At 33.4% G+C, this 409,032-nt stretch overlaps 33 protein-coding genes and 2 long non-coding RNA genes across 74 annotated transcripts; 17 read left to right on the forward strand and 18 right to left on the reverse strand.

Annotated features, from left to right (window-relative positions):
* Positions 1-54: 54 nt before the first annotated feature.
* LOC112637374 lies at positions 55-1,175 on the reverse strand (the record flags this gene model as incomplete). Its single annotated transcript, XM_025406969.1, has 1 exon — positions 55-1,175. A coding segment is annotated over exon 1 (1,121 nt), but the record flags the coding sequence as incomplete, so codon positions are not given.
* A 21,263-nt stretch (positions 1,176-22,438) lies between these two features.
* On the forward strand, positions 22,439-37,689 carry LOC112637375. Its single transcript, XM_025406970.1, has 10 exons — positions 22,439-22,606; positions 27,899-28,047; positions 30,146-30,346; positions 30,496-30,870; positions 31,528-31,815; positions 32,715-32,748; positions 32,858-32,988; positions 34,169-34,405; positions 37,006-37,148; positions 37,471-37,689. The coding sequence occupies exons 2-10, from the start codon at positions 27,970-27,972 to the stop codon at positions 37,556-37,558; spliced, it is 1,575 nt and encodes a 524-aa protein (XP_025262755.1). The 5' UTR covers positions 22,439-22,606; positions 27,899-27,969; the 3' UTR covers positions 37,559-37,689.
* A 5,408-nt stretch (positions 37,690-43,097) lies between these two features.
* Positions 43,098-54,618, forward strand: LOC105251301 (chromatin modification-related protein eaf-1-like). The gene is made up of 3 exons (XM_020027532.2): positions 43,098-43,153; positions 50,435-50,637; positions 52,471-54,618. Exons 1-3 carry the CDS (start codon positions 43,132-43,134, stop codon positions 54,448-54,450), a joined length of 2,205 nt encoding a protein of 734 aa, XP_019883091.2. The 5' UTR covers positions 43,098-43,131; the 3' UTR covers positions 54,451-54,618.
* Positions 50,452-52,115, reverse strand: LOC109609988. Its single transcript, XR_002192548.2, has 3 exons — positions 51,752-52,115; positions 51,591-51,663; positions 50,452-50,629 (listed from the first exon to the last, which is right to left on the reverse strand). It is a non-coding gene; the product is annotated as an uncharacterized LOC109609988 (long non-coding RNA).
* Positions 54,619-62,230: 7,612 nt separating the features above from the next.
* On the reverse strand, positions 62,231-65,610 carry LOC105251183 (chromosome partition protein Smc). The gene is made up of 5 exons (XM_011257769.2): positions 65,538-65,610; positions 65,381-65,433; positions 64,461-64,631; positions 63,836-64,039; positions 62,231-62,915 (listed from the first exon to the last, which is right to left on the reverse strand). Exons 1-5 carry the CDS (start codon positions 65,563-65,565, stop codon positions 62,607-62,609), a joined length of 765 nt encoding a protein of 254 aa, XP_011256071.1. The 5' UTR covers positions 65,566-65,610; the 3' UTR covers positions 62,231-62,606.
* Positions 65,611-67,388: 1,778 nt separating this feature from the next.
* LOC105251184 (antifreeze protein Maxi) lies at positions 67,389-72,670 on the forward strand. The gene is made up of 3 exons (XM_011257770.3): positions 67,389-67,502; positions 71,268-71,560; positions 71,790-72,670. The coding sequence occupies exons 2-3, from the start codon at positions 71,305-71,307 to the stop codon at positions 72,446-72,448; spliced, it is 915 nt and encodes a 304-aa protein (XP_011256072.1). The 5' UTR covers positions 67,389-67,502; positions 71,268-71,304; the 3' UTR covers positions 72,449-72,670.
* A 1,151-nt stretch (positions 72,671-73,821) lies between these two features.
* On the reverse strand, positions 73,822-79,657 carry LOC105251185 (probable cytochrome P450 6a14). Its single transcript, XM_011257771.3, has 7 exons — positions 79,636-79,657; positions 78,228-78,415; positions 77,268-77,637; positions 75,886-76,223; positions 75,178-75,411; positions 74,822-75,073; positions 73,822-74,249 (listed from the first exon to the last, which is right to left on the reverse strand). The coding sequence occupies exons 2-7, from the start codon at positions 78,394-78,396 to the stop codon at positions 74,086-74,088; spliced, it is 1,527 nt and encodes a 508-aa protein (XP_011256073.3). The 5' UTR covers positions 78,397-78,415; positions 79,636-79,657; the 3' UTR covers positions 73,822-74,085.
* A 4,418-nt stretch (positions 79,658-84,075) lies between these two features.
* Positions 84,076-86,842, forward strand: LOC105251186 (THO complex subunit 4). Its single transcript, XM_011257772.3, has 5 exons — positions 84,076-84,419; positions 85,114-85,251; positions 85,510-85,657; positions 85,922-86,062; positions 86,262-86,842. The coding sequence occupies exons 1-5, from the start codon at positions 84,213-84,215 to the stop codon at positions 86,375-86,377; spliced, it is 750 nt and encodes a 249-aa protein (XP_011256074.1). The 5' UTR covers positions 84,076-84,212; the 3' UTR covers positions 86,378-86,842.
* Positions 86,843-87,517: 675 nt separating this feature from the next.
* LOC105251188 (ubiquitin-conjugating enzyme E2 S) lies at positions 87,518-89,455 on the reverse strand. 2 transcript variants are annotated; one of them, XM_011257773.3, is made up of 5 exons: positions 89,136-89,455; positions 88,816-88,957; positions 88,348-88,538; positions 88,125-88,253; positions 87,518-88,042 (listed from the first exon to the last, which is right to left on the reverse strand). In XM_011257773.3, exons 1-5 carry the CDS (start codon positions 89,154-89,156, stop codon positions 87,890-87,892), a joined length of 636 nt encoding a protein of 211 aa, XP_011256075.1. In that variant the 5' UTR covers positions 89,157-89,455; the 3' UTR covers positions 87,518-87,889. The 2 variants fall into 2 exon arrangements, with proteins under 2 accessions (XP_011256075.1, XP_025262737.1); XM_025406952.1 differs by having other exon boundaries at positions 88,816-89,050.
* Positions 89,456-89,508: 53 nt separating this feature from the next.
* Positions 89,509-91,766, forward strand: LOC105251189 (ADP-ribosylation factor-like protein 6-interacting protein 1). Its single transcript, XM_011257775.3, has 5 exons — positions 89,509-89,969; positions 90,141-90,274; positions 90,692-90,929; positions 91,301-91,385; positions 91,472-91,766. Exons 1-5 carry the CDS (start codon positions 89,943-89,945, stop codon positions 91,570-91,572), a joined length of 585 nt encoding a protein of 194 aa, XP_011256077.1. The 5' UTR covers positions 89,509-89,942; the 3' UTR covers positions 91,573-91,766.
* A 904-nt stretch (positions 91,767-92,670) lies between these two features.
* LOC105251190 (peroxisomal membrane protein 11B) lies at positions 92,671-94,215 on the forward strand. The gene is made up of 3 exons (XM_011257776.3): positions 92,671-93,106; positions 93,456-93,571; positions 93,652-94,215. The coding sequence occupies exons 1-3, from the start codon at positions 93,051-93,053 to the stop codon at positions 94,140-94,142; spliced, it is 663 nt and encodes a 220-aa protein (XP_011256078.1). The 5' UTR covers positions 92,671-93,050; the 3' UTR covers positions 94,143-94,215.
* Positions 94,216-94,900: 685 nt separating this feature from the next.
* LOC112637367 lies at positions 94,901-96,426 on the reverse strand. Its single transcript, XM_025406887.1, has 3 exons — positions 96,098-96,426; positions 95,263-95,436; positions 94,901-95,074 (listed from the first exon to the last, which is right to left on the reverse strand). Exons 1-3 carry the CDS (start codon positions 96,222-96,224, stop codon positions 94,926-94,928), a joined length of 450 nt encoding a protein of 149 aa, XP_025262672.1. The 5' UTR covers positions 96,225-96,426; the 3' UTR covers positions 94,901-94,925.
* A 1,981-nt stretch (positions 96,427-98,407) lies between these two features.
* On the reverse strand, positions 98,408-100,334 carry LOC105251191 (retinol dehydrogenase 11). Its single transcript, XM_011257779.3, has 4 exons — positions 99,628-100,334; positions 99,210-99,445; positions 98,847-99,144; positions 98,408-98,698 (listed from the first exon to the last, which is right to left on the reverse strand). Exons 1-4 carry the CDS (start codon positions 99,898-99,900, stop codon positions 98,525-98,527), a joined length of 981 nt encoding a protein of 326 aa, XP_011256081.1. The 5' UTR covers positions 99,901-100,334; the 3' UTR covers positions 98,408-98,524.
* Positions 100,335-101,982: 1,648 nt separating this feature from the next.
* On the reverse strand, positions 101,983-121,133 carry LOC105251302 (calpain-A). 13 transcript variants are annotated; one of them, XM_025406876.1, is made up of 16 exons: positions 121,039-121,133; positions 120,650-120,776; positions 109,598-109,774; positions 109,256-109,443; positions 108,631-108,934; positions 107,719-107,900; positions 107,402-107,652; positions 107,136-107,293; positions 106,536-106,753; positions 106,410-106,452; positions 105,613-105,657; positions 104,985-105,114; positions 103,975-104,109; positions 103,315-103,442; positions 103,036-103,231; positions 101,983-102,812 (listed from the first exon to the last, which is right to left on the reverse strand). In XM_025406876.1, exons 1-16 carry the CDS (start codon positions 121,116-121,118, stop codon positions 102,727-102,729), a joined length of 2,448 nt encoding a protein of 815 aa, XP_025262661.1. In that variant the 5' UTR covers positions 121,119-121,133; the 3' UTR covers positions 101,983-102,726. The 13 variants fall into 13 exon arrangements, with proteins under 13 accessions (XP_025262661.1, XP_025262669.1, XP_025262666.1 ...); XM_025406884.1 differs by lacking the exons at positions 120,650-120,776; positions 121,039-121,133 and adding exons at positions 113,394-113,512; positions 117,992-118,148; XM_025406881.1 differs by lacking the exons at positions 120,650-120,776; positions 121,039-121,133 and adding exons at positions 113,394-113,742; positions 118,011-118,126.
* Positions 121,134-122,039: 906 nt separating this feature from the next.
* LOC105251192 (leukocyte tyrosine kinase receptor) lies at positions 122,040-140,429 on the reverse strand. Of its 2 annotated transcripts, XM_011257780.3 has the most exons (25): positions 139,507-140,429; positions 134,766-135,417; positions 134,414-134,606; positions 134,193-134,320; positions 133,535-133,666; positions 133,229-133,384; positions 132,987-133,135; positions 132,154-132,320; positions 131,976-132,070; positions 131,643-131,744; positions 131,102-131,285; positions 130,685-130,832; positions 130,351-130,503; positions 129,913-130,078; positions 129,615-129,803; positions 129,130-129,378; positions 128,945-129,043; positions 127,863-128,058; positions 127,357-127,636; positions 126,006-126,298; positions 125,512-125,737; positions 125,290-125,406; positions 124,923-125,204; positions 123,945-124,400; positions 122,040-123,244 (listed from the first exon to the last, which is right to left on the reverse strand). In XM_011257780.3, exons 2-25 carry the CDS (start codon positions 135,151-135,153, stop codon positions 123,197-123,199), a joined length of 4,596 nt encoding a protein of 1,531 aa, XP_011256082.1. In that variant the 5' UTR covers positions 135,154-135,417; positions 139,507-140,429; the 3' UTR covers positions 122,040-123,196. The 2 variants fall into 2 exon arrangements, with proteins under 2 accessions (XP_011256082.1, XP_011256083.1); XM_011257781.3 differs by lacking the exons at positions 134,766-135,417; positions 139,507-140,429 and having other exon boundaries at positions 134,388-134,556.
* A 4,111-nt stretch (positions 140,430-144,540) lies between these two features.
* LOC105251193 (integumentary mucin C.1) lies at positions 144,541-147,522 on the reverse strand. Its single transcript, XM_011257782.3, has 3 exons — positions 147,285-147,522; positions 145,763-146,155; positions 144,541-145,486 (listed from the first exon to the last, which is right to left on the reverse strand). The coding sequence occupies exons 1-3, from the start codon at positions 147,349-147,351 to the stop codon at positions 145,392-145,394; spliced, it is 555 nt and encodes a 184-aa protein (XP_011256084.1). The 5' UTR covers positions 147,352-147,522; the 3' UTR covers positions 144,541-145,391.
* Positions 147,523-149,145: 1,623 nt separating this feature from the next.
* LOC105251194 (toll-like receptor 7) lies at positions 149,146-154,991 on the forward strand. The gene has a single exon (XM_011257783.3). It carries the CDS (start codon positions 149,344-149,346, stop codon positions 153,634-153,636), a length of 4,293 nt encoding a protein of 1,430 aa, XP_011256085.2. The 5' UTR covers positions 149,146-149,343; the 3' UTR covers positions 153,637-154,991.
* A 23,745-nt stretch (positions 154,992-178,736) lies between these two features.
* On the forward strand, positions 178,737-193,329 carry LOC105251303 (histone-lysine N-methyltransferase trithorax). Its single transcript, XM_025406971.1, has 11 exons — positions 178,737-179,027; positions 179,733-181,179; positions 181,302-181,868; positions 181,978-182,405; positions 182,748-182,909; positions 183,092-183,487; positions 183,583-188,445; positions 188,497-190,328; positions 190,728-190,890; positions 190,979-191,125; positions 191,330-193,329. The coding sequence occupies exons 1-11, from the start codon at positions 178,863-178,865 to the stop codon at positions 191,501-191,503; spliced, it is 10,344 nt and encodes a 3,447-aa protein (XP_025262756.1). The 5' UTR covers positions 178,737-178,862; the 3' UTR covers positions 191,504-193,329.
* A 5,453-nt stretch (positions 193,330-198,782) lies between these two features.
* Positions 198,783-240,059, forward strand: LOC105251195 (putative transcription factor capicua). 10 transcript variants are annotated; one of them, XM_025406888.1, is made up of 23 exons: positions 214,445-215,788; positions 217,356-217,685; positions 228,501-228,790; positions 228,966-229,364; positions 229,861-230,416; positions 230,513-230,761; positions 230,999-231,110; positions 231,220-231,426; positions 231,524-231,639; positions 231,872-232,767; positions 232,870-233,083; positions 233,325-233,411; positions 234,749-235,023; positions 235,349-235,768; positions 235,907-236,222; positions 236,345-236,658; positions 237,176-237,407; positions 237,490-237,714; positions 237,825-238,097; positions 238,593-238,779; positions 238,875-239,083; positions 239,173-239,646; positions 239,747-240,059. In XM_025406888.1, the coding sequence occupies exons 3-23, from the start codon at positions 228,716-228,718 to the stop codon at positions 239,815-239,817; spliced, it is 5,907 nt and encodes a 1,968-aa protein (XP_025262673.1). In that variant the 5' UTR covers positions 214,445-215,788; positions 217,356-217,685; positions 228,501-228,715; the 3' UTR covers positions 239,818-240,059. The 10 variants fall into 10 exon arrangements, with proteins under 10 accessions (XP_011256088.1, XP_025262673.1, XP_025262674.1 ...); XM_025406889.1 differs by having other exon boundaries at positions 214,445-214,960; XM_025406892.1 differs by having other exon boundaries at positions 214,445-214,676.
* A 5,128-nt stretch (positions 240,060-245,187) lies between these two features.
* On the reverse strand, positions 245,188-247,595 carry LOC105251197 (serine--tRNA ligase, cytoplasmic). The gene is made up of 5 exons (XM_011257793.3): positions 247,134-247,595; positions 246,747-247,031; positions 246,463-246,684; positions 246,113-246,369; positions 245,188-246,034 (listed from the first exon to the last, which is right to left on the reverse strand). Exons 1-5 carry the CDS (start codon positions 247,593-247,595, stop codon positions 245,779-245,781), a joined length of 1,482 nt encoding a protein of 493 aa, XP_011256095.1. The 3' UTR covers positions 245,188-245,778.
* A 202-nt stretch (positions 247,596-247,797) lies between these two features.
* Positions 247,798-261,178, forward strand: LOC105251198 (osmotic avoidance abnormal protein 3). 3 transcript variants are annotated; one of them, XM_020027515.2, is made up of 10 exons: positions 247,798-248,038; positions 251,309-251,380; positions 254,980-255,269; positions 255,792-256,268; positions 256,741-257,062; positions 257,462-257,844; positions 257,983-258,494; positions 258,850-259,162; positions 259,486-259,686; positions 261,000-261,178. In XM_020027515.2, the coding sequence occupies exons 1-9, from the start codon at positions 247,898-247,900 to the stop codon at positions 259,586-259,588; spliced, it is 2,613 nt and encodes an 870-aa protein (XP_019883074.1). In that variant the 5' UTR covers positions 247,798-247,897; the 3' UTR covers positions 259,589-259,686; positions 261,000-261,178. The 3 variants fall into 3 exon arrangements, with proteins under 3 accessions (XP_019883074.1, XP_019883075.1, XP_011256096.1); XM_020027516.2 differs by having other exon boundaries at positions 259,486-259,681; XM_011257794.3 differs by lacking the exon at positions 247,798-248,038 and adding an exon at positions 248,655-248,784.
* A 10,217-nt stretch (positions 261,179-271,395) lies between these two features.
* On the forward strand, positions 271,396-279,942 carry LOC105251199 (ATP-binding cassette sub-family D member 1). The gene is made up of 9 exons (XM_011257796.3): positions 271,396-272,354; positions 275,241-275,479; positions 275,769-276,146; positions 276,642-276,736; positions 276,875-277,064; positions 278,085-278,182; positions 278,288-278,511; positions 278,959-279,415; positions 279,734-279,942. The coding sequence occupies exons 1-9, from the start codon at positions 271,780-271,782 to the stop codon at positions 279,779-279,781; spliced, it is 2,304 nt and encodes a 767-aa protein (XP_011256098.1). The 5' UTR covers positions 271,396-271,779; the 3' UTR covers positions 279,782-279,942.
* Positions 279,943-288,904: 8,962 nt separating this feature from the next.
* On the forward strand, positions 288,905-306,204 carry LOC105251201 (protein glass). The gene is made up of 7 exons (XM_011257799.3): positions 288,905-289,320; positions 289,940-290,276; positions 290,526-290,813; positions 291,275-291,640; positions 292,071-292,238; positions 293,186-293,507; positions 305,985-306,204. Exons 1-6 carry the CDS (start codon positions 289,257-289,259, stop codon positions 293,349-293,351), a joined length of 1,389 nt encoding a protein of 462 aa, XP_011256101.1. The 5' UTR covers positions 288,905-289,256; the 3' UTR covers positions 293,352-293,507; positions 305,985-306,204.
* LOC105251200 (C-terminal-binding protein) lies at positions 301,239-329,650 on the reverse strand. 3 transcript variants are annotated; one of them, XM_025407079.1, is made up of 8 exons: positions 328,966-329,650; positions 309,661-310,173; positions 307,749-308,036; positions 307,433-307,621; positions 306,710-306,799; positions 306,060-306,216; positions 305,280-305,457; positions 301,239-302,550 (listed from the first exon to the last, which is right to left on the reverse strand). In XM_025407079.1, exons 2-8 carry the CDS (start codon positions 309,856-309,858, stop codon positions 302,037-302,039), a joined length of 1,614 nt encoding a protein of 537 aa, XP_025262864.1. In that variant the 5' UTR covers positions 309,859-310,173; positions 328,966-329,650; the 3' UTR covers positions 301,239-302,036. The 3 variants fall into 3 exon arrangements, with proteins under 3 accessions (XP_025262864.1, XP_025262865.1, XP_025262866.1); XM_025407080.1 differs by lacking the exon at positions 328,966-329,650 and adding an exon at positions 310,861-311,159; XM_025407081.1 differs by having other exon boundaries at positions 301,240-302,550; positions 306,075-306,216; positions 328,966-329,649.
* A 3,478-nt stretch (positions 329,651-333,128) lies between these two features.
* Positions 333,129-335,904, reverse strand: LOC105251202 (ATP synthase subunit b, mitochondrial). The gene is made up of 4 exons (XM_011257801.3): positions 335,759-335,904; positions 335,071-335,229; positions 333,937-334,289; positions 333,129-333,462 (listed from the first exon to the last, which is right to left on the reverse strand). The coding sequence occupies exons 1-4, from the start codon at positions 335,784-335,786 to the stop codon at positions 333,286-333,288; spliced, it is 717 nt and encodes a 238-aa protein (XP_011256103.1). The 5' UTR covers positions 335,787-335,904; the 3' UTR covers positions 333,129-333,285.
* A 2,068-nt stretch (positions 335,905-337,972) lies between these two features.
* Positions 337,973-340,987, forward strand: LOC105251203 (malate dehydrogenase, mitochondrial). The gene is made up of 5 exons (XM_011257802.3): positions 337,973-338,203; positions 339,024-339,239; positions 339,422-339,694; positions 340,021-340,350; positions 340,591-340,987. The coding sequence occupies exons 1-5, from the start codon at positions 338,129-338,131 to the stop codon at positions 340,717-340,719; spliced, it is 1,023 nt and encodes a 340-aa protein (XP_011256104.1). The 5' UTR covers positions 337,973-338,128; the 3' UTR covers positions 340,720-340,987.
* A 308-nt stretch (positions 340,988-341,295) lies between these two features.
* Positions 341,296-345,645, forward strand: LOC105251204 (myb-like protein U). The gene is made up of 5 exons (XM_011257803.3): positions 341,296-343,149; positions 343,396-343,560; positions 343,726-343,887; positions 344,064-344,585; positions 345,015-345,645. The coding sequence occupies exons 1-5, from the start codon at positions 341,590-341,592 to the stop codon at positions 345,348-345,350; spliced, it is 2,745 nt and encodes a 914-aa protein (XP_011256105.1). The 5' UTR covers positions 341,296-341,589; the 3' UTR covers positions 345,351-345,645.
* A 392-nt stretch (positions 345,646-346,037) lies between these two features.
* On the reverse strand, positions 346,038-355,722 carry LOC105251205 (14-3-3 protein epsilon). 2 transcript variants are annotated; one of them, XM_011257806.3, is made up of 5 exons: positions 355,428-355,722; positions 350,928-351,234; positions 350,204-350,547; positions 349,377-349,475; positions 346,038-349,175 (listed from the first exon to the last, which is right to left on the reverse strand). In XM_011257806.3, the coding sequence occupies exons 1-4, from the start codon at positions 355,489-355,491 to the stop codon at positions 349,423-349,425; spliced, it is 768 nt and encodes a 255-aa protein (XP_011256108.1). In that variant the 5' UTR covers positions 355,492-355,722; the 3' UTR covers positions 346,038-349,175; positions 349,377-349,422. The 2 variants fall into 2 exon arrangements, with proteins under 2 accessions (XP_011256108.1, XP_011256107.1); XM_011257805.3 differs by lacking the exon at positions 349,377-349,475 and having other exon boundaries at positions 355,428-355,718.
* A 994-nt stretch (positions 355,723-356,716) lies between these two features.
* LOC105251206 (oxysterol-binding protein 1) lies at positions 356,717-370,144 on the reverse strand. Of its 3 annotated transcripts, none has more exons than XM_011257808.3 (11): positions 369,815-370,144; positions 367,817-367,882; positions 365,422-365,627; positions 364,942-365,192; positions 363,861-364,053; positions 361,765-362,060; positions 361,444-361,676; positions 361,079-361,355; positions 360,137-360,516; positions 358,707-358,927; positions 356,717-358,618 (listed from the first exon to the last, which is right to left on the reverse strand). In XM_011257808.3, the coding sequence occupies exons 1-11, from the start codon at positions 369,940-369,942 to the stop codon at positions 358,476-358,478; spliced, it is 2,394 nt and encodes a 797-aa protein (XP_011256110.1). In that variant the 5' UTR covers positions 369,943-370,144; the 3' UTR covers positions 356,717-358,475. The 3 variants fall into 3 exon arrangements, with proteins under 3 accessions (XP_011256110.1, XP_011256109.1, XP_019883061.1); XM_011257807.3 differs by having other exon boundaries at positions 364,942-365,195; XM_020027502.2 differs by lacking the exon at positions 367,817-367,882 and having other exon boundaries at positions 364,942-365,195.
* On the forward strand, positions 370,118-371,158 carry LOC109609986. The gene is made up of 3 exons (XR_002192546.2): positions 370,118-370,309; positions 370,588-370,902; positions 371,053-371,158. It is a non-coding gene; the product is annotated as an uncharacterized LOC109609986 (long non-coding RNA).
* A 909-nt stretch (positions 371,159-372,067) lies between these two features.
* On the forward strand, positions 372,068-384,441 carry LOC105251209 (signal peptide peptidase-like 3). Of its 4 annotated transcripts, none has more exons than XM_020027528.2 (9): positions 372,068-372,471; positions 373,273-373,342; positions 373,458-373,604; positions 373,684-374,000; positions 374,113-374,456; positions 374,707-375,132; positions 375,656-375,831; positions 381,508-381,619; positions 384,228-384,441. In XM_020027528.2, exons 3-7 carry the CDS (start codon positions 373,576-373,578, stop codon positions 375,722-375,724), a joined length of 1,185 nt encoding a protein of 394 aa, XP_019883087.1. In that variant the 5' UTR covers positions 372,068-372,471; positions 373,273-373,342; positions 373,458-373,575; the 3' UTR covers positions 375,725-375,831; positions 381,508-381,619; positions 384,228-384,441. The 4 variants fall into 4 exon arrangements, with proteins under 4 accessions (XP_019883087.1, XP_019883088.1, XP_025262725.1 ...); XM_020027529.2 differs by having other exon boundaries at positions 373,461-373,604; XM_025406940.1 differs by lacking the exon at positions 372,068-372,471 and adding an exon at positions 382,265-382,306 and having other exon boundaries at positions 372,554-373,342; positions 373,461-373,604.
* LOC105251208 (calcium release-activated calcium channel protein 1) lies at positions 378,742-381,514 on the reverse strand. Its single transcript, XM_011257809.3, has 2 exons — positions 380,596-381,514; positions 378,742-379,657 (listed from the first exon to the last, which is right to left on the reverse strand). The coding sequence occupies exons 1-2, from the start codon at positions 381,166-381,168 to the stop codon at positions 379,166-379,168; spliced, it is 1,065 nt and encodes a 354-aa protein (XP_011256111.1). The 5' UTR covers positions 381,169-381,514; the 3' UTR covers positions 378,742-379,165.
* A 799-nt stretch (positions 384,442-385,240) lies between the features above and the next one.
* On the forward strand, positions 385,241-387,247 carry LOC105251210 (serine/threonine-protein kinase pakE). 7 transcript variants are annotated; one of them, XM_025407042.1, is made up of 5 exons: positions 385,242-385,678; positions 385,806-385,890; positions 386,073-386,266; positions 386,339-386,629; positions 386,816-387,247. In XM_025407042.1, the coding sequence occupies exons 2-5, from the start codon at positions 385,885-385,887 to the stop codon at positions 387,027-387,029; spliced, it is 705 nt and encodes a 234-aa protein (XP_025262827.1). In that variant the 5' UTR covers positions 385,242-385,678; positions 385,806-385,884; the 3' UTR covers positions 387,030-387,247. The 7 variants fall into 7 exon arrangements, with proteins under 7 accessions (XP_025262825.1, XP_025262827.1, XP_025262826.1 ...); XM_025407041.1 differs by having other exon boundaries at positions 385,242-385,591; XM_025407039.1 differs by having other exon boundaries at positions 385,244-385,678; positions 386,022-386,266; positions 386,816-387,104.
* A 1,051-nt stretch (positions 387,248-388,298) lies between these two features.
* On the reverse strand, positions 388,299-400,080 carry LOC105251211 (fatty acid synthase). Its single transcript, XM_011257820.3, has 19 exons — positions 399,694-400,080; positions 399,197-399,447; positions 398,661-398,892; positions 397,799-398,217; positions 397,168-397,461; positions 396,714-396,921; positions 396,451-396,611; positions 395,968-396,285; positions 395,116-395,621; positions 394,497-394,801; positions 393,873-394,274; positions 392,743-393,761; positions 392,318-392,559; positions 391,304-392,003; positions 390,284-391,115; positions 389,593-390,062; positions 389,201-389,455; positions 388,874-389,125; positions 388,299-388,747 (listed from the first exon to the last, which is right to left on the reverse strand). Exons 1-19 carry the CDS (start codon positions 399,875-399,877, stop codon positions 388,568-388,570), a joined length of 7,230 nt encoding a protein of 2,409 aa, XP_011256122.2. The 5' UTR covers positions 399,878-400,080; the 3' UTR covers positions 388,299-388,567.
* Positions 400,081-401,525: 1,445 nt separating this feature from the next.
* Positions 401,526-408,761, reverse strand: LOC105251212 (citron Rho-interacting kinase-like). Its single transcript, XM_011257821.3, has 13 exons — positions 408,417-408,761; positions 408,046-408,348; positions 407,679-407,923; positions 407,091-407,537; positions 406,884-407,016; positions 406,267-406,793; positions 404,119-405,591; positions 403,586-404,032; positions 403,070-403,422; positions 402,820-402,980; positions 402,419-402,631; positions 402,080-402,335; positions 401,526-401,944 (listed from the first exon to the last, which is right to left on the reverse strand). The coding sequence occupies exons 2-13, from the start codon at positions 408,329-408,331 to the stop codon at positions 401,836-401,838; spliced, it is 4,650 nt and encodes a 1,549-aa protein (XP_011256123.1). The 5' UTR covers positions 408,332-408,348; positions 408,417-408,761; the 3' UTR covers positions 401,526-401,835.
* Positions 408,762-409,032: the final 271 nt, after the last annotated feature.

Here is a 409,032-nt window from a genome sequence, read left to right on the forward strand (position 1 = left end):
GGGAATAATGACGTTAGTAATCTGCTCAAGGTGTTTCTTTCTAGAGTTTCAGACATTGTGGGACTAGATCTACGTAGTTTCCCCAAGACTATCTTGTAAGGAAGACCCCAGGGGTCTTTATCTATTGTGTGAATGAGCTCACCCCATGATTTATTCTTAGCCTGTTTAATGGCTTTACGTAAAGCTCTCTTAGCTATCCTATATGCGGATTCCGCTTCATCTATTAAGATTCTATTTCGTCTACTACGAACCAAATGCCTGCGCGCTTTGACGGAGTTAGCTCTTAAGTTGGCGATTTCATCTGACCACCAAAATGAGAGCCTACGGTTTTTCCTAATCGACACTATGGGGGTTGAGATATTACATGAATCTTTCATTATTTTAGTTATCCATTTTGAATAAAGCTCAGGAGAGCGCAAAGTTTCTTCAGATACTTGAGTTGTAGCTAGGAATTCTAAGGAGTTAACAAATGATTCTACGTCCATCTTTTTAAAGTTCCATCTTTTGTTAGTTGGAAGTTCATAACTTTTGTTTTTGTCCAAAACCTCAAAATTGACATACAAGTGATCCGATAAGGATTCAAGGTCCTCACGAACTCTCCAATTACTTATACGTTCAAAAATTCCAGATGAGGCCCAGGTTAAGTCAACAACAGAACTACCTTGAGGCCTAATGCATGTAAAAGCACCATCCTTATTTATAAGACGCAAATCTCCGGAAGCAGCCCAACGCTCCAGCAGGGCTCCCCTTCTATTGGTATGGGAGGAACCCCAGAGAACCGAATGGGCATTAAAATCGCCACCGATGATAAAAGGACCCGGAAGAGCATTCATACAGCAATTTATGCTTTCCAATATATCCTCAAATACCATAGTTGTAACATTGGGCGAAATGTAACAAGAAAGCACATAAAATTTATTGCATTTAATGGCGACAAAACCAACTCCGCTTCTGACCAGTCTACACATGTCTCCCGTAAGTTTAGGGCTATCCAGATTCCAGTAAATTGCTGCCAACTTATCCAAACTGGGAAACCAACAATTGGAAGACATAACGTTAATGGGAGGTTCCGATATAATGGATAGTTTGATCTCTGATTCTAAAACATTCTGTTTGAGCAAATCAAAAGCTGTCCAACTATGATTTAGGTTGACTTGAACAAATTTAAAGCTCATTATCTATAAGATTGGGAACTCTGCATTTGCACGGTTCCTCCAGTCGTGCGATTTACTATTCTACTTACATTTTGGATTTCACAAGGAAAACCTTGATTTTTCATACACCTCATCGAGCCAATTCTATGTCTATGCTCATTATTAGATTCAGCGCAAATTACACATTTAGGCATAGCCGTGCACATGCGTGCCAAATGACCCGCCTCGCCGCAACGGAAACACGTTCCTGTTCGATCGATCTCGGATTTACAATTCGTTCGAGCGTGACCAAATCTCCAACAACGGAAACATTGTATCGGGCGCTTTTTCATTAACTCTATACGAACCATCGTCCATCCAAGGGTTATATTACCCTTTTCCGCAATTTTAATGGCATATTCCAGTGGGCAATGAGCCCATGCAATACCCATGCCATCTCTCATTACACTAATGGGACTCACCTTAAGGTCGCGGGGGGGACATCCACTGAGCTTCTCAAGTTCATAGGAGATTTCCTCTTGTGAAGTTGCCGGATCAATCCCGCGTAGCCTAATTTCACCAGATGTCACAGGATTTTTAACTAAGGCATCATCCTTAAGCACTCCCTCTAGAGTATCTCGCAAAGAACCGGCAAGTCTTTTCCCCTCCGGACCGGGGAGTTCCATGACTAAGGCGCCATTCATTGCCCTGCGCATGCGTAGATTTTGGATGCCTAAACTTGAAAGTGAGATATTTTGTTTAGCTTTACTAAGTATCTCGGCATATGTTGCCCCACCAGGCTTTCCGGTAATTGTAACAACAGCCGTTTTAATCGCTCTAGGTTTAAATTTAGATGCATTAACATTTTTAGTTTTTATAGCTTTAATTTTATTCCTGTTGGATGCTGTAGCGCTGGTCTCTGAGTCCGGAGTTTCATTAGGTTGATTCATTTTTAAAAGCGTTTTATTCTCCTGAACGCGCTTCTTTTTAACCTTATTGGGTGCTAATTTCCATTCTTTATTTTTATCTTTCTGATGCGAGTTTTCACTGCTAGAGGGAGCCGAGTAGAACAATGGAGGAGCAAGTTGCTTGTTCTCAACCAGCTTAATATCTTTCCTATGTGGAACAAAGGGACTAGTTACCTCTAAACCACTCTTAATGTTATTCGCGCAAGGTTTATCAGTCTCAGCATGAGATTCCTGCGCAGATGTCAGTGCAGTAGTCCATTCCATAGATCCAGGTCCAAGAGGCCAGTCTTCGTCTTCACGTTGGGTGTCGGCGGTGTCCCTTGAGCATCCGGGAGTAGGACTTTTTCCTACGTTGATTTGCCTCTTAGGGCTTTCTTCCAGCTGAGATATACGGCTATGACGTATATGTTCTACCTTTTTAGAAGAAGAGCTAGCATAGGTTTTTGTGCCAGAAGGCATATTAACCCGTTGGGGAGAAGGACCCCATCCCTCTTTAAGTGCATTAACCTCTTTTTCTAGATTGATTATGCTTCTTCTTAGATCTACGATTTCCTGTTCTTGTCTAGTAGTTTTCCTCCTTGCCTCAGCAAGATCTTCTCTCAGTTTCAAATTTTGTGTTCTCAGGTATGTTACATCTCCAGTCGCTTCCAATTTCTCAACTAATGCTTCAATAATATTAGAAGCAGATATGTTACAATCTTTCATCATACCGTCAACTCTGCCGGATAGATTGCCACACATATACCTTTGTCTCTCTATTTCCGCCAGATGTGCAAGGCCGGCTTCACCGAGCTCGACACTGCTCAGCTTGAGCCATTCTTCACGGGAGTATTCTCTTTCAATTTTTGCTTTATCTTTGTTAATGATTTCGGGAATTTTCTTTTTACCTCTAGGAGTGGCAATTGGATTTTTGAGGGTTTTATCCATTTCTCGCATGCTTTTAATTTTAGTTTTCTTTTTAGCTTCAGATATTTGTGAGATCCTACTGCCATTTTCTTCTTCCGAAGTATTTTCAGTATTTCTAGGAGCGATATTCGTCTTACTCTTTTTATGTCTTGATTTGGATTTGTCCGTTACTTCAATTGACTTCATTCCTTCAGATGAAAGGGTTATATTTTCCGTAGAATCTTCTTGTAGTGAAGGGTCTTCTGCCTTTCTGTATTCTATTCTCTTTTTCCTATATTTCTTTGCATCTTCATATGTATCGCAAGAGCGATTCATTAAATCAGTTAAATTTTCCTCATCTGTATCTTTAGACGAACTACTATCAATTATTGATGATTTAAACGGCATGTTTGCCTTCTCTTTATTTATATTTTTACTTAGTTTGTTTTCTCTAGAAGCTATTAATTTCCTAAATTTATCAGATTTAGGAGAAGTCTCTTCTTTACTTTTTTTCATGGCACTTCGAGTAAGCATTAATTCTTTTTCCCTACTAGCAGAAATTGTGAAAGAGCGTTCTCCAGAATTTGTCTCGTCGGAGCATAGACTGATATGATCAATTATATTAGTCCCCTCCTGTTTCATTTCAACCATAGGGGATTCGCTGTGAACAGCTCTAGCTTTGTGTGGTCTACGTGTCAATGCCTCTGTTTCCCCATCTCTCGATTCCGGAGAAGCTGAGGCCTTTCTCTTCCCCCCCACCGGAGTCAATAAGACGGTTTCCTCCTGTATTTCGGGATGAGCTTTTCCAGCTTCAAGAGGTGTGATGACAGAAGGTTCCTCTTCCCGTTCGTCTAGTGAGGGATTGTTCTCTATATTCTCTATAATTTCGGCAGCAGTTGCATTTTCCTCACACACGCCCGCTGCACCCATGTGTGAGTACCCCTCGCAGGATGACGACCTGACGACGCCGGGTACCACGTCGCCGAGCCGGCCCGAGGTTCCGAACTCCTCGGAAGTTTTATCTACGTTATCTGACATATCCATAGAATTATATTGGGTTTTTATTCGGGGGGCCCCTCCCCTAGGGCGGAATTCGTTTGAACTCAAGGTCCGTCCAACCTCATAAGGATCCTTGATTTCGCCGGGATCCAGAAAAACCGAAGACGACGAGTCCCTCCTAATGCCCTGCGGAGCTTGGTAAGGCAAGATTGTAGAGGCGTCTTCAATTTGTGTTGAGATTTCAAGCAGGAGCTTTTCTTTTTGTGCAATCTCCTCGCTAAGTTTGCTCAATTTGCGCTCCGAATCATTAATACCACGAAGGATGGAGTCGTGGTCTAAATAGCCTAACAAATCACTACCATTATTTACTAGGGAATTCACTCCTAAATCGCTACAAATACCCGATAAATTACGAGTTTCCTTCTCAGTGGAAGCATTTCTTAAGACGCTAATTTCAAGGTTAAGTTCTTTTTCTTTTATCATTAAAGTTTCGACCTTGCGTAGTAAATATTCGCGCGCCGATGACATCATCTTACAGTGATCATATAGCATACGAGAGTGCGCCATGTTAATTTGAATTACACGGCGTACATGAGCATAATTACGATTCAAGAATAAATCCTCCAATCTATAAAGAGTGCGTGTTATACGGCTAAATAATTCGTCAGGAGTTGTTCCCTGTCGCATCAGGTTTTGTATATAACCTTCAATATCAAAATAATTATCCATAATTATACTAAGAGTACGCAAACATTGAACATAGCTATCAGTACAGTAATATGTCTTATACTTTATACCTCATACATAACTATAACTAATTATAAACAGCAAACAATTGTCGCAACTAAACTAAATAATTTCATAATCTTAATTAATACACATAGTGTCTATGTATACACAATGTTTAGTATAAATATTGTACCATAATTCAGCTTATATTTAATTATGATCAAACAAAAAACCAAAACTGTGGCAGGGTGGGGGAAGTCAAAAGGATGCCAACCCGCCTGGTGCGCATCCTCCCAGAAGTTCCCCCTTCTACTGCGCAGCCACTAAACTTTGGACCAATGGTACCCAGAATATAACTTTACTCTTATTGGCGATTACGCCTGTGAGCTCCAAATGTTCTTACGAAGCTGGATTTGTTCTCTACGCTGTAGAAGACCCTCTCACAGAGTCAGCCATTTTAATAAATTTTTATCCGTAATTAGTATTAATAATCACAATTACTCTCAAAAACCAATATTTATTATCAAAAACTTTATGGTGGAGTAACAACTAAGTAATATGTATTATTTGTCCAAAAGAAGGATAAGAAAAGAAAAGAAAAGAAAAATTAACTTAAACTACTTATATAAAGGCTGTTTATAACATCCATAAACAATATTCGCAATAATTATAATATTCTTAAAAATTTAACTAATAAACAGTTAACTACTATCTTAACACATATCGTTCTATGTTATTACTGATAAGAATTCATTATACATCACCCTAGTGTATTTCAGATGTACCTTAGTCTTACGAACACATCATGCGAACGCGGCTTAATGGTCAATCTAGTGACTTTCCGCTCTAGGCTTATATAGTTATAGGCCACCTGTCAAAACAACGTGGTCACGTAGCAATAGCGAGCGCGTTGCATATTAACAAAATTAACATCTAAATGTCAGTGTTTCTGTGATAATTACATCTTTTTCTGTTTGCAGAGGCTGAGCACAGAAGTATAAGAGAGAATCGGGGTGATTAAACTATCTATTAAGACAACGTGCCGGTAGATCGATTTATCGAAAGTGCAGTCAACTGCAGGGACAATTAGCGATCTGTACAGAATACGGTTTATAATACATCGTAAATAGACGATATCTCATGAAAAAGACGCAGGGGGAAGTTACCACGCATCCATTATCATCTAAGTATTATCATAATATCTTATAAAATATATAAGCTCACGGTAAGCAAATAACTAAGATTTATCAATAATATTAAGGATAATATTCAACTGACTAATCAATTATTTTCCTATTATGTATTAGGCACCGTAAAAGGCGAACCGAGAGACCTCAATAGCCCCCTATATAGGTTAACCTCACTTCAATCAAAAAGCCAGTCAACAATGTCTATTCCGTTTGCTGTTTATAATACATTGCTAATAACCAATGTCTCACACAAAAAGCCATAAGGAGACGTCGCTGCACATCCAGTACTGTATAAGTATTCTTATGTCACACAAATACAGGCTCACGGTAAAAGGAATGACTAAAATCCATTATTAATTTTAAGAATTATGTTCAATTTACTAATTAGTTATTCTCTATTATAATAGGCACCAGAAAGCGGGCCGCAAAACCGTTTAGTCCCTTGTGTAGGTTAACCACACATTATATAACTGCATGAGGTTACTTCACTTCTCCACACGCAAGACCTGCATTTGGATAACAACTCTATCGCATCGTAGTAAATACAATCAAATGTACAAAGAAGACATGAGAGCATGTCAAGTTGCTCGCAGGGAGTGTTGCACAGCAGTTTTAATACCGAATTCACATACAACGTTTAATACAAGTAGATATAGACGCGCATATAATTCATCCAAAATCTACCAATATTATTACCACTCATTCACTTACTACAAATTTATAATGTGAATTTCGTGTTTTAAAAATTCAGAGTGAGATCTTATAAATTTCTTTCTTATACTCTTCGTAAGGTTTTATATGTTAATTAATCAACGTATGTTGATGTATCAAACAAACACAAATAAGAGTTATGTCTAATAATGACAATGTAATATCACTGTATGTAGCAGCATTCGCGCAATGCAGTACAATAATATTATTACCACACAATATTTATACATTAATAATGTAAGTTTGTTATAGTTCAAAGTTCAGAGTAGAATCTTATAGTATTTTCTTTTTAGGATCTCCATGGAATTTTATTTATTAATTAGTCAACATGAGTTGATATACCCAGCAGCTTCAAGTCGAGAGTCAAGGATGAAGAATTATATCAAACAACAGCAATGTAGTGTCGCTATATATGGCGACAAAATACGCAATTCAGGTTAGAATGTCCAAAACAATTTATGCCTTGCGTTGTGAGTAATTAAATAGCTGAATTATATTTCAATATACACACGTTGCAAACTCTATTCTAAGAGATAAAACTTACGTTTGAGTAATTAGTTATATCGCTACGTGTTAAATGTATTCAATTGTTCAAGATAACATGAGAGCAATTTTATTACTTATAAGATAGTCTCACATAGCACTAGTTGAGTTATAAATTTTATAAATGTCATTTAATATATAAGCAGATATAGCTCAAGCATAACTGTTCTAAAAACTGTCAAAATTATTTCACTCGTGTATTTATTATTTATAAAGATAAAATCTTATAGATTTTAATTTTAAAAACTTCGTAGAGTTTTATTAGTAAGTTAGTAACATGAATTTTATATATTAAGATTCAAATTTCAAAGTTCAAAATAAGATCTTATAGGTTTGATTTTAATAGCTTCGTGGAATTTTATTGGCTAGTTAATCAGCCTGAGTTGATATATCCAACAAGGAAATTAAATACTTATAATTAGCAACAGAATGTTATCAGTATGTATAGAAGCAAATCACACAACGTGAAGCATCCATTGCAATTTATAACCTGCGTTGCGAGTGATTAGATAGTTCGATTATACTTCGCAAAATACTCCTGTTACAAAATGACTCTGTTTAAGATATAGGACTTATACGTGGATGATAAGGTTATCACAGCGTATAAGAAAAGTCAATGTCAGTGTGTCGTAAAAACACGTCATATTACTTATAATGATACCGCATTATACTAGTATAACACCAGATTTTATATGCGATATATAGTTTGTAATAAAAATAAGCACAGGTATAAGATTATAGCAACAATATTATCACTATATACAGCACTAATAACACTACGTAATGTCAGTATCAGTTTAGAGTCTGAGTTGTGAATAATTAGACAGTAAAATTACACTTCACAGAATCCTCACTTACAAAACAACACTATAGAACAATGCCGTATAACGCTAATAAGTAAATTTATCTGCGACATTTAATATATAAGTAAATATAAGCACAAGTATAAGTTTATCTGGATTTCTACTCTTTTATTTATATTTATTTTTATGATGTAGGTTCTTGTGATTCAAGATTCAAAATACAAAGTTTAGAGTGAAGATCAAAATTATTTCTATATTTTTACTATAAGCTTCATTAACTTTTATCATTTGATTGATCAGCCAGAGTTGATATATTCAGCAGGGAGAAAGTCAATAATTAGATTGAACAACCAAAATGTTGTTATGTATAACATCAACACACAACACTACACGTCCATGGCAATTTTATAACCAGTGTTATGAGTAGTAGTTAGTTCAATTGTATTTCGCAAGATACTCACGTTAAAAAACGGCTCTGTTCCAAAGGTAGAACTTACGCTTGAATGATAATTTTGTCACAGCGTGCGGAGCATAACCAGATGTTCAGGATGACATGATCACATGCTAGTTCACTTATAGGATAATACCGCAACACTGGTATAGTATCAGCTTCTATGTGTGATACTAATATATAAGTAGATATAAGTGCAAGCCCAAGTTTATAACAGCAACGTTATATCAGGTTGCAAAACAACTTTACATAAATAATATCGCAAACACCAGTATTAAATTCCTGTATACTACACTTATAAAAGTAGATATAGTCACAAGGAAAGTTTATCTGGCTTTCCACTCATTTATTTGTATTTAAAATCTAGACTTTTAAAATTCAGAATTCAGAATTCGAGGTTCAGAGATCAAAGAGAGATCTGATAGATTTTAATTTTGAGACTTCCTTAGATTTTATTCGTTAATTGATCATTCAAAGTTGATATATCCAACAAGCGAAAATCAGTAAATTATATTTAACACCCAGGAATGTTATCACTATGTATATCGGAAATCACACGACATAAAACTTCTATAGTAATTTATAGTCCGAGTTATGAGTAAGTTAGAAAGTTAAAGAATGAATAGTGCTTCATAGAATATTCACAGTTGCGAAACAACTTTGTAAGATACTATCACGTAAAATCAATAGTAAGTATTTATACGGCACTCATACTAGTAAATCCGGATACAGGCGTAAATTTATCTGTATCCCCACTCATTTATTTATATTTAAAATATAAACTATGCATTTCAAAGTTCAAAATTCATTATTCAAAAATCAAAATAAAATCTTATAAGTTTTAATTATAATTAATTATAATTATTAATTATAATTATTAGGACTACGTTAAGTTTTATTAGTTGATAGATCAACCAAAATTGATATATTCGCAGGTAAGAATCAGTGGGTGTCAAAGGGTTTCGGGTCCAACAAAATATTATTTAACTGTGTATAGCGAAAGTCGTACAACACAGGTCATCCACAGCAATATATAGCCTGCGCTGAAAGTAATTAGTTCAATGTACTTCACAAAATAAACAGCATTAATTAGGTAATGCCACATACCACTAATAACAAATTATAAACAACATTAATGTATAAACATTATAACGCGAGCATAAAATACTCTGGGAACTGTCAACATAATTTCCGCATGTATACTTATTGTATATTAATAATATAAGTTCCGTGGTACAGAATTCAGAGCTCAAATTCACACAGGATAAAATCATAAGATTTTATTTTCTCTATAATGATACTATGATACTATTATGATATTGTAACGCGAGCAGGTCGTCACTGTGTCTCCAATGTTATAACGTATGAAACATACGCCACACATCACACAGCAGCACACCCACATCGACCACTAAAACTAATTAACAAATAGAATCTAAACTTAGTTAATTTAAATTTAATTCAATTAATAATCTTCAATAATAAAGGGGGTATGGAGTAAGTCCTCACTCATAGGCATTTAGAATCCAAATGCATGGGAAGTCAACGTCTCAACACACCCCATTGAAGTTTAAATCCTTTTAACACTAATAATATTATTAAGTGCATCACAATGTAATTACGTAAATATAATTACAACCAGTATATAAGTAAATTTTGAGAAATTGCATAAGTCTCATCACGCAGTCAAACGAATAAGGTCTTCAGCCAAACACAAAGCTTCGAACGTTTATGTAGCAAAGTCCAAGAGCTGTATCCACAAACGAAATTTGAAATCACATAATATTCCATTAGGAGAGATGTTAATTAGTCATTATAACAATAATTCTTCTCCTGTACTGGGACAATGCCAAGCATCATTTAATATAAGTGTGTAGTGCAAGACAACATGCACCAAGTACAGATCACAATACTCAATGCTACCAAAACAGTTTTCAGCACGCGCGCATTGCGCCACAGGGTCCAATTCAGTTTCTGCGCAGTGACGTATAGTATACGTCACAGATCACAGGATTACCAACCTAAAATTGAGCACGCGCGCATTGCGCAGTATTCATTAAAAGAACACTTCGCGCATCTGTCATAGTTAACTGCACCTACGCGCACTCATATATAAAATGTTTAATTATCGGTTAAAGAGAAACCGGCATTAATTAATCTTTTGCCGGTTGATCAATTATGTCAGAAGGCACTGCACAACATATACTATACACTGTACAACTTAGTTTGTATGCGCTATGCGCGTCTGATCTCCTACCATTGGAGAGAGCGAGATAGCGATACTTATACTTTATGAGTCTGATTATAAAACGTCTAAGATTTTCAGACAAAAATATAAGCGTCAGTTAACAGTTTTACGCGTAACAGGTCTAAGCTGTCACATTCAGCACAATATTTTTAGCGCTTAAAAGCACTGCACGCACTTTCATATTGCCACGTGGATGTCACTAGGGACGGGAGAGTTCAGTCACAGAAAATTGTTAATATTTAATATTAACAACGTCTCCCAGTGCCACCCACATAATATATGATGCACCAAAAAACACTTTTTTCAAAAGTGGGTTTATATGACTCCCCACGTCTCAAAACACAAGAAAAACTCGGTTTCAAAAATTCCCTCACTAAATCGACATTTAGTGGGAGATAGTCTCATTTCACTCTCAACCTAACCTAACCTAACCTAACCTAACCTAACCTAACCTAACCTAACCTAACCTAACCTAACCTAACCTAACCTAACCTAACCTAACCTAACCAATCCTGACCTAACCTAACCTACCACCTACCTCCTGACCAATCCTGACCAATCCTGACCAATCCTGACCAATCCTGACCAATCCTGACCAATCCTGACCCCACCTCCCCTCCGACCAATCCTGACCAATCCTGACCAATCCTGACCAATCCTGACCAATCCTGACCAATCCTGACCAATCCTGACCAATCCTGACCAATCCTGACCAATCCTGACCAATCCTGACCAATCCTGACCAATCCTGACCAATCCTGACCAATCCTGACCAATCCTGACCAATCCTGACCAATCCTGACCAATCCTGACCAATCCTGACCAATCCTGACCAATCCTGACCAATCCTGACCAATCCTGACCAATCCTGACCAATCCTGACCAATCCTGACCAATCCTGACCAATCCTGACCTAATCCTGACCAATCCTGACCAATCCTGACCAAATCCACCAATCCTGACCAATCCTGACCAATCCTGACCAAAAATCCTGACCAATCCTGACCAATCCTGACCAATCCTGACCAATCCTGACCAATCCTGACCAATCCTGACCAATCCTGACCAATCCTGACCAATCCTGACCAATCCTGACCAATCCTGACCAATCCTGACCCCCCCCCCCCCCCCCATCCTGACCAATCCTGACCAATCCTGACCAATCCTGACCAATCCTGACCAATCCTGACCAATCCTGACCAATCCTGACCCCCCAATCCTGACCAATCCTGACCCCACCATCCTGACCAATCCTGACCAATCCTGACCAATCCTGACCAATCCTGACCAATCCTGACCAATCCCTGACCAATCCTGACCAATCCTGACCAATCCTGACCAATCCTGACCCCACCATCCTGACCAACCTGACCAATCCTGACCAATCCTGACCAATCCTGACCAATCCTGACCAATCCTGACCAATCCTGACCAATCCTGACCAATCCTGACCAATCCTGACCAATCCTGACCAATCCTGACCAATCCTGACCAATCCTGACCAATCCTGACCAATCCTGACCAATCCTGACCAATCCTGACCAATCCTGACCAATCCTGACCAATCCTGACCAATCCTGACCAATCCTGACCAATCCTGACCAATCCTGACCAATCCTGACCAATCCTGACCAATCCTGACCAATCCTGACCAATCCTGACCCAATCCTGACCAATCCTGACCAATCCTGACCAATCCTGACCAATCCTGACCAATCCTGACCAATCCTGACCAATCCTGACCAATCCTGACCAATCCTGACCTCCTACCAATCCTGCCATCCTGACCAATCCTGACCAATCCTGACCAATCCTGACCAATCCTGACCAATCCTGACCAATCCTGACCAATCCTGACCAATCCTGACCAATCCTGACCAATCCTGACCAATCCTGACCAATCCTGACCAATCCTGACCAATCCTGACCAATCCTGACCAATCCTGACCAATCCTGACCAATCCTGACCAATCCTGACCAATCCTGACCAATCCTGACCAATCCTGACCAATCCTGACCAATCCTGACCAATCCTGACCAATCCTGACCAATCCTGACCAATCCTGACCAATCCTGACCAATCCTGACCAATCCTGACCAATCCTGACCAATCCTGACCAATCCTGACCAATCCTGACCAATCCTGACCAATCCTGACCCCGACCAATCCTGACCATCCTGACCCCACCAATCCTGACCAATCCTGACCAATCCTGACCAATCCTGACCAATCCTGACCAATCCTGACCAATCCTGACCTCCTGACCAATCCTGACCAATCCTGACCATCCTGACCAATCCTGACCAATCCTGACCAATCCTGACCAATCCTGACCAATCCTGACCAATCCTGACCAATCCTGACCAATCCTGACCAATCCTGACCAATCCTGACCAATCCTGACCAATCCTGACCAATCCTGACCAATCCTGACCAATCCTGACCAATCCTGACCAATCCTGACCAATCCTGACCAATCCTGACCAATCCTGACCAATCCTGACCAATCCTGACCAATCCACGTGAGAAGGCTGGCGCGCACGAGCAAAGACTCCCAATCACTTGCGACGACTGCCGCGCATGTGAGAAGTCTTCCTATGACGCGCGAAGAGTATCACGCATGCGCGAAGACTCCCAATCACGTGCGAAGACAGCCGCGCATAAGCGTAGAATTCCAATCAGGTGCGAAGACTGCGGCGCATGCGGAAGGCACCTAATGACGCGCGAAAGCTATCACGCATGCGCGAAGACTCCCAATCGCGTGCGTAGGCTGCCAAACACGCGCGAAGGCACACAATCATGTGCGAAAATTGTCGTGCGTGCGAGTAGTCTTCCAATGACGCGGGAAGGCTATCACGCATGCGCGGAGACTCCCAATCATGTGCGAAGACTGCCGTGCTTGCGACAAGCCTCCCTATCACGTGCGAAGACTGCCGCGCATGCGAGAAGACTCCCAATAACGCGCGAAGGCTATCACGTATGCGCGAAGACTCCCAATCACGTGCGAAGACTGCCGCGCATGCGAGAAAACTCCCAATGACGCGCGATGGCTATCACGTATGCGCGAAGACTCCCAATCACGTGCGAAGACTGCCGCGCATGGGAGAAGACTCCCAATAACGCGCGAAGGCTATCACGTATGCGCGAAGACTCCCAATCACGTGCGAAGACTGCCGCGCATGCGAGAAGACTCCCAATGACGCGTGACAGCTGCCACGCAAGCGCGAAGACTCCCAATCTCGTACTAAGGCTGCCGCGCATGCGACAAACCTCCCAATCACGTGCGAAGACTGCCGCGCATGCGAGAAGACTCCCAATTACATGCGATGACTGCCGCGCATGCGAGAAGACTCCCAATCACGTGCGAAGACTGCCGCGCATGCGAGAAGACTCGCAGTGACGCGCGAAGGATATCACGTATGCGCGAAGGCTAGCAATGACGCACGGAAGCTGCCGCGCATGCGAGAAGACTCCCAATGACGCGCGAAGACTGCCGCGCATGCGAGAATACTCCCAATCACGTTCGAAGCCTGCCGGGCATGCGAGAAGACTCCCAGTGAGGCGCGAAGGCTATCACGCATGCGCGAAGACTCCCAATCACGGGCGAAGACTGCCACGCATGCGAGAATACTCCCAATCACGTGCGAAGCCTGCTGCGCATACGAGAAGACTCCCATTCGCGTGCAAAGATTGCCGCGCACGCGCGTAGACTCTCAATCAGGTGAGTAGGTTACCGCGAACGCGGGAAGACTCTCAATCACGCGGGATGGCTGCCGCGCACGCGCGAAGGTTCCCAATCACGTGCGAAGACTGTCGCGCATGCGTGATAACTCCCGTTGAAGTGTGAAGGATATCACGCATGCTCGAAGACACGAAGGGTCCTCAAAGACCTTCACGAAGAATCCTTCGCGACTCCGCCGCGAAGGTCTTTAAGGACCCGAAGTTCGCGTTATTAACGATCACGGGAGAACCTTAATAACGTTTTCGCGGTATTAGCGATCACGGGAGAACGTTAATAACGTATTCGCGTTATCAGCGATCACGGGAGAACGTTAATAACGTTTTCGCGTTATTGGCGATCACGGGAGAACCTTAATAATGTTTTCGCGTATTAACGATCACGGAAGAACATTAATAAAGTTTTCGCGCTATTAGCCATCAAGGGAGAACGTTAATAACATTTTCGCGTTATTGGCGATCACAGGAGTACCTTAATAACGATTTCGCAATATTAGCGATCACGGGAGTACTTTAATAACGTTTTCGCGTTATTAGCAATCACGGGAGAACGTTAATAACGTTTCCGCGTTATTAACGATCACGGGAGAACCTTTATAATGTTTCCGCGTTATTAGCGATCACTGGAGAACGTTAATAACGTTTTCGCGTTATTAGCGATCACGGGAGTACGTTAATAACTTTTTTCGCGTTATTAGCGATTACGGGAAAACGTTAATAACGTTTTCTCATTATTAATGATCACGGGAGAACGATAATATCTTTTTCGCATTATTAGCGATCACGGGAAATCCTTAATAACGTTTCCGCGTTATTAGCGATCACGGGAGAACGTTAATAATGTTTTCGCGTTATTGGCGATCACGGGAGAACCTTAATAAAGTTTTCGCGTTATTAGCGGTCACGGGAGAACCTTAATAACGTTTTCGCGTTATTAGCGATCACGGGAGAAAGTTAATAACGTTTTCGCGTTATTAGCGATCACGGGAGAACATTAATAACGTTTTCTCGTTATTAACGACCACGGGAGAACGATAATAACTTTTTCGCATTATTAGCGATCACGGGAAATCCTTAATAACGTTTCCGCGTTATTAGCAATCACGGGAGAACGTTAATAATGTTTTCGCGTTATTGGCGATCACGGGAGAACCTTAATAAAGTTTTCGCGTTATTAGCGGTCACGGGAGAACCTTAATAACGTTTTCGCGTTAATAGCGATCACGGGAGAAAGTTAATAACGTTTTCGAGTTATTAGCGATCACGAGAGAACGTTTATAACGTTTTCGCGTTATTAGCGATCACGGCAGGACGTTAATAACGTTTTCGCCTTATTAGCGATCACGGGAGATCCTTAATAACATTTTCGCGTTATTAGCGATCACGGGAGAACGTTAATAATTTTTTCGCGTTATTGGCGATCACGGGAGAATCTTAATAACGTTTTCGCGTTATTAGCGATCATGGGAGAACGTTAATAATGTTTTCGCATTACTAACGATCACGGGAGAAACTTAATAATGTTTTCGCGTTATTAGCGATCACGGGAGAACGTTAATAACGTTTTCGCTTTATTACCGATCACCGGAGAACGATAATAACGTTTTCGCCTATTTAGCGATCAATGGAGAACCTTAATAACGTTTTCGCATTATTGGCGATCACGGAAGAACGTTAATAACGTTTTTGCGTTATTAGCGATCATGGGAGAACGTTAATAACGTTTTCGCGTTATTAGCGATCACGGGAAAACGTTAATAACGTTTTTGCTTTATTGGTGAACATGTTTGAACGTTAATAACGTTTTCGCGTTATTAGGGATCACGGGAGAATCTTGATAAAGTTTTCGCGTTATAAGCGATCGCGGGAGAACTTTAATAACGTTTTCGCCTTATTAGCAATTACGGGAGAACCTTAATAACGTTTTCGCCTTATTAGCGATCACGGGAGAACCTTAATAACGTTTTCGCCTTATTATCCATCACGGGAGAACCTTAATAACGTTTTCGCGTTATTTGCGATCACGTGAGAACCTTCATATCGCTTTCACCTTATTATCCATCACGGGAGAACCTTAATAACTTTTTCGCTTTATTAGCGGTCACGGGAGAACCTTAATAACGTTTTCGCGTTATTAGCGATCAAGGGAGAACGTTAATAACGTTTTCGCGTTATTAGGGATCATGGGTGAACCTTAATAAAGTTTTCGCGTTGTTAGCGATCACGGGAGAACCTTAATAACGTTTTCGCGTTCCTAGCGATCACCGGAGAACGTTAATAACGGTTTCGCGTTATTAGCGTTCACGGCAGGACATTAATAACGTTTTCGCGTTATTAGGGATCATGGGTGAACCTTAATAAAGTTTTCGCGTTGTTAGCAATCACGGGAGAACGTAAATAACGTTTTCGAGTTATTAGCGATCACGGGAGAACGTTAATAACATTTTCGCGTTATTAGCGATCAGTGGAGAACGTTAATAACGTTTTCGCGTTATTAGCGATCACGTGAGAACGTTAATAACGTTTTCGCCTTATTAACGACCACGGGAGAACCTTAATAACGTTTTCGCCTTATTAGCGATTACGCTAGAACCATAATTACGTTTTCGCCTTGTTAGCGATCACGGGAGAACCATAATAACGTTTTCGCCTTATTAGCGATCACGGGTGAACCTTAATAACGTTCTCGCCTTATTAACGATTACGGGAGAACCTTAATTAACGTTTTTGCGTTCCTAGTGATCACGGGAGAACGTTAATAACGTTTTCGCGTTATTAGCGATCACGGGAGAACGTTAATAACGTTTTCGCGTTATGTGCGATCACGGGAGAACCTTAATAACGTTTTCGCGTTATAAGCGATCACGGTAGAACCTTAATAACGTTTTCGCGTTATCAGCGATGACGGGAGAACCTTAATAAGGTTGTCGACTTATTACGGGTCCCGGGAGAACCTTAATAAGGTTGTCGCCTTATTACGGGTCCCGGGAGAATCTTAATAAGGTTTTCGCTTTGTTACGGGTCCCGGGAGAACCTTAATAAAGTTTTCGCCTTATTACGGGTCCCGGGAGAACCTTAATAAGGTTTTCGCCTTCTTACGGGTCCCGGGAGAACCTTAATAATGTTTTCGCCTTGTTACGTATCCCGGGAGAACCTTAATAAGGTTTTCGCTTTGTTACGGTCCCGGGAGACCCTTAATAAAGTTTTCGCCTTATTACGGGTCCCGGGAGAACCTTAATAAGGTTTTCGCCTTATTACGGGTCCCGGGAGAACCTTAATAAGGTTTTCGCCTTCATACGGAACCCGGGAGAACCTTAATAAGGTTTTCGCTTTGTTACGGATCCCGGGAGAACCTTAATAAGGTTTTCGCTTTGTTACGGTCTTGGGAGAACCTTAATAAAGTTTTCGCCTTATTACGGGTCCCGGGAGAACCTTAATAAGGTTTTCGCCTTATTACGGGTCCCGGGAGAACCTTAATAAAGTTTTCGCCTTATTACGGGTCCCGGGAGAATCTTAGTAAGATTTCCGCCTTATTACGGGTCCCGGGAGAACTTTAATAAGGCGAAAACCTTATTAAGGTTGTCCCGAGACCATTAATAAGGCGAAAACCTTATAAAGGTTCTCCCGAGACCGTTATTAAGGCGAAAACCTTATTAAGGTTCTCCCGAGATCCTTAATAAGGCGAAAACCTCATTAAGGTTCTCTCTAGACTCTTAATAAGGCGAAAACCTTATTAAGGTTTTCCCGGACCCATAATAAGGCGAAAAGCTTATTAAGTTTTTCCCGGGACCCGTAATAAGGCGAACAGCTTATTAAATTTCTCCCGGAACTCGTAATACGGCGAAAATCTTATTAAGGTTCTCCCGGGATCCGTAGTTAGGCGAAAACCTTATTAACGTTTTCCCGGGAACCGTAATAAGGCGAAAACCTTATTAAGGTTCTCCCGGTAACCGTAATAAGGCGAAAACCATATTAAGGTTCTCCCGGGAACCGTAATAAGGCGAAAACCTTATTAAGGTTCTCCCTGGAACCGTAATAAGGCGGAAACCTTATTAAGGTTCTCCCGGGAACCGTAATAAGGCGAAAACCTTATTAAGGTTCTCCCGGGAACCGTAATAAGGCGAAAACCTTATTAAGGTTCTCCCGTGAACCGTAATAAGGCGAAAACATTATTAAGGTTCTCCCGGGAACCGTAATAAGGCGAAAACCTTATCGAGGTACTCCCGGGAGCCGTAATAAAGCGAAAACCTTATTAAGATTCTCCCGGGACCCGTAATAAAGCGAAAACCTTATTAAGGTTCTCCAGAAACACTTAGTAAGATTTTTGCATTATTAAGGATCTCCCGAGACCCTTATTAAGGATTTCGCCTTATTACGAGTCCCGGGAGAACCTTAATAAGGTTTTCGACTTATTGCGGGTTCCGGAAGAACCTTAATAAGGTTTTCGCATTATTACGGGTCCGGGAGAACCTTAATAAGGTTTTCGCCTTATTACAGGTCCCGGGAGAACCTTAATAAGGTTTTCGCCTTATTACAGGTCCCGGGAGAACCTTAATAAGGTTTTCGCTTTGTTACGGTCCCGGGAGAACCTTAATATAGTTTTCGCCTTATTGCGGGTTCCGGGAGAACCTTAATAAGGTTCTCGCATTATTACGGGTCCGGGAGAATCTTAATAAGGTTTTCGCCTTATTACGGGTCCCGGGAGAACCTTAATAAGGTTTTCGCCTTATTGCGGGTTCCGGGAGAACCTTAATAATGTTTTCGCATTATCACGAGTCTCGGGAGAACTTTAATAAGGTTTTCGACTCATTACGGGTCTCGGGAGACCCTTAATAAGGTTTCCGCCTTATTACGGGTCTCGGGAGAACCTTAATAATGTTTTCGCTTTATTGCGGACCTCGGGAGAACCTTAATAAGGTTTTCGCCTTATTATGGGTCTCGGGAGAACCTTAATAAGGTTTTCGCCTTGTTGAGGGTCTCGAGAGAACCTTATTGAGGTTTCCGCCTTCTTACGGGTCTCGGGAGAACCTTAATAAGGTTTTCGCCTTATTACGAGTCTCGGGAGAACCTTAATAAGGCGAAAACCTTATTAAGGTTCTCCCGAGACCATTAATAAAGCGAAAACCTTATTGAGGTTCTCCCGAGATCCGTAATAAGGCGAAAACCTTATTAAGGTTCTCCCGAGACCCTTAATAAAGCGAAAATCTTATTAAGGTTCTCCCGAGACCCTTAATAAAGCGAAAACCTTATTAAGGTTCTCCCGAGACCCTTAATAAAGCGAAAACCTTATTAAGGTTCTCCCGAGACCATTAATAATGCGAAAACCTTATTAAGGTTCTCCCGAGACCCTTTTTAAAGCGAAAACCTTATTAAGGTTCTCCCGAGACCCTTAATAAAGCGAAAACCTTATTAAGATTCTCCTGAGACACGTAATAAGGCGAAAACCTTATTAAGGTTCTCCCGAGACCCTTAATAAAGCGAAAATTTTATTAAGGTTCTCCCGAGACCCTTAATAAAGCGAAAACCTTATTAAGGTTCTCCCGAGACCCTTAATAAAGCGAAAACCTTATTAAGGTTCTCCCGAGACCATTAATAAAGCGAAAACCTTATTAAGGTTCTCCCGAGACCCTTAATAAAGCGAAAACCTTCTTAAGGTTCTCCTGAGACACGAAATAAGGCGAAAACCTTATTAAGGTTCTCTCGTGACCCTTAATAAATCGAAAACCTTATTAAGGTTCTCCTGAGACACGTAATAAGGCGAAAACCTTATTAAGGTTCTCCCGAGACCCTTAATAAAGCGAAAACCTTATTAAGGTTCTCTCGAAACCCTTAATAAAGCGAGATCTTTGTTAAGGTTCTCCCGAGATCCTTAATGAAGCGAAAACATTATTAAGGTTCTCCCGAGACCCTTAATAAGGTTTTCGCCTTATTAAAAGTCTCGGGAGAACCTTAATAAGGTTTTTGCCTTATTACGGGTCTCCGGAGAACCTTAATAAGATTATCGCCTTATCACGGGTCTCGGGAGAACTTTAATAAGGTTTTCGACTTATTACGGGTCTCGGGAGAACCTTAATAAGGTTTCCGCCTTATTACAGGTCTCGGGAGAACCTTAATAATGTTTTCGCCTTATTGCGGACCTCGGGAGAACCTTAATAAGGTTTTCGCCTTATTATGGGTCTCGGGAGAACCTTAATAGGGTTTTCGCATTTTTAAGGGTCTCGGGAAAACCTTAATAAGGTTTTCGCTTTATTAAGGGTCTCGGGAGAATCTTAATAATGTTTTCGCCTTATTAAGGGTCTCGGGAGAACCTTGATAAGGTTTTCGCCTTATTAAGGGTCTCGAGAGAACTTTAATAAGGTTTTCGCCCTGGCCCTAAGGAATTGACCAATCACAGTCAAACATTTAGAGATTACTCGATTGTGATTGGTCAATTTTTTGACATACTGCTTTAATCCATTAATCCTACTGCGATTGTAGACGACGATTTAACTCATCGTGACGTTTTGGCGCGCATGCCCGTGCGCTGCGCTTATTTTTTCGACGGTTGACTTAATTTTGATGAATGTTTATAATAAACATTTCTTTTACGCCAGAAAAGACGAAAGATAGCTTAATGTAAGCGGTTTAGTTTTTTTAACGAATTGAAAAGTCGAGAAGATTCTACGCAAGTAACAATTACACGTCATTTGGCATTCCAAGCTGGTCCCGTTTGGTCATATGTCGTCAAAATGACTGATTTATTACATGACTGATTTACTGACATTTTGATATAACATTATTTTGATGTCATATTTTAGTCATGAACTGTCGATTATTTTATTATTTAATTATTTAATTGTTTTATTATTTAATGTGATTAATTAGTACATCGATCCCATTAAAAAATATTTAATTTTTTATATAACATGACTTTCGCTATCAGACTTTAAAAACTTTTCTTTTGACGCATGCGTTTATCTGTGCACGATTCATGTTGTTTAACCACTCAAGTGTATTAAATTAACGCACAGTGAAAACATTAGCTATATTAATTCAATGTAATTAAAGTGCCAAGAAAATGCACATTTTTTTATAATAGTTGATTGGAAAATATATTTTCTATAAAACGCAGGCAACGGAAAACATTATTTTTTGAAATTTTATATGATATTAGAAGTAAATTTATTTATGTTTAAATAAAATATATAATAATAAATATAATATACTTATGATCTATTTTCTTACCATATTTATATTTTCCAGCGTTTTCGATTAAAGCAGTTTAGTCGATCCGAGATTTTTTTGAAAAATAGAATGGCTGTAGTAATTGTACAATGGTACTCTCGAATCGGTCAATTTGTTTTATTCGACAATACCAAATTAGATACATTATGCTAAGAAAAAGACGTCAAAATATAATACATCTTATGATGTCAAAATGCGATACATGTCATCACCTCAAGAATCTGTGACGTCGGACTATCATTTTTACGTCATAAAAACGTCAACTCATGATGTCAAAAATAATCAGTGAATGACCAATTTGAAACATCAAAATAACGTATGATTGCTATCTAGGATATAATCAGATTAATTAGAAATAAATAATCATCGCTTAAATTATTTTATTTAATATTCTGTATTATAAATCTAAGATATACAATAACTCGGAAATGGATATATAAGATTATATATATAATATAGAATGGCCTTCCCCCTTCTCTTTCTCTTTCTCTCTCTCTCTCTCTCTTTCTCTTTCTCCTCCTCTCTCTCTTTTTCATATATTTTTGGTATAAAGCACTCAATTGTTTCCAGAAGGTATTATGAAAAAAATATATTACATATATTTATGTGCCTCCACTGCAAAATTATATATAATATATCAGATAGTTTTCTGACCGATAGATTATCTCGATCGTCTAGTGAAAGTGTTTCAAACTCGACTTACGTACTCAACCTCCCCGAGTATATCACGAGGCACACTCTTACCGACGTGCTCAGTATCATCTTCACCATTCTTCAACTTCCTGACTTGGTTTCTTTTTGGTTAAATAAAATTGTTTGCTGTACAGTGTGCGTTTTAGAAATAATTTTTTCAGGATAATTATTATACCAAAAATTATTTCTAGTAATTTATTTCTTGCAACGAAATGCGGTAAATAACACAATTTTTCGCAGTCAGCGTAATTTTTTCAAATCTGCTAGGAAGTTTATTGTGTGCTTTCAAGGTATGCGTTTTGATATTCTATCTACTATTTATTTTTGATATTTACTTTTAATATTTTATCTATTATTTCTTCATTTCCTTTATATTGTTATATTACAATGTTTTCTATATAATATCATGCTTATAATTTCTGTGTTTATCTTTTACCTTTTCTTAAAAAGCACTCAATTGTTTCGAGGAAAAAATATTATAAAGAAAATATATTACATATATATTTATGTGCCTCTACTGCAAAATTAAAATATGTATATCGGATAGTTTTCTGGCTGATTAGTTTTCCACGAAGAAAAAAAAAAGAACCGGACGGTAAAATTACATTTCTTTTTGAAGGAATAAAATTACCGATCAGTTTTCTGTTATCTTTTCTTTAAATTATTTTTACACATATATTTATATATTGTATAATTATATTGCGGTGAAATATGAGAGAAACTTTTTTGTACTAAGCGAATAATATCCTTCATTTAATTTCTGTATACTTATACCTCGTGAATTAATTTTATGACGATAAATTGTCTTTCATTCTAATAAAAAATATGTACTGTATATAGAATAAAATAAACAATGTAGAAATTATTTGTATCAAGTTTTTAATAATGTCAAAATTAAAAATTTTTACATGGTTATTACAGATACATTTAACAAAAGTATGTTTATTCTTATGACTACCAATCCATTATAGTAATCATGGGAATAAACATTATAACATGATGAAAAACTTATGCAAATGCGATTCTGTCAATATTATAATATAATGTCTTCGACTGCTGTTGCTATAATTACGATAATTAATGATGCATTATATCACTGGGTTTTATTAGATTTGAAGAATATAGACGTAATAGAAATTATATTAATATGAAATTCTTGCACAGATTTTGAATTTAAAGTTACATTTTTCAATATCTCATAAGTTAATATGATGAAATATTACATAAGTAGTTATGCTGGAAGATGAAATACTTGATTATATGTATATTGCAGAGCCATTCACCAAGGCTCGATGTAATTCTTCGACTTTCTTCAATTACGCGTATATGTAGATATATTCTTCTAGTAGTATCTCATGTTCCCGTAAAATCTCAATCGCGGGAAAGCGAAAGTGCTCGCGAAGAATCTAGGTGGTACGAACATCCGGATGGATGATTTAATACAAACGCATTGATGCTTGTGTGATGGAACGAAAAATCTAACAGCTCATCCTTTCGCTCGAAAGGCAATTTAAATTCGCTTTTACTTTAACTTATAATGGAGAAATCAAGTCTATATCAATATATTGAGAACTTATTAAATTATATAAATATATGTTTTTTGCATGTTTTTTCTATCGCTTTATTTTCAAAAAAAGTATACTGTTTTAAAGTAAATTTTTAATATTTATCAGTTTTATGCAATTATTTTGATATGATTCGTTGATGAATTTATTTTAATATTTTATATTCTTACTCCCATCTATCTTTAATATATTTCTCTTTGATTTTATTTAATTCACACTGTAACAATTTTTATATTGGTATTGTTTCAATAATATTTAAATAATATTTCAATAATGTTTATATTTAGCTATCAAACATTTTTCCTAAATGACTCAGTGAATTGTTTTATATATTAATTCGTATTCATCTTTATTATTGCGATATATCGTACATTTATTTTTATGTTTTATTTAAACAGCTTCCTTTAGCATGATTATAAAGTAAAATAAATTTTTATATATATATGTCCTTTTTGAAAATAATATTATCACGCAAAGTTAATTTGAGTCCAATTATTAAATGTTTGTGAGATTAAAATCTAAATATTGAAGAACCATAAATTTTGTAAAATTTAAGCTTACATATTTGTATAAATAAAAATTATGAAAAACAATTTCTATTCTATCCGACAGATTTATCTATCTACTTTAAAATATATTTCGAATATAGAATGTGTTTATTCTAAGAACTTTATTTATGCAATGATTGTAAAATCCCATAACTTTATTTTTTTGTGAAATGGAAACACTTGTCCTTAAATTAATTCGAATAAAACAGAATATAAACATATATTTTTAATAATCTTTGCTTTATTTCTTTTAATCTTACTTGATAGGTTTTTCAACAATTTTTTTATAAAAACGTTACCTAATAAAATGATTGTAGAGCACAAATAATAGAATGAAAATAAAAACTTTTTTTTTATAATGTAAACCAAATTTAAAATAATTAATTTAAATTTAAAATAATTTAAAATAATTAATTTAAATTTATTAAGAACTCTATTTAGCTAGCCAATTATTGAGATCCGTCAACTCTCAACTCGTCGACACGTAAAATCATTGTAAATTTTCTTCTTATGATGCTAACATGTCGCCTTCATGCTTTTTTCTATTGCTAAATGAGATATAATATAATAAAGTTTACAATTATTAAGCATGTACTAGAATGGCGTCTTTGTTGTGCTGTGATACATATTTTTAATATGATATATAATATATAGCAATTGTCTGCTTCGCTTTTCTTTTCAAAAAGTATTGAATCTAATCTAACAACGAAAATAAATGTATTTTTGTTGATTTTATATATTAATAATAATAAATTGATTTTGTTGATTTTATATATTAATAATAATAAATTTTTATCAAGTATATTAATAATAATAAATTTTTATCAAGTATAATATGTCTACGGAGAGAGAAGCATTTTTTCTCCAGCAGATACAATTTTTTTATATGAAGTATGGAATTCATGAAATGTTTATTATTTATAAAATGTTAATATTAATTCAAACGAAAAAAATTACATTATATCGTAAAGTCTATTCAGTTAAATCTTATGACTAGAATATTATAATGCAAAAAAGATTTATCAACATACAAAATCTATGACAGTTTAATAACGCATCTAGTTTAATGACGTATTAAAATTCGCACGATGCGTAAAATCATCTGGAATTATATATAAAATGAAACAATATTTGACACTGTCAATGTTTTTGGGGAGAAAAATAATTAAATATAAATGTACCAAATACAGATAAAAGTATCACGTAGGACTTTCATTGGAAAGAAAGGTGAATGCGATCTCATGAACAAATTCACTCGACTGTGACAGATGTTGAAATTAAGTCTATCCATATAATAACATAGCATCATTGATAATGAATCGTTTGTTTGCCACTTGAAAATTAATGTTAAGAGAATGGATCCTTTCAACTACTTTCATTAGTGATGACTGCCATTGTATATTTATTTTAAAATTAAATATATTTTTGCAACTGTAAAATGCGTAGCGCTAAAAAACGTACCCAGGTAGCAAAATGATGTCTCCAGATATCTTAATGACATACAATGACATCATTAAAACGTTATTAAGATGTCTTTTGACGTCACTCTGCTACCTGGAGTATTATGTATTAATCATCAAATTTTTTAATTTTAAATTGTTTTTCTTGTTTGTATAGAATTCAATTTAAATGCGAAAAGAATTCAATTTGAAGTAATATGTACTTATACATATATTCTTTATACCTAATAGTTTTTTTATCAGACGGATATTTTATCTTACTATTGTATGATAATTGTCACAGAAATTATTAAACAATATAATTGCGATATCAGGCGGAAGTGATATTGTGTTAATTTTATGTTATTATACAATCCTAAATTCTAAAAACTTAGTGGAAATTGTAATGTTAATTTTATTTCTTTACTTTAATTCGTTATTTCTTATATATTTATTTCTTATCAGTAATGAAGCGATACTGATATGTAATATATATGCTAAATATATAATAACTACAAAAGAACATAAAATTAATATCATATAACTCACACACACAGACACAAACACATACACATTAATGTACGTTATCTTATATATGTACATATAATAAAATAATACGTGCTACCACGGTACCGGAAATAATTCGAAAGAAAAGTCTGGCGTTGTCTAAAAAAGACAGCGAAATATATTATATTAATAAATTCTATTTAATTATCAAAATTAAGTAAAAGTGAAGAATAGTTTAATTAAGCTTTCACTCTTTAATTTGACAAAAAGTTTATTTTTAATACAATTTTGAAAACGAAATTTAATTTATTTTTAATACAATTTTGAAAACAAATTTAAATCTTTCTATGAAAAAATATTTTAGCTTTATAATTTAGCTATAGTATAAATTTTTATTATATATATAATGTAATAAGACTTCTTTTATACTTTTAGAAAAAAAAATAAATGCGAGCTGAAAACAAAAATATAATAATAAAAATTCCGTCTTTGTTTGAATTTTGCATTCAAATATGTTGAATATTTAATAAAGAATTAAATTGTTTAGAAACTATTTGAAAATTTAATATATGCGCAATAATGCAAAATTGGTAGAGAATCATGATATTTTTAGTAATCTCTCATTTTTGCATATTTATCCACCGTTATATCTCCGCCGTTATGTGAGAGTCGAAATAGAGAAGATTGCAATAATTTATCTCGAGAACATAATTAGATCAAGGCTAAAAGAAAATGGTCAGTGATTGTAACGGTCGCGCGTATAGATGCCGGTTACTTGAATTAAACGTCTCGAATCATACCATATTGCGAGATTTGGAATTCAAATATATAATGACAGCTGGATAAATTATATATTTTTATTGTGTATGAAGTAATTTATTATTGAAGACAAATTGAACATCGCAGGATACCTCTTACCACAATTCTTTTATAAAATTGAATACTAACTTTCTAAAAAAAAGTTTTGTTATCAATTTATTATAGTACGATTAAGTTGAAAAGTTTTCTTTAAAAAACTGTTAAGAATAGAGAATTGAATATTCTATTATAACAATTCATATTCTTATAAATATTATTATTTTTATATAATTTTTAAAAAAATTACAATTATAAATCAAGACATGAATGTCTTAAATAAAAATACAAATATATATATATATATATATACAATTTTATATATATATATATATTTATGTATATATATGTATATATATTTGTATTTTATTATTATATTACACACACACACACACATAAAAATTTATTTACGAACATAAATTATCTTATGTGTAATCTATGCATATTTCATAAAATTTAAGGAATGAATGCCTCGGCCATTTTGCATATATGTATAAACTCCATGTTTGAACAGCAAAAGAAGTAATGATAATATTGCTTAGAAGATTTTCAGTTTTAATTTTAAACAATAAAAAGATAATTTTGGAATATTGTTCTATAGCGAATTATATAAAAAATATAATTAAAAAATATCAAACAAATTTTATAAAACATGTTTTACATTACAGATCAAAATAATCACATTAGAAGGATGCGGGCGACAACATAATTGCAAACATCAAATAAAATTTTCATCATTATGAAGATTAAACAAAGATACTGGTATCGATTGCTGCTAGCAATCACGATTTTGTCGGGGCATATTAAAGCAGAAAAGGTTAGATACCAAATAAGCACTTTTTAGAAACCATTTTTTTTATGCTTTCTCTCAATAACAAGTAAAATTAGAGCGACAAGTTGAATTAAAAAACGTGACAACATGCACTATTTATATGCAGTTTAAACATTTACAATTTTCGAGCCTAATTAATCTCTACAATTTAATCACGCTACATTAATGTATTGCATAATAATATATACACATGTATACGAAGTATCAATAAAAATCAGAATTAAATTTATATAATATGTATTAATAGAGTTGAAAAAAGTTTATGTGAAAATTTAAATAAAAAAAGTTTATATAAACTTATGTTCAAATATGTTTTATTAAAAAATTATAAATTATAAGAGTTTAAAAGTAGGTGAATAAAATTTTATTCTTATAACTTGTAACTTATAATTTTATTCTTATAACTTATAACTTGTTTTTGTAACTTGTTAGGTTGAATATCTAATATATGCATGTTGCATAATTAAAAGAAAACGTTATTGTTTATTATAATTGCAAAAATAAAATCATAGCGACCCAAATATCAGAATCTGATATTGAAAAAATTAAATAATAGAATCAGACATATGATAGAAGTCTAGAGATTATATAGATCAAGATAATAATAATAATTGCAAATTATTTGTTTCTGAATCAGCAATTCCACTTAATATAGTTAATTTAAGAATCTAATAATATTATCAAAACAATTTTGCCCGTTTATCTCTTTGAAAACTTATATAACTCTTTAATAAAGCATTTTTGTACTTTAGGTTTATATAAAAACCTTTTTTTTATTTATTCGACTCTGTTAACGCATTATATAAATTTGATTTTGACATTTATATACATCCAGTATTATACATTTGCCTCAGATAATTCCAAATTATCTAAGATCCAAATTATTTATATAATAAATTGTACGTGTTTTTGTATATTGTGGATTTTATATGTAATTTTTTAAATTACATTCCCTGCGCATAATATTAGATTATTCTCAAAACTGTCACATGTACTTATAATATTACTTAAAACACGATTACATAATTATCGTGTAAAACATTTTAAAATAATTTAAAGAAAGAATGTGTTAATCATTTTTTCATTTACTTAGGATATGTTCCAAAACGTACTTTACGAGGAAAATTTTACTCGATGGCCGTTTCGAAACCGCTGAGCATTTCCGATTGATAACTTGAAAGCGTTCCAAAACTGAGAGGAAACGTTCGTGTTTCCTTCATTCGAGTAAAATTTTCATCTACATTTTATGCGAGTAAACTAGAAGAAATAAAAATGGAGGCAAAAGTGGAAAGTGCGAATTCAAAAATTGATAACATTTCCATTATATTTAAATTTGAAATAGAGATTTTTGTATCCGTAATAAATGCAACAAATCGTCATCCTATAAAACTTAATAAAGAACATTTACTTTTGTTCAATAAAATACGAAACCCAGTTGAAATTTCAGTATTCGCTGGTTGAGCGCAAGTTAACAGTAATGGCCTTCATAAAGAAACCTTTAGAGAGGAAAGGAGAGCTATAATAGTTTCTTTTTTTCCCCAGTGCGTTCCAAAACTGGATTACTCTCGTTTTCCTCATGCGGCTTTGGCTGTTTCCCTTCATTTACCTTCCGTTTCCACTAAAAACAGTTTTGGAACGTAACTCTATTATGCGTATATATATGCGTATGTACATATACGTACGCGCGCGCACATAGTTGTCATGGAAAATCAAATCGAAAGATGATATAATCGTGTATAATTAGTGAAAATAGCGGAAAGATTATTAATATCACATGTTTATCTCAAAAAGTGCGCATATCAGCGCATAAAACTCATGTTTATCGTTTATTTATTAACTCATGTATATAGAACGTTAAATAATTATTGATGTATGATATTTTGAAGTTATAAAGTAATTAATATTTTTCAATGTATAATTTTTCAATGTATAATGTATAATATTGCATAATCTATTGTCGAATTAATATAAATAATAATTGTAAATATCGCATTTTGCATTATATTATCATCAAAATTATGAATAGACATTATTATCAGTCTTATTAAATTTTATGTTTAATTGAGGAAAATGGTCGTTGCAGCAAAAGCGGCAGATTTTTCGAGAGCAAGTGCTACCAGCATTGGGTGGTAAGATTCCAGATGAAGCTTTCAAAACAGATCGCTTGGCGTTAAATCGATTAAACAAAGAAGGTATTACTATACCGGATGGTATCGTCTTAGATGCTCGGCACGTTCATAAACATCCTCATTCCGATCAAAGAATGCCAACAGAAATAATTAAGGCATGTTTGTATATATTATTAATTACAAAATAATACGTTAATTACAAAATATAAGTTTTTATCAAATATTTCGAACTATTACCTTTAATTATTTTATTAGATTTTAATATAAATTTCACATAGTTAATGATTCATTGATTCTAATCAAGGTTTATCTAACATCAGACGGTCGATATGTATCGCCGGAAGGCCAGTCTTATAATCATCCGAAAACCATCGATACAACTTACATTATACGAAGACCGTTTATGCACACAAATTACCAAATGTCGAACAATTTCGAAAACGTTAAACTCCGAAGTTATCCAAAGCCACAGATCTATTCGAATTATAGACAATTTGTACCAATTGTACCACCTGTCAAATCGGATATTTACAAGTCTATTATAACACCTTTAATTCTACCGATTAATAAAGATTTGTTTAATTTACCAAGCTGGAGCTTGAGTTATGATTGGGATACCGTATACGAACCATTTAATGATTATTTTGTTAATAACATCGCACTCTTCAATTCGCATCAGGTAATGTCTTATATTAATAATTACTTTTATCGTATTACAATTCTATCTTCTATAAAATGTTAATCCTATATATATGTATGAATATATGTGTCTGAATATGAATATATTTATGTGTGTGTGTGAATTTAACATTAAATTTTTAACTTAAATGTAAAAATTTTATATATGTATCATAATAAAATTTTTATATTTAAATACAAACCATGATGCATTTTTTATGAATAAGTATTTAAATAATTAATCATGTTGTATATAAAGCATAAAATTATTATTTGTAAAGTATCTTAAATCTGTAAAAAATATTGGATTATGTGCATTCTCGATTAAATATTTTAAAATTTCTATTGCTTTACTTTAATCAATTTTTTTGTAAGCATCATATTTATTATAATAGATACACACATATATTGTTCATTTATATAATATAGCATATAGTTTTAAATAATATAATAATGGAAGAATGTACTACATAATATATTAATATAGTATTATATAATATAGTATATATTATAGTATACTATAGTATACTATATTATAATATATTATAGTATTTTATATTTCTTTATACAATTTCTTTATATTTATTGCGCACGCGCGCACGCATATTGCCAATTGTTGCGTATTATTTTAAACTAATAATGACACATTCTTTAATAGATTATCGAGGATTATCAAGGATTCCTTAATAAATTTCATAAACGATCTTTGAGACATGTAAGCTCAAAAAGTGGCAACATGAATCATCAAGAGCATCACCAAGTTCGAAGGTATCAGGATTTGAAACTTTCGCCAATACTTTATCAAAAAGTCATCTCGAATATCGCTAATTTTCACAATTCTGCTTATGCAAGTATACCAGAAACCAGTTTTTCTTGCCTTGAGAAGAAGGAAAAATTCATCAACATCGAAACCAACTGTCAAGTAAAACTAACTCGCCTTAGCGAAGCCTAACTTAGCTTTCCTTTTATATTTTTCATGCATTTTATCTTCCAAATAAAAAAAATGAGATCTCTAAATTACAAACTTAAATTAAATGAAGGATATAAATAGACAAAAATTTTAAATTTTAACTAAAGTAAAACTCTTCGAATTAAATGTTATATATATATATATATATATATATATATATATATATATATATATATACAAGATATTCTAAATCGTCCAAAAGATTTAAAGAGATTTTTATTCAATTATGTTATATTACTTTATTCTCCTATTATGTAAGTATTTCAAACTGCATATTTCAATGCACAAGAAACATTTTACTCACATTTACATGATAAATTTAAAAATATAAAATTTCTTTTTGGAAAGTGTATTTTATGTATATATATATATATATATATATATATATATGTATGTATGTATATATATATACATATATGTAAATTATAATTGTAAAATATAATAATAATTATATAAAAAGTTATATAAAAAATATATCTCTTATGAGAAAGAAAATGCTGTTTTTACTTTTGCTATAAAATTTATACAACATGTATTTTGCTATAAAGTCTATATAATAGGTATATATTAAATATTGCAATATTCCATCGCATTAAATTTTACTGATAGTATTTATGATTAAATATTACGATCTGCTTTTTACAAAAAAACGCTGGAACTGTCTGCAGTTTTTGACTTACGTAAAAATTAGCAAAAAATATATATGTAATTAAAACATCAGATTTTTAGTTTTCTAGCGAAATAAAAGATTTATTTTCTCTTATAATAATATTAGCATCAGTATCTTGTATTAAAGAATAAATTAGACAAAATTTCGTTTTATACATTTATTTATAATTCATTAAATTACGTCGAATATCATTAATAATCGTCAGCAACATAGTTTCGACAGTCATCTAAATTTTTGTTGTACGATTAACTGATGTGCATCTTATTAATGGAAGGGGCTCGATGTCTTGTGTTACGTGTAGTTTAGACTTTCTCTTTCTCTATGTGACATAATTTCTCATATATCTAGCAACGCAACTGAAACTGGGTCCAGTTTCGTTCATATTCAAACTCAGTGCAGACATGCTAAGAAATTGGCAAGATATCCTTTCCGTTTTGTTCGCCACCATACTGGTAACGTTCTGTTCGGCTATCGTACAGGTATGTATACATCTCAATTCTACTAAACAAAAATAATACTTTGTTGTATAAATTTCTTAGAAAATATACAATATCTAAAATTTAAGCTATATCTATTGAACAATTCTAACATATAGTTTTTTATTTAAAGCAATCTTTTTACTTATATTGTGCATTCCTTTCTAAAATTTTAATGTAATATGTGTGTTATAACAATATGATAAGGTACAATGTGTACAATGTACAATGTGTTATAACAATATGATAAGGAATATCTCTGAGACAAATTTATTTCACAGAAATTACCTTATAAAATATTATTTAGTTTTGATTTAAAAAGATATTAATTTTGGAAATTCTTATGCCTTGCAAATGTTTAAAAAAAATTGAAAATGTTTTAATAAATAAGTGTTTCTTCTTTTGTAGATTATTGATTATTGCTAAATAATTGTATTGATGTGTAATTGTGTAATATGTGTAAAATAACTTATCAAATTGTGAAGTATGAAATATTACTAATCGTAAGTGTGATTATATATTTTTGCAATATATATTACGATTCATACGTAGATAGAATTAAAAATAACTAACAATAAGTAATATTTGTTATTAACAATGACATATATATATATATATATATATATATATATATATAAAATACACACACATATTACATTACACTATATGTATATGCGTTTCGAAATTCATCAATACCTCATGTAATCTTGTACATAATAATTTTTTATCTTTAGAAAAAAGTTTAAATTAAGTTGATTGAATTAAATTAATTTCTTTCATAATATGAAAAGTAAAAATAGTATGAAGAACATTCTTGGCTTTGGATAAATCAAGGCAATATTTCGTGAAGGTTCGTTACACTCTACTGAATTTAACAAACTTTTTCTAAACTATGAAAAAAAGCGAATTATATGTGATCTAATCTCTCTCTCTCTCTCTCTCTCTCTCCCCTCTCTCTCCCCTCTCTCTCCCCTCCCTCTCCCCCCCTCTCTCGGAAAAAACTTATTTTTTACTATATATATATATATATATATACACACACAATTTTATCAATCTAACTTTATATTTCAATTTTCAATTTTAAATGTCCCTGTGAATATTTTTTATACTTTATACCTCATGTTATTGTGCTTTGTCAATAATGTTAATGACAGATTTCTATCAATTTTTATAAATGGATTAGAAACAAGTACCGGTGGATGATTATTACGATGAGTATCAAAATTTTCAACCAGTAGTAGGATTTCGCCGACCCATTGTTGTAAAAGAAGAGTTGAAGAAAGAGCAGGACTTGAGCAAAATTCCTGGAATTCCTGGAGTGGATTATCCCATTTACCATGTAGTGCCGCCTACAAGTTTTTCTTGCGCATATGTTCCGATTATACCAGGAATGTACGCAAATGTAGAAACTGGTTGTCAGGTACATATTTATATATACATACATACATACATATATATATATATATATATATATATATATATATATACACATATACAGAGTGTCAGGGCAATCTATTCCCAAAAAAACTCTTGTAACTTACCTCGAGAGCTTTTCAAAACATAATAAAGTATTTTTTTATCGAGTACTTTTTGGGTTATAAAGTTTGAAATAATTTTTTAATTTTTATATAAATCATAAAATGTCTAGTAAAATATTCATTTTGCTAATTGTTAATTGCAAATTATATATTTTTTCTTCGAAACAATTATGTGTTTTCTTTACACCAATTGATTCCTCTTACTATTTTGTACATAAAAGTATTAAAGTAAGATAATCGAAAAATAAATATTTTATTAGATATTTTATGATTTATGTAAAATTAAGAGATTATTTCTTCATATCTCAAAAAGTACTCCGTGAAAAAAATACTTTATTATGGTGTTTTGAAAAACTCTCGAGATAAGTTACAAGAGCTTTTTTTGGGAAGAGATTGCCCTGACATCCTGTATAGATACTTTTTTTCTTTATTTATTTATATTTTATATTTAACAAGTTTTAAAACTAAAATTAAAAGATCAGTAGTAAAATTAATGCTTTATACACAGTTAATTCTACTATTGATTTTCTCAAATTTTGCTATATGTATCTTCATTACAAAAATTTTAATAATTCTTTCATCTTGAAAATATCTACAAAAGAAAAATTTGGTGTTACTTATCTTTTATAAAAATATAGAGAGCAATAAATATTAAATCAAATACATTTATTTCGATAAATAAAATATTAAAGAACGCGTACGGTATGCGCATACCATTTAATTCTTCTTTCTGTATATAAATATATGAATAATATAATTATATACATAAATATATTTAAATATATAATTATGTATGGAATGAAACTTATTGTAGATACATTATGTACAATAATGCAATTCTTTATCAGTTCCTTTCATGTTATTAATTAGATTATACAATATTTTATATATGTATAATTATATATAATTAATTTTATAATTACATACCAACAACTGTTTCTTCTTTCTTCAAACAAACGAAAACCAATACAGGAAGTATTCTTTATTTTTATATTGCTTTATTCTTAAATATTTGTACATCATGATTGTTAATTAATAACTCTCATCATCATCATCATATCATAATATTATATATAATTACATATAACCTATTTTTTTTCCTTTTTTCAATTTTAATTTTAAAAAATCAATGCAAAAAGTATTTTTTATCTCCGTATTTCTTTATTACTGAATATTTGTGCATCTTAATTTAATCACTACATTATATTATCATCATCAGCATTTTGCTTCTTTACATCTCTCTCTCTCTCTCTCTCTCTCTATATATATATATATATATATATATATATATGTATCCTGTATATATATATATATATATAGAGTATGTATATGTATCCTGTATATATATATATATATATATATATATATATATATATATACAGGATATCTCAAAATCATCGAATGTTTTTTTTAATAAACTATCCATAAAATTATAATGAAAATATTTTCTTTTCTTAACTAGAATGTCATGTACATGTTGAAAATAACTTATTAACATATTGCTCTCTCTTCCTTACTTCCATTTTTGTATATACTTTTAACAATATATTTATAAAATGCTTTTGCGTGTTACGCACTTTGCTAAATTTCTATACAAAACTGATGACGCTGTTTTCAAAGTAAGAAAAAATCACTGATTTTAATGTAACATGAACGGACGAAGTAGAACGGATTTATTATGTAAGAGAACAGGCTGGCATTATTAAAACTTCAAGGCAATGCGGGAATAAGGACCAATCTTGCATTGGTGAAAGACAAACTCTATAAGAGAACAGTCTCGGCAAATTGTTGTCATAATTGAGCTTGATTCAACCTCTCTCAATGTATCAAATGTATGCGCAATGTAATTTTGCCTTTATTTAACAATTTTTAACATTTTGAAGAAGATATTGTACACTTTGAATAAATTATATTACCTTTGATGTTTGCATTTATATAATATAAAGCGTGAAAACGATAATTATCATGAAAATATAACAAAATAAGTTATTGCTAATTTCTATATAAATAATAAAATGCAATAAATGTATATAAATGTCATAACGTATATGTAAATGTGTATGTCATAAATGTATATAAATGTCATTACGTGACTAAAATGTTTCGTCATGCATCGTAACTTGATTTCCAGAGCTAAACTTTCCTCCTCAAGAATATCATTCTCTTCCTCTATATTTTCTTAAGATTTATTTCTTTTTACTATATCGTGTTAAATATTTTTACCAAACTTTCACAACATGTTTCGTATTAATTTCTTAATTATCATATTTATATAACAATAAATTATTATCTTTTGATTCTATTAATTTATACCGAATAATTTTGTATATAAACATCAAAATTATAAATGCTAAAAAAAGAAAACACTTATTAAATGTATCAAACACATTATTAAATCTATCAAAATCCTGTTTTCAAATATTTATGTAATTTTTAATTTTATGTATTTAATTTTATGTATATCAAACTAATATTATTGTAGGCATATCACATTTGTCACGATGGACGTGAAGGACATCAGGGTGCTTCCTTCTTATGTACCAATGGAACACTTTTTAATCAACATGAATTTGCATGCGATTGGTGGTACAATGTTAATTGTGCTAATGCACCATCGTTTTATAGGTAAATCTTTTGGAAATGTTTAATTTGGAATAATTGCAACAGATATATATATTAATAAAATTATTAAGAAATATATATATATTATTGTAACAATTTTATAATCGAAAATTTGTTGAAATTAAATATAAAATTAATCCATTAAATATAAAATCTAATAGTAAAAAGTGGCATTATTTTACGTATTTGATATTAATCTAATATTAATCTAATCTAATAGTAATCTTATATATATATATATATATATATATATATATATGAGTGTGCGTATGTATGTAGTGATGCAATATTAATCTGTTTTTTTCTTTCTTTTTTATGTTTGTAGACTAAATGCAGATCCATTAAAAAATCCATATGTACCAAAGGAGACAAAGGACGAGATTCGAAAAAGATTGAAGATTGTTGTATTTTAAATATAATTAGTTGAATAGCTATTTAATTATAGATCTATACAATTTACCATTTTTACATATAAGTATTAATTATAATTGTTTCATTACATTCAGCGGTATCACGAAACAAGCTATATGTAACATTTATGAAAAAATGTGAAAAAATATTAATATTAATTAAAATAAGCAATAAAAAATTGTTTAATTCTTTAGATATTTTGATTTGAATTGTCAAGATATATGTATACGAATATCAAAGTTGATATCATAATAATTATCTGTTCGCGTATTCTCTTAACACGTTCCATGCCGAATCAATTTTAGATGACTTTCTGTGCCGGATCGATTTTAGATGATTTCCTGTTCCCCACATTGTCAGGACTAATAGTTTTGTTAATGTATATTCATTCCAATATTTATAATACTACAAAAATCATAATTATGATAAAAAGATATATAGAAGTTAAGATACACTATATAAAAAAAGCGTAAACGGAAAGTTTAGAATGGGACATATACGACCCATGCCGCATGAAATATGTTAAATATAATGTCAATAATTCATAATATGCATCTAATTATTGAATTGTGCTACCGGCACGAGAAACTTTCGACGAAATCTCACCAAAACTTCTTCGCTTTCACAAGGATAACATTCATCGACAATGGTTATGTCTCGATGATCACATATCCGATTGCCATTAATTATTTTACGGAAAGGATGAAAGCCGTAGATAACGATTTAAAGCGAGGATTGTTTGCAAATGGTTTTATTAAATAAATGATAAAAATATCGTAGATATTTATTCTTTTCCATAAAATAAATTAAATGATTATCAAAAGACGCAATTATGGATTATGATAAAAAAATTCTAATAACATATCCATTGATTGAATTTAAATAATTTTATCATAATTTAGAATCTAGTAATTAAGAATTGTTTACGAAATATCTGTATAATAAATTTATTAAATAAAACGTGATTGTAGATTTTTGCTAAGTATTATTAAATTTAAGTATAAAATTGCTAAGTATTATTAAATTTAATTAAAGATATATACATATATATATATATATATATATATATATATATGAATTAAATATTGAAAATATATTCAGGAAGAGAGGGAAACTTGATCCCAAACTCTTGCGAAAATCAGAAAGAGTGTTGGTACCTAATGGGAAGTAAAGTCAAGGACGTTACCTGGCTCGCTTTCGTTATCGAAAGGCTGTGAACGCACAGCAGAACGGTTGCATGAAGGCGGATAAGAATTGCCCTTTCCTCTAGGACGTTTGAAGATAATAATGAAGTAGATAATGATAGATAGGTCAATCACGCAACACACCGTCTCGAACCGAACTATAACGTTCTCTATGATTTTATTCGATTTCTTCAACAAACGAACAAACAGACTTATAAAGAGATAATACAGTACAATACATTTTGAGCTTTAATATCATATGACTTGAATAATACAACAAATATTAAAAAATCAAGCGTTTTAAAAATATTAAAAGAAATTTTAAACTAGATATATATAAGTAAAATGTATCAAAGTATATTATAAAAAAGAAACAATTCTATAATTTGTTCTCTTAATATATTTAGAGTTAATGCACGGTATTTACTATATATATATATATATATATATGTGTGTGTGTGTGTGTGTGTGTGTGTGTGTGTGTGTGTGTGTGTGTGTGTGTGCGTGCGCGTGCGCGTGTGCGTGTGTGTGTGTGTGTGTATGTGTGTGCGTGTGTATGTGTGTATGTGTGTATGTATATATATATATATATATATATATATATATATATTGGCATTTTTCTAATTAAAAATTGAATTATATGTGTGCAAAGGTGCAATCACATCAAATTACATAATCATGAGTACTATAATATATTATGAACGCGAGCATGGGACAATCGTGTTTAATCATTATGCATGTTTATCATTACGTTGACTTGACGTAACATTCGCTTTTATTCATCCATCTTGTGACGGTTACATTGTAGAAAGAATTGTCGTCTTCAATAATAATAGTCCGTTATAATATTGTATTCAATTGTGTAGCATGAAATATAAAGTAATGAAATATAGAGTTTACAAAAAATTCAAGTAAATATTATTGCTTACATATTTTATGTTATATATAAGATATACAAATATTTGTAAAAATTATGGTGGTTGCTCCTCATAGAAACTGTAGAACTGAGCAGAGAATGTATTTTAAAGACATATTTTAAAAACTAATATATTTAAATTCAAGATAATAAATTACATAAATACAACTATACAACTAAATAAATAATTATGAAAATGTCTTGTAGTTTAGATCATGTATCATTTTTAATGTTTTGTTAATATATGTGTTGATAAAAAAACATATCAAGAAACTGTTTAAATAAAATTTTCGTGCATTAAATCAACAAACATGCGAGTATATATTTTCATTAATTATGATGTATAATGAGACAAGATTACTATAATAATAAATAAATTATTATTATACCAGTGTTTTTATGTATAGTTTCATATATAAACATTTAACATTAAACAAATTAATATACGCAATGTTGCGCCATTGAAAAATGTCGAAGAAAAGATTTTAGTGAAATTTCTTACATTTATTCGATATCACAATTTCGCTGCAAAAATTATTGTGATATCAAATAAATATAACGTACGGCACAAAGAAAGAGAGAGAGAGAGAGATAAACATGTACACAATCAAATAAAAAAAAACAGCTAACAATATAAAAACTTTTATATAAAATGTAATTAATGTAATAATAAGTACTATGTAAAATTTTATTAAGAATCAATATAATGTAGCAAAAATCTTTTTAAAAAATATTAACGCATTAAAACAAAAATTATAATTTTCACATAGGTTTCTTAAATGAATAAAATTTCATTTATAAATGTATACAAGATAAAAAATAAATTTTTTTTATATTTTTAAATAATTTCAATGTAGCTAGAAATTCGAGTTCTAAGACTTATTCTGTACAGATAAATAAATAAATAAATAAATAAATTTTACACACACACACATATATGTAGCATAATTTTATAACAAGTTGAGATAAATTCATAATGAGATATGTTAATAATAAAGTCCAATTATACAAATACAGGAATAATTTATGACAAATATATATTAAGCACATCTCAAATATGTGCGATTAACTTTCGTTTCTATCATTTATCAAACAAATCATAGTTAAAAACTTAAAGTAGGTACAATTATCAATTAATACGTTAAAAATAACTTTTTCTAAGTTTTTCTCCGTTGTAGAATAAAACACCTTTCAAAATGTAATTAGAAAGGAGCGCGTAAAATCTGTTTGACTAATTTATGTAGAAATAGTGTATGCCTCCATCGATTATTGTCATTTATGTTTCGGTTACAATGTTTATTTATCCTGAATGATTGATAAGTCATTGATCAAGTTTTGAAAATGTATATATGTTTTGTAAAATATGTGTCACTACGCGAACAATATGATAAATATAATCAGGTCATTTCCGGTTATATGTTACAGTATTGCGCGAATGCAGTTGCCTGATATGCATGAAATGATATTTGCTAAATGTCATGTGCTTGAATAACGAGATGTCGTATATTAGATAAGCGTGCAAATATCAAAATAATCTTTAATTTAATAATGATTAGTCTCTCCCTCTCCCTCTCCCTCTCTCTCTCTCTCTCTCTCTCTCTCTCTCTCTCTCTCTCTCTCTCTCTCTCTCTCTCTCTCTCTCTTCTCTCTCTCTCTCTCTCTCTCTCTCTCTCTCTCTCTCTCTCTCTCTCTCTCTCTCTCTCTCTCTCTCTCTCTCTCTCTCTCTCTCTCTCTCTCTCTCTCTCCCTCTCCCTCTCTCCCCCTCTCTCCCTCCCTCTCTCTCCCTCCCTCCCTCTCTCTCTCTCTCTCTCACTCTCTCCCCTCTCTCTCCCCCTCCCCCTCTCTCTCCCCCTCTTTCTCTCTCAAATTTGCGCTCACGACATTACAATATATGAATTAAGTAGTGAATGATTAATAAGATTAAGATATATTTTATGAAACAGACAAATTAAGAGCATTAAAAAACTAACATTAAACATTTATCAAAGCGCATCAATAATAATTAAATAACATCAGAATGAAAGAAAATTAGTTTATGATTATATATTCAAATTATGTAATCTGTCGTTGAAATATATATATATATATATATATATATATATATATATATATATATATCTGACCCGCTGAGAATAACACCTCGATAGAGTCTTGCTTTCTCAATTTACAATTTACTCTAATTAACATCAACTCAAGACAAAAATCAAATTATTAAACAAAAATATTATTATATGTACATATTAGACAATAACAAACAGACATATAAGATAATAACGAACATTTAGTATAATTGTGATTTTTTTCCAGATTTGCACATAGTAAAGAAAAATATATTATAATAATATGTATTTAATACACTTAAAATGTTAAAGTATCTTTACATATTATATGCTTACGGCTAATAAACAGAGTAGAGACTGCAATGCAAAAACATGTTGACATCACCAACAAAGGCACGCAGTGTGCCACAATATTGTAAAAAAATCAGACACTGATATCTAGATTGGATGCCGATGTGTTAAATAATTTTTATTCTTAAAAGTTTCTCATTTTTTATAATTGATTTTTACAATTTAAAATATATCTGAAGTTTGCACGAATAAGCATTGACATTAAGAAATATAAAGATGTGTTTTAAATTCTTTTTGTTAGCTTAGAGTTATATCTTTTACTGTGTATGTGTGTGGGGGGGGGGGGTGTAAAAATATATATATAATATAAATTTATTCACGACGAATTATTTAATGATAAATCGAAAAGATTTAGGAAAAAAGACATATGTTCATATTTAATATTATATCTAGTTTATTTTTCCTACAGTCGATTCCGTTTCCTGTGACAGTTCGTAACCAGCAAAGCAATCGCATTTGTATTGTATAATATTCTTTCGTATGCACTTAGTCACACTAGCTCGCGTGCATATATTGTATATGCGTTATAAATTTAATATACAACGTGAATTTATACAACATATGATGCGCGTTATAAGAAACGTCTGCAGATGGATGCAATCATATAATGCTTAATATAATTGTAAAATAATTCTAGACATTAAGCAATTTTAAAAATCAAACAAGAAGAATCGTGAAATTACACATCTACGTTAAATATTATTTAAGTATATCTACATTAAGTATTATTTTATTATTTACTGCATTGGTCTTTAATACTAGCGATCACTCGTTAACACTCATCGTTACATTTCGCATTTCATAACAAAAGTAATTTCGGTTAAAATTTTTCAAGTGTGCGTCTGATAATTGAAGCTGATGAAAATGAAGAAGGCTCTATTGCCGGGCCTGCATATATAATAATGTGCACTTGAGTGCACAACATGCCATGGAAAAGTGACGGATAGGAGAACCCCACCTAATCCGGATTGTAGGCACGGCCTTTCTCCTCGGTCTATAAAGCCACTAGAAATTCACATTTACTCAACATTCCCTCAACGCTCTGTCACTTATTTGCTCTCACCATGTGGCTGCTTATTTTTACAGGTGAGTGCAATATATTAACGAAAGGAGAATAAAATTTTTTTGTAGGCTATTTTTCTATAAAAGTGCTTATGATTCATTGTTTTTACTGTTTTTTTCATCTTTCCTGTGAACAATACTTTGCAAAGTGTATGATAAGTGTGCGACGATATTTTACGCGTGTGTTTCTTATTATGAAGCGTATATGTGAGCTTTGTGCGAAAAAAATGGATCTGCTATTAAATGAAAGCTTTTGCGAAAAGTTTGAAAAATATATTCGGATTCTTTTTTATAGTGTTTTTTATACATGAAAAGTACAAGAAATTCGCAAACTTTGCTTTTACATTTTTTTATAAAAATTATATATGTACGTTTCAAATGTATTTTTAGTTAAAATTGGTTACGTAGATAAACCTTTTGCAGAGATTTTATGTACCACTTATATTATAAAAATTTTGTATGTTTTGTACTTGTAAATATATTAAACACGTTTTATTAAGACATATAAATAAATATATATATATATATATATATATAAATATATATATAAATATATATATATAAACTGTTAGAATTTAAAATTAATAGTTAGGAATTTAGCTCAAATAAATAAATCAAAATTGACCCATAAGAGCTACAGCGCCGTAGTTGGAGCGCAGCGAAAAAATAACACTTCCTTTTTATCATATATATATATATATATATATGTATATATATATATATATAAAATTGTTGATTTATTTCAAACTAAAAACTACAAAAATAACGGGCGATCGTTTCAGATCGTCTTTTAATGTTAAAATTTATTAACTGTGGCATAGCTAACGCAATGATTGTCAATTTTAAATTAAAAATTATATGTTTGCGTGTATATGTATGTTTAAATTTTGATACATTGATAATATAATCTTGAATTAAAATAAACACGCGCGCGCACGCGTACGGGCGTGTGTGTGTATAAACATAATTTTAATATTTTAAAAATTATGTTAATAATTAATACTTTATACATTTTACTTGATACAGAAGTTCTGTAAATGAAAAATAATGCATGATGAAAGAAAACTTTACAAAAATGGATATCGGCATTTTTTATTCGATAATAGTCAATCCGTTTTTAAAATTTGTAAGTGATAGCTGATTCAATTCAATTATAATGAAAGTCAAAGATGTATAAATGTATGATAAATGATTAGTGAATTATATTAACTTTCCAGGTTATTGGCCAATTGTACTTCCGGTGTATGCATTATACTTATGTAAAATTAGCATTACACTTTACATAGTAAAGTTTTCATTTATAGATTCCAAAAATCATCTACGTCTTCTCATATTTTAAGATTTGTAAAATTTATAATTTATAAAATCAGTGGAATTATTTTACAGTTAATAAAATTTTTTACAACATTATTTATATACATATATATAATAAGTTTGCATTAATACATCACTATTCTTCTCTATTAATATATCCACCGAACTAACACAGAAGTAACTGAAATATTATCGAATTTTAATTAATCTTAATACAATATAATTACTATGCTCAACTGTAGCAATATATCTCGACAATGTTAAATTAATAGAAAGTTATTCTTTTGATATACGTTCACAGAGATTGCATACAGCAACCTTTCAATTTCTACTCGATACGTTTTGTTCCATAGTTTTATTCTTTTTTATGAGTTTTTTCATAATTCTTTCATGACATCGATACAAATCATCTTTCTCATAATGTAAGATTATCGGATTTTCTCACCTTTGAAAAGATGTATGTAATGATGATTGCACATAAAGCCGGAAGTTATCTTCCTCTCTCTCTCTCTCTCTCTCTCTCTCTCTCTCTCTCTCTCTCTCTCTCTCTCTCTCTCTCTGTGCGCGCGCGCTCACAATTTCTTTATATAGAATAAAAATTTCAATTCATATTTCATGATTTTTCACGACAAGAAAACTTAAGAAACATTTACTTTCTATATATTTTTCATGTCGACGCGGTATTATGAGAATAGCAAGATACACATATGCGTATGTGTATCTCAAATTGATATCATTCAATATTCTTGAATTTGTAAATATAGCTTATATTTAAAATTAAAATGTATATATTTATTTAAAAAATTTTTTAATACTTACTAGCAAAATATTATTTATAATATATATATCATCAATATATATCATAAATATGGCATGACAAGGACAAAAAATCTTATGCTTGTATCGCCATCGATTGAGAAATCCGCATCAAATGTATTGCAAACGAATGGTATCACCTTTCTAACCAATTCACAATTCGGTTACTATGGTTACAGCAACCAGCTTGCAAATTGAAAGTAGTAGAAAGGAAGGTACTTTCATACACAAGTATAATTATAAGTATGATTAGAAATGGAAATTTTATTAAGTATGAAAATATATTTAAAATTTTTTTTCATATTGTTGTTTTATGTCAAGGTAATGTACGTAAAAAAATTAAATATTGAAGCTATGGACGTAACTCTCATATACCACTTATATATTTACACACACAAACACACACACATATTATTCGAGCGAGCCAGATATGTGTGAGTAATGTACGGTAACCCGTAATTGAGACGGAAGTCTGCGCGTAGCTAGAACGAAAGCTAGAACGAAAAGTGAAAACTGTTAGTAATAATATACGACAATATATGTTGATGCAACGCTCTACGTATACCATTTTTAGAATATTTCAGTCAAGGCTATTTCACAATTTTTGTTTTTTAAACATACTTTTCTTTTTGTTCATCCAATCTTATAAAATATTTAGATAAGCAACATAGTTTATTTACCTATTAAAATATGAAACTTTTATGAAGTATAAAGATTTCTTTTATATTTTATTTTGAATCATTAAAGACTATTATTAGTATGTTTCAACATTTCGCATTATACAAAATATTGAACATAAATAAAGAATATAAAAAATGGAGAGAGAGAGATTTGATAAGTATATAATATATCTCTTATCTTGTACGTTGAATTTTATTAGATATTCTTCTATATAATAAAAATTTTTCTAAAATCAATTTTTAATTAACTTTTTTCCCTAGTCATCTATTTGCAAGATTCAATTTAAAAAGAATGCTATTTTAAAATATAAAATTTAATAGAATATTTATCTAGACATTTCTTTGCCATAATAAAATCAAAATATTATACTGTCTTGAGAAATATCTTTATGTCAATTCAATTGTACATACAAGAAAAAGTATCCGAAAATGAAATGTCGAATTTCGCATTGTTCCAATTGCACCTAACTAATTTCATTTCTTATCCGACATAGTTCGAACAGATTGACTCTAATGCCATGGTTTTGAGAGACGACACGTGTTCATACAATGTTGATCAAACATTTATTTAATGATAATTATATTGTATCAATTAAACAAAAAGGAGAAAAAAATTAGCGATTCCAAATTTCTTTAAAAAAGTATTAAATTTGCATGTATATTGATGTAATCTAAAGCGTCAATATTTCTATAGATATATTTGTATTGCTTTCTTGCTTTCTTACAAGACTACATATCATTATTTTTAATTATATATATATAAAATTATATTATTGGCTAATATATATATATATATATATAATTATATTTATTGGCTTATATATATATATATATATAAGCCAATAAATATAAGCCAATAAGTTATCTCCGTACATCTGTTTTTAAAATCGATGAATAATTAATGTAATACGTTATGGCAAATACATAATTTAATTTAACACTAAGATACATGTTTTTATGCAAACTTTAAGATACATAAACACGTAATCGTAAAAGATTTACAACTTTTACATTATATACATTGTCAATGAAATCATTATTCTTAGATATAATTATTATTTAAATATAATGCGGTATCATATGAATTATAAGTAAAGAAAGATGGAAAAGAAAAGCGGGAGGAAGCAAGCAGGAAATGGAGAAAGAAAGAAAGAGAGAAAGAAAGAGAGAGAGAAGTAAAGAAAAAAGGCATAGAAAGTTCTGACTTTGTACATGGCTGTACTCTTCTCATGTGCACAATGAGAACATTAGACCGCATTTCCGATGTTACGCAAATATAATGGTTTGAAGCGCAAAGGAGGTCAGATAATTAATATTTTTATGTGGGAGCTCTACCGAGAGAGAAAGAGTTCGTTAATTAGAAAATATATTTTTTCTCTCGATACGTTATCATATATCAATCTTACAATTGTCCAATATGACAAGATCCAATTAGAGCAATGTCCAAGCCATAGTTTATTAATTATAAGGCTAAAAAAATATTTTTGTAATAAATTCTATATAGTCTTGTTTAAGATGTAAAGACAATGCTGATATAAAGATCTGTTTAAGATATGCATATAAACTATTAGTATAAAATATTTATAATTCGTTGATTGTTGGTATTGAACATTTTTATATTTCAATTCTCGCTAAAAAAATCATTTTTGCTCATTTAAAGCGTTTTGCTCTTTATTTTTTAAAAATTATGTAATTTGATAATTATTATCACAAGTTTTTAAAAATTGTGTACTTTTTGATAATTATTAAAAACAAAAACATATTAACCCAACGCATTAATTTTGTATATAATAAATAGATATCTAACAAAATTTTGATAGTACAATAATATATAAAAATGCTGAAGTAATTAGAGTAATATAATAATATCATTATCGAATAATATTAGATGAAAGATTAAAATATACTTTATACAAATATACATACTGTACATATACAAAATAGATTTTCCAATTTTTGAATTCTGGTTACAGAATATAACAGAAAAAGATAGTACAGCAGAAAATAGAATATTTTCGTATTAAATAAATTGCTATCTGCAATGGTTATAATTAACATTTTCACAGCAGAGATGCAAAATCCGCGAAGCGTTAATTAGGTAAGATTTGTTAATCGTGCCGGCGCGCGCTCGCGGAATGACGGATATTACTTAACCGCACCTTCCACCTAAGGACGCGTACGTAGTATTACTCAACGCAGGAAAAATTACTCACATCCGCGGAATCTCACAGACTAACAAAGGAAGGAAAGCTGACCAGACTGCGTATGCGCTTTCCTCTGTTAAGTAATTTCAAAAGGATCTGCACGATCGCGTCCAAACGTAGTAGTTACGGAAATAAGAACAATACTACGAGATGTGTGCTTTTTCTCTCTAATTATATTATATTTTTATAATAAAATCTTTGAAAAATTTGGTGTAATACATATTCGTTTTTATAATAAAAATTTTGAACACACACACACACACACACACACACACACACACATATATATATATATTGATTAATTAAAACTGTTTATTTTTTTATCTTTTTACGTCACAGAAACGTCTTTTTAATTATACATATATCAAATTTTGTGGAAAATTAATTAAAATTTGATTTAATGGATTTAGCCTTTAATAGATACTTTCCATTTAGCGAGCTTTTCATTTATCTTTGTTCACTGATTTTGAAAAAGAACAGAATGACGCTTGTGTTGACTTGTATCGCTAAATGGAAAACATTTAATCAGCATTAAAAATATTAAAATAATTTTTTAAAAACTTTTTTAAAAAAGATTAAAACACATCATGAGAAAGTGTCACATATTGATAATTTTATAATTATGCAATTTATTAAATTAATTAGAAAAGAGTTTATTTAAACTAGCCAGAAAACATTTATTAATGATTAATCATTCTTTGTAAATTTTAAGTACTTGTAAGTGAACACTTATTTTTTATTTTTACATTAATGATTTACAATTTCAATTAAAAATCGTCTTTATAAAGAAAAATTAAAAAAGAAATTCTTTATATTGCTTAATTATTTTTGCTATTATACGAAGTAATAATATGCATTCAATATATATAATATATATATACATACAGCAGATAGACAAAGTAATGAGAATATCTGAAAAATAAATATTAAAATAATATTTGTTTATTAATAAGATATTAGACATTCGTCTTTAATACAGCTTCAATTCTTCTTAGAATAGAATCATTCAATTTTTTAATATATATTCTATTCTTTCATATTTTTTAATGAAATATTGTCCCATTCTTCTATTAAATATAATGTCATTTTTCAATATGATGACGCACACAGCACCTACACACAGCTAGAGAACTTTAGTCTTGGCTTAAAGCAGCGTCAAAATGAACTTCAACATGTTTTCTGACATAATTATCCGATTTAAACATCATCGAACCACTGTAGATAGTTTTGGAAAAGAGAGTGAGAAACGGATATCCTTCTCGTCCTCTCTGAAACAATTGATAGATATTTTGATAAAAGAATGGGATAATATTCCACTGGAGACTATTCAAAAATTGTAGAATTCTATTCCAAGGAGAATTGAGCTGTATTAAAGGCAAATGCCCCTTATTAATAAATAAATATATATAGTATATTTTTCAGGTTTTCAGGTTATTATTTTATCTACTCCCTGTACATATATATATATATATATATATATGTACACACACACACACACACACACACACACACAAAATAGCGATGTATGTGTATCAAGCTTAAAATCTGACAAATCTTAATTAATGTAATTTAAATGTAAATAATTTCTCATAATATGTTTTGTCACAGACAATATAGAAATGTGCACAATATAAAAATATTTACTGTTATATTAATGAAGAAAACGCTTAAAAATTAAATGTTATATATAATGTGCTAAATATAATGTATTTCACAATTTATGAACAAACTATTTATAAATTTAACATATTGATCTTTATTTCTTTCAACGATGACGAGACGCTTGAAAACATTGAAAGCAAAATCCGTGGGAAGAGTTTGTCGAGTGCACGTTTAACTGTAACTTTCTCTGCATTGCTTTCCCAGCTCTATTCTGAACACTCGCGGTCAAGCAGAACGATATAAAAGCCACTTCCACGTTCAATTATTCGACGATCACATTCGAATTTCAAGACAATATTGAATAGAATTTGAATAGAATTTGACATTTTATGCAATACACACTAAGAGAATCCTCAAATGAACGCATTCTATGCCATGCAAACGAGATGTCAATAAAAAATATATTTTTATATATTTTTTTTATTATATATATATATATATATATATATATACATATATATATTTTTTTTTACGAGAGATACATTTGTTAATGAGGAAGGAAAATTTATTTGGATAAAGCAACTCTTTCAATTAAATGAATAATATTTTAATGCAAAAAAGAGGCGCTATTTCTCTGCTTGCCTCTCTTATCTCATTTTTCACTCTTTTTATCTATTATAATGTTTAAGGTCTCTTGACAGTCTCTGTTGGAGAAGAAACCATTGCTAATGTCGCCAAAAAGACAGTATCATCATCGGCCAACATCGATGACATTGTCCTGTTGGAAATCGACATCAAAGATCCTGTTAAGAGATCACCAGTTTCCGATAGCTCCATTTATGAACCTTCATCCAGCCAATTTATTATTCGGCACGGTGATGATTCTAGAGAGGTACGAAATAATGATACTATATTAAATTTTAACGGTTGCGGTTAATCTCATCGTTAAATGTTCAACATTAAATATTTCATAGAACATTCAGTATCATTGTTGTCGGTCAACCATGACTATTGATTGCCTATTATCCATTAACGTGTTGACTAACTAGCCATGAACAAACCATTTTTCTATGGTACTTGTTAGGAATGGCAATACACAGAGTAGAACGCCTAGGTCCGCCTCCAAGATCTAGGCGTTCTGACGCAATGTGATAGTAGTCATGACTCGACTTACTTTCGTTACTTGTACGAGGATTTTCATTTCACCAGTACTTTAAGAATAGCCAGAGATTGTATGTTCCATGCTACAAGATTCATAAAACGTTGACTGCCTCTATATTCCCTAAACTCTTTGTGATCTTTCTTCAAAAAAAGATTAAGCTCATGTAAATTTGAAATATTAGACTACTCTATCCGATTAATGTTACAAACATTTTGTGCTGCATTTTAAGAATAAAAATAAATAAACAATTGAGATATTTAAAAAATCTAATATATAAAATTGAAGTTTACCAAAAGCAGTCGAAATCAATTCAATCAGCAGTTGAAATATTGAATAATATTTTAAATTATAATTGAAATAATATTAAAAATTTGTATAACAAAAGAAAAAAATATTTCCTACTTTTATATTTTTCCTAGTTGTGTTACGTAACGTATTACATTTTCGAAAATTGTTTTGTATACTGCAACGAAATTAAAGAAATTAAAGAAAAACATTATAGCACGCAATATTATTCTTCTATAAAGATACTACTGTAAAATAATTTATACATATGCGTGTGTGTATATATATATATATATATATATATATATATATATATGCATGAATATATACATACATAATTGAGCTAATCAAAAAACGAGTAAAAATTTTATAAAAAACTGAAGACATTTCATTGATACCTGTAAATGTTCTTATATTACATGTATTCAACGTTGCCCCGATATAACGATGTTTTCTCCGAGTGGTCTCTCTCTAAAACAAATATATTTGCAGATTTTTATAGATTATGTTGTATCGTATTACGATTTAAAAAGAGAGAGAAGAAAGAAGAGACATATACCTTTAAATACTTCCTACGCGCGATCACGCTCATGATCGCTTGGCAATGCCGTATACTCGAATGCAATCACTCGCTTGCATAACTCAGCAAGTTTACACGCCTTCTAATCGCTCTGACCTGACAGTACTAGTACAACCACACCCACTTATAACCGAGTGCAGATTTCCAATTTTATCAAGCAGCAAACGCGATTAATATCTTATCCGTGGCCTTGCGTTATAGTGCAATGAGTCAAGAAGTTACGATTTACTTTCATGACCATAACTTTTTTATCGATTATTGGCTCATCTGTTGCGCCGACGTGCACACAAATATACTTTCATGGAGCGATAATTTTCGATGATTCGCTTGCCGTCTGCTTGTAAAATCAAGTTCAATACTTAGATTCAACCAAACGACAATAACTATCTCTGTTGTTTCTTATAAGTTTACGTCGCTTTTGATTTACTTTTAACTCTTATGTTTAGTTAAAATACAATATTTAAGAAAGTCCATTTGAGATAATGACTATATTACAGAATAGCTATTTTATCCATCTGTTATATATCCTGCTTAATTTTTGAATTTCTTCAGCTATATATAACTTATAACTTATCTATTTAAAATTTGCTAATATTACTTTGCTATATTACTTCATTTTGTGTCTGCTTTTATATCGTTAATTAGTACATTATCTTACGTAAATGTTTCACCAAAATAATAAACTTTTTAAATTTCAGCTGTCACCCGAATATTTAGCTGTTTTGCGACAATTTACCGGAAGTGAACCGCAGCCGTACACAAGCTCGAATAATGTGGCTCAACGCAGGCCGCTTCCAGCTTATGCCAAACAGCAACAGGCATTGCAGCAGGCATATTATAATTACCGCAAACCTGCTGTAGTTCCTCCCAGACCAAGAGCTCAGTTGCATCCTCAAGCATTAACTCAAGGCGAAGGCGTATCGCAACCTCAGACACACATCGACGCGCAACATCGTGCTGTAGCATTGCAGCAGGCGCGCGGCCCGTCCGGAGCATCTACGTACCAAGTACAGTCTTACACTCCACCAAAATTAGGCACTTTCGAGCAGGAATTGCTGCAATTGGTATCTGCTAATCAGGCTCAAGAGTTTAACCTAATTTCTGCACAACCTAAAGGAGACTATTCACAACAAGGATATACTAAATCGACGGCAACACCGGCATCTCAGTTACCCGAACAATATCATATTGAGACTAGTCCACCCCCACGTTATCCACCGCAGCAACGAGTTGCAACAACATATCAGTCGATCGAACAACCAATCCAGCTTCAGTATCAAACATCGCAGACGGCAGATTACGCGACAAAGAATATTCAAGATCAGCCTTTCAGACCGTCTCCGCAATACGATTATGTAGATGACGGTGCTCAGCTGAAACCCCATCAAGCGCATGTTCAGACTGAAGCCGAGGCGGAAGCTAGAGCTCAGGCCCACGCCGAGGCGCAAGCTTTAGCTTTTCAAAAGATCGCCCAGGCGTCATATCGAAAACATCACGAAGCCGCTCTGGAGCAGATTAGAATTGATCACGAGAGATACAAACAGCAAAGCGCCTTAGAACAGATTCAACAAGGAGATCACGTCAGCGAGGCCGGACAAGCTCATATCGAGGGTCGGCTGGAACCAAAGGATCCAGAAGCCGCTTATAAAGCTAAGTTGAAGGCACAAGCGGCTGCTGAAGCCGCCGAAGCCAGAAGACTCCAAACAGATGCTGAATACAAGGCTCATGCTGATGCCATACGCCAAGTCGAAGCTCAGCAACAGGCTCATGTGAGAGCTCAGGAGAAAGCCCATCATGATGCTTTAAATTTTGAGAGAAATCAATTGCGTGCCCAAGCTCAGGCGCAGGCGCTAGCACAGGCTCAAGCCGAAGCTTTGTATAAAGTTTATCAACAGTCGCGTGCTAAAGCTAACAATGAGATTCTAGCGGTTGCCAGAGCCCAGGCCGAGGCTAAGAAAGTAGATCCCGAAGGCACGCCAGTCGTTCAATATCTTCTACCTACTACTCCTAAACTTCCATCCCCCAATAATTATTTTACCAATGACGACGTAAACAAGTATCAGGTTTCTGGCTCCACTTATGCTCCTAGGTCGGTGACTAAACCAGAGTCTACTACTACGTCCACCAATGGCGACTCTAGCATTGAAGAACAAGTTTATGTCCAACCTGTTATCAATCAACCTCGACAGGTACACAAACTGAAAGTTGCACCAACTCAATCTTCTGTCTACATTTCTCAATCGGGTCTCTTGAAAAAATCACCCGTTAAATCTCTTACCATCGAGGAGATTATCGATCAAGAGCAACTAAACAATCCTCAAGTTGTACGTATACCTTCGTCTAAAGATCAACAGCCTCTAAATCAAGAAGAGTTGTCTGCCCTTATTAATGCCGGTTATAGCGTTACTCCGATACCTCAGACAGTTAAGTCGACGCAACAAAGCTACGTGCCGGAAAATACTTCTTCTGCCGTATATTATTTGAAGAAACAACGGCCAATAGCTAGGTCCGAATATATTGCGTATGAGGAGGTCGTACAACGACCTCGAAGACCAACTAGGAAGAATACATCTGATCTCAAACAGGAAAATATCAATACTAGCGAAAAGGTTACTTACTTGGTGCCTTTGGAATCCAGTTTTGGTACAAGGCAACCATTACTCACGAGTAACGAGTAATAGTCGCGTAAACTTTCTTTCATTGTTAGACAGTAATGGCAAACCATTACAAATTATTTTCGCTGCTTTTTTCGAAATTTATTTGTTTGTGTCATGTACTATAATCTTTGTCTTTTTGTCCAAAATTAAAAAAAAAATAACGAGTACATACATGAAAGTCAAAAAAATAATTTTTATAAGAAAAATTGTCTAAAATTTTTTCTCTTTAATTTTTATTATTTGCGTGTTTGAACTGTTGTAAGTCTATTTTTATATCAATTGCTGATTTTAATATTTTCTTCATTACTTTGCGACTAATAATTTATCTTCTAATATATTTTTTAATGTTTTACGGTTCAGTTCATAAAAAAAAAGAAAACGTTCCATGTATTTTGTACATAAAATTTTCTTCTTGAACGCTAACGATGATTCCTGGATAGATTTATAAATTATGTTATGAATAAATTATATATAAATTGATTATTAATATTTTGTGTTAATTAATATTTTGTAAAAATTGAAAAGCGGAAAGCAGATTTACGCTAATTTTGAAAAATAAAATAAAGTATTTCTAAAATTGCATTACAACAGATTCTAAAATAATCGGTGTGATACACATACGCACATGCACGCACGCGCATGCATACATACGCATACACACATAACGCAAAATGCGAATAAATTACAAATTTATTTTGTTGCGAATATATATATAACAAAAAATAGCATATAATCGAAGGATTTTATAATAAATGTTACGCAACATTATTACAGATTTATTTGTGCGCCGAGGTTGAATCGAATAATTTTATTAATTTATATTTTTTTGTAAATAGAATTTTAGCTAATAAAAATTGTTTAAAAATTTTACTTTGTAGAATGCGCGATATTCACCATATATTTGATTTTTATGCGTTTCTTCAAATATTTATTAATACGAAAGTAATTAAACTACTATGCTACTTGCTACAAGAAATATTTTTTTATTAAAATTATTACAATATATCTTTTGATTAAAAATTTTTATCTATGAAAATTATGAGATTAAAGTCTAATTTAATAAGTTTTTATTATATTTTTATGATATAATTTAGATAATATTGCACGATAAGATTTACAATCTTATTTGTCATTCATATTATCACAAATATATGTATTATATCAATTTATTCATCATTTTCATTATCATTACTACAATTAATCATTAAAATCTAATTGCAAAATGAAAAATGATGCCAATAATTTCAAAAAGATATTTTATTTATTTCAAAAAGATATTTTAAAATACTATTTTATTAATGCATCATATTATATATACATTCATACGTATAAATAAATAAATAAATATACACTAGGCAAAAAAAATAGGAAACAATTTTTTTCAACTTTAACGCGCAGTTGGTGGTTTTAAAAAATTTGTTTACCTTTCTTATTCTGCACTTGACTATAATCTAAAAACAAAATCATGTAGCTCGGTCAAAAAAACTCGTAGGAAAATTTAAAAAAAAGTGTTTTGTAGACAAAATGTTGTAGTTTATAGAATTCGGGTTTAATTTTTCGAGAAAAATTTTTTTATCAAACTGCAGAGTGTTAAATATATTATACGTAATTTTAAGGAACAAAACAATGTTCTTTTTTAAAGCACAGAACAAGGAAGATAAAAAATTTTTTTTAAAATAACGATAACGCGTTAAAGTTAAAATTTCAAGACTCAAAATGCTTTTCTTATTTTTTGTCTACAATGATTTTTCGCTGAGTATCGACATCATATCTAAAAAGTACAGGTTTATTTTCAAAATCATATTACTGGGTCAAAAAAATTTGTAAGAAAATTTTCAAGAAAGCGTTTTGTAGGCAAAATATTGTAGTTTATGAAATTTGAGTTGAATTTCTCGAAAAAATTTTTTTATCAAGTTGCAGCGTGTAAAATATACATAATTTTAAAGAACTAAACAATGTATTCTATTTTCAAGTGCAGAATATTTTTCAACGAGTTTCAGCAATTTGAAAATAGCCCAATTTTTTTAAAGTTCAAAAAGTGTTCCCTATTTTCTTTTTACTAGTATATATATGTATATATATATATATATATATATATATATATTTAAATTATAGATATTGCAAATTTTGTATTTTTTTCAAAGTAATTAAATGTTCATGTAATGCTCTTGTTTCTTTTCTTTTATATAAAAAAAATAAAAGAAAGTTTCAGGCTTTTCAAGAACAAATAGTACTCACGAAAAAAATGGAGGTGAGGTAAATATAAATTTAGGAAGGAAGAGAAATTATCTTGATAAAAATAAATTTACATTTTATTTTAACTAAATTATTAGGTATTCTCTCAGCGTAAACTATATATATTTCATTATATTTTTTAATAAAAAAGTAATATTTATATTTTTGTCGCAAGTAATATATGTAATTTAGAATGTTATGCTTTTTATGTCGTAATAAATAAAAAATATTTTTTCTCTAATAAGCAATAAAACATGCGAAAAATAAATTTTTTAATATATGTATTGATTGTACATATATGTATTGATTTAATATATGTATTGATTGTACATATTTTCAAATCTATAGTTTTCCTTTATTTTTTTCTTTTCTTTTTTGCATTTATCTTATTATAATCCTGCTTTGGTTAATATACTCTACATGAACATAAAATGTAACAATAAAGACATAATGAATATATTGCAAATACACAATGTTTCAAAAGATTTAATTAAAATACTATATTTTCTCAAAAATTCTATAGACTTATTATACATCTATAATAACAAGTAAATATTAAAAAATGTTCTGAAACCTTTTGCGTTAAACAACAAGGGTAACCGCTCTGTCACTAGTTACTTGTAAGGTCACAACATTGACCTCAATAATACAAGGTAATTCCATTCTCTTATTCTCTATTTCAATTATTCAAGAATTCATTTCCAGTAAGAAAATTATTTTTGTTACTAATACACATAATAAAATTACAATTAATACAAATAATACATTCAATAAAATTACAATCAAATATTGATGAAAAATAAGAAAAGCAATTTAAAATGAGATAAATTATCTTAAAATTCTTATTGTTTAGATTACTTGTAATCTAATCGCTTTAATATTTAAAGTTCATTTAGATAATTAAATGAAAATGTGTGTTAACATTTAATGCATCAATTACATTACATTATATATTTTAATGTGTGTAAATTCGTTTCATGTAAATTTATAAATAAAAATTAATATACGCGTTATATGTATAAATGTGTGTGTGTGTGTGTGTGTATGAGTATTGTGAAATGCGCGCGCTTAAAATTTTTTTACTGTAAGTATGTATGTACGTAATTCTTTTTAATTATAACAATTAAAAACAAGTAAAAAATGTAATATATTTATTACACACAAAAAACTTTTAAAAAGTTGTAATTATAATTCTGCCAAAAATTTTACATTTATATATTTACAAAATATCTGTCTCTTTATTATAAAATAGTTATTAAACAGTTTGTAAATGTAGTAATGAATATATAACAGTTCTAAAACAGTTTGTAAATGTAGTAATGATTATTCCACATGCAATATACAAAAAGAACAAATGAGCCAGATAATCCGTTTCTGATTGCATAATACAATAAAGCACTAAATATAATATATAACAAACTATAATATATATGCCAGAAAACAATTTTGCTGAAATTCATACATGTAGTTCTCGATTGCGAGAAAGATATAATAGATGAATCCGATTCAAATCACACTTAATTCCGATCACGTGCGAAATAGTTAACATTGAAATTGTGTATGATTATATGTGTATGATATGATTTTATATCTTATGCTTTCGACATTTAATTACGCCATAACAATCATGTCTAATTTATATATATATGTATTTATAATATTTTGATGAATGTTACATTTACTCGATATTTGATTAAAGCAACGATTGAAAAGGATAGTCACCCTTGACTCAGTTTAACGAAAGATTAATGACCTTGTTTGAAGGTAAACACGAAAAAAGTAGTCTCTGTACTAGTGAATGACTAAGGGACGTCGGATTTAATTTTAAATCACGTTCCAAGAAGACTGGTCGAGTAACGGTAACGATGTATATAAGCTTTGCTGTCACGGATCTTGAACTCAGTTAGACACGCATGAAGCACACAAATACAACATTATTGCAAAATATTATAAATTTCTGTAACGTCTGAAAGGTGAATTATATACTTTGTATAAAATCTAACGATTTTTGCATAATTATTTTTTATAAAGTCAATTTCATTTGTACGTATAATATTTGCACTATCGTATTTTAAAACATTAATATACTGGCTCTGCCTTAAAACTGGATGAAAATCAGTTTATTATATATATATATATATATATATATATATATTATATTATATATATATATATATATATATATATATACACATATATATATATAATTACATATATATAATTATATATATATATATTATATTTTTCAATATATTATATATATATATATATATATATATATATATATATATTGACAATGTTTGATAAAGAGATCGAATGATATTTTAGGTATCATATATATTTATCTCAATAATAATTATTATTACTTACAATTAGATTGTATATTGTTTGCTTTGAGTAAAAACATTTTAATTTTACAGGAAAGTAGCTGAAAAAAATGATGACTATCCACATAAATGTTATTATCTTGTTTAGTGTAATGTCAACTTACATAGCTATGCCAATCTATTTTGTATCACCCGAAAATGTGATACAAGACACAGTGCTAACTCATCCAGCTGTTTTAATAAATTCTGCAATGGAAGATAATTTGCCTAATCAATTACGAAATGATTTCTATAAAAATCCTAACGTTGCTGCTAATCTCGCTAAGGAATCTTGGTTTATTGATAAAGAAATGCAGGTACAACATTTCCATAATTTATCTTGTTATATGAAATTTAACATGCATTTATCATTAATCCTTTAGCTATTTGTTTATTTTATTAGATTAAAAGCTTTCGAGAAATAGAATTACTTTAAATGTTCAACTTTTAATGTTAAATAATTCTTTTGTCAGTTTTGTAGTAATATTACTTTTATTCACATTATCAATTATGTAATAATAAAAAATTATATGGATTATATACACAGACACATATTGCATGCGTGCATGTATGAAAACTTTTATATATTAACGTTTTTTATAATATTATCATAAGTATAAGTAAACAAAAAATAAAATAATTTAATACACTTTGCATATATTACACAATTCTCCAGAACTACAAATTAGTTACATTATTAAATTCTTTGCTTTTTATATAATATTAAAGAAACAAAATTAAAACTTTATAAAATTAAATTCTAAATAAAATTATATTTTTTTTAATTGTTCCTAATACTTAGACATTTTAAAAATGTATTTACCCACTACATTTTCTATAGTTTATTTTTTGCATGCTGCTTTTTGTCTGATTTTTAAATGGATCGAAATTAAATCAAATCAAATTTGCCTAGCTTTTTACTTTTTATTACTTATCATGCTATTACAGGTAATCAATCGAGAAACAGATAAAATTTCGAGAGAGAAAATCTATGGCATACTACATAATGCTGGACTAGCTCGCAAATAATATTGCGACAATGTATGTATATGTGTGTGTGCGCGTGCGTGCGTGCAAGTGTGTGTGTGTGTGTGTGTGTGTGTGTGTGTGTGTGTGTGTGTGTGTGTGTGTGTGTGTGTGTGTGTGTGTGTGTGTGTGTGTGTGTGTGTGTGTGTGTGTGTGTGTGTGTGTGTGTGTGTGCACATATACATAAAAAAATACATGTAATTTTACCTCTAGCGAATAAACTTTAAAAATTAAATTATAAATAAAACTATAATTTTTTGAATTATTCAATACTTAGAAATTTCGAAAATGTATTTACTCATTGCATTTTCAGCAGTTTATATTTTACGTACGATTAGATAAACAATAAAAACGATTAAATATATGCATATTAAATTTTACATATGGTTATTTCTTTCAATTTTTCACATTCATCGTAATACAAAATAAATTATGTCCAATGTTAATAATAATATGTAAATATTCTACTTTCAATTTTAAGCGTTTTCGTTTATATTGTATTATATATTAATTATAATTATAAATCATTAATGTAATTAGAAAACTTGAAATAAAATCGTATCTCTTAATTTAGCTCAACACCTAGCGTGTATATATAATTGTGTATATTTAAAAACATAATTATTTCTTTAACCCATTCAGACCCTATGTACTCAATTATGCACAAAAACTTTAAAATCATGTGAAATAGTTATTTTTTAGAATTAGTTTCCTTGCGATCTCTCGGTGGAAAAAAATATATATATCTCGAAAAAAAAAAATATATATATATATATATATATCGTCGTTTTAAACCCTTAGCATCAATAAAAATTAATTTAATAATTTTTTACATTACAGAAAAAATTCAGATCTGAATGGGTTAATTGCTCGTTTAGCAATCGTTTCATTTTATTATATAATTAATTTTATTATATAATTAGAATACAAATATTCCAAAAGATACTTTAAAATTATAAAACAAAATTATTCCTTTTAAATAAAAATAATTAATCTTGTTATTCGATAATTACAATTTTCTAATTTATTTATTTTTCTAAAATAGCATGCTCTTTATCATAAGAATTATTTACAATTAAGCATTAGTTTACATAATTTAAAATTGTAAACACAAACATAATTGGTTAAAAATTATCTTTCAAATCTCACGGACAAATAATTGCATGAACATATAATTATCCAACATAAATAAGGTTCAACTCTATTTTATTTTCTTTTAAATGACTTTTTCATATAACAGTAAATTATTACTGTATATATTTTTTTAATTTGATGATTTGATATATACTAATGTAAAATAAAAGGGTTCTCGAGTCTTTTAAATATTGAATTTATTAATGCTTATAAATTGATTTTTATTATTTATGCTCATCCGTGTAAACAAATTCAAAATATCTCGTTCTGTTGCAAAAATATTAAGAATTGAAGTATCACCGAATGATGTTTGAAAGGCTGTTTTTCGTTGTGTCGTAAAGAGAAAGCGCACCTGTGCTTAATTGATTAATATACATGTAATATGAAAGCTATAAAATTTGAACAAATGAGTATATACAATTTTACACAATTTTGCATATTTTCGTTGGTAATATTATATGGAGTACGAGGAGAACGAGGTATTTGCAATGTTTTAGAAAGGTGATAACTGAAGCGTGACACATATTTTATAAAGTAAGTCACGATTTCAATGTAAATCTCAATCAACGTGTACACACACAATGTTATATACAATAATTATACAATTGAATCGTTATAGTGTGTTAACATTCTTTATGATATGATTTCTTATTGTGATATGAACATTCTTTATGATATAATTTCTTATTGTGATATGATTGTATAATATTTTAATTTTGTTCTATTCGATATTACCATTATTGTCATGCGGTATTTATTTATAATTTTTAATTTAAATTCAGGAAACAATAAAGCAAGTTTTTAAATATTATAATATTGTATATATTGTTAATATATATTTTGAATTTTAAAACAAAATGTTTTATATATCAAGGTTTCTTACCTTGTTCAATTTACGACCAATTTTATAAATTTTATTCAATAAAATTAATGCTAGTATGTGATTTTTTTAAATAATTTCCTTGACTTTTTTAAAATTAAGTTTTTTTAAATTTCAGTAATTATTTAATAAATATGTGTATATTATGTGTATATGTGTGTATTGTGTGTTATTACTTTGTAATAAACACACAATACAATATCCTTTCACTATCTGCATTATCCTTTCACTATCCTGTTACTATCCTGTTACTAATCTGCATATCTAAATATCAGTAATTAATCCGCTTTATCATCATGATATCCTTTTTATTTATGCTCATATAATAAGTCATCAAATATGATTTGTTAAGTAGTGTTCATGTGTAATTTCCTAAAATTATTCAATCTGCATTTTTTCCAATTATTTATTACAAAGGACATATACAAACTCGAAATCTGTATATTTGTAAAAAAAAATCGCTCAAAACTACTAAAGTGCATAGTCTTGTTAATAATTAAATATGCACTTGGAAAAGTCTTCCTGCATGTCTCATTTCAAGAAATAGTTCGCGTTGCAGTTGAGTGTATCGCCCGCAATCTTCTAAGATTCGCCAATCTCCTTTTATTTCTAGCGTTCACTTTCGCCTCATGCGCAGCAGCATTAGCTTTGGCCGCTGCACGATTCGTATTCACAAGATCCTGCCGGGCACTTCGCAATTGATTCGATAGTTCGTCCACTCGCCTCTTGGCCGCCTCCAATAGCTCCTCTTTCTCTCGTAATGATTTCTGCGCTCCACTCGCAGCCGCCTGGGCGTTTGCCGCGTTCGATTTAGCTGTACGCACTGCATTCGTCAATGTCTTCAACTGTAATTTCAAAATACATAATGCATTTTTAAATTGCATAATTAATGTTTTATAAACTATAAATTCAAAATTTTAGATAGTAAAATTGATGGTTACGATGAGACACCGAGCGACTCACTCTCTAACTTAATTCTTGACAGCACTCCTTTTGATTTAATATATTGACAACAGAATTTGCAAAATTATCGTCATATTATACATTGTTATATTTGCGCTGAAGATGACCAGAAGAATGAGCAGAAACGTACGCTATAGGAGTCTTTAATAATTGTTTATTTATTATTTTTAACTTTATTTTTATATTAACATCTCATATAATAAATATTTGTATATCAACAACAACACTAGACTCGTATTGCCGTTGAAACTAATTTATTATAACCAATATATTTGATTCAAAATTTTAATAAAACAGATTATTAAGAAAGAGGAAAAGGAAGAGAGAAAAAGTGAGAGAGAGAAAGAAACAACAATTTTTATCTTTTCACATTTAACAAATTCAAGATACAATTTTTTTAAAATTATCAATCAAGCGACTCTCTATCCTCTATATAGAATATACACAAACTTCAATATAAATAATATATAACATTTTGTTTCATATTTTAATAAAGTAAAAAAAGTTTTCAGTTTCCTTTCAAGTCTTTCAGTGTCATAAAGATAAAAGAGAGAGGAAAAAATACAGGGAAAATAAAAAAAAGTATAAGCGGTATATAAAGAGAAAGCTAATATCAAAATATAAAAATATTCAAATAGAAATTGTTAATCATAAATAGAATCTTGTTAAATTGTGATTTATAAATAATTTAAAATAAAATATTTTCTTTTAAACTGAAATTTATATATTCAAACACTATTCGTCTTATTATCATTCACTTTTAACTTGCAACTATTTCGGTTTTTAAATTCGGTTTTACAACCTGATCTTGTGACTGCCGTGCTGCCTGTATTGCTGCATTGACATTAACTTGCGCTTGTTGCAAGGAAGACGTTTCTTCCTGAACAACCGATCGTGCTTCCTTCACTTCTTCTAGCAGCTGTTCGACTATCGCTTCCTTACTCGATAAAGCCGCTTCAGCGGCTTTGGCAGCTTGAACGGCCTTCTCTGCCAGTTGAGCCTTTACCTGTTATATGCCTTTACTATTACGATGGGATATTTGCTGAACAAAATACCAATCTTAACAAATAAATGTAAATATATGCAAATGTAATTAATGATGCAAATTACTCTCCCTAATTAATAATTTTGCGCGATTTTGTGCGATTTCATCAGCAATAATATGCGCGTAGACACAAATCTGAGATAAATAATTAAATGAAAATTGAGAAGAGGAAACCTTTTTTATTTCCTTGCGCATATGTGTGTGTGTGTGTATGCGTGTATGTGTGTGCGCATATAAATTCTGCTATTAATAAACTCTTTTCAAATAATATACACTAAAGAAATAAAAGGCAACAAGACATTTTTAAATCACGAGAGTGCAATACTCTTGCACAATGTTTCTTTCAAAGAAGTGACATGTATAATATAATGTAATGAAATACTTGACGCGCTGCTTGTTGACCAGCAACATTTTGTGCTTCAGACGCGGCTTTTGCTTCTTGCGCTGCTTTCTGTGCGATATTGCTTGCTTTTTCAATGATTTTTTTCTGGGCATTAGATAAAACAGTGCCACGACAGTTTCCACTTTCGGCATGACGCATGTCTGCTTGATTCTATAATTGTTTTTCATATAATATAACATAAACAACTAACTTTTTCATATAATATAACATAAACAACTAACAATTATATATATATATATATATATATATATATATATACATATAATGTAGATTTTCTTTAATTTAGCATCCATCTTAATTATTATATTAAAATCTATATAATTGTCATATTAAAGAAGCATTGTTAGACGAATATCTTTTATATCTTACGTTATATAATTAAGACAACAATTATAAGATATTAATATATATATATATATATATATATATATATATATATATATATATTAATATTCGTCTAACAATGCTTCTTTAATATGACAATTATATAGATTTTAATATAATAATTAAGATGGATGCTAATTTAAAGAAAATCTACATTATATGTATATGCTAGTAAATGTAAATCGCACATAAATGTAAACTCATAGTCAAAAGTTACTAGAAATAACTGTAAATATATATATTGATTATATTCACGTTTAAAAAGCCGAAAATAGAGTTTTTACATAAATATTTCACAAATTTAATTTGCACATCTTGCGCTGATAAAAATATTGTCGAAATTTTTAATCCGAAAATAAAAATAATAATAATTGTAAATTCATAATCGGTCGATACTGGAAATATATAACAATAGGTTATTAATAGTATTTCAGTTTTTTTTATAAAAGAGTCAAATTCAAACCGGATATTATTTAAAGTTTCTAATAAATAAAATATTGTAGATTAAAACTTACCTCATTGATCGGAACTTTGTGAATTCGTCCGCAATTAGATTCTACAAGTATGACTAAAAACAGCATATTGGTTATAATATTGGTTATATATATAAAAATATAAATTATTAAACACAAAATTTTGATGTAAATAATTAATCATATGAGCTACACTCACTGATATAAAAAATGTAGAAAATGTTCATTCTGAGGAGTAAATTTAAATGGGGCACGTTGTTCCTCTCTCTGTGCAAAAAAATTATAACAAAACATAACAAATTTGCACCGACTGAACATTTCTATATTTGACAATAAAACCGATTAATTAAGTGCTTTTTTCGACTTCGAGATATTTAATAATACTATTAACTGAAGTTATACAATATTATATAGCCCGTTTTTCTCATTTGTATAAAAAAGTGAAAATTTGATAAAATATAATAGAAATACTTTTTTTTAATTATACATCTTCTGTCACATAAACACAACTTTTCTGATAGTTCCGAATATGCGAAAATGTAAATAAAATTTACTTAATAATCTTATATAAACAGATAGTAGATAAAAAACTCCACAACTCTTTTTATAGTTTTACATAAATGACATTTCCTTAATTCCATGAGAAATTGCGCAGATAGAACTCAATGTCCAATCGAATGGACGCGATCCTTCATCTAAGAATTTTTATTTTAGATATACTACAATTTCCCGCAATTATAAGTAACTCAAAGTAGTTCAAATATAGATAATTTTTTTTAAAATAGAATTTACGGTAGAAAGTAATAGCGATTTTTATCACATCTGGCTTTTTGTAAATGTAAAAATAAAGAAAATATTTTATTTTTAAGGATTTAAGATAAGTGATTTATATAAGTGAAAAAAAAGAGATGTTATAGAAAATTATATATTTCAGCTAATTATAATGGACATTTTTTTCGCGACTGTTTCTTATTTTTTAAACAATTTTATTATTTTTACTAAACTTAAAGAATTAGCAGTATCATCTCAATGCATGCAGCGTTCCGCTCTACTTCAGCTAACTTTATACAAAATAATTCCAAGTTGCCCCTATTATCCAACTATATTATGCAGATGCAATCTCAATAACATATGCGATATAATATTGATATGCGATATATATAACAAACAAAGATTCAAATGCACGTAAATAAAAGCTATATATATATGTATATGCGTATATGTGTGCGCGTGCGTGCGTGCGTGCGTGCGTGCGTGCGTGCGTGCGTGCGTGCGTGCGTGCGTGCGTGTGTGTGTGTGTGTGTGTGTGTGTGTGTGTGTGTGTGTGTGTGTGTGTGTGATTTGTACATCATAATTGTTTCTTCTTAAAAATTTAACTTCATTTTAATGTTAATTTCATTTGAAATGTTAGTACATCATGTAGAAGAGATCAAGCATCAAGTGCGAAAGTTTTTCTTGACGATCACGATTGATCGTTAAGAAGTTACATATTCGAACACATGAAACCTTTTCGTTTTACGAAATTAATGTGCATGTATATGTATCTTTTTTTTCTACACTATATTTCTCATTTATTTGTCATATATTGTGTATTTATATTATTTTGTGTTTATTTACATGATTATTACTGAAGATATCTCAAAAAAGTAGGACTAAAACTGAGTATAAATAAATTTATTTAACTTACATTAGAAAGTTTACCTTTGCATTATTATCTTGGTTTGGTTTTTATTATTCCGTTAGCTTTTGCAACTTACATTTATTATTTAAAATTTAATTGATTTTATTATTAATAATAATATTTGTCGTAATATATAATTGGTATAATATGAAAAAAGTAGTTAAATGACTAAAGATTTGTTCCTTCTGAAACAATAGAATGCACTGAGAGAGAGAGAGAGAGAGAGAGAGAGAGAGAGAGAGAAAGAAAGAAAGAGAGAGAGAAAAAGAATAAAATATAATAGGCAGAAAATACTATTAGCACAGCGTTATTTTAAAAGTCTTACAATCCCTTCCGTAGATTACTGAACTGACAAGACTATAAGAGGTCTGATGCACTAGTAACTGGTATCAGTTCTCAGCTTTCTTCGCGCAAGGACAGCTCTTATTCTCTAAGCGATTAACTCTGTCTTTGTGTGTGTGTGTGTGTGTGTGCATGTGTCAAGTAAGTATAAAAATTTTTCGTAATAAGTTTCAAAAATACTCGCCTTCGTGATTCATCCAGAAATAAAAACAAAATAACACCAAACATTATTCCAAAATCGCGGAAGTCTTGCTGTTTGAAATAGAAACATTTAGTATAAACAATTTAAAAAATTTAAATAAAATCAATGACGAGAAATAATTGTGATTAGTTGGAAAAAAAAATAGGTGATGCGCGATACCGTTCTTAATGCAAATATTTTTGTAAATAAAAAAATAATTTTATATGAAAATATTTTAATATGTAAAATTTGATGTTTTTTTTAAACTTTGAGAGCTATACATATACAAGGTGTCTCAAAACTCATAATGAATCTTTCAAAGACAGATTCCTGGGATCATCTAAAGACGATTTTTCCTCAATGAAAATGTCGAGGCACTAATAATTTTCGAATTATAAGTGATTGGAAATAAGGGGTTTTTCTAAGGTAAGCTTTGTAGAAATATTAACAAAACCACATTCTTCGATTAATTTTAAATAGAGTTTACTTTAGTTGAGTTGTAATTTAAGGCTTAATTGCAAAGATATATGATGACAAAAATCGGGAACATACAAAAAATGATGGCCTTCATCGACATTTTCGCTGAGAAAAAATCGTCTCCAAATGATCCCAGGAATCTGTCATTGAAAGATTCATTATGAGTTTTGAGACACCCTGTATAATACTATATTATAGAACTATATAATACAATTTATTTCAGATATTTGGTAAAACTGGAAAAGGTATATAAGTATTTAAAACGATTTTAAGTCTTTTAATTTTATTTTAAAATATATATAGTTTTTTTAACATATTTCATTTTTTTTATCTTTTTTTAGAGGTAATTTCTTATTTTTTACACTTTTAAAATTAAAACTTATTTGATAAATTGCAATGCTACACAATAAAGAATAATATTTTATTTTAGAATATTTACGTAAGATTGGTTTGCATATATATATATATATATATATATATATATATATATATATATATATGTCACTCATTTCCACATTAGTAGAATCAGAATCAGAATTGCATCGTTATATAATTCATATCAGAAATTAATGCTTTTATATAATAATTTATTCTTCTTAAGAATTTCAACAAAATTTTTCTTCTCTTCCTTCTCCTCCTCCTCCTCCTCTCTCTCTCTCTCTCTCTCTCTCTCTCTCTCTCTCTCTCTCTCTCTCTCTCTCTCTCTCTCTCTCTCTCTCTCTCTCTTTCTCTATTTCTTTTTTCTATTTTAAAACAATTTCTTTTGAGTATTGGAACTCAACTTTTCAACCATTTACATGCAATATCATTTTATCTCGCAGTTTATAATTTTGATGTAAATATATATATATATATATATATATATATATATATATATATAATTTATCTTAATGTAACGAAAATAGTAGTATGTAGAATTAGTAATAATAAATTTTTATTATTCATTTCACTGCATTATTAATAAATATATTCATATAATTATGTAGATATTTATAGATATATTATTATAAACCTATTAATTAATTATTTTTTATTTTATTATAAACTAATTACTCTTCTCATTATCATATTTTATTATAAAGCTATTAACCATATACACAAATATAAATACACGCCCATACATACGCACATACACACGCTCACATGCACGCACACATGCACACATGCACGCACGCACACACACACACACACGTTTTCTGTATATAATTATTTCAAATTAATATTAAGAAAATAAAGAAAATAGAGAATTTATGTAGTTCATTCAGAGTGATATATATGTGTATATATATATATATATATATATATATATATATATGTATATATATATGCAGAATTTCATATAAAGGATGAGTCATATGAAGGATATATATACATATATATATATTTATATATATATTTATATATATATATAGATAGATAGATAGATAGATAGATATATAGATATATATATATATATATATATGTGTGTGTATATGCAGGATTTCATATAAAGCATGAGTCGTATGTTTATTTTAAAATTGGATGAACCTTTTTCATTTCTGAATAAAAAGTAAAAACTATTGTTATTAAGCGAGAAATGCTTCATTTCTGAAATAATGAACAAAAAGTATTTTAAATATCGGCTTTATTTTAAAGTTGTACAAAGTGCAGCAAGTACATTACATTGCATTTCACTATATGTTAAATGAATATACTTATTGTCAATTCTTCAAAAGAAAACATTCTACATTGCATTGATGGAATTGCCTTAACTAATTTTATTCCATTATTTCACGTAGTGTTGTAGCGCTTAGCTCGAATCTTGATAATAGACCTCGATAAATATTATAATATTGACGTACAATAAGCGTTTTTCAGAGCGAAACACAACCGGATTTTAAGCGATTATAATTGAGACAGTGAGAAAGGCGGTACGTGCGTCATGATCACGTGTGTACAACTTATTGTTAGTCTAGTCTTTTATGCATATGGTATAATGAAAGATCTAGTCTTTTATGATATATGGTATAATGAAAGATTAATAGCACGCGTGTGTGTAAATAATATTATAATATAATTCTAATGCAAAATTTCAAGATACAGTTCTGAAAATAGTCATTTCATATCAGTTTTATATCAGTTATCCACCATGTATCGATCGATATCGATTACTTTTGATTTTCTCGCAGTTTTTATGCGTCACTTTCTCCGGCCACTCAATCGATTCAGCAACACTGCAACGTGATCAATTATTATGCAACATAATATCCTATCATCGTCGCGACAATAGTTTTCCTTTTTCACGCCTGAATTGATTTATAGCCAACCAATCAGGCTCATCGTGCAATCATGCACATCACAGGATCAAAGAAAATTTTTGTGATAGAGACAAGCTAGCAGAGAAAAAGCAATTACGAAACTAGATCAATATAAATAATAAAACTAGTGAAACGCGTCACTGCACTTTAGAGATTTCCAGCATTTTTCAATACGCGATGTAGTAATTTCATTTTCTCTTCCCGAAGAAAGCAAAAAGAATGAATTCTAATTTAAAAAATAATTAATATATTTATTAAATAAAAATGTATGTAGTGAGAGGGCATAATTCAATATTTATACAAATCTCGCCAAAAATTTATTCATATTTGCATCGATATAATCATCGAAAAAGCTCGACTCTTTATACCAGCTGCTTATAAACGACTTCCTGTGCTTTTTTTCTTCTTTCTGTATAATCGAAAAACTGTGACTGAATCTTGATTATCATATTCAATTGACAAATTTACTCCTACATTGACAATGAGAGAACACAGTATTAAAATAATAGATAATTGCGAGTTACGCGAAAGAAAATTCTGAATATCTGTATACCGTTGTTTTAAACCTAATTAAAATAAATAATAAATTCGAGTACTATTCTTATTTTTTTCATATAGTTATAATATAAAGATTTATACTGAAACAATATAAGAATCGTTTGTCAAACGAATTTTTTTACATATTTTACATATTTTATGTTTTATAAAATTTATTTACTTTCTATAGAACTTTAAGTCAATGCAAAGTTAAATAATTAATTGGATAATTAAATTAATTACCTAATTAATTAGATGATTAAATAAAATTAGATAATTAATGATTAATAAAATTAGATAATTATGTATAAAAATTAAATAATTAAATAATTAGATCGCTTGACATTTTTCTTAAAGATTAATTAATTAATTTTAATTTTATTTCAATTTTTTATTAATTTTTGTCTTTTTCAGATAATCATTAATTGTAGCAAAAATTCAACGTTTCAACATGAAGATCCTGTTGGTATTTTTGGTTTACGTCACCCTCACATATTGCGGTAAAGCTAAAAAGCAGATTCACGATCAACAAGTAGTCGACAGTTATGAGTTTGAATATGTGGATCACGGTGGACCCGCATTAAGCTTAATCGATTCAAATGGTCACTATGTCGAAGCAGCGCCCGTCGTTGCTGCGAGTGGTCATCGCTCAAGCCTTATTCGACCTGGTTATAGCGTGGGTGGTCCTTTAGCCAGTATAGCTAAAGGTTAGATAATTTATATTTAAATTGACCAATTATTCTTTTTTTATCTCGCGGTAATACTGCTGCAAGCAGTAAGCAATTGTAAAAGATGATATAGTATCGCAATATATAAGTATACATATATGTATATGTATAAAGTGAAAACTAGCATACGCATTTCATTTTACGTGTCTCATTGACCTATACATATACGCGGTTGGCTATATATATATATATATTGTTTTGATTACAGGAGCCGCTGATCAGGCAAACACGCAATTGAATCAGCAACCAGTAGCCGCTGGACAGGCGGCATATGTAGCTAAAAATACACTGGCACAAGCGGCAGCACAATCCGCGGCGACGGCCGCTGCAGCTTTGGCCGGCAAACAGATTATCGTAATGGGCCTAGAACAGCAATCGAGAGACGCGCAAGTCGCGGTGGACGGTGAGAAGCAACAACTTCAACAGGCTCAACGTGCGGCCACAGCCGCAAGGAATGCGGCGCAACAAGCGATGCATCAAGTACAAGTGATAACCACAGCGTTAAACGCGGCGCAAGCGACCGCCGAACATGCCGCGCAAGCGGCGGCCGAAGCTGCGGCCGAGCTGGCCGCGCAAACGACGATGGTGGGTCAAGCTAAGGCGCGCGCTGAAACGATAGCCGAGCAACTCGCGGCGGCGCGCTTAGATTTTGAGACGACACAAGCGGCAGCGCAAAAAGCCGCCAATGCCGCTCAAACGGCGCAGAGCAATGCAGCGGCCGCGGCCGCGCACGCGGCTAATACCGCGGCTGCGGCTGCGACTGCGAGTCATTCGGCCTCCTTACACGCCGCCACCGCCGATGAGCCTATCAGCCTAGCAAACACCTTGCCCGTAGATACATTTCATTACAAGAGTTATCACCTTTAAGATCTTTCTCGGCGCAGTTCTCTCGTGCGGTTCTTCCTTTTGCAGGTATACGGTGCACTTGCCCGTAGCGCTACTGAGATAACGGCGCTATACACAAAGATCAGGTAGACCCAGGTGGTCTCCTTTGCTGCTTTCTAATCAGTAACACTCCAGCGATTGTGTGCATTACCATCGTGTGTTTACATGCCAGACTGCACAATAAAATATTGTTGCCATCCTAAACTGTACGTTATTCTCTCCTATTCCCGAAGTCTTTTTTTTCTTCACCTAGATCTATTTTTCAGTCATTACATGAGAATAAACTTTCTGGTATATACATGTTACATTAATCTTTTCTCTATAAAAATTTAATATAAATAAGCCTCATTATATAGATCATTATTTAATATTGATAATTTATACGCTTTGGTAAAGTAAGTTACGTTGAAATGATAAATATGTAGAATGTAGATAATAAGATGTCAGCTGTATCAATAGTTTAAAATATCTGTTAATTAAACGCTATTTTATTCCAACGCGAATAAATTCTCAAGTGCAATCTTATCAGATATGTATAAACGAACATATATGTATACGTATATGTATATAAATCTCAATGCACACACACCATGCTCCATTAATTAGCGAGCATTATTTTAATTCTTACTTGAAAAATTATCGATCAAATAGATTCGATGGAAGTGGAAAATATATAATTTTAAGTGGAAAAACAATAATATTATCAATCATTTGATTTGATCAAAAATAATTTTGTTTGACCGCTTTAACTAAATAAAACTAATTACATGAATGTTTTAACTTATCCAATCATTGTTTTATAATCGAAAATGTATAAATTTTTTATATATTTTTCAACAATAAAACAACATTTTGCCATATCATTATTTTTATCGACAGTGAAAAGATTTGCGTATCCACAATTGCGGGTTTTTATCAATTCACATTACACTTGTAAGATCTATCATTATTTTATAATAATATATTAGTATCATGTAAATTATTATTACTGGAAATTAGTAATATTATTATTTAATATCTTATCGGAGCTTTAACTAAATTTCAATTTGAAATTTAATTATCAAGATAGAAAATCTTAATCAAATATTAAAAGTTGCAGAAAAAAAGAACAAAATTGATAAAAAATTTAATTCTTATCATAAAGAAATTCTTAACATAAATGTGTAACTTTTAATATACGTATAATACACCTGCATGCATGCACGTTCCCTTCTCCTCCCCACCCTCTCTCTCTCTCTCTCTCTCTCTCTCTCTCTCTCTTTCTCTCTCTCTCTCTCTCTCTCTATATATATATATATATATATAGTATATATATATTTTTTTTTAAATTGTCTGACTAAATAAGATAATTAAAGTATAATCAATTTATCGCAGCTTATTTATTGAGACGTTTAATAATTAAATGCATTAACATACACAGTACCCGGATACAAAGAATCAAATTTGTCTCTAATATTCAAATCTCTTCGATATATTTAATCGATTTTTTAATTAATTATAATTAATTGTATGTTTTGAATGAGAGTACAAAAAACAACATTTTACATTTTGATTCAGCTTTTTCGATGGATTAAGCAAAAATTTCATTTCAGCTCACGATCAGTATGAATACTATTATTTTATCGTGATTCGATAATAAGGTGAACGCCACCTTTGACTGTAAGTACAATTGGTGCTTCATCGAAAATAAGTGGAACCGGAGTTCGAGGATGAAGTTTAAACTTGTACTTCAACAAAAGACTTACGAGCCCAATTTTTGTTTGCATGTAGCCAAATCTGGTACCTAAAAATTAATGATACTGAGAGATAGTGATAATGATGAAATAAATTACAATCTGGGTCTTTTAAATAATATCAGAGATACTTTGGTACAATTACTGACTCACGCGAATATAAGTGCATATAAAACTATGCAATATTTTATTTTAATTAAATCTTTCATAAATCAGTTTGCGAAAGAATATATCAACGTGAACTTGAAAATAATATACATATGTTTATGGTATTTCGAATAAAATGCGTCAAAATAAATATGACTTAATTTCTCTAAAATATTTTAATAGAACATTTGACACACGTGATTGATAAAAATTATTAAAATAAATTAAATACTGAAAAGAACACTTTTAATCGAAAGGAATATATCTATTATATGAATTAAACATTGTAAGAGAATTTTGTTCGTAAATATAAATACTAAAACACAAATCCAATACTAATTAATCTCAAATTATCATGAAAAAAATCATAATAAAATTGCGTGTTTAAAAAATTCATAACGATTCTTGAAGCACATAAGATTTTAAATAAAATGATTTTATATAATATATAAATTAAATAAGATTATCCTTATACCAATACAAACTCGAGGCCCTTCTCCAAACGGCAAATAAGCATAAGGATGCCTAGCTGCTATCTTGTCCGCGTTGAATCGTTCAGGATCAAATTTATCCGGATGCGGATATAGCGATGGGTCCCGATGCAATCCAAATACCGGTATAGTAATTAATGTCCCTTCTGATACGTGAATATTTGTTGTGGGAAGGTCTAATTCCTTGGTGCAAATGCGATTCAAGACAGGTACAGGTGGATATTTCCTCATAGTTTCTGTAATATATAAAAAAATATTGTTCCTAAAATATAACCAATTATTATACATATATGTATAAACATTTTATATGTATAATAAAATTTATATATATTCTACTTGCCATTTACTACTTTATGAAGATATGTCATTTCATTTACAACATTGTAAGTTAATTCACCATGCTGTTTTAACATTTCGTCAATTTCCTGATGAATTTTATCCTGTATGCCTTGATGTTGAGCTAATTCATATAGACAATATGTCGCTGTTGTCGAGGAAGTTTCAAAACCAGCCAAAAAGAAAACATAAGCTTCCCCAGCCGCTTCCAACATGGTAAGTTTAGTTACATTATTTGCTAAATTAAAAATAAGATATTATTATTTCATATAATCTTGCGTAGAAACTGTGTACAAAAAGTAAGGTGTTCTTATATAATATACGTATATAACAAATATCTTTATAAATAAATCTATGCACATATATATTTAAATAAAAAAGTATATATATATATATATATATATATATATATATGTATATATTTTTTTTTTTCAAAATTGTTTGAAATAAGATAATTAAAGTATAATCAATTTATCTCAGCTTATTTATTGAGACGTTTAATAATTAAATGCATAATTAAAATGGTAATACGTATACAGATATATATATATATATATATATATATATATATATATATCTGTATGCATATTACCATTTTTATAAATATGTAATTGTGTTTTTTAAAGTCGTAAAAGAACAGTTAAAAGATAAGTAGAAATAGTTAATTTTAAATTAATGTAAAATATTCATTTAATATAAAATATTCATTTACAGGATATATTATTAAAATCTTTTTCATTATCAGCTTCAATATAGCCCTTGTCCATGAGTTGTATGAGTAGATTCATAAAATCATGTCTGATGACATTATGAGTTTGCCTGTATTCTACGTTATCTCGAAACATTTTTGTAAAAAATTTAGTGACTCCCCGATCCGTGGTGGGAATGGAAAAGAAATCCATAACTTGGGGTGCAAACATTAATAGAGCGTTCCAAAAAGGTCTCTCTTCAAAGACTTTCTTTCCCCAACGCCGAAATTCATTATTCGGCTCTTCCATGCAATTAGACTTGATTCCAAAAGCCGTTGACATAATAATATCCGTCGAATACCTATTTTTAATATAATTTTAATTAATCTTTTTTAATTAAACCTGTACCAAAGTCGAGTTTACTGGAAATTAACTAAAAAATTATGTACACCGTTTATATATATATATATATATATATATATATATATATATATATATATATACAGGGTGAGGCATCTAAAACAGGCCACCCGAATAACTCCGTTGGTAAGCCGAATACAAAAAAATTGTTCAGACAAAAGTTGTATGGTTTCAAGGGGGACATATGATGGTGTCATTAGTTTAATCTTGAAGAGCCACCCGAAGGTCACGTGAAGGTTAGCTCCAACTTTTTAAATGGGACACCTTATATGCTTTTGCATATTCTTGTAGCTCATCTCAAGAACTTTCCAAAACACTACAATTATGTTAGTTTTCATTAAATACTTTCCAAGTTATGAGGCTTGAAATCATTTTTTAATTTTACATAAACCGTAAAATATCTTGTAAAATATTCATTTTTCGATTATTTTACCTTAATACTTTTATGTACAAAATAATGAGAAGAATCAATTGGTGTAAAGAAAACACATAATTGCTTCGAACAAAAAAATGTAATTTGCAATTAACAATTACATTTTTTTGTTCGAAGCAATTATGTGTTTTCTTTACACCAATTGATTCTTCTCATTATTTTGTACATAAAAGTATTAAGGTAAAATAATCGAAAAATGAATATTTTACAAAATATTTTACGGTTTATGTAAAATTAAAAAATGATTTCAAGCCTCATAACTTGGAAAGTATTTAATGAAAACTAACATAATTGTAGTGTTTTGGAAAGCTCTTGAGATGAGCTACAAGAATATGCAAAAGCATATAAGGTGTCCCATTTAAAAAGTTGGAGCTGACCTTCACGTGACCTTCGGGTGACTATTCAAGATTAAACTAATGACACCATCATATGTCCCCCTTGAAACCATACAACTTTTGTCTGAACAATTTTTTTGTATTCGGCTTACCAACGGAGTTATTCAGGTGGCCTGTTTTAGATGCCTCACCCTGTATATATAAAATAAGGGCTTACCTTGCAAATATATCTTTTATCTCAATGCAATCTTTCATTTGAGCTTTGCTCTCTAAACTTTTTGCAAATTCTTCCCCGCATTCCTTCAGAATCATAAACATTTGCTTTATCTTTCCTGAAGTGAAAGTGGGTGTCAACTTTACACGTAAATTTCGCCACTTTTTTCCAGGCAATAAAAACAAATGGCCAGACAATGGATCAATCTTCTCGTTGCAAAAAAAACCACGATCATGAAAACTTCCGAATTCCTTGGCCAATACTGTTCGAATAAGATCGAGATCGGCAATCACCAGATTTGGCTTGAAAAATGTATACATTCCAAAGACACGATGATCCTTGTATTTCATATAGGCGTCACGGAAGAGTTCGCCTATTGACAAATCTCACATTTAACTTTTTAAGTAGGGATACAATAATATAGCAAAATAAAATATTAATTGTATACATAAAAACAGAAATAAAATATACATTTATTAACTATAAAAGAATGAGGTTTAAAAATTTCATATCTCATAATTAATATTTTTGATGATTTATTATTTAAGATAAAGATTTTACAAAAATGTTTATTTTTATCATTGTTCAAATAATTTAAAGAAAATTGCCAAATAATCTCGAGTTATTAATTATAATAAAATATATCCGTCCCCAAACATGTTGTATGTATATGTATGTGTATGAACATAAAAATTATTTAGTAACGCGCAATAATTTTATATGTATAAAAATTATATTTGAAATAAGAAATTAATTAAAACAAACACAATATGTGTGTGTGTGTGTGTGTGTGTGTGTGTGTGTGTGTGTGTGTGTGTGTGTGTGTGTGTGTGTGTGTACATATAAATCAGAAAAAAATTGAAAAAGAGAAAAAAGAATTATATATATATGCACACACGCGCGCATCCTTACGTGCAGATATAAAAGATACATTATTAATTAATTTTATATAAAAATACTTGCCTACTGACACTTTTCCAATCACATAAGCTGTCAAATTACCAGCTGGCACAGTGGGTTCGATATAAAAAACACCCTTTTTGCGCCAATAATTGAACAATACATATTTATAATATATGTATATAACACTCAGAGCAATAATAGAAATCCCAATTAATTCCTCGAGCAACATCGCGAATCTATACTCTTGTCTAAAATATAATAACAAATAACTTTATCGTAAAAGAAACTTAGAGAAATATTGCATATCCAATTTTAAATTTATTTTTATGTTTCTAACATTTGTGCTGTTCGAAACACTATCGAATAATATAACATCGAATATAAAGAATCAATTTACCAAATATATACATAAAAATAAAATATGAAGAGAAAGAGAGAGAGAGAGAGAGAGAGAAAATTCACATTTAAAAATTTATCAAAATAGCGCAAAAGATCAAAATTGAAGACAGCATATACATTGAGGGAAAAATTTTTTTAAATTAAATAAACTTGTTTTCTTGAAACTTTTACTTTAAATAAAAGGAATTGTTTATTTCATTTAAGCAAAAGCATTTAATTTTAATTAAATATGCATGTTATATTAAGTACATTATTTTCATTTATATATTTTTTATATTTAAATACTATTTTCGTAAAATATATACTATAATTTATTAAATTAAATATATTATTTTTTTAAATTAAAAAATTAAAATTTTTGGGAATAAAAAATGCATTTTAATAAATATTTTATAAAATTAAAATAAAATTATTTAATTAAAAATTATATTTTTTTAAACATATGTAAATAAATACTTAACTTAAGCAAACAGACGTTTTGAATGCAAGTAAATACGTAATTAGTACCCACCGAATAAATAGCTTTCTTGAGTTAACTAAAATTTTTTTATTTTAAGATAATTTTTTCCTCAGTGTATGCAATTCTTCTTTTGTGAACATAATATATAGTACAAAATCATAGTTTATCTCAAACAATATATCTCTCTCTCTCTCTCTCTCTCTCTCTCTTTCTCTCTTCATCTTTCATTTTTACGGATTGATATATATTTTGTAGATTGCTTCTTTACATTCAATATAATATTATTCGATGGTATGTATGTATACGTATGTATGTATACATATGCGAAAAATATTCTATATTTAATTTGAAACCAGTTTATTCATTATAATAAATTTTAAAATACTATTTAAGTTTGTTCAAGATAATTAAAAACTTGAAAATTTGCAATAAGTAATACTGCTTTATATTTTTTCTAGTAAAAAAATAAAGTTACATAATCTATTATAGAAATCTATTAATTTGTCTGACAATGAGATTCTATTCTAATGATTCTCAATAATATTTCTTATACAATGGTATACATGTTAGATGATGTGACGATAATTAAGTTACGATAGTCAATATTACCTTTGCTGAAAAAAAGCGTTGATCACAAATAATCTTTTATTATCTATATTACAATCAGTATTATAGAATATATATTAAATACACATATCAATATTTTCAAGTATACTGAAAGATATTGCATGAATCACGATCTTATATATAAGATAAATGCTTGAAAAATGGTTATTTAATTATAAGATATACTCCAAATTACATATTCAGGTTGTCGTTGCATGTGACGGGAATAATAAGAGATAAATACAAAAATGTTCCTCTATTTTGTTACATAAGTTAATAAAAGAGTTAATGATGACTTGCTCGTTTTATCATGTTTTGCTTATTATGACTAATTTTGTTTGAGAATCTTAGAAATAAATTAATCACACGCATGTAAGAATGTGTGGGCTCGCAAATATATGTAATATATGTAAGATGTGGCAATAATATTGTCCATCTGGAATATTTCTGTTATTTTTAAAAACAAGGAAAACTTATAATTATAAAAATTACACGATATTAAAAAGGCCTAACACATATGTATAAAAAATAATAGTATTTTTTCTGTAAATGAAGGTGTTCCAGACATTTCAAAATTTATTTTTATATTTTTTTTAAATAAAACATTCTAATTTTTTTATATAAATCGATTCCTCGCAATATTTCATGTAAAAATTAAAAATTAAGATTGGATAGCCACAAATTGAATAGTTTATAAGATAATTTATACTTTAAGTTAACATAATTTTACATAAACTATGAAATATCTCGTAAAATATATTTATTTTTCGATAATCTTATTGCAATACTTTTATACACAAAAAAATAATAATCAATTAGTATAATAAAGGAAACATCCCGGTAAAAAATTTTTCATGTATATTCATGCAGAATTGAATATAATTGTACAAAACTATATATAATTGTGCAAAAATATGTATAATTATAAATAATAGAGTACAGGAAATAGAGTACAGGACATTATATATATTTATATATAAGTGTAATAACTCTTACATATAATTATATATAAGTGGGCATTTTGCATACTTATATGTAATGTTCACAATGTTTTATGTATAATTATACATGGATTTCTGTTAGTTTAATATATAATTATATGTAAGTCTTGCGTCATATATAAATATGTATAAGTAACAAATATAGTTCAGATACAATCATACATAATTGTATACGATTCTATATAAACGAGAAATTTTGATCAAAATGTATATGCATCTTTCCCTCAATGCACTCATGAACAACGGATAGGTGAAACATTTTGTTTTATACTTAATGACCCGGGAAAAAAAAGTCCATGTCTATTTATATAAAAAAAGTAAAATTATATACAGTCTTATATGATTATATATATATATATATATATATATATATATATATATATAATATCACATATGATTTTATCAGAGCATACGTTTTTGTATATGCTTAGATATGATATCCATCTCTGACCATTTCTGATCATAAAAAATGATATTAGATATCTCACGTCATTTTGTACAATCAGACATAGTCAGATACTGATATCATATCTAAGCATGTATAGAACCAAAACAAAGGTTAATGGTTTCATGTACGCTTTGATATAAATCATATGTTATATATCATATGTTATATCCATATATATGATATAAATCATATGTTATATATCATATGTTATATCCATATATATGATATAAATCATATATATGTTATTATATATAATCATTTAAGATTATATATGATTTTACCTTTTTTTATATAGACCAATATAATTTTTCCTAAAAATTATATCTTGCATTATATATTTAATTAATTATTATGCAGTATTTAAAAACAACACTTAAATGTATATTATTATAGAAGCAGCTAAGTGGTACACCGAAAAAATTGTAAATTCTTAATGAATAAGAATATATTCTTAATTGGCGACTTCTACGTCGCAACTCGATTTTCGTGTGCGCGACATGTTTCTTCATTTACCGTTACGCGGCGACACCACTCTTAATTTTTCTCGTATTCAATATTTATCATGAAATGTATATAAAGGACTTGTATTAATGTAAGATTTAAAGTATATTTTTTTCCCTTAGCAGTGCGGTGCGAAAGAGAGGACGTTGCTCACACATAGGTTCTCTCTATGTGCATGAGCCGCATCCTCTTTGACATCACTGTTTATTAGTTTAATTCCAAGCTGGATTCCTTGTTAGGATTCAGAATATTTATTTATAAATGATTTAATATTTATTCATATATGATATCATATATGACTATATTTGGCAAAATATAATTAGATGATATTGACAAAATCCATATATGGCCAATTTTATATGGACTTTTTCTTCCCGGGATTATAAAAATATATCTTTATATAATAATATACAAATATATATATATATATATATATATATATATTCATATCCATTTATACATAAGCATATATATTTTTATATGGACAAAATTGATATATAAGTTTATATAACTACATATAATCCGTTTTGTCTAATTATATATGAAAAAATTTTTACCGGGATATAGTTGTTCTAAAAAAAAATATGTAATTACTTGTTGCAAATTCATATTTTGTTCTTAAAAGTGGACAATGTTATTGCTACACTCTTTATAATTAAGTTATCTTACTCTTTATCAATTTTCTACTTGTTTTATTCGTTGTTAATGAATTTATAAATTTATGAATTTATAAATTTATAAATTTTTAAATAGATTGAAAGTTAGAGTTATGCAATTAAACATTATGGAAAAAGTATTGTATATTTTTTATGCATTATGTATTCAAAATATGCAAAAATTTATATATACATGTAATTTATATATACATGTAATATATATATATATATATATATGTATGTATATATATATATATATATATATATATATATGCGTATACATACATATATACATATATACATATATCCACACACACACACACACACACACACACACACACACACACACAACAAATACAATTATTTTGTATGTAAAAGTGTTTCAATTTGATGACCTAAACTTTGAATATATATTTTATATTCATCAAAATAAGCAAGAAATAAATAAACATAAGTCTAGAAATCAACATTTTCTAGAAATTATTCATAAGAATATTTAAAAAATATGATGTATTTAAATTAAATTAATATCTTAAATATATTGAAACAATGAATTTAAATCTTTTTTGTCAAAGAACACAAAAAAAATTTGGCATTTTGAAACATGAAGCGCGAGTCCCAATAAGAACCCTAACAGCACATGATATCATTCGAATATTCTATACTTATACTGTAAATATACATTACAGATATAATATATTGAGAATAATCCCATAACATCTCTTGTTGTATATTATTTTTCATATATTCTCAGAATATACTTTGAATATCTCGCGTATTAGTATATTCTTTCTCATATATTTTCCGGATATTCTATAATATTGCATGTGTTTCCTCATTTTGCCGCTACGCGCGCTACCAAACTCGTAGTTTAATTTTGGTGAAATGGACATAAAGGACTGGTACTTAACATGAGTTCTAAAGTTTCTTCTTTTTTCTTTTTAGTCATTTTAATTTATAATAAGCTGACTTAATTTAAAATTTGTTTAGTAATTTAGTTGTTCTGGATTCTTGGTTTGGATTCAGAATATTAAAAAGATTATTTGAAATTAAAATGAGAAATAGTGTGTGCGTGTTTACGGCATTTATCAAAAGTATTTATATTACATATATGAATTATACTGCAAGATATTCTCAGTATTTACTATTAACCAAAATAGGCGGACATTAGAGCATTCTTAGTATATACTTAATATATCATAGTATGTATCTCAAATGTTCTGAGAATATAAGCATTGTACTTTTGCGATATTCTTCGAACATTCTCAGTATCTACATGTGCTGTTAGGGAAGACATGTGTCGCGATAGACGGAGAGATGCTTTGAACATCTATTACAATTATGAAATAAAATTTTTCCTTATGATATGAAATTGTTTCTAGATTAAATTGTTTCTAAAACTAATTTCTAGATTAGTCTTTATCAATAAACGTTTGCTTATTTTAAAAGTATATTGTAAGTATACCTAAACTCTTATTTTGTTACCGTCAATACAAAGATTTATACATATATTATACGTATATTTATTTATTAGCGTGACATATTTATGCATATATATTTATTTTCTAGTATCTTTTAGTTACATTAATTTTTATGAAGCCTGTCATTTTTAGTAATATTAATGTTAATAATAATATAGTTTCGTCGAGATAATAATACTTTATCGATCCTATGTAAATGTACTATACTTTGGCGCCGGGAATTTGAATCATTTAATGTCTCATCGTGTCGTTAGAGGGTACCACTATGGCCGTGTGGCAAATTTGTCTACGCAGTTTCCTCTCGTATATTATAATCCATGATCGTCAGTACCTAAAATACCCAGATTGCTCTGCGGCGCTATTTCGTAGTTTCGTTTTCGTTTCACCGCCTGCTCCGCCGCCATCATCGCGAAAAACGACAGTGAGAGAGAGAGGTTGGTTTACCTCGGTGTTTCTCTTGCGTGATAGTTACGTTGCATCGCGAATCGCACAAATGAAGATGGTGGATAAGATAGAAATGAGTCTGGACGACATCATCAAACAGACCAAGGGATCTAGAGCGCGAGGCGGCGGTAGACGCGGCAGAGGCGCCGGCAATTCGCCCCGTCGAGGAGCACGTAGGGCGCAAAGAGTCGGCGGCGGCGTCATGCGAGGACGCAATCGCGGCGGTATTGCACGTAGCTCTTTGCCGTACACGAGGGTAAGAAAATGATGGTAATAAGCATATTTCACATTGCAAGCTTTCCTCTATCGAATTTGCCCAGAATTGTTTAATGCGCGTACGTATACGTACGCGTGCGCGCGCGCGCACGCGCGCATGTGTACGTACACATATTATATTTATATATACGTGTATGTATGATGGTATACGCGCAACAGTATTGGGTATATGGAATACGTATGATACATATGTATGCCATATATTCGTATGCGTCACGTACATACATGTACCTTATGAAATGGAGCAGTTCTTCAAAATGTTCATTTCTATAATGAGTCGCTTAAAATTATAACTCGCATCGCGGCTTCTAGAATAAAAATGATCCATTATGTTTTTCTCCTTTTTTTCAATATCTTTATATATTTTTATATATATCGTGTTTATACACACTATATAAATGTTCGCAGCACACGCACAAGTGTATGTCAAATAAATATGAAATCAATTTTTTATAGTAAAAACTTTTTTTTTCATTTTAAGTTGTTTTAAGCAACACCTCTCTCGTTCTCTCTCTTTTGGAATTTTTGGAATTCATTTCTTTTATAATTCAGTAATGGACAAAAAAGGAAAACATTTTTTATTAAGAAATATATAAAAATTTCTTTACTTTAAAAGAAATATAATTTATAACACAGCGACTTTTCTCTAATAAACTTTATGGTTTATTGTATAGGGTGATGTAAACAGCGCTTGGAAACATGACATGTTTGATGGCGTAAAAAAAGTTGGTCGTGGTGTAATAGGCAATGCAGGAACAACTAAACTTTTGGTGTCAAATCTTGATTTTGGTGTATCAGATTCAGATATACAGGTACTAAGATATATATAGAATAGCTTTTTTTTAGCATTTAAAATAAAATGAAATCACAAATTAAATATTTGAATAGTGTACATAAAATATAATTTGTGTTTACCCATGCAAATTCTACAAAAGATATGTAATAATAATTTTGTCAAAATGAACATCTAATGTTCGATGTATTAATTTTCATATAGCTATAGATTAATTAGGACATTTGTATACAGAAAAATTGTATGTAAGAAATTTTAACTATTAATAATGTTTTAGGAATTATTTAGTGAATTTGGACCTTTAAAATCAGCAGCAGTACATTATGATAGATCAGGTCGTTCTCTAGGCTCTGCAGATGTCATTTTTGAAAGACGAGCTGATGCTATCAAAGCAATGAAACAATATCATGGAGTACCGCTAGATGGTATGCATCTAAATATGCAGACAGTTATATTCAGTAATGAATGTATCTTTTTTAATTAAGAAATTGTATTTAGATATTAATATCTTTTAATTGTAGCCTTTTTTCAGTTTGCATCTTGCAACAGAAACATTGAACACTTTTTATTTTCAAAAGTTACAATACATGAGGCAATATTAGAGAAATTATTGCAGAGATTATTGTGAACTATGTGTGTGATTTGCACAAATATGTTTTTGCATTCATTACTCCAATGTATTTCGGTAGGTCGAGAAATGAACATACAAGTCGCAACTTCTGAATTACCAGTCACTTCTGTCCGTGGTGGCCCGAGACTAAGCGGTACTAATTATACACAGAGACCTCAGACTCGTTTTAGGGGGAATCGCGGCACAGGATCTGTCAGAGGTAATTTGTTAATGAGACTTAATTATGCAATTAATTTACATAATAATAAAATTGACAGTGCGTTAATCATGTGAAAATTATTTTTTATTATAAATGTGTATGTGAGTTATAGTTATTAAAATATATTTAATAGAATATTTCGTAACGCACATTTCGCTTAATCATTAATGTTATTATATGTTATTTTATGAAATTTAAGGTCGTGGTGGAAGCGGTCGACGTGGAGGTAGAGGAGGCATTCGACAAGTAACAAAAACACCCACAGCTGAGGAATTAGATGCGGAACTAGAAGCATATGTGAAGGAAGTCAAGTAACAATCACAAAATTCTCTCTACTCTATTCAGATTTTGTTCATATTGACTTAACGTAATACACGTTTGTTGCCCTTATTTTCATGAAGCATACAATACAAATACAATTCTATCAAGATATATATAGTGTGTGTGTATGTATATATATATGTATGTATATATATATATATATATATATATATATATATATATATATGTATGTGTATATATATATAGTAAAATGTAAAGAAATTCTCATTAATTTTTAGTTTTTATTTTTGACGATTCTTTCGAAAATTGGTATAATCAGTTTTACAAAACCTCCGCGAATATCATTTGTTAGACGTTCATAGATTTTTTTTATGTGATACAATAAGAAAGTTAAAAAAAGAACAAACTTATATAATTGTAAAGACTGTATGGATTTGTATGTACTATCGTGCGTGTGTGCTCATCAGATGAAAAATACAATGAGATGCATCTCGAAAAGTTGTTGTTTATCAAAGTACAGAATGTGCTTCTAGCCCTCACAATCTGATTCTATTCTTAGTACCATGTCGAGTATCAAAAATTTGTTTGCTATACCCATTTAGGGTAGTTTAGTGGCTGATCTTAGGAATATGAACGACGAGGAAAGATATTTTTGTAACCTACATTTGGTGGATTGTTTTTTTAATATATAAATAAGCATTGTATATAACTGTGCTTAGTGCATAGCTTATAGCATATTAAGGCTGTGACACATACTGTTAACTAGTCAGATATCGATGATATATTTAACTACACAGTGATGGACATGTAAGAAAATGTAAACATTTTTTAATCACGCAGCGTATAAAATGCAATCAAGAACAAGACTGCAAGACTGAAGAAAAACTACTGACAGAGTCTCTTAATAAAAAAGATTATTCTTGAAGTAAAAAGTTTTTATTACCCACCTAAAGAAAAGGATTCTTAACATACGATTCTTAAAGATAAGTTATTTCATCTACCGTTGTATATAATATTTCGTCATTTAAAATATATAAAAACATCTCCCGATTTAACTTAAAAATATGCACATATTCAATGTGTGAAAAAAAGTATTTAAATATTAAACACTATAAAGAGAACGCGACCATTAATGCAATTCTTATTAAATAATATCGACACTTGAAATATATACTTTGCGAAGACACATTTTATTTTACTTAATCACATTGTATATCGTTTTGTACATATGTAAAAATATTTGCTAATAAATAGCATAGAGAGCAGGCTATTACTATAATATTCAGCCTGCAATTATAGAGATTGCTACAGAATTGTACTTTATCTTCCACAAAATGTAGATCAATTTTTCTCTTTCCCTTTCTTCTCGTATTTTTTTTACATACTATCAGAAATATCAAATTCTCTAAATATTTAATAATAAGATCAGTCACGTTTAGATAATAAAATTTTACTATGCAATAATAATTGTATACAATACGAGGCAACATTTTACCCCGCATCAATATTTTAAATTACAAAAGACAGATAAATAATGATTTATTTTTATAATCTTTTCAGTGTCCTCTTCCTGTCCTTTAACATTTTTTTCTTTTCCGCCGTTAGTTTCTTATCACCCGCATGTTTTTTTGGAAGAGGTCCCCCGCTTTCCAAAGAGGCGCAACTTTCCAGACCCGCTTTACTACCTTTACCGCCTCCCTAAAGAAATCCAACCATTGTCACATCGGTGTAATTAAGAAGGAAAGCCTTATAATTGTTCTCAAGATAAAGATAGCATTACCTGTGCATGTATCTCAGTCATCATTTTTGCTCGTTCTGAATATTCGTCGTGACTTTCTAAGAGTAATTTGCCAGCTTCCTCATTCAAAGCAGATTCAGGATTTGGCACTATTAGTAAACATTTTACGGTCTAGAAGCAAAATATGCAAATAATAAGCGAGTACTTGCAACGCGATACGTATAATTGTACACTTGTATCGTATAATTCGTGTATAATCATATACCAGTAATATATGTTGTATTCCAAGATCTGGTTTCCAATCCTTTTTTAAAGTATTAACGCATATTTCGCCATTTTTTGCTACATTGGGATGAAAAATCTTTGTGAGGAAATAAGCCTTTGGTGGTCCTTGCGGGAAGTCTTTTCCAAGAGCTAGTTTAACTCTAAAGAAACCGCCAGCGTACGGAGTCCCGGCTATCATAGAAGGAGAGAAATATATATTAGTCTTATTGCTGTATTATATTGCTTATTAATTAGAATTGAAACTCGCACAATTCAACACAATTTAGCATGAACGAGTAAGTTAGGTCGGATCGGTTTATATTTGATTCGATTCGATTAGGTTAGGTTGGATTAGGTTAGGTTATGGTCGATAAAAGGATGCTTCGTTCCGGGAATTTATCAACCGTAGCTGGACGATAATCGAGGAGCGAAAAGACGCAAAATGCCAAGAAAGATCGATCAATCTTACACGGGCCTTCGATGACAGCTTGGATATCGGTGATGTCCGCCTCGTTCAAAATGACACGAATACCCTCGGGTGGTTGCGCGGCCAATTCTGCCATCTCCTTGGCCACTCGGCGGATAATTTGCGGCGATAAATTTTCCACATTCTGCAAGAATGTACGATTGGCGATATCGGTCTCGTCAGGACACGCGGCGCAAACATTTCAGCGCAAGGCGCGCATCGGTAATAGACGGATAGGCTGATGGATAGGTAAACAGAAGAATACGTCGCGATGAATAATAGAGTGTGTTTTCGCTTCGCGATAACTAAAAACGGATACTCACGGAGCTCACGGCGGCAGCCATAATCGCCGAAAGCTTGCAACGTATTCTCGGCCAGGCCTCGCGTGCAACTGCAACGCCGCGACTACACGTTACACGTTCCGTCTTCCTCCAACTCTCTTTCAAGCGCGCAGCGCGCGGTGCAACGTGCGACGTGCGACGTGCGACTCTAGGAAAACGCTTAACGTCACAACATTAGCACGGCATCGCCCGCAATAACCAACATTTTAAACTGACAGCCAATCGCGTGCCAGACTCGAGCGTACTCTCGAAGCTAGAAGTCGATTGTTCCTCCTCTTCCACCTTTTCCTCCTCCTCCTCCTCCTCCTCCTCCTCCTCCTCCTCCTCCTCCTCCTCCTCCTCCTCCTCCTCCTCCTCCTCCTCCTCCTCCTCCTCCTCTCGTCCTTCTATCGACTCCCTATTCAATTCACTATTTCGACCATTCGACATTCGACTCGTCCTCCGACTCTGACGCGTTTTGCGCTTGTTTTTTTTCCCAACTCAAACACGCAACAAGGCTCGTCGGCGTCGCTGAAGAGCAAATCGAACTACCTTCGATGAGATAACGCGCGCGTTTGAGAGGACAGTACGTGGATGAGGATACGGATTTATACGGATACGGATTCCCATTGAGACAGGATTCTCCTTCTTGCGATTACCCTCTCCTTTAACGATTTAAACTCTACGCGTCGTAGCTTCGCGGCACCATACTGCACGTCTCACCTTTTCCCCCGCTGCCCCTCTGCTCTCCCACATATCGCCGTTGAAGTAAACTTAAACGTTGCCGCTGTATTGTCACGAATTTACACAATGACGGATGATGGAACGATCGAAAAGGTAAACTCGCTTTAATTAATTACGCCTACTTCATTATGCGGGTGAGATTCAACTGACAGATGCAGAGATATCTCCAATAAATGACATACACTTTTGTACTTGGTAATAGTAATAGAAAATCAATGACGATAAGACTCGATTTCACCTGCTGATAATGCGATGTCATCTTAGGAAAAGCACATGAAACAACTGAAGCGTAAGATGGAATGCTGGCGGGAGATAATACTGCCTTTGAACTCCATTCTTCTGTGGGAACGTAGCTGGCACCCTGGTCTGATCGTCGGACTCGTTACAATAATATTCTGGTAAATTGAATAATTTTTATGTAAATTTTATGTTTTTTTTTTTAGACTGTATCAAAGTCATTGATTGTTCCTTTCGCTATAAGTTTCTCATCCATCTCAAATTTAAATTGATTTTTTCCTCGTCAAAAATCTCTCGATGCACCTCGAGACAGATTTCTAATAATGAAGAAAAAGGAACAGATGACAATGTGTCCGTTTGTTAATTTTATAATAACATAGTTGTTTAATTTTTAATTATTAATCTAGTTGTACATGACATGATATTAGAAATCGTCATTATATCAAATTGTGATAATTCTTATTACGAGGAAAAATTATCTCTAAATTAACCAAGAAAATACTAGATAGAAAGAAGTTTTGAGATATTCTATATAAGGTTGTAAAAAATATAAAGTAATAATATCTTTTCCATTGCAGTGTAATATGGATTCTAGAACCAACTTTACTGACCATGATATCTATATGTCTATTGATATTTGCTCTTGTTGATTATCTTGTGCCGATTTTGACCTCAATCTTATGCAACGCACAGAGTTGGACAGGACAAAAGGAAAAAAAACTGATCGAAGTTTGTCAAAATCTCTCGATCGCTATACTACAAATACAAGGCACATGGACGTGCATCTCGAAAATTCGACATGATCGTCCCAACATTGTAAGTATGCCATTCTCCTACTATACTTTGTATGTCTACTAAATCTTAAAATTATGTATAAAAACTTGTTATTTGTGAGAGAAGAGAAATGTGTGCATTAGAGAATCAATATATATAATTAAATAGATGTAAACTATATAATATATATGTGTGTGTGTGTGTGTGGATGTGTGTGTATGTATACATTTTTTTTCACATATTTAAAATTATCTTTCTTGAGAATTAGATGGTAAAAAGAAAAGCGTTTTTTATTTTCTAATTAATTTTTCGCGAAAATGATATTTGATGATACCATGAGATTAACTAAATATATAGTATATAAATTGTATATAAAAATTAATAAATTTACTTTAATTGTTCTTTTATCATAGTACTATGGTGCAACAATACTCTGTCTTATTCTCTTTGCATGGATCGGCAACACAGTCAACAATTTGCTTCTACTTTACATCATAGGTAATAAATAAATTTATACAAATGTGTAAATTAATTTTCCTTCTCTCCATTATATCACATATTGTACTGTGTAAAATCTGTTTTAGTGAATGCAACCCTTCTCACTCCAGGATTCAGACACAAAGGACGAGCGCGTTGGGCTGTGAGATATGCATACAATCATTTAATTCATCGTCATCTATCATAATTGTCGTTTTACGTGTTCATTAAAACTATCCATTCTGTCCTTAAACCACCTTTGATATTAAATTCATTCATATTATTCTACAAAACATTTTACGAATTTACATGTGTATCTCGTGTACTAATTTCAAGAATAATCGAAGTTCTTCACTCTATCCAAATATAAAAGATCGACATAATCCAATACGCTAAAAAAAAGAAAATACAAAATTACACCTTATCGTTTTAAATATAAGGATTGATCTCTCATTTGCCATGTGATTTTGTATCTCGCATAATAGAATTATACTTGTGAATCTCCATCATATTGTTTCGTGTCACTTGTGAGAATTAATAAAAGACTTATTTTTCATTAAACTTTTAATTTAAGTTTTAGTTAAAATTGTATATATTGTAATTGTTATTGTTTTCTATAGTATGTAAAGCATATCTTTGGTATTAAGATATATTATTTTATATAAAGAAAAAAATATTTTCATGTGTTATGTATATTAATTATAGCAATAAAATGGATGTGTTTGTGATTGACAGATTAGCTTTAAAAAATGCGTTAACTGAAAGTGAAATTACAAAAATATATATTGGTAAATATAGACGCTTCTTTCCACCATAGATTGAGAGCAAGTCCTTTATTCTCACTACCTTGATGGATCGCAAATAATTTGAAAATCAATACACTAATTCTAATTGATTTTATAATTCTGCCATAGTTTGACCAATTTTTTATAAATGTTTCTTTCGCGATAAAAATATCAGAGCAATGCCGTCTTCGAGTACAGGTAGCAAAGCAAGAAATGTTCACTAATTATCAACATAAATTTCTCTTATAATAGAATTTCGTTTTGAATTACAAGGAATAGTTGCAAAGACACGTACGCGCGCAATGCAAATGTTGAAAATTGAAAAGTTGCGACAAAAACCATTGTTCATTCGTTTATTAATAATGGACGAATCAACTTTAAATTAATCAAATAAATTATATATTATATAAACAATTTAAATATGATGATTTAACCAATGTATGTAAATGTTATTTATACACAATTTTATCTCTAAATTATGCGAGATATACAACAAGTAAACATATATGTATGTATGTGCATAAGAATTTTTTCATAACCTCCCAAAGATACATTACACACACTGCCAGGATTTTTTTCTGTAAGTTCTTCCAAAGTACACACAAAGAGAGAGAAAGACAGAGAGAGAGAGAGAGAGAGTGCGATGACTTTGGCCGACTGGCAATAATGAAACAGGTGTGATCATCGCGATACTTATTATGATGATGTGAGGAAAACGCAAAGAAACACCAACAACAAAATTTCTGTATTAAATTTTGCGTGTAAGATTGCATTGAGTTATCTGTATTGTCTGATGAGAAAGTACAAAAGATAATTTTTATTCAAATTATTTGTGTCCTTTTATTTCTATTTAATGTTATTTATGCAATTGTGAATTCAAACAACTTTTCTGGAAGAAATCATGGACATCATTGTGAAACTGAATGAGCAAACGGCAGGCAGAGATAAAATAATAAGGTATGTATATTGTATATATGAAATATTCAAACGACTCATTATATATATATGTGTGTGTGTGTGTGTGTGGTGTGTGTATCATATAATAATTACTTCTTTTGAATATTTAACAATGCAATTTGTCTCATGTTCCTCTTTCTTTTCAAATTCAATTTATGAAAAGGTTTTTCAGTCACTTGTAGCTGTTATTATATATATTTCGACATTTCCAAAGAAAAATTATTTTTAATTTATTAAAGAAAATTTAGAATTTAGAAATAAAAGAATTAAAAGTGATTGCAAATTATAAATCATTTTCTAATATTTTTAATATTATCAGAAGGAATAATAAAAATTGTGTTAATTACAGATTATTGCAATACGGGAGTCGTACTTATTGGTACTATGCACAGAATGCACAAAGCACAAGATTCTCTGCAGAAATTTTAAGGAGTTTGGAATTCACTTTTAGTTCATTCCGAAAATGTATGTAACTTCTTAATTTGTAATGAAATATTTCGTTATTAACAAAATTTATATCATATGGATCTCTTATTACTTTCTAGTACTCCGCCTTGGAAGATGCTTAGACAGTTTATATTTGGCTTTAAAAATAATGAAGTATCCCGATCCAACAGTGAAGATAACATTAATTATGGCAAAAATAGCAAATGCTTTATATTTACTGGCAGATCATTTTATTTGGGTGGGTAGAGTAGGAATTTTAAGAGTCAATCTGGAAAAGTGGAATAAGATTGCAAATAAATATTGGCTAATAACTATTATTTTGAGTTTAATAAGAGATATTTATGAGATTGCCAAGATTTTTAAACACGAGAAGAGTATATTTAAACAATATCAAATAGTCTCTTGTCTAAAAAGTCACAAGAAAGTAGTAATGGATACTGTTAAAAACGGATGCGATTTATTTATTCCATTGACAGCATTAGGTATCACAAAATGTACTCCTGGTACAGTAGGTTTACTTGGAGTAATTTCTTCATTTATTGGTCTCTACACCATTATCAATCCACTTTATAAATTAACTCCATCTTAGAGTAAAATATTTTTATGATATTTCTGTGCACACACACGCACTTGTATATGTATGCATATATGCATATGTGACGCGTGCGCATATATATATATATGTGTGTGTGTGTGTGTGTGTGTCTTATCTTTTGATAGAAATATATATATATATATATATATATATATATATATATATAATATATATATAAAATATATATAAATGTACATATAAGGAGATAAACTATGTATAATATTGTTATATTAAAATGTCATTTGATTTTTATTCTTATAAAAGGTGATTACTTTAAATAATTACTTATATAAAAGGTGTATATTGATTGTATGTGGTTGTCCTGGTAAAAAATTCAGTGGATAAAATCAGCAGTGTTTTTCCTTTTTTGAAATATATATATTTAATAATCTATAAAAATAATCTATATTGAATCTTCCCAAGTTTATCAATGTTCTTTTCTGTAATCTCTCTCCTTTTCTCTTTATTCAACATGCACAAGAAACCAATTGATATTACTACACTTCCTAGAAATGACATAATCATCAACAAATATATATATTTGCACAATGACATGTGAAAAAAGTTCCAACATCCATCTTGTATTTCTTTCTCTATTTTATTCAACAAGATGATGGAAAAAGCTTATGCAAAAAACTTGATCAGATCTAATACATATATATATATATATATATATATATATATATATGTATGTATATATATTTATTTTATTAAAAAACAAGTGTAAATTTATATAAAGAATAATTTTATATAAAAATATAAATATAATATCATGTTTTAGGCATTGTCTGTAAGTATGGGTGCTGCTCCCTCTTGAATTAATAATTCGTATTTATTTGAATAATACATCAATGTAACGCCCCATTTTGCACAGATCACAGACCATACTGCTCTTATGACTGTACTCTCAGAAATTGGTTGAATGGCTGTATAATATAATAGAAAGTTTTCATGTATTAATACCAATTATAATTATACAAATTATAGATTTTAGCATTTATACACAGAAAACTAGGAATAAATAAGAATTAAATAAATATATATATATATATATATCTTCTTAAATAAATAAAATAATATGTAAACCAATTTTCTAAAATAACAATATACTTACGAATCTTGTAGTAAAATGTAAGAAACAAATACCAAATCAGTGCAGTAACACCAATTACAGCACATATAAAGCCCACAATATTTAAATTTTGCAATGTAATTCTAGTGTGCCATCTCTCCAAAGTTTCCTTGCCTTTTACCCAATGTAAGTGAAAACAGACTCCAGCTAAGACACCTACATATTCCAAAACAAATTAAATTTTGACATGTTAAAATTTCTGCTCTTTTCCCTGCAATATACTGTCATTGCATACATTGAACAATAATATCAAAAGTAAAAAAGACTATGTTTAATATTTTTATATATTGCACATCAAAGATTGATTTCTTTGTTTATACATTGTTCATTACATATAGTGGATAAGAAAAAAATTTTGTCTTTTTCTTCTTGATGTTATTAAAATTTTGAATATCTAATATAGTTGCAATAAGAAGTAGAATCGTATTTTATAAATATTAAAAATATTTAATTTTTTATTTATATAAATTAATCCCGACATAACAGTTAGAAAAATAACGATATATTTATTTTTATTATCATTATTATTAACAACAAACCTCTCTATTTCTCTCTTTGAAAATTTATAGTTGAAAAAAAAGTGATAGATTTTTGTTCAACACTTTTGTTTTATATATCAACAGAATCTAATTTTACTAGTCGAAATAAACTCTAAAAAAACAAATAAAACAAAGTGAAATAAATATCTTCTATTCAGGATGCACACAGTTAATCAAATAGAAAGAGAATTTAAGGTATTTATTAAAATCTAATAATCGCAGTGATCTGTATGTGATCTGTAACGTTTTATCTCCAAATAGAATATCAGTTTTCTAACCTGCTAGTATCGACCAAAATCCAACGTCATGATTCCCGTAAACAACAAACAGAACAAAAAACGCAGATACTCCAATAAATATACCTAGAGCACTAATCAATAATTGTACCAAGACGTTGCGTATCATTTTTTTCGGATGTCTATCAATTACGTTGCAACAATAAAGTAATTAAATGTATCATAATGAAAGTTGAACAAAGTACAACAAAGTGTGTATATGTGTGTGTTTTTCTTTACAATCTTCCATCTGTTCGTAACATCATGTGTTTCTTTGCTGCGTTCGTTTTGACGGTTTCAGTGCTGAAAGCATCGTTCTATCTTTGTTTGATATTCGATGTGTAATAAAGACAAAGGCCGGTATTTATAGTCCGATCTTATATTTGAGATCGTCTTAAGTTCGAGCTTGAAATACTACGCAGTCATTTGATTGGTTGAATGAGGTCTTAAGTCAACCTCGGACCAGACTTAAGACAATCTTAAATATAAGATCGGACTGTGAATACCGGCCAAAATAATACTCACAGCGCGTGAGCGTGCAAAACGAACACAGTCTTTAAAGAAAAATATAGGTTGTGTGCTTGCTAAAAAATGAAATAATCATATATATATATATATATATATATATATATATATATATGTTCAAAAATTAGAAAGAGAAAAAACACAAAAAGAGCAACAAGTTTAGTTAAATAAAGAATAAATTTAGGTTACGTTCCAAAACATAAGTAACCAAAGAAATTTTATTCTGATGGCCGTTTCGAAACTCTTTTAAGCCTTTTCGATTGGTTCAAATCGGCCATCGAGTAAAATTTTCCTCGATTACTTACGTTTTAGAACGTAACCTTAATATGATTAATCATAATAGATATCGGCCGCATTCAGCGACTGGGAGCGTCCCGTTTGACCACGTTGCGATTGACCACAGCCAATTATATCGACCTGTGCCTAGGGTAACCAGCAGCGATTAACCAATCAGAGAGTCCTATTTTGAATTGGCCAATTGGCGACGTGGTCAATCGGGTGCCACCCAGCGAACTCAACCGCTAAGTAGCAATTGAACGTGATTGGTTTCTACTTTCAGATCCGACCAATCAGTGTTCAGAACCATCGGATTACATCGGAAAAACTAGTAATGTTGCCCAACTATTGAGTTCGCTGAATGCGACCATCACGATCCAATTGTCAAGCTAGTTCGACGCTGATTGGATCGCAGTGGTTTAGCAACTGGCAACGGAACATTTGCAATGTATTCTGAAATGGTCCTCAAGGCCCTTGCACAATGCTAGGCAATAGATAATAAAAACAGAAATAGTATCTATTCTCTGTTCCTATTGGCGAATATTTTCTATTCCGCGTATTTATTGATGAATAGTTTCTATTTCCTATTCCTATTGTTTATTGACTAGCATTGTACAAGGACCTTAAGTTTTAAAATGCACGCAACTCGGATAGTTCTGTTTATATCCACACCCACACACACACACACACACACACACACACACACAAAATCGGAACATGAGAAAAACTATTATATAGATTAAAAAAAAAAGACTACCGTTTTCTTTTTATATATTTTAAATTTTATTACTAATCAAATAAATGTTTCTTTAATTAATTATTTATATATATATATATATATATATTAATTTTATATATATATATATATATATATATATATATATAAAATTAATATATATTTTCTTTCTATATAATAGCACTTTGGTAATCAAAAAAAGTAAACTTTATTACTAATCAAATAAATGTTTCTTTAATTATATACATACATACACACACACATATATATATATATATATATATATATATATATATATATATATAATTAATATATATTGTTTTTCTCTACATAATAGCACCTTGATAATCAAAAAAAGTAAACGTTTATTAAATTTATAAATACTTTACATAAATTATTTTTAATTTTACATATGTATATATAATTTTAAAATGAAAATCCAAATAATTTATCTATGTTTAAATAATAATCCTTTTAAATGCACAATTAAAAAGAAAATTAATCAAGAATATTAGTTGGCATCCTATTATAGCAGTAACTAATAATTATATGATAAAATTTAAAGTTTTAAAGACTATGGAATTTTATTTTAAATGTACATTCTCTAGCTACGCGCATTTTCAACACTATGTAAGAAAAAGAGAGAGAGGAGAGAGAAATAAAAAAAATATGGTTTATGTATGTATGTGTGTAGGTGTGTGTGTAAAATTTTCATTAGCGCTCTAACTTGAAATATATAAGAATTCAGATAAAGGTGCACTACATTTCATTATTTCTATTCCACTTTTGTTTGCTTTATGTATAAAAATAAATATGATTCTAAAATATATATACAACAAAAGTAAAATTACGTTAATACATGTGTGTAATACATGCATGTATCTTAAAATTATTTATTTCATTATATCCTTTATGCCGATCAACTTAGCACTTATATCCCATAAACGGAGTGCTACTTCAGAATCTAAATCTTTTTTAGAGACATAAAGTTTACAATCGCGATACAAATGTCCACTTTCTTTACATAATGATGATTCTGTTGCACAATGTAACACTGTTTGCGCACCCTGCAATTATTGATTCATAAGAAAAGTTTTATATAAATATTTCAATATATTAAATATGTTATAAACTGTATACAATGGAAATATCATGAAAAAATCATTTTCTAATAGACATTTTTTAAAAATTGTTAAAAGTATCAAATATATTTACCTGATTAGCAGTACGAAGAAACATGAGAGCAACAGGTGAAAAAATAATATAGTGAAACCAGCTTCTCTTCACATTCCTAAATAGACCAGTATAAGTAAATCCAGGACATACCATATAGACATTAACACCGGTATTTTCTGTTCGTTTTGCAAGTTCAGTGGCAAAGTATGCATTAGCAAGTTTCGAATTACAATAGCCAGGATTCATCCTACTTTTCACTGGCAATCCTTTCTCACCATTTAAGTTTTCAAAATCTATTACTCCAGATTCCAGAAGCTTGGATGTTACTACCACTATTCTATATGGGAAGAAAAAAATATGTTAATATTGATTTATTATTCCAAAATATTGCTTTACAATCACCTGCTAGGAGCGCTTTGCTTCAAGCGATCCAAAAGTAAATTAGTAAGTAAAAAATGGCCCAAATGATTTACTCCAAAATGAATTTCAAATCCATCCTTAGTTAATGCATGATCTTTGAGTGGCGCATATACGCCGGCATTATTGATCAATACATGAATATGAGGAAAATTTTTTAGAACTTTATTGGCAAATTCTCTGATGGACGAGAAAGATGCAAGATCTAACTCCATTGGAATCTATATAATTAAAGAGATACATATTAAAAGTGTGTTGTGTTACATATGTATGTGTATTAAAATAATAAAAAAAACATAAAAGTTTAAAAATATTTAAAAATCAAATTTTAATATTCAGCATTTATTTGTGTAGAGACAATAAATTGAAACTTTTTATTAACAAAAATTTCAATTATAATTACCAATTCGCCGGTAGATATTTTACTTCGGATTTCAGCAATGACATTCTTTGCGTTCTGTACATCCCTACAAGCCATGATGATTGTAGCTCTCCGTTTGGCCAATTCTTTTACCGTCTCTTTACCAATGCCAGAATTCGCACCAGTCACGAGAAATACCTGGCCTTGTAGATTGCTGGTACTCTTACATCTTCCCCAAGTGCGTTCGCGACATTTGCGAAGCAAGCCGATGAGCAAGACCATCGGCAAAATAAAATAACACCACGAAGATACCATATCGATGGTGGCTTTAACTTTGAAACATGAAAAAAATTTCTCCGAAAGAACGCAACGTACAGATTATGTTAAATAATACTAAACATACAGCTGTGTGCTAATGCATATTAAGCGCGATTTATGTATTATATTTCTTGCGATCGCTCTCGTTTAAATCGAATGGAGCGACTTTATTCGAGCTGCTCTTTCGTTTCAGTCTAATTTATCGTGTGTAATAACATAACAGCATGATCTGTCGTACAACGCAAGCGTTAGTCCAAAGTCAAGTTTTATCTCAAGTATTTTGAGTATATTCTTGCATCTTGAGCAAAATAATTATTGCAATTACTGCAACATCACTACTTGACACTTGACACCTAACACACACGAACACCTAGGCCGCCGTATAATATACTTGATCACTCTAGTCAACTCAAGATAAAGTTCGAGATAAAGTCACTAAACAAGTAGAAGAATGACCGCATTCAGCGGACTCAACGGATACTTTCCGAGTCACGCATGATGCGCATGAAGTGACAGAAAATATATAGTTCATGTCACGCATATTATACATTTACGTAAATCGGAAAGTACCCAACAGTTGGGCAACGTTACTAGATTTTCCAATGTAATTTGACGCTGATTGGTCGGAACTGAAAGTAGAAACCAATTACGTTCAATTGCTACTTAGCGGTTGAGTCCGCTGAATGTAACCATATATTCTTCAGAAAAATAGCTGTGATTGGTCAATAACGTCTAAACTACTTCGACAGTGATGTATGAAGTAGGATCTACATTGGTCGTATCGTAACGTCGCAAGTCGTAAGTCGTAGGCAAATTGACCAATCATGGTTGATTAGTTTTGAAATAATCGACTATGGTTGGTCAATTTGCCTACGACTTAAGGTGCAATTTCATTGACGCTAAAAAGTAGTGTCAATTATTGGTTAAATAATGAAGCAACTACTTACTTCTTTGTTCAACCAATGGTTGACGCTACTTTTTAGCGTCAATGAAATTGCACCTTTAAGATGCGGCCTCATTGACGCTAAAAAGTAGCGTCAACCATTGGTTGAACAATGAAGCAACTATACTTACCTCCTTGTTCAACCAATGGTTGACGCTACTTTTTAGCGTCAATGAGGCCGCACCTTTAAGGTGCAATTTCATTGACGCTAAAAAGTAGCGTCAACCATTGGTTGAACAAAGAAGCAACTACTTACTTCTTTGTTCAACCAATGGTTGACGCTACTTTTTAGCGTCAATGAAATTCCACCTTTACACACTGAAAAAGTTGAAACTGTTTGAACTTTATTTTATTGACGCCATATCTAGAGAAAGTCTAGTGATTTTAATTTGCCGCTGGTTTCTAGCGTCAATGAAATTGCACCTTTATAGGTGCGGCCTCATTGACGCTAAAAAGTAGCGTCAACCATTGGTTGAACAAAGAGGTAAGTATAGTTGCTTCATTGTTCAACCAATGGTTGACGCTACTTTTTAGCGTCAATGAGGCCGCATCTTATGACTTGCGTTCCTCTGCGACGTTTCGATACGACCAATGTAGATCCGGCTTTACATATGTCGTACGACAAATTTTTTAAGCCCATTGATTGGCTGCGGGATAGAAAATTTCTAAAGATTCAGAAAATTATTATCCCGCAGCCAATCAATGTGCTTAAAAAATGTGTTGTACGACAAATGTAATTAGATGAAGAAAGCCGCTCGTAATTCATAATCTTTTTTTCTTCTATCATCTATGCTTTTAAATTTCTTACAATATCAGTTTCGCATAAAATATAGATGAAATTATATAAATAAAAAATTGCAAATTAGAAATTGCCATTTTTTACTCATACTCTTATATATATTTGCCAAATTAATGGAGATGACATAATACAATCATCATTTAGCTTATTTATGAACGTTCATATAAAGGCGCTTTTTTCTTCTTATAAATTATTTAATCATTTAAAAATTGAATGCCTTCATAGTTTCACTTAAAAAATATATCTCAAGATTCTCAAAAAAAAAGTAGATCAAAGAATCTATAATGACAAAGATGTCATATTTAACAATTTCCTGTAGAAAATATAATAGGAAGACAATGTGTATACAAAGTTTATTTAGTATATTGGATGCAAAATATTAATAAAAAATATAATATTTACTATAATTGTACTTTTGCAACATTTGACCATATGCATTTATGTTTACTTATTTCTCTGTTTGCTGCATATATATGATTATCGTCGTACTATTTTTATATTAAAATAGAAGATTAAATTATTAAAACATTTTCTTTGTAATTGCTACTTTATGCGTACTTACATTGAAAATTTGCAAAAATATATAGATTAGCTTACACACACGCATATTTCAATAAATTATATGTATATTAGCTATATATATTTAAATTTTAGTAATGCTGAAATTGTATGGAACATGTTAAGGCACACAATAACTACACATAATTATATAAATTGATAAATTGCAAATAATATATATGTGTGTGTATGTAATTGTTTTTTTTTAACTATATACTATAGATCTTTAAATGGACGTTCTCTTGTTCAATAATATCAATTCGAAAAAGCGAGAATTAATAGACCTCGTATGCACATGAGACTCAAATATAATATGTACAAAGGAAAATTGTATATACAAATACATACATAAACGTATATACAATTTCCTCAGATATTGTAATCTAAAAGTGCTTATTCTTGTTGCTTTTCGTGTAAACAAATACTTTTCATTTGCTATTGTTTATGATCGTATAGTTCATTATCAAAAAAATTCTCGAGTTTAAGGTAAAAGTAAATATGATAAATACAAATTAATATTCAATTATGAATAGAGAGTTTTTTCTATCCATTCTTCCATTGTAAACGTAGCTGTGTTGGTTTGATCTGGATCTCTCTCTCTGAAAATATCTGTAACAATAACCAAAAATATAATCCACATTTTATTTTATTAAGATGAGAATAGTTATATATATATTATACATATAAAATATGAATAGACGAATAATAATTATTATTAACAAACAAACTTATGTATTATAATAATTTATAATACCTTAATGTAATATAAAAAAAGGGATATGATATATATCAAAATATAAAAATATTTATTAAATGTAATTGTCTCACTCACCAATCATTGTTTTAAGCCTGACTGCACACATTATAAAATCGTCGAAAGTAATTCTGCCATCTTTAGTGCCATAACGATGAACCAAAATGTTAAGAATATGATTGTTCAAACGATATCCTGCACTATTTAACGCTTGTCTTAATTCAAATGCACTTAAATATCCTGATTCATCTCTATCGTATAGTTTAAAAACAGCCTAAAATGTATTTTTATTATATTATTAATATTCAAATTAAGGAATTACAAATAATTGAATAGAAATATTTCACGCTTATTTACCCTCCACTTTCTAATGTCATTCCACAATGTTTTAAATTCTTCAAACCCGAGTTTCCCAGAGTGATCTGCATCCAACATAGCAACCATACTGCGACATATATCTTTGCTGAATCCTCTATCATGAGTGTCTGCAAATTAAAAGAAAAATTCTTTGGTTCATTTATCGTGATTTTTATTTTGAAATATTTATAATAAATTTAAATTTCACTTGAAAAATTTACACAAAAGAGTGTGAGAAACAAATAAATATTATCTATACAACTCTTTTTAAATGTGTAAAACAGACAATGTGTGTATGTTAAAAATGTCTTTGTTGCGAAAGAAAATTTTAAAACAATCCAATGGATTAATACAGATCATATCACAAAAAACCTCACACAAATGTCGATGAATTTTAAACATTGTACGTTTCATGCTTCTCTATTAATTGAGGAAGCATACAGTTGATCGTCAACTCTGCCTATGAAATTTTAAATTATAGTGTCAATCTATCAATGCTAATGCTATCTTGATAAATGCCAATGTTATCAATGTCTATCATTAATAAAAGTATATTTCAATTGTATCAACATTAAAGCTTATAATTAAATGAATATAACAAATCATCAGGATGAAACAACACAATCTGATAAAACAATCCTGCAATAGAAGTTGCCTTACCTATAGGCTTATTGTATTGTTCATTATTACAAATAATGCCGCATAACAGTGAGATGAGAGTGTTGACAAATGAATCATTTCCTTCAATAGTTTCGGGAACATTTGCCTCGCTATGATGCGCCAACTGTAGTAATTCTACCCGTAACATACACAGCTATGTTAGTGTAGAGTTTTACATACATACACTTGGCGATAAGAATTATACATATATAATGAGAATAACATATATAATGAGAATTCATTATATCAAAACTTAAGTTTCAATTTGTATTTTTCTAACTTTTACATGCCTTACAAATTCTGTTTCCATTTAAGAGAATTTAATATTTAAAAATTTTTTTATATTATTTCTATGTAAATGTATGTGAACTGGTTTTTATAATTAAATGGTATTAATTAAATTAAAAAAAACATTTTGCGCAATATTAATGGTAATTTTGAGAATCAAGATGTGTGTATCGCGCGCATTTATTTGTTTATTTACTTAAGAAACCCAAGTGTATTTATGTACTATGGATATGAATTACAAGGTAAAAGAAGTAAGCATGCGTAATTATTAATATAATTATTAAAATATTGTACAGCGTGCTGAGTGACTCAAGTAACTTTTAATAGAAAATTTTTAAAATATTTCATAATAAATTAGCTATAAAACTAAAAATAAATCAAAATAAATAAATCAAGCACAAATATTAATCAAATAATATTTGATTAATACAACATAGAATTAAAAATGAGGATTATTAAATATACAATTCTATATTGATGATTGCAAAGACTGTAGTAAATAACTAAGCAGAAAAAATATGAAAAGCTACAAAGCAAAGCTCACAATAAGAATAAAATTCATACGTTTGCAGGGAAATATCGTATTCATAATTGTGCATATTTATGTATATTTATATATATATTTATATTTTATAATATATATATATATATATATATATATATATATATATTATAAGTTATACCTAACACATAAAGAATATATCTTACATGATTTTATCTACCTTTTTTCATAGCGAAATCTAAGATGTCTTTGAGTTCCATCCAATCCACTTCCAAGTCATCACCAGCAAGTTTTTTGAAGAATTCTCTAACTTTTTCAGTATTGCGATCTTGTTCCGGTTCATCACGAACCTAAAAATATAACATAAAAATAAATTTTAAATATAATATATATAAACATATTCTTTGACAAAATAAAGCTCTCCCAAAATTTCTCTCATAAAATTTATAGGTATCCAGATAATTTTAATTTCAACAAGATATATAAAATCTATGTTGTGCATATGCAAAGATATATATACATATGTAAAACACATACAAAAATGTATAGCCAACACTATAATTGCAGACTTTTGACAACATATCTTATATATATATATATATATATATATATATATATATATATATATATACTACAAACATCAGAAACTATAATATAAAGTTATTTTATTTATTATAGTTTCTAACTTCTGTAATGTATATTTCAGAATTGTTATCATAAGGTTAAGCACATAAAATAATCCAACACCAGCATATTTTCTCCTACTTCTTGCAAATGTATAAACATACAACATATATTAGTCTTTTATGTGCCATTATGTAACATGTACAGACGTGCATTTTACTTACATTATCTTCATCATGCTCCTCTTTACCGCTCACAGAATTAATTACCTAAAGGCAAGCGACATAAACATGCAAATTGTTAGGTTTAGTAACAAGTACAAGGCAAGTACAAGTACTATTACTATTATAAGTGATGTCCTACATAATTTCACATCAAGTATCACACAGCAAAAAAAATGTTAAATGAAGACAAAAGTTAGACTTTTTAGGTGTGAGCTAGATACAAGGCTCAATTATATAGTGCTTCAATTTTATGATTTGTGCAGCATTATTTAGCATAGTCAACACTATAATTACAGACTCTTGACAACGTATTTTATACATATATATATATATATATATATATATATATATATATATATAAAATATATTGTCTGCAATATATGTGGTGTGTGTGTATATATACACACGCACCACACACACACATTCGCACACTTATAAAGCTGTGTCAATGCTTATTAATGAGAATTATCAGTAGTTATTTTATAGATTAAAGAAAATATGTTTATCACTTTTGAGATATAATCTTAAAGTTTAAAAAAATAATTAATCCTAAATAATATTTACATAATCTGAAAATCTTCCTATATTTCATAATGCAATTCCAAACTTTATTTCATCCCTTATTTCAGTTGAATAATCTTGTGAAAACATTTTTTAATATGATGATTTTAAAAATATTATTACCATTACGTCAATTTTTTATTAAAAAAATAAAATTTGTATTACTTAGAATTAAGGTACTATTGTATGTACATGTATCGATTCTTTTGATTCACTAGAATATTTATAATCCTTACCCTATCGTCGACTTCTCCGATACCAACTTCTTCGTCGTTTTCTCTGTAAATAAATAAGAATACTTTGAAGAAAATTCTTCAACTAGCATGAAACAACAACTATCGCTATATGATAGTTGAACTTACTCCATATTATTCTTGTTTTCAGAGAAGATTCTCAGCAAGAATTCACCCTCCTCATTTGGGTCAAAAGTACTTGGAACTATGCAGTACACGCCCGGTGGTAATTTGAAACGACACGTGACTTCCCGTAAGTTTATAAATGCCGGTGAACGTCCAACAGACGCATTGTATTTGAAAAAGTTTATGTCTAGCGGTTTTGGCAGTCTTTCTGGATATTCCAACTAGATCGATTAAAAATTAATTTATTAATGAAAAAATTTCCATTTCTTTCGTTAAATTTCATTTTTAATCATTTTTTTCATCAATTTCAATCAAAATATTTGATGTTTTTCCCTTCTTTATTCTTTTATAGACACTTTATAAACACATTTTATACACTTATAGACACATTTACAAACAATTGTCAAAACTATGTGTAAACTTAAAAACGAGCAATTTATGTGATAGTGAAATTATCACATTTTGAGATACTAAAAAAGCAAAACGAAACCTCGACATTTTAGACTTTGTATTTGAATCTAATCCAAATACTATACGATTTCACATTTTGATATATTACACGAAGTTTATGAAGAATATGAAGTAAATCAATTAATTTCATACATGATATATAGCGAATCCGATAGTGAGGCAATCTGCACCCATTCTTTTTTGCGCTCTCCTGTTTTTTTGCATCAAGGCAACAATTACGGTACACTTGTCATCGTCGTCATCTGGATATTCTAATGTGATACGATACTGCGGATTGTGACAGAAAGTCTCTGCAAAACACGCATATGTACAAATATATATAATTGAATTAAATATATATATATAATTCAATTTCGACTTTTATGAAATTGTAGCCGCTTCTCTCGATAATATCTCACCTAAATAATTTCTACAACCACCCGCTGTTACACCACGCACCCATTCTCCCTCAAATACACTCATTTCCCAGCGTTTCTTCCCAGCATCGATGTCGTCTGCAGTTAAGGAATCGGGATTTAAGTTGCATATCTCGAGTTGAGTGAAATGGCGTGTAAAATCATGAAATGACATCCAAAATTCGCCATCCATATCAAAAGTCAGACCAAGCTCTTCCTTCTCATGATCGGGGATAAATCTCCATTCCGGTGATCTATCAATGGGCGATGAAAGCGTAAACTCTAGGTAAAATCGCCTGCACATGAATAGAATTACTTACTGGTCACTCCAAGGTCCATTCCATTCCGCTTCGTTTCCCCAAGGATTTCGAAGTCTCAAGAGAGGTATAGTACCGTGTTGATTCGGTGTTTGAATCTCTACATGCTTTACATGGGTAATGCTGTATGCGTGACCGCGTATCAACCCCTGAGGTGTTTCAGCCTCTAATATGTTTGGATCAGGCTGAAAATATCGTACATTTATATACATGGTTGATAAAATAAAATAAAATTTATTAATAATGTGTATAAATGGTAAAAAATTGTGCATTTACTCATGTGGATAAAACAAGTAAATAATTATATATATTACACATTTAAAATAAACAGATTACTACTCCATATACGTGGGTCGTTTGATAAGTTTGGTAAATTTTCGTGAAATTGCGTCACAATCCATTTGGTGACGCCTCATCAGCCTACTTTTCCGAAGGTATTAAAAAATTGGAAATTTGATGGACTAAGTGTATAGACCTCAATGGAGACTATATTAAGAAATTACATAAATTTTTTCAAAAATAACGTGTTTTATTTTTTACCAAACTTATCAAACGACCCTCGTATAAGTGTGTGTGTGTGTGTGTGTGTGTGTGTGTGTGTGTGTGTGTGTGTGTGTGTGTGTGTGTGTGTGTGTAAATATAAAAGTTGATGCTGCGCATGTATTAGTTTATACATACACCCTTACATACATGTACAGTATATATAAACTGATTTTGAATATATCTCTTCATAAATAATGTTCTAACTTTATAAATATAATTCTAACTCGGCCACAAATTATAATCTAAATCTTTATCTAATGCTTTAGTTATCAAGTATTGCAAAAGATTTAGAGAATCAATCGACATAATGATTGTTACAAGAACCTGCGAAATAAATAAAAAAATAAATATTATAAAAAATTGCTAAATTACCTCGATGGAGCAACCCAATAATGAATTTCTCTCAAAGGCTTTTAACAGTATGTTAAATAAGTTTGGCGGTGTTTGATCCATTTGATACATTTCCGTTACCCCACCAGTAAAGTCCTCCATAGCTTCGCAGGTTGTGCCACCCTTTAATGCTTCGTAAGAGCCATGAAGTTTCGCATATGCTTTCTCGAGAAGAGCGCTCCAAAATTCGTTACTTTCAGCCGAATGGAGATATACCAATTCTCCGCGACAGGTAGGCAATCGATCATCAATTACCACATCAACCCATCTTCCATATTGCCAAAACCTATCATACATACATACATTTCTATAAATAATCCTTCCCAGACTGATGATTTGTAAATGAATTAATAGCTATATTTTTCTATGAATCTTGCAGATTTTTAGACACATCATCAAATATCCAGACGAAAAATTTAATCGCGATGTTTACTATTTCGGCGATAAACGAAAACAATCTCAAGTTATTATTCTTATTAAGCAATTATACTGATTTAAAGAGAAGAGGTAAATAAACTATAAATTACATTATTTTTTATTAGGTCGCGCGGAAATTGCGTTGCGTCTTCTTATGAATGAATAAATATCTTTTTCAAACAAAATTTACCTAAAATGGAAGATTCCAGCGTAATTTTCCTCGAAGCTCTGATCTTCTGGTACTACTTGAAAGAATAAATTCGAATGCATTGTCAAATTTGCTACGGCGGCTAGCAACCAGCAATCTCCTAACTCTCCTTGTTGAACGTCGAATCTTGAAAAACCTTCTACAAAAAGTTGAGGATTGTCTACAATTTCCTGTAAAAGGCAACGTGTTTATTACATTGATTATTTTGTATATACACAATATACATATTATACTTATAGCTATAGCACAAATTCACATAATAATGTAAGCCGAGTACTATAATTTCGATATATGTATATGTTAGTAGTTGAGACAATTTCTGACCATTGGTCGTTTCCATTCTATATATCTATCCGGTCTGCGGGAAAAATATAGCGATGAATCATCGGCTAAGAATTCAGGATCCTCGAATAATCGTCCTGTCGCTAGGCATTCTCGTCTCAGCGTATTAAAATCTTGAATCGCTCCTCGTGGTCTGAAGCCGGAACCTTTTTCTCCTAGCTGCGGACATTGGTTCGCATTAATTTGTGATACGATTTATTCTCGAAAATTCACAATCTAGAAATTTAAAGGGTAGCGTACGTTGTAACAAGATTTCCCGATGAAATTTTTTACAGTTCGTATAGCTTTATCATCATATAATTGTTTATCTTGACAAGAATTTAAACGCTCCTTGATCGTAGGACCGTTCAACTTGTTTGGCAAGTTCGCAAGTTCCGAATTGAGACTGAATTTGAGTTTGGTAGAGTATGGAATATTGTTTTTGGTAATTATTTTGTCACTCGTAAACTTTGCGGATTTAAAACTGGATCCGACTTTCAAAACTGCAAGACCTTCTTGCATATAATTGAAGTAACGATAATTAGTATATTTATTACGTTGTAAATCCATCTCCCGAATTGAATCAAAGAACACAAACCGATCGTTTGTATATATGACAAAAGTTAATAGATACGGGTGCGGAAAATAATTACGTATTTAAAGTAGATGTCGAAAAAAAACGTGCACCCGATACCGAACGAAGGACGAAACTATTTGTTACTGCGAAGAAAGCTAAAGTTTTGATATAATTATCATTTCTAGTAGTACGATAATTATATACACCGGATGACCAAATTAACCGCAATTTAGAGAATGTGATACGGTATTTAATAATAAGTACATGCAAACGGTTGCACACTTATTTAAGAAATGATAAATGGCAATGCAAGTATGCATGCATTAAGTACAGTATATCAATTTATGAGATGAATACGAAAACCTATCTAAAAAAGTGCCTATAAGTATATCCACATTTTTCTCTCACACACATATAACGGTCTTATTAATATTTATTAACTATGTGTGTGTGTATATATATATATATATATATATATATATATATATATATATAACCGCTCTTTTAAATATTTTTTTAAATTATAGAGCTATTTAAAGAAACCTTAAACTGATAAAGTAAAGCTTAACGCAATCTTTCATAATAGAATAAAAGCATGCTTTTTTCCCATGATTTAGTATATTTTTATCTTTAGAAATTATTATCAATCCTCTAGATTATTTCCAATCTGAATGATATACTGTCAATGATTTTATAAACATTTACGTTTCGAATTAGGTAAAAAGATTACATAATTTTTTAATAAGATGATATCATAGACACAATAATAAAATTCATTTCTTTCCCTCTAATCTAAAATTTTCCATTACAAATTATAGAGAAATATAAATGGAATAAATTTCACAAAATTACTTTAAAAGACAACTGTTGTTTATCTAATTATTCGGTTTATTTATACAAGTACGCACAAGTGTTTGCTTATTTTTATTACTAATTATTGTTCAACTAATTATTATTTTCTTATTATTTATCTTTATTTTTTTACAATACCAGCTCGCGAATAAAATGTTGAAAAAATGTTTCTTATTAAGTGAAAATTTAGATACCTTTTTCTTTAAATGAATAACGTAAATATAATATGTATACCGTTGTATGCAAATATTTGCAAATGTGTTATAACGCATATTGACATTATATTAACGAATATGTAAATGCATGATATTGGAATAATCACTTATTTTTTCTATCGTTATCATTGTGATGATTATCATTATTAGCCTTTTATTATTTTGTAGCTTGAGATAATTTTATTACTATAATATTAACGAGATTAATTAGAAAAATTTAATATTTATACTATAAAAAGGTTTTTAAAATTAATGTTAATGTTTGCAAAATATTGTATATAAGTATCTTTGGGACAGGGAAAAAGTGGAAGAAGGCTTTAAACACAGATTTTACATACACGTATGTATGCACGCGCTATTTTATATTTTTATGTCATTATTTAATCATGGGAAAAATTAATCCTTCGTGCAATTTCAATATGATAGTTTATTCCACGCTGTAGTTTATACTACGCTGCTAACTTTCTCTATTGCCTACATTATCTCGAAGCTTTTTTACACACATACACACACACACACACACACACACACAAGAATGATGTAAACCATGCATTACTTACTATATATAAATGTGTGCGTGTGTGTAGGCATAGATATAAAAATTAATAGATAAATCTATACTTTTTAAAGATACTGTGCGTGAGTCATGTACCATTAAAAATAAATTTCCACGTGTATATTCTTAAATTTCAAAGTTTTAATATAATCGATAAACGAGAGGAAACGCAAAAGGAAAACAATAAAAATCAATTTCTGACTTGTATGACATAGTTGATGACAAAAAAGCTTTTTTAAAATGCATGCTTAAACAATTTTCGTGAGCAGGGTAATTCTAATTTCAATCGAGATGGGCTCTAGATAAATCTTTTAAAAACTTTTAATAACATTTATATTGTTAATGTTACAAAGTTTGCGAGCACTGTTATACTCAGAGACCGGCTTCTTAGCTTCGAGCTTCGAGCTTCGAGTCGTATAGCGTACCACTTTGATATTGAAGAGCGACGGTAGAAATCGTTTGACCTCGACTACCGCCTTGACAAACACATCCTCCGCGCCATCTCCGTCATTGTAACCTCCATAGTAACTCATCCTCTCTTGGTTACTCAAAGAAATTAGATTAAATATCGAATTATTTAGAAATCACCGATTAACCGATTAAAAGACGATGCGACGCAAATACTTTGGATATCCGTCGCGTTCGTTTTATTGACGAGAGTGAAAAAATGCGAAAAGAGATTCCCGGTTTTGGCTTACGCATGTATAAAACCGTTAATCTGACAGATACACGGCACACGGGCACGGCTTACCCTCACCCATGACTTTTCCTGGTCGCGTTCGTCACGCACGTGATTCAACGCGGCGGCTAAATGTCAATGAGGTGCACGTGGTTTTCAAAGCGCGATCTTTCAAATATGTACGTTCATCGCTGGCTACCTACACATTCAAATTCGAAAATTTAAATTTTTAATTCTCTTTTTTTAATTATAATTCACGCATGTTCAGCAGAGCGTACATTTTTAAGCAGCGCTCGAATTGATTAGTTATTTATTGCTTTTGAATACAGGAAAGTAGTTTTGCACGCGGCAATTTAAAAAAGTTTGTTACTTTTTCATCTATATCCTATGTACATTATATTTATCGTCTCTATCCTATATATATATATATATATATATATATATATATATATATATATATTACCAATATATTTATGTTTTAAGATTATTGACAAACAAAATTTAAAAAATTGCTCCTAAAATATATAATATAAAATAACGTTTAAAATAAAACTTGGAAAAGGAGAGAGAATAAAAGGAGAAAGTAATAATAAAAATTATCTTTTCTCTCCCTCATTCTTTCTCTTTCTTTGAATTCGGCTTTTATGTATACGTATACACATTCCTTGTTTTATTTCAAATGTACTTTAAATGCGCTACATATCATATATAATTAAAAAAAAGAATATACATACATATATGTACAATTTGTGTGTTGTGTTTAATCTCCATTAATTGCGTGCACACGCGTCTTAATTTTGTCGTGCAAAATTCTAAATAGCAGAGACGCTTTGTAATTTTCAATAAACAAAAAAGTACTGTAAAAGCGCTTATCTAATTGTTTTAGAGATTGAAATAATAAAAAACCGTAATATACTCACCTCTATCTTTTTTGTTTCTTGTCGCACAAATTCCGGCTCGGATATTTCTTTGTTCCATCCATACGAATTCATTTTTACTCAGTCGATATTTTTATCTCGATGACGATAAATTAACGGGCCTTGTAGATTATATTAGATTAGATTAAGCTAATTACATAGCAAAATACATGAATCACTTGTGTCACAAATTACCCAACTAATGACATCCGGCTTAATCTTTGTCACTGAGTAGCCTCACTCTTTCAGCGTCAGTCACATGACCGTAATCACGTTTTTAACGGGAGATTAATTACGTTACGATATACGAACGTGATTATTTTTTAAAATAATTGTACGATATTCTTGCAAACTTGAACACATAGTGATCAAATAATTTATGAATAATTAAGAATTATGAAGAAATAATTTATCAATAATTTATAGAACGAGAGGAGAAATAGAGAAATAATTTATGAAATATTATGTAATTATCGCAAATAAAATATACAAACAATTTACAAGAAATGCCGCGATTACTGTTGTCGCACAAATGAATAATCATCCTCAAACTGTTTCGCCGCCAGCACTATTTATCATTGCTCTTGAAACTGTGTATTCACTCGAACAAATATGATCATTCGAACGCGGAAAAAGAATGCGACTAAATAATACGACGATTTATAATTTCATTGTATGACATTTGCGATAAACGTGCTAACCTACCAGCGGCGCAATTCACGTGTCACTTTCGATCAACGTCACGCCAATGCCAACATTGGGTCTGTTCTTTTTAGCTGCACCGCTGTACTAGTGCAATAAGTTCGAAAGAGATAAACATACTTTTTTTCACTCTAACTAACTGCACTAGTGCAGTAGTGCAGCTAAAAAGAACAGTGGCTGGATTCAGCAGAAATAGCTGCTTTGCAACTGTGAATCATTTCGTCCTTATTCGATACCAACAAGCGCGACCCTGTGCCCTACATATCGAGTACAAAATTCGCGCGCAATTCAATCAGCCAATTACGGCCGAGCGCTGCTTCGCGATTGCGCGCAATGGTCAGCCAATCATGATCGAGCGTTGTTTTACGATTATCGTGAGAATCGACCAATTACAAACGAGCGCTATTTTACGATTACAATCGACCAATCGCAGCACACGTTTTATGATCTTGAGAAATTCAAAGTTTGAGAAACTCCAAGTTTAGCGAAGTTACGCGCCTTCCTTGGACTCTCCGCGATCGTGATCGATAGTTCGATCGAGTTATATCAAGTGAATTTGACAAGCGATCGTCGTCCTTCTCGCGTTACGTAGTGTTATTTGCGATATACACCGAGAAAAAGGAATCGGACTTGAGTAACGGTGATGCGAGCGACGGTGATCGCTCGTCTTAAATGTATCCGGTGCGCGATGCGAATGCCGGGAGTGTCTAGTGGCGTATTAAATGATTAGTATTGTACGAGCGTTTTTTTCTTTGCTATAGTGGAGTCGTAGCGTCGGCGAGAAAAACATTTACTTGCACGTACAAAAGTTAACGTCGTTAGCTGACGCTTTACCAACTCTTGTAATAAATCGAAAGTGCGAAAAGTGTCGCCCTAGTCCTTGTACAAATAACGGACGTATTGTCTTAATTACTGCGTAAATTTTCTTTGTGGCTCGACTCGCAATCAATTCGCTCTACAAATATCCGAAACAATAGAGTAACTGGCGAGGAAGTAACAAGCAACGAGTACCTATCCCCCCCTCGCTCTCCGTCCATCGCCTGGTGAGTGCATTTGTTTATTATTACATTCGCGTTATCGACCATTCGTTCGTTTCATTCGCTTGCAATAATTTAATCGAGCGATTCGATCTCGATCTCGATATTTCGTCACGAAAGATCAATCTTTGTACATCGTTGAAAATACATTCGTACATACATGCGACATGCTGAGTAAAAATGTGAGAAATGACCGAGTACGCGGCAGTCGGTAATTGTTGAATTATCTTTCGGTAGCCTATCGTTTGTTGTTTCGCATACATGGACCGTGTACCAGATGTCGCCAACATGCAAGTCTACTTGCTCGAAAACGCGACTTGTGCACGAGTACGATTCCCGCAACATTCCGACGATACCTCCGACGCGCCTTTCAATTTTGGCAAATTGTGTGTGTCGCGATCTATTCGCGATGAAATTATGCGATATCGCAAAATTATGCATAAAATTATATACAAGAGACTCATATATGATATTAGTGACGCGCATCGCGATTGTATTCGCAAGCGTCTCAAATAAAAGCCTGTCCAGATAAATTGGCAAAGATGCATAATACATGCATACACATATGCATAAAAAAATTTATCAATCGTCTAAGGATATATGAGAGATGTTACATTGCCATCTCTCTTTATACTAGAATGATCGATTGATTTTTCTGTGCATATCTATATGCATTATACATGTATCTTTATCGCCATATCGATTTTTACTATGCGCCAGAAATTTAATCTGTCACGTTTTGCGAAACACCTTCAATAATTTCTATTATATCACGGCCAACATAATTACATAGTCGATAAAAGACAGAATCATATTATTATGCGATAGCGATTCTTGTCGCAGTTCGTTGCATTTTGGAAATTAAAATTTATATATTTCTAGATCGGTTCGCGAATGCTTTTAGATTACCGTTTTACAACTACGTATGTGTAATTTTCATAGAGAGATATATATAATTGCGAAAAAGAAGAAAAAGAATAATAAAATGTCAAAACTTTCGAATAGTCCGTTCACCGATATCTCGTATCTTTTCCCTCACATAAAAATATATTTATATTAAATTTATCAATTTTCCTTCTGAATATCATTTTCATAGAATTACAGTCTATATTGTAGCAAAAAATCTTTAAGTTTTCTAGTAAAATGTTTATTTATTTTGCCAGATAATACATTTTATGACGTATACCATAATGTTCGATGCGTATGTAGACATATGTAAACATTATTTATTTACATTTGTTTCAAATTAAATAAATATATTTACTAGAAAAACATACAAAGAAAAATTTTTATGCCAAAACATACATTGTAATTTTATAACTATTATATGTATGTATATATACATGTGTGTGTGTGTGTGTGTGTGTGTGTAAAACATTATATACTCACACACACACAGAGAAAAATATCATTCTACTGCCAAGAAAAACGATTACTCAGTTTATTTTTCTTTTTTTAAGTAATAATTTTCTTCAATAAAAAATATATTCTTGATAATAGTCTTAAAATATACTCGTCACGAGTGTTAGAAAATCTCATTATCATGTACTCAAAAGAAGAAATCATTTTCTCTTCAAGAATATTGTAAAGTTATATCAAAGAAAAATCAAACTTACTTTATGTGGTAAGCAAACCAAATTTTTCTTTTAATTTAATATTCTTGACTAAAATACTGCAGTTACTAAAATTCAGAATGTATTTAATTAAATTTAATGCTTGTGATGAACTTATGATATACTTAAAATAAATAATATTTACTTGAATACAGTATACATTTTTCTCTGTGCATTATAGTCATAAGGCCGCAGCACACACTTTTGCATAAGCAAATTGATTGGTTCATTTTTTATGCATATACTTGGGGAATCAATTTCCTTATGCTTATGATTATGCGCTTATGCAAAAGTGTGCGCTGCGGCCTATAGAATTACAATGTATGTTTTAGCATAAAAATTTTGCTCTGCATGTCTTCTAGTAAATATATTTAACTCGAAACAAATGTAAAATAATGCTTGTACATGTCTACGTACACATCGAACATTATGGTATACGTCATAAAATGTATTATCTGGCAAAATAAATAAATATTTTACTAGAAAAAAAAAATATATATATATATATCTTTTTACTTTCTAGTTTCACGTTTTTATTTTGCAATAATCCCAAAGCCGTATTCTTTTAATGCTTAAAATTAATTGAAATTATGGCGTGTTCAATTTATCGATTTGAAGACACACCTTCATACAAAATGAATCACTTGCGTGTCACGGTCGTTATGTTTTGTCGTTATGGTTGATACTTCGCACTTGTCTGCCTAATTTAGATACAATTTACTCGGCAATTTAAAAATTACTGCAATTAAATGAATGCAGTCGTAGCGCGAAAGACTCGTAACAAAATATAACGATTAACGTTATGACAAAAACGAGTGAAAATAGCTTTGTTATAAAAATCAACAATGTAATTAATTGCTATCGTTAAGTCATTTTTATGAATGTTTGATATAATAATTATCATTTATACAGAGTCATTATTTTTAACCGATTAATGCTCCGACTTTAGTCTCTATTCAGAGATAAATGAACACACGCTATTGAATCATTTTCCAATAATGTAACAGCGGATAATAGTGAAATTACAACAAAATAAGATGTATTATGTAATGGCTAGAAATAAAATATTAAGATAAATATTATACATGTATACGAATATTTTTCGTCGTGCAAATTTGATCACGTGCGAAAAATCCCATAATGTCAGAAGTGTTATCGTACTTGAGTTTCTATCTGCCTATCTGTATCAAAATCAATGATAATCTCCTATACAGCGCGTTTTGCGAAACGTTATACCGCATATACAAACTTTTTTTCTTGCACCGCACCTACAATAACATGGTGGATTGTAAACGTGTTTGTAAAACGATACACCAAATGAAACACGCAATCGAGCCGAAACTCGAAACGAACGCGTATGGCCAAGTAGTACGTATCACACTGACTGACATATCCGATAAAAGATTTGTTCCGTTCCGGAACTATCCCTTCCCTCGTACATCGACGTAGCGGCCGCGGCCGCGGCCGCGACACGTCGGCGCCGACGCCGGCGCGGTGCACACTGCCGATCACGAACGCCCTTATTGCCCGCCGTATGCTGAACCGCTTTCCCTTACAAGGAATTCTCGTCGATATCTCGCCGAAAAAGAAAGTCCAGACCGGTTATCTCGTCCGCCACTCTGCACGTCATATGCGATATAATATTTTTTTTATATATAAATGGAGGACATTTTGTTCCATCGGTCAATGGCTGTTGTATCGTATTACGATGAGCATGGCATCGTTTTTACAAATTGTAATTTCATTTATACATTCTCTATTGGTATTCTCCTATTCGAAAAATATTCATAAAATAATATTAAAAATCAGAATATGCACACAATACACTTCATTTATATTTTTTCACAATATGAATAATTATATTTTGTATTATTAATATATATTAAGTTAATTTTTAATGAAGACTTTTATGTACGTGTGTGTGTGTGTGTAATGAAAAAAATTTTATATTAATATCTCTTCAATTTTTTTTCAAGCTACAAAAGTTAATTTATAAGTTTCAACAAAAATTTTACAACATGAGATAATATTTAAAGTTCAAAGTAGAATATTCCAAATGGGAATATTCTACTCTCTCATTATACGCATGTTTTCATTCGCCTAATCTCATAAAAGTTATTTTAGGGACTTTGAAGAAGCTAAGAATTATTGCATCTTACCACAAACGACAGCTCGAATATTTTTGTTCGCCGTTGGTGAATACCGTTATTCTTCGTATATTTCATAATCGTCTCGCAAACTAATTATCCTTAAAAATAAACATTGTACGTAACATACCAAGCCAGGTATTAATTAATTAATTCAATTAATCAAGTCAAGAATATTGCAAATGCAATATTTGCTTCATTCTAGCATCGCTAGTTTATCATATGTATGACGAACCATTATTTTGTGTATTAAATAGAAATTGTTAAAAATGTTAATGGCAATGAATGTGTAGTGTACGAAACAAACAAAAGTATGTATCTAGCTAAAATCGAATCTTTAATATTAAGATGTATATATTTTTTAAATTTATAAACAATATATAATATATGTATAAATTTTTTCAGAAAATGTTTTTGATGTTACTTATAATTTTTTAGATGATGCGCTACTTTTAATAAAAAGTGTGTTTAAAGAAAAGGTAATTAAATTAATAAAACGCGTTTTAATTATATAGATTTAATTATATAGATTATATAGATTTAATTATATAGATTATATAGATTTAAAACCTCAATTGTGTACAAAAATATAGCAAAAAGTAAAATTATTACAACTTCAAAATTTAATTGAATTAATTATTTATTTAATTTGTTAATTTTGAAATATTTCTCTCTCTCTCTCTCTCTCTCTCATAAAAAAAGTAGAATATCAACTTTACAAAGATTTCACAAAGCCCTACTTTTAATCAAGGGAATCGAGAGATACAAAGTTATGCAAAACGCGTCGCAGAGACACGAGTGCGCGAGAACAAACCAGGCCTAAAAATATATCGCGACGATATATATCGTACATGCCCGCATATACAAAGGGGTTTGTCTTAAAAGTAAATTTGGCGGTAAGCCAGGAATATGCCGAAAAAGTTTTCCCCACAGGAAGGAGAACGCGCAATTGTGAATGCAGCGAGTTTTAGTCGCCGTACATGCCGCGTTGCATGTTGCGTGTTGCGTCGTTGTGTCGACTGCGTTCGAATAACGTGAAACATCCACCGCGTTCAATGAGCTAGAAAATATCAAAGAGCCAAAAGGGAAAAGATATTTTGAGCCGGTATACCTAGAATTCTGAATACATTTCATTTCGGATTCTACGCTATGCTCGATCTCGATCTCGGTCTTGGTCTCGGTCTCGGTCTCGGTCTCGGTCTCGGTCTCGATCTCGATTTCGATTTCGGTCTCGATTGGAGAGCGCGCTCCGAGTTCGAGAGATCGGACTGGAATATTATTTCTAAATTAGTTGCGTAAGATTACAGCGACTACTAACGCGTCCTTGTAAACTGCGTGTGAGAAATCTTGTGCACATGCGTAATGTTTTTTTTTCAAGAATAAATTTAGTAAACTAGTTGTTTATTAAACAAAATTATACGAAAAATCATGCCCGGTAAATCAAGATTATACATCAAGCTTTTAATCTGGGGCAAATATAATACGTGATCGCGAAGCAGCGAGTGAACTTGACATTAATATTAATATTAATGCTGCACGAGTTGAATTAATCTATATACACACTTTGCAAAAAAAGCTCCAAATACATTTATTTATCTCATAGAGATATCGTTTATGGCGTATGAGAAATTTATCAGAGCTACAAATTATGTATAAAAATTAAGTTTTATCACTTGAATGATGAACATGTGTCGCAAAAATTCCAACAATTAATTAACAACAATATATAACAAAGATGATAATGCGTGATATTAACGAACCTTGAAAGTAGTATTGGCGGGATGATACACATCGCCGGAGCCGGAAAGTCCTCCTCGTAATAAACGCGACGAAAGATTATAGCGACCTAACGTAGCCCACGCGTCCTTTGTTGCTTGCACGGGATATCTAACGATATAAGCAAAAAATTATTCTCCTTTTCCTTTTTTTTTCTTTCTCTTTTTACCTCACGGCTTTGTTACGTTAATTTAATTATATTCCTAAAGGTGAGAGGAAAAGAGGAGGAACGAAATGTTTTCCACGAGAAAGCAAATTTGAGAAACGAAATAAATCTCATGTAGGATAAATAGTTCACATTTCGTCATTATTAGGTGTAAACATACACATTATGTAGAGATCGAAACGTCTATATTGTCACTTACACGCTTACCCTTTCGCGAATTTATATGTTTTCGATGGTTGGCCGTCCTCGACAATGGTTTTGACATAATAATACGAATAACTCGACATTGTCTTGGATCGTCAACAGTTGATTCGACCGAGAATAATCGGAGATGCGACGTTTTATAACGACGGATATGTAGAAATACGAGAAAAAGATGCAGTTTGTCAAACGATCACTGTAAATTAAATGTTGTCTGACTGTGCAACTTCTTTCCTTTGCTGTGTATTCGCGAATGCATACTTGTCGACACTGCGCTTATCTATGCTTCGTATATGAGTGTGCACGAAGGTATATATATAGCCACCGCCGGCACATTATTAGGAAAACTCCGACACTTTCCAAGATGTGAAAATGTCATTGCACGCGATGCTAGAGATATGCATGATAAAGCTTACTTGAAAATGCGCCAGTAACCGAAAAATATAAACGATAGAGAACGGAGAAGTAACAGCGAGTGTGATATATATGTAGAGAGAGAGAGAGAGAGAGAGAGAGAGAGAGAGAGAGAGAGAGAGAGAGAGAGAGAGAGAGATAATACTAATGATAATACTAATATTACTAATCATAATGTCAGTAAAATTTATACCTTTCGTTTGTATAAATTACAACATTATTAACCACGTACAAGTTTATTTTCTTTACACAATACAAACATAAATGCTAAATAAATGACAAAAATAAAAAGTTCATTATTGTTTTCAAGCTATTGAATAGATTTTCTAAGAGTATTTAAAGTTCAAAAATTTCTTTTTTATTCTTGTGACATTTTTTTCTTATTATTTTTTATCCTACATTGTATTTACCTAGATGGAATTAATCAAATTTATCCACCATTAATATCTATTATCAATAATATCTAGAGATTGTGTGTGTGTAAATGATTGGATAAATACATTTGCAAATGTAATTTTGCAACAAGTTTTGTTTTCACTCGCAATGATTTTTAATTTGTTTTAGAGAGAGAGAGAGAAAAGCATGATAAAATATACAGTTCATAAACGCCTTTATTACGTTTCACGTATAGATACATAGTAACTGACTTTCATACGCTACGCGTACGTAAAGTACGTCGTCATTGTAAGAAAAATAAAAAAGGGCTCGTGCTCTTTTTATTCCCCTCTTTCCAAGATGCACTCAAAATGTTGTCCGTTTTACAATAGGGATAGTGTACCGACGAAAATCGAGTTATGTCGTTGCTTATTTGGTTAAAGATGAATCATGAAGTAGACTATCAGCCTACGGAGACTTTTACATCGACTTTTACATATTACGATATATATTACACTTTACTCAACAGTCACGTGACGGATCCGAATTCGAATCGATCCCATTGCTATTCTTACCGATTAAACATATAGATGACAACCGCCTGTTTCCAATCAGAGATACTTTACTCTCAAAACTATTCGCGTTTATTTATTATAATACATCTTTAAATGTCGAGTATATATACATCGTAAGAAAAAGATCTTTTTTTCTTCGCGTAAAATTAAAAACCGGTTACATAAACTTTACAGATTATTTCGATTAATGTTAGATACTCGAATAAATGCTATTTATCCGAAGGCTGTTTATTTTTATCTGCGGTTTCAAAGTACACACATACATAAACATTCGCATTTTTCACAAAGTTGAGTTCTTCCTCCGATTAATTCGCGCTCAAATATCTTAATTTAACGAGTAATTATATCCGATAAATTTATATAAATTTCTTCCCGTCTCATCTCGTTATTAAAATTTCTCTCAATAAGCTAGCTCGTCGTTTTATGTGGTTTGAATATGTTACGTGTATTTGGTATTTTTTTTTCGTCGTTTCTCTTGCATACATACGTCTGGTCTACATTCGTTTAACAATCTCTCCTGCCGACTTACAATTAGTCTTTTTTTCTATGCAAACTAGCTTCGGTTTGCGTCAAAGAAGCATCCGTCCATTTTCGAGCGTGATTTCTATTCACAGGAGGGTCTCCTCGGAATAGAAACGACGCGAGTATTCATTGTCATGGGTCCATGTAGGCGAGGAGAGTTCTACGAGCTGCGGGTCCATCGTAACCGCAGTCGTCGTGGCCGATCTTTGCAGTTGCAGCCGGCAAGCGGCCGCGATCGCGGCCTTTGAGCAGCCTCGTCAACCCCCCTCGGATAAATCTCAGCAGGAGCACTCCTCCTCTCTCGGTAGTTCGTGACCCAGGGAATCCTTAATCGCAAAAGCGAGTATCGTGTAAAATACACAAGGCGGAAGATTAATAGAAATTGAATCAAAAAATGGAATTTATATCAAAAATGTAATGCGAAAGTCTGTAATAAAATTGCGATAAATACCTCTTTTAGAAAATTGGGATTAAATTTATAAAATGTTTTAATAAAAGATAAAAAGTCTCCTACGTATTCAAAATAAAAAAAAGATATTTTCTTTAAAAAAAAATATTTATAATCTTTGAAAAATGTTAAAAATTTATTAAATTGCAAAAGCAGGAAGTTTACATTTCGTTAAAATTCAGGTGAATTGGGAAAAAGTATGTACCGCGGCACGTGTAACATTATATATTAATTCCCAATCACATCTCTCACTTTTTATCATTAGGTATTTTTAAAGAAATATTTCCCTTTGAATTACATACTCGCGTGTATATATATATATATATATATATATATATATATATATATATATATGTTTTATTGCTTTAAGACTTTAGACTTACAAACCTGTATGTATTTCTTGAAATATTATTACTACAACGCACATTCCTTTTCGAGTGAACTCTTCGATTGTAGATTGATTCGAAACGATCAGTGTGCGCGCTAAACGCGCATAATGCGTTTTCGAAATCGAGAACAATCGTAGTCGGATAAAAACTTTGCGGGACACCAAATGTGTAGGATAAAAATCAAATTACCTTCCTTAGCTCCATACTGCCCGGTGTGCTCGAACGTTGCGTTCGCGTTGTAATCTTCTCGTAAGGCATGGTGCCTCTGCAAAGAGCGCTCGGATCCAAACTTAATGTCGCTTTCAGGGTATTCTTTTTCACCATACCGTTGACATTGTTGACGTTGAAAGTGGTAATACGACTCGGTGAACAAGCGCGCGTATTGGGCGACGAATTGGTGGTTGTCGTGTCGAGCGGGGTGTCCGAGGATTGCGCTATCAAAGAGTCGGAATTCGTATCGGTAGTCGTTGTACTCTCATTGCCATTTCTGCGATCCGTTATCGCGCTATCGATATTGGCAGCCAAATGACATTCTTTCTCTGGACGGTTATTACCGTTGTCTGCGTTATCGCGGTCTTCGATGTTGCTGATTCGATGTATTATCTTGTTATCCCGCTGATCCGATCGGGCGATCCTGTACTTGTCCTGCGGATCGTTCGTTTGTTTATAAAAATTAAAAATTAATACAACGACAGCAAATAACCGGTAATTTTGTTTATAATGAAAAAAGTGACACACTTTAAACAAATTGAGAGAGAAAGAGATTTTCGCCATACAATCTTTAAAAAAAAGAAGAAGAAAAATAAAGCAGATGCAATGATAAATTTTAATTGTTTTTAAACGTAAAATAAAACATCTATTGTTATTATATCAAAAAAACTTTTATTAAAACACTAACAAAGACTAGTATATTTTTTTTTATTTATCAGACAAATGCGCGCGCTCTCTCTCTCTCTCTCTCTCTCTCTCTCTCTCTCTCTCTCTCTCTCTCTCTCTCTCTCTCTCTCTCTCTCTGACATTTGAAGCTCTAATAAATTCTACCATTATTTATTTAAATGCAAGAAGTGACTATAATAAATGAAACTTGTATTAAATGATAATTTATCCAATGAAAATAATTAACAATGAAAATAATTTATCCGGCGGATAAATTTTCCAAACACGTACCTTGCAATCTCCCATCATCTCGTCGTCACGATCATCGTCATGATTGTTGTCACCGCTATAAGTTTGCTCAAAAGTATCCGTGCTAGAGTCATACGTATTGCAACTGAATGTTCCTTGTCGATATTCTGCCGGTCGTGGAAAAATTCCGCCGTGCGGTTTGCAATTTCTATTTAATTTTTCGTTTTCCGAATTATAGCCGGTGCCACGTACAGCTTGACCTACGCGACGTGCCACGGAACGAGGATCGATGATTCTCGGTTGCATGTAACCGCATCCATCCAACTTTTAGACGAAGTTTAACGTTTTTTTACACATGCGTATGTGTATATGTGTATCAAATAAAAATATTTAACACAACTATACTCACATCAGATTGTACATTAATGCATTCCGCTTCCGGATCCGGTCTCATAATCGTTATTTCACGATCGCAGATCGGCAATATATCAAAATTAGGCGTGGGATGGTTTATTACGTCTGGATCCTTTGCAAAATAAAACATTGCGTTTCATACAGTTTATTAATTAAATAATAGGTTTATTTAAACAAAAAAAATAAATAGATAAAAATTTTTGGCTTGCATCCTCACCTGCAAACAATAACCAATCCTTTCAGCGATGGTGGAAAAACTTGGCCTGTCATCGGGCTGTGGATGCCAGCATCGCGTCATAATCCCGTAAATAGGATCTGGGCATCCTGCAGGTTTTTCTAGGCGGCCACCAGATGTTACCATCGACATGACTTCGCGATTTGCGCAACCGGTATAGGGCATGTATCCAAATGACATAATCTCCCATAAAAGCACACCAAAGGCCCTAAAAATCAATTGTATATTATGCTTTATCCTCTATTAAATACATTATATATATATATATATATATATATATATATATATATATATTCCTTCTATATTTCAAATATAAAAAATTACATATCGATTAAAACTTTTTTTGCACTATAAAACTTTATAATTTTTGCGAGAAATGAACAATATAAACAACAAAAAATAAGCCACAGTTTTTTAGAGTGCAAACGGGGTTTGAGATTGAATAAAAAAAAAAGGAAATTGTAACGAAATCTTACCAGACGTCGGTTTTCGTAGTGAATATACCATCCAAAAAGCTCTCAGGTGGCATCCACTTTATGGGCAGCATCGCTTTACCACCTTTCCTATAATAATCACTTCGATAAATATCTCTGGCCATACCGAAGTCGGCGATCTTAACGGTACGCCCTGGTGCTTTAGTAGTCAATAAGCAATTCCTAGCGGCAATATCTCGGTGTATAAAACGCGCTTCTTCCATATATTTACAACCGTTTGCGACATCATAGCCGCACATGATGAGATCCAGCATTGTTAATGATGTAGGTCGATCCTGGAAATAAAGAATATATAAACACACACATGCGCGCGCGGGCATATCTCCATTCCAAAAATTAAATAAATACTCAATCCAGGTACTGTTGAGTATTTAATATATATTTTGGCATAAATAGAAATTATACTAATGTAATAAATATAATATACATAATATGTTTTAGTAATTAATTTTATATATAATAACAATAATAATAATATAAGTGAAGAATTCATAATATCAAGACTAGTACTTAATAAAGACTAGTACTAATGTTAATTTAAGTATAATTAAAAATAATTTCTATGATCGGAAATTTAAATAAAAAAATAGAGAAACAAAATATCGATTAGTATTCTTTTCAATTATATAGATTGTGGTCGGAAAGACGTTGTTAGACATGTTGCAAAGCATTGCATTAACTAATTAGAATAGAAGAAAAATTTTTTCTCTTTTTGTTTTAATTGATTAATCAAATGCTTCAAAGAATTTCTAGTGTCTCGCCAACTGCAGCTATGATTTTTATTATTCGTATATTCGGAAAAATCTATTCATTATTCATTTGTTATTTTCGGTTTTGTAATAGCTGTGTTTTCATAATATATAAATTACTTTTTAAAATGTCATCTAATTTCGGAACAATTTAAGGCGTAATAGCATGACATTAATTTTCACAAATGTTTGGTGCGAAATGTTTGGACGTTATCATATTTCTTCATTAATGTGAGAATAAATCGTAAAATAGAAATTGACAAAAAGGAAATTATATAAAAAAATTTAATTCCGGCATTGTATAGTTTCAATGTTGCACAATTTATAAAATTTCGGTTTGACTACAAATCTAATTTGATTGGAAAAAATAGAGTTTTGAAATAAAATTAGTAAATTAGTAAAAGAAAGCCACGAAATCGCCAAAAAATTCTTGATCTTTAATATTAATAATTCTCGTATTAATCTGAGGAATTATACTTTCTACAATTACATTTTTCTTTATCTTAATTCATATATTCATTATTTAACGTCATTTCTCTCCCTCTCTCTCGCTCTCTCAAATTGATAATGTTATTAATACTTACTGGTCGAGGCCTTTCTTCGCGTAGAAAATTCTTGAGATCTCCTCCGGCTAATAATTCGAGAACGATGTATCTCGGATGTTTATCAAAAGAGACACCGATAAAGTGTACTATATTGGGATGATTAAATTTGCTCATTATTAATGCCTCCATCATGAAATCAGCTTCTGCTTGTGTGGTGGATAAAGATGGCAGCGTTTTTACAGCAACAGGGTGTTCTTCGCCACGTCTATATTTGTATACCCCTTGGAAAACTTCGCCAAAAGCGCCTTGACCAAGAGGTCTGCATTTAAAGAAATAATCTTTTTTATTTCATTCCATAATTAAAATAGATAGCTTTATCTTATTTCATGTTTAATTTTAGATAAAAAAAATTATGAAAAGTTAAAATTTTGAGAGCAAACATTGCGAGAGGCAAATTTAATTATTTGCAAAGCTATTCAAATTGATATGTTTGATTGACGTTGATTAATCTTGAGAGAGAGAGGCTAAAATATATTTATACTAACTTTACTAAAGTTATATTATCCCGGGGTATTTGCGGTAAGTCTTTAAAGCTATACAGATTGCCAGCGAATTCATAGTTGGGATTGAATTCAGTCATCATTGTATCCGATACTGCACGTAGTGCGGTTAATTCTGTGCCGTTACCAAACATCACTTGACGGCGATGCAAAAGCTCTTGTTGGCTTTTGTACCGTTTATCTATCGAAAAATGCAACAATATAAATAAGCATATCATCATATGACACAAATTTTATACAAATTGCATGAATACATACTTATATATACTTTTATGCAAATTACATACATATAATTTACATACAAAAAATTAATAAAAAATGGCAAAAACATATAATCAATAATAATCAATAAAGATAAAGAGAAACTCACATTTTATATATTTCAAGATAAGATTTTATTTATGAAATTATTTTATTCTATATTCATTTTTCCAATATCGATACACTAAGTGATAATTAATGATAGAGTGTAATAATTTCTAGTCTGAAGATTTTGTCTTGACTTTTAGAAAATGTTTATTATGGAACTGTTTTAATAAATCTTTTAAAAATCGTTAATATCTATTTCTTTCTCTTTCAACAGAAATTTGTTATCCTTGAACAACAAGTATACGCATTTGCCTTATTTTGATTTGATTTCGAAATTTTTACAAAAAATCTAAACCAAGTTGTTCTACCGTTGGAAAGAAGATTCTTCACAAAGCCACGAAAAGAATTATACAAGCTAGTCATTAGTCTATCGAAAATCGAAATTGAATATTTTTACATAAATCTTGTCAATCATTTTGAACTATGTTATTCGCTGTACCGATGAAGGGAAGGAAGGGGGAATATTTAAATAAAAATATATTTAGAAAAAAATCGCGCTTAATGATTATATATGTGATTCAAAATTCTTAACATATAAAATTAATTAATTAAAAAAATATATTTAATTTATCGAGTTATATATGTTTATAAGTTTGTATACTCTAAAATGTATGTATATTTATATATTTATATATATATATATATATATATATATATATATATATATATTCATAAGGTTGTATTTTATGCATACTTACAAGAGATTAGGCAAATTCCGATAATGACGAGTAGACCAATAATTACGGCTATAAGTGGGATTAGGTACGGTTGGTGTGCATCCTTAAAATCATCGGTCACTAAAATTCAAAACAATTTTTTACTTTATTCATATTTGCATAGAATAATGAACATGATGATCTTTTACGATTATCGTTGTACTTACTAATACACGATTTAGAATCGTTGCTGAGCAACCAACCCTGAGGACAGAGACACTTGGTTTTATTCAAATACTGATCTAGTGCGACGCAACGATAATCACAACCACAGCCGCTGATCGCAGGTATGATGAGAATTTCGCCCGAGCCATAATGAACTGCAGCTTTAAAGTAAACGTCAGTCAGCTTATTCGGATTGGCATACGAATAACCACCCTCGCCATTCCCAGAATCTTTATATCCGGCATTACCGCCTGAAAAATATAAAGTTATATTTTTAGATTAATTCTGAGAATTATTATAATTATAACATAAATCAGCAAAATTTATTTTAATCGCTTAATTAATTAGGTAACTTAACTTTTCAATTCTATCGCGGTCTATATTCTAATTTTAATAAAAATGGAATAAAAAAATTCAGGATAAATTAAATAATAATAATAAATTTAATTTTTTTTTTAAATTGAATATCTTTAAGATTCTTATTTACCAATATAACCACCACCGCCGCCTCCTGTTTGACAACCGCCCCCACCTCCACCGAAACCTCCATTACCGTAACCTTGGTCTCCAGATTCGCAACCAAATCCTCCCAAACCTCCATGAATCAATGGCATTCCCGCAGGGTTTTGTTGATTGGAATCATTCCACAAACTGTTCCAACTGCCACCAGGTCCGCCTAGAAACCATAATATTCTCTTCAAGTTTATATTTTCAAGTTACACTCAAAGTATCAGAATCTTTAATGTTCTGAAATGTACGTATGCGTTTTCCAAATGACTAATTACCTATACCCTTTGAAGCAACGGATGGAGAAGATGGAAGTTTATTTGCGGGAAAGGGACCACGTCCGTGTTGTAATCCGTCCGTGTTGTTATCCGTAGAAAGACCCAGTCCCAAACCACCGCCACCACTCGCGATTAAGATAGGTTTCGGTTCACCATTGGCTTCTAGCTACAATTATTCAAGGAATTAACTCACACGATGAAAGAAAATTAGTAACATTTTTATTGTACAAGTATTATTATTAATAATGGAAAAAAAACACACACATACACACACACACACACACACACACTCCCTCTCTCTCTCTCTCTCTCTCTCTCTGTGTCTTTCACTACATTGACTTGTCTCTTTAGACATTTCTATTCTCTCTTACTTACAAATATTGTGTGTGATGTATATAAATGTAATATGAATAAAATACAACAAGAAATATTATTTACCAAAAAGATGACTGTCGCACCACCGCCACCACCACCACCATTCTTAAATTCGATTTTTTTCACTTCTCGCACTTTTGACGAGATGCCATGTGACGCTGATGACTCGTGCGATTGACCCGGCGATTGACAATTGACTGTCTTCATGCCGAGATTCTGGATAATAATATAAACAACAATATAAATACTAGTTCTGTCTCTAATTGATCGTATAACCGAGAGGAAAAGGTAATTTTATACATGAAGATTATACGTAAAAATATATTTTTCTCGGTTATATTATCAATTTATTCAGGCACACATTTTTATTTACTTATATATATTTATATATACTCACTTTGGGACACGCGTCTGTTCCCTCTTGACCTACTATGAAATATAATTGGTCACCTTTTTGGAGTTCTATCACACCGCGAACAAGAGCACCTAAAGCGTAACCCTTACCGTCGGAGCCCTTTCCTCCTCGTGCTCCACGGCTGATTAAACTATTTTGAAGATAATTTATTAATTGAATAGATTGAAATACTTTTTTTCGTAATATGCTATTTATCATATTCGCTTACTTTACACCAGCCATCTGACTAGTATAATTCTTTGATTAATTAAATACAATAGCATATATATTTGCAATTATATATGTACACAATAACAAACGTACTAATGTAACTTCTTTAAACAATTCTTATGTATTTTTAATACGAGAAACACTGACTGTTCTTGTTATAATTCTATATTTTTATATACATTTACTAACGTGTAGTATTCACCGCGTGGTGCAGTCCACCATTGAGTTCCATTGGAATTAAAGATCGGTGCTGTATTCTCCTGATCTGACGATCGCACGATCAATTCTACATTAGTGTCATTATGTTCCTCGGCGCATTCCTCGATAGTAGGGCCTTTTCTGCCAGTAGCTCCGCAAGTGGTAATCCGGATGACTGAAAGCAATGCATCAAGCAATTTGATGTAAGGAAATTTGTATAGAAAATTAAAGAATACAATTACAAGGAAATATTTTTTAGAAAACATGTAAGAAGAGCAGACAAAATATTTTATTAATTATAAAGGAATAAGGAAAATTTTAAGAAGCTAAACAAATGTAAATGACAAATGCTCTATCAAAACATGTTTATGTGTATGTGTGTGTGTGCGCGCGCGCGCATATATATACTATCAAAATATCTTATTTTATTTTATAACAAATATTTGAGCGATATATTTACAATAAATAAATGGTATTTCACCAATAAATATGTACCAAGTTTAATAAGATTAAATGCTTCAGTTTTGCATACCTTTAGTCTTATTTATGAAATCCGGATGCTGCAGTGGTACTTTTTCGGATTCAATATCGGGTTTGTAATAATCAAAGTTGCCTACAACTTCCGGTGGAACTCCTGAATAAGAAAATGTGTTGTTTGAAGAAAAAAATTTTCTTTTCCCACGAAATTTTCTTGAAATGCTAAGTTTTCATCAACTTTTTTTTTAATCAAGAGAAAAGTTGTATTTTTAGCTATTGAACTGTTAGCAAAATATGTTAGTATTATAATTTTTATCCTTGCAGGATCATGCGTTTTAAACTACTCCAATTACGTATATTTACGATATAATATATTTGTTGAAGTTACCAATGGCAAAACACTCCGGACTTAAGGAAATATCGTCTACTGCTATATCACCTTTCGCAGAAATCCCTCTGGACGCCTCAAATTGCAAAACATACCTACAAATAGTAGTAGATGTTGTAACAATTAATCAAATTTTGCATTATGTACACGCAACTGTCACTATATTTTTCACAATTACCTATATCTTATGTCAGGTAGGGCAACTACTTCATAGTTCCAAATATCGCTATTAATTTTGTAAGACCACCACAATTGGGTGGTGCTATTTCCATATGGTTTTATTTCAACCAAAAACAGTCCAAGAGCTCCGCTATGTGTACCGTATTTGTGATAGAAAAAGCGTATCTAAAAACGTTTGTGCCATTCATAAGAAATTCGTTGAAGATATAAGAATATAAGAAATTAGAAATAACCATCAATACATTTGCTGCATCTATTATAATGTATACCATATCGTATCTCTCTGCGAAAGATATGATATGGTGCACATTATACTAGATGTAGCAAAATGTCTTGATGGTTATTTCTAATGCATTTTTTAGAAAAGAATGAGAAAGACTCGTATTTGATATCATATTCATATTTATATATCGTGAGTACAATATTCGTGGTACAACATTCGTAGTACAACATTCGTAGTACAAGGATAAGCAGTACCGGACAATATACATATATAGCAATTGACATTGCGACATATGTGTTGTATTTCAAAATTAAACGATAAGTAAATGTTACGTCGCAACAAATTAATTAATAAAGAGATATATCGATATTGTAGTATCAATTTATATATATTTATATATTTCATATATACATATATATGTATAATTCCTAATTCGTTTTAAATTTAAAAAATAGTATTTGAATCAGTTTAGTGTTCAATGATTCATTGACGATAAATGACATTGGCAAAGATTAATAAAACTGATGCTACATTGATATATTATATATATTATATTTATAAGCAAAATGGAGAATATATAATGATAGAATAAAATTGCAAACACATACTTGACACGATTGATAATAAAGGCTTTTTGGATCGTTGCTATAAGGTGGTGTCGGATTATATAAAGGACTTTCGATAGTGCCTCGACTACCATATTCAATATTCATGCCAAATGCATTTTTAGTCGCCATATTCACGTACACATAAGTTCCTGCCAAATAAGGAAAAGGATAACAACATAAATTATTATTATTATTTTTGCATATGCGTTTCTCTCTTCGCTTGATCTAAATTAATTGCGCACCTGTTGCATTGCGATAAGTATGATCGTAATTAGGTCCAGTTCTTACAGACGGCGTGGCACCTTTATGAAGAGTCCAATTTAAAGGTCTTCCAGGAACATTTGTCCATCCACACCAACCGTTTTCAAAGTTACATCTTGCGTTCTTGGGTATTTTGTCTGTATATATAGAAATTTTCAAAATTTTCGTTTACTATATGAAATTTAGCGCAACTACTCTCAAAGACGTACATATATGAAGCATAAGGAAGTTTTACAAGGATTACAAAAGTTAAAAAGGGGGAAATGTGAATTTTTGATCTAACACACCGCACTCGAGCGTTTCATCTTCACCATCGGCGCAATCCTTTGTGAAGTCACAGATACGAGTCCTATTCAAGCAGAAATCGTCGTTACATCGAAACATATCCTTCGTACAAGGGGCACCGATCGGCACAGATTCTAAATAGATGCGAAAAATTATTATTTCGCTTCTCAATCATTAAATTAAATTTTGTCGATTAATAGTTTTCAATTAATCTTTTCAATTAATTCAGTTATGATTGCATATACAAATTGCGTTTTTTATATACAAATCTCCTTCAAAATCATATGCCTATTTTTTCAAATAATTATGCTTTAACTTAATTGCTTTTCTTTTTCAATTAACAGGATGTAACTGTTACTGCAATTGTATACAAATCTAATCTTTGTATTCCGTTTAATATTACGCTATTATATTAGCTATTGTATTAAATAAACTTGATAATACTATTCGAATATGGTTAAAAATCTACTATTTCACATCGCTTAATTTTAAAAACAACGAATACCTATGCGTAAACGAAGAATAGGCTCACTATTTTATATGCAAATGCCATAAATTTCAAAAAGGTACAAACGTATCGTATGATATGACGATCAAAATGTTCAATCGACTAATTCACACATTATACATACAATATTAAAATATGTTTATTATAGTTACCTGGAAAACAATTGACTAGACGAATATTGTCAACACCGACGCTCGAGTTGGAGTAGGGCGCGTATACTTCTATTATTAATTGATAAGGTTGATCGACTGCGCGTAACTCGTAACTCATTTTTTGCCATCTACAGAACAATATTTAAAAGTATTAATCTTTCTTTTTCTACAAATTTGTATTATCATAATACATACACGAATACAACTTGTTTTCTACATACTCAACATAATTATTCCCATGTTTTGAGTATGCGATTGAGCTCACATTGTTAGTTTGTATGATAATATTTATGAATCCGGATTCCATTTCCACCTGATAAAGCCAGAATTGGACGTGGCAACGCGGGCCCGTGCGAAAAATTATCTTCGACCATATTTGAGCATCTCCCGGACCGTTGAACCACAAAAAATAACCTTGAAAGACAAATCAATTTTATATACATATACATATATATATATATATATATATATATATATATATATAAAACGATCCTTTTTTTATTTAATTTAATAATAATTTCATCCCGAAACGTTTTTTTGCAAAAACGTACGACTGACCCAAAATTTCTGTACCGTTTGTGGAGTTATTGGCATTCGAGGTCGGAAAATATTTTGACAGATTGCCGGATGCTGATGTAACTTTCTTAAAGATAGGATTCGTAGATTGCTCATTCGTAGATGGTGGTTGCCAAAACCAGTCGCAGGACCAGTCTGTCTCCAAGTCACAGTGGCCCATCAAACGGGGCGAACCATTCAAGGCTATCTGCAAATCCTTGATTCCACGTGATGTTTTATCCTTGTGACTGCAGGTTATCGTGACGCAACAGAAAATCAAAAAGAATCGAAGCAGAAATCCGCCACCACCGCCATGTATAGACACGTGCCGACGACCACACGTGCAAATTGCCTGATTGTAATCCGCGGTGGGGTTCGCCAGCCTCAGTCGTATATCTCTAATCATTACTCTACGATTTTGTTAAATCGACCGTTCAATAGTTCCTGATAAGGTCACGCACAATATTGCATACTCTGTCTTTGCGTAATATTAGACATGATTTTACGAGTATCGTTATTTTTCGTGGATTTATTTTTGAGAGAACGTTGAAAGCGGGCGGCGTCATCCAAAAACGTGATCGATGATGAGAAATTTGCGACGATATATATAACGATGAATTTGAACATCATGGATCTTTCCGGTGATGATCAGCTTCCATTGTCTATAAGACTGAAATCAAATATATATTTTGACGTTATGCGTATAATCTTATTTCACCTATTTAATATGTATACATATATATATATATATATATATATATTTAAATTATATAATAATTATATAATACGAAACTTTTTTGAAAAATTTTGTAGTTTTATTATTATTATTATTATTATTATTATATATCTAAAATATTAATTTTTATATACTAGTACAATGTGTTTTCATGCAATATTGATGTAATGTTGAATACATGTTCACACTTTGTAAATTTTTTTAAGCTCGCATGTAAAATGTAACATTAAACATACAAATGTAACATTAAATTTTACATTCGTATATTTCACGTACAATGAAATAACAATACACACACACACACACACACACACACACACACACACACACACACACACACACACACATATATATATATATATATATACACATACACACATACGGAGGAGATTGCAAAATTATGAAAAAAGACAATGAAATGAATTATACAATAAAATGTAGCCGCGAAGGTGGATTAATTGATTCCTCTTTCCCTTTCTTTCTCTCTCTACACGCACACATATCCTAATTTCCGATATGTGCGCAGAGACAAAGTTATGCTCATTCTCTATCGTCGATATGATATTCTAAAAGCGATTAATGCTAGAATATTTATAAAACTAATAAAATACATTTTTATTTATTTGGTTCTATATATATTAATTATAATATTTTATTTTTTAACTTTTTAAGGTACAGAAGAATGTTTTCGGAAATTTAAAATCAAAAATATGCACAAGTATTTCATCTATAACAGATATAGATTTATTTAGATTTACAAATAAATAATGGTATAAAAATGTATTTAAGATAATTGTTTGAGTATATTGCCAACTAGAAATGTTTTACAGCTATCTCTTTTGTAATTTAAAAAAAAGTTTTGTAGTTTTTCTAAATCTGACGTTTGTTAGTATTTATTCAGTTCACCTTTTTATACGATTTTTTTTATATTTTACGATTAAAATTTATTTATTAGTGCGAGATTTGTGCAAAAAGTAACAATTGATCCTATAATCAATTACATCTATATGCTTTCTTTCTCGTCCTTTCCATTTGGCAAGCGATGCAGTTATCATTGTTAGAGCGTATTATAGTTTTGTCGCGGAACATGCAATGATCTTATGTTTCAACTTGCCTCTATTTTGAGATTGCGATGAGGATCGAAATAAAAGTGTTTCACAAAATTTTTAATAGCAAATCGCGATTTAACTCTCTTTATATCTTTTAGAAGCTTTTTGTCTTTTCAAGCATCATAATATGTCTGACAACAAATAGCTATTGTCAGCATGGTAGTATCGATCGGATCCTATACGTATACTGAATGCTCGCATTTGACAATCATTCGCGGCGTTTCTCTGCGACAAGAGTAATTATTCGAATTCTTTGTATATTCTTTGCATTAATTATGCAAATCATCATAAATTCTCTCTTAACAAAGCTATCGAAATCGGTACTACAATCGATATCACAATTTATTAAAATCACTTTTATCATAAAAATAAAAAAGGAGAATCAAATGACAAATTTTCGGTTTTTAATTGACAAATACGTACGATTTGTTTCTATAACAATGTACAAAAATGTAAAGTGCGGGAGCATATTAGGAAAAAAGTTGAAAAAAATATCATCTTTTCATATTTTCATTTGAATTAACCGTGTGTATATATAATTTATATACAGTATAAATTAAACTTGACTTTTATTAACATTTAAAATGGGTAAAATATTTTTCCAAATAAATAAGTAAGAAAAATATTATTGGAGAATAATATATAATATAAACGTAAATACGATTCTGAGCAATTAGAAACTCAATATAACTTTTTCCGTCTTCGAGATTTATCGTCCCTCCATATATTATATATATTATATTACATATATTATATTATTATATATATTACATATATTATATGACATTATAATATAGAGATAAAATCACGCAGCAATTGATTACTATGACATGTTGTTAACCATTTATTCATAACACTCTACAATTCTATTCTGGCGTCGGGAATCATCAATCATTTGAAGCTTTTGATTATGAGTTCTTTTAATATATTTCGTTTGTAAAAGTATTGTAGACGCATCACTACGAAAACATACTACGTGCAGACTGCCATATCAAGCTCCGAGCCATAATTTGTCTGTGTCTTGTTAACAGCAATTGAGAAAAGCATTTTGCTCTCCATTTTTTTCGCAGCCTTTCCTCCCCCCCCTCTTCCTTCTCTCATTTTCTCTCTCTCTCTCTCTCTCTCTCTCTCTCTCTCTTTCTCCTTTCCGGAGGAGGATTTGAGTGGTCGCTTAGCTACAATCATTCCCCGTAGGTTATATCGCACCCTCGTTCAAGTAATCACCCTAGTAACGTAATCCGGAAGTACCCATTCACATCAAATTCTAAGAGTCTAGAGCCATCGACCGATGTTTATTTCTAGATCGTTATTTGCAAAATTCATATATTTATGCAACTATAAGCAACGGTACTAAATTTCGCTTAATTTTTTATAACATATAAATACAGTACAAGTTTTTTGTTACGAAAACAATACTTTGAATAACCATGATGGACTCAAAATAGAAAAAAAACATATTGCATTATGAAAATAAATGATATTAATATTGCTAACAATAAGTATTAGCATAGATAAATTTATGTTGTGCTCTCATGTGATTTTTCGAATGTACAATGTTGGTGATTGTTCGAGACATATATCGATTGCTCTTATTAGTTCAATACAAAATACAACGTATCAACAATTTTAATATATACATACATGATTGCAAATATGTTTTCCATTACTATATCATATCAGGTATAATTAGATATTGTAACGAATCAAATGATAAGTATATTCTTTCTTATTATATATCCTATGTACATGTTATACATAAAGAAATTTTTTATCATCCAATTGTTACAATATCTAGTTGTGCTTGAAATGATGTAAAGTAAAGATAATATTTGTAATTATGTAATATTTATTATATATTTCTCGATATTATCATTTAAAAAAATCATCTAACGTCTAATATACATCTTTTCTTTTTCTTTTTATATTAGCTGAAGCATTTAAAAGATTGTATATTTATTGCCAAGACACGAAATGCCTTTAAAGATATGATCCAAATATGATCCAAAATATGAAATTGTATATTTTAACTTTTTTTTATCACACACATATATACACTTATCTCTTTAAAAATCTTATTTGTATCTTTCATGATATTTCCGAGAACAAAAACTTATTTTTTTTTACGTATATCTTTCTCATGTTATATTTCTTCTTTATATTTCTTAACTGTTTTATGATATATATATATATATATATATATATATATATATATATATATAATCACAATGTGTGTACATATATATATATATATATATATATATATATATATATGCGTGTGTGTGTGTACATGTATGTATATTCAAATATCTACTCAACAATGTTGAAAAACACAATTAAAGAATTTCTCAAGAAATATATGTTTCTTTAATTTTTTTCAACATTTGGGAATCATTTTAATAAATGTCCATTTGCTTATAAACAACATATTTAAGGCTACGTGGAATGATTACGAACCAACCATTAACCTTGTCGTTTCCGATTATTAATGGAGAAAATGGAGAAAATTTTTCTTCCGAAAGTACGATAAAGATTAACGCAATTTTAACAACACAGATATCAATGTTGCTCACCTAACAATATGAAGTTGCACTCAAATAACGATCAATTTTCTCTTTATGAATGATGCGTGATTTATATATACTTTAAATTCGTTTACATTTTTGTCATTAAAAGAGCAAAGTATATATGTTGTATTATTGTTTCGATGTATAATTATACTAACGGATGAAAAATATATTACTTTACATCGTGATTGCAAATATTTGTGAAAAAAAAATTATGTCTAGTATCGCGAAATAAAATACGTAATTATCGAAATGTACATGATGAATGGATTTGAAATTTTGATTAGTATGCGCTGTAAAGTAATTAATAGTAATATATTACATCAAGAGTGCCATATTATACCACGTACTTTTGATGGAGGCCCTTTCGTTCCGCTTCCGGTTCACCATCCAAAATTCCGATGGTGATCAAACGACTTTTTCGCCAGCATACATGTCACATTGACGAGAGAGCCACGGACAATGATCGGTGCATGAATTTTCCTCGTCAAATACCTGACACGCGATAAATGCTACCACAGTCTATTGAGAAAGGTTTATCCGTACGTCTGTCTAACGGAGTATCGAACGAGTTTATTGCGTCTAAGAATTTCTCAGGCACACTAACTATGCGCTCGCACGACAAACGTTGATTGGTATAAAGTGCCAGCGGAGAAGACGGTATCTTCAAAAGAGAAACAACTCGATCGAACTGCGTCGATCGAACTTTAACTTTAGCACGGAGCCCCTCGATAGTATCGCCCCGTCTCCATTCTCGAGAGAATCCGTCGAAAGTCCAGACACCTTTTGGAATTTTGCACGCAAATTGTTAGGTCGCGTCATGCCATCCCGCCTGTGCGTAGACACACACGCGTGCGCGCGTACATCGCGTGCATCGCGATCACATATGTGTAATCAACGTACGGAGACGAGAGGGAGAGATATCGTACCGAGTGTATCCCTGAACGATTCTCGCATTCTCTGGACCGCGTTTCGGCAAGGATCGAGTCGCGCTCTTTCCACCCGCTTTTCGGCGCTATCGATCGGCTGTCGCGCGCGCGAGACTCTCGCACACTCCTGACAAAACTCTCGTCGTCCCTGGACCAGATTTAATTCACCAATGTCGATCTCGCGCGCTAGCTAGACCGTTTACGAAGCCGATAGCCGAACGTTTAACGCGTTTAACGCGTTTCACCCACGAGATGAGAGATTCGTCGACGAGATATCCGAGATATTGCGGCTCCTCCGGCGGCTACCGCAGGGTGTCGTTCCGTCCGGAATCTGGGCTTCGCGACGGAGCGGCGCGCACGCTCTCTCTCTCTCTCTTCGCACGCGCGTGGACCATACGGGGAGAGATTACGACCCGCGAGAACGCGGGTCTGGCGGGGGATGAGAGGAAAAGATCGAAGAGAGAGAAAGAGGTAGACGGAGGGATGAAGAGGTGGCGAATGATTATCTCGCGATCGAAGGAGTCGCGTTTTGAAAAATTTGCAATCCAAAACTCTGCTAACCATCTTCTCTGATACGTTGCGCGTAATTATTCGCGAATGTATAACGGATACTAATTGTAAGTCGAACCAAAATCGATTAGAGTTTAACCTAGTGTCGATTAATCGGATACATTCCTCGTATTCGCTCTTGTATGTACGTGATCTCTAATAGCAGTCGGATCAATGATGCTTTGTTTTTCACGTTGTTTTTTAGGTGATAAGACACACCAAAATGAATATTGGCATATTAATAAATGAATAAAGCACGTATCTCGGATACACATAATGTACATATAAAATTGTATATAAATATTTTACATGGGTGACCCTTGGATGGTGAATATATATATATATATATATATATATATATATATATATATATATAATACTATGCGAGATATAAATTTTTATATTTTTTTATCTGTACTACTGAATAATTTCCCACGGCACAAAATATGATCGAAATTATAAATATCGCACATTTTTCATTACATGTTACAAAAACATAATGCAATGAGAAAAAAAAAGTACAAATATCGTGTATTAAAGCGAAATAATTGGTTTCGATTTTCACAATACTACGCTGTAAAACTGTGAAGGAAAAGATAGATTAAGCAAGAGAAGAGATGTAAAAGAGAAAGACGATGAGGAAAAACAAACGTAAAAAGAATGAAAGACAGCGGAGGAAGAAGAGGAGATGACAAAAAGAGATATGGAAAAGAGAAGGCGTAAAAATACACGAAGGAATATGTGTACACTCTTTTATTATGTTTGCCGGTCTTCATCCTTGACGAGAATTATCCCATCGAATAAGCGCAGTCGCTTTTATTATACATGTAGTATGTGTATGTCTCTCTCTCTTAAATGTAATTATCTAAAACTAAATAAAATTTTATATAATAGTGTCAATATTGCAGAATTAAATTGTTTTATTGAGAGAATTAGTAATTACATGTAAGTATATTTAAAGATTTTATTTTATATATATGAATATTTCTAAAAACAGACGTGTGAGTGCGTATATATATATATATATATGTATATATATATATATATATATATATATATATGTATATATGATGAAACAAAATTTAAAATTAATATTACATAATTTTTTTCTTTTCATTAAAAATCGAATATACGCAATTTATTTACGGAATAAAGACTTGTGTGTAATGCACCATTAAATTTTCAAATCATTTCATAACTCTCACAATTTTACACATGTTCATCATTCACGGTCCGTAATGACCAGCCGTTACGTGCGGTATGTATAATAATAATTCCGTGTCGATATCCTAAGAATTTTCATTAAACTATACAAATAATAAATTATAGAGTAGATCGAGAGAAGGAAAGGGAGATAAAAACAAAGAAATAAGAATAAGCTTATCGTGCTCAAACTTAATATTTCATTTCGCGTTCCTTTCTAATTATTATTAAGTATTAATGAATTTTACAAAAAATGATATACATATTGCAAAATGTTCAAGTGCCTAGAATCGTCATCATATTTTCCTCGTATAAATAAATAATGCGTTTTTTGTTATAGAACTGTACGTGATATTGACAATTAGTAAATCGAAATGATGAGAATTGAAAGAAAGAAATTTTTTTAAATTACCCAATTAGCCAATCTTGAACGCGAATTAATAAATGAAATAATATAGATATATGCGGTAGAAAGAAATATGCATTTAGGATTATAGACGCTATATATAAGAAATAGATGTAATATTTTTTTCGTCATGCTTGCCTCATCGCGCATCATTCTTTTCTTGCGCGCCTCATCTGGTTTACCGTACTCCGTATATCTCCTCTCTAGGAACGCCATGCCGTCACTCGCACACTCGATATGCCCAAAATGAAACAAGAATAAAAGCAAAAGCGTGGCTTCTACAAGTTTGCGTTGCCCGTAAACTTGAGGAATATTTCGCAAAAATTTTTACGTCGTACAGATTATACATGTTTCGTTATATTTCCACACCTTGCTCTTTTCCTTCATACATCTCTACTGTAATGACCTCGCTACATTTTTGCGAGAAACAAAACCATTTTCTTTTTCATAAAATATATATAGATGATACAAGTCACCTAAAAAATATCAAATTAGACTATTTCCAATAATTGATACAACTTTGAAAATGCAAATTTTCTCCGTTATGATCATCTGTCTATGTATTATATATAAGTTATGCATATAATATATTTTCCTAAATTATTGCCAAGCAATTTTTTATATTTGTTCTCGGAAAGCAGCCAACTCTCAAACAATTATTGCAACTTGTTAAACAGAAAAAAGTTTATCGATTACAATATTCCGCTATGTATTTATCGCCAAATACCTCATTGTGTCCGATGAAATTGTTGATCTCGCCCAACACGAATCTTTATACCTGAATATTTTTCTCGTATCGAATATCTTTTGGATTTCTCTTGTACATTTTTGTATGACATTTATAAAACACGAAAAATTTCTTCTTTCGAAGAAGGAAGAAAATGGCGAATCTGCTTTTTTTAGTTTTAAACGGTCGACGGATACATGTGTATCAAGAGTATGTGTAACGCCGCGAATACGATCAATACTCTTTCTGAACGCAGAATAAGAGTTCATATTTAGTATATTTTAGTAAAATTACCAACCTCCGAGATAGTAAAACACTTTACTGACGGTGACTGATTCTTTTCGCTACAAGTGAAGCGAAGGAAGGGTATCTTACACTTCATAGACGCGCTTCGAGATAATTTTGACGTCGCTATGTGAGAAAAGTATGTGTTTTCGTGCTGCTGTCATGTAATACATGTACAGAGATATTATTCCACTTTTAAATATCTTTTAATTCGTAATACAATTAAAAATTAATAATCGAAAAATTTTACAGCTAATCAATCAATTTATACTTTATTATTCTTAAGGATTCTCTTCCTTTCTTATATGTATATAAATTCTATACATGTATACCTATGATATATATTTTTTAAATAATTGAAATACACATATATCGAATATTTGATTAAATTTGATTATAATTGATTAAAATATATTATTTTAATTAAAATAGAATAGTAAAATAAAAATAACAATAATACGGTTGCCGATAAAATGACCGCGAGACAGATGTAATGGTTTTCTTAAATCTTTTTCGTGATAAAGAGTATTTACCGACAAAGCGAAACATGATATTGCGCAGTTAAAGATAATATCTATAGTTGTGTATAGTGTCAAGAAGAGAAAACATTAAAATTAAGATAAAATATTAAATAATATTTTATAGTGTTATGTCTTTAGATTTTTAATATATTCTATCAATACAATGTAAATTAAGACGAAATAAAGTATTAAAATTTAACATAGATATTGTACGAAATATATAAATATAGCATATACTATATAATGTCTCTCTTTGTGCCTTAAGTAAAAATATGTTTCGTAGGATTACTTGTAATATATTCCAATTGAAATATATATATATATATATATATATATATATATATATATGTAAAAAACAGTTAATTTTATAATCTTTAGACTTATAAATGAATGTATTAAGAAGAAACGGTAATATTTTTATTTTTGAATAAGAGCACATTTTAAAAAATTTTAAAGAGTTTTAGGATATTAGAGCAGGATTATACATATATGAAGAATTGTAACGCATAAATAATCAATAATTATTTTAAAGCAAAATATTCTCTCTCTCTCTCTCTCTCTCTCTCTCTATATATATATATATATATATATATATATATATATATATATATATGATTAAAGAAATAAAATAATTACATACACTATTATATATAGGTCTATGTATAACATAAGCTTGCATAAATAACACCTGAAAGAAAGAGAGAGAGAGAGAGAAAGACAGAGAGAGAAAATGTAATCTGATAGGAAAAAGAAACCTAGTTTACTACTTTGATTAGAGCACATTACTCAAGTATTTATTCATCGTTATCTATGTGTTGAACTGCCTAGGTTTCAGTGAAAAAATATTATATGATAAAATCAAAATATATATCCGCTGTATACAAAGAAGAGAATTATCAGCTTGCATTCATCATATAACCATTATTCTTGATAATAGTTCAAGTTTATATACACATTGTATTTTCAATGCATATTACGATCAAGATATTATTTATACAGCATGATACATCTCTCTGAAATGCTTTCGAAATTTATTTCAATTTAACTTAATAATATTTCTATGTCAAAATTGTTGTACATCAAACTCTTATTTCTCAAGCTGATTTTCTCCCTCGTTTTTCAGAAAAGTTAAAGCTTAAATAACTTTATTATGGGACTTTATACGCATGTTGCGTGTGCCATATATTAAAGATACAAATTGCATTTTATCGACAGTTGCACAAAGCTCAAGTGAAAACTAATAAGTGAAAAATAATATTTAGAGAACTATAATCTCTTTCTCTTCTATATATTTTTGATTGGTTGTTAGCTCTAATGCTCCTATCGCTTTCTTTTCTCTCTTTTCATTTGTGCAACTTATGGTTCGCAGTTTTTCTACTCATAAAACGCGCATACAAATACAAACTATCATTTTCAATGAATATGATGCTTGATTCTCTGCAATTATAACAGAATTCGTGGTTGCACATCACATTACTAAGAGCACTTAAACCACGCAACACTTAACGTGCGTTATAAAAATACGCAATATTATTACAATAAAATAATTATTCGTAGTTCTTAATTCGATCAATTGCATTTAGTTATCGAAAGTTTATTACAGCCTTGCACCTTATCACAGTGTACGGTAGTTCCTTTCATTGCATTGCCTATAGAATTTCCATGAAAATGTGGCAATCGCCATCAAACATGTAGCAAGAATAATGCCACCTGCAATAAGGACATTTAGCACAAGTGCTTTATTATCAAAGATCATCTCTATTATCTTGGATCATTACTAATTAAATTAATAAATCAAGCATATGATAAAAGTTATTGCAAGAAAAATTTTATAAAAAGAGCTTTTGTAAAATTACTTGTATAAACACAATATATATATATGCTATTTTAATTCTTTTAATGAAATTTTAATACAAGTCTGCTTTACTATGCAAATTATATGTTTTATTAATCTCTCAAAATAATTAAAGTGAAATTATCTCTTACCAAAAAAGCTTAGACCATCAAAATGACGATGCTCGGTAGGTGATGAAGTAGTTGGTGGTTCAGCTGTTGTTTTTACCGCAGATGTACTAGTGGATATAGTAGTAGTAGAAGTTATTGTAGCATTGGTACTTGTCATCGGCGTTACAGTTGTAGATTTAGGAGTTGTAGATGTAGGAATTGTAGGTGTTAATGTAGTAGGTTTTGAAGTGGGTGTAGGAGTAGTAGTATTTGGAATTGTAACTGGAGTTGAAACAGTGGATGTCGTTGTAGTTGATGTAGGTGTTGTAGGCTCAGAAGTTGTTGTTTTATTATCCTTCTGTTCTGTCTGCTTCACTGTAGAGTTTGACAAAGCAAATGTAGATGTTTGTGTTGCATTTGTCATTTCTGCTATACCTGCATATGAACATGAAAACCCATACATTATTTTTTTATCTACAAATTAAATTAATTAATCTTATATCAATTATAACAAACAAGATATACATGAAATTTTACTTTTTCTATACTATAAATCTATTTATACGATAAATCATTGTTTATCTATGCACGATCAACTAATATGTAAGTGTGTAGACATCTCTTTGGATACATATGTAATATAAATGCATGTATTAATCATATACAAATGATAATTAAAGTTAATAATTTGTCTTAAAATTTGTAAAATATTTAAGAAATATATATCATATATTTCTGATTATAAATATTTTACAAATTTAAAGACAAATTATTATGTGTATATATATATATATATATATATATATATATATAAAATAATAACTTAATTGTGTATATATATATATATATATATATATATATATATAATTTAATTGTCTTTAGACATGCATACTTGACTACGTTAACTGACGATTGACGTCTGCGTGATGACGTCGCCAGAATAAATACTAATATTTATTGCGCGATCAGTAATTGACGTGATATTGCACATGTTTTCTACATATGTTGCATCTGTTTTAATCTTTTGCTGTATTTAGATGCTTCCGAGAGAAATGTATAAATCGTTAAGAGATTTATCGAAAGAGAAATTGGCACATTTAGTAATATCTTTAAAATTATCAAAGGTTGAAATTTAATGCTCTCATTTTGCTTTTTATACATATAAAGTTAACTCATGTTTTTAAATTTTATATTTCTAAGTTTTTTCCGTCGTGCGAAAAACATATATGTGTGTGTGTGTGTGTGTGTGTGTGTGTGTATCTTAGCATTTCTGGAGAAAAGAAAATAGCGAACAAGTAAAAAAAGGATAAATTTTATAACATGTTTTTAGAGAAAACATATGCTGCTTTCAGTAATTCAATGCGGGTCATATTGCACGCGACAAAATCGAAGCTGCATTTAATCGTTATCGCACAAAATCCATTATTACGCGCTGTGTCGCACATGTGTGCGCCATACAAGTGTATGTGTGTGTGTATGTGTATATATATATATATATATATATATATATATATATATATATGTATGCTCAATCGCGCTAATGTCAAAGCGTCAAAGAACTCACCCTCAGCTAATACCAGCGAACTAATCGTTATGCCCAGCAACACGCAAATCACACAAGTCGATTTCATTTTGGTACGAATCGTATCAAAAAGTGCGAAAGCGAAATTCTCTCGTATCGTTTGGAGACGCGTATGATGTACACGTATTCTAAACCACTATTAATTGTTTGCTGCTCAGCTATGCCTTACGCCTACTCGCAGGGATCAGTAGCGACTGCTGCTGCGTGTGATATCAAGATGGCGATGACATTGTGCCAAAGGCACGGATGAATAATCCCTAGATAAAGATCCGTTCATAATTCATTTTTTACATTCAAGATTATCTCAAGTATAATTTTGGACAATACAAGAGCCTAAATTAAGGGCCTACATCTAGACAAGAGGGCATAGAAATATAATAAATACGAAGCAATCACATGTCTAGTGTATAGAATGCCATGTCGCTACTTTTTCGTCCTAGACAAGTGATTGGTTGATTTTTCCATGCATTGCGCATCTATACAAATTTGTGTAAATAGGCCTTAAAAATCTATATAACAATGAAATTATGTCTTATATATAAAAACGGATTATGAATATGGAGCAAAGAATCGAAAAACAAGTATTATAGACATCAACATGGTAGCAACTAGTAACAATAAATATATTTCTCTCGGTACGATTTTACTTTAACTTTTTGTTTCGGAAAATTGGAAATTTTTTAGCAATTAACAATTGATAATTTCCGTGCCAGCACATTAATTATTGATTACGATTTTAATGCAGTTCTCTCCATCTCTCTCTATGTATATACGTTAGAATTTGTCGTTGGCCATTATACCGACAGCTATTCCTCTAGTCTCTCCTTTTTGTAGACTCTTAAAATTTGAATACAACGAAGAAAGATTTTTTTGTAAATTTCTTGGAAAAATAATTTCCGGAATAAAGTCCCCGTTTCTCTGTTAATTATGTCTCTCCGGTCTGCTCCATCAGTTTTCATCGGCGACTCTAGTAAAGTGGCGCCCTCAAGCACCATCGGAGGGGTTGGGGGCCGCAACAGAGAGAATGCCGATGATGCGCGCTCAGGCGTCTACGACTGGATTCAGTGCTGGTGCTCGATGCGAGGTGAGTGCGCGCGCGACAGTGCAGCACGAGTACTTTGAATGCGAGCGCTCGTTTGTAGCCTGTTTTCGTTGATCGTTTGTCGGAAAAACATTCTCGCGACTGTGCATAGTCGTCGAAACGAGATCGGGAGGATCGATCCACGCGTCGCGAATAAACGCGACAAAAAGGGAAACGCGCGCGCACTGCTATCCCGCAGGATTGAATATCGATAACGATATCCTTCGCGAAAGAAGAGAGAAGAGCTCGGACGGGCGAGCACGATTGATAATAAACGATACGAGGGGTGGAGAGGATTTGCGAGTGAAACGCAGATGACGAGAGTGACGGTGTAACATTCTCCGGGACGGCAACGAGGTGGCTCACGGTGGTGACCAGCCTACGCATAAAGGGCGAGGGAAATGGGCCGCTCCGCATTTGATACGTGATACGAGGTGCGTGAGCGCGCGCGCGCGCGCGCGCGCTCCCTCCCTTCCGTAAGCTGCGCGTGTGTATGTGGCGTGCGTGTAAAGTCATCGTCGTGGTCGTCGCCGTCGTCGCCGTCGTCGCCGTCGCCGTCGTCGTCACCGTCGCCGTCGCCGTCGCCGCCGTCGTCGTCGTCGTCGCCGCCGCCGCCGCCGTTGCTGTTGTCGTCGTCGTCGTCGCCGCCGCCGCCGCGCCGTCTTCATTTTCATCGTCGTCATCTTTACCGTCGTCGTCTTTACCAGTCTTCTCCGTTACCATTGTGTCATTGTATGTCGCTGTTGTGTATCGCTCGTTAACACATGTGTGTGTGCCATTTGCATAAATGAAACAAGTGGAGGAAGAAAACTGCTGATTACTCCGAGATTGTCGAAGCGAGCGTCGTCGTCGTCGTCGTTGTCGTCGTCGTCGTCGTCGTCGCCCCCCTCCCCCCTCGACTCGACGTTAACGAGTCAAGAATTAAGGGATAGCTCGTTTTTCGTGAAAACGCGACGCGACATGACGGCGAGGGGTGGTGTCGTCGCGGCGGCGACGGCGACGACGACGACGACAGCGACGACTACGATAATAACGATTACAGCAGCGTCGTCATTATCGTCGTCGTCGTCGTCGTCGTCGTCGACGTCGACAAGCGTGGCCACACCGTCGCGCCGTCTACTCGCGACGACCCTGCCGCTGCTGTTGTTGCTGCTAATGTCGACGCATCCTGGCCCGGCCGCGGCTTCCTGTCGGTGGACCAACGAGGCTGGAAACGACACCCGCTCGGCGGACTGCGCCCTTCGCGTCCTGGATCCCACGGCAATCGTCGCTTTAGCGCCGTCCCTGGACGGTGCGCTCAGATTGCGGATTCGCTGCAGCGACGTACATCATTTCGAGAGTAGCTTGAACGCGCAGAGCTGGCAACGGCTCGCCGGCCTACACGAGCTTCACGTTCACGGCTGCAAAGTGTTGCAGATACCGGACGGTGCGTTTCAACCGTTGCTCGAGCTCAAGCGACTCGTCGTGCAAACCTTCAACGCTGCCTGGGGCGCCGCCAAGTATTTAGAGTTCGCGCCACGCTCTCTCCTAGGCCTTCGCGAGCTCCACACTCTTGAAATCGTCGAGAGCAACGTGCTGGCGTTGCCGCCTGATTTGCTTTGCGAACTGGACAACCTGCAGACCCTCAATCTCACCGGGAATCGTATTCGCGACGTCAGCGATATCGGTCTGAAGGCGCGCGGGGACATCGACGCCGAGGAGGCCTGTCGCGCCGACGTCCGGATTTTGGATCTGTCGCGCAACGAGCTCCAACGATTGTCGGAAAACGGACCGCTGGTGAGCCTACGACAATTGCAGGAGCTGCACTTGCAACGCAACGCCATCGCCGAGATCGGCAAGAACGCCCTGGACGGGCTAACCGTCCTGCGCACCTTCAACGCCAGCCACAACGTCCTAGACTCCTTGCCCGAGGGCCTGTTCGCCAGCACGCGCGACCTGCGGGAAATACACCTCGCGCACAATGGACTACGGACGTTGCCACGGGGCGTGTTTACTCATCTCGAGCAGCTCCTAGTTTTGAATCTCGCCAACAATCGCCTTGGCAGCGATCGCGTCGACGAGACCACCTTTCTCGGCCTAATTCGCCTCATCGTCCTCGATCTGTCGTACAATCAACTCACGCACATCGACGCCCGGATGTTTAAGGATCTGTTTTTCTTGCAGATTCTCGATTTACGCAACAATTCGATCGATCGTATCGAGGGTAACGCCTTTCTGCCGCTCTACAATCTGCACACGCTCGAACTGTCGGACAACAAGCTCCATACCGTCGGAGCGCAGCTTTTCAACGGTCTTTTCGTCCTGAATCGCCTGACCATGTCCGGGAATTCGATCGCGAGCATCGACACGGTGGCGTTTCGCAATTGTTCCGATCTTAAGGAATTGGATCTGAGCGGCAACGAGCTCACCGCCGTGCCGGACGCGTTGCGCGATCTTGCCTTTCTCAAGACTTTGGACCTGGGCGAGAACCGGATCAACGAGTTCCACAACGGCTCATTCCGCAATCTCCACCAGCTCACCGGTCTTCGTCTGATCGGCAACGACATTGGCAATCTGACGCGCGGCATGCTTTGGGACCTGCCGAATCTGCAGATTCTCAATCTGGCCCGTAACAAAGTGCAACACGTGGAGCGGCACGCGTTCGAGCGCAACGTCAGACTCGAGGCTATTCGATTGGACGGCAACTTTTTGTCGGACATTAACGGCGTCTTCACCAGTATCGCTAGTCTGCTGCTGCTAAATCTATCGGAGAATCACATAGAGTGGTTCGATTACGCCTTTATCCCGGGCAATCTCAAGTGGCTCGACATTCACGGCAACTTTATCGAGAGTCTTGGCAATTATTACAAGATTCGCGACTCCAAGGTCCGAACGCTGGACGCCAGTCATAATCGCATCACCGAACTCTCGCCGCTCTCCGTGCCGGCGAGCGTCGAGTTGCTGTTCATCAACAATAATTACATCAGCATCGTACGGCCTAATACGTTTGCCGACAAGGTGAATCTTACTCGGGTGGACATGTACGCCAACATGATCGAGACGATGGAATTGACGTCCCTGCTCCTGACCAAGGTGCCGGAGAGCAAACCCCTGCCCGAGTTCTACATCGGGGGTAACCCGTTCAATTGCAATTGCTCGATGGACTGGCTCCCGGCTATCAACAATCAGACCTCGACGAGGGAGTACCCGCGGGTCATGGACCTCGACAACGCCATGTGCCGTACCTCCGGGCCGCGGGGAGTCGCCATCGTCCCGGCCTCGAGCGCCCGCTCGGAGCAATTCCTCTGCCGCTACGAGGCGCACTGCTTCGCCTTGTGCCACTGCTGCGATTTCGACGCCTGCGACTGCGAGATGACCTGTCCCGCCGGCTGCAAATGTTACAACGACCGCACGTGGAACACGAACGCGGTCGATTGCTCGGGTCTCGGGGTCGAGGAGATTCCACGGAGGATACCGATGGACGCCACCGAAGTATACCTGGACGGCAACGTGTTGCGAGAGTTGCAGAATCATGCTTTTATCGGTCGCAAAAATATGCGCGTGCTCTACGTAAATGCCAGCGGCATCGAATCCATCCAGAACCGTACGTTCAACGGTCTCAACAATTTGCAGATTCTCCATCTCGAGGACAATCGGATACGCGAGCTCAAGGGCTTCGAATTCGAACGTTTATCGCACTTGCGCGAGCTCTATTTGCAAAACAATGCGATCGGCTTTATCGGAAATCTTACCTTTCTGCCGCTGCGCTCGCTCGAGATTCTGAGGCTGCACGGCAATCGACTGGTGACGTTCCCCGTGTGGCAGGTCACCCTCAACGCCCGATTGGTCGAGCTGTCGCTGGGCGGGAATCCGTGGTCCTGCCGCTGCAAGTTTCTGCAAGAGCTATCCTCGTGGGTGTCGGACAACGCGCACAAAGTCATCGACGCGAGCGACGTATGGTGTTACTACGGCGGCGACGCCCGGCAGACGGCCTATCGACGTCGTCTCAACGTCAACGAGACCGCTTGCTCGGACTACTTCTCCCAAGGCGGCGTGATCGAAAGTATCATGGTGTCGGACTATTTGCCCCTGGTGGCCGCCACTCTCTCGGCCGTCCTCGTTCTCCTGGTGATCATAGTCCTCGCCTTTGTGTTTCGCGAGCCCGTCGGCGCCTGGGCGTACTCCAAGTACGGACTGCGCTTCCTGCGCGCCAAACCCGGCAAGGCCGTCGTGACGACGGCGAGCGGCATGGGCTCCGCGGCCGCCGTGGCCGTGGGTTGCCGCGACGCCGATCGCGATCGCGCCTACGACTGCTACGTTTGCTACAGCCCGAACGACGAGGACTTTGTCGCGCGATCGTTGGCGGTCGAGCTGGAGCACGGCGGCGCCGATCTAAGACTCTGCCTCCATCACCGGGACTTGCCTTGCGTTCTGCGCGCTTCCGCGCCCGCGCCCGCGGTCCTCGAGGCGGTCGACGCGTCCCGACGCGTGTTGATCGTGCTGACTCGCAATTTCCTCCAGACCGAGTGGTCGCGCTTCGAGTTTCGCGCGGCGCTGCACGAGGCTCTGCGCGGCCGTGCCTCCCAGCTGATCATCGTCCAGGCCGGCCACGTCGGCGTCGAGATCGAACGCGATCCCGAGTTGCGACCTTACCTGCGAACCGCGGCGCACATACTTACGTGGGGAGAGAAGAGGTTTTGGGAACGATTGCGTTACGCCATCCCGCCGTCCGCGACCGCCGCCGTTGTCGCTCCCAGTGCCCCTCCCGGCGCCGCCGTTGCCGCCGGGGACGTCGCCGTCGAGACCAAATCCTCGCCGCTCGTTTATAAACGTAACATCAACACTTATACGCTGGACGGTGGGATCGGCAGCCTCGAGAAGAGCAGCGTTTCGACTTTGCGCGGTGGTCAACGCGCCGCGCTCTTCAAGGACGCCTCTTCGGCGCTCATGCTGCAACACGCCCCGCCCGCTTATTCGTGCGGTGCCCCGCTTTCTCCCATATTACCGCAACAACAACAGCAGCAGCCGCCGCCCCCGCAATCGCTTCTGTCGTCGCCGGCGCAACCCAGGTTGACGGTCAATCACGCTTACCGAGACGCGATGCCGGCCGCCACGACCAACAGCATCGGCGAAGACCATAGGAGACCGTTGTCCGAGCACATCTACTCGTCCATCGATTCGGACTACTCCACCCTCGAGAGGACCGCCTGGAGACAACAGCAGCCGCCACCTTCCCCGCCCCCGCCCTCCTCCGGACAGGCCTATCTAGTTTAGCTTCGTCGCGTCGTTCATTTTTGACTCTCGTAACAATGAGCGGGCTCGTTCTCGAATGGTTGTGCTGAATCTTGCGTTCGTCATTCGACCGCGACACCGATCTCGACGTCGATTTCGACAGACTATGAATTCTCGAAGACGCTGGACGCGTCTGTCGTCGAGACACGTGTGTACATAACTCGGAGACGTTGTCGCGAAGCGAGAGAGAGACAGAGTGTCTACGTATCGTAATTATCCGTAAAGACTTTGGAGATGTGATAATGGATCTTTGTTTGTCGCATTTTTCCCTTTTCCGTTTTTTTTTTCTCCATCTCTCTTCGCTCTTCGTTCGACGTAATAAGATTTCCTTCCCTGCGTATGCGAAATAATTGTGAATAACTTTTCGCGAAATACGCTTTGTTTAGATGTATCGTTTGGTTGTTCCTTTATGAACGCAAATTAATTTTTTCACAACAAAAAAAAATATATATATATATATATATATATATATATATATATATGTTGATATAATTCGTAAATTTTTCAACTGTGTTCCATTGCGAATTGAAAATTTCTACAAATTAAAAGCGTAAGATGAAAAAAGATTTGTATTTACTTTTATATGATTGATGATTGATGATTCCATGATTTCTCTTTGTTACAATCTTTATTTATTTTGAACGATTTATCAAGAAACTATCATATAAGGATAAAGTAAGAGTTTTGAGACACTTTGTTTATTTCATCCGATTACTTTCCAGCGAGCGCGAATACGCGCAAGAATCTCATCTCGCGTGATCGTATACAAGTCATCGAGCTGTCCCTTTCGCGGCAGATTTTACTCTTGTGTAAATACTTACTTCTACTTACTGCGAACTCGTGTAAATATGCTACTATGCGGTACATCTGTACATACAATGTACGTACACTGTGCGAGCGTGCGTGCGGGCGTATGTGTGTGTGTGTGTGTGTGTGTGTCTGACCGTCTGTGTGTAAATACATACACGTAATTGACATGCGTCACATTTCGCCGCGTAATAGGATCATGATGCTAGCTTGGATTCTGAATTTCCGATTAAATGAATGACTTTTTGTAATTTTATATATCCGCGAAAAAAAGGAGAGAAAAATGTGATTGTACGATATGTAAATATGTATATTGAATACATACCCTTTATTGCTGCGCCTCGTGTAAGATACTGTTTGTCGCGTGAAAGAGAGGGTAAGAAATGAAGAGTGAGAAACAAAAACGAGAGGCATGCGCCCGCGATCCGTCGAGTATAAAACATGCAAACGTTTGCGCATGTGTCGTGAAACTCTCTTAACTGTATACTTGACTTATTTAAAACATGTGAATAAATTTATAAAATACGTTATTACTTATATGTTCGCAATATATGCCTTATATCTCGATTCTGACAACGACGCGTCAAAACTTGAGTTTCTTTTAAACAATTTGGGTCAAAATTCTATATATAATTTAATATATCGTAATGTTAGAAAAAAAATTTGCAAAATTATATTTATAAAGTTTGTGAACGTGTGCTGTATTTTTATAGACAGAAAGTGTGCACAAAAGAGATATGTGCACATGGTAAATGGATAAATTTAACCATCTCCATCCATCTTTAATGTTATCTATTGTAGCATTGTGTCGAGAATTTTGTTATTCGCAATGTGTTTGTATTAAATTATTTCGTACAAAGATAAAATAATAAACACAATATGACGCATTTGGAACGAAGGGCAGTTGATGAATCGAAACGATCTAATTTTACGAATGCATCGATACATTCTAATCCGAATATACGAGATTAATGTGACAAACGATATATTTTTATCTTACATTTATCGTTTGATACACGCGTAAAATTATAAATAGACTTTTCTTAAACTATAAAAAATTGAAAAAAAACTTTAAGCTTTCTACAACAATTATATAAATATATAGCAACGCAGAGCTTACGCGAAAGCACGAGGAACATGTGCAACTTTATAAAGAGTGTCTTTCGTTTGAAGGAACAAGTTAAAGTTGCTTTTTTTCGCGAATCGAGTTGTGATCAAATTTAAATTGATCGAAAGAGAGCGGGAAGGAGAAAGAGGGAACGGAGAAAGAAAATTCATTTTTCCACATTTCGCGCTACGATTCGTTAAAATATTCGCATAAATGCATTATACGAGCACAGGAAAGAGAGAGCAATGCGAGCAACTGTATTGTTTCGCATACAGCATATTTCTCTCTCTCTCTCTCTCTCCCTCTCTCTCTCTCTCTCTCTCTCTCTCTCTCTCTCTATCGTTACCTATATATCGCGGCGCGTGGCTATATAGATCGCGAACGGAACATTGATCCTAGTCAGCGGCGCCGCGCACTCACTGCACACCATCTGCACACTTACATTATTAATGCACCTACGACCGCCATAGCGGCCCGTACCCGCGGAGGTGTATATTTCTGTTGTTTGCGAAATCTTTCCGCGATTGAATATAAACATCAGGGATATCGTACGTCAAAGATTCGCAACCTGTAATTTCATTCCGACTATTAAATTTTACAGTTTATATTCGCTTTTTAGAGCCTTTAAGAAAGAGAGAGAGAGAGAGTGAGAGAGAAGTCTAGTTGCAACTTTATATTGGAAATTGGAGAGGTTGGAATGATTAAAAATAATAAATAAAGTTTGATAAGCGCATCTTATTCTTCAGGTGATTACATAATTACATAATTTGAAGTGGATTTTACTCCAAATTTATATGATAAATTTATACATGTTGATTAACTTTGACGTTTATTTAATTTATTTGTTGGACTTTGTGCATCAATTTTAATGATGAAATATTTCAATTTAACAATGATAATGAACAAATATAAGCTAACGAGATCTAAAAAAATTCGAAATATTTAGTTGATAAAATGTAAAAGATATTACGTTTCATCGAATTGGCACGGGAAATATAATACTAGTTTCATCGAAAGGAAATATATTAATGGCGAAATAACCCGAACCACTAAACAATATTCTTTATTCGTGCGCGCAATTATCACTGCTGTCGTAGATGCTGTGCCATGCAAGGCGGTACGCGAAAAACACATACGTGATACTTAAAGAAATATGGTTTCCTCTCTACGGATCTCTCCGTATCCTAGCGCAAGTGACCGCACTCGGAACCAGTTTGCCCGCCTTGCTATGGAATGTAAGAGGACGGCTGTAATTATTTGCAGCGCGTAGCTGCTGGCCGCGCCGCGCCGCGCCGCGATCGAATCTAGGCTGGGTAAGATCGCCTCCCTGTGTATGATCTCGATCCTTGCGGTACATGTATCCCGACGGTTGTCCCGATTTCCACGTCTCGCGATAGACTTTCATTGTATTCGACAACGCCTTCTTTCCGTTGCTATCCGATCCACATTAAGGAACATGATTTGTCCATAATTTGCCGACCTATTTTGCGACTTTTTTACCTCAAGTTATATACATTTCCAATCTAAAATATAATTATATTTCAGTTTCTAATGTGCTCTTTCCCATCTTTTAATTACCGGAGCACTGGTATCTTTAATAAATCAAGGTAAAAATAAAGGGTAATATTCATGAAATTATTATGCCGATTTGCTTTTTTTCTTTTTTTAGATAAACACATTGGGTACATATCTTGCACGCGATTAATCCGAGAAAATATACAAGATCTCGAAACATATTTATTGTCATAATTTATTAATAATATTTCTTTAACTGCTCTCGTGTACCGAGATGTAAAGGGGGACATGATTGACGTATATATTAATCAAATTATTATGATGACGAGATCTCGTCACATATAAATGAGTTTATAATAATTAACTATTGCATTTATAAATACAGATTTAAGAAAATTTCCATATTTCTAAAATGTTGCTCCGACGCCTTTATAATTATATCGTTAACTCGAACAACAAGGATAGTATTCTTATAGCTGTTTACTCGTATACATGAAAATTAATCTTTTAATGTTATGAAGAAAATAAATTTCGTTTCTTTTTTTTTTTTAATCGTAAAATTCTTTTTCAAGTTCTCAACACCTCTTTCTCTCTTTCTTTCTTGCCAATGATTGGCGTGGATACGACTGCTACGCGAGAGAGAAGGAGAATCCACAGCAATATGCTTGAGCGTCCTCGAGATATTCGCGAGAACACCTTTCACTGGCACATCGAGAATGGATGGGCGCCAAGCATCGGCATCAGCGTCGGCGTCAAGTTCGTTATTTGGGTCGTTGTTGCGAAACACCATTCAGGGCTCTCTTCGTCGGCCTTGACAAGTTTTAACGATAATAATAATCGACGATTCAAAAAGATGCTCCAATGTTCGACGAGGAGATTGAACCTATCGAGCAAATTGTGTTTCGAATAATTTTGAATTTTACAAATGAAAATGTTTACGCGGGCGATACATCCAATTAAATCATAATCGCGCGCGAAATGCCTTTATTTACGACTACGCTTAACACGCGTAATGCGCGACTAGTTGAACGAGCTTTAAACGCTAACGTAACAAAAGATCATGCAATAATGTATCTCACACTTGTGAGCTTTGGTCGATGGCTGATAAACTTGTGCGTTCGCGAGTTATATCATGTGCCTACAGGATGTTGTGGGTATAAAGATTGAAAGTTGACGCGAAAATGTATCGACTTGAGTAGTAGACTAGATGAGAACCGTGCAATAACTTATACTCGTTCGTTCACCTTTTTTATCCCGTAGAGAAAAAAGTAACGAGAGCCACTTGGTTTACTTTTCTTAAACGGTTGATCGAAACATGACTATAAGCGAGCGTTTCGCTACTCGACATAAATCTCTTCTCCGAGTAAAACTAGACATTAAGCCACGCGTTCGATAATCGAGCTCGAGATAGCCAGATTCATTTTTCGATCTATTCTGCACGCGCTATGAATCTCCTCGCTAATTAAATCTCTACCGCTTTAATCGTTGCACCGATGGAAAAGAAGAGCTTGATTTCGATTCTCCCGAGTCGTGGCGAGCTGATTAAATCGTTTTTACGAGAACGCGTCGCTCACGTTTAGAGTCGCTTAAAAAGGGCGAAAAAAGGGACACGAAAAGTGTAAAAAAACGTTACCTACCTACCTACCTACCTACCTACCTGATGAGAACGCATGCGCGCACTTTAAATCCGTTCGTGCGCTCTCTCTCTCTCTCTCTCTCTCTCTCTCTCTCTCTCTCTCTCCCTCTCTCTCTCTCTCTCTCTCTCTCTCTCTCTCTCTCAACACGCACGAATAAACGACGATGACCGATGATACCGAGCCGCGCTCGTTCGCGGACTCGCTTGCGTGTGACACGTCGCAGTCTCTTGCACGGATATACATATATACATATATATATATATATATATATATATATATATATATATACATATATACTCGGACGTCGTTTTCCTGTAAAGTCGAGCGAGATATCGTGCGCGGGTTTTGTGACTTGCGTGACGACTGCCATGTTTGCAGAGAGAGAACTTTAACGCGCGACTCTCGTTTCTCGTTGCCCCGCGTGCCCCGCTCTCGCGAGACTCCCTTCCTCCCTTTATCACCCTCCTCTTACCATCTCGCTTCCCGCCAGTTGCGCCATCGCGCTAGCTCGCTTCGCACGCATGCAACATAGTCGCCCCCCTGTGTCCTTCCGCTCTCTTCCCCCGCCCCCCGTTCGCTCTTTCCCATTCTTTCCGCCTCCGTTCACGTCAAGTTGTATCCCTCTTTCACCCTCCCTTTCCCGCTTCGCGCACCCGCGCCTACTTAAACGTGTACCGGCGAACCCGGTAATTTCGCGCAAAACTACCATCACCATCGCACCAGCCTCGTTTCTCTCTCTCTCCTTCCTCCCTCTTTTTTCCCCATAATAAATTTGCCCCTCTTTGAGGACGATGCGACTTCCATCTTTTTCTCTCTTTTGCTCTTTCCCTCGTGTTTGTTCCTTTTACGATATACCGCTACGAGCTACGCATTGTACTACGGAGCTACCCCAAAAGGGACGAAACGCATACACCACGTGTCTACACGCGATACACTGCCATCTGCCCGCTTCGTCGTCTCTCGGTGTCGGTGTCGATTTTAGCGTCAACGTCGCCTAGCAGTTTAGGTTTAGGTATTCGTCCTCGTTGGAAATCGTGGAGCGAGGTCGGAGAGCGCACCCTCGTCCTCTTTCGTTTCTTCAATTCTATTAAAAGATTATTGTTTACCCTTATCCCCGACGTCGATCGCGCGCGGCGACTCTTCGCCCTTATCGCGGGAGGGCTCGCTCTCAACCCTTCCGGCCCGGCAAACACTCGACCGCCCACGCAACACGAAAAGCGTACCGCTCGTACGTCTTCGTTTGCCCGCTCGCTCGTACGTGGCCATCGTCGATGGCTCTTTACGATTAATCAGTCGGGCAAACCGGGTTCGGATAAGAACTACATGCATAGGGGAGAGGCGTAGGGAGAGTAGGGGGCGAACCAATATGTAACTCGTTTTTCCAGGAAATGAAAAAAATTGGAGAAAAAATCCTAATTATTACCGTAATATGTACTTTTGCGATATCGATATGTTTCGCGCGCGTATCGTTAATTATATGCCATTTTTACACGTTCTTTATTACTGATCACAACTGAGAGCTTTTATTCTAACTCGGTCAATTTAACGTGTCCAAGTAAAAACTTGTTTATTTCGATGTCGCATAACGCTTGAAAGCCGTGCTTTTCTACTTTGAAATTAAAAATAAATGAGACAAGATGGAAGTTTTACCTCTTTCTTTCTACAAATTTCGTGTTTCTCGGATGCTTATTAATATTGTGACACACATATATTATTTGCAATACATTTGTATCTTATAATTATATTTATATTTATTTGATCATACGCATACTTACAATTTATCGATATCCGATGTACAATCCGAGCAATTTTTTTAAATTGGAAAAATTATATGTAATATATAATTTATTTCTATAAAACGTACACATATATGTGTGTATGGTATGTCGTGTGTTTTATTTACCTGGCTACAAAATTTTTTTATATTCACTTTTTATATCTTACAAAGAACGTGATGTAACAAAGTATTTTTAATTGTAGCAACCTGAAAAAGAAAGAAAAAGATTACACACAAGTTTCTTTTTTACCGATTTATTAATATTCTACATATATATATATATATATATATATATATATATATATATACACGTACGTTATACGTAATTTTTTTATGTAAGTATTATAAATTTGATACATCTGACCTACTTATTTACAACGCGTCGATACAAGGTAAGAAAATTCCCTCAAATTCCAATAAAGATGGACAGATAGATGAGAGAGAGAGAGAGAGAGAGAGAGAGAGAGACTTTAAAAAATTTCCGCAATGCACATACATCCTCTTGCTTCTCTCCCCGGTTAGAATAACCTAGCAGTTCTTGTCGCAGCGCCTGGTGGGCGACCGGGCAGCGATCTAAACTAGAAGGTTTCGCGCTGCGTGACCTGTCACCGTGAGCGTTGCTAGATTTATACGCGGACGCTAAGTTGTCGCATATTTACCCCCTCATCGAGTTGTTGCCCCGCGCTTGTTCCGTCACCACCCGTACCTGCCTGCTCTGCCTTCGCGAACCTGTCTGTCTGACGGAACCCGGTGCACTACAAGTGGCCTACGTCTTCCTCTGCGGTGTGTGTGAAATTTATTTAATTATACATTTGCGGGAAAGAGACAAATATTTTACTTGTAGACAAAAACACACACATTTATTATTTTGCTGTATTATTTTAGAGAGAAAGAAGGAGAGAAAGTGAATTATGTAATAATTACACAATTACAAATTTAATATATTAATATATAATTAAATAACATGTCGAGATGTAATTAAACGATAGCAAGCAATCAGCAAGATAAAAAGTATCAAATTAATCTGAAAAATTCCGTCTTTCATTATAATTTTGTTACTCGTCCTTTTTTTACATCAGAGAGGATATAATGTATAGGAACGAAATTAATAAATTTTCACACATCTTTTCTTTATTTCCATCTCTTTAATATAAATGGGACAAATATTCCCATCTCTCTCTAAAGGGACTCCTAAATTGTCACAATGACCCAGGCCGACAAAGCGATAGACTATTCGACGCCGACTCCAGACACCGTCACACGACGATGACTTTTTTTTTCTTTCGCATTCAACTGGACGTGGAGTCACGCCGAGAAGGCGCGCGCTTATAACGCGGTCAGGTGAGCTGGTTTGCCGACCCAACATGCATCGACCACCTGTATAAGGTAGTTTCATAAGGTTTGCATCAAGAGCATATTGCTCAGCAAACCGAGGTTGACTCATATCATTGAAAATATAACGAATAATCTCTATAAATTTATATTAAATTTATCTTTTTTCTCTTACAAAATTTCGTAATCTATTTTTATGTAAATGCTAGTAATGCTATTAAAGTCACAAAAGTTCATTTTAATAAGTAAAATTTTTTAAATTAAAAAATGTTTTAGTTGCATGTACAAGTACAACAACGTATCCTACTAATTTTCAGGTATGTTTCATTATAATCTTAAAGCGATAAGAGTGAAACGTTTTTGCTGGTTGCGAAAAAATGTTGAAAGCATTTTTATGGTATATGTAAATTTTTTATATATATATATACAAATTAAAAATAATAGAATCTAAAGAATATTAATTGGCATTTATATTGCTATGTAAAATTTGGAAAAAAGTGACATTTAATTTTTGTTAGCCGTTTCTAAATTTATACGAAAATACATTTCTAAAACTCAAGATGCAAACCTTGTACGAAACACCGCATTATATTTTCCAAGCTCCAGCGACTATTGAACGGAGAGATCACGCAGTGAATCTATCGTCCTTTTGTAGCGGCGGGTGCTGTCCAACTCGGGACAATAAATATTCCCCATTGATGGTGAGAGATGGGAAATGGAAGACATCGTGTCGGATAACGAGATATTGTTACTTGTTAGGCCGTATTTGAAAATGGATAGGAAAGAGAGAGACAGAGGGGCAACGCTAACACATTTTGGGGAATTATGTAAATGGAACCTTGTAAAATCTAACTCCCCACAGGCTTCTCTTGTCCCTCTCTTTCTCTTGCGGAGGATAAAGTTTGGTGTTAACGTTTCGGAAGCGCGTAAAGTGGAACGCGCGAATTCGTCCGCGTCGACTTTCATTCAAACTTAGTTTGCGAGGAATTTGCGAAATTGTAATTCTACGGAATGTGTATACCGTGGAATTTTTCTTTTCTCTCTCTCTCTCTCTCTCTCTCTCTCTCTCTCTCGCGAACGACAAATTTGCTTTGCTTCGAGATATCTTTATTTTCGCTCCGACAATTTTTGTTTAAAATTAATTTTTACCATGATATCTTTTGATCAATTTTCACGCGTGTGTGCTATATACAATCAAAGACAACTAACTCAACTTATTGTACGCGTACTTTTCGAAATACGCTCTAAAGTCTTGCCTTATCTGTAATACGATCTATGTATACATATGAAATAATAACACGATAAGAGACACAACGCACGTGTGTTTACCATTCGTTTATTTCGTTATTCTTGTATTAAATAAGATCGCTTCTGCATGCGAGCATTTTTTTTATTGCTTTTCCGAGATTCAAAAGATACTCGTTTCGTATACAAATGTATCGAAATTTTTTCATCTTGAAATCGTTTTCAACAATTCATCGATATAGAATTAACAATTTAGAACAAACAATTTTATTCGTTAAAATTCCTCTCGCGGAATTATACATATCGTACTGCCAACGACATGGAAATAGGTATTGAAAAAATGATTAAAAAATATCGTGCTTACTTAACTGCTAATAAGTTTCGTTAATGTCCAGTAATTTGTTAAAGAACTCTATAATATTTCGATTTTTAATTTTAGCTTTTAATTTCTTTGAACATCATCAAGAGAGCGCAATGGTGGTATTTTACATATTTGTGAATATCATTAAACGAGAAAAAAAAATTTATATCATCATATTACTCTCGTCAACTGTTTGCTCGATAAAACACACGCCGAGTACTGTTTTCGAGATTCGCAAATCTGCAATATGATACCGCATCGTTTCAGTTGACGTGTTCCAATGATCAATATTCCGCGAGTCATAATAAAATGTACCGTCGTGAAAGTGACACTCGGCTATCGATGAAAATTTTCTGAGTCACTTCTGAGTCAGAGACACAAGGATGGCGGCGAGGGATGGCGAAGGGAAGGGTCTAGGACACTAGGGACAAGCAAAGGAGTGCTCGAAGGGACGACGAAACAAGGCGGTTCGAGCCTCAACCAAGTGATACTCTTCGGGGAAGGGGGAAGGAGGGAAGAGAGATACTTTCGACTGGGCTGATGTCGCGACGAGAAAAAAAGAGGTGAGAAGAAGACGAGAAGGAGGAGAAGAGAAGAAGAGAGAAACGTTGAATCCTGCTCCGGTTTCCCGGCTACCGTCATCGTTCGATGCGTATCTCCTCGCGCGTATGTGTACGCGCGTGTGCGTATGTGTGCGCGCGCATTTATACACGTATACATTTGCGCGAGTGCCATACCATACAGCGCGAGTACTGACGTGTTAACGTCGTAACTGGAAGAAAAATTGATCAAGTTTTATATTAAATATGACACTTGTTAACTCTTACAAGGCCAAATGATTTTTCACGCCAAAATATTTCACTCTTTGCGACAGAAGAAACGCGTGTATTCATCGACTCGGTAGAATCCCAATCTTATCGCAATGTTCTTTATTCGCTTTATATATATAATTTAAAATTAGAATAGAATTATACCTTATGCATACTTGCAAAATTCAACTGAATAATAAGATTTTGGTGGATATAGATTCGTGACAATGGAAACGAGAGTCTCGTCTCGTTACGTTAGATTAGATTTATTTTCCTTGCGTCTTTACGCAAAAATGAAAAGTGAAATGTATAAAAATGATATACGGCGCGCGCGCACGCACGTTGAGCAACATATGTTTCAGGATGTAGAGACACATGTCGAAGGCGCGCGCTCATCGAGTTACGGTACTGCGTACATACGTTTCGGGTCGACTTTGTTCGAAAACAAGCCCCGGATCGCGTACGCCGTTGGCGTCGAAATAGTCTACGAAACGCGTCAAGAGCCAGGCCTGGCCGGAGGTTCTCGGAGGTTTAGATGCGCGTGATAGCGCGATCCACGGCACGTCGTATCCTCGCGGAAGGTTGGAGCGCGCGAGGCGAGAAGAAGGATGAGGTCGCGCGGCATAGGAAGGGGTAACTCGTGGGTATACACCCTACGATGGAGTAGGTATGCGAGAGTCCGCTTTCTCGATCGGCACGGATAGAATGGCGGGTGTGGTACGTGACTATGCGCGCGCGATAGAAGGAGAAGGTCGAAAAGATGGGCCCGGACGGGTAAGCGGGCAAAGGAGAGAAGAGACTCGCGGGGAGACGGGGTAGCGTAAAGCAAGAGAGCTACCGGAGAGCCGCGAGAGGATGCGTTGGTTCCGTTATCGACCTGCAACAGGGCGTGCCTCTCGCGCGCGCTCTCTCGCTCTCGTTCCTCGTCTCTCTCGCGGGTGCACGTGGTTGGACCTTCCGCCTTTCTCTCGCTCTCTTCCCCTCTCTCTCTCTCTCTCCCTTTCCGCCCATTGATCTTCTGCCCCTTTATTCGCAGTTTCTCTCGCTCGCTCCCGATCCCTTCATTCTTTCCCTCTCCCCTCCTCTCTCTCTCTCCCTCTCTCTTTGTCTAGCTTCTGCGATCGGCCTCAGTGGCGGGGTCGCGCGCGCCCTACTCTCCCCCTCCCCCCCGCGTCTCTCCTCTCGTTAATTCGCTCGCGGCGATTTCGCCTGCCGTCCTTGTTGCACAGGAGCGAGCCGAACCGATTATGAGTCCCCGAGCGCCGAGGCTCGAACTCTTCGACCCAATCCCGGCCCGCCCGGCGTGCCGTGCCGTGTTGCACCGCACCGCATTACACCGTACCGTCTCTTGACTTTTCGACCGCGGCACGCTCCCGGCCCTTGCGCGCGATCATTAGCATTATTATTATTATTTGCACCTTATCGCGCGCGTATATCCAATGTGCATGTTTTGATGATCGACCGATCGACCGACCAACCGACCGATCGGCCAACCGACCGATCAACCAACCAACCAATTTACAACAAACCAACGTTGTCACACAATGACGACACGAAAAGGAAAACTCGTTGGCTCATTCACTTTGTGCGTAATGAGTTAACGAGTTTAAAAAAGTGACTCATCGTTTGAATTACATCATCGCATGTCCCATGTTGACGAAAAAGTCTTTTTCGACATATCCCGCGGATAGAGACGTAATCGCGAAGGGCTAAATAAAATGATCGAATCGAATACCGCGATTACGATCAATGCGACAATCGCAGGAAGAAACGTACGCATCCTTTTCCGAGTTATTGTCGTTTCGTAAAAGACGAGAAAGTGAAACCAGAAGAGATTGTTGTATTGTTGCGCGACGAAGACGCGAACGAGAAAAGCTGAAATCTTTCTCAAGCGAGGGTAATTGGTTGTGCCGTAAATGCACTTGGGAATAATTCATACGGCGCGTGCACCAACTTGTACAATACCGCTCGAGTCTATCAAACATTAATCAAATATAATAAGTTCAGAGACACCTTGAGAGATCCTTAATATTATCGTTATGCAATTGCGCGATGGTTGGTTAAATTGAATAAAATGTGTAAATTTTTATTATGCCGAGTTTTTTTTATTATTGTACGCTAGATTGATAACAACTTGTCTATTTTATATTATTTTTCATCTAATACAAAAATTGCACATTAAAATAAAAAATTGTGAGAATTTTTATTCTTACAGTTCTTCTTTTTTTCTTTTATCCTTCTCTCTCTCTCTCTCTCTCTCTCTCTCTTTCCATATATATATTATATATGCTTCTAATAATTTAGAAATGTAGAATGAAAAAATCTTTTCAACTCTCACCAATTTCAACCTATTTTTGTTTTATTTGCTTTCCGCGCAGCTAAGGTGGATCAAGTGTGACAATATTGAAAGCGCTAAATTTGATTTCAAGAGTGAGAAGGTGTAATGAAACCATTGATCGCATTGTATTTGCTCTATCGTTTCAGTCTCGTGCGATGAAGCCAGAGACAAAACTGTAGGTGCGCGCGAATGGTTATGTTACTTCTTGTAGATAAGACGATCCGTCTTCTCTTTCCTGGTACATTATCGATCAATGGAAACATATATTGTTCCTCGAAGGGACGGGAAACCGGCTCGATGGTGGCAAAGTTACTGTTCCATTAGTCTGCAGCATCTTGCACGATATCCGAGCCTTATTGCGTTTCCGCGAGTTCTTCGACCATTAGCGTGTATCGCTGCTTCGATATTGCGAAGCCGCATTTCGCGATCTTGTTTACCCCTTCCTATCCGAGTAATGACTTCTCTGCATCTCGCGATCGATTCGCATGTCGCCACGGGAAAATGAACGATTAATTTTCAACTTTTATCGGCTTATTATCAATTATTGGCTCAGGCGCGCTTCATCATTTCACAGTTGGATCATCGAATAATGTGAAAAAAATATGAGACAAAATATAACGCATGTATAAAGCATGGACGAAAATTTTGGTACAGTAATGTAAAACGTGCGAGCGTTATATATCGGATAATAATTTTATTTCCAAATATAATATCTTTAAGTGAAATAAACTTGAAAGTTGTAAAGAGGAATATTTAGCAAATTTATTTATTTAAACTGGAGGGGAGAAATTCTTCTAGTATACGAGTATGTAGATTCGTACAAGATAGCCAGTCCAATAAAGTAGTTAAGATTATAGCGATATTTAATGAAAAAAAAGTAATGAAAAGTATATACAATATTCAACAAACGCATTATCGAAGATGATGAATACTGAATAAATAAAATCGTGTATGAAAAAAGTTAATCCGATTTTAAATTAAAAATTTATTCACTAACAGGTATAATCGATATCAACGATTTAAATTGTTTATACAATGCAATTCTCCATCAAATAAATAAAGAATAGTAAGTCTAAGAGAAAGAGAGAGAACAATTAACTAATAACTGGAAAGAAATAATGTGCCCATTTAACTTAATGAGACAAAATAACAAAGTCAAGAAAGTTATATTATTTAGTGTTAATAAATAAAATTTTTTTAAACAAAGGATCATAGTTATAATCAAATAATTAATAAAATACAAATATTTTTAAAAAGAGCTACTATATTAAATACGCCCGATTAAGAATTTTACATTTATATTTATAAACGCGCGCATACATGCACATTTGTTGCATTTTACTTATTAACATACCTTTCGACGCTAACGGTGGATATTAGTCAAGTTTGAAATAAATGCCATAATATGTAACGACATTAACAGTTTTCCACACTTGGTTATTCTCTTGTTAGGCGGAAGAGTATACATTGTACATAGCGCTTGATTTTCCACAGCATATTTTATGATGGCTTTGCCTCGAGTATATAGCGGTGAACAATAGAAAAAGAAAAAGAGAGAGAAAGAGAGATGAAAGTTTGAATGGTGTGAACATTTCCCACATTTACCACGTTATGAACCGCCAACGCAGCCGACTGTACGCGGCGAGCGGCCAACTTGTCGCTAATATTTCATTCAACGTGCGACGTTCAACTGCGTGACATAAATAAATAAACGTATAAACTGTCGCGTAAACTTTAATCAGCGACGAGCCATTTTCTTGTTCTATTATACATTGTTGCGCATCGCTAAATCAAATAAACGACAAAATAACGATATATTGAACTGTATCGATGTAACGATATATATATATATATATATTTATAGAACGACTGCTAAAAATGATATACATTAAAGATAGATTTAGGACGGAAGAGCGTGGGAGAGGTGGTATGCGAAGGAAGGCTAACAATAAGAGTCTTTTTCTCTCGTCGTCGTAAACATGTCAAATAAATAAAAGATATACTATACAAATATATCTGTTATACGTGGTACAATTTTTCTTTCGACGAGATGTTTTATCTTTTGCCAATTTTTAGAATTATTCTTTTATTATTTATATATTGGAAAAAATTTTTTATCATGACTATACGTATAATCTCGCAAGTCTCTCTCTATATAAATAAATACTAACACGTACTACATCATTTTTCCTATAAATTATTATCACGCTAAACTCTTCTAGTATAATTTATCAAAAATATATATTAGCTTATCGTAATCTATTCTTGCTTAAATGATGCTCTACTAATGTGATTTCTAACGTAATACGACCGATCCAGGAAAAACAATTTATTCATCGCGACCTATCACGGAAACACTAGTCTTATTAAAGCGATTTATTTTCAATCATTCCTAGAATAGGCATCAGAGTGCTTCGATCTACGATAAGGTGGGAGTTATTGGCGGAAAGAAATACGATTCGCCGAGTCATGAAATATTTTGAGGATTGCTCAGTTTGTGCGAAAAATCGGTGTTGTGCGGGCGACTTAAGCCGCCTTTTGGCGTATCCCTTCAGATTCCCTTTCGAATTTGTTCTCTTAAAGTACTGCGTCGAATGAAGCGGATCTTTTCTAGGGCCGCGTAATTTTCACGTAATTATTGCCACCGGCGCGGGACATTTCTAGGCCGCGCATCACCAATGCGACATCGAGGCTACAAGAGCGCGGAACAATCGTGGAAAGAGAGACGCGGCAGGGCTAATCGATAAGTACACGTCTCCGAAACGAAACTTGTAAGAAGAATATACGGACGATTGTATACCAGACTGTATGTGTGCTCCGCGACTACCGCAAATATTCGCCACCATTCGATCGAAGCGATTGAATGAATTTTTTGTCAATTCTTTCTTGGAGATTTATCGTCATTGGATGACCTCAATCAGTGATTTTGCGAAAATCTTAAATATATTCCTTCAAATATATGTATATTTTTGAGAATCATTCCAGATAGTTGAAAGTTTAACATGTTATACAAAATTGTATTTCATTATCTTTTTTTTTAACATTATAAATTGTGACAAATATTATAAAGCAAATATATTCTTGGGTTCCTTCTTGATCTTTTCAAATTCTTTCCTCTTCCTATTTTAAGCATAAACTCAACAAATAATTTATTATAATTTATCAACATTTTATAGGTATTTGTTCAATATTCCACATATTTTTCATTATAATTAAACTAGAAATATCGAAAGCTTTTTTATAAATATATATAATCGCCTTAAAAATAAAATGTCTTTTGTTACAGATGTAAAGATGAAACAAATTGATGTCAAGTTGATTCTCGACTCGCGTTAGCTCGCTTCTCGCGACCGCTTAAGAAATGTTAATTAAGGGCGGATCTAGTGTTAGTGACCGCTTACTTGCCTTGTTGAATACTGACGCGTACGATGGTTATCCGCCAGTAAGATTAATCACCCTCTTTGAATATTAATGTTTTTCGAGCAACTTTTCTCAAGTGTCGGATTAACCGATCTAATGGGATTCTAGTATACACGAAGTCACATAAATGTACATTACAGCGGACCAATTTAATCAAATTCTCATATATAACCTTATGAAAAATGAAGCAGTCCTGAATTGTTACATTATCAATTATTATAAAATGTAACGTACACGTTAAAACCAATACTGTATAATAGAAATCGACCGAGTTCCCCACAAATCGGATAAATATAATCCCATGTCATAAACAGAATCGTAGAGAAACATTGTTTCTCATTATACAGATCTGTATATTTGTGCGTGAAACACGACGCGTATATATTGTTAAATGGCGCATCGTTATTCTGATGATGGATAACCACATTAAATTGTACGCATAATCTATATACGTAACAAATCTATATACGTAACAAATATATAAACACCGTGCAGCTAGTCGATAGATATGAGAGATTCTAAATAATATCGTTGTTGATAAACGATATGTGCGTATACTTTTTTCCAATTGTAAAAAAAGCGAGAAATGAAGAATGAATGAACGAATGTTTTTTTTAGCTACCGATAAAGTGCCGTGGAAATTATTCTACTAAAATTATTCGATACATATTTTCATTCTGTAAAAAAGGTGCAACAATACCAGTTTCTTAAAACAAACTCGTTCTAAAAATAATTTTGAAAAAAATAACCCATTTAAATACTCGTATACTTGTACACGCACCGGCAGGAAAGGTGTCCCGCTATTCCGTCCTTCGCGCACGGCACAAGAGCGAGAGAGAAAGCGCTATAAGACGTGATACCGAGTTAGAGGTGTCCGATAGCCGTCTCTCTCGCTCGATGCTCGAACGAGAGGGTGCGAGCGAGACGCAACATCGGAATGCTCCCCACTTTTTCTCCCGCTGGCCGGCTCGCGTACATGCGCGCTTCGCTTGTGTGAATGTGACGTCAGTGAGCGTCAACACAAGCATAGCGGGACACCTTTCCTGCCGGTGCGTATACTTAGTTGTTTACATCGTTATATAATTTTATTATGTACTATAATTATATACTGTCATTTATTATTGCGCGCGCAATTGTGTATATGTGTACCTGTGGAATTTTCAAATATATAGAAAAATGCAGGCATCTATACCAATTGTCTCATCACTTCTTTTAATCATCTAAAGCATTATATGAATTTAGAAAATCGTCTAATTTTATCTTACTTTACTTTTACAAATGAAAAGTTAGATAAACTGATGCCAAATAAGCTCAAGTATAGACGCTAAATAAATTAATAAACAAGAAAAACATCAATTATTTTTCTACAAGTTATTGTAGAAATAAGGCCTAAAGAAAATATCTGAAAATTCATATAAAATTGTTCGTACAACAAGCACACAATTATTCTATGTATATTACAGTTGTAAATCACTTTTTATCAAGACACTTTTGTCTTTTCATTTACTCGGATTTCCTAAATATCAACTTGTAGTTTGTTATTAGATTAAACTTATAAGCAGTGCAAGATTGAATAATGACGACCACGTGAATCGGCCGCAGTGATTCACTTCTCAATTGTATAGATTGTATCTATTGAGTCTCGTGAATAGTTTGGCTGCCGTTGTTATAAAGCGTGAACTGATCTCTGATTTCTCATCACAGTACACACCATGTATCTACTCTCATTGCTATGTGTGTATGTGTGTGTGTACTTTTCCTCTCTCTCTCTCTCTCTCTCTCTCTCTCTCTCTCTCTCTTTTTCCTCTTCGATGTGCTATAGAAACGTGCTAACGAATTCCGACAAACCGCAATTAAAAGTAATTTGTCGAAATCTGTTGCCGACAATGAAAATGTACGTCGACTATATTCGTTAGTTGGAAATAAAACGTGCTGTCTCACGATACGAAATATAGTTGGATTTTGTAGAATCTACAATCCGAAATCTATTGAGATATGAAAAGTATCCTCTTTTATACAGGATATATATGGTATAGTTATGTACATTCGATTAGATTCAAATTGTAAAGTATCAAAGAAACGCGAGTATAATACTAGTATTTTCTACGAGTATCTACAGTTGATAATTTATAGATACTGAAAATGTCGGCTTTTATAACAAACATTCCATCAAAATGTATGTACATGACATCGATCTGTATTTCTTTCACTCACATTTGACGTGTTCATATAATATTTTTACTCACATTTATGTCACATTCGTCATGATTGTATCACATATATCGGCAATACTCCGTAAGATTATGATAACACATAACAAATGTTAAAATGAAAATTTATATCTCTTATAAAAATATTTGATTGAAAAATAATTTCTTAAATTGACTGAAAAGTAAATTTCACTAAAGAAAGGTAATTTTCCGTCTGTGGTCGTTTGCGTTAAAAATCGGACAAATCCTCGAAATAGAAGAATAGGATAATGAGTTAACGATGAAAAATTGGCAAAAGGTGACTCGACGTGATTTGCGCGTGGCAAACGTACAGATTGATTCTATTCAAGTCCATTAATAGCTTGACATTGTTATAAAGCGCGAAACGATCCTTGTCTCTTAATGGTTACCTCTGCATGTATATGTATGTACGCGGAGCTATTGACGTGTTATATCTGTTTGCTCTTCCGATGCTCGTTTCTCAAAGCTGTGGTGTCATCGACGAATCAATTGATTTATATACAATATACGCAAAGAAATGACGTAGAGAACGACCATACGATTTCATATATTGATTAATTAGGAATAATAAGAAAATTCAAAAGTATATAATTTTTAATTTTCCTCAATACATATTGATTTCTCTCATAATTGCGTGCTTACTTATCAATATCAAAAACCTATATTTTTATCGATTAATATTTAAAATCGCCATTATACAATTTTAATCGGGTTTTTGATCAAATTCATGCGATATTTAATATATGATTAAACATTTAAGATAAGATACTAAACACGGCGAGATGTAGTAAACTTTTCCGACAGTCTATGTATTATGGATATTAAACTAGAGCAAGGTAAAAACAATTTGTCAAATTTACGAGAGAGAGAGAGAGAGAGAGAGAGAGAGAGCAATATAAGTATGTCAAAAATCAAATCGGTCAATTACGCTAAGTGAGAATCATTGATAATAATATAAAAATGTATCATAAAGAAACATGAGAAAAACATGTTGAAGAACCATTATGATAAAGGCAAACACAACCAGCACATTTGCATGTTACAAACTTACACATGTCGCACACGCGCGCCTACACACATACACACACACACACACACACACACACACACACACACACGCACGCAACTGCAGTTTAAATTATGAAATAAATATAATCGAAATCATCCCACAACGTGCAACCTAGTGCAACTTGTTGAATTTATATTAGAATATTAATTATTTGCACCCTTGTCATTGCGACCGATTCGTATCTACTTTTATTTTTGTAATTTAACTTTTGAACATATATATATCTTTCCTTTGTAATAAATGATTCGGTTGATACATGCAGGCATACAAACTGGATCGCTTCTCAAGTGCACATTTCATGGCGGACGTTGCCAGTACTCGTAAAATGCGAACCGGTCTCCATCGTGGCTACAGTCGGTGTCGCATCGCAGCCACGCGATACTGCCGCAAGTAGAGTATAATCGTTTGATATATATGTCGCTAAAATTATAATTACTCAATTATAACTCGTTAAAATATGCGGCACAGACGGATCTGACTCATCGATCGACGAAAAGCACAAGTCTGAATTCCGTTAAATATATTATACCGATCACGATTGTCATAAATTTCTTTCTAAGTACATGACCAATTTCAGTCTCGCGTTTATCGAACTAAATAAATTGTTTTGAATGTACTAGAAAAATTCATAATTATTAATGAGTTGCGCTTTTCCTCGAATGAAGCAAAGTCACGCGATTAATATATCGATATCGTGTATTTAAAATTATGAAAGAAGGTATATGCATGCTCCATTTGAATAACACAAAATAGAAAAATATATATATTTACATATGTAGGCGATAAAATAATAGTCTAAAATATTTTTCTAACCGTGAACGTAACAATCATCATGATTTGTTGAAATAGTGATAATTGTTTCTTTAATAAATATTAACAAATTATTCACAAGTAATAATTGTATGATTGGTAAACGCATTAAATGTGTTACGATATATATATATATATATATATATATATATATATATATATATTGATCTCAATGTTACAATTATTTTGATGATTTTTTTACAATTTAATTTGCATTGAATAAAAAGGTACAAATAATCTTTGTTCAAATGGAACATACACTAGCTCTGGTGAAAAATTGCGTAGCATAATGAACAAATTAATAATACATCTTGCCAAGCCGATGTTTTTAGGTGCAATAAATTCAAAATCGGCCAGAAAGGGAAAGAAGGAAAGAAAAAGGCGATAAAAGAGAAAAAGGAGGAGTAAAATACAATAAAGCGATATAATAAAAAGTGCGAATACAACGGATCGCGATGCTGAGCGAGTAAAATGCACGGCCACGTGGGCGTTTGAAACGGATCGCTCCGCGAATGTATAAATCGCGTTATTACCGGTTCTCGCGGAACATTCGACACCGTCATAAAACTGAAACCGGTCCCGGTTTCAATACCTGCGATCGCGCCCGCATATAAATATATTAATATGTATATTATCTCTCTTTCTCTCTCTCTCTCTCTCTCTCTCATACTCTCTTTTTCATACTCGCTCGTTTGTCCATACATTTTGCGAATGGATCGGCAATTCTGAATGCATGACGTATTACTCTTGTAGGCTGGCGCACTTGTTCCATGAGGAAATATGGTACGAAAATTTATTCTCCTAGAAATTTGAAAAAATGAGGGATTCAATTTAAATTGTTTTGAAAAAAGTTAATTTGGAATTTCTTATTTGCAATTTTCAATATATTCAACAATGTACATATCACACATAAACCCAAGTCTTGAAGTTCACTTTAAATAAAATATACTCTACAGACTATAATACGCATGTGTGTGTGAAAACTAAAATTCCGGAGATGTATTTCTAATAATTTTCATTTTCCATTGTTGGATGTATATATAATTCCTCGTAATTATATCTCTACTCAAATAACCACAATAAGAATTGATTCCAAAATTTTTTTCTCGTAGCTTTTTAATCTCCAACACACATATATCGTGATAAATCTAAATGTCTAATCTTAAGAGTGTATCTATGCAATTATTAATATAAAATTTTTGTTCATCTATATTCTCCTTTTACATTTTACTCGCCGTAAACATCGACGCGAGCGACTTCTCGATTGTATACCTGTTTTTAAATTTGAAGAAAATTCGCTAGGAAATGCACGTCAATGACGAAAAGTAAGGTTGTTAAAGGTTGATATTTCATAAGCCACACCGTGCAAAGCGTTCGGAAAAGGTACGCGATGCGAGGCAACGAAACGGAACGGAACGGAACGGCAGATCTTATAGCTCCGTTACAACCGGCTAGCTGACCGATCCCAACGGGTACGACCGGTGGTACCACACCCGCTCGAGTATTTCGAGCGGAATGATGGAGAGATAAGCGAGTTTGCTAGCTCGCTCGCTCTGGTAACGAGCCTTGGAGAGTCGCGCTCGTAGACAACGCGCCTTTGGGCCAGATGCTGGTTCTCGCACCGCGATTCGGCGCGGCGCGACGACACGCGCCTGTCGGACACGCGATCTTAACAGCTGAGCGCGGCAGCTGGTGATTTTCGGCCGACCAACCAAAGTGTGCCACCTGAAAAGCGAATCGCTCAAAGTTAAAATAAAAGCGAGAATCGATGAAAATCAAACGTAAAGGCTAACGGATTCGAAAACGGAATTTTCTCCACTCGAGTTTTCGGCTCGAAATTTTAGAAAATAAGACAGATTGCTTTATTCGAAAATAATTGACTTTTCCTCGAGAATATTGAAATATTGCAATGTACAATACTTTACGAATCTCTTGGCAACAACAATTTCAATTTTCAGCAAGGAAAATTGTAACAAGTTTTTCTCTTGTTTCAACATTGAGCGATTCAAATGCAACTCTTATAGACATTATTTATTATATCATACGGAATGTATGCGGGGAATATTAATAAATATTACGTAATTGTACACATTATGAGAAAAATTAAAGAATACACACGCAGTCGAATAGTTAAATATATTTTTTGTCAGTATTTATTTTTCTTTCGTTTCTCGGGGAAATTTTAATAAGCAATCATCGACAAAAATAATCATTATGAATTCTAATAAATATTATTATGAAAAAAAATAGCTTTTACGTATATATATAACACGAGAATCTAGGCGAATCGATAAATATTTCATTATCCTAGAGTATAAATTGAAATTTAAATAGATTGCGATTTGTGCAATGTGCATGCTATTGTCACAATTCTTTTAAGAGATATACAGCTTATTTGCGCACCGTGTAATATATAAAATTGTAAGTTTTAATTTTAAGGAAATTTTGTTTGTAAAATATATGTAAAAAAAAAATTCCGCTCAAAGAAACAATTGACGATTTTGGATTATGAACGATTTGCTTATTTACCAAGTGTGGTGTGCGTAAACCAAAAAATTATCTTGTTATAATCTTTTTTAATACCAAAAAAAAGATATTTCAAAGATATGAAATGTATACATATATCCTCGATACTTGAAAATATTTTTTATTTTTATTTAAATATTATTCTCTCTCTCTCTCTCCCCTCCCTCTCTCTCTCTCTCTCTCTCTCTCTCTCTCTCTCTCACTCTAGACTGTCACGAATTTTTTTTTTAATTTTGTTTTTTTCGTATTTTTACGTTTAAAGCATCAACGCCACTTTAAATATTGCATATCGCTAGATGGACGCAAAAGTTGTACTCTGTATTCGATTGAACAAATCCTATATGCGTACATACGGAAATACACTGCATATATACAAGAAATCGATCTATCGGTAACTCGCGGTTCTTCAACTGTCACGCTGCAGAGAGGCAACCGATACAGCGTCGACAAAAGTCATTTGTTGGGATAATCTCAATTGCTATTTGATTAACATACAAGTACAATGCTTAATAGAATATCGGAAACGATTAAAGCGCCGCTAAAATGATTATAGTTTCGTGTGATACAACTTTGGCAGGAATATCTTTTAAAAGATTGAGATGATTTATAAGAGGATTCCTTGATTTTGTCTCAAGATGCAGAAAGGAGCAATGAAATATAGATAAAAATGAGAAATATATAGTAGATGCTCTATCATTATATATGTATATAAAATTAATACGCATAGTAATAAGCAGCGAAATTTATTTCCATCACTTTATTATTTTAACATTTTCTCTCAACGTCTCTCTTTGGATGAAGCACATTTTATTCAAATATAAAACTTTACAAGTTTTATGCACATATAAGACATGTAATTGTTCTTTAAATATTGCACAAGTAGTACATTATTATGACAAGTATACATGAGAGAAAACTGAGATAAACAAAACACATATTTTGATAAACGAATTAAAAAATTTACCTATCTCTAGCGCAAAATTATTTTATTTAACTCATTTGCGCAATATCGCGCAATTTATTTTTTATTAAAATTTCAGTCATATTTTTTCAATTTATTAAAAAGAGAAACTTACACGCCGCCAACATCTGTTAAAGCGTAAGTTGAAAAATAAATATGATGACAAATAATAATAATAATAATAATTCATGGACAAGTATAACATATCGCTTGTACGAAATAAACGTCAGCGTATAAAGCCAACGTTAAGCATGTATGTATATTCAAACTAGTCGCGCGCGGTTCTCAACGTCCGACACTCCTCGACGGGAAGTTTACGCGATCTTTATCGTTCGAGCCCCGCGTCGTTCCTTGCGTACTACCCTTGCTGCTTTCCTCCTCGATGTTGACATGCGAGATGTTTATCAATCGTTTATTGAGCCCGCAAAACAAACGTAAAGTGTAAGTTAAAAAAAAATAATATCCATTTAAACTTAAAACATTGAAAGACATTGAATCCAAATTTATAATAATTATGTACCATCAAATTTCGCACAATTGAAATTTGGATTGCGCAACTTTATATAATCACGCATATATGTATAAATAATTTCAAAGTGCGAAAGTTTAATTCGAGTACTTGCGAAAGAAATACATCCTTCATGCCGCTACATCCTTTATTGCCGCGTTTCCATCGTCACGAACAACGTGGAAAAGTAATTTTGGCGTCGTTGGGAATTTTGAAAATGTTGAAAAATGCGAGTCTCTCTCGTTACTTACTCTCGATTCCGCCATTTCTATCTTGCGATTACGTCGAAATGCAGATTATCGCAGATTCGTGAACGAGCGAAGGCGGCGAGGGTCGTCGCGATAGCCGGAACGACGACGGGTACGAGCACGGATCGTGTAACGGCGTAGCCCGCCTTGGTAGCTCAGGCTCCCTGTTTGACAAGTACGCGCGTATTTTGCGGCCGGGACCGAGCGCGGCCGACGTTGGCCGAACGCGAGAGAGAGGGAAGGAAGGAAGGAGGGAGCGAGCAAGAGGGAGAGAGAACGGCGTGGCGCGGCGCGGCGCGGCGCGGCGGTCTCCGTCCTCCATGTGCGTGTGTCTGCGCGCGCGCCGTGTATGCGCCGTGTATACGCGCGTATGTCGGAGAGCGTACGTCGGTATTATAGTGTACGCGAGAGAGTCGGTGCACCTCTCGGCCGTGGGCACGAATCGCGAGTAAAATGGAAGCGGAATTTCGCTCCGAGGTTGAGGTCTGCCGTTGAAAACTGTGAACATGGGAAGGTCCAAGTTTCCCGGGAAGCCGCCAAAGACGGCCACCAGGAAACGGATCAAGGTGCTCGGCCAGCTTAAGGCAGCGCAAAACGATCCGGTAACTGTCGCCGAGAACATCTACTACGGACTTTCCCTGTTCAACGAAACATTCGGTGACAACGACAAGGTGAGAGGGCAAGAAATTGACGCGTCGAGGCATCCGCCGCTACCGTCGTCGTCGTTGCCTCGCCGTTGCCGAGGTCGTGCGAGCTCGACAGCGTCGCGTCGCGAACCGTAACCTGTCCTCGCGGGTACATCCGATTTGCTCGCCGTCCGATAAGCCGCGCCGAAAACACATACGGTGGATCTTTGATGCGCGGGCGACGAGCCTTGGGCTCGCGTAAACGCGCGAGTTAACCTCTACTATCCTACCTTATCCTATCCTGTCGGAGCGGAGGTCGACCGCGATCGCGGAATGGCAGGTGCACGACGTGTGTAACTTTGTTTACGATCAACGATTTACTTCTCACTTTGGCATTGTCTCCCTTGTCCACGAGTCAGATTTAGCAATAGCAATTTGTGCATTTTTATCCGTTGCAATTTGTGCTATTCTTCGATGCAAGAATATGTATTTATATATATTTTGTAAATTGTCTTGCGTTTCATAATCTTTTCGCAACGAGAGACTGATAAGATTGTCAATTTAGAATTTAGATTTGACAGCGAGCAAGCTGTCAAAATTGTCATGCGTAAAGAAAGTAAATGTAATTCAAAAGTCATCTATTTACTCTGCGATGCAAATTTATTAAATCCCCCCGATACACGTACACACATATATAATTGTTAATTATAATTTGTCATTTTTATATATAAATAATTTTTCTCTTTATAGGAACATCCACCGTTCCATGGATTTAGCATTAAAGAGGCTAATCTTTCTGCATCTTACATAAAAACGCAGCAACACAATGCAGAAAACACTACGGATAAATTACCCTCTACTACAGTCAAAAATCATGCGCCACAGTCAAACACGAAAAAGGACATTACAGATGTTAAAAATTCTCCCACAGATACCGAAAACACTAATGTGGAAAAACCTGCCGATACAAATGCAGAACCGCCTCGAGACATTGCGAAAGCAGTTACAAACTTGAATACTAAAGATACTTCAAAAATTCGCCGAGCTAAAAATCGCAAAAATTGCAAGACTATCAAGTTTGCTAATTATCTGGCAAATCCAGTTTTAAAATCAGTGAACAACATCTTGGATCAGCATCAAAGAACTAGACAGTTACGCAACAGTACGGCGAAAAGATTGCTTCAAAGGGCAAAATCCAATGGAAGTAACTCGCGCAACTTGGTGTTGCACTCTGGAGAGAAGTCCAACACTGTAAGAAAATTTGTTTTACCCGTTCGCAGCGTGCATTCGTCCAGGGTTATAAAACCAAATAAGAGGTTTATCGAAGAATTGGAAGAGATTTCTGGTACGGAACACAGCGAGAATGAAATTGGTATGCATGTAAAAAAGGCTAAATTAAATTTGGATAAGTTTAGCAATCGGGAATCAAAACTGAAAGCAGATGTAGTTAATAAATCATGTACAAAATTTAAAGATAAAGAAGCAAGAAATAAATCGAAAAAAGTGATTGAGAGCGTAGATGCCTTTGATGCCGAGATTGTACCTCGACAAGTGAAAAATATAGAGAAATCGGCGAGTTCTGTTCAAAACGCACAAATATCAAAAACCACTTGTAGAGAAGTAAAGAAATCCCATACTGTATCGTGTAAGAATAAAGTATCAAACAATACATCCGACAACTTTAATAATAATCAGGAATGCTTGCAAAACTCGAGCAGAGCGGCACAAACTACGAAATCGGCAGTTCTCAGAAATCAGAAACAGATTTCTATTCCTACAAAAGTTCTTCCTGATTCTAATGTTCCAAACTTTGAGTCTTCCAGGGTTCAAACGAGATCGGGAACTCAAAATGAGGTAGCGAGCGATTTAAATAATACAGCCAGCTTCGAAAATGGTGCCGGATTATTGGAAGGTGATTGCGCAAAAATCGAGCATCAGCCCGAAAATGGTAACAAGATTGTGGTTAACGCGTTGAATAATAATTTTGAAACGGAAAGCAATTTGTCCGAAAGCGAAAACGAGCAAAGTAATCATTCGGATAGCGAGCAATCTGAATTCAGTGGAATGAAACTCAATGGCGGAAAAGTGATATTGAGAAAAGCGAGATTGAAATTGGATAATAAATGTTTGACTGGAACAGAAGGACCATTTTCAACGTCAAGCACCAGCAATACCGTGGGTGGAAACACTAATTTAGGTATATATTGTATTTTTCGTTCTGTAACAAAAATTTGAAGCTCTTTATTTATCATATTAATATCGCGTACGATGAAACTTTTCCGTCTTCTAATTGTAATTATCTCGTTTTCAACATTTTAGGTTTAACAGGAACTATAAAGTGCGGTGTTTGTGGCGCTGTACGATTTTACCGATTCGTGAAACAGGCGCGCAAGTTTGGTATTCATAGTTGCGAGTCTTGCCGCAAGTTTATAAGCAAAATGATCAAGCGTCAAGCTTGCGCTAAATCCTCAAACAATGTTCTTCCTATTCTTCAGTGTCATAAAGGCGATGGTCTCTGCTTAGTCCCGCCCGTTGTGAGGAGCCAGCAATGGAACATAAGATGCGTTTATAAAGCGAGATGCCCGGCGTGTTGGTTGAAAATGTGTTTGAAATGTTACAACATTCCACCTGTTTTGAGAACAGGTTTAAACGCATTGTTACCACCATTAATGAGAGACCCTCTAAGTATTTCCTTGCCCTTTGGTCAAGACGAAGATGGTCAGGGACAAAAGCTAGGTCCTCAGTGTAAACTCAGTTGGCCCTCGGAAGACAGTTTGGAAAGAAATTTGTTCAAGTCTGCGATGGGTTGGAGAAATTTCGAAATGGGACAGAATGAAACGAATTATCAAAGTGCCGGAAGTTTTCTCTATACAAAGATAGACAAATGTAAGACAGTTATGTTTACATCATATATCCTTTTTTTGTTGTATATTTCAAAAGTGTTTTGTATGTTTATTTGAATTTATGTCAAATAACAGTTTTGTGTATTTTACAGTTGATTCTTCGATGAGTATATCGCCGAATAAAAAACGGAGAAAAAATAATAGGATTAAAGTGAGAAGGAAAATTAAAAGTCCAGTGCTCGCTTCCTCCACTAATAATCAGTATCCGCAATCTCTTAGGCAAAGAGTCGAATTGAAAGGACCGAGAGTAAAACATGTTTGTCGAAGTGCCAGTGTCGCTCTTGGACAACCTATTGCAACTTTCCCAACTGCAGACGCGAAAGAAGACGACGAACACGGTAAAAACATTCCAAAATCGGCAAAAGAACTAGAGAGAATAGAGAAGAAAGACGAAGTAACGAAAGAGAAGGAAATGCATAAGCATAACGAAGATAATAATTTTAATCTTAATGTGGCACAACAATCACATTCAAGAAGGGGAAAACCGCAACAGATTGTATCAACATCGCATTTTCCAGTGGTAAAAAATTTTAATATTCTTTCAGACATGGAATATATGTATATATAGATATTTTCCAATGAAAATAAATTTTTAGACAATACAGTTTTAGTTTGCTAATAACAAAAAAAGCTACAAATTTTTTAAGGTAACAAGAAACAAATTATAAGTTATTGTAAATTTTATTTCGTGACAAATTAATTACAAATTTAATATTGTGTATAACTTATCTATATTTAATTTTATTTATTTGCAATTTTAAATGTAAAGCTCATTACTATATGCAGGGAATGAGATTCAAATTTAAATTCTATGAAATAATAATTTTAATTTGTAATATAAATGATACAAAAATTATTGCAGATGTCTAAGGCAGATACAGATACCTTATATACAGTTTCCATAGATTTCTGGGAACAGTACGATCCTTCGGAAGTTGGGGCGAAAGGGTTTGCTCTTATCGGTTCTGAGCTGTTTCACATACCTGCTATTTGTTATCTATGCGGGAGCGCCGGCAAAGAGCCGGTAAATAAACAGTATCGAATAGTATCGATTTTATCATATTGATAGATGAATAACAAAGATATGTAGTAATTATAAGTAACAGTAAAATACGATATATATATATATATATATATATATATATATATATATATATATATATATCATTGAGAACATCTATCGACATAACAACCATTTTTTTGCAGTTAATTCACTGTCAATGCTGTTGCGAGCCATATCACGCTTTCTGTTTGGAACCCAGCGAGTGGAATGCTTGCGCACAGCCAAACTGGTGTTGCCCCCGGTGTACAATATGTCAATCCTGCCATCTCAGATCCGGTCCGAAATTGTCTTGCATACGTTGTCGTCAGTCGTTTCACCATTCATGTTTGTCCAAGTCCGGTGTTAGCTCGAGATTGTACAATCCTGATCGACCCTACGTTTGTCAGAGTTGTATCAAGTGCAAGAGTTGTGGTAGCGAGGGCGTCAACGTTCACGTAGGCAATTTACCTCTGTGCTCCATGTGCTTTAAGTTAAGACAGCAAGGCAATTATTGTCCTTTATGTCAAAGATGTTACAACGAAAACGATTTCGATACAAAGGTAAAATATAAACATGTTTTTTTTATTTCTGATGGCATTTTTAAGATTGCACATCTTCAATTTACATTGCGATTGTACTGCATTTTTTTTTTTAGATGATGGAATGTAGCGAGTGTTCTTGTTGGGTACATGCCCGTTGCGAAGGCCTTTCCGATGAGCGTTACCAGATACTTAGTTATTTACCCGATTCGATCGAATTTACGTGCAGCCAATGCTCCTCTAACATAAACTCTGTCTGGAGGAATGCCATAGAGGCTGAATTAAAGGCAGGTTTTATCAACGTCATAAAATCCCTAAGTAAAAACCGCAAGATTTGCATGGCTCTCAAGTGGAGTCCCAGGAAGGAATGTCTATGCAGGCCAGTTTCAACTGTAAGGGGACTCGAGTTTCCCGGAGAAGACAAGAGCGAGACAAAAGAAAACGAGGAGTTGGAAGAATGTAACGGTGATAAATCTACGGATATCGACTCAAACTCGAATATCAATTATCGAGACGCTATCAAATCCGATGTAAAGGAACATTCGATAGATGGCTCCGGTAGAAAAGGTCTGCGACGGCTGCGACAAAAATTTCATCTGAGAGAATGCTCGGTTAGGGTGAAGAATTGTGTTCCGAAAGATTTGCAAGACGTTGAGAGAAAGGATTGGACGAATCAGGAATCGTTAATCTCCTCCAACATTATGGAATGTCGCTGCTCCGAGCAGCAAATCATCGCGAGACCTTCGCCCACTTTAATGTCGATAAAACAAAGGGTAAATGGCAATGAGTACAAATCGCTGTCGCAATTTCATTGTGATATGGAGCACGTGATCAATTGCGCCGGTTCAAAGGATCTGACGGAAACTTATCATGAAATTTTACAAGAGGTATTTCCCTGGTTTACTCCAAAAAATTTCAAAAATGACGACAATGATGACGATACGTCAAATACATCTGCCAGAGATATTAGCAAAGATTATACTATCCCTCTGACTAGGTTCGAGGATCCTATTCTAGAAATGTGGAAGGAGGAAGTGACAAAGGCGCCGAAAGCGATCGCAACGAAAACGATAAATCTGTATAATATCCATGTCGAAGACAGCAGATCGTGTTGTTTATGCAAAGGTTTGAGCGACGGACAGGAGACGAAGGAGGGCAGGCTGTTTTATTGCGGACAAAACGAATGGGTGCACGCAAATTGTGCACTATGGTCGAACGAGGTGTTTGAGGAGATTGACGGGTCGTTGCAAAACGTTCACAGCGCTATTTCGAGGGGTCGTTTGATCCGTTGCACGGAATGCGGCAAGAAAGGCGCGAGTATCGGATGTTGCGCGAAGAACTGTAGCAATATTTTTCACTTTCCATGCGCGAGAAATATCGGGCTCACTTTTAACGATGATAAAACAGTATTCTGCGTTTCGCATTCGAATAATTTTCCTCGCAAATCATTACAAAACGAAAACGAATTTAGTTTGAAGCGGCCAATATACGTAGAATTAGATCGTAAGAGGAAAAAGTATGCGGAACCTAATAAGGTTAAGATAATGATTGGCTCTCTAATGATCGACTGTCTAGGGACCATTGTTCCCGAATTGTCTGACACGACTGAGAAGATAATACCGTGCGATTACAAATGCTCGAGGCTCTATTGGTCCACAGTGAATCCTTACAAGATTGTAAGATATTACATCAGAACTTATGTGCAGGTACATATGCCGGATATCACGTCCGATATGGAAAATAACATCACCATCGATCATACCAAGGAGCAAGAAAAGGAACAAATATCAGTCGATACGCAAAAAGTCGACTATTTGGCTGTTAAACAGACTTTAGATACGCTCATCGATACAGTGTGCAGCAAAGAAGTTGACGAGAATTTGGCGGAACAAAGCAACACGGATCTTTTACCACCAGAACTGAAGGAGGCTATATTTGAGGATTTACCGCACGATTTGTTAGACGGAATCTCTATGCAGGACATTTTCCCAAAAATGTCGTACGAGGATTTTTTAGCTATGGACTTGAAAAATGACAGTACCTTTATCGCGGATCTATTTAAGGATGATATGTTACCGTCAGAGATGGAGGAGACGACAAAACCGCCGGAAAGTAAAATCTCCAAAATGGATCCGTCTGTGTTGGAATTGGGAACGCACAACGATCTCTGGGTACGGTTGGAGGCAAAGACTGCGGTTCAAGATCTCGTGGATGATTTATTTAATTCGAAGAATCAAAAACGCGGCGGTAGAGAACTGAAACGATCTAAATCAGAGGTGATGTCGAATAATCCGCTGATCGTTGGCGGCCAGCGGCATCATCATCAGCGCTCCTGCAGTCTTACTTGGAGTTGTAAACTAGACAACACCTATGGTCCTGGCATAAAGAGACGGAAATTACCCCGAAATCCATCCAACGCCAAACCAAATGAAACTGGCCTCATTGTATTAGATTCACAAAACGAACGCGCGTCCATGTTTCACGAGCTGAGGATTCCGGAGAGCATCATGGTCGCCGTGGGAAGAGGAAATACGCCCAACATATTATCCGATTCAGTGCGTGAGTTGAAATATTGCATCGAAGATTCCGCCGGACTAAATCGCCGCGTATTGCCAACTAGGGACGAAGGAGCGAAAGAGCACAAGAGATTGTTTTGGCACCCGAGACAACAGCAGCCGCGAATAGTGCAGGTCGATGGATCAATTGATGCTAATAGCGCTAGCGAGTGTAGTTCACCGGAATACAATACCGAGGAGAAGAACGTGAGTCTGAATCATATATCCGAATCGATTCCGCAGTTGGACGGCATCAACGATGACGAGCACACGTCCGAATGCGAATCAAATGTGGAGAAGGATCTCGACTTGTATACACGATCCGCAAATTTTTTACACTCGAAGCGTATCCTCGGTTTTATTAGATCGCACGTCTCCTCCAGCAATGCCGGTGACAAGTTACAAAAGGTGAGAAGCGGCGGCGGTGGTAACCACGTAGTCGCTCCTTCTAGCAGATGCAGCACCTTGCAGCACCTCGAGACGGGAAGTTTGTTCAAAGAGAAAAATCTCAAATTGAATCTGCAAATTCCTCAAGTGGACGGCGCGGGTGATATCTCGAGCGACGATGAGTGCGTGTCGTCGCAGCATGTCTCTGCGGTGAGAATGATTCATACTCCGTATGAATCGCCGGCATTCGAGCATCACATCGATCGACCTGTCACCTGCAAAAGATGCTGCTGCACATATCGCACCCAAGACAGTTACAATCGACATTTGACCAACTGCGATATTATGATCACCAGCGACAGCGACTCGGAGACCATGGACAACAAGCTGGCGTCGCCGGAATCGAGATTCTCGCCAAACGTAGGTTCGCCACAGTTTATCACCCTCTCGCCGTCCGAGGGTCACACTTTGACAACCGATTATACGGACATCCAGGCAACGTCGCCTATCGAGGCATCCGTGCCGTCGCCTCATCCGAACATTCAAATCGAACCGATCGCCCAGGCGATCATTACGCCGCAGATCCATACGGCGCATGCCACGGTCGAGACCGTGCATCAGACAGTATTAACGTCCAACGACGTGATTGTACAGACCCAGTACACTCGCAGGACCACCACCTTGCCGAATGCAGCAGTATTACCTTCTCAGGAAAGCACGGTGCAGATAACGGAGATTACGGATCCACCGTCCGTCTCCAGCGATTCCAACATTACGGCGCACGGTATGGTGAATACGCCGATGAATTCGCCGGACAGCACGAATTCGCAAACTGTCTCCAGTCCAGAAGTGTCGCCCACGTTGTCGTCTATGGCCGTCCAGACCGCTCACGAATCCGTTCATGCGAACGCGCAAGCAATTTCTCGAGCTTCCTCCAAGTCGAAGAATCCGCGGATAGCCAAGTCCAGGACTAAGAGCATCAAGTCGCAGCAACAGCAGCAGCAGCATATCCTGAAGAATGTTGTGCAGACGCCGCATAACGTTGCGCACGCCAGATTTCAGCCGACGATACAGAGCGGCCATCCACCAGCAGTCATCCAGCTGCAACAGACCACCCAAAGACCGACAGTGATTCTTCAACAAGTAGCATCGCCGGGAATTATGTCCGCTTATGTGGAAACGCTGCAACAGCAATCGGGCCAAAACTTGCAGTACATTACGACAATCGGCGGTGGGCAACACGAAGCCAGCTTTAAGTCGCCGCCGCAGTTAATCGCTACAAATTCCCTGCTACCGAGCACCACTTATATACAAGCGCCGTCCGCCGACAATCTCTTGACCCTGCAGAATGGCGGAATATCGATACTGCCGAGTGTCCAGATTACACCGACACAACCTGCGGTGTTGGGAACTATCATTCAGCAACAACCTAGCGCGATTCAGTGCGGCGTTATATCATCGGAACAACTATTGTTGAGTTCCACGCCCACGCTTGAAATGTTTGCCGATCCAACCGGTGGCATGTTTGTGTCGAATCAACCAATGTATTATGGTCTAGAAACAATCGTTAGCAATACAGTAATGTCGTCCAGTCAGTTTATGGCGGGCGCGGTACCTCAAGTGTTGGCCAGCAGTTACCAAACAACGACTCAGGTGTTTCAAGCATCCAAATTGATGGAGCCTATCGTGGACGTGCAAGCTGTACCTACGGTAACGACGGTACAAGCCGTACAAAATGTATCAGGCGTTCCGAGCGTGTCCGGCGTACCTAACATTGCCGGCGTACCAAACGTTGCAAGCATGCAGAGCGTGAGCGGCGTGCCAGCGGTACCTAATGGTTACGTGGTAGTAAACCAACAGACACCGGCATCATTACCACCACCGCCGCCGCCGCCACCGCCACCACCGCCACCGCCGCCACCGCCACCGCCACCGCCACCACCGCCACCACCACCTCTACCATCATCATTAACATCATTAGTATCATCGTCGTCGTTGTCGTCGTCATCGTTGTCGTCGTCGTCGTCGTCGTCGTCGTCGTCGTCGTCGTCGTCGTCGTCGTCGTCGTCGTCGTCGTTGTCGTCGTCGTCGTCGTCGTCGTCATCGTCATCATCGTTATCGTCGTCGTCATCATCATCGTCGTCGTTGTTAGCACCTGCGCTGCCAGTCTCGGTACTAGCGCCAGTTCCAACAGCAGCATCGATATCATCGCCACAGGTGAAAGCGATTACGACGCTGCCGCAGATCAACATATCCGTGGCGACTCAAGAACGAGCATTCAACAGCGTCGCGCCATGCAATGCCGTGTCGCCGATATCGTGTCAAAATACGAGCGTCGAACAATCGATGACGTCGGTTCAAGTGGCGGATGTGTGTCCATTGAACGTACATACTACCATTGTCGCTGCGACGTCGCCCACAAAGCTGTCACCCCTGTCGCCGCCACACACGATACCGACGATACCTCGCGTTGCGGTACGACCAAATCCGATCACGCAAGTGAATCACGGATCCACCTGGAAAATCACCGAGCCTCTGTTTGAGCAACCGATGAGTAACAGCGTGCGGCCCTATTTCGACTCGAAACACGTATCGGAGAATACCAGTATGATCAAGTCGAGCATATCATCGTCCAAGATACCGCCCTTACCGAATCATTATATTATCGCGCAGAGGAATCCAATTGTAAATAACAAGTCGAGCCATGATGTAAATAGTGTTCACAAGAGCTGCGGTACCGTTGTACCGAACACCAATTGCATCGTGAACGGTAGTGTCAGCGGTAACAACTCGATCGTCAATGCCACCTCTGTGCAAAACAAGATATCAATGCCAACGAGCAATAACATGCCGACCAGTCGACCGATGAACAGGGTACTACCGATGCAAGCGGTGACACCGAAGCAGGATCCGGTCAAGAAGGACAATTTAGCGATTGAAGAACCTACGAAACCGGTATTCAAGCCAGCCGAGCCAGAAATCGCGGAATCAAAGAAGGGAATTATCAAGGAGATTACGCCGATCAAAAAATCTGAGGTTGTATTCAACAACATCAAAGACGGTATCAAACTGAATACGGAAACTATCGAAAAGGTAAAGGAGAATCTCAAACTGGAGCTCGACAAGGAGAAGCTGCAAAACACATCGTTGAAAATAGTGTTGCAGAAACAACTGCAAGATGGTTCTTACAAAATAACACGCAACATGAAGGCGACGGTCAATCAGAGCAAGAAAGTATCGCCGCAAGTGACATCCGTGGAGATATTGCCGTCGAAGCAGGTGCCCCAGATCGCGTCGCTGCAATTGTTACCGATTAAAACATTCACGCTCAAGACGAATAAAGTCGACGATAAGATAAAGCCCAAGATTGATGCAAAGATGAATATACTCAAGGCAAAGGCACCACCCGTCGCCGTCAAGAAACCTAGGATAGTGACAAAATCAATTAGACCAGTGCGAAATAATCCACAACAGAGTCCGCATCACAAGAACTACGCGAAGGGACCGATCCTAATGTACGAAATTAAATCGCAGGATGGCTTCACCCATACCGCCTCGTCCATGACCGAGGTCTGGGAAACGGTGTATCAGGCGGTACAGAATGCTCGCAGAGCTCACAACTTGCCCCCTCTGCCTCATAATCCCTTGTCCGAGGGTCTCGGCTTGGAAAACAATGCGACTGTCTATCTAGTTGAACAACTGCCGGGAATCAATCGATGTAGCAAATACAAGCCCAAGTTTCACATTCCATCGCCGCCGAAATCTGGCGAAATGGAAAACGAATTGCCAGCAGCCTGCGACAATGGAGCAGTTCGAGCGGAACCGTTCAAGGGCAGGAAGGTGCACGACATGTTTAGTTGGTTGGCATCGCAGCACAGGCAACAGCCCAAGATGATTTCTATATCGGAAGCAGAGTCCAGGTAAAATTCGTCGAGTATTACTCCAGGTTAATATCGAAAATTGTACATTATGATTATGATTAAATTACGACGATTTGAAGTTAGTAAATGGTAGAAAAAAAATAAAAGGTCGTGTGCATTTTGTATATTTTAGTAATCACATACTATGTACGTATATATAGTATGTGAGTATTGTAAAATATAAAAAAAATGCGCCACGATTATATGTATTTTTTTAACGAGGCTGTAGTTTCTCAGATTGAAAATAAACAAGTGGGCGATTTTTTTAAAAAGGTTGAATTAAAAAAAAACTATATAAGTGACAATTACTATATAAGTAGACAATTATATTAACAATTTACCAAGCAAAGAGAAAAGAGTATTGTCACATCGAATATCATTGCAATATACTGCTTTCAGACGAGTCGCGAGTACAAATCTGCCCATGGCAATGCGCTTTAGAATACTTAAGGAAACATCAAAAAAATCTGTCGGTGTATACCATTCTCACATACATGGTAGAGGATTATTCTGTTTGAGAGATATCGAGGCTGGCGAAATGGTCATTGAATATGCTGGTGAGGTAAGGATGAAAAAATATACATTATAATATTTATTGTAATTGAAGTATCGCTATAATTGTTAATATTGAAATTATAAATCGTTCTTAGGTTATTCGATCTTCTTTGACCGACAAGAGAGAAAAATACTATGACAGTAAAAACATAGGCTGTTACATGTTTAAAATTGACGATCACCTGGTTGTTGATGCCACTATGAAAGGGAACGCAGCTAGATTTATCAATCATTCATGCGAGGTACAATTTCTTTCTTTTAATCGTTGCCAAAAATTGATTTAATGATCAAGATAATTAAGAAAATGTATATATAAAACATTTGATTGATGTTTCATTAATTTTATAATCATATAATGATTTTAATTACATGATGATATAACAGTCAAATGATTTTCATACATAAAAGTTCTTCGCGCTAAATGTATATTAAATTGTGTGTTGCAGCCAAATTGTTACTCGCGAGTGGTGGATATTCTGGGTAAGAAACACATACTGATCTTTGCTCTTCGTCGCATCATTCAAGGGGAAGAGTTGACGTACGATTACAAATTCCCATTTGAGGACATTAAGATCCCGTGTACCTGCGGCTCTCGCAGATGTCGCAAATATCTCAATTGAGACTGCGTATATACAACTTATTCTAAGCAGCTGACCGACGACAGAGATGCAAAATATGTGCTATAATTGCGCGTGCGCGTGTGCACATTTTCGAATAGGATTCGTTTTTATTGAATGTTGTTCATTTTACTCATCATCAATCTATTTTCAGAGATTGCAGCTTTTTATTACTATAAAAGAATACATATAGATTACATATACACTCTAAATATTAGAAGGCCAGATATAAAATATACACGAAGCACACGATGGTTACGACAATGTTATCTTAGACAGCTACGTTCGTGTAGTTGATTTTAATGGGGTATACATACAAGTATATACCTATAGCAATAAATCATTCGAATATGCCCCGCTTTCGCATCCGACAAAGTCGTGCGTGTACTAATGCGCTTCAGACTTTTGAAAGTGTTACTTTATTCACGCCTGTGTGTGCTTTCTCGCGCACGACTTTTAGACTCTATCTATTATCTACAAGTGTACAAGTTATCTTACACTTTACACTAAATGCGAGTGCTTCTTTTAGATTGCATAATTTGTATATATATATACAAATGATTTGGTTAAATTTAAAAACTCTCCCTTTTATTGTTGGACGAACATATCGCAAAGATAAAAAGAGATTGCGACGCGTCAGAGCACGACGAAAAAGTAGCAGATTTTCGAGAATTTCGAGAGTTTTCGAAAATTTAATTATCCTTTATTTTCCATCAAATTGACACGAAATAAGTATAGTGTATAAATAATCTTATCAAGAACGTAGATAATATCTGCGATATAATTGTATATTTTAATAATTTGTAAATTTTAAATTTAGTGTACAGTGTATGACTAACTTTGTGACATTTCAAGTCCGCTGTAGGGCCAGATTTAAAATGTTTTTGTAAAATATGTAATTGTTAGATTAGATATATCGTCTTTGATGTAAGTATAGCAAACCAGTTTTAACTTAAATTAAGAATGTAGGCATTAAGGAGAGAGATACAGAATGGCAAGCGAGAACAGTCTCCTACAGCAAGGATATTGTTCAAAGGTGTACCTACTTTGGCAGATATTGATATAATTCTATGCTTTATTATTTTGCATTGCGACATGATTGAAAGAATAATCCACCCTCTTTCCAGATTAATTTCTAGATAGAAGTCGATAGCATTCTTCTTTCTTGTTACACATTTTTAGATATTGCATCTATTTGTGCTTCCATCTTGCCAAAATCACAATCGTTGATTTTACTTGATATCATCCGAGTTTTAAGAATTGGTTTAAATATATTTTTAAAAGAATATTATATTTTATTTGACAAAGATTTTGAAAGAAGAGAGAGCGCTGATATATAATATGTACATATAAATCTTTTCAAAGGAATTTCTATCGAAAAGTTGATTTGTTTATTCAGCTCGATAAAGATTAGACATTTTATTTAGACATTTTAATTAGACATTATTTGCGATAAACGTCTTCGGAAATATTACTGGTGAACATTTGTGATACTTTTTCAGAATAGGAAATATTTGAGATGCTTTTACATAGAAGACTATTCCATATACATTTTACTTTTTTTACACACACACACACACACACACACACACACACATATGTATATACATATGGTGTTTCATTTTAATCGCCCCAGGCAAATATTTCAAAAAATATGAAAGATGGAAAAACGTTTCAGACAAAAAGTTGTTTGATTCGGAGGGGGACATATGGTATTATTGGTTTGATCTTGAGTGAAAAGGTCATATAGAGTTCAACTTTTGATTTTTTTAATGGAATCCCCTATTTTTCATGATACATTCTTAAGCTACCTCGAGAGCTTTCCAAAAACACTATAATTAAGTTATTTTTCATCAAGTACTTTTCGAGTTATGAGGCTTGAAATAATTTCTTAATTTTATATAAACCAATGAATTGATGTAAAGAAAACGCACAATTGTTTTAAAGAAAAAATATGTAATTTGCAATTAACAATTACATATTTTTTCTCAAAAGCAACTATGTTTTTTCACATCAATTGATTCCTCACATTTTGTGCATAAAAGTATTGAGGTAGAATAATCGAAAAATGAATATTTTACTCGATATTTTATGGTTTATATAAGTACTCTCGAGATAAGCTACAAGAATATGTAATAAATAATAGGGGATTCCAAAAAAAAAAAAAAGTTAAACTCTATATGACCTTGGCATGCTCACTTAAGGTCAAACCAATGATACCATCTTACGTCTCCCTTCGAACCAAACAACTTTTGGCTGAAACATTTTTCCGTGTCTCATATTTTTCTGGAGATATTTGCCTGGGGCCATTAAAATGAAACACCCTGTATATGCGTGTAATGGATTCTGTACCAATACCCTCTTATAAAGTCCAGTTTTGCCTTACTTTTAGTATACTTACGCTTTTATGCCCAGTGATAGTTGTACATCTATATATGTATATTTGTGCAAAAGTAATATTTTATATTGAAAACTAATACAGTGTCTCTGCAATAGCATAGCAGCGTAACAACGCTCTGTGAGATAATTTAACGACAATATATTTTGGTATGCTTAATCAATTTCTGCCGAGGTGGTTGTCCCTTAAATTTTGGTGCTCCATGGACACCGTTAAGTGCACTTTTCATGAAAAAAAAAATGGCCTAGAGTAAGAGATAGTAGGTTGCGGTGCGCGGAAGTGTTTGATAATAATAAGAGATGCGTTATATGCGACGAATATTGAGAGTGAATTATTTAAAGAGGTAATATAAATGGAAATGAAAAACGAGATGGCAGAAGCATTATTTGAGCACGCGAATAAGCGTCAGACGTGCTACGATTTTAATCGGCCTGGTTTGGTACAAAGCGCGTATGCTGAGTTGTAAAAAGTTATAAAAACGAGAGAAAACGCAAACTTGTTCTGGTCACGTGAAATTGCCATTTTTTTTAAGTATTTTGTGAATCTTTTTTTTATATATTATAATTATCAATAATTTTAATAACTATTATTGGATGATGAATATTGTTAATATAATGATAATTAATTTTAATCTGTATATGAAAAGAGTAATACGACTAGTAAGAATGATAACTTACTTGAAAATATAACAATGTTAGATATTTTATTGATATTTATTGATTACGAATGACGGTATTAGGGTTGATGAAAAAAAAATACTAACGTAAACTGAACAATCGATGGTACTCATTATGTTGACATAGATACAAATCAAATTCTTTTTTCTAGCAAACGAGCAAATGTGTATTTTTAATTCTTACTACGTTATGCTACGGACATCAAAAATATTTTGGACTTATATAAAATGTATAAGCATACATATATACCATATAACCCGACTTTACATCGTTACGCATTATGATTGTAAACTGTAGGCTATCTATCCAATTTTATTTCTACATTCGCAAATAGAGATTCTTAAATTCTCATATTGTCTTATTATCTGTATTACCGTATTTACGCTATTGTAAAATGATTACTTTGGTAGAAAAGTATGTTTGGACGTGTGTGTTTATTAGCTGGAAACGAAAAAGTGAAAGAGAGAATGAAAAAAAAAAAAAGAAATCTATTTATCTCCCGAGATAATCTTTGCTTGACGAATTCGTACGAGTATTTAACAGGTGCTTTCTGGAACAACATTTTCTCTATGTCTTTTTAAACTACTCCTTAAACTATTGTGAAGAGAGAAAGAGAGAGAGAGAGAGAATGTGTGTATGTGTGTGCGTGCGCACGACTTATGCATCTAGACTTTATTATTACTAATATTTTATTTTATATATATATATATATATATATATATATATATATATAACAATTATAATGTACACACACATAAGGGAAGAAAGAGAAGGCATAATACATCACTAATCAAGTCACTCGTATATTTGGGCACATTGAGCACTGTTTGTTCACTACATCCATCAGCACCTTTCAAAAAGTAACGTTGCGTATAAAAAAAAAAACGACAACTATCTAAAGAAAAACGATACGATGAATAAACGTATAGTGAATTTAACAATAGTAAAAAAGAATACGAATGTATAGATGTAATAGATAGATTGTTTCTCTTTGACTTTTACGCATGTTTCACTTTTTCGACAGACGAACTCGCTCCAAACGATGATTCAAATAGATATTACGTCTCGGTGTTGCGTTAAAATGAAGTAATTAAATTATTTCACGGAAACGAGTACGTGACGCATATTACCGCGTTTCAGCGTATCGTCACGTTAATTACAACCTCGGACAACCGGCGATTTCGTCTCTTTGTGTGCTTTTTAGATCTCCTCAGAAGAGAGAGGGAGAGAAAAAAAGAAAAAGATTAAACGATTCTTACAATTTAAGAAATTTAAAAAAAACGAGAGAGATGTTTTCGGAGAAATGTAAAACGCTTCTTAAGATGTGTATAAAACTACTATTCTAACGTTTAAACACAGAGTGTAGAGTTTTGAAATATTGTACTCGTTTAAAAGAGAGAACAGAAAGAAAGAAAGATAAATATAACATTTATTGATAAAAAAAAACGGAAAAAAAACTCGACGGTACGAAAGCGAAAAAATTGAAAAAATTGTCTGTGATTATCAGTCATAATAATCTTTAGGTCGACATATTTTTTAGAGAATATTTTTTAGGAAATTACAAAATTTATGATATATCCCTCTATTATTGATATAATATTGGATCAGATACGCTACGCGCGCATAATAATATTAAAAGTAAAATTGAGAAAAAAAAGATGAATTGTAAAAGTTGCAAACTGTTTAAATAGAGTTAAAAATAGTTGAGATTCGATGGCTGTTGTAAAATATTCAGTGTTTGGACAAATAATTATTAAAAACTATTTATAACTAATATCGAAGTACACGGTAATATTATTATATCGCATATTACAGTAGCGTTTTTATCCCTTCTTGCGTTTGCGTATTTATGACGGACATGGATAGAGAAAGAGATGGAGAGAGAATCGGGCCCAAACGTAAGTTTCGCGATTAATGCGACAAATGAACAAAGTTGCGGAAACGAATCGAGAAAGTGACGAGAGGGACAGGGGGCATTTGCCACACGTTTTTTGCGTGTAAATTGTCGTTATCGATGCATCTACTTATCGTAGAAAACTTGTCAAATTTAGTCGTAATATCTGCATTAACCAGAAAAGGTACCGCATAGAAAACACATAGTCGCTTTCATCACATACATATACACGATACACGATACATACATACATGCATACATACAGAGATATTCCCATGTTTTGTAATTAAATGTTTTGTTAGTATATTATACGAGAAATTAACAAAATAAAAATACAAGTGAAATATGAGAGAAACGTGTATGTTGTACATTTTGTTGTACGCGCAACGTATTTCCTTTTCTTTTTTTTACAACAACAATTTATCATGTCGGCCAAATAGTGACGTATCCATGTGCGTCTTTGATGTTTCTTTTTTTTTTAAACCGCGCAATCCGTAGAATTGAAACGTATCAATTAAAATTACAATCGTACGTGTGTACGAGCAAGAATCTGTGTCGCGCAAAATGTCGATTCTTTATTTGTTTACAACAGATTTCTCAGAAATGGAGGAAAATGTAACCGTATACCGCGCGTAGCGACTCGCTTCGATAAAAATACGATAGAGACCTCGCGCTCTGAACGAAAGTAATTCTCCATACAAGTATACGTCTCGCCGAAATGTAATACATGTACATCTTTCTTCGTCTTTCGCTTTCGAGTCGACGCTTCAATTTCGAGATATATAAATAATACTTGTACAATTGTACCTTGCGTACGGATCGTTAGACGCTACCGTTTGCTCGATGAAACTTTCAAAGCTCTACATGTCGATCATAAATTTCTATTTCCGAACGCGATGAAATCTATGCTCGTCCACGAACCGGTCCATTTATAAATCGCTAGATTCATGGATTCTCGCCTGCATTCCTTTCCCTCTTTCTCTCTCTCTCTATCTCTCCGATTCTGGCAACCGGACAGCTGGAATCGGTCAAATTACGCGACGACGCGCGTCGCGCGAGCCGAGCGAGCCGAGCGTGCCAGAGGTATCCTCTCATTTTTCTCTCCTCGGGCGTCGGATCGCGATCGCCCGATCGTTGTTACGTCACGCTCGCTCGAAAGCGCGGCCGCGGCCGCGGCCGTGCGCGTCTGTTTCCGCGGAACAGTGAATAACCTCTCTCGGCAGAGTTCGTTTTCACGCGTATACCCGCGTACACGAGCGCCCAGGCCTCCATCTCGCCCCCTCTCTCTCTCTCTCTCTCTCTTTCCTTCCTCGTTGCGCTCCGCCGCGCGTTTTCTCCCGCGGACTTCAAGAAAGCCATACGACTCCCACCACCTTGGACCTCGGAGACGCGAAACCACGCGTGTGTCTCTCGCGAGAGGCCGCGCGTACCCCTCTCCGTCCCCCTTTTCCTCTGGGCGGCTCCTCCGCTCGCCTGCCTGGCCGGCCTCTCTTGTTCATTCTCCTTCGTCTCCCGCAATGTGCTTGCCCTACGTACGTACGTATGCAGGAACGTGACTGGCAGACGCGCGCGCCCGTCGCTCCATCTCGATTCACGTTTATTACGAAAATCGCGCATTATCGAAAAACGCGACGCCTTTTTCCCGCTCGTTTGACGCAATTTTTGCTCCTTGGCTCTAGACATCGATTGCCCGAGAGTCTGTTTTTCGTTTGCTCTCTTTTCGTGCCAAGAATTATCAATGCGAAATTTCTCTCTTGTTATTAAAGCGAGGAGGATATTTCTGCGCGCGATTACCGAGGGGGTATTCGATGTATAACGATTTAAAAGAGCGCGCGCGCGCAGGTCAATACGTACGACTACGGAAATCGTTTGCCCCTGCGCGAGCTTGTACATGTTGGTAACGAAAATATACGTTTGGAGCGAAACCGCGTCTACTCCGTGAACGTAACCCGTGTACGTTACTGTTTCGCGACAGCGAACGACAAAGTGTTAGTCACCTCAAGGACGTTGGTCGTAATTGGGATAGGTCGGACGGAACCATCGACGTGCGACAAGGAAAGAACGCTGCGCGCGACGTGCTCGAGCGGAAGAGCGGAGACCGCGCGAAGGAAAAAGCAGCGAGGAGAGAGAGAAACAGTCGCGCACTCGGAGAACCGTACGTTGTGAAAGAGCGCGAGAGGAGAGAAAGAGAGGGCATCGAGTGACCGACAGAGGGTATATACGGAAAAAAAACACTCACGCATGCGCGAGAAAGAAAAGTAGTTGGACTTGATTTCGACATAGAAAAGAAACGCGCGCGCGCGCGCGCGCGCGGGAGGAAGAGAGAGAGAAAGAGAGGCGCGACAAACGCTGCGAGCGACAAGGACGAGAAATGAAAGAATGGAGAGCGAGCCCAAATATGCAACAGAGACGGTAAACAAAGAGAGATCGAGCTCGGGCGGCCGCGGTAGTGGGGGAAGCGAGCGTGGTCGGGAGTGGGGGGGCGAACGGGGAGAGCTCGCGCCGGTGCCGTGAGTGCTGTAAATGGCGCCTAGCCGCGAGCGTCGACGCGTCGCGGATTCCTCTCTCTCTCTCTCTTTTCTCTCTCTCTCTCTCTCTATCTCTCGTTTTTCGAGATAGTTTCGGGGTAGCAGCGAGAGCGAATTTGTCGCGCGTAATATACGATAACGACGATAAACTTATTTAGTTTTCTACAAACTGTGCGAGGTTATACGCCGCGTAATCGCGAATTGCGTACGTACGTGTGTGCGGGCGTGTGTGGCGCGCGGGTGTGTGTGTGCGTGTGTGTGTGCGTGCGCGCGCGTGTGTATCATCCCGTCCCCTTTCTTCTTCCTTATCCCGCCTCCCTTTATTCGCTCCGCTCGACCCATCGTCCGTTCCCCCTCCCCCCTCTCTCTCTCTCTCCCCCTTTCTCTCGTTCGGTCGCTCGCTCGCAGTGTCCCGTGCGCGCTCGCCTGTGTTCTCCGCGATCGTGGCTCTTTTCTTGGTGTGTGCGCGTCAATGCTCAGTGGCGCCCTTTGTCGAATTCGCGTGCAAGCAACATGGAGGAAGGTGCGGTTGTGCTACGATAGTGGTTTCCAAGCGAGGAGAGTGCTACGCGACGACAGCAGCGCCGTCACGGTGCCCGGAACGACGAGGGTATCAGCTTCTATCGTCCGCTGCTACGCTTCCTCCTCCGCGTCCGCTATTTCCTCTACCTTCTCCTCTACCTTCTCCTCTTCCTCCTTCTCCTCTGTCTCTTTCTTCCTCGGCGGCTACGACAACGACGGTGGCGGCGAGGACGAGGACGGCGACGAGGACGGCGACGAGGACGACGACGACGACGACGGCGACGACGACGGCGACGACGACGAGTCGACGCGCCGGTTGCTCTCCTGTCTTTGTTTGAACCGGCGATTTCTCACCACTGCAGGTAAAAATGTGGCCGAGATCCGAAAACTCTAGAAACGTTCGCCTCTCTCTTCTTTTTATTACAAGATTCGACTATTCCGAACGCAGTAATGACAGAAATGTTTATGTTCGCACGACAGAGTTTAACGTCGACTTGTACCCTTCTTGTCATTGTAAGAGGCGTGACTTTAACCTTGTATTATTTTTATGAATGTTGAGAAGAGAATGAGATTCGAGCGATTCTGTATTTTCCTTCGGCTCTATTTCTTTTTAAATAAAATTTCGTCCATTATGTCAGACTACGAGGAAATTATACGGATGTAATCTTTCGCACGATTATCTTTTTCTCGATTATTAAGATTGTTTCCATTTTGAAAGCGACTTTTTTTCTCTTTAAAGGAGAACTACGTGATTTGGATATTTATTCCGTAGTGTTTATGTCTTGTATTTGACTGACATTTTTAAAAATAGGTCACCGTATTATACGTGACTCTCGGCAGCATACAACGATACACTCGAATTTAATAATGACAAACAAATACGCTACTGTTACTTCAAAGTCGCAAGACTTGGAGAATTTAGATTAAAAAAGTTTTTAGATTAAAAAAGTTTTGGCTCAAAGAATTCTAGAAAGTGACAAAAATTGCACGAATGATAACGTTGGAGTTTAAAAATCTTAATCGGCTAAAACTGTATCTTGCAATACAAGAATATACGTCAATGTGGAAGGTTACGCGATAACATTTTCAAAAATTGAACGTGACAGCTTTTGTCCTAAAATGAATTGATTTTAATTTTCTCGTTTTTTACTTATCATTGGAATTATAGACATACATGCTTCATTTATAAAATTAAATTACACCTTTTTGCGCGTACGAATATTGCAATTATCGTATTATGCTGCTCTAGCGAGAGAAGATTAGAATAGAGGGGCTCCTGGGGACTGGTTTTTTTTTTTCATTTTGAATTTTTGAATTCTCGAGATTCGTAGTCGGTCGACACGTTTCTCGCGCGAGTCGATCCTTCGGGAATCGCGCGTGCGACACGACGATACGTCCGCAAATCGATACGCCACTTCGGCTAGTTACGCTGGCTCGCGCTCTTTAACGTGTATCGATAAGAGGTCCCCAGAGACGTATTATCGCGTAAATATGCGGCGCGATCGTTTGTTGTGCACTACCGTTGTGGGGCATATTTGCATTTTTCGCGTATTAGTACACAAAAAGGGCTGGAATTGAAAGTATATATCACGCTTACGTGTGTTGGCTGTTGCGTAGCGTAGCGGGTAGGAGCGTATTGAAATGTGAGGCGTCTCTAATCGGTCTTTTAATTTATGTACTTTTACAATTGACCGCATTGAAACACTCGACGTGCACTTCTCGCGTATACATGTCGCCTAATATAAACATATACAGTTTGGTATTAGACTTTTCGTCTCCAAGTGATCTCGGGAATCTGCCGTTAACGACTGATTCGTCAAGTCTGAGACATCCTGTATATATATTTTTTTTAAGTTTCTGTATTTACCGACTCTGTAGAAAAACATATTGCACTGTTTCACTTGTACGTTTTAACAATAATTATAACACGCAACGAGATCAATATATAGATCAAACAAATTTGCAATTATATATTTTGGATTAAACAAATCTCACATTGATGAGGAGAGATAAAAATCAAGGTCGCCGCGACAACTGTCGTTGCGAGAGGCGCGAATTATTTGTCAGGAAGCGAAAAGACGGATTGAACCCCCCGGTCGAGTTATAAAACGCATCGTAAAACGCATCTTATCGGCCATCCGATCGTCCGGACGATCGATCGTTCGGTCGTTGATTTGTCGGTTGGATCAAACGGGAGACCAACCGCGAGGGAGACGGCCAACGTAACGTGTGCAGCGCGCGTCGTAAATTGCGGATAAGGTCGAGAGGGAAAGGGAAGCGTCTTACGTCGCGCCGATCGTGTTACATGTGGAGTGACTTGTAGCCGCCGAGACTCGCTCGATTCCTCCCTTGTACGCGATATTAAGAATTGCGTGCGAGAATCGCTTTCGCGTAATACAATGGGAAAAGTTCACTCTTGCGAATCGTTTCGTTGCGCTCCGGAATTACACGCGTGGTTGATAACGACGTGTGTACGAAACAATTTTCAAGAAAAATGCGACGTTACGAAGAATGTCGGATGCGATTTTATTTTATTTCATCGCGCAAGATTGAAATATTTTTATTAATATTTAATTTATTCCGGCTGGCGGAACGCGTTGTTAATCGATAGGTGAAATCATCGCCGTTAAATCGCAACCATGTATATTTATTGCTTTTCATTATCCAACCATAAAAAGTCATTTTTTTTTAATTTGATGCTAAATTGTAGGTAGCTGAATTGACTATTGTGTTTATTGTAAAGTTTTTAACGAGTAGAGAATTATTTTATAATTTTACATGTATCGCATGTGAATAAGTATAAATTAATCCTATTTATTAAAATCTTTACAACACAAATCTTTGTAATATTCGATCTACAATTCAGAAACGATTCTTTTATATATAATTGGATATAGTACATATATGTATATATTATTTGGAGCAAAATATAGGTAAATATGTCTAAGTATTATAGACGTCCTACAGAGTGCTTAAAATAATCGCACATGTAACATTCGAAGCAATTATTTATTATCTCTGACGATTATAATTTTCCAAAGTTTACAATTTTCGCAAAACATGTATGCATATTAAGAAAACTTATTCAATTTATGAAAAATATGAGGAAAAGGAAAAATTGAGGAAATTACAAATAAGCATTATACATAGTATTCTCGCTCCATCTTTTCGTAAATTAAAAATGAATCATTAATATATCATTAAAATAAAGTTTTCCTTTCGTCGAGACACAAATGACGCGATAAAGACACTTTATATCGAAGAAGGGTTACGACTGACGTAGAGTAATTTGTCTCGCGTATTTTGTGGAAACGCATCCGCTTGATTTCGACGCATCGGAGAAAGGGGGAAAATGCGTCGGTGGTAAATAAATGGCGTTTCTCGGTCGAAGGCATAGATGAAAATGCAATTAGACTGTGCGTTACGCACGGCTGATGCGAAACTGCACGCGTGCTTAGAAACTGACTGTGCGCGTACGAATGAAATTGGAAATGTAAACGTCGTCGAGAGTATACTCGGGAATCTACTTGAAAATAGACGCCGGCCGGAGGTAGACGACCGTCGGAATCGTTTTAATCAACCGGCGACGTAAATATTCGCGGATCGTTATCCGTCTGCGGTCGCGTTTCGTGGCTCGCCTCGTATCGCTGCAAAATACACGCTGCCTAACATTAAGTCGCCCGCTAATTACGCGTAAACACGCGTAGATCAAGTTACCTCTTTGAGACTTTCGCTTCTACACTGCTTCGCTACGAGACGTCCACGGGTGAAAGATGCCGTCGAGCCCTTTCTTTGGTAACCGGGTAGAAATGTGTTTTGCCGATTTCGTCTCTCGCGATTTCGTCGCGCTACGCTATATAATTATCCATCAACATTACGCGCACGTGTGTTACTCTAGTTTCTGTATCGATAATGCGATAATTTACGGCTTATTTTTATCTCGATTTACAATCGTAAAAGATAAATATCACGTACAACTACGCTGATGGTTTATAAGATATTTTATAATCGTAAAAGACTTAGTAATACGTATTTTTTTAAATTAAATAATCGTGATTACACGCGCGCGCGCACAAATTTTCCTTACCGAGAGAAACAATGAGAGAGAAAAATTAACATAGCAGACACGCGTCCGTTTTTACAAATTTTATTTCTGTAATCGTATTAAAGCGGAATATACAACTGCATCAATATCGTATTCGAGCCCGTCGTCTGGTAATAGAATTTGTTAGATTAGATAAAGGAGGAAAATGGATCATCTTTACGAGAAAATTCGTAGTACTAGCCGTCGTCGCTGTCTGTTCGAGAATACATCTATAACGATGTGCAGCGTCGTGTGCGCGCGCGTGACCCCGTGGAAACCTGTTTCTCCGTGACAAGTTATTTGGATCGCGGGCGATCCTCTCGTCGCAGGTTTAATTTCTGCATCGAGCGTGCCGGCGCATGCGTCACGGCACAACTCCTCTAGCTTCTCTGCTATTCTCACCGAATAATTTACGGCACGTGAGCTCCACGGGATCGAACGCGTTTGTGAGAGCCGGCCCCGGCATTGCGGATGAATCAGAGAGGAGAGGGAGAGGGAGAGGGAGAGAGAGAGAGAGAGGGTCACGCGCGGAGTGCGTCAGGCACCACGGTTAAGCTCGTACTCTTTTATTACTCGTTTAACGCTAAACGTCATAGACTGTAAATGCCATCAGGCTCGTAGAGCTCGTCGTCGACGCGTCGTATATACATTTGGTGTAAACAAGGTCTAGATATAGTTCAGACACTTGATGTGAAAAACTATGAAAAAAAGATTTTTCTAGAGGAGAATTTTATTTTAATGTGCTTGAAAAGTAGACAAATATCTCAATGTTAACGTGTTTAACGTGTAATTTCTTTTCGTCGAGAAACACAATTTCTCATACATGAATAAAGTATTTGATAAATGTTAAAAAAGCGAGAGAGAGAAAATCGATTTTGTACGGGGATAATGTAATCAGGAGTGCCATGCATGTAGTATTACACGAATCATCCTTATGTAGAGCATTTCGTAAATTCGAATCGCATAAGCGCATGAGATCTTGATTCGACGAACAAAAGAACTTTCGCCGTGCACAGGTCACCGATGCAACACGCACGAGCGACAAACTAGGTGGGCGTAATCTCTATACGCGATAAAATCAATGTAAATGCATCGAGAAGGAAGATGCGTATCTTGGCATCTCTAAATCCAGCTGAAGCTGCGCGAGATAGTGCTTGTCAATTCTCCGACATTGTCTCGAGTAGTCGGATAATCTCTCCGAAATGTATCGTTATACATCCGCAACTTCAAACTTGATCCATCCAGAGATGAATGAAAACATTTTATATACACGAACCTAACATTTATATAATAAGACTTTTTTTTAAATTTTATAAAGGTAATTGTGCAAAAATGGTGCATTGCTTACAATATACTATAGACATGTGATTTTTTGTCGTATTTTTCGAATGGTTCACGAATTCGTACATCATTCGTAAAATTGATTATGGCACATGTTGAGTTTTTTATAACAAAAATTGGCAATTTTTTGAGAAGAATATCTTAAATAAAAAAACGTATGGACATGGACATGATTCAAGCAATTAAATTTTCCATTCGATTGATGCAAAAAAAATTGATACGCGCAGTTTTGTCAATTGCAGACCTATAAAACTTGCGTTTCCTTTTTTTTTTGTGTTTCTACAGACAATCATCTTAAATTAAGCTTAAAAATTGCATGACATTAATAAAAGTTTTAACATTAAGTATCATGTATTTATGTATTTTGGATTTTAAATTCAGAAAATGTACATATATTACGTTTCTTAACATTTAAGATGTGATGATAAACTTGAAAAGAAATGAACAAGATTCTTGGTCAAAAATTTCGACCTTTTTTATCAAAATATATCGCTTAAAAAACATTATCTCACACAAATGTATAATATCACATGCATTTTAAAATATCACTGGATGGATTTTTTGTTTCTCTCAGAAAAATTTCACCGACTTGCAGTGCCATGTTTGTAACTATCAGTGATTACTTTTCAGATACAATATATTATTCCGTTGAAAAGGTGATAAAAAAACGTAATCGTATTAGACGCAAACAATGTTTCACGATAACCGATACGTTTCTCACTTTTATACTTTTGACTCAAAGTGTCATTTAAGCAGAAAGAGAATTAAACGAGAATTGTCAAGCAATTGCGCGCTCGCCCACCTTGTTCGTTCTGTATTCGCGGATCGATTCGCGTGCCCACACCTTCGTTCGGAATAAAGCGGGTGGACTCTCTCTTTCTCTTTCTTTCTCTCCCTCTCCCGCTCTTTCTCTCTCTGCCCCCTTCTCCGAGTCACGCGGCTGCCGGGGTCCTTCTTATTCGACGGCTCGTCCGAACCTGGTGAAATCTGTTGCTAACCGGGCGGGCGACGACGCTTCACAAAGGCTACAAGGAAGCGCGTCGAGACGCCGGCGACACGCAACTGCCCGTGGTTTACTCGCACATACATTGATGCGCGTGCGCGCGCAAACGCGAGCGTAAAGGTACGAGCCGCGTACTCACACACAGGTGTGCGTTATTAGCACACGGCAGGTACATGTAATAGCAAGATTACAAGCGGGTATTCTTTTAATAGACGACGGAATAGGCTTAATAGACGCGCGCTAGACGTTGTCCACGGTCAATGCTTGGCACATGCTGTACATGCGGCACTGCGAACATTGAATGAAATATTTTCAAAGGCACATGTCGGTTCAAACTGCACGTATACAGTGTAACTATATCGTTACGATGTATACACGAATATAACTGGAGCAGAATCGTCATGGCAAAGCTATGTATGCAATCTTGAAACACAAATATTTAGTATAAAAGAACGTACGTGAAAGAGAATATAGTACAGAACAAAATCTTTTATTTTTTTTTTTTTTGCGATAAATTTCATTACTCTACTCGTAAATTTTCAAATTTTTCGTCATAACGAGTTTTGTTGCAAATGAAAAATAAATAATTCCTTTACATGTTGTATTTTTTTTTATTTTTATTTTAATTATGATATCCATATAAATTATCAGAATAAAATTGGATATAATCTCTTTTTAATATTTTTCAATTTTTATTGTTTGTAATTGTGATATAATAATCGAGATAAAATTTGAAAATTTAAACGAAATTGTGGTCTTGAGAAATAATTGTTTTCAAAATTTTGTTAAAGTAGAGCTTTTCTATTGAAAACAATTACATTATAAATATGCAATCTTACGTTTTACAAAACGTGAAATACTCGTTATAACAAGAGATTTAATTATATATTTATGTTTACGCTATTTAATTAAATTGTTGCATCACAACCAATGTTAGCGTAAGATATGAGCATAAAAATTTTGCATTTTGTTCACCCTAGTGAACAGTGATTTCAAGTACGGATTTATACCAACTTTTAACGCTTTGTATGTAAGAAGTGAGTATCACTTTGTGATACTTTCATGTAAATATGTACCATCATGAATTAAATTTGCATAACAATATTCTTATCAATGGATAAGAGCAAGGAGGGGGAGGGGATAGAAATTCCATAGTAGGTAGTCACAATTTCATAAACTGCTATGCCTATCTCGTTATGATTCATATGTCATGTTACTATTTGCGAAAAACTATAATGGAATGTTAAATGTACACGAATATATTTAAATAATATGTCCATGAAAATATCTATATGTCTATATCAACAAATGTAACATGTACAAATATTGTGCAATTATAATACATACATTGGATTTTTTCGAGCACTGAGAATAAAATATTCACATCTGTAAATTAAATCATGTTTTTAGAAAGGACTTGAAGAATTTTGATTAAGTTTCATATAAATTTTAGAATTTCATGTAAATTTTAAAATTTACAATGTTTAATGTATTGTTTTGAGTGTGAAATGTCACGTGTTAAAGTATACTGGGAATATCTGCTGAAAATATCTTGTTTCATATTTCGATATAGAGAATTTATAAATATAATCTTTCGAAATTAATAAAACTATACGACGAGCTCTTTTTCTCATTTTACAATTATGTATTATGATACATTCATCTTTAATTTTGCAAACCTTGCAAAAAGATCAATAAAAATGCAACATACTATTATTGTGGCAGTAACGATATTACGTTCCTGCAATTTTCTGTGACACATTAAATAAAATAAAATGTCTGAATTTATTATAATCGAATCAGAAATGTGAATAATTATCTATTATTTATAAAGTTTGATCGAGAAATATGAAATTATACGTGAAATCAGCAAAATTGAATTTCATGTGTAAAGTATAAGTATTTGACTATTTTATTTTATTATTCGAATGTGTTGCATCATTCGAAAGGATTCTTCTCGTCAAATGCTTTTCCTTCTATTGAAATAAGAAAAAGTATTTTTCGCAATAATTATTAGGGTTAAAAATGCATTGCGTCAAGTTACTTAAAAATTTATTCATTTATTGCTAATCTGCGCTATAGCAAGTAATAGAAATAGTTGATCCTCAACGTTGTACACCTCGAGTCACGAGACACATTTCGATTGAACGCGATTCAATTGAGGTGTGTCACCGTGTATATCCCTTTCCCCTTGCCCTTTCCAGATGAATGATTAAACAATGAAAAATGTTATTACGCTGTGTCAATTATTCGTTCGAAAAGGTGCTATTAAAATACGAGTCCATGCGACTTTTTATATGAGAAAAAGATTAATGTATTACTATTTACTTAATTAACATAATAATTTAAGAATAATATATATTACATCTTAATTTGTTCGTTACAATTTTTAATAAAAACATTCACTTTTTTCACAATAACAAACAAAACATTAAGAAAAAAATTTAACGCATTTTCAACATGTACACTGAGGGAAAAATTATCTTGAAATAAAAAAATTTTAGTTAACTCAAGAAAGCTATTTATTCGGTGGGTACTAATCACATGGATATTTACTTGTATTCAAAACATCTGTTTGCTTATTTAATAAATTATAGTGGATATTTTACGAAAATAGTATTTAAATATAAAAAATATATAAATGAAAATAATGTACTTGATATAACATGCATATTTAATTAAAATTAAATTAAATGCTTTTGCTTAAATGAAATAAACAATTCCTTCCATTTAAAGCAAAAGTTTCAAGAAAACAAATTTATTTGATTTAAAAAAATTTTTCCCTCAGTGTAGAATAAATATCCTTAAATTTGAAATAAATAAATTTAGTAATTTGCCAAAATTTGTGGTAATTATAACATCTGTTGAAAAATACATGTTTTGAGAAGAGCACATCAAGTTTCATAAATTAAAGAATTTAATGAATATAATAAGAAATATATCCATCCTCTCATGAGTCATCGATTCAGGCGATTTTATCATTGCTTTTTACGTACGAGTTTTTTTCAGCGCTCATCTTTTTCAAAAGCATATGATAACTTGAGTCTGATAACTTGAATCTATAACAATGCTATTTGTAAAAATTATGTCCTTTTATCGAATATACAAATTGCTTTTTCTCCATTTTTGGAGCGTGCAAGCACACGTACGCATACACATACACATACATGTATATATATGTGCATACATAATCTTTAAAAATTATGTTGCCATTTTTATTGTCATTACTAAATTCCTTTACGTTTAACAAATATTCACATATCGTAGCAACATTTTTAGAGGTTTAAGAGATGAATTTGAGAAAGAGAGAGAGAGAGAGAGAGAGAGAGAGAGAGAGAGAGAGAGAGAGAGAGAGAAGAGTCCGTTTTGATTTAGGTATTTAATTTAAATATTTAATTTAGGTTTTTGATTTAGATATTTAAATCGTCGGAATGTTGCCCGAAAGAAATATAACTTTGCCACGATATATAAATTGCATTACTGCACGGTTCGTGCAAGTGTCTGAAACATCATTCGAGGAACGCATGAAAATGATGACGTGAACAGTGAACGCGTTAACCAATTGGAATACAAGCGTGTAATAAGCGGGAGATAGGTGGATGACGCAAGCGAGCGTACGGCGACTTTCGATTGATTCTATATCGGTTATAATAATAGCGTACGAGAAGGGGTGATGTGGCGATGCTGCTGCCGAGCAGTCTAGTCTTCCACTGATTACGGGGTGCGGAGGCGACATCGTGGAAGGACAATCGCGACTTCTTTACCGATCCTCATCGCGCACTCGTCAACGTCGTTGCGATTAACTCGAGATACTTTGTGCTGCTACATTTTTGTAACGCGCGATACGAATCAATAGCGATAAAAATCTGTGATCGAGCTATCATGCTGACCGATAAAATTATATTTTTTTAATTCTAAAAAAATCGTGCGCGTCTCGAGGAATAAATGCAAGTAAATTATATTTGTCGAGATGGGACGCACATTCGATACAGGACCAATTGATGAAGAAAATGCCGTCATTCTGAGAGGTAAGGATTCTTCGACTATCCGCACGCGTGCAATTTTCGACGCGAACGATTCATTTTTGCATTTCTTGGCGATATCGAGATAAGCGCGAATGTAATCGCGCGCGCGATTGCTCTCGCGGGACGGTAAGATAACGGAGTCTGCGTGAGGTCCGCCATAAACACTGCTCGAAAAAACGGCGACTGTAAATATCACCTGTTGTCAGATGCTGTCAGTTATCTTCTCCTTAAATTTATTATTTATTTTTTTTTTTTCGTCATTGGAACGCGTAAGCACTTGGCAGCAATCACGTGGCTATGCACCGTCAATCGTTTGACACGCTCTCTCTATCTCTCTCTCTCTCTCTTTCTCTCTCTCTCTCTCTCTTGCCTCCCGCAGTTTTTCATTCATCTTAACATGCTAAACTATACGCGTCTCAACTGTCGATTTCTCAACAATCCATCGACGCGCGCTGGCAATTTTGGAATCCTCTCATGTCCCGCGATAAGAGTAACTGTGCGATTTAAGTAGCGATCGATACACGTGCGCCCGCAATATGCAATGAAGGCGAGAAAAAGAAACTTACGTTACTCGGACGCTCGTGTGTAATAGTTCTACTCACGCACGTACAAAACGTAAGTGAGAGACGCGCGCAACATTGTATAATTTACTATTAGCTTCTCGCTCGCTTCGTCATCTACGGCAATTTCCATTTCGACCATTAATATTTCATCGTACAATATAGTATTAATAATTATACATTGATGATGTTGAATTTCTCAGAAGTCAAACTAATCAGCTGCACTATTCAGAAATTTTTTAATTTTAATATTTTACAAATAATAAAGAAATAAATGATTTGTTTGCGTTTGAATCTTTTCCAAAAGTTCAATAGAGCAAATTAAATTCTTCCAAACTGTTTCTTTTAATTCTTTAAATTTTCACGATATTTGTAAATGCCGCATAATATATCAATATAATACTCATTCAAAACGTTACAGTCATTACAAGTTTAACGTTAACACTTGTCAAGATAGTATGAGAGTGCTGTAATTTAAACAAAATTTAAAGAAAAAAAAATTATATTTTTCTTTCAATCAAACCTTATCTTAAAAAATTTGACATTATAATTAAAGATAAAAAAGATATGTTTACAATATGTATAATTTTAAATTAAACTTAATTTGCTTCTAATTAAATTTGTAGCTTTATAAAAAAATTTACATAAATATGATATTGTATAAAAAAATGTATTTGTACCACATGCAATTTCCCAAACAAAAAATAATTGCAAATTCAATTTGTGTCCTTAAAATTATACATAATCATGTAGAGTAAATCTCTGTCTATTTCTCGCGCGTATCCATGTAAAATTATAAATAACGTAAAAATTAATTACGGGTAGAGTTTTTACATATATCGTCTCTTTTTTATATAAAATGTTAATGTTACTCGTTTGAGTTTGGAGAAAAGGTATTTGGTTTGGAGTCGGTGTAAGAGTCGTGCTATTTGCGGACAACTTGGGCGTTCTCGGAACGTTGCAAGAGCGATTTGCGTCTCGCGTTCGTCTCTTACTCATCTCGTCATATAACGCAAAGTGTGTTGAAATATTTTGCGCGGTGATTTTAGAATGAAGTTGTATCGTAACGACGGCAATGGCGATGGCGGGCGCGCGCAGCCGAGGCATGTGTGCAAATTATATGCAGACCAGTTGCGAGGGGAGAATGAATGTCTAGCGTGTGCACGTGACCCGAGATCAGCCAATAGGCCGCGGCCCATTCAACAGCATCTTACTGCTGGTGCTGTATCGAGTGGTGTAGCATATTGGTATTCGCGTTACCTTACCGCTACTATTATTACGTATGTGTGTGATAACTCTTCTAGTCGCTCTCTCTCTCTTTAAGAATCATTGTTTTATCCCGAAGCACTTTTTTATAAAGATAAATTTTAATCTCTTCTCGTATACAAGATTTTTATCTTGTCTAGCTTATAAGTTATTTCCTGAATTAATCTGCATTAGTCACAAGTTTTCACAAGATTTATTATATGTCTACATAAACTGACGCGTTACAAAATTGATTCATTTAATCGCGTTTTCTCTCACAATAAATTGCAAGAGAAGTATACCTTGTAAAATTGATGCACAATTTTATATCCGTTGTACAATAATTGTCGGAGCGACGCCAAAAATTCCAAAAACAGTTGATAATATTTTCATGGCCTTTTGTTATAATTTTGATCAAAATCTCAACTGTATGGTCTGTTAAAATTATTACGTGTCTTATCATTTCTACCAATTGTTATTAACAAATTTCCCAATTAATGTTACTTTAAACTATAAACTTTTCATATTATTTTACTTTTTCCGGCTTTATTATAAAGTTGATTGTTCGCGTGTAACATCTCTACTTAGCTATGCAGTAGTAAGTTACTATGTGCATACGTGCAAATATATATATATATATATATATATATATATATATATATACATGTGATGCGCGCAAACTCGACCCGAACGCTTACGCGCATAACGTACGAGAGGCAATCGTTACGTCATACATCTATTTCGTTCTTAAAACAATCTTAAAGTATGATTCGCGATACTTGACAGATGGAGAATAAAAAGATGCACGAATTCATTTAACTCTTCAACAAGTGCTTAAAGAGAGATTCTTGATATTCTCCAAATAAATAATAAAATGTAAAGCTGTGAGTTTATTTTCCATTTTCCAACAAATTTCGAGAATAAAAATTTATCTTGAAATACGATAAAATAAGAGGAAATAAATACTCTTGATAAAAAGTAAAATTTTTGTTTCTTGCGAGGATCTCTGTCAAAAAATTTAAATTGATACTTCTAAAATATAAGCAAGAAATATTATTTTCCGCGTAATTCAAAATTGGAGAAATTGGAGAAATAGATGCCAGCCATTTATGCCAGTCATTTAATTAAAAAATTAAATTTTGCCTAAAGAAAGAAATGAATAGAAATGGTTGAGAGAATTTCAAATGATTTAAGCTATACAAATAAAAAATATAGCAAGCAAGATTCGCCATTTGAAAAAATGACGCGAAATATCAAATGCTCCGATTCCTGGCAAATATAACACTAATAATAATAAATATTCATAAATTGAATTTGATTTATCATTCTTTCAACTATTTGAAAGCAGATCGAAACTCTGAAATAGCGTATGACTACTTGGTCTATTTGGATGATTCATAGTTTGTCGCGATTCAACTAGCAGTTAGTTGTCGATGCGAGACTATCAGCTGCGTGTAATCAGCTCACAAAGAGAAAGAGAGAGAGAGGGAGAGAAGACAAAAAGACAAACAGTGAGATAGATGGACAGATAGACAAAGAGGAAAGATAGAGATTCATAATCATCTTGCTAAAAATATACATATAACGTAATACAAAGTCTGCAAGAGACTGTTTTCTTTCTATTCGCAATCATCTATTACAAAGCAATTATTTATGCAACAATATGAATAAGTCAAATAATAACAAATTACGTTACATCTTTTGGAAGAGATTTTATTTCTATTTAAAACTTGTCATATTAAGGCATTCAAATCGAACAAATTAAACATTTTTAAATTTATGTTGTTGAAGAAATGTTGAAAGCGCGATAATTTCTCAATTAGTAATATTAGTAAGACTGGTTTGCTTAAAAAGAATATATAAGATTTTATCCTCTGCTTATATATATAAATATAAACGTATATATACGTCTGGATGGGAAGCACACATTTTATCAAAACCTCACTCTTTATCTGTCATAATTCAAAAACTCTTCACGTCTCGATATTTTCATCACGGAAATACCATTTCCGCTTCCAACGAGGAATATCGTTGCGTGCATCAACTGCGCTAATTACCAAATATTGTACTTGTAATTTTTCATTACAAATATGATATCAATTTGAAAGCTTCGGTGCAGGTTTAACCTTATTCACTTTTTTTTATTAAAGACTCGAGAAAATTGATCTAGACTTGATATTTTTGAATTTAATTTTTCAAATTAATATCTCGAAGCTTTCAAAAGTCGAGTTCTTAAGAAAGTGGACTAGAGTATATGCAGCTGCGTATATTTGTCTCTCGAGTTGCGTTATTAAAAAGAAATAATTAAACTTGTCGAGCAAGTCGATCCGCATTGAATTTTCCACAAACTTTAAAATTAATCTTTCTAAATTGTTAAAAAAGTAAGCCGTGGGCAAAAAATCTTATAGCATTTAAAAATGATAAAAAACCGCTTTTTTAAAATTTAAACAAATTATATTTGATTCGCCGGCAGCATGAATATTTTTTCACATTTTATCTAAAATAAATGGCTATCGCGCATCGACAAATTTATTCAGTTTTATAAACAACGAAAAAGGAGAATTATGAAACGGGGCAGCGCGACGCGTCCCGACTACGCTCCTGAGGCTTACAAGTTGGCGACGACCTGCGGTGACGACGAACGGACAGACGGACGAACGGACGGACGGACGGCTAGTTGCCGTGTACGCGTAGGTGTGCGCCGCTCCGGGTTAGAGGCTCTCTTATATGTACAATAGTATCGATGGTCGCGCGTGTCGAACGAGCCGTTGCGCCGCCACTACTCGCGTCAGCAGCGTGCGGAATAACCGAGCGTGCGCAAGTGCATCCGTCCGTGTGAGTGCGCCTGGCCGGAGTCTGTGCGTGGAGGCGGACGCGAGATACATGTCACCCAGCGAGAGTAAGCGCGGCTCTGCCATACGTACGACACATCTGCGCGGGTGTGTGCGTGTGCGCGCGTGTCGCGTTAAATGTGAGCGCGACAGCTTTGGTTGTCGCAAGTGCGCGCGTCGTTTCGGCTCGTCCAGACTCGGAGTAAAACGCAGATACGAGCAAGGGACCGATATCATCGTAGAGAGGCCAAGATAGCGGCGGGAGGAGGCGAGGGGGAAATTGGACGGCGCCGGGAAATTGGACAAGACGCAAGGGCATCGGATTAATAGTAGCGGCGCGAGATTACGCGACGTATGTCTCTTTGTACGCTATGCGCGCGCGCTCACATGTGGCTGTGTGCTCGGTTATGCTCGGTTCATCGCGAGCGGCTCGGTTGAGCAATCGAATCTCGAGTCGGTATCCGCGCGCGAGCGAGCGGGAGAGCGGGGAAAGATTCATCGCGAAGGATGTAGTGGGGGATTCGGGGGAGAAGACGTCGCGGGAGACGAAAGGATCATCGCGAGGCGCATTAACGCGGGGACGACAATAACGATGTCGATAATTTGGGGCCGTCGGTTTAATCCTTGCCGTTGTCGTCGTCGTTTTGGCTGATGGCAGAGAACGAGACGCGAGTTGCATATGCATTTTTCTTCGTCTCACCTTACGTCTCGTTCTCTGCCATCGGGCCTACTGTCACGGCCGCGCGCGCGCGCGCGCAATTTTCCCGATCGGTAAAGACTACCGCGCAGCGAGCGAGCGTACTCGGTGAAACGACACTGGCATCGGTGCACGCGACACGCTCTGGGAAACAACGAGACCCCACGATTCCGGTCACTGGAACGGCGAGGATAGGAGGATAGATAGCGCGATCCCGTAGTAGGCTCTCCTCTCGTCTCCTGTTGATTCTCCTTGATATATGGCGCATTACGAGCACGCGTAAAGCTGAAATACCCGCGCGCGTGCATTTGTACGCGAACGCGAGAGTAAATTCGGACGGCTTACTATGTCGGCGCATTTGTGCGTGCACGTGCGTGCGCACCACCCTCTCCTCTCGGTCGCTCGGCCTTGTGTGCGCCACGCGGGGGTATCGGTGACTCGCTCTCTCCGTCTCTGTCCTTCCCTCGGCTGCGCCCACCCTGGGTAGGAAGAAGCGAGCGCGCGTTACGAGCATCCCTACCTGTCCCAAGAGCTATACTATATCGCCTCTCGTCTATTTATACGACGACCATACACGATTCTTTCCCTCCCCTCCTCTTACGTTTTTCTTCCGTCGTTCCTCCTCTCGTTGGCATGCGTTAATTCCTCCCTCCGCTTCTCGCTCCCTCCGGGATATCGGTTCCTTTCTTTTTCCCCCGCCCCTCGCTTGCCTCCCGCCTCCCCTAGACGTACGTCCGCGCGCACTTTTGCTTTCTCCTACGTCTTCTCCGTTTCTTCCCCGTTCCCCTCCTCGCGAGAGTACATTTTTCTCCTTCTCCTCCACCTCCGCCTCCACTTTCCGTCTCTTTGCCCCTGTAACGAGCGTTACGTCCACAAGTTGCTCGAGTCCGAGTCAGAGTCGGGTCTCGGGGATTCTATTTCTCTCTCTCTCTCTCTCTCTCTCTCTCTCTCTCTCTCTCTCTCTCTCTCTCTCTCTCTCTCTCTCTCTCTCTCTCTCTCTCTCTTGCTTTTTGTCTCACGGGGCTCTCTTCGCCGCCGTACTCTTACGTACACGCGGAATGCGCCGCCAGGAATTCTCTCTCACAATGGATCTATCGTGTTGGTGAGAGTGGCTCGAGCGTTTTCCCGACAGGCTCGCGCGCGCGGGTACGTGTGCGTAAGAGGGAAAGAGAGAGAGAGAGAAGAGAGAGAGGGAGAGGGAGAGGGAGACGGAGGGACCGAGAAGGAACGGATGGACGAACGAATGAGCGAGCAAACGACTTGAAGGAACGTGTGCGCGCGGGACTTGACTCGGAGAGCGCCCAACGACCGCCACCACCACCACCACCTCCACCTCCACCTCCTCCACCATCGCCACCACCACCACCATCACCACCACCACCACCACCACCACCACCGCCACCGCCACCGCTACGGCCGCCGCCGCCGCCGCCGCCGAGTCGAGTCGAGGCAAGATGGAGCTGCTAAACGCGTCGAGACCGCACGGATCCGCTACGTTTCTCCTCGCCAGCGTTCGCCTCGTCCTCGTCGCGTAAAAGTCGCGCCGTTCCGCCGGAATATCTCCTCGAGAACCGACGCGAAAACGACGCGTGCGGGAACGTCTTTGTGCGCTGTAATTTTGGACGGTGACTCTCGGCACGTTCGACTCGTCGCTATCTTTACGCCGAATCCCGCAAGTTTCATCATCAAAGTGCCATTGTGTTTGGTTTGTACGTTTCTCTGTGGAACGATTGTAATATCGGTTAAAAGTGTGCGTGTCTCTCTCTCTCTCTCTCTCTTTCTTTCTCTCTTGCTCGCTATCTGTTGGCGAGTGTCGCGGTCATGGTTTGTTAAACTTGTTTGCATTTTTGTCAAAATTGCATTTCCGCCAGCGTGTTGATTTCATTGATGGAGAGGTCGATGTATTCTTCGCATCGCGATGGTATCGTAAATAATCGCGCTTGTACGTAGCGTGCGGTGTCTCTCTCTCTCCCTCCCTCCCTCCCTCCTTCCCTCCCTCCCTCTCTCTCTCTTCCTTTCTTCGTAACGAGATTACGCCGGTTCTTCACAGTGCATCTTCGCAGACTGGTACACGGCGGTGTGATGGTTCGCTCGAGCTCGAGCGTGTCGGCGATTACGCTCTCTTTCTCGTTCTCACGTGTGGGTGTATATGTGTACGCGCGCATCCCAGTAATGCCTTTGCGCGGTGCGATTGATCACGCTGCGGCGAAACCGTCGTCATCGTCTAAATGGAAAGTGCACTCGTGGTGTACGGGATGCAATTGAGCGATGAAATGGTGGTGCTCTTCTCCACGCTGCACGCCACGCCAGCTGTGGGCGGATTTACCGATCTGGAATTGTCAGCTCGCTCTGTAATTTTCGACGTTGCTCCGGACGATGAGTAAGTCTCTTTGACACTTTATCCCGTCCGAGCCAACTCGTCCATCTTAAATTCGTCGTTAAATCCGCATCGATATTACGATCGATGGAGCAAAACCTTTTTACATCGATAACGTCAAATTTTACACACACACACACACACATATATTATAGAGTAAATTTTTTGACATATGTACTTGTATTAAAACGGGGGGGTTTTTCCATTACTCCTTGTAACGCTGCGAAATATTTTAAAGGCACGTTATTGCGTATCTGATGCAATTAAAGTTGTAATCGTGCAGTTTAATCAGTTTTTTCGTCTCTCTTTCGAATATTATTTTTGTAAAGATGCACGATTACAGGCTGCGTGGATTGACCGACGTTTGAGACGGATAACCGATCGTCTTTATTCGCCATTTTTTCAACGGATAATTTCGATCGAATGGAAATTGGCAAAATGTTTCTGCGAAAATATCATCGTTTCGTTATATATGCGCGTTCTCGTTCAAGTCGTGCCACTTCGATAGCCGAATCCGTGGGTATATTTTCGTCCGACGAAAAGTTCAAAGTTGAATCACTCGCGATCGACGATAAGATTATATGACATCGCGCATATCTGTAGCCCATCTCTTCCGTAACCCCATTTTCCTCCTGCTCTTCTTCTTCTCATCATATTCTTCATTCTCTAGCCAGCTAGCACGAGCTCCAAATACATATCGTCGATTCGTTAGGTTCATTGATCCGTTTGAAGCATAATTGTCAGACATTTTAACTTGAATTTTCATCGGAGATTTATTTGTTACATAGAGATAAATGTATAAATTAATTGTAATAAAAAGTAAATAATAAATGTAGAGTCGGGTCGTGTGGAAGGAGAACATATGAATATTGGCTGGCGATGATGTTGTAAAGTTTGATGAATAAATAAATGCGAGAGAGAGTATTTAAAACAAACGAGCCAAAATGAACAAGTCGAGATTGACAAGTTGCGCGTAATAATGGAAATGTAATGCGAATGCAAACTTATACTTGACGCATTCAACGCGTTACAGGACAAAGCAAAGCTGAAAGGATCCCGACTAGTTGTGCCGCTAATTTATTTATTCTATTATACGCAACTCTATTACAATAAGGGAATGTGTAATTTTCAATTTGAATATTGTAATTTGTAGACGTATATTTTTGTTGAAAATAATATATGTGCGCATATTATTCATAAAAAATATATGTGCGCATATTATTCATAATTGTAAAGGGGATTATTGGAATTTGATCGCTTATCTATTTCTAAACTTGCATCACGCGAGAAAGAGAAGATTTACGAAGAGAGGAAAATGTTACGAAATGAAGAAAGCGCGATATAATTTCACGTGTAGACGTTTATCAATTGTTACGTCGTATCGATACGGACTTATGACCAAACTTGCCACTCTGCTCCGATTTTTAAACAGTAAGCCCGTGTTGTGTAATCTAAGCGATTCGATCGCAATCTACAATCTAGAGCTGTGACATCGCGAAAGTATTAAAATATATATCGTGTGTGTGCGTGTGAGAAGCGTGCCACTTTTCGATAATGAAATCTTATAAGGTAGAATTTCATTTTTTACAGCATATGTGTGTGTTTTTTTATTTCTTACGCGTTTTAATTTCGAACGTAACGCGAGCTATTATTTGTTAAAGTCATTTATTATCAACGAGAAATCTATAAAACTGACATATCGTGTGTTTGAATTCTGTATGTAAATGATGCACGCGTAAGAAACAATTTATCTATCCATCTACAAAGTTAATAAAGTCAATCTACATAATTGAAAGTTGAAATGCTAGAATAATAAAAGTGAATTGTATAAAATTAGACAAAATAGTACTTTGTTTCGGATAATTACCTTAATTGGTCAAAGAACCTATTTGTGCGATTTAGAGGGCGAAAAGATGTGGCGCGCTTTTTTTTTTTACATCTTTCATCATTCGAAATGCGTTGGATTATATCGCGCAATTCGTTTCGATTAAACGAACGAGCGAGCGAGCGCAAAGTGGCGGATTAATTAATATCGAAAATGATTTTATTACAGGCACAGATTTGCACGACGACGTTACATTTATCGAGTTATCTTACGCCGATATGTTTAAAATATATCTCTTTCCTTCGTACTTTGGCACGATATGTTGGACTATAACAATCTTCGTGATTCCTTTTTCTCTCTTTTCCGCTTTTCTATGTGTTTCCACGCGCGGAACGGATCGTATTTTACAAAGATTTACATATGCATATGATAATCGTTATCATATGTACTGAACGTCATTATCAGCGAAATGGCAAAAATGGTAAATGTATAACGAGCCTGTTCTTTCTTCCGGGAAGGGGAGGGGGAGAGGATTTGTAGATTCTCTAAATATCTCTAATTGATTATTCGATTATTAGTTGAACTCTGAAATTATCAGTGTGCTTGTACAAGAGAAACTAATTGAAGAGAGGAAAGATGCAAAATTTATGGATGGAACAGCATTTCTCGAGCCGTATTACGTTATTACATACATGTTGGTTAATCTTTGCAACTAGTTTATCGCCGATCTTTGTTTCAAATAGACGCGCTTCATCTTGTAAATATATAATTGTTTTGATTTTTTATAAATATATCGGTATAAATATATAAATATATCAGTATATTGCACACATACATATACAGCTTATTATTATTAAAATTGTAAGATTTAACATACATTGCCCATGTACAAATATCAATAAAACAATGGAATATCGAAATGTTATTTATACATATGTATACGTAAAATAACGTACATTTATCTTGTATAATCGGATACAATAATAGTTCAGTAATATCGTGAAAAACGATTAAATATCACAAGCATTTCGGCAAATGTAACAAAATGAATCCTGCTGCATTTTACATTATACTTATTCAGCATAAAATTTGCGCTTCGCAATTAAATAATCGTTGAATTCAAGACCAGGAAAACGCGGCTCATTTCTAAATTTATTCCAAACTTTTAATCTATAATCTCTTTATGTATACACATTTACGTCTTATAATCAAGAAATACATATAATGTCTGGATAAATCATCGTTTTCACTTTTTACATCGGTGCTTTTTGTCCAAGCGTGTTGCAATATTTACTCGGCCACATTTTTTCACATTCTCAATGGCAGATTGAGATTTCTAAAATTTTTACAAATTTTAAAGTCAAAGCATAGATGAATGTAACCGATAATTTCACAATACATGAAGGGGATTGTAAATTTTATAAACAAATATTTTTATATATATATATATATACGTGAAATGTGTGTGTTTTATGTCTATTTTCTCTCAACTATACAGCAAATGTACAAGTGTATGATTAAAGTAAATAATAATGAGCCTAAAAAAAGATAACTCTTTAATTTTTAATATTTCTAAAATAAAGAGATTTCTCTCTTTTTGTTTATTTATTTTTATTGTGGAAGAATAATCTCGCGTGCGATTGCTCTTTTCTTTACTCTCGAAACTTGTACAATTTTCGTGGCAATCTAACTTTGCAATTTTCGGTGATATTGGATATAAAATAAATATTGGCATTGCCCACACGATCCCTTCCTTCTTTGCTTCCGTTCTTTCTTCCACTTTTTCTTCTTACATTGACATGCACGTGCAAAACGCATCCAGGTGCATAACACGCATTCACATTCATTGGTAATACTGTGTCTGTTGCACAGTACGTTGTGTTGCGACACACGTGGGTTCAGCGTGTCACGAATAAATCCGTGTCATCGTAACGAAAACGCGTTCGACTCTTCCCCTCCTCCCTCGAGCGACTTACAGATTGAATGGAACAAGTTTTAACGATTAAAATTAATTGATTATTCTAATTTAATATGCGATAATAACTTGTAAGATATAATATTAGGAGATGGAATCGTATGGAGACGTATGGAAAGACGGAAGAGCATAGTTGATATCTATTGTTTTGCAAGCGGCTCGTTTAATTCAATTTAACATCATATTAATCGATGAGCAATTATATACGAGAGTATGTAATTATATACGAGACGAAACAAATTGGCGAATAAGAAAGGATTAATTAAACTATCCGCGTTCACACAAACCAGCGTCGCAAACATATGGAAACGTTTAATTATAATTGCTGATATTTAGTATTATTTCATATGTATATATTTATGACACTTTTTTGATGTCGCAAGTATTTGTCGTGTATTTTTACACAATAGGGAGAAACTTTTTTGTAAATTTGAGTCTCGAAGCAATGGGAGCGTTACTCTTGGGTGCATCCACGGTTGTTGCGCTAGCGTGTGAACTTTATTTCTTCATAGAGCATTATTATCCCGGGTGTTAAACCACGTGCATCCAATGTGTTTCGCTATTTTGAAATCCGTTACACGCAAACTTTCGCTCATGTGCTTGCAATTGCCCCTCTATGCAACTGCGCTTTATAATCTCGCGAAAATTAGGATAACGCTATTATTATTTTTAAAAGAAATGCTCTGGCGACCCAAAATTTTTTCGCTTAATCTGTTTGTACCTTGCATTATCGAGATAATTTTCTCACGTTGTAAAGATGTTATTTGTCAGAGAAAACGATTACTTTACGATTTTTTCAAAAATTTAGCGAAATACTCGACATTAAAATTATTTCCAAAATTTGCGATTTATCATAATCTAACAAGAGGTTTCTGGGACAAACAAAAATGATTCGGATACAGACACCCGGTATGCTACGCGAGTAATACACATCAGCTGTGTAACACGCAACACAACTCGACACGCTCGGTCGACGTTTCGTGCGTCCTCTCTCTTTCTCTCTCACTTAGTCACAAAATATGACGTCATGACGGTGTATGCGAGCGTGTGCTACCGCTGGGCGTCGGTCAATCTGTTTATGGAAGAGACTCGCGTGCAACTCGATTGCGATTTGTGTGCTGTGAAGCAGCCCTTAACAGCCTCCGCGTTTACATCTAATCGTGTGCATGTGTATATTAATGCGCGCGCGCGTGTTTTGCGCGCGCGCGCGCGTGTGTGTGTATCCGCGCACGCGCATACATTCATCACTGTATCATAAGATGAACCGAGTGAATAGTTTGCGGCCACCTCGCGTGTAGCCGCGGCTCGAATGCACCCTCCCCTTCCGAATAATGACTATTGTCGGGAGATGATCTTTTTCATTTTCAACCATTTGGTATTGCCGAAAGGTCAGTGATGAAAGGTTACACACATGTGATATATAATTATAGGTATCGAATCATAATTGAATCGGGGTTGAATTTTGTTGCAAGGTATTGAAATTAACCTTTCGTCAGCTTGTGTGTAAAATATATAGATGGCGGATGAATATAAAAGATAATAAAAATTTTATTTTTTTTTATTTACGGTAATTTTTAAGCCATTCAAGGTAGATTCGTTCGTTAAAAAACGATACAACAACGATTGCTGAGTTTTAAGGTAAAAGTTTATACCGAAATAATTATTACAAAATTATGGAGTGATTTTTATGTAAATATATAAATTTTCAATAATAATTGAATATTTATTATGTTCCAACACGCAAAGATTGCGCGATGTCTCGTAGAGTAAAGCGAGTGCATACGTAGAGTATACAACATGCAATATCGTGCGTGACGATGGAACGTTAAAGGGCAATGTCACGCCGTAATGAACTTGGAAATTCATCGATGCTTCGTTTAAATCGCTATAAATGTCACTTGATGCGTCTAACACATTACTTTCCCTGTCGTGACATCCTACTAAAGTATCCTTGTCCTACGCGGAGAAAGCACACAAGATGTAAAGAGAAAAGTGTTTAATATTTGCAACTATAATTATATAATAAAATAATTATGTTTGAAATTCTCATTTTTATAATTGTAATTGATATAATGCTAGTATACATGTAAAAATCACTTTATACGCACAGTTGGGTGTGCTGACCGTCTAAAAATTATATTATAAATTATTATAATTTTAAATATTAATATATACGGTAAAATATTAAGTATAATAAATAATATATAAATAAAATATATATAAATATATATAAAATATTTTCATGCAATTGACGCTGTTGCAATTATATGTAAATTACATTACTTAGTTATTAATATTATTTACAATAATATTAATAAAAATTAATTACATGTACTTAGAAATCATATCAATATTAGGATGAAACTTTATTAAAAAATGTAAAATCGATTTTATTTCTACAATAAACATTTTGCTTTCAGTGGTTCCATTTTTAAATCGATCCATCTGGAATAAATGGACTTGATTTGTCGTTTAATATATTTTTAATAGACTGACTTTTATCAAAATTTCCTTTTTTCAAAATTTACAATTTGTAAATTTTTATTCAGGCGAAAAATCAATATACTTGGGGAAAATTACAATCTCTATTTACTCCCTTTCTTTGTTAATTTGCAAATTTCACACAATTTAATTCGAGAATCAAATATCATTTTAGTCAAATAGCTAACTAATTCAATTTCAGATCAAATTTTCATTGAAAAGAATATGACTGTATATTTCGAATGTAAACTATTTGGATGTCAGGATTCTATGATCTTTCATGATTCCTTCAACTACAAGTATTTGCAGATAAAGTCAAGAGAAATCTTACTAATAATTGTATGCGGAATGTGGCGTTCACGTGAATGATGTCTGCAACTTTTTAACGAGTCGTGCATTCCAGCGATATCATTATCTATGGTATACGCCGGAAGTCGCACCGTATTTATGTAGGCGCGACTTGTTCATGCATGGTGCAACGCCGTGGATTATACAAAAACTTTTATTGGCTTTTGTGAGGAATATGTATATTTTTAATGCATAATAGACGATTGTGTGCATACATCGCAAAGTTACTATTCGATTCATGAAATTGTACGTAATTATATTCGATATTTTGTATTGTCCATTTATCGCTAAACGTATTATTTGATTGTATATTCGTTTTCGTAATTTCAATTTAATCTAAATATTCATTTATTTATTTCATCGCTTGAATAGCGATGACATAAATAAATGAATATTTAGATAAAGTTTTCTTCTTATTTTTACGAGTCAATATTTTTTTTAAAAATATACGCATTAAAGCTGCAAGTAAATGTAGCCGATTTACATTTATATATTGTATGTAATAATAACGTCATATAAAACTGTGGATAAAATCGACTTGATTGTTAAATGCATTTACCATGAAGAGACGATAATTGTAGATGAGGCAAAGAAAAACGAGCTTTAAAATGTATTTTTGTTACAAGATAACTTGCATTGTCGATGTAAAATTTAATAAAACTTGGATTACGGACGGCATAATTTCATGACATAGCGATGTAAGATGTGTCGAAAGGACAAAGCTGCAATACCTGAACGTTAAGAGACACACAAGTGCAACTCACCCTCTTACCTGCCTCAGGTAGTAATACTACCATCAGCTAACATTGACAAGTACCTGATTTATAATCTTGCCAAAAAGCGCAAAGCCTTGAGCCTCCTTTCAGTTGGATTCACTGTCCATTATTACGAGATGTCTCTTGACCGACAGATTATTTATACAATGCATTGAATGTCCAGTCTATTTTAAGGGCAAAAGGATTCTTTGAACACGCAGGTAGGTTGGGAAGAAAAAAAAATTTTTTGAACCTACATGGGATTTATTGGCCATTTTCTTCTTATTACGCCGCATAAACTATCGCTGCTTTGTGTTTTTATTTTTTTGTCTCGAATCTCTAAAAGTAAACTCAATAAAATAAATGGAATAATGTATATTTTTACTGAATAGTACCTATATATACAACGAATCTTAATCAAATCGAATGTAATTGATGTTTAGGATATTATAATTCACGCAATGATAACATTGACTTGCGTGAACGACAAAAGAGAGTCTATTTTTCAAGAAACAAAAAAATTGACGTATTTTGTGATTGTTATTTTTATTAGGAATATAATGGTTTAGGATATATAGGTGTGTTGTATGATGTCATGAAAGTCTGCTGATATATGTATACAATATGAAATATCAAATCATTTAAAAATAATTAACAAAACTATTAGGGAAAATTACTAAAACTAGCAGAAAATGTGTCCTCAAGTAGGTTATTATGAATGCTTGGTCACTCGTATTGCTTTTATTAGCTTCCGTAATTTTAAGTTTTTTGTAGATAAACATTGAATATATAAAAGTAAGACACACTTTGCATTATTTTATAATCTATTTCTATTATGTATGTTTTAAATTAAATTAACTATATCTATTATGAATAAGATTAATAGCAAATGATAAGAAATTTACAATCTACAAATTCATACTTACATAGAATATAATGCATACATTTATTATGACTATTATTTATGAGATATAAAATATTGAATATTAATCATATGTTGTAGTTTACAAAATATAAAATTAATAATAATCACATTATAAGATGTAAAATATAAAATTTATATGCGTACGTGTGTATGTGGCAATTACAATGCAATGACATAAAAAGATGAAGTCTATCCTTAATCGACTTTTAATTGATGGCAATCGGCTTCTCATTCTTATTGCTCAGATTTTCAAAAACGTATTCATTATCTTTCAATATTTCATCGATTTCGAAACTTTGACGAATAGCGTACGTCATTCATTCTCGCATATCTGAATGATGTATAGCTCTGTATGTAAGAATGGTCAACAGATCGGCAAATTTCGGAATCGTATCTCGCATGCTTTTTAAAAACTTAGTGAGCTTTTTTTTATGCGTAGAACATAAAAAGATCACAAATTAGCACGACATAGACTTTAAGAATTCCGTAAAAAGAAAAGGAGGAACGATAGGGAGAGTAGTATGACACATAATATTAAAAAAAAAACGCGAGCGGATACGATATGATGGCAGACTTTCTTTTGGATATATACTATAAGATAAGCGAGACGACGAATCACATGAATCACACACATATACACAACACAGATTTGAATTAACAACACATGCTTTGCGTATGTGATGCATTCCTTTTTATAACCTCTACATCTATTAAACAAAAGAAGAAAGAATAAAAGAACATAGGGCTATTTTCTTCGGAGGACTTAAGAGTGCGCAAAAAATGCTGCCATAAAATACTTTTCCGTCTAATTTGTTTTTTTGATCCTTAGTCGTATAATCCATTTTCCTATAATCGTGCAAACGTAATTGGAGAAATAATGTATCTTCTTTACATTATAAAAATGTTTTATAAAAAATAATATATACACACAAAATCGCTGGATATTCTTTTCGTTATTATAGTCATTTCGATTGAAAAGGTCAATCCAACAAATATTATATATATTTCGAAATACAACTCTCGAGAAATTAATGATTGTAAATTAAAGAAATTTTATCAAATTACACTGCAGGAAAAAATGAATGATGAAATTTCCTCAACGAATTTTATAATGACTTTTGATTGGATTTTTAATATATATATTTGAAGGACTTACAAAAATATCCAAAATAGAAAAGTTTTTTTTTTTTTTAATTGTCCATAATCTCGATTATATGATCCATCTCGAACTGCTGAATATATATACATCAAAAACATTTCTAGTTAAAGATAAAGTCATGAAAATTGATTTTTCTTGCCCAATTAAGATCGTACAAATTACAACATAATTTTCCAAAATCTTATCATATGCCATTCGTAACTGTAGCAAAATTTAAAAATTCCTCGACTCTTATTTTACAAATACTTGAGTAATTCTCTTGTAGTAATCGAGAAATGATCTCTGATAAAAGCAAATATATTCTTAACTGCAGTTACGCGTGATTTCTGATCATCGATCGCGAAATTGACCTTCGTCTCACTTCATCTTGAATCTTTCTTCATTTTTCTCATGGCTTCGTCACCTTTCTTATCGTGCTTAAAACGTTCTCTTCTCTCATTTACGATTTATAACGGCTCCACGTAAAATTCTTCTTGTTTATGCGTAATTTATTTCATTTCTACAATCTGTTACTATTCTAATGTAGTTAACTATTTTGTAATAAAACAACTGATGCAAGTCTTTTTTTTTCTTTTTTTTTTTAATTGAATTAAATTTAGCTTAAGTAATCATTTTTTCGGACCATTTTACCATGTTTTATCATTTGTATTTTTTAGCTTATTGATTTATCACTATTTCTTTCCATGTGCTTTGTTTTAAAAATTTTTAAATATTTTTTAAATTTAAATAATGTGTATAGTAAAAGAATGCAGAGGGTCATGAATTGACCAATTAGAAATATTCTCAAGAAAAAAAGATTAAGGTCGAACCGTGATTGATAAATTTATTTATTTCTTATCGATTATTATTTACAGTTTAAGATTTTTCATACGTTTTTCAACCTTATTTAAATGATTTATTTAAATGATTATGTTAAGCGTCAGTATAAACATTAAAAAAATAATTACTGCAGTAAATAGCTGTTAAATTTATTTGCACAATTTCAATTTTCTTAAATATGTTATGAGATTTTTTTTATATGTTAGAAATTGTATGTATTTTATATTGTTATCTTTTTTAAAAAAATATTAAAATAATATCTAAAATAGTGAAATTTAAATTTAAAACGATAAAAAGATGAAGAAGGTATTCAACATTTTGTTCTTTTCTTTCTGAATTCATCGAGATAAACTGACCGATCTGGCTCGATATACAAAAGCCGTTACGCCAAATATTCCCCATAGTTACATAAAGCAAAATTCGTTGGAAAAAAGAAAGGAACGCAGTGAGAAAGAAAGAGCAAAAGAATGGGTCGGCTGCGTCGCGACGATCGAAGTAAAGCCAGCTAAGGCTTTTCTTCCTTTCTTTCAGGATATTCAGTGGAGACGCGAAACAATTAAAGAGGAGACGACGACGACGACGAGTGTTTGCCTAAAAAGAGAATTTTCGGAAGAGGATGCTCGGCAGTTGGGGCTGGAAAGAAGAATTGGAGTTGGGAGTGGGTACGACAGCCACGTTGCAAGAGAAACAGAGAAGAGAGAGCCCAGACTCGACGCATCCTGTTCCTGACAGCCGGGTGCTGAGGTATGCACCCAGCCGGTGTCACCACCCTCCCAACTCGCCACATTTCAGGACGCAGCCTCCTCTCGACTGTACGGACTGTGAGTCCCATCTCTCTCTCTCTTTTATGTTTTCTAAATTCCATTCAATACCACTACTTTTGTTTCGAAAAATTTAAATCTACATGCATAATGTTTATCTGTGTTATTTGATAAATTCTTTTTTAACGATAAATGACATTAACGATAATAATACACGTGTAAATATTTAGAGCAGCGTGAGGTGGCCAAAATGCTAACTGCTCACCCTGAGATGCACGAGAAGCGGGACAGCCTCGGTGGCGGACAATATGGAGCGGGCGGGGGTGGTGGCGGCGCTTCGATTGAAGAGAAATCTATTCCGGAACAACCACCCCCGCCTCCTGTACCGCCGCAACGAGATCCGTCAGATCCTACCATCAGCGCTAAAAAGCTCCCGAAGAAACGAAAGTTCGATCCATCCGAACTCGAGGAGATGGACAAGACTAGCAATGTTACCAGTAACATCACCAGTAACATGATTAACATACGCGCACCGGCGATGTCACTTGGCAGCCAGCCGGTAACTTTAGGTCAACAATCGAGCTTACCAACTATTATCAATCGGCAATCACCGCATGAGTCCGATTGTTATCAGGTATATTATCGATAAAATACATATTTCAGTACATATTTGTTGAAATTTTCATGTCTTTGGAAAATTTGACAAAAATATTAATCTTGCAAATAATATTTAAACATTACATGAAAAAATTTGATTTTCACAAAAATTTCATTATAAAATTTGATACAATATGGCCTCCTCAAAATTATAATGCGCTTTTAGCGCGAAATAATTTTGTGCCATGTTTTTTTTCTTTTTTTTTTTTTTTTTTTTTTTTTTTGATAAGAAGATATTAGCATAAAGATATTAGCATTATTTAATATATCGGATTTGATAAATTTCAAAATCTGCATTCAAGTTTGTATCTCTATACAAAGTTTGTTATTATATTATATATATAAAAACTAAAAAATTAATCCTATGAAATTAATTCTAGAAAAAAATTTATTATAAATACAAATATGCACATAATTTATTCCTAAATAATATAAATATATGTGTAACGTTTCTCTGTAATATTGTGTTTTAGGTAGCCACAGCTCATTCGGTAATAGCGTTACCTCCTCAAAGCATGGCGGTAGATTACTCTCTTCGCGAGGAACCTTTACGGTCTCGTCCTCGATTTGCTATTGATCTCAGTGAGTGGCGCGAACATAGAGTGTTAGCTTTAAGGGATTCATATTATTATCCGGGTGTTATACGTAATGTTGTTCACGGTGAGATTTTCATCGAGTTCGATGGCGAGAGGAAGTTGGTGCGTTACAGTGACGTTCTAGGCGGAAGACGATATGACGTGATAGGTGATGCAAGCCCGTCTTTGGGACAGGTGACTTTGGATACAAAGGTTTGCATCAGATGTCCGATCGCGAACAATCACGTAGACGCGACTAAGGTGTTTGTAAAGGGGACAGTGTGCAAGATATTAACGAAGCCTAATCGTTTTGTTGTGAAAATATCGCGGGAGGACGATCAGAGTGAAAGTTATGTTGTGAAACGCGCGGACCTGCGGCTAGTACAACCTCCCTGGGCCGACGAGTTGGAGGAAGGTCTGGAAGATTGCGATCTTTCGAGGGTTGAGACGATTGGTAATAAATCATATTTATGAAAGAGAGATATATTTTATATATATTGTGTAATAGTATTTCTCGAAAGATATCGTTTACTTTGAAAATTTATCACAGAACATGGATATCGCAATACCACGGAAGCTCCAACAGCAGTGCCAATCCATCATGCTTCTCATCACGCGTCGCATATGCCAACTCATAACGACACGAGTTATTATAGAACGACCGGTACCAGCCCTCTCATGACTTTAGGCACTTCTGCACATTCTGCCACGGCGTTAAGCAACGGCAGCCGGCCGTACGACGATTTAGAAAGCGAAGATGACTTAGATAGGGAAGACATTACATTTCCCTCGGATGCAGGTTAATATAGCGTAAAGTTTTTATTTTCGTTCAAAGTATTGTTTAGTAATTGCTACATATCGCATGCGAGGCAAAAGATTTACTTTGCTATAACAAATAGATTAAAGTATCATTAAAGTATAATTCGATACATTCTTTTCGAGAGAAATGCTTCTTATATTCTAAAGAAAAATCTAAGGCTTTTATCAAGAGAATCTTAGTCAAAACAATAGTAATACAAATATATTCAACTGACAGATGCAAAATTGTCAGGAAGCAGCAAAAGAAGCAGTATGCAGAGCCGAGGAAGTACCAGTAGCCTAGTTGAACAACGTAGTATAACGCCTCGTTCTCAGGCAGCCACACCCAGGTATTAATCAAATATATTAATTTTCAACAAATGTGAAATTATTAATACGTTAATAATAAAACTTTGAATAAATAATAATGCATAAGCTTATTCTTTTTTTTGTTAACAGATCTCAGGCGGCAACGCCACATAGGTATAAAAAGGGTGATGTAGTGGTTACACCAAGTGGAATTAGAAAGAAATTTAATGGGAAACAATGGCGCAGGCTCTGCAGTAAGAAAGAATGTAACAAAGAGAGTCAACGAAGAGGATATTGTTCCCGGCATCTTAGCTTAAAAGGATCTGGCCTTAGAGGTCCGACAAATACATTTCCTGGGTATGAATGTTTGCTTGCGTTATATTTGCAATGGTATTGCTTAAATATAAAGATTCTCTTTTTCGTTTATAATTACGATTCTGTTTTTAATTTACAGTGGTAAAATGGATGGCGAAGAGACATCAAGAGATTCCGATACCTCGCCACATTATGGTGACAGAAGAATAGCTGGTAGATTCGATCAAGATGAAACTGAAGCTGCTAATATGCTCGGTACACATGCTATATAATCAAAATATTTTAAATCTTTCTTTTATATTTTTATCCTGCATTTATATTATATAGCAGCATATTTTTTTATAGCAGAGCGCTTTGTCATATAATATAAATTGAATACAAGATAGAACTTATTACAGTTTTCTTTCGAGCAAGATAATCTAAAATAATGTATAAAATAAATTCCTAAATAAAAGTAAGTAAATAATCGTTTCTGCTTTCGTTGCAGTATCTTTAGGAAGTTCTAGATCGGCTACGCCAGCTTTCTCGTCACCAACGGGCCAGTCTTCTATATCTCCGTGTATAAACCAGTCGCCGGTGCCACCGTTAGGACTCAATCAGAACAATGTATTTATGCCTATTTCGAGTCCAGCTCATCATGCAGCTCCGCTGATTTCGCCCGGCGCTAAATGGAAGCATTCGCCCACGCAATCGAACTTTTTGGTTCAATATCCGCAACAAGTGATAAAACCCGAGCCGAATCGAGTGGTCAGATCGAATCGAGCAGCTCCCGTCCCTGCCAGTATAGGAACGAGCGTGATAAGAATCTCTCCGGTGAACCGTGGCATGCAACCCGGACAGAATCTTGCTCTGTCATGGTCAGAACAGAGTCCACCGCCGACAAGACATCCCTCGGTCGTGACATCAACAATCGCTCAACAGCAGCAACAAAGTATAATCTTACAGCATGCGTTAACGTCAAGCGCCAACGATTTTCATGCCAATCACGCCGAGATGCCCGAACAAAGTCCGCAGTTGATGAAACATTCACCGCATTCGCCCCATATGCCTCTATCCGCCACTCCTATGCCGCAAAATTTGACGCTCATACACAATAAACCGCTAGAGCAGCCGGTCGATTACGCGCAACCTCCGCCCCAGGGCCCGCCAATCTATGTAATGCAGCATGAGAAAAAGTATCTTGTGATAAAGAACAGCATGGACATGTCAGCGTCGGCGGGTGCGCACATGAGCAACCAGGATGACAAGTATCGGCAGAGCTTGATGAACCATTTAGGTCAATTATCAACATCGACGTTACATCAAGTTCAATGTCAACAGCCAACTCCTCAATCACCTGCTGTTTCATCCGTCCACATTGATAAACTATCTGTTTTACAACCTGTAAGTTTACGATATAAATGGGATTGCTAAGTAAGTGATTTATAGATAAACGAATTGGAGTCGATCGAGATCTACATCGCATGAATCATTTATTGTCATTAGATGAATAAAGTGGGCGCGCATACGACTGTGCATATGGACATGCAGAGAAGCCAACCGCCACCTACGAGTGCTGTAATGACTACCTCTACCACCGAGACATCTATTAATCCATCTACTCCGACAAGTGTCTTCCAGCATGTAATTGTTCAGCCCTTGCAGATTCCAAAGACGCAAGCCGCTAGAGAGGAGAATGCGAAAAACAATGGTATCCTCTGTAAGTTTCTTATGTCATTTTTTTAAATTCTATTTTTATATATATGCAATCTTTTATAAATAATTTAAAGCATTGTATTTTCTGTGAAGTTGAAACGTTATTATTTTTGTTTTTAGTTTATTTTATTACTTTACAATCGTTTTCCCAATGAACTGAAAACTGTCATAATATAAAATTACTGTCATAATATAAAATCGATAGTAGCAAAAGCAAGTTTGACTAAACGGTAAGGCTTTCGCAGATGGCAGCCATGAAGTTCCTCCTGCATACCAGCCCCATACCCCATCATTACTGAACAATGCAACACACAGCTGGAAGCTTAAAAAAGGTTTGAGTTTTGATTGATAATTGAAATGAATATCGAGTTTATGAAATTGTTGTAAGTTGCAACTTATCAGTGGTACATGATATAGTGCAACAAGATACATCTATTATAAGCAAATGTTATTACAAGTATTGATATTTTATTACATGTGTTTTTAATGTTTTTTTTTTAATTTTTATATTTTTAAATGTAATGTATTATATTAAATTTTTATTATATTAAATTTTCTTTTTGTTTTATTCCTTTAAATATGCACTAAGAGATAAGATTACAAGAAAATTTGTTTTCTACATACACAAGTATTATGACATCATTATTCACACATATTACAGACAATATTGTTTCAACAGATATTTTTAATTTTGTAGTGTTTTATTTTCATGTACTATTTCATGTACTGCAGTGTTAATCTTGCAACAGACGCAATTAACTAACAAACTTTATACTCAATTTTTTAACTTTTTATCTCATTTAACATACATGACAAAATACATTTTCAATGATTTCAAACTTTAATGCTGGGGAAGAATATCCATAAATATTGGATTGTTAGAAAAGAATATGCAGATTTTTTTTTTAATTCAAGTATAATATTTTCATATATATACAACTTTATATATACATATATCGCCTTTTTTTAGAGCTTTTTATTATATTTGTTGCATAATTTGAACATTTACTTGTGAACAAATATAATTGTACAATACATTGTCTCAATAATCATCTACATTTAGTAGAATCTTTTCTTGATCTATTTTCAATTACTACCTATTTTTTATCTTCATCTCCTGTAAACTGCAATTTTTTCTTTCATCCCTTTTTTTATTGATTATGTAGAGCGCAAAATAGTGCGCGACAATATTTTCATTTTTGCGTGTATGCCATTAAGATAAGAAGGATAATTGACAAATTTCACGGATAGCCCCAAAGAGATTCGAGGATAAAGGATTTCTGTTGTATCGATAATTTGTTTAATCTTTTTGGAAAATCCAATATTTAATTCATTTTTAAATTATTTATTTTATTTTTAAATTACCATTCTATCGGACATATATTGTAATTCATTATATGTGTTTTATCCCATATATAAATGCAGTACATTAAATAAATCTCGAATAATCTTTAAAGTATAATATACTAATTTTTCCTTTATCATAAATACTTTATTGGTTAATGGCGATTCTCTCAATTTATCAGTTCTTTCTCCTAATTTATTTTCTTTTTTAAAGACATGGAGCAACAAACACATCTATGTACATACTATGCATATTGGCTGCTATTTCCATTTATCATCATTACTAACCACAATCATTACAACTAACTCATTAACTTCATTGCAGCTTTTTCCTGGCAGACGACAGTTGTGGAACCATCAGAGGTGAGCCCTCCTCCCTCCGCTCTCAGCCCGCCTCTGAGCGCTCCTCCGATTCCAATAAGTATGAGCACACCTGCTGAAGATGGTCCTGGTACTGGTTCAGATCCTATAACACCTGCCGAAGAAGAAGACGATGACGTTTTCGAAACGGAACCAATTCCAACCGCGGAAGTGGAAGCCAATGCTAATAAAAGACGTAGTCAATCTCTCAGTGCTTTGCAATCGCAGACTCCGCTGAAAGTAAATTTCCGAACCATTATTATAATTTAGAAATAGAATTTAGTAATGTACATTAAAAATAATAAAGAAACAAATATAAAATGATGTAATTGATATAACTTAAAAAATATATATTTATATACACTCAATTATATATATATATATATATATATATATATATATATATATATATATACATATATATATATACATATATGATAATGATTAAATGCTCTCTAGATTCTTAATAATATAATAATAATAATGTAATAAAAAATAATAGGAAAACTATATTCAATAAAATTTTTGTTATTTTTATTGATATTATGCACATTTAATTTTACAGGCTAAAGAGAGAATACGACGGCCCATGAACGCTTTTATGATTTTTTCAAAACGACATCGCGCTCTCGTACATCAACGTCATCCGAATCAAGATAATCGCACAGTGTCCAAGATATTAGGAGAGTGGTGGTATGCGTTGAAACAAGATGAGAAACAAAAATATCACGAACTTGCTTCGGAAGTGAAGGAAGCGCATTTTAAGGCGCATCCGGACTGGAAATGGTGTAGCAAGGACAGACGGAAATCATCAACGACCAGCTTCAAGGGAAACGAAATCGGAAGAACAAAATTAAATAGTACAGGGGAAGAAACGGATGCACTTCAGGGTTCCTCCTCAGATGATCCATTGGCGCTCACGTCTATCGACGAAGTGCCTACTCCGATCACTAATACATATAACGAAATTCCAAATAATATTGAGGTACGAAATCTCATAATATGTATCATAATATATAGTTATAAATAATGTAATAGTGAGCATATTTTGAAAGATTTTTTCTTTTTATTTATTTATTTGCTAAGAAAAAAATATCCATTAATAAAATTGTTAAACTGACAGATTATAAATCAGTCGCATACACAACATCGCATTTCGGAGATTCCTTTGCAAGTTGAAAATACCGAAGTCGACATGAAGCAAGATGACGATGCAAATGGATCAGATGACGATCAGATGGTGATTTGCGAAGATCCTCAACCAGAAATAGATTTAAAGTGTAAGGATAAATTAACAGACAGCGATAACGATGTGCAAGATAACGAGGACGTGGAAAAGAAGTGTTTTAATCAATCGCGATTCTCGCCTGTGAGCGGTCAAAAAAGAGAAGTAATCAACGTTAAACAGGAAATAACCTGCAGACCTAAACCGATAAAAGGTATTTTTCGAATTATATAAACTAATGTATGTGAAAATTATATATGTAAAAAGTTAATAATAGATTAATCTTGGAGATTAATAATAGGAGATTTAACAATATGAATCTTAATGTTTATGTAGCAAGGATACCCTCAACAGGTATAGAATCTACGACAAAGTATCATCATACTTCCATGGATAAAGGCGGTACTGTATCAGTTTTGTCAAGTACCTATCCTTATCACAGTCCTGTCAATCCAACAGGAGTATCAGGGTTTCAACCTACCGGTGGTGCTTTTATAACTATGCCAATATCGCCAAAAGTTATTAAGCCAGAACCGGTAAAGAGCGAACAACAGTACAGCACTCAGTATAGCGTGAATAATCTTGTAAGCATCCACACTGAAAACGGACGGAACGTGCCTAAATTTACAGCAGCTCCGGTATTACATACCGTAAGTATCAGACAAGCGGACAGCCATTTTTAGTCATTAGAGATTCTATAAATATCGCATGACTGAATTGTTATGCGTGTACATACAGATTGAGAGTAACAATAATTCCTTGCATCGAATATTATCAAATATTCGGAATAAATATAAATATAATTTACAAAAAGTTTAAAACTTTACAGACACATTACTAGAAATTGACTTTAGAAATTTAAACAAGAATAATAAAAATATTATGGATTTATTTTTATCTCCTTCCTTCACATTTCTCGTGCTCTTTTTTTTTTTTATTCTTTACATATGTTATATTTTCATACACTTATATATGTATACAAATTATTTTGTACATTTTTATTTTTTTTATTGAACAATATCAAAATTACTTTATTTTAGTGTAATAGTTGGTTTAAGAAAGTAGTGGTGCCTATATCTTTTCTGAATAAATATCGAAAGATCTTCAAAGATCTTAAAGATCTTCAAAGACTTGAAGATGAAGTAACAAGTTTAACAATACTAACAGATTGGATCGAAACCAATGATGGCGCTGTTGAAACAACAGCAGCCGTTGCAGTCTTTAGGCACTACTCTTCGTCCCCTTACTTCAACTATTCCTCATCAACCACCGTTCACTCTAACATTGCTCGATAACGATTTGGTGGCTGTTTCCAAACCGCAGCAGGGATCGCAGCAGTACCTTAATCCGACACCATCACACTCCAGCATGTACGGTGGATTTCAAATACCCATCTCTGGTGAGTAAATAAATTGTTATCACATGCTCTTTTCCAAAGTGTCTGATAATAAATAAGTGACAAATATGTAATCTGTTTATAGATGCCAGTAGCCGTAACAACTCTATACCCATGCAAAATTTAGTTCCCAATAACAAGATGGAGATTCAAAGCGTGATTGTGAGCAAATCTTATCCCGTCTCGACAAATTCCACTACGTCAACTTATGGTCGAGGGACTGGCCATTCTATTGCTCGCCTCGCCGGGTCTGAGAACAATAATCTCAATGATAATCAACAAACTATTACGAATCACGCTCAGTTTTATGGTAACATCTTTATTTGTATGAATTTATTTCATAGATATGCAAATACTTTTACGCGCTTTTGCGCGATCACATGCAGCACTTTCATCATTGCTTCTTCTTTCTTGTTACAGTCAGTAACATAAAAACAGAAGATAACAAGGAAACCATAAACATTGTTCTTCCCGCGACGAATGAGAAACACAAGCAACCATCGACGCCTCACACGCCGCACACGCCGCATACATCTCAAAGTAATCACGGAAGCAGTGAACTGCAATCGAATAAATCATATACGTTCGACGAAGGCCAAAGTAATGATATGGGACCAAATAAAGGCCCATTCATGCTTGCTCCAACTCCGGCACAACTCGGTCGAGCACCACTACAAAGGAGACAATCGATGGGTAAATAATAATTCTCATAACTTGTAATTTTCATACAAAAGAGCAGTAAATGTATTAATACTATAGACATACAAGAGATTTCAAGATAACACAAGTTAACATTACAAAATATTCTTTTATATAATGACATTTTCTTTAACTAATTAAGAATTAAAAATTTCCTTAATGAAAAGTTTGAATTTTGTATCTATGTGTAATCATAAATTGAAATTATATTGCGACAAAGAAAACAAGACTTTGAAATCCTTTTTTTTACAATTTGAATCATGAAATCAAATGGAAAGAATAAGATCCAAAAATCAATTAAAAAATATAGTTTTGCTATTTATTGTTTTTCTTTAGAAAAAAATTTTAAATGAGCTAAAAAATCTATAGTTAAAAACAAACAAGTTTTGATATTCTGATAGTTTTTAAACATACATTTTATATATTTTGATGAATTTTTATTAAGTTCTCGTTTCTATTTCTTTTCTTCTATTTATTTCATTTTGGCAGCAATGCCTTCCGCATCCACTACAGGAGACCATGGGCCAATGACAACGTCTCAACATTGCGATAATCGGCCACAAACCAATATATCTCAAACAACAGAGCAAAATATAGCAGAGTCTCATATTTCTCCTTCTCCTTCTTCTAAAAAAGGCTCCTTTTTTAAGAAAAACGTAGAGGATGGTATGGACAGGTACATATTTTTAATCACTATATTATATTAACTGTTATATTAATTGGAAGTTCTGCATCAGATTAAACTTGATAATATGCATAATTCTTCAACAGAGTTCTTGAACAAGTAAACTTTCAAGAAAAGTTCTCATCGTTGCCAGAATTCAAACCGGAGGATATACAGAGTCCGAGTGCGATCAATATGAACAATCCAGGTTCATCTGGCCATACTAGTGTCGCTTCCGGATTACATTCACAAACATCTATGCAGATGCCAAATTATCGAAAGAAATCTGCACAATCTGGACCTCATAGGCCCACAAGTAATAATTACGCTAAATCGTTCTATATTATTTTGATCGGATTTGTATATGATATTACTGTATATCTCAATTTTTCCCTCCTCGAACAGTGAATGAGGATGAAATCGACTCGGACACATCGATATCAGCCACTCCAAAGTCTACTTCAAGCGTCAAATTAACCGGTAACACATTTTTTGGCCCGGATTTCAATGTCGATGCTTATAGAGCTAACAATGATTTATTGGACGTCGATGCTACTTCTCCGCGAACGCCAAAAACTCCGGGAGGCGGTGCCGGAAGTACTGTAGGAATCGGTAGAAGCGAGAACGAGCGTGGTCATAGAAAGACATTGGAGCAACGGAGAAATCTGGTCATGCAGTTGTTTCAAGAACATGGTTACTTTCCATCCACGCAAGCCACTTCCACGTTTCAAGCCAAGCATGCAGATATATTTCCTACTAAAACGAGCTTGCAACTAAAGATTCGAGAGGTTAGGCAGAAATTGAAGGCCAATTCGACGCCGAGTGCTAATAATCTCGTCAGTCCATCGCCAATCTCTGAATCCTCACCTGTTGTAACTGGTAAATATAAAAAATTTCAGCTGTTTTTCTCTTATTTATTATAAATTGATTTGTGTGTGTGTGTACAATGCAATTGTATATTTTTCCGATGCTTGTTTAGGTCCAACTGCTCCTCCAACATCGATGGGAGCTCCACATTCACTGCCCGTAAGCAGTAGTAGTGGTAGCTAGCACCCACGTGCCAACTGTGATACTATGCATCCCCTTACTCCACAACACGAATACATTATTATCCTTTGAAGAGCTAAATATTTACTAGACAAGTCGTTAGTGTCGTGCACACTCTCTCTTCAGAACTTGTAAAGTACTGCAAAAGGCTTTAGTGCAATTTTAGATTTTCAAGTCTGCTGCAGGCTTGATTTAATGAGCATGCCGAGACGTGATTGATATACAAGTGATTTTATATATAATACTGAGGTACATATATATATATATATATATATATATATATATATATATATATATGTATTACTGTTCATATAATAATTTATGATTATTTGTCAATTGCTCTCTTAGGATAGTGTATATTCGGATACTCGTGTTCAATCGTTCAATTTATTAAATAAGAAAGCAAAGAGAATTGCAAATGTTCAATAATTAATAGTTTGCAATATTTCGAGACATTTTATGATTTAGTAATAAATTTGGCTTTACGAATCTAAAAATAATATACTAGTGCGAAATAGACACACAAACGTGTTAAATTTATCCGATCTTCGAGACAAGAATTTTATTCTTTGGAACGGAAAAAGACAATACTGCACTATAATACAAATCCGAGAATTACAAAGAAAACGAAAATAATGAGAAATATATGTGATATTGTATTTTATTATATTTGAAAATTGTAATTCGCATTTCACTGTGAAACTTTTAAACCTGTGTAATTGATGTTTGTATATCAATACGTCTAGCATGATTCAAAAAAGGCCTAAGCCATTGTTAAGTATTGTTGAAATATGAAATAAAATTCATAAGGAAGGAGAAGTGAAGAGTGAGAAAGAGAGAGAGAGAGAGAGAAAATTGTAATTGGAAGCATTATGGAATATAGAATTAATGGAACATTATAAAATAAAATCAGAGTTTATATACTTTAGTTATACTTTACATATATATATATTTACATATATGTATGTACGCATGTATGTATATGTATATATTATATAGGTCGAAAAACTCTCTCTATAGAATGAAAAAACTGCGATAAACTGCACAAAATTTATGTAATAGATCATTCATCAGAGAGATGTTTATTTCACGTGTAAATATAAAATGATGTCTTGAGAGAAAAAATATCTAAACAGTTGTGAAATGTCTACAATTCTCTATCTGAAGAACTGTAAGAGCACTGTATTCTTGAACCATATATATATATATATATTATAATACAAGAGATAAAAATCGTGCCATTGTGCGGCGACAAAACAAAGGGAATGCATGCGCTATAATTCCCTAATTAGCGAAAGAATGATTGTTAGATAATTCTTGATATAAATAATATGTAATATGTTTTCAATATTATTGAAAGTACTTATACTACTGTTTTTTTAGAATTTTACTGAAATTCAACGCGTTATTTCATATTTTATAAGTATTTTAAAAACGGTCTTTTTCTTTATTTCTTTTTTTTTAATTTTTATTTTCTTTTTTGGCCCTAGATATAAGCGCTTTTATAAGGCAGGTCATATTTTTTTTTCCTTTTTTTTTGGCCGTGACAAATACCCATTTTATTATTATTTTTATTGCACGCATCAAGTACTTAAAACATATATTATATGAAGAGAGGAGAAAATGTATTCGTTATAGAATATGAAATATCGGTATAAATTTTTAGTATGACAATTATACAATTATTAACAGTAGCAATATACTAAGAATGAATTCGCGTGCATTTTTATGAAAATATAAACATTTATACTGTTTATAAATTTGTACATTATGTTAAATGGGATCGTTGGAATGTTGTTATATATATTTTAAATTGATTTATATATTTTCTTTATTATACATAAAAAATATAGTATATTGCATCAATTTTAACACCTTTTTTTAGTAATCCAACGTTTCCCTCTTTTTTTATATTAAATCTTCGAGAATTATCGTGTTGAATTTCAGCAAAGATTGTTGAATTTGGCTGTAAAATAGATTATGTAATTAGTAATATAAAAAAAGCGCACTTTGACAGGTCTCGATAAGTCTCGCGCCACGGCACGTATACTGTAGTTAGAATACGAGATACATGTCTATTCTACATATTTTGTAAATAGAATACATATAATGTGCTAACTTTATATATAAATATGTATATTTATTTATATATAAACGTAGCATGTATAAAGAAGATGATAGAATATATGCTATTGTAATTTGTAGAATTATAATTATACACAAAAAAGCGCAGGCGGAATTAAGTTTAGAATAATTGCAGATTATGGGCCTTTATCTGTAGTGGACTCTTGTGCTCGGGACGGTCCTCCCACCCTTCTCCAAAGTTAATCCTTTCCTACAAAGTGTTAGGATATATTATTGTTTGTATATAATACAATTATATTATCATCCTCTTATCTCTCGTCTCTTGATTTATTATTTTTTATCAAACGTTAAGTGCACTAGTGGCAAACGGTAGTATAAGAAGAGGGACACTTAAAGCCTGGGTTGATCCTGTTTTGTAATATTTTCGTCAAATTTCTAATTATTTAATCTCTTAAGTGTCTATTCTGCCAATGTGTGAGAATTATTTTCAAATGCAAGCCATTTTAATACGTTTTAAAATGGTTAATGGTTGCATAGCAATCAAAGGATATTGTATAATTGTAAAAATATTCTAGAATTACATATACGTGTGTCATTTATGTCGCATGTTGTGAAATATGTACAAGATCGTTTTTATTTAATTCGGCTGAACTTAATAAAGTGCTTGGTCCACGAGATTCGAAATTCAAAATTCAGAAAATTCAGAATTTTTTAAGAAAGAGGATATTTTATCATATATTTTAAATATACGAATGCTCAAGTGTGCGTGTGCGCGCAAGCGTGCATATGTGTGTGTGTGTGTGCTACATATGTGCGTCTCGTTCTTATTATATATTTATATGTTACATGCCTACAAGATCTGTTCTATGCAGAATCTATCAAATTTGTCAAACATCTGTTCGCAACAAATTACTCAAGTGCTCATTTATATACGTTCCATTCTTCGTAAGGAAACGGTAAATGTTTGAGACACATATATACATTATTCTTAGTTTTAGATGAAACAGGATCTAAACAGGATTTGAATATCTCTCGCACTAGCCCATCTGAAAGAGATAATTAAAAATATATTTTGTACTTGCGTAAACTAGCAAACTATTTTCCAGTATTTATAAGATTCTTAAAAAAGCTTTGATATATCTTCTTCCCCTTTTATTTCACATGGTGATGAAATACGTTCCGTGATTTAGCAGCCATGAATGTGACTGTGATCTAGAAAAAACAGAAGTAAAGTAAAAGTGGCAGCTACTCTACCGACTATTTCTTCACCACATAACTTCCTGCGCGTGTTTCTCCCCTTCCTCTTTTTTCCTCGATGTATAAACGAATATGCACTAAAAAAATCGAGCGCTCTTCTCTTTACACTATTCATTTTTTTATTATTTGCGTTAGACGTACTTTTATTATGCTTTATAGTCGCAATACATTTAATATTCATTATTCTATTATTTTTCTTGTTTCATTTTAAAATATTTTTAAAACTGTTATGTAATTATATATATATATCTCTCTCTCAGTCAAGATTAATGTTATGGAAAATATTAGCATACAAAAGTAAAATAATATAGAAGTCGAAGAAACAATGACTCTCTATATGTAACTGTGCAGTAAAGAAACTTCACATCGACACATTGTACGCGATGTATACGTGCATATAAACGCGTGTGGAGTATATATTTCATTACATGTGTAATATATATACACACACAAATATACATATATATATATAAATGTATAAAAAATTATTAAACGCAATCGCATATATATGACATCATAGCATATATTATATGTATTATAAAAAACATATATATGTGTATATGTGTATATATATATATATATATATATATATATATATATATATATTTGGCTGAAGCATTAAAATCTGCACCAATCCAATAAGATAGATAATCCGCTCTTTAAATCCTCAGGCGTGATTGACCGAAACTTCTTGTGTGTATAATTCTTTTCAATGTTGCAAAGCAATATACATGTATGTATATTCTCAAATATAAATTTGTATGGATATACTAGTAAAAAAGTTCTATAGAATTGCGTTGAATTATGTTGAAAAGTATAATATATACATATTGCGTGTTGATATGTTCAATATCTAATAATCTCGATATACTTGCGCGAGACGTATAGAGATATATCATAGATAGATACGAGATTATATTAAAGAGAAATTATCTCTCGAAAGGATTTTTTTTCATATTAAGCAATTGTTTATTTAATGATTTTACCATTGTGCCTGTATCAATATCTCGGAATATTATTCATAAAGATTGTTTCGGCATATACACTGTATGAATATGTACGAATACGTTTTGTGCGGATAAATCGATGACGATTGGCAGATTTTAACACTGACGCCTTTACACACGAGAACCAGTTGTTGGACCAAATTATCGGCGCTCGGCCGTTTTGATGTAGAGATGCGTTTACTTTTTCTAGAGAATAATTCGCGAGAAAAGAGCAAAAAGTGAAGATGAGAAAAAATTAATCGCACGACACTGTGACATTTACGTTACGGCGAAAAAATTTGATTGATACATTTATTTCAAAATTGATCATAGTAATGTTTCATTTATAATTGTATTCAACATGAAATTGAATTTCACGTTTGATTAATAGAAATAAGTTTATTGTATAAAAAATAGATTTATAATCTCTTTGATAAAAATTCGAAAAGCTTGTGGAAAAATCGATACATTTTTATTAAAAATTAATTTTTCTCGCATATATAAATTAATTCCTTGGCATAATTGTATAATGTCACATTGTCAACTTTCTTCTCGAACATTTCCATATTTCTCGCATTCTATAATTTCGCATTAAAGTTATATCTCTGCTCACAGTAATAAGTCATAAGCAGTACATATTACGACCGATGTGTGTGAAATTGGACAAAATTATTATTACATTATTTTAGCGAGAGGCACATTGCTACAAACAGTGATAATTTACTCTATGAAATGTGTAATTATATAAAAAAAATTTGCTCGTAACAATGTAAAGTATATTTTATTATAAGATAGAAAGAGCACACAGTGGTGAATTATCCAACGCCTGGCCAAAGTATTATTATTAATGATATAACATACATTGCAATTAGTTTTATAGAGTTGGCATGTGCTTTTTTCTGATAAATATATATAATTATGGACAGAAAGAAATGATAACTTGTTAGCCAAGCGCGTTAAAAAGTAATTTTTTTCCTTTTGTTTTTATATATACACTGAAGTGCATTATTCTTGGGAAGATACTTTAATGGCCTCTGTACATTAGTATTAATGATACTGACATAATTGTATAAACAAAAAGCAAGAGATTCTTAGAGCACATTATTGATTTCAGATATAAAAACATATGAAATATACGAAAAAAATATTCTTCATCAAATGTATAAATATTACAGAATCATATATATTATATACTGATGTCTGATTATGAAATATTGAACAAGTGTTATCAAATAAAATGTTGTAATCTGTGTTGACAATCGCCAAATGTTCTAAGCTTAACATGATCGTTAAGAGATACATGCCTGTTTGAGCGATAAAGGTTTTCAATATTTGGGGACAAAAATTGCCAAATATCCAAACAATATTTGTCTCCAGATACAATTGGCCAGAAGAAATTTTTTTTCATGGCCGAGGAGAAGAGGTATATAATGAGATACATGAAGAGATCTTGATATTGAGAAAAATTGAAAGCATTTGTGTATATATTTTCTTAACTGATCATTACATCTATGCGATTTAATTAGATCGCAATGGATTTAAAAAAAATGCAATTTAAGAATGCAATAAATAAGATCTGTAGATAGACAGTCCTACTTGCTTCATTGCCATATTTAATAGTCGTAGTCGTACTATTTTACTTTGATACATTTTCCTTTTGCTTTTTCTGTTTTTTCGTTTCAATCTCGTCAATCGGCGCAGGTTTTACAAACGGAATCTCGCTTTCGTATTTGGAGGGCATGTATTCCGCCAGTATTTTTGGCACCCTGATGCCAGTTTCTGTTTGATGTACTTCTAAAATTGCACAAATTACGCGTGTTACTGCGCACATTGTCGCGTTCAACATATGAACATAATCCGTCGTAGCGTTCATTTTTTTGGTTTGACCATATCTATGGATTAAACAAGTTTTATAAAATTCTTATATATTAATTATTATTAGCAATTTATATATTATTTAATACACTAACCTTACTAGTAATCTTCTTGCTTGGTAATCCAAGCAGTTACTGCACGATACGAGTTCACGGAATGCACCAGATCCAGGAAACCAGGCCTCCAGATCCAGCTTCTTGGAAGCTGCATGATTCAATGCACCAGATACAATATTAACTATGCGATAAGGAATTTCTAAGGCCTGATAAAATTCTTCCGCATTGGAAATCATTTCTTCCATCATCTCCCAAGATTTATTATTGTAAGGTGAGGTAAGACAAAACTGTTCTACCTATAAATAACAAAATAATGAACATGTATATGTATATACTATGTATTATGTTTTATTTAATGCAAGTAATTAATTCTCTTTAGCCCCAAGTACCTTTTCAAATTGATGTACCCTAAAAATACCTCTAGTATCTCGTCCATGAGAACCAACTTCTTGTCTGAAGCAAGTAGAGATACCGGCATATTTTATCGGTAAAACATTTTCAGCTATCCATTCACCTCTATGAAAAGCTGCTATTGGCTGTTCCGAGGTAGCAATGAGATATTTTTCCTCCATTTCCTTGTCCTCGTTACGTTCGCTACCTTTACCAATGACCTAATAGGAAAAAAATTATAATTATAATTGTAATTAAAATCTTTATATAAAAACACAAGTACCTTGTATAATTCCTCATCAAACTGAGAAAGTTGCGCTACTTCTTGCATCGCATCTTTTCGCATAATAAATGGAGCATAAAGAGGTACGTAATCTCTTTTAAATAATTTTCTTAACGCTAATTGTATTAATGCTTGTTGCAGAAACACTGCCGGTCCAGTAAGGAAGTAACCTCGTCCACCGGACACTCCTGTTCCACGTTCACCATCCATTCCAGCAATCATATGAATCAAATCGACATGAGAGTATGTTTTCCTCTCGGTGCAATCCCCCCAAGTTCTTTCTACCTAAGATAAGACGTTAAAATTAAAAAACAATTTTATATAGTTAAAATTAAATATATATAATTCAAATAAGAGACATTCATCGATAAGAGACATTAATCATACTTTGTTCTCTTCCTCGTCATTGCTAACAGGTACAGATTCGTGTAGATGATTTCCTACTTCTCTAAGAGCATTATTCCTTTCTAATTCAGTCGTTTTCAGACTTTCGTCGTTTTTCTGTATTGCATCATCAATGAGACTACGTATCTTCTTGATCTGCACCACTGTCAATGTTTTCAGACTTTCGGAGGTCAAATCAGCCAGATTATCAGAGATTGCTCGAGGTACATCGTCGACATCACCAAGTGGCTCCTTCTTCTTCATTTTCTCGCCAATCTCCTTGCTACACAAGTTTTTGAGCTTATTAAAATTATCGGCGCAATGCCGCAGCTGTCGCCAACGTTTATCCTTTTCGATCACGGTATCCACCAGCTGCACATCTTTGAAACGTTTCCTCTGGTTCTCCCGGATCTTCTCCGGATCGAAACCCTTGTCTTTGCGGAAAAGGTCCAGATCCAAAACCATTGTTCACGGTTTTCGGTCAAATAAATAGGGTCTTGGACACGTGGAGGCACGTGTTAAAGCCGGTTATCTTCGGAGTCGAACTGTCAATGAGGATACGAGATACGAGAAAAGATCGCGTGAGAAAACCCCCACCGGCGAGACTTTCTGCGCATGTGCGAATACGTCATTGCCCCACGTGACTAATCTCGATCCCGATGCTTGTGCAGCCGAGTGTAATCAGTGTGGAAGCATGCGGAATAATGTGAGAAAATCAGAGAGCGCGAGAAAATCACGGGACAAATTCCACCAATGGATCTTTATACATGTATGTACGAGTGACATCGCTGTTCATCTCTGTCAGTTTCGGAAGAAAATATTTAAATACCGTGCGGCGCTCGAACTTTGATTACGTTTTGCTTGACGAACGCAAGACTCTAGCAATATTCTTTCTTGACGTCATAGAGGTAAGGTGATAGAATAATATTTTTCGTTTCGATAAACTTGTAACTCCTATCTGTTCAAGCGTACCGATTGGCTACTGTTGTATAAAACTGTAGAATCCTAGAAATTTTTTACATAATTGAAACAATCAAGATTTGCGAGTTTAAATTCTTGCTGTTTGAATTTTTAGATGTTAAATTTGAAGGATTTACGATTCTTAGAATCGCAATTCTTGACATTTAAATTATATAGAATTCTCTATCTATTTAAGCCTCAAATTTACGCGATTATTCTCTATTATTATGTGCATATATGTATTCGACATATATGTATCGATTATTGAAAATTTATACTGTCACTACTCGCAAAAACTTGTCAGTCTTCTAGTTCAGTATTCTAGTTTCTAAAGATTGATAAAAAATTGAAAAAAATATTATCAGGTAAGAAGGAGGCGGCATATCATATTTAAAATTTAAAGAATTGTCAATTTCAAGAATTTCTAACATTTCTTAATCTTGATGCGCGAACAGACAGATTGATTACCGATGCGCGCGCATCGACGCGACGATTCAAATTCAATACGAATCATGGGAAAGGTATAGCATCGTAATCGTGATACGCGATACGCGGCGTCCTTAGTACAAACGCGTTCGTCGTTTCGCGAGTGTCGTCGTTACGCGAATCTTCCTCGGTTCGAATTTCGGCGAATAGTCATGATGTTCTCCTGTTTTCCAATTTAAACTTACGAGGGAACGCGCGTATAATCGGTGTAAGTAGTTGTGGAAAATCGAGACGTTATATAGAGATATTTTTTAATTATATACATAATATTCAAAGTATATAGATATTTAAAATGTAGGAGAATTTCTTTATTTTGTATACAAATTCTTTGACGAAGCTGTCAAGTATAAATCCTCAGTGAGGATTTTTCTTGAATGAATCAAAGCCTAACTAATATATATTTAATTAATTGAGACTCTTAATTAGTCAAAAATTACGCCTGCAGAAAGAGGCGTGTAATTTTTCTCTGAGAGATAAAATGTTCTAATCACAAAAAATTTATACATACATATATATACACACACACACACACACACACACACACACACACACACAATATACATAATATAATACAAGTACATATTTAACTATACATACAGTACACGGTATTTATATACAATATATCAATAATTTTCTGTAATTAAGAAATTATTTCAAAAAAATGTACACACGTATAGACAAAATTCTGTTTGTTACTCGTTTTTTCCTAAGAATGATTATAGCAAATTCTGATTGAATCAAACTTTAGGTTTTACTCGGTCAAGAGGTCACTGCATATCACCCTCTGATCTAAATTCTCCTATATATATATATATATATATATATATATATATATATATATATATATACTCAATCACGCACATATTATATTATACATTAGAAAAGTTAGACAATTGATTCACATACTATTATTCCTCAAAGTGAAAAATTATAGCAACTAAAATCATAAAGGCGAAAATGGATTGAATAAAGGGAAAAGTTTTTCTCTCATAAAATTGTTAAAATATTTAACTTAATTTTCAAAATATATTTATTCTCTTACTAATCACATAAATTATTTAGCTCTGAAATATTTTTCTGGATATGTATAAGAAAGCTTAATCGTAGATAAATTCAAGTTAACATTGAATCGTGCAGTTATATTGATTTTAATTAATCAGTTAATAAAACGATCAAAAGAGAAATATTAAATGTAAATACAATATAAATTTCAAGCAATCTGTTTTTATACAATGTTTTTCTCTAGCAAAAATATACTTAATAATTTAAATGTTAATATGTCGCATAGAGAAACATGATTTATATAAATTGGAAAAATAATTTCGGAGTTAAACATCTCCCTTTGAATATTTCGATGTTTATCTGGATCCATGAATATAGATATATCCAATTATACGTTATATGAATAATATATTTACGCATTGATAAAAATGCGATGTGTCATGAGCCAGACAATTCAAGGTCAGCTCACCTACGAAGGTTGACTGTAAGAATAGAATATTTGACAAAAAGCTTTCCAAGTTCCAATAATTTGATAATAATTTTCGTATTTTATTTATGAGATAAATGATGGATTGCATATTGATAGTTTTCATCATTGATTATTCTCTTCATTCTATTGTAAGCTCAGAACTGGATATTTATTTGTTATGTGCATGTCTTTTTTATTATATAATATATATATATATATATATATATATATATATATATATATATACAGAATACATCATTAACACACAATTCTCGTACTCCCAAAATTTTACAAATATATATATATATATATATATATTTTTTTTTTATCTTTCATATTTATATTAGATTCTCTGAATTCATGTAATTTTAATATAAAAATAGAATGTATTGGAGAGAAAACATTGCAAATGAATGCATCGTATACTGAAGCAATAGCATAACATTAATTGCATAATGCATTAATGTATTTGAATGTCTCAAAAATAGAAAGAATTATACAAATTTGATGGAGAAAAATTACGAAGAAAAATCAATGATTATGTTATTTTTTCTAAAAATGAATCACAAACACATATCTATTTATTTCATAAAAACTAATTTTAATTACACTATTACTAGTTTGATTAAAACTAATTCTAATTACACTACATACACACACACACACACACACACACACACACACACACATATTTCTTGATTATATACGTATATATCAGGTTTCATTGTTATTTTTTAATTTTTTTTTTATTTATTTCATTGATTTGAAAAATAAAAAGAGATAACGTAATATACGTTTTAAATTGCCAATCAAATAATGAATCATATAAAAATATATCTTGTGATGAATGCCCTATAACTTTTATTAATTAAAATATTATATATATATATATATATATATATATATATATATATATACATACGTACATTATATTTTACTTTAAATTACATTTAGAAGCATTGTTTCATTCCCCTTACCTTATATAATTATTATTCATTTTTTTTGTATTTTCGGGATTACGCGTTATTTATCTTTTGTATTATACATAAAATGAAATAATGATGTAAATCAATAGCAATCATATAATATTCTTTATATAACGTAAAATTTTAGATTTTGCTCTTTGCATAAAGAAAGATATTATAACAAAATAATTGTGACTTGCCCTCATATTAAGTATTTTTATTGTTGTATCTTAAAAATATAAGAAAGATATAACTTTACATTAGCGAATAACATATATGATATTCTTCATTTCCAGATGTCCGAATCCGTAAAAGTGGCAGTAAGATGTCGGCCTATATCCAACAAGGAATTACAGCAAGGATGTCAAGTATGTTGTACTATGATGAAATAGTATTGTTTATCAATACATTATTACATAGTATTAATATTACAAAATTTAAATCTTAATTTTAACATTTACTAATATTAAATAATGTTAAAAAAGTAAATATCTGTAAATATCAGGATCTATTCCACATATATGATGTGCGTATTTAAAGAAAAATAATGAAATTATATATACCAAATAATTGTATTTTATTTTATGGCAAAAAATTCAAAATTTAGTGATAAAATAATTAATAATAAATATTAGCAATTAATATCAAAAGATCAACTGCAGTATTTTAGTCAAGAGTATTAAATTAAAACAAAAATTTGGTTTGCTTACATTGAGTTGGTAAAGTAAGTTTGATTTTCTTTGATACAGCTTTACAATATTCTTGAAGAGAAAATAAATTCTTCTTTCGAGTATCTACGATCATCTCATGATAATGAGATTTTCTAACATTTGTGATGAGTATATTTTAAGATTATTATCAAGAATATATTCTTTGTTAAAGAAAATTATTACTTAAAAAAAGAAAAATAAACTGAGTAATTGCTTTGTTGACAGTAGAATGATATTTTTCTCTGTATGTGCACTTTTGTACAATGTATATACGTATGGAACGTGCGTGCGTGCGTGCGGTGCGCGCGCACGCGCATACACATGTCTATATTATTGTATTAAGTTATAGACCTATTAGATAATTACTTTTTTCATTTGGTTTATTTCCGATCTGAAAACTCACTCAAAAAGCGACATTGCTATATATCGAGCGCGTTGTAGCCTAGCGACCGTATCAAAACATGCGCGCGTGTGTTACGCATGCAGATGTTGCACTTTCTACTTCAATGAGACATCAGATCGCGATAGATTCTTTGTGCTTATCATAGATTTTGCTCGATTTAGGCATACTTATTTAATTAAATCTCATTTTAGAAAAAATCACATACCTTCTATTTTCTTTTTTCAAAATAATTTCTTACTGTATATATTTCTTCTGTAAATATATTTTTAGATATAATTATATACTTTTTATCATATGTGTATGTTATATACATATGTATTTATATATCAGATATTTAAATATAAATATACATATACAGAAAAGAAAGAGATAAAATTATGCTGCAATTTTAAATACAATTCTGTATTTTGTAGTACATTTTATTATACTTTAATATTTATGTTGGATCGAATAAAATTTATATTTTTCCGATAATTAAATTAAATGAATCATTTTATATAATATTTGATTTTCAAAAAAACAAATTTAAAAATTACTAAGTTTTATTAACTATCATACTATTGTATGCGAGTCAATGCATGCAATACAGATAGCATCGCATTTACAGGAGTTTATCGATGGCGTGTAGAATATGTGCCAAATCGATAGTACACCAAGTCACTCTTTACCATCTTTCCTGTAAATGACGACACATGTGCTACTTTATACACATATATACATACTCTCACATATACGTGTATCGTATATGCCATCAATCTATACTTCTTGTTTCTAGTCATATGACAACTCACGCGAAGAGAGTTTTGCGTGCTTTAAACTTGAATAATTTTGAATCTCTGGGATTCGAATAAAATTTATATTTCATGAAAATTATTATAATGAGGAAATTCTTTAATTGAGATTGTTCCCAGATTGTTTAATTGAAGCATCTTTTGAAGAAATTTCACTCATTTTCAAAAACATTTAATTCCATAATTTAATTAATTCAATGTTTTCTTCAAATTTGAATTTGGGGAAATAAATTTTCATTCGAAAAAATTTTGATTAAAAAATACAGAAATATTTTACATATTACAAGTTATTATATATATATATATATATATATATATATATATATGTGTATGTTTGTATACATATAAATGTCACAAAATTCTGTATGAAAAATTTACAATTTAAAAATTATTTTTTTATATTAAAATATTAATACAAAAAATATTAAAATATAAGATTCCATTCTCCATCATAATTTACAACATTTTATATGTTCTATATAATATACATAGATAGAAATATAACAATATATAGAATATAATAATTAATTGTATTTACCTTACTATATTTAACTTATGTAAATATTTTCTGAGAAAAAAAAGAATTCAAATTTTATTTAAAGCACGTCACGGAATGTGGGGATAACGAATGGAGATAGATAGCATGTTCGTGCACAGTGTCCTCGCAAATCGCTAAATAGTTTATGTATCGATGTACGTAATCCACATTACCGTAATTTACCTACAGCTTACCTATGTATATCAAAGCGAAGCAAAGTCGCTTTCCGACAAAAGAAGACAATGCACACATATCTAACGTTCTTATCATAGGTGCTAAAATGTTACATCGCACTCCACTTGCATTTTGCAATCGCTCAACTTTTTAACTTAACTTAATTTAATTTAAATTATCGTGAGATAAACTTGACAAAATGTCCGAAAAATGAGATTATCAAGAACACTTGTGGGAATATTTGAAAATATGTTCGAATTTTATATATATATATATATATACCGGACAAAACGTATTGTTATATATATATATATATATATCATTAACAACTTTGAAAACTGTCAAAAATATATGCGCAATATTGAAAAAGATATACATAATTGAAAAAGATGACTATTTTTAAGAATCAAAATGTAATTTCTGTTATTAATTGTTAAAATTTTTAATATTTTAATTATATTAAAGTATAAAATAACCAAAAAATATATAATTTAGTAATATTAATATATGTTTTTGTTCATTAAGATTAAAGTAACGACTTGCTTGTTTCTATAAGTTAAGTGGTGCAATACGTTTTGTCCGGTATTGTACACGTATGTATATTACATAAGAAGTGCAACTCTTTAACAAATCGTTTATTGCAATTTTATAACCATATACAAGCGATTATAGGTCGACATATATAATTCTGTCCCAGTTTCACAGTCAGTAATATTCAATCCTATACACGTGGTTTTATATCTGTGTAACTATCTCTTCGCAGAATTTGCCGCATTTGTGAGTCATTGTAGTTTATTATCGAACAATTATTATCAAATATATTTTTCACTATTATGTACAACAGTTTTTTTGAATGGATTTTACACAATAGTTTTACTTTGAATTATTTCTTGTATTGAAATCATCCCTTATATTAGCATTAATTCGTATTATTATCATATTAATATTTTATCATCTATAGAAATATTTTATTTAAAATTTTGTTATGTAACTTCTTTTTTAGTATAATATTAAAAATATTTCTATTTTTCTGCCATTTATATATTAATGCCATTTTATGATTAATTTATTAAATATATATCCATATATAAAGAATAATGAATAAACGAATAAATGTTTATATTCTTATATTTGAAATAATTATAAAATATCATTTAAAAAATTATAATTTTTTTTCTTCCTATCGTGTAAAAGATAACTTTTCATAAAATTCTATAAAAAATTATTCTGTATTAAACTTCTAGAAAATAATCGACCACTAACGCGGACAATAGAGAAATATCGATTGTGCTATTATAATTGATTTTTATCATATATACATATTTATTTTTCACTATCATATTTGTCGTAGAACGTCGTGACAATCGATTCGCTGACAAAATCTTGCACTCTGGAAAGTTGTGGCGGTGGAAGTGGAAAAATTTACCAATTTGATGCTGCGTTTAGTCCATCTGCTTCGACGGAATCGGTTTATGAAAATGTGGGTTCGGTTATTGTCGAAGCTGTCTTGGAGGGTTATAATGGTACCGTGTTTGCTTATGGACAAACTGGTTGCGGAAAATCATTTACTATGCGAGGATTCATCGAACGAGCGTTGGAACATTTGTTTGAGGCGACTTCCACTGCTAGTTCGGAGACAAGGTATTATATATTACAATTTTTCTCTACCATTGAATCAATTTTTACCAACAAAAAGAATATATATGTATATATATATATATATATATATATATATATTTATTTATTTATTTATTTGTTATCAACAATTTTTATTTTAATAATTCTTCTCGTTTATTTCTTATGATACTAATGTCAGATTATATATATATATATATATATATATATATATAATATTATATAATATTTGATTTTTAATTGAATTATTTTAAGTATTGCATGTATGTAATGCAGTAGAAATGTTTACAATTTTATTTCTTATGTTTTTCTCTTGTTTAACTTTCTTTATACTTGTTAATAGATAGATAAATATAAGAGAAAAACTTGAGGAATAAAATTGTAAACATTTCTACTGCATTACACACATGTAATACTTAAAATATAAATTCAATTAAAAATCAAGCATTTTTAAAAATTACATTTTTATTATATTTCTTCAAAACTTTTTAAATCTTAAAAAGTTCTAATTATATTTTCTATGTTTAGATACTTAGCGTTGCTGAGCTATCTTGAGATCTACAATGAGCGATTGCGAGATCTATTACAAGACGATACCGGGGAAACTCTGACTCTGAAAGAGGACCCGACAAAAGGCACTTATGTCGCAGGTGGTTTGCGCGAAGTTACCGTCAAAGATGCAACCGAATGTGCCGCGTTGGTTCAACAAGGCGATCAAAGAAGAGCAGCAGCCGCGACGAAAATGAATGCTGCCAGTTCGAGAAGTCATGCAGTTTTAACTCTATCACTCGAAGCAATTGCCATTAATGATGATGATAAACGCGGCAATGCTATCAGAAGGGGACGACTGCATTTAGTCGATCTTGCAGGATCTGAAAGACAAGCTAGAACTGGAGCTACAGGTGATCGTTTGAAGGAAGCTGCCAGTATCAATTTGAGTTTGTCAGCATTGGGGAATGTCATTAGTGCATTGGCTGCCGGAAATGGAAGACATGTTCCTTATAGGTATAAAATAAGATTATTTTTTCTTATGTATAAATCTTTATGCTAATCCTTTTAATCATTTCAATTATTTTGATTAAAATGTAATCAAATATAATTAAAATGACACAAAATTAGATTTAAGAAAATGATACAAAATTAGATTTAAAAAAATCAGATAATATAGAAAATCCTATAAGGAAGATTCAATTTAAAACTTGTCTTTCATCACATTTATATTATATTTTATCATTAAATTAAATATCTTTAAATTTATCATTAAATAAATATCTTTAAATTATTTTTTTATATATTAATCTAAAAAAATAATAATATTAAATATATTATATATTATATATATAATTTTTCCACAGATTTCATTGATTTATTATTTATTGTTAAAAAATAGATAAATATAATAGAAAATAGTTATATATTGTATAAATTACTAGAAATAAATAATTCAAAACATTACGAATAAAAAAATATTCTTTAGAGATAGCAAGCTGACGAGACTATTACGAGATAGTCTAGGAGGAAATGCCAGAACTCTGATGATTGCCTGTATAAGTCCAAGCGACATTGATGCTGAAGAAACTCTCAGTACTTTGCGCTATGCTGCCCGAGCTCGTTGTATTAAGAATAAACCCATTGTTAATGAAGATCCCAAAGACGCTCTTCTTAGGCAGTATCAGTTGGAACTTCAACGTTTGAGAAAATTACTTGATTCTAGTGATCAATTAAATGTTGGATCGGACTTCCAGAAAGATATAGAAGAAGAGGGAGAAAGTTTGAAGGAGAATCAATATGCCGAAGAGGTGATAAAATAATTTTATAAATTTTTCATTTGTCCTCATCATTTATAATTTTAGAAGTATATAAATTCTCTTTTAATAATTTTAAAAAATCTTTTCTTATCACTATTTGTTACATTATTCGTTTTTTATGTTAATATTACATATTATTCTATTGTATATAATATTATGTATATACTTTTTTCTTTATAAATTTTATGTTATTCTATGACAGAATTTAAATATTTTTAAAATTTTATCTGAAAATGTAATTAAGTGATGCAGTTATATTATCGTTAACATAAATTATATAATAATATAATGTAACTATAAATAAATATAATATAACTATATAAACAATAAATATTATATAATTATAAATTGTATTATAAATATAATAATAAAAGAAAAATATAAATTAAGGTGGAGAAGCTGAGGAAAGAATGCGAAAACTCAAATTTATCAGCTCAAAAGCTAAAAGAAGAGTTAGAAGCCCTAAAATCTCGATATGAATCGGGATTAAATGTGACGAACAATGTCGACAAGATTGAAAATCTGAATCAAGGGGATCAAGAAATGGATGAATCAGATAAGGAACGAATAGAAAGAAGAAGAAAGAAGAGAGAAGCAGCTTTGCAAGATGTATTAAAAAGATTGGAAAAACTGACGATTGGCGGAGAAGAGATCGGGAATATAGAATTGAAGAGGAGAAGAGAGAAAAGGAGGAAGAAGCTAGAAGTTCTTGTAGGGGCATTGGAAGCTAACGATGCCAATGGTAGTGTCTTCCAAGTATATGGTCAACTCAGGTTCGTAGATTCTCTACGCGTTATTATTTGATGCTTACTTGGAATCGAACAAGAAAAATTAAATACTTTTTCAATTATATTTAAGATTTAATCTATTAATAATATAATATGTACAATTTTATATGTTTAAAATAACAGATCGACCGAGGATGCGCTGAAAAGGATGGCGAAGCGAGTGAAACAATTAGAAGCTGAAGCGACGGATCTCCAGGCATCTTGGGATGCTGAGCGTCGTGAACTTCTTCGAAGAGAATTATTGACATCTCAAGTATGCGATCTTATGATACCCTATCTTCGTCCAGGTTGCCCGTTTCGAGATATTGCGGCGATAAGGGCGGCAGCAACCTGGTGTGATGAATTAGGACGATGGCGATTGCCAGATGTGTCTCCCCATATTCCTCTACCTCCAGCCGCTCCTGTAACGCGAGGGGATGTTCTTCATTCGACTGGAATTTCCTCGAAGGCGGATCTCAATAATAATAGTAATAATAGCGGTAATAATGATGAAGATGAGAGTGATCAAGATAATGATAACGAAGGAAATAGTAAAAGTATGGAGAATAAAAAAGGTTGGGATATCGTGGACACTTATTTCCGAAGGAGTAGAGTAAATACTCTCTTGGCGCACGCGAGAGAAGCAAAAACTTTCGGTGAGTATATATTATGTATTGTCTGTAATAAATATATATATATATATATTTTTTTTTCTTATGTGACACATACACACACACTTACTTTTATTTTATCGTAAGCATCCTATAAAAAAATATTCCGAAATTTCAGTAATTAAATTGGAAATCTCAATAATTAATAAATAAAATATTGGTGTGTGTTTTAAATTTGTCAACATTGTTATACAAAGGTCTTTAATGTGAATAAATAGATAATAATACAACATTCTTAGATTTGTTAGAAAATCTGAAAAAAATGTTTAAAGTTTTTGTTAAGATTTTGTTAATTCGAATTTTCTAACAACTGATAATAATAATAACATGAATATTTCAGAACCGGGGAATCGTTTGAGTAGATCCGGTGGTTCAGAAGACTCGATGCCGATCGCAGGTAGCGGCGGCCATCTGCAATTAAATGCACTGAATTTACAAAGTAGCGCACCGGTACTCGGCGATAGCCCAAATCTTCGCAAATCGACGATTCGCGGGGGCTGGATCCACGATGAACAATCTAATCGACCTATTTACAATACTTTCATCAACACCACGAAGAAGCCTCCTCCAAGGATATTGGAAGCCTTACCCTCGTATCCTCACGATGATATGCCTTCCAAATCACCTGTTCGTCCTGGCAAAGAAGAGTTGAAGTAAGTACATTTAAATAAATGATAATAAAATTTTTTAAGTAGATTTAAATAAATTGATAATTTTTGTTCAATCTGATAATTGTTTGAATTTTTTCTTTAATAGTTCATTAATTTGTTAAAAATTTATTGTAGTTCAAATTTTTAATAAATTGAATAAATTGTACATACAATACTTTTGCTAAATTTTACTTTAAATATTAAATTTAACACTAAATAAAATTATACTTAAAGTAAAATTTCGCAAAAGTATTGCATGTACTATCTATTTAATTTATTAAAAATTTGAATTATAGTAAATTTTATATATTCACTTTTAATGTTAGGATATCTGAGAGAGGAGTACCGCCAAAATTGCTACGCAACAACGATACCTTTTCTTGTCACCATCCGTTCCACGTCGAGCACGCTTGTTCGCCGACTTATTGATGAAGTCATCCTATAGTTAACTTTTAACAAATCATCATATCTTGTGGCTGTGTGTGTTGAAAAACAAGCTAAAGGAAATTGTGTGGGAAATATGTAAGGTATATTAATTTAAAGATACTTTTGAGAGAATAGATAATGAAGAATAATAAAATGAGAATAGATAATAATTTTTTTTTTTAGAAAAAATCAATTTTTATATTTATTAAACAATTAGTCATTAGATTAATTGCATTATATATAAACTATATATAATGCTCCAGATATTAATATAAATAATTCTAAAATGTTTTAAATAGAATTTAATAAAATTTAAAACGAATTTAATAAAATTTGTAATTAAGATTTTTAATCAAACTTATAATATTTTCCTTTTTAATTTTAAACAGAAATATTTAATAATACAAAAAAAAAACGTTAATAATTGACTCGTTCAATTTAGTTTACTGATTCAATGCAATATAATAAATGCAATAATTCTCTCTTTATTCTGTTTTTCTCTTTCCTATTTTTTCGTTTTATACGTAACATCTCAATTTTTGAATGCACAAATAAATAATTTGTTTTCTTAATATGATAAAACATTTTATGTTCACATTTTATGTTTTCTTAATATGATAAAACATTTTATGTTTTATCATATAAGAGAATTAATATAATTTTCCATCAATATAACTATTGATTAATTTGGGCATATTTTATTTCAAAGAAATCTCTTGATATTACATCAGATTCTAACTTTGTTTGACCTTTACATGCTATAAAAAATATACACGCAATATAATCTAGTGAAATCGATCTAAGTATTTCAGTTAATGAATTTCACAACAAGCTGACTTGTAAAAGTCTATTACATCTGTTAAAACACATAAATAAAAATATCACAATAAAATTTTAAACATTATATGTGTTTGTTTTGTGTGACTTTCGGTAATAATATATAAAACTTCAAAATTGCAAATTATGGATTGCTTAAAATAAACTAATAAGTTTTAAAAATCACATTTATATAATAATATTTTAATTAAATTGTATTTATTCTTAAAACTTCAGAAAGAGAAAGACAACAAAATAAAGAAAAAGACAATATAATAATTTTTATTTTACAATAATTCTATTATTTTGAAAGTAAAAGACTTCGGATATTAATAGATATAATATAATTATATATAATTTTTATACATATAATTTATAATTATGTTTACTGTTCAAAAATCTAAACGATCTTTGTGATGTATATAGACCTATATGAAAATCTCTCGCTGAATCGTTTTTTATTAATTTAATCAAACAAAAATCTTCAATGTTACGCAATTACTATCCATTTATTTATCCATCTCTCTTTATATATTTATCTCTATATTATTCAATAACTATGCATGTATTATAAATAATGATTTCTGTTGCTTTCTAGATTCAAGAAGCAGAGGTCAATTCAAAAGAAATGTCAAGGCTGACAACAATGAAAATTAATGAATAATGGATCAAACTTTAATCTGTGAGATGCTGTGCCTTCAATCTGTTACAAAAGATGACTTAATATAATATTCTTCGAACTCTCGCGCTTATTTCAAGTTTATATTAAGAAATAAAGTAAACATTTGAAAAATATATTAAAAGCGCGATTAAATTTTAAATGGATAAAATTTATATTAAAACATCATTAAAAAGAATTTTGTTCAATAGTGATATTTTTATATCTCTCTCATAATAATGTACCTGAGATTTGCCTTTTTTAAAATAAGAAACAAAATATGAATCTATTTGAAGACTGCTATATAGGATGATTCATAAAAAAGCAGTCAGATATTATAGCATCATATATATTACAAATATTACATTAATATTATTTTTGTTAAGAGATTGTATAAATTACAAAATGAAAATAATCGATAGTTTTGCAGATTGTTTATAGTATTCATGATCTTTGGATACATTGTTGAATTATTCAATTTATTATATTGTTGGATATATACAATAGTTGAACCATTGCTGCTGGTTTCTTATGTTGGTCGTTTTTCGTCCTTATGCTTATCAAAAAGGACCAAAATGATAAAAAATAACTAATCTTTACACACAATTGTTTAAAAAGATTGTGTATAAAGAGGTACATACTTATAATAAATAAAGAAATGTATATTCATAAGTATTATAAGAGATACTGTGATCTAATCTGTAATATGTAATATAATACAAAATGTTTGAAAAAAGTTTTAATTAAAAGAATATTTGACGGAAGGAGCCTGACAAAATAATTCCTTTATGACTCATTAACTTGGAGAGTATGTTAAAAAATTATGTATAGGTCATATATTGAATATTACATTATAATTTTCTATTTATATTATTATATTTTATCATTATATATATATATATATATATATATATATATTTATTTATTTATTTATATTTTTTACGTTTTTTATAGTTATATGTGTAATTTGTTATAATGTGGCATACATATATAATGCCATTATTATTACAATATTACATTCGAACCGGCGCATTATATTACCTAAATGCATTTATTCTTTATACACACTATGCATTACGTATTTTATTCTCGAGTTAATAAGGATTATTTTTTACATTGAAATTTATCAAATAAAAAAGACAAAAAAAAGCATGACATTGCATGAACACGTATATTGCACTTTGTACGATTATAATTGATGTATAATAATTGTCTGCAAAAACATCACTTTAAACTTTCGAGAAAACTATTATGTTTCAATATAATAAACAAAATGTTTCAACAAAAGAAGTCAGAAGAAGAGAAACATGACAATTTACGTAATGATAGTTTCCGAATGTGGAGAAATCAATATAATGATATGATTAAATATAGTTATCAAAGCCGTTATAATATTGAAGAACACCCAGCAAACACAGAATATTGCAGCAGATCGTAGTAGATTATATTTATACATTACAATGTTATTTATATATTAATTCCATCTCGAATATTAATTAATAAAACGAATATAATTCAATTACTTTTTATTTTATATTTCCATTTTCTTATTTTTTGATAATTATAGAAGAATGTTGTGGAAAAATAATCCTTATTAATTATGATGTTGATAGAATGTTGTAATATATGTTAAATTAATCACTGTCTTATATATACCCGGCAAACATAGAATATTACAGCAATATTACAACATTGCAGCAACATTGCTGCAATGCTTGCGAGATGTCAGAGCAAAAGATTCCGAGCGAGAGTTCTATGTCACATAAAGGACGATGTCATTGTCTTGCCTTGACTCTTGCATAAATATTCAGTTATATTATATCGTAAGTCATCCTAATATATTTTTCCTTTAATATTTTTCATCGCGGATAGAATCACCCGAAAAGTAAATTGATGGATTTTTCGAATTACACTGAAAATTGACATGCAAATATTAATTTTACATATGTATATATATTTTAACCTTTACACATTCAAATTCAATCTAACTAATAACTTTAAATTTATTATGGAAGCAACTTTGTATATTTCGTGAGATACGAATCATAACATGTATCAGTTTGAATAATGTTAATATATGTAAATATATGTAAACTTTAATCACAACAGGAAAAAATAATATTACCCAATTAATCGTAGATAAAAATAATATTATCTAACTCGTGCGTACAAAGACTATCGACAACAACTCAGCACAACACTGTTATCTTCGATAAAATAAGCAAATTATTATTTCTTGTTTGATGCCGAGATAATAATAACAGATTTAAATTTCAACCTTTAAACAGAGAACACTAATCACGAACGGAGAACGAAAGTGAGCGTTGAAGAAATCAGCCCACGGCTGCAAACTCTTACTTTCTCGCTTCTGCTTTCCCCGATGTTTCTTCTGATTTCGAGATCTACCACAGCATCTCCGCTCTTATGTCTCTTCTCGCTACATCCATTTTAGATGATCTATTGGACTATTTTCAAACAAAATCCGATTTTCATTGGAGATGCTTAGAAATATTATAATTAACACTTTTATATACACACATTGTGTGTGAAATATTTGAAAAGAGCTTTATTAGAAAGTACAGGATCTCTGAAAGATTTCTCTGTATGCGCATATATTCTTTCTATTATTCTCTAAAATATACAATACATAATTTTATTACTAAAACGTAAAGAGATAAGTTAATATATGTATATAGTTAATGGATCTCTCTCTCTCTCTCTCTCCTTATCTCTTCCATGTTATGACAATCGTGAAGCTCCTTTTCATTTCTGAATTGATTGTTGCAGTTAACTACCTGTCAAATTATTATGTTACAATCATGTTGATTATATATCGATTGCTCTTTCCTTGAATAGATTTGTATATGACAATGCATAAATTGTGAGACTATGATTCTAATAATTCAACATTTATCGTCATAATATGAAATAAAAAATATAAGATGACTTCAGGTCAAATGATAGTATAAGAATAATATTATTACTGATGACATATTATTACTTGATGAGGAAGAAGCAGAGAATGATACAAACATCTAATATTCGGACATATAAAGATTCGTTTGCTTAAAAAATTAAAGATCGCTTCATACTTCCTTTTTATGTGTTTGTGTATGTGTGTGATGTGATAAATGGACGAATTATTTAATCAAGTTTATTTTAATCTTAAATTATACAACTTAAAATCTATATATATTTAAAAAAATAAAGATTAAGTAAAATGAAAACAAACAGCTTTTCATAAATATAATTTCTAAATATAATAAAATATAACTATATTATATAAGATTTAATATTGAAAATTTTTATTTTAAATTTGAAAATGAATTTTGTATAATGACAAAAAATTATTGTAGTACACATCGTCAAATTTAAGATTAAAAACAATGAGTTTATATTTGATAAAGACATTTGATTTGGTAAAGACATTTTAACAATATCACTATCTGGAGACATATTTATTAGATTAAATCTAATAGAGAGAGAGAGAGAGAGAGGAAAAGAGAGAAATCTAATAAAAACAGAGAATACTATTATATAAAATTATCATTATTTTAACAATAATATTAACATGCGTGCGCTGTATTAAGATTCCATTCTTATTCATTTAAGTTTTCAATGAGAGATGTTTTACCTAACAAGATGTTTGTTTTTAATTCATTCATTAACAATTCTAAACAAATTCTTAATAGAAAAGATAGATTTTAATGTATACATATTCCAAAGTGCAATACATTAAACTTGGGAGGAAAATAGATTTACATAATTTATCAAAGAAATATAAATCTAAATGAATTATACTGAATTATACTGGAATAATTAAATAATCATTATTTAATTACTATTAAACGGAGCAGAAAATCACAAGCAAGATGTTGTAATATTTTCATTTTCAAACTTTATTTTTGTATGGAAATATCAGCATCAAATAATTAATATATAAAAATAATACTTATTTTTGCGATACAAACATAGATAATTTTGTGTCTAATTTCATGTATATTCAAATTTTATTGTAATTTATTTAATTGTTTAATGTAAATTTGAATTTGTAATAAAAATAACGAAAAAATTTGTCGGCTTTTGCGAAAGTAACTTGTTTCATGCAAGAATCAAGTTTGCATGACGATTTTTATGAAGCAATTGGCTGCTTTCAACATCAAATTTCTGCAATATCTGCAGGATTCGATCTCTCAATTAGGTTTTTTGTATTATAGACCATTATAAAACTAGTTGTCATAATTGTAAAACCGTTCAGATTACACATGCATGATATCATATTTACGTTTTTTTTTTCCAAAAATAAGATATGATATAAATCAGAAATTCAACTAGTTTTATAATGATCTATAATACAAAAAATCTAATTGAGAGAAGCAGCCAATTGCTTCATAAAAATGCATGTATTTAAATAAATAGATAAATATGGATAGAGAAATAGCTTTAAATATATTTAGTTTTCTTAAAAATTAATTATATAAATTATATTAAAATTGTTTATATTAAATGGAGATTTTATATGCAACAATTTAATGAACATAACAATTTTTTTAATTTTTCTGTATATGTTTATGTGTTTGTTATTCATCCCATGAAAAATTAAATAAGATAAAAACGTTTGATACAAATTTATGTTCATTTTCAATATGTTATTTCTATATAAATATATAAATATATATACATATATATATGTACGTATATATATGTACATACATATATATACACACAATCATTTTCTACCATCTCCTACAAAACCACTTTCTTCGAAAGTGAGAGCAATACTAATCGAATATAGTCGACGAAGTATGAAATCTGCGCAGAAAGTATATTTTTTAATACAAAATTTCACATAAGAAATTCTAGTGCACTTCATAAAGGGCTCAAACATAATTTAAAAAAAAAATAAAACTAAAACAAAAAAAAAGTAAAACTTGGTTTCATGTAAAATACGTACAATATTTACATATATGAGTTTGAATAAATTTATATCTGTTAATAATAATGTTATTATATTCGTTTTTTAAATATTCTTAAAATTTTTGTGATTTTAATTCCATACTAGAATAATTAAAAAAAGGGAATATAAAACTTCAAAATCAAAATGTAGAAAATTAAAGAAAAATTTAGGAATTACAATTATTTTTAAAACACAATCTTATTTTAAATTGTTTTATTATTAATTTATTATGTGTGTGTGTATGTACACATAAATAACACAAATACACACTATTTCACAAATATTTTTTCACTTTTAGTATATTTAACATTTTTATTAACTTTTAAATTCTTAATTTGAATTAAAAGTTAATACAGATTTTTAAGACTTACTTTAGTTAAGATTTCCTCAATATATATACCAAATTTTTAAAAAATTCTAAACTAAAAAACAATAAATTTTCCAGAGAATTATTATTTTCTTTTTGCATTGGCAAGTCTTTTGTCATAAATTCTTGTCGTTTAGCAGTTACAATGTCTTTATCGCATTCTCATTAAAGATAAATATGCATTAGTAATAATGACGCACGTAAATATCATAAAGATACACGGTCGCGGCTAATATTAATAATAATTAACATAGTTAATTAACTTACATTTCATATTAATATTAATTGATTATTAACATTTTAATATAGGTACAATATTTACATTTTAATATAGGTACAATATTTACTTGTAGAGATATACATAAACATAGACATACGTATATGTTTTCTTTGTGTAATGTCTCAAGTATTTTCTCAACATCTTTTCGAAAACGTTATTTGCATTTACAAAAACATTATATAATTAACATATTATTAACTATTTTTACACAAAATCTTAGAAATGTAATTTGCAATAAAATGATTTTTTTAAGAATTTTCAAACTTTTATAGCAAATTAGACTTTTAACTATTTATTTTTTACTGTTATACATTTTACTATTACAAAAATTGTTACTAATTTTCATTTAATATGTGTACAATAATCCATTCACATATTTATTTAATCTCGTCATATCTCGAAATATTTATATAATGATTTATTTCAGAATTCGTTTTATTATTATTTAAATATACAAAATTTTGAATCTAACAATAATGAAAATAAAAAAGATAAACAATAATTAATTCTTGCATATACAGTATTTTACTTTTATATGTCAAATCAAACGAATAAATAGTAGAAAATAACAGGACTTTAGTTGATGAAACGCAAGTATGAATTATTTATAGCAACCGATGCTTAAAAAACGATTGCATACAATGGCTCTTTGATCCCATTATCATGTGTTATAGCATTTGTATTTTGTCATCAATGAATTTGTTTGCACACGCAAATTTGCATTGCGGTGATATATTCAATTCGTTGATATATTCTTGCATAAAGTAAACAGCTAGAATATAGTTAGTATAGAAGCTAGAATACAATAGCTATAATACGTAATACATAAAATAAAGATAAAATCATAATAAACAGTTTGCTATAATTACTTTTATTACTTACATTTGTCCGTATTAGTGTTACACACACACACACACACACACACACACACACACACACACACACACACACACACACACACACACACACACACACACACATACGTATACATATAATATACTATTACACGCACACATAAAAAATATAATATTTAAATATGTTATTTTAATCACATAAAGTTTCTCATAATAAACACATATAGCCATCTTGTAAAAGAGAAAGAAAGGATTAATTAATTGATATTTGATTGAATAGAAGGAGATAACGCGTATATGTATATTGTATACTAATAGATATAATGCTATGTAAATTAATTCTAGAGCATTCGCCATCGATTCATGGTAAAAAAGCATATTTCGTATAAAATAATTTAAATAACATGGCAATGAAGGTAAAAAAGACACTTTCATGAAGCTTCATATTCGTAAAAATAAAAACTTGATTGTAGTCGAAAACGGAATGTATAACTCGTATTCATATCGAAAACGGAATGTATAACTCGTATTCATATCTAGTGACTCATAAGAAAAATAAAATTCATATGTAACCACCTAACTTAACCTAACCGTGGCATAACTTGCATGTCGATATTTAATGTATGTGCGATACATATATTTTAAACTTTTTATAAAAGTACAAGGTTATATTATATATACACACACACACACACATTGCAATTGATATTATTAAGATGTAAAGATAAATTATTTTATATTAAATAAAATCATAATTCTTAAAAAAAATTGTTTTAATGGATACATTTTGCAATTGCAAATTATATAGTTTAAACGATAATCAAAATGCTGCGCGCATGTACTTTTTTCCAATAATTTAAATATTCATGTTATATGCAATATGGACAATTTAAAATACGTATTTAGGTTAAAAATAACTGTGTGTACTGTATATATATATATATATATATATATATATATATATATATATATGTCTGTGTGTGTCTGTGTGTGTGTGTGTGTGTGTGTGTGTGTGTGTGTGTGTATGTGTGTGTATAATTCATTAATATATTAATATTCATTTTTTCAAGGAAAAATAAATATTAATATTACTGAATTAAAAATATTGATTAATCAAAAAAATTCATTTACAATTACAATTTCTCAGTTACATTGACACGACATATTCGATTTATGCGATACAAAATAAGCAGAAATATTTTTTATGAATATTGAACGTAATATATTTTACGATTTGTGTGAATAATGATTAACAGCGAAGTATCGCAAGAGCAAATAATTTCCCGAGCTTTTTTGACAGTAATAAAACAGACAATTAAATGTAAATATTTCATATTTTACATTAGACATTGATTTCTCTTTTTTATAAAAATAAAATGAACAAGACAATAAAGTTTGTATATTTTTGCTTAGCATATTTTTTTACTTCCTTAGTACAGACAATAACTGTATTTTTGTCTCCGAAAACTATAGATAAATACATCAAAAAAACGAAAGAGCAATGTGCTAATGGATATTCTCGTCGATAGTGGTAATAAATTCAACTATTGATATGAAAGATCAAAGTGAAATTTAGATAATATAAATGTTATGCATATTGACAATTGCCAATTTCTTTTCGCAGATTATATGAATGAAAAATATTATCATTATCCTTATATTATTATTATTTATTAATGGAACATAAAATATTCTCGATAAACATTTTTAAATCAAATTAAATAATTATAAAATATTTATAAAATTAAATAAAGATTAACAATATTTTTCTTTTTCTTTTTATTTATCTTTTTCAATATTAAAAGACAGAGATAAGTTGGAAAAGTGACTAAGTACCTTTTGCAAATTTATCTCTCTCTTTTAATATGTATTAGTTATAATATATAACATGTGCATAAATTTAAATATGTATTTATTTTATTAAATATTTTATAATTTATATTATTAAATATTTTATAATATATGTATTTATTTTATTAAATATTTTATTATAATTATTTATTTATAAAAGTTTTAAAGTTGGAAAAATTATATATTTATATTATTCTCTTTTCAGTTCGGTCATTTATCATGCATACATTGTAATTTATGATTTGGTTCCTTCTCTAAAAAAGACATGTTATTGACATTGTTGCCTCTTTTCCGCGATGATGATTGGTTATTGGTTATCGTCAATAGTAAATTGCTGAGCGACTTGCTTCATTCGTGTCGTTTGACAGTTTGACAGTTTGACAGGTTGACTGTTACGTTAAGGAAAGAAGAAATATAAAATAAATTAAAGTTAAAGAGAAAAAAAATAGAAGAAGCGGAAAAACAAATAGAGAAAAGGCATTATATATATATATATATATATATATATATATATATATATATAGAGAGAGAGAGAGAGAGAGAGAGAGAGGAAGGGAGAAAGAGAGGAAGAAAGAGAGGAAGAGAGATAGAAAGGAAGGAAAAGGGAGAAATAAGAGAGAGAAAGAATAAAATAATAAAGAGGAAAATTAAGAGGGAAAGAATGAAAGCTAAATTATTAAGAAAGTAGCGAAAAGAAGAAAGATGAGAAAAAGAAATATATATAGTTATATATATATATATATATATATATATATATATATATATATAGTTGTTCAATTTTATTAATATTATTTAATATTATTAAATTTATTTAATATTATTAAATTGAATTATAACATTAAGTATATGTATATTGGAATATATATTATATATATATCTTGCATATTTAAATATTTGAATATTTTATTTTTTTCATGTAATAGCTCAATAGCGCGCGCGAAGCGCGCGCCTGTGTTGTTCTAGTATGATTAAAATATATAAAAAGACAACTTTACATGATAAACTAGCAAAATATGAGAGGTGAGAGGAAAAAGAAGAGAGATACAGTCAGTTATACATGTATGAATGAGGGCAGTGCATTGACTTTGCAATAGCGTGATGCGAGACAAAAATTGAACGATTAAATACAATTGCAAATAAGAATGCAATTGCGTTTACGGAAAGCATATATTCTTGTTTTTATGTTCTATTTATTCCGTTAATTATTATTCGCTCTTTACAAACCTTACTTTGCGAAAATTTAATTATACGTTGTAACAACGTATAATTAAGGAAAACATTAATTATATAAGCATCAAATTTAGTTATTTTCTATTTATTCAATTCTAAATCTATACAAATAGTAACATCAAATATATAATTAAAAAATGAAGCAACTAACTTTTCTAAAGAAGACAGATTTGTATGTGTCAGAATTTGAAGACATGAATATATACATCATATATATACGTCAGCTTTTTATCGAATTTCAATGAAATTGTATACTGAGTTATTGCTATTTTCTCAATACTGTTTGCATACATCAGGAAGTGTGTATTCTACTACGTCACATATTTTATATATAAATAAAACTGACGAAGAAAATTTGGAACATAAATATACATAAATTATTATATAATATATTATAAATATTATTTTTAAAAAGTTTCAATCTTTATGAAATGTTTTTAAACAAATAACGATGTATGTACGAGCAAAACAGTCGCAAAAAATATAAAAATTTAAATAACAGTGAGATTAGTTTTTGCAATCGTCTCATTGAAAAAGTTTTTAAAATTTTCAAAAAAACTGTTGAAATTAAAAATATTTTGCAATAATTCTCTCTCTGCTTTGTAAGAGAGATCGCAGTCACGTAATAATCTAGATTGTCCATTCGCATGAATCATATACCGCGTCATCAAATTCGAACGATTGCGTCTCGTCGCGAATAGATAGAGTTTAATTTGCTTACTGGAGTGCAAAAAATGAGGGAATCGTCGCGAGAGGAGGGAGGCCGCTCGCGCAAAGAACGTATTGCGGTTGCTGGCTGCGAGAGTTGTGCGTAAGCCACTGAGCTCCGAGCGTCAAGCGTCAAGCGAAGTCAATCGTCAGACGCGTCAGTCGAGTCGGAGTCGGAAGTCGGAGTCGGATCAGTCGCCAGCTGGTGGCCGGCCCGAGCGGTCGTTTGCGCGCGCGTGCTCTCTCGCGAAACCTAACCCACGTATGTACCTATGTTGAATCGAGCGAGGCGCCTCTCGATCGCGCTTCCAAGGTGAGCGCGTGCGGCTCGCGGCAGAGCCGTAGATGCTTCCTCGTCATCGTCACCGTGATTCTTTCGGTGGCGCGAAATGCGCGCTATTGAGATTCGCTGAGACTGGTTCGACGCAACTTGGACGAAGGCGGGACGAGACGAGGCAGGAAGATAACGCAGAATGTCGTCGGTGTTCTCGAAGCTGATCGACGACGCGTCCGCGCGCTACGGCGTGCAGCAGAAGACGCTGACGCGCGGCGTCGCCGGCACCGCCGCGGCGCTCTATCTTCTCAAGCTCACCTATCCGCACATCCTCACCTGTTTCAAATCGTCTATGCGGAAGCGAGATCAACGTCACGCCAAGTGCAACGAGAATGGCTCGGGTACCGTTCTCCAAGCCAGCGACAGTCTTCCCGACAGCCCTGCCGGAAATGGCAACGGAGGGAAGCAGAGATCATCGGTCGGATTGGATCGCGATTTTCTTCGGCAGCTGATCATGCTGCTGAGGATCATGGTGCCGGGCTGGCGAAGCCGAGAAATGGGTCTACTGGCGTGCGCGACGCTGACGTTGCTGGCTAGGACCTTCCTGTCGGTCTACGTGGCCGAACTCGAGGGTCAGATCGTCAAGAGGATAGTGTTGCGCGACGTGCGCGGCTTCGGCCTGATGCTCGGACGATGGTTCGCCATCGCTCTGCCCGCTACCTTCGTCAATTCCGCCATCAGATATCTCGAAGGCCGATTGGCACTTAGCTTTAGGTACGCTCCTGCCTTTCTACGTTTTCTTCCTTGATACATGTGAGAGGAGGGAGAATAGCGCGTCTATATTCTACATCCGCCCTTTCGAGTCGTTTTGCGAGATGTGCTTTTCTCGTATTCCACCGTTTTTTCACGCGTGATGAATACATTTTTTTTTTACTTTATCTTCATCTTTTTTCACTGTTTCTCGATTGTATTTTTTTCCTAATATAAAAACGTTAATTCAATATTATTGTATCTTTTAAAGCAGGTTTAAAAAAGAGAAAGAGAAAACAGGAAGAAGCAAAATATGTAGATAATGCGGATGGATTTATTTACATTTTGTGTTTTGTGTTCGCGATTAGATAAAATGAAATGGATTTATATGTTTGGAAAGAACGAAATTATAAATGTAAGCGAAGAAATAAGATGAGGAATATTTCATCCAACTTGATCGACTAAAATTAATATTACTAAGAATGTAAAAACGTTTTGGAAACAAATTTTTCGATTCGATAAAATATTTTAATATCTGTCCTGTATGGTTTAATCTGTATCTGCATCGATTCTCTTTAAAGACATTATCATTTATTTTGTCACGTTCTAAGATTAGAGTCTCATACGTGATGAGTGACCTTTCGGCTGTCTTCTTTTTTTTTATCTTTAAAGTTAAAATCACTGTAGCTATCTATTTACTCTAGCTCTAAGTTAGCTTATTTTACACGCTATCTTGTAGAACTTCCTGCATTTAAAGTGAAATGGATATAAAACGTCAGATAATTGAGAGGTTGTGGGAAAGAGAAAAGGTAAATAATAAACAAAATGCACCAAAAGTAGAATGAAGAATGTAAAAAGAATTCTTCGATAATACGAAGAAAAGGATCAAAAAAGCATTCAGAGCTAGCTATATATTTATTCGATATCAATTATGATTGCAAGATGTCAAACATTTCCATCCGCTTGAAATTTTTCTTCAATGGTATACATGTACACTCGCGCATTTTATTATTTATGCAATTGAATTAATTCTATGTGTGCATGGGATATATTATACTTATATCATACATAAATGAATATTTATATCTGCGTTCAAGCTTTAATCATTCTTTCCTTTCCCGATACAATCGAAAGTAACTGTTAATATCAATTTGCTCGGGGTTTGCGAATTCTCAAATCCGCCACTGATGATACAACGGTATAGTGGCGTAAGGCGTATCTTTTCATTATATACAGTTATAGGAATGTTATATAAATGTAATATATCCCATAAAATTGCATAGAATTGATCCAAGTACATAAATAATAAAATGTAATAAAAATATTTACGAAAATAGTTTATTTAGTTTATAAAACTCAAATTTTTTTTATATAGGAAAATTGAATGTATTTATATCTACTTTACATTTTATTTTACTCTTATTTTGCTTACTGTTGAGCAGTACGAATAATTGTTCATTCATCTGGTCAGTTTCCGTCAGATACTGTTAAATATTCTAAATTTCTTATTGAGATTATATCAGAAAGGACCCCGCACATTTTATATGAAAAAAATGGCTTCGGTCAAATTGACTGAAATTGAAATATGTTGTACTTTAGGTGGTGCTGATCAAAAGTTTCTTGAGGCAAAAAGTCCAAAAATCAAAAGTATAAAAAATATGATAATTTGAAGTATTGAAGTTTAAAAAACGTCTGTGCTTTTGAATACATAGATTAAATTAATATATAAATGTTTGAAAAAAAAATATTTATATATAATGTGTGTCACTGCTACGATATTTAATGATTCTAAACTCTTTTTGTTATGCGTGTCTGGACTTTTGCTTTTTGAATTTCAATCAATTTGACCGAAGCCACTTTTGTCATATAAAATGTGCGGAGTCTTTTTTAAACTTGTAGAAACAGATAACGAAACATTTTTTATTTATATCTAATATAAGTAATCATTTTGTATTCAAATTAATGGGACGAGCGGAAAAACTTTATTTTAACAGCTTGCACAGCGCAAGTTAATAAAATAAAATTTTTCCGCCATTAGTTTTTCATGTCATTAATTTGAATATAAGATGATTACTTAGATAGTAACTTATATAACACTTATGCATTATAAGTGTAATAAATTACAATTTTATATAGATAATTTGCATATTATATTAGGAAATAAATATATTAATAGCAAATTTTTTATTCTTTAATAAAAAAAATATCACTTTTGTAAAAAAAGAAATGAAAAAATCCTGATATTTATCCTGATATTAATCATCATATTTACTTTTTTAGACCCAGATAAAACTCGTTTTTTTTTCAACAACTTATATAATATATCACAGTTGAAAATGTAGAAGATATAAAGTTTTAAGTTTTTGATGATATTGTAATATAAAACACGATTGTAATATTATAAGAGTATTACACATTATTGTGTTAATAGTTTGATTAGATATGTCCGAGAGCACACAAAATCTTGGCACAATTTCGTTTTTTGCTGCATCAAAAAACCCAGTAAATTATGCTGAAGTAATACGCAAGTAACATGCAAATTATTTAAAAATAACTTGACTTTTTTATATATGTGATTATTCGCACTGCTCAACAGGAAGCAAAATGAAACGTAAAATAAATCTAAATACATTCAATTCTTTCATATAAAAGAAATTTTAAATTTTATAAGCTAAATACCATGAAAAAACGACAATTGAATAACAAAAGATAACAATTTGACAGTTTATGGTACATTATTTTTATTTATATATATATACATATGTAATAATAATTTCTTCTCTTTAGACATTTTTCCATTTCGTTTATAGCAATAGAGGCTCTTTCAAGTTGGAGACTGAAAGAGAAAAAATTAAATATCGAAAAATCCTGGAAATAAAATATAATTTTTGAATTGTTTGAAAATTGCAGGGAACGTCTGGTAAAACATGCTTACAAGATGTACCTGAGTCAGCAGACTTACTTTAGAGTATCAGCTTTAGATACTAGACTTGGCGATGCCGAGCAAAGGCTGACGGATGACTTGTCCGAACTAGCCAGTTCCGTAGCTCACCTGTACTCTAGTTTAACCAAGCCACTGTTAGACTGTGCATTAGTCGGTATCGCGCTTATCTCGTTTTCGCATAAAATGGGCGCGAAAACGATACCAGGTGAGATTTTTATATTATTGTTAATAAATAGTTAATAAATAATTATAAATCTATCTCGGAGAGATAAGATTCCCACGAGATTATTCTCTTCCTTTGCTTTAACGGGATGTGCATAGAATGAAAATAAATCATATAATCACATAGTCACGTAAATATATAATAGAAGAGCAGCGTGAAAGAGCAATTCCAATTTAATTGAAACTTAGAATAATAGAATAAAAAGATTTTTGTATTGCTATTATTATTATTATATTGTAAATATTATTATTGCACTTTTTATTATCTATAGGACCATTAGTAGCGGTAGCAGTTATTGGTTTAACTGGGCAAGTTTTGCGTTTCACTTCACCAAAGTTTGGTCAACTAGTTGCTGAAGAAGCAGCACGACGTGGCAAATTAAGAGAAGCTCACGCTCGTATCAGTGCTCATGCAGAAGAGATTGCATTTTACGGAGGACACTATACAGAACACCGTTACCTGAATTCTGCTTACAAGTCTTTGGTGTCGCATTTACAGCGCATTCTCGCTGTCAAACTATGGTATGTGATGTTGGAGCAGTTCCTCATGAAATACGTATGGTCCGGTACCGGACTTTTCGTTATTGCTGCACCATTGCTCTACAATACAGTCACGTCATCAACAAGCAAGATTAACGCGGATGGCGATGGTGCGTATACGATAACGCAATGTCTAAGTATAATATCTCGCGTAAAAAATAATATTATGTCACTTATAAATTAGATTAATAATTTTTTTCATATCTATATATATATATATATATATTATATAATAGAGTCTCGTTAATTTTGAGAAGATAAGAACGACAAATTGTTAGAAAACAAAAATTAAATATAATTTTTCATAGTGCCAGCTACTCAATCATTGAGCACTTGCGCAAAGGCAGTTACAGACATGAAACTCGTCTGTGCGTGCTGTCACGTGATCTATTATAATGATATAGAGGGGACATGATATTAGTATTTATAGAAATAAATGTATGAGGAGGACCACAAAAAATTAAGGAGATTCTATTGTATTATATCTATATGTATTAAGAAAATTATTCTGTTCTATATCTGTGCAGAAACAATAAAAGATTTTTTTATATATTTCTTATTATAAATAAAAATAATGATAACACGTGCTTACGTTTATTAATCAGGTGGCGTAAGTGAACGAACGAGATATTTGACCACTTCGAAAAATCTCTTGAGTTCTGGAGCGGATGCTGTCGAACGACTGATGTCGTCTTACAAAGTATGTATCTTAATATTCATTGATTTCTTTAAAGCTATTTTGTGTGCGTTACAAAGAATGACAGTTTAAATATCAAGATTAAATATATTTTAAAGATATGTCCAATAGAATATATTAATCTGATTTTGATTGAAACAGGAATTAGTCGCATTGGCGGGATATGCAGCACGCGTCAGCGAAATGTTAGACGTGTTTAAAGACGCTGCACTTTGCAAATATAAGAGAAACGTTGTTAGCAGTAGCCCGTCGAAATCCCTTTTAAATGGCAACACTCAACAACTTGTAGACAAAATAATCCAATTCGATAATGGCACTCCAATAATTAAAGGTAAATCAAATAAATATATCATGCTGCAACAAAATTTGATTTAATTAAATATTTTTAATTTTATTAAAAGTTAAAAGTAATTATATAATTATAAAAGTAATTATATAATTAATTATAATAAATCTCGGTGCCGTTTTCCCCACTCCAAGTGCATGCGGCCGAGCGCCGCGAAAAGCAGTATCGTCTAGTGATGGTAGCAAAGAGGCCGGTCTAGTGATAATAGCAAAGAGACACCGTCGCGTAGAAAAAAAAATATATATATATATATTAATATAGAAATATATGTTTATTTAATATATAAAAGAATAATATACATAATATATAAAATATCAAATAGTATAATAATTTATTATATTTTATTACATTATTTTATATATTATGTATAATATTAAATATATAAACACATAATGATATTCTATCGGCATAGACGGTACTGCTTTTCGCGGCGCTCAGCCGCTAACACTTGGAACAAGGAAAATAGCACTAAGATCCGAACTTTAATGATAACTAATTATATAATATAAATACTTACTAGTACTAATTAGTATAATTAGTAATATATATTATATAATTATAATGATATAATGATATAATTATGCATTATGATTAAAAAATTTACTATTAAATATATATATATATATATATATAATAAGTTTGCTATTTGAACTAATCAATATCTATTTTACACAATTTCAGGCCCTACTCTTCAGTAATCTTCAAAAGATTTTAATCATTTATTGTTTATTAAAAAAATAATTAACACAAAAATTTTGTTTGAGTATTTAGTAACTAAAAAAATAAAAATTGATAAATATGAGATCTTTATAATATGGTTCTACATGAGTTTGCATTTATTTAATTTTAGTGCAATTTTATTATTACTATTATGTGTAATTTAATTTATTTAATTTCTATTATTATTTTAGTTTCTATTATTTATATTCTTAATTTATATTGTTTAATTTATAGACAATTATATATTTTTGTTATTTACAAGTATATTTATTATACGTTTATTAGGAATTGTTCGCGAAAGCACGGACGGCAGTATAAGCCTAATCAATGTTCCAATAGTCACGCCTAATTGTGAAGTTATCGTGCCTAGCTTAACAGTTCATGTAAGTAATTTCATACTTATATACGCACATTGACAAATGTGTTTTTGTTATGTTTATTTTATTTTTTGTTTTACTTATTAATTTATTTATTATTACAATTCATAGATAAAGCCAGGTGACCATATTCTGATTACTGGACCCAATGGCTGTGGCAAAAGTTCTCTCTTTCGCATTATCTCCGGTCTTTGGCCCGTCTATGATGGAACTCTTATCAGACCAAATGAAAGGAACTCTGAACACAGCAGACCTGCCCTATTTTATATTCCACAAAAACCCTACATGACTGTTGGTTGTCTTCGAGATCAGATTATTTATCCGGCGCACTCTAGGTTCTTATACATAATTTTTATAATTAAATTAATGATTAAAATTGTGACAGTACAGAAAGTCTTTAATTATTATATTGAAGTACACAAGTAACAGTAAATTTAATCAACACGATGATGAATTTAATTGCAAAGTTAATGTTTTTAATTTAATAATATATAAATGGTCGCAAAAATTAGTTCAACAGAATTATTATATCCTATATAGTCATTAACATTAAATTATATTAATTATTATATTTATGTTAAAGGAAATGAAATTATATATAATTAAATTATAATTAAATTATAATTAAATATTATTTAGGATGCATTTTATGATATCTATTTTACAGTATGTATATATATTTTTTTTGCCCCATTTATATGTTTTTCACTTTTATATGTTTTTATAAGTACATTTTAATTTTTGATTAGAATACTAATCGGAGAATTGTGCATTTATTACAGTTCGGGAAATTGTTCGGATGAAGAGCTGCTACGGTTGTTAGATGACGTGGATTTACGCAGTATTGTCGAAAGAGAACCGGAAGGTTTTGATGCTCTTGGCGATTGGGATTCTACTCTATCTGGTGGCGAGAAACAGCGGCTTGCGATGACTCGACTCTTATATCACGCTCCACAATATGCTTTATTAGACGAATGTACGAGCGCCGTTAGCCTCGAAGCCGAAGGAATTATGTATGAAACTGTAAAGAAGAAGGGAATTACTTTGTTGACCATTACTCATCGAGTGGCATCGCTTGCTAAATATCACAAATTGTTGCTGAGATTTGATGGAGAAGGTGGATGGACCTTTGGACCATTGGATATAAATGCTGCATTATCGATATCGCCAAATAAGGAAATAAATGAAAAAGAAACGGAACGGGAAGAAGCAAAGACCAGCCATTATCAAATGCTGCATGTAAAATATCTTGCGTACTTTATATATATAAAGAATTATTTTTTTACAGTCTCTTAAATATACATTTTTTTAAAGACATTGTGTAGTCACAATTTACATAATCTCTATTTTTTCAATTTCAAATTCTTTCTAAATCAAAACTTTTAATATAGAGGATTTATTAAAATTTCATATAAGAAAATATATATTATTGTTGCATGTAACTTACATCATGTAAAACTACATGTTATACAATTACTGTTAAATGTAAATAGTAAATACATGTAGTTTCTATCTATAATTTTTTACAATTTCTAACATTCTGTTAATTTTTTTTAGGAGTTGCGTGATATACATCCTGAAAATACCTACGTGGGAATTAGTTGAAAACTATAATCTATAGAATTTTGTATTATAAACAAAAAATAGGAGATATGTATATGGATATAGAATATGAAACGAAACATGTATTTTTTCATGTGCGAAATGTATCTATATATATTATATATGGTAAACTTTATAAATGGACTATTGATATGAATATAAAAAGAAATAACATAAATTATTATAGTGTGATATATGTATATATATATATATATATATATATATATACATATATATATATATATATAAATGTATATATATTATTAAGGTTGCACGCTGCGAAAACTATTTTTCCTACTTTTAGAATAATCGTGAATGCAATATCGTATACTTTTAAATAACTTAGAAAATGTATATCATAAAATCGCAAAAGAAAAATTCAATATACGATTATTTTTAGATTGTTTTCTAACGTATAGTCATATTTTTCAGGTGATATGGTATAAATATAAAAGTTAGACAGTGTATATATTGTGATACACAAAACGCGAGCGGCTATTTTTCGAAAAGAATGTTGAATGTACTACAATATATTTTCTATTATCAAACTTATTGATCTTATTGCCGATTTTAATAGGATTTCAGAAAGCAATTATTTATTAAGAAAAAATTTATTAATGTAAAACATATAATAAAATTTTGTAAACTGCTTTCCTTGTGCCACATGTTTCCAATATTCTTTTATTTTCCTAGTTGCCTGTACTATTTTTAATAAATAGATTGAAATAAATTTTTAGAATATAAATTAGGCGCACGCGCCATAATTTACGTATAATCTCATATCCCTCTTTTTATTTCTACAATATAATAATATATCTTCAAAGATTAAAATTTTTCGTGTTATATATTTAATGAAAAAATGTTTAAATCAAAAGTATCATGAAATCATTGACTCATCGAGGCTAATATTCTTATAGTATAATAATAATTATAATTTAATATAATTATGTGACTTATACAAAAAACTTTTAATATAAATAATATAAATGAGAAAAAGAGAGAGATAACATACGACATAGAATTATATGCGATATAATTATGAAATTAAAAATGACGCAAGTATTGCATAAAATAAAATTCCTATTAAATGCGCGATTGACTAGAAAATTAATCTTGCCTTTCGTCAATATATTCAAAGAGAAGTGAAAAAGAGTTAAAGAAAGGGAGAGTAATTGTGCTAAAGCTCTTTCTTTATTTCGGATAAAGCTTTTCGAGGGAGAGCTTTTGTCGACGGTGCAATTGCAGCTGCACAATTTCGACAAAGGATCGCGTATTAATTTACACGCTCGTTCGGGTAAAAATTCAATTACATATGTGTTTCTTTGTTTTGAAGATGGTCACAGGGTGAGAAGACGACGGCGAGGGCGATGACGAGGGATGGCAGCAAAGCGGTAGGGGTGGGAAGACCCGCAATTCCCGATGAGCTTACCTACGGGAAACCTCGCAAACGCCAAACGTCGATATGCGCCCGTTCTCGCGAAGTGGCAGCCATCTTGGGGGGTTTGTTGTATATTCCTCTCCTCTCTTATGAACTATGTATAATGCTCCAAAGCAATTTTCGGCAATCGATACCGTATAGAATCATGATGATGCCTGACAGATTATTCAATGAATAAATGAAGCTAAAGGTATTTCTTAAGCAAAAGCTTATATTTTGAATCGTCTCAACTCAATATTGAAAAAGAAATTGTAGAGAATATGTTATGTGACAGATATTGCTAAAGTTTTTCCATGACTTTATAATCCTTCAATTATATTAATTTATTATAGTGATCTTTTTTAATCAAAATGCACGATGATTTATTTATTCTTGTCATGTTTTAAAAATATAAATCTCTCCGATGACGATTTGAAAAAATAAAGAAACATGTAGATGCATTTAGTGAGTCAACACTAGTGAGTTTTCATGATTACTTTTAGAGTCAATTTGATAATATATAGATTTTATTGTGAGTAAGACATGCAAGTGAAAAAACTAAATAAATTTTCAATAACTTATCAATTATTAATATGTGGTGCTATATGTATATAAATATGAAATAAAATATGTATGTATATAAAATTATTTCTATTACTTCAAAACAACATGCATATATTACACATGTTTAATTTCTGAGACATTAGACTTTTTGCTTTTAGTAGAGAGAGCATTGTTATGTATACATTTTACTTAATAAGAGACTAATCTCTTAAAATAAGCTTTTATATAAACCAAAAATTTTGCGGAAACACCCTGTATATGCTTACATAAATCAGCATTATTGCTGCGGCTATTCACAATTGAGTGATTAAACCGCATCGGGAGATGACAGTAAAGGCGGTAATCGTTCATGATTAAAGATCCAATCTGACAAGATAGTAGGCTATCTTGTCGGCAAAACGATTGCGGATTATCCCCGCGCGGTTGCGATAAACGGTTTTCATCACGGTTACTTAATTAAGTCTGTGGAATACGTAACGGAAACACCCACTCTCTTTCCATCGCGAGATATCGCGTCCGATATTCTCCGACAAGGAGAAACATTATACTTCTGTGCGTGTGTCACAGCTTGTATATATTTTTTTTGGAGCACCACGTGCGGGTGGATCGATTAAAAATATTTCATCGTATAAAATATATAACATAAATTTCCTTATTCGCGTATTTTTTTCCTCATGTAATATTTTATCCTTTTCAATACTATATAGCTATAAATAACTTTAAAATATCCAATATATGAGGAATTACATTCAATTTATATCGAGAAGCCTTTAAACACGAGAGAGTTGGAAAATTGAGAAGTTACAAATGAGAGTTTATTTTCTTGTGCTCTCCTTCTGTTATATACATAATTCTCTTGACAATTTTTTTATTAAGATATCATTAATTTATTAAGATATTATATTTTATTAAGATATTATTAATATCTTTTATATTATTAATTTTTATTAAGATATTATTAATATTTTTTATTAAGATATTAATAATATTATTACAATTTGTATTTAAATTTTCTAATGTTTCTTTAAAGAAAAAACAGAAAGAGAAATTTATCAAGATTTTATTAATAGCGTGTGAATTTTCGCATAGTTCGCAAGTTCCCGGTTTAAATTCTCAATCATTCAAGATCTTCCTATCGCTCTTCGAATCTCAATGAGATAGAATTGTGGCTTTATTAGGTGCTTGGGTTATCATCTTTGTGTACGAGCGTGTACAAACCGGCGTACGACCGGCTGGCACGCGCTGCGTGTAATTCAATCGGCTATTCGAACGAATCGTCCATGATAGGATCAGGGGAGCTGGACGTATCCTAATCCCGGGGAAACGGTTACGGCGTATATATTGTAATGTATAATCATCTTGACGACGATTCCCGCCTTATTTTCTTAGCCGGCTCCTCGCAGGCAGATGCGCCGCTCGGTTATATCCGTCCTCTCCTTCGTTAATCCTTTCCCAAATTAAGAAACTCGAGATGCGCGTTATTTTTGACGCGTATAATCACTGACGTTGCAAATGTATTGGCTGATACCCTTGCGACTTAATTTCTATTTATTTCTCTCATCTTTTCTTTTTTTTAATAATCAGAATTTTTCATTTCGTTTCAACAGATCTCGTAATAAAAATTAATCTATGTTTTCGCGCAAAAAGCATAGAGGATTTTAGATCTTTAAGGCCGCAGCACACACTTTTGCATAAGCGCATAACCAGAAGCATAAGGAAATTGATTGGTCCCCAAGTATATGCATAAGAAAATGAACCAATCAATTTTTTTATGCTTATGGTTGTGCGCTTATGCAAAAGTGTGTGCTGCGGCCTTTAAACTTTCTTCGCATATTGACATGTGCATATGTATGTGTATGTGTGTGTATCATAGACATATAATATATAGACCGCAAGTTCCCACTCTCTCCTTTGTCTCAAAAACGTCAAATTTTAGAAAAAGAGAGCTTATTTTCATGATAGTTTCTTCTTTGTCTAATGACGCGTGGTGTGGGAAAGAAATCGATCAAAACATACGTCAAATGCAGTGGCCATATTAAATTTTTGCCTCACTCTTGTTTGATAGACAAAGAAACTAACACCACGAAAGCATGTTGTCTCCTTCTAAAATTTGTTCAACTTTTTAGTCAAACGCGAAGTCTATGTATTCTACGTCTATGGTGTGTATGCACGTGGTCATCGCGAAAAGATATGCAGAAGCATGAGTGAAAGAGCGGTTGAATTCACGCGGGTGTTTACATGATTTGTAATGGTACTTAATCGTCTCTCTTTGATTTCGGTCGCAAGAGCAAACACAGGTGCGTTAAAACGGCCCCACATCGTACCTGCCGTTGATTTTATCCACTGTACCAATATTCTACGGATTCGCGACTCAAATAGGGGGGTGAGAAAGAGCGAAAAAGGACGACTGAATAGTCGCTCGAGAAGGGAACCCGTAAACTCTGGTTTCAATGAAGTATTTCAATGAAATTTTTCTATATACATGTACATAGAGGTCAGTAAATAAAATTAGCAATTATCTAGTCGAGATCAAAGTAAAAATAACAATCTCAGGGAACTTTTATTATTTTCATTAATGCTTTATAATTTTCTAACAAATTTAAATTCTTTTCCTTTTATTTTACATTAAAGATTTTAATTCCATGATTTAATCCTTTATAATTCACTATTTAGTTTCATTTATCCATAATAACTTAATTTTAATTTTAAGTTAATTTTTTTCCATTTAATTTAATTTCAATTTTAATATATATATTTACCTCTTTCTAATTTATAATTTAATGTATAATTTAGTCTTTCGTAGAGAGTAAAAGGTGAATAAAATACTTATAAGTAAATATTTATATATAAAAAATTTCTTTCTTATCTTTACAAATTTAATTTTCTATCATTTTTCAAAATAGATTTTATTTAATCTCTTGTTTACTTTAATACTTATTTAACTCGAAACATAACATAATATATCCGCTATAAATTAAAATTGTTACAATTGTTCAAAATAGCATATCCTACAAAAAAAAGACAACTTTTAATGAAACCCTGTGTAAATACCTATATAGCCTAATCGGTTAAAAGTCAATATATATATATATATATATATATATATATATATATATATACTCACTTTCTATATGCAACGTGTCTTCTTGAATCCGTCTATGCATAATTCGCTCTCCTTTTTTCTCTTTTTTCTTTCATTTATATAATTAACTATATATGTAGAATGATGCATAATTATTAATATAATATAAATTATATTAAGATTCGTCAAAATCAAAATATAATATCAAATGTAATTTCAAATTATTTTCTGTTTCTCTTTTATCAACTCTATATCTATTCATACTTTTAAAAAATCAAAGTTTTTATCTTTCTCTATTGTATGTGCTTTTTTATTATACGTATATTGTTTTATTAAAAACAAATTTTGTTCAAATTTTTGAATAAATTACGAAGTGCTTTTTTGTTACTTAAGCTTAATAAAAATATTAAAAGAATCCCCATTTTTCGCAATTGTTAGTTACTTAAAATTATTTTTGAACAAAATCAAGACTTTGAGGGAACAATCAATTTTATGTAAATTAAAAAATTAAACAGATGGGACACCCTGTATATTCAATGACAAATTTTAGAAAGGCGAATCAAAAAAAGATCCCATCTTGCTGACAATGGTGGTGGTAGTGATGCATCGTGCTCGTGCGGTTGACTTCCTCTTCCTGTGTCCACATATCGGAACTACGTAGTCAGGTGTCCGGTCTGTACTCGCCATTCGGTATTCGCAATTACGATGGATACCTGATAGTCGGATGAGTGTTCATTCGTGATGGTCAATATGATGAAAAACACAACTTGATAGTAAATTTTATATATATGTCTATAAATAAAAAACACATTCCATTAAAATATATCTTTATGATACAATATTATTATATTATTAATAATCACATTTTAGATTATTATATTTTATCTTTTTCTTCTTATATAACATATATTATGTAATAAAATGCGCATGCATGTATATAATATTTTTTAAGGTTCACAAGTTACACCGCACACGTCTTTAAATTCTACATCGAGATAAGATTGAATCGTCGCCGAAGCAATCAATTTTTCAGGAAACTGACACAAAATCTTCGCGCATTGAGAGGAACGCGTATTTTCGCACACGGTTCACCGTTGACTGGTCAATATCCACGAAAAGGAAGGCATTACAAGCCGATGATTTCGAGAAGGGTATCAGAGAGCAGGACCACCATGATCGGGGCGCACGGTAATGGTATCTCGAGAAAATATAATACCTCCCTTCTCCAGACAGCTAGGATATATCACCGGTACAACCATAGCGCGAGAAAGATCGCCGATCATCGATGATCGCCGAATGAACGATTAGTATCCTGTGTCATCGTACAACGCGTGTTATTCGACATTCCCAGTGGCGGCGAGATATGCAGAGTTCTAAATTGAACACGAAAAGTATTCCTTATCAAAGTCTGAAGATGAATATGAAGCTGATTTAAAAATTTTCCTTTCTACACGCATGTAATATTTTTTCTACTTGTGAAGAATGAAAATCAGAAATGTGATTGTTTAAAGAGAGAGAGGAAGCAATTTCTCTAGAGCGATGAAAAGTATTTAACACTGCCCTGCCATTGCACTGCCCTCGCACGTCACTTTTACTCAAGTATAGGGATACGTAAGATCCGATGATGAGATACATGGTATATATCAGTTGGTGGAAGAAGAAATGGTGAAGAGAAAGAGAGACGAAAACAGAGACAGGGGAGGGAAAAAAGGGATAGAGAGCAGTAGAGTGGGGTCGCGGATGGTACGTACGTAGTTAGCGAGCCGCTTTAAGGGGTGAGAGAGTGGGTGGTGAATAGGTGGTAGATCGCTAGTTAACCAAGAGACATTGACATGCCATCCCGCCAGCATGGCAGTTAGTGTCTCCAGGAGTCGCACGCCGTCGCGACGAAGTTTAATTGTTCAAAATTGAGCCGTTTAAAATTTTTAAGTGACTCAAAGTGAAAAATTGTCTATAGTGCGCGCCTTATCAACTTGATCGAATAACTCGTTGAAAATAATTTGATTGGAGTGATAATTAATTAGAAAAGATAAAAACAAGCGAGATTAAAAATAAATTCTAATTAAGAATGCAAAAAGTAACAGGAATTATTGCAATGTGAATAAGTGATTCAATATCAAATTGAAGTTGTAATTGGAATGCGAGACAAATTTATAAAAATTGTAAAATACATGAATATTAATCTACAAAGATTTAACAACAAATAATTGAATTTGCATAATATTGCATATAACACAAAATATTTATATTATATATTAAAAACAAATTGATTTAGTTTAAACTATAAATATTATAGATTGTAATTTAGATTTCAGTTTTCTTAAGAATGTTGCAAGACTACACGACATATTATAAAGAATAGCACAAATATTTAAAATATTGTAAAGAAGAATTTTTTTTTACCTAAAGTATATTGAAAAAATCAAAAGAAAATTAGAAACAATAAAATAACATACATAATATGAAATGATTTAAATTTATGCATATACATATGTATATAATAAAGCAAAAAATAAGAATATTGCAAGATATTTATAAATTGAAAATTTTAGAAAGAGAAATAATTAGAATATATGTGTAGAAATTTTTTAACTTAGAAAAATTTTATTCAAAAGAAAATATAGACTGGAAATTTTGATTTATTTTGGATTATAAAATAGAAATTTACCATCTTATTATGTATATTATTGCAACAGTTGAAGTGTGTGGTACAATTTAGTTTTGATTTTGAAGAACCTATATCGCACGATAATAGCGAGAGTGATGTTGAATAAAAATAACGATTGAAACGAAATGCGAGATGATGATCGGCTATAAGAATAAAAATTCCGAAGAATGCTGGCTGATGTGAAAGATCATATGGGAAGATGGAGGCATCGCGGTGTTGTGAATGGGAATATCCGACGACAGGTTTTCTGCAGAAGCCTCTAGCGGGGATTGGCAGGTCTTCCAAGCCATAAAGGTACGTCTATACGCGCGTAGCGAGCCGTATGCACGTGCATTTTCCTTCTTCATTCGGTCATTCATAAAAAGTCATTCATCGATTCATCTGGTTGATTTTCGCAGGCGCGAAATTTTTCCCGGTCCTCAGATAGTGCCATGCTCTTATCGCATGAGATTATAGTATATATAAAATTATAGTATATGAATCGCTTAATATTAAAAGGATGTTGCAATTTAATGCAATACAAAATTTTCAGAAAGTTTGGACTTTATATTATTTAACAATGGAAAGCTCGTGGAAATCAAAATAAATCAGTATATCAAATATTGTAACTAAATATATATTTCTTTTTATTTCACAATCAGTCTCCTAAAAGAAAATAAAAAGTTTGTTATATTTTGAATTTTCGGAAACTTAAAGGGGAAGAAAACATTTATATTAAGAAATAATTTTTTTGCGTACAAAGTTAAAATATATGTACATATGTTAATGATTATTACGTATTAATCATTATTATATCTAGTATATATAATTTAATCCTCAACTTGTCGCAGAATTTAAAAATTCATTGTATTTACCTCCAACACAGAATCTCTTTATAATCCATTTAATGAAGTCATATAATTAAAGGATTACTTTCCATTATAAAAGTACATACATTGAAACAATCGCAAAATTGCAGATTCCATCTCTTAAACTTATTTCTTCAAAAGATACATGATATCGGACTTTTTGAATCTATGTGATCTCCTCTCCTTCTTTTTTCCTTTCATTATATCTCCTCTCTCTATTTTACAAATTAATACATTTAGAAAAAAATTGCAATATTTTTTAATTAGTCATGTCATTAGCAGCATATGTACATCACCGTTTATAGAATAATTTATGTAATCTTTCGTCTTTTAATAATAATATTCTTGTAAACTATCAAAGATTGTAATAATCAAAAAAGTTTAATCTTAAATTTGCTTCGGCGTATTCTTGAATTTTTCCATTTACATTCCAATTTGACAGAAAAAGAGCTTTAATTTTGTAATGACGAAACCAATATTTATACGTAGAAATAAAATGAAAATATATATTTTGAAATCAATTTTATGTTTCGAAAGAAAACTAATTTTTATGGAAAATGCGTAATTTCAACCGAATTCCGCGAAATTTCATAATTCTCCGTAATTTGCTCGATAAAGGTGGCACGCGTACAACGAAACAATCAAAATATTCCTTAACCACCCACCACTCACTTTTTACATCTACCTTGTGCGATAAAAAAGGAAAACAGCATCGATGGCGAACGGCGGTTCACGGTGAAGCTGCGCGTCGTTACCAGGACGACCGGAGAGGGTTGGACCGGCAGCAGCGCGTCTCCATAGGGAGAGGAGGTCGAGGGTTGCGAGGAAGAGGAAGGGTGGACAGGCGGGCACAGGGGTGTACATCCGGGGGATAGGCTGCTGTCGGAAATTTCGCAGAGATGGAGTTTCTGCAGAATCATCACGCGGTCAACACCTCCGAGCCGCCGTACACCCTCGGTACAGGTGAGATCTGGGGTTTTCGACATTCCACGACGACGTTGACGAGGACGATGTAAGGAAGACGGAACGATAGTTTTGCACAGTGCGAAATCGGGCCGGATTTAATCGCGACACATATTTCGTAAAATTATTCATACAATTGCACAAGTATTTTACACGTTAAAAAGTAATGAATTATCCATAAAAATGTATGTGTTTTTTTGTGATAATTGTATTTGCATTTGTTTTAAAAAATTACGATAAATTTCCAAAAACGGAGAGGAAAAATTAGAATTCATACGTAGAGGAATAATTTCAATTCAAAGTTGAATTCAAATTATTATTACATGTTCTTCAGGGCAAACTAATAATAGTCGCACTTCAAATTCACAAAAAATGTTTATCGTTTAATAATTGAAAGATATCACTGACAAGTGCTAATGTCAGAATTATTCCAATCAATCGATTTTGATAATCTCTCTTTTACTCGTTGGAATCTGAAACATGCCTGATGTTAGAAACTCTTATAAAATTGAGTTCAACTACGTTAAAGTCATTGCTTTAACGTTTTGCTTAACGATTGTCTTAAACTATAAGTAATAATCATCGCTGCGGTGAAATTCATTGTCTCCTGAATCTTTAGGTTCCGTCGGCAGCATCGAGGCGACCATCTCATCCGGTCTCTGTTCTGGGTCGCTGGGCGTTCTCGCGGGCGACGACGCTCTATCAACTGATAATCAAAACGAGGAGGCAGCCGTCCTCGGCGCCGCTCTGCAGGGTACGCTGCGTTTACAGGATCTGCAGAATTCGCCGGATGACATCGGCACCGATCAAGGCCAGCACCTTTCGGCTTCCGGCCAAGTCGTAAGCGAATTCGGCGGCAGCTTTTGGGTCGACGATATGGCGGGTTTTCCTTTACCCCCGTTAGATCTGGATCCACTGCCTCCCGGACTGTTCAGCCCATGTTCGGGAACCTACAAGTAAGCAAATGTTCCCTTTTCTCTTTGTTCTTCTTCGTCTCTTTCTTCTCTTTTTTTTTACAATATTACTTCAAGTCTTGCGGTTCTTGATATAATGTTTGAAGAGGCTTTTTGGTTTTCATCGCAACTTTTAAAGAAACATGTCTTAAACGCGAAATTGATTCATAATTTTTTTCTAATTTCTTGCTTTTTGTTAATTTACAAATTAGTTGATTCGATGGAACCCGTAAAAGTCAAAGTTTCTTCCAGCTGGGGCTGCTCGCGCGGCGAATGCGTGCCAAGGACCGGTACCGGCGCGAACGGCGAGGGCGTTGCCGATGTCCTTTTGTCCCTGAAACATGCAGTAGTGCATCCTGGAAGTCCGACAGCTGGCTATTACCCTACCGGTGCCGGTTCCACCACGGCCCATCACTACTCGCAAGACTACGTGCAGAATCTAGGTCCGTCGGTCCCAGGTCCGGGCCATTACGGTTCCGCGTCCGCCATGTCCGTCAACGTCTCGATGAATATGACGATGAACATGAACATGCATTCCGGGTAAGAATTCTTTGTTTTTCTTTTCTCTTTTACATAAATGTTACTATATTGAAAAATCAATTAAAATAAAGACATTCGTTTATTATATAAATTTGCTTATATATCTCTTGATAAATATTATAATATTATCTACTGATTCTATCTTTTAATTTTTATCTACTACTTTTATTATATAAATACTTTCTGTTTTTTTCTTCAATTTAATTATTATTCGTACAAAATATTTAAAAAATTAATAAAAAGTTTGTCTCGGTTGACCTTGGCTTTTGATTCTTTATATTGTTTTCAAAATTAAAATTGGAACTTTAAACCTCATTATTTTTATAAAAATGTTTATCTCTCTTTCGAATAATAATTATCTCGTCTCCTGCACTCTCCCTAGAGAGTGTATAGCTATTTAATCTTACCCCCGCCTTCCTACGTGTATGTATCTTTATCCTTGTATGCGTATATGTTTCTAGATACGAGCAGAGCTATTCGTCGGCGTGGGGTGTGGAACCCCTTTTAAGTCCCGCCCCTCAGTACGGCAATCCGGTGGAGGCGGCGGCGCAAACGACCGTGAGGGTGAATCAGGGTGCACCGGCCAATAGCGGCTTGATCGGCCATCCCCATTCTCACCCCCAGCCGCATCACGGTGGTGGCCGGCTGCAGCTCGGGGGTGAACATGCGATATGCATGGGTACGACGGGTCCAGCGACTGGCGCGGGCGGCGTTACCCCGGAGGATAATGGTAGACCCAATCTATGCAGGATATGCGGCAAATCATATGCCAGACCTAGCACTCTCAAAACTCATCTGCGCACTCATTCTGGGGAAAAGCCGTTCAGGTCGGTACCTTTGAGCGGAAATCGTCAATGAGAAATTGCAAAATTTATTGAAAAGAAATCTATTTATCAAATTTATTTATCCTACAAAATTTTTTATTTTAATATATTTATCTTTATTTGTATATTTATTTTTTATTTTAATATATCATATTTATCTTTAAGGGAAATTACAAGGCGGAAATACACTAATATAGTGCTAAAAAAATTATCTACATTTTCTTCCTATATCTTTTATAATTTATTAACTTGATTAATCCAAAGAATCTTATAGTTTTAAGAAAAATTATTATAATTTTAAGAAAAAATAATAAAAGTATTTCTCAAGAGAGAGAAAGAAGGGGAAAAGAAAATTATTTTTCATTCTATTTTGCTTATGTTATAGAGAAAAAAATTTTTTATTTTTAATTAATATGAAACTTAATATTTCAAGATGTCACGCGTGCTCAAAAGCATTCAGCCAGGCGGCGAATCTGACTGCGCATGCGAGGACACACTCTGGGGAAAAGCCGTTCCGATGTCCGGTGTGTGACAGAAGATTTTCTCAAAGTAGTTCGGTGACTACGCATATGAGAACGCATTCGGGCGAACGACCCTATAGGTGCGTATTCGAAATTAAGTTTTTTTTCAATTGATCAAATGACAAATCTCCCCCAAAAGATTAATTTTCGGACCTTCTCCAGTGATTTGAAAGAAATAGTTTATTAATTAAACTATTTAATTTTAAACAAAGATCAAAATGAATTAAATATAAATATAAAAATAATAAAATGAATAATTAAATTTACGTGTGATTGATCCAAACGATATATCAATGCTATAAGGGAGGCTTGTTTAGAACCAAGAAAATCGCAGGTGGTATTGCGTGTTTTACAAATCTATAATTTTAAAAAACAATTTCTAAACATACAAACGTTTTGGTCCCTTTCGGACCATCTTCAATATGACAATGCTGAATATATTTAATAGAATATATAAAAGAAATTAACATTAAATAGATCAAGATATAAAAACAAAACAAACAGGAGATAACACTATACAAGTCAAATAATAAAATTGTAAAGTAAACATCGATATCGCGATCGAGTTGGTGAAGGTACACAAAGATTTTAAATTTTAACTGGATAATATGCAAATAATAAGACGCAGAACTTTTGCGACGCAAGCGCTGTCCATTTCAAATTTCGTACGGTAAACATAAATAAACATAAATATTTCTCCCCCATTCGCAATCATTCAATCATCATTATTTATATCTTGATCTATTTAGTGTTAATTTCTTTTATAGTTCTATTAAATATTCAGCATTGTCATACTAAAGAGGGTCCGAAAGGGACCGAAACGTTTGTATATTTAGAAATTGTTTTTAAAAATTATAGATTTATAAAACACGCAATATTACCTACAATTTTCTTGATCCTAAACAGGCCTTCCTTGTAATACTTAATTTTATTTTTAAACAATGACTAATATGACAAGATAGATTTAATTAAATTTATTAAATTTATTTTATTAATTCTCTTTCCAAGATATATATTCTTTTTCCAGGTGTCGATTTTGCAAGAAAGCATTTTCCGACAGCTCGACGCTTACCAAGCACTTGCGTATTCACTCCGGCGAGAAACCGTATCAGTGTAAGCTATGTCTGCTTAGATTTAGTCAGAGCGGTAATCTCAATAGGCATATGAGAGTCCACGGCGGTTCCCTGACGTGACACAGTCCTTGCGCATCAACACAGTCTACGCTGATGATGATCGATGACAGCGGTGCCGCGCGCCAGTTTCCTAAATGCTGTCGTATACCTGTGATTCGATTAGGAACAAACTCGCCGGAAAAATAAAAGATGAAAATAAAGCGAGTGTGTGTATCGGTATATATATAATTTATCATATTAGAATAATTAATTTTTATCAGTAACTAATTGAACAAGTTTCAATATCTCTGTGTACTTCATTAATTTAACTGTAGGCATGCGAAAAAGTTCGAGACAAAAAATCGTGAATAAACATACAGTAAACCAACTGTTAGCAGTCTGTCAGCAAAATGATAACAGAAATTAATTGTAACCGCAGCAAACTTGTGTCTTATTAACACATCTTGTAAACTGAAAAAATCGACATAATCTATCGAAGACGGATTTATTTTGCTGAATCTTTGCCGCCAGTTTGCATAATATTTGTATTACATATCTGTGCTCGATCATAGTACATTTTGCTGGCAAACTTTTCTATATTTTTGGTACTAGCCATCTCCGCTGAAAGCATTATATACAGCAAATCCTGCATATAAAATCTATTTTTTTCTGTCAAGAAAATTTCTAACATCTTGCACAATTTGTGTCAGATAGATTTTGCTAGCCGGCATACGTATCTTTTCTGTATTTATGTTCATCAAACTCGGCGAATTAAAAATTCACAAAGTCATAATAAAAAATGTATTTTATACATTATTACGAAATTATACATATATAATGAAAATTACAACGCAAATCATACACTAAATTATATACTGAACATTTGTGTAATTATGTTCAGAAAATGATTTAAAATTACTCTCTAAAGCTCCTTGAAATAAAAAATCGCGACGATCAATATATCATACAATCTACTCTGATAACTCTGATAACTACATCGAAAGATTTAAACATTATAAATAATGTTATTCTCTTACGATATCTAATATTTTTTAACATAATCAATTTTTTTAGATATTTGTTTTACAATCTACAATGTTTTTCAACATATTACTTATCAAAAATGGATAAAAATTTTAATTTTTTTTTAAACAATATTATTTCCTTCTAGTTATTTCATAAATACTATGAATATAAAATCCAAGTTTTTAGCAGGGATATCACATGGTGATCAAAAGTCAGTTGGGCAAAAGCTCGCTCTCTCTCTCTCTCTCTCTTTCTCTCTCTCTCTCTCTTAAAATTAATAAAAAATTGTTTGACACGCTCCTGGTTGTCAACTATAATAATAGGCTTGTACTCCGTCTTACATGTATCTTGGTCAGGATGGGTATAAAATAGGGTAATAGACTCGAGTGTGCAGCGTATTTAACACAGCACACACAAGCAAAACTCCGTCGATATTATTGTACAAATATTGTATTTATTATAATTATTATTAATTATAATAATAATGTTGCTCGTTTTATCTCTCGACACCACCTTTTCTCAATTATTTATTCTATCATCATCGAATGTGTCAAGTGGCTCTTTTTTATATTTTTTATGTTGTAGTTCGCTTCTCTTTTTTTTTTGTTTGTATATATAATCGTAATGAACAAAGACGTAGTTTTGGTGCCGTCGATTTTTACTCGTCGAGAAACGAAAAAACGAAAAATGAAGTGAAAATAAAAAGAAGAAACAAATATTACAGAATATCGATTGATCTATCTATACAAGTATATTCGCTTGAAAAGAACTCATTTAAAAACTAATTATTAGTTAGAAGCAACATATCTTTCTCTTTCTCTCGCTCATTTGTAATTCCACAAAGGTCATTTTCTTCATCTTTCTCTCTTACAGAAAGAATTCTTAATAATCCTCTTTTGCGCTTCAATTCACAATTATCTCTCCGCAATTAAAACTATATATAAATGAGAACAATTCTCTCCGTAGTTTTCTTCTCAAGTAAATTATTTTCAATCTCTATCTCTCTCTCTTTCTCTCTCTCTCGCTCGCTCTCTCTCTCTCTCTCTCTTGCTTTCTCTCACATTCGCACCTTTTATATATATATATATATATATTTATATTTATATATATAATGACGTATTTATATTTTTGAAAAAAAATTATGTATAATGTTTTTCTACGTTTTGTCGATACGACTGCACCATGACGAGCTGATTCTTTTTTTTTTCTTCTTTTAAGAAGCAATAAGTAATATTGTAATCTCAAAGATCATCTTGTCATGCAGTAGACGTATCTCATGTTGTTATATGTACGTAGCATATTTTATTTAAAAATGTGTGTACATTTCACGCACTCTATATGTGTGTATGTATAAGTGTATTTGTGATGTTTTCTATTTCTCCTCTCTCTCTCTCTTTCTCTCTGATTTTCATCTCTTGCTACGTCATTTCATATTACTTTTCTTTCTGATTTTTATAATCTCGGATTTTTTTCTCAAGTCCAAATTAAAATGATTTTTCTTGCGTTTCTTCGCTAGGAAAAACAAAGAATCTATTTGCAAATTACATCTCAGACACACACTTTCAAGAATACTAACTTCAGTCTATTTTCTTTCCTTCTTTTCACGTCAAATAATTTTTAACTCACTAAAGGCCATAATATATCATAAAAAATTTAATAAAAAGAAGAAATTGCAATATTACAAAACTTATAATAATTAGGAAAAGAAAAAAATGTGATAAATTTTAAAAGATTATAATATAAAGAGATCATAAGAATTTTTTATATATAATTAGAAGAGTTATATAAATTATAAGAGTTCTTTTAAATTATTAGAATTAAATATACACATAAACATACACAAAATCCTTTTACAACCTTTCAACTAGACAGAAAAATTTTTCGAAAAATTTATAAATGTTTTTATTATGTCAAAAATTTTAATTATATATTTGCACTATAATTTTTCACTATAATATTGAAATCTCATTAAAAAATATTCAGAAAGTTAGCAATTTAATATTTGTCAATATGGTCTGATGTAAAAAAAAAAATAAAATTGGAAAAATTTTTAATGGAGATTTTATTATTGAAATCACATACTCTCTTAATATTCAAGGAAAATTTTTAACTGAATTTTTTCGTTTTTTCATTTAATTATAAATTATATATTAAATTATAAAATTTAATTAAAAAATAAAATTTTTATTATAATTCACAGATAGTCCATTAGTGAGTTAAATTAGGAAGGATATATCTCTCGATATATATATATATATATATATATATATATATATAATATATATGTATATATATATCATATCAGATATATATATATCATATCAGATATACAGGGTCTACCAAAAGTGTGGAAACCCCTAAATATCTCGGAAAATATACGTTTTACAGAAAAGTGTTTCCAACAAAAGTTGTAGGGTTTAAGAAGATCTATATACTGATTCTATCAGTTTGACCTTGGATGGCGTCGTCAAGGTCAGGTCAAGGTCACATTGACTTTTTTAAATGACACCCCCTACATTTGATTGCATATTCTTATAGCTTAATTCAAGAGCTTTCCAAAACACTATAATAATGTTCATTTTTATTAAGTACTTTGCGAGTTATGAGGGTTGAAATAATTTCTTAATTTTACATAAACCATAAAATATCTAGTAAACCATTCATTTTTCGATTATCTTACCTTCATACTTTTATGTACAAATTAATGAGAGGAATCAATTGGTGTAAAGAAAACACATAGTTGTTTCTAAGAAAAAATATGTAATTTGCAATTAACAATTCCATATTTTTTCTTAAAAACAACTGTATGTTTTCTTTACACCAATTGATTCCTTTCATTATTTTGTACATAAAAGTATGAAGGTAAGATAATCGAAAAATGAATGGTTTACTAGATATTTTATGGTTTATGTAAAATTAAGAAATTATTTCAACCCTCATAACTCGCAAAGTACTTAATAAAAATGAACATTATTATAGTGTTTTGGAAAGCTCTTGAATTAAGCTATAAGAATATGCAATCAAATGTAGGGGGTGTCATTTAAAAAAGTCAATGTGACCTTGACCTGACCTTGACGACGCCATCCAAGGTCAAACTGATAGAATCAGTATATAGATCTTCTTAAACCCTACAACTTTTGTTGGAAACACTTTTCTGTAAAACGTATATTTTCCGAGATATTTAGGGGTTTCCACACTTTTGGTAGACCCTGTATATCATATCATATCATATATATATCATATCAGATATATATATCATATCATATAATATATATATATATATATATATATATATATATATATATATATATATCAGCTGTTAAATATTGAAAATAAAAATCATCTTTGACTGTCTCCGTAAATTTAATAATATATTTTTTATCATTCAAATAATCTCTCCTAAAATTCTTCACTAATTAATAAATAATTAATGATTATTACTATTTGTTTTTATAATAATAATCATATATTTTATAATAAAAATTTTCGAAAAAATTAAACAATTACTGAAATAAGAAACCGAAGAGATATGTGTTTTCTGTAAAGTAGATAATCTTTATAATATATTATTTTTTTATTCAATTATTGATATCATTATTTTATATTATTATTTCCACAATTTATCTAAAAAAAATTGTCCATTTCATTTTTCATTCCATTCTTATTTTTTCTCCTTTTAAATTTTTTCTCTTCTTCATGATTATATTAAGTGTTTGTAACATTGCAATTACTTCACTTAATCCAATAATCGTATTATAATTATGAATCAATAAAACTCGTTTCTTGTATGTTTTACTTTTTTCCCTGTTTCTCTTTCTTTCCTGCATTCTTTCTCTCTCAATTTCTCATTTCTTTTGTGGTCAATCTCGCTTTAAATCAACCTCGCTTATCGAAAGATGATCATTACAATTATTTTAACACAAATTATTTATATTTTGGCAAAATATCTATTACGAGAAAGTTATGCTATCGGTGATTAATTAATTATGGTGATTGATTGATTAATTAATTATAATACGAATTTTGGTCGCGATAAAAATACTGCATTATTCTGAAACGTTAAAGCATTTACTCGAAATAAATTACTACACATCTTACAAATTCTTTGCAAAATTATTTTGACATTCTATATCATCTTCTATATTAATATGTATGTAGTATTTTCACAATTTGAAATTATATTTTTCCATTTCAGTATACAATTTAGCTTAGAAAATTATAATTTCTGTGTTAAAAAGAAAAATTTTTATTTCCAAAAAATCGCTGGATTATTTGATATTTCGCAGAAAACTATCCATTGTTATATAATTATTTCTCAAAAAATAAAAACGATACGTGCGAATCCAAATACAGTGTGACAAATTTAATGATTGATTAAAAATCGAAATGTATCAAAATGTTTATAATGTTACATAATTAGCGCTTCTCAATTATTAAAATCAGGGTAAATAATTGTGCAGGGGAAGAATGTTTTCGTTTCTTTTTTATTCATTAAGCAAATATACTGAGATGTAAAATATTCAATATGATACACAATTATTCGAAATAAACATAATAATAGGAATATTATAGTAAGACATATCGCGACATATATATATAATCAAAAATAAAAGAAAAATGAAAAGAATCGATTTTAAAAAATTATGTGATATTCTTCCTAAATCAATTACTTAAGAAATTAAGAGAATCGCTCATTAATATCTAACAAATTAAAAATTAAAAGGTATATCTTGATGTGTGAAAGGAATTAATACATATCAACTACATATAATGATAATCAAATTTATACGGTAATGAAACTAAACGTAATATCGCGTACAATACTTTGTATTTTTTGCAACATTCATTTTTTCGTGAAGCTCTTCTTCTTCTTTTTTTCTTTTTTTTTTACAGAAAAGGAAGAACTGCTTAATTTATTTAATATTCGTACTAAACCTTTCAATTTTCTGTATAGTTATATAATTACAAACTATTATAATTATTATTAATTCTTAAGATCATGATCCCAAAGACCATCATCTAAATATCAATGACTTTCATTTATTGAATAATTTTGTTTTATGTATGTTCGTTTCAGTCGCGCTTTTCCTGCATTATGTCACCATTCACTCTCTTTTAGTATATTTATTACAAGTTGACTCGAATTATACATATATATACATATAAATGCATTAGGTTGATTTGTAAATTTTATTTATTTCTATTATTAAAAAAAAATGAATTAGCGTCTCTCTTTTTCTTTTGATCACTATCTGATATTATTGTATTATGAATGGATTCAGCAGAGAAAAATCGCTTAGTAGCAATTCAACGTGATCGGTTTCTTTCAAATCTAACAATCAACGTCGAATATTGCAAGAATATGACACAACAATTTTCTCTGCTGAACGCGATCAATGCAAGCAAACTATTTTATTTTACTTTTGTCTGAAAAGAATAGAAATATTTAATCGGTAATTTAATGATTATAAGAAAAAGGCAAATGTGTTTTTTTATACATGTACTAGTGATAGTACAGCTGAATATAAATATATATATATTACTACACATATTTTAGTACTGCCAAGTGCAAAAAGTATTTCTCTAAATTTTCGTTAAGTTTTCATCAACATACAGATTGATGAAAAAATATATTCATTTTTGCTTGAAAAAAGTCTTTGTTTTAAAATTTTAATTTGTTATTAATATATATCGCATATCTTATATCAAATTATATATCATATAATTATATTTCGAGTCATATAAAACTAAAAATTGTTTTATTAAGAATTATATAATAAAAAAAAAGTTTTAAATCATTTTAGCAAACATCACGCATATAGGAAAAAGAAATTTTTTCTTTTTTTATAATCAACCCAATATATTTACATTATTGTGTTGTGTTGTATTGAATACATTCGCAAATCTTAATATATATCACTTCTATTTAATTAATAGTATTTCTCCTATAGCCTAATTAAATTTTTCATTTATTGTAAGATTTAGATATTTTTTTCCTAAATTCCTCGTGTAAGAAAAAAAAAAGCGAGAAACAGCGCGGCTAAACCAAACAAATTTGTGTTGTATAAAATTACCAGAAACCGGAAGATAGATCACGAGATAGATCGACTGTCTTCATTATACTGTCATCATTATGCTCTGTCCAACTGTATTTGGTTTAATCGCAAAAATTACATCAAAATGCATTCTATCTGTGCGGCTCTACAAATGTAAAAATGTGAGCAGAAAATCACGCATATGCACAAGTATACTGCAACTTGCATTCCTTTCGCGCTCACGCTCTCTTTCTTTCTCTTTCTCTCAAACGCGCGCGCGCGCGCTCATTCTTTTTCATACCCCTCCACACACACGCGCGCACACACATTCTGTTTCTATCATTCTTTCTTTTTTTTCTAACCAATTTGATTGAATGCATTAGTGCGCACTGATGTTTGAATTAAAGTTTGCTTTAGCTTATATAAACTAAGCGGAGGCATAAATATAAGAGCCTTGATCAAAGAAGTAGATTCAATTTATATTCCATTTTTAATTTTATACATATATGTCCTTAATGCTGCTATAAAGATGTAAAGATAAATAAAATTTCAAGTATGTAATCATTCTTTATATAAGAATCTTTACTAAATATTTATTTACTTATACATAATACAAGATTTTCGAGAATATTGTACAAATAGTCTTTTAAGGCAATATGTATTAATTAGAGAAACATTAAATTTTATCAGTTCAGTTTTAAAATTTCCTACTAATTCGACATGATTTTATGCTAATAAACCAAAAAAAGACAATCGTAATTGTATTCTATTGGTTTTATTGGTCATTTCAATAGGTTTCTCATATGGCAATAAGAGAATATAAATATAATCAATATAAATATCATTTTTTTGTATCGATCTTAAGATATCGAAAATATTAATTAATATAATGATATAATATTATTAAGGATTTAATAAAAGTAGTAAATAATAGAAAGATACAAGATTCGATTTTTCTCGTCGAGTAACAATAATACCATCATATATTTCGTCAAACAATGTGATGTGATAAAACTTGTGGTAGAAAGATGGCATCTAATCCAATTTGGCGACTTATGTATACATACATCTTTATTCCAATTTGTATACAAAAGTTTGTGTAAAGTTGTGTATAAACTTGTATCATTTTTGTACACTCGTTACGCAAAAGTTTGTGTATGTATCTCTACATCAATTTATATACGAATCTTTATGTAGCAATTTATATTCAAGCCTTTAATACACATCAGAGCGCGCACTAAATATTCAACAAAATTCGCTATTTCTTCCATTCATACTTTCTTGCTCTCCGTTCTTCTCGTCTACTTCTTTTCGTCATTCTCTCTCAAGCACAGATTCCCTCTAGAGTTTCTCGGAAGAAGCGGAGCGGACAGATTTTATGGGGCAGTCGTATCGGCCGTTCTTTCGCCATCGTTATTCCCATCGCTGGAGAAGAAGTAACAGTAATTACTTCCAGTTAGCTGATTAAATGATTCGATCTAATCATCAGGGGAGAGAAAATTAGGGATGGTGTAGCAGTGCTGTGCCGATGTGGTAGTCGCGTAGCAGCTCGAGTTTAGTGTGTGACTTGAGGGGTGTCGGGTTGGAGGGGCCGGGGGCGGGGGCGGGGGCGCGGGAGGGGGCGAAAAGATAGATAACTGGGGGGGAGGGCTGGGTGGCTCGTTCACATTATCAGAGGGGGGTGTCGTTATTATATTATTCAAGGTCAACGGGGGCTCGGGGCGGGCGGGCTCGGCCGGGGATCGGGCTCGCTCACTATGCTGTGTGGTAATCCGGGCAGTCCGGCGGTGGGGGGGGCCCCGGCCGCGGGACCGCTGCCGCCAGGCCCGCCGGCGACGGCCGCTCCCACCACGCCCGCGGCGGACGGGGGTCCGCCGCCGCCGACCGCGGCAGGGGGGCCCTGCGGCCCTGCGGGCCCGCTGCCCGCACCTCCCGCGCCGCCGGCCCCGCCGCCCGCGGCCCCCGTCACCGTTACGGCGGACGAGGACGAGGAGTTGGGCCCGCCGATTCCGCCGCCCCCGCCCCCACCACCACCGGCCCCGCCGCCGCTACCTCCGCCACCTCCACCTCCGCCACCTACGCCGACGACGGAGTGTCCACCGCCGGCACCGGGCACCGGGGGTGGGGGCGCAGTATCGTGAGGAGTCGTCGAATGCGCTGTCTGTTGTACCGGCAGCGCCCCAGCATAGTATCCGCCGTTGATGCCCTCGGAGTAACTGCTGAAGAAAAGAGAAAGCGAAAAACAACATCATGGGCGAGACCTTGAAAATTTCGCGCGCCACTTTTTTTTCAGTACTTATGTAGTAGAGTAGCTTTTATTTGTAGTGTGTAGAGTAGCTTCCAATTTTCTTTTTCTTTTTGACTCTGTGTGTGACTTTTCGTTACTCTCTAAGTGGCGCTCTAGGTGTGCTCTAGGTAGAGTAGCAATCGTTCCTCGCCAACGAGAACAGGAACGCGAGAACGCACACACAGGTCATCGAGATTCCCGAGAACGGAATCGTCTTTTTCTTTGTCTCTTTCTTTCGTTTTCTATTATCTTTATTAGTCTCGTCTAAGCGCTTAGTCTTTACACTCTATACACACACGCATCGAGAGATTTTGTCACGCTCGAGTTTCACGATCGCTTTCGGACTTTCACTCGGAAGAGAAGAGAAGTTAACATCTGCTCGAAAAGCCGTTTCTGAAAATTACCAGAGATACAGTGTTACTCATATCACGAAATTGATCTAATAATATTTTAAGAATTTTTTTCCGTTAAATTTTAGTTAAGGTTTCTGGCTCCTCTCTCCTTGTTGTTGCAATTGCGCCATCTTAGATAATTCAACTGGACACATTTCAATGCTTAATTTTCTTCTTTCAGCAACTTCAAAAATTCTTATTAAGATTCTTCCTTATTGAAGAAAAATCTTCTTTTCAATTCTCTCTACAAACAAATAAAAAATTCTATCCTTTTATTTTTAGCATTTTTCTAAAATTCTTGCATTGTTTTCTTAGTATTTTACGAAAAATGCTTTAATAAAAAATTTAAATGAATTTTGGAAGAAATGGAGCTCTTATTTTTATATAAATAATTTTAAACCTTTCTTTTCTTTCTTAACAAATGTTAAGATTTGTATATGTTAAGTGTATATGTTAAGTGTTTTTCATAACTTTATAACTATCTTAAGCATAATTTTATTTTTTTATTTAATTTTTTTTTTTTTTTTTTTTTTTTTTTTTTTTTTTTTTTTTTTTTTTTTTTTTTTTTTTTTTTTTTTTTTTTTTTTTTTTTTTTTTTTTTTTTTTTTTTTTTTTTTTTTTTTATAACTTTATAATTATTCTAAATATAGATTAACATGATTAATTCATTTCTTAAATTCAAATAAACAAAAATAAAAAAAATTAAAAAAATAAAAAATTGTATTTTTTTTTTTTTTTTTTTTTTTTTTTTTTTTTTTTTTTTTTTTTTTTTTTTTTTTTTTTTTTTTTTTTTTTTTTTTTTTTTTTATACATAATATATTTATATTAATAATAAATATTTTTATATAGAAATAACAAAAAGATTCTCGCTCTCTTCAATCAGTCTTACGGTATTATGACATCATAATAACTAGGGTTGCCAACCGTCCAGTTTTGACCCGGACTGTCAGGTTTTTAGGAGTCTTGTCCGGTGTCTGGTTGACAAGTCAAACTGGACACCGGACGTTTCTAAAATTGTTTGAAAAACAATATTGTAAGAGAGAGGTGAGAGAAAGAAGAAAGAGAAAGAATGGAGGGAGGGAGAGGGGAGGAGAGACAGAGACAGAGAGAGGGAAAAGAGAGAGGGAGAAAAAGAGAGAGAGAGAGAGTTTCTTGAAATTTTGTATTTAATGTAGTTTTATGTTTACTGTCCAGTTAGATTTTGTCCTAAAGACAAAATGTAATTTAAATATTTGGATTTGGCAACCCTAATCATAACCCAATGTAATAAGTTATATGTTTTAAGATTAGCGCCATATACACGCAACTCTTGTCTTGATTTTTTAGAAAGAGCAGAGAGTATATCATATATATATATACAAATCAACATTTGTCTCAAAAAGATTATAAAGTCAGAAGCGATAAATCACATGAATTATTTTTCTCGCTAATACGAATCGAAGTAAATTAGCTTTGCTATCACATTTATATTTGAAAATATAAATTGATAAAATATATTGAAAATTCTTTTTTAATTACTATTTTTTAATAAATCCATGTACGCGTATTATTGTATTATTGTATTATTCTCAAGAGAATAAATTTAATAATCGATCAAGATTGATCTATTAATATCGTACAAATATGTGAATACAAATATGAATCAAAGTCTACATTTTTTGGTTTTTTAAAAGTCATCAAAAAAGCTAATTTAATTCGACGCATAGTGCGAGAAAAAGAATTCATGCGATTTTTTAAATATTATAACTTAAAATGGCGCTGCAGTGAGGGACCAGGAGCCTTAATACAATAAGAAGGAGGGAGAAGAGAGCAGGCATATGTAAAAACAAATTTTTACATTTCGCGTTATCAGAAAAAATATATAAATGATACATTTTTAATACATTTGTATAGCTTATGCTATAGAAAAATACAAATAATTAAATATACTTCTAAAATATACAATACGGATCTCTATAGATAATTTTTTTGCACAAATTTGATCAATTTCGTGACAGTCACTGTATCCCTTTTCCCCCGGTGATTTGCAATCAAAGAAAAAAGAAGAGAGAGGAATGTAAACATCGTATATAAATGTAATATACTGCGTCAATATAACTGCATATATATATATATGTATATATATATAAAAATATCCGTCTACGTCTTTTTCTTTTTATTCAACAAATCGTGAGACAGACTTTTTTTTAATTATTTTTTCGAACTCTGAAAATCGCGGGAGGCAGGGGGAGGCAGGCAGACAGAGCCTGGCTGGGGAAGAGGCGCTTACCCAGTCGAGGAAAGGAAGTATTCCTTGTTCACGCAGTTGCGCAGGCAGTCGGGTATGCGACCGACGATCGCCCGTCGTATCTCGCTCGCCGCCATCTCACGTAACTCCGTGCAGCTTGCATCACTATAGAAGGCGGCGTGTGGGGTGCACAGTAAATTGGGCGCATCTTTCAATGGACCTGCACAATATACATTGCAAAATTGATAATCAAAAAAATCAAGCAAATGCAAGCATGCAAATATAATTCAATATAGTTGATGCTGTATCACAGAAGATGCATATAATAGAAAAATGAGATTATAAAACTGGCAATTTTCCTCTATGTATAAAAGTCATGAATAATCTTGTAGTGTGTGATATATAATAATGTGGAATATGGTATGTAATAATTTTTTTTCTATGGATATTCTAAATATTGAGCACAAAATAACAAAAACAAATAAATAAAATTGCATAGAAACTTGTTTAGTAATTTAATCTATTCTCAATAATATTTTCACCAATTTTATATATATATATATATATATATATATATATATATATATAAAATATACATACACATATATACACACACACACATAGAATTGCCAGAAATTATATAGGATTATTTTTACCATAAAATATACATCTTCATTATGACTGCTTCTCTTTTTCTTATTTTTTTTCTTTCATGTCGCTGTTATCTTTTTTTCTTTCTTTTATAAGTTATGGAGGAAGTTTGGAAAGGTAAGAAATAGTCAGTCGAGATGGAAGTTAGGCACCGGGACAGATAAGACTCACACTGATTAGACTGACCCTGAAAGACGTTGTATGGCTCGTTTTCATGGACATCTAACGCAGCCGCGCGAATTCGACCTTGTTTGAGCGCTGCGGCAAGCGCATCGTCGTCCACTAGACCACCTCGCGCTGTATTGACTAAAAATGCTCCCGGTCTCATCTATAGACATATGCATAATGTTTTTTTTTTCTTATAACGTAATTAACTTATACTATCATTTTTATTGAAGTATATATATGTGTCAACAAGTTATTATTATATAATTATTAATTTATTTTGTCATAACTAATTCAAATAAAATAAATAAAATTTGATAATATATTTTCAGAAATTTCTCAGCTTTATAGTAAATAATAATGTATAAAATCAATTTTCTTTTTCTCTCTAAATATAATATCTAAATATTAATAAATTTCTAAAAATTAATAAATAAAAATAATTCTCCAAAAATACTGTGTCTATTATAAAATTAATTTCTTTTGTAATATAATAAAATTGATTATTGTAAAATCGATTAAGTTGTGCTTGAATTTAAAGCCTTTATGTATTAATCGAAGGCTTTATAAATATTTCTTATAATTTTATAACCACACAAATTGACACACATACATGTATAAATATAGCGTATATATGTACATATGTCCACGGATACCTGTTTGATAGTATATTCGTTTATTAGATGGTGATTGTGTTCGTTCAAGGTACAGTGTAGAGATACACAGTCTGATTGAAATAGCAAATCCTATAACAAATAATAACTTTGGTTAAAAAGTAAATAAATAATTATTTAAAATGTTCTGTTTATTAAAAAGATAACCAATTGTAAAAAAAATTTTCTGATTATTATATTCTACTCGTTAAATATAACATTAAATATTTGAGTTTTCTCTTTGAAATATAAAATTACAATTTACATTAAAATTACATTGAGAAATTTAATTTATATCTTTACATGTAATAATTTAAAACTGATTATTCACAATAATAACACAATAATTGATTATTCGTTAAAATAAATAAAATCGTTAATCAATAATGTCCAAGAAACTTATGTTTTATAGATAGTTGGAACAAAAATTTATATAAATTTATATACAATAATTTATATTAAAAAATGTATATATATCTTGAAATAAAAATGTGATGATTAAAATTAATTTCTAAAATAAGATTTATGATAGATATAAAATATAACATTTTTACAACATGTGTACAAACTTATTAAAATATAAACTCCCTAATATATTATTATTAAATGTTACATATAATAATAATATATTAAAGAATTTATATCCAAATTTATTCCAAATCGGTCTAACAGTTAATGCAATTAAAGTCAATTTATAGTTTCATAATAAATATAAAGTATGCAGACCTGTAATGTGTAAACCCTAGTGAGACCTAGTGATTTCTCGATGCCGTCTGGCAAATAAGGATCGTAAAAGATGACAGTAAAGCCAAAAGCTTTGGCACGCAACGCAACAGCGGAACCGATCCTACCGAGACCTACAATACCTAATGTGTCACCCCGTATCCTTGCACAACCAGTTGCTGCTTCTCTCACCTGAAATACGCGCACACAAATAACACTTATATCATATAAAAAATTATCTAACATTTTTAAATAATAATAATATTTCAACAATAATAATATAATTCTAATAGTAATAGCTGAATATAAGAAAGTTTACTTGTTCTGGTCCTGTGAACTTCTTGCCCTCGCGCACCATATTCGCAAGCCAATAAGTGCGTCGATAAAGATTTAGTATAAGACAAAGAGTCGTATCGGCCACTTCCTCAACGCCATAGCCAGGCACATTACACACTGCAATACCGAGCTCGCCGGCCGCCTTAACATCGATGTTGTCCACGCCGGAACCAATCCGGACGATAATTCGCAGCGTCTTGAACTTTTCCAAATCCTCCTTTGTCAAAATTATCGTGTGCCACATCAGTGCACCCACTGCTTCATTTAATACCTATTTGAAAATCACATTATATCAATTTTCAAACGTGTAATATTTCTCTTAATTATTACAAAACAATTTTTTCGAGAAATCTATTAAATATAAAATATCAAATATACACTATATATATTACATTAGAAGTAGAAAAAATTATAGATATGTAAGATATGCTGCGTATGAAGAGATATATAATGTAAACATTTTTTTATAAAATAGAGATATAAACAAAATAAAGTTACTACATGAATTAACTTTTTTGTGATTGAAGCCAATTAAATAGTTTTGTTTTGAAAATTTCAGAGTTTCATTCAATGTGTAAACTCAGTTAAAAACATTTTGCTTATTAAATAAGTAATCTTTTAATTTTATTACATATTTGTCGTTATAATATTTGTGTTATCATTTATTTTTGTCCAATTATTTATTATGCCACTGTATATATGTTATTTTTTTTATATATGATAGCGCTTAGTTGTATATATTGTATCCAATTGCTGTTTCTAAAATGTACACTTAATACACTTTATTTTAATATATTTTATAAAATACTATGTAGAACTTTACATTCTTCAAAATATACTTTCTGTGCGCTTTATAAGTTTTATAATAAATGCAATAAAAATAAATACATAAAAAATAATTGATGATAATAAAAATACTAATTTTCTTATTTTTATTTTTAAAAATAAACTTCTTCTCTTATCCTTAATAAATTATACAACATTATTTTTAATGTTTAAATCAATCTTTCAAATATACAAATTAAATATGAATTTGTATAATAAATTGCCAACTGGAATCATGCAAATCTGTAAAACCCAAAATAGCTGAAACATGGATCAAATTATTAAAAAATTTAAATTTTTGTCCTAATTTTTATTCTATATATGACTGAGAGAAAGAAAATATGAACTAAATGTGTGTTGTTAAAGCAAATTGTCAAGTGTCATTTTTAATTTATATATATATATATATATATATGTATATGAATTTTGTTTCTATTACCATTGTATTTATTACTTGCCTAGATTGATAAAAATCTAAATAAAAACTTTACTAAATTCTTGTTCAATTATATATAAAAAAATTCATCGAAATAGATTTATTTCAACAAAAATATACTTGTGATTTATATTATCTATTAAAATATCACTTTTTTAATTCATCAAATAGCTGCTCAATATATAATGTAAATAGAAAAAGAGTAGGTAAATATTAGAAAAGATATATAGAATATTTCTTAAATTAATAAAATTCAACTCAAATGATTCTGCAAAACTTTTAACCAATGTTTACAATAATATGGTAACATTGATAAAAAAATCCTTACTAAAAACTCTAAAAAAAATTTGTCTCAAATTTAATTAATTGTTACAGCAATCTGCATGTCTTGTTCTAATATGCAAATTTTAATATTTCGGTATTTTAATATCTGCCTTAAAAAATTCTAATCTAACATTTTCTTGAATATTTTTCATGAATATTTATATATTATTCCGCAACATTCTACAAAATATTAATTCTAATTCTACATATATATACAAATATTACATATATGTATGTTGTTCTATTTGATATTCTTGAATATTTCTAAAAAATTTTCTGACTAGAAGAAAATTTTAACACCTTTGATTACCTTCTCATGTATCTCTGAAGTAGACTGCGCATCACAAAAGGCAACAGTCGCGACATCCTTGAGAATGGGCATCTCAATGGAGCAATCGCGACCATCGAGAAGCGCAACCAGTGGTCGTGTCTGAATCGGTCCATTGGCAATCGGACCCCTCAAGTTCTCCATACGAGGGCGTTTGGGCATCATCTTCCGTTTGTCCATCGGTCAGCAGACCGCCCCCCCTATTTTTATTGTTTTCACTGTGCGCTCTCAGTGTCACTAGAAAGAAAAATTACGAACGCTGCCCTCCCCCTTCCACTCTCCCTCCAACAACGATAGAAGACGACAGAATCTATCTATCAACAAGACACTCGCAGCGGAGATGCCTCTTCTAGTCCAACTAGTACAATGTTTCAGCACTCTCCTTGTTTTTCCGGCTTTGTCACACAAACTGCTTTTGCAACACTGACTTCTGGTCGGTCTTCGGGCAGGAACTGCCGAATCTCCAACTCATCACGGCTCAATAAATACCGTCTCCTGAAATTTATACAAAGTCAAAAATAAATTTTATAATATACACATTATATATATATATTTATATATTTATAATATGAAGCTTAGCTTAAGCTTTCGTAGCTGTCACTCTATCACTTCCGCTGTATTATTATATTGCAATTTCTAACGCGACAATAATTTATCAAGTTCCTTTCGCTATCATCAATTGATTATATGTCTCGTGGAGACATAAATCTCTATTGCGAGACATTACATACATACATTAAATTTCACATACAATGATGTTAATTCACACAAAGTATATATTACATATTCCACGCTAGTCTATATATTACATTATATACTGTGTCGCCATTCGCAATTATTTCACGGCCGAGACGAAAGGTAAATTTTTGACAATAAAGATAAAGTTGGCGAGATGGCTGCGCCATATCCTACAAACACGCATTGTCGGGGATTTATCACCCGCGTGGAAATAAATGCTCCAATTCTATCGCAGCGACGTCGCGAGAGCGACGAGGCGAGACGCACGGGACTATTTCCATCAACAAGCCGACGTCTCGCGACCATTTCTCGAAATACGAACGAGACTCCGATTACATCTAAACGACCCCGAGAGGCACAAGGGAGGCATCGCGCTCGGCGAAACGGCGTGCTCGAGTCGCTCGCCACCGCCGCTTCGCTTCGCTTCGCGACTTTTTAGGTTACCTTGAATTGCGCCGGCTTAACCTGCGCAATACGATAGCGCGTTGGGTAACTGGCTGGTTAGCCACCGACACCGAATTTCAGACCGCCTCTGGACTTGGAACACGACGACGAACGGGACGAGGTTTGCGTCGCGAGAACGATCGGCGAGAAAAAAATGAGAATCGAAACGGAAAAGGGAGCCGGGAACCGAACTGCGCACAGCAACCCGGGGAGAAGAAGGCGCTCTCGCAGATGCGGTACGTAACGGCACGAAACGGAACGGCACGGAACGGAACGGAACGGAACGGCACGGCACGCCACACGCCACAGCGGCGCTCGCTCGCTCGAGGGCGCTGGGGCTGATGTTTTCGGTAGCGTTAATAGCGCGAGAGCCCGTCTTCTTTCTCTCTCGCGACCGCGCGCGCGGACAGGCGGACCCGTTTCCAACTCGTTTTCGGCGGCGGCGACGAGACCGATTGAAAACCAATCGTTATTAACGTCCGCGTTCGCAAGTGTTGCACTTTCTACGCGCTTTATTCCTTGCCTGCGATTTCTCTTCATCGCTCGATTATATCGGAATATATCGGAAAAATGCAGGAAAAATGTGCAAGAGCGTATTTCGATTGTTACATCTATCTGCGCATCTTTCGCGACATGTTATGTGGGTAAATGTCTCAATATTTGAATGAGAATCGGTTGAAATTTGAAAATCATGTCTTATTAATTTAGTATATTGTGTGTAATCTGTGTATTTTATTGTCTACTTTTTAATATCATTTTTTATCTTTTACATGTGTCAAATATTGAAAGATGAAATATTAATGAGACAGACTTGTATGTGACATAGAAACGTGTAAATGAAGGACAGTGATTGGAAAATGATCATTACTGTTCGCGAAAGTGTTGCACGCAAAAAAAACATTCTCTCTTTTCTCTAGTATATTTGTTGCTAATATATTCCCTAGTGTAACATCACGTACTCTAGTAATAAATGCACGTGAGAAAGCGTAATTAATATTTAATTTTGAAATGTGCTAGCTTTTAAAATTACGCTAATATTGCAATTATGCAGGATGCGTCATAAATTGATGGAGAACAAAAGGAACGAAAAGATTATCGCAAAGCTATTATAATTCAAAATTCACACTTATTTAAATACACGAGTACATTAGTTGTGTGTTTAAGAATTGAAATGTTAGTTATATTTTATTAAATTACTTTAACGTTATTAATCAAAGGAACGTTGACAGTTTTATAGAAACATGGAGTTTTATCAAATCATGAATTGAAGAAAGCCAACTAACAAGTGGCGCCCTCACACGAATGTCATGGATCATCTCACAATTATCGGAATGGCACTTTGACAAAGATTCACAGATGACAGATCTTTTATTAATTTAAACTTATCGTGTCTTTAGATGCATTAATTTTTTTCTTTAGGCTTAGCTTTGTTACATTTAGTTACTTACTAAAATACTTACTAAAATACTTTTACTATTAATTTCAACTCTACGACCTTATTATCTTAGACATTTCAGTTACGTTTTTATATAGTTTTATTATTATCAATTTATAATTTTTTAATTTTAATTTTCCCTTCATTAGCTTGGACCTTGTAACCTTCAACTTTAAATCTAATTTAAATTTTTGTTATATCGTTAATTTTATAACTTATGTTTTGCGTGGATTTTTATTGTCTTGATACTTTTAATTATTATAATTATTAAAGAATGATGCGAAATTATATCAATTAACAATTTGCAATTTTTACATATACTTTAGCTTTCAAGTATACTTTAATAAAAACGATAATACAAGTCGGTTTTCTTCTTCTCTCCTCTCATCATGGAAAATAAACTTATTAAATATATATGTACAAGTGGAGTACTGTGTAATCGTTCCGAGTGAACTATCTCGTGGCAATGAGATAGTTCTAAATGCAATGTCTTCATTCGACAAATATTCGCATGCCATGATTCAAATGTCGCATCAAATGGATAAGGTAATATTGACGTACAATATTGCAGTTGCTACAATGCAAATAAAAATCGTTATACAGAATATATTTCGAAATTTTAATTTTACATGCAGACGACTTGAAAAAAAATATAATATCCTTGAAATAAAAGAGTACAAAGAGAAAATAACGAAAATAAAGTTGTATTTTCTTTTCATTGTAATGTGTTTATCCTAACTTGAATTTTTTTGCGCGTTCTCTATTCTATCCTTTCAATTTCCGTATTTCATTTATATTCGTATACGATAGTTTTTCTTTCATCTTTTATTGTTTTTATCGTCGGTTATTTAATCTTTTGTTTTAATTTCTTTTTTTTATTTATATACAATATTTTGTGGAATATATTTGTACAGAGCCGCTGAATTTTGGAATTTGTGAGTGCTTACACGCATTACACATATACAGTAACTTAAGATGACGTGCGTAATCGGAAATGTAGTACGCGTAAGGAAGGCTATGGAAAACGAGATCGCTGCTGGCCTCAGCGAAAGCGAGCTACGAGGACGCGACACTAACGCTACGAACTCTGCCGAGCCAAGCACTTTGACTTGGGCACATGTTGTGCCAACTCAGCGAAAACGTAAGCTCCTATCATCGAGAAGAGGAGAGGAGGGCGAGATTAAGCCCTTGTTCGACAGCTGGTAGCGTATATCACGCATTATGTATATGCGCCGCTCAACTGCATCAAGGAAGTATACTTTGGAAAGAAAAAAAAAAAAGGAGTGTGTACGCGCGCGCGCAAAAAGTGACAGGTAAATTAATCGCTCTGTAATAATCGTCATAAACAAATATTATAATACTATTATAAATACAATGGTTTAATTACATTGTAGTGTATTATATATGCACTTGTATAATTAATAAACCAAGATGTGTTTTTGTTTATGATGTGTATATACATGTATTGAAAACTTTTGATCCGAAACCGATACACAATATATATCGTATACTCTAAATAAACAATAGTGCTTTATATATTTTTTTAGTCGAATTTTTTTATAAAAAAATAACATAAATTACTTGATGATTAGCAATAAGATTTAAATTAAATATAATTTCTCGCTCTCAAGTCTCGTGTAGATGTATATACTTCTCGATATTTAAGAATGACATGCTTCTATAATTTGGATTAGTAAGTAAAGAATATACGATCCCTTAAATGGGACGCCTCGACCAAGTGGTTAAACTCAACCCTTCGACTTAATCCCGGTATGCAACAGAGCCTTTCGATTCAGAGAGACAAAGACGGACAGATCAGTGCTTAGAGGACGAAGAGGGGATGCGAAGGACAAAAGCGGAGGTGGGAATACAGGGGAGTGAGTGGAGTTACGAACGGGATGGGGCGCGCTATGAGGGCGAAGTTATCCAATTATTGTCTAACCTGGGAGCAACTTTACTTGGCGGAGAACCCGTGGATGGGGTAGGGATGGAAGGGAAAAGCTCGGTCCTGCCGGGTCCCCCCATCCTCCACAATCGAGCCACGATAAAGTAAAGTTTGTTTCAAAACTTGCCGTTCTCGCGGGAAGGGAAGGAGGGGGAGAGAGAGAGAAAGAGAGAAAAGTGACTGGATTTTTGTTAGTGACACGTAAAATTCAAACAACTTTGCTTTTCAATAATTGAAGCGAGTTTTTTTTACACGATCGAGATGTAATCGATAAATGTACAGAGAAAGAAGTGCATTTATTGGGAGTTTTCGCTTGTCTCGAATATCAATTCTTGTGTTTCGCGGTTTAAAGTCTATTTATTATTTATTTTATCAACTTACATTGATATAGTCTACAACAATTTCTAGATTTTCAAAAATAAACCATAAAGATTTCTAAAGATAATTTGTCAAAATGGTTTTTAAATTTTGTAAAATTTATTAATATCTTTATAATTTATCAATATGCAGTGCGTATTTTTTTCAACGAAAACTTGCACATCTTGTCGGATCATTATCAATGAAGAATTGGCATTTTTATCAAAACAGACGCCGCCATGTATTACATTATGTTTTCGGACGAGTTAATTCTTTGATTAAATTGCTAATACAGGAAACATTACTATTTATAATTTGCTTGTGTTTAGAAATTTTGTACATCTTCGCAAGATTCCTTATAAACAATGAAATTATACAATATTGATAAATATATACAAAAATATTAACATTAAATTTGAAAAATTTATAAATTCTCAAACGCTGTCATATCCTGTATTGCTTCTTTTTTCAAACAATGTTTCGCGTGAGAAAGAGATTCTGCTAGGAGGAAGGGTAGAGAAAGAAAAACAAGCGGGGATAAGGAAGTCGTCCAATTATGACGGCGAGTATCGGTGTCGGTAGTTCGGCCATTCTCGTCCTCTTGAGAGGGAGGAAAAGGGATCGCGTGGAGGGGTTGTTGCTCTCTCCGCTCGCCATACTTTCCACCTCCGAGTGAACGGCCAGGGGAAGGGATGAGGGAAGGAGAGGCGACTACTTAAAGTTGGCGGAAAGTTTGGTTCGGCAGCAAAGTTAACTGAGTTAAGTTCTCCGCTCCTAAAGCGAAACTTCGCTGCTTCTCTCCAGCGCCTCCTCCTCCTCCTCCTCCTTCTCCTTCTCCTTCTCGTTGTGCCACTCCTCTCACCTCGTCTCCCCGTTCTCTCTCTCTCTCTATCTTTCTCTCTCTCAAACGATGAGCGGTTTCTCCTCGACATTCCGACCGTTTGTCCAAAGGAATGAATAGTGTGTTTTGGGATTATTGCCTCTTCTTCACGTTCACGACATCCGGTGTGTCTCGCGTTAAAGAGAGAGAGAGGGGGGGAGGAGGGGAAGAGAGAGAAGAAATTGAAAGTCCGCGGGATGTCAGTCATTATAAGCGACCACTTTTGTGCAATCGCAAACATACGCAAACAAGATGCATTGTGAAAAAATATCGTTAATTATATTGGAAATTAGCTATTATTATCTAATGTATTATTTGAAATATAATTTGGGAAAACTGTAACAATTTTCTTTTATTTCACTCTTTAAAAAAATACTAATCTAAAAAAAAAAAATTAGACATTTTCTCAGAGAATGAAATAAATAAAAATGAAAAATAAAATTAATGTATTGAGTTTAATAGATATTGAACGTCCTCGCAGGTTAAATTAATTAAAAGATTACTGCGCCAAAGATCCAAAGTAAAAGTGACTTTTACGACGAAGAAACAGCCCGACGCAGACAATTGCGAATCTGTTGAACTCTGCAAACGCGGTTCGGCGGCCTTGAGGCTGCACTTCTCGCCGCTTTTCTGCACGCATCGACACATATGCCACGCACGTGGCGAGATGCGGACTCTGTCCCTTTTTTCCATCTCTTCTCCTTTTCCTCTCTTTCTCTCTATTCGTATACGTCTCGATCTCTTTCCTTTTCTTTGTCTCCCTCCCCTCCCCTCCCCCTCCCTCCCTCTCGCAAGCGCACATCGATGTAGGTAATACGTGACGCTCTTAGGCTAATCGACTCACCCACTGACTCATTACATCGATTTCTCGAACCGCTGCTGGTGCAAGAATTTCTCGACGAGTTATTAACCCCTTTACCTAGCGTACAATCATGTAGGAAACATATTTCACCAATTTTCGAATATTTGTTGATATAATATATACAATTTATTAAATCTTATCAGTTATAAAATTACAAACAAATACAAAATACAATAAAAATTAATTATATTCAGAAAATGTTAGAATAATGAAAACGAAATAGGATTATATATTCAATCAATGACACGTGCTAATCGCATTTCCATATTAATGTATAATTATAAGGCTTTACGTTTCCGGATATGAAGAATAAAAAGAGAGAAAGATAGAATCATTATGAAAATTAGATTTTATGCCATTCCTCGTATTAGAATGACGTAAGGATATACATTCCTTTCGCTATACAAAGTTGCTGTTGCAAGCTTGTGCAATTCTTGCAATTTGTTTTGGCCAACGATATCGCTACCATAGCATTCTTCGTCAATAAGCTAATATTATCGCGTGCAAAAATGCTTGCGTGTCAAATTTGTTACAAACATCTTCTGTTGACGTTAGTCTGTCGTGATAATTTTTTGTGGATATAACGTAAATTTGAAAAAAATTGATAAATATTAAACGAAAAAGGACTATGAAAAAAGATAGAAATATTATTTTAAAAAATTAATACGAACAAATATATACAGTGAAAGTGTCGCTGCGTAATATTAAAATTATAAATGAATTATATGAAAAATTGATAATGCGCACACAAATATCAATCAGCGATATATCAAACGTAATTAACAGTCGATCGAGTCATTCGCTTCCCACGCGATCAATGAGGCGTTGAAAGCGTAAAGAGGATGAATGAATATACCCAGTGCGTGGCAAACACCTGCGATGGCAATAAAGAGCTAACATTGTACAAAATTTGTAGCAACTTGATAGAAAATAATATTTATATTTTATTTATTAATTTTTTTCTCTCTTATTATCTTCCTTTTTAATTTTAGTTGCTTTTCATTTTATTATTTTTCTTGCTCCATTTTTATATCTATTTTATCTTTAAATCACTCTAAATTTCAAAAAATGTTCTATATAATTCTCTTTTATTATTTCTACTATTTTTTATTATTATATTATTATATTTGAAAATATTACATGTTTTTATTTTTATTTTTTTATTACTTTTATAATAAATTTCTCTTTTCTAAAAGTGGAGAAAAAAATTTCACACCGCGTAAATTGTCCCCATTCATAATATAGGCAGTGTTAAGGATCAAGTGTCATCACTAGCGAGGAACAATGCAGTTGATTTGCAGAGATGCACCGGCTGTACGCGCTATTCATTCGCGGAGAAAGCGCGACGAGTGTATCGGCCTTGTTAAGTTTCAAAGTTACACACACTTGGCGACGTAGAGTTTGCAGCCCCCGTCGCCGATAACCTCGCGCTTTCTACACTTTGAATCAGAATTTTCTGCGCGTCCCTCAAACCTTACAACCAACTTTTCTTACTATACTCGCAACGAAAAAGCTTATCTATACTATAAGTGTAAGCACGTGTTTATAGAATCACTTTTAATCAATTGTAATGTATACAATTCGTCTCTTTTTTTTTAAAAATTACGTTGGAAATGTATTAATTTTATATATTCACATGTATATAATTTTATAAATACATATATATAATTATAATTATTATTGTAATATAAAAATAAATAATGAAATAAAAATATATAGAAATAGAAAGCTAAAAGATTTAAAAAATAACAAATATAAATATAATTAAAATAAAAATAATGTGAAAAATATTAATTTGAGGTAAACTTGTTTATCTCGTTCTAATTTTTAAAATAAATTAAAAAAATATTCAATGGAGAGAAAGAGAGAGAAAAAATCTGAGAGTCCTACATATTTTTACGATGTTGCACTCTCTTGGTGAATCACGTAAAGCACCTGACTTGAGTTTAACGCAACATCTCGACGTTAAATGCTTCGAACTTTTGAATATATGTACCTAACAATAAATGTATATATGTATATGTTTATATATACACAACCTTAAGTGAATATGCAAATTACCATACATCATATACCATGAAATGATTTTGTCTTCTCCATTGAAAGAGGTTTGTCAATTTTCACAACTAATTTTCTAAACTAAGTAATCTTAAATTTCAGAAAAGAAAGATGTCCAATTTCAAATATATATTTTTTAATAAAATTTTAATATAAAACGAGCTTTCTCACGCATACGCATATGCATGCTCGCGTTGAGGAAACAAAAATATAAAACAATTTTCAAATTTTCAAATTATACTGAAAATCTATATATTTAAAAGAATATATCACGAGGAATTTATAAGAAAAAAAACATGTTTTCAAATAATGATATAAAATTGTGTGATTTCGCTACATGAATAATAATCTTTTAATCTCTTTTAAATCTCGAATAATACTTTTTAATCTCCTTTTTCACATCTAATAATTTTCAGACACCCTATATATACATACATACATACACGTGCACGCACGCACGCGCGCGCACACACACACACGCACGCACACACACCCACACACACATTCATATACACAGTTAGCCGCGACGGGTTAGCACAAGTGCGTAAAGCGCGCGAACGGCTGGCCTGAGTAGTTTCACGGAGAGTTTAGTTCCTCCTGGTCGCGGTGTGCCGAGAGATACGGCATCTTGACTCCTAGTAGAGTAGCAGCGGCGTCGAGAGAACGAGAGAGAGAGAGAAAGAGAGAAAGAGAGAGTAAGAGGGAGGGAGGGGGAGGAAGAGAGTGTGGCACAAGCAATGGCCGCGAGACTCGATCGATGTCTCGGCAACTTCCCTCTCTCGCCGCTCAACGCGACACGTCCCTCCTCCATCGTGCCATCGCCATCACAACTCGCCTCATCCCGTTCTCGTCAGCGTTTCCCTTCCCTCCCCCCTCCCCCGCCCCTCCCCTTCCCACCCCATCCCGCCTCATCCCCTTTTCCCAAACCTGCCGCGACTCCACCGAGCATCATCTTCCCCCCTTTCTTCGAACTAAATCCCGGAGAACCGTTCACCGCCACGCCGTTCTCTCGCTCGTCGAGTCTGTTTACAATGGCGATGCGCTACTCCCATTATCCCCGGTGTACTTCACCTTCGGACCGACTGCATCGCGGAACGAACGACGCGGCGGTAACGATGATGACGATTACGAGAAAAGGAACGGATCGACGACGGTCTCCCCGGAGCTGATGTGTAAATCTCGTCCTTTTTAGACGCCATGAGTCTTAAACGAATCTTTTAATCCCTGCGAGTCGCACATTTTCTTGCCCCGTTCCTCCTCGCAATGTCTTATAGTTTTAGTCGTCTCGCTTGAAAAATTCGAAAAAAAGTATATATAATATATATTTACGATTTTTTTGACATCTATCGAAAATGATTCATATATGACGAAAGTGGATGTTTTACTAAAGAAATCTCGAGAAAAGTAAAAATAAAGATTATTATTGCGTTGATATCTATATAATGGTATAATTTTATAGATTAATCAAAGTTTTTATAAAATTCGTAGGGCATTGTTTTCTTAAATCCTTATACCATGATAGTTTGCAAAGTTTTTTTTAAAAAACAACGAAACAATATTGCAAGATCCGCGTTACGAGAACTATATAAGATGTGATTTCTATACCTTCTTCTCTTAATTTATCCCATTATTGAGTTTTTCTCGTGGAAAGAACTCTTCTTTTACGAGGCAGAAAATTATGAGGTGCCATATATAATAAAACCATAACATGATTTTACCATATTTTCTTCACAACGAGATGTAATCACAACTTCGACAGAGTCTCATATGGATTTGTATCATAAAATACTAAAACAGCTGATTATTAATGTCATAAGAAATTCTCAAATTTTGGAATTTTTTTTCTAGAATCAACAATTTATCTAGGTAGAATATTCAAAATGATGGCAAAAGTGTATTAAATATTAATATAAAATTATAAATTGACACGTGCAGTCACTGACACAGGAATATTATTTATTTATTTATAGACACACTCTTATTGTTTCAAGATTAATAATAAAGTATATTAAATATTAATATAAAATTATAAATACAATTGACATGCATTGATTGACACAGGAATATTATTTATTTATTTATAGACACACTCTTATTGTTTCAAGATTAATAATAAAGTATAAAGAATGTAAAATCTATAAAAAATAATAAAGACAGATTATGAAAAAAATGTATATTATAGTATGAATGGATTTTTTTTTCTCACGATGACAAAAATTGTTGCGTCATTCATGGCATGTACATAAATCGCACACGGGAATCCGCTGTCTTTATTGCGTGCTAATAGCATGCGCCGTTATCGGTGTGTCACTTAATATAGCTCACGCGCGATGCAAAGAAACGTGAACAGGAAAGCACTCGGCAGTTTAAATCGGTTGAATAATGTATATCAAATATATATTTCTGCGCGACACGGAATGCGCGAGCAAACGAGAAATGAAGTTTGTTTATTCTCAAACTGCTATTTATCCATTCAATGCCATTATGTTAGTCCAAACTTAGTTATGTGTCTACTGTGTAATTTTAAATTGCATCTAGAAAGGGAGAAATACAGAAACAACAATTACATTATCGCGATCCGAAACTTACGATACGTGTATACAGATTAAAAATTATTTCTAAAAGTTATTTTTAAATTTAATACACTAGATAGTGAGAGAAATAATTATATTTAATTATACAAAATTGTAAGAAATAATATTTATTTTGAAAATATATTTTTATACTTTTTATAAAATTTAAAATTATTTTATTTACGAAAAAAAAAAGTTATATTTTTGTAAAATATTTCGCCGACGACTTGTATTAAAACTGTTACATCCACAATCCAGCGTCTTTCCATCAATTAAAATAATTAAACATCAAAACAACTTTGTGGCCTACTGAGACTCTTGCACACTTTTATTACTTTTATAAAAAAGAAATTAAATTTTATAACGCGTTTTCAGCAATGTAATTTTGTTTTTACAGTGACCTTCTTTGTCAAGATAGAGTATTTCTTCCGCGTGAACGACAAAGACGATCGTTTATTCTCCCTCTTGTTTTACTCGGCCACGCAGACGTAGTGCCGCTACGATCGATTTCCCATAATCCCGATTGCGCGTCGACGATTACGCTTCTGCTCTCTCTCTTGCCGCTAATTAATAATATCAAGATATCCTCTCCCGGCAAAACTTTCAAAAAACTCTGTTGCGTATTTCGCAACTTTGGAAAAGTAAAACTTTAGAAAAATAAAAAAAAATTCAGCTACTTATTTTCGTCCTTTACACTTTGTTCCCGAAACTGACTTATCTCAATAAAAAGTCAATCGCTAATTTAATTAAACGACATACGTCGTTACATTCTTGTTTTACACTTACATACGCGTTATTTGTAAAACAAAAGTGCTGCAATTTTTCGCGAGTTTCCTTTATTAAAAAAAAAAAAATTTCAATTTTTGACGAGAAATATGGCGTCAACGTGATCGAACACCCATGTACAAAAACCGTTCGAATATAGATAGCCGTGTGGAAATGGTGGCCCGTCGGATTGAGAAGCGGCACAGAGAAAGGGAGAGACAGATCGGAGAGAAGGGCGGAGGAGAGGAGGAGCAGGGAAGGGAGAAACTCTCGAACGTTGTAACAGGTGCCCCCACCCATCTAGCTGGCTCGTCCCGGCGCCATGTCTCTCTCTCTCTCCCTTTTCCCCTTTCTCCCCTCTCTCCACCTACTCAGTTCCTTCTCTTTCTATATCTTATAACATTTCCTGTTCCCCACCCCCTCTCCTTGACGCGCTACTTAGCTTCTTTTACGTATAAGCTAGCAAACTGACCTGGCTCAACTATTCGGCCATACTATTATACTATGACGATTCTTCTCACGGCTGTCTTTCTTCTCGCTAGGTTTCGTTTTCGCGCCGGAGCGAGAGTTTTCGACGACGTTGACTTTCGCCTCCGATTTCCGATTCGGTCTCGCCACAAGCGATAGTCTATCTTGCGACCATACTTATTTAGCGTTACAATAAACTCGCTAGGGAGGGTTAAGTACTTTTCAAATTGATCGCAACATCACGACTATAGACAGCGGACGAGGATAAGGAGGAAATGAAATAAAGAAATATATTCTCTTTATATGAGGTGCGATAACATTGGTTTGCATCTCGTAAAGATAAATATTAGTTGTACATTATTGTGCAGTTTATTATATGCATATGCTCCGATTTCTTTATTCCGATGAATCATCGTATGAATCATAATTGTAAGCATCTTGGACGCGCGTTCTTTCCGATAATCGACGCTGCGAAATAGATGTAACAAATAGCAGAGATATTTATACATAATGTACATTAATAATGCCGGATGCACTCGTATTTAATCGGCAAATTTCCCCGCAATGCTCGACTACACGCGTCCTTTCACTCGCATAATTAATTGCGCGGTTCATTACGTTCGCAAAGAGACAAAAACTATCGATGAGCGTCGCTCATGAATGTCATTCCTCGTGAATGCGGACAAAAGCGTTAACGCTACAGAGCCGCGGACACGATTGGCGGTCGCATGTGCGTGCGCGCGCGGTTGGGGAAAAGTGTCCAGCCAGGCGAGGAATTTATGAGGAATCTCGCGTAGGACAGAGATCCGATGGACGGACCCCGTGCGGTCGAATCGGAGATTCGTGTGACGGCGCGACAATGTACCGTGCGGTCGAGCCGAAGACAATCGATGTAACCGGCCGGCTGGTCGGCTGGCTGGCTGGCTGGCTGGCTGGCCGGCCGTGCCTCTCTCTCGCCGCCGCACATCGTCGGTCGGGCACTTGTACGGATCCCGTAAGCGCGCGCGGCCGGACGCGAAGTGTAACGATGTCCCGAGATCGATAATAACCGCCGCCGCGCCGCTCCACGTCGCTCCATTCCGCGTTTTCGTTCGTTCGTTCGGTTCGGTTTGGTTTGGTTTCTCCACCCAAGAACCTTTCTCGCGAGAGACATTTTTTCTCCCACTCTCACCCTCCTCCCCCTCGGCCCCGTGTCGTTCCCCCTCTCGATCCTCGTGCTCTCTCTCTCTCTCTCTCTCTCGTCCTCTCCCCCTCCCCGCGCCCTCGCTCATCCGATTTGACCACGCGCGTCGTAATTGCTCAGCGAAAAATAACGGAAGAGCGAAATCCGCGGGATGCGAATCAACGAGTCTTTTGTCGCTGCGAATGAGGGAGAAGGAGAGGAAATACTATATCGTTTCGGAGACGACCTCGAAAATGATGTTTCAACTGTTAGAGTGGCGTTGGATTTGCGAGTTACCAAGATGGATTCGTGCATGAGTAATGTCTAACGACCTGGGGCATCGAGAAATCGACACTGAAATTTAGACGAGTTGTATTTTCAAAAAAAAAAAAAAAAAAAGTTATATATATATATATTACTGGAGCGTGATAGGAATCGCTGATGACCGCCGTTGATAAGATCCTCCCGGCGAAATTATGTCTTTATTTGATCTTGGATCATACACAACTTCTGATCTTATCTTGTTTATACACAAAGAAATAGATACGTCTTGCTGCGATGGATATCGCGTTCAATAAAACCTTGCGCCTGTCGTCTACTTTGTATATATGTAAATGTAGTTATTACATCGTTATTTATGCGTGAAGAATCACAAATAAGACACGTCGTACATATTTCAAAGTAACAATGTTATACGAAATATGTGACGTATGTATTTTTCTATCAAACTTTATATTATATATATTTTCGCATCTTTTTATACATATATGTATATAAATATGTATTCGATATTAAAAACAAACAAGTTTTAGAACACAAATTTTCAGTGAAAAAATTTAATTTGCGGAAGCATCTGAGAAATGGATGGCTCAACTTTAGGAGCGAATGCCCAACTTTTTTTAAATACTTTGTATAACGAGCTAATACTATTTCGACGTTATTGCACGGTTTGAGCCATCTTGCATATAATTACACACCACAAACGGTATATTGGTCTCTCACTGGCGTGTGATGATGTTCTCTCTAAATCTTCACGAGTTTCGTGACGCTTTCGGATTAAGCGAACCTGATATTCGACCTCGTTACACAGCGAGCAAACCCGAGTCCGAAGACGACTTTGTTGTTGCACGTTATGCGAGTTATCGAACCAACGTTATTTCGAGACTGCCGTATCCAGATGTACGTACAACTCGTATTTCGAGTGATGTTTCCACTATAAGGTACTTTGAAAATTCATCGATCGAATACTAAGAATCGACATCATAATATATTGTATTTCATTTTCAATTTTACAATTTTTTCAAATTTTTTTCCGCTTCCGGAGAAGAAAATCTCTCGACGAGAAAATTTTATTTCCCATCAAATCTTTTCAAGCAGACGAACGAATGCGAACGTAATGTAAATTCATTTACACATCCGCGGATAAATTCGAAAAAGATAAATATTAATTTGGAAAAGTTTGACTTTGATGGCGCGAGATTGTCGACGCGTTATCGGAAGAAAACGAGGTGAAATATTTCGACACTCGCTTCGAAAAACGACGATGATGCCCGTGAATGCGCTATCGCGTTCCAAAGTTAATTCGCAATTACGACGATAACGCCGCCTGCCCCCCCGCTCGTCACAGTTACCAGTAATAAACTCGTCGTTTACGAAAGATTGTGCATGCGTGCGTACGCGTAGCAAGATTCTGACGATGCGCGTTTTATATCGTGCAAAACAAAATTTTGACAAGTGCAATGTTTATAATGTACATTAATGTGTATTAAAACAATCATATAATCAAATTTAAAAGAAATTTCACCACTTGTATCAATTAAATAAACAATTTCAAATTTTAATTAGTAAGAATGTGCCAAGTATCAACGGATTAATTAGGTTTCCTTGTGTAAACTTTTTAATAAATCAGCAATTTTCAAAAGTTAAAAGTTTTTGCCAGAGCAAAGTTAACGTGTAAAATACACATCGAATTATACATGTTTTGGATGTCATTTTTATATTATTATATTTGTAATTATTTTTTGTATACTTTTATTAATAATTACTACTTTTATATATAGCTTATCATTACTCCTTATTATTAGTATTTTAATTATTTGTATATTTTTACTTTTGATAATAATTTACATTTTTATATCTTTTGATTCGAGAAAAATACTCGCGTCTCTTACGATTGTGTAGATTCCACGCGACTGAAAATTGCAGGAAAACGAGCGTCCTTTTTCTCGAGGAAAAAATACTCTATCATAGAGCGCAATGTGTCATTCGTTGTCGTTGGCGAACCGGCATTTAAACGCGAGCTCTCGTTTCTGGCCTTACGTAATTTGCTGAACGCTCGCTTGCGGAGAGCAGCAAGCGACGCGGCTGGTCGGTCGGTCGGTCGGTTGGTTGGTTGGTTGGTTGCTTATTCAGCGACGCTGTGACCCGTATTCCTTACCACGATATACATATACTTTAGTTTCCTTACTTTTTTTTCTCTTACGACAAATCTACCGTACAAACGCGCGGGCAAGTTTACACCGATGCTAAATTTATCTCTCATCGATTTAAAAAAACATTCATTTTGCTATTTTTAGATACAAACATGCAAATTCCTATTTCTCTTCACAGCTGTCGAATTGCTTTCCGTTAATTTATATTCTGAAAAGATAAAAATATACTAGGAAGATTTAATTTAGAATTCAATTTAGTTAATATAATAATACCAACATTTTTTATTTCAGGAAGGACACGTCACGTTATTTGACTAATATGTCATCTGTTTTCTACCTGGCGTGTTTTCTAACGTGACGCTAGCGTGTAATTGTGAGAATTGTAAAGATGAACAACGATTTTCGTCACGATTCTGTTTGATTTTTTACAAGTCAATTTTTACGACGTCCGAAGGAAGAAAGAAAGGCAACGCGCGAACAATCAAGGTTGTTCCATATTCGCTGAAAATTCGGCGAAGGTTATGCAACGCTTGTGGCATTCCGAGTCGAACGCATGTGTATATCAATGCTTTTGAAGTTTATCGTGTACTGCTCACGCACATACATATATGTTGAGTAAGAAAAGTTTAGCGTTTTCATTCTGATAACTGTACGACTCTCTCTTGCTACCTTAGTCAAAATTTACAATTTAAAATTAACTGCGAATATTATAAAGCATTACAAAAATTATATATATAAAATTACATAATTTGATATTATATGCAAAAAAGTAAGGATCTTTATATGTATAGAAAAATCGCACAACAAATTATTAAACATGCAAATTGTGTGTAATTTCGTTGTAGATTAAATTAATATAAAATATATAGTGAATAAATTAATGTAAATTAAGTTTTAACGGAGTTTAAAAAGTCGGAGTAAAAAATCGAAGTAAAAAATCAGAAATTAATTTAAAAAAAAAATCATGTGAAATATAAATCATAATTTTATTTCTTACATATCCCACATGTATTTATCGATTTGGTAATCTCATTTATTATCTTTCAATCATTTGTTTTAAATTTTAACTATAACAATTATCTTGTTCTTAAAATTTTCGCAAATATACGAAATCGAAATATCGAAATTTCGTTACTGACGATGGATTTTCTCTCTCTTTCTCTCTTTCTATGTATCTATTAGCGACCAAATTATGACACAATAACGACGTTGCAATGTCGCGGAAAAATGGGGGAGGAAGCGACGCGCCGCGTTCAAGGGAGGCACGATGCCATAAATCACTTATTGTGCTGGGCGAGATCGCCATTTGGACGCTTCTAGGATACCATTCATTTATATTTTCGTCCCTTTGCTCCTCTTCCTCCTACGATCTTTTCCGTCTATCTGTTTCGCGATATGTCTACTTAATGTAGCGTTAGTCCCTCCTCTTTTTTCTCGCATTTTTCTTCAATCAAAATGTTATCACTAATCTCGCAAAGAACGAGAAATCAAGTAAGTCATTTATAATACGTAAACAAAATACCTGTGTCTTTTTTATAATTTTAACAATAACATTGTACTTCAAATTTTATTTATTTGATGTAATTCGTATCATATATTGCCTTTCCATTGTCAGTTTACTTCTCAATATATTACGTCAAATTCCCTACTTCTTTTTAACACATGATTCGCTCCTGCCACTTTAGTATCATTCTCGATCCTTTCACTCGAAAAAGATGTTTAAAAAAAAAATGCGTAATATCTCCCGACATACGTTAGCCGCATTGCTTTCCCTCTCTTTTCTCTTTTTTTTTCTTCGTTCGCAAATATGAATCTCTCTTGCGCGTAAACGATAGAGAACCGTCGTCGAGCAGAGACATTATCGAAGGTCAACGCGCGCGAAGCGCATCCGTTGGAAACGAAAACGAGCGCGCGCGCACGAGTAGATGCAAGCCCGTTTTCTTCACTGCATTTTTCCACACTTCTACGCGATCTTTTCATGTTTCCTCCCCCTTCAATTAAACAGATATTCGTGTTTTATTGCAAATAAAATATAAATTTGACATCATATGATACCTTCAATTTCCGGTTTAGGCAATCGAACGCATCGTCTCTAAATATTTGTCAGATGCATCATTAGTCGACAAATGAAACTATATATCTATTATTTAATATTACCATAATTTATTAATTTTTTTCACAAGTGTCAAACGAGTGAAACTGTCAAAATGTTGAGCACGATTCTGATGCACAAATATCTCTAGATATTTATACAATGTAGTTACGCACGCACGCACTCACGCAAAGGCAGAGTGAAGGCGCAGTCGGTAGAAGAGGGGGAAAGCAATAATCGGGCCAGTTCGGCTGAACGCGCAAGCAAAAAGAAAGGCGCGTGCTCGCTCTTTCTTTCCCTCCTCTCTCTCTCTCTCTCTCTCTCTCTCTCTCTCTCTCCCTTTCTCTCTCCTTCCACGTATTTCTTCCCCGATATCTACGCGTACTTGTTCACTCGCTCTATAGTTTGTAAAAAATGCACGCACGTGTCATCGAAGCTTTTGAAAATTATCGGCTAACGTTATGCTTATAACACGCATGCACGTACGCACGTGCTTTAATCTCATCTTTATCTCGTAAAAAAAATTATTATTGAAAAATACAATCGACTAGAATACAATATGCTTCTCGCGAGAGTATTTCATCATGTACACATGTATATTTGGCGCGAGATTATTAATATCGTCTCGCTCAAATCGAGAAGGCACATTCGGAAAATTGTTTCAAAGAGAAAAATTAACAGCTAGACAAAGATTGAATAAGAGGAGGAAAATAAATCGGGGAGCGACTCTGTACGTGTGGGAAGCGGCGCGAAAAGAGCAAAGCACATACATCTCCCGCTGCGACACAAAGAAAGCGTACGCACGCAGGCACGCGCGCACGCACGCACGCTCGCACGCTCGCACGAGACGAGACGGGACGAGACCAGACGAGACGAGGAATTCTCAGCCGCGCGCATGCAACGCCGACGCCACCGCCGCTTCGAAAAGAACTCGTACGCGTACCCGCGTAACGCGAATACGCGAGGCGCGCCAACTATCTCGGCTCGCTGGCTCGCTCGCGCTCGCGCGCGCGCGCGCGCGCGGGTGCTCGCGTACACATGCACGGGAAGAAGCCATAATCATACACCGCACTAACCTGTCGGAGGCGACTCACTCTCCTCTTGGTATCCCGTTCGGCGTTGTAATACCCCGAGTTGGCTAGTCGAGTCTTTTTCACTGCGCGGCCACAATGCGATCACCAAACTATTCACACTCCGCTTCTGTCTCAATTATGTGTGCATGTGTATGTGTCTCTGTCGTTTTTTTTCTCTCTCTCTCTCTCCACTCGCTGCTCCTTGTCTCTTTCTTTCTCTTTTCTTCGCGCTCGCGCGCAATCTTCTCTCTTGCTCTCCTCCTTCCCCGCTGGCTCCCTCTCTCTCTCTCTCACTCGACCGTTTATTACGCGTTATCTCGCCGCGTCCTTTTCGGAGATGTATCCTTGCTTGGTGTCGCGAATTTTGCACAACGGTACGCGGTGGCGGCAGCGGCAGCGGCAGCGGCGGCGGCGGTGGCGGTGGCGGCGTCCGTCTACCGGGTGACCGCCGCAGTCGGCACAATGTCGCGCGGATACGCTGGCCACCAGGCACACTGCGGTCCCCGTACGACCGTACGCGCGTATGGATCGCACACGGTTCGCGACGTACGCGAAGAGAACTTCTCGCGTCTCCCGATTCACTATTTTCTACTCGATTCGCTAGCAACGCGCACAGACCCTCGCTACCTACGCTCCGGACTGCTCTCCCTTGCTGGAGGAAAATGGCGGCCCCCGGCCGCCCGAGCAACTCGCGCGCGCCGCCCGATGGCGTCGTCACTGGCCGAGCGCGGCCGAACGCGCCCGACCGCGCCCGAACGCTAATGGCCGAACGACGCGACGCGACGCGACGTCACGCGACCCGACGCGTTCGATTCGTCCAAAGATTCGCGCATGGAAACGGACGGTTGCCGCACGACGCCGAGTCGCATCTCATCTCGCGTTGTCACGCGAGTCGCCGATTATGTATTGATGACTCTTCTGTCGATTAAAATTCCACATTCAAACTTTAGTTTCGATTAGAGAAGAAACTGGTCAGCTAGAATGAATGTCAAAGATTTATAAATTTAATACATTTTGACATTTATGAATTTTTGACATTGCGCGAATATATACTTTTAGCCTCTTAAAATATGAAATTAATAATTTATTTATGAGTTAGAAAATAAGGATTTGTCCTGTAAAAGTAAAATTTTTGCGGTCATTATAAATAGCTGGATAAAGTAAATATTTAACTTTTAAAAATTAATTATTAATTTTATATTTTAAAATGCTTTGCGCAATATCAAATTCATGAATCTCGAAATATGTTAAATTTATTAATTTTTGACGTAATTAATTCATCAGTTTCTCTTTAAATTTTTTTTTATTAAAACTTTAATTTTATTTATATTTTTTTCAATTAAATTATGATCAAGCCATCTATCAATTATGAAAAACATTTAAAGAATTAGAATACATGTATAATATATCGCGCACATTAACATTTTATCTTGAATTACAGATGAAATAATATTTTAACAAATTAATATAAAAATATTGACGAAGGTAGACAATTAAAGGTAGACAAACGCTATGTAGACATTGATAAAGTATATATCTATAATGTACACGCACGAGGTTCAAAGATATCCAATTAATCAACTTAAAAAAAAAAAAAACTCAATTCTTTAAATGATCAATTTATATTAATCAGACAATTAATATATTTCAAACAAAATATCAATCACCTACCTTTTTTTTGGTATTTAATTTTTATTCCTCCAGCACATGCGTGATGTTAAAAGATATAAAAATTAACTTACATATAAAAAAATTAATCAATTAAAAATAGTTTACATTTGATTGTTTAACTACAATAATAAATATCTAGATATAATGTACATGATTCAATTGATACAAGCTTTCAGAAAATGATGAAGTACGAAAAACGAAATCTATTTGATCGTATATTAACACTTTTGATTTTTTTTTATCGATTAGATGAGTATTATGTACGATCGTAGAAATTATTTATGACAATGGGCGTTTTTCAACAAGCGACACAGAGGATATAAGGACAATGTAACAGTCATTTCATCCTTGTTTACATTCGGCAATCAACAAGGAAACGAATACACTGTGTCCTCTCTGTCGCTTGCTGAAAAACGCTCAATGCATATTTATTATAGTATCAATACCATTTTGGTGACTTTTCAAAATGATAATGTCTGATTGCAAAAACATATTTCCTTCATGAAGAGTTTATAGTAGCAATATTAATTGTAGCTAATTGTTACAAGAATTATCTCTAATCAATTTCAATATGGAGAGAAAGAAAGAAAAAAGAGAAAGAGTAAGTTATTTAAATATATCTCATTCTTTGTCTCTCTCTCTCTCTCTATTTTCTTTTTAACATAAACACATACGGATAAAAATATAATTTTATCATAATTAAAATTTAAATTAACTTATATACAAAATTTGAAATTTTTTTCTTTCCCTAATAAAGAACTTAATTATCCTAATAAAAAAGATTATTATCTATAATTAAGAAAAAATTTATCAAATTCTTTAAATTATATATCATTAATAAGATTGTTTTAACAAAATGTGTAAACTTGTGTTAATTATAAATAATTTACGGAAATAATACTAGAAATAAATTTTATATTTTTGAATCTATTTTATCCAGAAAAATCGAAGAATACTGATTATTAGACATTTTTCAAACTTTTATTGAAATTTAAATATTAAGAGAAAATCAACTATAAAATGACATATATGTTTCATTTAAAAAGCTATGAAAAAGGTTACAAAAAGATTTTTTTCAAAAATAGTGTTAATAATATTTAATTTCAAATAATATCATTGCTATTTTAACTTTGCATTTTAAATTTTAGCAAAAGTTTTTTTAGTGATAGCAATGTATATATTACTAATGCAAGCACCTCTTAGACTGAATATTGATTTATTCAAAACTTTCATATTTAAACTTTTCCAAATTTTCAAATGATGAATTTGTTTGTAGTCTAGATGCATGAATCTCTCCGTCTCTCCACTTATTTTGATGCAAATCCTCTTTATTGGAAAATCACACAATAGCCCTTTTAAAATTAATTCATTTTTCTCTTTTTCTCCCTACATTAAATATCTAAAATGTAACAGTTGTCTATAAATCTATACATCTTTGAGAATATTAAAAAAATAAATAAAAAGGGCTAAATGATAGATTTGTTAAATTTGCATTGCACAAATTTGTCATGTACTGTGTTGTGTACATATTGTGACATTTAATTATTGTAAGATAGTCTGAAAATGCATCAACATACATATATGTAAAGGCTTAATAAGTATAAAATGTCACAACATAATTATGAATCATAAAAACAAATAATTATAATAATTAGAAATTCCATAAAATGTTTTGCTTATTTTGTGTTTATTGCCATTATATATATACTTCTTGTTTTATTTTCTAATATTTCCTAGATCTAGTATATTTATGATCTTTTTCTTTTCTTGCAACCAAAAATTTAGTTTCATAATTCCTGATTTGTTTATGAACAGTTATATTTTAAATAATTCAAATCACAAGATCACAAGTTTTATAACTTGAAAAAGATAATGCTTGGACAAAACAAGCGTTATCCTGTACTGTGATTGTGATATGCAATTATCAAAATAATTATATTACAATATTGTAAAAAAATCATAATGATGTGAGTATATTATGGAATTCTATTGATTTTATTTGATTTCTTCAATGAATAGCTAAATTCACTGTAAATATGCATTTAAACTTTCCAACATTGAGATTGATAAAAATGATTGAATTATAGCTATTGTATAACAACAAACTAAGAGTATTAATATATAAATTTATTCTACTTCTGTGCTCTTTTATTCTATTGAAACTTTAGATTATTTTGAAACTGTATAATTTTTTTATTTGCTTATATAAAGAAATATCTCACATATGATATAAACATACGATAAAATGTTATATTCTTATCATTACTATTGAATTAAAAATAAATCTCACTTTGTACATAATATTGTCATTACTTATATAAGTGAAATCAATTGAAATTTATATAAAATTTATGAATATATTAATTTATGAAATATTTTACTTGCATGGATAGAGATAAAACAAGAAGTAATAAAACTTACAATTATTTTAATAATTGATGTTTAGTCAAATTTACAATTTTCTGAAATATTGTTAACAAAAATTAATTTACACCTTAAATGTTGCAAGATGGCGTTTATTTATTCACATTTAACGATTCCGACGATTCGGAAACAACATTCGATAGAGATAAATATTTTATCGGATGATAGACGCCTTCTCTTACCTGCTAACATATTTCTATTTTATCTAAATTATTTTTTAGCGATATTTTACGCTTTTGCAGCGAGAGCTTCGAGATCTTTGATACACTGTTGAAGAGTTGCTTTTTCTTGATCAGGAGTTATGGCTTTCAATACTCCATTTACAATCCATTGAACCATATGCTTCTGTGCAATTCGACGTTCGAGATTTTGTAGTTGCACTTGATAGTCGAGACGCTTCTTTACCTGTAAACAGCGAGCAAATAAAATATCTTACATTAATTTTCTTCTTGTAGAAATTTAGCATAGAGATGTATTGTTATACTATATTAAATTTTCGAAAAATTGATGAATTTAGATTTAATTTAACAATTATAATGCTTAAGCAACCAGTGAAATGAAACCAGTGAGCCATTTAAAAAACAATTGTGATTTTAAATTTGCAATTAATTCTATTGTCCAGGTTTATTTAATTCATTTTTAATTTTATGATTTTATTACTATTTTCTTCTTTTAAATAAATCAGTGCACATAAAAAAATATCAAGAAAAAATATCAAGAATATTTTAAGTGTAAAATATATATTAAAAAGCAAAGATGAAAGTGATATCTTTCAGTTGCTCTTTACTCTAATTATAAAATCTACATCTATTGTTATATTTTTTTCTATAATAATTTTATCATTTTTTTATTGTATGTTATACATGAAAACATTTATACCTCTTGATAGACTTGTGCCAAGCGTTCCCTATAAGTTGCTTCCAGTTGCATTTTAATATTCTCTTTTTTAATTTCCATTATCATTTTCTGACCATCCAGATTATATTGTTCTTTTTTTTCATGTGCAATTATATTTTCATAGTCAGTTATTTGAGAGGTTCTATTCTCATCAAGTTCATCATTGTACTTATCTATTTCCTTGTCCAAAAACTGAGCTACTTTTGGACCAAATAATTTTACACTTGCTACACATATTACGAACAGAGACAGTCCATTATAATATTCATGCTCCAGAATATAAATTTCTTTTGAACATAAATAAGTGCTCACAGTTATAGCAAATACATATGGCCCTGAAAATAAACCATCCAAAAATAATTAGCAATAACAAAAATATATCATATCATTTTATGCAAGATGTGATATGTAGCAAATATAAAAAAAAAGGGGAACAAAATAATTAGTATAAAAAATAAAGTTATTCATACATGTTTATTTTATAAAAAGAAATGATTCAAGAATTAGAAATAAAAATTGATATTATCTTTTATATCCTATAAGTTTGGATAATCTCTTCAACAATCTTGTACACTATCATGAATTATATTTTAACAATATTTATTATATTATTACTAAAAAAAAATTAGAACACATGCTTCTTTAAAAAAAAATTAATTGAGAATGATGAATTATATGAGAATAATCTAGGTTATGAAAATTACATATAAAATATTAAGCTTATCTTTATTATTTTTAATAATATCTTAAATTTTTGCATAATAGTAAAACAAGTTTCATGATTTACAAAAATAAGTCAAAGGAAAGAGTTTACTCGCAATTTTTAATAAAAAAAAAATAATTAACTTTGAATTTTGAAAATATAGATTATATAATACTCTTCTGATACTCTTATAATCATTTTAGATCATTTCTGATTATTTTATTGCAAATATAAAGCTTTATATAAAGACAAATGTTACTTTATATATTTTCAAAATATGTAACTTATATAGAAAGAGAAATTATTCATTTTGGTTATAAAGGAACTATTATATACCTAATATGAAAGTTTATATATGAATTACTTCAAATCAGATATTTAATCATCATTATATAATAAGAACATTTATATACCTGATGCACCAGTTTTTGAATAGAAAGCTTGAAACCATTCTTCAGGTATGAATCCATGTCTAACTGGAGCAGGATCAATCAAACGTTTGGGACGAGTATATTCTGTCGCTACCGAAGAAGCACTTTGTGCTCCACGCATAGCCATTGGCAATAATTGGGCTAAATTTGAAGAAGTAAGAGAAAAGAACAATATTATCGCAATAAATTATAAATTTGTCACAAGAAGTATATACTCGTTCTATTTATAAGTTGTTATACTTTTTTTATTTCAAATATAAAGATTTTTGTGCAATATATATAGATACAGAAATAAAAAAGAAAAAGCGCATATAACGGTATTAAAAATACAAAATGTTAAAGAAATGAATAGAACAGATCTCAATATCTTTTCACAGAAAAAATATGGCAATGTAACAAATAAATTGACTGTGAAAAAACTTAGATTTTACTTTCTAGAAAAAAATGTTGCAGACTTAAATGTGTCACATAATTTTATATATATGCATGCTTATAATACATTATACCATAGTTTTTGAGAAAAAATATGAACGTATTGCCGAATGCCATTACATAATAGAAAGTATCAACTTTGTAACAAATTCATTTGTCGTCTCGGGTATTGATCGAATTTGCCTCTCGTGTCGAAATAATTTATGAAAATGCAATGGGAGAAATAATTGACATTTACCATTGCGAAGAGCTAATCTCGACAGCATTTTGTACCGAACGTTTATCACTGCAGTCACAATATTAGCCACGATCCACTACAATCTACAGCGAATATCATGATCAAAGAGACGATAATGGCAGATTCACAGATTGCGATTCACACATGCAGCATTTTCATTACTTCGCCAGGGATGCGTACAAATATTTCGAATTGGTTAATTGATCAATCAGAACGAAAGAGATGAAAAATTCTTCTGATTGATCCAATCAAATGCTTGGAAACTTTCGTAGCGTCAAAGATCAAATTTCTTCACTTTTAAGATGCGGCCTCATTGACGCTAAAAAGTAGCGTCAACCATTGGTTGAACAAGGAGGTAAGTATAGTTGCTTCATTGTTCAACCAATGGTTGACGCTACTTTTTAGCGTCAATGAGGCCGCATCTTTAAGGTGCAATTTCATTGACGCTAGAAACCAGCGGCAAATTAAAATCACTAGACTTTCTCTAGATATGGCGTCAATAAAATAAAGTTCAAACAGTTTCAACTTTTTCAGTGTGTAAAGCGGCCTTTTCATTGACGCTACTTTTTAGCGTCAATGAAATTGTACCTTACAGTTGGCAGCCCTACGAGATAGGCTGTGCAGCACTGCGCGTATATAAAATAAATTTGAAATCGCTTCTAGCCTAACCATCTTCACGCGATCGACTTTATTTGAATTGCACGACATCGAATTATGATGCAGCGCCGATTTGATCGAACGTAATTCGGGACATCGCGATGCTATATAAGCGTCGAATGAGCACGAATTGTCACGCAAATATGATAAATCACATCTACTCACCGTTCACCGGCTGTTCCACAGGCCGCTCCACTCGCTCGCCTCGGGACGTCCCATTCCGATCTTGATGCACACGATATCATCAACGCGAACGCGCGACACTTTATTCGGCACTCCCGATATTCGCTCGCATCCGATAATCATCATCAAGGGCGCAAATAACGCGACGCGACTTCGCTCCATCTTCGCGATCGCGCTATCACTGAACTATGAAAAATAGCTGTCGCGCACTTTCATCGACATATTATGAAAGTCGCGCGATCATCCTTGGACACTTTCGACGCTCTTTCACTCGCGATATTCGTTTAAAAACGGTTAAAACACGCGAAAAATGCGGACGTACAACGATCCGTGTAACTGCGTATGACTCCGATTCACGAATGACGCGTATGACGTAGCAGTGACGCGTATGACGTGCGATCACGCGCTAACATGGCGGCCGAACCAGTACGCAGAAACGAATGCGCAGTGGTTCGGCCGCCATGTTAGCGCGTGATCGCACGTCATACGCGTCACTGCTACGTCATACGCGTCATTCGTGAATCGGAGTCATACGCAGTTACACGGATCGTCGTACGTCCGCATTTTTCGCGTCTTTTAACCGTTTTTAAACGAATATCGCGAGTGAAAGAGCGTCGAAAGTGTCCAAGGATGATCGCGCGACTTTCATAATATGTCGGTGAAAGTGCGCGACAGCTATTTTTCACAGTTCAGTGATAGCGCGATCGCGAAGATGGAGCGAAGTCGCGTCGCGTTATTTGCGCCCTTGATGATGATTATCGGATGCGAGCGAATATCGGGAGTGCCGAATAAAGTGTCGCGCGTTCGCGTTGATGATATCGTGTGCATCAAGATCGGAATGGAACGTCCCGAGGCGAGCGAGTGGAGTGGCCTGTGGAACAGCCGGTGAACGGTGAGTAGATGTGATTTATCATATTTGCGTGACAATTCGTGCTCATTCGACGCTTATACAGCATCGCGATGTCCCGAATTACGTTCGATCAAATCGGCGCTGCATCATAATTCGATGCGATGTCGTGCAATTCAAATAAAGTCGATCGCGTGAAGATGGTTAGGCTAGAAGCGATTTCAAATTTATTTTATATACGCGCAGTGCTGCACAGCCTATCTCGTAGGGCTGCCAACTGTAAGGTGCAATTTCATTGACGCTAAAAAGTAGCGTCAATGAAAAGGCCGCTTTACACACTGAAAAAGTTGAAACTGTTTGAACTTTATTTTATTGACGCCATATCTAGAGAAAGTCTAGTGATTTTAATTTGCCGCTGGTTTCTAGCGTCAATGAAATTGCACCTTTATAGAAAATTTATTTTTCAATGTTGGTAGCCTTGAATCTGGAACTTTGCACTTTCGCCGTATGAGGTCTCCGAGATGAATTTATCTCGAAGAACGTCACTTGCAGCGCCATTGACAGTGTCACAGTCGAATCTTCAGAGGTCACGCGAGTGTCTTTGAAGGGTTATTAAGAACATATCATTTTTTTCCTGGAAAAATTATTTCGAATAATTTAACGTAACATTCATTATCGTCAACATGCTACCGCGATTCCTCAGGCCTACCGTAAACATCGCTCAGCAAGGAGCAAAACGATTATCGACCAGTACCAAGGTATCGTAAAAAATCATGATTCAATATATTTTGAAATCTGAGATAAGTTTAATGATTTTAATCGTTTAATTGTTATCATATCCCGAATCGCCATTAATGTGCATGATAATAAGAAATATAAAATTTTCCCTACTTATGTGATTAGTTGAAATATGTATTTAATAAATATACCATATTTTTTGACAAGATCGCAATTACGTTTAAAAGGATCTTTTTATACACATTTGCCTATTTAAATATATATATCATCTGTCTCATGCGCGCATACATATATGCACACATATGTTCGTATATTAACATAAAGCCGCCGATTATTTCACGTTCATTGTATGTCCCGTGGACTCATTAGTCCGCTACGAAAACGCCACCCATATGAGAATCTTCGTCCACGTTCGACGACGAGTATCACGGGAGAGATATCGCTTGCCAAACCTCTATCAGTTACGTGGGAACTCTGCATCGTACGTCACGAAGATCGCGATGCTGTAATCGGAGCGCCGTTATGCAATCTCGAATTATTCGATCTCAAAACGCTGGCGTATTAAATTGACGTATCAAGATACTTTCGAACCAACTGCAGAATGATTTTGAGGTCCCAATATATATTTTCTACCATATTAATCGTTTCTTGTATCTCCCAATATCTGAAAAAGCAAACTATGAAATAACATTGCAAATTTGACATTTCGAAGAATCTTTAAACATTAATTTTGTTAATTGCATAAACACAATTAGAGAGAAAAAATTCTCTTTAATTTGCATTCTGCACATTTACAGGTGTTTCTATTTTTAAAAATGCTAACATGTCGATTCTTTCTAGTGCGATGCCAAGGTTGCTGTTATGGGAGCAAGTGGCGGCATTGGCCAGCCGCTATCCTTACTTCTCAAACAATCACCTCTTGTCACCGAATTGTCGCTGTATGATATCGTAAATACACCAGGTGTCGCCGCCGATCTCTCACATATAGATACGCCAGCAAAAGTTAAAGCTTACAATGGTCCGGAACAACTCAAGGATTCTTTGAAAGGCGCTCAGGTATGTCATGTTGATGATTATGCCAGAAATATTTGCTAGATATACAAATTATACTATAAATATTTAGTATTTGTATTTAAATGTTATTCTTATGATTATATATAATTTAACTTAAGAAATCGGAATAGATCAATCTCGTTTTCATATATTCTTAAATTATTATTTGATGTATTTTTTTTTAGGTCATTATTATACCTGCTGGAGTCCCGCGCAAACCAGGCATGACCCGTGATGACCTCTTCAACACGAACGCTTCTATCGTTCGGGATCTCGTTGTCGCGATGGCGGAAGTCGCACCGAAAGCTTTTGTTGCAATCATCTCGAATCCTGTCAACAGTACAGTACCAATAGCGAGCGAAGTATTGCAAAAAGCTTCTGTCTACGATCCTAATCGTGTGTTTGGAGTGACCACTCTGGATATTGTCAGAGCAAACACATTCATCGCAGAAGCAAAGGTATTTTAAATATGGCATAAAAATATAATATAAACTATCACATATACAAAAATTTAGGGTATCCAATTTTACTGTAAATATCAAGTATGAATTAAAATATGTAAAATAAATTATTTATCTGAACTATTTATCATAATGCAAAAAGAATCATTATTTCTCATTTTTGGCATTGTAATCCAATAATGAATAATTAAGACATGGCACATAAAATAAGCCACAAGAATATATTACATTATTTTTTTTCCAAACTCTTACTAAATTAATCTCATAGAATTGAGGTGATTAAGATTAGTAATTACTAGTGATAAATAATTATGATTTTTCAGAACCTGGATCCACAGAAAACATCCGTCCCTGTCATTGGTGGGCACAGTGGCATCACTATTATTCCTCTAATCTCGCAGTGCACGCCGTCAGTTTCTTTCCCAGATGCTCAATTGAAAGCACTCACCGAGAGAATTCAAGAGGCCGGTACCGAAGTTGTTAAAGCCAAAGCAGGTACCGGATCTGCAACTTTGTCTATGGCTTATGCCGGCGCACGATTTGGTTTGTCGTTAATCAGAGCGCTCAACGGGGAGACTGGTATTATTGAGTGCTCGTACGTCAAGTCAAATGTCACTGATGCCAAATACTTCTCTACACCGATACTTTTGGGCGTAAGTAATATAGAAATAAATCACATGACTCTATGCTGTTTGTTGCTCTCACATATCTTAGAAAAACTGCAAATAGAAAAATGCTTAATCTATACGATTTGTTTTCTGATCGATATAAGAAATTATTTTCTTATTAAGCTATTTGTTTTTAAAATATAGAATATAATACATATTTCAGTTTTTAACCATTATTGTATATATTATGTTTCATAATATATATTGACATATTGTGAATTTCAGAAAAATGGAATTGAGAAAAATTTGGGCCTGGGTAAACTAAGCAGCTTTGAGCAAAAACTGTTAGATGCTGCTATTCCTGAACTCAAAAAAAATATTCAAAAAGGAGAAGACTTTGTAAATAAGAAGTGAAATCTGTCGAACTAAACAGAGCGTGAAAATTACTGACTTTTGTTGCTCATCTTGTAATTATAGTGATCACAGTAAATTATCATTTTTCAACTGTGATGAGCGTGAAAATCCACAAATATATTTTTTGTTTCTCTCTGACCTGCCGATACATATGCATAAGTGTGTAGTATTTGAAATGTTGGAACAGATTATGAAGTGTATTTATAATATTGAAATTGTAAATGAAAAATAAACTGCCGAGCAGATTTATATATACATTTAGTATGTAAAATAGGGAATAAAAAATATATAAATAAAATAATAGAATTATACACACAAATCATGATTCAAACATTCTCTTGAGAAAAATATACAATATAACAAAGATTTCAATAAACGCTCTTACAAATAAAATTTGTTTACTCAAATATTTGCATGTATGTGTGTGAGTGTAAATTTAAATTTAATTTTCTCTTAAAAATTAAAATTATATTCAATTTCAAACAAATAAACTTAACATTTTCTTTTAAATTAATTTAAACGAAAAGGCAAGTTTAGTCTAAGAAATAACGAATTTAATCAGGAAAGATAGGAAGCTAAGCGTGTCGGCATCGTGCAAATACCAAAACAAATAATACACAAGCAGATAACCTTGAGGTATATATATAAAAGCTCTCTCACGGTCTATATTATTCCTTTATTTCAGAAAGTCGTGATAAAGTAACGTAATATAACACTTTTTGAAGTCTACCTAATTCATGCAACTTTAACGAAGAATGTGCAATAAGATGTTTATAGTTAATTGCAACAATTATAGTCTTATTTAATAGATTATACAGTGCAGTGTATATGTAATATAGTGATATCCCAATATTAATATTTCACAACTCGATGATGAAGCGTAGATTGTACAAACGATCGAGGCAAAAGTTTCACGAGATTCAGGAGTCATTTCGAGAAAACATTCGTTTGCGATCTTCCGAAGATTCGAAGAACAACAATGCGGAGAAAGCGAGCGGTGCATCTAATCAACATTCACCGGAATCGGTTCTATACGAATCAGATTCATGTCTCTGTATCGAAAAACTTAGTCCTGAGATTATTCTCAACCGATCTAAAATAAGATCGCAAACGGAGATCGGGAAAGACGCGATCGAGGATGCTATCGAAGGATCCAACTCGTCCGAGGAGTATCATGACTCGAATCTTCTAATGTGCGATTTTAATATCGAATCTAGAGATGATTTCATCAACTTGGAAAAGTACTATCCTAAAGGTGATACGCGACACTGCGTGGACGATCCGCTCGATTTGACGGATTCAATTTATTTATGCAGTTTACCTTCCCTGAATAATGTGTTAAATAGCGATGCGAATGAAACGATCAACGTAATGCATGGTGGACAATCTTTAGCGGTTCTCGAAGAAACGACTCGCCAAGGAATCTCTCAATCGGCGAAATTTCCTTCCAACTTGGAATCTCAGTCGTCCAACGACTCAGTTCTGGGATCCGCGAATTTTTACGACAAACATGACAAACGATCTCTGGAGAAAAATTCGAATCAACGGGAAAATTGCGAAAATATACCCGGAACGAGGGAAAATTGTTACTCGTTAGACAAGACGTTTTCGATGAATGATAATTTGATTCGCGAGATGAATAATTATCTAGAGGGACAGTCATCAACGATCGCCGATCAATCCAACATGGAAATGACTCGCAAATTACAGGAAGAATCCGCACGCTTCGCAATCTTTCAGGAGATCGAGAAACGATCTGGATTCACTGATGATGTCGGGCGATTATCGTCCGACGAATTGGCTGGATTGTCGGTCGACGCATCTATCGAAGATGACGACCATAGTTCGCGAAACGATAAGAAGGGAAGAAATGGAATTCCAAATGACAATAACAGATTCGACTTGATACTCGAGAAGATCGGTGAACGTTTGACCGCGAATTGGAGCGAGTTTCGCAAGAGGTTTACGTATTTGCAACGAGTAGGCAGGCAAATTTGTGCCGAGAACTCGGAACGCGCGTGCTTGTTGTATAAAATATTTCCTTATACCTCAGTTTCGACGTTTTCTTCAAGTTGCACGCCTTTGTCATCGCCGGACAACGTAGGGCACAAATTCACAAAGGACGGAGAAAAAACGGAGAAGATCCAAGACTCGAAATTCAAGACTCGATCGGAAGCAAATTCTTGGGGGGAATCGCCGACGAAATGCTTCCGAAACGCAAAGTTGATGTTCGATTACGAAGGGGAAGTGAAAAAGCAGAAGCAATCGGAGATTCGCACGGAAATTACAGATTCACTTTTCAATAAAAGCGAAGAACACTCATTATTGGATTCACTTTCGTGCGATAAAAAATACTGGGATAACACTCCGAAATCGACATTTCATCTAGCTACAGCTAATTACGACGATCGCAATAATTACCTGCAAAAAGTAATGTTTTATTCGTGTATCTTTAGAGTTTAAAAAAATATATGCAATATTGCTTATATCAAAAGCACAATTTTAACAAAAAATATTTTTCTGTTTAATTTCTCTTTTTTCTTTATCTCGAACACGTTAAATATATTCTCTTTGAGAATATATTTAACATCTTGAAATATATTCTATTCTAAATATATTCTCTTTGTATTTATTCACTACATCTCTAATAACTTTGCTCTGTTTGTGAATAATAAGGTAAAATCTCATCAGGATGACGCTTATAAACATCAGATGTCACAAAACAGCGCGACTCTGCAAGACTCCCACGTATCTCAACAAAAAAACATCTGCTGCGCATTAATTACATGGGTGATTGCTCTCTGCATTTGGTTGAAAAAAAAACTGCGTCCGCTAAATGGTGTAAATTTCTTGCAACTGATTAAAGTCGAATCATATCGCAACGAATGAAAATTGTTCACTTTAAATAAATATATATATCACATTTTAATATATATTATTTATTATTTATAATATTATCTAATATTATATACGAATTTGTTTATATTAGATAATTTTATTTTTCAGAGTTACAAGAAACTGCGAGAGGTGATTATTCCATCTTCGTCAACAAAGAGTCCTCGAACGGAAAAATTTAACGATTTAATAGCGACATTGCGTTTTGAAAACGAAAAGACGTTACAATTATTATCGAAAAAAGTGACGCAACTCTCGATAGATTTCGACCAGGTGAGAATCATTTTGAACCTTGAAAAAGATTAAATATAGTTTTGCATTCACGATCAATATACAATTTAATATATTGACACACAAAGTATTTACATCTCAATATAAATCTGAAGATTGATAATCTAAAAATAATCTATTTTGATGTTAATAATATACTTTCTTGATTTTGATCGCAGGTACGAACGAGCACCGAAGCTACCCTTAAGGCCCTCACAACTGAAATAAATATCGTCCGCGAAGCCAGTAGAAAGATGACAGAGGACAATGTAACGCTAATGCAGGAACTAAAAAAGTTGCGCGAAACGCTAGAGGAAATTCGATCGAAATTCTTGCAACCGGTTCTCTTCTCTTCGTGTTCCTCTTCGTTTTCTCCTTCTCGTTTGCCTCCACCTCCTCCTCCTCCTCTTCCTCCTCCGCCACCGCCATCCTCCTTAATACTTCCACAGTCGCCGTCTTCTTCAAAAGTGCACACCTCGGAATCGGCACCATCGATTCCACCTCCTCCTCCACCTCTCCCTTTAACTTCCTTACAATCTTCGAAGCCACGGATCATACAATCTCCGACAACCCCCAACAGTAGTAAAAGTAACAAGAGAAGGACACCTAGAAAATGCTCCACGCCGTTATTCAACAGGCCCACCATCACAGTCGAAGATTTATTAAAAGTCACATTAAAGAAGGCGCCACAAAATATCAAAGTATTGTTAAAATTTTAACAAGATTTAACAAAACACTTCTATTATAAATAAAATCGTATAATTTCTGCGGATTAATCTTTTTAGACGAATGTGTCTTGTAAATTCTTTGAAATTTTTAATTTTTGAATTGTCAGATTTAAATTAAGTTCTCTCAAAATATTAGGTTGAAAACCAGTTAAACCGGTAAATGCATAAAAATAAATCAAATGAACATAAATTGTAATCTTTTGTTTTTAAAAGAAGTTATGAAATCTAAAGTCGTTTTTGAATACTAAACATAATCGAAAAAAAAAGTATTACACATTTTATTATATAATAAAAAAATTTATCATATAAAAAGTTAACGCGACTTAAATTAAAAGAGTTAATTTTACTTTAACGCGATTCTAAAAGTACACAAAAAATGTAACTTTTTTCATTTTATTTCAGGATAGCAGGCGAAATACCGTACCAGGTCCGAGAGGACCAGTTGTGTCCCTAGAAATGCTGCGCAACGTAAAACTAAAGTCTGCGAAACGTAAACCTAGCGATCAGACTGGAAAATCGCCCAGAAGTGGCCGAATTGTTAAAAATCGAATCGCGTCGAACATCAATCTTTCACCCATTCTGACCGGATCAGAAGGTAATTTAGAACGAATCCTGCGACAAGTAAATTTGGCCAGACCGAGGAGACTTATATCCAACTCGAATAGCTTTCGTGATCGCGACTTTGCGAAAGAGATGCAATCTCAGTCGCTTATCCAATCGCAATCCGCGCTTGAATAATCGTATTAGCTCTCCTGCATCTTTTGCTGTAGCTAAAATTGAATTGGATAACACCAGAAGAACGAAGCATCGTGTGTGAATCTTTTTCTTGCGTCATACATCGAAATAAACCAAAGTAAATTATTTTGCATATAGTTCGTATTGGATAGGATAGATTTTTATGAAATTTTATGTCACAAACTCTTTTTCATCAATTCATATGTTGATACATTTGATCAACAACAAAATATATTTTTGTTACCGAAAATGCAAGATTTATACAAGTTGAATCGTACATTTATTTACTAACGGACAATTGAAAAAAAAATCTCGATATATATTTTGTTTAATTTGATATATATTCTATGTAATAGACTATTAAACGCGAATGATACACATGCGAGAAAAATATTTATTTCGATGTATAATGCAAAGAAAAAATCCACATTATTTCTCACTTCTGATGTCATAATCCAATAGTTGCAGTAAGAAGCGGAAAACCTAAAATTTAAATAAAATGTATTAAAAAATTAAAATTAATTAGAGATAAAAAATATTAAACAGAGACGTATTACACTTATGTAATATAAATTTAATATATTATAAATTGAAAATTGTAAGCTTAAAGCTGAATAATTTCTGTTATGACGCTAGCTGTGTGGCCAAAAATATAAATCGACACTCTTAATGAAACTGTGATCTGAAACATAGATTCGTAATTACTTTATTTGTAGCTTTCACGTGTGTGGTTTTACAGAAAAAAAGATTGTATCCGGTGTAATCGCATCGATTGTAATACAGAGCGTAAGAACGCATGCGGATCCAGAAACGCAAAAATTAGTTCTTCCGAACAATGATGAATCGCGTTGCTCTATTATTCGTTCATAGCGCGATCTTAGATTATGTTCTAAGAACGTGCGACCGAGATTTAATTTTATAAAAAATCTAAATTCCTCTAAATCTAAATTTCTTAAATTGAATCAAATTTAAACGTATATATGAAGAATCATTTTTTAAATTAATTTTTAAACGCTCACACACAATAAACCGATTGAACAAGAATCTCTTTCGACGAATGTGCAATAAAATTGATTTAAAAAAAAAAAAATGTAAACACTCTATGAACGAATAATCGGATCGGATAATTCATCGGCATCCAGAGATCGCTACTACCACCATTTCGTTGCCACCTGACGCATTTTTATACGTATCTAAATTTCTTAAAACACTTTTTGCCCGCAGCACAGATACATGCTAATGTAATTGAAATATATTTATATATATGTATATACGCGTGTGTTGTTTCAACAGCCTACGACGGCTTCCGCCTCGCTCCGCAGTTCTTAATTTAGAGCTCTGTTTACCTTGCATACAATTTTTCGCGCGATTTAATCTCCTCGATCATCATATACTCGAGTTGATCTTACCCCGTCGCTCGGATGATTTCTCGCGTCAAGATTGTTACTTCTTCGTTTTTCTTGGTTTTTTTTCTTTTTCTCTTTTACCCTACTTATTACGCTCTTATAATATTACATTCGCAAATATACTTACTTACTTTACGAGAGCCGGTTGATATTACTTTGAGAATTATTCCTCGTATTCATAACGTATCATTTGTGTGTGTAACATGATTATCGTCTTTATCGTTACAATAGCTAAATACAGGGGCACGATGGACACCAATTTTTTGTTTCTTCCGTGCGGATCCCTCGCGATCCGCTCTTCTCTCGCCGGATTGTATTTCTTTTCTCGATGTTTGACCGCCTCGCTTTTCCTCGCTGCTTATTCGGCGTCTCCTTCGGTATCATCGTCTCCTCCCCGTCGCGTTATTAGCGAAAAAACTGAGCGAGCTTAAAAATGGATTTTGGTAATTCTAGCTCTATAATAAGTAGGTAAATTTTAATGCGTAAAATGGTCAGTAACTAGCTAAGCTTACCTCGTCGATCTGAAGAAAAGGGGTATTTTCACTGTAAACCTATGATTCCTTAGTACAAGAAGAACAATGGAATGTCTCAACGTAAAAGTTGATGGAATGACTCGTCGATGAATGGATAATTATATAAACACGAATCGATTATTCGGATGGAAAAGATGTGGATACATATATACATCATACGTATAGGTGTGTGTGTATATATAGGTATAATGTATATATACATACATATGCATAGATATTGTGTGTATATATATACATACACATGTATATATACATACACGTACATATATATACACATACATATATATATATACATATGTATGCATAGCGTAAGAATGTGTATGTGCGCGGGTGGAAAAAGTCGGGGGTACAGTCATTTATTCTGTTCTTATACCACAGCAATCGATATTTAGTTTACACAACGGGCGTATGAAAACGTACAACCACATTACAGACTAGCTAGATAGTTGCTTGTTTGCTGTGAGTAACGTAATAACGCTAAAAAGGCTCACTAACGTAATCTTTTCATTTTTTTTTCCCTTCTTTCTTTTTCTCTTTCATTTTTTTTTTTTTTTCAATCAACGACGCTGCACGCTGTCGAGCTGACGCGATGAGACGCTCGCTTCGGAAAGATGCGTAAAGATCAACGAAATCGGAAAGAATTTCGACGACACACTTTTGCTTTTTTTCATTCACATTATTAAGCCCTTCGCGACGATCTTTTTACGAAAGCTCACAATCAGCCGAACGATATTATTGCATTTGACGAGATACAGACGGGGAGGGGTGGGGGAGGGAAGAGGAGGGGCAACCGAAGTAAGCATATTCTCGTCTTCTCAGCTCGGCTATGCCAAAAATCCATAAATTTTATGTTTTTCTTTCTCAACTATCTCATCTATAATATTACACTCGGATCTTTTATCAGAAGTACATATCTTATTACACAGAGTTACAAGCTCGAAAGCGAGGTCCGTCTTAACAATTGGCAATGTGAGGACGCCGCCGTTATTTCCGTAAAGAGAGAGAAAGAAAAATATGAGCGTATGTTTATCTCTAAATAAATCGATTTACACGCATACGTTAACATCGTAGCAATTGTAGTATACACGAGACAATCGTGCGCGCTATAAAAAAAAGCAAGGTTCAGAGTAGCGGGACGGAAAAAGGAGAAGATTTGGAAAGGAGAGAAAGGAAAAGAGTTGTGTGTGTGGCGGAGATTAGATCAGAGTAAGGACAGATCAACACACAAATGTGTCTCGGTAGATCAACGATCGTGCTTTCTTTTTTTTCCGCTATTGTAAAGTATGTACGATACACATAATTCGTTTCACTCACTGAGACAAAATTCAATCCCAGATGAAATTGGTGTAATCCGAACAGCCTGAGACTAACAGAAACGGCGTCTAAGTCGTCGGCGTCGTCAATTTTAAACGGATGGCATGCAAAATGCAAATATACGACAACTTTTCCTCTCGATACGCAAAAACGGGGCAACTTAAAAAGTGCCTCTCCTTTCTAAATGCTTTGCAGTCTCTATTTATCGCAGAGTGCGTGTCCTTTTGTTTCTGCGTGCTCCGAAATTCAATCATGTATTATATGTGTACGTAATAATGCAATCAAATGATTATTAATTAATTTTGTTATCGCTATGTTGTTGTCACTGCTGCCGCTCTGTTTTAAAATAACGGCGCGTACTTTTAAAGGTCACGCAAATTTCTAATGATCTCTCTCCCCTTCCCACCCCGAACTGCCATCTGCTGAATTGGTTTATTTTTCTTTTGCTTACGAGTTATTAAGAGTTTTTTCTTGTGTCTCAGTTTTATATGCGTAAGATAACACTCACTACAGCTAGAGTTACGATACATCCTGATCTTCCACATCTTGCAGTTGCTCCTTTTGTTCGGCTTCACCTGCATAACAAATGTGGATACATTACATTATTATAATTAATGCAACTAAAGGCAAATGTTTAATCAAATTTAATAATAAATAAATAATAAAATAATTGGAGGAACTAGTTTTAAATAAATTAATTTGTGACTTGCTTCTTTTATTTTTTTTTTCTATTCATTTTAACGCGGTAACGATTGTGTATATATCGTGTCGCTCACCGAATAGACGGGCTTCGGGGATGTTAGGAAAAGGGTGTATTTACGTTCAGGCATCGTGGGTATCGACAGCACTATCGCCTTGCTGATCAGGCTCGGATTCTGAATTACAAAATAATGATTCTGCGTTCGGAAATTGCATGCAGCATTTGATTTTTTATATATATCGAAAAAAGTTTAAAATAAAATCTTAAATATCTTATTATTAAATTTAATCTAATTAATTAAATTAATTAAAATACAGAAATAAATATAGAAATGAAGAAATAAAAATAAAAGTTTACGAAATAAAGAGAGCACCATAATATTTATAATATTCTTTCAAAAGATTACTAATTTTAAAACGTAAGAAACACTTTTCTATATTATAATTAGTTGCTTATATAGGATCTTGTACACAAGTTGTATCAAAAGATTTGTATCTATAGATCATTATTTTGTCACGTATTTTATAAACTTTTAAAGAATATATAATTCTCAATAAATTTAACAATAGTTAACGATAGTTAATCACGCTCTTGAATGATCGGGAACCACAAGATGCTAATTTGATGTTCGATCATTAAATCCGAAGCCTGAAGAGTCTCTTTCTTTCGACACTTTCAAATCGTGCACATTTCTAGTTTTTGACTAAAGATTCAGTCATCAAATTTATCTCAATAATAAAAAGACGCATTAAATTAGAATATTTAAGATAAGATCTTGTATTATAATGTACGGTATTTGCGTATCGATCGGGCGGACGAGATATATCGTGCAACGCATTCTAGCGTAATCAAAACATCCTTATAGCGATTTTCGCCCTCGTAAGTAAGTGGGACACTACTAACCGTCGCCTTGCATATCCGATGTCCATAGAGTGAGGTTGTCCCTGAGGAGCTGCATTATAAGGGTGGAATCTTTGTAGCTTTCCTCGGACAATGTATCCAATTCGGCGATCGCGTCGTCGAAGGCCGCCTTTGCTAAACGGCACGCTCTATCAGGACTATTAAGAATCTCATAATAGAACACGGAAAAGTTGAGCGCTAATCCCAAACGAATGGGATGGGTCGGCGGCAATTCCGTCATGGCGATATCGCTCGCCGCTTTGTATGCCACTAGAGAGTTCTCCGCCGCTTCCTTCCTATCATTACCGATAGCGAATTCTGCCAAATAACGATGGTAATCGCCCTTCCTGAAAATGTAAATTACAAGATTAATATAGTTCATATATTGTATGGCAACACGATACAATGCAGTAATTTAATAAAAAAAATATTCTATACAATTTTGTTAAATAAAAATAAAAGAGAAGTAATGAAAAAATCAATTAACGTTCATTATTCATTTACGATAGATTTATCTTCAACAATAAATATAAAAGTAAAACTATATGGATCATTGTATTAACAAGTGATTTAAATCGTTTTTTGGCCTGGAAAGCTCATACATACAAAGGCTATACATACATTTATATTTACATGTATAAATTAATCGTCAATAAATCAATTAATTAGTAAGAAAAAAAAAATAAGCAATTATATAGAAAATGTATAGTAAAAAAGATTCTTATACATTTTATAATAGAAGACTTTGGATTCTCCCGTGGAGGCACACGGTATCAAATGCTTATCCAAAACGCCAAGAATGTCGGCGCAAATATCCCTGAGCTCCTTTTCTACTTGAGATCGGTATTGACGAATCATTTCTAGTTTTCCCTCGGCTCCCTTGTTCTCTTCTTTCTGTTCGATACTTGAGATTATTCTCCAGGAGGCTCTCCTTGCTCCAATGACATTTTTGTATGCCACTGAGAGAAGGTTCCTTTCCTCGACAGTAAGCTCCACGTCCAACGAAGCCACCTTCTTCATTGCTTCAACCATCTCTGTAAATTTCGACAAAAACAAATTAATGGAAATGAAACGTTACAAAAGTTACATAAAAGATGTAGAAAAAATGTATAATATATAAATAAAAATTGTTGTAAAAAAAATTATAAATTACTATAAATACAAAAATCAATATAAATAACAAGATTTATAATAAAAAAATGGCTTATAACATAAATAATAATTTCTTTCTATTTAAAAACAAAACAAAAATATTTTTATAAAAGAAATGTAATTAGTAATTTTATCATGTAGCATGAAAAGAAAAGTTTTGTAAATTTTCTATTAATTATAAAACAGATGATAATTAGTTAATTAAACACCATATTTCTATATTCTACATTTGCAATCTTTTTTGCAATTGGCTTGCAAAGTACAGATTGTCAAAAGATTTGTCGTAAATTATTGTTAAATAAACTTTGTATCGCTCGTGAACTTTTGTTGGTTTAAATGGCATATGAACGTTTGGCCTATAAAATGTTACGTGCCCATCGCGGATGAAACGATAACGCCAAGTACCTTTGGAGTAAAAGGGATGAACGCATATATATATATCGTATATATTAATCCGCTGCCCCTTGAACTTTGCACGGAAGTCACTAATACGTATTTATCGGCATATTGGAGCGATATTTGCCGAGAAAGGCGCCGATCTTTTGGCCTCCAGATGTTTTTACGGAATGTCTCTTTGTGATTTTTGTACGTAAGCTTTCCATAAAAGTTCAACTGACTAATCTCTTAATGGAAATTTACATGTTTAATGGAGAAATGACTTTATACTAATGTTATGCATAATATTCTAAAATTAAAATTAAAAGATTACAGAAGAAAATTAATTGTTGAATCTCCAGGTAAGAAGAAAAAAAATATCAAATGTGCCAAATCAAATAATAAAATTCAGTACAAAAATAAGAAAGGCACATCAAATAGAATGCTACATCTCCATTTTTCGAGTATTGCAAAAGATGTCAAGTCTTCTTGTAAAAAGCTTCAGCTTAAAGAATCGGAAAATATCGGCGCAGTTTGTCCAATTTGGTATCAAAGTTGTTCAAAGTGTTTTCATTTAAAAAAATATTATAAAGTTGAATTTTCGAAAGAAACTTTTTCGCATTCTCGATTAACTCGGCCAGCTCGTTTGCATTTTGCGCGCTAAAAATGGCACAAGTGTACTCTGCGCTTTCAAAGAGAGAAAAGAAAAGGAAGAAGAATGTAGGAAGCTGTGAAACCTGGAGACCTATAATAACGGCGTAATAACGGAAAGGACGCGTAGATCGATAATGTGGATCAATGCGTCGCACGCACCAAAGTATCGGTGGTGACTTCAAGTTCATGAGGAGAAGAGGGCGTTACAATGAACACACGTTATACACATACATAGTCGAGGTGTGCAGCAACGTGGGATAGCGGCCAGATCAATACTTTCCTTCTGCTAACCATCCCTCTCCCCATCCTCTTCCTCCTCCTCCTCCTCCACCTCTACCTCCTGCTCTCGTCACCTTCTCTCACCCCTTTTGCTCACTCTCCGCCCGTTCTACGACTACCCCCTCCCCCACCCTTCCTCTCTATCTATCCATTTATTTCCCTCCATGTTTTCCTTCTTTTTCTCTTTCTCTAGGTATCCTCAAATTTGACTGTCGCTCCTTGTCCTCCTGGAAGAGTCACATCATTATACGTCGCTTCTACTTTGATTTTCTTATCAAAATCGATTATGTCGTCAAATCTGCTTAACCAATAGACAAAATTTTCGAATCTACTATGTATTGCTCAGATATAGATATTTTAAATATAGATATTATAGATAATATGAGATATGAAAAGGGCAATGGGCTGTCGATATTTAAAGTTGATCAACACACACGACAATCAATACATATTATCACCTTTGATAATTGCCTCTCCTCCAGGCGCATTTTTCACGCTTTGAAGAGATATAATAACGACTTGTGAAACGCAAGAAAAAAAATCATTGAAAACATGCGGAAAACACCGGATGACGAGGCAAATTGATTTATTGATTTAAAACTTGAAAGTTTTCAATAATTACATTCAATATTGAGATCTCAAATGTTTTATTTCTCGAGAAACATTTTGAGAAAAATGTAGCAATATTTTATTATAGGTGCAATCTATATTAAAATACAATTTGGACCAATTGCGGGATCATAAACCTGACATTTAGTTAATTGAAGATAAGGTTAATTGGAGTGATTCTGAAAGAAAGACGAAAAATGAGATTCGGCATAATTGGAGTGGCCCTACGAAAGAAACAAAGATTTGTTAATTAGCATCGCCCCGAGTCATTCTCGAAATATCTCGTTATACAGAGTTGCGCGCAAAAAAAAAAACTATAAAATGTCACGTATGTATTATTTCGATGTAAATTTACCCTTGTAATTTTTTATCATCTTGCTACAAGATATTTCCAACGCATTTGTTATTCTTTTTTTCACCTTTACTCAAATTTTCATCAACATTACCTCTTTACCCAACCCCTTATGGTTCATCACGCCGGTAATTTCGCCATTTCGCATTTCATCAAATGTAAGTCACATGGCATTCCCACGTACGAAAAGGGTGGAGAGGGAGAAAAAGAAATGGCTAGGACAATGAAATTTAGCCGGTGCTTTAGAATCCCGCGAGAAAGAAGCGCGCACCGAAACGCGCAGCGGAGGAAGGAGAAATTTGACCGCCTCCCCCTCTTCCCCCGCAACGTTACGCCACCCCGCGACCCCCTTCCCTCTTGATCCGCTCGATTGTCTCCCCTCCCTCTTCCCACTCGTGCGTACACGCGTTGCTTTCGCCAGGAGCAAGATCGCTAATCGTATGTGCTCTTATCGTCAAAGTTTTACCTCGATGACAAGAGGAGCGTCTTGGCATCGATATATTGAAAATGTATAGAGATCAGTCGGATCGTTGCCCGGAAAGCAAGTATTCGGGAGAAGGATGCCGAGTCTGTAATAATTTATTGTAAATTGGACTTTACGAATATCTGGAGGATCCCATGAGACGAGACAAGCGAGAGGGATCGATGAATATCCAAAGCTCTAAAATCCGTAAAATCCTGCAGAGATGATTTCATCTCTCTCTCTCTTTCGTCGTGAAAAAAAGAAACATATCTACTCTCATTGTGCGAGACCAAAAGCAGCAGGACCGTAAGCCTCGCGCAGATCACGGACCTACCTGATCTCGTAAATCTTTCGGTTCGGGAGGAAGCCTAAAAGAGGAAGAGGAGCGAGGAAGGATAAAGGGAAGAGGGAGAAGGAGGAGGAGAAGAGAACATTGGCCGTTGTCTCCGTTTCTCGGTCGGTCGTACCCGGTCGGTGATTTCTCCGCGCGCATTCAAGGCCAGATACCACGAGCGGAACACGCGAGTCACTACGCGCCCGCTCGCCCGCTGCTCGCAGCAATGAGCCGTCGGCGATTAACGAAAGTGCCTCGCCGTGTCGCGTCGCGTTGCGCGTCGTGCGTGTCTTCTATGCCGTCACGACGAAGACGCTCGCTCGCTCGCTCGCTCGCCCATCGCTTATCTACCGAGGCGAGGAGGAACGAGGATCGAGCTGGCCGAGAGCACGCCTAGCAACGCGCGCCCATCGTACGCCGATCGACGCCTCCTCGCTCGCTCGGAATCTCGAGATTTGCGAGATTTACGGTCACCAACTCCGGCAAACGAGCCAGCGAGCGGAGGATCGGACGATCGGACGATCGGGCGGGCGAGCGAACGAGCGAGCGAGCGGACGGGCGGGAGGACGGACGGACGGACGGATGGATGGATGGATGGATGGATGGATGGATGGATAGACGGATGGACGGACGTACGGGCGGGCGGGCCTCGCCGGATCGACCGTCGCGAATGACACGAGTCGATATCGCGTCCGGCGCCGCCACAAAGAAACGTCGCCGGTTACCCCGTAACGATCGGCGTTTCGAATCCGGCGTGATCGCCGGACGCGATTTTGACAGTTACTAACGCCGACATGTCGGCGCGTTAAAGGTTAATTCGTCTCTCGGAGGACGACGGACGCCAGGACGTGGGCCTCGTCGCGGCTCGTCGTAGCCTGGCGACCGCGCGAGGTCCACGTCCAGCAGGGAATCGACGACGGAGAGCGAGAAGGGGGTGTCGGGATTGTAAATCGCCGGAGGATCGGCCATGCCGTGGCGTACCGTCCCGGCCGGAAAAATATCTACTCACCGTCGTAGCGTTCCGCTTGCTCGGCCAGTTTCGCCTTGTAAACGTTGTCCTCCCGTTCCGACATCTCGGATGTACGCGGATTTCACAGGTACGATGATATCGAGGAAGGCTCGTCGGGAAAAAAACGCGCGCACCAAAGATACCTGGTCGGCACGACCGCCCGAAATACGCACACGAAGCACCGCGCTCCTCGAGACGTACAGCCACTCGCAAGCTCACTGACCAAGATGGCGGCGCCCGCTAACAATCGAAAGCAGTTCCCTGTCTCTCGCGCAGCAGCTCCGCGGATCAACTCCGCTCGCCATGTGTATTACTACGCCCGTGACGTCATTGCCGCCATCCGTCCCGTCGCGCGCGCGCGCAGAACCCGCCGAACCGATTCGAACGTGCCAGGATTCTGCTCTGGACGTGCCTCTCTCTCTCTCTCTCTCTCTTTCTCGTTGACGTTTCGCGAACGAGCACCTCTCGGCTCTCTCTTTGCGCGAATATAAATTTCTCCGATACCGTACGTACCGCGTCGTCGTCGTTTTTCTCGTCTCCGCTTTTCGACCGCTCCTTCTTCAAATGACGAAAACGAGGAACGCGCGGAACGCGAACCGGGAAAAACCAAACGACGAGAATATTCGACGGCTCGTAATTTTCCCTCTCCTCGAAATCCAATTTTTTTGATTTTTTTTTAAATTGCTCGAGAAAGCAACGAGCATTTCAAGTCTTTTGTAAACGCCGGTAAAAATAATTCCCAGAAAAAAAAAACGAAGAAAAATTGACGCTGTTAACGGATGCGAACGACGTTAGAAACCTTGAATAAGAGAGATCTTTAGTAAAAATATTCTACAATCTCTTAATCGCTAAATTCAGATCGCGTCTATATGTAGCTTTTATCTTTGATTCAATATAATTTATTCGAAAGAACAAGGTCTCTTATGATACAATTACGGCCTTTTGCGATCGACGATAATGGATAAATTATTAAAAGAGACTATTAAAAGCGATCGCCCGAATGTGTGCTACAAAATGAGTGTTTCTTCATAGCGAAGCTTATATTTTTGCCTCTTTTCACACGAGTCACAGCTAATGTATGTACATACAAGCACTAACGATCCAAAAAGTTTAGCTTTTCGGCTCACTCGTCGCATCTTGTTAAATTATTTATTTTTATATTTAATTTGTATTTATATGTATACAGATGTTTGTATATATATAATCATCTCAATTATATTATATAAACTATTAAAATTATAATACAGCCAGAGAGGACTTAGTGTAATAATCGTTATAGACATTGGCTGTAAGCTAGCCATTCCGCTCGACTTATCGTCGAGATATATTATTCGTGCACACGGCTGGATACAACTATACACCTGATAACGTCGCGAATGAAGCAGCCTATGCGCTCACAAGGGGGATATACAATAAGTTTCATCAATTAACCGTGTGTGTATGCGTGTATTGACAAACAGCATACATACTTCATGCATACATATACATACATACATACATACATACATATAGATGCAAACGCAAATCATTCGCTATAAATCATTCACGCTTGCTTGTAGACGTGTGAGTATTTCTATGTTATAATTTTCAAAAAGAAGCAATCGGAAATTAAGCTCGGGGCCCGATTTAGATTCACTTGATCAGGCGGAGCAGCACTTAGGAGCCTTCGCGATTCGCATTTCAAGTATTTCCGGTCTTTATCATTCTACTTCCATAATGATACCGCACCGCATTTTAGCTCAATAAAGTATCCTTTCTATCTAACGGGCTCAAAGTTTGCGTGAGCATGTATAATGCATAATGGCGTGGTTTTCGCAATAACAACACTGGCCAAACTTGGAAGCATCATGGTTGTCGATTTATATTACATAAAATACAGAGCGATCAGATTATCGTTGCACTTGTGTATCCGAAATCATTGAATAAATCTCTTAATGTACAATATCTATATTCATTCTCAATTTAGACAATACTGCCGATATTTTTATATTTTCATTTCGAATATTTCAGATACATACTGCACAAGAATGCAGAGAAATATTACGACACGATTACTAAACATATTCTAATATATATTAAAATTATAAATTGGAATTTTTTGATACTTCTAAATGTCTATCTTCTGTTTATCTTCATAAAAACGAGCTGTGTGAGAAACAAAAATATTATTGCATCTCGATTTATATCAATGTATATCGAATACAACTCAGTTTTATTTCTCGCTGTGCAAATCTGCATATTGCATTTGCAAATACTTTTAGCAATGGATCAATGATGAAATACACAAAATTTTCATCTACATATAGTGGACTAACAACTAATTTTGATAAAACTTAAGGATTAGTTTCTAGAAAATTAAATTTGTATTCGTCTAAAAATAAATTGAAAATACTGGATATATTATAAAAGTGAAACATTGAGCTTGATTATTATCCCCTCCTCCCGATTAAGGTGATAGTACTTCTTTACGAGCTCTCTCTACGATCGTAATATTGCTATCTCAGTTTTAGGCTGATGTAGTAAAATATTGGCTTAGTTTTATCGATTCTCGCTTCAGCATCGATTCTTCAATTCGTACAGCAAAATTTAAATATGCATTTGTAATCATATTAAAAAATTTGAAAGTACTTATTTACATTAATTTTACAAAATCTTTCAACAAAAAATAATATACGAATGTATATTGAATAAGCACTGCATTAAATGCGCCTAATTGTATTTGAAAAGAAAAAAACAAAATGCTGCAGAGGAAGAGAATCAAAAATAACAAAGATGACGTGACATGCATATACGCAAACTGCATATTATACATATCAAAGTGCCAGCAATTTCGGAAGAATTAAACTCGCTACACCATATCCTATAACAATCCCATTATCACGTCAACATTATTTTATAAGCATTCAAGTTTTTTCACCACAAGCGGTCGCGACTTATACTATAATCTCGACTATCGTCACTTGTGAGTAATCCAAAACCTGTTTGCACTGCATATACATGTGTGACGAGTCTCATAATCATAATCGAATATATAATTTATATAATGAACTAAAATATGTTTGGACATCGTGACCAATCACCTTTACTCTTACAATCCCAATATTCGCCGTTGTAAACGTAACAACGACTATCTGTATACGGATCCTGTTTCTTCGTGAACCACAATGGTTCATATGCCTCATAAGGTAAACCTGCGGAAGAAGAAATAGTTTCAAGTGAGCAAAAATTTTTAGTGTTTTTGCAATCTGATTTTATATATATATTAATGTATAAATTTACCTTGTGCGGCAGCCTTTTCGGCATCATGCTCGCGTGCTCGTCTGCACGCTCTTTGTTTTTCTTCTAAACGCAATTTTTCAGCATTAGCTTCGTCCCACCGTCCATTTTCCATTAATCGCTGATCGGGCCTCAATCGAGAATCTGTCGGAGCTATGCCCTCTTCTGGTTCATTCAATTGACACGCTAATTCGGTGAATGAATAATACTTTTCACAGTCATCACTGTAAAATAAAATTAAAACATTAAAATATCTGTCTCATGCATTAAAAATGTTACTGTGATAAATATAGTTTTCTTTTCAATTGATCTTTTTCGAAATAAATATTTTATGTATTTTGCATTATGAAAATAATTCTACATTTGGAATAATTTTTGTTACATTATATGACAAACTATTTTCTATTTATGATTAAAATTATAGTAGAAGGTATTGAATCACTATATTTAAATAAAATGATATATACAGGGTCTACCAAAAGTGTGGAAACCCCTAAATATCTCGGAAAATATACGTTTTACAGAAAAGTGTTTCCAACAAAAGTTGTAGGGTTTAAGAAGATCTATATACTGATTCTATCAGTTTGACCTTGGATGGCGTCGTCAAGGTCAGGTCAAGGTCACATTGACTTTTTTAAATGACACCCCCTACATTTGATTGCATATTCTTATAGCTTAATTCAAGAGCTTTCCAAAACACTATAATAATGTTCATTTTTATTAAGTACTTTGCGAGTTATGAGGGTTGAAATAATTTCTTAATTTTACATAAACCATAAAATATCTAGTAAACCATTCATTTTTCGATTATCTTACCCTCATACTTTTATGTACAAATTAATGAGAGGAATCAATTGGTGTAAAGAAAACACATAGTTGTTTCTAAGAAAAAATATGTAATTTGCAATTAACAATTCCATATTTTTTCTTAAAAACAACTGTATGTTTTCTTTACACCAATTGATTCCTTTCATTATTTTGTACATAAAAGTACGAAGGTAAGATAATCGAAAAATGAATGGTTTACTAGATATTTTATGGTTTATGTAAAATTAAGAAATTATTTCAACCCTCATAACTCGCAAAGTACTTAATAAAAATGAACATTATTATAGTGTTTTGGAAAGCTCTTGAATTAAGCTATAAGAATATGCAATCAAATGTAGGGGGTGTCATTTAAAAAAGTCAATGTGACCTTGACCTGACCTTGACGACGCCATCCAAGGTCAAACTGATAGAATCAGTATATAGATCTTCTTAAACCCTACAACTTTTGTTGGAAACACTTTTCTGTAAAACGTATATTTTCCGAGATATTTAGGGGTTTCCACACTTTTGGTAGACCCTGTATATATCAAAAGAAAGGCTAAAAAAAATGGAAAAAGTGATATTTTCTCCGAATTTTTATATAAGTATTGGAGTTGTATACTTACGTAGGCATACGTCGTTTCCACGCCAATATGTAGGGGCCAGTCTTATAGACTGGATTATCAGGTGTACCAGACGTGCTGATTACTGGAGCAATTTCTATTTTCGCATCCCATGTACCCTGTACTACCCATTTGACTTCCTTATTAGAATTCATTACTACTCCTTTCACCTTACGCTGACTATCTCGCGAAAAATACGAGTAAGGTATATATTTCAAATGGCACTTGATACCTTCCTTATGATTTACGATATCCATATCACCACTCTGATCGACCCACAATTTTCCAACTATAATATTATGTACCGTAGTAGTAACTTTACGCCATGTATAGTGCTGTTGTCCAATGTCAAATTCCAAATGAGCAGTACCCAAAGGAATTACCTGATTGCAAAAATCAATTATCTCAATGGCTACATTTAAAAGACACAATAATTGCGCAATCATAGAGTAATTGCCGTGCAGATATGTAATTGATGTATTCTTAAATCTATTATATGCACTTTTCAAAAACTAATCACACACTATTGTTTCTTTTGTTTTATGTAGCTAATAGTACATTGAGATGATATCATGCTCATATCTATAAATGTACAAAACGTCTTGCAAATTTAATCTTCCACATTATTATAAAAAATCAATAAATTTATAAATTTTATCATATTAATCAAAACCTACATCAATCGCATACATTAACAAATATATTTATAATTTTATAAATTGGTTTGTGTATAATGCTATATTAATATATTATTTAATAATAAATAATCAATTACACATTTATAAAATATATTTCGTCCATTTTCTTATTCTTTTGTCCATGTAGATTTTGTTCATGGAGATTTGAAAAAATACCTTGTACTTTTCAAAAGATATTATTCCTTAAAATTTTAGAAAAGATAAGTACAGCGCTAATATTCTGCAATAAATAAATAAAATATTGTACCTGGAGATATTTTCCACGAAACTTGGAGGCCATTGTAAACTCTTGCCAACACCGCCACTTCTTTCCTTCGCAATACTGTGCTAGCATAGGCGGATGATGAGATACTTGTTCCGAAATTGCGCGCCATCCAAGATCATCTGTACGATCACACTCGTAAGTTTCACCCAAAAGAGGATTGAAAGGCTTTCCCGTTCTGGTAGCAGTTGTAGAATAACTAGATATAGTGAACGCAGCTACATAAGCCATCTGTTCATAGCTATCTGTACATTCCGCAGCCCTATTTAAAATAACATTTTGTCTTGTGTAAATACTTGTCATATATTTTTTTTTGTTAAAAACATAAAAATATAATATAGATATTATACCTATCCAGAATGTCTGCATATTCATAGTCTTCTGTCAGCCGTTGAAGCATACTAAGTGGTTCGGAGAAATTAACTGGCATAGGAATTTTTGACAAATCCTTGCCAATACAGTTTTTCATGATACTCCATAGATTCAAGGGATAATTTGGTTTATCAGGTACCTTAATCCTTCGCTTCCTTTTGGAAACTGTGGTCACCCTGGTGCCGCTACCGCCATTGTTGGCTTGCCAAGTCTATATAATATCGAAAAGGAAACCAAAAAAACATATTTACATCTTATTCTGCAAATAGTTTAAATTTAAAAAAATAAAATTCATTTACATTGTCCAGGTCGTCTGTGGTCGCGACGGGTGAAGGAGTCTGTGCTGCTGTAGAATCGGTCACAATGAGAAACGACTCTGCACCAGTGGAATCGGAAACAGGCAAAGGTGTCGGATCCCCTTCTGAACTGGAGCCATCGTCACTACCTTGGGAATCGGTGCGATCTCTCGTGTGGGAAATGGAATTGCTCGTGGCCACTCCGGGTATGCTTAGAGTGAAAGTATCTGATTCTTGCGCATCATAAAATTCAGCATTATCTTCCTCATCTTCCGACGGTGATGTCGTAGTTGCGGGATCTGCAAAGTCAAAATTTGTCCATTTGTCACACACGGAACGTATTACGTGGAGATTCGAATCGAGGGAGACGGAAGCGGAAGACTGAACATGAACAAAGAACGAAAACATGATTCTTTATCGGTTCGAAAGTTTAGATAAAGATTAAGATAAGAAACAAATACGATGATCTGTATCGCACGACGTGACGATATCGATAAGATTGAGAAATGAGGAATAGCATGATACGCGTATACGTAGTCGTTTGCGTTTATCGTACTTTCTTCAATCGAGATTGTATCATTAATGAAGAATCGATACGATATCCCGCGAGCCATAAGATTATGTATGCCGTTGTTTCAAATTAATTTCGTTCAAAGTCCGATTTCTCTCGTCTGCCCTCATTTTACTATTGTTTTCTTTTTCATTTCAACCAAATTAATTGTGTACCCTGCGTCTGCAAAATTCTACAAAATTTGCGATATTTAATTGATTAAAATTAATGAAAGAATCGCGATCGTGAATTATAAAAAGCTACTTTATACACACACATTAGATCTATTCTTTTTAACTGCACTTTGATGTACTTTCTTGCAGCTTTTCTGTCTCTCTCTTTTTCAGATATATGTAAATAAATGTAATTGCAAGTACATATACACGTTTGCAATTACATTCGTTTCAAATACAGAAAGCGTATCATGGCATAGATAAAGACTACTAAAAGGAGAAGGAGAGAAAAGGACAGACAGAGAGAGAGGGAGAAGGACAGAAAGAGAGAGACAGAGAGAGAAGCGAATAGACATGTATGGGACATAGTCCGATACATCCTGTTGTATGATTGTGCACGTTTATGAATGACGAGACCAATTTTGACGAGAACAATGCAAATTCTGCCACTTTTGCAAACACTTGACGAGGTTGCGAGTCGTTGAATGAAATATAAATAAGGAAAACACACCACTTTTAGACTCGTCCGATTGTTTTGACAATTTGGCCCGATTCTGTCTTTCTTCAGTTAGACTCGGGGGGGTGGCTCTGAATTCCGGAAATCGAGTTTCGAAGAAAACCCGCGTCAAATAGTACCAAAGATCGCCCGAGTAAGCGTCAAATTCGAAGGAAGCCCAAAAACACTGTCCGTAATGTACGAAGACATATATACGAGTACGCGCGCGGCCTATGCGCGAATTATATATATTTTTTGCTATATGTATATATATATATATATATATATATATATATATATATATATATATGCTGCAATGTGCGATCGTGAGTACGTAGTACACCACGGATGACGACGTAAGTCACGCGATAACGTGTTGCATCAATGTGTACCTCCCCGAAGCCATCTAGCGCACGTACGAGCAAATAAATAAAGGCGCCAAAATTTGAAATACTTAATCTTTTTCCACCATATTTTATAAATCACGAACTTTACATCACCAATGGATAATGTGAATTTTGTGCTAAATATAAAATTTAAAATTCAAAAATTATCCAGGGAATTTCAGGCGTATTTTATTTTGGAAAAATATTAATTTAAAATTGCCGAAATATTTAATAAGTAATTTGTGTGTGTGTGTGCGTGTGTGTAATGACGAAAGATATTTTTGTGTATTACTGACTTGAAATTTATACCGCATTAATATTAATAAATAAAATTTCAATAAATTGAAAGTTTTGTTGTACGTTTTTTAGAGTATAACTTATCACTTGATAAGACATGATACTTAGTTAAGTATTAAGAAAATCGAAAAATATGATATGCGAATGAGCGTACTACGAAACAAAAAATGCAACTGTAAGATTATTTATTTATTTACGTGAAGGCCGGTGTCCTCCTGCAAGTGTTACTGAAGGAATCGCATGTTGTGCAGCTTCCTCCAAATGAGAATGTTGCCTAGCTAGTTGTTCAACCATCTTCTCTATCCGCACCTTCTGGTCTCGCTCATGCTGTAGCATCTTTTTCCATTTAGGCTCTTGTTGCTGGGCTAGTTGCAAGTAATCGTTGCTCGTCTGCAACAATGTATATAACAATCAACTTTTACCGAAACTCTCATTATTACATTGATAGATTAGATTATATCGATAGAACTGCCATTCCCAAGGACAATCTTATGAATAAGATTTAAGGATTAGATTTGAGTCTAATTATAAAATTAAATTCTGTATTGAGGGAATTTTATAATTGCATTTCTACTTAATCTTTGAACGCATTAATCATACAAGAAACGAATTACTAAATAACTCGAGAAATCTCGACCTTTCCTCTTTTCCTTACACTATTTTAAGATTGAGTCATTTGTTTAGTACTCTTGTACTCTGTATATCTCATTACTCTTATCTCTAATAAAATTTACAAAATATTCAAAAATATTTTATAAATTCTGAAAGGAATTTATTTAGCAAGTAAAAATATTAGAACAGTCATCTATTGGATTCTAATGCAAAAGACTTTTAAAATTTGCTTGTCAAATTTGAATCTGTACCGTACTCTATCTGTACTGTTCAATTACATGTGAAAACGACATGTTCTATATTTTTCCAAAGATATTATAGTCTGAATGTGCATCTTAAACCTATATGAGAATTTATTAAAAATTGTATACATTGGACATGTAATAAATTAAAAATTATTGCAATTATAACCACAATTAATATCTTGTAAATAGGGAAACAAAAATTCAAAGAATATAAAGTGGATTCTTAAATTGTAAAATTCAAACGGTTTTAACAATACGTTTATTGGTGCTATTTTTTTCTCTTTTGCTAGATTTTTAAAAATTCACGATATTTGACATGGTAACGTTTTGCAAACACCTTGTTTTCCTTGATATATACTTAGATATTTATTAAATTAATCATATTCATGTGATTTAAATTTATAAGAGTACTAAAACTTACACTAATCATAGCATTTGCCGCAATCCGAAAAAGCGTAGCTCGCTCGCTGACGGTCTTGAATTTTGCCGCCAAATCGGGGGACGGAGGCTCTAACATTTCCAAGTCGGATAAAGCTCGTTGAAGCGCAGCTCCCTGCTTGGATATTAAATCGTTGCATGCTTGCAGATCGTCCAATCGTCGCGTTAAATCCTTAATCACAGACGCAGTTTCTACGTTTTGATTGTCGTTATCTTGATATTCCTCCTCCTCTTCTTCTAAAAGAAATTTCGCATAAAATACCAAAGTTGGATAAAATAGATGAAAAAGATAGACGATACACTAGTTGTATGCGTAGACACTCAAGATAGACGATACACTAGTTAAATGCGTAGACACTGTGTCGCATCGACATTGTAGAGAATATTCCTTATGAAGAGGAGAGAATGCAGAGAGGAAAGATCAATGTGTTAAACGATGTACAAATAATAATCAAGTACAAACCAGATTCCATTGCTTGAATCGCTTTGGCTTTTGCCAATTCGAGCGCCGTAACCCATTGCTGTCGCTCCACCTCGGTCGATGCCTTGATGTGAAAGGTTTGCGTGCCACCGTTGCTGACGACAAAAGTACAGGCGTCCACTGTATGTATTAAGGCCCCGTGTAAGGAAATCGTGCCGCGGCAGGTGTGGGACATCTCCGCAGGGTTTCTAAAAATAGGAAAAATGGAGACAGTCTCGAGTACTCACATTCCTTTGGAATCGCCTCGCAATTGCCGAATGACACAGAGAAAGACAGACATGAGTTTGCAATCGTAGACTCGATTTCTTTTGGCTTCCTTTTGGTGAAGGAGCGACTTCTGTCACCCAAAAATTGACACTTGTCAACGTAACAACTGATTGTCTGCGTTAATCTGTGACACCGTAACTGACTCGCCGGGAAAAGGGGGAGAGGAGGAGTCGAGCGAAAGGGCGGTAGGGCAAATTAAAAGATATGAGTTTATTAGCGTAATCGCCGAGAATACACTCGTTAAAAGCGATCCCATTACCGTCCCGCAACGATCCGGCTCCTGTGTCCACGTCTACGTAAATAAACATCTTTCGTTGGAATAATTCAACAATTCAGGAGTTATTCCGTCGTACGAAACAACACTTTAAAGAACGGAGTAGGAGCTCTCAATCGGATCATGCACGTGAGGTCAGTCGGGTTAATCAAACAGCCAACAATCACGATTCTGCGTGAGAAAAAGGAACAAGTCATGCTAATACAATTGAAACAATTGTACAAAAGGTGTCTTTGAAGTAGATCGTCAAATTTTTCAACCTTGAGAATGAAAACAAAGGATAATTATAAATCTTAAAATACTCTTTCTTTTAAATTATAATTATTTTTATCGACGACGGAATCTTGCAAACAACGTGTCTAGTAAAATTAAAAGTGTAAATCTCATCGTATACATGTAACAATAAATCTCTAAAAGTAAATTTCTTTTCATTAATTTACATTTCAAGCTTTAAAATTATGCTCTCAGTTTTATATATATATATATATATATATATATATATATATATATAAAACTGAGAGCACAATTTTAAAGCTTGAAATGTAAATTAATGAAAAGAAATTTACTTTTAGAGATTTATTGTTACATGTATACGATGAGATTTACAACCGAATTTTGCTCTGTTTTTAAAGAAATTGTTGAAAATATTTTTTTTCCTACAATATATATATATATATATATATATATATATATATATATATATTGTAGGAAAAAAAATATTTTCAACAATTTCTTTAAAAACAGAGCAAAATTCGGTTCAAAAGTATAAATCTCTTGGGGATTCTTACTCCACGGCAGATGCAAGTCATTTATAGCTCGGAAAGAATGCGGATCTGATATTTACACAATCTTTTTCCTATACTTAAGATAAATAGAATCCGTTGCCAAAGTTTGTCGATCTACTTCGGATAATACTTTCGGATACGCCAGATAATTGGCGAAAATCGGTACTTTACTATATTATAATAAATTTCATATATTAAATGAGTTATCTCAAAATACATATTATGTAAAATAATTTAGGCGAATACAAGGATTGGGAGAAAGAGAGAAGTATGCTGGAGAGAAATATATTGATGAGAGATGACGAGAAGAAAGAAATAAATTGTCTAGCAGAGATTACTGAATCTTTCATCACTCATTGTCAGTTCATCAGGAAGGAAAGATTTAGTCTGCGGATAATTTTGTCAGCTGATACAACTTTCGAGAGTTCACTCGAAAAAGAAGTAAAACTAATCTATAGATTTTATTAGTTATATATTTTCGTTATCAGCTCGATAACGATCGTTATGTACTGCTCAAAGATCACTACGTGAACAAATGTAACAAGACAGATTCAATCGGAATAAACGGCACCAGACATAACATAAAGAAGCGGCACGTTTCATTGCACGTGGCTGCATTATGATACGTACACATACAGACACCATACATACACCTCACGGAGAAACAGATAGAGAGAAAAACTGAAAGAAAGGCATACGAGAGAATACAAGTGTACGTTTAGCATATTTAGCACATGAGAGGGTGGCATTTAATGTCCAGATTACACATAAATGTATGGCATGTTAAATAGAATAAAGAAAGCTAGGTGATTAAGGACAAGCTAAAAACTACATGTAAACATGTAGAGCTAAATGTAATGGGGTATACGTGTATATGTGTGGGTGGGTGTTGCGTATAACGAATAATTGAATAAAACAAAAATGAAAATTGGAGACTTCAACGTCCTCAGCCGGTTTTAATCACAGATTTTGCTAAGGGAAAAGTCGGGATATTTCGGCGATTTCGTATACATCGTTATCTTTTTCTCTCTTTTTTTTTTTTTTTACTTACTCGGAGGCTCTGCCAGTCCTCCGCTTGCGTCGCGTTGATATCTTTGGCCCCCCTGTCGGTTCGGCCCTAAACAATCCATAAAATAAATAGACCCCGTTCATATTGTATAATATTGCAAAGCTTATTACTTGAAATTTTATTTCTGTTTTTTTTTCTTTCTAGACGAAGCGTAGCGTTTTTGCTTTTTATCGCTCCTCGAATTTGCATTAGAAGTCGAAAAAAAAAAGAAATCGGTAATATCGAGGGTGATAAAGTTCGCTCGAGTTTTGTATACGAGCTGCGTGATTTTGCGTGCACGCTGTGTTGCCGTGCGAGAAGCCTTACGACAGAATCGAGAATTAATTCGTACAACAAGAGAACTCGTAATACATTCCAGAACAATTTTCGGGAAAGGGCATTGCAAACTCATAAATCATACAAACTGTGCCAAGCGGAATGTTAAACGAAAAAAAAACCCAGGAAGCCGGTGCTAATAATCGTCGGAAAACGCGCTTTGCTCTACAATAATAAGGATAACACGATCGTGCATCCTTACATTATTTGTGCGCTCGTCTCGTAATCAAATATCTCGTTCCGCTATTAATCTTGCAACAAAATTGCCAGAACAAAACTGACGAAAATTGTAGAAGCTGCGAATCTATGTTGCAAACCAGATAACGAAGCTTAAACGATTTGAATGAGAATTTCTTTAAAGAGAAATCTCGCAAGTTAATGAAAAAAGTAAGGAAACTATGTAGATAATTAATTCTTCAATCTGGGATAAACGAAATGTATCGTCAAATGCGAACATCTGCACAATAGAATAGTATTTATTTTTTCAACTGCATTCTTTCAAAGGCGCAATAATGCGAAACAATGCTTATGACGCAAGTGTAAATGACGTTTGTTAATTTCAACAATTATAAATAACTCTTAAGATTTACGCAATTTTTTGACTTGAAATAACATCGACTACGATCGAAACAATAATATTATAAATTCAAAAATTCCTACTACTGACTTTCTACTACTGATTTTGCGACGACTCACGCAAATGTTGCATCGATATCGTCTGAAAGAAGTTTTGTCACGCTTTTATGTAATCGTCACGATACTTGCTGTTTTCCAGAAAGTATATTCGCGACGATACGCGTATTTTAATACGTTACAAACAAGTTAAAATTGAAGATGAATATTGCCAAGTGATATTCAAGTGGACAGTAATAGATTCGATATTTCTTAAATAAATCGACCCGTAAAATTAGCTTGCATTTGGAAGTGAGAATCGCAAAGCCGAATACGTACATGCGTATCCAAGTTGTCATTCTAATGTTTTCGCTACGATGCATCTTATCGCAAACTCTTTGGAAGATTATAATTTAAAGGGCGCGAAAAAACGCAACGATCGACTTTCAGAAACGAATAATAGGGAGCTGTTCCCCCTTTTTTTTCATCAAATTGAACACGTTAACATAGCGAGAAGAAGCAAGAAACCGTGCTAAAATTTTACAGTCATTTCTTTGTTTATGACGCAACAATTTCAATTTTAATCCTTCTGATAAATAATTAACAAGGTACTTTGTCTGCAGATAAAACGCGGCATCACTTATCGTTCGGCGATACCGCGTACGCGTTTTCCTAAATAAATACATATTCGATCAGCTGTTGCCAGGCTATTTTTGACCGGGAGCAATCAGGGGGAAAAAAAAAAAAAAGAGTACTGTCACACACATAACCTAAACGCGAATAGAGAACAGCTCCATATTGCATTTTGACGTGTCTCTAGATTTCTTTTCTCCACGTGGCTGGGGGCTGACGTTGACTGTCGTTGGAAATAAGAAACGCAGACCCAAGCCGTGGCATGCGATCTCGTCAAGATCGATCGTATAAAACGTTACAACGAGCGTGTCTAGAGACGCATAGACACGGTCGCGCAAGTTGAAGAATTTAATATAAGGGCGGTAGATACAGCGATAGGTGGGTAGGTAGAGGTAGATCCGATGACACGTAGGAAACTACCTGTAATACGACAGAAGCCCGTTTGACAGGACGAACCATCTCCGTTGATAACCTTTCAAGTAGTTGGTCCACTTGAAAAGCCAGCCTTTCATCTCCTGCCCGCCGTGCTGGCTCTTCGGGTCCCCCATGTTGCGTTATCCGGCTTCGCGTATTAACGCTCACGTCTTTCGCGTCTCTCTCAAACGATCACGACGATGCGAGCCGAGGTCTGTCTACAGCACCACATCACCCGCGTTGTACGAAACCACCATTTTGATTGTTCCTCGTGGAAGGGGAATCTTCCCTTCACGCCGTGCGCCGCTGATCGCTGCTGATGACCGCTGCTGCTGATCTGGGGCCGCGAGAGCGACGAGAGCCGCCTTCCGAGAGCCGCTATCAGTCCTTGTATACACCTGTCTACCTGTCTACGCACGCACGATGATGTAAAATCGAAACAGGCGACTGACGCGACACGCGATATCATCTAGCAACACCGATACCGATTCCGCTCTTATGGTATACGCGAAATACCGATGCCGGATAATGCAGATTCCTTCGCCATGAGCCTCCCCTTCACTTTGACAATACCGCGCTAGGCTATTACATTTGTCGTACGACAAATTTTTTAAGCACACTGATTGGCTGCAGAATAGAAAATTTTTGAAGATTCAAAAAATTATTATCCCGCAACCAATCAATGTGCTTAAAAAATTTGTCGTACGACAAATGTAATACTAGCCTTACGCACTTGTTCTTTGATCGTCTTATATTTTTTCTGTTTTGTTTCTTTCCAGGACCATGGACCGATTATTACTTGTTTTAACAGAAGAAGTTTGCTACCATTGTCAGCGATATAAGATATTCCACTCTCGCAAGTTGCTCGTACGAGAGAGAAAAAGTCGTCAAGAATGGATACTCCGCAAGTCGATATGATATGTCCCAATTGTAAAACTAATGTTACATTAATTCGAGATGTGCCTCCTGAAAATAAATCCTCAATGGAAGTAACAATTTCAATATATACAAATGGACAACAACATGTGAAAATAATCTGCCCGAAATGTCATCAAAACATTACTTATGGTTCATAAGTCTCACTCTTTTATTTGGTAATTTTATCTTCTTTTTAATTTATATCATTTTGATTTTTATACTCTTTAAGGAAATTTAATCTAATTTCTGTATTATAATTTAATTAGTCAATGTGATTTTAGTTAATTTATTGAAATTAACTCAATTACTTTTTTATTTTCCTGTAGGAAAAGTCATAATATGGATATATCTATTAATTTTTGACTAAATAAATTAAAGAAGAAGAAGACTTGTTCTAGCTGGACACACCAGTGATGTACACATATATACATATGAAATATTAATAGATACAACAATGGTAAATTATAGATACAACTATGATTTTATAAATCCTTGAGTGTAATAAATACAAACTGATACTGAACCACGTATGTATTATAGCAACTGTTAGATTAGTGTTTTTATAGTTTTTTGTTTTTTTTTTTCATTAGATTTCTTCACATAAATATGCATAAATTTATCATTAAGCATTCATAAAGATACTAACGGCTGCTTTGGACATAGAAAAATATTTTGTAGAAAAATTAAAATGAAAATAGAGATAATTTGGCGAGTGATTAAAAAATCAAGAAAAATCTTGAACTTCTCTTTGAATATAGCGCCATACTCGATTTAGTGCAAAAATCAACCAATCGGTAAGAGCTTATACTACATTGAGTATGCAAAATATATAGATGCGTATGTACGCAAAAATCAACCATTCATTCACTACGAAGGAAAAAGTAGCAATATACCATACATATGACAATTGTTTTTATGTGCATTATCCATCTAAAAATTTATTTGATAGATTTATAAAATAGACTTAAAAAAATTTGAAACATTTATAGTCTTATGCTTTTGAAAAAGATTTCTTATTATATTTTTATACATTTGCACTTTATATAAAACTTATTTAGAAGACATAATACAAACTATAATGTGTAATTTGAGTCATGTATTATGTAGCATCCTTTAAAAATTGCATCATATTGTAATCTTGCAAAATTATAAAATATTGCTTGCATTAACTCATTTTACTTAAATATTCAGGATCTTATATGCAAAAATGTATAATAATGTATGTAAATGTTTTTTTCACAAATATCTAAATTCCTGATAGTATACTTAAACTAAGTAATCTGAAAAAAATAGCAAGAGTAATCTGAAAAATGCAAGAGTATAATTCTAGATTACGTTCTAGGCAAAGGAAACGTTTTCATCTCTTTACATCGAAGAAATTTATTTCCGTCGTGCAACCGTAAAAGTAGGCGAGGCATTTTTCGAACGACTAATAGACGCGCTTGCGGCACATCTGCGCCTGTCAAGCAGCAGTTAACCCCCGTACAATAGTTCTCATTGTAGTACGTACTGTACACGTACTGTACGTATTATGGTGGACCGCTCTCTCGTGCACCGATAGAATATTCAACATTCGTCGTCGCCGTCGTCGTCGTCGTTGTCGACGTCTTCGTCGTCGTTGTCATCGTCGTCGTCGTGTCGTGCGGACGGCTCCGCGTCTCTCGTTCGCAGGACGATTCGTTTCGGGAAGCCTCATGAGGTGATGCGACGTCTCGCATAAGGGCCTCAGACTTCGGATCCCCCAGGTGAGAGCGTGCGAATCGCGAGGAAAATCTCGCGTACGATCTACGAGGGTAAGGGAGCAGCGATCTCTCGGGGCCAGCAAGGTCACGTGACCCGTGTGTTTACCAAAATGGTGAACGTCCGTGCGTTACGGGCGACTCTACGCGATTCCGTCTGTCGCGCAGAAACGGCCGCACGACGCTCGAATGTGTAAATAGCCCCGAGATCAGCTGTTTCTAGCGTGTACATGTCAGTGCGCATCTCGTTTCGACGCGTCCCGATTTCGATCCTCCAGCGTCGCGTCGCGTCGCGTCGCGTCGTCTCGTCTCGTATCGCGTCCCATCCCGTCTCGTCCCGTCCCGTCCCGTCCCGTTCCAACTCGTCCCATTCCGTCGCATCGCATCCCGGACGAGTCGACGTTTCGCGCCTCGTCCCCGTTTCTTTCGACGTCCACCTCGCGCGCGTCGTCCTCCTCGCCTCGCGCGACCGAAAGTTCTCACGGTGGACGCTGATATCGCGATCGCTACCGTTTCCAGCCAACATATTTTGGATGCGATCGCGGGAGATGCCACGACCCGACACGACGGTCACGGTACGACGATCGCCTCCTGTTGATCGCGTGCGATCCCATTGCAATCTTATGACAGCTCTACAACGGTATTCGTAGACTATTTTATGCGAGATGAAATCTCCATAAAAAATCATCATGTCATTCGATCGTTTCGTCGCGCGCCGAGCTTCGTCTCCCAGCCACAATACTGTCAACACTGTAAACTCATCATAGGATCCTCTCTTTCTGTTTCCTTGTATCGCATCGCATCAAGAGGGTGACCCGAAGCTTCCACAGGCCTAATTCCATTTGCCAATAATGCCGAGTTCGAAGAACACTGCTAGGTATGTTTCGCGCAATCATTCTTCTGTCATTTTTCATCACACAGCTGATAACCATGCGTATAATCTCCAAATTAACATTCTACGTAATTATTACTTTTTTTCTCTTCTTTTCTAGTAGCAGATGATCTCTGATATAGGTTAGTGCGAATGAAAAGCACTTTGACGAAAGACATCTAAATGTCTGGAGGTGTCTTTGCATAGCGCCGAGTGCTGCAGGGCCAGCATTCTTAAACATGGCCACGTACCAAGTCGACTACCAATGGTTGGTGTATATTTGTTTACATCGGCGTCTTTTCCTTTTTCGCAACGTTTGTTCAACCTGTCGGTCATTGTCATTGCAGGGCTTATTCCATAATGGATTCATCTAGGATATCCACTTTTCTAATATCAATTCTACTGATAGTCTACGGTAGTTTCCGATCTCTCAACATGGAGCAAGAGGCGAGAGAAAGAGAAAAGGAGAAGGAACGTAGCAACCTATTGACTGGAATTACAAGTAACAGCAACGCCGGCAATGCGGACGGCGCTAACGGCGGAAGAGTTCAAACTCTAGATACGATGCATGCTCTCTGTCTACCTCTCGGTGCTTCCATTTCTCTACTCGTCATGTTCTTCTTTTTCGACAGTATGCAGATGCTTCTCGCAATTTGTACAGCCAGTAAGTTTTCAGTAGCAAATTTTCAATTTGGAATCAGTTCTATTATAAGATCGTGCCATGATAACGGCGCAATTTAACATGAAATATTTGCTATATTGTTGTTCCTTTACAGTTATAGCCACAGTTGCACTGGCGTTTCTTTTATTGCCCATGTGTCAGTACATCATTAGACCATGTTCCGATGGTAATAAAATATCCTTTGGTGTTTGTGGGAGATTTACGGGCGCAGAACTACTCTCGTTTTCACTCAGTGTGAGTATAGTATGCATCTGGGTCTTGACTGGACACTGGCTGCTCATGGATGCGATGGGTATGGGCCTGTGTGTGGCATTTATCGCATTTGTTCGACTACCTAGTCTCAAGGTATCCACGTTGTTATTAACCGGGCTGCTGATCTACGATGTCTTCTGGGTTTTCTTTTCGTCCTACATATTCAGCACAAACGTAATGGTTAAGGTAAGTTTTGCAAATCTTGTATCGTATAAGTATACACGCAAGAAACATCTTGTATGTATTATTTTTGCATAAAATTCATAATGCTATTCTCTGCGCGCAATATTTTTTTTACAATGATACATTGTAAAATAAGAATAAATTCAATTGCACAATGTATCTATTTAATATCTGTCCTTGTATATAGAGCTAATATGCATAAAGATTATCAAATAATATCACACGACTATAAACTATATTTTATTATTAACAGGTGGCAACTAGGCCTGCGGATAATCCAGTAAGTCTCGTGGCTAGAAGATTACATTTGGGCGGCGTGGCGAGAGCCGCGCCAAAACTACCTTTACCCGGAAAACTTGTTTTTCCGTCGATGCATCAAGCTGGACACTTTTCGATGTTAGGTCTCGGCGACGTTGTTATGCCGGGCCTTTTACTCTGTTTTGTCTTGCGATACGATGCATACAAGAAGACTCAGTTATTGCCTGGTGGCTGTGAAACTGGAGTACCACCGCCGCGCCACTTCAGCCGGATTAGTTACTTTCATTGCTCTTTGATTGGTTATTTTCTTGGTCTACTTACCGCCACTGTAAGCTCTGAGGTGTTCAAAGCTGCGCAGCCTGCCTTATTGTACCTTGTGCCCTTCACTTTGTTACCATTGCTCACAATGGCATATTTGAAGGTATCGCTTTTTTTATTTCTTTGTTTACATGTGTTCTATAGTGATTAAGATGTGTTTTAAATTTAACAAATCATCTTTTACTTTTATGTATTCTCTCAAGACAATCATTGGAATAAATTTTTTTTTATAAAAATATCGAAAAAATTAATTTTCAATTTATAAACAATTGAAAGTGAGATTCTTTTAAAAACAAAGTACGTTAATAAATTTATGACAAACGTTAATAAATTTATGACAAAAGCATGTAAGTGTATTTATTCAATTAATGTTAAAAAATTCATGTTAAAATATGAGACACTTGTAGAAAAAAGATTATCCTTACTTCTAAGAAAAAATCGATTCCAAATTTATCAAGAAAATAAAACATGATCTGGAATACATTTTATATTGATAAATTTACATAAAAAAATTACATAACGAAATTGTGTTATAAACCAGATTTTTTAAAAGTTAAATTGCACAAAACATAAGCAAGATATATAAAACTTGTATGTTTATACTTCATGTGTATCTTTTCTTTCAGGGGGATTTACGTCGGATGTGGAGTGAACCATTCATATCTCAACAACCTTCTAAACATATGGACGTTTGACAAGAGTCACGACTTTCTGTATATTGCGCTGTATTGGAGGCAAAATTCTTGCGTGAAATTCATTACCACATAATTTCACATCCTTATTTTCATCAATGTCATTTAATGTAAGTAATTTTTTCTATACATACATACATGCGCGCGTGCGCGCGCAATACACGTTTACATTCTTCTTTTTAAAGTCAATACGGGAGACAGTTCAGATTTAAGGGTCAATGCAATTATTTGCAGTCTTATCTAGTGTAAAAATACATATACTGCATAAATAATTTATAAATGTAATATAATGTCACAATGAGTATAATGTTAGCAGTGCAAGCAACTTTTTACCGAAATAATAGAGGTCGAAGAATCCTCTCAGAATATTTCTGGAATGCCAAATGACACATATATTATTGGCATTCTTTCTGTGTCTTAACTTGATGTTGAGTATATGGATAGATATTGTGCATATAATAGATAATGCAATCAATAATTGTCATTTCAAACTATTACATAATAGTTAAAAACTATGTAATAACTCATGTGATTGATTTTACAAATGAAAAATGGTCTTTCACTTTTACTATCATTATAACAATTGATAGATTTTCGAGATTATTTACTTTCAAACAGAAAATATTAAAACAGCTATAAATAACTCTTATAAAATTCAGTTCACAAATGATTATAAAATTTATTGCAAAATATCTTTTTTTTATTTACTACACTCAATCAGTATCAAATTACTTGCAAATATGTATAGTGCTATGAATAGAATAATTTATAAACTATTTGAAATGGATGAGAATCCGATACACACATGTGCGTGTAGGTTGTGACTTGGTTTAAAGTTGGTTTAAAGATTGATTAAACAAAGTAATAATGCTAAAAATAATTATGTATAATATTTATTACATAATTTTTATAAACTTGGGCACGAATTTGCGATTTGCAGTAATCAATAGCACGCTTTTCGATACTATGTTTTGTTTTGCTGCTTGTTTGTTGATCAAGCTACTTTTACTTCGAAGGAGATTAATTCATTGTCATTCTCAACATGTAAGTAGAATAAAATATGAAACTATGCATTGTTAAAGATAATTACAGAAAAATTTGTTTAAACAAAATGGCTTTCTAAACGAGCTCTTGCTATGGATAGGCTATCGAAAAGACTTTATATGTTTATTTAAGGACAAGACTGAAGATAATATGTATGAAAGCCAATTTATTAAGTAATTTCTCTCAAAGATAAATAATTTTTTTCCATTCTACCTTTCTCTTGGATCAATTTATAGTATCTTAGATTAAATTAAATAACATAATATATTCTAATATAATAATATTACATCGTCTAAGAAAGATAGAATAATATATGCTCTATCATATTGTCCCTTGCTTTAAAATAAGTTGTAAAATATTCGTAGTCACAAATTAATTAGATATTTAATAATGATCCGAATTTCATTTTTATATCTCATGGTATTTAGCAAATTAATATAGGCATACACACATACACACTTTATATACATACATATATATATACATACATAAAATAGATTAATAATTTGCTAAATACGATAATATAAAAACATGAAATTGCACACACACACACACACACACACACACACATCAAAAAGATAGTTTACAATTTATATGTTCTCTAGATAAAAATTATATCATTAAATTTTTGAAAAGACTTTTCCTCAGAAAAGTCTGAGGTATCTGCGATAAAGAAATATATTAGTAAGAATAATTCAAACAAATTTAAATCTGTTTGCTCATATGATAATATAGAGAAATCTCTACTAAAAAAATTCAAGTTTTATTTAAATTATATCTTATAAAGAAAAGATTTCTGATATTGTTGAACAATATCTCGTTAATTTTGTAGTGTGTTTTTAATTTTCATCATTTTTTATTTACTACCTGTCCATAGCACAAGCAATTTATTTTTCATCGTTATCTTATATATATATATATATATATATATATATATATATATATATATATATATATGAAATAAATTATTTTTTACATTTTATTATATATAATCACTTACCATATATACAATGTATGTATGTGTGTGTGTGTACATACACACATACGTACGTACATACATATACACACACATAACAAGTAATAAAATATATTTTAATTATTTTTGTTATTTGATTAAAAAACTTAAAGCCTCGTTTATAAAATGATTTATTTTATACATACTTTATTATATTTTTTAACGAACGCTTAATTGTTTTTTAATTCTCAATTTGTTGATATGATCTTTTTTGAACAAATTACGTACATTATGATATAATGTTTATATTTCTGTAACGTATGTTTAAATTTTTTCTTCCAATGTACATACGAATAACTTTGACAGAGAAGGTGCAGACTTAGTAACATTTGCTTATGTCATGCCCTTATGAAGAGATTTTACTCATTAAGCAAATTAATCGAATGCAATGAATTTTTTTAGTACGATGTAGAGTGTATCTTTAAGAAAACGTTCAAGTTTTTAAATGTAGATTAGCGTAATACAATTTATAATTTATACCACAACAGAATCGTAACACTTTAGTTATACTAAAATAATTCTACTTGTCGATTCGTTTTCACAACGAGACTCCTCCAAACGATAAATGTTTTTGTACAAAAGAAGTTAAGACATAATACTATAGAAAGTGTTTATAGTAATATTGCAACTTACTTAGTTTCTGGTAAGAATGAAAGCATTAATTATGTATACCTTTATTTTTGTTTCAGTATATGTAACAAATCACACATTTTGTTATATATCTCTCAAGTCTGATGATTTATTTATTGACTAGAATTGTACAAGTACTAAAAATGCTCATTATGTAAATTTCAGGAAGTGTATATAAAATGAATACTCACAACTGTAATTCATTTTTTCCACAAACTAAGTGATGAGATTTAAAAAAATACTATATATTAACATGACATATGATAGAAACAAAATGATCAAGGAACAGGTTTAAATAAAAAATCAAGAGTTAAATCGTATATACACAGAATATTATTAAATGCTGGATATATTATAGTGAGGTAACATACTAAAAAAAAGCACTTGCTTGTACTGTTGCAATTCTTGACTTGCATGTGTACAGCTATGTACATTTTTTATATATAATAAAACTTGACCATTTTCGTATATGGTCGCGTTTGAAAAGTAAAAGTTATTGATAATAAATTTGTATTTGTGTTTTTTCTTACGTCACATTCTCGCGCTAAAAATATCTTGGTTTTTTTGCATCGGATAATATTTCCCATTATTAGCCCGAGTATTCATTTGCGCTTGAAAATCGATTTGTATTCCACTATGAATTATATGATATAATTTTTACTTTCGTCATCTTTCAAGTTTAAGGTATCTCCTTTCATATTCAGGATAATCGATTAAAATATTGATTACAAATTGTCACGTCACATCTCGGAAATTTATACGTTAGTTTGCCCCATCGTCACATTGTCCAGATTTCTTTTTATACTCTCTAGATCCTTCATATCCGATACTACACTTTCGCATTTGTAAACTACTAGAGAATGATAAAAATGAACGGCAAAAGCGACAAATACTATAAGCACAGGAATGATTATCACAGTGCTGGCAGTGGCGGCGGTAAAAGAATAGTCCCAGAACTTGACCCAACAGAGAATAGCCACCTCTACTAAAAAGAGAAACAGTCCCAGTATCGTGGAAAATGCCCAAGCCAATTCGATGAAACCGCGCATTCTCTCGTGCGGTGACTCCGTTATAAGACGCGAGACTTGGAGTTTACTTATGGCTTCGATATTTGGTAAGAGATACGTGCTTATCATCAACGCGAAGATGTGTACCGATACCAGGAAGGTAGTGCAAACTGCAAACATGACAAATAGCCATTCCGGTACCGCTGTCGGCTCATTGATTTGCAGTTCTACCATCGCCACCTAAATCGGACCAGAAGAAAAAAAGGAAATTAAAATACACAAAAAATTCGATGCATTTATCAGCAATAGATGTCGTACAAGATGTTTACAGGTATCTCAAGAAGTGAAGCAGATTAAAGAAAGTGATATCTGTCTTATATAACTACAGATGTGCATGAAGATTACATAGAATTGTCGTCAACGTCAATTTAACCATTTTCAGGAAACGTTGTGTAATCATACACAGCCCGTTCTGAGTTTGATTTCCAGACAAACAATTCTATTTAAGTGATCCTTGAGAAATCATAATTTACTAAACATATTCTTCGTTCGTAAGTCTTATTGGAGAAAGCATTACTATGTTTTTCTTTCTCGAATCGCAACAATTTTATCTTGTAGCAGCAATTTACTTTAAATGTATTTAATTGTCAATTAATTGGCAATTAATAATGAATTAATAAAAATAGATGTGTACGATTTTTAAATCTGAAGTTATACATCTGAAGTTATACGTAGACGAAGAAAATTAATTTATTAATCGCCATAATTTAACAAAATATAAAACGCTTTTAATTTTTGTTTAGAAATTTTAAAAAATCTAAAAAGAATTTTATATTTTTGATATTTTATGTAAAAAAAATTTGAAATACCATTAAACTTAATTTTCTATTAATACGTGGCAGACTTGATAAAACATTTAAAGCAAATTCTCTTTGTCGTCTTGCCACATGTGCTCTCTGCATTATTATTTTTTATGGTTTATCATACTAATACTTTATATATATCATACTAAATGCTTGTAAATTTTACCTAATCCAGCGCAAGATGTAATATGAATTTAAATTATTTCTCATATATATAGATCTCGAAGAAGACCTCAGAAGAATGGCGAATAATAAATTAAACATCTCGATGTCGTTATTTTTTTACATATAATAATTATATTCAACTATATTTACCATTGCGAATCCGCTAAGAAGCTCGGATGTGGTTGCAGTTGCTTTCAGTTTAGCCCTGCTCATGTGGAGTCTCCTCCACGAGAGACCCTCGGGTCCGTCATGCTCATCGCTTTGATGCGAGGATGGTGTCACCGGCGGGATTTGTGGACACGTACAGCAACACGTGTACGGCATATTATTACTACCCAAGATGTGATTGTTCGAGGTTGAATACGGAAGACTATTGACCGATCTCATATCTAGAGATACGTATCTATTGTTGTTGTTGTTGTTATTGTATCTGTTTCTAGGCGATAAGACCAATTCGCTCTGAACCGGATATAGTGTACTCCTCGAGCTATGCGTGGAAAAACTCGACTCGCTCATCTGAATTTGTTTCGTCGACATATACGCGAGAGATGCCGGTCTGGATCTGCTGAACTTCCACGAGATATCGCTCTGAGTCGATTTATTAAACCTGCCTCTCATCATATCTTCCCCCGTGTCGCTGAGCGCGTAGGTATTTGAGTTTGATCTCGCATGTCCCCCGATATTTGTCTTCTCGTGCTGGACACCATCGACGAGAACGCTCATCTTGGACTAATTTCCTTTAAATAGCGGCTTAGCTAGTTGTATATACAACAAAAGATATGTCACATTTGTCCCTCCGAATGTTTACGCCTTACTCTTTTGTTCGTCGGTTCACTTTCGAAAGACATTAAGCGAGTCAAGATATGCAGGTATGTCAAGGTACGTTACATCGTATTCACTCTTATTTACTGTTGATATTATCGCATGCATAATCTCGCGCGAGATTATAAATTTTTAATTGCCATCAATACTGAGATGATTTATCGTTCCAATTCAAAATTGTACAATCTGGAACGTTAGATGATGTGTCCCGTCTGATAAATGATTTTCTTAAAATGACAGTTCAAGATGTCGGTGGATACATGTGTGAATTTTTTGGAAGACGCTGAGAGAAGACCGCACTGCTGTGTCCATCACGAGCTCCAAGCAAAGACTGAAGAATCGCATAGTCAAGGTACGCGGACATGACGTATCTGTCTGAATCATAACAATAGTATTAATTACCTTCGAGAGCCATATCTGCGGCATAATAACCGACTGTGTGGCCTCCCGGCGCGCATTTGTGATTGTATAGCGATTTGCCTCTCTCACGTGCTCTCGCCAAGAGACAATGTTATATGGCCAATGACGTTTATTCTCCTTGTCTTTATAACAGTGATAAGACGAAAGAGATCTTCCGGCTTGTTAAATGATATTGAAATATTAAACGATAGATTTGAATCGTCGATCGAGAAATCTTTCAAGAGATAAAGCGAGGAAAATACAAGCTACCGGTAAATCCTTATCTCGAGTCCTTGTTTATTATACTGATATTAAATTTTTTTAATGTCAATGTTAACTCTAAACACGTCTTGATATATTATCATAAAAAAATTAATCTTCTATTTTCTCGATAAAAAATAAGGTGCGGAACAAACTAATGTTACATTATTTATGAAAAAGAGTCGTTCTCCCTGACAGGCGGAATTAATCGCTTGTATGTGTCGCGTTGCGTTGTATGCCTATAAGTGTTAGAATACACAAAGATCTGATATAACAACGTAATTTTAAAGCAAAATAGTGATCATTTTATTTTATTTTATTTTTTTTTCGTTTGCAGGAGGGAATTACCGAACTTCAAGTCAAAATTCGCGATGCTTCGGTAATTGTGTATTCAAGCAGCATAAAAAAGTTTGCGCCTCTTTATATAACGTAGGATATTCCAATAGCTAATCACGTACTTATATATATACATATATATATATATTATAAACTACGTGTAACGTATTTATAGCGATAGCTATCTTCACAATGTGAAGACAGATCAAGACAGCTGGATATTAATCAGAATGCACAAGGAATTTTTCTTCAATATAATACTACAACTTCCAATCTTAAGATTCTTGAAATTGTTCATTGAAACTAAAGTGTTTTTTGATTCTCTTAGCAACAATCGCTTATAAAAATTTCATCAATTTTATCCATTTTTTATCTATCATTTCAAAGTTTAATTTATGATAAAATTTTTATTTCTCACTTATAATTAAAAATTATAATTTGATCTTGATATTTTCAAATATGTGGAAAATCTGATATTTTTTTATGTACATGTATTAAAGTATAAGTATTATTAAACAAAAATTTTAAGACAAAATGATTAAACTTGGAATTTACTTGGGAATTGCATAATAACATTTGTCTGTTTAAAATAAATAATAACATTAGTCTGTTTAAAATAAATTATCATTCACAAAAAAATAGAAAATAAATTGCATTTATTGCATATTCTTGCTGAAATGTATATCTTGGCTGATAAAACTGACGCGAGAATCATTTCATTCAGCAGCGAACAATACGATATTGCAATATTTATGAATAATTCGATATTGCGCAAAGTTTTGAACTAACGTATCTCGCGAAGAGAACGATTTTCCGTCTTTCACGTATCGATCTTTTCCAAGACATGTTTTAACATAACGATTAGCATGAATAAAAGTGTACATTGTAAATCTGATGTATGAATTTTTTTTTTATCACAATGATCGATGTTTACATTTCGATCCTCATTGAAACAACACGTACTCACGTTCCGCTTCTTAATTCAATTAATTCCCACACATAAAATCGAACGTTTGCAAAATTAATTCAAATATTCTCTTTTCTTGATTTTCTAAAATTTTTATACGTTAATTGCAAATCTTAATCTACATGTGTGCATGTATGTATATCCGTGTAATACATTACATATATCAATATATACTTTATAGACGAGTTAATAATAAATCAAATATAATATAAAATATTGAAGATAAAATGGAGGACAACAAGTTATGCAATCTTTATGTTCTTCACGTGTATAATAAAAGTTACGTAGCTACTCGCGTGACAAAATGCTGACGAAATTCTGTAACAAACGCGTGACAAGCGTTCTAGCTGAAACACGAAAATTAGAATTGAATTTTCTGTTGCACGTGAGAATACATAAAAGATGAAATATGAATACATATATTTTTTTTTTTAATAAAAGATGTAATTTTCCAATATACTTATTTTTTTTTAAATTCCTTTATAAGAGAATATTCTTAATAATTTCATAATCTAATAATATAGTATTTATTGAAATTGTGCGTATGCATCGCGAAAATATTTTTAACATTATTAGAAATATAAGTGAAAAAAGTTCTTTTACAGAAGATTTTTATAAAAGATTAAAATGACATGTAGAAATGAAATTTACCATACATTGAATTAAATTTAACATACAAAATTAATAACATGGCAAATACTTTAATATTTTCTTACGTTTGATATTATTTTAAAATCATATTATTTGAATATTATATTGTTATCATGATCTTCTCTTATAATTGTGGATTTCTATCTTTATTATTGATTGATATGAGGTAAAAAGAATTAAATAAAGTAATCATTATTAGATACGCTGTTTATTACGATAATAAATTGAAGTGTTTTTCTACGTATCGTTGATCAGCTTATACGTTTTTTTTTCATCATTAGTCATTAAAATTCAAACATTGGAGATAATCAAAGTTATTAACGAAAATGATTTTTCTTTTTTTCAGGACTTTAGCATCGACGCGTTTCCATAGGCAGAGAAAAATCTCAATATACATATACACACATAGGCACAATTCGCTTCGCTGTTACTGCGCATCGTTTGATGCGCGACATATTATTGTGTCCAATAATAAATATTATTAATCCTTGTTACAATCATATGAAATATTTATATATACAATAATGTAAAAAAATGTTAATAATTATTACAAGGATAAAAAGGGGAAAAAATGAAGATTTTTTTTAATAATGAGAATTTAAAAACCATATTTTTTATATTAGTACATTAATGATATATATATATATATATATATATATATATATATATATATGTATGTATGTATGTATGTATGTATGTATGTATGTATAAATTTAAATTTAACGCAATTGCCGTTGTTGTTTTACGTGACCGATATTAATTCATTCCGAAATTTATAGATATGGAAACTTTTAATTGTCAAATCGTTTAGTAAAACATCGTAAATATCAATCGCTAATTATGTCCTTTGAAAATTATGGAACTCAAAAATTAGAATTACTTAAAGTGGAAAGTTAGTTTAATTTTTTCAAAAATAAAGAGTTTAAATGTCAACCTACTTGCGAGGGAAGTTTAATTTTTTAAAATAGAACGCACGAAACGCATGCGTAGAATGAATATATCGTTAGCGCATATTCAATTTAGAATGCGTTCGGAAATCCTACTTGTGAGGTAAAATCAAAATAGTACGGGGGGTCTATTATGTAACCTCGAAAGGAGTGAAAATGTGAAAAGTGAGCAAATTTACTAGATGTTGACTAATGAAATTATAAATATTCTAGTAAATTTGCTCATTTTTCACATTTCCACTCCTTTCGAGATACATAATAGATTCCCTAATCAAAGATTTCTTTGTCCCGATTGGTCAATTAAACGTTATTTTCCTCGAGTAGGATTTCCGAACGCATTATTTCAGAATAATCATGCGCACAATGATCTCAAGTTTAAACATGGTGATCATGCAATGTAGCGCAAGAGTAGCGGGAGGGGGGGAAATAGTTAAAAATAGCATAAACAGAGATTTCGTACCGGACTGTCATAGGCTGTATACAAACTTTATACACAAACGGTACTGGGACGATACTAAGAACAAACAAAACAAATCAGCGGAGAAAAACTCGTAAAACTCTGCTGTATGCTTTGCGAAGAAGAATCAGGGCATGCTAAATTAGTGACTCGGCGATAAAATAAAATAAAAATTGATTGTGTCGTACCTTGCAATATTGATACAATTGCGCTTATAAAACGATAAATGCGGTGAAAATTGATTTTTCGTGACAGGGAAGTTGCATCGCTTCTTCTTCTTCTGTTAACTGGCACCGATTGAACGAGGTAAGGTCCAATCTCAGTGTTAAAGTTACGTCGTGAGATGCTCATTCGTGGCCATTCGTCATCCAAAGTCTCCCAAACGACATATAGGTTAGCGTCCTATTAACATGATTTACCGTCAGTTAAAGCAAAGTATTTACTTACTCGTTGTCGACTTCGTAGCTCCTGCAAATTAAAAAAAAAGCAAATATCACGTTAATATATATGATTCCTCCAGATAATCTTTCAATATCCTGGATCCACAAAACCCTCATTCAAATTGGAACGTACTTCGAGTACAACCGAGTACATCCCAAATGACAGTAAGTGGATTTGACTTATCTTGGGTGAATTTAAATAGACAAAGATATTATACCGTTTTTTGATGTTGGAAATAATTTTATCTCGCTAAGTGTAATGTCTTTGTTATTTGTATGTGTGTCCTGTCTCTCAGAATACCATGGGTGGAGCACACTTATGTACGCCACAGTCCATCTTTCAACAGATGATGAACCAGCAAAATCCGCAGCAACAACAAGTTGGATCTTGGATGCAAATGCCACAGGTACCACCGATAACCATTCCATGGAGCGTACCAGCCTTACAACAACAAGAATTGATTAGATTTACTGGAGATACCAGTTCTGGGCCAATTCTTCACCAGAAAAGAAAATTGGAAACACCGGATGCTATAGATATGTAAGTATTGTAAAATGTGTATTGCTTCAAATGCAATTTTTTACATGATAAAGTTTCGCATTGTTTCGCAAGTTTCATATTCTTAAACAGGCATCAAAGTAAGCAGTTTATAACAGAAGAAAAAATGACTGCACACTTCAAAAGTTTGCGCATTAGTTCGATTCATGAAGCCGAAAGCTCAGTGCCATCGACTTCTACACCATCTTCCTCTTCGAGACAACTGGATATGGATTTGGATGTTGACGGAAGAAATACAATAAATGGTGAACAACTGACAGGTGTACATCCGAGGTTAGTCCTTTCAGAGGAACTCAAGCGAATGCAAGAAGAACCTATTTTGCCAACGACCCTTCTATCTAAATTGTAAGCACAAATTGCCATTAATCGTTTGACATTACCAAAATACAATGCACTATACTTTAATGGAAGGAAGAAAGTGTACAAGTATATATATGTGTGTGTGTGTGTGTGTGTGTGTGTGTGTGTGTGTAATAAATGTATTACATATTCTTCTTCCAAAGCTCAATATGACTAGTTTTTCTCCTTCAGAGAGAGGCCTTCCATGGCTTTAGTTCTATGGAAACCACCAAATAGACATCTTCGTATCCTGTCAACAAGAGCTATTTCAACGCCAATCCCGAGTACATCAAATGACAATAATAATAACAACAACAACAACAACAACAACAACAATGAAACTACTCCCGACTTAAATAATGTAACATCTAGTGCCCTATCAGCATTCGAGCCAATGGAATTGTGAAAATCTTTAGACTAGTACAGCACACATTTTATCTTCATATATATTAAAAATAACAAATATAAATATTATATTACTCTAAATTGAAAACATTTCAATAATAATGTAAGATATAAAGTAGATTAGAATAAGGGATGAAACTATCAAGCTTTGTAACATGACTTATCTCCTATTTGTATAATAATTGTTTGAATGATAATTGGAGTGTGAATTTGAATGTGTATTGAAATTCAATTTTTAAAACAAATTTGAAATATGTTATTATTTTCCATTATTTTGGATGTCACCAGTGTATTTTGTTTAAATTTTATTATTTAAATACATGAAAAATATTTCTCTTTATTATTGTATGTATGTTCTTATATGTGTCATCAGTTTCTATTTATTACATTTAAGTAGTATATGCATATAAAAAATTTATCTTCAGTAGTCATAAGTTATTATTAGGAAGAGAATATTTTTACATGTAACCACTATATATGTTAAATTAATGTATATTGAAATCGAGAAATAATTTAACAATAACAAAGACAAACTCCACTATTTCTGAATTTTTTTTTTCTTTTAATTAAACGAAATTTTTAGAAACTTCTAATATATAATAATTATATATAATTTTAAGAAACTTCTGATATATAATAACATTTTTACGATTTATATTTTGTGTGCAACATTGTTGAGCTGAATAAAAACTAATTACTAAATGATAAACGATATAACAAGCGAATCCTGTAAATAACTGAATACTCATATACATAGTGTTTTACATTAAAATATGATTATGACACAATAAAACATTGTATTCAAAATTTTAATATTTCTTTTTCGAGTGTTAAGAAAATATAGTTAAAAAAATCACAAGTCTTTACATCCTTAACTATTTTATCTGCTAGGTTTCTATAAACAACTCCAATATACGATCTAAGTACGCGTTTTATTTTTGTTTTTTAAAAACAAACAATATTTGTATTATTCGTCTTTTTTTGCAAATAATTGATAATGATTTACGTGGCAGATCTAACATATTTTTTACTATTAGCTTATAATTAATTGTATTCAATATTTTTATTTTTGATAGATACATCTCGGCAAAAAAATAGATTTAATGCTTGTGCGCAATCTTATATATTTATTGAGAGACATCAAGATAAAAAATTACAATTAATCCAAATAATTATATAAATAAACATCATTTATATCAGGAATTTTATCTTAAAAATTTATAACAACTAGACATTTTCAATGATTTTAGATTTGTTTAAGTAATTAAAGAATTTCATTGTAAATGTTTACTTTAGTAGCATCTGCAGATGATTTTGATATATCGTTGAAATAATTTTTAAAAGATTTTAGCCATTACTCATAATTTTTAAATTAAATTAAACTGTTCATTTGCAATTCTTAAACTTACGGTAAACACACACACCCATATACATACATACATCATGTGTGTATGTATATATTTATTTATTTATTAATTTATTTCTCTTTTTTGATATATATTAAACAGATATATATTAGGAAACACGTTCTAGCTATATTTATTCTCTCATATGTTCCTGCTCTTCGCATTCAAGTGGCTGATCTTCGTTTAAGAGTTTCTTAAATTCTTGAGGATCAATCAGCGGTTCTCCATTAATCGCGAGAACAATTTTATCGTTATTCAACATTGTAACGTGATTACCTTCAACGTAATGCACTTCCACCTTGTCTCGCGTAATCTAAAAAATAGTTCATAATTGTATTTTTTACTGTTTCATACATTTTTGTATTAAGTCTCAATTTCAAAAATACGAAAAAATTTATATTTTAAAAATATTTAAAAAAACACATCAAGAAAACATTACCTTACGCAAACCATAATCTTTTTCAGCCATATAGGTAGATGATTGTGTAGGTTTCAAGAGTGTTATAGGTGCTCGAATTCGTGGCAAAGACAATGCGTCGTACTTTTGAAGAGCAAGGACACGACTATATAAAGTTGTGCATAATGCTTTTTGATTTTCAATGGAAAGTGATATGTCAGCGGAAGCAAGATGTGAAACAAAGCTATCTAATTTCTGTTCCCAAGTCGTGCACTTATCGAAATCTAAAATTAACTACAAAATAGAAAGAAATGTTAATAAAACATGAAGATAAGGAGACGGAAAATATTTTAGCACGATAAATACTACCTTTCCGCTCGCAGCTGGTTGTAGATTATCCATGATGTAGAGCAAAATATTATTCTGAAGTTCCTCCTGCGTTTGAGATGGTAAATATTGTTCTATCATCGCTTTCATTAAATCAGGCGCACCGTCAATCAACACTAATCGACCGTTCAAGCCTTGATGTTCCAATCGTCTCGCCAATTCAATAGCGATTAATGAGCCGTATGAATATCCAATCAAAATGAAGGTTCTTTCCTCCTCCGCCTTTGGTAAAATATTCTAAAAATTTCAACAAAGCGTCCATATTAATCAAAAACACGCAAACATTTTTCTATACAACGTTATATATTCTTTACAAGAAATATGTAACGAAATCTCATTTTATTTATATCATTTATATTCTCTTCTATACGTACCGGTAAAAGATGGTCGGCGTATTCTGGTATACTTTGATGAGTGATCCCGATATTATTCGTACCATATTGCAAGGCCGTCGCTATTGGTCTGATTCTCGACGCTATTGAATTAAATACGTGTCCGCTACCTTCTATGCCCGGCAAGAGGAATAATTCGACTTTACGCGAATCCTTCCTAGTCGGTAATACCATACAAACATCGGAAATCATATCTTCATTACTCGTGACTCGGATAAACAATTGCTTAGATATATCGATCTTCTCTTCGTCAATCTGCACTTGCTCTTGTTCTGCGTTCTTATCGCGTATCTCAGCCAGTTTGGCAAAAGTCAAAGTTCGAATATCATACGCAGTGAGGAAAACATCAAACTCACGTTCTAAGATTTGTTTGATTTCTATGGCCATCATCGAATTCATTCCCAATTCGGTCAATGATATATCCTGAGATACAGTTTCGATATCTTTTACACCTACAAAAGTACCGAAAAACATAAGTAAAATCGATGGTGATCTTATTTAGTTTATTTTAGAAGATTTTTTTCCAATTAATTGTTTTATATTAATGTTTTGTCAAAGATATTTAATAGCTTGAAGGCAGAGTTTAACATCCTCATTTGATATCGCATAACTAGTGCAAATGCAACAGTATTTGTGCCCTTCGAAAATTGTCTTAATATAACAATAATCTTACCCATTATATTCGCCACAGTTTCAGCAACATTAATAGTACTATAAGAATCCACATGTTTTTCAGCCACTACCATGCTGGATACTATTGGACGATTTTGCAATAAAAAGTCTTCCAGCTTTTCGAGGCAACAGGATAACTTTTGCTGCGAGGTACCGGCAACAACTAATTTCTTGTCGTCGTCTTGCCATTCGGCGACGAGGCCAACGTCACCGATCGCGCCCCATTGAATGGCCAAGCCCGGCAAGCCGTCCGCCACTCTGCGCTCGCAGATTCTCTCCATTACAGAATTAGCCATACCGTGATACGTCTGCCCAGCGTTTCCGCGTCCACAGGAAATCGAAGAGAATACTACAAACTGCCGAAGTCCCGGACACAATTTCCTGGATAACTCATCTAACATCTTGGTAGACCAGGCTTTCGCCTTGAAGGATTCTTTAAACGATTCTGGCCTTTGATTTTTACAAATGCTATCCTTCAGTACTACGGCAAGATTGAAAATGGCGTCTACCGGACCTTGTTTTGCTGCGGATTTTAATATAAATTCGCAATCTTCACGTTTTGCAGCATCCACGTCTGGAATAATCAACACGTTCACGCCATACGACTTCCATAGATCGGTCTTCATACGCTGATAACCGGTCTTTATTCCTGTTCTGGATGTTAACACTAAATTTTTAGCACCTCGAAGTATTAGCCAATCGGCCAATTCCAATCCGAAACCGCCTAGACCGCCCAGGATAAGATAGCTTTTATTACCGTCGCAGTAATATTGAGGCTGAGCAAGAATTGGTATCTTTCCAACCTGATTTTCGTCGCAAATCTTTAAGATCACCTATAAAAAAATATGTAATATTTTGATAAATTTGTTAATTTTCAATATTTATTTCCTAGAAACTTTAGTTTTCTATCACAAATTTAACTCGAACTTTTTTCTTCAAATATATTTAATCTTACAATATCCGATTGGGAATTAAAAAATAACTAGAAAATTATGATCCTATTAATTAATTTTTTCCTTACTTTGCCCATATGTTCTCCAGTCGTCATGTATCTGAAAGCCGCTTCCACTTCATTCTTTTCAAAGATCTTTCTAACGATCGGCTTAATAGCTCCGTTTTTCAAACCATCGGCCAAACAGTTTCTCAGATTTAATTTATCTTCCATGTTAATATCAGGATCGAACATATTTTCTAGCATAACTCCATGAAAACTGATTTCCTTTAAGAAAATCATCATTCCTAAGGTATTGCTCGATACAAGATCACACTTGCCAATCTCCAGGAAACGACCGCCTTGTGCGAGACAGCGAACCGATGCTTGGAGTTTTTCGTCAGGCAATGAGTTGAGAACGATGTCAACACCGGAGCCTTTTGTTCGTGTAAGTACCAGTTGTTCGAAAGTGGTATTGCGCGAATTACCGATATGATCATCTGGGATGGATGGAAACATTTCATGGATAAATTTGCGTTTTTCGGGTGTTCCCACGGTAGTAAAGATCTCGCAACCTTCATGAAGGGCGAGATGAATCGCTGCTTGACCAACGCCGCCAGTGCCACAATGAATAAGCACCTTGTCTCCTTTCTTCATTTCGGCATTTATGTATAATGCATAGTAGCATATCGCGTATACGTATGGTACGGTAGCCGCATCTTCCAGCGACCAATTGTCAGGCACAGGCCAGGTAAAGTTTTTATCAGGTACGATTATATTTGATAGGCCTCTAAAATTACAAACGTACATATTAATCGCATCGATACTAAACTATTTCCAACATGTTTCAGAATCAATGCATCGATGATATTTCAAGGAAAAAATATGACATTAATCAATAATAATTAACATAAACTATAATAATTAAAGTTAATAAATTTTTAAAAATGTGTTTCTAATTATTAAGAAATATAATGCTTTTTTGTATAACTGTGCCGTATCATTTTTGAAACAATAAAAGTAAGTAATTAAACAATGCTTTTATACATAGTTGTGTAACTTTGAAAGTGTGTGTGATGAATGTACTTAAAAGGAAAAAATTACCTATTCTCACATAATCCCATCACACGACGGCCAGCGGTATCGATACCAGCGTACTCTAAGCCAATCAAGCAGTCGTTGAATCGAGTTTGCATTGAAGTTGTATCTGGAGTAAGTTTTTCTGTAGTAAACATGATATCTTTGAAATTGATAGGCGAATATACTACATGAACCAAATCCTTTTGGTTAGTGTTAGGACGTATAGGGCCTTCAATCCAATGAAGCGAACTCAAATCGCCGCGTATCTATTTTCCATACATAGGTGTTATTACATACAATATATATAACTAGTATAAATATATACATTTAAAATTCGAAAGTTATTGTGTTTTGCAGCTGGCTACCTTTTTCTTCTCTATTTTTAAATCCTTGTTAGGCAAACCAGTCAAGAGACGATAACTTTCGAGAATTTCAATTAAGTTACATACCTTTTGATTAACAAATGCATGATAAACAGGCTTTAATTTTGATAAAGAAACTGGTTCGTGTCTATAGGACCCCCATATTTTTCCTGGTCGTAATACGTTAATAGGCAGATCTAGCTGAAGCTGTTTTGTGTACAAAGAGTTCTGTAGAGAAAACTCAGGAGCTTCGGTGTCCTGTATTAATATACCTCTGATCATTTCTCCGCCTGGTTCTTTTCTCAGACAATTCACAAAGCCCAGCAAGCCAGAATCGGAATCCTTCTCGCCGACGAGTATTATTTTCGTATTATCAACAGTCTTGTTTTCCATGTTCATAATAGAATTTAGCTTCTCGAGCCAAGTGAATTCGTTGTTGTTAATACGAACAATCTCTGTTTTTTTAATCGGTTGAGCTTTCTTTTTCAAGAGTATGATACTCTCTGTGCTGGTGTTTTTCTCTAGAATCACATCCAAGTTATATTTCGAGAGTGCTGAAAGATTCTCGAGCTTGGGTAATTTTTCTCGTGTCAACACAAAACCGTCGTTTCGCAGTTTTGATAGAATCTGTTCCAGCTGTTCGCTCTTATTTTTTGTTAAAAGATCGATACCAATAGCAAACAAAGCGTTTTCTTCATTAGACAGAGAATCTACAGAAGTTACATTTGGTGATAAGACGTCATCATCGAATCGATTAGGTGATGCTGACAAAAGCACATTCGCTTGAATCAAGGGTAAGTCAGCCAGAATCTTTGTGAGTATAGGTGATGCCAATTCATTAGCTGTCACATTATCAGAATCATCGATCAGTTCAATAGTTTTCACGTGAATAGCCTGATGATACTCAATTGCGATATGTATGGCCAATCTGATCGCTTCTTGCAGGGATATCTGCGCTCTATCGCGATATGCCACAAATTTGTACTCCTCGAGAACCGGTTCACTCGCCGGCAGTCGGCGAGATATGGCTTTGGACTTGACGCCACGAATCTCGACCCCACCCGATATTACAGTCTCCCATTGTTTATATACGTGTACCGGAAGTTCTATGATGAAAAACGATACAGAGTTGCAGTGTGTTTGTAATAATTACAATAGTTATATCAGAATATTAGCGAAATGCTTGGAGAAAAGAGATGTATAAAAAAAAAGCTTACGTCTATCTTCCACGTCTAGCTTTCGGATCTCCTGCTGATGAAGCTTGGTATCAATTACGATCTTTCGTATTTTCGTTGGGATGTACAAATTTCTAGTGTCCAGTCCCAACATCATTATTTGCAGCATGTTATCAAGGAACGTCACCCAATTACTCATCCAAGCAATGTGTCCCTTTGTTCCTGAAATCGATGCACTTCTCAAAGAGCGGAAAATACCTGAATATTGATAACCGCGTAGTCTTAGCTCTTTGTAGATATCCTTAGTGGTCATCACTTCCTCTTCGCCTTCATCTTGCGGCAAAATTGCGACCGCTATCTTTTCCTGCGCGGGATTCTTTGTAACGCGAATTACTCCGCTCGCAACCGCTTTACCGCCTTCTGATACTTCAAACCTTCCAGTGCCTGCGGGAATAATTATTATCTAATTAAATAAAATATTATATAACGTTAAGAATAAATAACTAAATTTGTAATAGTAAATTTTTTTATAAAATTATTCTTACATAATTGACTTTACATTGGTGATAATTTAAATAGAAAATGTTAAATTTTATTCTGCAATTTGAATTTTTCTACAACATGAATGCGCACGCGTTGTTTTAAAAAATGGAAACAATAAGGTACCTTTCTGAACCATCACCGTTAACTTGACTTCGCCTTCTTTTGGAAACTGAACAGCACGCATGAAAATGATATCTTCAAAGACGACCGATAGTTCTGTATGTGTTTTTGCTTGCAGTAAACCTAGAGTTTCCCAAGCTAGAGCAAGATATCCTATGGCAGGTATCCAGTTTTCTTCATTAATGACATGGCCGGACATATATTCATAGTTTTCATCCAATAATGTTAAATTAACGTTTCTCTCCCCGGAAATGACTTTTTTTTGCATCTTAAACGTCGTTACATACCAGTCATCGGAATGTTCCCATCTGGAGATAAATTATTCAATTTATCTTCTAATGTATATCAAAATAGAACAATAACGAGATTCTAAAATAATTCATGCAGCTTTTCTTAGTCCTTTTATCATCGAATACTCTAGAGATAGCAATTAGGTATCAATTTAATTCATTTTGATACATCAAAAACGAGAAAATTGGGACAAATTTTCACTTGTCGCAATGCCAGTTTATTTCAAATAATCGAACATATAATAATTCACGTGAAGTGTTTCACGTAAAGTGTTAAGTATATTCAAGTAAAAAGTTTCAATAAATTTATTAATAAGTGACAATAAACTTACCTAACTGAAGGCGAGATCATCGGGGTACCACAGCTAACCGGAAACTCAATAGGCGGGTAAAGATTCGCGATCTCCGGTTGTAATCCATTGTTGTAGAGTTTTCCGATCGCTTGTAGAACAACCTCGGCGTTGTCCCTGTGATCACGTTGAGTGAGCGCAATATTTGTGACTCCCTTACCGAGAGATCGCCTCAAGATCGCCTGTAGGAGGCCATGGGGCGCGATCTCGATAGTCACTGCGTCCTTCGGAATCATACGAGCCGTTTCTTCAAACAGTACGGGATTCAAAAGATTATTAGTATGGTACTCGGCGGATGATAACTTGGCGGCTGCTGTGGACCATTTGCTGCGAGGCACAGACGTGCTCAACCATTTTCGGCTGCGCGGTTTAGGCTGAGGTATTATTTTGCTCAAGTAAGCCAGCAGTTTCGATCCAGCGGGCGCGATGTAACGACTATGATAAGGTATGTTGCTACAGGCCACTTCCTTCGCGAAGATTTTCTTACCCTAATTAAGATATACATAAATTTAACAAAAGCAGATATGTTTTAAAAAAGCAATTAAAAATCGCAATAAAAATTTTATATGCATAAATATTGCATGTATTATTATTATTATGTTAGTCAATTAATTCTTTCTCTTGTAATAACTCTTATTCGGCAGTTTTACATTTTAATTATATATTATTTTAATTATATATATGTGTATGTATATATTTATGTATATATGTATATATGTATGCATGTATATGTATACGTATGTGTGTGCCTGTTTTGGTTTAAATATTAAAATTTATTTTTTTGACAATTTTTATCGATTTTATTCTTGGGAATTAAAAAATGATAAATTTAACCTGTAATTCAGCAACAAATTCCTTCATGGATTCTGCAGGTCCGCTGAGAGTGCTGCTGTCTGAAGCATTATGACATGCCACTTCAATATCCGATGGACACATATCTTTGATATCTTCGTAACCAAGACCAATCGCTGCCATCGAGCCATAAATTACTTTGGTTTCAATGGATGCTAAACCTCTCGAGTACGATGATAGGATCATTTGTTCGGCGGTGATGGTTCCGTCTGCATAAGCGCAACCGAGCTCTCCGACCGAATGACCGATAATGTTATCCGGCACGATACCCAGTGAGGTGAGTAGATCGACTAAACCAATCTATGAAATTCATATCATGTCAGAATATGATAAAAAATAATAGTAAAGAAACGCATTTTAATAATTTCTTTTTAATTCTTTTCTCTTTTACACAATCATACCGTAATCTACGGTAATAATTTACTGGGAGAAGTAATGTCGGAATTGTCATTGTATTTAGCTTACCTGTACCGCCGCGATACCCACAAACGAATTTAAGATATTGTCAAAAGTAGATTTGTCCTTGTTTGTCAAAATATTAATAATATCTACACCGCGAGGTCGTAAGATATCGTCACATTTCTGAACGGCTTTAGCAAAGACAGGGAATCTCATTAAATCAATACCTATATTTCAATATAGAAATCGAGAATTAATATAAATAAAATAAAATATAATAGAATATATTATTTCTGTATTTGTATGATAAAAAATTATATGATGCGCACCCATGCCGGGCCATTGTGATCCCATTCCAGAAAACACGAACCAGATCGGTCTCTTCGTTCCCAAATAATTTTCCGTTTCTCGTGGAGGATGTTCCGCCGTCTTTGATCCGACGATCGTGTATCCTCGATACAAGTGTCCTTGAATATCATCAGTGTGTATGTCATGCAATAAGCGAATATATTCAACGTCTACTGGATGTCTCTCAATCTGTAAACGATAAAAATAAAAGACAATGAAACTAATTGATGAAAATTTTGATTTTTTTCGCAGAAAATATTTTTACTGAATTATGCAAAAATATGCTTCAACATATCGTATAATATATAATTATATCAATGAAACATTTATGTAAATAATATATTTTTTATTATCTATATTATTTATATTTTTTTATTGCGATGCGGTCTCTCACCATCTTACTTTCTCTCATATTCTCTTATTTCTTTTACTTACATCGTCTAAGAATACTTTGACAGATTCCTCGGTACGTCCAGACACTATTACCAGTCTCGGTAAATCATCAGATGGAGCTCCGTTATTGATTTTCTTCTTCGGATTGGATTTTAGTATGACATGACAATTGGCACCTCCGAAACCAAACGAATTAATTCCTACATAACCACCTTCCCAAGGTGTTGTTTCGGTAACGACTTTGAATCTGCCTTCTTCAAGGGCTTTCACACCTTCTCGTGGCCGATTATAATGCAAATTAGGCGGGATTGTTCCAGTTTCCATCGCTATTAATACCTATGATGAATATTGCAACTTGATAAATTTATGCAACACGAATCAGTTGAAATATTGTTTCATTATCTTACATGTTCGAATATTTACAATTACAATAATTACATTATAATACAAATAATTTCTTTAATTTTAAACAACACTTGACATATGTTTAGTTAAATATCTAATTTTAATGTAATTCTTTTGTAAACTATATTATATATTATCTTAAAATCTAAATTTATTACAATTTTTTTAATTTTTAATGATAATTTCGCAATTATTATTTACATTTTGTTTAAATTTATTCTTAGCTATAATATATCAAGTTAAAAATTCTGACAAACCCTGACCTTACCTTGGCAACTTGGCAAAGACTGCTAGCGGGCTCAGAATGACCCAGATTTGACTTGACGGAACCAATCAGGAGAGGAGTATTTCTGTCTTTACCGAAGACAGAGTCAATCGCATAAATCTCCTCAGGATCACCGATTTTAGAACCAGTACCGTGACATTCTAGATAAGATAGACTGGATGGAGATAAACCGCAATCATTGTAGCATTCTCGCATTAGCATGCCTTGCATTTCGCTCGACGGAAACGTGATGCCTTGCTTTTTGTAACCGTCACAATTTGTCTTGCCATAAACGACCGTGGCATATATTCGTTTCGCGTCTTTCGCCTTTTGCAGATACACAACGGCGATCGTCTCGCTGCGAGCGTAACCATCCGCGTCGGTGTCAAAGACTTTGCAGCGACCGTCGGGCGACAAAACCCCTGCAATTATTATTATAATTAATACAAAATAATATAAAATACGTACAATAATAGATATAAAAAAATTATATTGTTTAAAAAAAATTACTTTATTTCTTTCATTTCTTTATATATATATATATATATATATATATATATATATATATATATTTCTTGCAAGATATTTATATTAATGTTTGTATACAGACAAGTCAATTTTGATTATATACATAATTTTACATATATAAGTTAAAAAAAACAAGTCTAAATTAGTGTTAAATTAGATTTAGATTGACATTCACATATCTCTTCTTGATTCTAAAATTCTAGTTTCTATAACGAATCTTTACAGTGAAAGCAAGACAAGAATTTTTTTATCCTATATATATATCTATCCATATCCATAGAGATTCATACAAATGTATAATTATGTATTGAAAAGTGAAATGACGAAGAGATCATACCAAGGCGAGAAAATTGCAGCGATACATAGGGATGTAGACATAGATTCGATCCACCCACGATAGCGGCATCGCATTGACCGTCTTGCATGCACCGATAAGCATGCTCCAGAGCGTACAAACTCGAGCTACAAGCAGAGTCCAAAGTATAAGAAGGTCCAATTGCTCCCAGCCAATAGGAAATCCTATTCGCCAACATGGCTCTGCTGCATCCGGTAATTCCAAAACCGTTTATCTAATTGCATACAAAAGAATTCACCTTGGAAAATAATTTAAAAATATTTGCAAATGTTTCTCATACAAACATACAATTTAATTTCTCGCATTTTTAAAATAATAACTTGAAATGTACAAAAATATGTAGAAAGAAAATGAAGAAACAGATTATAAATCCTAGAGTTTTTGGAAAAAAAAGGTTTAAAAAATTGTATTAAATTATTAAAATATATTTATTTAGTGAGATAAATTCTATCGATTTTTTTTCTTCGCATATTTTTGTAAGGTATATATTACATAACACTATTGCAATAAATATTTACCTGTAACTTTTCATAAAACCAGGTTTTCTCAGACTCCGAAAAACTCGCGCCTATAAAGACACCCGTTCGCGATCCACGTAACTGCTTCGGATTTATTCCTGCATCGATAATAGCTTCATAAGCGTGTTCCAGTAACATTCTGCACATCGGGTCCATTGTTTGAGCCTGTTTGAAATGGACTCCAAAGAATAGCGCATCGAATTTACCAACATTGTTAATCTTTCCGGTTCGCTGGGGAATTTCCGGGTGATCTGTCGGAACGCAATTATAAAATTTGTAAAATAAAATAATACATATAAAATATAATACATTTCCATACTTATATATTCGGAGATTTTTAATCGTACAATGTTGTAACAATGATAATAAAAATATAAATATATCATTTAATCATTATATTTCAAATGGAAAAAAATGTAGAATAAGATATCTCTAATTATGCTTATAGTAACATATCTATCTATACTTGATAATTAAAATTTGATTCTATTAATCACCTAATTTCCATCGCCGGGCATCGCCCGAGACCAAGTCTACTTTATTCAATAGATTATTTTTGAGTTCTTCCATGTTGTCGGAATCCGGAAATCTACCGGCTATGCCAGAGATAACAATCTCTTCTCCAGGTTCAGGCACCTTGTAAACTCTCTTCGTCGATTTAGTCACAGACATCTCGGGCATTTTCAAAATTTCAATTTGAAGAGAACGCTGTTGATTTGTTATCGAAATATCCTCACCAATTTATAATTATGTGAGCACGCAATATTTGTAATTAATTTTTTTATTAATCCTGATTAATTGTACATCGCATAAAGATTTGATAATTTAGTTTGTTGGAGAAAAACTTAACAAACACGTCAACCACACAAACTATGAACGGCAAATCAGGAATGACAGACAGAACAACGACTCTTTATAATGAAGAATACCCCTACCTCATAATATGAATTTCATTAATTATTACTTTGAACTTCCTCCGTTTGTATAGCCTATTTTGCATAGGATACGCTATTGTGTTTCAGTAACTGCAAATATAATCTTATAAGTGTTACAATTTAATTTTTTAAGTTGCAGTATAACTGAATTTTTTCGAGAATCTTATTAATACAATTCATGAATAATAAATACTGATGGAGTTACCTGAGATAAGTTTACAATTATGAGATTTATTTGTATGCGGAATAATTTTTCTAAAAAAAAATTATAAAAAATATAAAGATGTCTTACAACAATATGGATCCAATAAAACCCAAACAAATAAGTATATCAATGTTTGACGACATTGGATTCGAATGTAGTAAATCGAGATTTTTACATAATTTTTTTTCTCTGTATAGTCCAACGATCAATAATGAATATTCGACTCAAAAGAGTCAAGGGTTGCCGGATATCGCATAATATATATCGTGGAATACATAATGTTTGCTCCGTTACTGCTTTCCGTTAGCTAAATTGACGTATATAAAATGTAACGCGATATTACGTGAGCTTTTTTTTGATCAATGTTTCTTTGAAATCAAGCGACATTATATTTAATAATTTTTCAGAAACAAGCATAATATTTAATAATTTTTCAGAAACAAATTAGTAAAATACATAAATTATATTTAATATATGTGTGACAAAAAATACGATTTATTGTTTTATGTATATGCATATACACACATAACTGTATGTATTTATGTGTATGTGTGTGTGTGTGTGTGTATGTGTGTGTGTGTGAGCGAGCGTGTGTGTGTACATATATGTGTATATATACATATATATTTCTTTATTTTTATATTTTTTTGTATAAAAATATAAAAGTTTTAATATACACAAGTTATATAATATACATAAAGAGAATATATTATAATATTATGTATCCTGCTATCATTAATATTAATTTATATAGTATAATATAGTATATCATTTAAGTATACAGTTCTTTTACTTTTATATACGTAAATAAAATTTAGCTGTACATCTCTTCTTATAGTATATATGAATACTCGAAGAAACAAAACTTATTAGAATAGTTCTCGAAGTTACGAGAAATATAACTCAATTGCGGAATTTGGTTTTATAATACTAATGTCGCATGTTTTTTGATCTTTAGCCTTTCGAGCGCTTATGATACAATGAATGCGTCAACGCAAACTTTGTCAAATCATTTAGCTCGTTTGTTTTCTTTTTTTTATATTGTAAATACTTTGAACGCGTTTATTCAATAAGTAAATAAGTACATTTAATAATTTTACACATATAAACTTATATATATATATATATATATATATATATATATATATATATTTATGAATCAATAAATTATTATATTAATTAAGCTGGCAGTTGCACATATGGAAAATAAACTCAACTAACTGATCAGAAAGTTAATAACGTGGCAAGAGATTGAGATCGTTATCATGACATTTTGCCTCTATTTTTTTTACGTATTCACATTCTCTATTAAAGAGAAAGACGATGAGAGAATATAATTTAAAATTAAATATTTTTCTACTCGATTCTTACTTTCTCTATAGAATACAAATATTTTTTTCATAATGATTGCTATGAATGCATTTTCATACACACAAATTACTAGTTTCTAATAAACCAAAAAATAGTATTGTGAAATTAAATCATATAAAAGACCTACTTCAATATTTGTGCACTCCGCCAAAATGTACTTTTCTTCCTTGTCCATCTAAAGTTTCCATTAAACTCGACGTAAAACTGAATTCCGAACTACTTTCATCTTCTTGAGGTCTGTAAAAAAAGATAATATATAATTATAATAATTTATTTATACATATATATATATATATATATATATATATATATATATCGAAAAATTTCAATTTATCTGTATTAATAATTTTATCTTAAAAAAAAAAGACATACAATGTGTCCAGACTTGTTAAACTGCCATTCAACGTTTGCACATTGGAAAAACCATCAATCCTCAATAATTCAAGATAAGAGTTTATAGTCGCTACATAAATTCCTTTCGAGCCCGCCGTACCTAGATAACGTGGACTAGATAATTCGATTAACATACGTTCAGGACTTTCTTCCGACGAATTGTACGCTTGTGCATCGAGTTTTACAATTTCGACAGACGAGAAATGAATAATAAATAAATATGGCTTGCAAAATGCTGAAAAATAAAATAAAAATTTCATTAGATAAAATTATTTATGGATTGTAATGTCACGTATAATTATATAATTGTAATAGTACCAAAAGCAAACGGTAAATGGTTCCATACTGGATCAACGGCGCGAGTTCTTCTGCCATTTTCGTCCACAAATACACCAAATTCATTGTAACATAATAGAAGCTCCGCCGTGCCGCATGTATTAGAAATATTCAAAACGCAAACTGGAAATATGCCAAGCTTAGCTGCACCCGTAAGAGCTGCTTTAATTGAACTATTGTCTTCTTCAGGGAATTCTGCAAATGACATGTATGTAATTAATTTAATTTTGTATTTTTTATTACAGAATTATATTTTTCGTTTAAAGTAAAAATATTACATGATTATACAATATATTACTTGTAAGAATTTCATAAGACATAAAAATTTTAGATTTATCGTCATGTTATAATATATCGTATATATTTCATACATTTGTGCTTACCATCTACACTATAAGTTTGCAAATCAATCTGGAAGAATTTATGACATCCTATAATAAGAAGATTTGATGTAAATATGGCACAACTGCAAGGCTCCTGAGTTTCAAGCTCACGAAGTCCGACAAACATTCCCGAATCTTCTTCGATTCTCCATTTAAACAGTCTATATATGATAAAAATAATCAATATATATATGAAACAATGTTTAAAAAAATTGTATTATTATACATTTGTAAATTAAAAGTTACATACATCACATGAGATGCAGTCGCGGCGCACAATATCTCGCCCTGTAATTGATACAGATGGCAACTATCGGAAGTAGATAATACGCTCTTCGTATTAATCGCTGGTTTAGAACAATCGGCAGCTAATGCATTATTTTTTAATAGTCGCAAGTTGCAGTACACTAATTCTCTATATTCACCAGCGATCATTAGAGCCAAATCCAAATGGTGATGTAAAGAGAGCTGATGTATCTGTTTGACTCCACGTATAGTAGTGAGTGTTTGAGATTTAGAAGCGCAATATGAAAATAGACCCTCTTTTGCGCCCAACAAAAGCATATTTTCCATACCCAAATCAACAACGCAGTTCAAATCCAACTGAAAATGAACGGAGTTGATGCAGCACGTATGAAAAAATATAAAATACATATTCACATACATACCCACAAAAAAATAATAAAAGGAAAAGTAAAAAAAAATTTATTTCACTTTGTAAAATGAATATGATGTATTTATCAGTCATCTTAGCATTACCACTCACCTGATGTTTTTCTAATCTGAGCATAGTTTGATATTTTTTACATTTGGTTACAGCATGTGAATTTTGATTGGTAATAGCCTTTAAAGCTTTAGACCAATTTCTCTTGTCGATTTGACTTAGAGCCATAACGTCCAATCTAGATGAAGGCCAACAAGTCGTTGCGGAATTTGATTCGATTCTAAAGATGAACGGGATATCGGATCTTGCCGTTCCTGATACGTCTGGATGCTGTACCGTCTCGGAAACATTAAAATCATTGTTTTCCGTTAAATTTAAACGGCTGATCGGTATCATCCCTGCACACGGCTGATGTTCGTAAACGCACAAACATGATCCTTCCAACCTTAAGTATTTTCTCTCCCAACAAGATTTCGATCTACCGGGCACTTTCACCCATCCTTCCATAGGAATTTCATTTTCGTTTTGCTTTGTTACATTTTGCGAATTCTGTATATAGCATACACATAAGTAAATATACAATCGATTTAAAAAGTAATGATAAATACTAATGTGAATTAAGTATAATTTCTTACCACATCTTCCGGTTTGTCCGGCTGATCTATCGCCAATGCCTGGACACTATCTCCTATTGAGGATAAGCTGTCATTGCTGTCTCCAACAACTTTATGACAATAATTTGGAAAATCATTCGGTAAATCACAAGTCACAGGTACGGATACTGCGCATTCTAAATGCGTCATAATTTGACATCTGCTGCAGGTCGCAGCGCGCCTTCCAAATTGTATAGTTTTTGGACACGCTGCACATTTTCCTGCGCGCATAGGTAAGCCTACATTGAATCTATGCGGAATGTTGTGTCCTATCCTTTGTGGAGATAATCGTTTCATTAATGAACTGCTAATCTCTGTGACATCTTTCATCCTCTTGTTTTCGCATTCTGTAATTGACGTAGGCGAAGTAGGTGCAGATGCAGAAATGGAAGTACTTTTAGCCTTCTGAATTAATAATTGATCTGTCAATGTTTTCACCTTTGCCCGTTCTCTAGCTAGTTGATTCTCCAATTCACGATATCCTACGGGCATGCTTGTACTCACGGGAGGCATATTTTCTTTCTGCTTGCCGAGTATTTTGTCACACATAGTCTTCTTCTTTTTACTGCATTCTTCCAATTTCGATTGTAAATAATCGATTAATTTAGTCTGCTGTTGCCGAGTACCTTCGGCTTTTACCTCTCTTTCTTGATAAAACTGTCTCATCTCTTCCAAGACGTTCTCTAATTCTACTATTCTCGACTTTAGTTCCTGGGATTGATCCACATTAATCTGTAGATCGGCCATAAGCTCGGAATTTACTTCTCTCAATTCATGCACTCTCGTCAAATAGTCACTGCTCTCTTCTTTCACGATTCTCGATTCTGCTTTAGCGGCTTCTAAGGCGCGACTCATTTCCGAGAGATTGTACTCCATTTCACCACATCTCGTTGTTAATTCTTCTATTTGCGCGCTAAGCTCTTGAGCGAGTTTCTTATATTGATCCCGCTGAGCGATAAGGCTGTTTCTTTCACTTTCTATGTCACTTGTTTCAGATTCTAATTGCTCGAAATTATGTTCGGCGGCTAATCTTCGCGTTTTCTCTTCGTTTTGCGCGATACGTGCTTCGCGGACTTTTGTTTCAGCGGCTTCCAAATCTTTCTGTAATTTCATTTTATCCTGAATCAGCATATTTTCGCGCGTTTCGTGATCGCTCGTTAATCTCTCATAATCTGTCAATTGTTCCTCCAAGACTGTACAAGTTTCTTTTAAGAGTTCGATATTTAACTCATAGCCTTTAATATCTTGCTCTAATTTTGCGACTTTAGACTCGAGTTCAGTCTTTTCCCCGTTATGTCTAGCAACTATTTGCGTTAATCGTCTATTCTCAGCATTCAGAGTATCGATTCGATCTTGATTTGATCGCATTTGCTTACGAACCGCATCCAACTCTCTACGTAATGATGCGCTCGAAGATTGAAGTTCTTCAATCTGACTATTACTTTGTGTCAAAGCCTGAAAAATGTGCAAAAATGTTTGAAAAATAAAAATAAAGCTATTCCCATAAAAATTATCTGTACAGAAAAAAGAAAAAAGAGAAAAGGGGAGAGCATTAATTCATATTAGAGCAAGAACTTTTAACAAAATTTTCAATATTTTTAAAAAATAATATAATAATTTTGAAATGTATAATATATAATACATTAATAATAAATAAATAAATAAATAAATAAATATATATATATATATATATATATATATATATATATATATATATAGCGACTGGTATAGAAAGTTGCCCTCAATACTTCGGGAAGTGATTTGAAACAAACAAACAAACAAAAAAAGAAACAAAAAAAAACATACTTCTGGAAATTAGTCGTTTCCGAGTTGCAGCCACTTTTATGTTAAAAAAATCGTAATGTGTAGTCAGCATCCTTCTTTTTTAAATTAAAATTTAAATTTAAATTAAATTTAAATTAAATTTAAATTTTAAATTTAAATTAAAAAAAGAGGGATGCCAAGCAGACTTTACATTACGATTTTTTTAACGTAAAAGTGACTGTAACTCGGAAATGACTAATATTTCCAGAGATATGTTTATATTTTTTTCCTTTTTTTGGGGTCCTGAATCACTTCCCGAAGTACTGCAGGCAATTTTCCGGACACCCTGTATATACACATATGTACCCTTTGTGCTGAATCAGCCTGCATTTTATTCCTAGTTGCTTCTTTTGTAATATCATTTAATGACATTTTTGCAATATCTAATTCTTTCAACAGCTTTTTAAGATTTTCTTCTTCTTCCTTTATTTTACTACTTAATTTATCTTGTAATTTCTGTTTTTCTTCCTGCAATATTTTGATTCTATCTTCTGCTCTTTTACTTTCCCTCACAGCTATTCGTTTATCCAAGTTAGCATCTGATAATTCCTTTTCTTTCTTCCATAGAGCTAGTTGAGCCTGTTTTGCTGTCTGTTTTTCAATTGTCACTTCTTCTCTTAAAGCTTGAAGTTGTTGTTCTAGTTTCTCTATCTTTTCTTGCCAATGATCAATCTTTGCATTTACTTCATACTTTGTATCAGTAATTGCACAATTTGTAGCTTGTGCTTGATCTAATTCTTTAAGACTAGCATTTTCTGTTTCTAGTTTTGTAACACTATGTTCCAAACGTTTCAATAATTCTTCTAAATTGTAAACTTTGCGCAATTGTTCCTCTGCAATTAAATAACAAAACGATAATATAAGACAAAAATTATTAAAATGAGAAATGTTATTATTAAATTGAGAAATGTAAGATTGTTTACCTTCTTTGTTCAAGGAGTCTTGTAATCTCTTTTGTAATGTAACTTTATCTTGTGCTGCTTGTTCTAGATTTAAAGCGAGTGCCTCGCTTTGTTCCAAGTTTATCATAGTTTCATTTAGATCAGATTTAGTAACCTTTAACAAAAATAATCGTTTAAATTGGGAAAATGTTATTCCACTAATTGTTTGTAAAATGTTGGGATACTCACTTCCAATTGCTGTTTTAACTGCTCGTTTTCAAGATTCATTCTTTCCAATTGTTCTTGTAAACTTGTGAGCATTTGTTCAGATGTTTTCAGATCATCTATCTGTTTTGCTTTCTCTTGCAGTTGTTTACGCAAAGTTTCAATCTCAGCATCTCTTGCTGGTAATGTAGCTTGTATAGTACGCAATTGTTCTTGACAATCTTTTAATTCATTTTGAGCAAGTTCTAAAGCAACATTTAATCTTGACTCGCGACAATGGTTCGAATCTTGTTCATTGCGTAATCTAGTCTCTAGATCTGTATTCTTTGCTGTTTCAAAATCTAATTTCGCTCGTAAATCAGCCAGCTGATTATGAGCACGCGCAGATATCTCCTCTAACTTAATTTCAACACCTTGAACACTTTGTCGATTTAATTCCCGTGTTTTTGCCAAAGATTCTTTATATTGCGTCTAAATATATTAGAAATCTTAAATTAGTAATTGCTTTAATTTATCTAATTCATAATTCATCTTTATTGGAATTAATGTTAATTGATTACACACAGTTATATCATATCTTTATATTACATTATATATGATTATATTACTCACTTGAAATATACGCAATTTGTCCAATTCTGCATTTGCAGTTTGTAAATCGCATTCTGCTTTTTGTAATTGCGAACTTATTTCATTATTACTTGTACACAGCGATGTAATTTTTATAGTTTGCGCTGCAATATGTTGATTTAATTGCGCAATTTTATCTTTTTCTGCGTTTTCCCATTTGCGCTTTGCATCTCTTATTAGTCCAAGCGCACGAGTCTCTAGCTCTCTTCTCTCCTGCCGTTCTAACTCTAACCCAAAAGATACGTCAAATTTAGAACAATTGCGGATAATATAAACTTTTTTCCACAAACATGAATTTAATATTATGTAAATTATATGTAATTCAGATATAATTATTATTAAATTTTACCTAATGTCCTTTTAAGGCTTGCCAATTCCGATCGTGTAGTGATGAGTTCTTTTTCAAGTATATCCCTCTCTTTGTTGGATGTTTGCAATCTCCGTGTTTTTTCTTCTAATTGAGATTCTATTTGAGATAATTCCCTGACTTTATCCTGTAATTCATGTATTTTTCTTTGCATTTGCTTTTCTTGAAGTTCTCTCTTTTTCTCATCCAATTTTGCCTCCAACTCCATCTTCTCCTTGGAGAACTGCTTAGGGAACTTATATTCAAAGTACGTTGATTCTTCCGACATAACTTTTGCAGTTTCAGCTAAATAATAAAATTTTATATTTATCTTTCTCTTAATCCTATCAATTCGCAATTAATAACGCGCTTACCTCGAATGTCCTCAAACTGGAAAAAAGATTTCACATGTTCCTCTTTATTCTGCTTCCAGTGAAGTAGATCGCGATAAGTAAGTCACTCTTATCACGATATAACGAGATTTTTTTTTCCTATTCACACTTAGTAAATACGCGAAAAACTTGCTCCTTACACTTTCATCTACTATAACTGTCAGTAAATACAAACGAATGCGATTTGATTGCTTCGCTTCATTATCATTCTTAAATTACGTGCTTACAATCGCGCGTGTTATATTCATAAAACGGCAACATATATTTCTTTAGGCCAAGGTTTACGTTTCCTCACCATCTCTAACGTCTCTGACTCTTATCTCGTAACGGTCGTGACTAACTTTGTGCGTACAATTTGAATTTAACATATCTCTCGCTTACAACGTCAGAGCGCGTCATTTAAGCGATAGCATTGACCTCTAGTAGCGATATTAGGCAAGAAAAAACAGGTACTAGATAAATATCGAGATTGAAACAGTATAAATTCTACCTAACCTACAGTTGCAAAAATTGTATGCATTTATCGAATGAGAAAACGTAACCATTATAATCATAAAATTTTTAAAATTTTATTTTGGGATTTTGCAAGGCGGGAGAA

This window comes from Camponotus floridanus, unplaced genomic scaffold, assembly GCF_003227725.1.
Source record: "Camponotus floridanus strain SB8 unplaced genomic scaffold, Cflo_v7.5 scaffold16, whole genome shotgun sequence".
Lineage (NCBI taxonomy): Eukaryota > Metazoa > Arthropoda > Insecta > Hymenoptera > Formicidae > Camponotus > Camponotus floridanus.

Bases quoted from the DNA above. Each gene is read 5' to 3' on its own strand.
- LOC105251194 (XM_011257783.3), top strand. From the start codon at position 149,344: ATGACGGCGAGGGGTGGTGTCGTCGCGGCGGCGACGGCGACGACGACG.
- LOC105251195 (XM_011257786.3), top strand. From the start codon at position 228,716: ATGCACCCAGCCGGTGTCACCACCCTCCCAACTCGCCACATTTCAGGA. The intron at 231,427-231,523 runs GTATGAATGTTT...TTTAATTTACAG, and splicing joins CCGACAAATACATTTCCTGG to TGGTAAAATGGATGGCGAAG. The intron at 235,769-235,906 runs GTACGAAATCTC...TTAAACTGACAG, and splicing joins AAATTCCAAATAATATTGAG to ATTATAAATCAGTCGCATAC.
- LOC105251183 (XM_011257769.2), bottom strand. From the start codon at position 65,565: ATGAACATTTTCTACATTTTTTATATCA. The intron at 65,434-65,537 runs GTGAGTGTAGCT...TGCTGTTTTTAG, and splicing joins TTTCTACATTTTTTATATCA to TCATACTTGTAGAATCTAAT. The intron at 64,632-65,380 runs GTAAGTTTTAAT...AAACAATTATAG, and splicing joins ACAAAGTTCCGATCAATGAG to AATCAAGCAGACATGCGTCA.
- LOC105251210 (XM_025407039.1), top strand. The intron at 386,267-386,338 runs GTAAGTATTGTA...TTGTTTCGCAAG, and splicing joins ACACCGGATGCTATAGATAT to TTTCATATTCTTAAACAGGC. The intron at 386,630-386,815 runs GTAAGCACAAAT...TTTCTCCTTCAG, and splicing joins ACGACCCTTCTATCTAAATT to AGAGAGGCCTTCCATGGCTT.
- LOC105251302 (XM_025406874.1), bottom strand. From the start codon at position 110,164: ATGGATTTACAACGTAATAAATATACTAATTATCGTTACTTCAATTAT. The intron at 109,444-109,597 runs GTCAGAAATTGT...TGCCTTTTACAG, and splicing joins TAGAATGGAAACGACCAATG to GAAATTGTAGACAATCCTCA. The intron at 103,443-103,974 runs GTAAGGCAACTT...TTTAATTTGCAG, and splicing joins ACAATACAATAAGCCTATAG to ACACTCATGATAGAGGATTC.
- LOC105251185 (XM_011257771.3), bottom strand. From the start codon at position 78,396: ATGTTGCTCGAGGAATTAATTGGGATTTCTATTATTGCTCTGAGTGTT. The intron at 77,638-78,227 runs GCAAGTATTTTT...ATTTGTCAATAG, and splicing joins GATTGGAAAAGTGTCAGTAG to GCGAACTCTTCCGTGACGCC. The intron at 75,074-75,177 runs GCAAGTAGAATA...TATATATTACAG, and splicing joins TCTTCATAAAGTAGTAAATG to AAACTATGAGGAAATATCCA.
- LOC105251200 (XM_025407079.1), bottom strand. From the start codon at position 309,858: ATGGACAAACGGAAGATGATGCCCAAACGCCCTCGTATGGAGAACTTG. The intron at 307,622-307,748 runs GTAAACTTTCTT...CGCGTATTTCAG, and splicing joins AGTTCACAGGACCAGAACAA to GTGAGAGAAGCAGCAACTGG. The intron at 306,217-306,709 runs GTATCCGTGGAC...ATATGTCTATAG, and splicing joins ACGAATATACTATCAAACAG to ATGAGACCGGGAGCATTTTT.
- LOC105251197 (XM_011257793.3), bottom strand. From the start codon at position 247,595: ATGGTTTTGGATCTGGACCTTTTCCGCAAAGACAAGGGTTTCGATCCG. The intron at 246,685-246,746 runs GTACTTGTGTTT...TTTTCCTATTAG, and splicing joins TTGATGAGGAATTATACAAG to GTCATTGGTAAAGGTAGCGA. The intron at 246,370-246,462 runs GTACTTGGGGCT...TGTTATTTATAG, and splicing joins GGGTACATCAATTTGAAAAG to GTAGAACAGTTTTGTCTTAC.
- LOC105251206 (XM_011257807.3), bottom strand. From the start codon at position 369,942: ATGGGGGACCCGAAGAGCCAGCACGGCGGGCAGGAGATGAAAGGCTGG. The intron at 365,628-367,816 runs GTAAGTAAAAAA...TCCTATTTTTAG, and splicing joins AGGACTGGCAGAGCCTCCGA to AAACCCTGCGGAGATGTCCC. The intron at 365,196-365,421 runs GTTTGTACTTGA...AATTTCTTTTAG, and splicing joins GATTCAAGCAATGGAATCTG to AAGAAGAGGAGGAGGAATAT.
- LOC105251212 (XM_011257821.3), bottom strand. From the start codon at position 408,331: ATGTCGGAAGAATCAACGTACTTTGAATATAAGTTCCCTAAGCAGTTC. The intron at 407,924-408,045 runs GTAAAATTTAAT...CTTTTGGGTTAG, and splicing joins AAGCCTTAAAAGGACATTAG to AGTTAGAACGGCAGGAGAGA. The intron at 406,794-406,883 runs GTAAACAATCTT...ATTTAATTGCAG, and splicing joins AGACTCCTTGAACAAAGAAG to AGGAACAATTGCGCAAAGTT.
- LOC105251202 (XM_011257801.3), bottom strand. From the start codon at position 335,786: ATGCTGTCGAGATTAGCTCTTCGCAATG. The intron at 335,230-335,758 runs GTAAATGTCAAT...CTTCAAATTTAG, and splicing joins GAGATTAGCTCTTCGCAATG to CCCAATTATTGCCAATGGCT. The intron at 333,463-333,936 runs GTATAAATGTTT...CGCTGTTTACAG, and splicing joins TGGCACAAGTCTATCAAGAG to GTAAAGAAGCGTCTCGACTA.
- LOC105251193 (XM_011257782.3), bottom strand. From the start codon at position 147,351: ATGAAATCGACTTGTGTGATTTGCGTGTTGCTGGGCATAACGATTAGT. The intron at 146,156-147,284 runs GTGAGTTCTTTG...GTTCATATGCAG, and splicing joins TTCGCTGGTATTAGCTGAGG to GTATAGCAGAAATGACAAAT. The intron at 145,487-145,762 runs GTAAGAGATAAT...TCCTTATTGCAG, and splicing joins TGATGGTCTAAGCTTTTTTG to GTGGCATTATTCTTGCTACA.
- LOC105251188 (XM_011257773.3), bottom strand. From the start codon at position 89,156: ATGGCTGCCGCCGTGAGCTCC. The intron at 88,958-89,135 runs GTGAGTATCCGT...ACATTCTTGCAG, and splicing joins TGGCTGCCGCCGTGAGCTCC to AATGTGGAAAATTTATCGCC. The intron at 88,539-88,815 runs GTAAGATTGATC...CTTCTATGATAG, and splicing joins AGCTGTCATCGAAGGCCCGT to CCGGGACTCCGTACGCTGGC.
- LOC105251201 (XM_011257799.3), top strand. From the start codon at position 289,257: ATGGAGTTTCTGCAGAATCATCACGCGGTCAACACCTCCGAGCCGCCG. The intron at 290,277-290,525 runs GTAAGCAAATGT...AGTTTCTTCCAG, and splicing joins CCATGTTCGGGAACCTACAA to CTGGGGCTGCTCGCGCGGCG. The intron at 292,239-293,185 runs GTGCGTATTCGA...TTCTTTTTCCAG, and splicing joins TCGGGCGAACGACCCTATAG to GTGTCGATTTTGCAAGAAAG.
- LOC105251209 (XM_020027528.2), top strand. From the start codon at position 373,576: ATGGCCACGTACCAAGTCGACTACCAATG. The intron at 373,605-373,683 runs GTTGGTGTATAT...TTGTCATTGCAG, and splicing joins TACCAAGTCGACTACCAATG to GGCTTATTCCATAATGGATT. The intron at 374,001-374,112 runs GTAAGTTTTCAG...GTTCCTTTACAG, and splicing joins TCTCGCAATTTGTACAGCCA to TTATAGCCACAGTTGCACTG.
- LOC105251190 (XM_011257776.3), top strand. From the start codon at position 93,051: ATGGACATCATTGTGAAACTGAATGAGCAAACGGCAGGCAGAGATAAA. The intron at 93,107-93,455 runs GTATGTATATTG...TGTTAATTACAG, and splicing joins GGCAGAGATAAAATAATAAG to ATTATTGCAATACGGGAGTC. The intron at 93,572-93,651 runs GTATGTAACTTC...ATTACTTTCTAG, and splicing joins TTTTAGTTCATTCCGAAAAT to TACTCCGCCTTGGAAGATGC.
- LOC105251191 (XM_011257779.3), bottom strand. From the start codon at position 99,900: ATGGTATCTTCGTGGTGTTATTTTATTTTGCCGATGGTCTTGCTCATC. The intron at 99,446-99,627 runs GTAATTATAATT...TTAATTATATAG, and splicing joins AAATATCTACCGGCGAATTG to ATTCCAATGGAGTTAGATCT. The intron at 98,699-98,846 runs GTAAATATATTT...CAATAATTGCAG, and splicing joins TTCTTCGTACTGCTAATCAG to GGTGCGCAAACAGTGTTACA.
- LOC105251211 (XM_011257820.3), bottom strand. From the start codon at position 399,877: ATGCCCGAGATGTCTGTGACTAAATCGACGAAGAGAGTTTACAAGGTG. The intron at 396,612-396,713 runs GTGCGCATCATA...ATTGAAATATAG, and splicing joins ATCACAATGGCCCGGCATGG to GTATTGATTTAATGAGATTC. The intron at 391,116-391,303 runs GTAAGGAAAAAA...ATTTTTTTATAG, and splicing joins CTGGAGAACATATGGGCAAA to GTGATCTTAAAGATTTGCGA.
- LOC105251184 (XM_011257770.3), top strand. From the start codon at position 71,305: ATGAAGATCCTGTTGGTATTTTTGGTTTACGTCACCCTCACATATTGC. The intron at 71,561-71,789 runs GTTAGATAATTT...TTTTGATTACAG, and splicing joins TTTAGCCAGTATAGCTAAAG to GAGCCGCTGATCAGGCAAAC.
- LOC105251203 (XM_011257802.3), top strand. From the start codon at position 338,129: ATGCTACCGCGATTCCTCAGGCCTACCGTAAACATCGCTCAGCAAGGA. The intron at 338,204-339,023 runs GTATCGTAAAAA...GATTCTTTCTAG, and splicing joins GATTATCGACCAGTACCAAG to TGCGATGCCAAGGTTGCTGT. The intron at 339,240-339,421 runs GTATGTCATGTT...ATTTTTTTTTAG, and splicing joins ATTCTTTGAAAGGCGCTCAG to GTCATTATTATACCTGCTGG.
- LOC105251205 (XM_011257805.3), bottom strand. From the start codon at position 355,491: ATGTCGGAACGGGAGGACAACGTTTACAAGGCGAAACTGGCCGAGCAA. The intron at 351,235-355,427 runs GTGAGTAGATAT...CGAAATTTACAG, and splicing joins GCAAGCGGAACGCTACGACG to AGATGGTTGAAGCAATGAAG. The intron at 349,176-350,203 runs GTTAGTAGTGTC...TTTGTTATGCAG, and splicing joins ATCGGATATGCAAGGCGACG to GTGAAGCCGAACAAAAGGAG.
- LOC105251199 (XM_011257796.3), top strand. From the start codon at position 271,780: ATGTCGTCGGTGTTCTCGAAGCTGATCGACGACGCGTCCGCGCGCTAC. The intron at 277,065-278,084 runs GTAAATCAAATA...TACGTTTATTAG, and splicing joins TGGCACTCCAATAATTAAAG to GAATTGTTCGCGAAAGCACG. The intron at 278,512-278,958 runs GTTCTTATACAT...CATTTATTACAG, and splicing joins ATTTATCCGGCGCACTCTAG to TTCGGGAAATTGTTCGGATG.
- LOC112637375 (XM_025406970.1), top strand. From the start codon at position 27,970: ATGAAGATTAAACAAAGATACTGGTATCGATTGCTGCTAGCAATCACG. The intron at 30,347-30,495 runs GCATGTTTGTAT...ATTCTAATCAAG, and splicing joins TGCCAACAGAAATAATTAAG to GTTTATCTAACATCAGACGG. The intron at 34,406-37,005 runs GTACATATTTAT...ATATTATTGTAG, and splicing joins ATGTAGAAACTGGTTGTCAG to GCATATCACATTTGTCACGA.
- LOC112637367 (XM_025406887.1), bottom strand. From the start codon at position 96,224: ATGATACGCAACGTCTTGGTACAATTATTGATTAGTGCTCTAGGTATA. The intron at 95,437-96,097 runs GTTAGAAAACTG...TGGAATATGTAG, and splicing joins ATTTTGGTCGATACTAGCAG to GTGTCTTAGCTGGAGTCTGT. The intron at 95,075-95,262 runs GTAAGTATATTG...TATATTATACAG, and splicing joins TACATTTTACTACAAGATTC to CCATTCAACCAATTTCTGAG.
- LOC105251208 (XM_011257809.3), bottom strand. From the start codon at position 381,168: ATGAGCGTTCTCGTCGATGGTGTCCAGCACGAGAAGACAAATATCGGG. The intron at 379,658-380,595 runs GTAAATATAGTT...GGTCCGATTTAG, and splicing joins TTCTTAGCGGATTCGCAATG to GTGGCGATGGTAGAACTGCA.
- LOC105251303 (XM_025406971.1), top strand. From the start codon at position 178,863: ATGGGAAGGTCCAAGTTTCCCGGGAAGCCGCCAAAGACGGCCACCAGG. The intron at 182,406-182,747 runs GTAAAAAATTTT...AAATTATTGCAG, and splicing joins CAACATCGCATTTTCCAGTG to ATGTCTAAGGCAGATACAGA. The intron at 190,891-190,978 runs GTAAGGATGAAA...AATCGTTCTTAG, and splicing joins TCATTGAATATGCTGGTGAG to GTTATTCGATCTTCTTTGAC.
- LOC105251204 (XM_011257803.3), top strand. From the start codon at position 341,590: ATGATGAAGCGTAGATTGTACAAACGATCGAGGCAAAAGTTTCACGAG. The intron at 343,150-343,395 runs GTAATGTTTTAT...GTGAATAATAAG, and splicing joins GCAATAATTACCTGCAAAAA to GTAAAATCTCATCAGGATGA. The intron at 344,586-345,014 runs GTATTGTTAAAA...ATTTTATTTCAG, and splicing joins AGGCGCCACAAAATATCAAA to GATAGCAGGCGAAATACCGT.
- LOC105251198 (XM_020027515.2), top strand. From the start codon at position 247,898: ATGTATGTACGAGTGACATCGCTGTTCATCTCTGTCAGTTTCGGAAGA. The intron at 256,269-256,740 runs GTATAAAATAAG...AATATTCTTTAG, and splicing joins GGAAGACATGTTCCTTATAG to AGATAGCAAGCTGACGAGAC. The intron at 257,063-257,461 runs GTGATAAAATAA...ATATAAATTAAG, and splicing joins AGAATCAATATGCCGAAGAG to GTGGAGAAGCTGAGGAAAGA.
- LOC105251192 (XM_011257780.3), bottom strand. From the start codon at position 135,153: ATGATTAGAGATATACGACTGAGGCTGGCGAACCCCACCGCGGATTAC. The intron at 126,299-127,356 runs GTAAGTATTAAT...CTTTATTTCCAG, and splicing joins GCGAAGAAAGGCCTCGACCA to GATCGACCTACATCATTAAC. The intron at 124,401-124,922 runs GTACGTGTTTGG...AACGATCCGCAG, and splicing joins AGATGATGGGAGATTGCAAG to GACAAGTACAGGATCGCCCG.
- LOC105251189 (XM_011257775.3), top strand. From the start codon at position 89,943: ATGACGGATGATGGAACGATCGAAAAG. The intron at 90,930-91,300 runs GTAAGTATGCCA...CTTTTATCATAG, and splicing joins GACATGATCGTCCCAACATT to TACTATGGTGCAACAATACT. The intron at 91,386-91,471 runs GTAATAAATAAA...AATCTGTTTTAG, and splicing joins GCTTCTACTTTACATCATAG to TGAATGCAACCCTTCTCACT.
- LOC105251301 (XM_020027532.2), top strand. From the start codon at position 43,132: ATGTGGCTGCTTATTTTTACAG. The intron at 43,154-50,434 runs GTGAGTGCAATA...ATAATGTTTAAG, and splicing joins GTGGCTGCTTATTTTTACAG to GTCTCTTGACAGTCTCTGTT. The intron at 50,638-52,470 runs GTACGAAATAAT...TTTAAATTTCAG, and splicing joins ACGGTGATGATTCTAGAGAG to CTGTCACCCGAATATTTAGC.
- LOC105251186 (XM_011257772.3), top strand. From the start codon at position 84,213: ATGAAGATGGTGGATAAGATAGAAATGAGTCTGGACGACATCATCAAA. The intron at 85,252-85,509 runs GTACTAAGATAT...ATAATGTTTTAG, and splicing joins TATCAGATTCAGATATACAG to GAATTATTTAGTGAATTTGG. The intron at 85,658-85,921 runs GTATGCATCTAA...GTATTTCGGTAG, and splicing joins TCATGGAGTACCGCTAGATG to GTCGAGAAATGAACATACAA.